General features: G+C 41.0%; 35 protein-coding genes and 1 long non-coding RNA gene across 45 annotated transcripts; 22 read left to right on the top strand and 14 right to left on the bottom strand.

The window, feature by feature from the left end:
• The first annotated feature begins 8,232 nt into the window (after positions 1–8,232).
• Positions 8,233–13,654, top strand: LOC135168228 (protein RRP5 homolog). The gene is made up of 4 exons (XM_064132213.1): positions 8,233–8,431; positions 8,536–8,598; positions 8,888–9,443; positions 9,900–13,654. Exons 2-4 carry the CDS (start codon positions 8,536–8,538, stop codon positions 13,421–13,423), a joined length of 4,143 nt encoding a protein of 1,380 aa, XP_063988283.1. The 5' UTR covers positions 8,233–8,431; the 3' UTR covers positions 13,424–13,654.
• Positions 13,655–13,957: 303 nt separating this feature from the next.
• LOC135168229 (uncharacterized) lies at positions 13,958–16,295 on the bottom strand. Its single transcript, XM_064132214.1, has 2 exons — positions 15,962–16,295; positions 13,958–15,265 (listed from the first exon to the last, which is right to left on the bottom strand). Exon 2 carries the CDS (start codon positions 15,212–15,214, stop codon positions 14,366–14,368), a length of 849 nt encoding a protein of 282 aa, XP_063988284.1. The 5' UTR covers positions 15,215–15,265; positions 15,962–16,295; the 3' UTR covers positions 13,958–14,365.
• Positions 16,296–18,335: 2,040 nt separating this feature from the next.
• LOC135168227 (uncharacterized) lies at positions 18,336–51,998 on the top strand. 3 transcript variants are annotated; one of them, XM_064132212.1, is made up of 4 exons: positions 18,336–18,679; positions 25,767–26,088; positions 36,308–36,580; positions 51,385–51,998. In XM_064132212.1, the coding sequence occupies exons 2-4, from the start codon at positions 25,796–25,798 to the stop codon at positions 51,590–51,592; spliced, it is 774 nt and encodes a 257-aa protein (XP_063988282.1). In that variant the 5' UTR covers positions 18,336–18,679; positions 25,767–25,795; the 3' UTR covers positions 51,593–51,998. The 3 variants fall into 3 exon arrangements, with proteins under 3 accessions (XP_063988282.1, XP_063988281.1, XP_063988280.1); XM_064132211.1 differs by having other exon boundaries at positions 18,337–18,686; positions 36,305–36,580; XM_064132210.1 differs by having other exon boundaries at positions 18,339–18,679; positions 36,305–36,580.
• A 16,499-nt stretch (positions 51,999–68,497) lies between these two features.
• LOC135168189 (uncharacterized) lies at positions 68,498–72,602 on the bottom strand. 2 transcript variants are annotated; one of them, XM_064132133.1, is made up of 3 exons: positions 72,473–72,602; positions 68,950–69,138; positions 68,498–68,754 (listed from the first exon to the last, which is right to left on the bottom strand). In XM_064132133.1, exons 1-3 carry the CDS (start codon positions 72,477–72,479, stop codon positions 68,498–68,500), a joined length of 453 nt encoding a protein of 150 aa, XP_063988203.1. In that variant the 5' UTR covers positions 72,480–72,602. The 2 variants fall into 2 exon arrangements, with proteins under 2 accessions (XP_063988203.1, XP_063988204.1); XM_064132134.1 differs by having other exon boundaries at positions 68,568–68,754; positions 68,895–69,138.
• A 3,003-nt stretch (positions 72,603–75,605) lies between these two features.
• Positions 75,606–82,766, top strand: LOC135168188 (uncharacterized). The gene is made up of 4 exons (XM_064132132.1): positions 75,606–75,780; positions 75,877–76,047; positions 76,123–76,329; positions 81,463–82,766. Exons 1-4 carry the CDS (start codon positions 75,757–75,759, stop codon positions 82,360–82,362), a joined length of 1,302 nt encoding a protein of 433 aa, XP_063988202.1. The 5' UTR covers positions 75,606–75,756; the 3' UTR covers positions 82,363–82,766.
• A 441-nt stretch (positions 82,767–83,207) lies between these two features.
• Positions 83,208–88,497, bottom strand: LOC135168187 (protein RRP5 homolog). Its single transcript, XM_064132131.1, has 4 exons — positions 88,300–88,497; positions 88,133–88,195; positions 87,294–87,843; positions 83,208–86,828 (listed from the first exon to the last, which is right to left on the bottom strand). The coding sequence occupies exons 2-4, from the start codon at positions 88,193–88,195 to the stop codon at positions 83,305–83,307; spliced, it is 4,137 nt and encodes a 1,378-aa protein (XP_063988201.1). The 5' UTR covers positions 88,300–88,497; the 3' UTR covers positions 83,208–83,304.
• A 22,491-nt stretch (positions 88,498–110,988) lies between these two features.
• Positions 110,989–114,677, bottom strand: LOC135168131 (uncharacterized). Its single transcript, XM_064132049.1, has 6 exons — positions 114,584–114,677; positions 113,859–114,551; positions 112,909–113,824; positions 112,478–112,857; positions 112,039–112,421; positions 110,989–111,963 (listed from the first exon to the last, which is right to left on the bottom strand). The coding sequence occupies exons 1-6, from the start codon at positions 114,675–114,677 to the stop codon at positions 110,989–110,991; spliced, it is 3,441 nt and encodes a 1,146-aa protein (XP_063988119.1).
• Positions 114,678–119,161: 4,484 nt separating this feature from the next.
• On the bottom strand, positions 119,162–121,335 carry LOC135167981 (uncharacterized). Its single transcript, XM_064131747.1, has 3 exons — positions 121,278–121,335; positions 121,080–121,155; positions 119,162–120,986 (listed from the first exon to the last, which is right to left on the bottom strand). The coding sequence occupies exon 3, from the start codon at positions 120,582–120,584 to the stop codon at positions 119,979–119,981; it is 606 nt and encodes a 201-aa protein (XP_063987817.1). The 5' UTR covers positions 120,585–120,986; positions 121,080–121,155; positions 121,278–121,335; the 3' UTR covers positions 119,162–119,978.
• Positions 121,336–131,482: 10,147 nt separating this feature from the next.
• Positions 131,483–133,945, top strand: LOC135168132 (uncharacterized). Its single transcript, XM_064132050.1, has 7 exons — positions 131,483–131,572; positions 131,669–131,735; positions 131,813–131,899; positions 132,200–132,295; positions 132,472–132,746; positions 132,849–133,026; positions 133,560–133,945. Exons 1-7 carry the CDS (start codon positions 131,483–131,485, stop codon positions 133,691–133,693), a joined length of 927 nt encoding a protein of 308 aa, XP_063988120.1. The 3' UTR covers positions 133,694–133,945.
• An 18,569-nt stretch (positions 133,946–152,514) lies between these two features.
• LOC135168133 (retinoid-inducible serine carboxypeptidase-like) lies at positions 152,515–159,043 on the top strand. Its single transcript, XM_064132051.1, has 8 exons — positions 152,515–152,578; positions 152,715–152,729; positions 152,779–152,893; positions 153,063–153,621; positions 153,690–153,800; positions 156,288–156,618; positions 158,034–158,263; positions 158,340–159,043. Exons 1-8 carry the CDS (start codon positions 152,515–152,517, stop codon positions 158,397–158,399), a joined length of 1,485 nt encoding a protein of 494 aa, XP_063988121.1. The 3' UTR covers positions 158,400–159,043.
• A 23,534-nt stretch (positions 159,044–182,577) lies between these two features.
• On the bottom strand, positions 182,578–186,439 carry LOC135167785 (uncharacterized). The gene is made up of 5 exons (XM_064131312.1): positions 184,515–186,439; positions 184,352–184,449; positions 183,962–184,266; positions 183,709–183,871; positions 182,578–183,631 (listed from the first exon to the last, which is right to left on the bottom strand). The coding sequence occupies exon 1, from the start codon at positions 186,127–186,129 to the stop codon at positions 185,812–185,814; it is 318 nt and encodes a 105-aa protein (XP_063987382.1). The 5' UTR covers positions 186,130–186,439; the 3' UTR covers positions 182,578–183,631; positions 183,709–183,871; positions 183,962–184,266; positions 184,352–184,449; positions 184,515–185,811.
• A 15,146-nt stretch (positions 186,440–201,585) lies between these two features.
• On the top strand, positions 201,586–205,646 carry LOC135168143 (uncharacterized). Its single transcript, XM_064132066.1, has 7 exons — positions 201,586–201,711; positions 201,762–201,850; positions 201,907–202,414; positions 202,563–203,314; positions 203,363–203,907; positions 204,187–205,320; positions 205,390–205,646. Exons 1-7 carry the CDS (start codon positions 201,586–201,588, stop codon positions 205,644–205,646), a joined length of 3,411 nt encoding a protein of 1,136 aa, XP_063988136.1.
• Positions 205,647–214,460: 8,814 nt separating this feature from the next.
• On the top strand, positions 214,461–217,675 carry LOC135168144 (uncharacterized). Its single transcript, XM_064132067.1, has 6 exons — positions 214,461–214,568; positions 214,660–215,491; positions 215,632–215,847; positions 215,899–216,439; positions 216,523–217,592; positions 217,650–217,675. The coding sequence occupies exons 1-6, from the start codon at positions 214,461–214,463 to the stop codon at positions 217,673–217,675; spliced, it is 2,793 nt and encodes a 930-aa protein (XP_063988137.1).
• Positions 217,676–224,666: 6,991 nt separating this feature from the next.
• On the bottom strand, positions 224,667–392,305 carry LOC135168134 (fatty acid synthase-like). 2 transcript variants are annotated; one of them, XM_064132053.1, is made up of 10 exons: positions 391,962–392,305; positions 379,903–380,153; positions 379,591–379,828; positions 358,437–359,149; positions 316,934–318,428; positions 280,969–281,364; positions 278,173–280,139; positions 267,375–268,667; positions 232,715–233,221; positions 224,667–224,848 (listed from the first exon to the last, which is right to left on the bottom strand). In XM_064132053.1, the coding sequence occupies exons 1-10, from the start codon at positions 392,143–392,145 to the stop codon at positions 224,732–224,734; spliced, it is 7,161 nt and encodes a 2,386-aa protein (XP_063988123.1). In that variant the 5' UTR covers positions 392,146–392,305; the 3' UTR covers positions 224,667–224,731. The 2 variants fall into 2 exon arrangements, with proteins under 2 accessions (XP_063988123.1, XP_063988124.1); XM_064132054.1 differs by lacking the exons at positions 379,591–379,828; positions 379,903–380,153.
• On the bottom strand, positions 251,558–252,826 carry LOC135168125 (uncharacterized). The gene is made up of 4 exons (XM_064132042.1): positions 252,822–252,826; positions 252,515–252,710; positions 252,265–252,421; positions 251,558–252,078 (listed from the first exon to the last, which is right to left on the bottom strand). Exons 1-4 carry the CDS (start codon positions 252,824–252,826, stop codon positions 251,804–251,806), a joined length of 633 nt encoding a protein of 210 aa, XP_063988112.1. The 3' UTR covers positions 251,558–251,803.
• Positions 273,752–278,098, bottom strand: LOC135168126 (uncharacterized). The gene is made up of 5 exons (XM_064132043.1): positions 277,692–278,098; positions 276,440–277,455; positions 274,049–274,785; positions 273,857–273,896; positions 273,752–273,805 (listed from the first exon to the last, which is right to left on the bottom strand). Exons 2-5 carry the CDS (start codon positions 276,509–276,511, stop codon positions 273,752–273,754), a joined length of 903 nt encoding a protein of 300 aa, XP_063988113.1. The 5' UTR covers positions 276,512–277,455; positions 277,692–278,098.
• LOC135168127 (uncharacterized) lies at positions 327,451–328,443 on the top strand. The gene is made up of 4 exons (XM_064132045.1): positions 327,451–327,501; positions 327,779–327,795; positions 327,929–328,097; positions 328,246–328,443. Exons 1-4 carry the CDS (start codon positions 327,451–327,453, stop codon positions 328,441–328,443), a joined length of 435 nt encoding a protein of 144 aa, XP_063988115.1.
• Positions 362,580–364,591, top strand: LOC135168135 (uncharacterized). The gene is made up of 2 exons (XM_064132055.1): positions 362,580–362,732; positions 364,066–364,591. The coding sequence occupies exons 1-2, from the start codon at positions 362,614–362,616 to the stop codon at positions 364,313–364,315; spliced, it is 369 nt and encodes a 122-aa protein (XP_063988125.1). The 5' UTR covers positions 362,580–362,613; the 3' UTR covers positions 364,316–364,591.
• Positions 382,751–385,541, top strand: LOC135168136 (uncharacterized). The gene is made up of 2 exons (XM_064132056.1): positions 382,751–383,068; positions 383,749–385,541. The coding sequence occupies exons 1-2, from the start codon at positions 382,931–382,933 to the stop codon at positions 383,932–383,934; spliced, it is 324 nt and encodes a 107-aa protein (XP_063988126.1). The 5' UTR covers positions 382,751–382,930; the 3' UTR covers positions 383,935–385,541.
• Positions 392,306–393,812: 1,507 nt separating the features above from the next.
• LOC135167959 (uncharacterized) lies at positions 393,813–401,718 on the bottom strand. 3 transcript variants are annotated; one of them, XM_064131698.1, is made up of 5 exons: positions 401,526–401,718; positions 401,306–401,440; positions 398,721–400,153; positions 395,375–398,644; positions 393,813–395,227 (listed from the first exon to the last, which is right to left on the bottom strand). In XM_064131698.1, exons 2-4 carry the CDS (start codon positions 401,352–401,354, stop codon positions 395,375–395,377), a joined length of 4,752 nt encoding a protein of 1,583 aa, XP_063987768.1. In that variant the 5' UTR covers positions 401,355–401,440; positions 401,526–401,718; the 3' UTR covers positions 393,813–395,227. The 3 variants fall into 3 exon arrangements, with proteins under 3 accessions (XP_063987768.1, XP_063987770.1, XP_063987767.1); XM_064131700.1 differs by having other exon boundaries at positions 393,813–398,644; positions 398,739–400,153; XM_064131697.1 differs by having other exon boundaries at positions 393,813–398,644.
• A 19,520-nt stretch (positions 401,719–421,238) lies between these two features.
• LOC135167883 (uncharacterized) lies at positions 421,239–422,515 on the top strand. The gene is made up of 2 exons (XM_064131540.1): positions 421,239–422,018; positions 422,099–422,515. Exons 1-2 carry the CDS (start codon positions 421,241–421,243, stop codon positions 422,329–422,331), a joined length of 1,011 nt encoding a protein of 336 aa, XP_063987610.1. The 5' UTR covers positions 421,239–421,240; the 3' UTR covers positions 422,332–422,515.
• Positions 422,516–422,769: 254 nt separating this feature from the next.
• Positions 422,770–424,452, top strand: LOC135167884 (uncharacterized). The gene is made up of 2 exons (XM_064131541.1): positions 422,770–423,421; positions 423,602–424,452. The coding sequence occupies exons 1-2, from the start codon at positions 423,254–423,256 to the stop codon at positions 423,806–423,808; spliced, it is 375 nt and encodes a 124-aa protein (XP_063987611.1). The 5' UTR covers positions 422,770–423,253; the 3' UTR covers positions 423,809–424,452.
• A 138-nt stretch (positions 424,453–424,590) lies between these two features.
• On the top strand, positions 424,591–430,341 carry LOC135167997 (uncharacterized). Its single transcript, XM_064131798.1, has 2 exons — positions 424,591–427,506; positions 427,573–430,341. Exons 1-2 carry the CDS (start codon positions 426,072–426,074, stop codon positions 430,326–430,328), a joined length of 4,191 nt encoding a protein of 1,396 aa, XP_063987868.1. The 5' UTR covers positions 424,591–426,071; the 3' UTR covers positions 430,329–430,341.
• Positions 430,342–430,402: 61 nt separating this feature from the next.
• LOC135168145 (uncharacterized) lies at positions 430,403–432,342 on the top strand. Its single transcript, XM_064132068.1, has 4 exons — positions 430,403–430,433; positions 430,507–431,822; positions 431,892–432,042; positions 432,236–432,342. The coding sequence occupies exons 1-4, from the start codon at positions 430,403–430,405 to the stop codon at positions 432,340–432,342; spliced, it is 1,605 nt and encodes a 534-aa protein (XP_063988138.1).
• Positions 432,343–439,541: 7,199 nt separating this feature from the next.
• Positions 439,542–441,371, top strand: LOC135168147 (uncharacterized protein F54H12.2-like). The gene is made up of 6 exons (XM_064132069.1): positions 439,542–439,691; positions 439,886–440,009; positions 440,201–440,384; positions 440,432–440,792; positions 440,898–441,102; positions 441,328–441,371. Exons 1-6 carry the CDS (start codon positions 439,542–439,544, stop codon positions 441,369–441,371), a joined length of 1,068 nt encoding a protein of 355 aa, XP_063988139.1.
• Positions 441,372–446,031: 4,660 nt separating this feature from the next.
• Positions 446,032–452,297, top strand: LOC135167977 (ATP-dependent DNA helicase pif1-like). 2 transcript variants are annotated; one of them, XM_064131742.1, is made up of 4 exons: positions 446,032–446,068; positions 446,184–446,784; positions 447,001–448,115; positions 448,200–452,297. In XM_064131742.1, the coding sequence occupies exon 4, from the start codon at positions 448,505–448,507 to the stop codon at positions 449,318–449,320; it is 816 nt and encodes a 271-aa protein (XP_063987812.1). In that variant the 5' UTR covers positions 446,032–446,068; positions 446,184–446,784; positions 447,001–448,115; positions 448,200–448,504; the 3' UTR covers positions 449,321–452,297. The 2 variants fall into 2 exon arrangements, with proteins under 2 accessions (XP_063987812.1, XP_063987811.1); XM_064131741.1 differs by having other exon boundaries at positions 446,033–446,068.
• Positions 452,298–461,635: 9,338 nt separating this feature from the next.
• On the top strand, positions 461,636–465,950 carry LOC135167947 (uncharacterized). 3 transcript variants are annotated; one of them, XM_064131685.1, is made up of 5 exons: positions 461,636–461,927; positions 462,278–462,646; positions 462,785–465,026; positions 465,258–465,370; positions 465,460–465,950. In XM_064131685.1, exons 2-3 carry the CDS (start codon positions 462,515–462,517, stop codon positions 463,397–463,399), a joined length of 747 nt encoding a protein of 248 aa, XP_063987755.1. In that variant the 5' UTR covers positions 461,636–461,927; positions 462,278–462,514; the 3' UTR covers positions 463,400–465,026; positions 465,258–465,370; positions 465,460–465,950. The 3 variants fall into 3 exon arrangements, with proteins under 3 accessions (XP_063987755.1, XP_063987754.1, XP_063987753.1); XM_064131684.1 differs by having other exon boundaries at positions 461,637–461,927; positions 462,481–462,646; positions 465,141–465,370; XM_064131683.1 differs by having other exon boundaries at positions 461,637–461,927; positions 462,481–462,646.
• Positions 465,951–466,149: 199 nt separating this feature from the next.
• On the top strand, positions 466,150–470,864 carry LOC135168148 (uncharacterized). Its single transcript, XM_064132070.1, has 3 exons — positions 466,150–470,444; positions 470,563–470,752; positions 470,835–470,864. Exons 1-3 carry the CDS (start codon positions 466,150–466,152, stop codon positions 470,862–470,864), a joined length of 4,515 nt encoding a protein of 1,504 aa, XP_063988140.1.
• Positions 470,865–472,853: 1,989 nt separating this feature from the next.
• LOC135168017 (uncharacterized) lies at positions 472,854–476,892 on the top strand. The gene is made up of 3 exons (XR_010299964.1): positions 472,854–475,644; positions 475,732–475,854; positions 476,116–476,892. It is a non-coding gene; the product is annotated as an uncharacterized LOC135168017 (long non-coding RNA).
• A 14,476-nt stretch (positions 476,893–491,368) lies between these two features.
• LOC135168149 (uncharacterized) lies at positions 491,369–497,766 on the bottom strand. Its single transcript, XM_064132071.1, has 4 exons — positions 496,184–497,766; positions 495,997–496,105; positions 492,076–495,915; positions 491,369–491,587 (listed from the first exon to the last, which is right to left on the bottom strand). The coding sequence occupies exons 1-4, from the start codon at positions 497,764–497,766 to the stop codon at positions 491,369–491,371; spliced, it is 5,751 nt and encodes a 1,916-aa protein (XP_063988141.1).
• A 1,943-nt stretch (positions 497,767–499,709) lies between these two features.
• On the bottom strand, positions 499,710–500,701 carry LOC135168150 (uncharacterized). Its single transcript, XM_064132072.1, has 2 exons — positions 500,516–500,701; positions 499,710–500,432 (listed from the first exon to the last, which is right to left on the bottom strand). The coding sequence occupies exons 1-2, from the start codon at positions 500,699–500,701 to the stop codon at positions 499,710–499,712; spliced, it is 909 nt and encodes a 302-aa protein (XP_063988142.1).
• Positions 500,702–510,338: 9,637 nt separating this feature from the next.
• On the top strand, positions 510,339–518,058 carry LOC135168156 (uncharacterized). The gene is made up of 6 exons (XM_064132090.1): positions 510,339–510,651; positions 510,693–515,240; positions 515,304–515,391; positions 516,063–516,254; positions 517,462–517,582; positions 517,650–518,058. Exons 1-2 carry the CDS (start codon positions 510,339–510,341, stop codon positions 512,528–512,530), a joined length of 2,151 nt encoding a protein of 716 aa, XP_063988160.1. The 3' UTR covers positions 512,531–515,240; positions 515,304–515,391; positions 516,063–516,254; positions 517,462–517,582; positions 517,650–518,058.
• Positions 518,059–523,214: 5,156 nt separating this feature from the next.
• Positions 523,215–525,006, top strand: LOC135167850 (uncharacterized). The gene is made up of 2 exons (XM_064131468.1): positions 523,215–524,516; positions 524,586–525,006. Exons 1-2 carry the CDS (start codon positions 523,225–523,227, stop codon positions 524,752–524,754), a joined length of 1,461 nt encoding a protein of 486 aa, XP_063987538.1. The 5' UTR covers positions 523,215–523,224; the 3' UTR covers positions 524,755–525,006.
• A 1,757-nt stretch (positions 525,007–526,763) lies between these two features.
• Positions 526,764–529,860, top strand: LOC135168157 (uncharacterized). The gene is made up of 5 exons (XM_064132091.1): positions 526,764–526,776; positions 526,880–526,931; positions 527,027–529,134; positions 529,189–529,697; positions 529,771–529,860. The coding sequence occupies exons 1-5, from the start codon at positions 526,764–526,766 to the stop codon at positions 529,858–529,860; spliced, it is 2,772 nt and encodes a 923-aa protein (XP_063988161.1).
• Positions 529,861–530,354: 494 nt separating this feature from the next.
• LOC135168158 (uncharacterized) lies at positions 530,355–532,411 on the bottom strand. Its single transcript, XM_064132092.1, has 3 exons — positions 532,394–532,411; positions 532,228–532,281; positions 530,355–532,157 (listed from the first exon to the last, which is right to left on the bottom strand). Exons 1-3 carry the CDS (start codon positions 532,409–532,411, stop codon positions 530,355–530,357), a joined length of 1,875 nt encoding a protein of 624 aa, XP_063988162.1.
• Positions 532,412–532,721: 310 nt separating this feature from the next.
• On the bottom strand, positions 532,722–533,558 carry LOC135168159 (uncharacterized). The gene has a single exon (XM_064132093.1). The coding sequence runs from the start codon at positions 533,556–533,558 to the stop codon at positions 532,722–532,724; it is 837 nt and encodes a 278-aa protein (XP_063988163.1).
• Positions 533,559–576,716: the final 43,158 nt, after the last annotated feature.

Genomic DNA, 576,716 nt, shown 5'->3' on the forward strand with positions numbered 1-576,716 from the left:
GTCAATAAAATTCTTTAAATATTCAGTCAAAACTAAGTGACTTCTCTCAAGAGATCCGTTAGTCTGTGGGTGGAAGGCCGTGGTTTTCAATTGTTGGATTTTAAATAATTTTGCCAGATGTTTCATAACTTCGCCAATAAAATTCGAACCCTGATCTGTTAAAATTGCCTCAGGACAACCGAAAATACAAATGAAATTCTCCGTGAAGGCTTTTGCGATATTGATGGCTTTTGTTTCAGCCAGGGGTACTGCTAATGAATATTTTGTTAAGTTATCCTGAATGGTTAAAATATATCTATTGCCTGTTTCAGTAATTGGTAAGGGACCTACGATATCCAGTGCAATTTTCTCAAATGCAGTTTGGGGAGTGTCAGTTACAATCATAGGTTGCCTGGTTTTGACTCGAACTAATTTGTTTTTCTGACACGTGATACAATTTTTTATATAATTCTGAATTTGTGGCTTCATTTTCTCCCAAAAATATGTTCGTCTAATTCGATCATAGGTTTTCACAACCCCTTTATGGCCACCGACCACAGACTCATGCATCTCTTTAATTATTCCCTCTCGTTTATCAACTTCCGGAATTTCTGTTTGATTTAAACAAACTGTAACGTGATAACCTTGAGAAAATGTTTTTTCTAGGTACATTTTAATGTTACCCCACGGAAGTTTATCAAGTCCATCACCGGTTCTCGCGATTCTAACAGTTTTGACGTCAAAATAATCCATCGTTTCCTTGAGTTTCGCGATACTAAGGCTAGTATTAGCTAAAATAGCTTTATCTTCGACCCAGTCTTTAATTATAACCAGGAAAATGTGAAAATTTCCATGTTTAAAAACAACAACATCACCAATCTCAGGTTTGTCTTTCGGAAATTGATCTTTATCAGTGAGGTTTCGAATTAAGAGTTCTTGAAAAACGGGGGTTCTCGACTTGAAATCTGCAGAAACAAACGTTGCGATGTTATCTTTTTTCATAAAGATTCCATCTCGGGTTTCGCTAAAAACGTTCAATGGAATTCGGCGTTTCACTCGTTTTCCATGTTTAATGACTTTTCCTGCGTCGGGAGTATTTATTACTTCTTCGTCTGAAGAGCTCAGCTGATCGTCATAGTCACTGAGATCATTCGAGAAATCATCTTCATCAGGAAAGTCTGGGACAAGGGTTTTTGCGTCTGAATTCGAATGAAAAATATGATGGGTACTTCGCATATGCAAAATCGGACATTCCTCGCAAACACGATCACTTTCATTGGGATTTTCCTCCTTATTCGATATTACGTGTGACCTACTTCCCATAGATACCTCGTGTGTTAGTATTTCATGCTGTTTTTCGATTATCGTTCGTAATTCGTTTGGATCATGCGTGCACGTCTTTTTTCGATTCGTTTCGTTAATAAGCATGTCGTCTTTGCTCCATGCTTCCGGGCCCGGACAATAAACCAAGAATCCATGGTTCAACGTACTAGGGAAAGGGGAAAACTCGGGTAAATCAGCGCTCTCCATGGCCAAGGATGTATCCTCTCGGTCAACAGGTCCCTGAACCATGGGGGGCTGCTGATCTTGACTTACTGCTTTTCCCTTTCGATTACTGGGTGGAGTGGATCCTCCCTGGGAGTCGATACATTCAACTGAGTTAAATGGACCACTCGGATGAGGATTCACTCCCGATTTATTAACTGAGTCATTTCGTTCGTTGAAATGAAATTGCGAAGACGTTTTTACTGGGTCACTTCGTTCAGTGAGATAAATTTCGATATCATGCTTTGATTGTTTATTCGTGTTATCGTTTGAGTGTATCCTTGGGAAGTCAAGTAACTCATTTTCAACTAAACTCTTCGTAAATTTGATTTTTGCTATAGATAATTTTTCTAGTCCTTCTGATAACTCTATCGGATTACGTGAAAGAGCATCCGCGTTGGCATTCAATCGTCCTGGTTTAAAAATCACTTCGTATTGGTATTCTCTAAGTAACAACACCCAACGAAGTAATCGTGATGCCGGGTCTTTGATCTTGTGAGCCCATACGAGAGGTCTGTGATCCGTAACTAATTGAAATTTGGTCCCGTAAAGATAGGCACGAAAATGCTTCACAGCGAAAACTATGGCATATAATTCTTTCTCTATCACCGAATAATTGAGCTCAGCTCCTCTTAACAACCTTGAGGCATAAGAAACAGGTAGGTCCGATCCTATATCACCCTGACTGAGGACGGCTCCGAGGGCATAATGCGAAGCATCTGTTGTAACTATGAAAGTTCTTTTGAAGTCGGGGAACTGAAGGATAGGTGCTTTACATAAAAGGCCTCGTAAATGCTCAAACGCGTTTTGACATTCGATGCTCCAAACGAAAGTTGCATTTTTCTTCAGTAACTGGGTCAGTGGGCGAGAGATTCGAGCCAAATTGGGGATAAAGCGCCTGTAATACCCGATGAGACCTAGAAATTCTTTGATATTTTTTACAGTTTTTGGGACGGGAAATTCCTTTACCGATTTTACTTTTCCGGGATCTGGAGTGACTCCCTTATCACTCACAATGTGACCCAGATAGGCAACGCTAGTTTGTAAAAATCGGCACTTATCAACCTGTAACGTCAATCTACTTGTTCGGAGTCTCCCCAATAATTTAACGAGTTTTCTCTCATGGTCCTCTAGGGACGATGCATAAACAACGATATCATCTAAATAAAGAAATAAGTCCACACCTTGGAGGCCAGTAAGCACTTGATCCATCAACCGTTGGAAAGTTGCTGGTGCATTTTTTAGACCAAATGGCATTCTCGTATAGTGATAGTGTCCGTTAGGGGTAGAGAAAGCAGTTTTGATTTTGTCAGTCTCGTCCATAGGGATCTGGTGGAAACCAGAAGCAAGGTCAAGGACCGAGAAGTACTTTGCACCTCCCAATTGGTCCAAAATGTCAATTATGTTCGGGAGAGGGTAAGCGTCGGAAATAGTTTTTTCATTTAAATTGCGAAAGTCTATGACCATTCGCCACCTTTTGTTGCCAGCTGAGTCAGCTTTCTTTGGCACAATCCAAATTGGAGAATTATAAGGAGAAGATGAGGGTTCAATAATATTTGACTCTAATAATTCTTTAATTTGTTTTTGAATTTCCTCTTTGTGAATTTGAGGAAATCTGTACTGTTTTGTAGAAATCGGGATGTCATCTGTAGTGGGGATTTTGTGCATCATGACATTCGTGCCTTGTAAATGATCGCCCGGAAGCTGGACTTGATAAGGGAATTTTCTGAAAATCCTGAGTATACTTTGTTTTTCCTCTGAATTAAGATTTTCAAGATGGAGATTATCCGCGAGTTTCGCCATTCGTTCCTCCAGAGTTTCGGATTCAAAATTCAGACACGTTTTAATGGGTTTCTCCGATACATTTTCAATTTCCTCAAGATACTGCGCAGGAATATGGAGTTCTAGTTCCCCCACGTTGCAATTAATAACATAAATCCAAGCTATCCCCTCATTATTCGTTACGAATGCTTCTCCTCCGTATAAATTCTGTCCTAAATTCAATCTGGGTAAATATCCTTGTTTTAATTCGGGATTCAATATTTGTATTCCCACTTTCTTTTTACAACGTGCTGGAACTGTTACCCTCGTTTGTAACAATGGAATTGTTATCTTCCTATTATTGACCCGTACACAATTGTCAGCAAAGCATAATGTTGCTTTTTCGTCTCTCAAAAATTGCGCGCCTAAAATGCCATCATACTTTATTGGGAAATCTGCACGAACTACCTGGAAGACGCATGGAATGGAATTTATCATGATCCTAACTTCGCCAATTGTTTCATCAGATCCTGAGGTTATGCCTGTCAATAGAAAGTTCACACTTTTATCAATTTGAACGTGTGGTCGCAACGAACTCTCCTTCAACAGGTTAATATCCGCCCCAGAATCTACAAGGAGTCAGTTTTTCATATTTACCAGGTCATCGCTCGTAAGAGCCACACAAGGGGATGCATGCAGATGAGCCCGGTTAATATTAATCGATGCCTGTTGAGCGCTAGTCTTATTGCCCGATTGAATGTTTTGTCTACCTGAATCAAATTTATTTTGAGTGGAACGACATCTCAGCGTTGAGTGTCCTGTTGCTTTACAATTAATGCAATATCCCGGCTTCCATTTGCTACGACATTCGTTTGACATGTGACCGATTTTACCACAAGAGAAACAAGTTCTGTTTTTTGTGTGAATTAAATTCTCCGATTTTCCCTTATGAGTTTCTGCTACGTTTACTTTAGCATGTGAAGACCTATGGAATCGCTGGTGTGAATTGTACGGCGCGTGATTCTTAAAGTGACGGTTCTGAAAATTTTGCATCCTGTTAGATGAACTGACTGACTCATCTTTGAAAAGATCGTTTCGTTGTTCGATCTCTTTCTGTTTTTCAATCACAATTTTGATCGCTGCCGCAAAGGTAGGGGGTTCTTTGCTTGAAACAGATGTACTGAGTTCACCTCTCAATCCGCGAATAAAACTGTCACGAGCCCCTTCCTGTGTAGCTGCCAAAAGTGCAACCGACATGTCACGAGAATATTTCTCATGAATCGATTCAGTTATTTCCTGAACTAGAACATTGATTCTCGCCACATAATCAATTATTTTCTCATTCGGGTTTTGATGAACGTTAGCGAGTAATCCCTGCCATTGTGACAATGTTTGACATGGAGCGAAAGCCTGTTTGAGAGTGGCAAAGATGTCTTCGAGGGTCATAGTATCCTGACCTATATATTCGCTAGCCGTTCCGGTAATTCTTGATTTAATCAATTGTGTGAAATACATCCGATGCTCGGGAGAAGCGAGTGAGACTGCGTGTTTACAGAGATTGATAAAATTATTTACCGGCATACTCTGCCCATTGAAACTCGGTATTAAACTGGAGATGTCCTTGATGGACATTGTCTGGCGTGATTCTCGGTTGCTCGAGTCTACCTGGTTTCCGGATACCCGTCCAGATGTAATAGGCGAACTACTACTCGCGGCTGTTTGACTGGCTGAGTCTATAATTAATGAATTATCGGCCGTCCGTGCCGATTCCCCACTTAGTCTAGCTCTTCTACCTTTAGTAGGTGCCATTTTATCTAATCACTTATTCAATAATTATCGTAATAAACTAATGTTTCTCTCTTCGTGAATTAATAATTTTTCGAATGTGCTCTCTAAAAGGTATGGTCAAGGCTGCGGCCTATAATCAGATGTATCTCTTTGCTACTCAGTAAAACCGCAGAAAACCTGAGCAATACCCTGAAATGACCATCCTCGACATGTTACTTATCACTAGACTTACAGTTTCTGTCGTTAAAACTAATCCAAATGCTGATGTTCTCACAGTAATCTTTCACCTGAGATTTCACTGATTGCCCATAAACTTTCACTCAACACTACACTGAATTGTACTTGATGAATCTGCGCTGCTCGTTCCGCCGTGAGCATCCGTGAACTCCTTCGGCTCCAGTTGGTCCAAGGTCCTTCGTCTGCGTTCGCTGGAATTCTGCTGAGGCTATTGATATTGAGTTGATGATAGCCGACTCTCGTTCTGATTCACGATGAATACTCATCACCATGAGTTTCTCCAACTCCAATCTCATTCAGCTTCCCAATAGAAATAGGTTGACTGTCACGTAAATTCAACGCTTGAATTGTTCAAGTTCCAATTTTAAATCTTGATGAATGTGGTCATCCCACCGCTGTCACCAATTGTTACGTCCCAATCGTTCCAGCTATGTAACTAGGGGGAACTCTAGCGCCAATTCAGGAATTTAGCGCCAGTTTTGAGTGTGGGAACGTTGACCGCCAAAGCTCTGATGAGCACTCCATCAGATTTAATTTAATAATTGAGGATTATTTATGTGGGGTAGGATAAATGAAATAAGGTAGACACTGATGATTTAGGGAGCACTGAACACACTTTATTTTTATTAAATTCAAAATCGATAAATGAACTAAAATAAACTCAATCCTTGTGACTAATCAAATTGAAGAGAGAAACAGCAAGCAGAAGGCTTGATCAGGGACTGACTTTTCCTAAACTTAAGCTTCCAAGGGTTGGGTCTAACAACCCCCACTAATCTAAAAGTTGCGCAGGCAAACTAGGCCCTGAGAAAAGGGAAAAGAAAAACGGAGAAGTGAAAAGGAGAAAAGGGGAGTATTTTTGCGTCGCTGACTTTCGTCCTGGAGGGACTCACCCGAATACAATGAACAAAGGGCACCACACGTGTTGCGCACATGACCCCGTAAAATTGCTGATATAAACAGAACTTGAGATCGTGTCGAGTGAGGGACTCAACCTGTCAAATAAATCCGACCCCTCAAATTTAACATCTAGAAAAAATGTTTACTCCACAAGAATTTGGAAACCCATAAAATATTCTAACAAATCCCAGACCCAAACACTCAGGTCTAAAATCCCATCAACAGCTTATTTTCACTAAGAATTTATTGTTTTCCCTTGTTCATTGTATTTTCTCCCTCAATTCTCGACTCTAAATTACGTCTTATAATTTAAATTATTTAAACCTGATTGAAATTTCGCGGACTTAATCGGACGATCTATAGCGCCATCTCCAGAGTTGATGTCGGGATATTACACACATATATACAGTGTTGCCAGACCTACCATAATTATGGTATCGCTACCATAATTATACGCTTGATACCATATACCATAATGAAGCGCTATGGTATCACAATTTTACCATAATTTCAGTTCGAGGTGATTTTGAGATTTTCCTAATTTTTCGGATTTCTCGCAATTAAAAAATATATTTTTTGAAAGGTCAGGCTCTGGTACATCATTTTAATGATTCCGATTCCACTTCAATGATGGTAGACCAATTTTGTTCGTTTGTTAATAATTCAGTATTTCACCGTTTTGGCGCTCTGCGCAAACGCATTCAGTTCAAAGGCTCCCGCCAGCGAAGTTTATTGAGAACATGTTGAGACAAGAAACGTGACTCGATTCTGGAATGGTTGATAAAGTAGGTAGCGAATGCCTGAGTATAAAAATTTATTGCTGTTTTGAGTTTTAACCAATGATGGAAGATATTCTGAAATGTGAACCAATCGCAGCGCGTGTACTATGGCGGCCACTTTGGACGGTCATTCTAGTGCACGGAGCTTATTCTTCCTGCAGACTGTTCTATCTGCATGCCAGGTGACTTATATATCCGCCAAACTCGAATAAAACGGACTATTTCACACGTTTCATCACACTATTTAGAGCAGATAGTCATTTTCAGCAATCGTCAGGTAAATAAAGATGCTTTCAGCTTTTTCTTCGTCAATAATGACCATGAGTGCAATTCGCAAGTACGTATTTATTTTTCATCCAGCATGACAGATTCAGAGGGAGGTGAACAGCCCGATACTCCACCATCGAGTCACCATCGTATCAAAAGAGTTAAAGTAGCTCAGAAATTTCGAAATGACTGGCTATCCGATGAAAGATTCAAACGTTGGCTCGTCATGATTCCAGATAACCTATTTAAAGCCAAATGTAAATTGTGTGATAAGGTTCTCACCGCTAATGTCTGAGTGCTACTTTCTCATCGAAAATCAGCGAAGCATGAGTCCAAAGAAAATCCTGTAATATCAGAGACTTCGAAAATCACACAGTTCTTGAAATCAGTGAACCGCAATGAAGCTTCAACATTGGATACAAGCGTCACCATTGCCGAAATACGGTTGTCAGGTTTCTTCGCTGAGCATAATATCGCACTCAATTTGATGAATAAATTGACTCCCACATTAAAAAGCATCTTCCACGGCTCACCAATTGCTTAGAAATTGGCCTTGAAAAGAACCAAAGCGACAGCAATTATAACAAAGGTGATAGGTGAAACTGGAGTACTACTAATCCACTTGTGAAGCCTTGTTTTGCTACTTCTACAGTTGCTACTGATTTTCATGTGCAATCCACGGGTGAACCTACATCTATTGAGGAAACTGATGATGAAATCATCTTTGATTAATTCATATTTCTGACATTGTTACTATTTTTTTAAAATGAGGTACCAAAGTTTATGCTTAAATCCTAGATATATCAATAATAAATTGACTATTCGCTACTTAAGAATGATTCGAACAATGTTATTTTAATGTTTCGTACTGTTTTCGGAAGATTCTACCTTACCATCCCTTGATACCATTATTTTCTGCTGAATACCATAATTTTGGGGTGGGGATACCAGAATCCATTGCCTCGGGTCTGGCAACACTGCATTCTTCCCATGTGGCTTCTCTTAAATGAAAGTAACGCAAGTGCCATGCGTAAATTAGAAATTTTATAATTTTATTAACATATAATTAATGTGACAGATGAACAAATATTATTCACTCTAAATTACAGTCACACTTGAGTCTGGAATATAGAAGTATTGTAATTACGGAATTCAAATTATAGTGTTAATTGAAGGTTTGTAATGCATGTGACTACTCTAACCTCAAATTGCATGCAAAACCTTGCATGCAATTTTCCTTTTAGATGTATACTGAGCTGAGATATTTTTTAAATTTTAGATGGTGGCAGACAATTTCCCACGAGGTGGTAAAAAAACATCGAAAAAGAATCCAACAAATTATGTAAGTTTTATAAAGTAGAGATAGAAGGAAATTTGGTTGCGGTCATTGAACAATTGGGATGATGTTTGTCTCCGATAAGAGTTATCATATAACAGAATACCGTAATCTTTATGGATATAATTTTTCAAAAACTTTATATAAAACTGATTGGGGAGAAAATGCTTAGATGAATGATAAATAATGCTAAAGGACTGACTAAAACGTTGAATCTTGCAGAATATTTTCAGAACTTAAAAAAAATGGTTTTAGACTAGTATGATTATCAATGAAAATTATTTCTTTTTTTCAGTTGTTTAATCGAACGCCAAAGCAAAGGCGCAGAACAGAAAAATCTGGAGGTGAACATGAACATGTGCAACGGGCCAACGAAATTGTGGCAAGGACTGCCCAATGCTTAACCTACACAACGCTTTCGCAAGGCATGACTCTCCTCGGCCGAGTGCACAGCTCTAGCCAATACGACGTGACTGTCTCGCTACCAGGACGATTAAGTGGGGTTTTACAAGTGACGAATGTGAGTGAAGCCTACACAAACCTTCTCCAGAATCTGGTATCTTCAGAGGTGCATCCCGAGGACTTCAAGGCTTTATCAGAGCTCTACAAGAGAGGAGACTATGTTGTGTGCTATGTTAAAAGCATCAATGCACAAAGCAAACATCGCGTTGTCCTCTCGCTCGAGCCTGAAATGATTAATCAGAACTTAGATCCTGGAAAATTAAAACAAGGATCCAAAATTGTATGCTCTGTTAACAGTGTTGAAGATCATGGATATGCGATGGACACTGGCATTCAGAATCTTCGAGGATTTTTAGAAAATAAGGATGTCATGGATGGAAATCAATACTGTGAGTATTCTAGATGCGATGGTGCGATAAAACGGATATTTTAATGAAAAAAAGAAAAAAATGGAACTCGTCAATTTATGACGGCTAGAGTAAAAATGTTTTGAAACATATACGATTTCTATTGAACAAAAATCATCTCTTTCTCTCTCTCTCTCTCTCTCTCTCTCTCTGAAAACATAAACTGATCAGCAATCGTGCAATGAAAAATCATACAAGATAATGCAATTTTGTTATAAAAAAAAAACAAAGGGCGCGCCATATCACGCCTACATAGATGATTTGTCGATAGTACAATATTGTTTTGGTTTTTTATTGAGAAAAATAGAAACAATGTCCCATTTGTAACGTTAGTTGACATCTCACATCAAGGGTTAGACCACCAGTTTGAAAACTCTGAGATTTCTTCTCTAGGTTCGGAAGAAATTCACCCCTCTAATTTGGGAATACAATTTTCAGATCCTGGGCAACAAATTTTCTGCGCAGTACGTTCAGCAGCCACCGTCGACGGTATAACAATAGTGAAGCTATCCACAAAAATGAAACATACAAAGACACCCTCACCGTTAGGGGAGGCTCAATCCGTAGATGCCCTAATCCCTGGAACAAAATATTCAGTGTCAGTAGAAACAATTCTCTCCGATGGTCTTCAAGTGACCTTCAACAGCGATAATATTGGCTACATAAATCGTTTGTACCTGCAGAATCCCCTGGAGACATATGAACAGGGCTCAGAGTTCGACGCAATTTTTCTCTATACTCTGCCTACAGTAAAATTATCATATTTCTCCGAAACCTCGCTAGACCCAGAGGTGGAAATCGCAACCTGTGGAGAATTTACAAAAGCACGAGTTCTCTTCAACGACGCGAGGGGAATAGTCCTTCGTTTAGGAAAAAGCACTCGTGGATTTCTACCCTTCAAACGTTCGGGAGTCGACGTTCAGAGAATCCCCGAAAAATTTACTCCGAACACGGTCCATAAATGCAGAATATTAACGTATGATAATTTCGATCGCATCTACATCTGCTCAGCTCTGAAACACGAGCTTAACTCGGAGTACAGAATTCCCGAGACAGTGGCCTTAGGGGATATTATAGAAGTGAGAATTATTCGTCAAAACCAGGATAACAAATTTCTCTTTGTCAAAGCCGGAAAAATTTTGGGAGACGTAGCTCCAGAGCATATTTGCGACATTGATGATGAGGTTGTACCCTTAGTAGGTAAAAAAGTATTGGCGAGGGTTCTCTCGAAAGACAAAAAAGGGGAGCGTTTCAACTTCACGTTGAAGAAGTCCCTGGTGGAGAGTCACCTTCCGATTCTCTCAGAATTTGCTGATGCTCAGGTTGGCTCCATACATCTGGCAACGGTTATCAAGAAGAGTGGACAAGGTTTGTTGGTGAAATTTTTCGGCGATCTGAAAGGTCTGATATCCGCAAAATCGCTGCAGAAAATTTTTTGGGGAATTAAGGCATTTAGGCAAGGGCAAGTCGTGCAGGTGAGGATTACAAATGTAATTCTACAGGAGCACAGGCTACTTCTCGAGTTGCTTCCTGAGGATGAAGACTTGAAAACCTGTCCCTTTGACATCGGGGAAACTGTAGAGGGAAAAGTGATGGACTCTTCAGTGGAAGGGGTTCACGTTCGTGTTCCCCATCCTTCTGGCAAAGGCTTCATTACTGCATATCTTCCAGCTGGACACATGTCCCCCTGTGAACAAATTGGTAGGCACATAGCGGTTCATTCAACTCCAGGTGACACTATATCAGCACGAGTCTTTTCAACAACTCCGGAGTTCCTCTTGACCAACACTCTGGTCCCTCAAAAGTGGTACACCGATGTCAAGAACTTGTCCGTCGGTGATTGCATTCCGTGCTCCATCGTTCAAATTCATCAAACGGGAATTCGAGTTCTGCTGCCAGTGAAGGACTTGAAGAACTATGGAATTGTAGCTCTCAATAAAATAGACAATATAAAAGTGCTGTTTAAGCACCAGATATTGTTCGGAAAAATCACTCAGATTAATAAAAAAACGCAGGTCATTCATTTGACAACAGTTCTCCATGAAGTCTGGTCCTCAGCTGTAGAAAATGATACAGATGTCATCGCTTGTGTTGATGTTCTAGCCCTATATCTATCCAAATTGAAAGAGTTATCATCACTGAATTACTACAATACGAAACAAGTTTCTAAAATGAAACTGGGGGAAAGAGTCTCTGGAGTTGTTGAAAAGATAGTTGAACACGGAGTTATTGTCAATCTAGATAATGGTGTTCCAGCAACTGTGAGGGAATTTCATTTAAAGAAATCCTTGAAAATTGGTGACCAAGTGAAGGGATGTGTATTGTGGATAAATTACATTGACGAACTCGTCGAGATAACGTTAAATCCGATCTTTATTAATGCCATCAAACCCAAACAGAACAAAATTTCAGAAGACGGCCTTGGTAAAAAATTGAGTGGACAAATTGTTCTTGTAGACAAGTGGTTTATTCTTGCTGTTGTAAAGGGTTACGGCAAGGGGAGCCTTGTAGCATTGCCCACCAGAGCTCATCTTAATCATGTGACACCCGATCTATCGAATTATAGATTAGGTGCCACTGTCAAATGTTATATACTTATGAAGGATGATGAATCAGATATTATTCCAATTGCCTACAGAGAGCTGGCGTTTGTTATGGGCAGTTCTAAGAAGGCTAATGCTGTGATGAAAAGAAAAAGAGAAACAGATGATGAAGATCAATTGAGACAATCTAAAGTTTCGAAGAAAGGTATCAATTCAAAGGATGACGGGATTAGAGAGGCTGTACCAAAAAAAGATGAAAATGGAGGGCAAGTCGTCAGTGGCAGTTCGAAAGAGTCAGAAAGGGTCTCAGAAATTGGTGAAGCAATTAAAGAATTGAATTCTCCTGGATCAAAAATTAAAGACGAAAAACTTCTAGAGATGGAGCAAGTGAGTATTCCAGAATGTGGCTTTTTCTGGGACTCGAATCCAGACATCAATCTTCACCTCACGGACTCCAGTAACGACGAAGGTATTGCCGAAGAGCTGCCGACTAAACGAAAAAAGAAAATGTCTGCCGGTGAACGAAGAGAGCTCGAGCGTCAGAAGGAGAGGGAGGTCAGAGAAAAAGAGGAACAACTAGCTAGGAATAATCTTCCGAATTCGGTGGAGCAGTTTAACAGGCTGGTTCTGTCCAGTCCCGACAGTTCCTTTGTCTGGTTGCAGTACATGGCGTATCACCTTCAGAGTACGGAGATTGAAAAGGCGAGAGCCGTGGCTGCGCAGGCCCTCAAGACCATCAACTTCAGGGAGGAAAATGAAAAGCTCAATGTTTGGCAGGGCTGGCTAAATCTCGAATCTAGATTCGGTACTCCTGAGAGCCTGCACAAACTCTTTATGGAGGCCATCAATGCTAACGATCCTCAGAAGATATATCTTCATATGCTGAAGGTGCACTCGGATGCGGGGCGGACTGATGAAATGGAAAGGCTTGTGAAAACCATTACGGGAAAGTTCAAGGGTCTTCCTGATGTGTGGGTCCAGTGTGGAGCTGCATTATTGAAGACTGGATTGAGTGAAAAATCAAGGTACACGATGCAGAGAGCTCTCCAGTCTCTCCCTCCAACCGACCACGTGAATCTCACAGTAAAATTCGCCCAGTTGGAGAGTAAATTCGGGGATAATGAAAGGGCTGAAGCTCTTTTTGAAAAAATATTGTCGTCATATCCGAAGAGAATTGACATCTGGTGCGCTTATGTTGACGCTTTAGTTAAAGCAAAACGTTTCGATACTGTAAGAGCTGTCCTAGAACGCGCTGTTAATCAGATATTGCCTGCAAAAAAGATGAAAGCGTTATTTGCCAAGTTCATTGCTTTTGAGGAACAACATGGAAATGCGGAAACACTCAACGATGCACGCACACTTGCGAGGAAATATGTTGAGAATTACTGCAACAATAGTAATATTGAATTTAATGAGTGATTTTTCTTTATCTTTTACGTTGTAAAATTTCTAATTATTATTTATTTCTAATTATCAAAAATAAACAAAATTTAATAAAATTATTATGAATCGCAAAGGCAGCGGCTCCACAACTGGATAATTTTATAGAAATAATTTCATAGGGAGAATTAAATATAAAAAAATAAAAACTAATAGAGTCAAAGCTTTGTTCAAATTGCACAGATTAAAAATTACATGTAATGAAATTGATATCACTTTCAATGTCTATTTTATAATTTATAATCATAGTTTGAAAAAAAAATTATCCCGTGATTAAGACGTTCAGTTATTAATACGGTAATGGACTGACTGCCAATATTTTCGTTTAACTATTATAATTATTTCGATCAATCATGATTTGGTGTCAAGGAATTCTTCAACCATTTCTGGACAATTTGTGCGTCATGCTCAGGATTCATAGGGTAAAATAATCGGTAGTGAAAGATTTGTCTGCGGAGATCGAATGGATGCGTTGAACGTGAAAAGGTCAGGCAGTAATTAAATTGCTATAAATATCTGCCGGTTTCTATATATTTATTTTCATATTGACTGAGTAACTAAGTACATCGAATACTGAATTTCATTGGTATATTTCAAGAGAAAGGAAAATTTATTCCAACATTGGTGATCGTAGAAAGTCCTTCGAATGAACTTTGGCCGAATAATTACTGGATGATCTTATTCCCACTCAATTTTTTCATTTATCTAAATCCCAGCTAAGCAAACTTCCATCAGTCCACAAGTTCTTTCACTCAAGTAGGTTTAGATATTGGCTGCACATATACCTAGATAACATCCAAATAAATCTATATCTTGCAAATAGAAATAATCTTTCTCGTTCTCCTCGATGACTATGTACACACGACGCGTCATATCAATTGTTTAATCACGATTATAAGGGAAGTCGAGCGAATAATTATTTCACCAAGGCCTCCACATGCTCTCCTCCTCTTTCACAACTTGGCTACTGGGTGATGTTGTCACAAGTCCTTCACTTCCATCATGACTAGAGGGCCGTTCATGGCATATAATTAATTCAGTCTGTGCTTGGAGCTCAAGTCGAGATTTGAGCTTCTGAGAAGTTGTTGTAAAATCCAATGGTTGTTCGGATACCTCAATTCTTGGACTTTTTGATGGTTTATTACCATCTATCCAATCTTGAGATACGTTCACGTGTGACCTTTTCAAAAGTTTGTCAGTTGCTCTCAGTAGAGACATGTTGGTAGCCGCCCAGATTGCCGTTGGTGGGTTAGGGCCAATGCTGATGCCATTTGCTGCGGCAGCTGCTGCAAGCTGGACGTAGTGGCTAGGTAGTAGAAAAACTACCTGGCCGTCTGGTAATCTCGAGGGTATGACTTGCACTACCGATAGCATATTGGGATTCGATGATGATGTCGACTGCTGATCCATAACAACTCCTCCCGAGAAATGGCTATCCAGTGTCGGTGGATTTACTTGACTGAATGCTGATGGTGGTCTGCTACTATTGTTGTTTTCGTCTCCTGTTGTCGTGCTACTATCTGGTCTCGTTGTCTCAAGTTCTGAAATTTCAGACTTAATCGCTGACGAGTTTAATGATGCGCTCGAATGTGGCGTTACTGGCGTATGGTGGTCCATGGGATTTGGGCTTGTCACACCCGATACGCGATCCGTGACGCTTCCTGGACTACTCCCTATTCCGCTGTCTGGTCGAGAACCCAAGTCCAAATCTAACTCTGATACGCAGCTATCTAAGTGACGCAGTAAGCGTTGTTTCATAGCTGGATCCATTGGGGAGGTGTTGCCAGTTATTATGTCTGGTGCGTCTAGGTAACGGCTCACCTGCAATAAAGGGGAGGTTTTATGAATTAGAATCGATAACAGGTGACCGGTTTTCCGAAGTGTTTTATCGCAAGAACCCGGAGAAAATAATAAAGACATTCAATTTTGATGATTTTTCGTTTTTTCAATAGCAAGAGGGATCTAGTATTCTAACAGTTTAAATTTTGCAAAATGTCCCTGTTTTCTTCATTTCTCCTCAAGATATCCTACACTTCAGAAGCTAAATTATTTTTATTATATTTTTTCTTTCTTAATAAAATGCTTTTTTTACTTCTGAGAAAGAAAAGAAATGAGCTTCAATATTTGAAAAAGATACGGGGCGTAAAAGCGGGCTACAGAAAGTTGTAGAGAGTTGCAAGTTGTGGATCCTCTAGGGTATTTGTCAATAAATTATAACTTTATTTGAATTTCGAAGACAGTAATATTGAATGCAATTTAGAATAAAAAAGTCCAGAAATAGGAAATTTTATGGCCTTTAAATTGCTACATCGCGTTCAGTCGCAGTGTTCCGAAAATTGGTAGTAAATTCTTTATGCTCGACTACTGGAAGTCCTTATTGAGCAAAATTATTTCATGGTATCCTTAGTCATCAAGTGGATCTATAGTTGTGAGCAATTTGGCCATTGATAAGCACAAGAAATATGGAATTTGCAAAAACCCATATACCTCATTGACTGCCTGTAAGATTCATCTTACCTCTCGCGAACAATCGTGATATCCAGCTTTGTACTTTGACAAGCCTGGTTGCGTCAATGGCCTGATTTTTGTTACGGTTAATTATATATAATCGAATGAACAACTATTTATTTATTATTTTGTTAAATTTTAAATTCCATCACCGGTGATTTAGGTTGGTCCAATTATATATAATTAACCGTAACAATAAGAAATATTATAGAGCCCTGCGAAAAAAATATCTGATTAAGTTCAAAGAGTGAATAACCATCATCGATACAATAAATTAATTCATTAACAATTAATTAATTATTTGAAAAAAACGGGGCATGTAGCTTCCATGCACATTCTCGTTAGTATTTTAGGTTGAGCATCCCTTGACAGCACGTTGAAAGATGATTTGTGGATTACTATCGCCATCTATAAAACATAAAAATTTTGTGTTACAACAAAATTATGATAGAGGACATTCGCATTCCTTTCTCTGATCGGTAATTTTCACAACAGGTAAAGAAATTCTCTTTTTCAGTTCCCTAGAGTGATTCTAGATGGCCCTACCCCCGAAACTTCTGGAGAAAATGGCCGCCACTTCCTGTACCATTCTTTGCGGTTGTACCTATTTTAGACCCATCCGGTATGATTCAGCCAGGTAATCTCAAGTGAAAAACAGGGGACAAGGTCTCGCAAGCGCCACGAGGGCGCGCGGCGGTCACTTTCACCTTCCCCTTAACTCCTGGTCATCCCCACTCTTCTAAGCTGTTCGGCGCAGAGATTATTTCTTAAAATGCAAAATGATTTTAAAGAGTACGGAAAAATATAAAAAAATTCTTTACAAAGAAGAAAATAAAGGAAAAACACAAAAATAATAAGAACCAGTGTTATTTTTTGTTTAAGTTCCTATCTCTTTCCCCATGATTTTTCCACTCATTCCCGCGAATTAGTGAACTATTTCATAAAGAAATATAGAATAATCTATTTTTTTTATTGATTACGAATAATGGGATACTAGTAATATTCAAAATCATGTAAGTAAATTCATTAATTCACCCATAAACCAAAATGTTTTTTCACGAAGGGGTGTTGGAGTGTGGGGAGATTTGTTTACAATTCGCGATTACCCATTGGTTTATCCTATCGAGACATGTAGGAATCGATTTACAGATCGTGTGCGAATTGAATCTGTGAAAATGGTGAAATCGTGTTCAATTGGGAATTGTAAAAACTCATCGTGGGACAGTTATCGGTTTATGTTTTTCATGTAGAATGTATGAAGTGATGAATAGATTCTTTAAAAAATTACCATTCATCCTTTCCCTATCCATGTTTTTCTTTATAATTTTTCGATTTGCATGTCAACCAGTTTTTGGGAGAAATTGCAAAAAAAAATTGAGCGCCTTCGCCGAGATTTGAACGCTCCACCGTAGAAATTGTCGAGTGGTGGGGACGAAACGCGCATGAGGAGAAGACGGTGTACAGCGCCGCGCACGGCTTCCGGAGGTACTTGTCCCCTGTTTTGTTATGTCCTCCCTAGGTAACTAGGAGAATGGTGGCGCCAGGTGAGTAGTATTTAGCGCCAATCTTCGGATGTGGGTTCGTTACCCGCTAAACCTCTAATGAGGACTCCATCGAAGTCTGTTTCTCCAGGTTGAGGGTAATTGAATTGTTGGGTAATTCAATAATAAAACAATTACACAACTGCTTAGAAGAGCACACTAACACTTTATTTGGTAAAAACTAACCGTATTTTGGATCCTTATACAAAAGTTATTCTAATAACTGATCCTAATTTAGCTCTTGAAAACTAATTGAACAGGCTAACGGAGAGAAGCTGCTAGCAGGAAAATTGTATTAATACTAACTTATCTCAACTTAAACTTCTAAGGGTTGGGTCCAGTAACCCCCACCAGTCCCCAAAAGTGGCGCACGCAAGTCCTCCTCTTGGAAGGTTTTAGATTTCTCCTTGTACAACAAACAATGAACAATGGATCCCACATGTGTCGAAGATGTAACCCAGAAAACCTTTAAAATAAGCAGTGCTCAAATTTCATGACTTGGAACCGTGACCGTTGACTTGCCTTTTTGTCTTCAAGTTTCAGTTTTACAAAGAAGGCCCTTTATCCAGAGTTTTGAGGGTAATAAATTAGATTAAAACTCAACAACTTGAGATTTATGTTTTTCGTCCAACGGTTTTTCTCACGACAGTCAATTTATTCATCCCCTGTTCATTGTTTGTCCTTATGGTTTTATTTTAAATGTTATTATAAAATTTTCCAACGGCATTAAAATTTTATCCTAAAACAATAATTCAAAAACTCGCGGATTAAAATGGCCGATAAATAGTGCCATCTATAATATTCAAGCCCAGGACATCACAGTTTTCTTGTCGGCGACATCAAAGTTTGAGATTGCCTCCCTGAATCATACCTTAATACTTCTCCCCCTCCATTGTTATTCACTTATGATGGCTCTAGAAATAAACACAGATAAATCTACGAAATATAAAGAAAAAAATAAATATTGAGCCGATATAAAGTAGCTATTGCACCTGACCCAGTTTTTGAGTTGATCGTAATTACATTTCCAAAGTGCCAAATAGGATGGACATCGTAACTTTGCAGTGAAAATACATTGTGCTAAGGGAAGATCAAGGAAATTGTATTTCCTCGACCAGTGGAGTATCACAAGTGTTGTTCTAGTGCAGGCTCGTTTCGTGGACGACATTTACAGAGACAACCTACGGTAATTGGTAGATTTGCATCGTTTTATCATATATTTTATCTCCAATTTTTAATTTACCCATTTTGAACCATCAATTTGTTGACTCAGTTTTACTGGGGCAAAACATTATAAGTCAGGTTAACTGATTCATTCTTTTGTTAATTTTGTGGAAAGACGATTTAAGTGACTTTTCAGGCCCAAATGCCTGCCAGTGTCCTCAGAATAACCCAAACTCTAATGCGAAATCATCGTGTTGTAGTTACTAACCTATGATTTGGTATTGACAGGGGTATTTCCAGCAGGCACTTATGAGCTAACTGAGAAATTGTTAATTTCCAATTACCCTTTCATGCTTTTGATACAATGACAGGAAAAGCTGTTTTTGCTGAAATGTCTTTACTCTGAAACAAATGTTATCACTGTCAAGTGTACACCAATTTTAAATGAATAAAATCTTATTCTAATTAAGAATTATTTTCCTTTCTACCTCATTTGGGTGGACCAAATGAAACAGTTTTTAATGTCTAGTCATATGTGTTTACCACTAAAGTGAAAAAACGATATTTTTGCTTCTGAATGCAAGCATCGCAGTTGTTCGATCTTCACCTCTCCTAATTTTACTTGGAAAATTGTCCTAAAAGTCTGAAATTTTGTCACTCTGTTGGTATAACCTAACACTAATTGTGTGTCAATGTTGAGCCTGATCTTCTACCTATAGCAATGAAAGTATGCATAGAGATTCTTATTAAGTTTTTGAGATACTTAAATTTTTCAGTTTTTGACTTGAAATCCTTGTTTCCCTCTAACTGGAATGAAAATTGAGATATGAACTTAGAGTTAGGTCAGTCGCAGCTTCGTGTCATCCTGAGGACCGGCATGGAATTTCCACTTAATCGGTCAATTAGTTGCAATAATATTCAACTTTGTACGTAAAGATAATCTCTCAAGTGACTCAATAACTGGTCAACCGATTTCAATGTTTAGCTCTAGCTCCATTCGTCAAAAAATATATACCTGTTCCTATGAAGCTTTCCAGATATTTGAATTTTTCTACTTTTAATTTTAAATCCTTATTGATCTTCTAACTAGTCTAAAAATAAAGATGTTCACTGAGAATTTTACACGAAGTGCCCGCTCAACTTTTCCACAGTTATTATTAAAGATGGACTCAAATGTATTAATTGGTTCAAGAATATTTAACTTTGTATGTGAACTTCATTCATTCAATATCCCCATAATGAGTATCTCAGTCATGTCCTGTTATTAACATTAAAGTCAATTAGAGCTTACGTTGTTGATGCTTATTCTAATATTGTACGGATTGACTTTTCTTTCTCTTTTCGGTTTTCTTCAGATTCATTTCAAGTTTTCAGTAAAAACAAACAGTGTAAAACTCCCATTCGGTGGACACCAGAGGGGGATATTTTTTTTCTACTTGTATTTTTACATTTCATTTTTACCGATGGAATTGGTAATTGGTTTTCGAACGGATCGATCCGAATTTCAATTCAAATTTCTCAATTTCTAATAAAAGGTCTCAATTTTTTACAACCATACTTTTATTGAATATTGTGAACGATTTCCTCACATGATTTTATATTTTGTCCCTGCAGCAGGTACTGACATTGGCCAGGGTGTTTAGAAAGAAATACGTAATCTATTAGTAACATGAATTTTAACAACAAAATGAATTTTCTATCACCCGACTGTTGTGCCCATCCGACATATGATGCTTTAATATCATAAAAGCTACGATCATACCAAATTTCAACTTGCTATCGGAATTTTTTATTAAATTATTGAGTACAGAATACTGAAAATATCAAAAAAACGGTAAAATGTTAATATCTCGCGGTTTTTGTACCAATGGTCATATTTTCATAGCTTTGTATGGTATCCGCTGAAACAAAAAATTGAAATCTATTGAGTGGCGCATGAGATAGTCTCGGAAATAGATTCACGCAAAAGGTAATATCTTTGGAACTGCTCGGCTGATTGTGCTCCTCCAAAATAGCAGCCTTTTATGTTATGAGAGCTACAAGTGTATAGAATTTCAACTCGTTGTCTCCATCTTTTGTTAATTTAGGATGATAAAAGCTAAAAATAACAATATCTCGAAATTTTACCCGAAAAATATGGATATTTTCATTAATATAGATAGGACCCACTGCGGCGAGTACTTTGAGAAAAAAATAAAAATCGTTATTTTAGTTTTTGATTTATTGAGGAAAAACGAAATTTACAAAAGTTACTATATCTAAGGAACTACTGGACTGATCGAGCTGAAATGATACATCAAAATATAGGTTAATCGTAGTTATGGTAAGTCGAAAATTCACATTTTTAGCTACAAATTTCAGCCTTATTATGTAGAATTTTCCCCAAGTTGTAGATTTCCCAGCACATACATACTGCCGTTAGATAAAAAAATACTTTTTGCGCATTTCAGAACAGTCTATATAACTTACAATTGAAATTAGAGAATCAAAAAATCGGGCAAACACAAGGCTTGCATTAGGTAGCAAAAAGGAGTAAAGTTGAAGCTAAAACGTTGAAATTTCGTGGAGTGATTGTTTTACTAGTGATCAAATGCCGGCGAAATTTGAACTTAAGCTATATGTGAAATAATTTTTCAGATATAGTAAATTTCTGAAAAATAATTTTTCTTCACTGGTTAATAACTATGGCAGTACAGTGAATTCGATTGACACTAAACTGTTCCTTGGGATCATCTCTATCAAATCAACTCAACACATCTCACCTGATCTAGGGATAATTGGGTGGTAGTTGGCATTTTCTATTTTTTGGTCTATTTAAAAAAAAACCGCTGTCGTCACGATTATATTCTAACAAATGGAGATAGTAAGTTGCAATTTAGTACGATGGCAGATTGTACTAATTTTACGAGATAGTATCGTATGTGGCCGAAATCGCATGGCTTATTTTTGAGATATGCATTTTTTTCTAAAACTTTTACTCAATAATTTTTTAAGAACTTGGTGAATTTCAATTTTTTTTCAATACTCGTTTTGGTGCTCCCCATCGAAATCGATCAAAATATTGATGGACTCCTTCAGAAAATTTTCCAAATATAAGCAGTTTTGTTTCCGAACGGAGTCTGTGTATCTAATTGATTTTGCGATTCTCTAATTTCAATTGCAAGTTATGTAGAATGTTGTGAAACGCGAAGAAACGATTTTTTCAAATCCTGTCTGTGTACATGTGCTAGAAACTTCGAAATTTTGAAGATTAATGTTGGAAAAATTCTACATAAATACGATTAAATTCATAACTAAAAATCGGAATTTTTAATTTATGAAAGTTACCATTAACATTTACTTTAATACATCGTTTGGTTCGTTGATCGGTTCAGTAGTTCCTGAGATATGACAACTATTCTAAATTTCGTTTTTCCTCAATATCTCGAAAGCTACTGTCACGATTTCAAGTGAAATCAACTGAAATTGAATTGGTGCAGATCCATTCATAAGCATACGATCAATCGAATTGGTAGAACTGAAGGGAAAAAAAATGATAACGCGTGCAGTATTAGTCACATCACCTCCACCGAATAGTCGGTCGCCTGTTCATTTTCGCATATTTCTCACATATGAATTTTTAGCTATTACATCGTTTCATTGAGCTATATTTCTGTTCTAAAGTTCAGGTCGATTGATTGGATGCTATAGGGTATAGAGCAATTCAAATTCAATTAGTGGAATATTATAACTTTCACCTTTGTCAATGATTTTTGTCTAGGAGAGACTTAACTGGTAGGGGAAAACTTTAACCATACTTAATTGTCTTGTTGCCTTGTTCAATATCACTAATAGTTAATATAATGTTGTGATAGAGGTGATATAGACACATGAGTGCATACGGTTTCTTTTAGTTATCCACATCCGATATCTTCACAAAAACATGAGAATAGGGATTTGAAATTTCATACGACAATAGCTCAATATTGATATTAAAGGTTGATTTTTTTAATTAGCGGATTCGTGGTCTTGGTACTATATAATTTTTTCTATAAATCTAGCTTAATGAAAGGTGATATATTGCGGTTTAAGCATTCCATTGAATATATGGAGAGAAAAATATGAGAATTTTTATAGTGTGATTCCGGTAAAAATTACTGTGCTGCCTTACAATCTCGGCGCAAACTGCAGACCCGAAAAATTAGTATGCCCTTCAGCAAAATTTCTTTATCGGCGTAGGAAAACTTCTATATTGGCCTCGTAAAAATTCGTAGTCTCATCCACCATTTCCCATGACGAAGCCCAACGTCGGCAATAGTCACAATGAGTTGCCGTGAAATTGCGATGTGGCACAGTAAAAAATGCAGAAAGGCCCAATAAAATTAACTGATCTAGATAAGAATTTTTAAAAGATTTCTATCAATTTTGCATTTACCCTAAGATCAAAAATGATAGACTATCAAATTTTATAGTGCTGTTTAGGATATTTTACGAAGCCACATATCATTAATAACAAAATTTATGGTATTGATAAGAATTTGTATGTGTGAGTAAAACAGATTCCAGTACTGTAGCATGTTGGACCTCGATTCTAGTGACCGGCACAGTAATTTTTCACTGATTTTTCTCTCCGTGTATAGCCACCCGTTGCTACATAAAGTGTAAAGTAATATATTGAAATATTTTTGACAATAATCAAAAATAGAACGAGTGGTTTGTAGTTGGAACGTTGTGCGACGTATTTAAAAGAAAGTAAGTCACATCGTGGATTTAAAATTTTTGAAATCAGATTCCTAGGGATCCATTCGGAAGAATACTACCCATCGAATTGGTGGAAATAAATAAAAAACGACCAGCTACGTATGGGATAACGGTCAGGTCACTTTGCTGAAATAGGCTCGGTCGCCTGATTATTTGTATCGTAATGCTGTATTGACTTCAGTCAAAAAATTTCCTATTTTTTTGTCATCATGACATTGTCACTATTTGCCTTGGACATTTTGTCTAACTGTGAAATGCACATATTTGTTTCGGATGAGTGTTGAATGTAACACATAACGTAATTGATTTCTGAATTTTTTAAAAATTTTTCAACTTGCCTTTAATGAGTAAACCACTAGAGAATCGTATAATCAGTCAAATAAAAGGCTTCCATTTGGAAGCAACAATAAATAAATGAATTGATATTAATTAATTGAAAAAAATAAGTGATGTGGGTTAGTATTTGCCACTTAATAAAAAGTTGGGAATCCAATGTGCAATTGTCTGTTGCCTTCTGGATCCAGTTTATGTCAAAGGAAAAAAAAAGTATATATATGTAACAGTAATGTGAACGAAAAATAACCATCAACATGATGCCATAGAATTGCCGAAAATATCAGAGCACTTAAAGCGCCAGATTGGTCTAACGAGGGTCGTGGGTTCGATTCCTGGTCGACGGGCCAATGTTCCGGCGCTTCTAATATTTTTATTTCATTGTCGTATGGGAGTGTGACAATGGAATAAAACAACTTTGATTCTTCCATTAATCGTGTTTTCAATATTGCATTTTTGGAAATCAACGATATTGTAAATTGGCCTCAAAGTTGGTTTTTATGTGAAATTTGAAATATTTAATTTATAAATTAAAAAATTAAAAAATTAAGAATATTAGATTTTAATAATTGGAAGCCAGGTTAATAAAAAACTAGACGATATAAGTAAGAGCAGTTTTATTTCTATGATTATGTGTTCACACTTCGAGAGCAGTCGGCGAACTGAACAAACGATCTTAAAATCTCAAAAACCAAAGCATCTTCATCATGGTTTCTTTCTTTCAATGAACAAAGATTTCTTTATATTATTTACTAAACATAAACTGGAGTTTTTGTCGTAAGACCGCACAGACGGTTTCTCCAGGAAACAATGACCTCATAGTATTGATATACACTTACATAGGTCTGTAATGTAATCATATTGTTTTTGCTCTTTTCAATAAAGAACTTTTCACTCCGGTGGAGAGAAAAATAGAATGTGCTCTACGGGAGTAAAGGGCGTCATCGTCACCACGCAAATTCGATGCTTGTGATAATGGAGCTTTTTACTTCTTAAAAGCAGAATATACTAAGTGTCGCCTTATGACATAAATCACTATTTTAATGATACACTCATGATCTTTAAAGACTTTAATCGATATAATACTGTACAGCAATTGGAGACCATTGCAAATTATCAAAATGAAAAAAAAAAAACATTATTTTCGAACATAATCCACTTAGAAGTTAAATTTTAATCAATAATATCGATGATGAAGAAAAAAATAGATTTAATTGCATAATAGACGATGGTGGGCGAATTGATTAAATCGCTCGGCCGGATGACGCGACCCGTGAGGTGCGGGTTAGACTCCGGCTTACGGCATTGGAATTTTTAAGCTTTCGGAAACCGTCGAATGGAAATCGAGACACCAATAATTATCAAGAAATATTGAAGCTTTGCTGATGGACGCCGAGCAGGCAAAGGTTTTCTATGGTTTTTGTGGTTACGAGAAGAGTCGGTACATAATGTACAGCTCCTGGGGTAAATGTGGTACGGTTGGATAGGAAGTTGGCACATGATACCACCAACACAATGTAAAACCCGAGTAGGGTATAGATATGGAATACATAAATAAATATATTTAATTCTATCGATTCATTAGTGAACAAACACCGGATAATTTGTTCACATACGGAGAAGAAATACATACGACTTAAAAATATTTTTTTTGAGCTTTTTGTACGATAAAGAATCAATATCGAAAAATCAATACCAGAATTCAAATCATTATAATCTTCCCTTTGAAGTTAAAGGTGTTTCTGAACTTTCGAATGATTTAAATGATTTATAAATACACCACCAATGTTGAAAAAATAATAATTCCTTTCAAAATGTAATTTGAATGGCGTTGCATATTCATTTTTCCAATATTTTTCTCATAGAATTAATTTGACGAATTTTATGATTGAAAATGTCTATGAGTAAAAGTCGTTGAATAAAATGTTCAATAACATAAGATAATTAGTATACTGTTAATCATTTATTTATGAGAGGAGCAGTAGATTGCCTTCTTCCAGATCCGAGAAGATAAAATAATTTACTATTTTTCGCAGGACCAAAACATTGAAAATTTGATACTCCGATGGCAATTCCTACACAGTATCAAGTGATTTCTCCATCAACACAAACCATAATAGGTGGAGGCCACCTTCATACACCTCCATCAATATTCCAACATATGATGGGCCAGCACAATCCCGAGCACCAGCCAGGCAGTTGGGACCAGGTACCACAAGTGCCTCCAATGTATATGCCATGGAGCGTGCCAAGTCTTCAACAGTCTCGGTTAGTTACATTTACTGGAGAACAACAACAACAGACTTGCGGGCCGATGGTACATCAGAAGAGAAAGCTAGATATTACAGACGTAGAATCGTAAGTTTCCCTATGAATTCACTGAAATATCAATTTTTGTCACTGCTGTTACGTTCAGCCCGTGTCGAAAAGTGCTGTTTCGTTTACAAGTAAATGAAAAGTCAAAACGTGTAAACGAAAAGACTTTTCTTTAAATTAAAAAAAAAATGGCCCAGTTCGCCACTCGCTGAACGTAACATCACTAAAAAAATGTATAGTTCGGATACACGCGCGACACGAGGTGTTTTAACGCACTTTTATCGAAATATACGATTTCATGTTATGTTTTAATGCAGTAACACTGCGTTAAAGGAAAAAAATATGTGTATAAAATTTATGCACGACAGAAGTAAAACTTCTTAGCCATGGATTGTTAAAAAATTTTGGCTGAATTTTTTGTGATTATTTTTCCTATCCAAATTTCAGCCAATAGAATTGCACCATTTGTTGATATTTTGTATGGCCTACCCCGAATTTCAGCGATTATGTTTCCCATCCAAATCTTGGCCAATAGGATTGCACCATTCGACGTTATTTTGTATAGCGAACACGGTATTTCAGCGGAAATTCTTGGAAATTTCACTGGAAATTTTTCATGTTGCGTATATAAAAAAAACAAATGATGAAGTAACCCTCAATTGTATCTGACAGATTGGATGGCAATTCGTTGAAAATTATGTCTCATGGTGCAATTCTATCGGCCAACATTTGTAGGGAAAAAATAATCACATATAATACCACAAGTGCTTCAAAATTATCGAATATTTCCCGATAGATTCGTTGCAAACAAATGAACGTGTCAAGTTTTCCAGTTTAAAAATCACGAGCGCGAAGCGCGAGTGATTTTTCTGGAAAAATCACTCACTCACTTTTTTTTTATTATCAAGACGGGAAGTTTATATAGCGTTCCACATTTCTTGTGACGTCAACGGAAATCGTTGGATAGGATTTTGGATGAGGTAGGAGGGGGAACAGGATAATTCTCCATAATTTTTGCAAGAAAAATTACTGAAAAAATGGATAGTCCCGACCGGGATTTGAACCCGGGACCTTCCGATTATGCATCGGGTGCTGGGTATTGGTTGGTCTCCAATAGATGCAATAGTTTAAAATAGTCTGGTACTATTCGATTAATAAAGTCTTACACAACATTGATAGTATGCCTTGTGTTTAACTGATCAGGGTGACGTCCAGTTTCAATAATAATATTTTGTGATCCTTCTGATGATTGTTGGGAATTGAAATATTTAAAAAAATATGATATTAAAATACACAAAAAAAAAAATTTTAAGTGTGTCTTCAATATGCTCATGAACTCAAATCTTAGTTAATTATTGCAATATATGACTAAAGATTTGCAAATATAAATTTTATGAATAAATTTTTCTATATTAATTCCTTCATGAATAATAAAAGAATACTTAATTGAAGATAATACTAATATAATTTATATAAATTATTAATATGATTAATATGAATATAATTAATTAAATATAAAAATATAATAATTACATTTATGGAGACTTGAAAAATACGATCTACTTACTGATGACTTGGTAGTATACCATAGTGTAGTTTCACTTTCTTTGCACAAGGTTGATCACTTTGATCTTCTGAGTTATCACTGTCACACATATTGTATTGTCAAAAATTAAAATGAAAAATTAAATGAAACGCAGGTTATGTGTACCGTAGTAAACAACAACGTCGAACTGAGTGAGAAGCCACACCGTACACTCTACTACACAGAATATAGATAGGCATACCTTAGTATAGCGTGGCGATTGCTCGCCACGGCAAGTATTGCCACGCCAACTATTCGGTTTAGGAGTGCGCCTATAGATGTTTCACATCAAAAATTTTTCCTTTCACGGTTAGAGCAAAAAAACACTTGAATGAAAATTATATTGCTGATTAAGGTCCTGTTGGAGAGGGTCACGTGATTACAAATCGTCATCATGAATAAATTGTTAACAATAGTTTTACTAGAATCAACACCATAATTACCAGCCTACGAAACCAATAAACAAAGCGCTCTAATTAGGTTTGTTAACGATGAAATAATTATTTCTGTTGCAATGTTTAATGCCCGTTTGAGGTTATGTATCGATTTTGTAATAATTCCAAGTGGACCCTACCTGACACTTTTATTGCGCCGTATTTTCAACTGCCTCTCCCATTCATCACAAATTATAGACAAATGTTGCAACGTTATCTGTAAATAAGTTAGCGAGCGGACAAAAACGTCGATAATAACGTAGTCTTCGGAAAAACATGGCTGTGGGGGAAGATGGTCCAGCGTCACGCATAACACTTTGGCGGTGAATCATACATCACCACGATTACTTGGGCCGTTGCCTAAGTCATCATGCGTCACGTGCATTATTTGGGAGTGCTCAAACATTCCGAGCGTTACTTGGGAGAAGGTCGAACATCATGACGGTAGCCAGGGAGATCGACAAGCATCATCAGAGAGCGAATCAAGTATTCCAAGCGGCATGAACGTGTCTTCACGACGAGCCAACCATCACGACGTGTCACATGGCGGATAGGCAACCATGACCAGGGAGTAGGGGCGGGGTCAAGCACCACAACTGTCACGCACTTCACTTGGGGGATGATCAAGCGTCGCAATGTTCACTAAGGAGTTGGTCAAGCGTCACGAGGGTGACTCGAGGGTCGATGAGGCCGCACAATTGCTCCGGGGTTCTCTTAGGAGAGAATCAAATGACATAAACATAACATTAGACTCTTCAAAAGACCTTCCTGATGCTTGTAATACTTGGACACACCCTCCAATGAGCCTTGTGATATTTGACCAACCGCTCCGATCACCGTCGTGATGTTTGACCTTCCCCCAAATAACCTTCATGCAGCGTGACCACCTATCAAATAATGCAGTTAGCGCATGACCGGCCCTCTAGGAGTCCTCGTGACGTGTGACCGATCCTCATTTAATCATCGTGACGCTTGCCTACCCCCCAAACAACTTTAGTAATGGATGATCGTGCTCTTAGTGACAGCCGGGATATTTGACCCCCCCCCCCCCCCCCAAATAATCCCGTGTTGCTGTGCGCTTTAAAAATTGACTGCATCGTTCTTCATTGAGATTAAGGGATGAAACCGCTACCATTCGTTGAGAATTTAATGGTCGATGGAGCGGCGTCCATTTCCGTCCTTTGCCTACATTATCCTCGCTCACTATTGAAATATGGGTGTTCGGTGAGATGCCTCGGTCGTGTAAAAATGACCCGAGTGGAAATTTCAATCAAGTCCAGATCAGGATTTGATCAGGTCAGCGCTGATGATAGATCAGGGTCTGATATGGTAACTGGATCAAATACTGATCAGTCATGTAACGGCGTTTTAAATCAAGACTTGATCAGGCCAAACAGCTCAGGATTTGATCAAGTCAACATTATTTCAATCTGATGATGCGAATAAACAATCATTATTAGCTGAAAACAAAAAATAATTCAATTTTTTCACTACTGTTGATCTATCTTAATGGATATCTTCCATTATTAACAGTGAAAAACCACATGTGATTTTACCGATGCTGGGGCTCGAACCTGCGATGTTCCGATTATCAGTCCTATGCCCGATCTACTTTTTTTTTTTTTTTTATAAAAGTACGTTTATTGACCGAGAAAAATACATATGGAAAATACATTGAATAAGATCACGCACTCAGAAACTTATTTCTTTATCAATTGGAAGGATTCCTCGTACTATGACATTTGGAGTCGCCATACTGATGATTAGATCATCTTCTAATTCACAAAACTTGCTTTGTTAATTAGTAATGAAAATTATGGGAATGCTAGTTTCAAAACTAGTTATATTGTCTGTGAGAGTGAGCCCAAAAATGGTCATTAAAAAGGCTCTTACATAGTTTATATTTTGAGACTTAAGAACTAAAAAACAATACATATAGATATGTATAGATATAACCTAGCAACGAAAATAGATTCTCTGTAATTGAAATTTCAGAGAAAGGCCCTTACTGGAGTCTAGTCAGTTCTTGGAGCAATATATCTCCACCAGTAGGGTTTGATCTTATTAAGTTTAATTGCTTTATCTCTATCAAGTAGATCGGCACTAAACTTAATTGTTGAGTGATTCATGACATTAGCACAGTTTAAATGAGGCGTGTAATCAATTGCCCTGGTGATATTATTGGATCTGCACGCGTGGTAAATAATGGGAATATTGTTTTCGTCTACAATATATCCCTTTGCATCGAGGTATGTAAAGATTTCTGGTGGCGTAAACCCTGTGGACATTGCTTTAATGAAATAATTATCCTGTGGAAAAAACGGTCCTCCAATTAGGCTATTGATATCTAGTTTGACAGCCGATGCCTTAGCTATGTGATTTCTACATAAACGTAATATATGATTGTCTATTCTGGGGATTTTCGCCTTATTGTATAAGACTACATTCTTATAAGATTTTGTACGGTTTGACTCAGGGGTTCTGTACATATTAAGACATGCTCTTAAGCAATATCTCTCTAGGATTCTAATTTTTTCCATCAAGTGTGCAGGAATGTTGAACCAAATGGGACAAGCATATGTTATTATGGGTCTTATAAGTAGGAGATAACTTGATATTTTTATAATTCCAATGTACGTGCTTATTGTAAAATAATCTGCTAAGTATCTTAAACGCTTTCTTCGCTTTTTTCAGTTGGATTTTAATATGGTCTGTGTATTTTAATTGGTGATCTATGTATACCCCTAGATACCTTACTACATTTTTATGTGGAACTGTAATTGGGGAGTCTATTTTCTCTCTTAGTTGGAAGGATTTCCAGTGCTTTCTAACATTAGGATGCGCTTTATTCAGCGTTGGTCGCATTAAAATTGTCTCTCATTTCGTGGTATTAATTTTCAGTTTCCATGTATGGTAAAAATCTGCTATTTTTTCAAATAATTGTTGAAGTGAGTCATTTATCACTGTAGATTTTTCACCTGAGATATAGACAAGCAAATCGTCTGCGAAAGCTATAGCTTTTTTTTCGGGGTCGGAATTTAAGCCGAATAAATTTAACAAATCGCTGGTATAGATATTGAATAATAGTGGTGAATTAACCGTTCCTTGTTGTAACCCATTTGAGACTTTGAAGGATTTATTTGAGCATTCTTTTCCATCTGAGACGATGAAGCTCTTATTATGGACCATGCTCCATATTATTTTGATCAGGTGCGAAGGAAACTTCTTTTGTAGGAGTTTAAAAAAAAGACCATCTAGCCAGACTGTGTCAAATGCCTTTTCCAGGTCTATAAACACTGCTCCTACACATCTTCCACCGTTTATGTTCCAGCAAATATCTGATGTGAACTTGTTGATAGCATGAATCGTAGAGTGTTTGTGCCTGAATCCGAATTGTTGTTCGGGTAGGATTTTATTTTTATTGCAATGACGAAGTATTGCATTGTAGATGAAAATTTCAAAGATTTTACTAATATTAGGTAGTAAGCTTATAGGTCTGTAACTTGAGGGGTCAGATCCATCTTTGCCTTTTTAATGCAAAGCAATAACCTTGGCTAGTTTCCATTGTTGCGGAAAATAAATATTATTTAATGCGTTGTTGAAGATTATGGTATACAGGTTAATGAGTTTCTTGGGAATATTTTTTAATACCGTGTTTGGGATTCCGTCGAAGCCGGCTGATTTCTTGTTATTTATTTTTTTTAACAACAGATGCCTCAGTTCATTTCCACTAGTGAAATAATCCTGAATTGGGCACTCCATGGGGTTGGAGGATTTTAGATTATTGTCAAACTTAACAACCGAGCGATTTTCTTGGATGTCTGATTCAATTTCTAATTTTAAGTCACTTATTTTATTTTCAATTAATGCTTTGAGTTCAGGCTTCCCCAAATGTTCGTTCTGGTTGTCAGCTATTTCAAAGTGAGAGCCTATTATGTCTAATTTATCTTTGGGATTGATAACCAATAAATTGCTACTATTATCCTTCTTGAATTCGTTTGGGTTGAGATTAGCGTTTTCCATTATTTTTAATTTATTTGGCGGTATTTTGAGTGAGTCTATTGGTGTTGAGCCTTTTCTTCTAAATAATCTGTTGACTTCTGGGAGTGATTTTACTGGGTCAACTGGATGAATACTTTTTAATTTTTCATTCCATTGATTATTCATTTCCTTGTCGAATTCAGAAGTTATATTTTTCTGATTTTTTTCAACAGGGTTTCTAATCTTTTCAGTTTTAGACTTTTTGTCCCTGGGTTGATGGTTTTTAGGTTGTGCATTTCGGTGATTAGAAAGCTCTTACGTTTTTGGAGTTTATTGATTTTTTTATTCAAAAATCTTTCTGCAGAGTTAAATCTTTTGCATTTGGGGACTGACTCCTCTATTGATTCTAATATGATTTTTTCGAGAGTTTTTAGATTGTTCTCAATCTCTTCATTCTTTAAATTTCTGTTATGAGGGATTTTTACATCGCCAATTTTGGAGTTTATTGATTTTTGGAATGAATCCCAGTCTGCTTTGTAAAAATTGAATCTATGCTGTGGGGGATATTCTCCGAATGTCATTAATGATTCAATTTTTATTTTAAATTTTATGCCATTGTGGTCGCTATCAAATGGAAAAGTTTTTAATTTGTTATTTATGAGGTCTATTACTTTAATTCTTTTATCAATTAAACAGATGTCAAGAAATGAGTTGTTGTTTGGGAAAGTAGCTGAGACTGGGCCAATGAGATTTATTTTGAATTTCAAATCGTTGGTGTGTAGCCAGATATGAAATTTTCTACCTCTTGGGTTGTAGTCTGAGTTCTCCCAATCCGGATTATGCCCGATCTACTAGGCTAACCGGATCTTATGATCAAGTCAACTCTATTTTGCCTATACGATCTCTATCGAGGTATCCGTTAACTTTGTAATTATTTCCGGATGTGCGCGTATATTTTACAAGATTTTTTCGGTCAGGATTCAATTCCGTTGATGACAAAGATTTAAATAGTAATATAATAATAATGAGCAAATCGAAGTTAGAGAACTATTTTCCTCTTCAAAATAATTTATTTGTAAATTTAATACGTCTACACATATTTACACAAAAAAAACACTTGAATAAAGTGCATTATATACCTGATTCATAATGGTCTAATTTTTAGCTTCTCATGTATTTAATGTAGTCTGTAGTTTTCGAGATCTGGACGATTGGATCCAAACTTAATCAGAATCATCCGATCAGACTAAACTTAGACTGATTGGATGAGAACCTGATTCGGTTCTACCTGGACTATTTATGTTCCGATGAACTGGATCAAAATTTGATGAGTTTCCCATCGATATCACTTAATAAGACTCAGATCAAAACCTGATCATAATTCATCTTAGGTAGTTCGGAACAGGGTCACTTGATCAAAGCTTGATCAGTTCCTAATCAGCTATCAGCTGATCAGACTGAGGTAAAGCTGATCAGATCAAAACCTGACCTCGATAATTCGGATCCGAGTAACTTGATCAAAACTTGATCAGTTCCTCATTAGGCATGGCCTGATCAGACAAACCGGACGAATACCGGATCAAATACTGATCCAACATCACAGCGGCCTGAGGGGATTTCCACTCGGGGAGGTGGGTGAGTAGGTGACGGGGTGTGAGAGGGGATGATGAGAAAGGAGGGGGGTCGGTTCGATGCTCAGCACACAAATTCACATGATTGAGTTCTTATTTGATTCGTCGATTTATTACAAAAGTTAGTAAATGATACACAATGTCTGGATTATGAGCGGTCACTATAATTTGATTTGAGATACACTTAATGAGTTCTATTCCGGAGATTTACCGATGAAAGATTATTGCGATGTTCACTGTCGCGATTCCCAATGGAGAGTGAGAGTGACTGGGGTCACAGGCGACAATTGGTCTAATTGTTGTCACGTGACCCAGTCCGCAGGGATTTAGCACGCATTTCCGGGGTTGAGGCCTCCAGGACGTGACGCCCCGAATTGGGAAATATTCCAATTATCCCCCTGGCAACAGTGGTTTGTTTTGATCCAGGGGGTCGAACGGTCGATGTATCGTTGCGGGAGGAGAGAGGGCCCGGAATTTCGTGGGATTGCCAAGAATGGGGAACAAAATAAATAAGAACACACTGTGAATAATTATGATACTGAACTTTAATATAACACTTGGACTCTACTAGTAAAGAAGGCACTGTACACTACGAAATCTTACCAGAGATTAATAACCAAGCCGTTAGTAAGGCCCCGGTTCATCTCTACTCCGAGAGGGTCATAAATTTCGCACTTCCTGAACCGGTACAGAGAAATTTTGTCTTGACCATGTCTGGTCACCAGATGTGTTTTGGGGAAAACCCTTTGGGACGGCTCAGTAATAAAAAGTCTCAAAGGAAAGTCCCCGACGACAATTTAGCTGTAAAACATTTTGCTTAATTCGAAAATATCCAAACTCTGGAACCAGTGAATTTTGTCGTTGGGGAAAACCAAAATTTAACACTCCTACTCGACACCGAAGGACTGTTTGGCATTATACGATGCATTAAAAAATGGCTGTTCTGTTTTTAATTACGATAAAAGAATGAAGCTACATGAAACCATTCACTCAAAGTTTCATTTGCGATCGGGTGGCGTTTGTTTCATTCATCTCTATTAGGGGGCAAAAAATTGATTTCTGGAAGAACAGTTAGATATTCATCACAATTCGTTCAATCGTTTGAGTTTTTTACTTACATCTCGCCGAGTGGAAATTACGTCAGGGGAGCCTCAGGTTTGATCAGAACTTGACATGGCGGTGCTCAGGTTCAGTTGATCAGGCGGAACTTGATGAAGAATTGATCAGTCTCTGATTTGCACAACCTGATCCGTATCACTCTGATCATTTTAATTAAGTTCTGATTGGGTGGGCCTGAAGATGAACTGAAGCCCTTCCCCCTGCAATTATTCGCATCCGATTCTAATCAGGTTAACCTGACCTTAAATTGATGACTTGATCCGAGCTCGATCTGCACTTGAACTAAATTTTCACTCGGACTCTTCCGAATGCTACGCCCTTATCGACATTGTGATCCGTGCCCCTATGTTATTTACAGATATCGCCGCAAAATTCGCGTATAATTTGTGATGAAGGGGAGAATCAGTTGACAACACCGGCCATTAAAAGTGACGGTTGATCAGTATTTATTCGCTCATCCTAAAAGTATACTTAACAAATTTACTAAATTTTTTGATTTATATCATTTAAATTTGAAACCGACTGTAATGGTTGGGCGAGCGCGGTGTTGCTCCGGCGATCATCCAGGCTAAGCAGCGTTCCACTGGGATACTACTTGGATGGGTGACCGCTTAGGAACACCGTTTGCTCGCTCAAAAATTACTGCGCGGACGGCACGGGTGTGGAGACCCAGTGTACCCTTCCGTCACACTGACTAGAAGGGTGGGTACACTGGGACCTTGCACTATCGGCCGACTGTACGGTAGAGGTTTTCCATGGTTTCCCTCTACTCCTGTGCAAATGCAGTACAGCTGGGGAAAAAAGTCGGTCCCATGGCACCGCAAGGGAAGGGAACAAAATGCAAAAGAAGAAGAGAGGAGGAAAGGCCAAAGAGAGGCGGGAGAGGATGTCAAACAAAGCGAAACGTTTGTAACATCAAAGAAATGAACAATACAATACAATTTTCATTTAAATTTGATGTTTCATCTTCCACTCAGCCACGTTGTTGTTAGATATTTACAATATGTCACTGTGATTATCCATCTCGAATTTCTCTCTTCAGTCATATATTTGTCTATATTTTTGAAAAGGGCTTTTTAACAATATTCCTAAATTTTTCTAGTTTTTTTTTCAATTATATATTTCTCATTTTTGGCAATCTAGTCGTGGCAAAAAATAATTTCTAATTTCACGTTTTTGTAGATAAAAAGGAGTGCAGCTGGTCCTTAAAAAGTTTTCGAATAATTTCGTATCGAAAAAAACAATTGTATTCTGTGATTTAATTGTCATTTGAATTCTTTCTATTGTTTTCAAATGTGTGAAAAGGAGAATTTGAATACTAAAGTTTTTAACAAAGTAGAAATTCAAGTAAGAAAAGTGGACATTTTCGAAAATTCAGAACTTGCTGAAACAAAAATCCAATTACACTCAACATTTTGTGAAAACTAGGTCTCATACTTCTCAGAAAAATATCGCAAAGACAATCGGACACATGAGGTTGTTTTCACTTTTCACCTTTTTCTTTCCAGAAGGTCAAGGAAACAATTTATCTCAGAAGAAAAAATGGCAGCCCACTTTAGAGACATGCACATAAGCTCACATTACACTCCTACTCTAGGGCCATCTACATCATCAGCGTGCCCACCCTCCCAACCATCCACCAGTACAACGTCAGAAGTTGAAATAGATTCCACCCCCGTAAATCTGCAAGATGGCAAGAGTATGCACCCACGATTGGTTATCTCCGAAGAGCTTAAAAGACTTCAGAACGAGCCTCTTCTACCTGCTTCCCTTTTATCCAAGTTGTGAGTATACTTTTTCTCCAATCGCATCTTTCTGTAACAAACTTGCAGACTGTAATAATCTGGAAAGGGAGATAAACTAAAAAATTTAATGCATTGATACGTAACCAATTTTCGTATAAAATTTTCCCCTTTATTATAAATTAAATCATAATGATAAGTTGTCAAGAGTGGCGTCGGTCTAATTAATTCTCCGTTTAAAATCTCCCGTTAATATTTGTACTTTCATTGCAGTGAAATATGTTATTGAGCGGTTTCCTGACTAAAGTTGGATAAAATATGCCAATCTTCTTACTAAATAAATCGGATTCATTTCCAAAATAGGATGTATAAAAAAAGACGAACCTCCTTTCTGAATGTCTTATTGTTGATATTGAATTTCCGTTGAATAATCTCTCTAGAATATCCAGTATTGGTGTAGAAAAATTTGGAAGTGTTCAAAAGTGATTGGAGGGGACAGTAACTTCCCACGGAAAAACTATTATGGTTCATGATTGTACGCTTGACTAGAAAGTAGTTTTTCTAGAATGTATAGAAAATAGGAGAATGTTCTGTCATTTTCTGGAAAAATTTATAGCAATTTTTTCCATTCCTAAAGATTGCGTAGAACTGCGAGAGTTTTCCTTTATTTTAAGCCCATCCATAATTTTCTCGAACTTCTTAAAAATGTTGGTATTCCCTTCGCATTTCCACGTGCATGAAGGATTTCTTTTAAATTTTTACTAGTCGAATTAGAGCTTTCGAATGTTGTTTCCCTGGTAACATTCGATTCTCCCCCCAAAGTTTGAGAACGTTTTGCTGTTCATTCATTTCTTCATCTGCTTTCATTTATTTTCATTCGGGACGTTCTAGCAATCGTAAAAAACTTCGACAAAAGATGAAGATGAACATAAAAGGGAGGACTAATAGTAAATTTGTTTCTTCGCCTCATTGATTTCCAGCTGTTGGTGTATATTGAATTGGTAAAAACGAAGTTGTTGGATCCCTATATGTGTGCACGCGATTTTTTTATATATTCAGTATCGTGGCATTTGAAGCCAGAGTTATTAAATTATAAAATTCCAAAGCTCATCTCCTAGGATAGTTTGTAAAAGAAATAATGGCTGCATGCGTCCTTCACTTAGGCCCTACACTAAAGTCCCGTTTGAAACCAAGGGTCAGGTAATACCATAACCTGACCATTAACTAAGTTAGTTGGACTGGTTTATACAACCAAATAATGAGAAAATTTAAAACTTATATGGGTCCCTCTTGCCAGAAGAAATAGGTGAGACCCTGAATGGGTTTGTAGAATTAGTTTTGAGGTAGTTACATTCGAACATTCGAAGGAAGAAGTAGTCTCTTCCTTCATAGATTAGTCTCTTCTAATCTATTGTCCACAATACGAACTTGGTACAATAAACTTTATATCTCACAAGTGCAACATTCTCTTTATTCGTTTAAGGCGCATCCGTCTACTTTCGCATGCGCAGCATATACACGATTTCAACGAATGTGTGAAGGTTTCCTGTCATATGCCTATACGCTTCTAAACAGAAGTAGTGAAAAAAGAAACGTGAAATTCGATAATCAATCGTTCACTATTCTTACTATTCGTACTATTTTTTACAACCAAGGAGAGAAGCGCCGAATTTTTGAAGTGAAACTTCTTTGTGCTCGTTGGGCTGTAATTCCCATCTCATAAAAATCAAAAATGATTTTTGAAAAAAATGGTCAAGTCCACGTTTTAATGTATTGTGTTTTGCATGGTTTCGTTAAGTTCACTGGTTTCAAAAAATGCTAAAAATATAAAAAAAGCCAAACTGTTATAAATACACTGCCTTCTTTATGAAGCCACCACTCTGAATACAACGTTTATGCCAAAAAGGCCTGATATTTGGTCGAAAAAAAAATGTTCAAAAAAAACGCCGCGACCAACGTACTTGGCGCGGTTTTTCCTACGAACGAGAATTTAGCTTAGGAGGTTCTGTATTTTGAAGCATACCTCAGGGTCAGTAACTATATTGCCACAGGATGTGTTTGCAGATTATGAGATAATATTGTGTTTTATTTCAATCAGTTAGAATTCATCCATGGCTTAAACCCAGTGCTGCTCAATAGTGCAACCCTGGAATTAGGGGAATTTATTAACTTATACCATTGGATAATCTGGTATCCACACATCAATGAGTCTGGCACAATAACGCAGCAATGATGTTTTTGCCCAGGGACACTTCCTGAACCCAATCCTGTAATGTAGGACCTATATCTACAGTGAATAGCAGCTCTCATTTGACGGGTTTTTTTTAGAAACCGCGCCAAGTACGTTGGTCGCGGTGTTTTTTTTTGAACATTTTTTTCTCGACCAAATATCAGGCGTTTTTGGCATAAACATTGTATTCAGAGTGGTGGCTTCGTAAATAAGACAGTGTATTTATACAAGCTTGGCTTTTTTTATTTTTAGCATTTATTGAAACCAGTGAACTTAACGAAACCATGCAAAACACAATACATTGAAACGTGGATTTGGCCATTTTTTCAAAAATTATTTTTGATTTTTATGAGATTTTTACTATTTTGCCAAATATATTTCAAGTTCTTTCACCTAAATGAATTTCTATATTAATGTTAAGAAGTTTCTAGCTAATTGTATTGTTTTTTGGAGGCCATACGAGAGCTGGAGTGATGATGAGTGAGCGGGTGTTGGGGGTGCGATTGAAGGATGAAGGGTTGTCCAAACCGGACTTCAATCTCGAAACCCAAGCACCTTTCCTTGTCAAGCTACCCACACGTGGAGCATTTTTTCTTTTTTAAAGTGTTTTCGAGGGCTATTGTTGGTGTCGGTACATGCCCCTGTTTGTTAGGCGTACTGATGAGTTCATGGGTAGTTGGCATGTATCGGCTATGTTTAATATTTTACCAAATATATTTCAAGTTTTTTCGCCTAAATGAATTTTTATACTAATGTTACGAAGTCTCTAGCTAACTGTATTTTTTTTATGACACATATATACAGTCTTCCACAGAAGTGAAGGTACAGCAAGTAAATTTTTGAAAACAGTGAGATCTGCTTTTATTAATCAAATAAAAGTAAAAGTTCCTTAACGTATTTTCAACAATAACAAATAAACTTTGAATCCATGTAAAAACAAAACCAAAGTTCAGTATATAAAAAAAGAAAATGATACCAATATGGTGATAAGCCATTATATTGGGTCCACAAAAGTCAAGGTACACCTAAAGAAAATATATAGAAATTGTAGTTATGGCATTGCTTTCTATTCAAACCTCACCTTTTTCAGTATTTTGTAGGATATCCTTTAGTTTTTATTACTGATTTCAATCTTTTAGGCATTGAATGCACCAATTTTTTGGTGAGCTCGCTGCTAATGTTGTTCCACTCTTCTAACATAACATCCTTAAGCTGCACCTTGCTTGAAATCTTTCTTTTTCTAATTCTAGTCTCAAGTTCATACCAAAGATGCTGAATGGGGTTTAAATCAGGGCTTTGAGGTGGGGTAGGAAACATACGAGCATTGTACAACAACCACATTCGTACTTTGTGAGCAGTGTGCTTAGGGTCATTTTCATGTTGAAACAAGAAGTCTTCATGTATACCTAGCCTAAGAGCACTCTGCTTCATATTATTTCGTAGAATATCCAAATATGAATTCTGATCCATATTATTTTCGACAAAAACCAGGTTTCCTACCCCCGCAGCTGCCATGCACCCCCACACCATAACGCCACCGCCTCCATGTTTAATAGTTTTGACCGTATTCTTTGGATTGAGCGCTTCTCCTGCTCTGTGCCAGACCCTTTTATGCCCATTTACGTCAAATATGCAAAACTTAGACTCATCTGAGAATAAAATTTTGTCCCAAAACTCCACAGGCTTGTCACAATATGTCTTTGCGAATGTTATACGCTTTTCTTTGTTTATAGCACTCACAAGCGGCTTTTTCCTGGGCGTTCTAGATGAAAATCCATTCTCTACGACAGCTCTTCGCACAGTTTCTGCACTAACCTGTTTTTTGTCGTAAACAGCAAGGTCACCACTAATTTTTCTGCAGCTTACAAATGGGTTTTCTTTTACTATACGCAAAATTTTCCTCTTGTCAGTATCATTGGAGTACGAATGTGGTTGTTGTACAATGCTCGTATGTTTCCTACCCCACCTCAAAGCCCTGATTTAAACCCCATTCAGCATCTTTGGTATGAACTTGAGACTAGAATTAGAAAAAGAAAGATTTCAAGCAAGGTGCAGCTTAAGGATATTATGTTAGAGGAGTGGAACAACATTAGCAGCGAGCTCACCAAAAAATTGGTGCATTCAATGCCTAAAAGATTGAAATCAGTAATAAAAACTAAAGGATATCCTACAAAATACTGAAAAAGGTGAGGTTTGAACAGAAAGCAATGCCATAACTACAATTTCTATATATTTTCTTTAGGTGTACCTTGACTTTTGTGGACCCAATATAATGGCTTATCACCATATTGGTATCATTTTCTTTTTTTATATACTGAATTTTGGTTTTGTTTTTACATGGATTCAAAGTTTATTTGTTATTGTTGAAAATACGTTAAGGAACTTTTACTTTTATTTGATTAATAAAAGCAGATCTCACTGTTTTCAAAAATTTACTTGCTGTACCTTCACTTCTGTGGAAGACTGTATGTCTCTAATATTTTTACTTCCCACTTTTTATTCCTTATTCCTTAGTCCGGTAGCTTATTCTAATTTTGACGGCGAATGTTGGTACTCCTTGGGGTTTCTTCGAGCTAGGTAGAGTAAGAAGATAACATTTAAATAAAATTGAAAAGTAGATAAGAAAAAGACAATGGGAAAAAGGAACGCAAAGAAATTACTTCAGACATTTTATAAGGTGTATTATTTTATTTTCAAAATCATCATAAACTTTTAGTCTTTGTTGAACACATGGTTTTCTTACTTTAAATAAAGTCTTTTTTTCTATTACATAGTTAATATAAGGTGTGTGAATAAGTCTTTCCCGTTTTTTTCAAATTTTGAGCCTTTATTGTGAAAAAATGGTTACAAATGAATTATTGAAAGTATTGGCCATCGCTAGCTACAACTTTTTCCCATCTTTCTGGCAACATACGAATCCCGTTGCGAAAAAATTCGACCGGTTTGGCCTCTATCCAGTCATCCACCCATTTTTTGGCTTCCTCGTAGGAATGGAAGTGCTGGTCAGCCAGGCCATGCGTCATCGATTTGAAGAGATGGTAATCAGACGGAGCAATGTCTGGACTATACGGCGGGTGGGGTAGGACTTCCCATTTGAGCGTTTCTAAGTATGTTTTCACCGGCTGTGCAACATGTGGGCGAGCATTGTCATGTTGCAAAATAACTTTGTCGTGCCTGTCGGAGTATTGTGGCCGTTTTTCTCGCAGTGCGCGGCTCAAACGCATCAATTGTCGTCGATAGACCTCGCCTGTGATCCTTTCATTCGGTTTCAGAAGCTCATAGTAAACCACACCTAGTTGGTCCCACCATATACAGAGCATGTTTTATGTCGCGGGAATATTGCGTTCAATCTTGAACTCTTTGGAGTTGTAAATTCCAAAGATCTGACTTACACAGAACAATATTTGCAACAATTGCTACACGCTGAGGTATTCGTTATGTAGCTGTTTGAAATAAGGGTGTGAATCATACTCACGATTCTATTTGTTGTTAAATTTATTTTGAGATACAATTATTGTTGGCCTCCGTCGAGGTCACTATATTGGGAGTTGGGAAGACACTGAGGAGTGGTACAAATCATAAAGACAACCTTGGGAAGAAAAGTGGGAGGGATGAAAGAAAGGAAAGGGAAAATTTTCCAGAAATGCCATTTATTGGCGAGATGCACTTAGAGAGAAGCGAGAGAGAGATCACTATCTCTTTGGAGATGATTCCCCAAAAACGTCTGTCCGGAGGAATCCAGGAGGGACAATGCAATAAAAAATAGGGATGAGGGGCAATAGCAGCACCGAGTGAAATAGGCCGATGGGAGCACAGAGTCATAAAGTGGTGCAGAAAAATGAAAAGGCAGGGAGGGTTCTCCATAGGTGCATTTTAAGAGTTCCAGAAGGATGATGGAGAGAAATTGATTTTATCTTATGTCTAAAGTGGTAAAAATTGGCCGTCATAAAAGTTTATTAATCCGGCTGGGTAGAAAAAATTATTAAAATAAACATAAAGGAATTCTTACACATAAAATTAATAAATCTTATTTTTTCAAAGAAAAAGTTGAGACTTCTCTTGATTCGACACGCAACATACTCCCCCGTTGAGAGCGTTGCGATCAATTAGTCCTAGGGGCTGTTTGGGTCCATGGGAAGTGGTGCCAGTCGTCGGACGTTTCTATCTACCTCTCCAGTAGATGTCCGAATCTTGACCCTTCTGATGATGTTGTCGGTAGATGGATAGACTTCAATGACGCGGCCCATGCGCCATTTCAGAGGAGGGAGATTGTCATCACGTAAGAGCACCATTGCTCCTATGTTGATGTCGTGATGTCCGGAGGTCCATTTGTGGCGTATGTTGAGCTCAGAGAGGTATTCTTTGTGCCACCGGTTCCAAAAATGTTGTTTAATTTTTTCGAGATGCTGCCAGTAAGAGAGACGGTTGTTGGGTGTTTCTGTGAAGTCGGGTGCAGGAAGATCTGAGTTGATGTCTCCATGCAGAAAATGGGCAGGAGTGAGTGCGGTGAAGTCGTTGGGGTCAGATGATAATGGAGTGAGAGGCCGAGAATTGAGGATCCCCTCAATTTTCACACAAAGAGTGTTGAGTTGTTGATAAGTCAACAACTCATTTCCGATGACCCTTTTCATATGTTGTTTGCACGATTTCACGGCAGCTTCCCAGATGCCACCGCAATGAGGAGCTACGGGGGGGATAAACCTCCACTCAATTCCCTGTTCGGCAAGATGTCGGTTGATGAATTCATCGTGCCTTTCAGTGTTGAGAAGGGCGTAGAGTTCTTGTAACTCTCTGTTGGCACCGACGAAGGTTGTGGCGTTGTCTGAATGCAGAATTTTGCAGGAGGGATGTCTAGAGATGAATCGACTGAGAGTAGCCAAAAATTCTTCACTGGTCAAATCGTTGACCAGCTCGATGTGCACTGCTTTAGTGGCGAAGCATACAAATATGCAAATCCAGATTTTGATTTTTTTGAGATTGCGATGTCTTCTTTCCTTGATCAAAAATGGGCCGCAGTAGTCTATTCCAGTGTTCGTCAAGGGTTTGGCCTGCGTGATCCGTGCTCTTGGAAGATCAGCCATTGGATAATTCACAGGGGGTGGATCCACTCTGGCGCAACTGATGCATTTGTGGATGATGAATCTCACTTGACTACGTCCGTCAATAGGCCAGTAACGTTGCCTAAGAAGATGAAGAGTAGTTTGAACACCAGTGTGGAGATTAGTCAAGTGAGTCTTCTTGATGAGGAGGTGTGTGATATGGTGTCCCTTGGGCAATAAGATAGGATGTCGACCATCCAAAGGAAAGTTGCGAGCCTTTCTCAACCGTCCGCCAACTCGAATGAGTCCATCCTCATCAAGTTTCAGGCTGAGGTTCTTGAGTCTGTTCTTGGATGGAAGAGGATTTCCTTGTTTTAAGAGAGAATATTCTGTGATGAAGCTATGATGTTGAACCAACTGGAGAATTCTGGTTTCTGCTAATTGAAGTTCTTGAAGAGTGAGGTTCTTGTGTGGGAGTCTTCGGCGCGACCTTAGACATCTTGCTGCAATGCGTTTTAGCCCTTCGAAGGATGAATATCGATGGAGAAAGGTATTGTGAGGAGGTTCAGCGATATGGAGGCAAGTAGCCTTTTTGAGTTCCGGCAGTTCTGAGGGTTTTTCGATGTGGAGATAAGGCCAATGATTTTCAGGTAGTCGAAGTCATTCGGGTCCATGGATCCAAAGTTTGTTCTTGAGAAAGTCAGCAGAGAGTTGACCTCGAGATACAGCATCTGCTGGGTTGTCATGCGTTCGCACATGTCTCCAATCAACATGCTTGGTAGTTTCTTGGATTCGAGCCACCCTGTTGGCCACGAATCGCTGAAGAAAATGAGGAGAGGTCTTGATCCAATGAAGAGCTACAGTGGAATCAGGCCAGAAGACTTCTCGTTCAGGCGTGATGTTTGTTGCCTTCTTAACAATTTTATAGAGGTTGGAGAGCAGTTCCATAGCACAGAGTTCTAGGCGAGGTATTGTATGTGTGCCTTTGAGAGGTGTGATTCGAGATTTGGCGCAGTAAAGATTGACTTGGACCTTTCCGTTATTTTCCACTGATCGGAGGTATATGCAGGCTCCATAGGCATTCTCGCTAGCATCACAGAAGCCGTGTACTTCCAGGTGTTGAAGGTCTGTTGTGACTTGACGTTTGAACTGCATTTCATTCAGAAGAGGAAGCTGTGAGGCAAATTCATTCCATCTAGTGTGAATTTCTGCCGGTGTGGAATCATCCCAGTTCAATTTGAGCCTCCATAATTCCTGCTGAATGATTTTGGCGTGAGTCACTACTGGATTCAAGAGTCCGAGGGGATCAAAGATGCGAGCTACATCTGATGCTATGGTTCTCATAGTGATGGTACCTCTTGTGGCGATAGGGTTAACAGTATAGACAATACTGTCCTTCTGTGAATCCCAATGGATTCCAAGAGTTTTGAGGGTGGAATCATCTCCTCCTAGTAGTTGGAGATTGACAGTAGATTCTGGTAGGCCTTGAAGTACTTGTGGAGAGTTGGAGGCACATTGACGTAAGTTAAAACCACCTGCCCTTAGAAGACTGATCATTTCATTTCTGAGGAGTAAGGCTTCTTCGAGAGTGGAGGTGCCAGTCAGAAGATCATCAACATAGAGATCTCTTTTCAAGACTGTTGAAGCAGTTGGATACCTCTCCTGTTCGTCATCAGCTAGTTGTTGTAGACATCTCACGGCTAGGTATGGAGCAGAGGACAGACCGAATGTGACGGTTTGCAATTCATAAGTGGTGATCTCGTTGTTCTCTCGCCAGAGTATGCGTTGATAAATTGTGTCTTCAGGTCTGATGAGTACCTGACGATACATCTTTTCGATGTCGCCAGTAAATATGTAGTTATGGAGTCTAAATCGTAATACCAGAGCCAGAATGTCCTCCTGTATGGTTGGACCAACCATTAGGGCATCGTTGAGGGAGACACCAGTGCTGGAATGTGCTGAGCCATCAAAGACTACTCTGGTCTTGGTGGTGAGGCTGGTGTCCTTGAAGACCGCGTGGTGTGGGAGGTAGAACCCATTTTCTACATCTGTTTCGATCTTCTTCATATGCCCAAGTTCTTTATACTCATTGATGACCTTGGTGTAATCTTCTGCGAATTGGGAATTCCATTGGAATTTCTTTTCTAGAGAGAGTAGGCGACGTTTCGCTTGAAGAAAAGATGTGCCTATTTGATCTTTCTTCTCGTTGAATGGGAGTGCCACGACATACCGTCCTTCAGGATTACGTGACACGTGCTGCTGGAAGTGAGCCTGGCAGGCTGCCTCTGCTTCTGATTGTCGGCTCTCTTTGAGCCCAATGTCTTCAATTTCCCAAAATTTTTTGAATTCCTCAGTAATTTTGGTGAAGTGATATTCAGTTTGAGAGTGGTCGAATTCATTTCTTAAGCTGCCGCAGACGATCCAGCCAAACAATGTCTTTTGGAGATAAGTGTCCGCTGCCTTGGGGAGTTTGAGTTGTCCTACGCTAAGGATGGAGATGGAAGTGCTGCATCCTAACAAAACCTGGATTGGTGAAGGTTTGTGGAAATCCGCATCTGCTAGAGCTAAATTCTTAGGTATTCCCAGTGATTTTCTGTCAATCTGTTGACTGGGCACGAGAGAGGAGATTCTCGGGACAATCAGGAAGTTCAATTCCTTCTTGAAGTTGTTTAGACGAGATGAGATTGTCGTGCTGATTCTGTGATGGACTATTGTGGAAAGTTCATTCAGAGCGCCGACGGGAATTGAGCACCTTAGCCTTTTGATGCCCAACTTAGCAGCCAATTCTTGAGTGATAAAATTTTTGGTGGAGGCAGTGTCAATCAGGGCACGGCATTGGATCGGCTGATGATTGCGATCTAGCAGATTGATGACTGCTGTTGGGAGGATGTCTGGTCCTGACGAATCTAGTGGGAGAGAGATGACTGATGAAGTTGATGGGATTGGAGTGTCTAGTCATGCACTAGCGCTTTCAGGTGTTGTTGATGATTCTTTGATGTGATGGAGCAGTGAGTGGTGTCTGGCCTTTGGATCGTTGCACGTCTTGCAGTAACCCTTCGAATTACACTCTTTAACACCGTGTCCCTTTGCAAAACAATTGAGGCAACGATTTTGGTTGAAAATGAGCTTCTTCCGTTTTTCAATGTCCGTTTCTGCAAATTTTGGACACTCGTAAATCCTGTGATCTTCAGTGCAGACTGGACACTTCCTGGGGGTGTTGGTGAAGAAGGTTTGAGCTCGTAAAGCACCTGAATGCCCAGAAGCATTAGTTTGATATTTGGAGTGTGAATGCTTCTTGCTCTGTGACTGTTCGTTTTTCTGTTTGATGGGTTTAGAGGTATCAACGTTCTTTGCACAAATTCCTCGCTTTTCGAGGAAATCGAGAAGATCTTCGTGTTTAGGCATTTCCTTACCTTCTATGAGTGTTTCCCATTGGAATACCAGATCTTCGTCGAGCTGGTTAAGAATGATGGTGCAGACTAGACCATTCAGCTGATCTTCTGCTGTGCCAAAACTGTTGATTGATCGTAGCTGTTGACGTACTGAATTGACAAGGTCAATAAGTGATTTGTTGTTCTCCCTGGTTCTTTTTCCGATGTTGAGAAGATGAGAACAATGACGTCGAAGAGCCTGCCTGGGAATATCAAACTTCTTATCCAAGAGAGCCCAGGCTATGTCATAATTTTCAGCGGTGATCTCCAATGCTTCGATAGCTTGAGCAGCTTCGTCTTTGCAGCTTGTTTGGAGGTATTGAAGTCTAATCACCTTGTCGACATGATTGGGAAGTCGAGCGTTGAACTGGTCCTTGAAAGGCCTGTACATTTCGAATCATCCATCGAATGTAGGTAAGGTGATTTCAGGCAACTTCATGTTAAAATTTGGAGAATAACTTGCTCGTTCAAGTGGTGTCTGTTGTGATGCTGGTAGCTGCGAGGGGGGTGGTATCTTGTCTTTTATAAGACGTCTAAGCCTAGCTACTATCATATCGTAGCTTTCTTCGATTGTGTAGGCGTCATTTGTGTTGGTTTCCTGGTTGTCCACATCGAGTTCCAGAAGAGATGCGTTGTTTCGCTCCCATTCTGTGTATTTTTCTTTGATTGTTTGTAGTTTTATTTCCAAGAGTTCACTCATTGCTTCTGGACCTTCGGCGTCCAGGAAGTTTTTGCACTTTGTAAGGCGTGTTTTGAAGGCTGTGCGTTTGGCCTTCAATCTGTCAATGTGAGCCATCTCTGGATTGATGTGTCGATTTGAACGAGTTGGACTATGTGTTACCATTCGCTTTGTTAAGCTCCCCCGGTGCGGAGAGTGAAAGCGCGAGATGTTTTATTCGCAACTATGCAAAGGTCTTTGGGAAATCACTATGATGTCACTGAATGCACTGAGTCTATTCGCTTTGCTTAATACACTGAGTTTGAATTTATTGCACGAATGATTCTAAAAATCCGGCTCGAAGGACCATGTTTTATGTCGCGGGAATATTGCGTTCAATCTTGAACTCTTTGGAGTTGTAAATTCCAAAGATCTGACTTACACAGAACAATATTTGCAACAATTGCTACACGCTGAGGTATTCGTTATGTAGCTGTTTGAAATAAGGGTGTGAATCATACTCACGATTCTATTTGTTGTTAAATTTATTTTGAGATACAATTATTGTTGGCCTCCGTCGAGGTCACTATATTGGGAGTTGGGAAGACACTGAGGAGTGGTACAAATCATAAAGACAACCTTGGGAAGAAAAGTGGGAGGGATGAAAGAAAGGAAAGGGAAAATTTTCCAGAAATGCCATTTATTGGCGAGATGCACTTAGAGAGAAGCGAGAGAGAGATCACTATCTCTTTGGAGATGATTCCCCAAAAACGTCTGTCCGGAGGAATCCAGGAGGGACAATGCAATAAAAAATAGGGATGAGGGGCAATAGCAGCACCGAGTGAAATAGGCCGATGGGAGCACAGAGTCATAAAGTGGTGCAGAAAAATGAAAAGGCAGGGAGGGTTCTCCATAGGTGCATTTTAAGAGTTCCAGAAGGATGATGGAGAGAAATTGATTTTATCTTATGTCTAAAGTGGTAAAAATTGGCCGTCATAAAAGTTTATTAATCCGGCTGGGTAGAAAAAATTATTAAAATAAACATAAAGGAATTCTTACACATAATATTAATAAATCTTATTTTTTCAAAGAAAAAGTTGAGACTTCTCTTGATTCGACACGCAACAGAGCATGAGCTTGGCGCCATGAATATTTGGCTTGGCCGTCGATGATGATGCATGGCCGGGTAGTCCCCATGATCGGATCCACTTTTCATCGCCAGTCACAATACGATGCAGAAAACCCTTTCTTTTATGTCGCTGAAGCAGCTGTTCGCAAGTGAAAAAACGCCGTTCGACGTCTCTCAGCTTCAGTTCGTATGGCACCCAATTTCCTTGCTTTTGGATCATTCCCATGGCTTTCAAACGCTTGGAAATGATTGTTCGGTCAACTCCCAATGCTTCAGCAAGTTCTTCTTGCGTTTGACACGAATCTTCATCAAGCAAACTCGCCAATTCTTGATCTTCAAAGATTTGCGGCCGCCCGGAACGCTCCTCGCGTGGATCCTTGTCTTGCACGTCGAAATCACCACTTTTGAAGCGTCGAAACCATCCGCGAACACTTGAATCATCGACACAACCTTCTCCATAAGCTTCCTGAAGCAATCGATGCGCCTCGGCAGCAGATTTCTTCAAATTGAACCAATAAAGTGAAACTTCCCGCAAATGACGTCGACTCGGCTCAAATTTCGACATTTTCACAATATCAAAAATTTATGATGCGAAAAAATTTCAACTAATGTGTTAGTGTAGAATTGTTGACAGATGAATAAGCTTTGATTATGACATATGTAACCATTGAATACTCGCACAGTATTGGTGGCAGCATCTCTTACAAAAAACGTGAAAGACTTATTCACACACCTTATATTTGATATTTTCAAGCGCCTTCTGCCAGAGATGGGATGTTGAGATCGTTGTCGGTCATGTTGATAAACTGAAAAAACGAGGGAGGATTCGTTCACCAACACTTCACTGTACTGTACACTGTTGTCTAGGCTCTCTAGATCGCCACCGTCTTACTAGCGAATGGCCAATCACGATTATATATTACACTACAGTACACTACACTGCGCGCTGCCAACTGAGCGGCTCAAGTGTAACCCGTTAGTTGATGGGCATCATAAAAACTCGAGAAATGTGCACGATAGCTCGTTGCTATGCGCATATCTTTGTTAATATTCAATAAATAAAACCGATAATTGGATTAGTGGAAAGCTGATACGCGATTTATATTATATAACTAAGACCAGTTTTCATCTAAATTATCGCGTAAGTTTATTAACTAAGGAAAAGGGACTGGAGGGAGTGGAAGGGGAAGTTGTGTGGTGTATAGATCCTTGGTAGCTTTCGGCGATCTTTCGCGTATATAAAGTGTACTTGGCCGATACGCTACCGCGTATCTCGATATCGTATGTAACGAAAAAGCGACAGGAAAAGGGAGGGGATGGCGCGCGTGGTGGGGCAGCCGGACGGAAAGAGACATGGGAGAGAAACGAAAACGCGATAGATTCGGAGTAGGAACGTGGACCATTTTGTTAATATGATGAGCAATCCTAATGAAACCTTTTATTAATATCGGGATAGGTCACTGGGAATTACCAATCCATTGGCATCAAATGCATTTTATACATTTGAAAATCATGAAATCTCCGGTCTAACTTATCCTTCAGTAAAATTCCCGAATTTTAAGCAGTACGAAAATGAGAATTTCGGAATTTATTTAAATATATACTCTAATATGAATATTGGAGATCAATTTTCTTGATTTTTCAATGAAATCATACATTTTGTTTGTTTGTGGGCTTCGGTGTCACTGTTCTCCAAATTCAAAAATGCATTGACAGCAATTTCCTTGTTTTCTGTTAATTTTCAGGGAAATATGGAACAGAAATTGACTATTCTATTTGGTTTCTCCTCGAGATCCCGAATTTTTAATGACAAAATGTTCTGAAATCTTCCTGTGTGACTCAATAAAAATTTTCGAAAATTATCACAAAAAATTCAGACAAATTTTTTCAACAGTCTATGGCTAAGAAGTTTCACTTCTGTCGTGCATAAGTTTCATGCATATATTTTTTTGAAATAGTGTGTGTTGTGGGCCAAACATTCAAGTCATTTCTTTTCTCGTTATATGATCTGTAAAATTTTACATTCAGAATTCGAGTATTTTTGGTCCAAAAATTCGTAGAAATCTCCATTATTTTACACCTCACACCGTTCAGAGAATAATATGAATGTAAAATCTGTTCAAATGTCTCCAGAATATTGCTCATTTCAACTATGTTCACAACATTTTCTTCAGAATTCAAATCGATTTATCGAAATAATCCTCAATTTTCTTCTAGTGGCAGTACCATCTGCACTTAAATTATTTTATATCTCCCCTTTTTGCATAATCTATTATCCGGTGATCATACTTTCTCCTACTTAGTGCATATGACATATGAGATGTATGAAACATGAGACTACATTCGTCTTTTATTACAGGGAACGACCCTCCATGGCTTTAGTACTATGGGAGCCTCCAACAAGACACCTGAGATTGCCTCTTCATCAGCATCCTCCAGCCCAACCTTCAACTTCGACTGCCGAGGAAGACGACAATAACAACAACATCGACAACAACAATGAACAAATTCCAGATCTAAACCAAGCTTATTCGTCCACCGTTCAACTTGAGCCTATGGATCTTTGAAGCTTTTTTGTAAAAATTTCTTGTTACTTGGACGTTAATTACGAGTGAATCATGAGTGAAGCCTCAGTGGATTATCATGTTTTAGAGTCTTCTTTATCAAAATTGTCGATTTGTGATTACCATGAATTTAAGCGTAAGAAGAAACATTCGCTCATTTTGATCGAGGTGGATAGGTGGAATAAATGATCAGTCCTTCTTTCTCAAATTGTCAAAATAGTAAAAGCTCATAAATATTGAACGTTTTCAAGTTTAAAAGAGTTACAACATTATGTAGTATTATTATCAAAAGTGTAAATGTTTTACAAAGGGGCTGAATCCATAATATTCTAATTTTTTATATTGTTAGGGTGAGAACACATAGAGAATCGAGAATATTATATTTCAGTAAAGGAAATAACTGCTAGTACACTGTTTCATTTCTTTCTTTGATTCTTGTCAATTGAACTTTTTAGGAGAGACGTTGGTGATACATGTATCTATAAATTGACTAAATAACTTAACGAATACGTTACACAGTGATACTGTCTATCTATTGATATTCAATTTATGTTTTCATCAATTCGAGTTATACATTTAATAAAATAGAACCGTTTTCCACCCCGAAGAGAAAAAAACGTATATTTTAAGTTTTGCCGAGGCTTGACCTTTCGGAGATTACCTGTTGTAATCCTCACATGCATATGTGCTCAATGCCCCCCTTGACACCCCTTTACCGCCATAACGTCGTTGGACCAGGGCAGTATCTGTAGCGCCTCTCGTATCGAACTAGCCTTTAGCGTGATTATCGCGGGGACTACTGAGTAGCTATTCCGAATGACGGCAAGCCCTTGCTCCGGGTCAAGCCTTGGCAAGACCTAAAATATACGTTTTCTTCTCTTCGGAGTGGAAAACGGTTCTATTTTAAATTTGTGCATTCAGCTTGACCCTTCGGAGAGATGTTTAGAATCTGCCGGCACTATAAAGCTCTACTGTAAATTCAAAGAAACATATATTTTTAGACATAATTGTTTATTCATCCTCGAGAACCTAATGATAATCAAATCCATATGACAGTAATAATGTGTTAGATTGGCTTAAACCAGTTTGTCAGAGAATTCTTTGGTCCTGAACAATTTGGTTTTTCAATAAGCTTATAATAATGCTTAATGAAGTTATCAGAGCCCTTTCAACTACACCTGTGCAGTACTTCTTCCGCGTTCCTTGTGTTTTGAAAATTATACGAAGGTACCGCCAAACGCGTTGCTACTGGGCTAGCCTCAATGCCTGCATCCGAAAGGGTAATTCCAATCCAGCCCACGATTATCGGCCTTGATACCGCTTTTACTACACCTCTCGTCATAATACAAACGGTTGTAAGTTCTTTCCTAGCCCTACGTCTCTCCTCTGAAAGGTTTACTAAAATTTTAATCCACCTTACCCGGTTGAATGAAGGATCTTCCGAGGGTGAAATCTGCTATCCAGATTGGCAATAATTCGTCGAATGCGCTTTGGATCCAAATTGCGGCCAAAAAACAATTTTGTCGTCGTCCACTGTGTTGAAGTCCAGATCGATTGAAAGGAGGATTAGATTATGTATTCTTCTCCCCGACGCCAGCAGCAGAAGGAGAGCCACAAAACGCGAGGTGTGGAAAAAATTGTCTTCCCTGGGCGGGTGGTCTGAGATCCAGGAAGTCATCGTTTCTACGTTCCAGATGGTTATTTTGGAAGACTTTAGCTCTTTTACCTTTCTAGCTCACTGAATTCCGATCGCCTTCAGGATGGCTTTGATCAACGGATCGGCGCTCAGACGTTCCTTGCCCCTTCCCTTAGCTAGGGAGCAAATTGCCGATTTCTGTGTGAGGATGGAGCTATAGGCTAATCTCCTCTCCCTGAAGAACCTACTCAGATATGCCACCACTTGCTGGGCTGAGGGATTGTCTGGTTGAGTCCCTTTTCTCTTGCACCAGGTCCGCCACTGACTCCAAATTGAAGGGTATGTTTTCCAGGAAGTGTTCCTCCAAGCCTCTCTCGGATGCTGCCAAACCTCTTATTGAATGATTCCACCCCGAACCTTCCAAACCTCTAAAAACACGTGGTCGACATTCTGAAGTGGAGCCCCTGTCGATAGGTCTTTCAGGTGTCTGTTGAGATCCAGAAGTTGGAGCGGGGCATCCAGGCTTCCGCGTTTCAAGATGTTCCTCTAGAAAGTCTTGTCGCATCTCGAAACACCACCAGAAAGACTCCCTTCGCTGAGTTCAAGTGCTGTAGTATCTTTGGAATTAGCGGAGGGGGTGGGAACACCCACGCTAGGTTCGCTACCCACGGCCTGCTGAAAGTATTGATGAATGCAGCGTTCTGGTCGCTGGCATTGATTGACACATAAGTCGGTACTGCCTTGGAGTGGCAGGTTGTTAACAGCTCTATTTCTGGCGCTCCCTACTTCTGGAATACCCTTTTTTGAATTTCCGGACTCTAGTGCCAGTCTGGCAGGGGAGGATTTCTGGACAGTCTGTCCGCTCAGGTGTTGTACACTCCCGGGAGGAAGAACGAGATCAAGGTGATCTTGTATCTCTCCAGCAAAAGTAGGAGTTCCTCCACCAGACTCAATAATACCTGCGAACGCAGTCGGCAGTTTTGTTGTCTGATTGTAGCATCACCGTCTCGCCCTGGAGGTGATTTCTTAATGTCTTGACTGCTAGCAATACTGTGAACAGTTCTTTTTGTTGATATACCAATCCGGCTGGGATGGGGACCATTCCCCCGAGTAGTGTGGTGCGTATCAAATTATAAAAATCCAAAAAAATTATCATTCCGATTAAGATATTTTAGTTCCGTCCCAACCATTAGTGCTAATATTAATTTTTGCATTATTTATGATGTACATCGCTCAGACCCCCTCCTAATTCCCAAAATACCCCTCGCGGCCCAACCTTCTTTTATGACATACTCTCTGCATACCCTGCCATCACTTTTCCCTCTTTTATTACGATACCCATCCAAAATCCCTCACATTTTTCCCTTCTAGAACTTCCTTTATTGGGGAATGGGTACAATAATGTGGTCCCTACTACCCCCTCCCTGAATATTCCTTCCTTCCAATCTCATCTCCAACGCGAAATGCCTCTAATTGTAGAGACAGTTTCAAAACACCCTGCATATAGGAAACACCTCATCACAGGCCCCCAAATCATTATTTGTGTTATAATAAAATAGGATTTCTTTTTTGAATCCTGAGTGCACATTTCCAGTCTCCTCACCCTAAGATCTTCCGTCCTCAACACACCCCACCCCAAATATACAACCAGCTACACAAGGATTAATTCGGCGTGGATCTCGTCCATTTGAAATCTCCAACCGAACTGAGAGACATCTGTTGAGAGAAAAAGATTTGGTTCTGCCAGGAAAATAGGTCGGGTCTGATTGATGTTCCTTCTCCACCGTTGACAGTCGATAAACGCCGAAGGGAGAAGAGGGTATTTCCTTCTTGGAGAGTTTGTGATAATCGGAGCGCTCTTCTTTGCAACTGGCGACAAAAAAGGCGTCCTGCGAGTGCTACTATTGAAGCAAAATTCAGCAACCCCAGAGGAGACGATCCCCTTTCCCAATTCCATGATCTCGGGTTCATCATAATCTCCAACAACTTCAGGATGTGTTCCTTTTTGTCTTCTGGGAGGATCATTAAATTGATCCTTGTGCCCAGATAATTCCTAAGAATTCGATTCTGCTGCAAAGCTGGATGATTGACTTTCACATGTTGACCACCCACCTCAGAGAATGGAGAAAGTCCTGAACCTATAGAATCTGTTCCTGAAGTATCCGGGCGTCCTGATGCGCCAGCAGAAAATCGTCCAGATAAACCAGGACCCTTATATTCTTCTGACGAAGGATGTATGCGATCCAGTTGGATATTCTGGAGAAAGCCACTGGGGCTGTCAATAGGCCGAAAGGAAGACATGTGACATTGTAGAGTTGACCCTTGACAGATAGGCAGAGAAAACGGCGATGACTCACTTTTGTGAGAACATGCAAGCATGCCTGGGAGAGGTCGATCTTGGCTAAGAAATCGTTTTGTTGTAAGAATGATGGGACTTTCCGTTGATTTACTAATCGAAACTTTCGAGGTTACCGATGCTCGTTTCAACCCCGAAGGTTAAAAATCTGGCGATGCTCCCTCCCCGATTTAGAAATCGAAAACATTGGTGATAAGAAACCAGAATCCCAGGTGGCCTTTTCTAGGAGCCCCTGATAGAGCAACGACTCGATTTCTTTTGTCATCTGGGGGGTCGCTTTGGTTGCATATATTCTGATGCTGTCGGCCAAGAAGGGCACAGCCGGGGGTTTTCTGATGAACGGAATCGCATATCCCTCTAAGACATTTAGGATGTGTTTTAGGGCTCTTGAATCTCTCCAGATCGGAATGAAATTCTTAAGCTGACCTCCTTTCAATCGGTAGTCATGCTCTCCGGCGCTGGTGCCTTTTAGGAGTATCTTCTTTGGACGACCCTTTCCTCCGCCTGAAACTCCTAACATGCGAGAGGACGGGTGAGCAGGTCTCGCTCGACCCCTGCCCGCGTGAGGCGTAATGGTTGTATTGTTTTGGGATCTGTGGTTATTGCTCGCTTCCTTGAGGGGAAAACTTGAAGGTTGCTCCCAAAAAAATTCTTTGCTTTGTCCAAAAATCCTTTTTACACCTGCATTCTGAGTAAGGAGCTCTGACAGTTGCTTCTGCTGGAGCAAATGTGATTCCGACGGGGGAACCTTTGACAATTTCGCTACTAGGCCAGGGTCGATGGCTTTGAATGGGTTTCTTCTGAGTTCTAATATCTCCGCCCTTCGTGCACAGGTGAAATGGAGTAGGTCGTCAGAGACTGATTGAACCATTGAATCCTTATCGAATAATGCTCTTAGGTGATTTATAATGTGAGAGTGTTCCTCAGCAGTGAATTGAAGCCTTCCGATAATGGCTTCCGCTGCAACAATAGGCCGTGCCCAAAGGTGCCCGCCATTGAGTCAAATCTACCGAGCAAGCTCTGGGTAGATATTTTTGGAGTGATGGAACGTAGCTCACTGTTGACTTTGAGCGTGTCCAACACTCGGGCTACCTGAAATCTCTTCTGTACCTCTTTGTATGGGATTCGATTCCAAGCCGTGGAATTCATTTTCTGGCACCTGATACCCTGAGCTTTGAGAGAAGAATCTGCCTCGGGAATTAGTGGATCACATTCCTACACCCTCGTCTCCAGAAAGACACTACCAATAGTATTTTCCCCTGTTGGTTCCTGCAACAAAAGGTGCAGGGTTAAGGGCTCTTCCTCTCCTGACATACACTCCTCAAGACCCGACGGGAAATCTGAGAGGTTCTCTCTATGATGCATAGCCTCCTCCGAGGCCTTCCCAGGGTGATTGTCCTTTTCCTCTAGTTTGTTAAGCAGTGTCTCGAAAAGCGAAGTCATACGCTTCTCCAAGACCTCTAGACTCGAGCGCTTGACTGGAGGGTCATCCTCTTCCTGCCCTTCCTGCGAGTGACGTCTCTCTCGTTTCAATCTCCCCTGCTTCAAGGTCTTGTCTACCTCAGAGTTGGAGACAAACAGATGCCTCACCTGTTTTAAAAGGTGGAGGAATTGTTGGAGCAACCTTGGAGCTCTAGATTCGATTGTCTAGTGCTGGCGGGCTAATGATCAAGGCTCTACAGAAGGGTCAGCGGAGCATGGTAGCCTTGCAGTTCTGAAACTCCTTATCGCTCAGTCTGCATGTTTCCGCATCAACCGCTCTAGCAACTTCCACTATGGGGAGTGCGAACTCAATTTTTCACAGAATAAAGGTGCCCACCACCCCTTCCTCGTCAAACAGATCGGAAAAGGATAGTTTGCGTTTCTACCGCTCTTGCGATCCGACCGGCAGACTCGAGTCTGCGGATAACTTTAACCGATCTAAAAGTCCACGGCCCTCCTTTGTGTTTGCTGCTATTCCTTCTAGCTCTTTCAGGGAGATTATCAGTACCTCTGCCATCCGAAAGATACAAACAAGAGAGCCGGCTGTCAACGTTGCCTGCGTCACTATGATGGAAAAGTTCGGCACTAGGAATGTCAAAGGCTAGGGACCGGGGCGAAACTCGCAGTCCTTCAGCTTTACAGGCTGTTTGGGATTGGCTCCCACTCGAGGGGACCGGCTTGCGAGACTCGCAGCGAGGGGGCGTCCGGGGCGTTGGCCGCGGTTACACTGCCATTTCCTCCAACTCTTCTCTGTACGTGTTACATATACACGTACGTGTTACATATACACGTTATGTAAAACAAATGCATGCTAAGTAGTCGCCCCCCCCCCATAATCACGGAAAAATTAGCCCGGTACGAGAGGCGCTGCATATGCTGCCCTAGTCTGACGACGTTATGGGGGTAAAGGGGTGTCAAGGGGGGATTGAGCACATATGAATGTGAGGATTACGAAAGGTAATCTCCGAAAGGTCAAGCCGAAGGCACAGACGTAAAATAGTATATTGTCCACCAAGAGAGGAAAACTCAGTATTCTAACGCACATGTAGATTACCCTCCGAGGCTATGTTAAGAGGGGTAAATATGCGGGGGGTTTGAATGTCCAGGTCTTCTTTCTCCGTGTAGTTAAGTTAAGTTGGATTTTTCTCCATAAATGAAGGGAGAAACGTAGGCTACTGCATTGCGACGAGCTTCTAAGCGGGCATGTGACGGATGGAATGAGCTACTTTCTTTCTTTATTGAGGGAAGAAAATTTAACTTTTCACGTCAGTATGTTGAAAAATCAAATACTATTTCCATTGAAATGTTTCTGTATAAATTGGAGGCTGATCCAGACCACTGGGTCGATCGGACAATATCGGGAGGATTCGGTAAGGGGCTCGCGTGCCAAGGGGGGCTACGCGGACCTCACTTCACTTCGTGTTCATCTTTCATCAGCGGCGCAACGCAAATATCGAAGTTTATCAGTTTTTATATCGTGGCTTTGATCGGATCGATATATCTTTTTTTTATATCATTTTTGGTTTATTATCATTGAAAATTGTGTATAATCATCATCATTCTAATTGGACAACTATCACGTGTAAATAGTGTATATTTGGGTTAAATTATATTGGATCGCCTTACGGCTACATCAAGGTTTTTTCTTCACCATCCCTTTGGAAAAATCATCTCTCGACTTCCGCTTCCAATCCACCCTACACGGTTAAAATCATCAATTCCCTAACAGTTTCATTAAATGACTCAATATCTTTTTTGTATTTAAGAATTTTTAAACCATTTGGTTTACTCTGCTACACAATTTCAAATTACGATGTGTTGTATACACTTATCTGCTCTATACCCAATTAACATGGGTGAGTATGTTATACATTAATCTTAATTTTTTGTAAAGAATAAATTTATATCCTTAATTATTTCAATATTGAGGGTCTTGAGGAACACCCTCACATCATATGGCGGAAACACTTTTAAGTTCCAATTTTCAGTTTAACTCAATTCTTTCATTATCATATAGTGGCCATTGCCACAGCAGATGATTTAGATTCTCCTCAGGACATCCGCATCCAGATTCACCAGTCGCAATAAGACTAATTCTACTGAGTGAACCTACTAACATGTAGTGATTCGCCCTACATTCATTGATCCATGTAATAGTATTTCGTAGTAATTTAGAACATTTTAACATATGAAACCACGGTTTTCTACATTTTTGGTGATACCACTGAAAATATTCAATTCCTTTATCAACATTGAGTTGTTCTATCGTCTGTCCTGCACTTTTGTATAATTTGGTTGTGAAACCTTCCCTAAAATCAGTGAATGATAATTTGTAGTCTGGGTTTGACTCTAAATTGGCCGCTTCATTAGCCAAACGGTACTCAATATCTTCGATCAGTATTCTCGGTATGTTATTTGGATCGTCAGTCGAATTTCAAAAATATGTGCATAAAGTTCATGCACGACTGAAGTGAAACTTTTGAGCCACAGATTGTTAAAAAATTTCGTCTGAATTTTCTGTGCTTATTTTTCCTATCCAAATTTCAGCCAATAGAATTGCACCATTTGTTGATATTTTGTATAGCCTACCTCGAATTTCAGCGATTATTTTTCCCACCCAAATTTCAGCCAATAGAATTGCACCATTTGTTGATATTTTGTATAGCCTACCTCGAATATCAGCGATTATTTTTCCCACCCAAATTTCAGCCAATAGAATTGCACCATTTGTTGATATTTTGTATAGCCTACCTCGAATATCAGCGATTATTTTTCCCACCCAAATTTCAGCCAATAGAATTGCACCATTTGTTGATATTTTGTATAGCCTACCTCGAATATCAGCGATTATTTTTCCCATCCAAATCTTGGCCAATAGGATTGCACCATTCGACGTTATTTTGTATAGTCAACACGGTATTTCAGCGGATATTCTTGGAAATTTCACTGGATTATTTTTTTCATCCCAATTTCAACCAATCAAATGGTGGCATTTCCCGTCACGTGGTACAAGTAAGAGAGTTTTACTTCGGATATTTTTCGGATATTTCCCTGTTTGTTGCTAAGCAATGAAAATATCCGATAAACAATTTGTACGCGTTTCAAACCCCAAAACTGTCATTACAATAAATCAAGTTCAAAGACTTTACCTCGACATGATCAGATTTGGACGGGAATCCTTGGAGATTATTGATCAAAAAATTTTTAAAAATGTTCCTAATAATACAGTGAAGACAAAAGCCACAATTTGGAAATAATTCTCTGCATTTTGTGCAGACAAAAAATATACGCTGGAGAAGCCACGACTACGAGTGAACAACCATACTATATGACGTGAAATGCCACACATTTAATTGTTTGAAATTGGAATGAAAAAAATAATCCAGCCAAATACCCCTCGACCTTCAAAATTAATCGGATATTTCCCTCCAGTTTCCCTGCGTAGCACCGATCGGGATAAGATTCGCAGAAAAACCCTCGCGCTTCGCGCTCGGGTTTTTTAACCTGCGAACCTTATCCCTCTCGTTGCTACGCAACGAAACTCTCGGGAAATATCCGATAATTTTGAAGGTCTTGGGGTATTACTACTGAAATTTTGCATGTTGATATATATAAAAAAAAACAAATGTTGAAGTAACCCTCAATTGTATCTGACAGATTAAATGGCAATTCGTTGAAAATTATGTCTCATGGTGCAATTCTATCGGCCAAGATTTGGATGCAAAAAATAATCCCCCGAATACCACTCGAACTTCGAAATTATCTGATATTTCCCTCAAGGTTCCCTGCAAACAAATAAGCTCGTCAAGTTTTCCAGAAAAATCACTCGCGCTTCGCGCTCGTGATTTTTAAACTGGAAAACTTGACACGTTCATTTGTTTGCAACGAACCTATCGGGAAATATCCGATAATGTCGGAGCTCTTGTGGTATTACATGCGATAATTTTTTGAATATTTTGGTAAACAAACGACACTTAACCAAATAAACCTCTTTTCATGTCATGGCACAATTCTCTTGGCCGAAATTTGGATAGGAAAAATAATCCCCTGAATACCACTCGAGCTTCAAAATTATAGAATATTTCCCTCTAGGTTCCCTGCATACAAACGAAGTCGTCAAGTTTTTCAGTGGTAATACCCCAAGACCTTCAAAATTATCGGATATTTCCCGAGAGTTTCGTTGCGTAGCAACGAGAGGGATAAGGTTCGCAGGTTAAAAAACCCGAGCGCGAAGCGCGAGGGTTTTTCTGCGAATCTTATCCCGATCGGTGCTACGCAGGGAAACTGGAGGGAAATATCCGATTAATTTTGAAGGTCGAGGGGTATTTGGCTGGATTATTTTTTTCATTCCAATTTCAAACAATTAAATGTGTGGCATTTCACGTCATATAGTATGGTTGTTCACTCGTAGTCGTGGCTTCTCCAGCGTATATTTTTTGTCTGCACAAAATGCAGAGAATTATTTCCAAATTGTGGCTTTTGTCTTCACTGTATTATTAGGAACATTTTAAAAAAATTTTTGATCAATAATCTCCAAGGATTCCCGTCCAATTCTGCTCATGTCGAGGTAAAGTCATTGAACTTGATTTTTTGTAATGACAGTTTTGGGGTTTGAAACGCGTACAAATTGTTTATCGGATATTTTCATTGCTTAGCAACAAACAGGGAAATATCCGAAAAATATCCGAAGTAAAACTCTCTTACTTGCACCACGTGACGGGAAATGCCACCATTTGATTGGTTGAAATTGGGATGAAAAAAATAATCAGGAAAAATCACCTCAGGATTTCAGGATTTGTTAACCGGAAAAACGTGACTCCTTCATTTGTTTTCAACGAATCTATCGGGAAATATTCGATAATTTTGAAGCTCTTGTGGTATTATATGCGATAATTTTCGGAAATTTTTATTGCACCACACAGGAAGATTTCCGAACGTTTTGTCATTGAAAATTCGGGATCTCGTGGAGAAACCAAATAGAATAGTCAATTTCTGTTCCATATTTCCCGGAAAAGGAACAGAAAACAAGGAAATTGCTGTCAATGCATTTTTGAATTTAAGGGGTTATTCTCATGTGAGCACTTCAAAAAATCGATTTTTTTTTTTTTATATTTTGACAGTAAAACCTATTGAAAACATGCTGTGAAAAATTCAGACCGAAATTCATAGTATTTGATAAGTTACAGCTCATAGTCGCCGACGTATCGTAAGCGATTGTCTACCAGGCTTTCAACTTTAAACGCGTTTTTCTCGAATCATCATTTTCTGAAACGGTCAAGGTCCTACAAGAAAAAGTATTCAACCGATTGCTTTAAAATTTACATATGTTCTTCTACTCATTTATAGTTATCGTCCCTACCACAATTGTTTATTTTCGATAATATCTTCATATTTTTTTTAAACGATTTGTAACGAAAAAGAAGGAGATTTTCGTGATTTTTTTTTTGAAGTTCGATATTTTTTTTTGTTTTTAATGAAATTGATTATATTTGGTAGGGACGATAGCCACAGATCTACTGAATAATAATCCATTCGATTTTTTTATGTCAGACAACATGAACAGCCGTTATCACCTTGACCAGTGAACTACCTTTTTTTGTTGGAGACTACTTTGACTTAAAAAAAATATATGTTAAAAATGTAAAAAATGAAAAAAAAAATTTTTTCGTATACTTCAAAATACAAATAAAAATGTATTGAAAAATCAACATGATTGAAGTTTGTTGTCGCATTAAAAAAAAATTCCGAAAAAGTGGTAAAATATAGGCGTTCACATGAGAATAACCCCTTAAGGAACAGAGACACCGAAGCCCATTTAGGACAAAAAATTTACGATTTCATTGAAAAATCAAGGAAATTGATCTCTAATATTCATATTAGAGCATATATTTAAATAAATCACGAAATTCTCATTTTCGTACCGCTTAAAATTCGGGAATTTTATTGAAGGATACGTTAGACCGGAGATTTCATGATTTCCAAATGTGTAAAAAGCATTTGATGCCACTGGATTGGTAATTCCCAGTGAACTGTCCCGATATTAATAAAAAGGTTTCATTAGTATTGTTCATAGTATTAACAAAATGAGTCCTTTACTTACTCCGAATCTATCGCGTTTTCGTTTCTCTCCTATGTCTCTTTTCGTCCGACTGCCCCACCACGCGCACCATCCCCTCTTTTTTCCTGTCACTTTTTCGTTACATACGATATTGGATTTACAGCCCAATGAGCGCACAGAAGTTTCACTTCAAAAAATAATTTAATTAACTGAATGGTTCGGTTGATTGCTAAGTCGCTATCAAAATTGATGTGACCAAACCCTGTAGTAGCGGTTGGAATAACGCCTTCCTAATCTCCTTAATTTCAAATGAAGTATCCTCATATCCTCCTTTGTGGGTTGGAGTCCCAAATAATAAATTCATGCACACACACTTATATTAAAATAAATGATATTTATTACCGGAATAATGTTGAACTTATATGAAGTGTGACACTTCGATTAGTCGTTGAACGGACAGAGATTTACGAAAGTGGAGGTTCTGCTGTCTACTGTGGATTTTTAACTAGCTAATTTTCGCATGTCCTCAGTTTTATGTACTTGCGGGTGCAAGGAAAAGTGGAGGGCTCGAAACAAGCATGACTGAAGAAGGCTTGGGGTGTGACGTCATGGGAAATTCTCAGGATTTCCTACGGCTTTGGTACAGTTCGGACAAGACCGAGGGATTTTCTGTTAATGGAGGGACTTAGCCCGAGTGAATTGAAAGAAGTGATGGGAGAGAAAACAGGAGCTAGATGTTTTGAAGTAACTGAGGGAATGGGCCCAAAGGCTCCAAAGGATTAATTAAATGGTTTGGGTGAAGCCCATGGGATTATTTGGGACAAAATCTAGCGGATTATATATGACAAGAGTAATTAAAATAATGGGATATAAAACATCTGTTCAGCCTAATGTTACCTAATTTCAATTATGAAGAAACCATTTCGGTGACGCAGAGTGCTACACCTCTATTTTTAATTAGTCCCTCTCACAGCGGGACTGTTATTGAGAAATCGTTGAGTAGGCTGACGGACAGATCCCCCCTGCATTGCGTGTGGCGCCCTGCCTCTTGTGGGGTAAGTTACTACGATGCTGCTGGCGTCACTCAACGCCCCAGAACTGAGCCTCTACTGCAGTCAATCCTCTTTGGCCACATGTAAAAGGGGGGTTTGGAGAGGGTCGCGCAGCGTTTTATTTTGTCGACGCGAAAGAGCTATGAAATGAGCGGTCGAAAGAGAAAGAGGGGGAGACATACGATAAGTGCAAGGGGGAGGGAGAGCGAGCGCAGCGAGGTGGCGATAAGGAGGGGGAAGACAGAAGGCGCGTGATAGGAAGGTGTGGACCAAAGAGGATTGACTGAATGGAGCCTCAATTCTCCAGGTTGGAGTGACCCCAAAGTGGGCGTGTTGCGATCCCATAATGAAGGGAGGTGCCGCTGACTATTCGTTGGTACACTCAGTGAGTTAGGCGGGGATCTCCGTCGTCCAAGGGACTGGTTGCAAGCAGGACTATGCTCCTGCTCTGCAGGACTATGATCCTCCCTTCCGTCGCCATCCATAAATGCACTTGTTCATGTTCTTCAGCTATATATTTTTTCTGGCAGTAATTTTCTCTTGCCAATCGAGGGTACAGGGAGCAAGCGATTCAGCTAGACCAATAGGCCCGTGGAGCGGGGAACATGATTATTGCAGACAGAGGGTCACAACATTCAGTTCTTATCTGACATTCAAAATAAAAAGTATCTGTACTTTTATAAGGTTACATCAAAGTGCAATAGTTATCGTAATAAACATTAGTTTTCGTGAATTATATGTGGATGAATTTAGCTATCCTTTTGTTATCAATAGACTCAGTTTTTGTGAACTTTTTGCAAAATATTTTTTCATTATATCGTGTGTGTTTTAGTGAATTGTGATTAATTATTGCAATCCCGTTCACTATAGCCCTCCGAGTTCGTTGCCTTCGGGTCACTCGTTGTCAGCAGTAGTATCGGAGAAGTAATTGGCGTACCAAGGAGTATACTTGGACCTTACAATCCAAGGAAGTATAGACGAAAAAAAATTTCCGACTATCGCGTCAATTACCCCATACACGTTATGGTTCTCTGAGCCCAAGAATTGCTGAATAAAATCAGTGGTTTTTCAAATCCTATAGAATTCTTCGAAACACTTATTTAGTAAACTGAAAGAAAATAGTGCAAAAGAGACTTGACCATCACCCAAGTGAACACAAGAAAGTGCGTTCGAAGTGTTACTTTCGTGAACTCTTCATTATAAACTTTCACCAAACATTCACTAGCAATACCCCAAGACCTTCAACATTATCGGATATTTGCCGAGAGTTTCGTTGCGTAGCAAGGAGAGGGATAAGATTCGCAGAAAAACCCTCGCGCTTCGCGCTCGGGTTTTTTAACCTGGGAACCTGGGACGCAGGGAAACTGGAGGGAAATATCCGATTAATTTTGAAGGTCGAGGGGTATTTGGCTGGATTATTTTTTTCATTCCAATTTCAAACAATGAAATGTGTGACATTTCACGTCATATAGTATGGTTTTCACTCGTAGTTGTGGCTTCTCCAGCGTATATTTTCTGTCTGCAGAAAATGCAGAGAATTGTTTCCAAATTGTGGCTTTTGTCTTCACTGTATTATTAGGAACATTATTTTTAATTTTTTGATCAATAATCTCCAAGGATTCTCCTCCAAATCTGCTCATGTCGAGGTAAAGTCTTTGAACTTGATTTTTTGTAATGACAGTTTTGGGGTTTGAAACGCGTACAAATTGTTTATCGGATATTTTCATTGCTTAGCAACAAACGGAAATATCCGAAAAATATCCGAAGTAAAACTCTCTTACTTGTACCACGTGACGGGAAATGCCACCATTTGATTGGTTGAAATTGGAATGAAAAAAATAATCACATACAATACCACAAGTGCTTGAAAATTATCGAATATTTCCCGATAGATTCGTTGCAAACAAATGAAGGAGTCAAGTTTTTCAGGCTAAAAAATCACGAGTGCGAAGCCCGAGTGATTTTTCCTGAAAAACTTGACGACTCCATTTGTATGCAGGGAACCTAGAGGGAAATATTCTATAATTTTGAAGCTTGAGTGGTATTCAAGGGATTATTTTTTCCACCCAAATTTCAGCCAATAGAATTGCACCATTTGTTGATATTTTGTATAGTCTACCTCGAATTTCAGCGATTATTTTTCCCATCCAAATCTTGGCCAATAGGATTGCATCATTCGACGTTATTTTATATAGTCAACACGGTATTTCAGCGGAAATTCTTGGAAATTTCACTGGAAATTTTGCATGTTGCCTATATAAAAAAAAAACAAATGATGAAGTAACCCTCAATTGTATCTAACAGATTAAATGGCAATTCGTTGAAAATTATGTCTCATGGTGCAATTCTATCGGCCAACATTTGGATGGAAAAAATAATCCCCCGAATACCACTCGAACTTCGAAATTATCTGATATTTCCCTCAAGGTTCCCTACAAACAAATAAGCTTATCAAGTTTTCCAGTTTAAAAATCACGAGCGCGCAGCGCGAGTCCGTGCGCGAGCGCGCACGTTCATTTGTTTGCAACGAACCTATCGGGAAATATCCGACAATTTCGGAGCTCTTGTGGTATTATATGCCATAATTTTTTGATAATTTTGATAAACAAACGACAACTTAACCAAATAAACCTCTTTTCATGTCATGGCACAATTCTCTTGGCCGAAATTTGGATAGGAAAAATAATCCCCTGAATACCACTCGAGCTTCAAAATTATAGAATATTTCCCTCTAGGTTCCCTGCATACAAATGAAGTCGTCAAGTTTTTCAGGAAAAATCACTCGTGCTTCGCACTCGTGATTTTTTAGCCTGAAAAACTTGACTCCTTCATTTGTTTGCAACGAATCTATCGGGAAATATTCGACAATTTTGAAGCACTTGTGGTATTATATGTGATTATTTTTCCTATCCAAATTTCGGCCAAGAGAATTGTGCCATGACATGAAACGAGGTTTATTTGGTTAAGTTGGCGTTTGTTTCTTTATATATAGCCTACCCGCAAAATTATCAAAAAATATCGCATATAATACCACAAGAGCTCCGAAATTATCGGATATTTCTCGATAGGTTCGTTGCAATCAAATGAACGTGTCAAGTTTTCCAGTTTAAAAATCATGAGCGCGAAGCGCGAGTGATTTTTCTGGAAAACTTGACAAGCTTATTTGTTTGTAGGGAACCTTGAGGGAAATATCAGATAATTTCGAAGTTCGAGGGGTATTCGGGGGATTATTTTTTCCATCCAAATGTTGGCCGATAGAATTGCACCATGAGACGAAATTTTCAACGAATTGCCATTTAATCTGTCAGATACAATTGAGGGTTACTTCATCATTTGTTTTTTTTATATAGGCAACATGCCAAATTTCCAGTGAAATTTCCAAGAATTTCGAGGTCGGCTATACAAAATATCAACAAATGGTGCAATTCTATTGGCTGAAATTTGGATGGGAAAAATAATCAAAATTATATTCCTATAAAATTATTGTTCCTCTCTTCGTCAAGTGCGTTCGAAGTCAACAGTATCGAACTGGAATTTTTTGCATAAGTGCACGTACGTGCTCTGCAGATAAGTGTTCATTGCACCCAACTATACAAGGAGAGAAGCCGCAGTTATGGATTAACAGGGAGCTGAGATACCACGTCAGTAGTAAGTGGGCACGATTGGCGAATTTATTCCGAGAATTCCCCCCTTTTTTCCAGACGTGTTCGAACAGGTTTTCCCTTTGCCGGCATGTCCTTTGAAGAGGACGTCGACGCTCGAACAAAAAACATTTTTTGACAGGAAGTGGGTGGTGGGTGAGTGGTAAGGGTCACGTGATTGAAAAATGCAGCAAAAGGGGGTTGAAAGTGGGAGGTAAGGGTCACTTGGTTCAAAATATGCAGCAAAAGAGGGGTGGGTGAAAAGTGGGTGGCGTGGGAAATATGGGTAGATATGTGGAAAATGAAATAATTATATGGCACATAATTGATTGACGTATATGAAACATTTGTTCAGAAATTATAGTTGTATGGGGGGTGGTACATAATATTATGCATTTAAAAAATAGTGGTAATCAAAATTATCATTATTATCATTATGATGATGATGATTATTATTATTATTATTATTATTGCCATTATTATCAAATTAATGCAAACACAACATAGTTTTTAAGGAACGTTGATTACAATGCAAAATACCTGTACCAAACAAGTTCTGAAAAGGTTTACTTCAATTTCTACGATTACAATTGTGTTTTTGAACCTGTTCATAACAATGCGATCGTTAAGTTTTGTGTCTGAAGTAAATAATTTATGAAAGGACTGTAAAGACCGATGCAGTACTACCCACAAACATCAGACGACATATCTTGGAGTCTTTTCTGGCGCCATTCATATACATTGCAATTTCGCTTAAGGCGCTGAGAGATTCTTGTATGGAACGGCGGCATTCCGAAGCTGTCGAAATACATTCCTCGCCCATTTGAACCGAGGTAAACGGCAACCCAGTGGCTTCCTGCTTGATTGTGGTTGTCGGTGTTGATGATAATAGCACAGGGTCGGGGCCATGTCCAGGAGACGCAGTCGGCGGGGTAGACACCTCCAATGCATGCAAACAAATTGAGAATTTTCAATACTTATTTGGGTAGGTGGTATGGTAAATAGGTGCAGCTCCGACTTCACACACTCAGACGAGTGCGAATGTAGAAACGGCATGATGATTAGTTGAAAATGTCGTACAAATCACGAGTTTTCCGTTTTAATTTATGTCTGGTCCCTTTTTTCGCTTTCTTACTGTTTTTGTTTGCAATGGCTCTCTTCTTTTTATTCTTCCGAGATTTGCATGTCTTGGCAGATCGACGGCCGGTGAGCTTATGAGAGGGGAGACTTTTACGCTTCCTCTTATATCCTGAACCACGCATCATGGAGCCAATTTTGTCCTGCGCCCTCCTTTTGAATTTCAGGCCAGACTCGGCCAATCGGTCTGTTGGATTTTCCATGAAATAAATAAAGAACAAAAGTCAATCTTATTCTCTTCTGAGTGTTGAAAGACATTTTTATGGGTTCGAATTCTGAGAAGTGTAAGGTATGATAGTTAAGCTTGATTTTAAGTATGTAGACAAAGTGGAATGAATAGGACTCTTTGAGAGCATGTGACTAGAAGGCCCAGGGTGTTGTTTCCCTTTGCAGATTTAGCTAGTTCCTCTAAGGAATCGGTATAGAGTGGACGTGTCTTCCGAGCATAACTATTTGAGTTGAATACGTTAGAAGTAATGGACATCTGATTTAGTATTATAATTGAGTTTTATTAATGTAAAATAATGGTGCATTTCACAGTATGTGCCATATCAGCGATGACTCCTAGCAACCCGACTTGCATCGTGCTCTACACTCCTATTTCTGCCATCCTACTAGTGGTGGCAGCACTCATTGTTATAAGTACAAATGTACAATATTCCCAACACGCCTCTTTACATTTGCACTTTAACAACCTTATTATATTCGTTACGTTTATCTTCATTTTAATTCTTTTCTCAGTTTAACAAACTTTGGCTTGCCTAATGATTTTGTCAAGATATCTTCAATATTATCCTGAGTATCTATTTTAACAAAATCAAATTTTCCTGTCTCGTAATTATCATAAACATCATGGTATTGTACTTCAATGTATTTAGACTTCTTAGACAGATTACCATTCTTAGCAATACATACTGCTCCAGAATTGTCTTCATAGATATTTATTGGTGCATCAAACTCAATTTTAAATATTTCCTTCAATAATCCTCTTATAAAATTAACTTCAGTTAAAGCTTCAGACAATGCTACATACTCAGCTTCAGTTGACGATTTAGTCACTGACTTTTATTTACGTGATTTCCAATAAACTATATTTTCATACATTCTCACAATACATCCTGACGTAGACTTTTTATCGACAATATCTCCTGCCCAGTCTGAATCTACCAAAGAATCTAGTACATCTTCTCTTCCTGATCTCGTGTAATTTAATTTCAAGCTTTTAGTTAAATATAGATACTTGAAAATCCTCATAGCATACTTAAAATGTGTTTCATCATAACAACTTTGGAATCTACTCAGATAATTTACACTGAAAGCAATGTCTGGCCTTGTTCCTGTACTGATATATAATAATACTCCGATTAAATTTCGATATTTCACTTGCTCATTAATTGGATTAGCTGCCTTAAGTTTCAAATTCGTTTCCATTGGTGTTTGATACAGTTTAGCATTTTTCAAATCATACTTCTTGGCCAATGACTCTATATAATTCTCCTGACTCAAAGTCATTACATTTTTCTCGATGTCATGTTCAATGTCTATACCGATATAATTACTGACTTGGCCCATATCTTTCATTCTAAAACGTTTGGATAGTTGTGATTTCACCTCTTGTACTTTTAAAATATTTTTACTACAAATTAGTAAGTCATCAACGAAGATTATTAAATACACAGGGATTGATTCATCATTTTTAACGTAGAGACAATAATCATCTTTGCTCCTGACAAACTTCAACTCATTCATAAATTTGTGAAAACACTCATACTAAGATTTGGGACTTTCTCTGAGCCCATACAGTGACTTATGTAACTTATACACTTTGTCTGTACCATCTTCATAACCTTGAGGTTGATTTACATACACTTCTGATCTACTCGTTCCATTTAAAAAATCAGTCTCTACATCCATTTGTTCTATTCTCAATTCATTCTGACAACAATAAGATAATAATATTTTCAATGTCTCCATTTTAGCAACTGGTGAATAGGTTTTCACTATTTGTTCTCTTTGTTGAAATCCTCGAACAACTAGTTTAGCTGTATAAATATTATTTGGTTTCTTTTTGTAAAGCCATTTAACATCAATCACTTTCTCGTCTTTAGGTTTATCTACTAGACTCCATGTTTTATTTTTATTGATACAATTAATTTCTCTTTCCATTGCCTGTTGCCAATTTTTAGATTCTTTACTTTCAATCGCCTCTACAAATGTATTAGGATCATTAACCTTATAGAAATTTATATCGACACAATATGATACAAAATCTTTACTATATCTTAAATTTTGTTTTCTTACTCTCTTAGACCTTCTCAATGAATTTTCTTTTTTATTTCCTTTCGTTGACTCAGCAGAATCATACTCAGATTCATTATTATCTTCTTCCTTAGCTTCATCACTTGAATTATCATTATCAAGCTCATCATTCATTTCATCACTTGTATCACTACTGAAATGAATATACACTATTTCATCATTGACTATGTCTACATGCCTTGCTATAATAATTCTGTTATTAATTAATACACGATAACCAACTTCTGTGTAACCCAACAATACTCCCAACTTAGCTTTATCATCCCATTTTGAACTTCTCTGTGACTCAGGTACTCTTACAAAAACTCGACTTCCGTACAACTTCAGATGTTTTGCATTTGGTTTCTCATTAAAAAATATTTCGTATGGAGTTTTGATTTCAATAGTGTCAGCAAGTGTTCTGTTCTTTAAATATGTAGCTGCATTAATAACTTCCGGCCAAAATCTTTGATTTACTTTTGCATCTTTGAATAAACATCTAGCAGAATCCATTATTGTTCTATTAAATCTTTCAGCTACTCCATTCAGTTCATGAACATATGGTGAACATGGCATAATATTGTAACGTGACATTTTCCTGTGGGGTTGGAAAATGCCCATTACCTTCGCCCTACTTCCCCTAAATCTAATTAAACCCAAAATCTAAACCAGTCGGCGCCAGATACTTTTTAGGCCGGAAGCACCAAACCGGAATTTTTGTAGATCCTCAATCATCGAATCCCAAAATTATTCTGTTATGTCCGGAGACGTTGTCAGCGTCGGAGGACAACTGTTATGTAATTGAGTTATTTGCGGAAAACAAGAACTAGACATTTTGATATAAAAATATGGAATAGCTAAATTGAAAATATGGAATGAAGCTAAGTATTTTTATATTTGAGATTTTGTTTGGACGACGCTAGGTTTAGTTTTTTCGCTCTTACCTTAATTATGTTGTTAATCTAAATGAAAAGGGGAATAAAGGAATTAGGAATAATCAAATGATTCCGAGTAAATTTTATTCTCAAAAATGATATTCTCTATTATGAACCTTTTTGAATTACAATTAACAATGATTGATTCTTATCTAGAATTCTATGTAAATTTTATTGGACAAGAAAGTATTAACGGTAAAATATTTGTCCCCGAATAGGTTCTTAGAGAGTTGATTAGCCAATTAATTTGGAATTGGAGAAGAATATAATTATTTTTATGAGACTCACAGTTCATGTGTGTAAATGTATACTATCCCTTATGTATTGGGGATGTGTGGATCCTTCGGTGACACAATCGTCTTTCTTCACCAGAATCAGAATGGCCTCTGATCCTATCATGAATACTTCTTATTCATGCCACGTTCACCCACTCGCTTATAATTAATGCACAATGTTTTTGGATAAGTTTTTGAGAATGTCCACAACCACGGAAACTGATTAATTAGTCCTCTTAAAATGCAAGAAACACTCCTACTTTCGATTGAAGGATGCAGTATCCCTGTATACTTCCGACCGTTTAGCTATTTATTATGATTAAATAGACTACCACGCACTATATCGACTCTATCGCGAATTATAATATGGGAGGCCCGAAAGAAACAGATCGATTCCGGAAAGTGATTTCCACCAAGTCAAATTATCGCTCCAACGGTTGCTTCTAGACTGATTCGATCTTTTGATTTTGGGGAGCGGATCGATTTTTTGGGGGTTACACGAGTTGGCTTCTGATCGGTGGAAATTATGGTATGGTTTCCCACTACCGATTGTTAGAGGGGATTGTCCTGTTAAGTCAGCGGTTTTCGGCGGTCAGCAGTTTTGTCAGTACATGATTTCCGCGGTGGAGTTCAGTGCTCTGGTATGTGTCATTCTTTTTGTTGGGGTGAATGCACTCGCCGAAATGGCGAAACCAATTTTTGGTTGACGTTGTGTTTATGGTTTAAGGAATGTGGTTCTTTGCGGTTAGTATCTATGGGGAATGCGGGAGAAACTATTGATAAAGGGTTTTGGATATCACAATTCAAAAACGAAAGCGTAACTAAAACTTATAGCAAAAAAAAGAGAGCCAATCAGATTCTGGGGAAAGGTAACGGTCCTCGGGTCACTCAGTGTGCTAGGTTGTGGAGAGAGGGGTGGATTTCAGGTGGAACCAGAGTTACTGGCCACAAAAATGAGGGATTTAGGAGGGAAAAATCACAAAAAGTTCCTCAATAATAATTATATCATCTATATTTTTCAAAACTTCCCGCCCTCCCAATTATCTACAAATCATATACAAAAACTTTACAAATGCTATATTTTCCCGACATTCCCTTCGAATTTTCTTTAATTTTTACCAGGGATAACAATCCTGGATAATTTTTAATAACTCTCCAATTATTCCCAAAACTTTGGGGTAAGTTCCCAAATAACTTGGCCTAATTACCCAAATAGACATCTCCCAAAATCTCCATTCAGATATGTGAAAATTAATAAGAAATATTACAAATGATGCAGCGTGAACTAATCCAACTAACGCGTGCGAGAGAGAGAGAGAGAGAGGCGCTCGGTAAGACGCCGCGGGAGCGAGAGAGACGGATGCCAAACCCACCACGCATGGGGGAGATTTTCGAGGGCCGGCAATCACGCTTCCGGAAACTCGCGAAAACGCCGAATCCGTCGAGGCGAAAATACAAATTTATGGCGCATTAAATTGCGACACTCCCGTAGATCCCTCTGATAAAAATTCGACCATTTCTAATAATTTTTAACCGCTACAGGATCACCGTAATCCTGCCGGAACCGCGAACGCACTTTATGCGTTAGACAATGGGCCCACCCAAAGTATTACACCAAGGGTGGAATTAACCGGCTAACCGATCTCCAGTGTGTGATGCCTTCTTTCATCCAATCAACAGAGTGGAGCAACTGTAAGAATTGATGCTTATCATCGATAGGCTTCGGGTTTGCTAAAAGTGCAAACTCCAGAATGAATTGTAACAGACAAATTGTGATTTTATTCATATGGATGTTAAAGGGACATGGCGCCACAACCGTTGTCCTCTGTTAATAGCTGATGGTATCAGTGTTAAGTGTAAAGCTTGTCAGAAGATTAAAAGAACTGTAACGCAGAAAATTCATCGGGCGGCAAACCGCGCCGTGGTAAAAAGAATTAGAATTGTTCTTTCTCCAAAGAAGAAATTGGCATTTTGCAGGTTTAAAACGAAATTAAATTCTTCACGAGAGGCTACAAGTCGAGCATCTGCGCAGGTTGTATACTATAAACGAGAGCTTGATGCTTGCTGCCTAAGACTACAACGGTTTCGGGATTGTGATATCACATTTTATGAAGATAAAGGTCGTCTGACGAGAAATGAGGCAACTGCGTTGAAGAAAATATTGAGTGCTGCGAAGAAAAAAAGTCCGAGGGGCAGACGATATACGGACGAATGGATTTTGCTATGCATGTTCTTCCATATGCGTTCCCCGTCAGGATACTCATTTGTTTGCTCACACAGTGTCCTACAAATTCCTTCTGTTCGAACAATTCGACGATATTTGTCTGATATAACCGCGTCTTGTGGGTTTGATCCGGAATTTTTCGAAGTCCTCAAACTTATGCTGGCTGGGAAGGAAGAAACAGATAAACACGGCCTTCTCGTCCTCGATGAAGTCTATACCAGGGAAAGTTTAGATATTAATAGCAGGGCGATGACGTTCACAGGCTTGGCCGATTTCGGTAAAGATAGTCATGAGGAGGCTGTGAATTTTGATAAGAAGGCCAATCGGGCACTTGTTTTTATATACCAATCTTTGACGGAATCTTTCTCCCAGGCCAGTGCTGTTTTTGCTTCACATGGAGCTCTTGTAGGCACTGTGATAGATCAGTTGATCCTCAAAGCAATAACACTTCTGGAGAAAGCTGGAGCAAAAGTTCATGGTATCATTACGGATGGAGCTAGCACAAACCGAGCTTTCTGGGGGGAGAACCACGTCACTGGATGCAGAAAAAATCCATTTAATTCGTATGAACATCCGAATGATGAAAATCGACGAATCTACATTTTTTCAGGCACACCACATCTACTTAAGACTATACGTAATCGCTTATTCAATAAGGGAACGTTTCAGGTTTGTTGGAAACTAGGGACATTTGGGCTTAAATTATAAATTTTAACTTTTCTTGAAAGTTATTAATTAATTTAATTCTCGATGGGAGAGAATAATTCATTTGCCAGGACAAGTACAATTATTTCCCTGTGACGATCAATATAGAGGCACTTCTATTAATGAATTTGTTCGTGAGTTATGAACATGAGAGGAAAATGTGAAAAAAGTACGTATTTTAGCCCATTCTCCCTCATTGAATCTTATATACATGTATTTTTTTTTACTGTTCCAGTAAAAAGACACTCATCAAGTGGGAGCACTTGGAGACACTTCATGAAGCTGATAAGAAGTTTGCTGGTATAGGAGGAAAGCTTGTTTGCCCTCGGTTGTCACTCCAAAATCTCAAACTCAATAATTCTCCGAAGATGAGGGTCAGATTGGCCACGCAGGTACGAATAATTAAATTTCCTCTTAAAATGAGTTCTTCTGGCTTCAATTTTATGTTTTGCAAACTTATCAGCATTGTAAACCACTTTTTGTTTCAGGTTTTCAGTAATTCAGTTGCACATGGGCTTGATGTTTTTCGAGATAAAGTAGAGGGTTTGAGGGACTCTGAAGAAACCGCAGAATTTTGTAGGTTCATCAATAATTTATTTGATGCGTTGAATCGCACGGAGGACATGAATGGTGTAGAACCTGGCAACTTGGATTATAAAGTAAAGAGGAAATATTTTATTGAAATGCGATTAAAGGATTAATGATGTAATACATCAGATGATTCTTTCATTTAGGTAATTGAAGACGCTTTAAATAAGTTGGATCAATGGGAGAAATATGAGGAGGAGGGTGAAATTGCCAGAGACGTATTCTTAACAAGGCAGACTGCTGAAGGCCTACATGTGACTCTGAAATCCACTCTGGGATTAATCAAGTATTTTACTGAGGTGTGTGGCTTTACTCATGTTCTCACTGGCAGAATAAATCAGGATTGTCTTGAGGTTTGGAAAGCCACAATATTAACCCTGAAAATTTGCTAAGCGCACAACTCTTTTGGCTTCTGCTTACGTCTCTCTGCTTTGCCATCATGACACTGATATTCATATTTCCATCATTATTTGCTTTTGTTTACAATGTGGATTATCACCCATTAACAGATTTACACTTTTTAACATATTCTTTTTTTTCTTTTTTTTTCTTTTTTTTTTCTTTTTTTTCCATTTTTAATTCTCAGAAATTTTTTGGTTCTATCCGTCAAGGAGGTGGAAGTAATGACCATCCGACCACCTCAAATTTTCTACAGATTTATAAGATACTCAGGACCTACAGTGTACTAAAACCTCCTAAAACAAGCAATTACACTGTTAAATCAACTGATAAACTGGCAGAGCCTCTTATTAAACTCTCTGACCTCAAAACAATCGACAAAAAATCTTCTGGTTTTGCTCGATCTGCTCTTTCTCAAAAAGTCAAATTGAAACTCAATAATATTGTTGGAAATTGTGACATAGAAGTAGGAGATATCTTTGATCATGATTATACACAACCAGAGATCGCTGATTGCATGATGTACTACTTGACTGCTACAATATTCAAACAAGTGATGAATCACGCTGGCTGTCCATCTTGTAAAAAGGGAATGCTACAGCATGATAATAATCCTGCCTTGCCAGAAGCTTATTTTTCTGATATTCTTATGAATGGTCCCTTGATTCACCCTAACAAAGCACTTTATCGTTTCGTCCTATTCCTAGACGAACGATTTATTTACCGCATTAATTCGTCCCATCTATTTGACGATATTCTTGATGATGTTTATTTGCACCCGAGCCTTTCAGTTGAGTCTAAAGACTGTGCTACAGACATTCTTTATCAAATAATTCACTTATTCATCTCTGAACGCATGTGGGAAATCTGCGTACGATCAAACGCGGAGTAGAAATAAATCAATCGAGAAAATAATACAATGGCCAAACTATCAAAAACATGACAATTCAACGATGTATTTACCAATAAATTATAATTCGCAAAACAATATCTTGCCATTATTGCCTTGCCCATAATTATCGTGAGTGACTCCGAGAAACAACATCGCTGTTTGAACGATGCTGTAATGGCGTGGCCTAGCGTTAAGTCGCGTAGCGCCACCTCGGCGGCTTCATTAGCGTGGACAGGAGTTAGGCTGAGTGTCAGGGAGCTGAACCTGGAGGACACCCGTTTTTATTTGGCGGGTAAATTATCACAAAATTGGGAAAATCACTGTCATTTCTTATCACTAGCCAACCGGAAGTGGAACAAGGCGCTTTGGGGTTAACCCAGAGCAAATAATTTATACAATTAACTCACTAATATCCAGGGGTCTACGCCTGCCCCTTCCCTTCATTATCAACTCAACAACGACTATATATTAACTGACCATTCAACTGTAACGCCTTATCTCTTCGATTCGCAGATCGCGACTGATCGATCACGTCGATGTGATCTGATGGGGAAGAACCGGGAGGCTCCGCCCTATTTCCCGAGGTCCTGCCGAAATTTTCCGAGGGGCAGCGGGTGGTGTCACCCGCTCTAGCCTAATTATTTCAACCTTGGTCCTAGCTCTCCCCTTTACCGCCCGGGTTCTCAATACGTGATTGCTCACTAATAGTTTAGGGTTTTGGCGCTTCTCACGGGTTGATTCTCAAGGATCCAGGGGGGTTAAATAAATTAAACAAAACTAAAAACTAATTCTTCGAATCTAAAACAACCTGGCAATTCGTCGAAGACAGGGGCTGTACCTGCTTCGAGCAATCTTCCACCAAAAACTAAAACGTAACCAATTAATCCCCCTAAAAATCCGCTTATTGGAGCGCCGGTATTTCAGCTGGGCTTATTCGAATGCCCATAAGATTAACTAAGCGTGAATCGAGCAATCTTCCCACAAAAACTACCGGATGACTCTTATTTTGGCCCTTCTTCGCGATAACTGTGGTGGGCCCTCAAAACTCGTACTTGGGACAGCAAAAGGCGAGCAAACTCATTAACTAAAGTCCTTAACCACCCGAGGGTGGAGGGAGAGATATACTAATGCCTATTTGTCGGGTTTAGCCACCCCGGGGTGGAAAAGTATTCGAATCGGGTTTAGCCACACCGTGGTGGAAAAGTACACGATTAATAAAAATATTCTCTCTCTATTCTCTTTCACTCACGCTTTCTTCTGTTGGTCGTCTCGGGATCTGTCGGTATTCCTCCCGTCTTTGGGTGTTCCTAACAGACATCCCCACATGTCTATTACAATATTTATTCCCTTTTTTCTTGCAAAATTGAAAACATCTTTGTTTATGTATTCTTTACCATTGTCACACCTCAGATTTTGCCCCTTTCACCTGTCATATTCTCAACTAGATTTACATACTCAATTAGACACTTACAGACTGCATCTTTGGATTTTATACAAAATACTTTTGCACATTTACTACGGTTATCTACAAATGATAAGAAATGGTTCTCTCCAGAATTCCCTACTGTTGGATGTGGTCCATTTAAATCAGTATGAACAATCTCTAGAATATCTTCTGCTCATTTTCTGTCGTTTTCAAAAGGTAGATTATGCATTTTTGACTCAATACATGTTGCACACTTCATTTCTTCCTTTTCCAAATTCTTAGGTAAACCATCTAATAGTTCATTTTTGCATATAGTAATTAAATATTTGAAACTGACATGACCTAGAGTGCAATTGCTCTCACCCCTGACGTGATCTATAGACGAGACGAAGGGGACAGTTGGGTCACCGACTGAGCGCGTCCCCAGGTGGCGGATAGGGGAAAGGCCAGAGAATGGGTGGTACCTCCGGCACGGAGACAGGAGGCTGGGTAACAGCACCTGAATCCAGGATCCTGGGGCCCACTTCAGAACCCGGCTAGCGATAGCTATAATCTCGACCTACGGGAGTAAAGACCGGTCAGGAAGACCCAAGGCATCGCCGCGGACAAGACTCCCCAAGCCAACGTGGAAGATATCGTGCCGAGGGCTGAATGGCACTGGGGAACAGTGCTTAACGATACCCTTGGGGAACCAGGCAGCACCCCATTGTATTTATGCCTTACCCCCGTATCCAGGCCCTGAAGGGGTGGACCTTATTTTCCTAGGATTCTTGTGGGACCTTAATGGAACCAATTAACAATAAAAATTGTAAGGCCAATGACGGTGCCCTCCTTGAGAGAACGGCAGAGGCCTTTAGGGTAGAGGAGGAGAGGGTCGGCGCTAGGGCCCCAGACGGGGAACAAGCGCGGATGGAGGTAGATGGGTAGTCAGCCTCAGGGGGACCCACCGTAGGTGGGCCCGCTGTCGCCGACCCCACCCAGGGTAAGAGAAAGAAAGGGCGGACGGACGTGGAGAAACGCAGGGCCCGCCAGGCCGCCCTAGAATTTCCGATACCAGCTGAGCCGGAAAATAATATAACTCTTTGCAAAGATGCCCCATCGATGAATAGTACCGAACCTTCATCATTTGTTCCTCTTCCAGGAGTTAAAATCCCTCGTTCAAGCAATGGAAATATCAATGGAGTCGAAATTCCGCAATCATTATCGTTGAACGACGTGCTCGATGACAAACGCCAACTTTTTGAGAATTCAAGAGATGCCGTTACCTTTAAGCGCGGAAACATAGTGCACTTCCTCTCAGCGGATTTGAAAGTTACAACCCCCATTGCAAAATTGCTCCTGACGACGAAATTAATCGATATAGATAACTTGAAAAAGCATCAACCAGAAATTGGAGACGTGTTCGTGACTCCAATCGGAAAATACCGGACGTTCACAGTAATTGTAAAGCAATTCCATTTTCAAAAAGCGCGAGTAAGCGATATCATGTTAGGCTTGGAACATCTACGTGAAGCTTTGATACACTATAAGCAAAATACCTTCCGACTATCAAGAACGGGAGACGGATTAGATGCTGTAAGTTTAAGCGCACTATTTGAAGAAGTATTCGATGGAGATTCAGTCAGTATAACCGTGTGCGAAGGTAGAGTTCAAATTCCCGACGGGAAATCTAGAATGGGCATAATAAAGGAGGCGCATGATAGTTTAATGGGAGGCCACAAAGGCATAGTTAAAACCTGTTGCCGAATCAAAGAGCGTTTCTATTGGCCTGGGATAACGCAGGATGTCACTGAATACGTTAGGAGGTGTAGGATTTGCCGGGAAATGAAACTCAATCGGTTTAAAACTATTCAACCGATGGTCATAACATCAACTCCATTGGTCCCATTCGAGCGAGTTGCAATAGACACAGTGGGCGCGCTCACCCCAACCGACCGAGGGAATCTGCATATTCTAACTATTCAGGACAACCTAACTAAATATTGTTTAGCAGCCGCAATACCCGATTTGAGAACAAAAACTATAACCAGGCTTGTCAAAGTACAAAGCTGGATATCACGATTGTTCGCGAGAGGTAAGATGAATCTTACAGGCAGTCAATGAGGTATATGGGTTTTTGCAAATTCCATATTTCTTGTGCTTATCAATGGCCAAATTGCTCACAACTATAGATCCACTTGATGACTACGGATACCATGAAATAATTTTGCTCAATAAGGACTTCCAGTAGTCGAGCACAAAGAATTTACTACCAATTTTCGGAACACTGCGACTGAACGCGATGTAGCAATTTAAAGGCCATAGAATTTCCTATTTCTGGACTTTTTTATTCTAAATTGCATTCAATATTACTGTCTTCGAAATTCAAATAAAGTTATAATTTATTGACAAATACCCTAGAGGATCCATAACTTGCAACTCTCTACAACTTTCTGTAGCCCGCTTTTACGCCCCGTATCTTTTTCAAATATTGAAGCTCATTTCTTTTCTTTCTCAGAAGTAAAAAAGCATGTTATTAAGAAAGAAAAAATATAATAAAAATAATTTAGCTTCTGAAGTGTAGGATATCTTGAGAAGAAATGAAGAAAACAGGGAAATTTTGCAAAATTTAAACTGTTAGAATACTAGATCCCTCTTGCTATTGAAAAAACGAAAAATCATCAAAATTGAATGTCTTTATTATTTTCTCCGGGTTCTTGCGATAAAACACTTCGGAAAACCGGTCACCTATTATCGATTCTAATTCATAAAACCTCCCCTTTATTGCAGGTGAGCCGTTACCTAGACGCACCAGACATAATAACTGGCAACACCTCCCCAATGGATCCAGCTATGAAACAACGCTTACTGCGTCACTTAGATAGCTGCGTATCAGAGTTAGATTTGGACTTGGGTTCTCGACCAGACAGCGGAATAGGGAGTAGTCCAGGAAGCGTCACGGATCGCGTATCGGGTGTGACAAGCCCAAATCCCATGGACCACCATACGCCAGTAACGCCACATTCGAGCGCATCATTAAACTCGTCAGCGATTAAGTCTGAAATTTCAGAACTTGAGACAACGAGACCAGATAGTAGCACGACAACAGGAGACGAAAACAACAATAGTAGCAGACCACCATCAGCATTCAGTCAAGTAAATCCACCGACACTGGATAGCCATTTCTCGGGAGGAGTTGTTATGGATCAGCAGTCGACATCATCATCGAATCCCAATATGCTATCGGTAGTGCAAGTCATACCCTCGAGATTACCAGACGGCCAGGTAGTTTTTCTACTACCTAGCCACTACGTCCAGCTTGCAGCAGCTGCCGCAGCAAATGGCATCAGCATTGGCCCTAACCCACCAACGGCAATCTGGGCGGCTACCAACATGTCTCTACTGAGAGCAACTGACAAACTTTTGAAAAGGTCACACGTGAACGTATCTCAAGATTGGATAGATGGTAATAAACCATCAAAAAGTCCAAGAATTGAGGTATCCGAACAACCATTGGATTTTACAACAACTTCTCAGAAGCTCAAATCTCGACTTGAGCTCCAAGCACAGACTGAATTAATTATATGCCATGAACGGCCCTCTAGTCATGATGGAAGTGAAGGACTTGTGACAACATCACCCAGTAGCCAAGTTGTGAAAGAGGAGGAGAGCATGTGGAGGCCTTGGTGAAATAATTATTCGCTCGACTTCCCTTATAATCGTGATTAAACAATTGATATGACGCGTCGTGTGTACATAGTCATCGAGGAGAACGAGAAAGATTATTTCTATTTGCAAGATATAGATTTATTTGGATGTTATCTAGGTATATGTGCAGCCAATATCTAAACCTACTTGAGTGAAAGAACTTGTGGACTGATGGAAGTTTGCTTAGCTGGGATTTAGATAAATGAAAAAATTGAGTGGGAATAAGATCATCCAGTAATTATTCGGCCAAAGTTCATTCGAAGGACTTTCTACGATCACCAATGTTGGAATAAATTTTCCTTTCTCTTGAAATATACCAATGAAATTCAGTATTCGATGTACTTAGTTACTCAGTCAATATGAAAATAAATATATAGAAACCGGCAGATATTTATAGCAATTTAATTACTGCCTGACCTTTTCACGTTCAACGCATCCATTCGATCTCCGCAGACAAATCTTTCACTACCGATTATTTTACCCTATGAATCCTGAGCATGACGCACAAATTGTCCAGAAATGGTTGAAGAATTCCTTGACACCAAATCATGATTGATCGAAATAATTATAATAGTTAAACGAAAATATTGGCAGTCAGTCCATTACCGTATTAATAACTGAACGTCTTAATCACGGGATAATTTTTTTTTCAAACTATGATTATAAATTATAAAATAGACATTGAAAGTGATATCAATTTCATTACATGTAATTTTTAATCTGTGCAATTTGAACAAAGCTTTGACTCTATTAGTTTTTATTTTTTTATATTTAATTCTCCCTATGAAATTATTTCTATAAAATTATCCAGTTGTGGAGCCGCTGCCTTTGCGATTCATAATAATTTTATTAAATTTTGTTTATTTTTGATAATTAGAAATAAATAATAATTAGAAATTTTACAACGTAAAAGATAAAGAAAAATCACTCATTAAATTCAATATTACTATTGTTGCAGTAATTCTCAACATATTTCCTCGCAAGTGTGCGTGCATCGTTGAGTGTTTCCGCATTTCCATGTTGTTCCTCAAAAGCAATGAACTTGGCAAATAACGCTTTCATCTTTTTTGCAGGCAATATCTGATTAACAGCGCGTTCTAGGACAGCTCTTACAGTATCGAAACGTTTTGCTTTAACTAAAGCGTCAACATAAGCGCACCAGATGTCAATTCTCTTCGGATATGACGACAATATTTTTTCAAAAAGAGCTTCAGCCCTTTCATTATCCCCGAATTTACTCTCCAACTGGGCGAATTTTACTGTGAGATTCACGTGGTCGGTTGGAGGGAGAGACTGGAGAGCTCTCTGCATCGTGTACCTTGATTTTTCACTCAATCCAGCCTTCAATAATGCAGCTCCACACTGGACCCACACATCAGGAAGACCCTTGAACTTTCCCGTAATGGTTTTCACAAGCCTTTCCATTTCATCAGTCCGCCCCGCATCCGAGTGCACCTTCAGCATATGAAGATATATCTTCTGAGGATCGTTAGCATTGATGGCCTCCATAAAGAGTTTGTGCAGGCTCTCAGGAGTACCGAATCTAGATTCGAGATTTAGCCAGCCCTGCCAAACATTGAGCTTTTCATTTTCCTCCCTGAAGTTGATGGTCTTGAGGGCCTGCGCAGCCACGGCTCTCGCCTTTTCAATCTCCGTACTCTGAAGGTGATACGCCATGTACTGCAACCAGACAAAGGAACTGTCGGGACTGGACAGAACCAGCCTGTTAAACTGCTCCACCGAATTCGGAAGATTATTCCTAGCTAGTTGTTCCTCTTTTTCTCTGACCTCCCTCTCCTTCTGACGCTCGAGCTCTCTTCGTTCACCGGCAGACATTTTCTTTTTTCGTTTAGTCGGCAGCTCTTCGGCAATACCTTCGTCGTTACTGGAGTCCGTGAGGTGAAGATTGATGTCTGGATTCGAGTCCCAGAAAAAGCCACATTCTGGAATACTCACTTGCTCCATCTCTAGAAGTTTTTCGTCTTTAATTTTTGATCCAGGAGAATTCAATTCTTTAATTGCTTCACCAATTTCTGAGACCCTTTCTGACTCTTTCGAACTGCCACTGACGACTTGCCCTCCATTTTCATCTTTTTTTGGTACAGCCTCTCTAATCCCGTCATCCTTTGAATTGATACCTTTCTTCGAAACTTTAGATTGTCTCAATTGATCTTCATCATCTGTTTCTCTTTTTCTTTTCATCACAGCATTAGCCTTCTTAGAACTGCCCATAACAAACGCCAGCTCTCTGTAGGCAATTGGAATAATATCTGATTCATCATCCTTCATAAGTATATAACATTTGACAGTGGCACCTAATCTATAATTCGATAGATCGGGTGTCACATGATTAAGATGAGCTCTGGTGGGCAATGCTACAAGGCTCCCCTTGCCGTAACCCTTTACAACAGCAAGAATAAACCACTTGTCTACAAGAACAATTTGTCCACTCAATTTTTTACCAAGGCCGTCTTCTGAAATTTTGTTCTGTTTGGGTTTGATGGCATTAATAAAGATCGGATTTAACGTTATCTCGACGAGTTCGTCAATGTAATTTATCCACAATACACATCCCTTCACTTGGTCACCAATTTTCAAGGATTTCTTTAAATGAAATTCCCTCACAGTTGCTGGAACACCATTATCTAGATTGACAATAACTCCGTGTTCAACTATCTTTTCAACAACTCCAGAGACTCTTTCCCCCAGTTTCATTTTAGAAACTTGTTTCGTATTGTAGTAATTCAGTGATGATAACTCTTTCAATTTGGATAGATATAGGGCTAGAACATCAACACAAGCGATGACATCTGTATCATTTTCTACAGCTGAGGACCAGACTTCATGGAGAACTGTTGTCAAATGAATGACCTGCGTTTTTTTATTAATCTGAGTGATTTTTCCGAACAATATCTGGTGCTTAAACAGCACTTTTATATTGTCTATTTTATTGAGAGCTACAATTCCATAGTTCTTCAAGTCCTTCACTGGCAGCAGAACTCGAATTCCCGTTTGATGAATTTGAACGATGGAGCACGGAATGCAATCACCGACGGACAAGTTCTTGACATCGGTGTACCACTTTTGAGGGACCAGAGTGTTGGTCAAGAGGAACTCCGGAGTTGTTGAAAAGACTCGTGCTGATATAGTGTCACCTGGAGTTGAATGAACCGCTATGTGCCTACCAATTTGTTCACAGGGGGACATGTGTCCAGCTGGAAGATATGCAGTAATGAAGCCTTTGCCAGAAGGATGGGGAACACGAACGTGAACCCCTTCCACTGAAGAGTCCATCACTTTTCCCTCTACAGTTTCCCCGATGTCAAAGGGACAGGTTTTCAAGTCTTCATCCTCAGGAAGCAACTCGAGAAGTAGCCTGTGCTCCTGTAGAATTACATTTGTAATCCTCACCTGCACGACTTGCCCTTGCCTAAATGCCTTAATTCCCCAAAAAATTTTCTGCAGCGATTTTGCGGATATCAGACCTTTCAGATCGCCGAAAAATTTCACCAACAAACCTTGTCCACTCTTCTTGATAACCGTTGCCAGATGTATGGAGCCAACCTGAGCATCAGCAAATTCTGAGAGAATCGGAAGGTGACTCTCCACCAGGGACTTCTTCAACGTGAAGTTGAAACGCTCCCCTTTTTTGTCTTTCGAGAGAACCCTCGCCAATACTTTTTTACCTACTAAGGGTACAACCTCATCATCAATGTCGCAAATATGCTCTGGAGCTACGTCTCCCAAAATTTTTCCGGCTTTGACAAAGAGAAATTTGTTATCCTGGTTTTGACGAATAATTCTCACTTCTATAATATCCCCTAAGGCCACTGTCTCGGGAATTCTGTACTCCGAGTTAAGCTCGTGTTTCAGAGCTGAGCAGATGTAGATGCGATCGAAATTATCGTACGTTAGTACTCTGCATTTATGGACCGTGTTCGGAGTAAATTTTTCGGGGATTCTCTGAACGTCGACTCCCGAACGTTTGAAGGGTAGAAATCCACGAGTGCTTTTTCCTAAACGAAGGACTATTCCCCTCGCGTCGTTGAAGAGAACTCGTGCTTTTGTAAATTCTCCACAGGTTGCGATTTCCACCTCTGGGTCTAGCGAGGTTTCGGAGAAATATGATAATTTTACTGTAGGCAGAGTATAGAGAAAAATTGCGTCGAACTCTGAGCCCTGTTCATATGTCTCCAGGGGATTCTGCAGGTACAAACGATTTATGTAGCCAATATTATCGCTGTTGAAGGTCACTTGAAGACCATCGGAGAGAATTGTTTCTACTGACACTGAATATTTTGTTCCAGGGATTAGGGCATCTACGGATTGAGCCTCCCCTAACGGTGAGGGTGTCTTTGTATGTTTCATTTTTGTGGATAGCTTCACTATTGTTATACCGTCGACGGTGGCTGCTGAACGTACTGCGCAGAAAATTTGTTGCCCAGGATCTGAAAATTGTATTCCCAAATTAGAGGGGTGAATTTCTTCCGAACCTAGAGAAGAAATCTCAGAGTTTTCAAACTGGTGGTCTAACCCTTGATGTGAGATGTCAACTAACGTTACGAATGGGACATTGTTTCTATTTTTCTCAATAAAAAACCAAAACAATATTGTACTATTGACAAATCATCTATGTAGGCGTGATATGGCGCGCCCTTTGTTTTTTTTTATAACAAAATTGCATTATCTTGTATGATTTTTCATTGCACGATTGCTGATCAGTTTATGTTTTCCGAGAGAGAGAGAGAGAGAGAGAGAGAGAGAAAGAGAGAGAGAGATGATTTTTGTTCAATAGAAATCGTATATGTTTCAAAACATTTTTACTCTAGCCGTCATAAATTGACGAGTTCCATTTTTTTCTTTTTTTCATTAAAATATCCGTTTTATCGCACCATCGCATCTAGAATACTCACAGTATTGATTTCCATCCATGACATCCTTATTTTCTAAAAATCCTCGAAGATTCTGAATGCCAGTGTCCATCGCATATCCATGATCTTCAACACTGTTAACAGAGCATACAATTTTGGATCCTTGTTTTAATTTTCCAGGATCTAAGTTCTGATTAATCATTTCAGGCTCGAGCGAGAGGACAACGCGATGTTTGCTTTGTGCATTGACGCTTTTAACATAGCACACAACATAGTCTCCTCTCTTGTAGAGCTCTGATAAAGCCTTGAAGTCCTCGGGATGCACCTCTGAAGATACCAGATTCTGGAGAAGGTTTGTGTAGGCTTCACTCACATTCGTCACTTGTAAAACCCCACTTAATCGTCCTGGTAGCGAGACAGTCACGTCGTACTGGCTAGAGCTGTGCACTCGGCCGAGGAGAGTCATTCCTTGCGAAAGCGTTGTATAGGTTAAGCATTGGGCAGTCCTTGCCACAATTTCGTTGGCCCGTTGCACATGTTCACCTCCAGATTTTTCTGTTCTGCGCCTTTGCTTTGGCGTTCGATTAAACAACTGAAAAAAAGAAATAATTTTCATTGATAATCATACTAGTCTAAAACCATTTTTTTTAAGTTCTGAAAATATTCTGCAAGATTCAACGTTTTAATCAGTCCTTTAGCATTATTTATCATTCATCTAAGCATTTTCTCCCCAATCAGTTTTATATAAAGTTTTTGAAAAATTATTTCCATAAAGATTACGGTATTCTGTTATATGATAACTCTTATCGGAGACAAACATCATCCCAATTGTTCAATGACCGCAACCAAATTTCCTTCTATCTTTACTTTATAAAACTTACATAATTTGTTGGATTCTTTTTCGATGGTTTTTTACCACCTCGTGGGAAATTGTCTGCCACCATCTAAAATTTAAAAAATATCTCAGCTCAGTATACATCTAAAAGGAAAATTGCATGCAAGGTTTTGCATGCAATTTGAGGTTAGAGTAGTCACATGCATTACAAACCTTCAATTAACACTATAATTTGAATTCCGTAATTACAATACTTCTATATTCCAGACTCAAGTGTGACTGTAATTTAGAGTGAATAATATTTGTTCATCTGTCACATTAATTATATGTTAATAAAATTATAAAATTTCTAATTTACGCATGGCACTTGCGTTACTTTCATTTAAGAGAAGCCACATGGGAAGAATGCAGTGTTGCCAGACCCGAGGCAATGGATTCTGGTATCCCCACCCCAAAATTATGGTATTCAGCAGAAAATAATGGTATCAAGGGATGGTAAGGTAGAATCTTCCGAAAACAGTACGAAACATTAAAATAACATTGTTCGAATCATTCTTAAGTAGCGAATAGTCAATTTATTATTGATATATCTAGGATTTAAGCATAAACTTTGGTACCTCATTTTAAAAAAATAGTAACAATGTCAGAAATATGAATTAATCAAAGATGATTTCATCATCAGTTTCGTCAATAGATGTAGGTTCACCCGTGGATTGCACATGAAAATCAGTAGCAACTGTAGAAGTAGCAAAACAAGGCTTCACAAGTGGATTAGTAGTACTCCAGTTTCACCTATCACCTTTGTTATAATTGCTGTCGCTTTGGTTCTTTTCAAGGCCAATTTCTAAGCAATTGGTGAGCCGTGGAAGATGCTTTTTAATGTGGGAGTCAATTTATTCATCAAATTGAGTGCGATATTATGCTCAGCGAAGAAACCTGACAACCGTATTTCGGCAATGGTGACGCTTGTATCCAATGTTGAAGCTTCATTGCGGTTCACTGATTTCAAGAACTGTGTGATTTTCGAAGTCTCTGATATTACAGGATTTTCTTTGGACTCATGCTTCGCTGATTTTCGATGAGAAAGTAGCACTCAGACATTAGCGGTGAGAACCTTATCACACAATTTACATTTGGCTTTAAATAGGTTATCTGGAATCATGACGAGCCAACGTTTGAATCTTTCATCGGATAGCCAGTCATTTCGAAATTTCTGAGCTACTTTAACTCTTTTGATACGATGGTGACTCGATGGTGGAGTATCGGGCTGTTCACCTCCCTCTGAATCTGTCATGCTGGATGAAAAATAAATACGTACTTGCGAATTGCACTCATGGTCATTATTGACGAAGAAAAAGCTGAAAGCATCTTTATTTACCTGACGATTGCTGAAAATGACTATCTGCTCTAAATAGTGTGATGAAACGTGTGAAATAGTCCGTTTTATTCGAGTTTGGCGGATATATAAGTCACCTGGCATGCAGATAGAACAGTCTGCAGGAAGAATAAGCTCCGTGCACTAGAATGACCGTCCAAAGTGGCCGCCATAGTACACGCGCTGCGATTGGTTCACATTTCAGAATATCTTCCATCATTGGTTAAAACTCAAAACAGCAATAAATTTTTATACTCAGGCATTCGCTACCTACTTTATCAACCATTCCAGAATAGAGTCACGTTTCTTGTCTCAACATGTTCTCAATAAACTTCGCTGGCGGGAGCCTTTGAACTGAATGCGTTTGCGCAGAGCGCCAAAACGGTGAAATACTGAATTATTAACAAACGAACAAAATTGGTCTACCATCATTGAAGTGGAATCGGAATCATTAAAATGATGTACCAGAGCCTGACCTTTCAAAAAATATATTTTTTAATTGCGAGAAATCCGAAAAATTAGGAAAATCTCAAAATCACCTCGAACTGAAATTATGGTAAAATTGTGATACCATAGCGCTTCATTATGGTATATGGTATCAAGCGTATAATTATGGTAGCGATACCATAATTATGGTAGGTCTGGCAACACTGGGTACAACCGCAAAGAACGGCACAGGAAGTGGCGGCCATTTTCTCCAGAAGTTTCGGGGGTAGGGCCATCTAGAATCACTCTAGGGAACTGAAAAAGAGAATTTCTTTACCTGTTGTGAAAATTACCGATCAGAGAAAGGAATGCGAATGTCCTCTATCATAATTTTGTTGTAACACAAAATTTTTATGTTTTATAGATGGCGATAGTAATCCACAAATCATCTTTCAACGTGCTGTCAAGGGATGCTCAACCTAAAATACTAACGAGAATGTGCATGGAAGCTACATGCCCCATTTTTTTCAAATAATTAATTAATTGTTAATGAATTAATTTACTGTATCGATGATGGTTATTCACTCTTTGAACTTAATCAGATATTTTTTTCGCAGTGCTCTATAATATTTCTTATTGTTACGGTTAATTATATATAATTGGACCAACCTAAATTACCGGGGATGGAATTTAAAATTTAACAAAATAATAAATAAATAGTTGTTCATTCGATTATATATAATTAACCGTAAATTAGGATCAGTTATTAGAATAACTTTTGTATGAGGATTCAAAATACGGTTAGTTTTTACCAAATAAAGTGTTAGTGTGCTCTTCTAAGCAGTTGTGTAATTGTTTTATTATTGAATTACCCAACAATTCAATTACCCTCAACCTGGAGAAACAGACTTCGATGGAGTCCTCATTAGAGGTTTAGCGGGTAACGAACCCACATTCGAAGATTGGCGCTAAATACTACTCACCTGGCGCCACCATTCTCCTAGTTACCTAGGGAGGACATAACACACTAGCGCTGTTTGTGTTATTGAGCGCCAGATTTTAAAAACGGGATCCGTGAGCCGCTAAACCTCTGATGAGGACTCCACCGAAGTTGATTAGTTCAGGTCGAGATCAATTGAATTAATGAATAATTCAATAATAAATGATGACACAAATGCTTAAGGGAGCACATTGACACGTTTATTTATTAAGATCAAATTTGAAGAAATGAATTTTACACTAGAACATATAATCTGTAGATTTTAATTAAACTAATGGAGAGAAGCTTCTAGCAAAAGGCTTGAAAAAGAACTGAACTATCTTGGTCTTAAACTCTAAGGGTTGGGTCCAGTAACCCCCACTAGTCCAAAAGTGGCGCACGCAACCCTGGCCCAAGGGGCATATTAAATCATAAGAGAAAGAGGGAAACAAGGAGAGTGCGTGATGTCACAGTTTTCCACAGAGAATTCCCGGATTCTCTGTTCAGCAGGACAATGGACAAAGGAAAGCTCACATGTGTTAAACACATGAGACAGAGAAATGTTTGAAGTAAACAGTACTCGAGTTTTATGACTTTTAGACCGTGACTTTTGAATTTACTTTGTCTTTATATTTTATGTTTCGAGGAACTGCCTTTCTGCAGTGCGTTTGGGAGAGTAATAAATTTGGATTAGAACTCGAATACTTGACACTTGATTCTACGTTTTTGTGGAATGGTTTTCTCACGCCCGTAAATTTATTTCTCCCTTGTTCATTGTCCCGATGTTTATTTTTTTTTTGGGCATTCCTTCTGACTTTCTAAAATTCCATATGGCGTTGATTTATCATTTTGCTCTTTATAATATTTTCAAAATTCGCTGATCAAAATGGCTGATAAATAGTGCTATCTAGAATATTCAACCCCAGGACATCACACCTTCCCCCATATAATAAAAATTAGACTCTACACGAGTCTAATTTTTAGACACTTATTCTATTATTCAATTCATCTTAATAGGAATCTTATGTATGTTATTACTTGTTTAAAGTTTACTACTTGCTATCTCTTTATACATAATCTTAGAAGTCTATGTTCTATTTAATTACTTCTTCTGTAGAAATGCTGGCTTCAACTTATTTACGTGTCCAGTTTTCGTTCGATAGTCTGTTGTTGTGTTTGATAATATTTTATTTCTTAAAAATTAAATATTTAAACAATGTCTGGCGAAGTCGAGCAAGCAAAATGCTTCGATTTCCCAACTTCGGACATTGGCCTCATCCACAGAATGCGATGAGCAAAGCCCAAATAGTGCGACGTCAACATCGAACCATCCGCACACGGGCATTGACCGCAAACGCATTTCCGACCCTTGTCAAAATTAAAAATCAGTCTTGTCCTAGCATCGCGAACGATCACACCAAGGGGCGAACTCCTTGAAACTTGAGATACCTGATTCCGGAATCAGTCCATAATTCTGCCCGGCGTTTATCTTTTGTTTCAAGTATCGGGAAAGATAATCACAAGTACGCACATCTTCGTATTGATTATTCCCGCGGTTAGTTTTTGAACCGAATGATCTTGTGCGGTACCGTTTGACGGGTTGCAAAATTACGCGTTACGGCTGCAGTGCAAGATCGAGAGAGAGGACTCATATTAAAACAAACAAATACAAAATAGTGCAAGAAAGAAAATTAAAAGAACAGTTATATAAATCTAAAACTAGTGTTCTGATTGGAGTGTGTCAGCAGCTGAAAGAGTGAGTAACCCTAATCAGGCTATTGTGGTAATATTTGGAGTAATTCATTATTCTCTCACTCATATTTCGCGAATATCTTGTAGAAGGATGAAATTCAACTTGATGTATTACTGTTTAATCACATAAATAATCATTATTGTTATACTTATGGTTATATGGTCTAAAATACATTCAATATCATACAGTTCCGTGAGAGTTTATTTAAGTATTGATCCTCAATCCCTTCTATGAAACAGATGTGCCCAGCACTTTAAAGGTAAGGATCCACGCTAAACAAAAATAATTATTTTATTGCGCGGCTCTGAAAATTGAAGCTGATATTTAAATACAAAATACCATTTCAATTTTCCATATCCAACAGTAAAATTGGTGTCAGAAGTGGGATCCTTAACCTGTCAATTAGAAAGAATTGAGGCTTAAAGTCAGATTGGACAAAATATTTGTTTTTCATCTGAAACAAAATAGCGATACATTGATTATATCCTCAAAATGGCGAACAATACTGAAGATGTAGATAACACTCAGAATATGACAATCGGTCCGGAATTCGTTGAATATTTTCGAATCAGGGATCTGTTCAATAATATTCCGAAGTTCGATGGCAGAGATGGGTCCGAAACGGATTTCACAGACTTAGAAACAGCGATTAAAATGTGCCAAAAGCGAGTGGATGATAGAAACCCAGACCTCATTTATGCCATCATTGAAAAAATCAAGTATCCAGCGCGTGACCATTTAAGCGGTGTAAGGATCGAGTCGGCGTCAGATATTCTGAAAATTTTAGGGAATAAATATAGAAAACGTTTCAGTCAAGCCTATTACGAAAACGAAATCTCCAATATGAGGCTGAGGCGAAATGAGGAAGCTGATGATTTTAACTTGCGGTTGCAGCGTGTTTTGAAAAATGCCAGAGCTTCACTGAAAGATTCTTTTCCTGATGAACACGAGACGCTAGTTAAGGTGATTGAGCATCTCGCGTTGCGAAAATTTGAACGTGAAATTCCTCCAGATTATCGTGCCGAAATAAGATCAAAAAATTGTAGGACATTAAGAGAAGCGTTTGATGCTATCAAGCCCTTAGTGGAAGACGATCGTTTGGTATCGGGTATACATGGTATGAGGCTAGAAAATAATCGATCAGATTATAGAGATAGGGATGAGTATAGACAAGACCGAAGTGGGGATCGTACCGGAAATAGACGTAATGATGTTTTTGATAGAAGTCGTTCACGGTATGAGAACGGTAGCTATCGACGAGACAGGAGTCGCGACAATTACGACAGACGACGCGATCGAGACTGGTCACAGTCAAGACGCAGGGACTACCAACTTGACAGACCTGTACAGGACGATTGTGGATTTTCGGGGTTTGAAAAGGATCTCGCATTTACAATCCTGGCCGCAGTAAAAAGGGTGCTCGCTGGAAAATCTGGTGAAAAGTCAGAGCACAATTGCAACTGCGAACACTGTAGGTATGGGAATGGGAGAAGGCAATCGCAGGTAGAAGATTCACACCGTCAATCCAACGGAGACATCATTCAGCGTGAGAACTCGCGAGAACGTGGTCGTCCCAGAGTACGCCTACAAGAAAGAAGACCGCTAGATAGATCCTCTTCCCGCGACACTCGATCCGAGCCTTTAAACTGGGAAGGTGCTCGCTCTCAACCGTCGGGGGCGAGCAAAAGAAAATCGTCGGGAACTCGAGTTTGCGAGCTCCAACAGAGTTAGATGTCGAAACGAAGTTCCTCAATAGCAAAATAAGCGAAATGGCCGAACGGGGAGAACCTCCATCAAAGGCATGTCCGGTGATAACGATTAAACACCCAGCCTTTAAGTCACGACAAACCCAAGTTTTGGTTGATACCGGGGGGGAGGTAAATTTAATTTGGATAGCACAATTAGACCCCGACACGAGGATTGACCAGACCGATAAAATCCACATAGTGGGAATTGGCGATACGATTCTCTCTACATACGGATGTATAGAGCTGACAATCCGGGATATAAAGTTTAAATTTTACGTCACTCCGAAGCCTCCGGGTGGTTATAACGGAATTCTTGGTTTAAAATTTTTAACTCAGCAGTCTGCAACAATTTCGTATTACACATCATCGTTGCTATTGAAAGAAAAATTATTCCACCTTGAATTTTGCGAACCTCCTGCATTAAATGAGTTTCCAATTTGCGCAATTGGCAAAAGCCCCAGAATAGCGATTAAATCTCCAAAATTAAAAAAAGGTCAACAGGTATTCCTACTAGACACTGGGGCATGCTTAAATTTAATATCGAAGAACGGTCTTGACCAAAATACAATTATTAGAAACTGTCCACCGAGATATACTTTTGGAGTCGGAGGGGGGGTGCAACCCATCCTAGGTGTCATTACACTCGAGATTCAAGGAGCGTCAGCAGAATTCAACGTTGTTGAGTCATTACGCGAAACCGAATATACAGGAATCGTGGGTAATCAATTCTTGCGCAACCAACAGGCAGAAATCTCATTCCTATTGAACTCCCTACTCCTTAAGAACTCTCTCACCAACCCAATAATATTCTATCAAGATCTGAGACCTGAAGGTCCAATATGTATCCCTCCTCGGTGCGAAATGAAGATTCCCGTGCTCGCCAAAAATTGTACCGACTGTAAGGGCTACTTTCCCAAAACGACAGTCGAGCCACGATTGATCATCCTACCGTCTGAAGTAGAGGTAGACCCGCAGGGTGTTTTCTGGGTAACAATAGCTAATGAAAATGACGTCAGCATGGACATTACGTTGGCACCCAAGACCGTAGAACCACTGGCAGTAATGATGACTGCTTTCGAGCTTGACAATTCAGATCTGGGGTTCCCTGAGTCCATTTTTGGTGAACCCGACTTCGAAATTCCTCTAAACGTCGCCCAATATTCAGCCAGCACCAGAGTAGGAAAAATTATTCAGATCTTCACTGAAGCAGTGACCATGGATGATAGGAAATCAGTAATAGAGGATCTCGTTTGCGAATTTCCCCAAGCATTTTCATTGCCTGGTGAGTCAAGCGGCGAAATGAAGGGCATGACCTGTCCCATCCGGACAGCCGATGAACGACCAGTGCATGTCAAACAGTACCGATTCCCAGGGAACCTACAAGAAGAGGTCACAAAGCAAGTAAATAAGCTCCTGGACACGGGCAAAATCAAACCATCCGTCTCACCCTACAATTCGCCATTATGGATGGTTCCAAAGAAACCCGATGCGAGAGGAAACAAGCAATGGAGGATGGTCGTGGATTACCGTCACCTGAACAAGAAAACAATAGCTGATAAATTCCCTTTGCCCCACATTCGTTCAATAATGTCCAGATTCGGAGGTTCTTGTTTGTTCTCGACCTTGGACCTCGCCAGCGGATTTCATCAAATACCGATGCTGCTAAAGGATCAAGAAAAGACTGCATTTTCAACTCACGATGGTCACTACGAGTACACTCACATGCCATTCGGGTTAAAGAATGCTGGTCCTATATTCCAACGTTGCATGAACGAGATGCTAGGGGACTTAATAGGAAATGGGGTCCAAGTCTATCTGGATGACATCATAGTACATACTTCGGACCTTGAAACACATCGTGAATTGCTGAGTAAAGTGTTCCAACGAGTGTCGGAGTATGGAGCCACTCTGCAAGTAGAAAAATGCCATCTGTTGAGAGACGAGGTTGTCTTCCTAGGCTATGTCATCGACAAGGACGGAATGAGACCAGACCCTGCCAAAGTTCGATCCATTACTCACATTACTCCGCCAAAATCGAAACAGGACCTGCGAAGCTTCTTGGGCATGTGTAATTACTTCCATCAATTCAAAGAATGGTATGCGCCGAGAGCAAAGCCTCTATTCAACTTAGTAAAACAAAAGACAGAATGGAAATGGGGCAAAAAGGAACAACTCGCCTTTGAAGAACTGCAGTGGTTCCTCTCACAAGCACCTTTCCTCAGACACCCGGACAATAGTCGTCCGTTCCTCGTCACAATTAATTCTACTAGTGGAGGCATAGGAGCAATCCTAACACAGGTGGATGACGAAGGAATTGAAGGTCCGATTGCCTATGTTTCCAGGCAACTAAACGACACGGAAACAAGATACACCAAAGATGAAAGAGAGTGCCTGGCAGTAGTCTACGCCTTGAACAAATTCAGGCCACTCCTTTATGGACAACAGTTTCACCTGTATGCAGAATCTGCCGCAGTGGTGTGGTTACAGGATACTCAAGATCAAACCACACGCAAGGCACTATTCAAAACCAAAATATCCGGCTTTGACTTCATTCCTCACCATCGCACAGCAAAAACGAAGCAGATCGCTAAGGTCTTGGCTTCATCCCCTGTAGACCCACCGGAAAACGATGACGAAACAAAATTCTCGGAGAATTATCCAACAACGATGTTTAAGAAGGTAACGCCACTGATGCAGCCAGGAGTATCAAAACATCAAACAGAGCTTCCCAAAAAGAGAGGACGTCCGCTTGGGTCAAAGAATAAAAACCCCACTAAGAATGTAGAAGCAGCCAGATCAAGTCAGTCAATAACGGGTATGGTAACTAGATCACGAAATGCATCAACCCCGGTTGAAAGGAGAACATTACCGACACCATCAACTCAAGAAGCAGCCAGCGAGAAGGCTAAAGAAAAGAAAAGACCCGAATCAGTAAATATCCTTAGAGTACCTGTCATCAGTGAAGCGGGAAGCTCAGAACAACCCGAAGAGATCGAAGATGATGTTTTCGAGCAGTCAGAGGAGCCACCGGAGAACCCTGCAATAATCCCCTTAGAAACAAATCCGAGAAAGGATTCTGATGACTCTGACAACGATTAGGATGACGACCCTCCACTAGGAGATTATTCCGAAACAGCTGGACCTCAAGAAGAGGCTGGCTTACAGGAAGAGGAACGAGGCAACAGAAACTGTTTTTCCCCGAATTTCATAGAGAGTCTTCACCAATCATTCGGAAAATTTGAAGAAATTAACCAGTCTCACTCCCAAGACTCAGCTACAGCGAGCAATCCGATCGAAGAGTGGAACGATGAATTCAGTGATGAACGAGCTGAACAATTATTCAGAGAGTTTCTTCATGAACGTGAAAAACAAAGAGAGAGCACATGCAATAAGTTCCCTATACAACATCCTACTGATCAACTCGAAATTCCCTTATCTCACAGCGATGACAAAACACCAAAAAGACCAACCGCAAAGAAAAGGGTTTCCTTCGCTCCCATATCTCCCAATCAACTCGAACCAATAGCGAAATCCACCCCTCACCCAACCAGTCAACATCGTCTTGATGGTTTTCCGTCAAATAGCAAGACTGAAAGCCGCTGGCTGAAAGCCGAGGCCTCGCGGGATCTGCAATCCCCGCAGGAAAAGACCGCATCGAAAGGGGAGGAGGAACAGGGGACAGGGTCCAAGAGGCACAGGGCCTCGGGCTCCACTACCCCGGATATGGCCATGCCCGCGAAAAGGGTGCGAGCAGTGGAAGGACTGGGGGCAGCGTCCTTCAGGGAGGCGGCAAAGGGTAGAGGCAGGGTGGCCATAGCGCCAACTCGCTACCCAGAGCTGTCTCTCACGAAGGAGCAAGCCGCGAACAGCTCCCGAACTTTGAGGGCCACCGGTATGAGGAAGGTGTGCTGTGGGTGGCATGCACGGATGGCGGGTCGAGGGACTGGCTGAAGGCCGTGGTGCCCACCCTAGCACCCTGGGAAGGGGCCTCACTTAACCTATTGGATAAGGATGCGTTTCACAAGCTGACCAGGGTGACGGCCTTTCTCTCGAGAAAACCCGTGGGAGCGGCAATGGCCCTGGAGAGGCTGGGGAAGCAGAACCAGGCCCTCACCACTGGAAAGTGGAGGGTCTGGGACTGCAGAAGCGGGGAAGAGGGCTAAACCTGGTGCTGGTCGTCGACCCCAAGTCCCTGATGGTCCTGAAGGGTTTGGGGATGGCCCCCTTCTACTGACTCGGCCGGGCTCGTTTTTACGAGACCCAGCGGAGAGCGGAAGAAAGAGGGGCACCTCGGGCCCAACGGGACCCCGGGAATGTGGCCACTGACCAGAGTAGGTGAGGAGCCACAGGTGACAAGGGCGAGCGGGAGGGAGCGCCAACTGGACCAGGTGGTCCTGAGGTTGCCCCCGAGACTGTCGAGGAAGGCGTTCGCTAGGGTGGGGCGCGGAGGGGCGAGGAGGGCTCTCTCTTACAGAGGGACCCCCTTGCTGTCACACGACCTCCGCCGAGCGGACGCGCAAAGGGCCGTAGGGGTGTAGCGGAGTTCGCTCTATGCACTACATAAATAACAAACACTTGATTATAAAAATATAATATTCGTTTTATTAGTCCGTTAACTTAATCTGTACAGTGTCGATTGCAGCGTGTTGCTTGAATCGTAGGCGAAATATTACTACTTGATCTAGAACGATCGAATGCCGGAATTCGGCAGGTGATTTTGCCGGGAGTGGGGATAATCCGGTGAAGAATTTCATCGAACCATCGAAAGAATAACACCAGGAGTGAGATAGTCGTATCGTCTCACTCTGACGGTGTTGATGATGTAGCTGGCGCTACATGGCTCCCCTGTTTGATAAAGTGGCCATGGTTAAAAAAAAAAAATCTGTAAAAGAAAAGAAAAAGTATAGCGGTGCAAACGAGAGATAGCTGCGTTGGCTATCTTGGTCGCCTTGGACGGCTAAAGGTTACTCGCTTGCGTTTGGCCTGGGTGTTTGATACGGCTGAGTTGGTCACCATGCTGGTGGACGGCTGAGGTTCGTCTCGACCTTGCTGTTGTTGCGCTGTGCTGTGCTGTTGTTGTGGCTCGGGAGGCTGACCTAGCACCTGGTCTAAATCTTCTGGCAAGACGTAGGCCGGCTTCAGTCGGTCTATTGAGATGGCGACGCTCTGGTACTCCCCGAATCCTCCGGTACGGAAGTGGACCTTGTAAAAATTCTCATGTCTGCTGATCACTTGGAACGGGCCTGAGTAAGGCGAGCCAAAAGCCCTACGGACTTGATCGTTTCAGACGAAAACGTGAGAGCAGGTCGCCAGATCCTTGAAAACAAAGGTCTGTCTGTTTCCGTGACGAGATGTTGGTTGCGGCGCCATGGTGCGGAGGCGTTTGTTTAGGTTCCCGACGAAGTCTGAGGCTAAAGATCTGTCGGCTGAGGGAGCTAGAAACTCACCTGGAAGGCGCAGTGGCTCACCGTAGACCATCTCGGCTGGCGTGGTGGAGATGTCTTCCTTCCAAGCGTTCCGTAGGCCAAGCAACACTATTGGAATGGCGTCGTACCACTCGTTGCCGTGACAATGGATTGCGGCTTTTAGTTGGCGGTGGAGTCGTTCGACTAAGCCGTTTGACTGCGGGTGGTATGGCGTTGTCATCAGACGACGGTTGCCCAATAATTCTGAGAGTTTGTGGCAGGTGTCTGAGAAGAATTGACCACCTCGATCAGACGTGATCCTCAGTGGTACTCCATGTCGAGATATCCAGTGGTACAGCAGGGCTTGAGCGACTGTGTTGAGGCTCGAGTCGATTAGCGGTACTGCTTCTGGATATCTGGTGAACCGATCGACGATCGTTAGACACCATCTATGGCCCTTCGATAGAGGCAGCGAAATAAGGTCGATGTGAATGTGCTCGAACCGTTGCGATGGTAGTTGGATATTTCCGAGCGGGGTTGCACAATGTCGAGTCACCTTATTTCGTTGGCACTCAAGGCAGTGTTTCGTCCATTCAGCGCAGTCCTTTTGAATTGAAGGCCAGACGTATCTAGCCGAGACAAGTTTCCTTGAACCCCGCTTTCCTGGATGAGCCAACGAGTGCAGGGAAGTGAAAACCTGCTTCCGTAGAGGCTGAGGGACGAATGGTCGCACTGATTTCGATGAAACATCGCAGTACAGTGCCGTGTCCAGCTCGGGAAAGTGGATTCTCTGAAGTCGGAGGTTGCCTTCCTCTCGTTGGATGAGCTGTTGGAGCTCTTCGTCTTGTCGTTGTGTTAGTGCCAGTTGTTCAGTAGAAACAACTGTTGACACTGCTTCGATTCGCGAGAGGGTGTCAGCGACGATATTCTCGGTTCCGGCCACGTGACGTATGTCGGTCGAGAATTGCGCGATGAAGTCTAGCCGTGTGAACTGCCATGGGGTTGCTCGTTCTGGCTTCTGGGCGAAGGCATGCGTCAAGGGCTTGTGGTCTGTGAAGATGATCACGTGACGACCCTCAAAAATGTGCCTGAAATGCCTGGTTGCTTCATATATCGCGTGCAATTCTCGATCGTACGTCGAGTGCTTGAGTGCTGAACCAGATAGCTTTTTGCTGAAGAAAGCTATCGGTTGCCACGATCCTTGATGACGTTGCTGGAGAACCGTTCCGATGGCGTGGTCTGATGCGTCACTAAATATTGCCCACTCTGCCTCGGTGTTTAGGTGCGACAGCAGGATGGCGTTCGCGAGGGCTTGCTTGGCGCTTTCGAATGCCTGGTCCAGTTCCGGGGTCCATTCTACTGGATGAGAGCCTTTTAGGTCCAGAGACCGAAGGTCATGAATGGGGATTCAAACAGTCCAAATGGCGTGATGATGGCCGTCTTCTCAATATCCTCAGGTGCGACAGGAATCTGGTTGAAGGCCTTAACCAGATCGATGGTTGAGAATATCGTCGTCCCGTGCAAGCTCGCAGAGAAATCCTCGATGTATCTGATAGGGTACTTGTCGGGGATTGTCCTCGCGTTGAGCGGCCGGTAGTCTCCGCATGGTCTCCAGCCATTATCCTTCTTGGGTGCCAGGTGGAGTGCTGACGCCCACGGACTTTCGGATCTCCGTGCAGTTCCCAGCTTCAGCATGCTGGAGAACTCGTCATGGGCAATCCTGAGTTTGTCAGGCGCCAGGCGACGCGCTCGGCAGCAAACGGGTGGTCCAGGCGTCGTGCGTATTTGGTGGCGGGTGGAATGCCGGGAGTGTTTTAGCAGACCCTCTGGTTTGGTGATTTCCGGAAACTCCTTCAAAATGGACGCGAACGGTGAGTCGTCGTTGATTTCGAGGAGCTTGACTGACAGCGCACGAAACCGCGTGAACTGGCCCGTCGATTGTAGACCTGTCGAGCCGTCAAGTATGCGCTCGTTCCTCAGGTCTGGCAGCAGGTTGAAATGGTGCAGGAAATCAGCCCCGATGATTGGCCTGCTAATGTCTGCCTCGACGAAACGCCATGAAAAATCTCTGCGGAGGCCCAAATCCGGCGAGATCGATACGTAGCCGTAGGTGTTAATGAGGGTACCGTTGGCTGCGTAGAGTTGATAGCCACTCGCGTCTTCCTTGGTTGTCGGCCGCCTGCGGGGTGTGACAGAGACATCAGATCCCGTGTCTATCAAGTATCGGGTCCCTGTCGTCCTGTCGGTTACGAATAGGCGGCGGGATTTGGAAAGAGAAGCGACTTCCGCCACTAGCGCCCCTCTCCGGCGTTTCCCTGGAATTTGCAACCGGGTTGACACTTACGCGCGTTCGTGCCGAATTTCGCATGGAACCAGCAGGTATCAAGTTTGCTGGATAATTTCCTGGAGCTTGAGCGTCTACGCAACTTGCTGCCCTGGCCTCGCGAATCTCCAAACCGTGTGGACGAGCGAGGACGAGAGTCCCGCTTGTGAAGAGCGGCGACGGACGCAGTGAGCGCAGCGACCTGCTTCGTCAGCTGTGCTATGTCCATGCTCACGTTTGGTGTCGATATCGCAGCGACTGTCGGGTGATAAACCTCATGCAGCTTGTCCGCGAGTTCTCCCAGTTGCGTGGTAGTGGCATCCTTCTGTATTATCAAGCATGCCCTCGTTTGTTCAGGCAGATGTGATAACCATCGAGCTTTTAGCACTTCGTCGTCGATGTCCGGGACAAGACTTTTTAAATGCCTTAGATAATGTGAGGGTAGGCGATCTCCAATGCTCTCCCTATCGAGCAGTTGGAGAAGATTCGCCTCTCTCGATTTTGAGAAACGCGCGATGAGTGTCCTTTTGAGGGTTTGGTACGGTATATCTGCGGGGGGGTTAATAATGATATCTTCAGCCTCGGCAGCTGACTTCGTATCGATTAATGGGATAGTTCTGTTGTACTTATCCTGCTCGGTGATGATTCCTCGGTTTCGAAACTGAGCTTCCAGTTGGGCAAACCAAAGTGCTGGCTTTTCGGTGCTGAACGGTGGTGCTTTGACATCAGGCTGAATCGATGTCATTCTGGTAGCCGATGTTGACGTTCCGCTCTCGGTGGCTTCTAGCATCTCGGAGTTTTATAATCACCAAAAGTCACCAAAAAAATCAAAAATCCCCAGAAATCCCCAAAAAAATCAAAGAAATATTATCACGCGGCTACTCTGTTTTATTCCCCTGCGCTTGCTGAGTAATACATTCGGAAAATTGTCAATTGCTAATGTTTAAATTGTTTAAAATATATAATTTCCCGGCCGTCGGCTTTTTGTAAAATATTTATGCGCAGGGAAATTATTGTCCCTCTGGAAAGGTACTGACGCGCGGGAAAAATATTGACCGTCGGAGATTTTATGACACGCGGGTAAATATTGTCCACACGGACAAGTATTGTCGCGACGGAGATGTAATGTCCAAACGCGAAATAATTGTCACGCCGGAGACGTATTGTCCAAACGCGAAATTATTGTCACGCCGGAGATGTATTGTCCACACGCGGCGAAAGAATTGACGCGAGAGTTTGTCCAAATGTTTTTCACTGATGATTGTTTCTCACTTAAACCAAAAATCACTACCACATTGCACTATTTGTGTCTTTTTGGGTGAAGAGTTGATTTAAACACTCAGGATTAATTAACGTGTCGCTATTTGGATTTTAAAAATAGTTTTTGCGAGCACGTGCGCGGTTTTCCGAATAATTTAGAGAAAAAAATTATTTTTCACTTCACGGGGTCACCAATTATGTAGCGGAGTTCGCTCTATGCACTACATAAATAACAAACACTTGATTATAAAAATATAATATTCGGTTTATTAGTCCGTTAACTTAATCTGTACAGTGTCGATTGCAGCGTGTTGCTTGAATCGTAGGCGAAATATTACTACTTGATCTAGAACGATCGAATGCCGGAATTCGGCAGGTGATTTTGCCGGGAGTGGGGATAATCCGGTGAAGAATTTCATCGAACCATCGAAAGAATAACACCAGGAGTGAGATAGTCGTATCGTCTCACTCTGACGGTGTTGATGATGTAGGTGGCGCTACAGGGGTAGGCCACCTGGGGCGGGGGGGGGGCTCGGCGGGAACCGGAAGGCGGTCTCAAGGGACCCTCAACTGGGCCCTGCCGGGCTCATCTCACCAGGGGCAGGTAAGGGGGCCAACAGGCGACCCTGCCTAAAGGCTTACCAATGGCGCGGCTGGTGAGGCGAGGCGGAGCAGAAGACGAGATGCAGGGAGACGGCTCAGTCTCACTGCTAGTCCAAAGCCAATAATGTCATATTTAAGAAATTTGGGGTATGTCTCGGGGATATATCTCGATGACATTCTACTGTTGGGAAAGTCATTTGCAGATTACAAAGAAAATGTTCAGGTCACGTGTTCACGACTGAAAAAATTGGGTTTCTGGATAAATGAGAGAAAAAGCGAGAAAACACCGACAACTTGAATTAAATTTTTAGAAAATCTTTTTGACTCATATAAAATGACTATAGAACTTCCACCAGAAAAAAGAGAGAAATGTAAATTACTAGTTAAGAAATATCAATCTCGAAGCCAATGGAAGATAAGAAAGTGTGCATCTCTGGTTGGAATTTTGGAATCGTGTTGCCTAACTTTGAAGTACGGGAGAATTTAGATGAGGCAGCTAGTGGAAGAGAGGGTATTAGCCCTTCGACTTAACGACGGTAATTTTGAGGCCAAAATGAAAGTATCACCTAAACTATCAGGTCAATTTAGAATGGTGGGCAAAAAATCTAGATTACGCTGAGAATAAAATCAAAGATTTCAACCCAATTATTGAAATTTTCGCAGATGCGTCATTGACTGGCTGGGGAGTTATTTGCAACGAAAAGCGAGCCCACGGCCATTGGAGCAGAGAGGAAAAATAGGAAGATATTAATTATTTAGAATTACAAGCATTCTGGTTTGGTTTGCAGTGTTTTGCAATGAATTGGCGTGATTGTGATGTTTTGTAACGAGTAGAAAATATCCAGCAATTGCGTATTTGAACAGAAGAGGTGGAGTTTGGTTACTTAAGCTAGCGAAGATAGCAAAAGACATTTGGAGATGGTGTGAAGCTGGGAACATATAGATTTCCGGCGATTACATATGCTCGACGGAGAATGGAGAGGCAGACTTTGAATCACGACAACTGAAGTCAGAAACAGAATACGCCTTATCAGAGAAGGCCTTTCAGACAACCGTATTCAGATTTGAGGACCCCGAGGTGAACGTTTATGGGTCTAGAACCAATAACAAATACAGAAAATACATTCCATGGAAAACAGACCTAGGAACAATGGAGATTGATGCATTCACCATTAGTTGGAATGAGTACTTCTTTTACGCATTTTCCCCTTTGTCCATTGTCCTCCGAGTACTGGTGTTCCGGCGAGAGCGTAAAAAACCGGTCGCGAGGGGGATGCGGGTTAAAGGGGGGGGGGGAATAATTGTGACACGAGACGCACTATTCTGTCACTGGAAAACTGCTTTATTTTTCACGTCACTTTTGATTAAGAACTATACAAGAATATACAATGGTGCGTTGCACCTGAGCCGCGAACAAAACACGTGAATATTGAGCGCGGTAGAGAAATCAGTCTGGTGATAGAGAACTGACGAAAACTAGCGGTCACCACGAGGTCACAGTCCGAAGCAGCTCCTGGAACGTGCGAAAGCAAAACCCTCCGAGGTATCGAACGTTCCAGAACCAAATCGAACGTTCCCGTAAGATCACCGGAAACAGTGAGAAGGACAGCGCCTCAGGTGCGTAGTTACGCACCTGGATGCCAGCGCGGCCGGTCAAGCAGACCTCGCCCAGGAGGTGCTGCCGCCCTTCGGGCATATGAGGCTGTCGCCTCAACAACTGGTAAAAATTAGAAATGAAAAAAGTAGGGGAATTTTGGCGGTGTCTCACTGGCCGGCTCAGGCTTGGTTTTCTGTGTTCATGTCTATGCTACAATCTTCGCTAGTTTATTCTAGTCCAGATCCTAATTTGCGTTGTTCTTTGGATAAGAAGCAACATCCATTGTAGCAAAGGATTGCCCTGGCTGCAGGATTTGTATCCGGCAGGCATACATCCTAAAGGAGGTGTCCGTAGAGTCCGCAGATGTCATGATCTCCTCATTGACTCAGTCATCGATTAAGCAGTATAATGTAGAATTAAAGAAATGGTGGCAGTTTTGTTGCGTGAAGCGAGTTAATTCTTATGAGACTTCAGTTACTTTATTGTTAGAATGTCTCACAAAACTGTATAAAAAAAAAGGCGTCATATGGGACCCAAAATTGCCTTAGATCTGTGGTAATACTGCTAGACGAATCGTATCTAGGTAGTGATCAAAAAGTTAAAAGGTTTGTAAACGGAGTTTCGAAAGAGAGACCACCTACGCTAAGGCATGACAAAACTTGGCACCCAAAGATTGTCTTAGATGCTATTCAAAGGTTAGGATCAACTGTTGATCTCACGTTAAAATGGTTATGCAGGATCCGTATTATAAAAGGATAGCATTTCTTTATTTTATAAAGGTAACAGTTTATTTTCAAATAGTGTACACCCAAAATTCTATTAGGAGTAGGAGAAGAGTATTCTCTCGCGTAACCGGTCAAGTCACAACTGAACTCGCACCGCTTTTCCAAACTCGAAAACGCGCAGTTCTTTCCTTCTTTTCTTTTAACACTAGCTGTATCCCTGAGTTCTCAACAATGTAAGGTCTGTCCTGAAAATCACCCCATATGGCCGGACGAAAACCCACCGTTATAACGTATAGAAAATCCTCAAAACTCGAAACATGGCCGTCATAAAACTGCCATGTCCCGCAAACCCGTCTCCTTTTCCTCGCATTCCTTATATTAAAACAAACAGATAAATTACATTGAAAACTTAACGTCTAAATAAATCTTGAGGTTCACAAGTGTCACATTGTTCTCTCACACGTGCGCAAATATCGGAAAGAACAAAGCACTCACTGCTCACTCATTTCATGCATTCCACAGTTATCCAAAAAATTGGTCACGCTATTAGCTTTGGTAACCGGGCACACAATACAGACTCTGATCCTTATTGATATCTGTAATATTTCGAAAAAAGATAATATTTACGAAATCAAAATTCCGTAAATGATTAAAACATGGGGGTTTGATGGTCAACAACCCCAACCGATCCTGATAATACCTTTTTACGAAGAAAATCCTACGCTTTGTCCAGCAGTAGCCTTGGTAGCATAGTTGCAAAGGACAAAGCCCACCCAAGGAACATAAGTTGTTTGTTTCATATAACAAACCACATGTAGCGGTAGGCATTCAAACCCTTAGGAGATGGATAAAGATAGTCCTGAGTGAAAGTGGACTAGATACATCTATCTTCACTGCTTATAGCATGAGACCTGCGTCTACTTCCACTGCCAATGGTAAGGGTGTCAACATTGACACTATCGTTAAAACGGCAGGGCGGACAAAGAATTCGGAAACTTTCGCTTCTATTTATAATCGTCCCCTTGCACAGGACAAAACAGTATTTGGAATGGCAATTTTAGAAGAGTGTTGGGAATTCGACTAAATCCCGGGCCCTCCCTTCCCCCGCGCTCTACAAGCTCTGACCGCTCGACCCCTGGTCCAAAACAAACCACTGTTGCCAGGGGGATTTTTGGCATATTTGCCTAATTGGGGCGCCAATTCCTGGAGAGGTTAACCCGGCAAACACGCCCTCAAACCAATCGGAATGGTCACGTGTCATTAATCAGGCCAATCCTCGCCCGTGACCCCACTCAATATCTCCCTCTCTCTCTTTCGTTTGGACGTCGAACAGTCAAGATCGCGCGTAATTAATCTCAGTACAGACAAACTCGAACATTAGATTTCTCAAGTTTAACTCACCAAGTATTTCTCAAACTAAACGCAGTGACCGCTCATTCTTTTGTGTATTTAAATTAGATTATATTTTTTTATAATAAATTGATATAGTACCGCGCAATTCGTGTGTGAATTGGTGCTGCGTTTTGAACCGGCCCCTCTCATTCCCTCCTCATCCTTTCTCACCACCCTCATCCGATCTCCTCATTCACTCATCCTCACAAGCCAGGCATCTCATAAAACAGTAGAAATATAATTATTTTGAAATACAGTTTGCTGAAGAATTGTTTTTCTTCTTTTGCGTGGTGTGCAATTCCGCGGAAATGTCCACTAAGGCTAATGTCATTATTGCGACTTATACAACCGCTCACGCCAGTCTAAAGTTATATTCTTATTTAGAAAAACAACAAGAACGTGTTTTATATTATGATATAGATTCGGTCATTTACGTCAGTGATGGAACGAATGAATTGTGATGTCTTGGGAGTGAATAGAATAGATAGCGCTATTAATCGGCCATTTTAATCGGCGAGCATTGGAATTATTATTTCAAGATGAAATTTCAATGCCGTTGGAATGTTTTGGGAAAAAATCCCAAAGAATCCCCATAATGACAAACAATGAATGGGGGATGAATAAATTGACTGTCGTGAGAAAAACCGTTGCACGAAAACATAAATTTCAAGTTGTTAATTTTAATCTAATTTATTGCCCTCAAAATTCTGGATAAAGGCTGTTCTTTGTAAAACTAAAACTTGAAGACAAAAATCAAGTCTACGGTCACGATTCCAAGTCGTGAAATTTGAGCACTGCTTATTTTAAAGGTTTTCTGGGTTACATCTTCGACACATGTGGGATCCATTGTTCTTGGTTTGTTGTACAGGAAGAAATCTAAAACTTTCCAAGAGGAGGCCTTGCGTGCGCCACTTTTGGAGACTGGTGCATGCAGCCCCAAAAACGTCCCATCTGACTTCAGCGAGCCCGCTAGATCTTGTGCATAGGTGAAGAGGATCCTCCTCCGTCAACCCGCATCTTTTGCATAGGGGGTCAGTCCCTTTGCCTATCTTCGATAATTAAAGAGCCAGGGGCCAGTGTCCAGTGATAAGCCCCACTATAGCTCCGAGCTTAGCCTTGTTTAGGCCCAACAAAGCTTTTGCAATCTTCCTAGTGGGTCTTTCCAAGAGGGATTTCGTGTGTCTGGCGCCCGTTTCCGATCCCTACCTAACCACAATCCTCCTGTCCCCACGCTCCTTGGCCAGGTCCTTCACAAAGTCAGTGTGCACGCCTACGCGCTCCACTTCCCCCTGAGAGGCCCTTCTGCATCCGTTCTTAGCTAACTCATCGGCTTTCCCATTGCCTCTGATGCCAGCGTGGCCCGGAATCCCAGCCACCTCTAGGCGATTGTTTACGGCGATTTCCTCCATCAGCTCTACGCATTCACCCACTACTTTTGCGCAACACTCGTATCTGAGTATTGCCCTGAGCGCGCGTCTGCTGCCTAAGTCGATGAAGATCTTTTTGCCCTTGTCCCCTCTCTCCAGGATCATCCTGGCGCAAGTTTTCGGGGCAGCCAGCTCTGTCTGGACCCCGGTTGCGTGCGAGTCCAGCCCGATGGCCGTCGCTATTGCGGGCCCCTCAGACCAGACCCCCGCTTCTGCTCGTCCGCTCACCCCAGATCCATCTGCATACCAGATTAGCCCCTGGGGCGGCGTCCAGTCCGCGTCCTTTCCTGACGGGGTTTCCCCCCATCTAAGGTTGACAGAGAAGTTCATGTGAAAGCGTCTGCACAGAGGACACTAGCATGCCCAATCCTGGCTCCTTTCCACGTTCCCTGTAGCCGCAGTCTTGCAGCCGATTTTGTCGCCTCATCCCTTATGATTAGGTGTGGTGGTTGCATGAAGAGCAGGGCCTCCACTGCTGAGCTCCGGGTCGTGCGAAGGGCCCCAGTTATGCCCAGCATCGCCACCCTGCCTACTCTGTCCACCGCTTTTCTGTGGCAGGCCTTATTCAAGGTCGTCCACCACACAACGGCTGCGTATGTAAGCTGTGGGGTCATTATGGCCGTGTAGATCCATTTCACTATCTTCGGCATTAGCCCCCATGTGCGTCCGAACATCCGCCTGCACGCCCTGTATGTCATAGCGACCTTGTTGGTTTGCATGGCGATATGCTTTTTCCAGCTGAGTTTCGTGTCGAGCCAGATACCTAGGTATTCGACTTCCCCAGAGGAGTTCAGTTCTGTATTGTAAATGGAGGGGGTTTACGACACCCCTCCTTTGCTTGTAAAGTTCACCATCTCCGTCTTGCCTGGGTTTACCCTCAGGCCCTTCGATGTGCACCACTGCTGAACATAGTTCAGCGCTTTCTGCATCTTGGTATGTAGCATGCTCGCGTTCCTGCTAGTTATCAGCAGTGCCACATCGTCCGAATATGCCACTGTCTTCACCCCCAGCTCCTCGAGTCCAGTGAGGAGGCCATCGCAACGAGGAGCCACAGCAGAGGGGTAATAGTCCCCCCTGCGGGCAACTTCTCCCCATCACAGCCCTTACCGCACTGTCCCCGAGGGTGGAGTGGACAACTCTGGTTCGAAGCATAGCGGCTATCCATTTGGTGACCGACGCCTCGATCCCAAATGATGCCACCGCTTTCTCCATCATGTCAAAGGAAGTATTGTCGAAGGCTCCCTCTATGTCTATAAAGACACCGAGGGTGTCCTCCTTCCTTTCCTTTGCGTCTTCTATTATGCCGACCAAGGGGTGCAATGCAGTCTCGGTTGATCTGCCAGCTTGGTGTGGATTTAAATAAGGATGCTGTTCCTCGTAGGTAAAAGTTGATGATCCGAGGACTCTCTTGAGGTGGAATTTGGTGAATTTTACAGCTGCCTCTCATTTGCCACCAAAGTGGGGTGCTCTCGGTGGTGAGAAGCTCCATTGAGTCCCCTGTGTGGCGAGGGCAGCTGGAATGCACTGGAATGTATTTCGAGGTTCTCTCTGGAGGGTTGATTGTACAGTGTCTTGAGGATTGCTGCTGCGCCAACAAATGTAGTGGCGTTGTCGCTGTACATTACTTCGGGGATTCCTCTCCTTCCGGTGTGGCGTCGTCGGTTTCTGATGCAGATGGCACATTTCTGGATATGGGCTCTGACTGTGCCTCTGCCACCGATGATCCAGTACTTCGGTCTGGTGAAAGCGAGGGTGAGTTGCGTCCCACCGTGTAGAGTTCTTCGGTGAGCTTCTCCGAAGACTAACGTCGTTAGTCGAGACTGTCGAGGCAGGATCGCTGGGTGAATTTCTTCGGGATCCAGTTGTGAGTTTTTGAACCGGCCTCCTAGTCAGATAATTCCGTGGTCGTCTAGAGTAGGCATCAACTTTGCCAGAGGATGACTCCGTTGTAGTTGAGCGTTTCTCGCGAGCAGCCTATAAACATCAGCAAAATATTGAGTTTCAGTTATTTTTGCCCAGAATGTCCTGGCCTCAGTGAGTTCTCTGATAGTGAGGACGGGTGTCTGGGGAACTGGCTGTCTTCTGAATCGTTCGATTACTCTGTTTAGTGTGGCTGTTACTTGGAGTAGCTTTTCCATTCTAGAGTACCTGGTGAGTAGTTCGGCTAAGGCATTGATTTTCATGGCCACTGGATAGGACGGTGATGGTCGTGCTTCAGTTGCTGCTACTGCTGGGAGGTTTTCTATTGAGGAAGGCCATTCCTGGAAATCCTGATTGATCCATTCAGGTCCGGTCCACCATAGGAGATGTACAGCTAATTCTTGAGGGGCTATTCCTCTTGAAGCACAGTCGGCTGGATTCTCCTTGCCTCTGACGTGTCCCCAGTTTGCATCTGGAAGTGACTCCTGGATTTTTATAACTCGGTTTTGGACGTAGTCTTTCCATCTTGCGGGGTGTCCGTTAATCCATGCCAGGGTTACCATAGAGTCTGTCCATAAGTGAGTTTCTACTTCCCTGAGGTCGAGCATTTTTTTGGTGATGACCACTAACTTCGTAAGCAAGACAGCTGCGTTGAGTTCGAGACGAGGAATGGTCATGCGCTTGATAGGAGCCACTTTTGTTTTTGCACACACCAGTATTGTTGAGGTAGGCTCATTGAGGTTCTCTGTCCTGATGTACACTACTGTACCCATTCCTGCGGTAGAGGCGTCTGCGAATCCATGGATTTGGATTCTCTTCGTCTTGGATGAGATTCTCAACCATCTCGGTACTGAGATTTGATTCAGCGTATTGACATTGAGTCTGAATTCTTTCCATTGCCGTTGATAGGCTTCTGGTAGAGGTTCATCCCAGTTGAGTTTTAACTTCCATAGATCTTGGAATTATTATTATTATTATTATTATTATTATTATTGGATTATTTTTCCTCGAGTGATTACTGGTGCGATGAGTCCCCATGGATCGACGAGTTGAGCTATTCCTGATAGCGTTGTCCTCTTCGTGAACACTGCGGAATCAAACTCTTTTGATTTGTATTGGAATGTATCACTTATTTGATGCCAATACAAACCAAGTACTTTGGTGATACGCTCTTGGAATTGCATTATCGATTGAGTAGATGCTATTCCTAATGTCTCCAAAGCTTGTGGGCAGTTACTGCTCCACTTCTGGAGTGGAAACCCGCCTGTTTGGCCAAGACCACTTAGCTGCCAGGCGATTTCTCTGAGTTCTTCTGCGGTTTCCGCTCCACCATAAATGTCATCGACATATCTGCCTTTGGTGAGTGTCTCCACTGCCGCAGGATATCGATGGCTTTCGTCCTCTGCTAATTGTTGGAGCACTCTTAGAGAGAGCGATAGAGAACAGTTGAGTCCGTACGTGACTGTGGTGAGCTCGTAAGTGATGAGCTGTTGTTGTGAGTCGTGCCATAGTATCTCTGTAGATTCCTCTGATCCTTATGTACGTTTATCTGCTGAAACATCTTGACTATGTCTGTTCCAAAGACTAATTTGTTCTTTCTCAGCCATGTCAAGACGTTCATCGTGTCTGCTTGGAGTTTCCCACCAGAATAGAGGATGTCGTTGAGGGATATTTCTGATGAGGTCTTGCTTGAGCAGTTGAAGGCTACTCTCAATTTTGTAGTGAGTACGGCTTCTCGTAGAACCCCGTGATGCAGTAGATAGTATGCTGTGGAGTGTTCTCCTTCTATTGGTGCTCTCCTCATGTGTCCTAATGCCTCATACTCATTGATGAAGTCTCTATAGAGCTAGGCATAATTATCGTCTGCTTTGAGACGACGTGCAACTGACTGTAGTTGCTTTGAGGCTTTGAGCTTTGAGTCGCCGAGTGCTTCTGCTGATGTCCTTAGAGCGAGTCTAACTGTATAGCGCCCGGTCTTGTCTCTTGAGTGTGTGGACTTAAATATTGTCTCACACTGGAGTTCATCTGGTAATAGCTCTGAGTTCTGCGTTGTTGGTAATTCTTCCTGGGTCCAAAATCGTTGGAGAAGCTCTAGTAGTTGTTCGTTGGTGGATTCCTTTACGACCGATAACGAAATCCTTGGTGAACAATCTTTGCATTCGACTGGTCCGGATAGGATCCATCTGAATACGTTTTGTTGGCCAACTAATTGAGTGTTGCTGGAGCTGACTACTCTCTGCTTGAGGATCCGCCCATATGTGTCAGCTCCTAATATGATGTCTATTGGCCCAGGTTTGAGATAGTCTGGATCGGCCAGTTGAAGACCTTCGAGTGGGTCGATCCTTGGTGATTTGCAAGAGAAGAATGGTAGCTTCACGGTGAGTTTCTTGAGGACGTGAGCTTCAAGGTCAACTTGTTCTGACCCGTCGAGTGCGTAGAGTGTAATTGAAGCTACTTCTCTCGTGCGTCCTGCGTTCGTCTCTGCGATTCCGATGAGCTTAATTGATGATGACCTTATTGAGAGGTAGAGTGATTTTACTAGTTCCTCGGAGATGAAGGACAGCTCTGATCCTTGATCGAGGAACTTTCTTATATTCAGTGTGAAGCCTCTTGGAGATTGAATCCTTGCTTGGGCTGTGGCTAGCAACACACATTGGTGAGTGTCTTTTGGTTGGTGACTCCGCTGATTGTTGAGTATCTTCTGATCATGTTTCTCTTCTGCCTCACTGATTGTTGCTGTATTGAGCGTGGTCTTTGGTGATGTACGTCTAGAGTCCGTTGAATTAAGTGCGATCAATAAGATCTCTGATTAGAGTGAATGGTTTTTCTGTACACTCACTCCAATCTGTCGACTCCTTCTTTGGAGGTGCGCTGTCTGCCTTTGAGGTGGAGGCCACTGGCTCGTTAGGTTGAACCTCTCCCGATGTGTGTGGGCTGCCTCCGTGGATGAGTATGTGATGCCTGCGTTTGCAAGTGAAGCACGCCTTCTGAGTCTTGCACCGTGAGAATATGTGTGGCCCTAGACAGTTAAAGCACAGTTTGGTGGTGGAGACCAAGTCGTTTCTCTTGGTTGGGGACAGGGCTGTAAATTTATCACAATTCGCAATGAAATGCGACCCCTTGCAATAAGCGCAGTTGTTACTGGGCTTGGTTACTTCTCGATGATCTCCTGGTTGAGTTGAGGCGGTGAGAACCGTTCGTGTTCCGTGAGGAGATGCTGACTTTGGATAGAGTCGTTCTCCTGTATTGATTCCGCGTGCGCACGACCCCACGAAGTTGGTGAATTCCTTGAGTGACGGGAAATCCTTTGAGTCTCTTACCTTGAGTTCCCATGCTCTGAGGGTCTCTGTGGCTAGCGATCTTCTCAATAAATGGACCAGCTTCTGTTCCAATATCTGATCTTTTGGAAGCCCTGTGGCGATGAGCTGATCGAACGTCTCAAGAGTGGCTGCTGCGTTCGAGTTGAGATTTTCTGCGTTCGCCTTGGTGATTTTGGGAAGACTGAGGACCCTATTGAAGAGAGCCTGTGCTGCTAATCTAAGATCCTCATATTTCCTTACTAACTGGTCCCATGCCTTCTCATAATTCTCTTCTGTAATGGTGAAGGTGGAAAATAGTTGAGAGGCTGGTCCTTGAGTGCTTTCTTGAGGCGAACCATCTTCTGTACTGGTGGGATTGAGTCATCTTTGGCCACCAGTGATTGGAAGAGATCTCTAAATTAGCCCCATTTTGAGTGGCTCCCATCAAAAGTGATGAGCGAGATGCGCTTGAGTTCGATTGCCTGTTTGGTTGAGGTGGAGGCGTTGGCCTCCTCTTTTTTGATTTGCCCTTTCAACTGATAAATCAGTGTTGAGCAGTTACGGCCCCATGTGGTAGCCTTTTTGTATGCCTCATAAGCAAGATATTCTTGGGTGGGCAGCAGGTCGAGCACGAACTCCTTCTGTATGGCCACTATCTCGTTCCAATCTGCTTCCAACATTTTCTCGTGGCCCTCGGTGGTGGAAAAAAAAAAATATATATATATATATATATATATAGCAACGATTCGACGATGGTCAAGATAGATCCTATTAGTAACCCTGCTTTTTGAGCAATCCCGAGTTTCATATAATTAATAGTGAATAGACAGCATTGATTATCTAAATTAAATACGTTGCGCAATTGGATCTTCGTTTTTTTATTTAGACAAATTTATTTTGAACTCCAATCCACCTTCTTGGATCTACAAACAGGAACAAACACGTTCGAGTTACACGTTCACGTTAGACAAACTGTGTAACGTGAGCCTAGTTACTTGAGTGAGCAGTTCCAGCAGCTCTTGATGTAATTCTCTAAATCCACGGAGCATCGTTTGAGTTTGTTGGAGCTGGAACTTTTGAGTCGCAGACAGATGCAGCGGGTTTATTGGTGGTACGCCAATACTTGAGTCCCGCGTCTTGATGCGAGTTAAAGTGAGATCTTGTTGAGTCTGCTCTGTCATTATAGCATCTAGTGATGGAGCAAGTGGAGTCGGCGTTTCCTCTGTAGCTTCGGACACTGTAATACTCGGACGAGCAAAATTAGCGTCTGCATCTTTAAATTGGTCATCCAGAACCTCTTCAAAGTCGTGTGGTTTCTTTTGGTGTGAGTCAGTCATGTCTACTTACTTGGTGAGTACCTATTTGATTTCCTACTTTACCTACTGCTGACTTGTTCACACTAGCTGTTGATAACGTAGAGTACAGACTTGGTGATGCCTCTTACTGAGGCTGATTGACTCCCACTGAGGTTCGGCTGAGCTCGACTTTGCGATGTGTTTCGATGATTTGAGGAAACGCTGAGTCTTTAGTGTCGGTGTATACATTTGAGTACGTCTAAATGTAAACATTAGACCGAACGCTTGGTGATACTCTATGACCTTGTCCTTTATTAGGCCCGTCAGAAATGTTGACCGCACGTACCTGGGTGTCACTTCTTAATTAACGAAATTTCACTGATCAAAATTCACTGTGTAATTTTTCCACCAATTTCCCAAATCCGGCTTGAAGGACCAAATGTTTGAGATGGAGACGAAGATGCAGTGCCGATGTGGGATCGGTGGGGAAAATAAAAAACACGAGAAACTTATGGGGAATGCACTTAGTTTATTATAAATAATTGAGGCGTGGCCTCACGTCTTTTGAAGGAATTTTATACAGGTGATTTTCTTAGTTTCAATACGCGTCATACCGGTGATGTACTCAAAAAGTTACATAATTTAATTACGCGTGGTTGAGAATTGAGTTTCACTTGAATTTGGAATCGAATAAGGAGCACTTGTGCGTCCGTTAATCGTCTACGTTGAACTTGAACTGAAACGTCCGTTGAATGGACACATCTTATCGCATGGCAGGTTTCTCATCCCTCTATAGGATGTTTTGGAAAACTATTTGAATTAGCAACTCAAGGTTTTGGAAAGTTCGAGAAATCTTCGACGGAGTATTGGGTGAATTTTCTCTCTCTTTTAAATACATTGTAATCAACGTTCTTTGAAAAATATATTTCGTTTGCATTATTTTGAAAATAATAATAATAATAATATGCTGTGTTTGATAATATTTTATTTCTTTAAAATTAAATATTTAAACAATGTCTAGCAAAGTCGTGCAAGGAAAATGCTTCGGTTCCCAACTTCGGGCATTGGCCTCATCCACAGAATATGACGAGCAAAGCCCAAATAGTGCGACGTCAACATCGAACCACCCGCACACGGGCATTGACCGCAAATGCATTTCCAACACTTGTCAAAATTAAAAATCAGTCTTGTCCTAGCATAGCGAACCATCACACCATGGGGCGAAATCTTTGGAACTTCAGATACCTGATCCCGGAATCAGTCATTACTTTTGCCCGGCGTTTATCTTTCGTTCCAAGTATCGGGAGAATAATCACAAATACGCACATCTTCGTAGTGATTATTCCCGCGGTTAGTTTTTGAACCGAATGATCTCGTGCGGTACTGTTTGACGGGTTGCAAAATTACGCGTTACGGTTGCAGTGCACGATCGAGAGAGAGGACTCACTTAGAAATAAACTAATGCGAAATATTACAAAAAGAAAAATTAAGAGAACAGTAATAAAAATCTAAAACAAGTGCTCTGAGAGGAGTGTGTCAGCAGCTGCAAAAGTGAGCAACCCAAATCAAGCTATTTTGGTAATTCCGGGTTGATTCATTCTTATCTCACTCTTATTTCGCGAATATCTTGTAGGAATACCAAATTTAACTTGCTCTGTTACTGTTCAGTCACATAAATAATCATTATTGTTAAACTTATAATGATATTTCTCTAAAATCCATTCAGTATCATACAGTTCTGCGAGAGTTTATTTGAGTATTAATCCTCAATCCCTTCAATGAAACAGATGTGCCTAGCACTTTAAAGGTAAGGAGTCACGCTAAACAAAAATAATTATTTTATTGCGCGGCTTTGAAAATTGAAACTGATATTTAAATACAAAATACCATCTCAATTTTCCATATCCAACAAATAATAATAATAATTGTGATTATCAATATTTTTAAAATCTCTAATATTAAGTACCACCCACCATACAATAATAATTTCAGAATAAATGATTCATATACGTCAAGAAATTATGTATTATATAATTATTTCATTTTCCACACAGGTAGGCACATTTCCCACGCCACCCACTCTCCACCTCGCCGCCCCTCTGGCTGCATTGTTGAACGACGTGACCCTTACCACCCACTTTCTGTCGAACAAAAAACATTTTTTTGGGGACCCTCACCCCAAAGCATCCGGTATGTTTCACGGTGTCTGAAAAAAAATTGAGCGGAAAATACTCAGTGATTATTGTTAAATATCGTAGGGGATAATGATCAAATAGTTAAGATTAAACAGAAGAAAAAAGGATTTCTAACAAGTCTATTCCTCCATTCGTGGGACTTCAGTGAATTGAGGGAGACAGGTGATAAACTGGTTCTGGTCATTTGTGAGGCTAGTGCCATGGCTAGAAAGATTTTCAACATCAACATTTATACAGTTGTTTCGGATAATGCAGCAGCGATGGTGCATATGGGATGATTGGTGGATATGTGGCATGTCACTTCTAACTCACATAGTGGGAACTTATTACTCAAGTCCCTGGTCAGCCCAGATTTCGCCGATCCTCTCAATCAATTGTTGCGTGAGTTCAGGACCTCGAAAGCAGAGCGAGAGCTGAAGAAACGAGGAGGTACGAGGATTATGTTGGCATGCGAAACACGATGGTGTACATTTAGGGACACTTTTCGGTGCTGTCTTAAAAATCTCAATATCATGCGTCAGCTAGTGCAGGAAAGCATTGTTGTACTCAAGGAGGACAATCGGAAATTACTCGAGGAAAGCACACCGGCAGCTCAATTGCAGGACGCAATAATACTTTTCGATCCCCTCTGTCAACTCATAAATTCGTGTCAAGCAGCTGATCGAAACATCGCTGATGCTGTGGAATCTTGGCTGAAGTTGAATATTTCTTCATCTGATGATAAAGTTGATGAGATGGTAAACAAACGTCTAGAGAAAGTGTTGCAACCCATTGCTTTAACTGCAAACTTTCTCCATCCTGTCTATCAAAGGAAACAATTCACTCATCTAGAGTCGTTGAAGGCAACAGTTGATGGATTTTTAGACGAAGAAATGGCTCGAAGAGATCTGCAACAGTGGGAAGGCCTCAGGGAATATAAAGAGAGAACAGGAATATTCCAGACTATATTTGACAAGCAAATAACGTCCCCAAAAGCATTTTGGTGTTTGGCAGAAGGATATTATCCTACTTTGAGCCAATTTGCTCAAAGATTGCTTAATATTCCAAGCTCATCTGCTCAAATAGAGAGATTATTCTCTAATTGGGCGTTCATCGATTCCGATTTGAGGAATAGATTGAGCATCGATCATTCTATGAAGCTAGTGTCCATCTATTATGCTCTGAAAATGCAAGATTTCAGTGAGGATGAAAAAATTTCTGAAAAAATTAGTCAAGGGATGCAATGAAAATTAAAGTTGAAAATAATAATTGCCCAAACTAGAAATATTTCTTTATTGACATTAATAAACTGGATAAACCATTATTAAGTAATATTCTACCAATACTTATTTATGCTATGACTAATTACCTGCTTCTACCCGTTGATATCTTCTATGATAATAATCGTTAACTGAAAACAATTATAGTTTCAATAAATCTAATCTTTGATGAAATTCCTACATTGGAAAATTTCTATCGAGAACAATGCAACACGCTTTAAATTATCAAATGGAAAAACAACAAATTTAAGCTTTTTGGCATTGTTTAACGTTTCACGGCCTTGTAAATATTCCAAGGTATAAGGAAGAGCTGGAATGTAGAACAAAAATTTTAAAAAGTCATAATAATAATAAAGTACATCATTAGAGACCAGGCAAATTGTAGCAGTTGAGTATTACTCTTGTTCGTCAAGACCATGATCATGGATGAGTGATGAGAGACTTCCTATCCTGCTACGTCAGAACAGCTCGTCGATCTTCAGGTGATGATGGATATCCACGAGTTTTTGGTGAGTGCTTGGTGACAGATTGTTTGAAGGAACTGCCGAAAAATCAATTTTAAGGGTTGTTACTGGTAGTCGCAGGATTTTCTGGACGAATCTAGTCAAGTCAGGGTATTTATCCCCAGCCAAGTTCCAGAAGAGCTCCTACTTGACAATTTTCTTCCTGAACAAATTTTGAAATGATGCTTGCCTTTTTTTGTAGGCTGTGTACCCATTCAAACCATCAATCGATAGAGCTTGTACCAGGAAATCGGTCAGATTCTGCATTCTTACTGAATTCTGAGAAAAGCACTGACCACGATATTGGTGATGAAAGAAATTGGATGCTAGCATGAGTGAGGAAAACATATCTTTGTCAAAATCAATCTTCCCCTCGTGAGTGTCTTCACATATTTTCTCAAATTCATGCTACGCCTCGACAGTATCTGCCAGAGTCGTTTGTTTATTCTCACATTTATCCTCCAAGTTCTTCAATGATGTCAATAAATCAAGCTCCTGTTGAACGTCTTGTTCGAATTCTACATCAAAAATACGATTAGCAATGTCTTTGTTCAGCTCGATTTTGCCTGCACCTGCTAGCAATTTCACTGCTGCTACATCTTGGAGGTAATAAGAGACCAATTTATGTCTTTCCTGCCATGCATAAACAGAGCCTCTTGATGAGAAAGTGTAACGTTTAGGTAACTCGCCCACCGATTTCATTTGACATTCATGCGTGAGGTCGTTTAAGCATGCAGTTAGATTTTTCTTCTCTACTTTTTCAGCTGCAAACTTTATCAATGCTTTTTGATCAATGAAATACCAAATATTTGGGTCCTTCTCCACTTTTAGCTCCATCATTTGGTCCTCCAAGACAACAGCATAGAGATGCATTCCATATTTGTCTTCAACTTGGCTGCATACATTACAAATAACCTCTGCTTCAAGTGATTCGGGTAGCTGCATAACAGTCCGCTCAACATTCCATGTGCCAGCATAGAGTCTCGTGCCTTCACAGGCTTGAATCACTGCCATTAATTTTTTGGTTTCCGTCTCTCCAACAACAAGCTCTGATTTGCTTAACAACAATATCCCATCTGCAGATGACACTTCCTGTTTTTTAGCTTCTACTGTCTTCGAAACTTTGTTGAGATAGACTGTCTTTATCTCGTCCAGGGTAGGGAGTTGGTAAGCTGGCCTTACAGCATCAATAAAATCTTTCAAAAAAGGGGACTCAACAATTTTGAGATCGATGTTTGCTGCACACAACAGTGTGACCAGCTTGACATTACACTCTTCTTGGTTCTCAGCAGTTGTTGTGTGAACGAAACCGGTGATTTTGCGTTTACGCGGTCGTGGGGTGGCTGAGATCTGCAATGATTTTGGTGGAGGAGGACCTGCGATTCCAGGAGGAAACTTGGGGGGGGGGGGAGCGTTCTAATGACAATCAAAAAAGATATAATTAATTTTTGATTTTCATTGCATCCACGAATCTTTCGATTTCATCAGAGATACATATGTATCATTTACCTGCTCGTTGGTAGATGAATCTCAGTCTTAAAGACGAATCTCTCCACCGCTTTCTACGGGATCTCGACACTCAGCTCTGGAAGTCCCAGAGGTTATGTCACTATAAATTACTTCTCTCTCTTTAGTGCATCTAAGTGATCTCGTAAGCAAAAATAAATGATTTTGGGGGATTGTAGTTTCCAATTTCCATTCATTTACCTGTGTTTCTTGAATCTCTCCTGGTGTGCGCTAGAAAACGTCTTGAGGCAAACTAAACACTTATACTAAAGTCAGCATAAGTTTTGAAGTCCAATTTTTTTGACGGTTGGGTGGCGGAAAAAATATCCCGTAAAAAACACTCGGACAAAATATCCTGGAAAAAATATCCCCCGACAAATAATCCCGGAACAAATATCCCCCGCCCCCGCCCCCGGTTATGGATGTCATCCTCGTTACTTTTCTTTCTTCGGCCCTCGCAAACCCCCGTCCCCTTTTTTTGTGCTAACCCAGAGGGGTTCTGCGAATGACCAACAGCGGGGGTGCAGCTTCCCTGGCAGTGTCCAGGTACAGTACAGTACAAAACATAAATGATTGATTTATATAATAAAAAATGGGACTGTGGTGGATAATTTTATAAAAATAACTTGTGCAACTGATTTTCACGAAAAAAAAACAGATAAAAGGTTTTAATTATTTTTGTCGGATTCCTGCGGCAAAATCTTTCAGGAAACGACCGATCGACAAACCTGCTGACAAAATACATTGAATGTAAATGTCCGGATAAAATCGAATGGTTCAATTTCATGGGAAATCGAACCCAGGCTCTTATAGCACAAGGCGCGTACTTAGCCATTGACCTGTCGACTGTTTTATTCGAAATGTTTGTGTTGTGATTCGCACAAAGGGGCAATGTACCTTTTTGTATATATTCTCACCTTTTCAGTTGAATGGTAACATTAACGAAATATTTCGACTTGAGACAATGCGATCCTTTCAGTCCATTTCAACAATTTAGCGCGTGTGGTTGTATAAAATGGACACCATGCTATCAAATAAGAAAGGGGTTAAGCTGTGCCATACTGTGCCTGGAGAGAAGTATTTAAAAAAACGTGTAAATACTAATTACACAACTGGGAGGTGTGACAAGGCCAGTCGTGCAATTATGATAAGTGTAATTGATTTATTTAAATAATAATAGAATTAACCCTAGAACGTTGCACTTACTTGTCTTACCCTAGAACGTTGCACTGGGGTACAACCGTACCCCACGCGTTAAACCACAATTTTCACAGGTAAAAATTAAAATTCGAAAATGTTGTTATACATCATTTTCTTCGTTTTTCAATAACGAATACGGCTGTGTAAATGGAATTGCGGAATTTATAAAAAAAATCATACAGAATTTAACTTGAACGAAAAAAAAAGTAAAAAAATGCGATTTTGACTTTTTTGACTAGAGTTACCGTAACTTGAGAATTTTCAACCGACTTCGGAAAAATTTAATGTTTCTTAAAGTTAAATAAATTATCCAGAAACGGTATAAAATGGAATTTTGATTTGTGGAAAAAAATGCAATTATTTGGAAGAATGAAAGTTGAAAAAATCGGGTTTGGAGAAAATCAGAAAAAGAGGTGGGAATTAAACTTCAAAATTTATTTATCGTCGGTTATACATCAGAATTGAGTTATTATTGGTATATAATGTAAATTTATGCAAAAGTTCGGAAAAAAGTGTATCAATTGTGGAATGCGTGTGATTAGTGAAGAGTGAATGACCGAGTGCTTTGTTATTTTGGATATTTGCGCACGTGTAAAAGAACAATGTGACTCTAGTGGACATTAAGGTTTATTTAGACGCTAAGATTTTAATGTGATTTATGTGTTTGTTTAACCCTTCCGCTACGAGCGGTGACTATAGTCACCCAACACCTGACGCTCGCTATGTACGAACGTATCAGGGGCGATTGCAGTTGTTCGGCAAATGCACACTTTTGGCGCGGCGGCTCACTCAGCGAGAGAAGCGCGTCGGAGAATGCGTCCGTAGCGAAAGGGTTAATATAAGTGTTGGAAATCCGGCTAGCCTTCCCTTCCCTCGCGCTCGACAACCTATGACCGCTCGACCTCTGGCCCAAAACAACCCGCTGTTGCCAGGGGAATTTTTGGTATTTTTACCTAATTGGGGCGCCACTTTCCGGAAACATCAACCTCGGAAACGCGCCCTTTCACGAATCGGAAGAGTCACATGCCATCGATCTGGATTGTTCTCGGCCGTGACCGCTCCCAAACTCGCTCTCTCGTCGTTTGGACATCGATCAGATAACATGCGTATCAGTGTGCTCTAGTTTTACTCTACCTTGGATTCTCACCGTTAAATATATCTCTTGGTTTCTCACTATTAGACTCATTGTAAAACTCACCAGTTAAATTCAGTGACCGCTCATGAATCTTGTACCTGAATCAGACTACATTTTATAATAAATTGACTTAAGTTCGACTCAAACCCGGTTGTGATTTTGTGCTACGTATTTCCCCGCCCCCCCCTCATTCTCTCCTCACCCTTTCTCGCCATATTTCACCATCACCAGCTCTCCTCAGCCACTGCTCTTACACATCCCAGATCTCTCACCGTACAATAAGGAATGCGAGGGAAAGGAGACGTGTGTGTCGAGCATGTCAGGTTTATGACAGTCATGTTCCGAGTTTTAAGGATTTTTGTCTAGCATAATGGTGGGTTTTGTCCGGCCATATGGGGTCATTCTTAGGCCTTGCATTGTCGAGGACTCAGGGAGAAACCCAATGATAAAAGAAAAAGAGAAAAAACAGTGCATTTTCGCGTCTTGAACAGTGGTATGAGTTTAGTTGTGACTTGACCGGTTACGCGTGAGGATACTCTTCTCATACTCCTAATATAATTTTGACTGTGTTTTACTTTATAATATACGGTTATCTTCATAAAATAAACTAATCATATTCTTTTAATACACTGATCCTACACAATCGTGCATCATACATTCATTACACTTAATTTGTCGGTGCTCCTCAGAAACTGGAACCTTGCACGAAACGCACCGAATTCGCTTTTTCCTGTCCATCGATCTTGGACAGAAATTACAGCGAACAAGTTTCCCGGGAATTTTTTCCGTCTTGACATTATCCGGCGCACCAAGAATTTGGTTGGTGGACTTTGGTTGATGGTTAATGAATCATTGGTGACACGCAACGCTGCTCTTACAGCATTTGCTGGACGCAAATTGTACGTGCCTGCCATTTTTTTTGAAAACTGAAAATTAGGAAATACACTAATAACCACCAAAAATGAAAAAAAAATTGGAAATACAAAAATAAAAATCACCGTACATGAAAAAAATATTTTTGACTCAAAAATTACATTACATTTGTTGCATACATAGTTAAAAACTATTTCATAATACTTGTTTAATCTATGAATACCATCATATCCTTGGTGGTATGGTGGTTGCAATAAATTTAAGGGAATATTTATGAAATAAATAATAACACGATATTTTGATTGGGAAAAAACCTTTCGGCATAAAAAACCCAAGTTTATTAAATTGTTTATAAAGATAAGTGCGAATGACGTCACAAATCCGACTGTATTCTGATTTATGCGCCAACACACACACACACACACACACACGCATACACGCACACTAGTTTCTGTTTTGGAATTAATCCGCGGTTATTTTGAATGATTTTCATAGTTTGTTATACATTGATCAGTTGTTAGTGTTGATTGTTTGGGATACACAATTAACTTTCACCGTTCGTGAATTATTTATGTGGCTAGCCAAGAGGCTAAGGGCCACTGATCTCGAGATCGCGTTGTTTTATTTATGGATGTTTCATAGTTTAAATATTTCGTGATTTCTCCGATATAATACTCGGGATCACTTGTTTGATCAAGTTTATTGTCTTTGCGAGACAGATTGTTAGTTCAAAAGGTGGACATAAACCCCGATCGATATGATTGCACAGTGCACGCTTTCACAAGGTTTTTCCAACTGACGGTTGGTTCTTCATAAAAAAAGCCTTCCGTCGCAAGCGTCTTTTTAGGTCCCGCATCGCAATCGGCGACAGCGACCGGTCCACCGGTGCGACGACGGGGGGGGGGGGGCTCTGTTTGTACTTTCTCAATTGTACCAATGAACAACTGTACAGAGAATATTCAAACGGTGAGAGCACCACTGTGCAGGGATTCAACTGTCGAGACAAAAATGTGGCTGTACATGTCGACCCAGCGCTACATGTACAGCTTGCCTTTTTGTCTCGACAGTTGAATCCCTGCACAGTGGTGCTCTCACCGTTTGAAAATTCTCTGTACAGTTGTTCATTGGTACAGTTGAGAAAGTACAAACGGAGCCCCCCCCCCGACGACGGGCCCACAGTAAGTGCTGCCACCGTAAGTGGCAGCAGTTGAAATGCCCCTATGTGTCGGTAAAGACGAGGCCATTACCGTACAATACTCACTATTACCTACGTAGTAAAATAGCTGCTAATTGAAAACGGTGAGCACGAAACATAAACGGGAACGTTGCACCGGGGTACAAATGAACCCTACACGCTTTTCTAAAATTGCCCACACGAAGGCCAAACGCAAACTACTTGCCATTCCCTACTCCCTTTATGATCTTCAAATTGAATTATGGGTAGGGTCTCCGGTCGATAAATGCAGGATTCTCGTTTCCACACAGCCTTAAATATGTCGTGGGGTATATTTGTACCCCAGTGCAACGTTCTAGGGTTTTAATGTAGTATCGAACATTTCCGAGTAATCCAGATGTTGGGGAGTTTCCCAACGTCTTCATATTGTTCTTTTTGGAAATAGTCCAGGCACTAGGGCCTAACTATTATTACCGTACTAAAGGAATAGGATAAGAGCTAGAGCTAAATCTTGAGAGTAGTTTTATTCGTATATTACGGTACAATCCAAACATCCTCACTAAATGATGCCTGTACCATTAGCTGATCCACTCCGCCACGTTTGGGGAATTTCCCAGCCGGGGAAAATGGCGAAGAGAGCCCGACAACGGTGGTGGGAGCAATCAGGGGTCAAGGGATGACATCGTAGAATTAGTAGACTAGAGTTAATCGCGAGACTCGAACATAGATGGTTCAAGAAAGAAGTTTTTGACGAAGTCCTCAGTGGAGGCATTAGACGTTGTAGAAGTTTACAATAGAGAATAGATATTTGTACTTGCATTTGTATCAATATAATTAAAGTGTTTGTTATTTGAAACTTTCTAGCTATTTTATCTTTTTTTAAAAGTATCCTCACATTAATTTTATGAAAGAATTCCGCATGGAGTTTATGTTTGTCCATTGGATATTTCTTTCAGTGCCCAGCCATTCTGATGACAGACGGCATTATTTCCCGTGATAATATTCTTCCTGACCATCATCACCTAGGAGATATTGAGAGAGTGAATGTTGCTCATGGTTATGACACCATGAAGCAACAGGCCGAACTGTCTTCAGGGAGGCCGAGCCACATTTTGCTCAGGGCGCTTTACCTTTGGAATCGCCCGTACGAGATTATGCAGAGATGATTCGGTGAAGCGGACGATCCGCAATTACTAGTGTTCGATTGGGCATCGAAGTCCTCGCACACTCCCACTCTGTTGCACTGCTGAGCCGGGTTATCGATAAGCGCGCGCTGGTGACTTACCACCGGAGATCGGTGATAATTAATTTGACACCTGAGGCGCCACGTCCTGGACTAGTCAACGGCCCTTCTGGAAGATTCCAGGGAGATCTAGTGCCCCGGAATTCGGGCATTTGCAGTATCTGGGCCTGTGACCGTTATCAGTCCATTTCCGGGACTTCGTGCGATAGTATCTCATATCTCTGTTGCAAGTCTTTAGTTTTTCGTTGCTCCGCTATAACATTTTTGGAACGTCTCTATTTCGTCATCAAACACCCACAACTGTAACTCGATCGGCTCGTTTTTTATAGAGACATTAGTCGCTATCTGTGCAGTGTATAGTTCGACATTGATTATAATAAAACAGTAACCTTAGTTGACCATCGCCACCTGCAGTGATTCGACCCACGCCTCATCCTTTCGTTATCTCGGTGATCCCTAAAAAATCTCCCCACACCAGATTCCGCATCGACCCGCATCGTTTCACTGTTAGTGTTTCTTTCGGATATTTTCATTTGAAATCTAAATATGTCTGAAATAAATTTAGAAATGAACAATTAAGATTTATCTTGGGGATCTTTTTTCCAGGGTTGTTTTTTCAGTGGATATTTTTTCCAGGGATATTTATTCCGGGATTCAGTTCATCTTTGAAACTCGTGCAGTACTTGACTTTTCATCATTATCAAATAGGAGGAGAAACTATTCTTCTGAGTATAACTCAAATTGGGTGCCGTTCTTCCTTTCAGCCAAATGTCAAACACAAACTTTTTCATGACTCCTAGCCAAAGTAGATGCATTGCATCGAGCACAAGATCCTTGACGACGTCGACTGGTGGCTCGATTGTAGTGATAGGCGAAAAACCATTCCGGCAGAGAAGATCTTCTTGATTCCGAAAGCTTTCATCAGTTCTTGCTGCAGCTTCTATTGACAGATATACTTTTCGGTGTTCCACCCTCATTCCATCAACAGTGCACCGTTCATGTGCACGTTTCACACCATGATTTTTCACGTATAGAGCAACCTGGCCTGTCCCAAATGAATGATTTAATGTTAACTTTGAACTGGCGGTTGTCGATTACAAAACCATTGCTTCGCAAGACATAGATTTTTATCACAAATGGTGCTCCAAAACTATGAATATTTTTAGGTTGTCCAATACCACAGTACGACGCGCTGGGGAAAACTTTATATGAACCAGGATTATAGAATACTTTTCTCAATATAGGCCAGAATTCGTGACTACGAAATTTATATGGAGATGATTCATCAATATGAATGAAGAATGAGATTTCACTATTAGGATGAAGCTGCACGTTCACTGTTCCTTTTAAATGTTCGCTGACTCCCAAATACACGTACTCATTTAGATCATTATCATCTATTTTTATAACAGCACATTTTGATGAGCATGTCCGTAAAAACATGTCCGTTTTGGAACTTCTTGGAAAATTTGGTCTTATTTTCCGCAAAATTTCTAAAAGTCTATCAAGATGGGTATGGGCTAGTTCTAACTGCAGTGTCCATTGTCTAAGCTCTTCAATAGTATACTTCTTTATTGTAATTCCTAGAATGAGAGTCACATTTGAATAGCGATAAAAGTTCTATGCTGCCACTCCATGGCGTTGGGGAATTAGTTTTTGGTGAACGGGTTGCTCATGCGGGCTATGGGCTCATGGATCGAGATTGATGAAAGATACAGTGTTGCATCGGAGAATTGTTAATAAACTTTTTATATTAATTCTAGTAATCCCTGAGTAATTGCTTTAACAATCTTGTTTCTTCAATGACTAATTCGGTATGGGGTAGTTCTTCGTCATACTCATTAGCACAATCCCTTTCCTCTTCTTCGCTCAACGTCGTCCCATCAAAATCAATATGACGAGGGTTAACATCGCACGACAGGAAGTTGGAGTCATCCGAAGTTAACCTAACCGATTATTCTAATTCATAGAAGTCATCAGAAATATTCAAATCATAACTCCTTTTCTCTAATTGTCCAGATAGTGAACAGGTGTCAACTTCACTAACACTCTTTATATTCACTGATTCTTCTTTATGTGCTTCAGTATTGTCAGATTGACATCCACTGTTTTTTTTCTCCACTTCTTTTCGACATCGATGTTTTTCTACTCGTAATCTCGTAAGTTCCCGAATGTGAACATCTTTTTGGGGATCTTGAGTCATTTTCAGAGATCAATTTGTTGTAATGACACAATATTCAGAAACAATATGAACACTCTCGTTGTGGTATTTTAACATGAATAATGACTAAATGCTGGACGTCTAGGATATTTAAAGGAGACAGTGTAACTGACAAACTCCCTCTATAATTTTTCCATCAATCACATCAGCTCCTCGTCAAATGTAACAATGATGGAAACATTGGAGTGGGGGTAAGTCGAGTCTCTATTTTTATTCCCAAATATTAAAATCCACCCAAAAACAAAAAATGTTCGATGTTGTTCATTTGAAAAAAAATTGAAAAAAAAAACTTAAAACAACAATTACTTGCAAATTGAAGCCCCAATTATGGAAATTTGAAAAAAATCCACAAATAAGAAAAGACGCCAAGCTCATTGATTGAATTTAGCAGTGGAGAAAGCTGGTGATGATAGGAGCCCATAAATCGTTTTGAGCTCTCTATGAATAGCTTGACTAAGATGAGTTCCATAATATCCTACAGAGGATATCGCAGTCACCTCAAATACTCGACTCAAATCAAAAGGGGTAAAAAGTCCATTGTGAATCAAAAAATTATTCAGCAATATGGTCAGGATCAACGTACTTGGCGCGATTTTTTGGAAACTCTTCACTGAGGCAAGGTCTTTTGGATATTATGCATTTATTGTTCCTCAATGCAATGAAAATCTTGGGTGAAAAATGGCTCATTCGAAAAAAGAATATGCACGAATTGTCAAAAGCTCAAGTAGATAATTTCAAGGAATTAATGGATGCAGTGAAGCCTGCGATACCCTCAGAGTTCCAACGCAGAAATTTTGTTAATTACACGCGATTAAACTATATTTAATGGTACAGAAAAGCGCGGGGCCACGTGGCGTGGGTGTCCGAACCGGAAGAAGTATAAAGACTAACTAACTTAGTAACTAAAATGACTGTCTCGTCAAATCCCCTAGATCCAGCCTCGGCACTAGTAACTGTTTGCGCCGTTGGCGCTGGCGCGTGCTTCCGTCGGTAAGGCTGGACTCTGGTCGAGGCAGATCCGCCACAGGCCTCTACCACAAATCATCAATCGACTGGACGCCCAGAATCATGTGAAAATGTGACAATGCGAAAGCGTAAAATCATTCGAGACGTAAAAAGAATTTAAAAAGTGGCAATTATTCAGAACGATCGAGTAAATTTTGAGCCATTGGAATCTCTCACTTATCGTGATTTTAATCTACGTGGAAGAGAGCCCGATAACGTAGTGCAATTGATCTGTGGAGATATTTTCATGATTACAAAATTGTTAATAAATGCACAGCAATCTTGCGATGTTGAGAATGCCAATGTTTTTTTTATGAAGGGTTTTACGGTTAAGGAATTAGAGAATGTATTTAGTGCACCATGCATTTCTAAACAAATTGGAGTTTGCCCGGTAACACAGTGGTCCAAAGATTGTGAATTGTCACTGCAGAAGGTAAAATATAAATATATGTTACTGAAAATTCGAAACGAACAGTATGCAATTTCGTTGCTGCATACAGATTTTGAGTGAAATTCATCTTCAAAAGAATATTATAAGAATTATTGATGTCATCACATGTCGATTTGTCTAGAAAACTCATAATTTTTTTTCGTACAATTAGGATATGAATAAACTCGAAATTAAATGACGAATTAATTATCAATTCAATTCCTCAGCAGAAAAATATGTACAATAATGAATGGAATGAGAAAGAGGCAGAGAGAGAGAGAGAGAGAGAAAAAAAAATCAATAAATGCATCCACAGTGTTCCATTTTCGCAGTAGATATAAATAATTCGTTAATAATTCTCCACTTATTTCGATGCCCAGGATTGACAATGAATTGTTCTATTCGCAATAGTACCGGGGAATTGTATAAATCATTTGTTGAATTAACAATGTAGTGGTTAATAGGGAAATGGTATAATTTTATCAATTTGTAGAGACTTTCTGTTTTTTTTCACATCAAACTGTCAACTCAAAGGATCGATTCTCATGTACCAACTGTAGTTGCGTTGCAAACGAGAATTCAGGAGTGCGAATAGCGTCGAGGCAATTCTGAGAAATTAGCGGGCGTAGTAACGCCGTCAGTAGTATTGCATCATGTGAGGGGAATGTTTTGAAGCGGCGGTCCACTGTTTTGCGATTTTCAGTGTTAAAATTAATTATTTGGAGACGAGAAAAAAGTGTTATAAGTGAAAAAAATGAAAACCAGTGACAGGAGCCATTTTATTGTCTCTGTGGAAGGCTTATGTGGTTGAATTACCAACGCTCTCAATTTTGCCAAGGCGCCCTTTTGGTTTCTTCAAGTGCAACGCATTCACGAGTACACGAGATTTCAGCTCAACGTAAATTCCATCAGATCACGGAAGTTTATGGATTTATTCATCGGAGAATGAAATGTATTCCCATCTTTTAGCATTACCGTTTTTATTTTCATTTTTTTTAGGTATTACCAATTTTATTTCTTCAATTATCCGCTACAAAGTACCATTAACCGACAAAAAAATAATTAAAAAAACTAAAAAATAAGGGAATGATGTTTGGCCAATTAAGAAAATGTTTCTTGTAAGAGATGAGTGACCAAGGTTCGAATGATTATCAATATCAACTCGTGGAATATGTGGACGAGACCACTCTTGATGGCAACATTGCAATCGAGATCGTTCTGTCTAGTTGGATAAAAGAAAAATAAGACGAGGAGGAGGATTTTTGTTTTAGCTACCCACTTTCCAAGGAATATTGGAAACTCGAAAAATAGCTCGAAAAGGGAATATCTCCCAAATCTTCATGGGAATCCTATAAGGTCAAGATTTTGGCTAAAGCAGGTGAATTTGAGAGTCAGGAGAGCATTCAAGATTCCTCTACTCATGATGTTCAATTTCTCAATTGATGTTTTCTACAGACTCTATAAAAAAAGCGCAGAAGAAGCTCAACCATCTCTGCAGACAACGTTCAGGAGTCGACACAGCAGATTCTGAGCCAGAGAAAAGTGAGTCAGGACTTTGAAATTCGAAAAAAAGAGCACGATCGATTTTAGAGAATCAGTACCCACTCGACGACATTTCTGGAGAGGATGTCGAAGTTAAAAAACGTAGAAGAGTGGATAATGACGACCTGAATGACACAAATAATTCTCCACTCCATCAGTCACCGAAGTCATATTCTTCGAATGTGGAAGAGACCGTACAGACAGATATTTTTGAACCACCCCTCGGAACCTCTTTTTCCCTCTCCCTCTCTCACTGAAAAATTCTGAATGCTTTTTTTACCATTTTATATTATTTTTTAGATACGACAAATGTCGCCAAAATTTATCAAAGACGACTCTTACTCCTAAAATCTCGCCAAAAATTGCGTGATGACAATAAAAATGATTCTTTGAGGAGTAAGTTATTGGGATTTTATTCACAATCGAAAATGAAAAAAATTTACTTAGCAAAGGCTATTCGTTGATGTAAAAATCACAACGAATTAACTTTCCCTCCTTTTTTCCATTTCTATTTTTTTATTCTTCATCATTTATCTGTATTATGTAGATTAACTATTGGGTATTCTCTCTAGTGTTCTTGGCCGACTATATCGATACATCTCAGGGTATCCTTTCATGTGATAATCGTCTCACCATCCATAATTTCAAAAGAACCTTCCAGTCTGATTTGAGTAACCACACACAGGCTGTACAACGTACAGTAATTGCTTCCAAGTCTTTAGAAAATCTTCAGGGAGAAAAAATCGAACTAATGGAAGACAAATTGGGAATGAAAATGCCAATGAAGGCTCCAGAGGACTTTGAGGAATCGGAAAAATTGTTAAATTTAGAGATTACAGAGCATGTGGCGAGTTTAAAGGAATTACGAGCGGCTTTTGCAATTATTCCTTTTTTGATCATTTTTTTATTCATTTTCGACGTAATAAACACATAAAAATATACATTTTAGATGGATTTTTTGGAACAAGTCACTTATACATCGAAGGATTGCAAGAAGGATATCCAGGGAATTCTTACAGTCTTGATAAAAAAAGCCATTCAACTTGAATATAGTAGCGCTGGACGAAAAGTGCAAGGAGTGGGGAAGAAGGCTTTCAATGCAACTCAAACGTGCAACTGCATAAGAGGTGCTTTGATTTATTCATTTTACTTCTCACACAAACGAGATTTCTAAATTTGTGTTAGCCCGCGAGATAATCAACTGAGTACAATAAATAAAAAAAAACTTTTCCTTTCATTTCAAATGCTTGCAGATATGACATTGATTGAAATAAAAGTGTTACGAATTTATCAAGATCGTATAGTTTCAATTTTTTATGTACAGATTGAAAAAAATAATTTTTGATAATAAACTCACGTATTTAGAATTTCTCACCGTATCGTTTTGTGGAATCCACATAAATTCAGATGAAATGATTAAATCTATTATCCAATTCAATATAAAGAAGGAAAATCCAAGGCTACGAGGTTTGAGGGAGTAAGACATTCAGATGCTTTTTAAATGGTTGACTAAATTGATAAATTGAATGAAGTTTTTGATACCTTTGCATTTAATCGAGACAATCCCACAATTACTGGCGCAATTCTTCACTGGATTTTCCTTAATTGCGATCATTGTAATGCGATTAATCTTTTCGAGAATAATTGTTTTCTCTAACAGAATTTCTCATAGCCAAATACCAAATATCAGAAAAGTCAATGAATATGCTTACGATAACTAGTGACTGGTTATCAGGAGCAGGTTATCGAGAAAGAAGAGCTTCAGAGAAGAAAAGGACTCGAAATTCCATTTAACATTGATTGCAAGGAGAGGCCATAGAAAGATGCGTTGACGTAATGTTTCAGTGCTGATAGCACGTACCATAAACTTATATTATAATATTTTGTATTTGAAAAATATATAAAAAATAAAAAAAATGGTTTGTCAATATGAGTTTTCTTTTCACAAAATTTAGTCCTGAAACAAGCTTCAACCAGGCTTTGCTCACCGGTGAATATCGCGCGTAGATCACTCCAAATTTCCAGTCTTCAAACACTCAAGAATACTAAGCCTGGATCAATCGATGAATTCAGGCTTGGAACAAGCTAAAATTACAGGCTTGGTTCAAGCTAATGACCAGGCTTAAATCGAGCCTTAATTACCGCTTGAAAGTGATTTCATTTTAGGCTTCGCCCAGGCCTCGATATCAAGCCTGGGACAGGCCTGCCTAGGCTTAAATAAAGCCTGTACCAGCCAGGCTTGGGCCAATCGTCAATTCCTACTGGGGCTGTAACTCTTTTCGAAGATAATACAGCTACGATAGCACTACCCAGAGGTGAAAAATTCTCAATAAACTCTAAGCATATTGATACTACTCATCACTTCTGTGGGGATACTTTTAAAAAGATAAAACAGCTAAAGTTTTTCAAAATTAACACTTCAGTTACTAAGCAATGTTTACAATGTTCGTGATATAAAACACTCACGAAAAATATAAATGTCTAGCCTCATACGAGAATCTAGAATTGTCTAACTTTTTCTACTACGTCCACGTCTAATGCCTCACATGAGGACTTCGTCTACCAACTTCGCTCCTCGATTTCCAACTAACTGCTAATTCTAAATATTACCCCTTGGCACCGCTGATTCCTCCAACTTGACCTCTTCCCCGACCCCTGTTATCGGGCCCTGCTCGACATTTTCCGTCTCTGGCAAATTCCCCAAACGTGGCGGAGTGGGCCAGCTAATGGCGCAGGCGTCATTAGTGAGAGTGCGTGGGTTTTACTTCAATAAAATCATAAAACTACGTTCAAAACTTAAAGCTATATCTTAATAGAATACCTTAAACGCCGTAGACATCTGTCTACTATATTCGACAGACTCCCATTTTTTATAACACTACTACCTCTAAAATTTTCCCCGATACTACACTTCATTCACGATTATGAGAAAGCAAGGGTAAGTCAGGTTGACACAATTCACACTGAACATCAACTAGCTGACCTACTCACCAAGTCATCAGGTAAAACGAGATATGTAAACCTTCGTACATTAATGGGATTATAATATGTTAATGTAGGACTTGGAAAACTATTGTAAAATTGAGTTGTGTTAAGAAATCTCATTTTAAATAGCTTCCGTTTTGTACAAATAGAGGGCAAATGGCGCAAAAAAAGGATGGGAAAATGATTGGACGGCGGTCTGGTGAAGATGGCAGAGTGAGGTGAACGAAAAAGATATTTTTCTCCTTTCTATGTTAATAAATAATTACGTTTATTCAAATAAATGAAGAGTTGACTATTTGAAATTATTAACAGTCCTGACGACTGTTGGATTCCAAAAAGTAAAAGTAATTCTTTTTGAATAATCTTTATTCTTGAGTCTACTTGTGCAATGTTCAGCTCTAGCTGACCAATTCAGTTCGAAGGGTGGAACTGTTCTGTGCCTAATTCTAAAAACTGCTTATCACTAAAATCTTAGCCAGTAAGTCGGAGGGTTGTAGGAACTGGAATGGGAAAGGCCCAAGATCTTTGATTGGCTAAAATTAAGGAAGGAATGTCCTTTGAGGGCTGAACTCAGGAAGTAGGGAGAAATGAGGGAATTGCACGGAAGAGTGCAATTAGGTAGGAAACGTGAGGAATTGGAAAGTGTCCGGATTATAGTCATGAAGTGATTGGAGAGGAGATTCTGGATGGGACATCTGGTTAACAGAAGTAAGGATTTAGGGAACTACTAGGATTTATGGTGAGCATGCAACACGACACCGTGAGTCTATCGGCAAATGTCTGGATGCTAGAAAAGAGAGTCAATATTCATACATTGATTAAATCGATGTATTGGTTAGTCCGAAACGTCACCCTTATATATTTTATTAAAAAATTAGCAAATAATCAAATTGAACAATTAAAGAAGTTTAGTTTAATTTAATTCCCCATATCCTAATGTAGTCATAATTCCAAACCGGAAATAGCTGAGTAATTAAAAGTGTTGCACTGTTTTTGAAAATTGACGATTCAACCATCAATATCAGTTTTTCAGGGGTCATGAATTCTTGACTGATTACACGTCATTCATTGATTACTTTACGATCGTCGATAGTCATCATCAAATTAATGGCAATTTAGAGGTATTTTATATATTCCGTTCAGTAATAAAATTATCATTTTCGAAACACATGTTTGGAAAACGTGGCCTTCTCAGTATCAAATTAATTATTTGAGAGTCGAACTATTCATTTCATGAAACGATTACTCAACTTTTAATAGATCAATCGATTGCGCATATATATATAGTTTCCAGTCGACTACATTGGTATTTAATTTATTACAAAAACACGAAATTGATCTGAATGAAATCACGTGAGCAAATACAGATAAAGATAATAATTTGGAGATCGCGTCTAATGTATCGGAATCATTCAGCTAATAGATGAAATAATGGGAAAATAAATGAGAAAGGGATTAATTATATCGAATCGTTAGCAATAACACAAATGTTCAAATATTGGCCGAGGTGCCAGATGGTATTAAAGCAATAATATTCCGCGCAGAGAAAATTCCTTAAGATTCCTTAGTGAACCATGGAACATATTTCGATTTTCGGGTTCTGTGTTCTACTCTATGGTAAGTGACCACATAATAGGAACGGGGCATAGAGTCCAAGTTTTCCAAATATATTCCTTCAATTCTGCGTAAGCAATAGATGGCTACGACAAGCAGTGATGCTATGACAGATGAAATAGACAAAAACCAGATAGAATCTCAGTTGTGACAGACATTACATATATTTTAAAAATGTGTAACTATCGTGCGCCTGTCAAAGTTAGATATAAAACTAAGACCTGTGCCGCTGTGCTAAAAACCGCAAATGATCCAGGCAGACAGTGTAGGGCCCATGACGATGACCCAAAAAAAATCAGAATGACGAGAAGCGTTACGAGACGATGTTGATATTGCCTCGCTATAGAAATGATAATTTAAATTGATTTCTTAGCTAATCAGGATTCATACCCGACTGCGGTGTTTCATTCCACGATTGAAATAATACACTTTCTAAAACTTCTTGTATTTTAGTGAAAGTATTACAATTTTCAAAAATGACCCACGTTACAATTGAGTGATATATTCTAGAGACATATCTTCTAAAGTGGTCAGGATATGAGTGATCATGCCCTGGGTGTTACAGGCGTATATGTTATCTGTCGAGAATGCTTATCTTCTAAGAGATGCTGTATGCAATTAGTGGGGAAAAATGCATTTATGAAGTTTATCTAGGAAATTCTACATGGGATAATTTGGGTTAGACCATTTATTAGGGAAAATAATAAATGCTAGATAATTAACGTTATTTGCTAAGAATCGGTACGTCTTCATACTTAGTTGCAATTCCATTTATTACTTGTATAAAATAGTTCAGGCGAGAATATTTCGCTATCAAAGGCACTCCAGTGTTTAAAATTTGAGTTATGTGGGTCAGATTCAGACAAACATTTCCAATATTTTGTGCTTCCGACTCGGAGCTATGTGATGAATCATATTTGAGATGTTATAATTTTACCTCAGAATGATATACAATCAATTTATATATTTCACTGCACAACTTAGGAATGGAAGCCTTGTATTTGAATGATTGTTCCATTCAATTACACGTTTTATAGAATGTTTCGGAACGTGAAGACATGACGTTCTTACATCATCGCTGTATGTATATGTTGGAGAATTCCAAATTTGCAAGATTATTTTGTAAACAATTCTACATAAATATGGAGAAACTGATGGATGAAAATCTTGATTAACCTTTATGGCATTTGGACCGATAAAACCGTGACTTTGATCTCACTTCGTTCGGATAAATCGCGTCTTTTGGGCCCAATAACATAAAATGCTCTCAAAAGTAAAAAAAAGTTTTTGTGAGAAAAACGCCAAGTAACCATGTCGATACCTTGGCCGCGAAAACGAATGGTGTCTATTATGTTGATAGGAAATTAAGCCTTCTCTCGTCTTCGGCTCGGATTAAAAAGGCAAATCCGTGAAATGATACTTTTATTTCCTAATGACATGATTTACTATTATGATGACCTGCCATTTTAGCTCGATCGGTCCAATCTCTATCAATTAACATATCTTCAATGACGGACGAGATCTTTCATTCATCGCTACCACAGATGGTATCGAAAACGAGCATAATTGAATGAGTAATATCGTATTCAATCGATATTCAATTTTTCGTGTTAAATGATTATGTGGAATATCGCAGAATAAGCCCGATCACCTTCGCTTTCTTAACCTGAAAATTTTCGTCTTGATCCCTCAAACATTATTTTTTTTTATTCTTTCATACGATGTATTTCCTTTGCATTGAATTTATTTTCTGTTATCACAACTAAAGCATGAGCTACACCAACAATAATTTACTCAGTCGTTTTAAATCCAGGGGTATCGGCCGAGTCTCATCACACATGAAATAATAAATGCCAAAAATAAACCGAGGGGTAAGCTACAACGGTCTTCACAGAATTATAGAGCCGATTCTATATCAGAAAAATCAGTAATTTAATTTGTCGTATAACACAGTAGACTAATAACAGGAATCTAAAAAAAATCCACGTGAGGTATCGAAAGAGAGAGTTATTCAATAACTACTTATCTGAAACGTGGTCAGCGAAGGAAAGATGACGATTGTCCTCCTAATCCTTGCCAGTGAACTCATTCTCCCGCTCTTTTCAACTTCTATTGGAGTGAGGAGAATACTAGCCTAGTTATCTTCAGGTTATGTGACCTATCACCCATTACAATGTCCTCTATCGTAATCAATTGAAACGTTATCATAATCAATTAAATAAAATAAGAAAGAGTGATAGAAATCAACTACTACAGGTTTTTTAATCAAAACGATGTTTTTGGTCATTTCACTATTTAGATCTATATGCATTCTTAACAGATAAGAATTAATAGGATGAAACATATTGTGAAAACCATGCGGAAACGCGCCATTAATTTATGGATGACAAAGAAAATATACTTCCATATTTCAATAACTCATCTATAGTCGCAAAACTGTTGTCATCTACTTGTCTTAACATTTTATCTACTAAATAATTTAATGAAAAATTGGAATAGCACGAATTTTGGTATGACCAGACGATTAAGAATTCTTTGAAAAGGTGATTCCCGAGAATTAGCTTGACCATGACCAGTTACGAAAAAATAAAGGGCAAAATATGATGGGTGTTTTGAAGCGTATAAACATATGCCACGAAGGTTTCACTCACTCGGTGAACTCATGTATATGTCGCGCACGCGAAATTAATCGGATGCGCCTTTAATAAATGAAGGGAATACTGCACTTGAGTAAAATCTTAAATTTATTGTACCAAGTTTCGAAATGACAATAGGTCTGAAGCGACGACTTCTTCCTTACAACGTTCGAGTGTAACTAACTCTACAGCTAATTCTACAAAATCATCTCGGGTCTCGCCCCCTCTCTTCTGGCAAGAGGGACCCATAATAAGGCTTAAATTTTCATACAAATTTGGTTGTATGAACCAACCGAAACTAAAATAGTTGATGGTCAGGTTATGGTATTGCCTGACCCGTAATCCTAAACGAACTTTATGGAATGGCCTGAGTGAAGGACGCATGCAGCCAATATTTACTTTACAATATGTCCTAAGAGATGAGCTTTAGGATTTTACAATTTGATGGTTTGCCATTGCCTCAAATGCCAAAATACTGGCCATATGAAACAATCACGCGCACACGTACAGGGTCTCAACAATGGGACTTGACTGTGTTGGGTTAGACACTAAAGTATGCAGGGCGTCCCAAAACTGAACGTCCAAACTTTAAACTTAAGTTGGGGGTAAAATTCTGGATCGAAAAATCCTGAGCGACTTTTTGATCAGACGCACACTCTTCAACTTATTCAGGGTTGAAGTTGGACGAATCAGGGGCGTGGGATAACCGCTCGCACGACGGTGAGGAAAACATGCGAGTGTGGTGGTGTCCCCACCATACGGTACTACTCCCCTGCGGCGGCAGAAAGATGACTGGCGGCGGTGGGTAAGAGGAAGGGGAGGGAAATGAAAAAAATGAACACCCGCCCGCTACATAAAAATTATTTACTCCTTCCCTAATTAATGCGAAGGGATGAAACCAAGGGCATTCGATAGAGGAATAATTTCTCCATCGATTGAGGCCCATTCCACCCCTTAATCTAACTGAAAAAGAGAAAAAACCAGCGCTGAAAATTACAGCACTGGAAAAAAAACCCGAAGATTTAATTGTCTAAAGCCCCATTGGCCCTGAAAAAGCAGTTTCTTCTCCTCTAATTAATGCCAAGGGATGAAACCAAGGTCATTCGATGTAGAAATAAATTCCCCATCAAGTGAGGCCCATTTCATCCCTCACACTGATCGAAAAAAAAATAAAAAACAGCGTTGAAATTTACATGAATTCTCCATCAATTGACACCTATTTCATCCTCCATTTATTTCAAAGGAAAAAAAGCTATCAAAATGATGGTGGTGATGAAATATTCACCAACTAAAAATGATCGCACATTCACAATCTGATTTTAGCGATTCTCGAAAGTTCCTTCGTTCTGCATTTGATGGCCCTGAAAAGAGCCGTTTCTTGGTGGTCCTGAAAGGGCCGATTCATGGATTGTTCTAAAAAGAACATTTTTCGAAAATTCATCACAGGAGGTGCTCAAATCTTCTGCCGTTTTCCTGCAGACACATCCTCGCCCTGCTGAGAACTTCCATGCGGACTCTTTGCATCATCTCAGGGGTTATGAGAGCTGCGCTCGCGTGAATACGTGCCGCCAGCATCTCACGATTCTCCAAATCTACCGAGTAAACTTTTGCCTTGAGGAAGCCCCAGAGGAAAAAGTCGAGCGGAGACAAGTCCGGGGATCTGCAGAGGGTTGTGGAAGGAAATGGAAATAGGCTATTGCATTTTGGAAAAAGGATTGATTGAAAGGATTCGGGAGGCCAGGGTACAGGACCACCTCGTCCCATCCACTGATCTGGGAAGCAATCATTCAGCCACTCCCTCACAGCAAGAGTACGGTGAGCAGGAGCACCGTCATGGGGAAACCAGACAGTCTGCCAGCAGGACCATCCCCCATCATGTGAGGAATATTCTCCTTGAGGAACGCGAGATAGTTTCCTCCCTGAGAAGTTGTTATGAATGAGATGATGATGAAGGTGATGGAAAGGGGTGAGAAAAGGAGAAAGGAAAAGGAAACTTACGTCAAGGATATCCGGAAGGAGCCGCAGATGCACTTCGTCACCGCAAATCCCTCCCCAGATGTTCAGGCGGTCCCAGCGATACTGAAATCCTCTCGTCTGGGAAACCCTAGGATTTTCAACTGCCCAATGATGTTCGTTGTGGTAGTTAAAAACTCCCTCCCTGGTAAATGATGAGTCATCCGTCCACAGGATGTTGCAGAGGAAGTCAGGGTTGACTCGATCCTGATCGATCACGAATCGACACCACTGAACCCGAGCTTCCTCGTTTTCCGGTAAGAGCTCATGAACCGGCGTAAAATGGAACGGGTGCATGTGCTCCCTCTGTAGCACTCTGTGGACGGTAAACTTGTTCCAGTCCATCTGCCGAGCCACGACCCTGACGCTGGCACGAGGATCATCCTCAAACCGCTCGAGTACGGCTTCCTCTCGCTGCACTGCACCAACGTTCCTGGGTCGTCCTCCGCCATGAGCTGGTGTCAAACGACCCTCCTCCCTTGCACGATTATTCACTGCAATAAAAACCCTATGATCCGGGTGGCGACGGTTGGGAAAATCGCGAGCGTACGCCTCTGCAGCGAGACGCGGGGGGAACGCCATAATCTGTAATAAAAATGAATATCTGCGTATTCAGCGTTCGAAAACGCCATCGAAAATGAATCTCGCGGTGAGATTTCGAGCTCGTGCAGGGTAGGGTGGTGAGAGAAACAATAACACGCGGAGAAAACAGTCGCAATCATCTAGACGATTGCGAATTATCGAGTATTTCAAGTTTTTCAGGAAAAATCACTCGTGCTTCGCGCGAGTCGTCAAGTTTTTCAGTCGCGAGAAGTCGTCAAGTTTTTCAGGAAAAATCACTCGTGCTTCGCGCTCGCGATTTTTTAACCTGAAAAACTTGACTCCTTCATTTGTTCGCAACGAATCTATCGGGAAATACTCGATAATTTTGAAACTCTTGTGCTGTTATATGTGATTATTTTTCCTATCCAAATTTCGGCACAGAGAATTGTGCTATGAAATGAAATGAGGTTTATTTGGTTCAGTTAACGTTTGTTTTTTTATATATAGCCTACCGGCAGAATTATCAAAAAATTATCGCATGTAATACCACAAAAGCTCCGAAATTATCGGATATTTCCCGATAGGTTCGTTGCAAACAAATGAATGTGTTAAGTTTGCCAGTTTAAATATCACGAGCGCGAAGCGCGAGTGATTTTTCTGGAAAACTTGACAAGCTTCTTTGTTTGTAGGGAATCTTGAGGGAAATATCAGATAATTTCGAAGTTCGAGTGGTATTCGGGGGATTATTTTTTCCATCCAAATGTTGGCCGATAGAATTGCACCATGAGACATAATTTTCAACGAATTGCCATTTAATCTGTCAGATACAATTGAGGGTTACTTCATCATTTGTTTTTTTTTTATATAGGCAACATGCAAAATTTCCAGTGAAATTTCCAAGAATTTCCGCTGAAATACCGTGTTGGCTATACAAAATAACGTCGAATGGTGCAATCCTATTGGCCAAGATTTGGATGGGAAAAATAATCGCTCAAATTCGGGGTAGGCTATACAAAATATCAACAAATGGTGCAATTCTATTGGCTGAAATTTGGATGGGAAAAACAATCAGTAGTAATACCCCAAGAGCTTCAAAATTATCCGATATTTCCCGAGAGTTTCGTTGCGTAGCAACGAGAGGGATAAGTTTGACAGGTTAAAAATCGCGAGCGCGAAGAGCGAGGGTTTTTCTGCGAAACTTATCCCGATCGCTGCTACGCAGGAAAACTGGAGGGAAATATCCGATCAATTTTGAAGGTCGAAGGGTATTCGGCTGGATTATTTTTTTTATTCCAATTTCAAGCAATAAAAAGTGTGGCATTTCACGTCATATGGTATGGTTTTTCACTCGTAGTTGTGACTTCCCCAGCGTATATTTTCTGTCTGCAGAAAATGCAGAGAATTGTTTCCAAAGTGTAGCTTTTGTCTTCACTGTATTATTAGGGACCTTATTTTTAATTTTTTGATCAATAATCTCCAAGGATTCTCCTCCAAATCTGCACATGTCGAGGTAAAGTCTTTGAACTTGATTTTTTGTAATGACAGTTTTGGGGTTTGAAACGCGTACAAATTGTTTATCGGATATTTTCATTGCTTAGCAACAAACCGGGAAATATCCGAAAAATATCCGAAGTAAAACTCTCTTACTTGTACCACGTGACGGGAAATGCCACCATTTGATTGGTTGAAATTGGGATGAAAAAAATAATCACGATAAAACCGCTCTACTGGGTGAGGACAAATAAATAGTAAATGAGATAGAAATAACAATTATAATTTGGAGAACTTATAGTTGTTGATAAAAATAAAAGAAGGGGGGAGGAGGTGGCGTGATCATTCAATCGGGTTGTCAGTAGACCCGATGACTCTTTGCAAACGGAGAGAAAAATATGAGAATTTTTGTAGTGTAATTACGGTAAAAATTACTGTGGTGCAATCTCGGTGGAAATTGCAACCACAAGAATCGGTGAGTTGTCGGTAAAACCGGGTGGTTCTCGCTACGCAACTCGGTGGTGCGATGAAAAGAGATCTAGGTATCCAGATATCTTTCACCTGGCAGGTGAGATGTCGAACGAGGGGTTCGAAAAGGGGGGGATCCCCATGTTCTGTCTGACTAGGAACGACGGTACAGGCACTCGTGGATTTCAGGCGTTATTGCGTTTACTAATCGTGTCGGGTTCTTCGGTTAATTAAGCATTCAGTTCAACGGCTTTAATTTCTCTAGGGCTGGATCGGCCTGATTTCGACAGTGAGCACGTATTTGTATCTCGTTTCCCTCTCACCTTACGCAGCTCCGGCGGAGTGAGATTTCGGCTTACGCAGCTTTGGCTTAACACACCGTCAAAGTAGGCATGTGCAATTTCGTTTTCCATAGACTTACGCGGCTAAGCTGTCAATAATGATTGAGATAGTATCATCTCCGTAGGAAATAGTAGTAAATCTACCCCCGGCTAATGCTACTCAAGCGTTGTGGTTTTGCGGATGGCCTCGTCTAGCTGAGGCGAATTTTATGCCAGCTGATAATTATGCTGGTGCTGGGACTCAAATTTTTCCTGAACTCGAACTGTGCTGGTGCACTGACTCTAACTTGATCTACACTGATCGAAATCTACCCTAAAGTGAAGACCTAAGGTGAAGAAGGCATTATATATTCGCAGGAGAGGGTTTCTCATTCAGGTTGATGGGCACGCTCACTTGTTTAAGAAGAAACTTTTCTAAGGAAAATACATATCTCAAACTATGGGGGCACTTAACAGCGGAAAGTTTCCCCGTTCATTAAACAATTATATCTCCCGTCCCAATTAAAATTAAGGTATGCAACAAACGGAAAATTCAATTCTCCTTCAAACAGCATTGGTTTCATCCTTAATATTCTATAGCGAGTAAAAAAATTGGCTGAAACGCATAAAAAAACATGTGGATCGCATAGGATGGCAATCCCCCGTTCAACCTATCCCTACGACGACGGGATTGCCGTCGAGCAACAGACATCGACAACCCACCGAGCCATCAAAATCAACAGTGGCGCTTCCCCGCCTGGGGTTATTACTAGCGTTCGCGTGGGGTCAATCGGCTCCCCAGATCTAAGCCTCTACTTCTGTCAATCCCCTTTGCTAAGCATCCCGTTTTTGTGTGACAACCGCCCCAGTAACAATTTAACGAGAACTCTACAGTGAATTTATTTTTATGGCTAGAGTCCAGATCTGGGATATTCATCCTTCGCGTCATCTGTACTTTGGTATGAAGGGGCACTTTATAAGGTCCACTGGATATATTCTATCGGGGCGTTTGCTTATACTTGTAGTTTTTATTACTCAGGATGATAAAGCTAGGGCGGCCGTTTCACCAATTTATACGATGACTGTTGAGGCCATTTCGTAGTCTAATGGAGGTGGTTCGGAAATTCCTCATTTAATTTCGGATTTCAGAAAGATACAAAAAACCGCGGCATCCGCGCAGCACTTCTGTCTAATGGCGTTGGTTCTCAGCTCCATTTACCTCCGATTCCGTTACTATTGTTTAACTTTGCTACTAATGTTCAGAGGTTGCTCATCGTGATCTTCGATTTCCTGTGCGAATATTGAGAAGGGCTCAGTTTTCGGGCGAGCAAGAATTCTCTACACAGCAATAATGTAGGAATTCCATTGTTCCCAGTAGATACGGAATAGTGATAGTTTAGAGGCCATTCACTATATTTTTTGATAGAAACATATTTAATTGTTAATCAAAGGTATCAGAATGTACCAGTAATTGAGAACAATGCATAATAACTTTCAAGACCGGATTTTTCATCGCCGAATACCACTATACATAAATTAAAGGGGACTCCGCGATTTTTTTGATATTCGTCTCTGTTATGTCAAAAGAGATGGACAAGGGAGGTTGTGGAGGGAAAATAATAAAAATAAAGAATTTAACTTTAATGTTGACTCTGACGAGTCTATATTTAAGAAAAAAACGCGTTGCACTCCGGGAGTGCAGGCAGAAGTGAAAACTTGAACTTATGGCGCGTTGGGCACTTTTTTGGGTGAGCATTTTTAGGTGCGCTCGCAACATGAGAAAATGTACATAAAAAATCAAGTTTATCAAAGCAATGTGGGCACTTTTTGAATGAACATGAAGTATAATAATATAGATACTATATTCGAAAAAAGTGGTTTTATTTAAATGAGTAAATATTAGTAAATAGTAAATACAAAATTTATCAATTCTCATCCATAATTTCAACAACTCTTACATCATCATTATCAGCCTTTTCATCAAATTCTAAAACTGAAACAATAGGTCTATGGCAACTAAAGTGTGAAATGAACAATTTTGATTTAAATCTATTTATTTTTCTTGTGAATACTGCATCACTAGTAGTTTTGTATTTTTTTGTGCTAAAATTGCCATCATTGGACATCGTTAAATCAAATTCTTCATATAAAACCGCATCCATTTTCAAGACAAATCTATAATCAAAAATAAAAATGTAGATTTTTTTAAAGCTATAATCGTAGCATATATATTTTTGCCGACCATCCGAATTTCCGATCGTCGATTCACGTCCCTACACTGAGAAAAAAAAATTCTAGGAAATAGAAATTATTGCATTGAAACAAAACTTTCTCGCATCGTATAGTCGTAAAACGAAATCGCATTGTAACGCAAAGACATCCATTTGGCATAACAACATAACATAACTCAATGTATTAACAGAACTATATTTTTTGGCGCCCAATACGTATCGGTTCCATTCAATCTATAATGAATTCGTTTCTACAGGATTCTGTTTTACGACTACTCAAAACGATAATTTCTAGTTATCAGAGAATTTTTCTCTCAGTGTAGTGAAATTATCTACTAAATTGAGTATATTTTCGATTTTTCGAGTTTCGCTACTTTTCCGGCTTTCCCATAATTTTTAGCGATTTTCCAACCGCCGATTCACGTCCCTAGTGAAATTCTCTACTAAATTGAGTAAATTTTCGATTTTTTGGGTTTTCCTACTTTTCCGGCGTTCCAATAATTTTTAGCGATTTTCCGACCATCGAATCACGTCCCTAGTAAAATTCTCTAATAAAACGAGTATATTTTCGATTTTTCAGGTTTTCCTACTTTTCCGGCTTTCCGATAATTTTTAATTCTTAGCTGAAATGAGCATACTGATAATTTTCCTAATTCCCCAAAATTTCGAGATTTTCTATAATTTTGTAGAAATTTATCAACTTCATACTTTAAATGCAGCGCCTTTTTAAACGCTAGCGCCACACTTGTATTCTTTTAATGTAACTGTTGCTAAAACAGGAAGTTGTTTCCCTAGCGGAAGAAAGAAACAGCTCATATACAGGGTCATTTATATGATCCTGGTGGGACTGCACCGGGATGTTTTGGGGGTGATTTGGAACCGAAAAGTCCTTTTCCACTTTTTGCTCAGATGCACCCCTATCGAAATATTGGGGTAAAAAGCACGGCCAATGGGGCCCGAGCATTGCGCGGCTCTACGTCCGTGTGCCGCGGGTAAGCGGTGTGCGTGCTTCCCCTTCTCCACGGACGGACGTTCCATTTCGCTAGTGAGAGAAAGAGAGAGGGGGAAAGATATTGCTCATTGCCAATTTCAAGACAATCCTTTCGGGGGGGGGGGGTGATTAGATTACATAATTAATCCGGATTCCGCGGGAATCGCGAGCCATCCCCTGGGAATGTTGACATGGATTGTTTATTATTAATTATCTTGATAAGAGGCTCTTTTACAGGACTTTGTCAAGAGACCTTCCTTGTTGTAAATTTAAGTTACAATAAAAAAGATCTCTTGACAAAATACTTTAGGCCTCCTGCATCATGAGATAATTAACATTTAAACAATTAGCTGCGGAATTCCAAGGGGGATGCCCATGATTTTCGGGATTTTTCCACCAAAAAAGACGTTTTGACAATTATCTTGTAAACAAATGGGTTTACAACATTTTGTCAAGACGGTTTTTTTGCCAGAAATCCTATTTTAAACATTAACTATCTTATGTAAAAATCGCGAAAATGTCTTGGTTTAGTAATTAATCGCGGATTTTTGTTTAAATTTCAAATCCAATTATTAAATAAACAAATGGATTTACGGGATCCCACCACGAGACGTTTGTTGTAGAAAATTTGATTCTCCGCAAAAAATGTCTTATGACGAAAGGCCGTAAATCCATTTGTTTAGTTGATAATCAACGAAACGCGTTTATTATTTAACGCGTTTAATATTATTTCGACAATTTTAAACATTAATTATGTAATCTAATAACCCCCTCCCCCCCGAAAGGATTGTCTTGAAATTGGCACGGAATGGAACGTCCGTCCGTGGAGAAGGAGAAGCACGCATACCGCTTACCCGCGGCACACGGACGGAGAGCCGCGCAATGCTCGCGCCCCATTGGCCGTTCTTTTCACCCCAATATTTCGATAGGGGTGCGTCTGAGCGAAAAGTGGAAAAGGACTTTTCGATTCCAAATCACCCCCAAAACATGCCGGTGCAGTCCCAGCAGGATCATATAAATGACCCTGTATACCTATGCGTATACTAATAGCAGTGATGCCAGACGCGGGCAAAAATCCCACGCGTGGGGGTTTCATGCGCAACTCCCTCGCGCAACTACTGCTGCGGAGTGGGGCAGTGGGAGACGTGTGGGTCCCGCATCTGGCATCACTGTAAAATCTCATCTGTCGCGAGTTCACGAGAAAATGCTCACCCACAACAGTACAGCTATGCAATAGGTTAAATTTTAACGTCGTCATACGACACTGTTGCCGCATTCTTCACATTTATAAATTTAAACAAAACAAATCTATCACTCCTAAAAATGAGGTAGTGTTATTTAGACACCGTTATTAATGAAAATCACCATACTGGGTCAAAGAAAAGAAGTTTACTCGTGAAACTACCAAAGGAAACTGAGGAGACACCCGACAGAAACTATTCTCATTGTTTCTAGAGGTATGACCTCAACTCACCTTGGGTGAGGGAAAACCCAGACGAATGGTACAGGCCTTTCGTCATAGTTTTCCTCCTCAAAGTTTCAGTCCCAATGTATCAACTATTTTAATAGAAGACACTTCTGAGCTAATATCTAAGTTCACTCAGGAAACTCACGACTTGATTTTAATTGTTCGTTTTTATTTTATTGATTAACAAGATACATATGGTTGCCTCCTGTTATATTTTATTAAATGGAATTGAAATTAATTGAAATATATTTTAAAGATATCTATGTTTTGAAATCCGAGACGATCTTAAATGTCTCAAGGCGCACGATGCGATTGCTTAAACTGCCCGGAGAACTGAACTAACTGACTGGAGAAAAATGCTACACTTATTTTTGTGTCGGAACAATTGGGCGTTCCCAATTTTGGTATTCAAACTTATAGGAGGCAAAACTATGTGTCGTCTGATTGATGGGAAAGGATAAGTGAGTGTTATGACTGGTCAGTTTGAACTTTTCCGACCTGAAAATTTGGGATTGTATGGAGTCCGCATGGAGTCCCGTTTTTGGAAAGGACCCTAGGTTCGAGTAGGAAGGCCTTGGTGGCATGGAATTGAAGGCTCATCGGGAATGGATTAAGAGAGTGGGAATTTCCCATTTTTTCTGTAATAAGTTTTCCGGAAGACTGGAGGAGAAAATACGCCTGTCGTGCTGAAACGGATTATATTGTAAATTTTAGGAATTTGGGGAAACACATGGCTTGTGCCGGACGTGTAATAAAAAATTAGACAAAGGTCAGTGTTGTTGGGACTGGGGAATTTAGTTGAGATTCAATGGGTAAAAGAAAGATTATCTGTGGCTGAGACATTTAAGATGGAATGGTAAATGGAAATTTCTCCTAATAGGATTTTTGATACGAAACACCCAATATTTCAGGATTACTCCTTCTCCTTCCACATCGGTGCAGTCCAATTTCGTTGGGGTGTAAGCGGACTTTTCCACCTTCCCAATTATTGAATGAGAATTGTTTCAAGAGATTCATATTTTCCCTCCACAATTCCCAATTTATTGACTCAAAATACATTGTGATCTTTCTTCTAATATTTAATTAATTATCAGAGGGCAGGCCAGTAAATCGAAAGTGGCAAAGGCGATTTACAATGAACTAATTTATTAATAGGAATTATGACTCAAATAGTACACAGATTCTGGGATTCACAAGCTTAAAGAATAACGCCTTTTAATTAGATCCAGGGTTAGGGTAAGGCAGGTCACTTGTCGGACCACTTTTATATAAAATAAAAGGGGGAAGGCTCTAATTTTCAATAAAAAAGCGGTAGAATTTAGAGGATCCAATAATTACAAATACTAGAAATGCAATAGACGTAATGTAGGGATCACCGTTGGAAGGGATGTTTCTGGTACCATTGGGAGGGAAATAGATTTGCTGGGATAAGAGGGAATGGAAGGGTACTCACTCGGTGCTGGCCTTGACCAATGTTCTTCACAATGTTGGGGGGTCGTTGCTTGCTGGGATTATCCGGGGGTCTCAACCCTTCCAAAGGGTGAGCAACTATAGCGGGGTTCACGTCCAGTGGAGCCTCTCTTCCTGGTGGGCTTCTCTGGGTCACTTTCCTTACTGGTAATTCCGATATTCTCAACTGATAATTTATCTTCCAATAGTCTCCACACTCTAGGACAGCTACGATTCGAGTATCCGTGGTTGGGGCAATTGAGGATCTCCGCGGTGTATTTGGGGGTCCTCGGTCAATAGTCGTCCATTTCCGGGTGATGCAATCCGGATGTAACCGGTAATCCACCGATCGGTATTAGTAGGCATCCTAGGGGTCGGAGGGGTAGATGAAAGCGTAGTACGCATCATTGTCGGGGCTCCGTGCGGCGGGCAAGGAACTGTGGGTGCAGGGAGGACCAACGTAGAAACGATTCTCCAGCGGTGAGCGTTGGAATAGGGGTTCTCCACAGTAACTGACGAGCGTTGTGAGCGGCGGAACGGGGGAAGGGGGAGGACTCACGCGGGAAGAGGATCTCCAACGGTGAGCAGTACGGGGCGAAAGTAAGGGCGATGAAGGGGCGCGGGCGGAAAGAAATAAATGGGGTTATGTGGCCTCGTCACAACATAAACTTTATTGTTGATTTAATATTAGTGGTAACTACTTGATCTTGCGTCTATTATAATAATACGCCGTTTAAACATTAAATTGTTTGATGTAATGATTCAATCTTGATATGAATTACTTCCTATCTTTTAATCAAAAATTAAACGATTTGAAGATCGACCAATCTCTAAATTAGTCATCCGCAACACAACAATTTATCATAACTATATTTGTAAAAAGAAAAGAAAAAAATTTATTATTCAAAATTATTTATCAGGAAAATTCCAAACAAGGATACGAACACCTGTGGCTTGAGCGTTGGAATTTCCTGTTGGTCTTATTTGTTTAGGTGAATAAATAAGTTCGATTGTGGAAAACATAATCATCTTGGGGGATGTATTGAAATGTTTCAATACTGTGTTCGATTTTGAACACTCTGGAGTTGTAAGGTGCAGAGTTCTGACCTACAGAGAACAGTATTTACAATTCTTGCTTCACGCCGAAATTTTCTTTGTTCAGCTAGGCGTTGTGATGAGGGGACTTATTGGATGACGGAAAAGAACGTTGGGATGAGGTTTGAATTATCACTCACGATTGTATTTTGAATTTAATTTTATTATTGGCAAAATATAAAAAGACTGAAGCCTTCAAATGAGGTGACTATTTCGCGGTTGGAATGATACGGAAGAGCAGGAATAATTTTGGCGACAACTTGGAAAATGTTAAGTGGGAGGGATGAAAAATAGAAAAAGAAAAAGTTTCTGGAAATGCCATGTGATTGGTGAAATTACCTGTGACGATTCTCCAAAAACGTCCGTCTGGAAGAATTGGAGGGTTGAGTGTAATAAATGTGGAAATGAGAGGCACTAATGGCCCCGAGTACAATAGGGCCATGGGAGAACCCAATTATAAAATAATTTAACAATTGAGAAGATAGCCAGGATTATCCTCATTAAAACCTTGAAAAGGTTGAACCAAGAAAGAATGTTAGAAAAAATTTGGATTTGACTGTTTGTCTACTCAGTGGAATTGGCCATAATTAAGTTTTATTAAATCCAGTTAGGGAGAAAAACTATTAGAATGGATATGAAAGAAAATTGTTACACATGATTCAAAATAATTTAATTTCCAAAAGAAAATTGTAACTTCGCGTGATTTGATGCGCAACAGGGGATGATTAGAGAATCGCCATTCCTTAGGCGATCACATGCATTCGTCGATCAGCCCAGTAAAACATTCATTATCGAAGACTCTTCAAGTATTTGTCTACTTGTCATTTTCACATATTTTCTAGAAATTTATTATCTTTTTTTTCTCTAGCTCATACAACCATGTATTTTGGATACCATGTGTTTCATTCCTTGCCTCGATAGACGAAAAGGAATCCTTAATGAAAAAAACACTTCTTTAATGTGGTCGCCATTCCATATTCAAGAACTTAGAAAGAGCATAGGTAATCCACAATCCTCTTATACAAAGTCAGTAGCGAAAAAAAACGATTTCCCCAACATTTCCCAGCCTGGTGCCATGGGGCGTTCCCCACGACCAATGCTGAAACATCTGCAATCTAACCATCACCCTTGAGATTTTCTCGAGAACTAGATGTGTAAATTTCTCCCAAAATTTTAAGTGGTGTCATCTTGAATAATCTCCAATTGCAATTTTGCGATGAACACACAACCTTTATTCCAAAAACAATCATAAAAACTACCGAGACTAATTCAGTTAGCAATAAAATATTTCTCTTCAATTTCCCTCTAGTCATGTTACGACATAATCCCTTGCAGCTGCCTTTGTTCTGCTATGAAGACGGGCAGGTCGACCAGAGTCAGCTAGAACATTAGCATCCTCCCGACAACATTAGCGGCACTTCTGAAAAACTAAATCCAATTTTCCGGAGACAAGACAGTCACATTTGAAATATAATGAAAATAAGAGCGAATTCTATATATTGTGTGTGCAGTGATTAATCCCATCAGTGAGATTTTATAGGTAATAATTGCATTAATTATGCATTGCAAAAAAAGGGAAAGTGAATTTAGTCCTTTATTACCGTGATTACGGACACAACACTATGTTTTGCACAGCTGCATCGCGGTTCGTGGGAAAAGAAAAAATACGCGATGACGTCGCGTGGGAAAAGTAAATATTTGAACCCGAAAGAAACTTATTCTATTTTAATATTTTTTAATACAACAAAAGTGATAGAGGGCATATTTTTCCTCGGGCATCACATCTGCAATAATATTTTCTCGAACCGATAAAAATGGAAAAAGTAAATTTATAAAGGTCATAGATTGTGATAAAAACATTCCAAATTCATTTATAAATCTAACGTATTCATCCCGTTATTATTCAATACTAAAAATAATTTATTATTTTTAGCATTAGGACTAGGTCAAGGGAGACCTGGTTACGGTGGAACTGAACAGGAATGGGGAACAATAGAAATTCGTCCAGGTGCTCACGCCTTCTGGTGGTTATACTTCGTTAATCCCCCCTCAAAGCCGACGAATTTCGACGTTTTCAGCAGGCCCCTAATAATCTGGCTGCAGGGAGGACCTGGTTATGGAGCTTCAGGAATTGGAAATTTTCTTGAGATTGGTCCCCTTGATATGTATGGGACCCCTCGAAATACTACTTGGGTTAATGACTACAATGTTCTATTTATCGATGCACCAGTTGGTGCAGGATTCAGTTATACTAATTCTACGGAAGGATTCAATACTCAGGATAGCGCGATCGCTGATGATGTTATCAGTGTCATCAAATTCTTCTTAGAGTTATTCCCGAAATATCAAACGGTGCCAACATACATTATTGGTCAGTCTTATGGAGCCAAAATAGCTGTTAATGTTGCATGGAAATTGGTATATCACATTGTTTTGTTGAAATTTACTATTCTGTGAATGGTTTTAATAATTTATTGTCACTTTAGGATCAGGGAAATCGAAAATTTCAGCACAATCTGAAAGGCGTCGGACTTGGTGGCCCTGCAATATCATCATTAGACATTTTACAAGCTGTTCCATCTTTTGCGTTTCATCTGGTAATTACATAAATTCTACTTAACGTTTGGTTGGTCACGCTATTAGCAGCGCATTGCTCTGTTTGTATTTTTTAAATTTACACTGCAGTAAGGCCCGGCGAAATTTGAAGAAATTTGACATCTTATTTTGAAGGGTACTGAAGCGTTATCAATGAAAATATCAATTAAAATTACTATAAGTAGGTGAATTTTCAATTTTCGATTTCGAAACTCGGTGCAGTGTAATGCGTAAAAATGTCAAAGCTTTTTCAAGTATACAATCTAGATGACTCGTGATTCCTTCAAATATTTCTTCCATTAAGTTTCTTGGTATACTAATCCATATTGACGCGGTGTGACCAATAGTGTTCGTAACTTTCGTCCGACAGACGGAATGTTAAGGATGAACGTCAGTGAGTTTTGAGAATGTTCGGTGTAGCTAGGTCCATTGAATGACTTTTGAAATATCATGAGATCTACTAAAAAGTGAAAAACTTACAGCTCAATGAATTTTGCCCCACAGTTATGAAAAACGCCGTTTTCCATGTTCTCAGTCACAGTAGTTTCCTCGAGTTGCAGTTTTCACTCAGTTAACATTTTTTTTCGTTCGTATAACGGCTAGGAATAAACTTAAATATGCATGTTACGATCCATGAAACACAGATGGTAAAAATCGGAAAATGAGGGAAAATTTTCAATTTCTTTCAGTTTATAGTATTTGTATTACTTCGTAACAGTCTGTTTCCAGCAGCTGAAGATTGAAGTATCATATAAGGCTCCTTTTTTGTCACTGCTGCTACGTTCAGCTCCTGTCGAAAAGTACGTTTTCATTTACTTGCAAACGAAAAGTCAAAACTTATAAAAAAAAGACTTTTCGGATACGCGTGCGACGGGGTGTTTTAACTCGGGTGATTGGCAGTCCTCGGCTTCGTCTCGGGCCGCCAATTTCGCACTCGTTGCCACCCCATCGCACTCGTATCGAAATATACTATTTCAGTACACAGTGTTCGAGATGTAACGTTCCCGTCAGGCGAAGCGAAGCGGAACACTTCTCCGACATATTGGGATAAAGAAGTACATTTCGATACAAGTGCGACGCGGTGGTAACGAGTGTGAAGTTGGCGGCCCGCGGGCTGCCAATCACACGAGTTAAAACGCCCTGTCGCCCGTCTATCCGAACTATAGTTTTTGTTCGTGATGTTATGTTCAGCGAGTGGCAAACTATGCCATTTTTCGTTTACAAATACACACAAAGACTTTTCTTAACATGAGCTGACTGTAGCAGCAGTGATAGAAAAATTATTCATAACAATGTTATTGCCACTCGTTACAAAATATGCCATTTTGTCAGTGTCACAATGCTCTGCCCCTGTGAAAAATTGCACGTTCGTTTCTTTATACGCGAATAGTTGAAACTGTTAAACTGGAAAACGATTACAATCGAGGTTGAGAGAAGTAGAGGGGGAACTTTATTAATTTTACGATGTCGCAATGTGGAGTTTCCCTTTAGAGTACGTCTTGAATATAGTGTGGATCTTCAAAACAGAGACCATTGCAGCAAATGCATAAGCTATGAGCAGACAAAAAATCGCAATTTAAGAAATGTTTTTACTTTTTGATTTTTCAATACTGTAATTAATGGATTACATAATGGATACTTACCTTTACTGAGAATTCGATTTTCCGATAATATAAGTGAATAAGGGGTCTCAATCAGCTAGATGGGGATGGTTAATTTTGAGATGCCAGTTGTAAAATTTTGTGGCAGTTCATGAATCATTCTAACTCAGATGTCCACTTTCCTTAGATTTTACTTCCCTTTCGGATTACGTTTCAATAAGTATTTTTTTATGATTATAAATAATAACAATACTATTAGACACTTCAGTTATAATGAATTAAATAGTAGACAATTATGAAGTCTAATTAAAATTTTCTCTTTATCTGCAAAAATTGTTTGGATTGATTTAAGAACTCGTTGCCTTATCATAGCCCAATTGGTCTGATCTCCGCGTGAGATTTTTTTTGTGCTCCTGTTCATTTTGAAACGACGAATTCCTCGATCCAAATCGAGAATCATCTGGGTCAATCGCATAGAGGATGACGTATCAAATTTTTATAAGTAAAGGACACCAAAACTAAGTGCAATGGACAGATTACTTCAACTGTTTTTCTCAAACTCATTCGGTATAAAAATTCATTTAATGAAAGATTGAGAAAAAACATAAAAAAATTGCAAATCAAATTAAAATTTAGAGGCAAAAAATCCCTATTCGCTCAGCTGTGAATCGAATGCAGAACACACGCGCGTTAAATTTGTATCTATATTCTACCATCAAATGATGAAATTGTATATTCCATATTGTGTGGTGAATTTCCACGTTAAAATTTGCATGTGCTCTATAGATCCATAATCAAAATAGAGATGTATTTGTCGAAAGTCATTGTTTTCTGAGTGGACGATAATATTATCAGGAAGCATAAGCTGCAGTTGTCTTTTGTCAACAGGGTTTCATAGACGCTAAACAGAGAGATACCGTTCAAGAGGTAGTCGACAAGGTGACGGCTCCTGTGGAGCAGAAGAAATGGGCAGAAGCGGTGGACAAGTGCGGTGATGTCTTAACGAAATTGTGGCAGTATACTGAGCCCTTCGATTATACAAATATCCTCCTCAAACGTGAACCTAACTGGTCATATAACAAGATAGTTATGGAAAACACCGAGTTTATGAATAAAAACGTGAAATCGGTGCTCAATCTTACTATTGATTTTGGTGCACAAACAGATTATGTTTTTGAAGCTCTGTTGGGAGCATATATGCAACCTGCAATCGATACTGGTAAGGATAGATATATGTACAGATCATTCAGGACCACTCGTGTTCTCAGCTGAGGATGCGAGGGTAAATAAACCCTTTGGCCATAATAATAGTAGTTACGTGGAAAAGTAATTTAACCAAGAAGAGCAAGCCGATGAATGAAACAAAACAAATGTTGGTATACAATTGCGAGGTACAGCATAGTTTAAGGTATCACATGAATAATGCTTAGGAGGCAACTCTCCTTTTTTCTCTATCATTGTGGATGTCACACAAATTCAAATCATCCGACCCTCTCCGCCTAGAACAATTTTGATATGATGAGGATCTTTCAGAAATTTTCAGAAGATTTATTGAAAGATCTTCGCAAGATCATTCTGGTGATCCGTAAAATTCCATGGAAGGTTATCAAAACACAATTTTTTCTGTCAGCGGATGTTTCGAATTTTAGGTTGGGAATTGTTTAAAAATGCCCTCTTGCAAATATATTTCTAAAGAAAAGTTGTCTTCCAAACACCTTCCAAAGATTTTTTTTCAGTCGCCATAGAAATCTTCCGGAGATCTATCGATAACTCTTCTGAAAATTTTCAGGAGCTCTTCCATAGAAAGAAGGTGTCTACGTAGATCAGCAGATTAACCTGACAAATTCGTTAGAACGTTCTATTGGACTTCTATTCTATGTCACTTCTCATTAGTTTCTCGAAATATTCATTAAAAGTGGAAACTAGTCAAATAACTACTGGAAAGATTTTAATGTAATAATCTGCAATATAGGATAATCGAAATGTTTTGAGCCTTTAAACTTTGGAGACATTACCAGACAATTCACTTGTTATATTCTAGACTGTGATGAAAAAAATAAGTAATAAATTCTCAAAATCATGGTTCAATAACTCTAGAAGAAACAAGGAATCTGACTATTATATATTCCAATATATTAAATGTATGTCCGATCCCTGACGTTTAAATAACTTGACGAACTTTCCTCATTTCTGAAAAAATAGCTAAACCATTCCATTTTACATAGGGAGTAGTCGATACTTTTGCTGCACCTATTTATTCATTAAGGAAGATATCTCCAACCTAAAATTTGCGAGAACGAAGAGCAAATAATTGAAAAGATAGACCGCTAATGAATTAGTAGTGAAGGATCTGCTTATCTCAGTTGATGGTTAATCAGGCGCGAGGATCGTTCTTTCTAAGATGCGTCTCGTCTTTAATACTCTCTCTATTTTGTCTCGATATTGGACCAAGTAGAAGAGGGGAGTCGAATTCATTTTGTGAAAATCCACAATCATTATGTTATACGCCTTAAATTCCTCACACCTAGATCTTCTACAGAATTTACTTGCAAATTCTCTAGGTTTTTCAATGAAATGTTTTCATCCATGAACCAGAGAATAATGCTCATTGATGTGTTTTGGTGTTATTCACAGTGAAACGATTGTTGAACGAGACAGATCTGAAAGTAGACATATACAGTGGCCAATTGGATTTTTCTGTTCCAACCACGTCAGTAGTTGGTTTGTTGGATAGAATGTTCAAGGATGATGACGGATGGGCCAACGCTGACAGAACAAGACTAATAGTTGACAATATTGTGGAAGGATATCAAAAACATTATAACAATCTTAGCATGTACTGGGTCTTCCGAGCAGGTCATTGGGTAAGTGCCAGCAAATAATCAATTGAGTGTTAGTATATCAAATAGGATGTTTGGCTTATGGAATCGTATTTTTCAGGCACCACGAGATAACCCAGCTGCTCTAAAAACAATATTACAAAACTTGATCGGTTCCTGAATTGAGTGATCGAACATTTCAGTTGTTAATACCAGAAATATATCGAATTGATTGATGTAATTGTTATAAAGACTTCAGTTTTTGGAACCCTTTTTTCCGAAATCCATTTATGTCGGGTATTGAGGACCACTGTGTCTAACAAGACAGCGCAAGAGGCGAGTCGTCTATCTCCACACCCTTAGTTGACCGTCACTAATCGTGACAGGGTGCCACCACGTAACGATGGAAAATCAGTGTTAAATAGTTGATTACGATTGTATGGTTACGGATCGTGATATTCGGAATAAGGTATTAAAATACGACGATAATGAACTACGTAGAAAAGTAAAAACTGAGACTAAAATTTAGGCTAGATCAAACAGTTTATTATTGATTAAAAATGACTCAATTTCGCGGAGACCCAGGGAAAAAACCGTCGGCGAGAAAACAGGAAGACAAGAGAGACAGAAGTATACGGATCATTATAATTGAAACTTACAGTGATTGGGGAAATTGGAGGAAATGATCAGAATGCGAAACTGATGCTCTTGCTAGGGTTTGTCTGACAGATATGCGGCTGGTTCTACTAGGTTGTTAATTGCAGAGGCGCAGATGAAATCAGCGCAATGTCTTCTTGATCCTGGATCCCAAGCGAGGATGTTGGTTATTCCGAAGATGTGTTAAAGATTTCGGAGGTTCGGCGAGGGTTTTCAAATGATTTCACAGCTCGGCAGAAAGGGACGGTGCACTTAACTGGGAGGGTTAACCATTAAAACATGATTAGGATAATCCGGATTTACCGTAATTATACGTTAATTGCATGTAGAAGGATTACACGACGCAGTATCTTAGGTAGCCGTACGTAGATTCGGACTGATCCTTCCGGTGATGATTGTCGAACTGCCTGTTCCGCGGCACGAGCCGTTATGTCGAGAATCTTCCCCTTTCTTCCTTTTGGGCTGGTTAGGAAAAATTTCTTTATTAGAAAGCATTGGTATCCGATTTGACGATGGCGGGGGATGCATAGTTTCACCCTTTTTATTGGCCCCGCTCATAGGTGGTGGATTACCCCGCGCTTTTTCCGATGTCAATCTAAGCAGTTTATGGGTCTCATAAATTGTCTGATGTCCCAATGATGAGTCACCCTTTGCGATGACGGCAATCGATAGCTGCAAGGTTTTTCGGGTTGTTTTTAAATCAAGGGAAAAGGTGTGTTCCAATAGGAACGATACGGTTTAGGCTGTAAGAGGCGATTTTTTCCAGAACTCGTCCGATAACTTTTATATGAGTTTCCATGGAAGTAGAACCACGTTTCAAATATCTATTTCATGAATTCGTGCAACCAACCGTCGACAGAGATATGAAAATCGAACAAAAAACCGCGAAAAATTTCCGTTGCATCTTCTAATGAAATTCTTACAAAATTCTGCATTTATGCCGCTGCCTCTGCATCGTTAGAAATCCTCGCTTTAATTGCATTTTTAGCACCATACAATGCAAAATATTGGAGACGAATAAGTCTAAATTGACATCTTTCTCATTGACTTCATATCTTGAAATGTTTCTGTAAAGGTTGGTAGACATGATCATGACGTGTTAGACATGAATTCTTCAAAGTTTCTTCATAACGCTTGTTTCATTTTGCATTCTGGGAGTACTAGCAGAGACCATGGGGGAGATCAGCAGGGCCAGTCCTGGGAGATCAACCACGAAATGTCCTAGCGGTAGCGCTCGAACTAATTTTGCAGCCGGATTTGTTGGTAAGGTACCGAACATTACGGCTGCAAAGTCGGAGCAGAGGGAAAAGTCGGTAACGGAGATAGCGTGGGGTGGGGGAATGCAGGTAAAGAGGGGAAATTAAATGGCTGGGCAGGTGTTCTGGATATCCGAACGGCGTTGAGGGGAGCTTTTCCCTCATTAGAGGGGGGGGGATTAATTTTCAAAAATGCAGCTTGACGCACATCAGTTCTCGGCGACGGCAAGCGAGAATACCCAATAACCCCCCACGATTCAAAAATTAATTTCTGCCCTTCTACTGGAGATGAAGAAATGAAACCAACGTCATTCAATTGCTCATTAACTTGTTCATTAATGACGGTAGTTTTGTTTCTTAATCCGAGTTAAGAAGGGAGGGAATAATTTTGAAAAGGTAGCTTGACGCACATCAGTTTGCGGCGGCATCAAGCGAGAATATCAAATAACCCCCCACGATTCAAAAAGTCATTTCTCCGCCTCTAATTGAGAGGACGAAATGAAACCAACGTTATTCGATTGCTCATTAAATTGTTCATTCATGATGGTAGTTTCGATTCTTAATCCGAATGAGGAGGAGAGGGAATAATTTTGAAAAATGCAGCTTGACGTACATCACTCCTCGGCGGCGTCAAGCGAGAATACCCAATAACCCCACACAGTTCAAAAATTCATTTCCCCCTCTCTAATTGTGTGCGGGGTAGTTACCGTGATGATAAACTCAAAGAAAAAATAGAGTCTTCCAGCTTGATCCTTCCCTACGGTTGTAAGTCGCAGGTATACACCTTGGTGCGGCAACACTGTCTCCTGCACTGCTACTCACGAAAAGTAATTCGCAAGCAGCGATGTTCTTGTTTATGTGAAAGGGATAATTAATCTCAATCACATAAATTGATGTTCACAAATAATTAGAAAATCTTTAATTATTAGATTAGGTTATTTATTCCCTTCACATAAACAAGAACATCGCTGCTTGCGAATTACTTTTCGTGAGTACCAGTGCAGGAGACAATGTTGCCGCACCAAGGTGTATACCTGCGACGTACAACCGTAGGGAAGGATCAAATTGGAAGAATATTTTTCCTTTGATCATCACGGTAACTACCCCGCACACAATTAGAGAGGGGGAAATTAATTTTTGAACCGTGGGGGGTTATTGGGTATTCTCGCTTGACGCCGCCGAGAAGTGATGTGTGTCAAGCCACATTTTTCAAAATTAATCCCTCCCCCCCCCTAATGGGGGAAAAGCTTCCCACAACGCCGTTCGGATATTCAGAACGCTTGCCCAGCCGTTTAATTTCCCCTCCTCACTTGCATTCCCCCACCCCACGCTATCTCCGTTACCGACTCTTCCCTCTGCTCCGACTTTGCAGCCGTAATGTTCGGTACCTTACCAACAAATCCGGCTGCAAAATTAGTTCCGGCGCTACCGCTAGGACATTTCGTGGGTGATCTCCCAGGACTGGCCCTGCTGATCTCCCCCATGGTCTCTGGTACTAGGGGGTATATTCTGCATAGTGCTACCATTTTCTGCCACCAGGTGGCGGTGGTGGGCCGCGGCTATAGTAAATAGGGTAGGTCTACTATATTAATAATACTTTGGGGGTTATATTGACTCAATATTTATTTGTCAAGTTGTACTTTGAAGGTACAAAAGATAATAATGGCTTACGTGTTCAACAATGTCAAAATGCACGGTAAAGCTGTGGCGTAACGCGACATACTAGAAGGTAAAACCTCTCAAGCATTTCAGTCCTGTCGGAGAGAACGCTCAGGTTTGCGACGTTGGCGTTTGAGTGTTAGGGTCGTGGCAGAGCTCGGTATTACCGACTGCCGAGCCGCCACATGGCGGCCTGTATCGCCGTCGTGGATAGACCAAAGAGGATTGCAAAGAGGACGACTGAAGTAGAGGCTGAGTTTTGGGGGTTTGAGTGACGCCAGTGGCATCGTAGTCCCTCACCCCAGAAAAGGCGGACGCCACACGCAATACGGGGCGGGGTTCGCCCGTTTGTAATTGCGAATAATTCTTACTCTCTATCTTACAACACAGAATTCTCATTTTCAGAGTGTCTTTGAAACCGTGAATCAACGAACCATCCGGTTGTTCTGTCAAAAAGTTGAAAAGAAATGGTAGAACCAAACCCGCTAGTAGGGTTTGGAATAACGCCTTCTCAATGTCCTTAATTTTAAATAAAGCATCCTCATATCCTCCTTTCTACTCATCGTAATCTTATCTAATTTGTAAGGAATTCTGAAGGAATCCCTTTGAAATCCAGAGAAATCATATATTTTGTGAGTAAGCAGAGAGACGGACCCAGTCCGAGTTAGGAGAAATTAGAGGAAAAGATCTAATTAATTATTTTTTTTGGGATTTGAGGTTAATAGTCGTTATCTATGTTTCGCGCGTTGAGTTTATTTAAGTTTTGGAAAGCCAACAGAATTATTAGTTATGTTAAAATTAAGTTTTGCGTTTTTGAGAGTTAGAGGAGTCGATAGAATTGGGAATTTATGTTTATTAGATTTTGCGGATAGTTGACGCGCCTCGCGGTTTTACAATTTTAGCTTAATTAGGTTATTGGGTTCAGGGAAAATTATTGCATTTTCAGGCCAAAATATTATCGAGCTACGTGCTTTATTTGATTTGAAACCCTTTGTTTGTCTTCGCGGAACTGTGTAGGTGCAGTTGAAATACTGCCGCTCAAATAGTGGATTTACGCGGTAGGACGGGTTTGTTTTAGGTTTTGGATGGAAGGTCACGCGACCGATTACGACCATTGCTTTCGCGTGAATTTCCAATGGTCGATTTACGTTTAAGTTATAGTTAATATTAGGGCGATCGAAATAATATAGGAATCGCGAAAATATTGTTTTGTTTTTGAATATTTAGTTACGTTTCTCCTAACCCCGGAGATTCCGAGAATACGGTCGCGGAGATGGAAAGTGAGTCTTGCGGAACTTCAAACGTTCGCGCCGAAATCTGTTATTACCGGCCGTAGGCCAAATCTCCGTTATGATAATGCATGGAGCGCTGCGCTCCCGTCTGTCACCATGCGCCGAACCGTCGCATAGCAACAGTCTCTGCGCAGGCATTGACAGGATAACTTGTTGCTGCCGTATAAAGTAAATTACGTGTTAGATCAGTGATTCGTGTTAATTAGTCGAAGAGTTGCGCGCGAACCATCACCAAGAGGACATCTGATCACTAGGACAATCCATTGAGGATCCATCGAAGCCGAATCGACCCTCTGTTCGAAATACAGCCGATACTGTCTCCAAGTGTGTGTACGCCACAACCGTGAATTTTTGTTCATTGTTTAATAATGATTATTGAAAGTTAGAATAATTCTTCCTGGATTCTCATCTCAGGGTAATATTTAGCGTTTCGTTTAATTTATTGAGATTTTGCTCTGTGCAGTAGAGCCTAAATAACGCCAAAATCATGCATGTACACCTTTTGCGTTTTCACGCTTTCTTATTGTTTGGGAATTATTAACCCCCATGCCATGCCAGAGTTACGCAATACTCGTGACCTTGAGGATGTCACGTATGTTTTTGTGAATTTGTGTTGAGAATTCACGTATGAGCGAAATATTTTGCGCTAGTCGCCTATATATTTGGTTTTGCGTTTACGGCCTTCTCGAATTTTCGACCTTTTTGTACCTTCGTGCCTTTTGGTCTATTTATATTCCAAAATTAAGTTTTATTACGGATTATCTGTGCATTCCAAATAAATTGGAATTATCTGCAAAACCGTTGCCTTTACCCGTATTCCTATGGAGTATTGTGTTTGCGCCATCGCCTATGGGTTTATTCTATTTTTGTGCCTTAGGCCATTGCGATTACACTTCGCTGACAAAAAGTGTCAAACGATTCGTCGTTTTCCGTACGAATTTAAGTTCGTCCATGTTACGCGCCTCTGCGAGAATCTCCCGCGTATTTTCTCTTGCCGAGGTCGCGCCTCCGTATAGTGTGTATCCCGCGTCCGTCATTCGAGCTGCTATGTGTTATGCTCTTGGAGCCGGTATGTTTTATAGATTATGTTGCGTTAGGATTTTTCGTTATTAATTGCGTTTATGACGCCTTGAACTTGTAATTCGAATTTATTTAAAGTATCGAGTATTAGTAATGAGTTCGAAATTATAGACTTTTAGGTTTTCGGGTAAATTAATAGTGTTGGATGAGGGATCTGGTTTGTGCCAGTTGGGTGATTGAGGGGGGCTGGTGGTGGTGAGAGGTGAGGGGTGAGGAATTGAGCCGGTTGTGGGCACCAAGAGTCACACACGTTATGATTTCTTTGAGTCACTTTTATTACAAAATAATATAGTCAAAATCTATTATAAATAAATGATGAGCGGTCACTGACTTTAAATAACAGTAATATGGAGATACTCGCGATTTGTAGAATCGAGAGTTGAAACACGTTTGGGTTTCGTTGTAGGTTGACGAGAGCACTATATGGTACTTGTTGTCGCAACGGAGTCCAAACGGTGAGAGAGAGATTTTCGGAGAGGTCACGGTCGAGAAGGATCTAGATTGATTGACACGTGACCCCTCTGATTGGTTGAAGGGCGTGTTTCCGGGGTCAATCCGTCCGGAAAGTGGCTCCTCGGATAGGCAAAAATGCCAATTGACCCCCTGGCAACAGCGGGTTGTTTTGGCCAGGGGTCGAGCGGTCATGAGTTCGGGGGGTGCGGGGGACGGGAGGCCAGCGTTTAGCTGGATTTCCAACAAATAGTATTTAGCCCGACATTAGGATCGTTATATGTTCTTTTGTTTTATTTGGTTTTGATAAATTTATTGTATTGGATTAGATCGATTAACATAGATGGGTCTCTCTCTACGTACGATACGCCTACGTTCCTTAAAATAAATGGAATAATGAGTTATTTGTAAAATCTCTCGCTCTCTCACGAAAATTATTGGGATTACATTTGCGTTAGTATTAACATTTAGAATATTGTAGATTATTTTTCCCATCCAAATATTGGCCAATAGGATCGCACCATTCGACGTTATTTTGTATAGCCAACATGGTATTTCAGCGGAAATTCTTGGAAATTTCACTGGAAATTTTGCATGTTGCCTATATAAAAAAAAACAAATGATGAAGTAACCCTCAATTGTATCTGACAGATTAAGTGGCAATTCGTTGAAAATTATGTCTCATGGTGCTATTCTATCGGCCAAGATTTGGATGCAAAAAATAGTCCCCCGAATACCACTCGAACTTCGAAATAATCTGATATTTCCCTCAAGGTTCCCTGCAAATAAATAAGCTTGTCAAGTTTTCCAGAAAAATCACTCGCGCTTCGCGCTCGTGATTTTTAAACGGGAAAACTTGACACGTTCATTTGTTTGCAACGAACCTATCGGGAAATATCCGATAATTTCGGAGCTCTTGTGGTATTATATGCGAAAATTGTATTTTGAGTTATTATTGTCGGAAACTGAAGAATATAGTTCCGTAACGAAATATTGAGAATGTGTCGAGTTTTGGATTATTGAATTAATAGCCCAGTGACCACCATACCCCGAACCACCCCTCTCTCCGCAACCTACATCCTGAGCAATTACCACCTTTCCCTTGACCCTTTTGTTTAAGTTATTACGTTTACGATTTAGTTAGAGTTTTTTGTCCGTCGTCGTGAGTTATCCGCTTCGGGTAGGTTTTCGGTTTGTTGTTTTCCGTCGAGATAAAAAACAACTGGCGCCCTTTAGAGCATCAAGGAAAAAGGGCGGGTGAACTGGTGAGATTTTAGTTAAGTAAAGATCTACCATGTTATAAATTTCAATGGAAAAAGCAATTCGGAGGTGCAGCGACTACACTACCATTTTTAACTAGTCCCTCTGACAGCGGGACTATTATTGAGGAATTGTGGAGTCGGCCGATGGGTAGACACCCAGCATTGCGTGTGGCGCCCTATCTCTTCTGGGGTGAAGTACTACGATGCCGCTGGCGTCTTTTAAACCCCAGAACTCACTCTGTACTTCAGTCAATCCTCTTTGGCGTGGAACGTTCAGAGAGGGGTATATTCGTGGACGAGAAAAGCAAAAACATCGAAAATGCATGATTAGAAAAAGAAACGAGAATCTCATCGTGAACTCCAGTCTAGGAACCGGGTGTATACTGATAATCAAGGATCAACGACATATTTTAACCTAGTTCATTATTAGTAATTTATTTCAATCCTCGTACTTTGGGAGGCTTTATCGGCGGTCCCTACATTTGAAGATCACCCCGCCGCTTTTGGGGGCTTCTCATAGCATGTGAGGAAGCAAAAACTATGGTGGATCCAGCAAACAAGACAGATTTAAAAAAATTAATCAGAAATAAACTCCAGGGTTCCGCTAAAAATGTAATTCAACACCGACAATTTCAATCGGTCGAATCCGTATTAATGGGTAAGGAATTCTCAAAGTAATTCCTTCAAACATCCCGCATCCAAGTGAATTGTTAAAAAGGGGTGAGTACGCTGAGAGAGAGGGAGCGCGAGAGAGGCTGAACTATGAGCTAGGATAGAAGAAATAGGGAAATTGGGGTAAGCGGGAGGAACAACCCCCAGGTCATGCGGGTAGGAATCCGAGAATTAGATCAAAAGGGGTAATAGGAGTTTGTAGGATCGGGCACATTAGGGATGCGGGGACCAAGGGGAATTCCCGGTTATGAGCCAAATTTACCGAGCTACGTGGAATTCCCTGAGGATCACTCCCCCCGTATAGATTTTTTTGGATCTGTATAGGAGTACGTAAAACTACCGCTCGATTTAGGGATCAAGAGGGAGTGGGGGATACGTTTTTGTTTTAGGGTGACAGACCTAGGGGCCTAGAACAGCCCTAGCGACCCCTAGGATAGTCAAAGGCTGAATTTTAAATAAACAATAGGAGATGTAGAGTAGAAATTAGGGTTCCCACTTTCCCTCTGATCCTCGAGAAAACAACCAAAAGGATCTAATCGTGTTCCGTGGGTAAAACGTTTAGGGATAAAAAGAAAATTATAATGAAAAATCATCTCCCGATCCAGAGATGATAAGAGGACGAAGGACCTCCATTTCGAATTTTGAAATGCGTTTGACGCGCGTGCCTCGGATTGACAGAGAGACGCCAGCGCCCTTAATGTCGAGAATGACCGCGAGTCGTTCATTGTGATTATTGCATTGTGAGGAAATACGTGTGATGGACGCCGGTGATTGAGATCCAGATCAAGATGATAATAAGTAGTGAAAATTCTCGGCGACGCAGTACCAATCCAAGGAGGCACCCTGGAGATCAACGGGAACGAGTTTTCTTCGAGGAATAGGGTGAGGGAAGCGATCCGGTGGATCTTTGACGGTCGTCGCCGGTCGACGCCAGAATACGTGGGTAACGAGGCACAGGTGAGAGGGCATTATTTAACAAAAAAAAGGAAAAATCTAGATCTTACTTAATTAGTTCCTCATCTGGGTACCGCGAATATTAATTTATATTATTTTTTTGAGAACAAAAGGCCTGTGCATATAGAGAGTATGCCGCTTCCCTGGATGAGGGGCAGCGGAGAGAGGTTCTTGCTGTCTCCTTTGGGCTAGGGGAGGCGGAGAAGGAATCGCCCAAAACAATGGTGCCGGACGGCACAGATTTTTGGAATAATTGACAGTTCGATGTTGGACTCTGAAACTTACGGTGGGGTTTTTGATAGAGAGGAAGAATAGAGTCGGTTAGACCATCGAAGGGTACGTATCGTAGTGAGAGTGATCGGTGCTGATCGAGTGCGGGGCGATTAGCCAAGAAGGTAATCGCAATGCGTGAGTGGTACCCATAAGAAACCACCACGAGAATTTTTAATCCTCTGAGATAATTTAGAGAGATTTAGGGAATATTGATGCCTCCCCATTGGTGGAGGAGATTTCCGCGAGATCCGTTTCGTTTATAGGGATTTGATAATTATTTCATTCGAAGTAGAGATTTGCTCTGAGTGATTCAGAGGGAAAACAATTCAAAGGGTTAATTAAGCAAAAAAAAAATTTAGGAATTTCGAGCCTCGTCTTTCGCGTTATCTCTCTCGGCGGACTCGTGTAATTTAAAAGAGATTATGATGTGTTGGAATTCCTGCTAATCGGCAGGTCCACACCAACACAATCACGCCAGCTCACCGTTAGGCAGGACCATAACAAATCGGTCGTTGCCATGGGCCTACCTCACGTTTTTTCGGTGATGGGGCGCCACTTCCTGGACCGCTCCTAGCTATCCTGCATAGGAAAGCTGCCCCCACCACCGACCACGAGGATCCCCGAATTCGACTCATCCGATCGATCGGGCGATTCGCTCGCTCACTCGCTTCCGGATTATTGTATTAGCAACACGTGGTTATTCAGTGCCGCTCAGATATCTAAATCGATCTTTCTAGACCGCTCAAACCATTGTGACTCGTTATACTCGCCGAACAGCTCTTTGGGTTTGTTTGCAATTAGTTTAGTATTAACGGACCGCTCATCAATAGTTTATTATAATTAACATTATTCCAACCCACAATTGTGGTTGTTTTACTGAATAAACGCGACTTGTGTGACACGTGTTCAGTGTGTAACTTTTCTTTATTTTTTTTGGGGCTGCTCGCACCCACCCACCCCGATCCTCTCCGATCCAGGTTCCTCCTTAAACATGATGTTACCACTTATAGTAATTTAAGATTCTTTAAAAGGATAATCATTTTTTTTTGTTCCTGATCATAATTATTTATTAAGATGGTGTATTAGAATTACTGAAAATAATATCAAAAGCAATAATTAAATATATTTATTTATTCAGAGATTTTAGGGTTTCGTTATTTTCTTTTATGGACAAAAGCCCGATGAACCACCTCCATCCCGACTACGCCCTCTCTCCACAACCTACCCCCTGAGCAGCGCGGGTATTCAAGGTCTTCTCATGGATTCGTAAGCAAAGCTATACGTTTTTCGTTTCGTATATTTTGGTTTATGTTGAGAATTAGTTTATCGAGACTCCGGTTTGTCGTCCCCCGGTAAAAAAGACGGCTGGCGCCCAGCAAATGTTGCTTGCGAATCCAGGGGAAAGGGCAGTTAACGGGTTTTTCTCAACCCCGAGGAAAAATCTCGTTACAAATGTTTTTACAAAATTTCTTCGCGCACTCAAAATTTTTGGCTCCGTTACAACAAAAATTAGGTGATTAAGACAATTCAAGAACGAATGTGTGGTTGTTGATGTAGTGTCGGTTAAAAATTATCGAGAAAACCCTCCATTGAATATGTTAGTCTGCCAAATATGTAGATAGATGTCTATGGTATTTGCGGTTAATAGCGATATTTTATTATGGCAGGATTAGGATCAGATGTAAGACTAAAATTCAGGACGTACTTTTATTATTTTATCGAATGGAAAACCCAAGCACCCTCACTAATGACGTCTGGGCCATTAGTAGACCCGCTGTGCCGCGTTTGAGGAATTTTTTAGAAACGGAAAATGGTGAGTAGGGTGCGGTAACAGTAGTGGGGAAAGAGGCTAAGTGGGAGGAATAGGAAGTACCAGGCGATAATATTTGAAATTAGTAGTCATTTGAATTTAAGGACTAAAAGGAAATAGACGCGGAAATAATCGACGAAGATTGTTAGAACTTAGACGTTTCGTTTTACTCGGTTAGAGTCGGAAGTATTCAAGTTTATATTAAGTTTTTTGTAAGAACAAGTGTAGAAATAGTGTTTGATATTAATTATACGTATTTCCTAGATACAAAACCGTTTGTATCTTTTTAGAAAAGTCTCACCACATATTTTTGGGGGCTCGCAATAAGAGCGAGTGGCAGTTGATACTTCAACTAATAGAGTGTCCAAGAGTCTCTTAGACAGCAGCCAGAGTAGTGACGATGACTCTGAGCTAGAAGCTAGACGAATGAGACGCAATAGATGGCACGAATTTAAGAGACGACCTCGTAACCACATGTTCACAGTTAAGACGTGGAAGAGTCAATAGACTCATCCAGTGGAGATGAGCACATCACCATTATCCGATGGGGAAATGTGATTAATGAGGGACCTGGATCGGAGGGGATCGGGGCGGGTGGCGGGCGAGCAGCCCAAAAAAAACCACACTCGGCGCGTGTCACCACAAGTCACGTTTATTTCACAAGGATTAGTCACTTAACAAAGTAATTAGCACAAAATATTGGTGAGCGAGTCCGCGTGAGATAAGAATATTAGTTGAACGCTCGAAATAATTAATTGGCCCGATTGGAGCAAGACCGGAGAAAAAACCGTTGACGAGCTGGTCGAAAGTTTTAGAGCGTTCGATTGAACTCGTTGAGCGGTACATCGAAAACACGTGTTGAACTTTCAACTGTCCGAAGAATGACTGACCGGGGGAATATCGCGATCGAAGGAATTGCTCCGAATTGCAATCCCACGTGATAGTTGGTGGGACTATTATCTTGGGCAGGATAATAGCGAGCTGTCTAGGAAGTGGCACCCCAAAACCAAAAGAATGCCAGTTAGACCCATGGCAACGGTCGATTTGTTTTGATCCTTACCTAACGGTGAGCTGGTGCGAGTGTGTGAGTGTGGACCTGCCGAGTGGCAGGAATTCCAACAAAATGATTTCGAAGGAGTGCCCAGGTAGGTATTGACGATGGGGACAGTGTATTCCAAGGATGTGGCGAAGGTTAAACAAGCCTGAAGTCAGGTTGAATTTGACAATGAGTTCAGCCTTGCGGGAGCCTTCAATTGTAACAGGGGGTAGAGCCTCAAACCGAACTCCTGCCAAAACCTCGAATCCCAGGCCTTACTGGAGCCTCAAATGCCAGGCTTTGCCAAATCCTCCAAAACTGGGGCCGGGTGAAGCCCCGAATCGCAGGATTTGCAGGTTTCTGGAACATGAGAGCTTGCCCAAGCTTCGAATATCAGGTCTCGCGAGAATATAGAACGGCAGTCTCTTGAAATGTTTTTCCAATTTTCTTTTTAATTAAGGATATTATGTGTTTAAACTAGACGTAAAAAACGCCCCCCAACTCAACGACAAGTGGTCGATTCATTTCGGACACTTCCGGGGTTCATCGGGTCACGGGTCATCCGCCTCGTTAACGAACTTGAGACCACCCCCAAATCAGTCTTGCACCGTACATTCGACATATCAGTCAACTTATTTCATTCTTTTCGCCCTTTTTCAACGACTCTCAACATTAATTATCGCTACTTAACTCTCAACGATTCCACACGGGTGAATCTCAACAAACTTTGTAAATTTTGTATTGTTTTAACATCTGGTGACAATTAAACGCGAAGTTTTGATAAATTAGTGTTTTGTGCATTTATCCCACCCTCACGACACCAATTCCAATTTTCCGACGCCCGACCACCCAAAAATCACGTTCCTCAACAAACATTATGTTTACAATAAAAATCAAAGTCCTGGCAGGTTCACATAGGCTACTTCAAATTGCGCATCCTTTTTTTGAAAAAAAGAAAAAAATTCCTAAAATCTGAACAAAAAATATTAAAAACAGACTTTATGACTTTATTGCCGTTAGACGGTCCTCATAAGTCTAAAGGTGTAATCAGCCTTTCGGCCATTTTACACCCTGCCTTTAGGCAGCCGTCTAGTCGCTGGTCTCGAGTATCTGTGCCCTACGCGCTAACTCGTAGAGCACCTTGATTCCGTCCCTGTCGACTTGTATATCTGTGCATGCAGCCCCAAAAACGTCCCATCTGACTTCAGCGAGCCCGCTGCATCTTTTGCATAGGGCGTCAGTCCCTTTGCCTATCTTCGATAAATACAGAGCCAGGGGCCAGTGTCCAGTGATAAGCCCCACTATAGCTCGGAGCTTAGCCCTGTTTAGGCCCAACAAAGCTTTTGCAATCTTCCTAGTCGGTCTTTCCAAGAGGGATTTCGTGTGTCTGGCGCCCGTCTCCGAGCCCTACCTCACCACAATCCTCCTGTCCCCACGCTCCTTGGCCAGGTCCTTCACAAAGTCGGTGTGCACGCCTACGCGCTCCACTTCCCCCTGAGAGGCCCTTCTGCATCCGTTCTTAGCTAACTCATCGGCTTTCTCATTGCCTCTGATGCAAGCGTGGCCCGGAATTCAAGCCACCTCTAGCCGATTGTTTACGGCGATTTTCTCCATCAGCTCTACGCATTCACCCACTAGTTTTGCGCAACACTCGTATCTGAGTATTGCCCTCAGCGCGCGTCTGCTATCTGAGTAGATGAAGATCTTTTTGTCCTTGTCCCCTCTCTCCAGCATCATCCTGGCGCAGGTCCTCAGGGCAGCCAGCTCTGTCTGGAGCACCGTTGCGTGCGAGTCCAGCCCGATGGCCTTCGTTATTGCGGGCCCCTCAGACCAGACCCCCGCTCCTGCTCGACCGCTCACCCCAGATCCATCTGTATACCAGACTAGCCCCTAGGGCGGCGTCCAGTCCGCGTCCATTCCTGACGGGGTTTCCCCCCCCATCTAAGGTTGACAGAGAAGATTAAAAACAGAAAAAAGAAAATCATTTCTATCTAAATCCTCAATTATTCATTATCCTTAATAATACCAGGAGCAATTTTCAAAGTTTGTTTCGCGGTACTCTAGTACCGTGATAATTTTATCATCACATTGATAAATAAAAGTACGTTATCGTAGTCATCTGTTTATTGCTACGTGAGAAATCTAAAATTTACTGTAAATCAAAGACGCTAGGTATATTAGGTTAGTAGTAAAGAAAGCACAGTTTTCAGCGGTCATAAATGTTTCATCTTTTGTTCTTAATTATCGATAGTTTGAATAGAAATATTTTTCATCTCTTGTTTCGTATGCGCAACAACGAATAATTGAAAAAATATCATATCTTGTTTATAATATAAAATAACAAAAATATCGTAAATCTGAATCTCAATATTACTAATTATAAAAGTTTTGCACAACGAAAAACAGAAATCACGCTATTTTCTCTCATTGTCACAGAGCCCCCAAAAATATACTTCTCTACTTAATTCTTTACTGATCCTCCAGACCTTTTTGGCCTTTAGCACCTGCTAAATAATCGCTCGCGATTGTTTGACAGTTTTCTCCGGGGCATTTGACATTTAGCATTTCTGTCATACACTTATAGGCAATTGTCTTATTGAATGCAAGTTTTCCTTGCCCCTTTGTCACTCGACCAACACCGCTATAAGGTCTCTGTACATTGGGATCGATCAAACGCATAATGAAGAGTTCAATGCATTTTTCAAAATCAGTGACTTTCAATATCAAACCTCGAAAGATGGTTCTTAGAACATCCTGCTTATCCAAAGCTAGCCGTCATACCACCTAGGGTATGACAGTATAACTCAAAATATTTCACAGAGAGAGGAATTATAATTCTCAGGCCACAGACGGTCATTCACATACAGGGGGCGACCGCCATTTTAGAGCATTGTCACGACAGCGCCGCTTTCGCCAAAATAGCTCGATGGCGGGATCGATATAAACCACATTGCAATCACACTTCTACGTGAGGACGATTCTCGATAGCTGATTTTCAGTGCTCAATTTTATGAAAAAACGCTGCACAATATGATTTCAATAATGACAAAATGGAGGTCTGAGCGAGAAGCACTCGTCAAATGGTGAAGTCTTCTAAACCCCACTCCTCAAAATTCTACCACTCCTTACTGCCGACCTTGTGTGGTATTCACTGCCACTTCGACGCCACACAGTATATTTGTTTAATACCAATAATCATTTTTTTTTATTTAAAATTAATTTTCATTTTCGTTTGCCGTTGAGATTCGATGATTAGATGAATGGTAAATTGAATATTCCTTGTGGTATAAAAATCATGTAATACAATAATATATAATTGAAATATCCAAATATTTTGAGTATTATTATTTCAAAGTATTATAATTGATGTGAAACATCTATAGGCTCACATGTAAACCGAATCGTTGGCGTGGCGAGGCTTGCCGTGGCGACGGGTCGCCGCGCTATACTAAAGTATACCTATATATATTATGTGTAGTAGAGTATACGGTGTGGCTTCTCACTCAGTTCGACGTTGTTGTTTACTACGGTACACATAACCTGCGTTTTATTTAATTTTTCGTTTTAATTTTTGACAATAATATATGTGTGATAGTGATAACTCAGAAGATCAAAGTGATCAACCTTGTGCAAAGAAAGTGAAACTTCACTATGGCATACTACCAAGTCATCAGTAAGTAGATCGTATTTTTCAAGTCTCCATAAATGTAATTATTATATTTTTATATTGACTTAATTATATTCATATTAATCATATTCATAATTTATATAAATTATATTAATATTATCACTCTACAAAGCTTCGAAAACTACTACTCTCGTTTGACCGATCTTCAACTCTAGAAGATCTCTCAATCAAACTCTGACCTTGTCTTATCAAAGGTCACACTCAACTCTCTACTCTATCTCTAACTACTCTATATACTCTATACTCTACTCTATGCTGGACACACTCTCTCTACTAACTACTTCTACTAACTTCCACTACTAACTACTCTATTCCTCGTAAGGGTCTCTCAGGGTGCCCTACGTCGCCCCCCACTCCGAGGTCAACACGGGAAAGGTTTTCCCCCTGACGTCAACGGCATGGGCCGACCAGGACCCATTTCACTCTCGCCCTCTCTCGTTCGCTCTCACACACACACACCATCTGGCCCTCACTACGGTGGGACAGGCCCCACCGCCATTAAACCATAAACTTGATTCCTCGTTGAAGGAATCCTAGAACTCGTCTAATACTTAAATTACTCTATTGCCAAGGGCATATTCCTCAACATCTGGACCGCATGTCGCGAATCTCCGATACTACATTAATTATTCTTTTATTATTCATGAAGGAATTAATATGGAAAAATTTATTAATAAAATTTATATTTGCAAATCTTTAGTCATATATTGCAATAATTAACCAAGATTTGAGTTCATGAGTATATTTAAGCCACACTTAAATTTTTTTTTCTTTTTTTTGTGTATTTTAATATCATATTCTTTTAAATATTTCAGTTCCCAACAATCATCGCAGGGATCACAACATAGTCTTATTGAAACTAGAGGCCACCCTGATCATTCAAACACATGGCATACTACCAATGTTGTGTAAGACTTTATTAATCGAATAGTACCAGACTATTTTAATTTTTATCTTAGATTTATTCACATATTTATATTTTTTATAAATATAAATGTGTGTTTATATTCTCAGCCCCGGACGTGCTCTATAAACGAGACGAAGGGGACGGTATGAGTCACCAACTGAGCGCGTCCCCAGGTGGCGGATAGGGGGACGGCCGGAGAAAGAGTGGCACCTCGGGAACGGAGAAAGGAGGCTGAACAACAGCACCTGACTCCAGGATCCTGGGGCACACTTCAGTACCCGGCCAGCGACAGCTATAACGTCGACCTACGGAAGTAAAAACCCGTCAGGAAGACCCAAGGCATCGCCGCGGACCAGACTCCCCAAGCTAAGGTGGAAGTTGTCGTGCCGAGGGCTGAATGACACTGGGGAACAGTGTCGCAAACGATACCCTTGGGGAACCAGGCAGCACCCCATTGTATGCATGCCTTACCTCCGCATCCAGGCTCTGCGGGGGTGGACCTTCTTTTCCTGGTTACTCGTGGGATTAACATGGACCCAACTAATAATAAAAATTTTAACGCTGATGACGGTGCCCTCTCTGAGGGAACGGCAGAGGCTTGTAGGTCGGAGGAGAGCACGATCAGCACTAGGGCCCCGGAAGGGGAACAAGCGCTGATCCAAATGGAAGTTGAGGAGGAGCCAGCCTCAGAGGGGCCCACCAGTGGTGGGCCCGCTGTCGCTGACCCTACCCAGGGGAGGAAGAGAAGGGGTAGGACGGGTGCGGAGAAGCGCCGGGCCCGCCAGGCTAGGCTGAAAGCCGATGCCTCGCGGGATCAGCAATCTCCGCAGGTAGAGACCGCGTCCAGGGATAAGGAGGAACAGGGGACAGGGCCCAAGAGGCCCAGGTCCTCAGGATCCACTCCCCCCGATGTGGCCATGCCCGCGAAAAAGTTGAGGGCCATGGAAGGACTGGGGGCAACCTCCTTCAGGGAGGCGGCGAAGGGTGGCGGCAGGGTGGCCTTAGTGCCAACTGGCCATCCTGAGCTGTCTCTGACGAGGGAGCAAGCCGACCTGGTTCAGGAGGCGCTAGTGGCGTCACTGTTCGGGACTGACATGGAAGGTCAGCTCCCGAGCTTTGACGGCCACTGGTTTGACGATGGCGTGCTGTGGGTGGCATGCACGGACGGTCAGTCAAGAGAGTGGCTGAAGTCCGTGGTGCCCACCCTGGCACCCTGGGAAGGGGCCTCCCTTATCATGATGGATAAGGAAGCGCTCCAAAAACTGATCAGAGTCACAGCCTTTCTCCCGGGAAAACCCGTAGGAGCGGCTGTGGCTCTTGAGAGGTTGGGAAAGCAGAACAGGGCCCTTACCACAGGCAAGTGGAGGGTCTGGGACTGCCGGAGCGGGGAGGAGGGGCTCAACCTGGTGTTGGGTGTTGACCCCAAATCTCTAGAGGCCCTGAAGGGCATGGGGATGGCCCCCTTCTACTGCCTCGGCCGGGCTCGTTTCTACGAGACCCAGCGGAGAGCGGCGGGGGGAAAGGCGCCCCAAGCGCAGCCAGGCCCGGGGAAAGTGATCGCCGACCGAGGGGAGTCAGGGATCGCAGGGGAGGGGGGAGGGCAGGAGGGAGCGCCTAAGGGTCCGAGTGGCTCGGTGAGTGCCCCAGGAACTGCCGGGGAAGGCGCCCATGAGGGGAGGGAAAAGGAGAGCGAGGAAGGCTCCCTCTTACAGAGGGACCCCCTTGCCCCTGCAAGGCCTCCGCTGAGCGGACGCGCGAAGGGCCGAAGAGGAAGGCCGCCTCTGGTGAGAGGGGGCGCGGCGGGAACTGGGAGGGGGTCTCAAGGGACCCTCAACTGGGCCCTGCCGGGCTCATCCCACTCAGGGCAGGTCAGGGCGCCACCAGGCGACCCTGCCTAACGGCCCACCAATGGCCAGGGGGATAAGGGGGGAAGGAGCAGAGGGCAATATGCAGGGAGACGGCTTAGGCTCTCTGCTAGTCCACTGCTCCCAGATTAACTTGCAGCACTGCAAGGCTGCGACTGCCCTGCTGAGTCGCAGCCTAGCAGTAGAGCATACAGACATATGCCTTATACAAGAGCCCTGGCAACACGGAGGCTCGGTAAAAGGCCTATCTGGAGGCGAGGTGGAGCTATTCTATGCTCGGGGCGACCTGGGCCCCAGGGCCTGCATTGCTGTCAAAAGAGCGTGCGGAGCTAGGGGAATGGCCAACTTCTGCCACAGAGACTTGGTGGCGATTGTCGTGAGACTTCGGGGGGAGGCCGGTGCGGAGGACATAGTTTTCTGCTCGGCTTACTTCCCACATGACTCGCCGACACCACCACCTACCAATGAGCTGCGTGATCTGGTGAATCACTGCAGAGCTAGAAAGTTGCCACTCATCATAGGTTGTGACGCAAACGCGCAGAACGTGGTGTGGGGTAGCGAAAGATGTAATGACAGGGGCACTGCTCTCCTGGAATTTATGGCAGACGTGGACCTGGAGATCCTAAACAGGGGCTCGAGGCCCACGTTCGTCACTTCTCGCTGTCAATGTATCATTGACGTAACCATGTGCACCCGCCGGCTGGCGAGGCGATGCAGGGACTGGAGGGTGGACCGAGAGGACACACTCTCTGACCATCGACGCATCAGATTTAGCATAGAGGGCTGTGCCCAACCGCAGCAGGACCGCCTGCGCAGAAACCCAAGGGCCACCGACTGGGACTCCTTCGAGAGGAACCTGGAGGAAAGGCTCGGGGTTGGACGCGTTAGGCCCTGCAGGGAGGACCGGTTAGAGGACGAGGTGGAAAGAATCCACGTTGCCCTAACTGAGTCTTTTGAGACGGCATGCCCGGCTAGGCGTTGCAGGAAGGGTAACAAAGTGCCTTGGTGGAGCCGTGAGTTGGACAGGCTGAGAAGCCAGTCCAGGAGGCTCGGAAACCGAGCGCACAAATCGAAGAGGGCCGAAGACTGGACTCTGTACAGAAATGTGCAGAGAGAGTACAAGAGGCTCATAAAACGATCAAAGGAGCTCACCTGGAGGACATACTGTGAGGAACTGGAGGCGCTTTCAGGCATCTCCAGGCTTCGCAGGGTCTTCTCGGGGGGCCCTTCACAACGGCTGGGTGGAATCACGCTGGAAAGCGGAGAGACCATCACAGAACCGCGAGAGGTCCTTGAGCATCTGGTTCGCGCGCACTTCCCGGACTCTATTATAGAGCTTCCAGGAGAGTGCCTGGAAGTGGACTGGAAGCGAACAGGAAGCGGCGATCCCGACTGGGAGCTAGCCGCACGAATAGTAACGCTGGACAGGCTGCAATGGGCGGTGGACTCCTTCGAAATGTACAAGAGTCCAGGTCCGGATGGGATACATCCGGCCCTCTTGCGAAGAGGGGGGCCATTGCTCCTGCGCAGACTGATACCGGCATTCAGGGCCTGCCTAGCATTGGGCTATGTGCCAGGCAGGTGGCGGGAAGTCAGGGTTGTCTTTATCCCCAAACCGGGTAAATGCAGCTACGACAACGCGAAAGCCTACAGACCGATCAGCCTGAGCTCCTTCTTACTGAAGACGCTGGAAAGGCTGGTCGATAGGCACATTAAGGAGGGGGCACTGAGGATTAATCAGATATGCCCCTCACAACATGCTTACCAAGCTGGCAGATCGACTGAGACTGCGCTGCACCACTTGGTAGGCATAATAGAAAATGCGAAGGAAAGGGGGGAGGACACCCTTGGCGTCTTTATCGACATCGAAGGGGCCTTCGACAATACCGCCTTTGATACAATGGAGAAAGCTGCGGCAGCGTTTGGGATCGAGAATTCGATCATCAAATGGATAGCCGCCATGCTCCGAACAAGAGTTGTCCACTCCACCCTTGGGGACAGTGAGGTAAGGGCTGCGGAAGGGAGGGGCTGCCCGCAGGGGGGGGTTATCTCTCCTCTGCTATGGCTCCTCGTAGTTGACGGCCTCCTCACTGGACTCGAGGAACTGGGGGTAAGGACAGTCGCATATGCGGATGATGTGGCACTGCTGGTAACTAGCAGGAACACGAGCACGCTGCACAGCAAGATGCAAAAGGCGCTGGACTATGTTCAGCAGTGGTGCACATCGAAGGGCCTAAGGGTAAACCCAGGCAAAACGGAGATGGTGCACTTCACACGTAGAAGGAGGGGTGCTGTTAAGGCTCCCTCCATTTACAACACAATGCTGAAATTCTCGAGTGAGGTCAAATACCTAGGTATTTGGCTCGACGAGAAGCTCAGCTGGAAAAAGCACATCGCCATGCAGACTAGCAAGGTCATCATGACTTACTGGGCATGTAGGCGAATGTTTGGAAGCACATGGGGTCTAAGGCCGAAGATGGTCAAATGGATCTACACGGCCATTATGACCCCACAGCTAACATACGCAGCCGCAGTGTGGTGGACAGCCTTGAACAAGGCCTGCCACAGGAAAGCGGTGGACAAAATAGGCAGGCTTGCGATGCTGGGCATAACAGGGGCCCTCAGAACGACCCCCAGCTCAGCGTTGGAGGCTCTGCTCTTTATGCAACCTCCACACCTAATTATAAGGGAAGAGGCAACAAGAGCGGCCGCAAGACTGCGGCTACAGGGAACATGGAAGGGAGCTAGGAATGGGCATGCTAGTGTCCTCCGCGCGGACAGAGAGCTGGAAGGGCTACTGTCGCGCGGTGCTGACGCCTGCAGACCCCGATGGCACTTTCGCAGAAAGTTCTCGGTCAATCTTGGATGGGGGGAAACCCCGTCAGGAAAGGATGCGGACTGGGTGCCGCCCCGTGGACTAGTCTGGTATACGGACGGATCACGGGTGAGCGGACGGGCAGGTGCGGGGGTCTGGTCAGAGGGGCCCGCAATAGCGAGGACCATTGGGCTGGACTCACACGCAACCGTGCTCCAGACCGAGCTAGCTGCCCTAAGAGCCTGCGCCAGGATGATCCTGGAGAGGGGGGACAAGGGCAAAAAGATCTTCATCTACTCAGATAGCAAGCGCGCGCTGAGAGCAATACTCAGGTATGAGTGTTGTTCTAAGCTGGTGAGTGAATGCGTCGAGCTGATGGAGGAAATTGCCGTAAATAATCGGCTCGAGGTGGCCTGGATTCCGGGACACGCTGGCATCAAAGGCAACGAAAAAGCCGATGAGCTAGCAAAGAACGGTAGTTGCAGGGGCTTTCAGGGGGAGGTGGAGCACGTAGGCGTGCACACCGATTTTGTGAAGGACCTGGTCAAGGAACGTGCGGATAGGAGGATCGTGGAGAGATGGGACTCGGAGACGGGTGCCAAGCACACGAAATCCCTCCTAGGAGAACCCACTAGGAAGTTGGCAGAGACCCTGTTGGGCCTAAGCAGGGTTAAGCTCCGTACTATGGTGGGGCTTATCACTGGACACTGGCCCCTGGCTCTGTACTTATCAAGGATAGGCAAGGGGAATGACCCCCTATGCAAAAGATGCGGGCTGACAGAGGAGGATCCTCTTCACCTATGCACAAGATGCAGCGGACTCGATGAAGCCAGATGGAATGTCTTCGGGTCTACTTGCATAGATATACGTGTCGACAGGGACGGGATCAAGGGGCTCTATGAGTTAGCTCGTAGGGCACAAATACTCGATACCAGCGACTAGACGGCTGCCTGAGGGCAGGGTGTAAAATGGCCGAGAGGCTGATTGCACCTCCGGACAGGACCGTCTAAATATGATAAGTGATAAGTGATAAGTGATAGGTGTTTATATTTTTTAATATGGAACAACTATAGATGCTGTATTTGTGAGATATCTTGATGATCTTTCATCCAATACTTTTGTAACGTACTTTAGTTATCATCGACCAATCGTCACAGTAATACCGGCAGAGGAAACATCGAATATAACTATCACTGAAGTTACGGATGAAAATATTTAAATTGTGGCCACTTAATATTAATATCGAACTTTTATATCACATGTAAATAAATGTTTATTAAATAAAGTTACCATTTTGTGTAAGAAATTCGTAATACTTCATTTTTCCATTAGGCTATATTTAATTCCAGTAATAATATCATTTTCTATGCATATTACTTGTACACACAGGATGTTTCACATCTGCAAGGCGTCCCATGACGGCTTACATTTTTTTTAAAGTACTCTTTAATAATCTCTGACTTGTTTTTTCATTCATTATTCTTTTTTCGCTAAACTTAATGGTAAAAATAAACTAGTTTTTGGTGAATTGTGTGTTGAGGTTATTCCTGAACATTTCTTAATAGTCGGAGCAAAATATTGACAGTTTCTTTTGCATAATTCACTGACCTTCTTCTTTTAATAATTTCAAAAGCTCCGTCACCACTTTCAAATTCATATTTGTTATGTTTTCGATACCCCAGTTTTTTAATTTGGTTCTAAAAAAAAGACTGATATGGTCTTCAGACTGCCGAGTTCACACACATCCCGAAAATCCCTCAGAACTCTGGGTCTCGTCTTCTTCTCGAGCATGATTGTCATAGTCAAAATCGCAATTCCCCGCTGTGCTTTGCTGTGAAGAATCATCTCGATCAGGCAATTCAAAATATCTCGGTCTGCTATACCTCAATGTATCATCATTTATTGTAAAATCATCTTTTCCACTTTCGTTCCTAACCCCACTTTCCACGAAAGTATCATCACATCCATCGGCCGTTTCATCTCTGTAATTTCTCAGGTTCTGCTGTAAATCACGAAACTTTTGAGCTCTATCAGCTGATGCCTTCTTCTCCATTTGAGAAGACCGATAACAATTAGCAGAAAAAAATTTGTGAGTATTCGCAATATGAAAGTTGATTGACGAATTGACGTTCACGCAACACTGAAAACCGTGTCACACAGACAGCACGGATCTTGTGCAGTAGTCTGACTCAATGGGTGGATCCTCGGCAAAGCCTGAGAAAAGCTTGATCCGGTGAGGCTCAGCGAAGTCAATTTTATCCCAACCTAATACTACAAATGCATGGCATGCCCCAGGTAGGAAATCACCAATGGCCCAGGCTTCACCCAAGATATTCCCAAGCCTAAGCAAGCTTGGATCAGGCTTGGCCTCCGAGCCTGGATCAATCGTGGATGAGCACTGGAATGTAACGTGGGGCCAGAACTGGTAACGAGGGCTGGCCCAAGCTAACTTATGAGGGCTGGTCGAGGCCTTGGAACCAGCGTTGTTCCAGGCTCATAAATTAAAAAATGCCTAAGGTTGGCCAAGGTTAGCATGTAGTTAGTATTGGAATTCCCCGGGCTGGCACAATAACGAATCACAATTTATCAAGTGTAAATATGTTTATTCAAATAGTTACAATATATTGAACATATCCAGATAAATTCGAAATGAACTTACTTTATACTTATGTAACACCATCTTTTAATGAACATGAGGACGTTTTTCTTAATCTAGTCAACATTTCAACGAAAACATTGATAAACTTTCAATAAAAAATAAAAACTAATATTTTTACATTTCATCGTTCTTTCGGAATGAAATTCTGTCACAGCAAACAAACAAAAAGAAATAATAAAATTATTTAACTGGATTGGAAGTGGCCCACTCGATTTTTTCGCATTTTATGAAACGAAAAAGAAAAAAAATTAATTATCATTATTAACAAATCTAAGAAAAGAAACAAAAAACAAATCAGGTTGAGAAGAATTGAATGTGCATCACACATTCCAAAATCCGGTTCATGGAGGACATTAATGTTGTCGTGGTACTTTGAAATGAAATACTTTATAAATATCATAAGTTTTATTGATTCCCTTTCGGGTTACAATGGACTTCCAATCCCCTCCCATACATTTCCCATCATATGCATTCTTATATTAACTCTTAATTCTACCTTATTTATCTAATCATGGGTTTAAACCTAATTTCCTTATACCTACACCCTTAACCTATTTATCCTATCTCTATATTTAAAATACGTATTTATAATTATTGTACAATAGGTAAATGAGGGCCAAAGCGAGCGATTGCCCTTTATGTGTGAGTGCTTGAGTGCCTGAGCTTGAACGAGAGGAAATACTTTATAAATTTGACATGTCCAATGAATATAATTAAAAAAGACGATTTCGGTTGAGCTTTCCCGAAAAAAACGAGAAATCACGAAAATGTACATTTCTGAAATTATTAAATAGAAAGAATACAAACTTTAACTGGACTTGACCACACTTATCACAATGGATTATATATATTTCGGAAGCTCCACATAAAAAATAAAATATGAGATTTGTTACTCGTCCGAATTGACTCTGAATACAACATAAAAACCTGTGCTACCTGGTAAGCCATGGTTCAATTTCTCTGACTTCTGTCCTTTTTACGCTGCATGCATCCTCCATCTCTGTCGCTAGCCAATCACTGGTAATCGTGATAATCTTCAATGGCAGCTTGGAGTCTTTATATTTTGTCTTAATAAAATCTGGAATTGGAGAAAAAATTAGTGAAGAGGCATGCTTCAGTTCTTTTAAATCGATTTTGTATACGACCCTCTCATACATGCAAAAGTCATTGTTGCATTAATTTTTTTTCCCCTTTCCTTTCACAACACGACCTATGCCACTATAATTAAGTTGGACGTCCTTGGCGATCATCTCTTTGAGAATCTTCTTAATGTCTGCAGCATAATTTGATTCCTTGTTCGTTAGAACAGTCATAAAATCTTTAAAAAAAAAAAACAAAAATAGTCTCAGAAACTTGGTATAGCGGGTAATAACGTCTAAAAATCTAGATATTGTCCAAATAAACTCACAAGCTTGACCCGCTTGCTCAAGGCCTTTCCACGATCAGCCAAATTATCCTCATGCATTGGGTCTAGAGTCCTCTCGAAGTCCAGGAATTCTTCCAATGTCTTGATGGGAAATTCTGTGGATAACCATTCTCTAGGAGACACCATGGGTTGATCTCCAGCAACATGATGCATGACCATGGTGGTCTTAAGCTCCTCCATTTTCTTGCTTAGATCATACTGGCTGCATCGTTTTAAGTTTGTATAATCATCACGGAGTGTGTATACGGCAAGGTCCAATTTCGCATCACAGTAATCTACGAAAAATTCTGAAAAAGAACAAAAAACAAAAAATCCAGTAATCTGGACCTTAAATGCACTTATATCTTCCTGCACAATGGAGTTGGTACTTACGTTTCAGAGGATCGCTTATGGCCCTTCCCGTAGGTTTGTGAGACGAGCTATCAACGCTGATTTTTTATCATTTTTCGTCTCACTGGACGCCATTCCGCCTAATGAAGATGAGAATTAGTAAGTTCAATTTTCCTGAAAACGAAAAATGAAGACAAGTATATACCTTGTGATGTTCCAGCCCCCGCTGGGCCATTATCTATCGGTTGATTCTTATCCCTTGACTGTTCAGCTTCATGAATGGTCGGTTTTCTTGATGTACACGAATCTCTTTCTTCAACAGATTCTCCCAATAAAGAAAAAGTTCGCCTTGCCATCACTGCAACTCGATTTTTGCATAATTTTCTATGTCGATTGATGTCAGTCTCTGAATCTGTTGAGTCGACATTGTAACGTTTTTTATAAAGGCGTTTGATCCTCCTTTGGGCCTTGTCGTAAATTTCTGTAAAGAGTAGGTAATTATTTTTTCTATAATAAAGAAGACTCACCCCTGACGTGCTCTATAGACGAGACGAAAGGGACGGTCGAGTCACCGACTGAGCGCGTTCCCAGGTGGCGGATAGCGGGAAAGGCCAGAGAATGGGTGGTACCTCGGGGACGGAGACAGGAAGCTGGGTAACAGCACCTGAATCCAGGATCCTTGGGCCCACTTCGGAACCAGGCTAGCGACAGCTATAACGTCGACCTACAGGAGTAAAGCCCCGTCAGGAAGACCCAAGGCATCGCCGCGGACCAGACGCCCCAAGCCAAGGTGGAAGTAATCGTGCCGAGGGCTGAATGGCACTGGGGAACAGTGTCTCGAACGATACCCTTGGGGAACCAGGCAGCACCCCATTGTATTCATGCCTTACCTCCGTATCCAGACTCTGCGGGGGTGGACTGTATTTTCGTGGGTACTCATGGGAATTTTATGGACCCAACTTTTAGTAAAAATGTTAACGCCGATGACGGTGCCCTCCTTGAGGGAACGGCAGAGGCTTTCGGGTAGAGGAGAAGGAGGAAGGAAGGAGGTAGAGGGGGAGCCAGCCTCAGAGGGACCGACCATTGGTGGGCCCGCTGTCGCTGACCCCACCCAGGGTAAAAGAAAGAAGGGGCGGACGGGCGCGGAGAAACGCAGGGCCCGCCAAGCTAGGCTGAAAGCCGAGGCCTCGCGGGATCTGCGATCCCCGCAGGAAGCAACCGTATGAGAGGGCGAGGAGGAACAGGGGACAGGGCCCAAGAGGCCTAGGTCCTCTGGCTCCACTCTCCCGTCCAGTTTCTCCACACGCATACCCCCCCGCCAACAGCCCCCGTTGAGGCTCATGCGCATCGTCGCGACAAGAGAGGTCCACACTCATACCCAACAAACTTGCAGGATTGAGAAAGCTGAGCTAGGAAACGATGAAATATTTTTTAAACTAGAACGATTAATTGATTGTTACGATTGTAGGATTTACAAATTATTACATAGAAACAACTAGATATTATGAATGCAATAAAGACACAGCATAATATTTTTCTTTTATTTTCATCACTAAGCACTTGGATCTCACATCGCTGCCGGTTACCGACCCACGTGAACCTGCTAATCTCTCGATCGCGAAGATGCCGATTTCTCTGGAGCGACAGGGAGTGTCAAATACGTCATTGAAGGAGTGTATTTTAAATCCATTTAAATAAATGTCATTAGGTGATTTTTCACTATACAGGCACTTTGTTTTAACCCATAATTTGGAAATAACAAACAATGTCTCTGAGGTTAGTTCCACCACATTGTTAGGCTCCACAGCATATAGCACCATGTCATTATAAGTCACTGATTTCACTGATGAATATTGTTCAGAACTGATCTTAATCGTCTCAGGCCGTTTTTCAACTTTCACATCACGAATTTCAACATGAGGTCTGACCTTTGCAGTGTCTGATAAGTCCGAAGCACTGAGGCGATTCACAATTTGAGGCAAAGGTTTTGCTCGGCTACTTGCAGAATCCTTCAACTGACCTATAAAATTCTCCCCCCAAAAAGCAGAGTAATCGCTCAGTGATGTTTTAAAATGGTATGAAAATGACTGAGGTGATGAATTGTCATTATAACACTGTCTTCTCCATAATAAGTTGGCATTAATTCAACAAAATTACGCAGTAGAATTTTTGCTATGGAAAGACCCCTGGTTATTAGTTGTAACATGGTGGATTTTTACTAACATAAAAATGGACCAGTTAACCCGGCCTTTTCCCTTGACAGTCCAAAACGGAACAAATGCTCTGAAGGGCGCCAGTTGTTCTTTGTCTCGACGGGAACAACAAACCGAAAAACATAACCGAAGCGGATAACTCACGACAACGAACTAAAAATTCTAACTAGACCGTAAACTTGATAACTTAAGCGGTTACATGGGTTTCAAGGTTTCAAAAAATCGATTTTTTTTTGTCTTATTAAATTCTATAACATCTCTAGAATATTGTCCTAAATTTTCAATTTGATCCGAGTAATAGTTTCGGAGATACAGCCCTGAAAAGACGGACGCTCGAGGTCAGGTAATTCAAACAGTCTAGAGCCGTTTAAAGTGTCTAGAGCCCAGATAAGCCAGGGTTCGTCATCGACAGGAGCAAAAGGATGCCCTGGACATTGCAGCTGCAGCAGGTTCTCTACTTTATGGCCCAGGAATCGACGATTCAATGTCAGTTAAAAGAAACATTTTTTTTCCCACTTTTATTGTCTCCAAAACTTTAAACACGTTTTTCTCAAAACTATATTTTCAAAGTCGGTTGTCAAGATTTCTCGCGAACTACTCAACCGATCTTAATGAAATTTTACACAAGTTTTCGAGATATCATTTACAAGGTCTTGAACGGAGGATTTTTTTTTTTTTAATTACAACTATTTAAAAATAAAAAAATTTCGAGAAATTTTCATCAAAATTTGCATTTTTTTATAAAAATGTCTGCCAAAAATAGAATTTTCATTTTTTTTTCCTTCGTCCAATACCTAGTTTGTTGTCTTTACTAAAAGATGAATTTTTTCCTTTCATTTCAGATAATCCTGAAAGAAGTTCTGCTGACAACGCGGAGGCACCTTTTTTCCGAGGGACTGCCGGAAATGGCGTCGTAATGGCCACCATCTTGATATTTTTTTTTGAAAATTCCACAAAATGTTTATTAAATATGTATCTTTTAAATAATAAAAAGTTTTATCTAAATATTTCATTTTTTATATGCAGAAAAAATTATTGAAAAAAGGCCGTTTTTTGCCCGAGGAAACCCATGTAACCCCTTAAAACTAAAAGGCCAAGGGAAAGGTGGTATTTGCTCACGCTGCTCTGGATGTAGGTTGTGGAGAGAGGGGCGGTTCGGGGTGTGTTGGTCACTGGGTGATCAATTCTATAAATTCAAAACTCAACACATTTAATATTTCTCTTCGGAACTATATTTTTCAGTTTCCGTTCATAATAACAAAAATACAATTTTATCTAATTTCGCAAATCTCAATTATAATGTAAACATAATCCCTATAATTTTGTATGAGAGAGAGAGATCCAAACTTTAATCTATCTAATGTAATACAATAAATTCATCAAAAAAACAAAATAAAACAAAAGAAAATATACGAGTCTTAATGTCGGGCTAAATAATATTAATGTTCCCGAAAATTCATCTTACAGTCCATAATTCTTAACCCATAATTAATTGATACATTAAATAAATTCTAAAGCGTCATAAACGCAATTAATAACGCAAAATAAGCAATAAAACATACGGGCTCCGAGAGCATAATACGTAACAGCTAAAACGACGGACGCGGGATATACTTTATACGGAGGCGCGACCTTGGCGAGAGAAAATACGAGGGAGATCCTCGCGAAGGCGCGTAACATAAACGAATTTAAATTCATACGAAAATGACAACAAATTATTTGACACTTTTGACAGCGGAGTGTAGCCGCAATGGCCTAAGGAACACAAAAAAATAGAATAAACCCATAGGCGATAACGCAAATACGACATTCCAGAATAATATCGATAAAAGGCGATAATTCGCAAATAATTCCAATTTATTTGGATTATAGGGATCATCCTTAATAAGTTTAAAATTTGGGAATATAAATAAACCAAAAGGCACAAATGTACAAAAGAACTCGAAATTTGAAGAAGGCAGTAACGTAAAATCAAATATATAGGCGACTAGCGCAAGGTATTTCCTTGATACGTGAATACTCTCCCAAATTCCAAAAACATACGTGACATCATCAAGGTCACGAGTATTGCGTCACCCTGGCATGGCTTGCAATTGCTAAGCAATTGCTAAGCAATAGGAAAATGTAAAACGTAAAAAGACGTAACTGCATGATTTTGGCGTTATTTAAGCTCTACCGCACAGAGCAATAATCTCAATAAATTAACCAGAACAATGACTTTTACCCTGAGATGAGAATTCAGGACTAGTTATTCTAATCGTTAATTACCATTATTAAACGATGAACAAAAACTCACGGTCACCCTCAAACAGTACCAACAGTGTTCCGAGAATCAGTTGGAATTCCTTCTCGGTGGGTCCTTAACGGAGTGTCCTGACGATTAGGTGTCCTCTGGGCGATGGTCCGATCACAACCTTTTTCGATGAACTAGTCCTCTTCACTATTTCAACTATTAATTTTATTGACGCTGATGCAACACGTGGTGATGTCGGCGACGTCTGCGTAGAAACTGTTGCTACGCGACAGGTCGGCGCATGGCGACCGACGGGAGCGTAGCGCTCCAAGCGTTATGACAACGCAGAGTTGGCCTGACAGGTCTCGGCGCGAAAGTTTGAATGTTCGCGTATTTAAATTTTTATTTCCGCGGTCGCATTCTCGGGATCTCCGGGGTTAGGAGAAACGTAATTAAATAACTAAAAACAAAATAATTCTTTCGCGATTTTTTTTTTATTTTTCCATCGCCCTACTTTTTAACTTAAACGTAACGACCCTTTGACAATTCACGCGAGATCAATGGTCGTGATTGCTCGCGTGACCTTCCACCCTAAAACTCAACGAAAAACCCATCCTACCCCGTAAATCCACTATTTGAGCGGCAGGGTTTCAACTGCTCCTACACGTGTCCGCGAAAACAATGGAAGGTTTCAATTCAAATAAATTACGTGGCTCGGTAATATTTTGGCCAAAAAAACGTAATAATTCTCCTTGAACCAAAATCGTAAAACCGCGAGGCGCGTCAATTATCCGCAAAATTTAATAACATAAATTCTTAATTTTAATTCTCGAAAACGCAACCTAAGTTCACCTAACTAATGTTTTCCGAAATCTAATCAACTCAAAGCGTAAAAATATATATATAGGATTCCCTAAAATAATAAACAATTAAATTCCTTATTCCTAATTTTTAATGGGTTAAGCTCTCTCTCTCTCTTTTTTTTTTTTACTCACAAAAATTAGGGTTAGCCTAGACCTCAAAGGGATGCTGCCAGAATTCCTTACATAGTCCATCACTACATAATACGCGACATGCTACATGAAGTAGCAGAAAGTGTTGATACTTGTCCTCATTGAGAACAAATTGCAGAACAATGCCACCGGCGTAAAGCAGTAAAAACGAACACTGAGCTTTCCATTGTGCAATTTCTTCGACATCAAACTCCTTCCTCTGAAATTCTGGCGGTACAAAGTCTTTCATCGAATTCATTAAATCTGAAAATTCTTTCAGTTGATGTGCTGCTAATTTATAATTATTTTTCTCTTTTCACCCATTTTTCTCCAAGATTTTTCATTACATTTAAAAATACCAAGTGCATAATATCTAATGGAAATTCTTTCACTGGATCAAAATCAGGAATCTGTATCAATGGCGATACCAGCAGTTGTTGCGTTTTTTGTTCCTTAAGTGATGATTGACATGTGTTTGTGCGATGCAATTGTCTTTCGTTCGCAATGGATAGTTCAAATCAGAATAGACTCTTTTTCGATTGATGGTTTCTCCTTGAACTGTACATCTTTCACAGCCATGAAAAGCTGTAGGGCCTTTTATACACTTAAGGAATGCTCTTGCCGGACTATCAGCAACAATAGCAACTATTTTACACCTTCACACCTTCGATGCTTAATTTTTTGGCTTCCTCCACGAAATCACTCAAAAAATCGCTTACATTCTTTGGCTTGGATCTACCGTAAAACAATTCACGTTCCCGTGAATTTGAAAATCTTGTTGAGTTCATGATGGAAAACAACTCACTGAATTGAACTTAACCTATACACGTTGACATTTGTGGTCTCGGTTATGGAACGCCATCTGGATGGCGATATTATAATTATTGAGAAGACAATTAATATGGGGTTAGCAATTAGGCATATCATAGGACAGTGCCACCCTTTGGTTTCACGTGTAAGTAAAATCAGTATGCCGGTTAATTGAAAAAAAATGAATTTCAGCCAGTTCGTCAGTCTGGGTCCAGGACTGGTCGAGGGGCTATGAACCAAGGCTGAATGAAGCAGGCTTTTCCCAGGCTTAGCCCAAGCTTGGTACCCAAGTTTGATATCAGGGACGGATCCAAGACTGGGCTTTGTCTGGTGTGACCAAGATACCAAGCCTGGTGGAGGCTAAGACTACCAAAGCATAGCCAACCGGGCCTAACCCACGGTTGGCCCGGGCGTGAAGCTTGGCGATTCCTACCTGGGGCCTAGGGTAGTTTCAAGATGAATCTAACCTTGGATTGAGTAGCCTGAAAAAGAGCAGGTCATTCCGAGAGTACTCCAACGACATTTAACTTAGTGGTACTAGATCACGTAGCACCCGAAACTAAGCATAGGCATATTCCATTTAGCCTTAATCAAGACGTTTATTCAATTGTGATGTCAGCCTAGTATAAGCAATTCTTAACTTCAGGTCACTGAATCGAGCTTCTACTGAATCTACATGTAAGCTTAGTCTCCGTAGGCTCACTGTGGTGAGACTTTTCTTAGGCTGAGATCAGCGTAGTGAGTGTCATCATTATGAAGTTAATACAAGCTCGAGTCTTGAACTGAGCGGCCTGAAAAACGTCAAGATCTACTAAAGGTATTCCAAGGGCTCCAAATTTAGTCTAAATTAATCAAGCCTCGAGGAAGGCTGAGTATAAGCCTGGTTTGTTGAGACTCACTAAGCTTGGGCTCACCCGAGCCTGCATTAAACCTGATATATCTGAGCCTCAACAAACGAACGCTCGTTCAGGCCTCTATCGATCCTCATATTGCCGAGCCTCGGGGAAACAGAGTTCCCCCAAGCTTGGCCCCTTCGTCGAGCCTTTGAATTTTTACCTGGGTGGCTGAAATATGTGAATGGAGTGACGTACAAACAGTGATGTACGCCAAGCGGATGTTAAATGGTCTAGCGAAGCTCTTTTTCAATCATGAAAAACTCAGGAAGTTGTCCAAATCAAGAAATGGTCTGAAAGACGAGTTTATGGAGATTGTTGGGACCCTGTATGTGTGCGTGTGATTGTTTTATGTGCCCAGTATTTTGGCATTTGAGGCAATAAACCATCTAATTGTAAAAATCCTAAAGCTCAGCACTTAGGACATATTGTAAAGTAAATGTTGGCGGCATGCGTCCTTCACTCAGGCCATGCCATAAAGTTTGTTTAAGATTAAGGGTCAGGTAATACCATAACCTGACCCTCAACTACTTTAGTTTGGGTTGGTTCATACAACCAAATTTGTATGAACATTTAAGTATTATTATGGGTCCCCCTTGCCCGAAGAGAGTGGGAGAGACCCTAAACGATTTGTAGAATTAGCTGTAGAGTTAGTTACTCTCGAACATTGTAAGGAAGAAGGCGTCGCTTCTAACCTATTGTCGTTTCGAAAACTTGGTAAAAATAAACTTAAGATTTTACACAAGTACAGTATTCTTTTCAGTTATTAAAAGCGCATCCGATTAATTTCGCGTGCGCGACATATACGCGAATTCACCGAGTGAGTGAGATCTTCGTGGCATATGTTTATACGTTTCAAAACAGAGATAATTGACAACTATAAAATTTACCAAGAATCGACGAACTGTAAAAAGACACCAGATGAATCGTTCCAAGTATACATTCATAAAATCATGGATATTAGAGTCCAAGGTGACATTGATGGGTGTTCAGTGATATAATACATCGTGACCGACATTCCAGATGATCCAGTTAATAAAAATACGCTATATGGCGCAAAGGCAATTAGGGATCTCACGGAGCGGGGTTCCGAGTACGAAACAATCAAGGCCGAGATGAGGTTGACAACAAAAAGTGTTAAAGTGGACGACATGAAAAAATTCATAAAACCGAGCTTCAGTTAGAAGTACCAAGATTAGATATTTTTTTAATTGTGGAGAAGAAAATCATCTTAGTAGGGAGTGTCCTTATAAAGATAAAGGAGAAAAGTTCTGCAAGTGTAAAGCTTTCGGCCACGTCCCAGCGAGATGTTCAGCCAAGTCAGGCAAGAAGAAAATATCTTACGCATCGTTCCAGTCACCATGAGGAAAGCAAATGAAGGATGTGGAAATAAGCCACCAGAAATATTCAGCAGTCATCGACCCAGGACGTGACCTGAATTTGTTAAGTAGAAAGACGTTTATAAACCGGGGGTCTTACTCATTAGGGAGCACGATAATATATAATTTGACAATAGGGTCATTCGAGACTTCTATAATTATTGACGTTCCCAAATCGTTAATGAATGGTACATCATGAAAAAATACGGCCTCCATTGAAATGTACCTGGGCGGGATCGTTTCAAATCGAAGGAGTTTTCCGTGATGATTGGCGAGGATGATGAAATAATATATTTCAGTTATCGGATTAAATTGACTCTATGGTTACCTGGGGATCATATACGAAAAAACATTCGATATCAAACTGCCCTTTAGTTACCACACTACCCCCTTCAATTCCAGACTTATATCCATTTCATCGGGATGGCTCTTCGACGCATACGCAACTAATTAATTCCGCTAATCCACATTCGTGTCATGTTTAGGCCTAATCAATGCTATAAATATTGGACAAGTCCATCCCGAACTATTGACAATTGCCTAATGAAAGATCCTGATCTCCGTAAAGTTCACGCAAAGCAGGACTAATCTATACAGATAATCAAACATGCATGCGTTGTATCGGTGGTGCATAGATATTAAACTAATGTACTGGTACAGATCATGAAGCAGCTCTTACACGTCCTTTTTTTCATTCACCGAATGACCCGACTTTATTAAACAGTAGACTGACTGAATTCGAAATGCCAAAATACGATGAAAATGCAACCAAAATAATGAAATCTGATCCATTATTTTCCGATGGCGAGTCCCGTGATAGACCAGATTCGTGGAACTGTTAAATTCCCGAATAATAAACTTATGCACAGTTTCATATTAAAATTAATTGATATTTATTACAGAAATAATGTTGAATTTATATGTAGTGCGATATTCAGATTAGTCGTTGATCGAGAAGAGATTTACTAAAGTAGATGTTATGCTGACTACGTTATATTTTCAACTAAATAATTTTTGCATGTCTTCAGTTTTATGTACATGAGGGAGCGAAGGAAGCATGAAGAAGGTTTGGGTGGTGACGTCAAGGGAAAATTCTCGGGTACGTGATATCAGAGGAGAAGACTTGGGATTTCCTAAGGTTTTATTACGCTTGGGGGAAGGCCGGAGGATTGTCTGTTAATGCAAGAAATTAGCCCGAGGAACTGAATTGAAGGAAGTGATGGGAGAAAAGGAGGATCCGGCTATTTTTAAGTAATGAGGGAACGGGCCCACAGGTTCATTTATGATCGGGTAGATTGTCCCAAGTGTCGAACACATGTCGGAAATAATAATCAATGAATTGGCTGGGATGAAGCCCATGGGGTTATTTGAGGACAAACCTAGCGAATTATATATGCAAAGAATATTTATAGATAACTAAAATAATCAGGTATACAACACAACTATGAATATTTTAATTCATCTAGGAGTCCATTTGGTCTTGCGTTGAAACCGGGAATAATGCCGTTTTAAAAAAAGTGAAATTGTTTTCTTTCTCCTAATTTGATTAGCATCAAAACAGTAGTACGATCAACGTGGGGTCAGACTTCAGAATTCATTCCATAAGGGATCTTCATTACAAAGATATTACGAACCTTGTTATTTAATTTGAAAACTAAAATTCTATGATTAAAAAAATGAACATTTCAACAAAGCTTATGAATATATTTATAAACAAATAATTAATGCACCTGCGAAAATAAAAGTATAATAAACATATCGAAAATTTTCCTTTTAATCTGAAATATTTCTGCTCAAATTCGTTATTTGAAAAAGGAAAATGACATTCTAGAAGAATGGCCTACAGGGGGTAGTTGATACGACTCCGAAGCTACGATGATTGGCCACGAATGCAAAGGCCTAATCTTCCTGAAACTCCAGAACACTCGCTGCAGCCGGATTCTATCATAACGGTGAGAATGAGACAATCATATGTTTTAACTGTGGCATCGAGATCGAAAAGTTTGCATCGAACGATATCTCTCGCGACATACATATCCAATACGAACCTCGTTGGAGATCTATTAGAGATATATCGTGTGGCAGCGTACCATTACGGGGATTTCCGGATGACATACCGTTACGCATAAAAATATATTATCGTCTAGAGTAACCCGGGGATGGCAAAGAAGTCTAGTTTTAGCTACCTATGGACGAAAAATTTGAAGAATGAGAACCTCGGTTACCAAAATCATGTATGCAACAGTATTTAGAAAACCATGACCCGTTGAAGAAGTATGTCGATGTGGGATAACAGACGACACACAAGCAGATATTACAGTCCGATGCAGATTATGCTTCGAATGCAGTTTAAAAATTGCTTTCATCTCTTGTGGTGACACCACTACATGTATTAAATGTGCAGGGGAATTAACGAATTGTTGCATCTGCAGAAATCCAATAGATGGCAACGTAAAAATCTTCCTTCCTAAAAAATTTTGTAAGCGTGAATATTACAATTTCCCATAACTAACACTTCCAAATTCTGCCAAAAAAGTTATGCAACTATAGTACCACCCTATAAGAAATCTCTCGAAGCAGAACCAGAAATAATGAAAACATACGTAGTTGATGTCCAACATCATGTCACTTAAGAATATGAACTCTGTCGTAGAGCAATTGTGATTTTTTCATTCGAAAATCCAACTTGGAATCACTAGCGTATTCAATCCTCGGGTGCTCTTGAGAAATCGAAAGAAATAGTGAATTGCAATCGTAAGTTACGTCGTTACGATCATGTAATCGAATGGATAGATGACGAATCTAATTTAACGTTGTATGCGGAACTTTCGATTAATATAGCGCACTCAGCGATGAAAATATATGTAGAAGCAAAAAACAACGTCCATGATTTGTGGGCATTTATTTTGTGTAGAATCGCTATCGATAACAATGCGCCTATAATCGAACTATAAGATTACGCAGTTGGCTAGGAAATCATGAACATAGATTCGGATCAGTACTGGATGACTGTCATCAAGAAAATCACTCCGTGCGACTTTCCAGGGAATATTTATTTGCTTTCCTCATTCCTATTATTTTACTTTTTCTCATTATAATAATCACACGTTATTAAAAGAAAAGTAACTTATCCTTTGTTTCAAGTGAGTGTCCTAATAGGCCTACTCATCTTGTTCGGTCGTGAACATTACATGTAAAAAATTAAGACGACCTTTTACGTTTCTCAGGTTTTCCCTAATGTGCTGTGGATTACTAAAATCCCTTAAATTCAATTTTGCGCTTAGTAGTTATAAACGGTCATAATTTGTCTCGTTTTGGGTTTCAGGTAGAAATTACCTCATACCAAAACTCTTCCCTTTCTTAAAAGCTCTTCAGTGGACAGCCTTTTTCTTCCCAAACTCGATGTTCATCCCTAAACATACCCACGGAGATCGTGCGGAATTTTTACTTTTATTATTCCTTCAATCCTCAATAAAAGACCAATAAAATTTTCTCTACCCTCTCCGTTAGAAAAGACCATCCTCTCCCGATTCGGGTGTTGACATCTGTACTGATCGGATGTGTTTACTTATCGCTCCCAAAGTGAAAGTAATTTCCCACAGTGACTTGTGCCATTATCTATCCTATTGGTTGTTTCTTTGAATTCATTTACAGTTGAAAGTTGTGCCAGCAATCGAGAAAATGATTGTGACACTTTCGAGTTAATAAATTAATTTCACTCGAAAGAATTAATGACTAAACTTTTATTTTTATGAATTTCCTTTGTTTGCGTTTTTTGGTATTCATTTGTTTATTTTAAATTTTATCTTACTGACAGTTGTCACGGGTGTTTGAACAAGAATAAAAATGCACTTATGGGTTGATTTCACCTTTCATTTAATCACAAGTTTGAATTTTTTACATTTGCACTGTTATTATGGGTTTATAAAAAGACCTAGGTTTTTCTAATGGGACCAACTCTGATCATCGAAGCTAATCTCAAAAAGAAGTCTTGGGAAGAACTTGGACACTCGCGATGTGGTTCGATTGTTTGCCTACTTGGTACTGACTTCTTTTTCCCTACACCCTCTCCTCAATTACTTCCCGAGAGGGGTAACTAGTTTCCTAAATTTTAAGAAGGGATGAAAATTGCATTTTTGATTGGTGGGAGGTTTCTGTAGGAGGGTCTGCATGCAAGGAGAAGAATTTTTGCTCTTCGACCTTTGGGTTTTTAATAAGGGGAATTCCCAGGTCCCGTTGCGGTCCCGAGGCTTGTGAGGAGATTGCTGACCGGTAGCAAAGGATCAAGCTGTAAAATAAGCGGAACGAGGGAAATTTTGGTAGAAACCCTTTTTTTTAATAGGTAACGATTTATCTTGATTTATAGAAGTGCCTGAAGGATTTTTCAAAATGAATTTTACCCTGTTTATGACATAATTGGTGGGACTGGTTCCGAGATGATGTTAAAGGTTTTGAGTGTTCAGCAGATGTTTTTCTTGGGGAATTCCCTCGAGGTGGTGATTTAGAAATAACGTTTCAACAAACAATTTCCTATATTTTCATCGCGAAGTGTCCATTTTTCCCATTCGAAATTGACATCAATAAATATAATTATTTTGTAGGGGTAATATTATTAATGAACGATTGGTATGCAACAAAAGTGATAGACAATAGTTATAGTTATAAAATTTATGTTAATCTTCTCATCAGAGAGAAGGGTGTTCCTTTCTGTGTGTGATCTCTGTCTCTAGAGATTCCCGCTCCAGTGAAAATGGACTGCCCCACATCTTCACGGTCCCATATTGGTGGGTACGCAGGGGCTGTACAAACCTCTCTAGAACCAATGGAGGAACAAGCTATTATCATTGATACCGTTACTGAAGCTTAATTTGAGACCTATATCATTGCCCTAAAAAAAATTGTTGCTCCTTCAAAAATAAAGAGAGCTGGGAAAATTGCTGGACAATCGAGTTTGTGTATACCTCGATTGTAAATCTGCTGTCGATGACATTGTTAATTCCAAGAAATCTGACCTTGTGAATGGCGTGAAGATTCCTGTGAGACCATACATTACCAGAAATAAACGTGTGATTATTTCATGTCAACCATACATTACAGATACTGTAATCGAACATGAGTTTGCCAAAATGTACATCAATCTCTTGTTCCCGATAACTTCACTTCGTTGTGGACTTGAGGACAGAGAAATAAGCCACGTCGGAAGTTTCAAACGACAGGCTCATATCTCTCCAGATGATGTAAACAGGCTGAAATGGAGAACACAAATTCCCCATCGAAACAAACAATACTGGATTTTTTTTCTACCGATAGAGTTGTTTGTTTTGATTGCAAACTTGAGGGTCATATTTCCAAACACTGCCCGAATAAAATCGATTCACATTCACAATTACCTCTGATTGGCATCACTAGTAAGGAAGGAGTAAATCTGGAAGATCCCCTTCCTGAAAAAGAAGGTTTTCCTAGCCTACCACCTATTCAGGAGAAGTTGGAAGGGATTAAAAATGTTGGTAAACAGAATGACTATAGTAGGGAAGGCAGAAATAGATTTTACCCCCTCTTCGCCAAACCTTCGGAAAGTTTTCTCAAAAATGAAAAAAAAGAGCTCACTCGATTACGAACTCATCCTAGACAACCACTCATCAGGACATGTCCGAAAACAATGAAGATGCCCGGAATGAAGATACACCGGAGGGAAGCTCACTCACCAGTGAGACACCTTCGACTGAGTCAACAGGAGATTTCCATTGCAAGAGGAAAAAACCCAAAATTATCGAGAAAACAACTAATCAGGTAGAACTTAATTGGGAAGAAGTGAAAATATTTTTTGATTTCTCTGTAAAGAAATACCCTCTAAACCATAAGCAACTGCAAAATTTCTTTGACTCAACTCTAGGTGTAACAGATATTAAAGACATAACACTTGAGTACACAAGTGATCTTGAGGGTTTAATCTCATTACTTAAAGAAGTATATGCTGTACTTCCTTCAAAGAGCGACAAGTCCAGGTCCACCCGAATAATCAATAACATCAATGTTATCATTAAGAACTCACTTTCATCCCTAGATATGTTACAAGATAGCAATAAGGAAATGTCAAAAGTAGCAATGCAACTTTGTACGCCAAACTAATCTAACATAATCCTTTCCACCTCCCCTACACCCACTCTCATCTCTGACCACAATGTGAGTGACGGAAATCTTTCCCCAATAGCGCATGGATCCAAAAAATCCGTTAAAAATGACGCCAAGAGCGGGGTTCTTCGTCACAATGCTCCCGACATACCTCAAGATAAACTAGCCTCATGTTACACGCAGTGTAACAGATTGCACATCCTCAATTCACTTATGCAATCTCACACACAACAACTTCCAATTCTTCAATCTACGGAGAAAATAGTATCTCTAGAATTGAAAATATTGCGTTGGAATTGACGGAGTTTTCAATTAAGATATCATGAGATATTAGCAATTGCAAAAGAATTTGATATTATTATTTTTTGTACTGAAACATTATTAGATCATCATAATCTGTTCTGTCGCAGAAAAAATTGCTTTATTGTACATTTTCTTTCCCCGGAAATCAGAGGTTTCAAAACATAAAAGCCCCGGTTTAATGGTTTTAAAATTCTAAATCCATCGAGCAAATCATTTATTATGCCCACTAAAAAAAACACTTAGTTTTCGTTAATGAATTTTTTCCCAACGATTTCGACATTTCCGACATTTAGTTTATATGGGGGGTTCGGGAATATGGTGATAATCCCTCGTCCCTCCTCAAGTACCACCGAAACTTTCCCGGACATTTCCCATCTTCTTAAAGGCATTTTATTACGGGCAATATACTCCTACGCGCCTCTCCACTAGGTCCGTGCCTTTCGACAACATCCCAACATTTTTGATACAAATTATATTATAGTGTTTTTTTCTAAGTTAGGAACTACACCGTATCGGTTACGCTCTATTGAGGCGTCAGCCTCATATGGCCAAGGGCGGCAGCACCTCCTGGGCGAGGTCTGCTTGACCGGCCGCGCTGGCATTCAGGTGCGTAGCTACGCACCTGAGGCGCTGTCCTTATCACCGTTTCCGGTGACTCTACGGGAACGTTCGAATCGAATCTGGAACGTTCGATGTTTCCGGAGGTTTTTCTCTCGGACGTTCCGGGAGTGACTTTGTAACGTGCTCTCGTGGTGACCGTTAACCATCGGCATTTCTCTGTCACCAGACTTATGATCCCTCTACCGCGTTCTATAACGAAGTGTTGTTCGCGGCTCGTGTGCAAGGCACAACTGTATAATTGTATTTTTTAATAGTTGTTAACCACCAGGGACGTGAAAATAAATAGTTTTTTAGTGACAAAACCCAGTGCCTCTCATGTCCCAGTTATTCTCCTCCGTTAACCCGCATCCCCCTCTACACCGGTTTTTTGCGCTCTCGCCGGAACACGCTCAATATTCAAATTATCAGACAAACTCTCTCGATAATTTATATAACTTAATTTGATATCCGTTTTTTAAAGCTATTATATATTAAAAATAATTAATAAATAAATAATTGGAATACTCAAAAAATAAATTGCTTTTCACAAACACATTTTCATCATAAATTCAGTGAACGAGTGTACATAATTTTTGGTCCTTCGAGCCGGATATCAAATAATTTGAATTCGGTAGTGAATATCGGCGACCAAAAAAGTGTAAAGTTACGTAATCAGTGAATTACCTCTACCACCACACTACAATGACCGGAGCCAACATCACCAAAGAAGCAGAACCTTCCACCCTTCGGGGAAGGCGTGGTTCAATACAAGCTGCCATCACCAACTTCACCTCAATTGTGGAAATGTATCGAATCACTCCCAAGGAAGATCGGAAGCCTTATCAACTACGGGCTGCTCTTCAACGACTCAAGGATCGCTTCAAGACTCTCCCAGAGATCCAGGAATGACTAGAGGAGTTAGACGAAAACGAGGTACAGAAACAATTCGAGTTAGAGGATTTCTTTGATGCTGTTGTTGGAGATGCTCTGGAACTCCTCGACCCGCACGAGCTGCAGAGATCCAGAGCATCTTCAATATCGTAGTCTCCAGCACCAGCACCACGAACAGTCGTCCACAATCTACCTTGTCGACCTCGTCTACCCGAGATCAGGGTCCCTGACGTCGATGGGGCAATGGAAGAATTCCCAACATTCTGGGATGCATACTCGAGCGTTATCCACGACAACACAGATTTCGAAGCCGTACAGAAGTTCCAATAGCTACGAGGATTGCTCAAGGGAGGAGCGGCTGCAGTAATTAGCTCACTAGCCATAACAGAGGAAAATTACGTAATAGCGATCGGCATCCTCAAGAAGAAATACGACTGTAAAAAGAAGATTCTTCGCAAACATTGGGCTATCCTGAGAGACTACCCGCCATTACCACGGGACTCTCCATCAGAATTGGGAAAACTAGTTGATGTGATGAACCGACACATTCAAGCATTGCAAACGCTTGGACAAAAGGTTGCGTATTGGGATGTCCCGCTCACTGATCTCATCACTCAGAAGCTAGCACAGGAGACCATTTGGCAATGGGAGCTCAATACTCAGGGAGTAGACTTGCCAACATACAAACAACTGTTAGAATTTCTCGAAGCAAGAACGATGTGTCATAATGCTAGAACAGCATCATTTAAGGGCTACCCATCAACCTCATCAGAGAGATCAATTTCTGATAAGAGGAACCAGAAGAAGCCCCGGAGACAGGCCTTTGCTACATGACCGATAGCTCCAGCAGCATCAACCCCATCATTAACAGCATCGTCCTGCATCCTCCACTGCGAGACATCACATCGTCACCTCAGCAAGTGTCCAGTCTTCAGCGGTCTCGCACCAGATCAGAGGTTCGTCAAGGGTAAATCAACCAACCACTGCATTAACTGCCTTAAACCAGGGCATACATCCTCCGTGTGCACATCCACAACAGACTGCCGAATCTGCAAGTGGAGGCATCATACTCTTCTGCACAGATCCAGTGAGACGGTGTCAGCTCCAACACAACAATGACTAGATTCAGCACAAGGCTCATCCATTCGAAGAACCGCTCTGATTGTTAATTCCTCTACATGCGATCTGACGGCCACCGCTCAAATTAACGTACTCAACATTCTCAGACAACCTGTCAGATGCCGAGTACTTCTAGACACGCGGTCGACCACCAATTTCATTAGACAAGGTCTGGCAGTCTCGCTGAATCTACCACTGAAGCCATTTGCTGTACACATTGGAGCTCTGAACGACACCAACACATCAACAAGATACTTGGTTAGAGCAACGATACGTTCTCGGATAAGTGAGTATGAGAGGACACTTGACTTTTTAACATTTTCTGTCATCACACAAGCCATTCCCGATCAATCTCTAGACCACAAAAAGATAAGGATTCCAGTCAATATAATCCTTGCTGATCCTGATTTTCATTGTCCTGCATCCGTCGACATGCTCCTTGGATCAGAGCTAACACTCTCACTTCTCGGTGAAGGCAAAAGAAAACTCACGCCAGCGGATCAATTAGAGCTGTATTTTCAGCAGACTCTGCTCGGCTGGGTAATTGGAGGAAGCGCGTCAACGCATATGCCACGCACTCAACACCTCCAGCCTTGACGTCGATCTCACCAAGTTTTGGGAAATTGAAGAAGCTGACACCACTCCATCTTCAACCAGCGATAATTGAGAATGCGACCAACACTTCCAGGAGAACGTCAAACGCGATAATTGCGGCAGGTACATTGTCGCTTTGCTGTTTAACGGAAAAAAAGCTCTGATCGGAGAATCAAGATCAAGAGCTTTTTGCCGACTGAAGTCATTGGAACGAAGGCTGGATGGAAATGCTGAGCTCAAAGGACATTATCATGCTGTCATCCAGGAATACCTCGACCTTGGCCACCCCACAGAAGTCACGGGAAGAGACTTATCACAATTTGGGTATTATCTGCCACATCATGCTGTGATAAACGAGAGCAGCACCACAACCAAGGTCCGTGCTGTCTTTGACGGCTCATCGAAGACCAACACCGGAGTGTCTCTGAACGAGACTCTACATGTCGGACCTACAATCCAAGACGACATATTCTCGCTCCTTCTCCGGTTCCGTCTGTATCCATATGTGCTTACAGGTGATATCGAGAAGATGTGCAGGCAAGTTCTCGTACGTCCTGAAGATCGACTATATCAGCGAATCCTGTGGCACAATGGAAAGGAGCCAGTGAGAACCTTTGAACTAAACACGGTGACATTTGGACTCTCGGCAGCTCCATACCTGGCAATTCGATGTCTTCATCAACTTGCCAACGATGAGGGCCATCGGTACCCAGTCGCAGCAAAGGTACTCCAGCGTGACCTGTACGTCGATGATCTGCTCACTGGGACACAGACAAGAGAAGAAGCTGTTCAATTGCGAGAACGTCTCAATAATTTAGTGAAGCTTGGCGGATTCAACCTCAGACAGTGAGCCTCCAACGATCCATCAATCTTGGCCGACTTGGCACCAGACAGAGTTAATCGACATCTGCAGATTGGAGACTCTACCACCTTAAAAAGTCTGGGGATTTACTGGAACTCCGCAGGGGACACCGTCACGTATACAGCTAAGATATCAACGAATGCCATAATTACCAAGCGCTTCGTTTTATCCGAAACTGCAAAAATCTTCGATCCTCTTGGTCTTCTATCACCAGTTGTCAATAGACCCAAGATGATCACGCAAAAAATCTGGACGCTGAAAATAGGCTGGGACACACCACTTCCATCTGAGGTTCAAAACGAATGGTTTCAATTCTACGATCAACTTCACTTGATCAGCAAGATGACCTTCCCACGCCTGGTACTCCAAGAAAGGTTCAGAGAAATCCAACTTCATGGATTCAGCGATGCCAGCGAAGAAGCCTATGGAGCATGTGTCTACCTTCGTTCAGGAGGAAGTAATGGGGAGGTCAACACTGCACTGCTTTGTGCAAAGTCTCGTGTTGCGCCTCTCAAACGATTAGCTATTCCGAAACTCGAACTTTGTGGGGCACAGTTGCTCATCAAGCTCATGCAAGGTATCAAAAGGACTATGACCATCAACATCGATCAGATTGTTTACTGGACTGATTCCACCATCGTTCTTCACTGGATCCACATACCAGCACATCTGCTCCTATCCTCTATCACTCGCGGATAGAGGATAGGAGCAGATATCTTTGATTGATAGCCACCTTTATTGATTGTTTCCCAAGTTTATTAACAATTAAGGACTCGCTCTGAGACAGAAAGTATCAGGCGAGTATAAGTACAAAAGAAGTAACTCCTTATGAATAGTATTCGGATAACTGGCCCAGAGAATACGAGTCCTCGAGTATTTATTATCTCGTGGATTCGTATTACATCGCACGATGACGCGCTGGAGGCCAGTTCGACGCGTAAAGCGCTGACGCTGCGCCCCAGTTATCTACATATGTTGAATATACGTGGATTTATCCACATATATTCATGTCTTTTATTTGTCTTTCTTCATATGTTTTGCATTCCGAATAATACGTGCCACTTTCGTGTCCTCGTATTCTCTGGATTAGAAAACTCTAACGTTATGGAATTTCGGGGCATAACACATCAATTACAGACCTTCGTCTCCAATCGTGTGGCAAACATTCAGGCAAGTTCTGAACCAGCTGATTGGAGACACGTAAGGACTCATGAGAATCCAACTGATCTCGTATCCCGTGGACAGGACATCAAGGATTTCATCACCTCCAATATTTGGTTTGAGGGTCCCTCGTGGCTTCAAGCAGAGGAAAACAGGTGGCCGGCTATGGATCTCCAATTTTCACGTCCACCATCAGAGATGAAGAAGAGATTTTGTCATGTGGCCTATAGTGGACGACAGCAACATCCTCTGCAATGGTACTCTTCCATTTTGAAATTACAAAGGGTAATTGCTGTCTGTCTACGTTTTAGAATGAAGAGGAAGGACGCCCTCGCAGCAGATGAGCTGATCACCGCTCAACAGGCCATAATATATTGGCTGCAAGCAGAGGCTCTTCATTCCCTTAAACGTGCTCTCGAAAGTACTGCGGACAAAGGAGCGAAAAACGGAGAATTGGCCAAGGTTTCCAAACTGAGCCCATTTTTGGATAAGGATGGACTCATCAAAGTGGGAGGCAGACTACAAAGGGCTATGATTCCATATGAACAACGTCATCCGATCATTCTGCCTAAGTCTCATCCAGTCACCAACCTTATCATTGAGGAAGCCCACGTGTCCCAGCTACATGCTAGCCATCAAGCAACACTCTACTACATTAGACAACAGTACTGGCCACTGGACGGTCGAAACTCGGTGCGCCGTATCATTCATAAGTGCAATGATATGCACTTAGGCAATGATATGCACGAGGCTCAATCCACCAGCAGTCGATTATGTCATGGGCAATCTACCGACAGCCAGAGTCACGGAGTCATGCCCATTTACAAACGTAGGTGTCGACTACTGTGGTCTCTTCTTCGTTAAAGAGAAGAAATTTCGGAACCGTAGCCGCGTCAAGGTCTATGTCGCTGTTTTCGTGTGCCTTGCGTAAAGGCCGTCCATCTGGAGGTCGTAAGTGATCTCACAACGGAGGCTTTCTTCGCGGCCCTACGGAGATTCATCACCGGACGCGGATGCTGCCGAAATATTCTCTCGGACAACGGCACAAACTTCATCGGTGCCAATAACGCACTGAAGGAGATATATGAACTCTTCAAGTCGGAAGAGCATCAGAAGACACTCCAGTCGTGGTTGACAACAAAGCATATTCACTAGCACTTCATCCCTCCCTTATCACCACACTTTGGAGGTTTATGGGAAGGAGCTGTAAAGTCCTTCAAGTATCATATGTATCGGACCATCACGGACGAGCTGCTCACCTTCGAGGGATTTAACACGCTGGTTATCGAGATTGAAGCTGTGTTTAACTCTCGACCGCTGGCTCCAATGTCGTCCGACCCTAACGACTTGTTGGCTCTTACTCCTGGCCACTTTTTGATTGGAGAGTCGCTCACCTGTCCAAGGCAACAAGACTTCACTGATATTCCAACGAATCGACTGTCATCATGGCAGCATATTCCGAAATTAAAACAACATTTCTGGACCCGTTAGCATCGGGAATATATCAGTGGACTCAGCCTTCGATCCAAGTGGAGAAAGGGAGAACATCATCTTCAGGAAGGCACAATAGTGCTCTTGAAGGAAGACAATCTACCCGCACTCCAGTGGGCCCTAGGACGTATCGTGAAGGTATATCCAGGAGCCGATGGCATTATCCTTGCTGTCACCGTCAAGACAGCCAAGGGAATTTTCGACCGCAATGTGAAAAAACTTGCTCCATTGCCGATCATCAACGACCAATCAGAATAAGAGCTTAAATAAGATAACTATATTCTCTCGTAATTTAATCCACATTTTTCATTGATTAAATAATTAGTCAACGGGGTAGTCTGTTCTGTCGCAGAAAAAATTGCTTTATTGTACATTTTGTTTCCCCGGAAATCAGAGGTTAGACATAAAAGCCCCGGCTTAATGGTTTTAAAATTCTAAATCCATCGAGCAAATCATTTATTATGTCCACTAAAAACAACACTTAGTTCTCGTTAATGAATTTTTTCCCAACGATTTCGACATTTAGTTTATATGGGGGTTTCGGGAATATGATTATAATCCCTCGTCCCTCCTCAACTACGACCGAAACTTTCCCGGACATTTCCCATCTTCTTAAAGGCATTTTATTACGGGCAATATACTCCTACGCGCCTCTCCTCTAGGTCCGTGCCTTTAGACACCATCCCAACATTTTTGATACAAATTATATTATAGTACTTTTTTCTAAGTTAGGAACTACACCGTATCGGTTACGTTCAATATTCAAATTATCAGACAGACTCTCTCGATAATTTATATAACATAATTTGATATCCGTTTTTAAAACTATTATATATTAAATAATAATAAACAATAATAAACTATTATATATTAAAAATAATTAATAAATAAATAATTGGAATACTCAAAAAATAAATTGCTTTTCACAAACACATCTTCATCATAAATTCAGAGAACCAATAATCAGTGGCGTATCACAGTACCTGGGTTTAAAATTATAAGAGAGGATAGGGCCCATGCACCCAGAGGCGGAATCCTTGTTGGATTTAGAAATCAACTTGCCTATCTGTTAGAATAATTTTGTAGTTGAGACACTTTAAATGTTTATTATATATTCTTTACTTCATTTATAATATAACGATTCACCTTTTTGTGTTTACTCGCTTACTTTTCATTATTCACGCTCTCGTGAGTCAAATCAATCTGCATCACCCATTTCCCCGTGTGATGGCAGCACTCATATATAAAAATCCTCTCAATAATGAATTTTACTCTCAATTTAATGAATTTTACCTTTCCCAGTGACTTTGTGAAAATATCAGCAATATTGTTTTCAGTATCTATTTTTATAATATCAATTTTCCTTGCTTCATAATTCTCGAATACTGAGTGGTACTGAACTTAATGTGTTTGGCTCTTTTTGACAAATTTCCACTTTTTGCTATCGCTACTGCCCCTGAATTATGTGCATACATTTTAGAAGGCTTGTCGAAAACCATTTTAAATACTTCTTCCACTCACCCTCGAATAAAATTCACTTCTGGTAATGCATCTGATAAAGCTACATACTCTGCAGCTGTTGATGACTTAGTCACTGATTTTTGCTTGCGTGATTTCCAGTGTATTGCATTATTAAACAGTCTTAAAACATATCCTGAAGTAGACTTTCTGTCGACAATATCACCTGCCCAATCTGCGTCTACTAAACAATCCAATTTTTCAGCACTCTGTGATTTAGTATAAGTTAATTTAACATTTTTTGTGAGATATACATATTTCAAAATTCTCATAGCATACTGAAAGTGTGTTCTATCATAACAATTTTGGAAACGACTCAAGTAATTTATGCTAAAAGCTATATCTGGTCTTGTGCCTGTACTTATGTATAATAATTCACCAATTATATTTCGATATTTAACTTCTTCTTCAATTTGCTTAGCAAGCTCAATTTTTAGATTTAATTCCATTGGTGTCCTATATAATTTTGCATTTTCTAAGGAGTATCATTCTTTCTTTACCAATGATTCAATATATTTTTCTTGACTTAAAGACATGATTTTACTGTCAACATCATACTTAATTTCGATACCAATGTAACTGTTTACTTCACCCATGTCTTTCATTCTAAATTTTCTTGATAATTTTGATTTTATTTCTTTAATTTTCATAATATCTTTGCAACAAATGAGTATATCATCAATAAAAATTATAATATAAATAGGATTGTCTTCTTGATCATTTGAGTACAAACAATAATCATGTTTACTTCTTTTGAAATTTAATTCCTCGATAAATTTATGAAAGCAATCATACCAAGCTCTTGGACTCTCTCTCAACCCACATGAGGATTTATGCAATTTATCTATTCTCTCTGTACCGTCATCGAACCCTGGAGGGTGATTTACGTAAATTTCAGACATTATTTCACCATTTGAAAACGCTGTCTCCACATCCATTTGCTGTACATTCAATGACTCTTGACAACAATAAGATAGAAGAATTTTCAATGTCTCCATTTTGGCTACTGGTGAATACGTATTCTCGACTTGTTCTCTTTGTTGAAAACCTCTAACTACCAGCCTTGCTTTGTAAATATCGTTTGGCTTTTTCTTATAGATCCATTTTACATCAATTGTTTTTTTTCTTTTGGCTTATTTACTAGACTCCATGTTTTATTAATTTCAATACTTTTGATTTCTCTGTTCATCGCCTCTTGCCATTGTTCACACTCATCACTCTCAATCGCCTCTTCAGAATTATTTGGTACGTTGATATCACAACAATTTACAAAAATACAATAATTAACAAAATCTTCATCATTATATTTTGGATTTGGGTTCCAATCTCTTTCTGATCTTCGCGGGACCTGTGCTGTATTAGGATTATTATAATTATCGCTTGTTGATTCTGCTGAATCATAATCAGACTCTATTTTGCTATTATCCATCACATATTCGTCAAGATTTTCATCTTCCTTTACCTGCTCAGTCTTCCTTGACTCTTCATAATTATCATCTACTTTTAAGCCGATGTACTTTACATCATCATTCACAATGTCAACATGTCTTACGTTCATTATTTTGTTATTTATCAAGACCCTATAACTGACTTCTGTGTAACCCAATAGTACGCCCAATTTTGCCTTATCATCCCATTTTGAATGTCTCAATGCTTCTGAAATTCTCACAAATACACGACTACCATAAATACGTAAATAATTTTCATTTGGTTTTTCTCCACAAAATATTTCATAAGGAGTTTTAACTTCCATTGTGTTTGCTAGTGTTCTATTTTTAAGATATGTAGCAGTTTTGATTATTTCAGGCCATTATATTTTATCTACTCTTGCTTCTTTCAATAAACATCTCCCTGAATCCATAATGGTTCTTTAAATTTTTCTGCTGTTCCATTTAATTCATGTACATACGGAGGACATGGCTCAAATTGTATTCCTCTTTCTTTTACAAAGTCAAAAACTTTATGATTCTTATATTCTGTCCCATTATCGCGCCTCAGAATTTTTACTCTCTTACCAGTTTTATTTTCCACGAGATTTACATAATCGACTGAACAATCATAAACTTGTAATTTTGATTTAATAGTATAAACTTTTGCTAACTTACTGTAGTCATCTATAAATGATACGAAATATTTTTCACCGTTAACTCCAACAGTTGCATGTGGCCCATGTACATCAGTATGAATAATCTCTAATATTTCTTTCGCTTTTCGTCGTTCATTCTTAAAAGGTACATTGTGCATTTTGCATTCAATACATGTAACACACTTCATTTGTTTTCTCTCTATATTTGTAGGCATGCCAGTTATCAATTCTTTTTTTACTCAAGGTGTTTAAATAAGCAAAATTTACGTGACCCAAGGTCCTATGCCACCTCTCTTGTACAGACATTTTCTCATTATCTGAACATTGACTGTTGTTTATCTCTGGACTCTTATAAGGCTCTTTACTAAAACTTGTTAATCGATAAATATTATTTATTTTTTTCGCAATGCCAATCTTTTCATTTCTCATATTATAAATTTCAGCAACATTATCATGTGAAATTATCGTATTATTATTATTAGTTATTTTAGCATAACTCATTAAATTTTGTCTCATGTCTTTAACAAGGAAAACATCATTCATAATTACTTCAAACTCTTTGTTATTTACTCTTAATGCTGTACGAATTTTTCCAATTTTGGTGGCCTTCATGGCTCTGAATTATTTCGATTTTCGGAATACCTGGATGTGGTGTTCACTTCTCCTTGAGCATTATTTCTGAAGTTTCCTCTGTAGTTTCCTCTGTAGTTGCCTCTGAAGTTGCCTCTATGGATTCCTATGTAGTTGCCACGTGTGTATGAATTTCCTCGACTTGATTCACTTCTTCCTCGTCCGTTTAAGTTTCTACAGTCTCTTTGTAGATGACCATGCTTGCTAGAACCGTAACACGTTCGCTGGTCCTGCACCTTGGTGTTGAAGGCGTTTGATCTCATAACCTCATCTGGTTTCTTATCGTGATTTTTTTCTCTTTGTGCATTTACTTTTATTTTGCTTTTCAGATATTCAACAGTTCTTTCTTCCTCTGGTAGTACATCTATGATATCTCCAACATAACTATATCATGATGGAAGAGCGGTCAACATATAATTTAATACCTCTTGCTCTGTAACTGTTGCATCTGCATCTATTAATCTCTTTACTGCTTTTCCAAATGTGTCGAAAAATTCATCCACATTCGAATAATTTTGTAGTTTTATTTTGTCTAAATCGTTTGTGACGGAATTTCAAGCCATCCCGTCACCTCCGACTGCGAATAACAAAAGGGTATTTATTAGACTAAGAGAGAGAGAGAGAGAAACTAATAGAGACCACCGAGCTACCTTCAAAATCCGGGAAAAATCATAATCCAAGCTACTTTAGTATTTCGCGATTAGAATAAATAAAAGCTACCTTTTCGCAATAGAAATGGATTAGAGTTACCTGCTACCTAAATCCGGCGGAATAAACCTCGCGGAAAACCGAAATTAGATCTAACGGTTGCTACCTAATGAGTATTATGTTTTAGGGACTTTGGGCAGCAAGAAAGGTCGCTTCACGGCAAATAAAATGCTGGAAAATAAGAGGATAAAATGAAAATCACGGATTGGTTTACCATTTGAGGAAATAAGTATAAAGTTTTGAATTAGAGTCAATATTATTGAGCTGATACCTGGAGGTCTCTTCGCGAGAAATCCGGTTGAGGGCCAGGATAACACGGTGGAATACCCATGGCCGAGATAATGTGCCGCCCGGTGTTACCTGCAACCCTTCTGTGGGTTTATCGGTCATGTGAGTATAGAGGTCGGGTTGAAATGCTCGCGCTCCCTTGTGTGAGAGTGTTAGGGCGTTCAGTTGGAAGGCCGCAGAAACAATCACCCAATTGTTGAAGCGGATCGCCATTTGGGTACAATTTTACGGTTTAGGTACGGTTTGCGTTGCGAAAGTCCTAACTCCTCTCCGGAGAGTACCTTTGACAGAAAACTCCCTGATGCGAGTCGCGAACAGAGTCAAAAACCACTCGAAAATTCCAGGTAATCAGCTAATTATTATAAAATATGGATTAGAGATAATAAGCTAAGAAAAATAATAAAGAAAGAAACCTGTAGTATTTAAGAGTTTTGAATATGTCGCGCCCTTGTCCTGCGAACGATAGTACGCCTTGCCACCACCGCGCCAGCGCCGCATGGGCGAATCCGCAAAATTCCCCACCGCGACGCAACAGGTATGAACGGGGACACGAGGTTCCGCCATTCGAGTTCTTGTTACACCGTGACACGTTGAACATCGTCTCCCGAGAAACTCCCGGTAAGAATCGTCCGGAAGAATCCAGCAACATCCCAATCAATGGAGAAATCGGCTCAACGCGACTCTCCAGAGATGGTAAGTACCAGTGTATATATTACAGTGGTGTTACCGCGGGAAATGAGTGCTGAATTCTCGAGTTAACCTGCGTGGCTCGAAATTGCGTCGCTACCTCACTTCAAGGACGTCAACGACAGGACCAGCTATTTGGAGGATCGAGAACTTTCCAAACGCCTGGAAACGCTACCTTATTTACTAGGAATCAAAATGTTACCTTAAGTTTAAAAAAAAAATAAAAAGATTTGGTTCAAGGAGGACGAGTAAGGCGTCTCGCCAAGGCGATTGACGCAGCTACCTTTTCGTGTTATCTACGCTACCTATGCTACCTGATAATTGTTAAAAGTGTGGAATTCCGGTTGCGCATGGGGACGTTATCTTTTTGCTACGTTGATTAAAAATTATGGTTGGAATTCCCACAAGGAGATCAAGTAAAGATTTGAAATCGGAAAAGAAGAAATTGACGGATTCGAATATCTTCGCTAACTAAAAAGTAAGCTACCTAGAATTAGAAATCGTAGCTATCGAATTTAGGCAGGAAAGCGGGCGATATCGGTGAATGACACAAATGGCGGTACAAATGGTGTATTTGACGAATTATCGGCGACTCGAATTAATTGCGCACGTTGAATGTGACCAACTCGTTATTTGAAGTATTAAAAATGAGTCTCGACCCCACGAAGTGGTATCGTTATGCGTTCCATCACATAGTTTATTATAATTCATCAAATTAATCGACAGCTATCTTAATTCGATAATAATTCCCGTTATGGATCAGTTCCGTTCCGAAGGAATTAATTATTAATACCGCGAGCTACCTATTGTTGAAATGCCTTCATAACCGCACTCGCTCTGAAAAATCCGGTAAGCTACCTATCTCGCCCTCTCTCGGTTTCACGCTACCTGTACCTCTTCTCTCTCTCTCTCTCTCTCTCTCTCAGATTCGTGTCTAATCCCTGACTCGTCATCCACGTAACCCGACTAAAGGGGGATGTTTTGAATAACTTCCAGAGTTGAATAAATTCACAAGGGATCCCTTTAATTATTTAATTCTAAAAAGTCCGGATCTCCTAGACTGAATTGTTGTCATTTAATATATTAAATTATGAGGATTAAGAATAAATTATTGACGATTAATCAAATTCGAATCAACCATTTATTGTCCATTATTAGCCTACGCCTATCCATCATCTAGAATTAAGGATGAGACCCTCGATTTCGATTCCGATCATGGGTTTTCATTGTTCTTGTTTTTCTCGTCCACGAATCCACCCCTCCCTCCACGACCCACACACTGAGAAACCGCGCAGTCCCGTACCCTCGTAATCCACATTTCCGAGAGAGGTTTTCGAATTCCGTTTTTGTCGTTAGAGGATCTTGGGGGATAATTAGCAATCATTTTTGATTGAAGTCTGGCTTATCTGCGGTTCGTCGATTCCGCGTAGTCAAAAATCGGCTGGCGCCCTAAAATTATGTAAGGGAGGATTATTGAGCTGTTAATTTTCCCCGAGGTCCCGTTTATGTATTGAGTTTTTGGCGTTACGGATTTGTCGGATTACGAGAACGAAGGTAATGGTTTGGCCAGGTTTATGGATAGTCGAGATATTTGGATGTTAGGGCATTGAGTTTTCGCTGAGGCCATAGGAAAACCGTTACACGTTTCTTTGAATTATCTGTAATGCCGTCAACTCTCTTAAGTACATCTTGTCAAATTTCTTTATCATACCGTATGCTGAATTAATACCCTTAAGATACTCTAGCTGCTTGTTGCTAACTGTACCATATATATATATATGTTGACGCCTTTGTATCGTCTTCGTCCCACTTGTCATGATCATCTGGGTGTTCTCCCTCAGTTATTTTCTCTCGTTCTACCACTGTTTTACATTTTTTCATTTTTAAATACATAAATAACCTCATTTTATAACTTTGATAATCAGTCCCATCAAATATTGGAATGTGTACACCATCATTTTTTTCAATTGACGCCATCTTCTTCTGTTAGTTTTACCACGTTTTCTCTGCGTCTGAGATTTTTACGTAATTTTCAATTCTTTTCAACTATCACCAACTTTCTTTAATCTAGAAACCACGTTGTGCTACCATGTTAGAATAATTTTGTAGTTGAGACACTTTAAATGTTTATTATATATTCTTTACTTCATTTATAATATAACGATACACCTTTTTGTTTTTACTCGCTTACTTTTTATTATTCACGCTCTCGTGAGTCAAATCAATCTGCATCACCCATTTCCCCGTGTGATGGCAGCACTCATATATAAAAGTACAAATGTAACATATATTCAATACTATCAAAGAATGTTTGATAACAACATACGTGTACCTAGCCTAGAATATGTAGCACCCAAAATAACCAATACGAACTCATCATTTCATTTATTTGCATTGTATAGACCGCCCAATCCTATTTTATCCCAAGAAGAATGGGATAAAATTGCTAGTATTGCTGATTCTCTGGGCGACGCTGTGATTGTTGGTGACCTCAATGCTCACCACCAGTCATCGAATTGTCGTATGACCAAACTGATGGATTACGACTTTACAATAGCATAATGCGCCATGGTTTGGTTTTACTTAACACTGATACTAATACTCCGGAGGATGAGCGCAGCAAATCTAATATAGATCTAGTTCTCTCGACTTCATCGTTCGCTGATATGGTACATGTAGTGGTTAGGGATGAGACTCTGGGATTGGATCATTTTCCTTTGTATATAAAACTTACAATACAGAAACATATCTATCATAAAGACATTTAAGTTGACCTCAGTTGAAACTAGGTGGGAGGAGCTCACTATGGAGCTAAATGACACATATCCGAAATTCCTACAATTAGAATATGATAATTTAACTCCTCCTGCAAAATATAAATTCTTTGTTGATCATCTCTTGAATAAAATACAGAAATTTGCCCCGCGTAGAAAGAAAGTCCTTCCTGAACAACATAGAAATCCTGTGGCATGGTGGGATGCTGATTGTGATAAGGCTAAGATATCGAGAAGGGCTGCTTACAAGAAGTGGTCCTACGCAAAGTCGGAGGAACATCATAATCTTTACCGGGAGTCTGTTATTAAAACCAGAAAATTATTCCAACAAAAGAGAAAAGAAAACTTTAAAAACTTTTCAGAAACGGTGGACATTAGGAAAACTGCGACCTATAGTTGGAATAAATGTAAAATCCTTAAAAATGCATGGGTCAACAATTATTCCCTCAACAAACAGAACCATTTTCAATACGTTAGCTGTATTCCTGAGGCTTTGGATACTCTGGCTCCTCCTTGGTGCTCCACTGATCCCGAGTATTTAGCGATCTATCAGGAGAATGACATTTTGAATTCTCCATTTAACTATGCTGAATGTAGTATGGCTCTTTCTTCTCGCAAAATGAACTCTTCCTCAGGTCTGGATGGCATTACCTATGAGGTTTTGAAAAGACTCTCTCCTAAGTACCAATTAACTCTGTTGGATATTTACAACGATATGTACTCTACTGGAAGTTTCCCTGAGGAATGGACCACACAATTCATCCATTTCACACCCAAACCTAATGGATGTGGAGTTCGTCCAATTGCTCCCTCATCATGTTTGGCCTAACTACTGGAAACCATGATTAAAAATCGTCTTCAGTGGTGGGTGGAAAAAGATGTCCTTCCGCCTACGCAAAGTGGATTTCGTAAAGGCCGATCTTGCTATAACAATCGTACAAACTTTTCTTGCAAGTAGATGAAAATTTAGCTAGAAATCGCGAAACCATAGCGGGTTTTCTTGACATAAAATCTGCCTTCGACAATGTAGACATCAATATTCTCCTAGATAAACTTGCATTAATTGGCTGTACAACCACTATGATTAAATATGTCAAATTTCTGTCACGGGAAAGATCAATCACATCTCAATGTAATATCATACTCAGAACAGTATATAAGGGAGTTCCACAAGGTGGAGTTTTATCTCCTCTTTTATATATTATCTATGTGTCGCAAATTACAGAGGGTCTCCCCATGGGAGTTATTGATTCCCAATTTGCCGATGACATCGCTCTCTACTATTCTTCCCCCTCTGTTCCGAGAAGCTTGAGAATTATAGAATATTCAGTGAAAATTATTGATCAAAATCTCAAAAATCTGGCTCTCGCTCTGGCACCTCACAAGACGGAAATGATCCATTTCAATAAAAGACGCATACCTCCCCACAATTCTGTTATAACCATTGGAGGACACGAAGTGAGATGTAATCCAACAGCTCGTTTTCTTGGGCTCATCTTTGATCAGAAACTCACATTCAAACCTCATCTTGAAAAAGTTCTTAGACTCTCTCTAAAAACTCTAAATATGGTTAAATTCATTAGAGGCACTTGGTGGGGATCTGATCCAATTACTCTCACCATGATGTACAAAGCATTTGTTCGTTCAATAATAGAGTATGGATTGTTCATGTACATCCCGTCTTTCAATTCTCATTTGGATAAATTGGAGAAAATCCCATATGCAGCCATACGCTTTGCATTAGGTTACAGGAATTCAACGCCTAGGTGTGTACTCCTTGGAGAGAGTAAATCATGTCGAATACTGATCTCCAAGTCTCATCCACAATCACAAAATATTATCTCAACAGACCTATCACTAGACCAAAATTGATGAAACAATGCATACAAGAAATTTCAGTAATATTGCCTTCTCTACACACAGATCCACATTACAATATTTTCAATGTCAATTATAGTTGTTTAATAAGCTCCCCAACCTTTGATGATGAATCAGGTCATGTTGTCAGGAGGGTGGCTGGATCTGGGTCCAACCCTAATCCAGTTCTTTTTCAACGGTCCTCTGAATTCATCAGAATTTATACTGATAGGAGTAAGAGAAAAGGTGGGATTGCGGTTGGGGCAGCATGTCATTGCCCATTTCTGGACATAAATATTAGCGTTAATATGAATCCTATAGCCTCTATCTATACAGCAGAGTGCTTAGCACTCAGTGAAGCAATGAAAATAGTTGATGCTCATCCTGACCTAAAATTTTTGATTGTTAGCGATTCACTCAGTGCTCTTCAATATTTATCAAAACCAATTATCAATATTAGAGCCAATAAATATGTACTCAATGTTCAAGAGAAGTGTGTAAACAGGCCAGATTCAATTAAATTTGCATGGGTTCCACCCCATACTGGTATTGATGGAAACGAAGAGGCGGATCATCTCGCCGGGAGTGCAACATCCTACCCATTTAATAGGGAGATCTTGCTTCCCTTCACGGATTTTACTGAGGGGTATACAGGAGAGTTTTTTACGAACACAGAAATAAAGATATTAGAAATGAGTGTTTTCAATGGAATAAACTATTTCGAGCACTATTATAAAAGTGGCGGGAAGCCTTGGTATTCTCGGTTTCCCAAACTGCACAGAAGGACTGTCTCGTGGGTGAATAAGGCCAGGGCGAATCACTACAGCCTGGCCGGCTCTTTGAAAAGGGTTGGCTGCGTTGGGTCTGCGGCCTGTGAATGCGGTGACCCGGTTCAAGATTTGGATCGCGTGTTGTGGAACTGTCCTACCCATGAGCAGTCCCGTCTAAAACTAATTAGTGGATTACACAAAAAGAGACTCTCCCCCCTTCATGAAATTCGGAAATTTCTGAAGACCTTAGATCGCAAAATGATACTACTAATTGATTCCTTTTTCATCTCATGTACAATAACTATTTAAGAGACTATAAAACCTATTTAATGTTGTACCAATATCCTAGTTTATAATTACCGAGTTTGTAAATGAAAAAAAAAACATCCTCTTCCCTCACTCCCTTATAATCTGAGGCAATAGTATACGATATATTTCTAAGTTTAGCTACCCGTTAAGACTCTTTCGAGACAAGACCTTTGAACTTGTTCTCCTTTTAAACTAATATCCGTTGGTTTGTGATATGTGCAATTCTCCAAAATGGTAAATGCCACATTATCATCATATTAATAAATAAAATAAGTGTGAATCAAATCGTGTTCGGTTTTCTTTCGATATATTAAAAATTCAATTAAAAAACAATTCCTGCTTTCGCCTTACCATCCGTTCGCAGCAGTTCAGGAGACATCGTTGCCGTATCTATTGATATACCTGGGACTTACAGCCTCAGAGAAGGGTCGAATAATTATCTAGTTGTGTGATTAGAGTTATTGAGACTATCGCGACAACTACCCCGAACACATCTTTTCAATGGCAAAAATTAACGTATATGTGCCCATATAACAATCATATCATTATTAAGTGTAGAACTTTGCCAAATAGAAGGGGGGACCGATGTTTGAAGATACACATATAGGATTTTGTTACTTCCAAGATGTCGCGAAGTTCATGTAAAGACATGTGTAATAAAAATTGAACGTACAATATTTAATTGCGGAATATGGGCTGAAATAACGAATAAATCATAAATTATTTATAAAAAAGAAGCCCTTGTCTCAGTGCCATTCGCCAGATAAACCTGATAGCCAGAGGGATTCTCTCTACGACGCAACGGAAAGAGTGAGAGATTGGCACTCTACCAATTAGATAGCGTTCTTGCGGAACAGGCAGTAAAAATATGAAACCAATAAAGACCAGTGCCTCTTTTCTCGAACCGAGAAGGGCTACAGCATGGATAAGACGACCTCCTGTCTTTGCAACAATCAAGCCAAGAGTGTGGCAGCTTGAGGCGCCAAAACTGCTGTTTGGTGCTCGAGATTCGAGATAGGAGTAATTGCGGTCGGTTGGGGAATTTCATGCAGGCTGTCCTTTGCAGCACCGACCTTCTATACCGTCCAGCGCCTGTATTGCAAAGCCTATCTGAAGAGTTTTAAGTAGCTGAGAGAGCCACCCCACATTAAGCACTTCCTCGTGAATGTCCAGGACGAGCCCCTTAAGATAGCGAAGGTGTTGCCAAGGAGGCCGATCTCCTGATTTCGGACAGTCCAGCATCTGCAGGAAATTGGCCTGTTTCGACTTAGTGAATCTTTCCATCAGCCCTCGTCTCTACGCTTGAATCGGTACCGTGGCACGAGGACAACATCCTCTTCTCCGGCGGCCACAGGCGGGTTAATCAGCGGAGCGGCGTCACTAAATTCGCCCAACTCGATTACCATTCCCTAAAAAAGGAAGCCGATTTATTTATGCAAAACGGCGGTGTCTGAATGGTGATCGATGTACCGGAGCTCTCACCACGACCCTCGGATCTCCGGAATTAGACATAATGCCGAATAGGACGAACCTAAACCGGAACACAAAGAGAAACCTTGCTCGGGGGTAGATGTAAAGAGATCACGTCGGGGTCATTCAATTTGTCCCAATCAGGCTAAGCTAAAGCCGGTGAGCTCACAATTTCACAGTGACCTGGTGAGACATATTTCTGGACTTGCCTTCGGAAACTAGAGAGCTACTGACGTCTGAACCCCAAAGAAATCCTTTGTAACGATTCTTCTTTCCTCTTTTGAATTACCTGGTGGGGGAGGTCTCATCTACGGGCTTGTTCACTTTTATCTTATGTCCAAACGTCTAAGATGCAAGCATATTATAAGTGAGTAGCAGGTCCCAATAAGATTTCGTAACTAAACTGCAGCTTTGGAAGTGTGTTCTTTGTTCTTACGACATATGACTTCTACCGTGAAGCTGCTCGTTGTGTCCCAGGCTGCCTGTGATGACAGCATTGCTTTGACCAAATTCTCGAACGTGATCGTCCTCCCATGGTGAGACTACCAGTCAGCTCGGATTCTATTGAAGTGGGGACCAGTGAAGAGCATATAATCTGCATGCTTAGGAACAACCAAGCAGATAAGGCACTTTGAAGAATCTTTATTTTCAAACCTATAAAGATGCAGGCTCTGACGAGGCAGATATTTTGCGCCCTTTCAAAGCCGCAATGTAATAATAATTATCCATAATATGGTAGGTTAGATTTGCGCTACCGTTGGACACCCCATTCCCTAGTAGATTCCTACTCCTTCCCCCTAACCATTCGCCACAGCACTGAAAATTGCCTCATTGACACTGCCACGGTATCCAGAGCAGAGGAATCTCACGTGACATACCGTATGATGATTCGCCTAGGGATCCCCCACCCCCCGCACGAGGATCACGCAGAAAAGTGCGGCGCATGCCGATGACCACTCCCGTTTTGGAATTGCCCTGAGAATAGTCCCCGTTGAATCGCCCCGGCGACTACCAATTGGAGCAGCCTCGGGAGCGGTCCAACATTAAATAGTGTTTGAAATTATTGAAAAGAAAAGTTCGTAACAGGAGATATGATTTCCCCTTCGTGTCAGTAATTTTACTACCCTCGGAAATCCCACCAAACTGCCGTAGGCTCAGTTCCTGCAATATATATGTGGGATCTATATTTTAATGGAACTTAGAAACTGTTAGTGGGGAAAACCCCTATTGATGGAACATTTTGTGTAAACTAAAGATTATGCCATAAAATAGAGTGCAGGCCCGAGGTCCGTTGGAGAAGTCCCCAGTGGAGTTGATGGACCCGGGGTTAAATTGTAAAAAATCATAGAGTAAGGTTGAGGCCTTAATGAGTAAGACGTGGACAGCCGATGGCACTTTTAGTATTTAAGGACGACCAAATCATGAAGCAAGTTAGTCGTTAGCCGAAGTTGGTAGTGTCGGGTTCACAATTGCATTTTGTAACTTTCTATTTCTTTAATAAATCATATCTGTATTAATATAACTACTGAATTGAATCCTACATATATATATATAATTCGTCCCTATGTCGAGCACCAGGGAACCTAGCCATCCCGAGTGGGCGCATGCGGCGAACTATTGATCGATTGCTGCGCAACAGGTTATTCGGACCAGATCGCTCTTGTCCCGGTGGTACACACGTGCACTATTGTCTATTAATTGTGTCTTAGATATTGTTAATTTTATTGATCTGTATAAATTATTTGTAATATCCTGTGGAAAGAGTGGATTTCCGAGGTTTATTGGGTGAGAAATAGAACTGGCGACATTAAAAGTAAGTGCTTAATTACTGTATAATTCCTGCCTAATTTTCTCCTTTCACGCTCAATCGCTTTAATCTTTCTCTGGGTCTTCCAACCTCCACTCTCCGAGATTGCCGGGAAACGTTGTTGATTCTCGTTAAATCAATTGGCGTCCATTTTATTGTTGTAATTCGAATTAGTTGCTGTTCCTTAAAGGAATTTTCTGGAGCCCTGACATCTCTTGACCCAGGCCGCGTCAGGTGAGGGCCTTCCGTAATTTATTTAGATTAACGAATAAGCAAAATTAAAAAAACCCTTATCTCACACGATAAATACTCGTAAATTCGTATTCTCTGGGCCAGTCATCTGAATTCTTTTCATTAGCAGTTATTTCTTTTGTATTGTAACGTGGTAGACTTTGAAATGAAACTTCTTTGCGTCCCTTGGGCTGCGATTCCAATATCGTACATAACGAAAAAGCGACAGGAAAAGGGAAGGGACAGCGTACGTGGTGAGGCAGTCGGACGGAAAACGACATGGGAGAGAAACGATAACGCGATAGATTCCGAGGAGGAACATGGCTTATTTTGTTAATATGATGAAAAATACTAATAAAACCTTTTTATTAATATCGGGATAGTTCACTGGGAATTACCAATCCAGTGACATCAAATACTTTTTACACATTTGAAAATCACGAAATCTCCGGTCTAACTTATCTGTTGGATGAGGGACCTGGTTTGTGCCAGTTGGGTGATTGAGGGGGGCTGGTGGTGGTGAGAGGTGAGGGGTGAGGAATTGAGCCGGTTGTGGGCATCAAGAGTCACACGCGTTATAGTTTCTTTAAGTCACTTTTATTACGAAATAATATAGTCAAAAATCTACACAAAAAAATGATGAGCGGTCACTGACTTTGAATAACAATAGTAAAGAGATACTCGCGTTTTGTAGAATCGAAAATTTAAATACGTTTGGGTTTCGCTGTATAATGACGAGAGCACTAAATGGTACTTGTAGTCACAACGGAGTCCAAACGGTGAGAGAGCGATTTTCGGAGAGGTCACGGTCGAGAAGGATCTAGATTGATTGACACGTGACCCCTCTGATTGGTCGAAGGGCGTGTTTCCGGGGTCAATCCGTCCGGAAAGTGGCTCCTCGAATAGGCAAAAATGCCAATTGACCCCCTGGCAACAGCGGGTTGTTTTGGCCAGGGGTCGAGCGGTCATGAGTTCGGGGGTTGCGGGGGACGGGAGGCCAGCGTTTAGCTGGATTTCCAACATTATCCTTCTGTAAAATTCCCGAATTTTAAGCGGTACGAAAATGAGAATTTCGTAATTTATTTAAATATATACTCTAATATGAATATTGGACATCAATTTCCTTGATTTTTCAATGAAATCGTAAATTTCCTGATTTTTCGTCCTCAATGGGCTTCAGTGTCACTGTTCCCCGGATTCAAAAATGCATTGACAGCAATTTCCTTGTTTTCTGTTCATTTTCAGGGAAATATGGAATAGAAATTGACTATTCTATTTGGTGTCTCCACGAGATCCCGAATTTTCAATCACAAAATGTTCTGAAATCTTCCTGTGTGGCTCAATCAAAATTTCCGAAAATTATCACATATAATACCACAAGTGGTTCAAAATTATCGAATATTTCCCGATAGATTCGTTGCAAACAAATGAAGGAGTCAAGTTTTTCAGGCTAAAAAATCACGAGTGCGAAGCACGAGTGATTTTTCCTGAAAAACTTGACGACTTCATTTGTATGCAGGGAACCTAGAGGGAAATATTCTATAATTTTGAAGCTCGAGTGGTATTCAGGGGATTATTTTTCCTATCCAAATTTCGGCCAAGAGAATTGTGCCATGACATGAAAAGAGGTTTATTTGGTTAAGTGTCGTTTGTTTACCAAAATATTCAAAAAATTATCGCATATAATACCACAAGAACTCCGAAATTATCGGATATTTCCCGATAGGTTCGTTGTAAATAAATGAACGTCAAGTTTTCCAGTTTAAAAATCACGAGGGCGAAGCGCGAGTGATTTTTCTGGAAAACTTAACAAGCTTATTTGCTTGTAGGGAACCTTGAGGGAAATATCAGATAATTTCGAAGTTCGAGTGCTATTCGGGGGATTATTTTTTGCATCCAAATCTTGGCCGATAGAATTGCACCATGAGACATAATTTCCAACGAATTGCCATTTAATCTGTCAGATACAATTGAGGGTTACTTCAACATTTGTTTTTTTTATATATATCAACATGCAAAATTTCCAGTGAAATTTCCAAGAATTTCCGCTGAAATACCGTGTTGACTATATAAAATAACGTCGAATGGTGCAATCCTATTGGCCAAGATTTGGATGGGAAAAATAATCGCTGAAATTCGAGGTAGGCTATACAAAATATCAACAAATGGTGCAATTCTATTGGCTGAAATTTGGGTGGGAAAAATAATCACAAAAAATTCAGACAAAATTTTTTAACAGTCTATGGCTAAGAAGTTTCATTTCTGTCGTGCATAAATTTCACACACATATATGTTTTTCAAATTATAGATGCCTTTTCGTATCATTCTAATGATTGGAAGAACATTCCACAAAAATGATTTGGCACCTGTAGCGATGAACAAATCAATTCACCTGATAAATAACGGCATTGTTTAAAAAATATGCAAATGTACCCTTAGATGGTTAGTTGGCAGAGCCAAACAACCGTTCTCTGCCGTTGAATCAGAATCTCGTGACTTGGGGGTCTTCGACGTCCAAATCATCCAAGTTAGTTATTGCACTCAAAGAGTAATATGTTTTTAGTTACACGTGTTGAAATAGTAGATTATGGTATGAGGACGATAGGTGGAGGATTGTGAGAAGTGTGAAGTTTGCAGCACGAGGCGTGACAAGTCGAAGTCGAGGCGAGCCGAGACGCAGACTTCTCATGCCGAGTGCTGGAAACTTCACACGACTCACAATCCGACACCATCGTCCGAATGCCATAATCTTTTTTTCGTTACGAAGGCGTATGGCGGGTTGGCGAAGGGGTGCGGGAAAGGGGGGGTTGGGGGGGGCTTTGCCCCCACTGAAAAACAGAAATAGACTTAATTAAAAAAAAATTATTCTTTAGAAAAATACATAAACAATATAAACTAAAGAAAACGAATGTTAACGTTTTGCTTAGGTTCTATTGTCCATGGTTGTGTTCATCCAAAGAAGAAATCATACGATTGCAACACTTATTCACCAAAAAAGATTTTATAATTTTTATTAATTTAATTTTATAAAATTTTATTATATTAAAGCACTTATTAATCTTTTAGTATTTCGATTAAGATGAAAACTGAAAATCAGAAATAGACTTAATTTAAAAAAAACTATTCTTTGGGAAAATACATAAACAATATAAATTAAAGAAAACGAATATTAATCCAAATACTAAAAGATTAATAATGCTTTAATATTATAAAACGTTTTTATGGACAATTTTCTTTGTCAGATGTAGTAAATATGCTAAAATTTGAGCAACCTGAAAAGTGGAGATTTAGGGTTATTTTTGTATTGCTATCGCCCATCGCTCATGTCACTTCGAAGTTACGACAGTCTCCGTTAGAGGCGTTTAGTGGAGGGTAGGTAAGCACCTATACTCCTAGGAGCTGTAATGTATATCGGTGGAGTCCGGTGTTATAATAGCTAACCTATCGTCCTCAAATCAGGCGGATAGGTAGCGCTTTCCGCGCCTGAGTAACAAAAAAGGACATTTTTAGGGCTTCACGATAGGAATAAATTTCAGATAATGAACCAGATTGGAATGTAATAGATCGTATTTATTATTTCTACATCAGTAACTCTGATGGCAAAATGTAACAATTTAATGCTTCATATCTTCCAGTGACTCTCCATTTATCGCAGCTGCTACTTTCGGATTGTCTAGAATCGTTACGTGGTTTCCTTCAAGCCTGTAGATTGTCACACCTCCCGTAGTTAACTGAAAATTATTTTTTAATTTTAAAAACTGTTTTCCTTATCGGGATTTTTCCCATACATGGTATAAATGGGAGCGTATCGAAAGGCGACATATTTTGACGCCTCTCAACTGCGAAAAATAGCCTAAGCACTACCATGTATCCATATGTTCCACACCTAATGACATGACATGAATGTCTTAAATACGGTTTTAGACTAAATAGAAAAAGGAACCAGATTCAATCATCGATATAATTTTACAAAAAGATTGTACTAAAATATGGATAGTGCAGACTGGAATTCGGACACGGGATCTTCCGATTATGCATGTGGTGTTTAGTTGTTTGCACATTCCTAATACCAGCTAGTAGTCGACGATAGATTTTAACAGAACGCAGGGACCAATTTTACAGTGTGTCATTCTATTTTTAAATACTATAACAAGAATTTTAACAGACGGGAAATATCATTCCATCCACTTTTTCCAACATTTTGAAACGATTACTGCTTGAAAAACCAGCAGAATGTCCCTGATTTCCTCATTTTGTCCACAATCATAGTCAAACTGAGTCTATATTTAGAGTTCTGTTTCGAGTAGAAGGTTTTCAGTTTCGTACAAGGTTTATAAGGAAGTGATTATCACAGTACGATAGCCTGCTGAAGCGGAAACTGTCACAGCATCCGAGTCTCAGAGCTTCGGCGCACGATGTAGTAGCATAGATTTTGCAAGACGTCTAGCGAATATTAAGCTTCCTTTAAAAATGATTACCAAGACGGTTCACCATTGAATACGTTCTTTTGGCCAAAGTTTAGGTATGTATGAGACAAACGTCTAGTCTTGATTGTCTCGCCTTAGCTGTAATTTTTATTAAAATTGATAAGGACTGAGACAACCCAGCTACGATATTTTCACTTGGTGCTTTACGTTTGATTTTAAAAGGGTTTAGGTATTTTAATTAATAAAATGTTCTGAGTCACTCGAAGGATCACTATTTAATGTCACTAAATTCCTTTACATACTTTAAACTACACTAGTCTTATAAGTATTATATTCTCTTAATTTTAGAATTCTACGACTAACATGAGCTGAATTCAACAGATTTAAAGACTTGGCTAGGCCGATTTAAAGGTGAAATTTAAGGCGCGAAGTAATTGCATGAAAGGTTCGATGTAGACTGGTTTGAAAAGGTTTCACACGGAAGTTCTTGGCCCTGACCACGAAGAGTGGGAAGGGATTTTCCTAAAATTGATTGGTCGAAAAAGTATTTCTTGAGCTGGAATTGGTCAACCAGAGGGATAGGGAAGACATATATCAAAAAGAGAAAATGCACTTATGCCTGATGCGCTCTCGCAACGCAACGAGTGTCACCCATATGCTGACCACCCGGACAAATTTGAGTTGACCAAAAAAAAACTATTGTAGAGAATTTCTCCGTACGTGCTTTTCGGAGATTTCGAGTAGTTTCCCAGGGCGATTAAAATAATTGATGGGGAGTTTTACGCCTAGCCAGTCTTTTTTTTTATAAAAATGATAAATGTTTAAATTCTGAATTTTTCTGTACTATTGGTACATATGTTGGTACGCAACATTGATCACAAGGTTTATTTAAGTATGAGACAAAGCTCTTAATTACAAGGAAGGAAATCGTCGAGATGATCAAGATACAGCTTGCAGACAATTCACAACTTTATTGTGTGTTCATCAGTGGAGATGATGGTCGACGCCTAGCTTTTTTGCAACGAGCAATCGCATAAGGTACCATAATGGCCGAGGGGCGAGGGGTCTTAGCGCGCTTCATGCCCAACGTGAAAAGGCCTAAATAGAGGATACGAGCAATGTGTGGGGAAATAAACTCCGCCAGAACTTTTTACGGGCGGGCCGTACGGACGGGCGAGCGTCGCTGCTATGGGCGCCATCTTGCTTCTCGTCGATTATGGCGGCAAAACCATTTGTGCCATTAACGTTCAAAAAATTACTTCAAATCCTTTCAGAAACTAAGATTCGTATGTATTTCACTTTATATCGATAGAGAATCGTTTGTAGCTCAATAATTTAGTTGTGTAATTATTAGTTAGTGGAAAATGTGCACAAAGAGGTCACTATTTAAGTTCAAGGTCAACCATATAAAAAATTATATAGAAAAGTAAACTTATGCATGGGTGAACTGTACTGTTTTACGCACCGTCGGTGAGGCAGACACTAGCAATTAAATGGCACGCAAAGGTCTCTCCAACCTTATATCTGGCAAATAAAAGAGTGATTATGCATTCTAATTACGCTTATGCGTTTGGGGATATTTTGGAAATTACTTTTAATCTTTGAGAAAAATTAGTGTGTTTCTTATAAATTAATCAAGCTATTGTGTATCTTTGGCAAAGAAATGAAACAAATGATGTAAAAAATACTCAATCGGAAATGAGTTGGGAAATCGAATTGCTGAAGACGTATCCTTTGGAGCAAAACGAACCGCTCAAAAATAATATGGATTACTAAAAAGTGGCTAGGGTTTATCAAATTTAACAAAAACAGTAATTGTTTACGTGAAAATCAATAAGAAACTATAGAATTATTTCATTTTGCGACACATAATAACCTGTCGATTATCTATATACGAATATTTTCGTTGCTGGCAGCCGCTAAAAACGACAATGCACATGCCACCACTGGGGCCAATTTCTATCAGGGGCGGCTCCGTTTGTACTTGTTGAGGGGGCTACGTTTGTACTTGAAACGCAAATGATCAACTGTACAGAGAATTTTCAAACGGTGAGAGCACCACTGTGCAGGGATTCAACTGTCGAGACAAAAAGCTAGGCTGTACATGTGGCCCCAGCGCTACATGTACAGCTTACCTTTTTGTCTCGAAAGTTGAAACTCTGCACAGTGGTGCTCTCAACGTTTGAAAATTCTCTGTACAGTTGATCATTTGTGCAGTTGAACAAGTACAAACGCAGCCCCCCCCATCATTTGTACAGTTGAACAAGTACAAACGGAGCCCCCCCGCACTGGGGTACAAATATACCCCACGCTATCTTGAGGGCTGTGTGGAAACGAGAATCCTGCATTTATCGACTGAAGACCCTAACCATAATTCAATTTGAAGATCATAAAATTCTGCAAGTCCACTTACACAGCCGTATTCGTTATTACAAAACGAAGAAAATGATGTATAACAACATTTCCCAATTTTAATTGTTACCTGCGAAAATTGCGGTCTAACGCGTTGGGTACATTTGTACCCCAGTGCATGTGATGTAATGACATCTCGAGCGGTCGGGGGGCGCGTGTGTTGCTTAAATCTCCGCGAGATTCAAATTGCGTAATTAAATTTGATTTATTGGAACAGATTATTCCACCACACAATGGACAAAGGGAACAAAAACATTTCTCGAGTGTGAAGAAAATGATTCAATTTGAAATGTCAAGTTGAAATTCACGTCAAATAAACACATTTATTATAGAAAAATTTAGAGGGTCGAGTTTATTTTAATTAATATTATTTTCTGTTTATCTTTAAGGTTTTCCACTGCATGTGTATAGCACGTGTGGAGACACATTGTTCATTGTATTCGCCAGGCTGACTTAGAGTCCTAACATCGAGATACGCGGGAGCGCATCGGCCAAGTATATATTTCGAAACCTCGAATAAATAGGCCGAGTGCTACCAAGTATCTATACATGACACAATTACCCCTTCCACTACCTCCAAAAGTAATTTCCGTAACTGAGTGAAAACGCGGCAATTTTCAGCAAAAATACACTTAGTTACATTACCTAAACCGCCTATGCTATATTCATTTATGTCAAGTTTTTCTGAATTAAACGCCTAAGTAAAAAGATCCGCGCATAGCAACGGATTTTTTTACATATTTTCCACGGTGAGATTATCTCAGAATGAAACGGTCAGATTTTTGTTCAACAGTTGACAGCATTTGTTTCCTACGGGCGCTGTGTGGTCGGTTGGCAATCAGCGACGCGCGCGAGAAATGAGAGGTTGGCAAAAGTGTCGTGGACCTAGAGATCGTCGAAAATGAACTCTTCAATTATTCAAATCAAATTTATCACTCCACGACTTAATTGTTACCCTCAAATTATGCAAATTATCAATAACTTTTATTTGTTTCTTCTGATAATTCAGTACAAGAAGCAACGATTTTAGTTTCCATAGAACGTGAGCATGAAAACAAGAACGAAAGAAAGAGAGAGTGAGAGATGCGACCAATCGAATTCTTTCCAGGTTTATTTTTGTACGATAACAGTTATTAGTATTGAACATAAAGAATGATAATTTCAATGAAATTTGCCTAGAGAGTACAAACAAGACGACTTGATCTCAGATAGATTAAGAATTTAGGTCTGGTAACATATAGACATTTACTAAAATCGTCCAGTGATCAGCAGAAGCTATCACACTGGATGAATCCTGAAACGCGACCAGTTGAGACAACAGTTTAATTTTAGATTAGAAAGAATTTGATCTGGTAACACATAGACATTTACTAAAATCATCCAGTGATCAGCAGAAGCTATCACACTGGATGAATGCTGAAACGCGACCAGTTGAGACAACCGTTTCATTTTAGATTAGAAAGAATTAGGTCTGGCAACATATAGACATTTACCAAAATCATCCAGTGATCAGCAGAAGCTATCACACTGGATGAATCCTGAGACGCGACCAGTTGAAACAACCATTTAATTTTAGATTAGAGAGAATCAGATCTGGTTTGGTTAATGGAACTATTGGAGTTGTAACAGCAGTTACTAAATCCGTTAATAAGGCAGCAGAATATATAAATTCTATAACCGTTCCCCTAGAATCGGGGAAAGAATTCGAAATTGAACGTATCGACGTGAAATTCGAAATCATGAGTGGAGCTTACATATCGAGACGACAGTCTCCCATCTGTTTGAGCTATGGAATTACAATTCATAAGAGTCAAGGCTTGAGTTTACACCTTGCTGTTATGGATGTGGGTCAAACCATATTTTCTTCTGGCCAAACGTACGTCGCTCTTTCAAGAGTAACTACATTGGGAGGCGTTCATTTGATCAATTTCGATCCAACTTCGGCAAAAGCTTCCATTACGGCCATTGAAGAATACAATAGACTTAGGGCAAAATAGAGACCTGATATGAAACAAATACCTCTGCCCGATAAATATTGGCCGAAGGTATGGGCCACTCAGTGGGCTTTTGAAATTGGTTCAAATGATGAGACGAATGTAGAAAATAAACAAGTCGATATAAGTTCGTCTGTCTGTGGGCTATGCAATTCTGCCGGTGGTGCCAGTTATGCTAATGCAGTAATTCAATGCATATTTCGGTCCCTCGTAATACGCCAAGTACTGTTGCTCACCCCCGAAGATGAGCACACAGTAATAAATGAATTATTGAAAAAATACATAGAAGACTCTGAAGTTTTGAATGCAAGTGCACTCATACAATTCGTCGATGATAAATTTTCTCTTGATAACGAGCAGGATCCCGTAATCTTTTTGGAGCGTTTATGTGACAAAGTGCGTGATTTACAACAAAATTTAAAACATGAATTTACTCATCTTGATCGATGTAAAGTATGTAATTATATGAAAACTTCAAAAGAGAATAATATTGTTTTCAGTTTATCATTTAATAACATCAAAGAACCAGTCTCCTTAGATGATTTGATCAAAACATCACTGTCATGTTGGTACGACGTTTCACAACATTGTGATAATTGTGGACATGTCACTGATGCTTCACGAAAAACATGCTTAAGTAGTAGCTGCGGGGTACTTATTGTAAAATTGAACATTTTTTCGTTCAATAAAAAGGATGTTAAACAAAAAATCAGCAGTTGGAAACTTAAAGCAGTTCCAACAACTATAGTTAATATCTGTGGTGATTCATATTCCGTCCATAGTGCCGTGTTACATGGCAAAATCGGAAAAAACCACCACTATATTAGTTTGCTTAGGGATAAGAAAACCGAATGGATAAAAACAGACGATACAAACATTGCCAAAATGTGATGGCCGAGAAATTCTAAGGATGTATATCTTTTATTTTTAGAACGGAGCGAATCTAAGTAATAGTAAGACTCTCATTCGATAGTAGCTTGGGTAGTGGAGGTATAAAATCTCTTGCCCATTTTGAAAAAATGCTTGAAATCCGCCAAAAAACAAAAACAAAACATGTTTTTGTAAAAAAATGCGCCAAGCATATATTTCGATGTTGTTCATTTGAAAAACAAAATTGAAAAAAAACTTAAAACAGCAATTACTTAAATAGTGAAGCCACAATTATGGAAATTTGAAAAAACTACAGAAATAACAAAAGACGCCAAGCTCATTGATTGAATTTACCAGTGGAGAAAGCTGGTGATAATACGAGTCCATAAACCGTTTTGAGTTCTCTATGAATATTTTGACTAAGACGAGTCCCATAATATCCTACAAAGGACATCGCAGTCAAATCAAATACTCGACTCAAATCGAAAGGGGTAAAAAGTCCTTTGTGAATCAAAAAATTATTCAGCCATATGGTCAGGATCAACGTACTTGGCGCGGTTTTTTCGAAACTCACCACTTTCTCTTTAAAACTAGCGACAACAGAGTACTTTCCTCTATTACACGAACTGTCGTTTAGTCTGGGAATTCTAGCGGAATCAACAAAGCGAAAAATTGAACCGAAAGTTCCATCTGGTTATCGTGAAAAGGTCTATGAGTTTGATAATCTTGACGAGCAGACCATCGGACTAGGGAATTTTCTACCATTCAACTATGTTCGAGACACAAACTATCGTAGTTCCTCCGTTGATGCATAGGGATGAAAGATTCTTACGACAAACTTCTCAGTCAGCAGTGCTATACGGGTCAGCACTGCTCAGGTCAAGTCTCACGGGCGGTTTTTCACGAAAAAAGGAAAGATCGCATATCCAAATAGGCTAGGTCATCAGGAAAAACCGCGCCAAGTACGTTGATCCTGACCATATGGCTGAATAATTTTTTGATTCACAAAGGACTTTTTACCCCTTTCGATTTGAGTCGAGTATTTGATTTGACTGCGATGTCCTTTGTAGGATATTATGGGACTCGTCTTAGTCAAAATATTCATAGAGAACTCAAAACGGTTTATGGACTCGTATTATCACCAGCTTTCTCCACTGGTAAATTCAATCAATGAGCTTGGCGTCTTTTGTTATTTCTGTAGTATTTTCAAATTTCCATAATTGTGGCTTCACTATTTAAGTAATGGTTGTTTTAAGTTTTTTTTCAATTTTGTTTTTCAAATGAACAACATCGAAATATATGCTTGGCGCATTTTTTTACAAAAACATGTTTTGTTTTTGTTTTTTGGCGGATTTATTTCTATACGGCAAGCTACCTCCCGATAAAAATTTATCCTGAAAGCCCATCGAATGCTCTCCACATCATTTTCTATTTTTTCGTTGCCAGTAGTTTGTAATCAAAGTCCGAAAATCCTATAATTTTGATATTGTCTGTCTGTTAAATTCGATTCGCTACCTATCCTACTCTCTCTCTCTCTCTCTCTCTCTCTCTCTTTCGGGTTTACGTTAACTATATATCTTCTGTCTCTCTCATATTTATGTTCATGCCCGATCTTCAAGCCCGCTCTTAGGAGGAGATTCTTCTTTCTATATCTCCTGGCTGGTCGAATTTCTCCGGAGACATTGATAATTATTTAACTAGAATCAATTTCTATTATCCGAGGCCAGTTATAATCCTTCAGTGTTTTCCTTTAAACGGAAGAACTTGTACAAGTTTCCGATAGCGAAATGTGTCTATATTATACCGCTTTGTTATTAATTACCAACGCATGTCAGCTCCTTACTAGAAGTTAAAAATAGGGTTCTCTTTCGTTTTCTGATCATGGGTTATTTACCTTCGTGAGTCCATAATCTGCCGAAAGATACTTGAAACTCTCCACATTGGGTTTTAATAACGTGATCGAAGATTTCAAAGGTGGAAGCTTGGTAGGATCATAATTTCCAACAGCCATAAGACGCCGATAAATAGCAACAGTAATTTTCCTTTGGCCTTCAGGGGAAATTTTCATTGCATCATCTGGTATTAAGTCCATATATACGTTGAGTTTCTCCTCCCATGTCTTACATTTTTGGAGTTCTACATATAGGTCCCCACTGATTTGGGGGGCAACAATATCAGTGATACCAATGAGCATATTGGTACCGAGATCATCATCATTTTCTGATCGTAACTGCTGATTTCTGATAGTTTTTAAGAAATCTGGAGAACCATCAACCAGGAGTAGTCGACAATTATAACCTTGCGTTTCCAATTGCCGAACCATTTCTATTGCCACTAGAGATCCAAATGAATATCCTACGATGAAGAAGTTCTTCTGATTCCGGTTTTTAGTCAAGACAATCTGAAAAAGTAGAAAATTGACGTTATACTTTGTGTGGCACAATTGTTTGATAATTAATTTAGCCATATAACTCAAATGTTCATTTTGAATTTCACTTCATTCGGCCACCCATAATTAATTGGTCATATAGTTTTTATTAAACGGAATTAAATTTATTTTCACTCAATGTTTGGATTTTAATATTAATTGAATGTTATTCATCTCTATAGTCTCCTATTTTTCTATAGGACCTAATATTTTTATTAAGTCGATCTCTCCACTCATGCTTTTGATGACATATTCGTAGAAAGTTCCCTTGACGAAAAATTGAATATAAATTCTCATTTCATCTCTGTAGAATTCCTTCGAGAAATCTTAGCAGGGTTATCTCTAACCGCCACCAGGTTTTTTTGCAAGAAGAAAAGTAAAATTTCTCATGGGTAATTCATCAGGATTCATTTGAGAAATCTCAGCAAATCACTATGAGAGAACTTCAACCTTTGACTTTGACAAGTTTATGAAAAATGGAGCTGACAAAAAACTATCATTTTTAATTCTATTTATTTCAACATGACCTTTATTTCATGATAGTATACTGTCATTTATCGGGAAACGCGAAAATTTGCATAGGTTTTTTTTATCGACCAACTGTTCGTGACAACTGTCATCATAGACCGGGACCATCACAGAACGTCATCGTAGATTGAGTTCACGGCATGAACTCCGTGAAAATTTTTCCCGTTGTTGCCACACTTCCCCACCGATCCCTCACCAATGCAGTCATCCCAGTCATGCTCACCCAAGGATCCCATTGATAATTTTCAATTGTCATCTAGTCAAAATTGAATTCAATTAGATTTTTTCAAATATTTCTTCCGACGTGCTATATTTTTATTTTTCTATCGGTACGAAGTTTGAATGTTAATGAGAGTCACCCTGTATATTATCGTATGTATTGTAACGTGGAGTTTTGTCATGTTCCGGGTTCCTCGGACGTGTGCGCTGTTCAGTGGTGAGATTTAAGTCTTTCTTGATTTTTCGTTCGTACTAGAGCTATAAAAATTATTACTGGGTAATTCTCCTTCATCTGCTCCTCGATTTTCCCGACGTAGTTCCCCACCATTTGTGCTATATGCGATATTGTTCCTTCTTCGCATCTGTCCTCATAAACCCATTTTCAAAAAATTAAAAATTGCTAATCCTATGCAATCACTACATGCCTAGTTCCCACAGTCCATCACCAGCATCCCAGGGGAGCTTGACCCGACTGGAACGTTATGAGCCCCACTATTGCCGTCTTCTTTACTCCGGAAATTCTACAATTCCACAGTACCGAGCTAATCACAGCGTGTCTCTCCAGATTTATATTAGCACATAAAGGCTAGTACATTTTAATTTTTAGTTAGTCACAATTTACCACCCAAACATTCAATACAGTCCACTGTATCGTCGTGCATACTGTACAAACCTTAATTCATTAAATATATTCTTTATTTGTTTAAGAACTGTCGTGTTTTGAGTTTTGAATTAATTCACCTTAATATTCGAACAGAGAATACTTGCGGCGTTCGGAATTATCTTCAATGATACATACGCTATTAGCATGGATTTCACCAAGCGGAAAGTCACCTTCAATGGCGCGAGCAGAAGGGGGAGTCTAGCGATTAATTAGTTTTGTTTCTATATATTTGGATTTTATGTGCTTTTTGGAAGCTGGAGGACTTTTAGACTCTAACGGGTCTGCGGATCTCGCGGATCTTCGCAGTCCAGGGACCGAAGGCTGTCCAGCGCTATAGTTGGCGGGCTGATGATTGGTGGACATTCGCGCAGTCGCACAGGAATCCGAGCTGAGTTAGTGAGTTTGCTGATCGCTGAGGATCCTACCGAAGGATAGCTATTGATATTGAAGGTGGTCGGAAGTGACAGGTAATTACGGGGTTTACCGGAGGTGGACAGAAATATGTCACGTAGAGAGTGGAGCACATGCGTCGAACAGGACTGCTGTCTGTTGCGCATGCTTGCCTGAGCATGATTGGCGGGTGAACAAATGATGGTTACCAGACGGATGCAGACGGCCTTCATCACCTGTTGATGGGCCGATGTCGACTCTCAAGTCTAAACGGGCACTTTCTGTCTAGTGATTAGTCTAGACGGCTCTACGCCCTCCGGGTTCCCGAAACCAGAAAGAACGCCTCGGCTGATGGCATTGAGTATAAATAACATGATTATAGGAATGTGCGCAATAAAAAACGTTAAAAATGGGAATGAGATCATTGAATGCAACGATACAAATGAGCGAAATGTAGTTGCACAGTCCATGGATACTGAATTAGGATTGCAATACGCAGTGTTTACTCCTAAACACTCGAACCTTCAACTAAAAAACTTCAATACCAATACAGACAATTACGAACAATCAAATAACTAACAAGTCAAAATGATCTTAAAACAAAATGAACTGAATGGGATTGCCATGCAATTAAGGTGTTGAATAAATGGAAAATCTATAAATATAATAAGATCTCTATCGTTATGGAAGTAAGGAAAAAATTCATCAATGTTTGTTGCTTAAAGGTATTATCGATATGGCGATGGCCCAAGTGGAAAACGTTCGGTTGTGTGAAGATGTTTCGTTGCTCTGACTGCTGCGGTTTTTATCATATTGCGAAATATTGCTCAATAGAAAAAAAATCTGGTCAATATCTGGCTCAGAAGGTCATACACGTGAAATATACGCAAGTGGCATTTAAATGAATATCATAGGTAATAGATAAGAAATAAAGAAATAAATTGAATATCAGGGATGAAGATATCTACATCATCTCAAAGATGAGAATTCTCCTTGATATAAATATTTTTTAGACACACATATGAAAAGAAAATCACTAAACACGTAAAATATTTTTTGAAAAGGCAGGATGATTTATCCGTCATATATGTGAACTTACATAACTTAATCAAACACAAAAATGACATCGAGAAATTAATTATCATATTGACAAAATCGTCCAGTATAGCATTTACTGAAACCAGATTAAGAGATGAAATAAATGATGATGAAATTAGAATCATTGGATATGATATTATTAGATGCAACTCCGAGAGGAAAAAATTATCAACCTAGAAAGCTAGGCGATAGAAGTGAAACTTCATGGATCTCGATGGGCACTTGAAATGAAAATACACACCCTAGCCAGCAAGTTTTATGAGATAGAAATATTTCCCCGATAACCGAAGCCACTATTCATTATTCGGGAATTTTTAAGGGTGTTAGGTTAATGAAAAAAAAAATAGTTGACGTTTTCCCCTCCATTTATAAAAAATCGATTCATTCACTTTAATACTTTCATGTTCAAGAAGAGATACAATTGGTTTGTGATATGAAAAATATAAAATGAAAACTCGTGATTGTAATTTATTTAAATATCTTGCGAAAATTGCATCTATTGTCGTGCCTGATCTGGTTGTTGAGTTTTTGGGATTATTATTCATTTTTAAATTAAATTTACTTTCTAAAAATTGTACCAGTGGTTGAGCTTCTTCCAAGGCGAAATTTACATTAAAATCACCACTTAAAATCATGGGCATAGTATTCAAATCTTCTTCTAATTCTGCTGCGCCAGAGGGAGTATATGCCAATAATGCTCTATGTATAAATTTTATGATATCGGTAATTCTTTGGTTCGATACTGCAGCCAAGCCTTAATTGTTATCTTGTTGATCAGACCACTCAAATGACTGGACTTGTGAATTTTCTTTTTCTTGATCCCCGTCATGAAAGTGCGGTCTTCCCGGCGCAATTTTGCTCCGGGAACAACACCTTTTGTGGTGCGCGTTATTCATATGACTTCTCTCCAGGCGAGGACTGTACACAAATGTGACAGGTTATCAGTGCTGTGATTTTACAAGTTTGAAAGTTTGGTTAAACGACAATTAGTTTAAAAAAATTCGTTTCTCGGATTTATCCAAAACTGTGTCGACTGCCTCTGAACGAAGAGAGTGACCCAGTGCTATAATGGATGATTCTTCATCTGATGGATCTGCGGACGAGGAAGAACCATTTAGGAGTTTTGATGAAGAAGCCAAAATTATTGTAAAATCTGAAACCCTACCCAAGAAATCTTCCGAGCGATACACATTGGTCTACAACACTTACAAAGAGTGGCGTGAAGAAAATAAAAATGCATTGTTCAGCTCCGAGGAAAATAATGTGATCGTTTATTTTGAAAACCATAAACCTAAACTCAAACCACCAACGTTATGGAGCATATGGAGTATGTTGCGAAAAACGCTAAATACGAAAGACAACATCAATATTAGTAATTATTTGAACTTGAAAAGTCTTATAAAAAACAACGCCAAGGGTTACAAACCGAAAAAAGCTTTCGTCCTGAGGTGGAATCAGATTGTGCAATTTATGAACGCCCCAGATGAATATTTGGCCATGAAGGTATTAATTATTTTAATTTACATTCGGCTTTCAAGACCGATATTGTATTTATTATTCTTTGTTTGATTGCATGTCCTTTTCCTGGCAGGTCGTAATGATATTTGGAATTTGTGGTTGCCTACCTATCGATTGGAAAAAACAAGAATGATTATGCTGGGCAATTCCTCATTGGAAGTCTCTTCTACGACACTGTTAAAAAGTATATTTGACTGAGACCACCCGAAAAATTCAGCAACAGATTTTTCATTCAATATAGAGAAGGAAAATGTATTCGCCAAGTGATTGGGAGACATAAAATAGGACAAATACCAGAGAAGATTGCTTCTTATCTCCAACTACCAGATGCCAAGAGATATATTGGCCACTGCTTTCGCACGAACTCAGCGACACTCCTTTCCGATTCTGGTGCAAACCTGCAAATGATTAAACAGCTGGGGAGATGGCGTTCTGATATAATTGCACAAGGTTACGCCGAAAACTCTAGGCATAATAGACAATTAATTTATGATGGTGTCGTTCAAAATGTCAGAGCCGATCTTCAACCAAAACTATTAACTAAAAGGCAGGTACCTGTGGAGCGTGAGCGGGAAACACTTGATGATGATTTCAAATGGTCAGATTTTGACGAAGATTTCCCAGTTCCATGCAAGCAAAAATACTATTTTTATTTTACTAATAAAATGAATTTATATGTCATTTTCCATGCGTAACAAAATTCTTTTTCAGGTGGAACTGTCAGCAGCCGTTTTAGAACAGCAAACCACAAGCCCCTTACTGTACCAGCGTTAAAAAAAATCGATTCAAGAGTGGAACATCATTCCTACACAAACCACCAATTAAATTGACGTTTAAGAATCAGTCCATTGACGATCCACCTCCATGTAAGACAAGGAAGAATATTGAAGATTTGGACTTGCGAAGTCACAATGAGAGAAGCTCAACAACATGCTTGAATCAAAATGAACCCGGCGGTAGGGAACTAATGACTGATGAACAACCAAGGGAACTGAATTTTGAGGAACCACCGACCATTCTACCTTCGACGTCTGGGAAAATAATAAGCAATCAAGTTTATAATAATCAGGTTGAAACGAGTTTAGCCTTGAAAAGGCATTATTTAAGATTTGAGGACTGTATTTTCAACCATTGTACTTTTAATATTTCTCGATGTGACTGTGATAAGGAGAATAATCCGCAAACTAAATGAAAAAATCATACATATAAATAGTCATCATATCATATTTATAAATAGTCATTTTCTGGATGTCATTTTTTCTGCAGCAATTATATGAAATTTTTTGAATGCAATTCTCACTTTTCACTCGCCCCGATCAGCAAAAACCTCGGTTTTGCAAAAGTTGGGCGGGCCCCCATGGAACTGGCGAGAGAATGTTGTTGTCAATATCGAAATAGAAAAAATCGAGTCTTCACGAGGTGTGATTATATGGTATAGCCGTACACATGAACATCCCGCGCAGGCGCTCCATCAATAACAAAAGCCAAACGACGAATGTACAAATACTATTTCAGTTGACTGCGTTACCATTTCTTAAATATTAAGATATTTCTGGTCTACTGCACTTTTGGGTGGGGACAAAGACAAATAGTATACGACACACGGCCAGGAAGTCGAATTCATTGGCGTGCGTGATATGAGGGCCTCGGCTTCACCTCGGCCCTCTACAGAGGGTTAGATGGAGTGGCACTATTAATTATATGAAACTGGAAATTGCTCAAAAAATAAAGTTACTAAAGGGATCTATCTTGCTCATCGTCAAATCTTTGCTATGTATCTTAATTTGTCTACGGAGGGTTAGATGGAGTGGAACTATTAATTATATGAAACTCGAAATTGCTCAAAAAGCCGAGTTACTAAAGGGATCTATCTTGCGCATCGTCAAATCGTTGCTATGTATATTTTTTTTTTCGGCTTCGCCTCAGCCCTCATATCACGCACGCCAGGAAATCCAACCTTCTGGCCTTATGTCGTAATATACTATTTCTTAATGCGCACATTGATGCAATGATCGTCATTAAGATGTCGCGGAAGATGTTTCACCATTGTATCCACTTCAACTGGAACGTTGATGATCGGTCGATTATGGACAATATGGAATGTTGTCCATGTCCATGCCCTAATCACCGTATTTGCATGAATGAAATTCTCGGTGATATCAGTCTTTCGGATACCAAATCGAGGGGTGGAAGATGGGCAGGTATTTGTACATTTGAGAAGCCATTATATACTGACAATATTAGGAGCGAATTAGCGTTGAGTTTTCGAAGGCACGTGTAGCAAATTTTCATTTCATGTCTATTCATTGTTAATGCAATTGTGTCTAAAATCATACTATCTTGATTGGCTGGAGCTTTCAAATACTCTTGGAACCACAATCGATCACAGATAGAGCAAGGAAAACCGAAAGAATTATTCTTGAATTTTTTATCAAATTCTTTATATATATTCTTAAATCGAGTGAAGTCTTTGTAAGGGAGGTTAGGGTTCATGGTTATGCTTCTCAGGTCATCCTCCCTTGCTGATGGCCCTGGGATGTCTGCATGAACACGTGGAACAAACATACCGTGGAAAATTCCATTTGCAGCGTTTAACGTTGCGGAAGGCTCATTACCATCGCCCAAATTATTGGTCTGTTCGATTTCGTCTACCAGTGAAGGGTTCGGAGGTGGTTGTAAATTGATAGCCCTCTTCCTTGCTCGGTATTCCCGGACACGTTCAGCACTGGTTTTCGGGATTTTCTTCACTTTATTTTGTTTATTATTGGAACGCAGTGGATCTCTGTACTCCTTACACAACTGAGCATCGGATTTAGGCCTGATGTCCAGCTCTGATTAATAATTTTTAGACTATTTAATAACATTTCTCACTTCTGTATATAACCTCGAACACTTAGAAACACTATATAACCTCAATAAACAACAAATGCTGCACGACTCTGGAAATATATGTATATCTTCATAGAACCAGCAGTCTACAACAATATTCGCTATACGTGTGGTGTAGGCGGAAATTACACTTTGTAATCTCTCGCTGCACTCCCGCGCTCAGCTCACGCCTTACGCATACGCTTCGCTTGCGCCTGCGCATCAGTCCGATTCCTGTGCGCATCAATCCCATTCCTTTGCGTCGGCGCACTTGAATGCCTGCCAGTCAGTGAGCTATGCCGGTATGCGCCGACTGCGCAGGCGCTCCGGAGCGCGTGGAGATTTGAGTCGCCACAGTGCGTACACATACGTACATTGTAGAATTACCTACCGTGCTTTCCCCACCCCTCCCCCTTCCCATGACACTCATGGCTCATTTCATGGGAGCTAATTCCCTCTACGTATGCTACCGCACTCTCGTCTTTTCCTACTCCGAATCTATCGCGTTATTCTTTCTCTCTCATGTCTCCTTCAGTCCGACTGCCGCACCACGCGCGGAATCGCCTCCCTTTTCCTGTCGCTTGTTCGTTACATAGGATATTCGATTTACACCCCAACGGGCGCAAAGAAGTTTCACTTCAAAAATACGCGAGGCGTGATATTATATCGTCGCTCGCACCTTCCGCGAAGTAATTTTAGAACGAGCGCGTGGTGTTGCTAAGTGGTCATCCATCCAAGTACTAACCCAGTCAATTGCTGCTGAGCCTCGATGTCCTCCAGAGCAACACCTAACTCGACTTACCATGACAGTCGGTGCGCGATATTATAGATAAAAAAGAATATTGAACACAAAACCATCGCCAATCTGAACTTAGCTAATATGTGATATGCTGTATTTAACGGAGTTTTGCGGATTTCCGTTCTCTTTACATAGCTCATATTTACAGCTCATCTGCAGCTTGCGACGGCGGAAACGGAAGATAGAAAAATAGCTAATAAAAGCTGGTGAGTAGGTGTGAAAATAGTAAATAAAGTATTTAATGGAAGCACAATAGTGACTTATCACTCGCCAAGATCGAGTGACTCAAAATTTATAAGATTTATATAAAATATTTTGTGAATTGGTTAAAAATATACCAACTGCATTTGTGTTGCAAGGAGGCTTTAACATTGACAATAACAATACAAAAATATTGTATTCTGAGAAACTGGAGAACGCGTTCAGCCCACTAGAAATAAAGCAATTAGTAACCGAACCGGCAAAAATCGTTAAAAATAGCTTGGTGTCAATAGAATAAATATTCAGCAATAAAAAAATTTTGGTAAGTGTTGTTCATACACCACAATTATATTTCGTCCTCGCTCTCCTACATTACAACCTATAGTATCCCTTCGATCCACTAGGTGCCACACGCGTCTTTAGAGCTAGAAAAGAAAAAGGGCCAGTGGGGCTATCCCCACCTCTCCACTTACCGCGCCGAAACTTCACTTTTCCTTCGCGCGCGCGGTGACACACGTGTTTTTAGGATATTTTGTTTTGTGATTTTTCGACAAGTGCTTAAATACCAGTGTGATAATGGGCAAAAAATCAAAGAGGTCTCGTGAAAGAGACGAAATATTAGAACAGCTATTGTGTGAGGTCCAGAAATTAGAAGAGAGGCTGGGCAGATCTGACGCAACTCAGCCAACATCCGAAAATGTTAATGACAAGGAAAATGTGCCGTCAAATGACCAAGAAGATGTGGAGACAAATTCTTCCGACATCAGATCGGAGATTGTTGAAGCAACTGAGGAGAACGAAAAGGCTGAGAACAATACGAATAAGGAACCAAATGAAGAATGGATCAAATTTGTAAGTTTTTTAAGTTTTTTAAATGTTTAGAATGTTAAATCAGAGGGATGTAGTGATCCAAGTCAGGCAGGAACCTGCATCGCGTGAGGAGATTAATTTCTCTCGCAACACGTCTGTGCTTAACCCCAAGGTAAGACAATGACGCAAACAAATATGTGTGCTTGCTAAATGGCAAGACAAGAGATTATACATTAAAAAAATTTTTCTAAAAAAAGAATATATGACAGGCTGGTTGAGAACTCGGTCTTATGACGAGACCAAGACCTACCGAACACGTCTATGCTTGGCTGTGTGGCAAGATAGAGACGCAGTAACGCACAATGCTTGCTTTATGGCAAGACAGAGCTCTTACTCCATCGAATTCCGCACGTGACTGTCAACAGTAAATTCCCGGAATGCGTACCCTTTTTTTTGTATATAGAGGGTCAAGTATATAGTCCTACTTCCCGTTTCTTTTTTTTGTTTTCTTCATAGTTGGGTGATGATCCAACCTCCAGCCCAGTAGTTAAACTGCAGGTTAATAAAGACCTTTTGAGAAGATGGGAATTCTTCTGCAAGGAGGGCATGAAGAAAGAGGACATAGACTCCCTTTTGGGAAATTATGAATGTCTGACGGAATTGGAAGCTCCCAAATTAAACCCAGAGATCGCGGTTACCATGAAGGACGTTGCTGTCGCGATAGACAACCATATGGTTGAAACGCAAAAATTGGCAGGAACAGCCCTGTCAATTCTTGGGTCTATAGTCTCCGACATTTATGAAGAGAAAGAAGACTTTGACCGTGAGAAGCTCCTGACACGTATACGTGATTCAGCAAAGCTGGTTGCTGCTATCGTACACAAGCAGACAACTTCAAGAAAGGCCTTCATTGAGCCGGGGTTATCAAAAGAGACTCGGGCCCTTCTAAAAGAGACGAAACCAGGAGAATTTCTCTATGGTAAAGATCTACCAGAAAAAATTAAAGATGCGAAGGCATTAAATAAGATGAGGGAGACCCTCAAGCCTCCTCAGGTGCGAAGGAAGACGCCTGGATCTTATCAACCGTCAAACCCCAGGATCCCGTTTGTACGACGTCCGATGGGGGGACAAACGGGATTTACGTCTTTCGCCGGACGTCTGCGACAAAGGGTGTTTTCACGAAACAACCCACAATTTGTGAACCACAGGGCCCTAGTCCATCAACCCCCCAAGAACCTGAACATGGGCGAGAAGAAGAATTAATTAACGTAAGCGGGGGCAGATCATTATTTTTTTTATGACAATTGGAGAAAGATTACTCATGATGGTTTCGTCCTTTCTTGTATGTCTGGATATAAAATCCCCATTAACACAAAAATGCTTAAAAATTTTCCGACAATTGTAAATACTCTGGGGCAGATGTAGAGGCTACTAGGGCCTGTATCAATGACTTACTGTTTAAAAAAGCTATTAGAGTCTGTAAGGAATCAAGAGACCATTTTCTATCCCCCTATTTCTTAGTAAAAAAGCCGGATGGCTCAAATAGATTCATATTAAATTTGAAACAGCTCAATAAATATATTATTAAACAACATTTCAAACTGGAAGATCTGAGGACAGCAATTCAGCTCATCTTTCCAGATTATTTTTTAGCGACAATCGATTTAAAAGACGCTTATTATTTAGTTCCAATACAGGAAGATAGTAGAAAATTCCTGCGCTTCAGATTTGAAAATATGTTATATGAATCTATGGTTTTGCCTTTTGGCTTATCCACAGCCCCTTTTGTATTTACCAAAATTATGAAAGTAGTTGTCAAAAATTTAAGAAGCAGGGGTTTTTTCATCAGTAATCGACTTGGACGATATACTATGTATTGAGAAGACCGTCGAAGAAGGCGGGAAGAATGTTCAGGAGACCTTAGATCTTCTAGGATGGTTAGGATTCTTTATCAATCAGAAAAAATCTAACATCGTGCCATCTAAAAGATGAAGGTTTTTAGGCTTCATTATTGATTCTGAAAGGTATGCAATCGAGCTCCCTGGGGAAAAAAGATCATATTTTTCGCTTGCTTGAGTCCTTTTTAAGACTGAATAGATGTTCTATTAGAGAGTATGCACAGCTAATTGGGAAATTAATAGCTTGCTGTCCAGCGGTAGAATACGGCTGGCTATACACCAAGACATTAGAAAAAGAAAAAATCTTTCATCTCATTTTTAATGATGATTGCTATGATCGAATGATGCCCATAAGAGACGCTCTAAAACGAGAATTACAATGGTGGAAGGCTAATATTAAAAATTGCATTCACCATATTAGAGATGAGTCTTTTGTGATGCAGATCTTCACAGATGCATCTAAGTCCGTTTGGGAGGCCTGCAATGAGATTAGAAAGATTCACGGTTTTCGGTCAGAAAGGGAACAGAGGATGCACATTAACTTTTTAGAACTGTTGACAATAAAGATTGCATTAAGAGAATTAGCTTCAGAATTAAGTAATTGCAAGATTCTACTCCGGGTCGACAACACTACCGCTATATCTTATATAAATAAAATGGGCGGCACTAAATTTTAAAAATATAATCAGTCAGCTCGCGAGATTTGGCAATGGGCTGAAAGTAAAAAATTAATTTTAATTGCCTCTTACATTCCTTCCAAAGAGAATAGGGTTGCCGATAAATTATCTAGAATTAAAAACAGACACGGAATGGGAGTTGAACGAGGTATGCTTCCAACAGAGCCTTAGGACCTTTGGGAAGCCGGAGATCGACGTATTTGCATCACAGAAAACCGCCAAATGTAAGATATACATCTCATGGAAACCCGAAAGTAAAGCCCTATATATTGATGCGTTTACCATTGATTGGTCTAAGTTCTTTTTCTACGCTTTTCCGCCTTTTTCCTTGATCTTAACGACATTGGCGAAAATAAGACGTGAAGAAACGTATGGAATCTGGGTTGTTCCACTTTGGAAAAACCAACCTTGGTTTCCACTTTTTGAAAAATTGAGTATAGGTAGACCGTTGATTTTTGAAGCTAATCCCGCATTACTTTTGTTCCCATGTAGGAAACTACTGCATCCGAGAGCGGAACACCTCACTTTAATAGCGAGCACAGTATCCGGGAAGTTCTCTGATTGAGAAAAATTTCCAAAGAGGCCTTCGATATTGTCTTAGCTTCATTAAGCTAGGCAACATTAAAACAATACTCTACTGCTCTAAAACATTGAGCTGAATTCTGCACCAAACACGATGAAGATTTTTCTAATATTAATGTTAATCTAGTTATAAGGTTTTTGACTGATAGATTTAATTTGGGTGCGTTTTATCGAACCCTTAATTCTTATAGAAGTGCAATCTCCTAACTTTCTCAAAATAAGATTGGAGAGGATCCAGGCATTCGTAGGTTTACGAAGGGTGTATATAAACTCAGGCCTGCTCAACCGAAAAACTCCTTTACATGGGACGTAGTAGTAGTGCTTCGCCTCTTAGAAAATCTAGACCTTTCTAGTCTAGATAATTTGACCTCCAAAACAATTATGCTACTAGCCTTAAGAACTGCCCAAAGAGCACAATCTCTAGCAAAAATAAGAATTAACTTTATAGAAGAAGTGGCCGACGGGCTGGAAATAAGGATTCTTGATTTATTGAAGACCTCGGGTCCAGGGCGAGATCAGCCCTTCTTGAAATTACCAAAGTTTGAAAATAAGCCATTGTTATGTGTTTCCTCTGTTATTAAGAGATACAGGGTGTCCCAGAATTGCACGTCCAAACTTTAAACTTAAGTTGGGGGTGAAATTCTGGATCGAAAAGTCCTGAGCGACTTTTTGATCAGATGCACCCTCTTCAAGTTATTGAGGGTTGAAGTTGGACGAATCAGGGCCGTGGAATACCCAGTCGCACGTCGGTGAGAAAAACATGCGAGTGTAGTGGTGTCCCCACCATACCGTACTACTCCCCTGCAGCGGCAGAAAGAGATGACTGATGGCGGAGGGCAAGAGGAAGGGGAGGAGAAATAAAAAAAATGAACACCCGCCCGCTACATAATAGTAGATTATGACATGAGGACGATAGGTGGAGGATTGTGAGAAGTGTGAAGTTTGCAGCACGAGGCGTGACAAGTCGCAGTCGAGGCGAGCCGGAGGCTTCGCCCCCCCCCCCCAGGGAAAAACAGAAATAGACTTAATTAAAAAAAAATTATTCTTTAGAAAAATACATAAACAATATCAACTAAAGAAAACGAATCTTAACGTTTTGCTTAGGTTCTATTGTCCATGGTTGTGTTCATCGAAAGAAGAAATCATACGATTGCAAAATTTATTCACCAAAAAACATTTTATAATTTGTATCAATTTAATTTTATAAAATTTTATAATATTAAAGCACTTATTAATCTTTTGGTATTTCGATTAACATGAAAAGTGAAAAACAGAAATAGGCTTAATTTAAAAAAAATTATTCTTTGGAAAAATACATAAACAAGATAAATTAAAGAAAACGAACCTTAATCGAAATACTAAAAGATTAATAATGCTTTAATATTATAAAATTTTATAAAATTAAATTGATACAAATTATGAAATGTTTTTTGGTGAATAAATTTTGCAATCGTATGATTTCTTCTTTCGATGAACACAACCATGGACAATAGAACCTAAGCAAAACGTTAAGATTCGTTTTCTTTAGTTGATATTGTTTATGTATTTTTCTAAAGAATAATTTTTTTTTAATTAAGTCTATTTCTGTTTTTCCCTGGGGGGGGGGGGCGAAGCCTCCGGCTCGCCTCGACTGCGACTTGTCACGCCTCGTGCTGCAAACTTCACACTTCTCACAATCCTCCACCTATCGTCCTCATGTCATAATCTACTATTATGTAGCGGGCGGGTGTTCATTTTTTTTATTTCCCCTCCCCTTCCTCTTGCCCTCCGCCATCAGTCATCTCTTTCTGCCGCTGCAGGGGAGTAGTACGGTATGGTGGGGACACCACTACACTCGCATGTTTTTCTCACCGACGTGCGACTGGGTATTCCACGGCCCTGATTCGTCCAACTTCAACCCTCAATAACTTGAAGAGGGTGCATCTGATCAAAAAGTCGCTCGGGACTTTTCGATCCAGAATTTCACCCCCAACTTAAGTTTAAAGTTTGGACGTGCAATTCTGGGACACCCTGTATATAGAGAGGACTAGGCCCTTAAGAGGTCAATGTGAACAATTATTCAGTTCTTTCAAGAAACCTCATGGCGCAGTATCCACCCATACTATCAGTAGATGGATAAAGAAATGTTTATCCTTGAGTGGGATTGATATAGAAACATTCTCTGCCCACTCAACACGGCATGCCTCTACATCAGCAGCCGCTAAGAGAGGAATAGATCTTGATACAATTAGAAAAACTGCGGGGTGGACTGAAGGTTCTCAGACCTTTGCTAGATTTTATAAGAGACCTATTAAGCCAGACAATACAACTTTTGTCAGATCTGTATTAGGTGAGATAAATGAATAACTTTATAATCGTAATGTACATAAATGAGGTTATCTCTAAACAACTACAGGTTTTAATGTAGGAGAGTGAGGACGATATATAATTGGGCGATCAAACTAACTTACCTGTAAGTGACGTTCGATTGTAATTATATGAAGTCCTCGCTCGAGTACATTACACCCACCCAGAGGACGAATCTTGATTCTTCCCACCCATAAATTGTGTCCATCAAGTAGCTCTAAAAGATTGAAGTTTCGGCGCAGTAACTGGAGAGGTGGGATAGCCCCACTGGCCCTTTTTCTTTTCTAGCTCTAAAGACGCGTGTGGCACCTAGTGGATCGAAGGGATACTACAGGTTGTAATGTACTCGAGCGAGGACTTCATATAATTATGATCGAACGTCACTTACAGGTACGTTAGTTTGATCGCCCAATTAACAGATCAGGCAATCCAAGAAGTAGGGAGGAAGCAGTATAATCAGAAGAGTTTAGAACAAAACATTAGATAACGAGATCGTAGTAATTGTAATGATCAAAATTTGAAAATGGAACTGAATAGAAATTCCCATTAAAATAGGTTAACGTAAAAGTAAGAAATAGTAATAGACGAAGAGGCTAATCCAATGAGTAACACCATAGTACAAACTTTGGCAAACATGGTACCCATTAAAAAGGTTTGATAAAACGGAGTAATCGAGGATACAAAATGGTTCAATGACAAATATAACGAGTGACAGAATAAAGTTCATTTTGATGGCGGGATGATAACTAATGAAACCGAAGTATCCAGTGAACTCAAGTACTAGTTCATATACATACAGTGCCAATAGCATCGCTAAGAGCATAAACATGAGTAGAACAGATGAGGGTAATACAGAAATGGGTAATGGATATTATAGGGAAAAAAATTTGAATGGTTTGTATCGATTTAAAAAATAATTTTAAGAAATTATTGAACGCTATTTTATGTACCTCGTACGCACTTCTTTAAATAATGAGACAAAAGTTTTATAAACGTCAGATGAATTCGTTATCACTGAGGTCGTAAAACTCCTCAATTGCCTGTTAGAGCCCAACCCGTTTGGTTCAGGTGGAACACACAGTTTCCCTTAATTGAAAACCATCTGAAAAACCGCGCCGCTATCGATAGGCGTCATCGCAAAGGAAGACTCATCATTCGTAAATCAGCCAATTTATGGGAGTCATATTGTTTAGATTGTCACCGGGAAGAGGGCAGGCCAATCCACCACCTTGACTGGCGCCAATGAAAGGGGTGGAAGTATGCATCTCCCACCATCGTCAAATCGGACACCAATAGTTCCTAATAAGGAAATTTTTCCTAGCCACCCCAAAAAACAGAAAGGGGAAGATACTAGATACTACATCATCAATTGGCGTGCTTTTCTCATTATAAGAAGGGGGTCAGACCACGGAAAAGTCAGTTCGACAATGTTGCGTATCAAATCAAGCGACGTCTTAATTTTTCCTTTAAAAATAGAATTATTCAATTTATATGTAAGGATTCCTTAATATTTATTTAAATAGCTTTTTTCTACCCACCCAGATTAGTCAACTTTTATGATGGCCAATTTTCACCATTTGAGCCATAGGATAAAATCAAAATTCTCTCCATCATCCTTCTCGAACTCTGGACCCTTTTAAATTTTTCCTTTCCATTTTTTTTTATCCCTCCCACTTTACTTCCCAAGGTTGTCTCTATGATTTGTACCACTCCTCAGTATCATTCCAACTCCCAAAATAGTAACCTCATCGGAGGTCTTCGAATAATTGTATTGGTCGTACAATAAATTCAATACTTAAATAGAATCGTGAGTGTGATTCACCCCTTTATTAAAAACAGCTACACAAAGAACACTTCAGCGTGTAGCAGAATTGAAAATACTGTTCTGTGTAGGTCAGAACTGTAGAGCTTACAATTCTAGTGTGTTCAATCAAACACAGTATTCAATCAATTCATTGCAGACAATCATCACTGGAAGCAGAAGTCCTAATCTACCTGCGGCTACCGAAGACACCCCATCGTGTATCTCTTCTACCTGCAGTTAACTTATAATTGCGGTTAATCCGCATTGTCTTAATCATTTTAATGATTAGTCGTCCCAGTTAAATGGACCTTTTCTTTGTTCCGAGCTGTCAAATCATCTGAAAACCCTCGCGGAACTTCCAAGATCTTCAACACATCTTCAGACTCACCAGCATCCTCGCCTGGGATCCAAAATCACCAAGACATTGTGCTGATTTCATCCACGCCCCTGCAATCACGAGCCTCGTAGAACCAGTTTTACATCAGTAAAACAACCCATGACAAGAGCATCAGTTTCCCGTTTTGAGCATTTTCATCCCTTTCCCTAAGCACTGTAAGTTTCAATTACAATAATCCCTATACTTCTGTCTCTCTTGCCGTGAAGTAGCTAGATAACCACGGGCTCTGAGGAAAATTAAAAAATAGGGCCTCACTGCTATGTAAACTGATCAGGTTTTATCAACTAAAAATATGAAATATGCAAATGCTTTAAACATGCTCAGCTACTTAAGATCTTTTTTATGAACTGCACGGCAGGTAATAAAAATATTAAATAGTAACAACATAAATGACAATTGATATTTGGTATTGGTTTGACTAATAGAACGAAATAGAGAAGATTCAAAGGTTTGTTATATAAAGGTCGGGCCTACCGACTGAATAAATAAGAATTATATTTACAATTTTTTCCTAGCTTTGGTTTTCGCAAAAGGATCAATGACTTCGTTTAAATCCAGGCTTGATGCGGTATTGTCTTCAATTACTATTAGCGATAAATGTCGGCGTGGAGTTTGGCTCATATTATTTCTTGAATAATTTTTTATTATTTTTAATTTCTTAAATGACCGTTCAGCTGCTGCAGAAGTGACAGGAATTGTAAAGAATAATAACATTGCTGTAAATACTTCTGTTAGGTTGTATTCTTGCACTCCATATTGGCTTATTATTTCCTTACATTATTGGTGAACGGTCCATGCTTCAGTTAGTTGAAGTAAAACTAGGTGGAAAATATTAATAAATTGAAGTGACAAATTAGGGCTCATTATATCTGAATATTTATCTTTTCTTTTCTTTCTTTGAAATTCGTCACACTTTTCTAATGAAGTTACTTCATCAACATGTAAGAAAAATGTTGGTGATAGAAAATCGAATAGACGACAGACTACACTCATACCAACAAACCGTGTATCTAGTTGAAATATTTCTGTGTCTATTAGATTATTGAAAATCGCAATGTAACATACTTTTCCTGGGTTAGGAAATACGTGATTTACAGCTAATTCCTCAAAATAGTTTTTAACTTTCCTCTACCTTTTTCCTTGGAAATGAATATTAATACCACGTTTTCTTACAGTTTCACTGGCTTTGCACTTGAATAATTCGAAACCATTTCAATAAATTTGCAACTTTGCTTTGGTCTCGACTAAAACTTTACTCGCCTCGCCCAGATTGATATCGCATTTTTGTAAAGTTTTTGATGCATAATTGATGTCGTTCAATACAGTGTTCATGAATTCGCAAAGCAATACGAAATCCAAATTTAACATTTTTGTTTCAATACTATCTGCTTCACTACGCTCAGCTTTATTACAACTCTGTAGAACTATTTCTGATAATGCTTTAATAATATCAAAATAACGAAGTTGTATCGCAGATATCGTACTGACCCTACTGGACCATCTCGTCGGATTTAGTTTTTTTAGAGTAGTGTCCGATTCGCCAGTGAGTTTTGACAATACATTTCAACATTTGATGCTGTTTCCGAAATAGTTATTTAAATCTTACAACGTTGCAAAAAAAATCGGCATTTCCACAAAACTGCTAACGGCATCATTTATCGGCAAATTTAAATTATGAGTGGCACGATGTACGAAGTCTGCGTCAGGCTGGATATTCTTAATATGTTTTTGTACACCATTATACACACCAGTTGTCTCACTGGCCCATCATAGCCTTGCCCGATACATTTTTTAAATCAATATTTTTGTCGATAAATAATGTTGTCACGTAGTTGGCTAAATCTCCTGCGTCATGTTTTATGGCTACATGAAAGTTTAGACCCCCGTCTTTCACTTCTGGATCCATTAGCTGTCCATTTTCCGATCTGGTTATTGCTGTATATCTCACAACAATGCTTAGCTGATCTGCCTTCGATATGTCCTGTGGCGTATCCATTATGATAACCAAAAACGGTGACGCTCTAATTTGTTCTAGAAGACGGGTTTCGAGTTTAGTTCCCAAGGGCTCAATCATTTTATTTTGAATTATTGGACTCAGATATCTTGTAGATCATCAAAACATAAACAAACACGATTTCAACGAAGTCCTCATATCCAACCACTAGGAATTATAAACAAAATGACGCGATAACAAAATTTGGAAATTATTATTATTACCTTTGGGCATATCCAAAGCTTGTTGCAAAATGTGATCATATCGGGCGACAAGTTCTACGAAGGGGAGAAAATTTCCGTGGTATCTGTCCTGACTTAAGTCTTGTTGACGTCCTCTCAAAGCCAAAAAACTCTTTGCTAGGGTATGATATCGAATAACCTTTGAAAAACCATTTTCTAAAATAATGCTTCTTTGCGAATTTCATTTTCAAGTTCCTTGTCGATAATATTACTATCGTTTTTTTCCAAATACGTTTATCATTTTTTTCATACACAGCACATGCTTCCGAGTGGCCACTCGAACAAACGGTGTGTTGTTTAATTCATTCTGATAAATGCTTCCAATCTCTTGCAGGAGGCTAACTGAAAAACTTGTCCATTTTCGGCAATTTTGATTTACTCTCTTCTCTTTCTTGGCATTGTTTGCGTTTAAATGCACCACTGGGTTTCTTCTTTTTATCCGTAATTTTAGTTTCCCAATTTATTTAAACAATACATTATTAGATTCTGCTCGAGTAAGTAGTGTAAGCAATGAATATGTCACTATTTAATTAAGTGACACCATCTTTATTTCCAATTTAGAATATATGCGATTTTTGGGATGACTCGATATAAAACTATCTGGGTTGAAAATCCCGTGTTAGTTGCACGAGAGATTGTGTGAGAGTGCCCTGGCCCTTGGTTCCTCCAGGGTGAGAAGTCTGATCTATAGATAAGTCCCTTCTGTCCATTGGGTTGTCCACATGTTGGGTTGTTAAGTCATAAACGGCCCAAGTGCTTCCGTATTTCCCAGTAACGTTTACAATTGGTCACGTGTTCGAACCAATGTCAAAATATTCCCCACAGTAGGTACTCACTGTTCACCGATGACGGTAAAAGTAAAATCAAAGGAGAGAGAAACACAAAGATAAGATACCAGTGTCGTTGGGGAATCCCCGGAAAGAAAATTATCACTGTTAGTGTTACCAGAGTTAACTGTAGAAACCATGAACGATCTCCTGACCTGGAATAATGTACCTACTGCAGCTGACTTGCATTTTATCACGATATTTTGCGTTATACAATGAGCTGTAAACGAAATCAATATGAGTGGTAAAATCAAATCAAATTGAACCACTATATTGACCAGTACAAAATATTTATTGACAGTAGCTTACTTACTCCTGATACGGCATTAATTTTTCAACCGTTCTCGAGACAAAAATCTTAATTCGGATTCCCAATAAAATGCACATCGATGAATTATGAAACCCACATATCACTATCCGTCAAATTGATAAACCTCCTAGCCTACAGAAAGAATTTACAGGAATTCCCTAGGCATAACTTTCGAATTTCTCTCAACTGAGGTATCATGATTACAGTGGGGTAGCAACCTGCCATACGGATTTTAAAAATGGGAGAAATTTCGAAAAGTTCAGGTCGATCGAGATTTCTGGTAATGATTCGAGGGCCCCCTGAGCTTGAGGACCCCGGGGCACTGCCCTGCCTAGCTCCTGGGTAGTTTGCGACTGACAGTAAGTTCAGCCGATGGGTTTGGATCCACAGCGGACCACCATGAGCCTTTTGGTCCTTCAGGACGATGATGAGGAATTGTTTCAGCCCTAGTGCCTCACCGGTATGGTGGGAGATTTTTGGGATTAGTCCAGTTCGTAGTTATCCTGTTTTATTTCTGAGTAATTCAGAGAGAATAAGACGCGATAATTTTTTGGGTAGTGTCTCATGCCTCCAGGACATCTAAAAGTAACGGTTGAAATTTAGGCTAGAGTTTGGGGAATTTAGCATTCTGGTAATCGGCATAATCATTTCCAATGCGGATGGTAGGAGATTATGAATGGCAAGATAACTCGCTGTAACTTAGATTGGTTCTCGTGAGTGTTTCGAGCCTCTTCACTTACGTTATCTCTCGACGGACTCTTCGAGATGATGATTACTGTGGGTCGATGGATCCCAATGGTTATTGTAGTAATTCAGTCCTATTTTCAAATATTTTTTTGAAGTGAAAACTTCTTATGGCGCGTTGGGCACTTTTGTGGGTCACCATTTTCTCGTGAACTCGCGACAGATGAGATTTTACAGTGATGCCAGATGAAGGACAGACACGTCTCCCACTGCCCCACTCCGCAGCAGTAGTTGCGCGAGGGAGTTGCGCATGAAACCCCCACGCGTGAGATTTTTGCCCCCGTCTGGCATCACTGCTATTAGTATACGTATAGGTATATATGAGCTGTTTCTTTCTTCCGCTAGGGAAACAACTTCCTGTTTTACCAACAGTTACATTAAAAGAATACAAGTTTGGCGCTAGCGTTTAAAAAGGCGCTGCATTTACAGTTTGAAGTTAATAAATTTCTACAAAATTACAGAAAATCTCGAAATTTCGGGGAATTAGGAAAATTATCAGTATGCTCATTTCAGCTAAGAATTAAAAATTATCGGAAAGCCGGAAAAGTAGGAAAACCTGAAAAATCGAAAATATACTCGTTTTATTAGAGAATTTTACTTGGGACGTGATTCGATGGCCGGAAAAAAGGATGGCCGGATGGTCGCTAAAAAGTATGGGAACGCCGGAAAAGTAGGAAAACCCGAAAAATCGAAAATATACTCAATTTAGTAGAGAATTTCACTAGGGGCGTGAATCGACGATCGGAAATTCGGATGGTCGGAAAAAATATATATGCTACGATTATAGCTTTAAAAAAATCTACATTTTTATTTTTGATTATAGATTTGTCTTGAAAATGGATGCGGTTTGATATGAAGAATTTGATTTAACGATGTCCAATCATCGTAATCTTAGCACAAAAAAATACTAAACTACTAGTGATGCAGTAGTCAAAAGAAATATAAATAGATTTAAATCAAAATTGTTCATTTCACACTTTAGTTGCCATAGACCTATTGTTTCAGTTTTAGAATTTGATGAAAATGCTGATAATGATGATGTAAGAGTTGTTGAAATTATGGATGAGAATTGATAAATTTTGTATTTACTATTTACTAATATTTACTCATTTAAATAAAACCACTTCCTTCGAATATAGTTTCTATATTATTATACTCCATGTCCATTCAAAAAGTGCCCACATTGCTTTGATAACCTTGCACCTAAAAATGCTCACCCAAAAAAGTGCCCAACGCGCCATAAGTTCAAGTTTTCACTTCTGCCTGCACTCCCGGAGTGCAACGAGTTTTTTTTTATGTAAATATCGTTTCTATGAAGCGTAACCATCGTAAGAGGGATATTGACATATTCATTATACACATATATCATACTTAAGTGTGAGTTATGTGATTTCGTGCGGGTTAAAGCCCAATCGACCAACCTCCAAGCAACTTATACCCTGTCTCCTTAACCGACTCCCAGAGCAGCCCGTAGGCAGAGGTGGTAGAGGTGAAATAAAATAGCCTCCGCGAACCAAACACTCACATTGATGGACATGGATCAGCCCAAGTCAAAAAAGTCTACGGTGCAGGAGAGGGATACGCCAGTGCAGGCGTTTGAGGGTGCGGAAGCAGGCCCTCACTCGTCTTCATTAAGCGACTGCAGCGTCATGGAGGTGGGCTGCTTGGCCTCCTTGGCGTTAAACGCTACGAGTGAGAAGAAGAGCAAGCCTGGAAAAGGACAAGAGGGTGGAATTCCCCCTGCACGGGATCGGCCAGACCGGGTCGTCGCAAATGCAGCAGGAACTACCCTGGAAGGGGGCCTTCAACAGGTTCGAGAGACTCATATGTGAGCTGCATGGCATCATACAGCCCAAACAGAACGTCCACAGGGAGATCGAGGCGAAGGTCACTGCGATTTGTGGAGCCCTCTGCCGGCTGAAAGACCTGGAGGTAAAGACCAGAGAGGCACAGGGTACGGAAGCGGCATCTGTTCGGACAGACGCATCCCTCAAGCTACAACGCCCACAGATAGATTCGGAGACCACCACCAAAAATACCGATGTGGAACTAGAGGACGAACGCCACATCCGTAAAGGCCTGAGGAGGAAACGGTCCAAGGACTCGCCTGGTTCGTTGAATCAAGTGGAAAAAAGGAAGAAGCCGCAGGCGCCCGGCAAATCCAGGGCCACACCCCCCACGGTGGAACCGCCAAGCAGGCCCGCCGGCCACACTGAGTGGGTGGTAGTCACAGGGAGGAAGAAGAGGATGGCAACTGGAACCCGCCAACCTGAGGGCGGCCCACTCCCGCCGGCCAGGAAAGACGGTGAACGAAAGGCGAGAGAAAAGCCCGCGAAAACCCCTCGGAGATCACCAGTGCGACCGGACACGGTCATCATCCGACCGGTGGATAAATAGCGCTATTGCAGCATCCCTCGATGCGTCTAGAGGATCCGGCGAACGACGGCGGGCGACATGTTGCTCACGCTGAGGAGGAAGTAGACGGACGGGGCCCCTCAGTTGAGCAGCGCCACCGCCAGCCTCCTTGGCGAGGAGGCGAGAGTGACCAGCAAGGATCCACAAGAGGAGCTGGAGGTCAAGGACTTGGACGAAGTTACGACCAAGGAGGAGGTGTTGCTGGCGGTGAGAGCAACAGCCGGGGCAGGAGTGACAATCGAGCCGGGCGCGGTCAAGATTCGTAAGGCTTACAAGGGAACGCAAACGGCGACGCTGACCCTTATGTGTAGGGTAGCCAGGAGGATTCTGGGAGAGCACCCTGTTATGCCTTTTGGGGACACAATAAATTTTAGTAGGGAGTGAATAATCACCAGGTTTGTTAGGGTTCGGTATTCAATGAATGGATAAGCTGATATTTACTGAAATCTTTACTTTATTTTCAACAACACCGATCTTTTGAATGAATTTTTACACAATATGAATTTTGACGATTTGCGCGGAAATTAGTTAAAAGGTTGATCTGGACGGTTTTCAATTTGGAAAGAGACTGATCCTTTGGTCAAATTTTGACAGGTCCTAAGTGGTAAATTTGGGAAATTGGTGGGAGATTGTGTAGGAGGGGAGGGTCCCTTTTGGGACCCGTCTGCTGGAGTAGGACGGTAAGGCTGAAGTGCCATAAAAATGTCTCACGGAGGAAATTGATTCATTTTTGGGATTAGGCTGGCGAAGGTGGCCATTTCAAATATGTCCCGTTAGAAAATGTGTTGCACATCTGTGCAGAAAATTATAAACTACTACAAGAGGAGATCAAGATAAGACAATAATAATGTTTATGGTTAGACAAATTCGACTGCTTCCCAAAGTAGAGAGCCGTAGTAGAAGACGGATTTTTCTCGAGTAGTTTTTGATGAGAATAAATATGAAATTTAAGAAAAATTTAAAATTTGATTTCTCCCGTTAAACATAAAAAATGTATCGATTCGGAACATCGTGCCCCTTTTGAGAGATTGAGCGATCAAAGAAACGGATTTAAAATTGTGTTTAACGCAAATTTAATCAATCGATTGTTCACTTGGCACAAGAATCGCGAGGCTTCTGACGTTACGATCAATGATACCTGTGGCTGTTCTAGTAGTTACGGCACGGATGATTCCCGCTGGACATGGATGTACTTTGATGACCCGACCAATGGGCCAACAAAGTGGATGTAGATTGTCGTCTTTGATGACGACAATGGTGTCCTTCTTGATCGCATGATGTCCTTTGGTCCATTTTTGCCTGATATTCAGACCGTGATTGTAGTCCTTGTGCCGGCGTTTCCAAAACGTTTGTTTTAGTTTTTGTACAGTTTGCCATAATGACAAGCGATTGGCTGGAATGTCAGTCCAGTCCCAGTCTGGTATGCTGGTCAAGGAATCTCCGATGAGAAAATGACCTGGTGTGATGGCGATGGGATCATTAGGGTCAGATGAACTTGAGGTGATTGGTCGTGAATTGAGTATTGCCTCAATCTCAATCACGTTGGTGTTGAAATCCTCCAAGGTCAGCAGGGTGTCTCTTGCTATTCTGTTCATGTGGTACTTGCGAGATTTTACGACAGCTTCCCATAAGCCGCCAAAGTTTGGAGAACGTGCTGGAATGAACTTCCAGTCAATCTCCTCATTGGTGAGGTATCGCTGAACCTTCTGATGGTGTACCTCTGATTGGAGTTGCTGGTATAGTTCCTTGAGCTGATTGTTGGCTCCGACAAACTTAATTCCATTGTCTGAATGGAACTAACTTTCACGTCGCGAAATGAACCTCCTGAGAGCTGCGATGAATCCATCAGTAGTGAGATCACTCACGACTTCCAGGTGGACTGCCTTGAGGGCCAGACAGACAAAAATGGCAAGGTACACCTTTACTTTCCCACGATTTCGTAGCCTTTTCTCCTTGATATGAAATGGTCCACAATAATCTACTCCAGTGTGATAGAATGGGCGAGGTTGAGTAGCTCGTTCCCTTGGTAATTCACCCATTGGATAGGTGACGGTTCATGGTTTGCTGCGGATGCACCGCGTGCATTGGTAGATATATTTTTTGGTGTCATTTTTTATATTAAGTGGCCAGAATTTTCGTCGGATTGCATACACGGTTGATTGGACATCGGAATGGAAATTTTTTTGATAGGTATCCTGGATGATCAATGTTGTGTATGGATGGCCTGGTGGTAGAATTACTGGATTTTTCGGATCGTATGAGATATTGGCATGATTGAGACGTCCGCTAACTCGCAAAACCTGGTGTTTCTCATCAAGAAATGGGCTGAGGCGTTTCAATCTGCTGCTTTCTTCTACATACCTTTGGTGTTTTAATATATGAATGTCCTTTGGGAAAGCGATTGTCTGGATGAGTCTCACGATTCTGAGTTGAGCTTCTTTAAGCTCTGCTGTAGTCGCTGATCCCTGATGTCTGTTGTGTGGACTCCATCGGCGACATCTAGCTATGACTCGATGGAGATGGCTAGTAGTCTTGAAGTTTCTTATAAATGAATCATCCAGAGATTCTCCCTTGATGCAAGTAGCAAGGCAGGTGAATTTCCGTTTTTCCTTGTCGTCTATTGGTGATGATATGATTGGTGGAGGCCATTCGGATTCTGGTAGTATGAGCCACCTTGGTTCATAGTTCCACAGGGAATTGTTGAGGAAATCAGAGGGCGATTGACCCCTTGAAATAGCATCAGCTCAGTTGTCCTTTGATTGAACGTGTCTTCAGGTGCTAGATTGAGTTTTCGTCTGGATGTCTGCTACTCTATTGGCGACGAATATCTTTAATTGATAACTGGGTGTATTGATCCAATGGAGAGTGATGGTGGAGTCTGACCAGAAAAAAGCTCTTGGTATTTCGATGTGCCTGTGTTCTTTCACGGTCTCGAACAGCTGGGCTAGCATCACTGCCGCACAAAGCTCTAGTCTGGCTAGTACCACGTTCTGCAGAGGTCCAACCTTGCTTCTGGCACAAAGTAGTTTTGATTGAATACTGCCTGATGATGTGATGCAACAGAGATGAATGCAAGCCCCATAAGCCTTTTCGCTTGCATCTGCAAATCCATGTAGTTGAGATCAACGGTGTCTGGAGGAATTACCCCACGATGGTAAGATATTGTCTGTACCTGGTTAAAATCAGTGATGTACTCTGACCAGGCTGATTGGATGGTGACTGGTAGTTCCTGATCCCATTGTATCTGCTGGCGCCAACATTCTTGCAAAATTAATCGAGCAGCGACGATGATTGAGCCTAGCAAGCCCACAGGATCGAAAATTTTTGCTATTTCAGCAAGGATGGTTCTCATAGTGGCTTCCCCAGGGAGTTTGGCCAACGTGTAGCTGATGATGTCTGCTTGAGACTGCTAATGACTGCCAAACGTCTTCAAGATTGGATTGGTTTCGATGTGCAGTTTACTATTGATGTTGTCTTCTGGGAGTCCTTCCAGAAGACGTGGATCGTTGGATGCCCATTGTCTGATATTGAGATTGCCCCTCTGAAGCAATCCGATGATGTGATTCCTGATGAGGAGTGCGTCCTCGATTTTTGTGGCACCCGTGAGAAGATCATCGACATACAGGTCCCTCTTCAAGATGGAAGATGCCACTGGATAGTGTTGTCCTTCATCATCTGCTAACTGTTGTAGGCTGCGGATGGCAAGGAAAGGAGCTGCTGCTAGACCAACGGTCACGGTGTTTAGCTGGTAATCTCTGATTGTTCCGGAATCGTATCTCCATAATATTTTTTGATATTTTCTGTCTGATAGATGTACCCAGGTTTGTCGATACATTTTTTCAATATCTCCACTGAGTACGTATATGTGGAGCCTCAATCTCATGAGGTGGGTGATGATGTCATCTTGAATGGTTGGACCTGTCATGAGCGTTTCGTTGAGAGAGATTCCTGAAGATGGTTTTGCAGAACCGTGAAAAACGACTCTGACTTTGGTGGTTTGGCTGATTACCTTGATGACTGCATGGTCTGGAAGGTAGAAACCTTCAGAACCTGGTGTGGTGTCTGGTGCTATCTCCATATGTCCAAGATCTAGGTACCCTTGGATGACGGCTGAATATGCTTCTTTGAAGTCTGGCTGTCTGGTAAAGCTGTTCTCTAGCGCTTGGAACCGTTTGAGTGCTCGTGCTCTGGTTTCCCCAATCAACGATTGTTTGGAATTGAATGGAAGTTTGGTGATATATGTTCCATCCGAATTTAGTGTGGTAGTCTTTTGGTAATGTTGCTCACACATAATGTCCTCAGCTGAGCAATGTTTGATTTTGGGGCTTTCTTCAATGGCCTACGTCTTGGTGAGTTGGTTCAGTGCCTGGATGGTGGTTACATGACAAGTTTTTGTTTTCTTTTCTGGGCTGGTCTTTTTGTTCGGGTTCTGATCGGTAATAGCACCTTCAATGACCCAACCAAAGTGAGTGTTTTGTAGGAATAAATCGCCTCCGTCTGGTGTTGATTGATTTCTCTGCCCTGGCGTGAAGACAGATAATGCGGGTCCAGCGCCCATTACCAGATTAATATTACCAGGAATATGGAAAGTTGGATCTGCACGTTTGATATGATGAGGAATTTCGATCCTCTCTCGTGGTATCGGATTAGCTGGATGTTTCGTGATAATTTCAGGGACTGTGAAGAATTCCAGTTGTTTTGTGAACTGGCTATGTCTGGATTAAATGACACCAGTCACCTTGGACGAGGTTGCTGTCTGGATGTCTCCGAGGCCACCAATTGATATGGAGTACTGATGCTGAGTAAGACCAAGAGTCTTTGCTAAACGCTCAGTGATGAGGTTGGAGGTTGCTGCCTTGTCGAGTAATGTACGGCACTGCATGGGACCATTTTCCTGATTCAAAATATTCATTCTGGTGGTTACCATTAGCTCTTCAACTTTACCTGGATTCAACAGGACGACACTGTTGTTCCTTTGGCTGATTGGTGGAGTTAGTCATGCATGACTGCTGGCTGGTAGTCTCTACTTTGTTGAGATGTAGAATGAGATCGTGCACTTTGCCACATTTAAATCAGTTACGTTTGATGCACTGGTTGGTTGGATGATTGTCTCTCAAACAGTTGAAACACAAATTTGCTTCTCTCACTGCGTTGATTCGTTGAGGCACTGATAATTTGTTTAAGGTATCACACTTATATGTTGGGTGTCCATCTTTCTTGCAGATTGGACAGTTGGTGAACACCATGGTAGAAAACACGTGTTTTTGTTTTTGCTGACTCTTCTCCCCAATCGTCTCAGTCGTCTTGGAATGATTGAACTTGTTGAAGCTAGGTGTGGACTCCTTGATGGGCACTGTCTGCGTTTCTGTAGCCCCCTCTCTGAGGAAAATCATTAATTCCCGGAACGTCGGTAGCTCGGTGCCTTTCAAGGTTCGATTCCACTCACATCTGACTGATGGATCTAATTTGGCTAATGTTGTATAGTATAAGGGGGTGCTCCACTGATCAGTGGGCTTACCCATTACCTTCATGCCACGAATGTGGACTTGTGTTGCTGTTAACAAACGTCGAATGGAATCTGCGTTATTGTTTGGCATTTTTGGAATTGCCATGAGCAATTCATAATGCCTGGAGATAACGACTCATTGGTTGTTGTATATGCTGATGATGATGTCCCAAGCCTCTTCGTAATGTTCGTTTGTCCTTTCCAGGCCGGTGATGGCTGCGGCTGCTTCACCAATAAGAGTCCCTTTAAGATACGACAATTTCGTACTGTCATTGATACCTGGGCGACTGTGAATATTGGTTATAAACCCATCGCGTCATTCTCTAAATTTTTCGACACTGCCATCAAATTTTATTAAATCTAATTTTGGTATTCTCCTCAGGATATGATCAGTGTCATGTGTCTGGTGTGTAGATGTTGGAGAATATGCCTGAGTTGGACCACTGATGTCCTTTGTCTGTCTGGTGCCGGTTGGAGTAATTTTGCTCGAGCTAATAAGTCCAGGAAGTGTTCTGTGATGTCAACTTCCAATTCGTCATGGTTATCGTCTGGTTCCTCCTCTGCGAGGTGTGCTGTAATGTCAGGTAAAGTCCTGAGCATCTCCTGCAGACTGTCAATCCTTTGTTGAAGTCTTGCCTGGTTGATTGAGGTGTCGACGAAATCCATTAAGAAAGTTTCGAATCTGCTGATTGAGGCTTTAATCGTTCCACGTTTGGATTTCCACGACATTTTATTCATTATTAAGGTTCGATTTAATCCGTTCATAGTTTGGTCAACCGATGGTTCTGAGTTCTCTTCCGTACTGTCGTGGAAACTTTCGTTAAAATTCTCGTCTGAATTCTCTGGTGTACTTATTTTCGCATTGTCTACATCAGAGAGCATGCTCGTTTGTTTACAGAAATTGTATCATCAAAAATGATGTTTGATGTTACAAAATAGAACCAAAATGTCTAATAAATGTTGTCTTAATTTTGATTATAAAAATTCACAAGCATCCACGTTACTACACTTACACTTTCACTATCAGGTGTATCCGGCTCGAAGGACCATTAAATGTTATGCCTTTTGGGGACACAACAAATTTTAGTAGGGAGTGAATAATCACCAGGTTTGTTAGGGTTCGGTATTTAATGAGTGGATAACCTGATATTTAATGAAATTTTTGCTTTATGTTCAAAAACACAGATCTTTTGAATCCTATTTATTACAGGAGAAGCACATAAATTAAGTTAGCTACGTAAGACATTGGCTAACTTCATGCGTAAGACTTTTTCCTTATTGGTCGTTCGGGTTCATAGTGGACGAGATCGCCAGCGCGCCGAATTTGAATTTATTCCGAAGTAGAACATCTAATGTTTTCGATGGTGACTTAAACAATCAATTAGTAGAATTTATGGAATTGTTCATGTTGCCCGAAAATGAGGTAGTTTCGTTTCATCGTTATGATAAGTCACCATCGAAAATAGTACATGTTCTACTGCGGAATAAATTCAAATTCGGCGCGCGAAGCGCGCTGGCGGTCTCGTGAATTATTATACAATATGAATTTTGACGATTTGCGCGCAAATTAGTTTAAAAGTTGAGCCGGACTGTTTTCAATTTGGAAAGAGACCGATCCTTTGGTCGAATTTTGAGAGGTCCTAAGTGGTAAATTTGGGAAATTGGCGGGAGATTGCGTAGGAGGGGAGGGTCCGTTTTGGAACCTGACTGCTGGAGTAGGACGGTAAGGCTAAAGTCCCATAAAAATGTCTCACGGAGGAAATTGATTTATTTTTGGGATTAGGCTGGCGAAAATGGCCGTTTCAAATATGTCCCGTTAGGAAATGAGTTGCACATCTGTGCAGAAATTTATAAACTACTACAAGAAGAGATCAAGATAAGACGATAATAATGTTTATGGATAGACAAATTCGACTGCTTCCCAAAGTAGAGAGCCGTAATAGAAGATGGGTTGTTCTCGAGTAGTTTTTGATGAGAATAAATATCAAAGTTAAGAAAAATTTGAAATTTGATTTCTCCCGTTAAACATAAAAAATGTATCGATTCGGAACACACCCCAAGATCAAGATTGGATGGGTAAACTGCAGGGTGAGCAGGCTAGAGACGCCGACCAAGTTCTTCAAGTGCTGGCACTACGGCCACCTTGGCACACACTGCAAAAGCAATGTGGACAGGTCGGGGCTCGGGGTAAGGTGCGCGGAACCCGGCCATAAGGTGATGGAGTGCAGCAGAGGGCGGAAGTGCGCGCTCTGCTCCACCAATGGGGCCGGGAAGAGTATCGAGCACACCGCGGGCAGTACCAGATGTCCGAGAGTACTGGGAATCAACGTCTAGAGCTGCTACGCCCAGAAGCCTAGTTACGGAAAACCGCACATGGAGGCGAAGTGACACCTACGCAGGAAATGACCAGTATGCCCTCTTCTGGGAGGTAGTCATCGGCCCGGCAGGGGGAGCGATGCCACCGGCTGGAAAGACAGTTTTTTCGACTCGAGCACCTACTTGGTAGCACTAAAGGACCACCCGATCAGTGGCGGCAGCGCTGATGGAGGCCGCCGTGCCGAGGAAGCGGACCTCCACCCGTCGACCACCAGTGCATTGGTGGACGGATGGCATCGCGGCACACGGGACGGGATGCATGGCGGCCAGAAGGGCGTCGCAGCGCGCACGGGGAACCTCGAACTTCGTGGCCTTGGAGAATGCCTACAAGAAGGCCCGGGAGAAGCTCACGAAGGCTATCAAGCGGAGCGAGGAACGCGCCGGGCAGGAGCTCTTGGATCAAGTGGAAGGCGATCCGTGGGGTCGACCGCACGCAGTGGTCATGACCCTCCTGAAACACCAACGCCTGCCATCGCCGAACTGCCCGGTCCTACTGGAGAAAGTAGTGACGGCGCTTTTCCTTCGGCAAAGGGAATTCCAGTGGACAATCAGCGCCGGGGAACTACAACCGATCCCCCTGTCACAAAGGAGGAGCTCCTGGCGGCGTGCAGCAGAGTCAGAAACTCAAAAGACCCCGGGCCCTGACGGAGTACCGAATATGGCCGGGAAGACCGCCATCTAGGTGATGCCGGACTTCCTTACGGAGACCTTCACCGCCTGTCTACGGGAAGGAATATTCCCTGTGGTGTGCAAGAGGCAGAGATTGGTGCTGCTTCCGAAAGGGAAGAAGCCACCGGACGACCTGTCATCCTATCGTCCCTTCTACATGCTGGACACCGTTGGGAAAATCCTGGAACGGATCGTCCACCAAAGGATCGAGGCAGTAGTGGACCCGCAGCTGGCCGACAACCAGTACGACTTCCGTCGAGGTAGGTCGCCATTTGGGGCCATCGATTTGGTCGTGGAGACGACCAGAGATGCGATCGCGGGGGCCAGATGGTATCGAGGTACAAAAAAATACTGCCTGGTCGCTACGCTGGACATCCGGAACGCATTCAACTTCGCCCGGTGGGACAGCATCATGGAGTCCCTCGAGCGTTCGGAGTTCCCGGATATTTGCAGGCGATCATGGGAGACTATTTCGCGGGCAGAAGACTCGTGTATGACACACAGGAGGGTCCCAAAGAATACAGAGTGACTGGGGGAGTTCCCCAGGGCTTTGTGTTGGGATCACTCCTGTGGAACGTCATCTACGACGGCCTGTTGAGCCCTGTAGGCTTGTATAGCCCTCCCCCGAGGGGTCAGACTGGTGGCCCTCGCCGACGATGTGGCAGTCGTCATCGTCGGCACGCACCTTGAGGACATCGAACTGGCGTTGGAGTGGACCTATGGAAGAATCCACCACGGGATGGACTCGGTAGGCTTGTCGCTGGTGGAGCACAAGACGGAGGCGCTGCTAATCACGGGCAGGAGGGTCATGCAGACCATCACGCTGCAGGTCGGGGTTTGTGAAATCGTTTCCAAGCCATATATCCGGTACTTGGGAGTGATGATGGACAGCCGGCTCAGCTTCAAGCAGCAGTTGGAGCACTCTACCACCAGGGTGGCGCAAGGGAGAACTGCACTATCGCGCCTTATGCCGACGCGGAAGGCTCGATGCTGAAGAGGAGGGCACTGTTGGCGTCAGTGAGTACATCGGTACTCACCTACGGCGTGGCCATTTGGGCTCAAGCACTGCGGACGGGCGAAACTCGTCACAAGGTGGCAGCGGGACACCGGCTGGGTGCACTCAAGGTAGCCACCGCTTTCCGCACTATCTCTGAGGACGCGATCGGGGTAATTGCTGGCATCATGCCGATAGAGATACTGGCGGAAGAGCGACAAACGCTACACAATAGGAGGAAGGCAAGACCACGTCGGACAGCAGAAGTCGCTGGTGGGGAGGAGGACACTGCGGAGGCGACAAGGCAAGCCAGACTCCAGAGCCTGGAAAGGTGGGAGGCGAAATGGGATACCTGCCAGAAAGTGCGATGGACATACCGCCTGATCCCACGAGTGAGTGCCTGGGTAAATCGTCAGCACGGTGAGGTAAACTTCCACCTCACGCAGGTGCTCTCGGGGCATGGGTGTTTCAAGGGGTATCTCCAGCGGTTTGCGTACGAGGACTCCCCGGACTGCCCAGCTTGCCCGGGCCTTGTGGAGGACGCGGAACATGTGTTCGTTGCATGCCCCCGCTTTGAGGAGAACCGCACTCGGTGTGAGAGCGCCGTGGAACGACGGACGACGCCGGAAGGCATGGTGGACACCATGGTATCGTCGCGGGCGGCTTGGGAGTCAACGGCGTACTTCGCTGCAGTGGTCATGCGACTGCTGAGGAAGGAGGAGCGTCTGAGGAGAGGCGCTGAGGAATAGCGTGAAAGGCTAACCCAACCTGGAGGGAGCGCGAGTCCCCGCTGCTGTCCTCCCCGTGAAGTAATGCCTGCCGGCGGTCTCACGGGGGTTCCGGGATGTGAGGAGAGGAAAGAGGGCGAGGGGGAGGGAGAGGGACGCCTCGATCAACTTGGCCAGAATCTTTTGAAGATTTCCCGGAAACTTCTATAGAAAAAAAAAAAACCCTGAGCAGCGCGGACATTCAAGAGCTTCCCTCGGATTCACCGAGCAAAGACCTACGTTTGCGTGTTTGGATTTGGTTCTCGTTTGCTTTTTCTTGAGCATTCTCAGCAAGAGGGAAGCTGGCGCCCATGATTTTCTTGCTCGCGAATTCAAAGAAAAAAGGTAACTTAATGGCTTTTCCCGACCCCGAGAAAAAATCTCGTTACAAAAGATAGTTTAGTAAAATCCCCCATCGTTTGTGATTTTTATCCTCTCACTTTTGCAACCCTTAATGCTCCTATAAATAATGATGAAGACTTACAGGCAATGATTTGGCCGCCAGATCATGAATGGTGTCGCTGAGGGCATCCAATTGCAAACAAGTTGCAGTACCTTTGATCTCCGGAGCAATCTTCATGAAGACAGAACCAAAACCTTCAATTCCAGGGATCAAGAACACCTCATCGTATCCCTTTTTCTGCTGGGTAGGTAATGTAAGGCTGGTTTTACTCATTAAACTCTCATCTGTGCCCAAAAGCTTGAGTAGCAGATTCATTATCGAAGGAGCTTTCTCATCAGTACTATTCGTACTTTCTATGACTGATGCACTATCTTTTGACATAATGTCATTTAATTTCGCAAAATTCAAGCTACGAATGTCCTGTGCTGTAAGAAATATGTCAAACTCCCGCTCCAAAGTTTGCTTTATTTCGACTGCCATCATAGAATCCATGCCAAGTTCAGCAAGTGATATATGTTGACTAATTGACTTCATATCTTTGAGTCCCATAATTTTAAGTACAGTATCGACTACATTGAGGATAGTACTACCACCTGTTTTCTTTTCAGCTACTACCATACTAGCGATAACAGGACAGGATTGATTGAGAAATCCATCAAGTTCATAAAGGCAGGATGATATCTTTTGTTGAAGAGTTCCTCCAATGACCAGCTCTTTGTCATCATCCTGCATGTCCGCTACGAGCCCAACATCTCCAATGGCTCCCCACTGGATTGCAAGAGCTGGTAGTCCTTCTGTGGCCCGTCTTTCACAAATTCTCTCCATAACTGAATTGGACATTCCATAGTTTGTTTGCCCGGCATTCCCACGTCCGCAGGAGACTGAAGAAAAAACAACAAAATGACGAAGTTTCGGACAAAATCTTCTAGAAAGTTTGTCAAGATTGTGAGTAGTCCAAGCTTTAGACTTAAAAGACTCTTCAAACGTTGCTGGTGTTTGGCTCTCTATGAGACCGTCCTTGAGAACAACTGCAAGATTATAAATTGCATCCACTGGAACATCATTTGACGCTGTCAACAAAATCTCTTCACAATCTCTCGACTTTGCTGCATCTTTTCCAACGATAATCTTGACCTGAACTCCGTAGCTTTCCCAAAGTTTAATTCGCATGAGTTGATAACCATTTTTTATCCCTGTACGGGATGTGAGGATTAGATGTTTTGCTCCGCGAAGAACTAGCCAATCGGCCAATTCCAGTCCAAAGCCGCCGAGACCACCCAGGATTATGTAAGAGCGGTTTTTCCGGCAATAATATCGTGGAAGAGCCGGGAATGACACTCCCAAACTCTTTTCATCTTGAATTTCCAGGATTACCTAAAAGTAAAATACCACTATCAGTATCTTTCAATTCTCATTAGGAACAGATTTTTATTTTGGCATGCGTCATCAAATACTGTTTGAAATTATAAGATATATCTATATGAAATCAATCCTGGGAATATTGATCATCAGTTTCAATCACTTTTCAGCAGCTATCAAATAACATATTGTGATCATCCCGAATGAAATGTACAAATTATAACGTCAGTCAGTGTAAATTCTGGGCGTGTCTCTGGTTATTTAGAAATCGTCGAGCAATTTCAAGGAAGCTCAGATCGGACTAAAGCACAGTCTATATTGTTTTCTTTCTAATGTGATAATAGTACATTTGCCATCAACGCCGGAAAGTCATGATTTTCCGCTCCCTCTGCACATGGTATTTTTCAACACGCATGCAAAGAAAAGTTCATACTTTGCTATCTGATAAGCGGAAGAAAAGTAAATACTCTCTGCCTCAGTGTGGAATACTGCTCTCAAGGACGGAAAGTAACGGCCCCGTGAGAATAACTTCTCACCCGAGGTTGGACAGTATTCACTTTCCTTCCGCTTATTAAGGAGCAAAGTATGGGCTTTCCTTCTGGGTGTGTGAAAATCGAAAATTTTACCACGTATTGTACATAGAGCTATTTGCATTTCAGATTTATGGGAAGAATGCCGTGTTCAGGCCAGAATATTCTCGAGCTCTGTGACTTTCGATAAAAGTGTTTTTTTGCGCAATCTTCGAAATTGTGGAATTTGAGCTGAAATACTGACACTCAGCGCAGAAATTAAACGGAATGATAGCTTTAGGTTTGGATGGCAGATGTGTGAATCACCAAGATATTTAGTATATTCAGAAAACGAACACGTCAATAATCGTTTCCCGTGTAATTTTGTGTTTATACCCCGATAATGCTTGGGAATGGTCACTTTGGAACGGCAACGGTCGTTACAGCACATGACTGGAATATGTACCACACGTCTGCTTCATTCCACAGTGGTTCTGTGGTCGCGTTTTTCTTAATGGTCGATTTTATTCCAACTAAACTATTGCTATGACCACTAGCTTAACGTGCCTTGATAGCAACTTCGTGGTGCCTCAATCTAAACACTAGTTACGTTATAGCGAATGAACCCAACAAAATGAATATTGTGTCTTCCTTCTGTCGTTATTACCATAAGTTCATTTTTTTTCATTTTTCGAGCATAAATTGAGGGCTCCCAGGAGAATCACAATATTTAACAAGACAAAAGTCTTCAGTGCGATCCCTGATAGAGTTTAGAATGTTTAGGAAAATTGCCTTCGCGCAATATCCCCTGGAGGCGATTTTGCATTATATCTTTGATGTGCTTAAAACCCCTTGGAATTGGATAATTTTTTCAGGTTTATTATGATCTCTGGTTTTTCTGTTTCTTTCTTGCCTCAAATTTTACACTGAACAGTGCGAATCGCTGGTTTACTGGCGATTCACTCAAGTTGTGAGGTTCATATTTGTATGAAACGATGCATTTATCAGACTATACGGGATTTGTGTGACATGTCATATCGTTAACAAGTTTCCGAATCTTAAGTTTGAGGCTTACCTCAGTGAATCTTGTATTCTCTGACCCTTTGTCGGCTCAATGATTAACAAGTGAGAGAAGCATATATTTTAAGGAATGTATTGACCACTTTTTGAGCTCTCATCCTCCGCTCTCCTTTTGTATTATTGCATGGAAGTTACATAAACATAACTTCATATTGAATTACGAGTGACGTTCATTGTAGCATTGCAAAATGTTTACGTTAAGAAAATTACGATAATCTTGATTCTTTTCGTAAAAACAATATCACGTTCATGTCCTTTAATCTTGACTTCGGTCTGAGTCAAACTTGGTATAGGGATGGTGATCCCCCTTGGGGGGGGGGGGGTTCAATCATTATACCAAATGAGGTGACGGGTGTCGGGCGTGCCCCTGTACCCAAAAGAGGGTTCGGAGGGGGTGGGCCGGACTCCCAAATGTATGGGAAGGTCTGGTAGAGAGGTCGCGGCGTTTGGGAACCTCTCCAAGCGGTTGGCTCACCATATCTTTTGGTAATCTTCCAGGAGGTTTCGGTAATATTTGGGGCGAGGGGGGTCATGATCGTTCGGTACATGCGAGGGAGGGCGAAATCGTCGGATAAAGCGTGGGAAACACGCTTGCCGGGGTGTCGGAGGAGGGGGGGGGGCAGGCTGCTTCGTAGTGCGAAGGGTATGGACGTTGCAGCTCTCGCTACTACCTCCAGCCGCGCGTTAGTAGTCGGAGTCTTTCGCAACTTTAGAGGCCAGCGAAAACGCAACGCCACACGTGGGGCTTGGTGTCAAGGGGAGTGGGTGCGGATCCATCAGGAAAGGTATGGTTCGCGGGGTGGGTAGTCGGGTGAAATGGGTGGGTTCCCTCTTTCCGAGGGTCTGCTTCTCCTCTTTTGCCCCTTCGAGGGGAGTCGAGAAAGAGCACTCCTCCAGCGCCTTCACCGGGCCCCTATCCGACCTACCCAGCTCGGCGGCAACCGGAAGGCCTCTCCAATGGAGGGCACTCGGCGTCCCGAGCTACCCAGCTCGATGTCGCGGAGAAGCACTCCCTTCAATCCTTTTTATTTTTCAGCTCTTGCCTCTTGGCACGGCCGGCGACCGTATCGGCCAACCTTCATTCATAGCAGAGCATGATTGCAATTCAATTTTGGAGTCTAAGTCGCCCCCAATCGGATCTTCGGGGGACGGGGGTACAATTATGCGTCCGTCGTGCGGCGAAGTCCGCACATCGCTTCGCATCGTGCCAGAGAGACAACACCAGTGAAAACAACAAGGGACCCAAGGAGGGTGGTGCCCTCAAGGATTCGTAGTCGCCCGCCGTGCGTCAGGGTACTGCCCTCCGAACGAGGGAAAGGTTCTAGCCATCGTGCTGTCCACGATGTCGTCGCAGAGGACGACGCGGGATTGACTGAGCAGCAGGGCCAGTCAACGTCTGGATCTTCAAGATCATCAATGGTGAGTCCACTAATTTAATAGATAGGATTCATGAGTGCTACATTAGCTGAATTGGGATCGATAGAGATCGCGCCGCGACCGGAGACTGACATAATTTCTAATCGATAACTAGTTAGGCACTGTCACTGTCAAGTTTTCCGGGAGCGATTTGATGACCACAATCCTCGTAATGGAGAAAACGGCAACTGATGCGATCAGCTGTCGCCATACGGGTTCCCGAGGTAAAATATATGCACGCCAGATCGCACCACGAAGACCCTTCAACTTTTAATGTCTAACAGCCGCATTTTAGTTGAGGTGTGTTAGGAGCGTATCATCACGGGGCCCAGCAGAGCCAGACATTTTTGATTATTTATCCGTAAAATCCACTTTTTCTTACAGTTTCCGGTGTAATTCATAATTCTAAATTCGCCCTTTCTCTCTTATCCTCTGTTATTCCCCCTCTCACAGTCACTCTTTCAATCTACCTCTCTGTCTTTCTCTGTCTGTACCTCTCTCGCAGTCTTTGTGCGCCCCGTCTCTTATCGCTTCTCTCTTTCACCCCCTCTAACTCGCCCGATCCCTCCAACAGTCTCCCTGTCTCACCTCCGCTTTCTCTCGTCACCTAGTCCACCCTCTATCTCAGTAGTTCACTCTTTCAGCCCCTCTATTAGTCTCTCTCACTTTCTGGTACTTCCCCCCTCTTTGATCCGCTGTGTTGTGTTATCCCTCTCACCCACTGTCTCACCATATCTCTCGCCTCCTTTTTCTCACCCCATGTCTCTTACCGTTTGACTCTCCTACTTTCACTCAATCCTCCTCTCATCCTCTTTCTCATCCTCTTTCTCATCCTTTATTTCACCTCATCTCCCCCCCCCCACTCTTATTTTCAGTCTCGGCAGCGTTCTCTCATGCTCTTCCTCATTACATCTCTCTTACTTTCTCGCTCACTTTTTGTCTTCCCCTCGCTCATCGTTTCTGTTTTATCCCCTTGTCACCCTGCACCGCGGATCTCAGCACCTTCACCCTTCTTTCTTCCTACCTCTCATCGCTCTATAGTCCTATATCTCACTCGGTCCCCCTCGCCCTGATGCTCATCCAGCCTTACCCCTTCTTTCGTCTTTTTACTTCCACTTACTCTCGCCTTACCTGCCCGTGGAGCGGTTCCATGCAAAATAAAAAAAACTCCACGACCCCCTCTAAACATACATGTGGCCCTGCGCCTCTGCCAATTGCACGTTCACCGCCAGTATGACAGCCGGGATCCAGCTTAATGCATCGACCGCAAAGTCTAAGCAAGTGAAAATGCCACTCGCGAAAAAATTCCCTCCTTCCGGGCTTTAATAAAACTGCGCTACGGTAACTGACGATCGGCAGTACATGTAAGTCGGCATTGTAATCCAATATTGCTCTCAGGAAATCCACATTCGGTTACAGGAAATAGCGACTATTACTGCTGAATTAGCTATTACGAGTAACATAATTAATCTTAAAAAAAAACATAATTTTCTCGCAAAAGTATAGTCTCTCAGGTCTCCTCATTCACCCTGAGCCACCGCAACATGAGCAACCGCAACTTCAGGGAGAAAGCGTGGGCCAGGCAGGGTTCAGTCTTTTATGGCCCTCGCGCTCAACAATAAACCGAAAAGTAACAGATATCGGAAACTTAGTCGAACTGCCGGGAATCGAATTCATGAAACACGTCACACCTTTATGACGGTCCACGCGATCGACCACATCTATCGGTTTTCGATCTTTTATCATTGTTGATATCAAAATTAACTAATTCGATGGGTAATCTGAGTCGAATCACGTTATCTATTGAAATGCAATAAATATAACATAAACAGAATTGTAAAAATTCGGTAAAGTCTGAAAAATCCAGAGAATTCAAACACTTATGGGTAGTAGAAATTGATCATTTCAAATTAATAGATCAAACGAGCTCGCCGAAGGCGGGCGAAATTTGATCCAAATTATATGAAGAGTCTCATTCGAAGATGATAATAATGTAGCCATGCTTGTCATGCTCACACCACTACGTTTCAACGCAATTAAATTCAAAATTTCCCGCTAATTAACCTAATCAACGCCGGGCGCCCTCAGTTATCTTCATATCGTTTGTGCTTTGATTAGCGAATTATCACGCAAAATTCCGAAGATGATCTAGGGATTAGATATTTGGGATATTAAAGGGTGGGATTATCATCTTCGAACGAGACTCTTCATATAATTTGGATCGGCGGGCTCGTTTGATCTATCAATTATATTATGAGTCTCGTTCTCAATGATAATAATGTAGTTCTTTAGAGCGTGTGATAATTTTTCCCTCTTTTATTATGAATTATAAGTCATAATAAAAGAGGGAAACGTTATAATTTATAACAATTATGTCAAAATAGTTCTTGCAAATTTATCGTTAGATGTTTGTATAAGCTTATTGTAGAATTTGAAAAAAAATTTGAGAACTCGGAGCCCAACCAGCTGTTCTTTTGATTGAACTGAACTCCAGCTTTCTTTAGAAAGACTTTTATCCAATGCCCAATAGTTTGGGACGATGCTGGACCATGTGGCTTCACTGATGTGATAAATAGTTTATCTGAATCTATTTTTCTTAAATCTTTAGTAATAGTTAAATAGTCTTTGACTGCGGTGGCTACGCATAAGCCTGGTCTTTCATTACAAAAAGGAAGTATCAACTCGGGTTGATAAGCACCAGGTCTAGAAGTCTTGATCAACTCAGTAATTTTAATAGTTATGCCAGTGTCAGTAAAAGAAATATTGTTTATATTAATCAATGCAAATGTTTGTAACCTCTGAGCTGTAGTTAATGCTAAAAGAGTCGAAACCTTCTCTGATGCTTCTTTCAATTTGAGCTCTTTAAGAGGTGGTAACTTTTGTAGAAAATTTAACGCGGGAACAACATTTATAACATCTCTGGATTGAGCATTGTAGATGTCCAAAACATGTCGGTGGGCATGATTCCACCATAATTTCAAGCCACTTTCATATTGTCTACGAGCTGAGTCTGTTATAGAATTCACCATCATCGGAATCGCTTCTTCACTGATGCCTTGTTTTATGAATGCTGTCCCGATAACTTCCCTACCACCAATGAAAGGTGGGATGACAATGGATGTGTTCTTCTGAAAGGCGAGATCAGAAGTGAATTATTCGGTTTGAAAACGATAACAGGTTCAATTAAGAGTGACTTGAACAGGGGGTACCAAGGCTGTGTAGGCCAGAATGGCACGACCAATACTCCCGGTGCTTTATCATTTATAATCTTTCTCAATGTTCGTAAAACTAAGGCAAACGGTGGAAAAGCATAAAATGTATCCCCCTGCCAGGCAGTTGTGAAAGCATCCACCAGTTCAGCATCTGGGTCTTGAAAACGCGAGTAGAACTTCGTACATTTTCTATTTATTCGAGATGCGAATACATCAACTGAAAATGGGCCAAATGTTTTATCAATTTCACTAAATGTAGTTCGCGATAACTCCCATTCTGTATCATCGTTAGTATTACGTGAAGCGGCATCGGCCTCTACGTTATCGGCGGAGCGAATGTATGATGCTTTCAGCCAAAACCTCCTTTCCTCCCACCAATTCCAGATCTTTCTAGACAATTCACTCAGGTGAGGAAATTGACCACCTCCTGCTTTATTGACATAGGCAATTGCAGTAGTGTTATCTAACCGTAGTAACACTTCACAATTATGCAGTTCAGCAGCGAAGCATTTCAGGGCTAATAGAGCTGCATAAAGTTCGAGGTATTTGATATGTCTCTTCCTTTCATCCTTATTCCAAAATCCAAATGAGCTGACTCCATTGCAAAAGCATCCCCAGCCAGTTAATGAAGAGTCGGAAAATATTTCAATGCAAAATTTTTGTTTTCTGATTGGATGCGATCCAATTAGTGAATTATCTTTCCACCAGTCAAGGTCTTTTTTCATGCTTTCAGTAATACGCATTTTCCTTTCGTAATTCCCACCATTAGTATTCAAGGCCAAGAACTTTTCTCTCTCAAATCTCTTACAGTGTATAAATCCATAAGCCACTGCGGGGCAGGCTGCCGATAGGATTCCTAAAAAGGTCGCAAATTCTCTAATTTTGCAGCTATAACCCACTTTGAAGTTGTTCGTTAGACTAAAAATTTGTTTTTTCTTTTTGTCTGTCAGATTGAGAGAAAAATGTATCGAGTCAATTATAAAACCCAGAAATTTACACCTTTGTGAAGGAGACAAACAACTTTTGTCCACATTTAAGATGAACCCCAATTTATTTAAAAAGCTTTTTCTTTCCAATAAATTTCCTTCACAAAATTGTTTTGATTTATTAATAAGGAGAAAATCATCTAAATAAATCACTAAGAAAAACCCCTTTAGTCTTAAATGGTTGACAACGGGTTTAATAATTTTAGTGAATACATAGGGACTCGTACATAAGCCGAAAGGGAGGCACACGAATTGATATAGCTTTCCTTCCAATTGAAATCTAAGGAATTTTCTATGATCTTCGTGAATGGGAACCACGAAGTATGCATCCTTCAAATCCAAAGAAGCCATGAAATCTCCCTCAGAAATTAAACCTAAAACCGTTGTCATGTCCTCTAATTTGAAATGAGGTGCATTAATGAACTTATTCAATTCTTTCAGATTGAAAATAAATCGGGAAGAGCCATCTGGCTTTGAGACCAGGAAGTAGGAAGAGACAAATTCACCTTGACATGATAAACATTCCTCGATAGCTCTTTTTCTTATTAATTTGTTGACTTCACTTCTGATTAAATCAACCTCACCTTCGAAATATGTTTGTTCCTTCGGACGAAATATCTGAATTGGTGTTCATTCAAATGGGATTTTGTAGCCATTTATGTAGCTTAAAATTAATTTATCAGAAGTAATCTTTTTCCAAGTTTGTTGAAAGAATTGAAGTCTGCCAGCTATCCTAACCTGTGTTATTTCTTCGAGGATGATTGGCTCGTCGTTGGAGTCGAGGTCCTCGATGTGTTTTGCGTTTGCGCTAGCGACGTTCTCTTTTTGAACTTGATGATTCGAAGTTTTTGAGGCTGACCCGCCTGCTTGTATTGTGCAGGCGGGTTCTTCAAGTTTCCCTGATCTCGAGATTTGAAGGAATCCTTTCTACTTTTTTCCTTGATTTCCGAACACGCTTTTTCAATCTCTTTAGCATCTTTCACCTTCTCTTTAAGGTCGCTACCATAAAGCCATTCATCAGAGATCATGGACTCCACCGTTGGTTTAATGGATTTATTGAAATTGGGAGTAATAAATGACTTACGACATAGTGAGTCTTGATGATATGCATCAGTCAAAATTTGACCTATATGACTGAAAAAGGTTGTGATACGATCAGGGTCAATGCCATGCTCTGGGGGATCCATCATGGTAGTCAAACCAGCTGCTGCAATTGACAGGGCAGTTCCAACACTATTTTGTCTATCAACAAAGTGTTAGTCGCTCTTTTTGGCAATTTCTGAGAGCATTGGAATGATTTCTAGGTTAATCTTTGGAGCCTCAGTATAGAATTCATCCTTTCTGTTATATGATTCAACAATTTCTTTCTTGTTTTTCTCTGGACCACCTTTTTTCATCCAGCTTCCCCATATTTTAACCAATTCAGGGTGGTATTCAACCTTCTTGAATTTAGGCTCATGCAGACCAATACCTAGCGCTCTTAACACATCGTCATTCAACGCTGCCTCAGATACAGACTCGTCTGACTTGTTATCTGGAGTCTTAACATCTTCTTGTGACTTTGAGTTTTTTAACGTCGGATCATTTTCCTTTTCCCCTTCTGAAAGAAGAGAATAGAGGAAAAAAATGATCATTAAGAAGATGACATTATGGTCAAGAAACATTTTTTGAGGAGGTACTTATTGTGCTTGTGATGCGACACTCTTGTTGAGTTTGATCACAATGATTTATCTCCTTGTCAGATTCGTATGAAATCTGACTCTCAATACTCGTATGGAATATTTGAGAAATTGATAATAAGCCTTCAAAATAGATCAAGAGTTTATTATTACTTACCTGAATTAACAGAGGGTTCATGATCATTTGGATTAGGCAAATTATTTGTTTGAGCACCTACAAGTGACTCAACTACTTTTTGTAGGTTAGCCACTGTCTCCCTTAATTCATCGAATTTTTTGTCACTTCTTCGTTTATAACGACGATCTCTGGATCGTGAGTGTAACCTAGAATGCTTTCTTTATGATCAGGCATCTTGTTTATTCGATTTTTAAAAGTTTTAAAAGTTTTAATATCAACCGTTGAACAAACGTCTTGATGTGACGGCACAACAAAACAATATGAAGATAACTGAGGGCGCCCGGCGTCGATTAGGTTAATTAGCGGGAAATTTTGAATTTACTTGCGTTGAAACGTTGTGGTGTGAGCATGACAAGCATGACTACATTATTATCATTGAGAACGAGACTCATAATATAATAACACGGTTGAAATATTGTAGGTAGTAGATCATGGCTGAAAGATTATACCAGCTACTCACCTTGCCGATGTGTTTTCCAGTAGCCATATGCCTAAAAGCAGGTTCGATTTGATCCTTGGGAAAGATAGTGCAATTGAGTGGCTTAATCGCCCCATTGTCCAGTGCTCTCTGCATCAGCTTATGCAACTCTTTCCTCTTTTGCTCAACAGCATCGAACAGTCTGTCCAAAAATACTCCATGAAAGCTTATTCCTTTCATGAATGCCTTCATTCCTAGATGACTATTGTTGGCCATATCGAATTTCCCAATCTCCAAAAATTGGCCTCCCTCGGCTAAACATCTCACCGATGCCTGAAGCTTTTCATCAGCAAGTGAATTGAGAACAATATCCACACCCATTCCATTTGTTTTATTCATCACTAATTGCTCAAAGCTAGTATCCCTAGAGTTGCCAATATGATCATCAGAAATTTGGGGGAATGTAGATCGAATGAATGATCTTTTTTCCGCAGAACCAACAGTAGTAAAAACTTCACATCCGGTCCAAAGTGCAAGATTGATTGCAGCTTGTCCGACACCACCAGACCCAGCATGGATTAACACCTTATCACCCTTCTTCATGTTTCCACGAATGTAGAGGGCATAAACACATGTAGCATAGACGCAAGGAACGGTTGCCGCATCTTTTAGAGTCCAAGATTGAGGGACATTCCAAGTAAGAGTAGGATCACTATTCAAAATATTCGTGATTGCACGACTTGCGACCATTCCCATTACTTTGGAACCATTCGCATTAATGCCCGCATATTCAAATCCTAGAACACATTCAGCTGTACTTCTGGTTTTCACGAAATTATCAGCAGTAAGTTTTCCAGTAGCCAACATAATATCTTTGAAATTGATTGAAGAATAAACAACTCTAACCAGATTAGAAATTTTGCAGTCTGGTGTAATTGGGCCTTCCATCCAGCGGAAGGAGCTAAGATCACCTCTCACAAGCTGATTTGCCCAAATATGGTAAGCAGAACGTGCTGTCACTGACGGCAAAGGAAGATGTCTATATGTTCCCCAGGTGCCCCTCGGCCGCAAAACATTGAGCGTGAGATTCAGTTTCAGTTGGTCAGCATACAATGGCTCAGTGAGCGAGAAATTTGGTGCATTTGGATCTTGAATGACTAGCCCTCTAACTATTTCTCCACCTGGTTCCTTTCTTAGGCCATTTACCAGACCCAGAAGCCCATTCTCAAAAGTTTGATCGCTTATCAGTAAGATTCTTGATGATGTCATTACATTTCGTTCAACCTCTGCATTCAAAGCTGCTTTGACGGTTTCGACCCAGGAGAATTCTTCATTGTTTACAGAAATGACTATTATACTTTTGGGTAATCTTTCCTTTTTCCGAAGAAGTAGAAAAGTGGTTCCGCTAACGACTTTTTCCAAAACGATGTTCAGCCCATATTTATGGGATGACCTCATGACCTCTTGTGGAGATGATGATTCCAGTGAAACGACAAAAGCTCCATCCTTCAACATAGTCAGTAGCTGACTTATTGATTCGCTCTGTTGCTCTGCTAGGAGGTCGCGTCCTGCCAGAATAAGTGAGTTCATTTCTGACGGTAATGTCTTATACTCTGTGACATTGATATGCTCAGGAATCTCTCCGAGGTTCAAGTTATCCTCCACAGTGACGATATTGATATCTGCCTGGACCATGGGTACATGTGCCAGCGCCTCTGATATGTTAAAAGAAAAAAGTTCTTCCAGGGGATATTCCTCTCCTGCTCGTAAGGTTTCTATTGTTTTCACCTTGAGACCGAGATAGTTTTCCAGAGCAATGTGAGTTGCCAAGCGGACAGCATCCTTGAAGGGTATGTCAGCACGATCTCGATGAGCCACAAATTTGTAGGTTTCCAGAACAGGTTCTCCTGCCGGCTTCTTTCGAGCTATTGCAGTCGCCTGCAAACCATGGATTTGGACGCCACCGGAGATGATCACGTCGTGTTGTTTCATTATATACACCTTGAACTCTTGAATGAATAAATTGAAAAGGGGTAAAATTGGAAATGTGAATAATTTTAATAGCGAAATACATAAATGCTGAAATAAAAATGACTGTTCTATTGGTAGTGAGAAGTTCTAGGAATTGCTACTTTCAAGGCAAAGAATAAAAAACAAAAGAAAAAGACCAAAAACTCGTGTTATAGCCGCTTCTTACAGTCACATTTCTCCGTGTTACGATTTTTAGTCGCTCACTCATCTGCCTCGCTCTTTTCACTTAGGAATTTAAAATATCAACACTTTCATGAGTAATTTGATATTGTTTTGGTTTTAAGTTATGTTGACATCATAGAATATAATTAATTGCGCCCATGTGTAATCATAGGAAATTCTCTAAATTGTCATATTTCACTTGTAGATAGAAAAAGGAAACAGAAACTGGAAGAACCGTCAGAGGAGTTTTTTGATTCAATACACAACAAAATGATTGGATTCGACATTCTTAGTACCCTGAGTATGGAAAATTCACCTTTCACCATTTGAGTAATAATACGACAGCCGGTTACTGAAACAGTGAATTAAACTATCCGAAAGAATTGAAATTCTGTAGATCCTGTAATTTATGAGTAATTATTTTTATATTATGGACGCTTGTTTCGATTAATTCTGTCAGCACCCATGCGCATAATGAAAATGAAGTAATCCACTAATGTTTTCGAAATATACCTTTCTTACATGCCTGCGAAGGCGAGTATAGAGAGTGTGCGATATAAAAGCAATTTCATCACTGACAACGTGTAGAACTAAAAGCAACTTACGACCCACTGTTCTAAGTCGTTAAAAATATTGTACCCCTACCTTGTTGATCACGTGGCATTTTTCGAATCTGTTGATAATGCTTCTTGGTATTGATCGTTAGCTTTTTAATTCCCGTCGGCACGAGGAGACTACGAGTGTCACGTCCAAGAAGTCCCATTTGTAACATGTTGTCCATAAAAGCTACCCAGTTATTTGCCCAACGGATGGTTCCCTTAGACCCAGCAATGGTAGCACTCATAACAGCTCTAAATAGTCCAGTATATTGATATCCACGTAACCTGAATTCTTTATATACGTCTCTACTTGTCAATTGTTCAGGTTCCTCCAGGTTTGTTATTCGAACGGTTATCTGTTCTTGGTTGACACTCGGTGCGTGACGTACAGTTCCCGTTACCACTGCTACACCTCCTTCTAAAACTTCGAACTTTCCTGTACCTGAAATGAATGAATGAATTTAGTTAACTTACATTACTTTAGAATCTGAACATGTGACCAGTCATCCTTTGTTGCCTTGTCAGAATGATAGAACAGAACAGGGATAAGAAACATCCTGGTAGCTTTCAGTAATATTATGGGTTTGCGGTAAAAATCCCATGAAGATCAATGATCAGCCGAATGGAGACCTTGAAGAATTCTCCACTTAAAATAACTCGCCCCTCCTGAGCGTTCGAAATTCTCCCATATTTCATGCCAGCGCCGCAAGGACCAAACATAGTCAAAGATGAACGGTCCCAAAGAGGAGTACCAGAAAATCGAGATACGCGGTAGCGTATCGGCCAAGGCAATTTTCGATACTTTCCCGAATGGCCGAAAGTCAGGCCGATCAGGTCGAGAGCCACCGTGTATATATGTGGTATCCTACCACATCGACACCAACGACACGAAATTAAGACGAAGTTATTATTCGGCCCCTTTCGCCTATTGTCGTACACCGATACACTCAAACACTCGACCCGAATATTACCCGAATGAATATTTAATAATTGATAGTGGAGTTAGTTAAATATCCAAATCACTTCAGTGGTGACCCCGACGTGATTTGTTGCAAATCAGTTACGTTAACAATTGCAAGCAATCTCGCATTTTGTCGATTTGTTTGACCGCGTGGCAGAGTTAATTTTTCGCCGCACTTCATTCTCCAACGTGTTAGCTAGTGCATTAGTGCTTCTCAGTGCCTAGCCACACTGTTTTGTATAATCGTCGACAAGATAAAAGTATTGTTTAAATCATCGCCGCAGTACCTCGTAAACGGTGATTTTCGGCGTATTGAAAATTCTCGTTAGATGAACCTTCGAGAACATTCCATTGCATCACCTCAGTGTCGATAGCCAGCCTGCGGAACCAAAACAAACGCGCCAAGGCTAACTCACGACACTTCAAAGCAGTGCCCGGAGAACAGTGAATTTTTGCCTAATACATTTTCGACAACAACACTCCTAAATCGATAATTCCGCGTGTGTATTACCAAGTGCCATCAGCTGAGTGCCGACACATTGCTGAGCACCCTATGGACGCTGTGCTGTGTTGGTGTACTTAATACGGACTCATAACGCCCGATTGTTTCAGCTCATGTCGATTCTATTCGTCTTCACGATGCCCGTTGATTCAGTCACAGGTCTCCCGACACCCGCCACGGGGATGTCAACGATAGTCACTGCTGACCTCAAAGCACCACCATTCAGCACGGAAAAGCCTGCCCTTTGGTTCGCCCAGCTGGAAGCTCAATTCAGGAACCGTGGTATCGTCACAAAAACTGATAAATACTACCGAACTATTATAACTTTAATTGATACTCGCGCTGTATCGGAAGTGGAGGATTTAATTATCAATCCACCCACAGAGATACCGAATCAAAAATTTAAATCTGCCTTAATATCATGTTTTTCTAGATCCCGGGAAGCAAATCTTCTCCAACTGCTCGATCGCGAGAGCATTGGAGATCGCACTGCTCCGCAGTACCTTCGTTATCTACGAAGCCTGGTGTCAGATATCGACGAAGAAGTACTAAAGACTCGCTGGATTTCACATCTGCCAGAGCAAACCAAGGCCTGCTTGATAATCCAGAAGAACGCCACAGTCACCGAACTGGGAGAATTTGCTACACGAGGTCTTTCAGCCCACAGTTACCGCAATCTCCGTCCGAATCGAGAGCACCAGATTGTCGAGCTGACTAAGCAAGTGGCCGCGCTCTCTTCCGGCCAGTCTCGGCCAAGTCGCTCGCTATTCCGCACCTCATCCGACTCTCGCAAAAGGCGAGGTAGTCAATCTCGATCCAGGAAAGTATCCAAAAAATTCGAAACGTGTTGGTATCATTTCGCTTATGGCGATAAAGCACGCTCTTGTTTACCAGGATGTAAGTTTCAGGGAAAAGACCAGGAGAATCAACAGAGGCGGTAGTTGGTTCCCTTATTTCAAACCGCCTTTTCGTTGTCGATACAGCCAGCCGTCAGAGATTTCTCATCGACTCGGGCTCAGACGTTTCCGTCCTTCCACATAATCGAAGACCTTCGTTCCGAAGGATCCCTTAGCAACTCTTCGCAGCAAACGACTTGGTGATTAACACCTACGGCGACGCAGTTTTCACATTGAATTTAAAACTGCGCCGTGACTTCACTTGGCGATTTCTTGTCGTCGACGTGACCCACCCGATCTTGGGCGCCGACTTCCTCAGCCATTTCGGTCTCGCCGTCGACCTTAAAAACAAATGCCTCATCGATACTGTAACGGACATGTCGACACCGGGTAAGACGACGGAAAACCAAACCGTAGCATCTATCAAAGTGCTTCAGCAACACGATGATTCACCGTACCGGAAGCTACTTGAAGAATATCCGTCTATAACGAAACCTGAGGGAGCCTTCTCCAGAGCTAAGCATTCGACAGTCCACCACATCAGAACGACAGATGGACCCCCAGTATCGAGTAAAGCTCGTAGATTAGCACCTGATAAACTCGCTGTAGCTCAGAAATGTTTCCAAGATATGCTAAATTTAGGAATTGCTCGTCGTTCCCAAGGGTCCTGGTCATCTCCTTTACACCTCGCCCCGAAGGCGACAGGGGATGTACGACCATGCGGAGATTACCGCCGACTCAACGATAGGATCATTCCAGACAGATACTCAATTCGACGCCTGGATGACTTCGCTGCAACGCTCCACGGGAAAAAAATATTTTCCACAGTCGATTTAGTCAGGGCGTTTAATCAGATACCTGTGGCAACTCAGGACATCGAGAAGACAGCCACCATTACCCCGTTTGGGTTATTCGAATTCCCAGTAATGACATTTGGTCTCCGTGATGCAGCTCAGTCGCCCCACCGTTTCATGGACGAAGTTACGAGAGACCTGCCATACGCCTTCCCATATATCGACGACGTGTTAATCGCCTCGCGCAACGACGAAGAGCATCTTCAACGCCTGAAGACACTTTTCGACAGATTCCAAGAACATGGACTCGTCATCAACGCCACGAAGTCGACATTCGGGAAGCCAGAAGTGAAGTTTTTGGGTCATCTCATCAATGCGCAAGGGATTAAGCCGCTACCCGAGGAAGTAGAGATGCTATTGAATTTCCCTCAGCGAAATAATATCAAACAGCTGCGTCGATTCATGGGCATGATAAATTTCTACCGCAACTTCATTAAAGGCCGTGCGCAACTCCTCGCACCCCTGAATCAACTGACGAGTGGTAACGTCAAGGGTAGTACAATCATCCACTGGACACCACAGCTCAACGAGGCTTTCACCAAATCGAAGGAAGCCTTAGCAAATGTCGCGCTCCTCGCGCATCCGGACACTAACGCCGAGTGGGCAATATTCACCGACGCTTCAGATCATGCCGCCGGAGCAGTCCTGCAGCAACGTCGTCAAGAGGGTTGGCAACCATTAGCCTTCTACAGCAAGAAGTTCGCCCCAAATGTCAGCAAGTTATCGACATATGATAAGGAACTTCACGCTATTTACGAAGCTGTTCGCTATTTTCGATACATTTTTGAAGGACGACATGTCGAAATCCACACAGATCACAAGCCGCTAACGCACGCTTTCCAGCAACAACCTGACAGAGCCACTCCCTGGCGATTTCATCGATTAAACTTCATCAGCAATTTTACCACTGATATTCGAGATATGGCCGGTGATGAAAATGTCGTCGCCGATTCTTTATCGCGACTCGAATCGAATTCAACGGCTGTCACCATACAACAAGTAGCTGAGGCGCAACGCTCCGATCCTGAGCTGGGAAATATCCTACGAGGAAATCACCCGGTTTCAACACTAAACCTTCATAAAATTCGTTTCCCGGACACCGAGGTGGAATTGTACGTCCACGTCTCATCGAGTTTAGCACGTCCTTACATCCCACAGCAAATGCGAAGACAAGTTTTCAACTCGCTTCATTCTCTTGCGCACCCAGGGCATAAAGCTTCCTTAAAGCTCATCACTCAACGCTACGTATGGCCTTATGTGAATCGCGACTGCCGCGAGTGGGCCAGAGCATGCATAGAGTGCCAAAAATGTAAGATAACTAGGCACCAGTTTGTTCGAATCGCTCATTTCGAACTTCCGTCTCAGAGATTTGAACACATACACATCGACATCGTCTCAGTACCCCTGTCCAGAGGATATCGCAAATGCCTTACAATCATCGACAGGTTTACTCGTTTTCCCGAGGCAGTGCCACTGGAAACGGCATCTACGGAGAACATTGCCCGAGCACTATTACTGCACTGGATTTGTCGATATGGTGTGCCACTAAGAATCACATACGACCGACGAGGACAATTCGAATCAGATCTCTTCAGACAGCTAAATGATCTACTAGGAACTAAACACCTCGTGACGACACCTTACCATCCACAAGCAAATGGCGTCGTCGAACGCCTCCATAGGCAGCTCAAGGCGGCACTACTGTGTCACAATGACACATGGGTCGACGCGTTACCCGCTACACTTTTGGGACTCCGAGCAGCATTCAAAGAAGACGTCGGAAGTACGCCAGCAGAACTTGTTTAGGGAGAACCAATTCGACTACCTGGTGAATTCCTCGCACCATCGAATAAACCGCTCCGCGCCGGAGAACTCGTCAAGAACTTGAGAAACCACTTCAACAACCTAACCCCGGAACAAACATCAAGACACGGACATCGGTCAATTTTCAAATTCAAGAACTTGAACGCCGCCAGCCACGTCTTCATTGGCCAACGCCAAATCCAAGCAAGTTTCTCCAAGCAATACTCTGGACCACATCGTGTAGTCGAACGACACGAAAAATACTTTATTGTCCAAATCCGCGACAAAAACATCGCAATCTCAATCGACAATTTGAAACCGGCATACCTAATGGATGAAGATATCAACCACACAGCAGAAGTCCTGAACAGACTGAGTCTCAACGAACAGCAGGAACAAGCTCATCCTCTACACCACCTAATGGAACCCGGAGACGAGTGCATTTCAGCGACAATTAACTCTTTCTTGTCTAATAGTCGAGCACACTTATTTTTTGAAGTGAAAACTTCTTATGGCGCGTTGGGCACTTTTGTGGGTGAGCATTTTCTCGTGAACTCGCGACAGATGAGATTTTACAGTGATTCCAGATGCGGGACCCACACGTCTCCCACTGCCCCCCCCCCCCCCGCAGCAGTAGTTGCGTGAGGGAGTTGCGCATGAAACCCCCGCGCGTGGAATTTTTGCCCCCGTCTGGCATCACTGCCATTAGTATACGCGTAGGTATATATGAGCTGTTTCTTTCTTCCGCTAGGGAAACAACGTCCTGTTTTAGCATCAGTTACATTAAAAGAATACAAGTTTGGCGCTAGCGTTGAAAAAGGCGCTGCATGTAAAGTTGATATATTTGATATATTTCTACAAAATTACAGAAAATCTCGAAATTTTGGGGAATTAGGAAAATTGTCAGTATGCCCATTTCAGCTAAGAATTAAAAATTACCGGAAAGCCGGAAAAGTAGGAAAATCTGAAAAATCGAAAACATACTCGTGTTATTAGAGAATTTTACTTGGGACGTGATTCGATGGCCGGAAAATCGCTAAAAATTATGGGAACGCCGGAAAAGTAGGAAACCCCAAAAAATCGAAAATATACTCAATTTAGTAGAGAATTTCACTAGGAACGTGAATCGATGATGGGACATTCGGATGGTCGGAAAAAATATATATGCTACGATTATAGCTTTAAAAAAATCTACATTTTTATTTTTGATTATAGTTTTGTCTTGAAAATGGATGCGGTTTTATATGAAGAATTTGATTTAACGATGCCCAATGATCGCAATCTTAGCACAAAAAAATACTAAACTGTGGTGATGCAGTATTCAAAAGAAATATAAATAGATTTAAATCAAAATTGTTCATTTCACACTTTAGTTGCCATAGACCTATTGTTTCAGTTTTAGAATTTGATGAAAATGCTGATAATGATGATGTAAGAGTTGTTGAAATTATGGATGAGAATTGATAAATTTTGTATTTACTATTTACTAATATTTACTCATTTAAATAAAACCACTTCCTTCGAATATAGTTTCTATATTATTATACTTTATGTCCATTCAAAAAGTGCACACATTGCTTTGATAAACTTGATTTTTTATGTACAATTTCTCATGTCGCGAGCGCACCTAAAAATACTCACCCAAAAAAGTGCCCAACGCGCCATAAGTTCAAGTTTTCACTTTTGCCTGCACTCCCGGAGTGCAACGAGTTTTTTTTTTCTCTGTTTCAGCCAGTAATCTTTTTCAAAGCAAGGGAGGCATGTGGTATCCTACCACATCGACACCAACGACACGAAATTAAGACGAAGTTATTATTCGGCCCCTTTCGCCTATTGTCGTATACCGATTCACTCAAACACTCGACCCGAATATTATCGCGACTGACCAGCAACAGATTGGGCAGTCTAAATTTAACCTTTGATTTGTATACATCTTTTCACGCAATAAACTTATCTTTGATGAATATTTAATAATTGATAGTTGAGTTAGTCAAATATCCAACTCACTTCATTTATACGTTGTATACGACACAACTACCCCCTCCACTACTCCCGAATAATAGTAATGCAATAAAATGCAAATGCGCAAGATTACGGGAGAATGGACGTTACTTTCATCATATAAATCGCGTATAATCTACCCATTTCCGTCCTTTTTTTTGTTTCTGATTTAAATTTCAAGAGATACAGTAATTAACGTTGTGTAACATTTTCTATTTTCGTGATTGAGATTGTTTCTATCATTTTTTTGTTTCGATATTGGTATCATCGCGTGACGTCATTAGTGAATCAAAAAATAATGGTTCTATTGGTGTTCCATCGTTGGCTAAATTTGCTTCGAGCGAGCGGTGCGCATGTGCGTTGAGTGGTCCCAGTGATCAGACGAGGACAGAACTTATTCCCTCTCTCTCAGGTTCGATATGTCGCAGGATCTTATTAGTGATTTTCTCAACGATCCAGACTTCGGCGACAATTTAGTAAGTAAAACCAGCATTTAAACATTTGTTTGTGTAGGTAAAAATTATTTAGAATCACCGGCTTTTGTTTTTATCGAAGTTCTGTTGGGATTTCCATCAGATGTATCAAAATTTACATCGTTGGTCCACGTGAAATTGTCGAGGTCATGGAAAGTACAACTTCTGACACATTTATCCAAATAAATGTTGACACAATTTTTGTATCTTCTGTAACCTCGGAAATGTTTGGGAGATTCTTCATTGAGAATTTTCTCAGCTAGGAAAATAACTGTTTCGACATTCCAACTAAAGTTAATGATCGAGCTGTGTAATCGCAACTCTTGAAAAATTTATTCATTGATGTCTTTGAACCTGGAGGAGCGAAAGACATTTTGAAGAAAACTTTTTTGTAGATCTCATCGTGCTCTACAAAAAAGGTGTGTTTAAAGTTGGGCCTCTATATGACTGAAAACCTCAACGAACTTATATCGTCAATCCTCAGATGTTTCCGAGTTGACGATCAAGTGGGTACCGGTCAAGATGCGAGTCTCGACCCTCTCCCCCCCCAAAATTCAGTATAATACCGTCAACGAATCGTGTCACATCTATCAGCAGCGCCTGTTTCTAACGTATTACTGGAAATCCAACTAAGTCGTAATTATACGGCTATTAACTACGCCTGTACATCAACACGTTTAGTCAACATTCGTTTTAATTAACTAAGATTTGACGAGTTTACCTTACAACTAAACTCTCCAGTGTAAATTAGTCTTACCCGATAATTAAACGAGAAGCTTTTCTTTGTCTTCAGTTTTTCTTCAACTCACTACGCTAATCTCATTATCCAACGCACGATCTTCCAAAATCACCGTTCCAAAACTAAACAGATCATTCTCACAATTGCTCGATCTTCTCTAGATTCGGAGATATCAATGAATAAATGTCTCAAGCGTTGAGATTACGCAATTCGATTATCGAATGGACTCGATTTCTCATTTTGTTTTTTGGCAGAAATTTCTAGTGCCAAACATAATTGAACATCGAATTATTCTGCTGATCCATTAGATTTAATGACAGTTCAATGTTCGGTCCACCGGACAGTTTCGAGGTTATGAAACGTGCAACTTCTCAAACATTTACTCGAAGAATGTTTACAAAGTTGTGCTGTCTTCTAGAACTTTGAAAATGTCAGGAGAGATTTTTCATTGGTACTTTCGTCAGCTAGGAAGAAGTTTTGTTCATATTTATTACTAAAATCTCTCCTGACAGGTCCTTTAGTACATCCAGATTAAAATATTATTGATTATTTTTCCCACCCAAATTTCAGCCAATAGAATTGCACCATTTGTTGATATTTTGTATAGCCTACCTCGAATATCAGCGATAATTTTTTGAATATTTTGGTAAACAAACGACACTTAACCAAATAAACCTCTTTTCATGTCATGGCACAATTCTCTTGGCCGAAATTTGGATAGGAAAAATAATCCCCTGAATACCACTCGAGCTTCAAAATTATAGAATATTTCCCTCTAGGTTCCCTGCATACAAATGAAGTCGTCAAGTTTTTCAGGAAAAATCACTCGTGCTTCGCACTCGTGATTTTTTAGCCTGAAAAACTTGACTCCTTCATTTGTTTGCAACGAATCTATCGGGAAATATTCGATAATTTTGAACCACTTGTGGTATTATATGTGATTATTTTTCCTATCCAATTTTCAGCCAATAGAATTGCACCATTTGTTGATATTTTGTATAGCCTACCCCGAATTTCAGCGATTATTTTTCCCACCCAAATTTCAGCCAATACAATTGCACCATTTGTTGATATTTTGTATAGCCTACCTCGAATATCAGCGATTATTTTTCCCATCCAAATCTTGGCCAATAGGATTGCACCATTCGACGTTATTTTGTATAGTCAACACGGTATTTCAGCGGATATTCTTGGAAATTTCACTGGAAATTTTGCATGTTGATATATATAAAAAAAAACAAATGTTGAAGTAACCCTCAATTGTATCTGACAGATTAAATGGCAATTCGTTGAAAATTATGTCTCATGGTGCAATTCTATCGGCCAAGATTTGGATGCAAAAAATAATCCCCCGAATACCACTCGAACTTCGAAATTATCTGATATTTCCCTCAAGGTTCCCTGCAAACAAATAAGCTCGTCAAGTTTTCCAGAAAAATCACTCGCGCTTCGCGCTCGTGATTTTTAAACTGGAAAACTTGACACGTTCATTTGTTTGCAACGAACCTATCGGGAAATATCCGATAATTTCGGAGCTCTTGTGGTATTACATGCGATAATTTTTTGAATATTTTGGTAAACAAACGACACTTAACCAAATAAACCTCTTTTCATGTCATGGCACAATTCTCTTGGCCGAAATTTGGACAGGAAAAATAATCCCCTGAATACCACTCGAGCTTCAAAATTATAGAATATTTCCCTCTAGGTTCCCTGCATACAAATGAAGTCGTCAAGTTTTTCAGGAAAAATCACTCGTGCTTCGCACTCGTGATTTTTTAGCCTGAAAAACTTGACTCCTTCATTTGTTTACAACGAATCTATCGGGAAATATTCGATAATTTTGAACCACTTGTGGTATTATATGTGATTAAAGAACAAACTAAAATAAGATAATATCTTAGTTCGATGAAGTACATTGCCAGTCGTAGCAGACTAGAGCTTAACATTTCCGAATGAGATCGAAACGAGACTTCTTCACTCAGATTGAAAAAAAAATAGCGAAATGTTACAAAAAGAAACAAAAAGCCTTTCGTTTAAAAAAAAACCGCCAAGTCAATTTATCGATTGTTCTCTTCGTACGGAATAGGAATCTCGGGAAAAGGAGATTTGTTCGGAAACAATAGTAGATTATGGCATGAGGACGATAGGTGGAGGATTGTGAGAAGTGTGAAGTTTGCAGCACGAGGCATGACAAGTCTGCGTCACGGCTCGCCTCCGGCTCGCCTCGACTTCGACTTGTCACGCCTCGTGCTGCAAACTACACACGACTCACGATCCGACACCATCGTCCGAATGCCATAATCTTTTTTTCGTTACGAAGGCGTATGGCCGGTGGACGACGCGGCGCGGGAAAGGGGGGGGGGCGACGCCCCCCCCACTGAAAAACAGAAATAGACTTAATTAAAAAAAAATTATTCTTTAGAAAAATACATAAACAATATAAACTAAAGAAAACGAATCTTAACGTTTTGCTTAGGTTCTATTGTCCATGTTTGTGTTCATCCAAAGAAGAAATCATACGATTGCAAAACTTATTCACCAAAAAACATTTTATAATTTTTATTAATTTCATTTTGTAAAATTTTATAGAATTAAATCACTTATTCATCTTTTAGTATTTCGATTAAGATGAAAACTGAAAAACAGAAATAGACTTAATTTAAAAAAAATTATTTTTTGGGAAAATACATAAACAATATAAATTAAAGAAAACGAATCGTAATCCAAATACTAAAAGATTAATAATGCTTCAATATTATAAAACGTTTTTATGGACGATTTTCTTTGTCAGATGTAGTAAATATGCTAAAATTTGAGCAACCTGAAAAGTGGAGATTTAGGGTTATCTTTGTATTGCTATCGCCCATCGCTCATGTCACTCCGAAGTTACGACAGTCTCCGTTAGAGGCATTTAGCGGAGGGTAGATAAGCACCTATACTCCTACGAGGCAGTACCTATACTTCTAGGAGCTGTAATGTATGTCGGTGGAGTCCGGTGCTGTAATAGCTAACCTATCGTCCTCAAACCAGGCGGATAGGTAGCGCTTTCCGTGCCTAAGTAACGAAAATAAATGTAAATAAAACAAAATCAAGAAACGAGCACCAAGTCAGAAATGCTTATGAAAAAAAACAATAGAGGTATAATCGATGATTTGGCGCGATTTACATGATTATCGCAGATAACTACTGAGCAGTATTTGATCCATTGAATCGCAGCCTTACTCACTCAGTCTCGTTGCCTTGATCGTCTCAACCGCGCCAAGTCTGGGATTATGCTTCTACTGTTTTTTTTTTCATAAGCATTTCTGACTTGGTGCTCGTTTCTGGATTTTTTTTATTTTTACGTTTATTTGTTTCCAAACAAATCTCTTTTCCCCGAGATTTCTATTCTGTAAGAAGAGACCAAACGATAAATTGACTTGGCGAGTTTTTTTAAACAAAAGGATTTGTTTTTTTGGTAACATCCCGACATGCCACATGGAGAATAGATCGCCTTATTATACACACTATTTCATGTTGTTGAGGAAACTATACTTCTATCATATTTTGTAACGTAGTCAATATCTCCTGGCATATAAAGAAGCAGTTCTCGCTCACTTTTCCCTTCACAGTTTAAAAATTTAAGAATCTCACAGATATGAACGCCAGGTGCGTATTACTATACCAAAAACCATAAATAAAAAAGCCGTCATGGGACGCCTGGCAGATGTGAAACATTATGTGTGTACAAGTAATATGCATATAAGATGATATTATTACAGGAATTAAATGTAGCCTAATGGAAAAATGAAGTATTACGAATTTCTTACAGAAAATGGTAACTTTATTTAATAAACATTTATTTACATGTGATATAAAAGTTCGATATTAATATCAAGTGACCACAATTTAAATATTTTCATTCGTGATTTCAGTAATAGTTATATTTGATGTTTCCTCTGCCGGTATTACTGTGACGATTGGTCGATGATAACTAAAGTACGTTACAAAAATATTGGACGGAACATCATCAAGATATCTCACAAATAGTCTGGTACTATTCGATTAATAAAGTCTTACACAAGATTGATAGTATGCCTTGTGTTTGAATGATCAGGGTGGCGTCCAGTTTCAATAAGAATATGTTGTGATCCCTGCGATGATTGTTGGGAACTGAAATATTTAAACAAATATGATATTAAACTACACAAAAAAAAAAAATTTTAAGTGTGGCTTCAATATAATCATGAACTCAAATCTTAGTTAATTATTGCAATATATGACTAAAGATTTGCAAATATAAATTTTATTAATAAATTTTTCTATATTAATTCCTTCATGAATAATAAAAGAATACTTAATTGAAGATAATATTAATATAATTTATATAAATTATTAATATGATTAATGTGAATATAATTAATTAAATATAAAAATATAATAATTACATTTATGGAGACTTGAAAAATACGATCTACTTACTGATGACTTGGTAGCATACCATAGTGTAGTTTCACTTTCTTTGCACAAGGTTGATCACTTTGATCTTCTGAGTTATCACTGTCACACATATTTTATTGTCAAAAATTAAAATGAAAAATTAAAACGCAGGTTATGTGTACCGTAGTAAACAACAACGTCGAACTGAGTGAGAAGCCACACCGTACACTCTACTACACAGAATATAGATAGACATGCCTTAGTATAGCGTGGCGATTGCTCGCCACGGCAAGTATCGCCACGCCAACGATTCGGTTTAGGAGTGTGCCTATAGATGTTCCACATCAAAAAACCAAAATTACAATCGGAAACAAAAAAAATCCGAGGAGACCTATAAGTTGAAAATTAAAAGGTTTAGGGAAAGATATTGAGATGCTCGTATTGCTTAGGCTAGTCGGCTCTGACGAGAGGCTCAGGTACAAGTGAAAAAACCGCATCATTGGGCATTGAGTCTCACATCAGAAAACGAAACTGAACGTTGATACTGAATTATGGAAAAATATTATCTCGAGATTCTAAAAGAAAACTCAAAATCATTCCATCAATACACTAGACACGTAATCAAGCGACTCGAAAATATGAGTATAGACAACGGACCAGATCCAGAACCAACATTATGAAAGGATCACTACCTATAACATTTGTAAGGAATTCGAATAAGTCTTGTTACGATACGGAGACCGTCGGGAGACTTGAAAATAAGGGTGAGTCAGACAAAGATCGAGAGCCTTTTATTTAGATTCTACGAGCAACAATGAATTGATTCTATTACCGTTCATAGTCGATTGTTGATAGTTGCGGATTATTTCGTGAATATTGCATTCTCGTGATTTGCATTAGGAGGCCTGTGAATCGCCAAGGGTCGTTTACGGTTTTCGTCGTATTGTTATGCCCCAAAATTCCATAACATTTGTGTTTTGTAATCCGGAGAATACGAGTACACGAAAGTGGCACGAATTATTCGACATCAAAAATTTGTTGAAACAGAAATTAAAACACACAACGAATATATGGAAATAAATCCACGTATATACGACTTATGTAGATAACTGGGGCGGAGCGTCAGCGATTTGTACCCCCACACTGGCCTTCAGCGCGTCATCATGCACGTTACATGTACGGTGGAGTCGAATGACCTAATGTAATACGAATTTACGAGACAATAAATACTCATAAATTCGTATTCTCTGGGCCAGTGATCCGAATTCATTTCCTTAGGAGTTATTTCTTTGGTATACATGTTCATCTGATACCTTCTGTCTCACAACGAATATTTCATTATTGAACATCATTGGAAATCATGAATAAAAGTGGTGAATCGATTAAGAATATTTGTGTCGACCCTTCGTTCGCGTGTGATAATCCCGAAATTCGAACCCAGCCGCTCGGGTCCATTACAAAATGATCTCACGATTCAACCCCCGTTGAGCGGCTGGACCGATCAATGGTAGCTGCAGTGTTCTTGGGTTGGTGCCTTACTAGTTGATCATGTGTGGGATAGGGTTCTACAGTAAGAACTGCCATGTTCTTGACGTTGAGCTTGTCAACACCTGAGGCTGTCTTTAACCAAACAGATCTGATGATTCCATCCTCACCTCGATGGACACAAATGACTTTCCCCAATTTCCATGTGAGAGGTCGTAGCTGGTCATCCCTGATGAAAACGATAGAGCCTGCCTTGATTTGGTCGTCCTCCGTGCCCCACTTCTCCCTAGCGTTTAACTCGTTGAGATATTCCTTGTGCCACCGATTCCAGGAGTCTTGTTTCCGTTTCTGAATGTGTTGCCAAGAAGACAAACGATAGCCCTGCATCTCGCTGACATTAGATTCCGGAAGATAGGTGAAAGTATCACCGATCAGGAAGTGAGCGGGAGTGAGAGCTGATAGGTGCTTGGCATCTGATTATATGGGCGTCAAAGGACGCGAGTTTAGGATGGCTTCGATCTCGGTGGACTGTGTTGGGAGGTTTTCGCAACTGAGTAGGGTGTTTCCGGCAACTCGGAGTAAATGGTGTTTGAATGACTTCCGTTCTGCTTCCCAGATACCCCCACATGTTTCACTTGGGGTGGAATGAAATACTAGGTTATTCCCTTCTCTGCGATGTAATTATTCAGCTCCTTCTGCAGCCCTTTGGAGTTGCAGAGTCCATAGAGCTTATTCAATTCATTGCAGGCACCCTTGAAGTTTGTTGCGTTGTCAGAGGAGATGGAAGAGCATGATCCGCTTCGGCTGATAAAATAGCAAAGAACAGCTAGGAAAGCTTCTGTTGTGAGGTCATTGGCGCCCTTGATATGTACAGTCTTGCAAGAAAGGCATACGAAGATGGTGACATATACCTTAATCCGCCCACGGGTACGGGACCTTGTTTCTTTAAGGAAAAATAGGTCGCAGTAGTCCACGGCAGTGTTGTAAAATGGGCGTGTCAACTCTAATGTTACACTACTTCGATCAAAGATGGGTTAAAGAATTTTTGACAAATGAGTGACATGAAATCTGCGAAACGCTTGTCAAGGGAGGAGCAAGGCTGTGAACATAATTTCCGAACGCACGCCACGCGTGATGCAATGCGGCGATACGTAGTTGCTTTACCGGTCAATGTCAAGGAAATTCAACTGGGAAACTCTCGTGAAATCGCAAAGAAACACTTTAAATCTTTGTCGAGGAAATTTAAACGTGACCCAAAGTTAGATAAACAACACGCTGCAGTAATGCAAGAATACATTGACCTGAAACATATGTTGCAAGTACCTGGAACTGCTCAAGAGGCCAGCGACTTCTACCTGCTGCATCATGCCGTTGTAAAGGAAATGAGCCTAAACACAAAGGTTCGAGTCGTTTTCGATGGGTCAATACAAGTCACAATACAAGAAGACATTTTTTCTTTACTCAGCCGATTTCTCTCACTCCTGCACGTCTTTACTGCCGCTATTAAAAAGGCGTATCGGCAATTTTGGATTTATGAAGAAGACCGATGGTTTCAACGAACTTGGCGCAAAGATAACGATAAGAATAAAAAAGTATTGCGATTGAATACTGTTACACCTTGAATTGAAACTGAATACTTTGGACTTTCTGTAGCTCCATCCTATGCCATGCGGTTCGTCCATCAGCTGACTGATAATGAAGCTTAAGAATTTCCGGGGGCGTTAAAGATTCTTAAACGTGACTCGTGTATCGACGAACTACTATCGTAGGCTGATACCCTTGAGTAGGCCCTACAGCTGCAAAATTACATTACTGCGTTCCTTCAGAAAGGACAATTAAATTTACGACAATGAGCATCCAACGACCTTCGGCCCTCTACCTGGGCTACCGATAGAAAGCGTAAATTTAATGTGTCTCAGGATGGAACAATCAAGACTTTGTATATCCACAGGGATTTTTCGCAAGAGGCTATCGTCTCCACTATCAAGCCCATTTGACTTACCAACAGGATTACGAAAAAAACGATTTTATCGGAACTCCAGAAAATTTTTGATCGCCGTGGCTTTTCGCCCGGGCTTTGCCCTCCCGTTATTATCAAAGGTAGAATGATTTCACAACGTGTGTGTGTTGACCAATTGGGCTGAGACGATGCTCTTCCCTTCAGCAGTCCCACCTAGTGGAGAACTTGCGCCAGATAATTAACAGAATTAAGTAATCAATCCTTTGGATGGAATGTAATCATTTCTGATTCACGGCGACTACAAATGCATGGATTTTGTGACGCCAGCCAAAGGGGATATGGAGCGTGTATTTATCTGCGTTCAACTGACATCCACGGAGCTATATGAACACATGTTCGTTGCTCAAAACATCACGTCGCACCGTTCAGACACAGCTACGATACCTAAATTAAACTTATGCTCACCACTGTTGTTAGCCGATCCCTATGTTGCTGCCAGGCAGGCTGTGACACATGATATCAATCGAGTTACATTTTGACCAGTATTCGGGGGCAGAAGAAGTCGTTTATATTTTTATTTTTGAAAAGATTAAAGTTATGATTCCCGGCGGAATAAACTTTACCATTTCTCCAGAATTTTAATTTTTACTTAAATCGTTTTTTTCCGGATGTTCAATGAAAAAATTGTTAAATCCTTCGTTCCTTTTTAACTAAGACTGATTTTTCCCATCATTTGTTGCAGTCATTACTATCCAAAATCTTTCTTCGAGTACGATTTTGTGATGGTCAAATATTCTGCCTCCGAAATATTATTACAGTTAGAATAATTTTTGTCCTAAACATTTTATTATGGTCGATATTTTCCCGAGTGTTAATGTTTGCAAATCCATACTAATCTCTCCACTCAAACCAGTTGTCATATTTGAGTTGCTTTATAACAGCGAACACAAAGACCTTTTCTGTTTTATACCCGCCGCGCTCCCTGATGACACCGTTATTCCAGTCGTTATTGATTCCTAGAATTTTCCCGAACCCGAACTCTCGTTATCCACGCAGACTATTATATTCCAACGCATTAGTGGGATTTAAATCACTTAACCAATGGGAACGTCGCATTGGGATCGCCGAAAAACTACGATGCCAAAGTAAACGATTTCCTATGTCTTTCTCCACGGTCCGTATTATTTCATATAACCTAACATTTTCACATTTAAGTTAGTTCCTGTCGTAAATAATTTTCGTCCTAATCGGTTTAAATATCAACAGATTACGCAATTTTCGGTTACATTTCACATTATTTCTCTTTACTGTCTGATAGACTTTTTCAACTTTCAATATTTCATTGTTAGAAATATTATCCTCTAAACAAATGTATGAAACTAAAATAAAGAAGACAGTCTTCAATCGCCTCCTCAATATCTTGGCACTGCGAGCGAACAGCCGTTGAACGCAGTCATTTCTTGAACTTTCATAATACAGATGGATTCTTAAATTTCAATACTAATGTTTTTTTACGTACAATCATAAAGCAGAGACAAACATGTCTGTAAATATGCCAAAGAGGTCTTCATGTCAGAAAAGGAACAATTCGTCACAGTCGTACATAAATCAAATTTCAGGAACCGGCAGGCTATTTTATGCTTTGCTTTCATCTTTTGTATGTTATGCCTCCATGAGGACTTCAGAATTCGAAACCTGCTACACATATTTCGTACTCCCTCTCAATAGTTTCTTTTTTGTAGACACATGCTCATCCCCACCCGTTAGGGTGGAAAATGTACGAACCAATAACACTAGTTTTAAGTAGTTCTCATCTAGAAGTGGACGAGAACATCTCGAGACAGTTTCAAGTTCTGCTTTCGAGAGTTCACCACGTATCCATATTTTTTTGTATTACCTCGTGTGAAGCCCAACTTGTTTCCTTAAGTTTTCAAACAATTAAACCGCTTTTTTATGAAGTAACCTTGCATTAGTGTAAATTGTATTCGTTAAAACCTTTTATCTAATTCCGCCCCATCGCTACCTTCGGCTGCCTCATGATGGGTAGCAGCACTGAAAATAGCGTTGACGTACCAAGGCGTATACCCGCGACTGACCACTGCAGGAAAGGTTCAACTTGAGAACTTCAATTTCTAAGTTAATTACCACGTCAACGGCCCGGTACAGATGGCCTTCTATGAGATCAAAATTTGGTATGGGGTAGGCGTAGCTGTCTTCTGTGACACATCATCCTCACACCATTATACCATAGAGCAGTCTTCAACAACATTCATAACCTGGCTCCCCCTGGAATCAACGCCTCAGGCAAACTCGTAACTCAAAGTTACGTTTAGTCCTCCGTCAAAGCAGACAACCGCGAGTGGACTCGCGCCTGCATCCAGTGTCAACAGGCCAAGATCGCCAGACATGTCTCGGCGCTAGTGGGAAAATTCGCATCACCGTCTACGAGGTCCGAGCATGTGCACTTGGCCCTGGTCCATCTGTCCCCTTCGAGGGCCGCCGATACTGTGTCACCTGCATCGACAGATTTTCCAGATGGCCAGAAGCATTTCCACTCGAGGATCAGGAGACACCCACATTAGCCAGAGCATTCTACGAGGGATGGATATGCCGCATCGGAGTTCCCCTTTGCATCACCATGGACCAAGGCCGACAATTCGAGTCGTACCTGTTCAAGCATCTCAACCACTTGGCAGGCACAACTCACCTGAGAACAACGGCCCATCACTCAGCAACCAACGGCATGGTCGAGCGGTTCCACCGCCAACTCAAGGCAGACATCCAGTGCTGCGACAACACCACGTGGACTGAGGTACTCCCTACGATTCTCTTGGGGATCAGAGCAGCCTAGAAAGAGGACCTCCAGGCATCAGCAGCCGACCTGGCATACGGCGAGCCATTACGTCTACCTGGGGAGTTCCTCGTCCCTCGAGAAGTCAGCCACCAAGATGACCCGGCGGACTACATCAAGCAGCTTTGTCACCACTTCGTGGACTGTCCGATCTATGCACCACAGCGGGAGTGCATCGCGGGAATAATCGGGAATCGCCCATGGCCCCAGGCGGCACAAGCGCTAGTGTCGTCCAGGGAGTCATTTGCCGTGTTCGCGGATTTTTGCAGGGAATGTATGTGGTTGAAATGCGTGGAAGCGTACGCGGAAATTAGAAATCGCGGCGACGATGAGTGAACGAATGAATGGGACCCACCAGCTCTCGTTGTCGGAGACGAGAGTCGTGGGACAGGAACCCGGTAACCTTCTCCGGGTAACCCTGTCCCGGTTGGAGATATGAATGAGTATTAGATTCACCTCTTCTCTTTTCTTCCTCTTCTTCTTCTATTTTATTTCTTTTAATCCCAAATGACTTATCCACTTTTCACATTCTGGGTGTCAGGCTGACACCAAGGACCACCGCCCCGAGGTTCCCCGCGGGAGCCATGCCTGCGTCAGTCACTTGTGACCTGGCGCCGTCATGGTTGCAAAGTGTCCTTCGGCCATCTGAACCGGCCGACAGAATGGATTTTTCCAAACCCCCCCTTGGCAGTGGGTAATGGCCTAAGTGTTTGTTATTATGTAACTAGAGTAGATTAATAGGCCATGCGAGGTTTCCGAAAACCATACCCTGGCAAGGTTGTTTTCATACTACCGCATTGAGTGTCACCACTTCGCCGACTTGCGCCCTGTCAAGGACAAAATACACGGAGCACATAAAACCTTCGTGTTTAAAGACCTAGCCACGGCAGAGCAAATTTTTATCCTCCACGACGCACCGAAGGGACCACTATAGATGCCGTATCAAGGACCGTTCACCGTCATCCGCCGCAACACGAGGACGTTCATCATCCGGCTCAAGGGCGAGGCCGTGAACGTTTCCATCGACCGGCTGAAACCGGCTTACGTCATCGCTGATGATGAGCCAGGTCTTCAGCAATCCAACCGGAGTTTAGCAGCCCCCGAGCCTGCAGTACAAGAGCCACCGCCACCATCAGCAACACCGCCAACGACGCGTTCAGGAAGACGCGTCAGATTCGCCAACCGCTGCCAGGGAGGATATTAATAATCATTTCAAGACGTACACATTCATAAACCACACAACCATCATAGTGATTCAAACCACTGGCAGGGGGGTACTGTGGTGACTATGTCTCCACTACACCCTGTCCCTCCGACGGCAAATTCCCCAAACATGTCCACTCCTAATCCAAACCCTCCTAGGCTAATCACCTACCAGCCCGGCGCCATCCCTATCATTAAAATCTCGGGAATAACCCAAAACCCTACCATAAAAACTGGAGAATACCTCAGAACAGTCCAAACCATAAACCCAGCTTCCCTGGATACGGTACCGAGCCAATCCCAGACCAGGGATTTCTACTCATCCCCTCTACCATATTCCAACCAATCATACGCAAGCCACACTTAAGGCCAACTCTCCACAACTGTGACGTAGAGGAACTCAATAAATACATATCTCACGCCCTGGCGTTATTTTTCCATCACTTGCTCACCCCCACAACAGACCAGGGGGACAAGACACAAAAATACCATTGATGGCAGTCTTGTGTGGATACATCGATTGCATAGGCATCTGGATCTTTTAACGAAGATACGAATTTTTGGCATTTATAATTTAAACTGGAGGCAAACAAATCAATGTCAATGGGACTAAAGTTTCTCTGTATCTTTCTAAATGCTGAATACCCTGATTCCCATTCTAGTTCTGGAGGAGCTTACGGGACTTGTCATTTGCCTCCATATTTTCTTCCGATTTAATCTTTTTAATTAACGGATGCTATTGCGGCTGTGTTACCCACTCTGAGGGGTATTTCCCAGTAATGAAAGTGTGGGGTTGAGCAGGTGGTTGAATAACATGCACGCCAGTGTGACGGTCGAATATTTTATTTCCTCTTCCAACATACAGCGAGTGGTATGTCCAAGGTAGATCGGGGAGTAGTGTCTCCGAGGAAGGTAGAGGAACGACTGTGTAGTGAGAAAAGTGTGCGGAAAAGTGTGGGCGTGTGCATGTTGGGAAACAGGAGAGGGGATGCCAGGGATCTCGACTGTGATTGGCTCGGCATCATATTCTCGACACGTGACGTCGTGATGCCGGCCAAGTGCACAGGAAGGTTGGGTTTTTCCTGGGACAGTTCTGGGGTGTTCCCCGGATTTATATGGTAGGGATGGCGACGGTCGGGTAGGTAATTTAGCCTAAGTGTTTTTATGAGTCCTGTCTAGGAAGTCTAGACAGGATTGGGGAATGCCAGGGTGTAGTGGCGACAGGGTCACCACAAAGGCTATTGGCAAACCATTTTTATCCTTTAAAGGATGCTATTATTTCTAGTTCATTAGGGTGGCGACATTAATCCTTCCTATTCCAAAGGCCTCGTGCTTTCTGAACTTTGCCGACCCCCCCCCCCTGCGGTCAGAGATGCATCTGTGAAAATTTCTAAGAAAAATTCATCCACTCTACTTACTCGTTTTGCAAATCGTATTTCTCTTAACCATCAGTCGAGTTCATTGTGAATCTTCGACACAATTTCTATTTTCGATTCATAATCTTCTAAGCAATTCTTTAAGGCTAAAATTTTTTTCTAACAAGTATTTTGATGTGACGTTTCTCGTATTCTACTGCTGGATACGTAGATGTCAATGTGCCTCTTAATTTTGCTGATTCTCTAATATTGCAATTTTTTCGTTTTTTGAAAATTTCAATTGACTTGACCATATTATATGTTTTCCTCTTTGGTAATTCAATGCGAAAATTCGCAGTAGCAATTTTAAATCCTAGGAATTCTACGCAACAAGGTTTTAATTGGCAGTTTTCCTTATTTAGAATCTTCGCGATTCCATACATTTTTCGATCTTTTGAATATCTTTGGATTTTCCAATCAATAAACTATGATTTAGATGAAAGGCAAATATGTTTCCGTGTGATTTTCTTTTATGGGCAGCTGGTTTAACCCCTTGGCCTACACGATATCTACCAATTGCGCGAGCTATAATACGCAAGAAATTCGTTCGCGCGCCGTGCCATTCAACTGTTCAGCCGTGTACCCGAACTGGCGCAAAGTGTATACTTTTCGTAACATATATATTCCAATACAACGAAAGGAATTGTGAAATAATAAACAATGTTTAGGTACAAATAGTAATTTTAAGACGTCTAGGAAGTAATCATAATCAATTGATCAGTTGACAAAAATAATTTATTATTTCAAAGTAGATAATGAATCAATAACATTTAGAATAATGAAAATTAATAGTCTTCAACTGTATGATATCTTTCAAAACAATGAGGTACATGTAACGCAACGCGACAGTTCTTACATTCCCACGTAGTTTCACATCTTTTCTTATGTTTGGTACAGACTTTGCAAGCTCTCGTTGGATTTTTTTTCAATGGCGTGGGATCAATATGTTTCGGAAAGTGACCCCAATCTTGCGCCTGTAGCCTCATTGGTATATCCCCGTTCGATAATAGTTCTGGTCTATTATAATTTTGTAATGGCACGGTTTGTAATATTCCTTCAGCTATTCGAAGCCTGTACTCAGTGTAATTCTGTTTCTTTCCCATAATGGTTTTGTTGTATAGAATATATGAATTCAAAAGGGCCATATCGCACATGTAAAAAAAGATTTTTCGGTACCCCTTCATGAATTTTCTCATAATAGGGAAACTTGCTAATACCTGATCATGGCGATCAATACCAATCATTCCCATATTATAATCTATAACACATTTTGGCTTCAAAATAGGGCTTAGATGCCTTCCGTTTTGCGTAATCATTTCTGCACTTTCGTGCTTTGTTGAAAGCATATGGACGTCTCGTCTATCTTTCCATTTCACCGCTAGTATGCCATTGCAACTTCTTATTATACAGTCTCCTTTTTTCAATTTTGCTTTACCAAAATCTCCTGGCATATTTTTTCTGTTGCAACGTACTGTCCCAAGAACGTTTGTTCCATTTCTAACCAAAGTTAGAAACAATTTCGGCGAAGAATACCAGTTATCTATACAGGGTCCCCTTTATCTTATTGCAAAGGGTGCACCGGCGTGTTTGGGGGGTGGTTTGGAACCGAAAAGTCCTTTTCCACTTTTCGCCCCGACGCACCCCTATCGAGATATGGGGGTGAAAAGAGCGGCCAATGGGGCGCGAGCTTTGCGCGGCTGTACGTCCGTGTGCCGCGGGTAAGCGGTGTGCGTGCTTCCCCTTCTCCACGGACGGACGTTCCATTCCGCTAGTGTGAGGAAGAGAGGGGGGGGGGAAGATATTTCTCTCTCAATCATTGCCAATTTCAAGACAAACCTTGGGGGGGGGGGTAGAGGGGGTGATTAAATTACATAATTAATGTTTAAAATTGTCGAAATAATAATAAACACGTTAAATAATAAACGCGATTTATTGATTATCAAAGAATCAAATTGTCTACAACAAATGTCTTATGGCGGGTCCCGTAAATCCATTTGTTTATGTAATAATTGGATGTAAAATTTAAACAACAATCCGCGATTAATTATTAAACTAAGACATCTACGCGATTTTTCGATACAATCATTAATGTGTAAAATTGAATTTTTGGCAAAAAAACCGTCTTGACAAAATGTTGTAAACCCATTTGTTTACAAGATAATTGGCAAAACGTGTTTTTTGGTGGAAAAATTCTGAAAATCGCGGGCATCCCCTCTGAAATTTACCCGCGATTGTTTATGATTAATTATCTCGATAATAGGCTCTTTTACAGCATTTTGTCAAGAGATCTTTTTTATTGTAAATTTGATTTACAACAAGAAAGGTCTCTTGACAAAATGCTGTAAAGGAGCCTATTATCGAGATAATTAATAATAAACAATCGCGGGTAAATTTCAGAGGGGATAGCTCGCGATTTTCGCGGAATCCGGAGCAATAACCGCGTTATCTTGATTATCACGTAAACAAATGGATTTACGGCCTTTTGTCACAAGACATTTTTTACAGAGAATAAAATTATCTACAATAAATGTCTCTTGGTGGAATCCCGTAAATCCATTTGTTTATTGAATAATTGGATTTGAATTTTAAACAACAATCCGCGATTAATTATCAAATTAAGACATCTACGCGATTTTTCGATAAGATCATTAATGTTTAAAATTGCATTTCTCGCAAAAAAGCCGTCTTGACAAAATGTTGTAAACCCATTTGTTTACAAGATAATTGGCAAAACGGGTTTTTTGTTGGAAAAATTCGGAAAATCGTGGGCATCCCCCTTGGCGTTCCAAAGCTAATTATTTAAATGTTAATTATCTCATTATGCAATAGCCCTACAGTGTTTTGTCAAAAGATCTTTTTTATTGTAAATTTAATTTACAACAAGAAAGGTCTCTTGACAAAATGCTGTAAAAGAGCCTATTATCGAGATAATTAATCATAAACAATCGCGGGTAAATTTCAGAGGGGATGCCCGCGATTTTCAGAATTTTTCCACCAAAAAACACGTTTTGCCAATTATCTTGTAAACAAATGGGTTTACAACATTTTGTCAAGACGGTTTTTTTGCCAAAAATTCAATTTTACACATTAATGATTGTATCGAAAAATCGCGTAGATGTCTTAGTTTAATAATTAATCGCGGATTGTTGTTTAAATTTTACATCCAATTATTACATAAACAAATGGATTTACGGGACCCGCCATAAGACATTTGTTGTAGACAATTTGATTCTTTGATAATCAATAAATCGCGTTTATTATTTAACGTGTTTATTATTATTTCGACAATTTTAAACATTAATTATGTAATTTAATCACCCCCTCTACCCCCCCCCCCAAGGTTTGTCTTGAAATTGGCAATGATTGAGAGAGAAATATCTTCCCCCCCCCCTCTCTTCCTCACACTAGCGGAATGGAACGTCCGTCCGTGGAGAAGGGGAAGCACGCACACCGCTTACCCGCGGCACACGGACGTACAGCCGCGCAAAGCTCGCGCCCCATTGGCCGCTCTTTTCACCCCCATATCTCGATAGGGGTGCGTCGGGGCGAAAAGTGGAAAAGGACTTTTCGGTTCCAAACCACCCCCCAAACACGCCGGTGCACCCTTTGCAATAAGATAAAGGGGACCCTGTATATAAGTTATGTCCTTTATCTAGTACTGATTGCAATAACTCCATCACAACAGTTTCAGATGCACTGTATTCAAGACTTGTTTTATCGTTTCCTGAATATATTTTAAAATTATAGCAGTAACCCGATGATGACTCGCAGAGTTTATAAAATTTAATTCCAAACCTCGCCCTTTTTGAAGGATTGAATTGTTTAGAAGACATACGGCCCTTAAATTTCATCAGTGATTCATCGATCGCGATATTTTCTTCCATTACATATACGTCTTTAAATTTTTCATTAAAATAGTTTATCACAGGTGTCACTTTACGTAATTTATCACTGTTGTCAGCCGTATCGTTATTTGCAAAGTGGAGAAACCTAGTGATTTGTAAAAATCTTCTTAGTGGCATACATTTTCGGAATATGGGTGTTTCTATAATGGCTCTTTTAGACCAGTTCATCTGGATTTTCGGTTTCTTTACTTGAGCCATTATGATGCATAATGCAAAGTATATTTTAATTTCATTGCGATCTACCGGCATCCAAGTTTCATCAATCATCCTTTTTGTATGTGTATGGCTTTTTATTTTTTCTGCGTATCTATTCGTTTCCTGAACAATATTATCCCAAAACACATTGGCGAATATTATATTAAAAAAGTCTAACTCTCTTTTACTTCCACCTAATTGGTCTTGAATTGCTGCTGTTATCCCAGGTGTTTGTGTATACTTCCAGATTTTCGGCTTGTTATTTTTTTCTTCCCAAAACCATTGCGCTGGTAATTGCTGATAAGTGCTGTCTTCATCATCGGAATCATCTTCAATTATTAATCTTCGTGGACGTTTTGTTACAGGAACAATAATATCACTGTCCTCACTATCATATTGAAAAGGATATGTCGAATCAGAATCGGCAATAGTGCCACACTTCTCTTGACTACCATCACAATTAGATATCTTTCTTCTCGGCATGATGGGTTTCTAACCAAAGTTAGAAACAATTTCGGCGAAGAATACCAGTTATCTATATATAAGTTATGTCCTTTATCTAGTACTGATTGCAATAACTCCATCACAACAGTTTCAGATGCACTGTATTCAAGACTTGTTTTATCGTTTCCTGAATATATTTTAAAATTATAGCAAAGAGTATAAGAGTATAAGAGTATAAGAGTATAAGAGTATAAGAGTTTTTTAATTCTTTATACGAAGTTATATTTGAAACGTCTGACAGCAACGAAGCTTTACGGACAACTAAAGTAAGAAATCATCCAGTTTCGTCAGAAACAAATGAAAAAAAAAAAAAACAAAATACTGACCTTACAATCAAAGGAAAAACATTCGATTGCGCTAACTGTTCGGTCTAATAATAACACGCGGCATAGGATACACAAATTCCTCACCACGAGTCTGACTCGTGGTTTTCACTTATGGCACAAAGTCTTTACCACGATTCAGACTCGTTGTTTTCGCTTATGGCACAAATTCTTTACCACGAGTCTGACTCGTGGTTATAGGCTAAAGGGTTAAGGAGTTTGGTAAAGATATATGGAGCTAATTTTAGTCCACAAGGTACGTAATTAAATCCTAATAGAATTCCCCGAAAGGAAAAATGAATGTACTTCCTCTAGAAATTTCCCATTGGTATGAAGAAGTAGGCAGATTTTAAGTCGATTTTTGCCAAATAATCATTTTTCTATAATAATCTTCGAACCACTCGCAAATCCTTCAACTTGAAATGAGGAGCTTCGCCAAATTTATGCAGTTTTCTCCAATTAGCCGACTGGGTAGTTTAGATGTATACATATAGATCCACGGAAGCCCTCACCCTGGTTATTAGGAGGGTTCGAATTATGTACTTGGCCAATATGCTCACGCATATCTCCAGTAAGATTGAAACATATTCGCAACGTTTTCATTTCCTGTTTAACAACTCCGAGGCAGGCGATACTTCCCTGTGGACATTCTAGGTTACCTTAACTGAATGTGTCATTTCAATGTGAGCAGAGAGCTCTGATCCTCTCCCTTCTTTCGTGAAGTGTCTTCAACGAAATTTCATGAATGCTGAGATCCATAAGGAAAACTTATCAACAATAGTAACTTTCAATTGTATGAAATATACGATTTCCATCTAAAAAATTCGTTTTGACCCCGCTATTTTCAAGCATGATTTTGTAAGTTTAATACACCTGGAATGAACTCTCGAAACGTTGCAACTTGTATTTGTAAGGAATTCTGAAGATAATTCCCCCAGACATCCCGGATCCGAAATCATTATCGAGAGTGGGTGAGTACGCTGAGAAAGAGAGAGAGAGAGAGGCTCGAGTATAGGTTAGGGTAAAAAGTTAGGGAAAAGAGATTAATAGGGATAACAACCCCTCCGGTAATGCGGGTAAAAACCCGAGAAATAAATAAAGGAAGGAATAGGCAATTACAAGGATTGGGAACATTAGGAAGGCGGGGCCCAAAGGTGATTCGCGGTTATGAGGCGATGCTACCGAGCTACGTGGAATTCCCTAAGGATCCCTTGTTGCGTTCCCGTCTGGTTGGCTGGTTTCCAGGTGGCAGGTCCGATGCCCGTGGAGTGCTAAACCACTCTGCTCCACAAGTGCGGGATTTTTAAATTGAATAAATGAACACAAACACCAATGTATGGGATTATAATAATGAAACTTTTATTATTAGGTTGCAGACTTAAACTGAACTTTTCCACGTCTAAAATCGATCTGCCTTACAATCTTCCTCCAATTTTTATCCTAAATGTCCGGAGGAAGGGCCCTGTTCCACAATAAGGAGTAGGGGACCAATCGTGGCCTTGAGCTCAGTTAGGGGGTTGGCTCTACACCCCCACGATCCTCTGGGCTTAATCAGCCTTAACTCCGGGGCTACATTATTCTAACAAAGGGGCCTCACATGTGGATTTTAAAGAGAGAGAGAAAATATTTGAGTTTCTCTCGGCGAAATTAGACTGTCTCCGAGAAAAGGTTTTATGACATGAACGGTTTGATGTGGGACGCAAGTTACACTTGGAAACTCTATTACAAAAAATTATACAAAGAATGTTTAATTTGGGAGGCTTGAGCTACGTCAATAAATTACAAGATTTATTACATGTATCCGCTCACAAGTTTCTGAAACTGACAATCTCAAAAGGCTGTGTTTTTTCATCTTCAAAAGTGTTTAAAAATATTACAAATAGCCTGAACCTTTTCTCGAAAGTTTAAATTGTTGAAGACAATATTTGAACGCCAGACACTAAATCTAGTAATAATATGGAAGTCAGAGGGACCCCATATGGTAAGTAGCGGTGTACGCGACACCCTTTGTGATGTCCTGACATCTCGAGCGGTCAGGTGGTGCGTGTTGTTTAAATCACCGCGAGATTCAAATTGCATGATTGAATTTGATTTATTTGAAAAGATTATTCCACCACACAATTGACACAGGGAACAAAAACATTTCTCGATTGTGCAAAAAATAATTCAATCTAAATATCAAGTTTGAAATTCACGTCAAATAAAGACATTTATTATAGAAAAATTTAGAGGGTCGAGTTTATTTTAAAGTCACGGTCTCAGGTCATGAACTATTACTTTCTGTTTATCTTAAAAGTTTTCCACTGCATGCGTATAGCACCTGTGGAGACAAATTGTTCATGGTATTCGCCAGGCTAACTTAGAGTCCTAACATAGAGGATACCTGACACGTCGCATGTTCTTCCCCCTCCCCTTTTTTGTTCCCCTATTCTCTTGTGGGTTACACTTGTCCCTTTTCGGAGGGCCTAGTTTTGCGAGCGCAACTTTAGTGAGTGAGGGTTGATAGGCCCGACCCTTCGAAATAAAATTAAGTCAGTTTTAGTTCATCTTCCACAAGCCCTCGGCTTGCAGCTTCTCTCTTCGCATAGAAAAATTAAGTTATAACCAGTATAAAGTGTAGTTAAATGCTGAACTTAATCAAATATAAATAAAACTGTTAATGTGCTCTCTCAAGTACTTGTGTGTGATTAATTTATTATTTATATAGCGCTGAACCCGTCATCTACCATCTTCAATAGAGTCCTTATTAGAGGTTTAGCGGCTAACGAGCCCACATTCAAAGATTGGCGCTAAAATTACTCACCTGGCGCCGCCGTTCTCCTAATTACATCGGGAGGACATAACACCTCCCCACGTACAGATATTTTTTGGATATGTGGAGGAGTAATTAAAAACTACCGCTCGGTATACAGATTAAGGGGGGGGGGTGGTGGGGGATACGTTTTTGTTTGGGGGTGACAGACCTGGGGGCCTAGAACAACCCTAGTAACCCCTAGGATAGTCAAAAAGGCTGATTATTAAAATAGATGGTGGGAGTTTAGAATTTCGGGTAGAGATTAGGGTTCCCACTTTTCCTCTGATCCTCGAAAAAACAACCTAGAAGGATCGAATCGTATTCCACGGACACTATGTTAAAGAGAGAAAAAAAATTATAAGAGAAAAATCATCTCTCGGCGTAGAGATGGTAGGACGGCGAAAAACCTGTGGCGGATCAGCCTCGACCAGAGGTTCAGCCTTACCGACGGAGGCACCCGCCAGCGCCAACGGCGCAAACAGTTACTAGTGCCGAGGCTGGATCTAGGGGATTTGACGGGACAGTCATTTTAGTTACTAAGTTAGTTAGTCTTTGTAGTTCTTCCGGTTCGGACACCCACGCCACGTGGCCCCGCACTTTTGTGTATCCTTAAACATAGTGTATTCCCATACAATTAATAAATACAATATTTTCTACTTGTGTGCGTCTATTTGTATGTGAGACCCATCATATCTCCATAATTGGTGACCCCGACGTGATCTGAAAAGATCACCGTAACGCACATAACCTCACTTTCATACAAGCCTCTTCTTCGACGCCGAACCTCCGATGCCGCTCGAATATTCGCCCAGACGGCCCTGCACCGACCAGGAGCCCCAACATAGCCAGGCACATCGGGCACCAACAGAGCCATCGAGATCTCCAACGCTGCCCACAATGGGGCAAAATCAAAACGTGGTGTACCCGGGGATCGACACTGCTCTCGGCGACTTTGCACCTGGCAGTACTTCAGCTAGCCCCGGTACCCACTCATTACCATTTGGGGTAAATTTTATGAATCAGCGAGCCATCGAGGAGCTACAGGTTATGGCCCTGTCGAGCTTCAGGCTAACCCCATTCATCAGCGAAGACCCTGTCGCGTGGTTCACCCAGATCGAACCACAGTTCCGTAATAGGAATTACGGAATAGGGTTTCCGTAATAGGAATTACGAGCGACAGCAGCAAGTAGGACGCCGTTTGGGAGGCCCTCCAGAGTCAGCATCTTCGAGAGATCTCCGACATCATCAAGGCGCCCCCAGCCAGAGATAAGTACCCTTACCTTAAATTACAAATCATCAAAAGGTTCTCTGAATCGGTGGATCGACGCCTGCACAAACTGCTGACGGAGCTCGATCTTGGCAATCAGAAACCCAGCCAACTTCTGAGGAGGATGAGAGACCTCGCCGACGGGAAGGTCTCGGACGAGCTCCTCCGCAGTAGGTGGCTAGCTCTGCTGCCGGATGTAGTCTGCAAGATCTTGAAGGTCGTGCAGGCTACTTCAACACTGGACCAACTGGCTGAAGCTGCTGACACGGTGATGGAGAACACCACTGGCAACTACGTCATGGCAACGTCCCAGCATCAGGCGTTCCCCAACTCGCCGAGACCACACACTGTCGGCCAGAGCCCATCAACGACTTCGGATTTTAACCTCACCAGGTCCATCAGCCTCATCGAGCAGAAGGTGAGCTCTGTGGAGAAGGCGATCGAGACCCTGTGCCACGCCCTCCAATAGCTCTCTACCAAAGTGGGGCAGGTTAACGCGAGGAGACCGCGATCGCACTCCCGTAATCGCCGTCTCACACCTGCAGCACGAGGGCAGAGCGACCTCTGCTACTACCACGAGCGTTTTAGAGACAGGGCACGCCAATGCCAATCTCCATGCACTCGGTTCAACAGCCCTAACCCGTCATCTTTAAACTAGAGACGCTGCCGTCCGTCCAGGCGGCCTGCGGCAGCTCTGATATCGACAATAACAACAACGCCGCCACTAAGGAATATCGCCTTTTCGTTAGGGATAAGGCTAAGGGTCAGCGTTTCCTGGTTGACTCAGGGTCCGTGATCTCAATCATCCCTCATACCTGGAAGCCAGGCTCGACGCAGCCCTCGGACCTAAAACTTTTTGCGGCCAACAACACCGTCATCGACACATTTGGCCAACAACTACTCAAGTTACACATTGGGCTGCGACGAGACTACGAGTGGAACTTCACCGTTGCACATGTGAAGGTTCCCATCATTGGAGCAGAACTCCTCACCCACTACGGTCTGCTCATCGACCTCACACATAAACGCCTCAGCGATCCAGCCACGAACCTTACAGCCCCTGGAGAGATTGTCGAGACCACCATCTTCCGCATCTCCACCGTTACCAACGACAGTTCAGCCCCTGCGCCAAGGATACGGCAGCTGCTGGAAAAGTATGTGGAAGTTACCAAGCCACCTGCTGCTCCGCGAACTCAGCTCAATAGCCCGGTAGCGCACCACAGCGTTACCAGTGGCCCACCTATTGCTGGGCGACCTAGACGACTTCCAGCGGACAAGTTGCAAGCTGCTCGGGACGACATCCAGGCCCTCCTGCGCTGCGGGGTCGTCAGACCTTCTTGCAGCCAGTGGGCAAGTCCGATCCATATGGTGGCTAAGAGACAGGGAGGCTGGCGCTCAACTGGAGACTATCGTGGTCTCAACCAACGTACAGTGCCAGACCGATGCTCTCTCCCTATCATCGAGAATGTCCTGCAGCGCTGCCATGGGTGTAAGGTCTTCACAACCCTCGACCTTGTACGGGCCTACCACCTGATCCCTGTAGCCCAGGAGGACATAGCCAAGACGGCTGTAACAACACCCTTTGGCCTTTTCGAGTTTCTTGGCATGGCCCCATGGCTACGCAACGCTGCCCAAACGTTCCAGCGCCATATGGATAATCTCCTCAGAGATTACGACTTCGCAGCCTGCTACATCGATGATCTCATCGTGTACTCCAGGACCCCTGAAGAGCATCTCCAACACCTCGAGACCATCTTGGGGATTCTTCAGGACAACCACCTCAGCATCAACACCACCAAATGCCAATTTGGCCAGGCTGAAGTGACCTACCTGGGGTACAAGCTGGATCATCAGGGATTCTCTCCTCCTGTGAGCAAGGTGCAGGCAATAGCTGAGTTTCCGAAGCCTGATACCATCAACGAGCTTCGCAGGTTTCTCGATATGCTCAACTATTACCGGCGATGCCTCCCTCATGCAGCTCACGACCAAACTCGGCTCAACGGCTTCATCAAGGACTCCAGGAAGAACGACAAGCGGAAGATACCCTGGACCCCGGAAGCCGAAACAGCTTTCTTGCAATGCAAGCAGAAAATCGCCGCAGCAGCTCGAGTCAGCTTCCTCTCTCCCCCAGCACCAATCACGCTCTCGACTGATGCATCGGATACGGCCATCGGAGCGGCGTTGAAACAGTGGGAGGACAACATTTGGAAGCCCCTCGGATTCTTCTCGCGCAAATTGTGGCCGACAGAGTCCCGATACAGTGCATACGACCGCGAGCTCCTGGCGATATTCTGCGCAGTGAAGTTGTTCAGACACATTCTGGAAGGTCGTTCCTTCGTCATTAAGACGGATCACCGGTCTCTAGTCTACGCCTTTTGCCAACGGCTAGAAAAGGCCTCCCCTAGACAGGTGAACCAACTGGGCTACATCTCCCAGTTCACCACCGAGATCGTCCATTTCAGGGGAGAAGACAACGTCGTTGCTGATGCTCTCTCACGTGTCAATACCATCGACATGCCCAGGATCCTGAGCCCAGAAGCCATCCAGCTTGCCCAGGACTCTGATGAGGAGCTCCAGAGTCTGTTGGACAGGGAGGACTCATCCTGCAAGCTCCAACGGTTGGTGACTGAAGACCATCCAATCTACTGTGACACGTCAACAAGCTGGATTCGCCCATACATCCCAAGGAGCCTCCGCAAACAAGCGTTTGACGTCGTCCACGGCTCTGCACACCCCAGTAGTCGAGTCACCAGCCGTCAGTTAAAGGAAAAGTTCGTTTGGCCTGGCATGAAGAGTGATGCGGCACGTTGGTGCAGGGAGTGCATACCGTGCCAGCAATGCAAGATCCAGCGTCACAACCGCATGGAGCCTGCCTATATAGGTGTCCCGGACAACCGGTTCGAGCATGTCCACCTGGATATCATTGAGCTACCTGTTGTGAAAGGCCTGCGATACTGTCTCACAATGATAGACAGGTTCTCCAGGTGGGCTGTGGCTGTTCCGTTGGCCAACATCGAAGCAGAGACCATTGCGACTGCTTTCTGGAGCCACTGGATTGCCCAGTTCGGAACCCCACTGCGCATCACCACGGACCAAGACTCACAATTCGAGTCCAGGTTTTTCACCGCCTTGGCTAGAATGGTGGGAGCCAAGAGGATCCACACCACGCCGTTTTATCCACAATCCAACGGGATGATGGAACGCTGGCACCGCACGGTGAAGGCCGCGCTCATGTGCAACGCTCCAATACCCTGGCCAGACCTTCTCCCATCGGTCATGCTTGGACTGCGAACAGCCTACAAGGAGGATCTGAGAGCCTCACCAGCGCAGCTGCTATATGGCACAGAGCTCCGAATTCGCGGGTGAATTTTTCACCTCGGAGAGCCGACCAGCAGACCCGAATTCCTTCCTCGAGAAATTTCGAGATCACATGCGAAGGGGGTGAGGCCCACCACCACTGCCCATCACACCAAAGCACGATGTTTCATCGTCAAGGATTTATATCGCTGCAGTCATGTTTTCGTGCGTGTCGATGCAGTTGAAAAACCGCTCGACTCGCCCTACACCGGACCACATGAGGTTGTCAACCGAGTGGACGACAGAGTTTTTGTGATAAAAATTAATGGCACCGCCAAAGCAATCTCTCTTGACAGACTCAAGCCTGCATTTATTGCCAAGACGGACTCCGATCAGGCAGCCCAGCAGCAGGAACAACCCATTCCAGGGCCTAGTCCACCCATCGTTGTACCTGCGGAACATCGCTCGACAATCATGGATCTACCTCTAAGAGCCTACGCCAAAGCAGCTAGACCACCTAAAAAAGTTTCGTTCCCTTCTCTACCCAGTCAGGTCACTGGGGGGGGGAGTAGTTGTGGCGGATCAGCCTCGACCAGAGTCCAGTCTTACCGAAGGAGGCACGCGCCAGCGCCAACGGCGCAAACAGTTACTAGTGCCGAGGCTGGATCTAGGGGATTTGACGGGACAGTCATTTTAGTTACTAAGTTAGTTAGTCTTTATAGTTCTTCCGGTTCGGACACCCACGCCACGTGGCCCCGCGCTTTTGTGTATCCTTAAACATAGTGTATTCGCGTACAATTAATAAATACAATATTTTCTACTCGTGTGCGTCTATTCTTATGTGAGACCCATCATATCTCCATAAACCCCCAATTCAAATATGAATGCGGGTGGCGCGCGTGTCTCAGTTAGACTCCGAGACGACCGCGCCATTAATTCCGAGTACGACTGCGAGTCGTCTATTATGATTATTGTATTATGGGGAAACACGTGCGACGGACGCCCAAAAATTTAGTAACAATACAAAAAAAGGAATAAGTTAGTGTAGTTTTCCGGTGACACGGCATCAATCAAAAGAAGCAACCTGGAGACCACCAGCAGTGAGTTCTGGTCGAGAATTAGATTAAGGGAGGCCATCCGGTGAATTTTTGACGGTCGTCGCCGGTCGACACCCGAACACGTGGTTAACCTGCCACAGGTGAGTGTTCATAATTTAGCAACCTGGGTGGGGGTAAAACAACAGGTATTTTTTTTAAACTAACGATTTCCTCATCTCGAAACTAGAAATAATTAATCATATGTTTTATCACTGTACGGAATTAGTGTGAGAGAGATCATGCCGTCTCCCTGGGCGAGCGGCGGCGGAGAGGGGATCGCCCAAAAACAATGGCCGGACAGCACAGATTTCGGGATCATTGTCGGTTAGTTTTGAGATAAGTCAAGACCTGTGGGGAATACAGCGCAATAGGGAAAATTTGGGTAACCTGCGTTAAATTAAACCGAATATTGGGAATTTCGAGCCTCTTCTTTCGCGTTATCTCTCTCGGCGGACTCTTATTTATGTAAAAGGATTTGCGATCAATAGATCCAAGCCGTATGGGCTCGTCATATCTATTTGTACAGAATTATTAAGATATTATGATATTTTCGTTCCTTATTACTTCTAAAGATAGTGTATTAGAACTAATCCAAGAATATTAATGGCAATAATTATATATATTTATTGAGAGTTGCTTGTGGTTATGTTATTTTTTTGTGAATTAGAGCCCAAAGAACCGAGCTCCAAACGAACTACGCCCTCTCTTCACAACCAGCCCCCTGAGCAGCGCGGGTATTCACGGTCTTCCCTTGGAATCGTAGAGCAAAGCTATACGTTATCGTTTCCGTATGACTTTTTATTGAGAATTCGTTTTTAACTAGCCCCCGGTTTGCCGTTCCCCGGTAAAAGGACGGCTTGCGCCCAGCAAATTTTGCTCACGAATCCAGGAGAAAGGGCAGTTGACGGATTTTTCGCAACCCAGAGGAAAAATTTCGTAACATATTTTAATTTTGGTTTATTAATTGTCTTCCTTAGAAACTACCTATCCGTATGCTTTCCGAAGGGACAATGTAAAGTTTTGCTATAATTATATTCTTTGTAACAATAGGCAAGATATCTTACCTTTCTGAATTGTAATTGTCAACTCAAACGTAATATCTTTGGACAGGGTAGTAGCTCTCAAAAAGCGTACATCTTCGAATACAACCGGCAGTTCAGTGTACAATTCTCCCCTCATCATTCCTATAGTTTCCCAGATCAGTGACAAATAACCAGTTGCGGGTAGAAGATTCTTTCCATCAATAACATGTCCTTCCATATACTCATAATCTTCATCGGTCAATGCTAACGTTACAATCCTCTCCCCTGAATTGATTTTCTCATGCGTTCTGTAGGAGGTAACAAACCAGTCTTCAGAGTGTTCCCACTTGATTAAGGGCGATATCATAGGTGTTCCTCGAGATACAGGGAATTTGATCTCGGGATATAACTCCCAAATGGCAGGTTGTACTCCAATTTCGTAGAGTTTTCCCATTGCTTCGAGGAAAACTTCAGCATTATCCGGATGATTATTGAGACTGAGAATGATATGAATAAATTTAGAATCGGAGGAACTTTTCAGAATATTTTGAAGGCCATGAGGCGTTATTTCGATGATAACAGAACCTCTAGGAATTACGCTAGTTATATCTTGGAGAAGAACAGGACCAAGGATACTATTCGTATGATATTCAGCTGAAGACAGTCTAGCCTGAGATGACTTCCACTGCGAACTAGGTATCGATGTGCTAAGCCATTTGGAACTCCTTGGTTTAGGGTCTAAGATGATTCGCTTCAAGTAGGCAAAGAGTTTTGGTCCAGCATCTGCAATACATTTACTATGAAATGCAATTTCGTTACATGCAATTTCTTCAGTGAATATGCGGTTTGTTGAAAGTTTTGCAATGAGAGTTCTGACGGACTCTGTTGGCCCACTTATGACAGTCATCTCAGGACCGATGTGACATGCTACTTCGATATCTGATGGACAGAGTTTCTCAGTTGCCTCATATCCTAAACCCACCAATGCCATTGCTCCGCGGATTTTAGTGGATTCCATCAAAGCTAGAGCTACTGCATATGCAGCTAAGATAGTTTGTTCTGCTGTGAAAGAGCCATCTGCATAGGCGCAAGCCAGTTCTCCAAAAGAATGCCCAATAATGCCATGCGGAACTATTTTTAAAGATGTTAACAGATCGAATAGACCCATTTGCATCGCTACTATTCCCAGTAAACAATTAGAGAGCTTCTGGAACATTAGCTTGTCGGGCTTTGTCAAAATTTCATAGATGTTTATTCCACGCGGTCTCAGAACTGCATCACATTTTTTTATGGCATTCGCGAAGCCTGAGAAACGAAGGAGAGAGGTGCCCATGCCTGGCCATTGAGAACCCATTCCAGAAAATAGGAACCATATTTGCCGCTTGGTCCCCGAGTAGTACTTGAGACTCCGAAGCTTTTTTTTAGGTCCGGAGGTGCCCACAACCGTGTAACCACGGTAAAGGTGACCTGGTAGATGTTCTGCGTGGAGGTCGTGAAGCAAGCGGATGTATTCGACATCGACCGGACGACTTTCAACCTGCACTCAACGACAAAAATTAAAGTCCTTAATGAAAAATGTAAATTACTAAACCAGTATAATTTTTATTATACATCATATGAATTTGAGAATAGACTAACGCAAATTTTATATAAATTAACCAAGGATGCATTGCACAATTCAAATATATTGATTATTCTGTTAGTCTCTGAGGTGGCCGAAGTTTTCAGATTGACTTCCATTTCTACCGTAATGTGGTATTTTTTACCAGTTACGGGTTCTCGACCCTTTCGCGATTTTAGAGACTTCCACCAGACGGGAAGTCACCTTCAGTAGCGAGAATTCAAGAGAAAGAGGAGAAAATGATTCTCATAGGATTTGGTATTTCTTTTCTTTTCAATGGTCAAAAATTGAATGTACGCGCTACTGTGCTCCTTCTGGGGACATTGAGGACATCGATTTCGTCAAGGATCGCCAGGAAGCGGAGAGATGTCGACAGGCTCCCCGGGATTGATGGCATCTGACTGATGTAGGGATGTGGCCGTTAAGGGGACCACAATGCAGTCCTCGATAACACCGGAAGTGCCGTAGCAAAGGACACACGTGGCTGATTGGTGTTCAGAGAAAAGTTATTAATAATGAAGGAGGAGAGATAACTATCTGTCCGGAGTGCATTTAACGCCGGACTTTATTCTGCAGCATTCAGGATGCGCTGAGAAGTTTTCTCAATAATATGAGACAGAGACCTGCTAATTCGACATCGCCAAAAATGGAGGGCGCATGTTTTGAAATTGAGGGCGCATGCGTTACGAGGTGAGGGCATCTATCACGCATGCCTGATTGATTGGGGTCAGTGGACAATGGCGTTGTCACTGTCTACCCTTATATAATAGCGCATGTTAGCCACCTGTTGCGTACGTGCACGTGTGTCTCAAGGGCACTTCCCATTTGCTAGGCATCGAGAGTGGGCCTGTAAGTCAAAGTTAAGTAAGAGTGACGCAATTGGACCTCCTGAAGATCTGGTGAGCGTGGTGGCCATTTTATCATTGGAATTTGTAATTTTTGGATGATTTAAGCATGGGCTGACATTCTGAGAGTAAATTAAATTTGATGTCCCGGCCATCCGAGTCCAGAAGAACTATATGTGAAGTATTCCGTCAACGAATCTCTGGCCGCTTCAATTGGTAAAAACTCTCGATTGCTGTCTCTCTCTCCGCAGTGATAATTGAGTTTTATTAGTTTTTGAAGTGAAAACTTCTTATGGCGCGTTGGGCACTTTTGTGGGTTCGTATTTTCAGCCGTTGTCGCGACAGATGAGATTTTACGCAGATATACTCCGCGTATATTCTTCTAATATATGTATACTATACGCAGTCTTTGCATGGGCATTCGGTCGTGCCCTCGCGACAGACGAGATTGAGAGTTTTTTATATTTATTTCATAAATGAATATTAAACGGAAAATTTATTTATTTAAATATTTCATTTGACTTGTGTTGCTGCTATGGTATTGTGTTAAAAAAAAAACAAATCTCAAATGTTAATAGCATTAATAAAAACATTGTTGTAGTGCTTTTGTATACTATAGTGTTACTATATTTTGTATACATTATTACCACTGCTGCTCGTCATCACGTAAGTAAATTATTATTTTATTTGGTAAATTTTGTTACGTACATGATACGTACATAAACAAATGCAACACGGTATTAAATAAAATTATTTAAAAAATGAGAAACACGTGGGGTACATCGAGATACGCGGGAGCGTATCGGCCCAGGATATATTTCGAAACCTCGAATAAATAGGCCGAGTGCTCCCAAGTATCTATACACGACACAACTACCCCTTCCACTACCACCAAAACTAATTTCCGTAACTGAGTGAAAACGCGGCAATTTGCAGCAAAAATACACTTAGTTACATTACCTAAACCGCCTATGCTATATTCATTTATGTCAAGTTTTTCCGAATTAAACGCCCAATTAAAAAGATCCGCGCATAGCAACGGATTTTTTTCCATATTTTCCACGGTGCGATTATCTCAGAATGAAACGGTCAGATTTTTGTTCAAAGTTGACAGCATTTGTTTCCTACGGGCGCTGTGTGGTCGGTTCGCAATCAGCGACGCGCGCGAGAAATGAGAGATTGGCAAAAGTGTCGTGGACCTAGAGATCGTCGAACATGAACTCTTCAATAATTCAAATTTATCAGTCCACGACTTAATTGATATTATGCAAATTATCAATAACTTTTATTTTTGTTCTTCTGGTAATTCAGTACAAGAAGTAACGATTTTAGTGTCTATAGAACGTGAGCATGAAAACAAGAACGAAAGGAAGAGAGAGTGAGAGATGCGACCAATCGAATTCTTTGCAGGTTTATTTTTGTACCATAACAGTTGTTAGGATTAAATAAGGCTTGCTTATATTTGTATTTAAATGGGCTTGAGCAATTTATTTCGCTTAATCATATAATCAATTTTTTTTCACGTTAAGACGAGCTAGGACACGAATTTATTATTATTCTTCCACAATTTTTCAACTTGATTTTTCTAATTTTAAATTAATTGGCGAACATAACATATAGACATTTACTAAAATCATCCAGTGATCAGCAGAAGCTATCACACTGGATGAAACCTGAAACGCGACCAGTTGAGACAACTGTTTAATTTTAGATTAGAAAGAATTAGATCTGGTAACATATAGACATTCACTAAAATCATCCAGTGATCAGCAGAAGCTATCACACTGGATGAATCACGAAACGCGACCAGTTGAGACAACTGTTTAATTTTAGATTAGAAAGAATTAGATCTGGTAACATATAGACATTCACTAAAATCATCCAGTGATCAGCAGAAGCTATCACACTGGACGAATCCTGAAACGCGACCAGTTGAGACAACTGTTTAATTTTAGATTAGAGAGAATCAGATCTGGTTTGGTTAATGGAACTATTGGAGTTGTAACAGCAGTTACTAACTCCGTTAATAAGGCAGTAGAATATATAAATTCTATAACCGTTCGCCTAGAATCGGGGAAAGAATTCGAAATTGAACGTATCGACGTAAAATTCGAAATCATGAGTGGAGCTTACATATCGAGATGACAGTTTCCCATGTGTTTGAGCTATGGAATTACAATACATAAGAGTCAAGGCTTGAGTTTACACAATGCTGTTATGGATGTGGGACAAACCATATTTTCTTCTGGCCGAACGTACGTCGCTCTTTCAAGAGTAACTACATTGGGAGGCATCCATTTGATCACTTTCGATCCATCTTCGGCAAAAGCTTCCATTACGGCCATTGAAGAATACAATAGACTCAGGGCAAAATACAGACCTGATATGAAACAAATACCTCTGCCCGATAAATATTGGCCGAAGGTATGGGACACTCAGTGGGCTTTTGAAATTGGTTCAAATGATGAGACGAATGTAGAAAATAAACAAGTCGATATAAGTTCGTCTATCTGTGGGGTATGCAATTCTGCCGGTGGTGCCAGTTATGCTAATGCAGTCATTCAATGCACATTTGGGTCCCTCGTAATACGCCAAGTACTGTTGCTCACACCTGAAGATGAGCACACAGTAATAAATGAATTATTGAAAAAATACATAAAAGGCTCTGAAGTTTTGAATGCAAGTGCACTCATACAATTCGTCGATGATAAATTTTCTCTTGATAACGAGCAGGATCCCGTAGTCTTCCTGGAGCGTTTATGTGACAAAGTGTGTGATTTACAACAAAATTTAAAACATGAATTTACTCATCTTGATCGATGTAAAGTATGTAATTATATGAAAACTTCAAATGAGAATAATATTGTTTTAAGTTTATCATTTAATAACATCAAAGAACCAGTGTCCTTAGATGATTTGATCAACAGATCACTGTCATGTTGGTACGACGTTTCACAACATTCTGATAATTGTGGACATGTTACTGATGCTTCACGAAAAACATGCTTAAGTAGTAGCTTCGGGGTACTTATTGAAAAATTGAACATTTTTTCGTTCAATAAAAAGGATGTTAAACAAAAAATCAGCAGTTGGAAACTTAAAGCAGTTCCAACAACTATAGTTAATATCTGTGGTGATTCATATTCCGCCCATAGTGCCATGTTACATGGCAAAATCGGCAAAATCTTGATGTTATCCGGCTCCTAAGGCATTGCATTTTTTATCATCAAGACGGGAAGTTTATATAGCGTTCCACATTTCTTGTGACGTCAAAGGAAATCGTTGGATAGGATCATCAAGACGGGAAGTTTATATAGCGTTCCACATTTCTTGTGACGTCAAAGGAAATCATTGGATAGGATTTTGGATGAGGTAGGAAGGGGAACAGGATAATTCTCCATATGATTTTTGCAAGAAAAATTACTGAAAAAATGGATAGTCCAGACCGGGGTTTGAACCCGGGACCTTCCGATTATGCATAATGATGCCGGATGGATTTATCATCAAGACGGGAAGTTTATATAGCGTTCCACATTTCTTGTGACGTCAAAGGAAACCCGGCCCCCCGGGCGGGCGGGGTTCCCACCCGCCCGGGGTTATTTCTTGGCGGGTTGACCCTATTCATCCTAATATCCGTCGTGGTTTGTTCAGCCACTAACTTTGCGGATTAGAATTAATTGTAACGCGCTTTAGGGGGCGAAATTTGGAAGCGGAATTGCAGCGTCTGTTAGCGCCCGAGATTTTGATGTTATGCCGGTAACCCCTTCGGTTATTCTCGCGCGGTTGTTTACTTCCGCGCGAGGCATTTCCTCTTCCCATCGCTGACCCTTCTAGTATTTTATGTATCCGGGGACGCGCCTTTTCTCGCGGTAAATGTAGATTCCTTCTTCATTGAAATTCTGACGTAATATTTCACTAGTGATTTTTCCGATAGTTTATTAACACTGGCTTTCTCGATTTTGGACTCATTCTGACAAATTATTTTCTTTCTAATAAATTTTTATAATTTGACGTGTGATGAAGGAATTTGTTTGCGAATTAGTCGAAGGTGAATTTGTGGCTTCAATTTATTTGTTTGCCATCAAGCGAGAACAGCGTGATTCCACGATTTCGGAGTAAGGCGGGGATTTTAGATTTATTATTGTTTAAGTCGATAATGAAGACTTCATTAAAGATTTGGGTTACCCCGCAGTCAGTGGATTAGTTTTCGTCGGAACAATCCAGCCATTTCAGAATCGTCGGACAGTCTTTCGGGAATCCAGCCGCCTCCGCGGTTGTGTACTGACTGGTCGGCAACTGTCCGTAAGTAGTAAGTCGGCACGATTGGCGAATTTATTCCAGGAATCGTCCCCCTTCCACCCTTTTTCCAGACGTGTCCGAACACGTTTTCCCATTGTCCTTTGAAGAGGACGTCGCCGCTCTGGGGCCGCTCTGGGGCCCCCCTGGGGTGAGGGTCCCCAAAAAATGTCGTTGTTCGACAGGAAGTGGGTGGTGGGTGGGTGGTGAAGGAATGCGAGCAGGCCTCAAAACACTTAAAACCATCCCAATGTTATGCAATGGAATGTCGTTCACGTGTTAAGGGAAAATGGCCCATTATTTTTTTTAGATGAAGGATTGCGCAATGCCCTGGCATGGATGGCGCAGTAGATGGATGCTTTTTTTTTACAGGTTTTTAGGGTAATAAATTTTCCCTGGCTATGGAAGACCGTTGGAAAAATTCTCAACGATGTCTCCATTTTTTGACTATGTTCATCTCTTTCTCTTATTGCGTACATTTTCGTTTTGAAAGTGTTTTTTCTTTTATCTATAGATCAAAAATGTTTTTTGCCTTCCGTCTTTTTTCTTATACCTAAAAAGATGTTGAGGGTTTTTTTCATAAATAATTAAACACAGGGTCTAGATTTGATCTTTTTTTATATTTCCTAAACATAGTAGGATACATTTTACAAATCATTTTCATAAAATCATATGTGTATGGTTTTTTTAATATGAGGGCATTCTGTAAGCCCCTCCCGCGAATTTATCCAAATAATTAAAGTAATTATGGAATAATTCTCGAAACAATTGGTATAAAGATCCGAGATTTTGATGGGGTATTGTACGTCGGAGATCATCGCGAACCATGACATACATCTCCTCGAAATTTTCGCGTATGCGATGATGAAGATCCTCCGTGGCAGGCATTCGATTGTATTCCATATAATTCATAGCAATGCCTATAATTGATCCGACAAGCGATTCCTTAGATTCCTTGAGAGGCAATGTCTCCAAGAAATCCAGCCACTGATTAATCCACGCAGCCTTGTTTTTCAATGTAATGATGCTCTGGCCCATCATCATTATGGGAGTCTGATTTGGATTATCATTGCGAACAAAGGTCACGCAGGGGTTTTCGAAACTACGGTGGAATTTCACCTTTATGGCCCCAAATTCCTTTGCAGGTACATTGTGGGTGATCTTGGGATGAAACTTCTCAGGGTCAAAGTAGTCGGTTACAGCATCCAAATCGTTGAAAAAAAGGGTCCATTCTTGTCGTGTCATTGACAATATTGCGCGTTTCGGGCGTACGCCCATAAATTGTACAATCGGGAGGAATTGACCGAAACACGTAACTTTTAAGCCGACACGAATTTGCTTTGTCTCTGATCGATTCTAACATATCACTTGGGACAATACCACATGCTGTTCAGCATCACTGAATCCCTTTTGCTTGGTACTTTCCATGTTGAAAAAATGAATGGATGAAATCAGGACGACTGAATAAAATCCACCGCGAGCACACGCGTTTTATAGCGCTGCGTATGAGAGTGGAGGGGCCAGAATCCCCCGCTATGCACATGACAGACCTATAGCCGTCAAACATTATCCCCCACTGCGGCGACGGCGTCACACATGCGCCCCACTTTCGCGGTTTTCGTATGTTACGCGTTACCCCCACTCTTATCATACACCCCACCTATACCGATTTTGTTTTTTAACTCGAGTGACGCGTTTGTTGTCATTCGTTAAAGGCATTGCAATAGTAAAAATGTCTAAAAACTTTGAAAGTTATGCTTTAGAGGCCCTTAAAAAATATCTCGCGGATCGCAAGTGGTATAAGGGACGATAAAAGCCTCAATTTCGCCAGAAAAGAGTACGCGTATGTGTTGATAAATATACAGATGATGATGACCTAGACAGTGAAGATAGTGATGATATGTGCATTCCAGCAAAAGCGCGGAAAATCGCGATAGGGTCAGGATTGGAATGCGAAGTGGAAGATTTCCTTGTTGATCCTTCTTGCGTATGTAAATATAAATTTCTTGGTGAAACATGGAATAAAATCCATATCAGCTATCGCAGGGATAAATTACACTCTCAAGATGAGAGCATAGGCATGTGTACGACATTTAAAGTATGTTACAATGAAGAACCTGTACAAACTAATAGAGAAATCGAATCAAATTTTCAAATGAGATATAATCCTCCATCACTGAGAAGCATTGCAATCGCGAATTTATTAAATGAAAGGAAATATGCGAAAAATGCAAAAACTTTGGCTGTGGCTACTAAAGCAATTGTGCACAATAGTGATGTTTTATTATATAAAATGTCGAAGGCAATGGGTTTTTTCGAAAATCTAAACATTGTGGAATCAACGCGAATAAAAATGGAATTAAGATAATCTGTGATCCTGTAGTGAAATATAACAGTGATGAAAAAAAATCAATTGAAAAAATGGTGAAAAAAGTGAAACTCCCACGAGATGAGATTTCCAAGACAGACCCTGTCATAAATATTGACTCTGACCTCCAAACGGTTGAAAAGAAGAAGAAAAGCTCAACCAGACGATTGGGCCATAAATCACCCGGTAACACTCAAAGTGACTCTAAAATCCTGAAACTCAATAATAAAAAAACAAGTGAAATCATGCAAGTGAGCACAGAGGAAAAAAAGTTGTGGATTAATACGTTAGAACAAGATCTTGTTGTGTTCAATCAAGTGAAATATATTGATAAGGAAAAGGATCTGAAAAAAATACAGGCTCGCGAAAAACGCTTAAAACTCGCGGAAAAAAAGAAGGCCGACTTTATCGCTCGCGCAAAGCGCCGCGAACTTGCTACGGAAAAACAAAGACAATTTAGAGCTCGCGAATCCGAAAAAAATCGATCCAAGGACCGCACATCGAAGGATATCATCCCTGAGACCATGGTGGAATTGGAGTCATCGATCGAGATCATTCCAAGCACTCCATCAGTAATTAATTTAATCCTGGAGCGCGAGGGCGAAGATGCTCAGCATGGACCATTGAATTCCGCGGCCTCAACCCCTACAAGTAAATATTCAATCAATCAATCATACGAATTTTTAGATTAGATTGATTTAAGCTAATCTTGTATTTTTTTCGTTTCAGAACCGCGAAAAACTATCGAGGAAATCGAGGCCGTTCTAGTCGCGTTGGGCGCGAATCTAGAACAAAGGAATCGCGAGGACGATTACGAAGTGCGATGCACTCCAACGCAGCGTCAAAAAGAGCTTGATCAAATTGCGATGCAATTGGATCAAAGCGACAATGATGATGATGAAGGATTAGCCCTCCAGAGTCTTGACTTTACCCCGTTATCACCCAGTAACCATTCGGGTTAAAAATTCATTTAACATTTTTGTATTTTTGGAAAGATTGAATAAATGTCATAAATTTTGTTGCAATAGCGGTGTCTTGACTTTTTTTATGGCTAGGCAAGACCCAATATTCCCTGTCCTGTCCTCAGCCCTTTTTTTTCTCGTAGAAGCTAGGAGAAATTTCTCTCGCTTCTTCTTCTTCGTCGGTGCCCTGAATCCTTTCGCTTATTGTCTCTTTCCTTCTCGTTGTTTAGAGGGTTTAGAGAACAATTTTGACGTTTTCCTCGTCTTTCCCACATTTATCCTTTCTTGCATCTCCTTCTAACCTACGGTTTAGAGGGTTAAGGGCGAATAGTGGGGCGAAAGTTATATAAACCGTGAGGTCCTACCCCCCCCCTCGCCCTTTTTCACAATCGCCATCCCCGAGGACTAGTGTCTCGTCAGATTTTAGTGTGTTTTTGTGTTTTTTGTTTATTCAAAAAAAATTAAAAATGGTGAAAGTCACCTGTGCAGGAGCCTGTCAAGAGGAATACGCCCGCGAGGTAAGCTTTTAAATATTTATTTGTTTGCATGTTTTCCGCTGTGTCGCGTTTTTCTCGCGGTTTTTGATATGTGTTTCGCGGTTTTTCAATTTTTAGTGTTTTCGCGTACGCGGGTGCATTTTGTTTTTTTTTTTAAATTAACGTCCACGGGTTCTTTATGTTTTTATATCGCGTATTTTTATATTGTTTTAATGTCGACCCGTCGCGGGGTATATGTTTCGCGTTTCAAAATTGCAAATCCGCGTATTTTTTTTTATTTCATTTTTTTTTGTTTTAGTTTTTGATTTTTCGTTTGTTTTAGTTGTTTCGTTTTTAATTTCATTTTGTTTGTTTTAGTTTTTAAATTCATTTTGTTCGTTTTAGTTTTTTAATTTTTTGAATTCATTGTGTTGTTATTGTTTTTAATTCATTGTTTTTTCTATTTCAGATGCAGGCCACCAGGAGGAAGCGGGCCTACCTGTGGGCGGCCAATGCGTGGCTGCGCTGGGAGGACGAAGAGGGTGAAACCCTGGATGGCAAAAATATTTTCCAGGATCCAGGATCTCCATGACAGGGCCGCCAAATGGTTGGCGGATGCCGAGGACGAGGCCTACATGGTAAGTTATGACTCTCTCTCTCTCTCTCTATTCCCTTTATCCCCTCTAACCCCTCCCTGTCATTCCCTTCTGTCTATTCCTCTTCTAAAATACACCCTTCCTCATTTTCCTATAAATATTTAATATTGATGTGTTTTTTTTGTTTCAGCGCGGAGCTCGCTGGGAGGGAGGTGTAAGGGCAGACACCCCAAGAGCGCGGTGGATCTGCGCTCTGAGGCGCGAGTCGCGACAGTTCGAGGCCGAGGGCGAACAGCTGCTCGCCCTATACGACGTGGAGGACGTATGGGGCCTCAGGGTTCTCTTCGGGAAGGAAGCAGGCCAACCTGACCTGACGGGGGAGAATTGAGACCTGGAGCAGTGGGACTGAGGCTCCCCTTCACCCCGCCCCATAATTTTAAATTAAAAAATAAACTTTGTATTTTTAATTTTAAGTTGTTTAAAAATGAATAAATTTTAAAAGAAATATTTGTATTTCGTTTATTATATTATTCCTACCCTTCCTTTTAACTTCGAAATGAAGATAGAAAAAAACAAAAAAAAAATTTTATTATTAAAAAAAAAATGTAATCAGTTTTAAGTTTTTTTTAATAAAAGAATTTTTAAAGCAAGTATTTCATTTTTTTTTCCTTATTCCATTTTTGTGCCCCCCCCCCCAAATTTACTTCCTCTTAGTTGTAAGTTTAAAATAAGAATATAAACAATGTATTTTAGTTTTAAGTTTTTTAATAAGGCAATTTTTTAAAATAAATCATTCTGTTTATTTTTACATATTTCAACCCCCAACATTTACTTCCCCTTAGTTTTAAGTTAAAAATAAGATAAAATCAATTGTTTCTTATTTAGTTTGACGTTATTTAATAAACAAATTTTTTTTTCAATTAAACATTTGTCATCCTTCTTTTTAAACATTTCCTCCTTTTATTTTTGAATTATTATTAAATAGGAATTGGGTGGGGAGAAACGGAGAGAGAATCTTTTTTAATTTTTATTTATTTATTTATTTATCTTTTCTTATATAGCATCCATTTTTCTTACAACTAATTTTCATTTTCGCGGGCCGCGGGTTTTTGAAACTTCGTATTTCAATTCGAATTACGAACGGCTAAAAACCCGCCTGTCAAAGTTCACGGTGGCGCCTCCCTGAGAAGCGGCAACCCCTCCCAGAATAGGATGGGTCTAAAATAGGTACATCCGCAAAGAATGGTACAGGAAGTGGCGGCCATTTTCCCCAGAAGTTTCGGGGGTAGGGCCATCTAGAATCCCTGTAGGGAACTGAAAAAGAGAATTTCTTTACCTGTTGTGAAAATTACCGATCGGAGAAAGGAATGCGAATGTCCTCTATCATAATTTTATTGTAACACATAATTTTTATGTTTTATAGATGGCGATAGTAATCCAATAATCATCTTTCAACGTCCTGTCAAGGGATGCTCAACCTAAAATACTAACGAGAATGTGAATGAAAGCTATATGTCCCGTTTTTTTCAAATAATTAATTAATTGTTAATGAATTAATTTATTGTATCGATGATGGTTATTCACTCTTTGAACTTAATCAGATATTTTTCCGCAGTGCTCTATAATATTTCTTATTGTTACGGTTAATTATATATAATTGGACCAACCTAAATTACCGGTGATGGGATTTAAAATTTACCAAAATAATAAATAAATAGTTGTTCATTCGATTATATATAATTAACCGTAACAATAAGAAATATTATAGAGCCCTGCGAAAAAAATATCTGATTAAGTTCAAAAAGTGAATAACCATCATCGATACAATAAATTAATTCATTACCAATTAATTAATTATTTGAAAAAAACGGGGCATGTAGCTTCCATGCACATTCTCGTTAGTATTTTAGGTTGAGCATCCCTTGACAGAACGTTGAAAGATGATTATTGGATTACTATCGCCATCTATAAAACATAAAAATTTTGTGTTACAACAAAATTATGATAGAGGACATTCGCATTCCTTTCTCCGATCGGTAATTTTCACAACAGGTAAAGAAATTCTCTTTTTCAGTTCCCTACAGGGATTCTAGATGGCCCTACCCCCGAAACTTCTGGGGAAAATGGCCGCCACTTCCTGTACCATTCTTTGCGGATGTACCTATTTTAGACCCATCCGGAGCCTCCTGACACCAGGAGGCTCTGCGCAAATGTAAACACTGTAGGGCCCATTTTAAAAATAATTAATATCTACTGAACAAATAAACTTCAAAAGATGGAATTTGGATATTAATTATCAACAAACGATTCCCTATCCATTGATAAAAACTAGTCAAGTCTACAAATAAACATTGATCGAGTGGCGGGATAGCCCCTACTCATTAGATTGTTTATTTAATTATTAAATAATGAAGACCTACAAACGTTTTTCGTGCATAACAATATTATACAAAACTACAACAATCAATCTAAATGGATAAAATGCTTAATTTTCAAATAAACAGTGCGCGCCAACTAGCAGCGGTTGAAAAACGCGGTTTATCAAAACCATGGGGCAGAATCGCAAAACCATCAAGCCGCGGTTTTGGGCCTGTCACACGTATGATCTTGCTCTCAGGTTTCGTGATGACGTCATGATACACTGTCCGACGAATACCCTGATAGTCGATCTGGTAGGGATCTCCTTTATCGACACCGAGCGCGCGAATGGAGTCGTAATGAATTTGTTTACGCGATTCATAATTCAGTCTAACCCCTTTTATTTTACTAACTTCCGCGATACTGCCGTCCGGTTTTTTTACGCGATAAGTGTAAAATTTAGGGCCACCAGAGACAAAAGAAGTAATGAAACTTCCGTCTCCGTAGCCCTCTACCTCGTCGGTCAAATCCCCTAGAAAATTCCCCAGCGGTAATTTATTTGATCCGTCGCTGACGTAAATTACCGAATCTGTATTATAATATAAAACACGTTCTTGTCGTTTTTCTAGATAAGAATATAACTTTAGACGCGCGTGAGCGGTGGTATAAGCCGCAATAACGACATTAGCCTTAGTGGACATTTCCGCGACTTCGTTTAAATGTTTCCTGGACATGAAGAGAGTGTCGTTATCGACAGGAACAAGTCCTGTTAATTCAATTTCCGGATTAAACATTATATTTGCAAATTCCTCGTGTGTTCCCTCTCCCCAAACTTACCCCAGAGACAGTCTAAACAAAGTTTTGCTGCTTCCCTTAATCTGGCATTCTTTTGAATTTTATCCTTGTCAAGTTTTATACATTCTCGCGTCTCATATTCAGCAATATATCTATCTTTTGATTCATCATCTTCACACTCAGCAGGCCAATCCGAAGTCTCTTGTTTTATTTTCAAAAAAGTGTTGATGTATTCGGCACATAATCCACCTGTTGGCGGCACAGGATTATACCGAGTTCTCTTATACTCCCAAAGCTCGCTGATTTCTAATATTTTATACCCCTTTTGTACGGCTTTACGAAGTTCTGGAGCGACCTAAGTTCCCAAAAATTCGCGATCAGCGGGATCATCATGAGGGCAATTGTCTTGTACAAGATCATCGCAGCATGATCGACAAAGAGGGAACAGTAACTTTCCATGGGTTTTTACTGGTAAAACAGGGTGAAATAATTGACGAGGGGGTAAAACGCGACATTTCACAAGACCTTCTATCCGCGAAATATTATTATTAGGGCATATAAGCTGACAATCACGCCCCACATGGACAGTGGGATGTCCAATCGGGAAAATCCCTGTCTTTAAAACGTATGGGTATAACGAACAAACATCAACATAGCGAATTTTTTCATTATCTTTTACGTCATAATGTGTTACGGTCTTTCGTGTTCGTCCCCCGAAAAAAGCATCGCGTGGATCCAGGGCTATAAACATCTGCTGTTCAACGTTTTCTACAAAATTCGCCAACGCGCGATGTGTCTTTTTTTGACGAATAAAATCGCATTCCCACATTTCAACGACATTTCTCATTTCCCTCCCCTTCCTCTTACCAACCACCGCCAGTCATCTCTTTGTGCCGCCGCAGGGGAGCAGTACCGTATGGTGGGGACACTACCACACTCGCACGTTTTCCTCACCGTCGTGCGACGGGTTATCCCACGCCCCTTATTCGTCCATCTTCGACCCTCAATAAGTTGAAGAGGGTGCGTCTGATCAAAAAGTCGCTCAGGACATTTCGGTGCAGAATTTCACTCCGAACTTAAGTTTAAAGTTTGGACGTTGAGTTTTGGGACACCCTGTATAGTATGTACAAAGGTATCGAAGTCTAAAAGGTATCGAACTCTGTATAGAAGTATAAAGGTATATACAATACAGAAAGGATTATGTCGAGTACAAAAGAATTTCCAGAAAGAACGACCCCTCAAGTTATCCGGTAACATCTGCCGTTTATTCTATGATTCGCTTCACTCGGCCGGCTTAGATGGCGCGTCACAAAATCTTCTGTATCTCCGAAAATAATTCGAATTTTGAAAAATCTCTTTAAGGGCATATTCTTAAAGGTCTCAACTTTGAAAATTTGCAAAAAAAATTGATTTTTTCGAATTCCTAGACCAGAATCCCGTCTTAAATCAATGCCAACTTATTATAGAGATGGTACTACATGCTGTGAAGCCTAACAATATCGTGAAACGCACCACAGAGATAATATTTTTTATTTCCACATTATATATCTGCAATCATACCACGGTTACACGGAGACGATTATCGAGTCCCTGCCTCAAGACCCCCGTCTCCGACAACGAGATTTGGCCAGCCTCGATCATTCTTTTATTCAGCGACGTCGTCGTATCTGATTTCCGTGTACGGATCTATGTATGTCAGCCACATACACGCCCTGCCAATGTCCGCGAAAATGGTGACCGAGTCTCTCGACGACACAAGAGCTTGTGCCGTCTGGGGCCATGGCAGATGCCTGATTATATCCACGATGCATTGTGGGGCATATATAGGACAGTCCATTACGGAATGCTGGAGGGTGTCTTCAGCCTGGTCGCAGTCGCTTGGTTGGGCAAGGCATCGGTCTGGACGATAGAACCGGAACTGCTCGTGCTCCCTCAAGACCTGCGAGATCCAGTGCTCGTACATGACCCACTTTGCTTCCACCCGCGCGGTAGTGTGGGCGAAGAACGAAAAGACGTTCCTCACGGTTTGAACGTGCTCAAACCTTCTTTGATTGGCGTGAATGGCGTCGCTCGGGCGACCGTCGTCATTCACTCACGCATTGGCAGGGTCTATCTCTGCAGTACCTGTTCGAACCAGAATGCCTTTCTTGGTTTCGTAACGCGCTGCTCCTTCTCGTAATAAAAGATGCACAGGATGTACATATGCACAAAGGGACACGTATTGCCTCCCATGAAAACAACCTTTCCGTTATGGTTTTCTGAAAGTTTACGAAACCGCGGTGTTTAGAAGCGTATAGGCATATAACACGAAACCTTTACACATTCGTTGAAATCGTCTATATACTGCGCACGCGAAATTATACGGATAGGCCTTGAAATAATAAAGGGAATGTTGCACTTGTGAAATACAAAGTTGATTGGACCAAGTTCGTATTGCGGACAATAGATTAGAAGAGATTACTCCTTCTTTGCAATGTTCGAATGTAACAAACTCAAAACTAATTTTACAAATCCAATGAGGGTTTCGCCTGCATCTTCTGGCAAGAGGAACCCATATTAAGTTCAAATTTGCTTATTATTTGGTTGTCTCAACCAATCCAAACTAAAGTAGTTAATGGTCAGGTTATTGTATTACCTGACCCTTGGTTTCAAACGGGACAAACGGGGTATGGCAAGTGAAGGACGCATGCAGCCAACATCTCTTTTATAATATGTAGGATCAATGTGGTGGCAAATAATAAATGCAAAAGTAACTATTTAAAAAAAACTATGCTAAAAAATTTCAAATTGCTACAGTAATATTGAATGAAAGGTAAAAATATGCCGCCATTAAAATATGTCTCTTTTCTCCGAAAACTCAAAACGAACTAACTGTCCACTCTTCCAAATCTCACTCATTTTCATCTATAGTTTCCCCTCTTCACTGTACTAGAACAAACCATCCATTGTTTATCTGTCCGCACACTATCTTTACTGGACCTCACACGAAAGTCCGAAAAAGGCGTGCATACCATAAAACTATCACTCAATTAAAATAAACACTTCACGCTAAATTATTACCACTAGGAAAAACTATAAAAGATACAAAATAAACATAAAGCCTAAACTCTACGTTCCATAGTCAACTTACTTAACTGACAGAAAATCCTTGTAATTCCTCAGAGCCTTTTGTTAATATTAAAAGTTATTGTCCCATTTTTCGAAAAAAATCGTAAAATCCACAAATATGTCCTAGGGGATGAACTTTGGAATTTATACAATTGAAGAACTATTGCTTCAAATGCCACGATACTGAATATATAAGATAATTGCATGCACACCTGCAGGGTCCCAATACGTGGCAGGGTCTCCTTGGTCTTGAAAAAACCCAGAAATGCCAGCAAGCAAATTGATGCTCTTCTTCTGACTGGTATGGGGCTGGTTCGGCTAGGCTGTTGGTTGCAGGGGTGCGGATGAAATCACCGCAATGTGATCCTGGATGTCAGACGATGATGGTGGTGATTCTGAAGATGGGTTGAAGATCTTCGGAGATTCCGAGAGGCATTTTAGACGATGTTACCACTGCATACAAAGGGATGGTATACTTAACTGAGCGATAAGGTGTCTTGGGTAGCCGCAGGTATATTAGGACTCCTGATTCCCGTAATGATTGTCGAACTGCCTTTTCCACGGCACAAGCCCCTTTACATCTTGAGAAAACCGCGTCAGTTGATGACGTTGTATCTAAAATCTTCCCCTTTCTTTCTTTTGGTCTGGTTAGAGAAAATTTCCTTACTAGGAAATGTTGGTGTCCGATTTGACTATGATGGTTAATGTATACTTTCCCCCGGCCCCCTTTCATTGGCGCCAGTCAAGGTGATTGGTTACTCCGCGCTTTTCCCGATGCTAATCTAAGCAATATGTGTTCCATAAATTGTTTGATGTCCCAACGATGAGTTAGCGTTCGCGATGACGGAAATCGATAGACGGGATGATCTTTGGGTGGTTTTTAATTAAGGGAAAAAGGATGTTCCAACTGGAACCAGACGGGTATGGCTAAGAATCAATTGAAAAGTTTTACGACATCGACGAATTCATCTGTCGTTTATAAAATTTCTGTTTCGTCATTTGAACAACTACGTACGTGGTACGTACCAGCTCTATAATAAAACATGCAGAAAGGGTCTTCGTGGAGTTTGAGCCTCTTGGAGTGCCATTTTGAATGGTTAGGCCACCATCAGGTACCAGGAACACAGATTGCATTCGGCACTATCATATTTCAAGTACTACTGCACAACCCCAGAAGGTTTCCACCTACTAGTAGTTCAACCATCGTGAGGTTTACGATTCCAAGAAATTCCAAGCTCATATCATTCTCTTGCCCTTTGGTACTTTCATCTCTATTCTAGCATAGAATAAAGATGCCATTTTGGTCCGCCAGGCGGCTCACAGGAGGAACATCGGACAATTAGTCAATTTTGTGGGACACACACCGCTTAAGTGGGAAGCGGGAAAGCGCGAGCTAACCATGATCTATGGCTGGCGCCAATGAGGAAGGGTGGACCTAGGCATCCTCCACCAGCGTCAAAACGGACACCAATGTTCGCTAATAAGGAAAGTTTCCCAAGCCAGCCCAAAACGGAGAAAGAGGAAGATTCTACAAGTACGTCATCGATTTATGCGTCATTTGTCATTATGAAAGGGGCTCGGGGCGCGAAAAAGGCAATTTGACAATCATCACTGGAAGGAGCAGTCCTAATCGAACTGCAGCTTCCGACGACACTCCGTCGTGACATTCTTCTACCTGCAATTGACTTATAATTGCGGTTAATTCGGCTTATCCTAATCATCATAACGATCAGCCCTCTCAATTTAAGTGCTTCTTCCCTTCACACCGAGCTTTAAAATCATTCCAAACTCTTGCCGAACCTCCGAGATCTTCAAAACTTTCCACTGATCTTACGAATTACCAGCATCTTCAGATAGCAGCCAGGATCATGAAGATATTGCTCTGATTTCTTCCGTGCTCCTGCAACCACGGGCCTAGTGGAAGGAGCCCCACATTGCCCATACAACCCCAAGAGACCCCGACAGGAGCATCAGTGTCGCGTTTTGAAGAGTCCCCTGAATTTCCTCAATCGCTGTAAGTGTTAATGAAATTAATGTGGGAATTAAATTTTTTGAATAGTCTAATTGGGTCGGTGGGTAAGAAATCTCAAACATTTGTGAAGAGAACGAATATTAACAATTATAGTTACAAAAGTTATTATAAAAGATTATTATAGTGATAAAAATAATAAAACACAGACATAGATGTATCTCCCCCCTCCTCTGACAATTTTCTGAAATCAACTATAGAAACATAAAAAATGAATTATAAATTGCCTTGAAAAATTATAAAAAGTTACCCATTTTCACAGATCGCAGGTGTTAATGAGGATTAATTTGGTGCATATGAACAGCGTGATCCATCAAGTAATTTTTAAGAAGAAGCCATTTCCTTGGGAATATTTTTACGGGAATATCTTCGAATCTAATCAGCCGATTTGGTTTAGTTTTCTTTTGAAAATATTCGTCTCGATGTTCCCCTATGTAAATCGGTCGAAATATACCTGTCTACGAAAAGTTTCTACGCCATTTTCAATTTCCTCCTTTTTTTGAAAAAATCATGTATCGTTCTCCAGAATTTGCAAAAATTGAGATATCCAGTTGACATTAAGAGAAAACCTATCCCTCATAACGGCAAAGATTTGTATCTTCGATGGACGCAGTTGGGTCAGTCGTTTCGCAAAATTTGAAATTTGGCTGAAGATGGTCGCTTGCGAATATGTCCAAAACTAGTCAATGGATTCTTGTTAGTTTTCTTCCAAACTTTCATGTTAGTCTCATCTACGTCGATCGAGTTGAAGATTTATACGTATCTCCTGACAATAGCGTATATGCCATACCTTTGAAGCCGACTATCGGCCCTAATGCAGAAGCAATCGAGAGTCTGGTAGGAATCCTCTCAAACAAACCGAAGACACAGTCCAAAACCTCATTATGGAGTATCAAGATACGCGAGAGCGTATCGGCCAAGTTGACGTTTTAGAGCCGTGTGACGTCATAGGCCGATGCTGTCGCGTATCAAGATACGCGAGAGCGTATCGGCCAAGTTGACGTTTTAGAGCCGTGTGACGTCATAGGCCGATGCTGTCGCGTATAATATACACGACACAACTACTCCCCGAATGGTTTTCATTTTTTTTCTCGATATATGAAAATTTCTGGCGAAATCCGTCCTTAGTCACATTATATAAGTTGACTATGAGCTTTCTAATGATATTTTTATTTCTTGATAAACAATAATAAATAAAAATATCCGCCCATAGCAACCATCATAATGTAATATTTTCGCGATTTTATTTTCTCAGCGTTAGACTTGTACGTCAAAGTTGGCAACAATTATAATGTATGCAATTTCCTCTTCCTCCCCAAGGTTACTAGATAACCAGGTTGGCACAGTACATGTTCCGATGATAAATTCTGTCACTGGGCTCATTCTAGGGGAAAAATGACGGGACCAATCACAATCGACGTTCAATCGGGAAAAAGGCCGATTCACATCGCGCGCCCAGCGACCGACTACTGTCCCAACCTCGGTTATCTAGTACCTGCGGTCTTTCCCTTTTACCGCTGTTACCGGTAGCGCTGGCAGCATTACTAGCTTCCCGCACTACCGGTAACAGCGGGGAAATTGAAAAAATCATTAAAACCGTATATTGGCCGTTTAGTTTCTTTCACTGATTTTTTTTACATTTGTTTTAGTAATCTAGATGCTTTTCAGCATAAAAATAAGTGACAAAAATCGATTGAAATAAATGATACAAACAGAAACAACAAATAACAAAATTATTAATTAGTAAGAAAATCAGTGAATCGAAATGAAATGGAAAAACATCAAACTTCAATGGTTTTATCTAATTATTTTCAATTATTTAAATGATTAGATAAATTATGAAGCCGGCTGACAGAAAATCTAACCTATACAGATGAGGTTTCTTTGTGAGCCGTTTGCATAATGTTGTTATTGTGGAAATGATTAGTTAAAATCATTAAAAAAATTAATATTGGCCTTTTATTTTTTGTCACTGATGTTTTTAACATTTTTTAAAATAATTTACATGCTTTTCTGTATAAAAATAAGTGAAAAAAATGATGCAAACAAAAATGGCAAATAAAAAATTTATTAATTGGTAAACAAATCAGTGAAAAGGAATGAAAGGGAAGAACATAAAATTTCAGCGACTTTGTCTAATCATTTTTATTATTTGAATGATTCGATAAAATCAGTGAAAATAAATAGTAGGGAAAAACATCACATTTTAATGATTTTGTCCAATCATTTTTAATTATTTAAATGATTAGATAAAATTATTTCTGAATGATGATTTTCCCTTCCATGTTTCAGTGATTTTGTTGCTTATATTATTTTGCAAGTGATTGTTATGCTTTGCAAAAATGAGTGAAATCCTATAAAAAAAATCACAAAAAAACTTTTGTGAAAAAATTTCGCCAATTTGACGTTTTATTGGCTGATCCTATTTTCCAAAAAAAATATGGTTACTTTTGTTTACAAAAAAAAACTTGAAATAAAAAATACGCCAAGTACATCGTTCACAATGCATATTGGTTAGAGGAACCTGATATCTCAAGTGAATGAATCCAGGAACATTTATGAATAGCAAATCGCCATTCTAAACGCTAAATAACAAAACGCCTTCTGCAAATTCTCGGCTCAAGTCTGATCAATGAGTCTGAAACACATAAATGATACATACGCTCATATGTCCATGTGTGAGCAGACTTTAATCTATCTGTGATTGCTAAACTGGCCATCTTGAACAAACAAGTGCCACCAACGGTAACTAGCGTCGCCAATTGCCAATTCGATTTTCAGAAAAAAGTCCACTTGGCGCGCCCGGCATTTTATGTATACTTCAGAAAATAAAAATTGTATGTAAGTGAGTAGTTAATAGATAGATGGGTGTCGAACTTCATTTCTAGAAAGCAATAAACAAATTTCGAAGAAAATATTGTACAATCTCCGAAATTAAGTCAATCGTTGGTGATATAGTTACTCGAAAAACATTCGATTGTAGATTATCCCGATTCAACGGTCGATCGAGGAATCAAGTGGAAATGATCTTAATCGTGAATACCATATTCAGTTGAATCAATTGAGAAGGTTAAATACTCCGGTTGAGTAATGTTGCAATCCACTGATGAAGTACTGAGGCGTTCTATCGTAATGAATTGACCGGTAACACTCGGTACTTTCCATCAAGGGACATAGAGTGACACAGTGTTAACTAACATATGTCTTGTTGTGTTGTTTAGATCAATCGTAGTTCTCCTGTTTAATACTGTGTTAGGCAGTACCCTACGATGGAAAGCGCCCAGTGTTATTGACTTACAAATAACGCGGCGCGCCAAGTGGACTTTTTTCTGAAAATCGAATTGGGAATTGGCGACGCTAGTTACCGTTGGTGGCACTTGTTTGTTCAAGATGGCCAGTTTAGCAATCACAGATAGATTAAAGTCTGCTCACACATGGACATATGAGCGTATGTATCATTTATGTGTTTCAGACTCATTGATCAGACTTGAGCCGACAATTTGCAGAAGGCGTTTTGTTATTTAGCGTTTAGAATGGCGATTTGCTATTCATAAATGTTCCTGGATTCATTCACTTGAGATATCAGGTTCCTCTAACCAATATGCATTGTGAACGATGTACTTGGCGTATTTTTTATTTCAAGTTTTTTTTTTGTAAACAAAAGTAACCATATTTTTTTTGGAAAATAGGATCAGCCAATAAAACGTCAACTTGGCGAAATTTTTTCACAAAAGTTTTTTTGTGATTTTTTTTATAGGTCCGATATATACTGTCACGTGATATTTCACTTACAAATAGACTTGGGTATTCGACCGTGCCGCGAGTGAGTTAATTGATTGAAATCACTGGACCGGAAGTCACCAACCGCCAGGGAGAGCACGATAGAGAAGTATTGGCGTATTAATTTATTTATGCTATTATATGTTATTGTGTTGCTTTGAATTTACCGCTACCATCCGACTTCGACGGACTTCGAGATTCCGCGGGCTTGTGACGTGGTCATGGACTACGGGAGAGACCCCCAGGTGGCGCCAGTTTTCGAACGACGCTGGGGAATTTGGGAACATATGAGGCCGGTGGATTCGCACTCGGAAGGGAGAAGGGAGCTGGAAACCATGAAAATGGATAGCAGACTGATGTTGAGGATGTTGAGACACCAGGCAATTCGAAAAATCTCTAGTTCGAATTATGGACGTATAATGGGATTTTTGAGGAATATGGGTGAGAGGAATTCTAAGGAAGGACGCAGGCAATGGGTACTGCGCAGGCACTGAGACCTCGGGATCCGGCAGGACATTTAGGGACATCTAGGGAACTGGATCGTCATTGGTGGAGTGCAGAGGATGGCCGACCAATGGGCGTCGTTGTCGGGTGTCCACAGTCCAGCGTGATTACGCTGGGGAAACGATCCTCACTTCCCGTTTGGTGGTTTTCGGCGTGAGGCCGTTCATTTGAGTGTGGAATCCGTTCGGCCGACGGTTTGGGGAATTGAAGCGGGACGTGTTCAAGTTGGGATAACTCGTGGACGGCGTTTACGAGTCCCTGGAGAGTCTGGAGGGACAATTGAAAGGATCGAGTACTGGAAATCGGGATTGACACCGAAGAGGAGTTTGGTGAGCGCGGTGGCTTCGACCTCAGAACTTTATTGTAATGATAGGGAGAGTCATCAGGACTCGTGATTTTGATCGACTTTGTCTGGTCTTTGAGGACTATTAGTTTGCGGGATCAATCAATCATGAGAGAGTCCTGGTCACTCCGATCAGTGAAAGTGTTAGAAATCTCTCTCTGTCCCTCTGTGTGATTGAAGTATGCATCTGCCTACACGGCCATTGTGAACAGCGACCTTGTGGAAGAGTGAGAGTATGAATGGGACTGACCAACCTCCGTTGGCGGAGATGGGGTCTTGAGGCAAGAACCTGGTCCTGGGAGGTGCTATGAATGAGAATTAGCTTCAAACAAGAAGGCGGTAGAGCCAACGTTGGAGTATTACCGGATAGTAAATTCCGAAAACGCTAACCTTAAATGGTTCTGCTTATCATTATGAACTGACAATATCTATAAAGCCACCCATCCAATTCTAGTTTTTCAAAATACGCGTCTCAGTGTTTTTTAGGTCGATTGGGGCATGACAATTTATCAACTTCGTTCTTTTAAATTTGTCAAAAGTAGGGCCTGGACATCGACAACCATCCCAACAACCTTACGTGGGATAGAAGATATCAAGTGAATCCTATCTAGGAAACCGTCCTTTTTTATTTCACTTCGATATTCATTTCATTGGTTGATCAATAAAAAACATGATCCCATGAACTCCCTCATAGCCCCGAAGACGCAGACTATAACATGGGTGAAACGTCAGCAAAATGCGAAAACCAAATTTTCGTGTTTACGTTTTTCGGAACTCACAGTCTGTGATAATTCCAAGGCCTAACAACGACGACCTGTTAGGTTGTTTTACTACACCGATCGCATTTTCTCTCCTAATCTTAATCGTATGTGTGACTCAGAATGTCGTTTTCCTGCGGGATTCGTGTTTGCTATGTGGCATAAATCGCACAAGCGGCGCCCTCTTTTGCAACTTGCATGATAGGAAAATCGCCACTCTCATGGCCCTTGTGGGTTAAACCTTAGGGGGGACTCCCGACACGACTGTGATAAGTGTGTTTGGTGTCCCGGGTTCCGCGGCTCTTTCGCATTTTTCATAATGTTGGAAATGAAATAATTGTTTTTCGACCAACTGCACTGAGCTACGAGCTGCCCGTAGAATAATGTGATGAGTAGACGACGAAGGGCCTGCGATCCAAATATTCACCAATTCAAATAAAATTGCCCCCGTTTGAACCACAATGGTTCACCTTTCAAGAGAATTATTGATCGTCCGGCCACCCAGACGTCACAACACTCACACGACAGAAATGAGGTCGTCGGCGAAGGGAACTTTGACTTCACCAACGTATTGTTCAATGGTCTTGAGTGGTCCATGGAACATATGGTTTCAGTAGGCAGGAAACAGGATCGATATTTACGGATAGTTCTTAGAGGCTGGCTTTGGGTAGTTGTTCTTCGCTGCAGGGGATCTTGACAAATTCAATCAATTCAAATTCAATTGTCCACGCAACTCTGAAGTATATCCGTCCTCAAACATCTACGAGTAGCTCCATGGTGACTGATATATTTCTGTGTTGTCAACATTCGATTAGGTACTCATTACCTGTCAATTGATTTTCTGATAGCACTACTTATATAAATATAGTAAACTACTCGCTCATGTAAAATGAGAGTCTAAGCGGTAGCATTCGCAAGGAAACTTCCAATTCAACCTTCAGGCTGTGACGGGGCAGATATTTTTGTGCTCTTCCTCCCGCTCCCGAATGGTTATTAGTCCCAGAATGGCAGGTTAGGTTTTGCTGCCGTTGGATACCCCACTCCCAAGTAGATTCCTACCCCTTTTCCGCAGCACTCATAGTGCGATATTATCATCACCGCGGAATGCACAGCAGAGGGAGCCCACGTGACGTAACATCGAGTGACGATTCGTCTACCCCCCCCCCCTCCTCATTCCATCAAGAGAATCACGGTGAGGACAGCAGGAAGTGTGCCGATGCCCACACACTACGAGTTTGACCAGCCCTGAAAAACGTTCGGAAACTAAAAGAGTTTTGAAGAAGAATAGTGATAGAAAGATTGATGAAATAGGAAGAGAATAGTTGAGAAATTTAATTGAAGAGAAGTGAGAAGAATTGGGAAGGAGAAGAAGGCGAGCTGAGAGGAGAGAAAGCGGAGATAAGGACCTGAGGAATTTTGGACAAGGAGAAGCTGTGAACATCGGCCATCCTAAAATTATCATCCTGCTACCCTTTAGACTTAATCAAAAAGAATAACTAAGGGGGGAGGGAATACAAATAATCAGGGGAAGTTAATTATAAAAGAAAGGCTTGCCGTTGGGGGGAGGTTATTTTAAGGGGACAGGGAAATTTTTTCTAGGTTTGGGACGGGAGGAAAATATAAGGGAGCACTCACAGTTCCAGGAGATCCTCCAATCCCCAGGTCGTCTTCACGGGGCAGCAAGATAATTGTTGGCTGATGCCCACAGTTTCTCAATTCCTCAGCAATTCCTTGTTCTCTACCAATAATCTCCCCTTGCTTCTTACACTTTCGACTCTCCTTCTTCTCCTTCGTAATTCTTCTCAACTTCTCCTTTCAAGACTCCTCAACCTTTTCTCTTACAACTCCTCAACTTTATACTCTATTTCTCCAATCCTTCCAACGCTTTTTTAATCTCTTATTAACTCCGGAGCGAATTTAACTCGTTCGTCGGGGCAATTTTATAGGGACTGCTCGGGGCAACACCACAACAGGGACTATGTTTTCGGAGTACTTCTGTATGGGACTGGACTCGGGCTATTTCAAAGCCGAAAGAGTCGTCGGGACACTTCTCGCGGTCTTCACCGCGATCCTCTTGCTGGGTAGGGGGATTCCTTTGATGAATCGTCACACAGGTGTGGTCACGTGGGGTCCCTATGCTCTGGATACCATGGCAATGAAGCAACTGTGAGCGCTGAGGCAAACGGCTAGGGGGGAGGGGTAGGAATCTACTCGGGAGTAGGGTATTCAACGGGAGCTAGAAAATAAAATCTATAACACTATGAATAATGATTATTAGGAGACGGGAGGGGGGCACACAATATCTGCTTCTTCATAAGCTATATTGGAACACCTATGTGAATGACATTGCGAGTTCAAAAATCATTTATCTTCTATAATTTTACAATTATGAAAATTACAAGCTTTATTCTTATTTCTATTTTTTCCATCTGGCAAGAAACCAATGATAGTTGGATGTGACTTCCCAAGTTAAGTGACTATTTTCGCTGTACACACATGTTTCGGTGTATAAGATAGGATGGATAATCATATAATTTCTAGAAGGAAAACACAATGCTATACAGAATCTTTAAGGGTGAAATGAAGTAGTTCTCCTCTGTTGGTACCGGACAAAGAAAGATAGGAGGCCACTCTATTTTATTAATATGGATTGTCACATCTTGATTGATGGTTCGACTAAGAGCATTATTGTCATAATAAATTCAGATTAAAATCATTTTATATTTCATATTAATTATAATTTAGCAATCATTGTTCTCCAATCGCGGCTCTGTACCCAGTGGAGCAGATGTAAAAATAACCACCAGTATCAGTTAAAGTCAATTTTTCTTCCACACACACCCATTCGGCATTCCCTAACCAGATGGTTTGATTCTATATCAACGAAAGGGGATTTTTCAACAGTGTAGCACCAACATTCTTGATTTCATTTATTTCAATTGTGGTGAAGTCATATCAAGTCCCGTGGACTGAACGACGAATTGAATTACTCACAAATTTTGTGGTAATTAAAATAGCCTTGTCTAATTGACCAAGGTTACCGATGATAGGTAGATACTTGGTAAATACAAATATCCTAATTTTGTACAGCAATTCGAATGTCAGGCCTGCTCTGCACAGCCGAGGCCGTTTTTCTCCCTTGTTTCCACTACCAGAATGAGACTCACCAGAAATGTTGTGATGTGATGTTTCAACACCCTGATACTAGCACGTGAAGGAATGGAAGATAAGCATGGTTGGTTACGTTTATAAGAGTGGCCAATATAGCGGTTATGAACGATTCCTGTGCTCCTGACAGGAACCTGAGGTACACTGTTATAGTGATATGATAATTTAACCTTGAAAAATCACGAAAGCACTGTCTTGATCAACAATATGATGTTGTACAGCCTATAATGGTTGCACAGCCGTTAGTAACTACATGACCTCTGATTGAACTTTCACTAGTATATGCATGAATCCCAAAGCATTTAGTGTGCAATAATGTCTATTTATTCGTATTATTCGCGCAGGTTTAAATGAAGTGGAAAAGGTAATTTCAGAAGTTTGAAGATTTATGCTCAACATGTTCCAAAGTTGACTACTTATATTTAGTACTCGATAAAAGACAGTGATGTTAATGTCGGTCGATACAAGACAAATTTCGACTGCTGTATAGTCAGTAAAAAACTTAAAAACTAGTTGTAGTCTAAATGTCAATGGATGAATGTCAACAGTCCCCTATATACGAATGATTTCGTAAGACAGCAAAATATTCTGCGATAAATTTCTGTTCTGCGCGAAACATCCAACGAAACTATTACTCCTCCCAATTTGGTGGGGATAATGTTGACCAGGTGATGAGTGAAGTTGCAACGCTAATGAAGACACCTCTTCAAAAAATGAAATCATTTGATAATATTTTCCTGTCGATGACCATTGATTCGAGAGCCCGCCAAAAAGACGCAACATAGCAGCACATAATAGACATGGAAGCAGATGTCGTCGAGCGGTATAGCTTGCGAAGACAGCCCTTTTAGTACCTTCGAGGATACCTTCTTCAATAGCACTTTGTCACTGTGAAGCTATTGTGCTGTCTATTAATAATTCACGCGCGTGATAAGATTGCATTGATTACTGATTAAACAACAGATAATGATACAGAAAATGAAAAATCTTATAATCCTGATTCAAATACAAAAAAATCTGGGCTAAATTAATAAAAACAGATGAGTCCAAACTTACACCGTTCGAATGTGGGTGGATAATGTCATGATCGGGGACTCAGCGGTATTCCTCGAAAATTAATTCATGCACGTAAAATCAATTCAATACGCCTGTAATGAAGGCGTACGTGAGCGTCTCGTTACGAGGTATCCCACTATGGCTTTGATTAGTGGAAGTCATATGGACGCATATAAAGAAATCATGCTTGCGACAAATAAACATTCAAAAAATTATAAAATACATGCAGGTAAGCCACATTTTCGGGGAAAGAAGCGTGAAAAATATACTTCCCATTTCTAGGGAATTGTCTATGCAGGCAAGGGGCTTTTAATTTTTATTTCGATAGCTGGACGGTCCAGCACAATGAACCATGTTTTTGGGACAATCGAGATGCGCTTGTGAAACTTCTTTGATTACTCATAGCCTCACAAGGAGCCAGCAGTCCGAAATGAGATAATGATATGGTACCAAAAACAAAAACAAAAACGAAAATGAAAACAAAAACAACAACAAAATCCAAAACCAGAACAAAAACTAAAACTAAAACTAAAACAAGAACCAGAACAAAAACTAGAACTAAAACTAAAACTAAAACCAAACAAAAACAAGAACCAGAAGAAAAACTAAAACTAAAACAAAAACAAAAAAAAAAACACGAAGGGTTGCACTGCGGGAGTGCAGGCAGAAGTGAAAACTTGAAGTTATGGCGCGTTGGGCACTTTTTTGGGTGAGCATTTTTAAGTGCGCTCGCGACATGAGAAATTGTACATAAATAAAATGCGTATATTTTCGATTTTTAAGGTTTTCCTACTTTTCTGGTTTTCCGATAATTTTTAATTCTTAGCTGAAATGAGCATAGAGTTAATTTTCCTAATTCCCCAAAATTTTGAGATTATTTGTAATTTTGTAAAAATTTAACAACTTCAAACTTTAAATGCAGCGCCTTTTTAAACGCTAGCGCCAAACTTGTATTCTTGTAATGTAACTGTTGGTAGAACAGGAAGTTGTCTCCCTAGCCGAAGAAAGAGACAGCTGATATACAGGGCGCTCAGATTAAGGGGTTATTCTCATGTGAGCACTTGAAAAAATCGATTTTTTTTTTTTGATATTTTGACAGTAAAACCTATTGAAAACATACTGTGAAAAATTCAGACCGAAATTCATAGTATTTGATAAGTTACAGCTCATAGTCGCCGACGTGTAGTAAGCGATTGTCTACCAGGCTTTCAACTTTAAACGCGTTTTTCTCGAATCATCATTTTCTGAAACGGTCAAGGTCCTACAAGAAAAAGTATTCAACCGATTGCTTTAAAATTTACATATGTTCTTCTACTCATTTATAGTTATCGTCCCTACCACAATTGTTCATTTTCGACAATATCTTCATATTTTTTTTAAACGATTTGTAACGAAAAAGAAGGAGATTTTCGTGATTTTTTTTTTGAAGTTCGATATTTTTTTTTGTTTTTATAGAAATTGATTATATTTGGTAGGGACGATAGCCACAGATCTACTGAATAATAATCCATTCGATTTTTTTATGTCAGACAACATGAACAGCCGCTATCACCTTGACCAGTGAACTACCTTTTTTTGTTGGTGACTACTTTGACTTAAAAAAAATATATGTTAAAAATGTAAAAAACGAAAAAAAAAATTTTTTTCGTATATTTCAAAATACAAATAAAAATATATTGAAAAATCAACATGATTGAAGTTTGTTGTCGCATAAAAAAAAAATTCCGAAAAAGTGGTAAAATATAGGCGTTCACATGAGAGTAACCCCTTAAAAGGCGTAATTCTTTAAGTTGTGAATCCCAGAATCTGTATATTCTTTGAGTCAAAATTCCTATTAATAAATTAGTTAATTGTAAATCGCCTTCATCCTTTTTTATTTACTGGCCTCCCTTCTAATTATTACTTAATATTAGAAGAAAGGTCACAGTTTATTTTGTATCTTTTATAGTTTTTCCTAGTGGTAATAATTTACCGTGAAGTGTTTATCGTAATTGAGTGATAGTTTTATGGCAGGCATGCCTTTTTTCGGGCTTTTCTGTGAGGTCCAGTGGAGACAGTGTGCGGACAGATAAACAACGGATAGTTTGTTCTAGTGCAGTGAAGAGGGGGGGGGGAACTATAGAAGAAAATAAGTGAGATTTGGAAGAGTGGACAGTTAGTTCGTGTTGAGTTTTCGGAGAGAACAGACTTATTTCAATCGCGGCATATTTTTACCTTTAAATCAACATTATTGTACCAAGTTGATATTTTCTTATTATTGTAGTTCTTTTTGAAGTAGACTTGTTCGCATTTATTTCTTGCCCACCACATTGATCCTACATATATACGAAAGAGGTAACTACTAAAGAAAAGAATTCGGATCACTGGCCCAGAGAATACGAGTATTTATTTATTGTTTCGTGGATTCGTATTATACTGTGAGTCTCGTTCTCGATGATAATAAATGTAGTCATGCTTGTCATGCCTTAAGTCCACAACATTTGACTCCAAATTTTCAATTTTTTAAATTTATTTTCCTCCGCGCCATGTGTCCCTTGGTCGCTACAGTGGCGCCGCCTTTACTTCATATTGTTTCGTTGTGCCGAAACTTCTCGACGTTTTTCGTATTTCGTCACATAAAAAAGTTAATTTTGTTCAACAAACAGTAGAATAATGTCAAGTCGAGATAGGAAACGGCGTTCCAGATCCAGGTCGCGAGATGAACGCAGTCACAAGAGGATAAGATAATCGGAAAAATTCAAAGTTCTTCAAAATCAGTTAGATAACCTCACTCAGGTCGTCAACGAATTAGTTGAGGTTCAAGCAAAACCTGCTGTACAAGATCTCACTAATATGAATGAGATAATTGGTAAGAAACTCATGCCAATTTCACCTTTCCATACGAAATTTGAGAATCAGAGTCCACACGAATCTGAGGGGGCATTAAGATGTCGTTCAAAGTAATGAATCATTATCTTAATATACACAACAAGTATAGCCTAGGCACAAGGTAGCACCTTTTTCCATTGTCGTTACAGAAATTGACGACAAAGAAAATAATTCCTTTGTCATCAACGACGACACAAACCCTTCGCAGGCAAAGGAACAGGTGGTTGATTCAGAGGATCCAACCCACATAACAGTGTCTTCATCCAGAGAGGCAATCCTTAAAGCTTTAGGGGTGGATGTATCACTCTCTAATTTGAAAGAGGTGATGCACAATTCAGAGCTGATGAAGACATGGTCAAAATGGACTAAAGAAGGTCTTCCTGCCAAAAAGAAAAAAGACATCGTCGACTTGTATAACCGCAAAGGCGAATTATACGTGGAAGGCCCCAAAGTCAATTTAGAAATTTTGCCACTCCTCTCAGATATGGCGAAGCAGAGAGACTCACACCTCGTGGATACCCAAAATTGTGTTGGGACAGCTCTGGCTGCTCTGGGAGCGGCAGTGCCCTTGATGATTGATGCTCCAGAAGAAGGTCTGGATGAAGAGGTTTTTACTGACTATTTGAGTCATACAGGACAGATGCTCGCGGATATTTTTTATTAACAAACTGTGGCACGTAAGTCTTGTATTACCCCTCTCTTCAACAAAACCATGAAGCCCACGGTGGATGCAATGCAGATGAATGGCTATATGGAGATAACCTAAAAGAAAAAGTTGAAACTGCCAAGAAAATTGAACTAGCATATTCTGATATCAAGGATAAACCCCTACAGAAGAACGCTCCTAGAACATGACTCCAGGGGAACTCGAAGAACCCACCTGCGAATACTCGTCAGGTTTGAGTGAAAATATACGAAGAGTCTCGTTCGAAGATGATAATCCCCCACCCTACTTTACACCCAACTCCGATTATCATCTTCAAAATTCACAATGATGATACAAAAAAAAAACAATAAGAGGTAAGGGCGGCGCCACAGAAACAAAGATATGAAACTTTGATGAAAAAAGTAATGGTTTGAACGAATACCAAAATGCGCATGTCTCTATAGTTGATTTCTACGTAATCCATCAAGGAATTGGTGTCACTATACAGAAAATTATCCTCTGAGCAAATGCATCTAGCTTGATAAAATAGTGTGGTGGGGGCTGTGCTGTCGGCCAGATGAAGTAATTCTTTGTTCTATCACTATCGTTAATCAGTGTAATTTTGTGCTCTCCTGTATCAAATAGTCAAAAAAATGACAGCTGTATTAGTACTGGAATCAGTCGAATTAGAAGTGATTAGTGCGTGGTAAAATATATAGTAGATGGCATGGCTCGTTGGTAGCAATTTAAGTTTCAATGAATATGAAGCCACTTTGATGATGCCATGTGGATTGGCGCCCTCATGAATCCCAGTTTGAGGGAAAAACTGTCTCGATAAGTTGTTCGAACATTCGATGCTAAAATTTGACTGTTGAAAAAGTAAAAAACAATCACTTATAGAACTTCTAATCGATTGGAACATACAATTCTTCATACATTCTGTTGAGGCGATAGCCTCATACGGCCTAAGGGTGGCAGCACCTCCTGGGCGCGGTTCGTTTACCGGCCGCGTTGGGATACAGGTGCCTACTTCCGCACCCGAGGCGCTGCCCTCTCCACGTTTCCGGTGATTCGTCTGGAACGTTCGATTTTGGTCTCGAACGTTCGATATATCCGGGGTGGATTTCTCTCGCACGTTACAGGAGTCACTTAGTACTGTGCTTTCGTGGTGATTGTGCGTCTCGACCGTTGACCTATAATTATCGACCAATCTCTATCGCCTAATTATATCTCTACAGCGTTCCACAACGACTTGGTTGTTCGCGGCTTATATGCAGCACACAATTGTATAACTTTTTATAATTTACCCATACGTGACGTGAAAATAAAGTGTTTTCTCAGTGACTAAATAGTGCATCTCGTGTCACATTTATTCTCGCCCGTTAGCCATTATCCCAAACCTCGACCGGTTTTTCTTGGGCAGCTCTCGCCGGAAGACATTCATTGATTATCCAAGAAGTCAAGATTCTTAACACAGTCTCAGTTAAGAAGGTCGTGATAGGGAGTCTGCTTAACTGTGACGTTCAGAAGTCTAGTAATATATTCCGAAATTAAGTATGGCTCTCAATAAATGACATTTTGACACTCCTCCTAGTCTTTGAATTTTCTGCTCTACCATCTACACATTACTTCCGAAAACCCATTTTTTGAGAGAAGAAAATCGTTTGACAAAGGATAAAAACAAAAAATTATTGTTCCTGACAGAATAAATATGGGATATATGGGTCAAAGGAAGTTTGTCGCAAAGACACTAACGTTTAACAGATATATATTTATTAGCACTATACATTGCTAAACACTTCAACTTATTATTATAAATATACAACTTGACTCTAATGCACGACTCTTCGAAAACACTTAGGGTGGCACTCGCGATCTAAACTTTCACTTCCTTTTAAACGCTGACTACCTTTTCTGAACTATAGAGTAGGCCCTAGCAGCGTTACGTGATCCAAGGGTCTCTGAACCACGCTGGCTGGAAACGTTTTCCACTGTTACATCTGTGGGACTCTCATAAACCCGAAAATATAACTGTCTAAGTCCTCTTATTGGATGGAATTCGCATCCCTGTGCCATCCATGTCTATTTAAGGGGTTTCCCCACAAATAGCACCTATTTCTATGCCTACAATATAGTCTCATATCTACACTCGGGAGAGCTTCATCCCACGATGCTAAAGCCTACTCTAAAAGAAAACCATTTCGTTCTGAGAATATATTTCCCCAAAACTACTAGCTATAGACAATTTTTCGATACTACATAAATATGTCGGGTAATTGGAGATTGACCGAAAAAATTACTTTGCCATAATGACCTCAATAATTTGCCATTATTGGCGGCCATTTTCAAGCTTTTTCGCTTACCTTCAACTGGGTAAAAATCAGAATTCGATTCGTACTGTTTATTTAATTAGATCTCCCCTTTCGAAACAAAGAAAGTTCAAGTCAAAAATGTAAAAAATTAGAAAAAGTCATAATTCGCTGCCAAATAATCGAATAGCTGTAATAATGTGATGAGAAGTTGATCTCATAGACTTATTATGTCCGAAGTATTTTGTGAGACGGGATAATTCTGAGTTTATGAATTATTCGAATCGAGTTTTTTCGGTTGATGCCGAGTGAATATTGAAGAGGGTTTCTTGGGTGATAATAATAATGATGTGCGATAAAATGTTTCTTATCGCGTTTTCCTCAATTTTGATGAGCAATTTATCTACAGTCCACTCTTACCTTTGTCTGTAGTTTGAGTAGTACCGAAAGTTGCAGTTTTTATGCCTAGAAGGGGGCGTTGCAAATTACGAATGCAAATTGTCCAAATGTTTAACACCTCTAATCGTTAATTTCCTCCTTATTTATCCGAAATTTACCATGACAGGGGGAGTCCCGATTTTTCACGAATTACTCACTTTAAATTTAACAGAATATTTTTCATCAAGTTCCTTACAGATTTTGTCATGGAAAATATGGCACAATAAGGTGGAAACATCGTTCTAGATGTTTATGAAATTTCTTCATTCACAATATCTTTCAACTGAGAATGTTTTTGGGTCTTAATAAATGTGTTACCCAAAAGGTAGTTTTTATTACTCTAACCTATACTGCTAGGTGTTTGAAGTCACAAAAGCCCTGTTGGCTCGTGCGCGTCATTTTTAAGGTTGGAAATATGTATTTATTTTGTTTAGAGTGGTTGTGATAACTCAAATTCCAAATTTAGCAAAATTCATCAACTTCCACCTTCGTCAACACTTACATTTAATAGGTGCGTGTTTAAACTTCGGTGAAATTGAGATTTTTCACCTTTTCATGTCATTAGTAGCGATGTTGCTCCCTCAAAATATTGTTAGCATCACTTAATTTATGAGTGACATAAAAAAATATGCCGATTCTGCACTTTGGTGATATGTAATGATTCACAAATTCTGAACCTCGTACGGAAATTTTCCTGTTTTGCTATTGTTCAATTAAACTGATATAAAAACCCATGAAAATGGTGATAAAATGGAATCGTTTTCCACCCCGAAGGGAAGAAAACGTATATTTTAGGTCTTGCCGAGGCTTGACCCTTCGGAGATTACCTCGTCCCCCCCTCGCATGTGTGTGCCGCAACATATACCCAACCCATACCGTGAGAGCCTCTATGAGGGAAAAGGGTACCCTGAAGTGAGTTTCGAGTGCGGCTAGTGCGGATGGTCCGTTGTTTCTTCAGTATTTCCTTCGAATCATGAAGAATGGGTAAGACATTCTCATGGATGCAGCGCTAGCTACATCACAGCACTGTCGGAGTGAGACGAGACGTCAGACGAGACGTCAGACGAGACGTTACTTCTATCTCACTCCTGCAGTGTTGTCCGAATTCCTTACCGGATTATCCCTACTACTCTCGGCAAATACCTGCCAAAGATATCAAAATCGAGTGTTCCATAACTCAGTAATATACTGTATTCGGCACGCGACACACTGTGTATATTTAATTGTTATATTAATAAACGACATATTGTATTTTATAATCGAGCGTTTATTATTTGTGTAGTGTGAAACTAAACTCCGCTACAGGGGGGGAGGGGATCAGGTTTCAGTTTTGGCCCAAGTCGCCTCTCTTCCAATTCCGGAGATCCTGGCTCACTCTCATAATGGATTCCGCGATCGATTGTAAATTAGATTCACTGAATATAGATTTGACTACCGTGACAGCTTAACGACGAGTGACGATCGGTGGGACAATTGAGGATCTCTTCGATGTATTCGGGAGTCCTCGGCCCATATTCGTCCCTTTTCGGTGACGTAATATACGCATCCCTCTGATCCACCGATCGATGCTTGTGGGCATCTTCGGGTGGCCGAGGGATAGCGGGGATACGCAACGTGCGAGTGCGTCCGTTGTCCGAGTCCGAGCGGTGAGTAGGCGACTGCGGCGGGGGGGGCGACGACGACCTACGTCATCCACTTCTTCGATGGTGGCTAAGCGCCTGGAGTAGGGGACTGCGGGCAGGAGGAGGATGACTACGTCATCCTATGCTCCAGTGGTGATTCCTACAGTGGTTCTCGCGCTGTCCGAGCCCGGTGAGTAGGAGAATGGAGGAAGGGGGAGGACTTTTATGGGAGGGGGTTCACCAACGGTGAGCGGTGTAATGGAAAATAATAGTAATATAGATGGCGCGGGGGGAGAGCAATGTTGGAGGTTATGTAGCCTCGTCACAATAGATAGGGCCTCTTGATCTTCTGCTTCCATCGAGACATATGTCGGAACTATCGTGGAGCGTGATATCGCAAATAAATCGATCTGAGGTGTTCCCCATTTTTCGAAGACCCGCTGTAGAATCTCGGGACTGAGGTGCCAATCCGGAAGTGGGAGATTTCGGGACAGTCTGTCTGCTACTGTGTTGAACTTTCCCGGTAGAAAAAATGGGGTGAGATGAATCTCGTTCTGGTCCAGCAAAGTTAAGAGCTCTTTCGCTAAGTTTAATAGTATCTGTGAGCGCGTTCCCCCTTGATTCCTGATGTAGGCTATAGTGGTTCTATTGTCTGCTTGTAGCATTACCGACTTGCCCTTCAGGTGTTCCTTGAACATCTGGATTGCCAGTAGTACAGTGTAAAGTTCCTTGCGATTGATGTGTCTAATTGATCCGGAGTCCATGGTCCCGCTTGAACCCATTGATCCAACTGGAATCCCCATCCCGTCTCGGATGCATGTGTTGTGAGGAAAATGTCGGGATCTGCTCGAAAAATCGGACTTGTTTGGTGAATCTTTTGTTTCCACCAGAAGCAATCTAGGCTGCTCAAGTGGAGTAGAGGGAATTTCTTGTTTGGTGCGACTTTTAACAGGCGACGACATCCTCGTTGAAGCTGTCGTGAGAAGAATCTTCCCAGAGGAGTAACCAATGCTGCGAAATTTAACATTCCTAGAAGGGAACTTCTCAATTCCCAGCTCCAGATCCTTGAGGTCAGGAGCTTTTCTATGAGTCGAACAATTCGAGATTTCTTGTCCTCGGGGAGCGTCATCACGTTCCGCTCGGTGTGCCACAAGATGCCCAAGAACTCGATTTGGTGTAATGGGAATATTACCGACTTCTCGGTGTTGACGTCCCAGCCTAATGAATGTAGGAGCTTTATCCCAAAAAGGACTTGGTTTTCCAGGATCCCGCCATCTTGATGAGCGAAATGAAAATCGTCCAGGTAGACTAGAACTCGAATTCCCTACTGTCGAAAGAGATCTGCTATCCAGTTGCTTATTCTGGAACAGGCTAAAGGGGCTGTCGACAGGCCGAATGGTAGAAATGTCACGTTGTATAGCTGATTTAAGTAGGACAGACAGAGATATCTGCGACGGGAATTTTCGACTGGCACATGAAGATATGTTTGTGACAGGTCTACTTTTGCCAAAAAATCGATTTCCGAAGAAATGACGGCACTCCGCGCTGACTTATGAACCGAAATTTTGGTGGGTGAAGATGATCGTTTAAGCACCGAAGATTGAAAATTTGTCGAAATGTTCCATTTGCTTTTGGGATCCGGAACATCGGTGATATGAAGGTTGTCCCCCAATTTGCTTTTTCTATTATTCTTTGATGGAGCATTGTTTTTATTTCCCTCGACATTTGAAATGATTCTCTCGTGGCCTATTTGATGATACTTTGGCTTGTGAGGGGAATTGTTGGGGGTGTTTTTGTAAACGGAATCGAATAGCCTTGTAGGATGCTTATAATATATTTTGCAGGCTTGAACTTTTTCCATTGAGGAATAAAGTGACTCAGTTGGCCTCCCTCGAACTGATAGTCACGTCCTTTCAAAACTGCGATTTCTCTTTCTTGAGGAATCTTCTCGTTTCGAAGGACCCCTTGTCGGTTTAGCGTTGTAGTTTCCGTCTTTGGATGGGAGGAACACTCGTCGGGATTGACCAGATGATGATTTGTTCGACTGCATTAGAAGACGTGGCTGAGAGGAGCTTTTTACCTTTGGTTGAAATCTCGAATGTCCATTACTGGATTCACCGTCACGAAAGGGCTATTTCTCCTGATAAAATACCTTCGGAATACCCCCCTGTTGTTCCACAAACTCTGATAGTAATTTTTCGTCAAACAAAGGCGACTTCTATGGAGGTATCTCTGAGACATTTAGACCCTGATGATGATATCTTGGTTTACAATAACCCCTCCATATTTCAATGATTTCTGCTTTACGAGCACATAGAAAGTGAAGCAAGTCATCTGAGACTGATTTTACTGATGAATCCCCCAGAAAAGCGTCCTTGATATCTTGGCTTATCTGCGGATGCTTGGTTATCCGCGATTTAACGGCCAATGATAACTTTTGACGTTGTAGTAGGAGACCAGGGGAAATAGTACCAGCCATGGCATCCGATCTGGCTAAAAGCGAGGAACTGAATACTTTGGGGACCCAGAATCCCAATTGGCTGTTCACCTTGAGACTGTCAAATACCGGGGAAGCTTGTAACTTTTTCTGGACCTCTTTATATCTTATCATGCTCCAAGAGGTAGAGCCTAACTTCTGACAATTGATTTTCTCAGTTTTAATTTCCGGATCCGGGGCTGCGATGAGGGGGGGACATTCTTTCACTTGGGGAACCAATGCTAGATCGAAAATCGTGAAGGTTGCAGGCGTGTCATCATCTTGGGATGTCTCCCTTGACCTGTCTACGAAAAATTGATCCTCCTCGGCCGTGTTCAGATCCTGCTCCGATGAGAACTCATCCTCCATGTGATGGGGACGTTCTGAATTTTTCATTCCGTCCACTCTTTCCTTCAACTCGTGGAGCATACTAAACACTTGACTTTCAAAGTCATGTGCCCTACTTCGTTTGGCTTTTGGTTCTTCGATCACCTCCTCCACTATTGATTCTTCCCTCTCATTGTCTTCTACTTCACCTTTGAGCATTGGATCTGCAGCACTTCGACAAATGAATCAATGATTCACAGGTTTGAGCAAGTCCAGGAATGACTGCGCAGCCGAGGAAGAGCCTCGTATCTGCTGAACCAAAGCCGGCGGGCTTATGCCTAGAGCTCTACAAAATGCCCACCCCAACATCCAGAGTTTAATTTCCTCATAAGATTATTCGCTGAGGGTGGACCCCTCCGGCATAAAGATTTTTGTCAATTTGATAGTTGGGAGGGCAAACCGGATCTTGGATAGGACATCATCTGTAACCTTTTTTGTTTCCCCAAAAATATCTGTTGTAGACAAATTCAGAATTCTTTCTTCCAGCCATCTGTCGGGAAGACTGGCTTTAGCTAAAGCTTTTATTTGATCTAAGGTCGCATCCGCTTCCTCCGAATCCGCTGCTTCGCCTAAAAGCTCATTTGATGTGACCGATGGTACGGACGTCATCTGAAATGAATTTCATCAGAGGAACAATAGTTTAGAGGATGGCGTTCGAGAAACCTCTACGAACCAGGTCAGAATTAGGTTAGGGACTAGGAAAGTCTAACTATATTTGCCAAATTATGAGTTCGAGACAATGTCTGCGAACAGAGTTCATGGTAAGTTAAGGGCCCGGTGAAACCAGCAGCCTGACGGTTGTTCTTCCGTGGATGTGTGCTCGAGAGAGAATGCCTACGAGCCCTGTCCCTTAGGATGATCTGATCCAAGGGTAAAAGTCGAGGCGAAGCCTGCGACTCCCCAGTTGCCTTTTCAGGACATTTTGGTCGGAGGAACCTCCACGAGCGGCAAACAGGGTACAAATAGAGGCGGAACCTGCGATTCCCCCGTTGCTCTTTCGCCTGTCTTCGTTCCAAAAAATGGCTGTCCGGTAATAGACAACTGGTCTCGACTGTTTTCATCCGCTTAGAACCCTAATCCCTGTAACATAACATAGAAAGACCAACGGGAATACTTACCTTTGATCTTGTGACTCTCTATCGAATATTTAACACACTTTTTTGTGCGTTAAATAGCGAACATTACAACAACGTTTGACACACTACACGCTTCGGGAAAAAAGAAAGCGTACTGAAGAAACAACGGACCATCCGCACTAGCCGCACTCGAATCTCACTTCAGGGTACCCTTTTCCCTCATAGAGGCTCTTAAGGTATGGATTTGGCATATGTTGGGGTACACACATGCGAGGGGGGGCGAGGTAATCTCCGAAGGGTCAAGCCGAAGGCACAGACATAAAATAATTAAATTCCACGAGTCATTCGATAATGACAACCCCCAAAATCGTTAGATTTTTGGATCGATCGAATGGGATAGTAGTCTTTAAAAGAGCAAAGAAATTGGGATTGTGATTATAGGATCCGCGAAAATGTGTAATGAGAATGGTACTGAACACCATAAAATAAGTTATATTTTCAAATTCCCCCTCAATAGTGAGAAAACGTGAAATCTATCTGCAATATTATTTGTAAAAACTATATACAATAGGAATCATATGATTAAACCAAGTATCCTATAAAGGGGCTTATTTAATTTTTCAGACCTTGGCACGCGCAGAAATAGGAGTATGTACTTACATCTGCTAAAAGTGAAATAATTGCTTCCTTAGTTCTTCCAGAAACAACAACAAGCCGTGGAAGATCATCCTGAGGCGCGCCATCATTGATCTTCTCTTTAGGGTTTGACATGAGAAGAATATGAGCATTGGCACCACCGAATCCAAATGAGCTTACACCAACATATCCTCTCTTCCACGGTGTCGGTTTAGTGATAACCTGTAGCTTTCCGTTCGTAAGACCTTCGACACCTTCACGTGGCTCTGTATAATGCAAATTTGGCGGAATAAGGCCAGTTTCATAGCTTATAATAACTTTTGCAATTTGACCCATTCCACTGGCGGGCTCTGCGTGCCCAATGTTCGATTTAACCGAACCGATTTTAAGTGGTCCGGTCCTTCCGGAGCAGAAAACTGATTCAATTGCATTCAGTTCCTCAGGATCTCCCACCTTGGTTCCGGTACCATGAGCTTCAACATATTCGACCGAAGTTGGTAATACCTTGCATTCCTTATAGAAATCCCTAAGAAGAACACGTTGGATTTCACTTGACGGAAACGTAATTCCCTGTGGTTTAAAGCCATCACAATTGGTCTTTCCATAGACTATGGTTGCGTAGATACGTTTAGCATTTTTAGCTCTTTGAAGGAAGGCTATACTGATTGTTTCACTCCTCACGTAACCATTGGCATTGTTATCGAATGATTTGGATCGACCGTCATGTGATAAAACACCTGTAATAATGATAGCGCTGAAATTAATATTCTTTGCGGTGTTTCGTCTCCAACAACTCGATTTTTATTTATGGTCTAATTGTGTTTAATTATAATTTATTGTTCTTCAGAAAAGAATAATATTCTAAATTACCATACATTTTGGAGAGCGGAAGAAGAGAGAGAACGCGAATAACTGCGATTTCAATCGTTTTTTCAATCCGTCTAATCCGGCGATTCTAGAGAAAATCACGACCTAATAGTTTGACAAAGCTCCTGGTCATCTGGGAAAAATGTTGTTCCCCAAAACTCGTCAGCTCTTCAGCAATTCACTAATTTTTTTATCAACTCTAAAATGGCGCGCGAAGACCAACAACTTCCGAACCCGTCATTTTTGGTGGGAAACTCCTCAACTATATTAGCACCCATACGCTGAACACAGTTTCAGAAGGGTCTGGCCGGGAGTTGATCACTTCGAAAATGTCAAATTTCTGCCTTCCTTCACATCACACCCTCTCTACTCCCTCTATCAATAGATCGGACCGATGAGTTCGAAAGTTCTTGGCCCACCAAGCCGTGGTCAATCAAAAATAACATTTTAGAACTTTGTGCAACCGAGTGCCAGTGCAATTCGATTTTTCTGTTAGTTTACCTTATCAAGGTGAAATAAGGGTTTTCTCGGGGGGCCCTGCACAAGGGCTGGGTGGAAACACGCTGACAAGCGGAGAGATCATCACAGAACCGCGAGAGGTCGTTGAGCATCTGGTTCGCGCGCACTTTCCGGACTCTACTATAGAGCACCCGGGAGAGTGCCCTGAGGTGGACTGGACACGAACAGGAGGCGGCGATCCCGACTGGGAGCTAGCCGCAAGAATAGTAACGCTGGACAGGCTGCGATGGGCGGTCGACTCCTTCGAAATGTACAAGAGTCCGGATCCGGATGGGATACATCCGGTCCTCTTGCGAAGAGGGGGTCCAATGCTCCTGCGCAGACTGTTACCCGCAGTTAGGGCCTGCCTAGCATTGGGCTATGTGCCCAGCAGGTGGCGGGAAGTCAGAATTGTCTTTATCCCCAAACCGGGCAAATGCAGCTATGACAATGCGAAAGCCTACAGACCAATCAGTCTAAACTCCTTCTTGTTGAAGACGCTGGAAAGGCTGGTCGACAGGCAGATTAAGGAGGGGGCACTGAGGTGCAACCAAATATGGTTCTCACAACATGCATACCAAGCTGGCAGATCAACTGAGACTGCGCTGCACCACTTGGTAGGCATAATAGAAAACGCAAAGGAAAGGAGAGAGGATACCCTGGATGTCTATATAGACATCGAAGGGGCCTTCGATAACATTTCCTTTGATACGATGGAGAAAGCGGCGGCATCTTTTGGGATCGAGGAGTCGGTCACCAAATGGATAACCGCCATGCTCCGAACTAGAGTTGTCCACTCCACCCCTCTGCTGTGGCTCCTCGTTGTCGACGACCTCCACACTGGACTCGAGGAGCTGGGGGTAAGGACAGTGGCATATGCGGACGATCTGGCGCTGCTGGTAACTAGCAGGGACGCGAGCATGCTACATAGCAAGATGCAGAAGGCGCTGGACCATGTTCAGCACTGGTGCACATCGAAGGGCCTGAGGGTAAACCCAGGCAAGACGGAGATGGTGCACTTTAAAAGCAGAAGGAGGGGTGCCGTCAAACCTCCCTCCATTTATAACACAGTGCTGAAATTCTCTGGGGAAGTCAAATACCTAGGTATTTGGCTCGACAAGAAGCTCAGCTGGAAAAAGCATATCGCCATGCAGACCAACAAGGTCACTATGACATACTGGGCATGCAGGCGAATGTTCGGAAGCACATGGGGTCTAAGGCCGAGAATGGTCAAATGGATCTACACGGCCATAATGACCCCACAGCTTACACATGCAGCCGTAGTGTGGTGGTCAGCCTTGAATAAGGCCTGCCACACGAAAGCGGTGGACAGAGTAGGCAGGCTTGCGATGCTGGGCATAACAGGGGCACTTCGAACGGCCCCGAGGGCAGCATGCGAGGCCCTGCTCTTCATGCAACCGCCACACCTGATTATAAGGGAGGAGGCGACAAAAGCGGCTGCAGGGAATGTGGAAGGGAGCCAGGAATGGGCATGCTAGTGTCCTCCGCGCAGACAGAGAGCTGGAAGGGCTACTGTCGCGCGGTGCTGACGCCTGCAGACCCAGATGGCACTTTCGCAGAAAGTTCTCTGTCACCCTTATATGAGGTGAAACCCCGTCAGGAAAGAACGCGGACTGGGCGCCGCCCCGTGGACTAGTCTGGTATACGGATGGATCACGGGTGAGCGGACGGGTAGGAGCGAGGGTCTGGTCAGAGGGGCTCGCAATAGCGAGGGCCATCGGGCTAGACTCGCATGCAACCGTGCGCCAGACTGAGCTGGCTGCCCTAAGGACCTGCGCCAGGATGATCCTGGAGAGAGGGGACAAGGGCAAAAAGATCTTCATCTAATCATACAGGAGACGCGCGCTGAGGGCAATACTCAAGTACGAGTGTTACTCTAAGCTAGTGGGTGAATGCGTAGAGCTGATGGAGGAAATTGCCGTAAATAATCGGCTTGAGGTGGCTTGGATTCCGGGCGACGCTGGCATCAGAGGCAATGAGAAAGCCGATCAGCTAGCAAAGAACGGTAGCAGTAGGGCCTCTCAGGGGGGAGTGGAGCACGTAGGCGTGCACACCGACTTTGTGAAGGACCTGGTCAAGGAGCGTGGGGACAGGAGGATTGTGGAGAGGTGGGACTCGGAGACGGGTGCCAGACACACGAAATCCCTCTTGGAAAAACCCACTAGGAAGATTGCAGAAACTTTGTTGGGTCTAAACAGGGCTATGCTCGGAGCTATAGTGGGGCTTATCACTGGACACTGGCCCCTGGCTCTGTATTTATCGAGGATAGGCAAAGGGACTGACCCCCTATGTAAAAGATGCGGATTGACGGAGGAGGATCCTCTTCACCTACGCACAAGATGCAGCGGGCTCGATGAAGCCAGATGGGATGTTTTTGGGTCCGCATGCAAAGATATACGTGTCGACAGGGACGGGATCAAGGGGCTCTATGAGTTAGCTCGTAGGGCACAGATACTCGAGACCAGCGACTAGACGGCTGCCTAAAGGCAGGGTGTAAAATGGCCGACAGGCTGATTGCACCTCTGGTTAGGACCGTCTAAATAATGTCATAAAGTCATAACTATATTCATATTAATCATATTAGTAATTCTGATAAATTATATTAAAATTGATAATTATATAAATTATATTAATATTATCTTCAATTAATTATTTTGTTATTATTCAGGAAGGAATTAATATCGAAAAATATATTAATGAAATTTATGTTTGCAAATATTTAGTCATATATTGCAATAATTAACTAAGATTTGAGTTCATGAGTATATTGAAGCCACATTTAACATGTTTTTTTTCTTTTTTTTTGTGTATTTTAATGTCATATTTTTTCAAATATTTCAGTTCCCAACAATCATCGGAGGGATCACGACATATTCTTATTGAAACTGAACCCGACCCTGATCATTCAAACACAAGGCATACCACCAATGTTGTGTAAGACTTTATTAATCGAATAGTACCAGACTATTTTAACTTTTATCTTAGATTTTATTAACATATTTATATTTTGTATAAGTATAAATGTGTGTTTATATTTTTTAATATGGAACAACAATAGATGCTGTATTTGTGAGATATCTTGAGGATGTTTCATCCAATACTTCTCTAACGTACTTTAGTTATCATCGACCAATCGTCACAGTAATTCGTAATACTTCATTTTTTCATTAGGCTATATTTAATTCCTGTAATAATATCATCTTTTATGCATATTACTTGTACACACACGATGTTTCACATCTGCCAGGCGTCCCATTTTCCTCCGTGCTACGCCAGTATTTTAGGCTAGAAAGAAAGCCTTGCGGTTTCGTGCTCTCCATGAATCTCTTCACGGACCATCTAAGGGGCTCTTCACCCCTTTCATATCCTTCCTCCCACTGCGCACTTCGACTCAGGAGGATTTTCACAGGTAAAAACGAATCCGCCAGAACTTTCCAGAGCTCATGATGTGAATATACCGTCTAGCAGAGCTAGAACTGCGCTACTCGTCTCATGACTCCCATCGTATACTTCATCACCAGCTACCGCTTTGGTCATCTCACGTCGCCTTCTCCGGGTACTTAGAAGTTGTCATGTGGTCAGATTGATAGGAAGGCTTTATCTACTCTGGACCCCCATACTTGAAATCACCGTTACTCGTTTATTGATACATAATTATTTTTGAAGTTAAAACTTCTTATGGCGCGTTGGGCACTTTTATGGGTGAGCATTTTCTCGTGAACTCGCGACCGATGAGATTTTACAGTGATGCCAGATGCGGGACCCACACGCCTCCCACTGCCCCACTCCGCAGCAGTAGTTGCGCGAGGGAGTTGCGCATGAAACCCCCACGCGTGGCATTTTTGCCCCCGTATGGCATCACTGCCATTAGTATACGCATAGGTATATATGAGCTGTTTCTTTCTTCCGCTAGGGAAACAACTTCCTGTTTTAGCAACAGTTACATTAAAAGAATACAAGTTTGGCGCTAGCCTTTAAAAAGGCGCTGCAGGTAAAGTTTGAAGTTGATAAATTTCTACAAAATTACAGAAAATCTCGAACTTTTGGGGAATTAGGAAAATTATCAGTATGCTCATTTCAGCTAAGAATTAAAAATTATCGGAAAGCCGGAAAAGTAGGAAAACCCGAAAAATCGAAAATATACTCAATTTAGTAGAGAATTTCACTAGGGGCGTGAATCGACAATCGGAAATTCGGATGGTCGGAAAAAATATATATGCTACGATTATAGCTTTAAAAAAATCTACATTTTTATTTTTGATTATAGATTTGTCTTGAAAATGGATGCGGTTTTATATGAAGAATTTGATTTAACGATGTCCAATGATCGCAATCTTACCACAAAAAAATACAAAACTACTAGTGATGCAGTATTCACAAGAAATATAAATAGATTTAAATCAAAATTGTTCATTTCACACTTTAGCTGCCATAGACCTATTGTTTCAGTTTTAGAATTTGATGAAAATGCTGATAATGATGATGTAAGAGTTGTTGAAATTATGGATGAGAATTGATAAATTTTGTATTTACTATTTACTAATATTTACTCATTTAAATAAAACCACTTCCTTCGAATATAGTTTCTATATTATTATACTTCATGTCCATTCAAAAAGTGCCCACATTTCTTTGATAAACTTGATTTTTTATGTATAATTTCTCATGTCGCGAGCGCACCTAAAAATGCTCACCCAAAAAAGTCCCCACCGCGCCATAAGTTCAAGTTTTCACTTCTGCCTGCACTCCCGGAGTGCAACGAGTTTTTTTTCTCTATTTTTTTGCTGTTGATATCGATTAGAGTACTAATTCATGGACACGACTTCTTTGTAAATTTATTTATGTACGCTCACTGTTCGCGCGTGGAAATATCGTAAATGATTTCCAACCCGAACTTTTGGAATGGCGAAAAGTCAATGATAGAAAAAGACACAATTCACTATGTGAAAGAACTTATAAATTTAATTTGTCACAATATTTTACACATAATTAAACTAAACTAATTCTTACTAAATACTTAGTGAACTTGGAAAGGAAAAACTGAACTGTGAAATAAAGTGTGCCGAAATATAAAGACACGCTCTTGATGAACGCGGAGATCGAATGTACTGATCTTGTTGAATATACAATTTGAACTGAATTTGGGGGAGTGAAAAAAGGCGAGGAAATTAGGAAAAAGGAAGGGGAAGGTACGACATTGCGTTCAACGGAGGAGGTCCATGGGCCTGAGGGTGTTGAGAGGTCAGGTAAACAGGGAACCATTTTGGACAGACAGAAACAAATCCGAAAGGTTTATTACCGGTCCGAAAATGAGATATAAAGGGAGTTGGGATCGTGTACTCAGACGCAAATGGGGAAACCCCAACACGACAACCCAATAAACATAAACGCTTGAGATTAAACCTTTCCGCGACGGAACACTCACGTTTTCAGGGTTATCTATGTGTTGCTTATTTTTTTTTCAAATAAATTCTCATCATTTTTTTTGGGTTATTTTAACTTCTACTGTTGATGTTAAGAATTAGTGTTTGGTGTAATTATGATAGTTGATTTTATTGCCGCTGCAATTGTATGGAGTGTACCGGTGTGGGGTAAGTTTTTTTGGGTAGCAAATGTGTGAGGTAAAACAGTTTGTGGGGATTTGTTCTCTTGGAATTGCACTGAGGATTATACACACGGAAACTCTGCTATCTATACTACTTGGGTAGGTAATAGAAATGCATACAGGTGTCCAACGGCTCCCGAACTAGTCTTTTCCTTACTACTCAAAAGCTGGACCTGATGAGTATAATGTGGTAGATTAGTCCTGATTGTTTAAGGTTGATGTTTAACGACAAATAATTGCTTGAGCTGACGATGACTGAGGGAGCTTGCAGATCCAAGGGCCTGATATGTAGTGCTATACATCGTCGATATCGGTCTTTCTCTCAATATAAGTGAGGGTGAAGAGAATGGCATGGATCTGCACTCTGATTTTCCCGGAATTCTGTGGGTTTGGGGGTTTGACGACAGTCCCAAAACCCAGATGACACAGGTGGGCCATAATCTAGAGGCTCAGTTTGAGTTGTTTCTGTTGTTGGAATTTAGGTAGTATTTTTCCCACGCAATCTTGAACCAGAGACCCGGTGTTCGATCGGGGGTTAGACGTAGCAGCTTTACGAGTTAGCCCACTTTGCACTTCAATATTTCTGGACCCAGGGTTGTTCTTCCTAACTCAACTCATAAAATATAGTGAGAGCTAACGCTTAGTGCTGGATAGCATTCAACACTTCTAGATAGTTTACTGAATAGTTTGCAGGGGATGCAAATATTTCGGAATCACGACTGAGTCAAAGAGACCGTTTTGGGATAGCTGCGACTTGGATGCTTTTGACAGACGTTCACTCACTGGTTTCGAGAAGCTGCGAGTGCCGAGAAGTCCTATACTCATTGTATATCGTGCAAAGCTAGGCTGCTGTTCAGTCGGCTATCGGCTCTAATACATAAGCATTGGGGACTCCGGTACCACGTCGCTAGAACGGTTTTTAGGGCATGTCTGAGGCTGTCCTGTCGAATGCATCTTAAGGGTGGGTGGACCAGTGCACACCGTACGACTGGAGTACGCTCCATACTGCACAGAGGAGCGCGCTCCTGACAGTTACTGGCGCCTATAGGATGGCTTCGCAAGAAGGACTCTGCGCAGGGACGGGCTTCTTCCTCTGAATCTTTTTTTGCAGGAAAGAGCAGCGCGCTACCGTTGCTATGCGCGAATCTTTTTAATAGTGCGTTTAATTGGGAGAGATTTAAAATCAATGAAAATAGCATACGCGGTTTAGGTAATGTAACTAAGTATATTTTTGTTTTAAATTGCCACGTTTTCACTCAGTTACGGAAATTAGTCTTGGCGGTTGTGAAAGGGGTAGTTGGGTCGTGTATAGATACTTGGGAGCACTGGGCCTGTTTTGTTCGAGGTTTCGAAATATATACTTGGCCGATACTTTCTCGCGTATCTCGATGTCGAGCTTGACATGCCGTTTTATTTGTTCATTTTTTCAATTTTCAAAAATAGTAATGACGGTTGTTATTGTGTTTCTGAACAATAATATTGAAATCTTGGCTTAACTCACTACGTACAAATTTGAGGCTGTTCCAGGGTACTGGGTTAATCGGACACTATCGGGAGGATTTGGGAATAGGCTCGCGTGCCATGGGGGGCTACGCTGCCCACAGATCACTTCGTGTTCATCCATTATCAGCGTCGCAACGCAAATATCGGAGTTTATCAGTTTTTGGTTTTGTGGCTTTGATCGGTTCGATACATCTCTTCCTATGTGGTTTTGGTTGCTTATCATTGAAATTTATCATATAATCATTATCATTATTACCGGACAGTTATCACGTGTAACTAGTGTACATTTGGGGTAAATTATATTGGATCGCCTTACGGCCAAATCAACGTGTTTTCTTTACCATCCCATTGGAAAACTCATCTCTCCTCTTCTGCTTCCAATCCACCCCAACTCGGAAAAATCATCAATTTCCACACACACTTTTTAACGAGAAGATTTGTTTTCTCTTCTTTGGAAGATTTCAATGATTTTTTCAAAATATGCACGATCTGATCCTCTTCTTCCACCACAGGACGAACTTTCGAGGGCGCCTGCATTGAGAAACCATCGAATGTGCTATTGCGTTTCGACTTTCGTCGCCGGTTTTCAGTTTCATTTCCAGCGATAAAGGGGTGAAACTTGACTTAATTACGGTCATTAAATCTTGTCCCGAACGGTGTTGGATTTAGTCCTTAATATTAAATGAGACCTATTCTGTGCTGAGAAATTATTGAGTTGGCTACTGTCCTTAAATTTTCGTCGCCAGTTCCAATTGTTAGTTACGGGTACAGTAAACTGAATTTTTATTTAAATTAACCGCTTAAAGATCATTATGTAACTGCCATCTGCAGATTTAGCCAAGGGCACAGTCAATCGCACAGATATTTAGAATATCAATTAACAAGATGTCATCCATGTGAGACACCAATTGAAGGGAGGCCATAAGGTACAATTACGCCTTGTCTCCTGCCTCCATTTGGCATTTCCATGGGATGCCGTGACAAGATAAGTCCTACCATTTCTCGCTCTAAAATAAATTCGTAGCCAAGCGTACTTTGAACAGTACATTTGTTCTTTTACAATATTTCCGGTTACTAAATCCTGCGCAGGTGTGTTAACAAAATTCTTTTAAATAGAGAAGTGGCGATTTGGAGACTTTGAAGCCATAACTTTGGGAGATTGAGCGCATAATTTAGATTTTATTGAATTTGGAAAAAAACTTAACTTCCCTGTTTATTTATAATTACTCGGTGTCCTTTAAAGAAAATTTTGAGTCACGGCTCGTAGTTTTCTTTTATTATGACGCATATTATTATTAGTAGAGCTCGAATAATTGGTTTTTATAATTCTACAAAAGGCAATAAGAAGAAAGAAAAAAAGAAGAAGGAAAGTGAATTATTGTGCGGAGGAATTTATACGATTGAAAAAAGTATTGAATGTTGTATTTAATAGTTCTCAACAAATTGTACGGCTAAACTTAAACTGATAAATGAAAAATTATGTTGATATTTTGGTGAAGAGTGAATAATGAATTGATCAGAGAACGACACATATCGATATACAGGGTGTCCCAGAATTGCACGTCCAGACTTTAAACTTAAGTTGGGGGTGAAATTCTGGATCGAAAAGTCCTGAGCGACTTTTTGATCAGACGCACCCTCTTCGACTTATTCAGGGTTGAAGTTGGACGAATCAGGGGCGTGGAATACCCGGTCGCACGACGGTGAGGAAAACGTTCGAGTGTGGTGGTGTCCCCACCATACGGTACTACTCCCCTGTGGTGGCAGAAAGAGATGACTGGCGGCGGCGGGTAAGAGAAAGGGGAGGGAAATGAAAAAAATGAACACCAAAAAAAAAGAATCATCAGCGATTGATCATTTTTTTTCTCCTTCGCTGAAAGAAAAAATGAAAATCTCATACAGGGCCAATGGGGCTTTAGAAACTTAAATCGCCGGGTTTTTTTTTCCAGCGATGTAATTTTCAACGCTGTTTTTTTCTCCTTTTCGATTAGATTAAGAGATTTAATGGGCCTCAATCGATGGGGAATTTATTCCTCCATCGAATGCCCTTGGTTTCATCCCTTGGCATTAATTAGGGGAGGAGTAAATAATTTTTATGTAGCGGGCGGGTGTTCATTTTTTTCATTTGCCTCCCCCTCCTCTTGACCCCCGACGGCTGTCATCTCTTTCTGCCGCCGCAGGGGAGTAGTACGGTATGGTGGGGACACCACCACACTCGTATGTTTTCCTCACCGTCGTGCGACCGGGTATTCCACGCCCCTGATTCGTCCAACTTCAACCCTGAAGAAGTTGAAGAGGGTGCGTCTGATCAAAAAGTCGCTCAGGACTTTTCGATCCAGAATTCCACCCCCAACTTAATTTTAAAGTCTGGACGTGCAATTCTGGGACACCCTGTATATTTGGTAATATTGATTCTATAGAGGGCCTCAACTAATAGTTAGGTCATCATGGATTAAGAGAATATAGTCATATTTATCGAAAAATGAGAACTGCGATGTCACAAAAATTATAAAGTGACTATTATTATCGATCCTGTGCATAATTGGACTATTATTAATAAGCAAAATTCAATTGTCGTTCAATATAATTATTAAAATGTGCCGATGACTTATATTCCGATTGTGTCTGTCCCTAATGGTCTCTAACAATTAAATTTCGGCTGATAAATAATTATGGAGAGAGGCTAGGTGTTCTTGTTCGTGGTGATGCTATTTCTTCTCGTGTTGGAATATTTACATCTACTCGGGAGACTCATTATTATTTGGATCATAATAATCCTCATTAATGTAATTTTAAACAGAATGATCATTGATCATCATTTAAGAGTTAGAACGGTGATCACAATAATATTTTTATTTTTTTGGTCGATTTCATCAGATTGATTCTTGGATTGATTGGATGAAATTTGACAAGTAATTACTCATTTCCTGCTGTTGAGGCGACGGCCTCATGTGGCTAAGGGTGGCAGCACCTCCTGGGCGAGGTCTGCCTGACCGGCCGCGCTGGCATCCAGGTGCCTAATTGCGCACCTGAGGCGCTGCCCTTATCACCGTTGCCGGTGATTTATCTGGAACGTTCGATTTTTGATCTCGAACGTTCGATACATCCGTTGGAATTCTCTCGGGCCTTCCGGGGGTCACTTCTAAACGTGCTCTCATGGTGATCTATCGCGACGTTACATCTCTGTCACCAAGTTTGCCTCTACCGCGATCAGTATTTAAGTGTTTGTTCGCGGCTCAAGTGCAACGCACATAATTATATTTTTGTACAGTTTTTGTCCACAAGTGACGTGGAAATAAATAGTTTTTCTCAGTGACAAATAGTGCGTCTCGTGTCACAGTTATTCTCCCCCGTTAACCCGCATCCCCCTCTCTACCGGTTGTTTGTGCGCTCTCGCCGGAACATTTGGTCCTTCGAGCCGGATCGGGTTATCGGGAAGTGTTTTTTAAGTGTTTTGGTGGTGCATTTCGCGGGTGAGATAACGCGGGATCCCGGACCTGCCGTGGTGCGCCCCGCCCCCATCGACGTCAGCGAGGCTCCGCCCACAGCAACGCCTGCCGCTCCGCCCCTCTCTGCGCTACCGGCCGCCGCCCACGAACCGACACCCGAGGGTTTAGGGCTGCGCTTTTACCGACGGGAGGCACGCTAACCGACTGGAGCATCTCTACACCCCCTCAGATCTCAGGGAAGGCAATATTTAATAATCTTACGATTTTCTATTGATCTTCGCCTGTCAATATTGCTGATCCTACTGCTATTGCTACCGGGGCGTGCTTTGGTGTGCTTTATTTCGGCGCGCGCTCATTTTTTGGAATTCTCCGCCTGGGTTTTTTAATTTTTTCCCTAACAAGGGGAATTATCGATTTTTTTCTCTGCTCGGGCTGCGGTTTTTTGAGTGAGGGGTCCCTCATTCCTGCTTGAGCATGGCTTTCAGGGGGAAATTTTATTGCAGGCCAGCAGGGCTAAATTTATTGAAAGCTTGAGGACGGAGTCGACCTCCGCAAGCGTGCGAACTCTCACGGTGGCTGAGCTCCAGTCCAAGCTGGACATGTTGGAGAACCATTGGGCCTTGTTCGACAGTCTCCATCTGAAGCTGTTGATGGCTAAGGACAATGAAGTGGTGCTGGACCACGCGTACGTGAAGGAGGAGGTTTACGACAAGTGTTTGTCGATGTACTCCGCGGCTCGCAGCACATTCATGGGGCTCATCAAGGGATTGGATGACTCCATTGATCTCTCGGAGTCGTTCCGCCGGCCATCTGTTGCTCCTCCACCGGCGTCTGTGGCTCATCGGCAGTTGCCGAAGATCTCGCTGCCAACGTTCTCTGGGACCTTTTCGGAGTGGACACCGTACAAGGATCTGTTCCTCTCCATGGTGGTCGGGAGTTCGGCGCTAAGTACTGTGGAGAAGTTCCACTATCTGCTGACGTCTCTCACGGGTGAGCCTAAGCAGCTGATCTCCACCTTGCCCGTGACCGAGGACGCGTTCCTGCCAGCGTGGAACACCCTCTTGGCTCGTTACGAGAGCAAGAGGTTGCTCGTCTCTATCCAGCTGGGCAAGCTCTTCGCGGCGCCGAGGGTCATTAACCGCACCGTCAGGGAGTACAACGCGCTTCTCAACTCCGTGGCTGAGGCGGTAAGCGCGCTGGAGTCTCTCGGTCTCCGGTGGAGCATTGGGACGATATGCTCGTCCACCTCGTTTCGAAGCGGCTGGACGCCAAGATGCTGGAGGCCTGGGAGATTGAACTCGGCTCATCATCGGTGTTCCCCACGTACGCCGCTCTCAGGGAGTTCGTGTTCGGTAGGGCCAGGGCCAGGGAAACGATGGAGATGCACGCCTCGGAGCCGCAATCGACTGCGTCATCGACCCCTCACCAGGCTTCGAAGCCTCGACCATCGAAGGGCCACCCCTCAAGTCAGACCGTGACGGTCTACTCTCCAGGCCAGCCTGCTCGGGTCTACAGTGCCTCGGGAGTACGCAGAGTTGGGGCACATGGTGTGTGTTCCGGCTGTGCCTGTCTCAGGCGACTCTCGGATCTTGGACCGTCAACCTGGCGAGATGACCTTGGCACATGGGGCTTCGGCCTCAGGACGGTTGAGGGTCTCCGAGGGCGGGCGGTCATACCAGGATTCCGGTCAGAGTTCGTCTAAGAGGCAATCTCGCTCTTCTGCTCCTACGTTCTACTTCCCTCATCATTGTGTTCTCCGGGAAAGTAGTGAAACTACGAAGCTGAGGGTAGTATTTAATGGTTCCAGTAAAAGTAGCTCCGGAGTGTCTCTCAACGACATCCAGCATACTGGGGCCAAGCTGCAACGCAACATCTCTGATGTACTGCTCTGGTCTCGACAGAGCAGGTACATCTTTATGACGGACATCATGAAGATGTTCCGTCAGATCAAGGTGCATCGGGAGGACTGGCCTCTCCAGCAGGTTTTGTGGTGTGATTCTCGGGGCCACATCTGCACCTATCAGCTCACCACCGTCACCTACGGGACCAAGTCTGCTCCATTCCTCGCCTGTAGGGTTCTCGATCAGCTGGTCAAGGACGAAGGGCATCGGTTCCCTCTAGCCGTTTCCCCCTTGAGCAGCGGAAGATATGTGGACGACATCTGTGGTGGAGCTGACGAGGAGGACGATCTCCATTTCGTCGCTCAGCAAGTGGCAGAGCTCTGCTGGGCTGGGGGATTCCCTCTAGCGAAGTGCCACTCGAACAGTCCGTCTCTACTTCGTACTCTGCCGCCGGGAGGCTTCTCTCAGAGTCCGAAGCCGCTAGAGGACTCTACCACAAAAATTCTCGGCTTGAGATGGGATCCAAACGACGATCGGTTGAGGTTCTCCATCCAGATCTCAGTCGGCGTGAAGCCATCGAAGAGGATTGTGCTGTCGGAGATTGCGCAGCTCTTCCACCCTCTAGGGCTGCTCTCACCGGTGGTGATACGTGCCAAGGCTCTTCTGCAGCAACTGTGGCTGGAGAAATTGGACTGGGACGAGGAGTTGCCGGTACATGTGGTCCAGAAGTGGGTTCGGTGCCGAGAAGAACTGGCCCAGGTGGATCAACTCTCGATCCCGCGGTGGATGGGATGTAAGAAGGATTCTCGGGTGGAAATCCATGGCTTCTCGGATGCGTCTCTACTAGCGATGTCGGCGGTGGTCTATTTGAAGGTGACGAGTGAGGATGGTGTCAGCATCTCCTTAGCTGTCGCTAAGACTAAGGTGGCTCCTCTCAAGAAGCTCACCATCCCGCGTCTGGAGCTCAACGCCGCGGTCATCCTAGCTAAGCTCACAAGGTATGTGATTGAGCAGCTCAACCTTGATGGTGCTCCGGTCTATTTGTGGACGGACTCCGCGGTTGCTCTGGCGTGGATTTGCGCTCATCCTTCCAGGTGGAAGGAATATGTCCACAACAGAGTAACCGTCGTTCAGGAGCTGGTGCAAGAAGCCAATTGGAGGTAAGTCAGTGGGAAGGAGAATCCGGCTGATTGTGCATCTCGGGGCATCTCGGTGGCTCAACTTAATGGCCATCATCTGTGGTGGACGGGCCCAAAATGGCTACGGAAGGAGACGTCTCAGTGGCTAGGTGGGAGAGCAACGTTGGACCCGTCTACAGATTTAGAGGAGAAGCCGGGGGTGACTCTAGCCGCTTCCCTCGGACGATCGAGTCTCTGGGATCTCTGTTCGCGGTATTCCTCTCTCTACAAGTTGCTGAGGATCACAGCAATTTGCCAGACGGTTGTGGGGAATATGCTGCGGAAGCTGGAAAGGAAGAGGGGCATCATCGTTCCAGCAGTGTTCAGCCCTGGAAGCATGGAGGCAGCTCGGCTTTATTGGATCAAGGCGACTCAAGCCTACCATCTCCAAGCCGAGTGTGACATCATCTCTCACGGATTGCAGTTGAAGAAGTCTCATCCGTTGACCAAGCTCACGGCCTTCATTGACCAACAGGGAGTTCTCAGAGTCGGCGGGCGGTTGAAGTTCTCTACTCTAGGACCAGAGAGTAGGCATCAGGCCATCATCCCTCAAGGCTCAGTGCTCGCGGAGCTCATCATAAGGGACTCTCATCAGCGGACGCTGCACGGTGGGACTCAACTCACCTTGGCACATCTCCGGAGGTCTTACTGGATTATTGGAGGTCGTCTACCAGTAAGATGCTTCATCCTCAAATGCGTGGAGTGCGCACGTCATGGGGGATCCGCGCGCAGCAGCTGATGGGTCAGCTTCCAGTGGCACGCTTGGTGGCGGACCGTGCCTTCTCTAACACTGGTGTGGACTATGCCGGACCAGTGTCTATCAAGACTTGGAGGGGACGTGGTCACAAGACCCAGAAGGGTTGGTTAGTGATTTTCGTGTGCATGGCCACGTCCGCTCTCCATCTGGAAGCTGTCACGGACTACACCGCGGATGGTTTCATCGCCGCCTATCGGAGGTTCGTGAGTCGTCGGGGATACTGCAGACACTTGTACAGTGACTGTGGCACCAACTTCATCGGGGCGGATGAGGAGCTGATGAAGTTGTTCTCCGCTGGAGCTAAGGAGTTCCAGCATCTCTCTGCAGTATGTCTCAAGGATGGAACGTGTTGGTCGTTCAATCCCCTTGAGCCCCTCATTTCGGGGGAAAATGGGAAGCAGCGGTCAAGTCGGTGAAGTACCATCTCGCTCGAACGGTTCGAGATACGGCTCTCACGTTCGAGGAGCTCTCTACGCTGCTGTCCCAGATTGAAGCCGTTCTCAACTCCAGGCCTCTACAATCGCTCTCGGAAGATCCTGACGATGTGTCCTGCTTCACCCCGGGGCATTGCCTCATTGGAGAAGCTCCAATAACTCTTCCGGTGCCCTCACTGGGACACCTCAACGTTGGACGACTCTCTAGATGGCAACTGATCCAGCAGAGGCTGCAGTTCTTCTGGAAGCAATGGTCTACGGGGTATCTGCAGCAGCTGCAGTCCATCTCCAAGTGGCATCACCCGTCCAACGAGATCAAAGTCGGCAGCCTGGTTCTTCTCTACGACGAGCGGTTCCCGCCAGCGAAGTGGCCTCTTGCTCGGGTCACAGCTCTACATCCTGGAAGGGACGGTCTCTCCAGAGTTGTGACCATCAGGACCGCCTCGACGACGTTGACCAGGCCGATCTCCAAGCTGGTTCTGTTACCGATCTCTACCAGCTGAGAGCTGGTCCCTACCGGCTTCATTAATGTTTGCTTAAGTGTTCCAGGTCTCTGCAAACGATCTCTACTCCTTCGGTGTCAGCAACGGCGTTCCTGACGGGGGGGGAGAGAATGTTGAGGCGACGGCCTGATGTGGCTAAGGGTGGCACCACCTCCTGGGCGAGGTCTGCCTGACCGGCCGCGCTGGCATCCAGGTGCCTAATTGCGCACCTGAGGCGCTGCCCTTATCACCGTTGCCGGTGATTTATCTGGAACGTTCGATTTTTGATCTCGAACGTTCCATACATCCGTTGGAATTCTCTCGGGCCTTCCGGGGGTCACTTCTCAACGTGCTCTCATGGTGATCTATCGCGACGTTACATCTCTGTCACCAAGTTTGCCTCTACCGCGATCAGTATTTAAGTGTTTGTTCGCGGCTCAAGTGCAACGCACATAATTATATTTTTGTACAGTTTTTGTCCACAAGAGACGTGGAAATAAATAGTTTTTCTCAGTGACAAATAGTGCGTCTCGTGTCACAGTTATTCTCCCCCGTTAACCCGCATCCCCCTCTCTACCAGTTTTTTTGTGCGCTCTCGCCGGAACACCTGCTAAATATCAACTGGTGTTTTTGAATTAGGGGCACCGGCAGTTCGCCAAGCCACCAGAATCGAAGAGTGCACGTCCTTGCGCTGGGGTAGTATACTACTACTGTCTTGGGGTCGCCTGACCTCCGAGATATTAGCTTCTATTCTCGTCCATTCTCTTTGCTGCAGCCGTGCGTTACAAACAGGGTTATATATGTCAAAAAAAACATTGACATCTTAATAACTGTAATATGGGTGTCTCATTTTAGAAATAATCTCGTCTTGCGGAAAAGCGAACTGGAATGCGTGAGAAACTGACGAAACAAGTAAAATTTTATAGTATATAACACTAGCAAATTACTGTGAATCAAAATAATAAAAATAATTTTGTAAGAAAAAGTTCCAAAAGAAATACACAGTTTTGTTTTTATTAAACGGTTTTATTTAGCTCACCCCGTTTGTTATATTTTTTATTATTTATTCTTTGGTCAAATTTAGTAATTCAAATTTCACCCTCTTCCTGTCAACCGATTAATCTGAAATTTTGTATACAGTTTGGATTTTGGTGACAATACAATTATGTTTATTCATTATCATTATAAATTCAAGATGGCCGCCGCTACAAACTGGCCGAGAATTTATGTTTTATTAATCCTGTCAATATGGGTATCAAATGAAAGATCTCAACAAGTAGAATACCATTTACTATGCAAAATTGAAATCTAAGATGGTCGCCGCTACCAAATGGCTGATAACAATTTTTTATCAATCCCACCAATATGGTTATCAAGTAAAAGGGCTTGACAAGAAGAATACAATGCACTATGCAACCTCAATATTTAAGATGGGCGCAGCCACTAAATGGCGTATAATAAAAACTAAAAACTAGAAAATAAAAATAGGTAAAAAAACTTTTTAAGTTAAACGGTTTTATGTTAAACATACATTGCAATGTTTAAGATAAATGTACTAAAAACCGAAAAATAATAAAATAGATACAGTCGTGGGAATTATAAACATATGCATAGACTAGAATAAAATAAAACCGTGGGGCACGTCAATTGTCTACAATCGTTGATTAAAATGTTTGTTTTGTAATGTTACACTATAATTAGGCAGTTGTTCAACCGACAACGATGGACGTGTGATAAGTAGCGCTAGAATGTGGAAACAAGCTAGCAAGCTCGATTATAAGCGAGCTTTAGGGTTTCATAGTGGTGAGCGAGTAGAACTTTTATCATATGTTTTGTCGATTAAAGACAAACTACCAGCAGTGAAACGATTCCTCGCCAGCCAGCAGTGTGAATGTCCAACGATAAACTAGTTGAAACATCTCTTTTATTTTCATGGAGTGTATAACTATTGGAATTTCCATGAGGAAGAAAATAGTAAGTAATTTCCTCACCGTCTGCAGGCCAACTGCCTAACGACGAATTAAACGATTCTTCTATCGCACATTAAGTCGATAATTTGTAGACTATTGACGTGCCCCGCGGTTTTATTTTAGTCTAGTCTATGCATATGTTTATAATTCCCACGACTGTATCTATTTTATTATTTTTTGGTTTTTAGTACATTTATCTTAAACATTGCAATGTATCTTTAACATAAAACCGTTTAACTTAAAAAGTTTTTTTACCTATTTTTATTTTTATATACATGAATAATTCATTTTGCCAATTGGTTAAGACCTTTTGGGAAAATTTGAGGGAAAAGACAAAGAAGAAAATGATCGACTGTTTGTAACTGGATTATTTAATTTAAACGAAATCATTGAGAGGTATAATAGTCCGACGCGGCTGATTACTAAAATATATAATGAATAATTTCATGTTTTGTATTGCGACTAATAAAGTCGATCCAACCAGTGAGTCTCCGAGCCATAAAACCACGGAAAATTTGAGTAACAAGAGTAAAATTAATGCACATTTTCAACCCATTTGAAGTTAAGAAGACTCCGGTCGAAGGGGGAAATCAGCGTACGGAAAAAATACAGAGCACGCAATGAGTCTTACTCGCGTCTGCGTACTCCGGAATGCGACGTTTGTTTCCTGGGGTTCCCACGCTAGGGTGGATAGTTAACGGCACTCTGGTGTGCCTCGAAGTTCGCTCACTCGTCCCGGGCATCAATTCACTGTGGGGCACGCCCAGTACGTATACTTGGATGGGATATTTTATAAGGAGTGCCTATTTGTTCAAGGTAACACTGAGTTATCTTAAACCGCGATCGCTTCCATTCCTTCCGACATCATTAACAGTATTGTCAATTGAATAGTCTTGGAAATCTTTAATGAGGAAAAATGGATACACAGGGACCTCCATAATTCATTTAAAATATAACTGTACGAGAGATATTGAAATTCGGTGGATGAGAGGAATAATTCGTTCCAAATTAATCTCCAAAATTTCGAGTTTTCTAGCGCATACACACTGGCATGATCCACAACTATCATTTTTTCGCGTGTTATATCCTTCTAGGTAACTGGCAATTGAAATTAGAGAATCGAAAAAGCCGTTACATATACTTCCATTGGGACACAAAAAGCACAGATATCGAGATAATCGATACCTCAAAGGTCTGCCCCGCTTGTTCTTCATTAGTTAAGTGGTCTAAGGTGGCTAATTTGAATTCAGAACGCAGTTAATTTTGGTATTATTAACCATGAATTCCATATACACGGTGCGCTACAGCGCGCATTTGGCCTCGTTGTAACGCTAGCAACCAATGGAATTAATCAAGATCAACAATATAAATGTATTTGATATGACTTTCGCTCCTACTAATCATTTTTGAACGAGACTCTTTTGCATAATTGCCATGAAACTTCATCCAGCCTCGTAAACTAGACTAAACAGCGCTGTTCGGGGTAGTTGCCGCGATAGTCTCAATAATTCTAATCATACAACTAGATAATTATTCGACCCTTTTCTGAGGTTGTAAGTCTCAGGTATATCAATAGATACGGCAACGATGTCTCCTGAATTGCTGCGAACGGATAGTAAGCCGAAAGCAGGAATTTGTTTTTTAATTGAATTTTTAATAAATCGAAAGAAAACCGAACGCGATTTGATTCACACTTATTTTATTTATTAATATGATGATAATGTGGAATTTACAATTTTAGAGAACTGCACATATCACAAAACAACGGATAATAGTTTAAAAAGCGAACAAGTTCAAAGGTCTTGTCTCGAAGGATTCTTAACGGGTCGCTAACTTAGAAATCTATCTTAAACTATCGCCTTAGATTATAAGAGAGTGAGGAGAGAGGATGGTCTTTTCTAACGGAGAGGGTAGAGAAAATTTGATTGTTCGAAAGCCATTGGACAGCAAAAAATGTACCCTGGTCTGTTGACTAAACTAAAAGCATTTTGGGTCTTTTATGGACGGTTGAAGGAATAATAACAGTGTTAATTCCGCACGATCTCCGTGGGTATGTTTTATGATGAACATGGAGTTTGTGAAAAAAGAGGCTGTCCACTGAAGAGCTTTTGAGAAAGGGAAGAGTTTTGGTATAAGGTATTTTCTACTTGAAACCCAAAACGAGACAAAGTCTGACCGTTTATTACTACAATGTGCAAAATGGAATTTAAGAGAGTTTAGTAATCCACAGCACATTAGGGAAAACCTGCGAAACGTAAAAGGTCGTCTTAATTTTTTATATATAATGTTCAGGACCGAATAAGCGCTATGCTGGCACATAGCTCGGAAATGATCTTCGTCCCTCCCTCGTGTGAATCATATACAGAATCACAGTTACGCATATAGAGTGAGCTCGATATCGGCGCAAGAACACCCCTCCGTTGGGAATTGTGTAGGACATTCTCTAAGAAATCGTATGTAAGGTAACCTATAAAGAATGCCAGTCTATAGGAGCTCTTTACCAATTCACTACATGTTTTTATGATGAAAAATGACTGCCTATTATATCTAGCATATTTTTCGCTTTTCTGTACCTAAGCGTGAAAACTGAAGTGACACATTTGGATGAAGGACGAGATTAGTGCCACCTACAATGGCGGAATCGCACAGTCCAGTCCTAATTGCTCGGTATGCATGTTCCATTGCGAATAGACTTGAGCTGCAGGCAGAATCAATGGTATAACTCGGTCCATGCACCCCCAACCAGTAAGAAATTCGGTTTGATAATACAGCTCTGCAACAACCCGTGAGACCTGCCCCGTTTATTTCCGCCTTTTCAATAAGAAAGAAGAATTCCATTAAATTTATTAACAACAGAAATCGACAAATCAAAAAATGATATAAACCTCAAGTTTTTCGTAAACCCATGTCATCTCAGATTCCGAAAAACACGCGCCAATGAAAACTCCAGTGTTACTGCCTCTCAAGTGATTTGGATTAACTCCAGCATCAACAATAGCTTCATAAGCATGTTCCAATGCCATTCTACCCATCGGATCCATCGTGTGGGCATGTTTGAAATTAATGCCAAAGTAATCTGCATCGAATTTTGATAAATTGTTGACTTTTCCTAATCTTTGTGGAATTTCTGGATGATCTGAAAAAGTCAAAAATTAGATTAACCCAAGGTATTATTTAAGAAATCGGGACACGCGGTCGCGTATCGGCCAAGTACACGTTTCATATGCGAAAGATCACCGAGAGGCACTACCTCCAATCCATTTTCCTCAGTTAATAAAAATAAGCGATAATTTAGATGAAAACTGGCATTAGTTACATAATATAAATTGCGTATTAGCATTTCACTGATCCAATTATCGATTTAGTTATTGAATATTAACAAAGATATGTGCATAGCAACGAGTTATCATGCACATTTCTCGAGTGTTTTTCAGGTCCATAAACTAACGGGTTACACTTAGCCGCTCAGTTGGCAGCGTGACTCCAATTTTCATTGATCGCGTTCAGCGATCGGAAACAGAGTAGTGAACTGTCACATAATACTTAATCATGGTTGGCCATTAGCTACTGATACGGCGGTGATCTGGAGACCTTAGATAACATTATACAGTGCAGTGAAGTATTGGTGATTATCCTCATCCTCCGGCATTTGCCGAGGATAAACACGGTTTGGTAAGCTCCCAAAGATGAATCGCTAATATCTGAAGTTGAGGTTAAAATGTGACAGAGAAACTTGCGTGAATTATTTCCGAATAATAAAAATAAAATCGCCGTTTTTAATTCATAAAATAGGACAAATAATTGTGGGGATTGATTTAAGTGTGTAGTGTAAAGTTCAGTGTAGAATCGTGTATCAGGATGAGTTGTGTAACGTGGTAGATTTTTACTCATATAAAAATGGACTAGTTAACCCGCCCTTTTCCCTTGACAGTCCGAAAACGGAACGAATGCTCCGAAGGGCGCCACTTGTTCTTTGTCGCGACCGGAACGACAAACCGAAAAACGTAATCGAAGCGGATAACTCACGACAACGAACCAAAAATTCTCACTAAAACGTAAACGTAGGAAAACTTCAACTAAAAGGTCAAGGAAACGGTGGTCAATGCTCACGCTGCTCAGGATGTAGGTTGTAGAGAGAGGGATGGTTCGGGTGGTTGCTGGTCACTGGGCTATCAATTCAATAAATAAACTCAAATCAAACACATTTTTAATGTTTCTTTACGGAACTATATTCTTTAGCTTTCGATAATGATAACCCTAAATACAATAACGTCTAGAATATTCCAAATTTTAATAAGAAACGCAAATATAAGCCCAATAATTTTCATGAGAGAAAGAGAGATAAATCTTACAAAATCATTCATCATTCCCTTTATTTGACGGAATGCGGCGTATCGTACGCAGAGAGACCCAAACTGATTTTATCCGTCCAATCTAATTCGTTAAATATTCCAAAACCAAATCGAACAAAAGAAAATATGATGACCCCACTGTCGGGCTAAATACGATTAATTTACCCGAAAATAACCTAATGATCTAAAATTTCGGACTCATTATTGACCGGTACTCTAAATAAATCTGAACGACAAATTCCGAGGCGTCATAAGCGCAATTAATAACAGAAAATCCGAGAGCAACATAATTTATGAAACGTACTGGCTCCGAGAGCATAATCGAGCTAGAACGACGGACGCGGGACATACAATATACGGAGGCGCGACCTTGGCAAGAGACAATACGCGGGAGATTCTCGGCGGAGGCGCGTAACATAAGGAAAAAATAATTCGCACACAAAACAACGAATCGGTTGACACTTTTGGGTAGCGAAGTGTAGTCGCAATGGCCAAAGGCGCAAAACTGGAATAAATCGATAGGCGATAAACGCAGACACAATATCGCATAGGAATACCGGTAAAAAGGCAAGAATTTGGAGACAATTCTAAATTAATTTGGAATACACGGATAATCCGTAATAAAACTTATTTTTGGAATATATATATAAACCAAAAGGCCAAAGGTACAAAGATTAAAAAATTCGAGAAGGCGATAAACGCAAAACCAAAACGGTAGGCGACTAGCGCAAAATATCTTCTAAATATGCAAATTCTTAATCCAAATTCACAAAATATATGTAATATCCTCAAGCTCACGAGTATTACGTAACCGCAGGCAGGACATGGGAAAGGTTAATAGTTCCCAAACAAAAAAAGGCATAAAACCGCAAAAGGCAAAAATGCATGAGTTAGGCGTTATTTAGGCTCTACCGCACAGAGCATAATCTCAACAAATTAAAGCAAACAATAACTATTACCCTGAGATGAGAATTCAGGATTAATTATTCTACGCTTTAACAACCATTATTAACAATGGAAAAACTCACGGTTGTGGCGTACACGCACCCTGAGACAGTATTAACTGTATTTCGAGAAAGATCTGTATTCGTCTTCGAAGGGTCCTCAACGGAGTGTCCTGACGATCAGTTGTTCCCTCGGTGACCTCTCGATTTCGACTGTCTCGATAGAATCGAGATACGCGGGAGCGTATCGGCCAAGTATATATTTCGAAACCTCGAGCAAACAGGCCGAGTGCTTCCAAGTATCTATACACGACACAACTACCCCTTCCACTACCACCAAAACTAATTTTCGTAATTGAGTGAATACGCGGCAATTTGCAGCAAATATACACTTAGTTCCATTACCTAAACCGCCTATGCTATATTCATTTATGTTAAGTTTTTCCGAATTAAACGCCCAATTAAAAAGGTCCGCGCATGGCAACGGATTTTTTTACATATTTTCCGTGGTGCGATTAACTCAGAATGAAACTGTCAGATTTTTGTTCAAAAGTTGACAGCATTTGTTTCCTACGGGCGCGGTGTGGTCGGTTCGCAATCAGCGACGCGCGCGAAAAATGAGAGGTTGGCAAAATTGTCGTGGAGGGAAAGTGCGTCGAGAAGAGACTAGGGGAATCCTTAGTTCTCTCTTTTCGTGCACCATGGTGAACTTGGAGGACGCCGATTACGAGCTAATGGATTTTGAGGATGAATTGGTAAGTAAAATACTTAATTTTCGATCAGTCCGGGATTAGAAAAATTGTTTCTTGTTTAGTGATAAATGATTCAGTGATAAAAAAAATAGACATGCATAACATGCATAATTTGGCATTTCATGGCGGTTGACACCTAACCCTTTTTCTATTTTTTTAATTTATCCTTGTAAATAAACAGATTTTCTAAAAAAAAAACCCTCTTTACTGCACTGTAAAATATAAAATGGTTTTTGACAATCGAGATACGCTATACTTTTCCAAAACGACAGATGTTTCAAAAATAATTAAAAAGAAAATGCCTTATTTTGAAAATGATTGAGAAAAAAAAATTTTTCACCCAAGAAAATGCACAAATAGTCGTTGTCATTACATTCTTAACTCGTAGAAGTTGCTAATACATGAATATAGTAATGTGTAGGGTATTGGCAACGTCTATGAGCTAATTCCGTATTGGAAAGGATTAATTGTGCATTTTCTCGGGGCATTTCATGTCATTAAATCATTTCAATAAATTTAGAGAATTCAATATCGAGAATTAAATATGGAGAAGTGTTTTTAACGTATTTTCCCCTCTCTTTCGGCTCAAAGGGGTTATATTTCTAATTTCATTACTGTCACAGGACTAACACACTCTTATTGCCAACTGCTTAGAGTATATTATTAATTATATGTTTTTCTAGCTGACTTTGGCCCAAAACCGCGCCGCTGGGCTTTCGCCGCCACTGACAGCACCAGCAGCAGCAGCAAAAAAAAGACCACTACCACCACTGCCATCAGGACGGAGAACAGCAGCAGCAGCACAGCAGCAACGCGGTCTGTCAGGGGAAAGCGGAAATTGTCTTCAGGACGATCCTGTTTCATTTTAGTCTAGAGAGAATTAGACCAGGTAACATGTGGACATTTACTAAAATCATCCAGGGATCCGCTGATCCTATCATACTGGATGAATCTTGGAATGCGATAAGATGAAAATACTGTTTAATTTTAGTCTAGAGAGAATTAGACCAGGTAACATGTCACCATTTACTAAAATCATCCAGGGATCAGCTGATCCCCTCATACTGGATGAATCTTGGAATGCGACAAGTTGAAAGTACTGTTTAATTTTAGTCTAGAGAGAGTTAGACCAGGTAACATGTGGACTCTTACTAAAAGAAGTGTAAAATCTCTTGCCCATTTTGAAAAAATGCTTGAAATCTCCCCAAAAACAAAAACAAAAAATGTTTTTGTAAAAAAATGCGCCAAGCATATATTTCCATGTTGTTCATTTGAAAAAAAAACTCGTTGCACTCCGGGAGTGCAGACGGAAGTGAAAACTTGAACTTATGGCGCGTTGGGCACTTTTTTGGGTGAGCATTTTTAGGTGCGCTCGCGACATGAGAAATTGTACATAAAAAAACAAGTTTATCAAAGCAATGTGGGCACTTTTTGAATGGACATGAAGTATAATAATATAGAAACTATATTCGAAGGAAGTGGTTTTATTTAAATGAGGAAATATTAGTAAATAGTAAATACAAAATTTATCAATTCTCATCCATAATTTCAACAACTCTTACATCATCATTATCAGCATTTTCATCAAATTCTAAAACTGAAACAATAGGTCTATGGCAACTAAAGTGTGAAATGAACAATTTTGTTTCAAATCTATTTATATTTCTTGTGAATACTGCATCACTAGTAGTTTTGTATTTTTTTGTGCTAAGATTGCGATCATTGGACATCGTTAAATCAAATTCTTCATATAAAACCGCATCCATTTTCAAGACAAATCTATAATCAAAAATAAAAATGTAGATTTTTTTAAAGGTATAATCGTAGCATATATATTTTTTCCGACCATCCGAATTTCCGATCGTCGATTCACGTCCCTAGTGAAATTCTCTACTAAATTAAGTATATTTTTGATTTTTCAGGTTTTCCTACTTTTCCGGCTTTCCGATAATTTTTAATTCTTAGCTGAAATGAGCATTCTGGTAATTTTCCTAATTCCCCAAAATTTCGAGATTTTCTGTAATTTTGTAGAAATTTGTCAACTTCAAACTTTAAATGCAGCGCCTTTTTAAACGCTAGCGCCAAACTTGTATTCTTTTAATGTAACTGTTGCTAAAACAGGAAATTGTTTCCCTAGCGGAAGACAGAAACAGCTCATATATACCTATGCGTATACTAATAGCAGTGATGCCAGGCGGGGGCAAAAATCCCGCGCGTGGGGGTTTCATGCGCAATTCCCTCGCGCAACTACTGTTGCGCAGTGGGGCAGTGGGACGTGTGGGTCCCGCATCTGGCATCACTGTAAAATCTCATCTGTCGCGAGTTCACGAGAAAATGCTCACCCACAAAAGTGTCCAACGCGCCATAAGAAGTTTTCACTTCAAAAAAATTGAAAAAAAACTTAAAACAACAATTACTTAAAAATTGAAGCCACAATTATGGAAATTTGAAAAAAATACACAAATAAAAAAAGATGCCAAGCTCATTGATTGAATTTACCAGGGGCGAGAGCTGGTGATGATAGGAGTCCATAAATCGTTTTTTGAGTTCTCTATGAATATCTTGACTAAGACGAGTCCCATAATCTCCTACAAAGGACATCGCAGTCAAATCAAATACTCGACTCAAATCGAAAGGGGTAAAAAGTTCATTGTGAATCCAAAAATTATTCAGCAATATGGTCAGGATCAATGTACTTGGCGCGGTTTTTTCGAAACTCACCACTTTCTCTTTAGAATTGGCGACAACAGAGTACTTGCCTCTATTACACGAACTGTCGTTCAGTCTAAAAATTCTAGGGGAATCAACAAAGCGAAAAATTGAACCGAAAGTTCCATCTGCTTATCGTGAAAAGGTTTATGAGTTTGATAATCTTGACGAGCAGACCATCGGACTAGGGAATTTTCTACAATTCAACTGTGTTCGAGACACAAACTATCGTAGTTCGACAGTTGATGCATAGGGATGACAGATTCATACGAGAAACTTCTCAGTCAGCAGTGCTATACGGGTCAGCACTGCTCAGGTCAAGTTTCACGGGCGGTTTCTAACGAAAAGAAAAACAGATCCCATATCCAAATAGCCTAGGTAATCAGGAAAAACCGCGCCAAGTACGTTGATCCTGACCATATTGCTGAATAATTTTTTGATTCACAATTGACTTTTTACCCCTTTCGATTTGAGTCGAGTATTTGATTTGACTGCGATGTCCTTTGTAGGATATTATGGGACTGGTCTTAGTCAAGATATTCATAGAGAACTCAAAACGATTTATGGACTCCTATCATCACCAGCTTTTGCCACTGGTAAATTCAATCAATGAGCTTGGCATCTTTTTTTATTTGTGTATTTTTTTCAAATTTCCATAATTGTGGCTTCAATTTTAAAGTAATTGTCGTTTTAAGTTTTCTTTCAATTTTTTGTTCAAATGAACAACATCGAAATATATGCTGGGCGAATTTTTTTACAAAAACATTTTTTGTTTTTGTTTTTGGGGAGATTACGAATATTCACTACTATAACCATTAATCTAACTCACACTGGAGCAACACGTGTTTGTCCTGTCGAAACCTGCGCAGACACTGTTGGTAAGTGAGGGTTAGCGCACGCGAGAGCAACGGTCGTAATTGATAGCGTAACCTTCCACCCAAAACCTAAACAGACCCATCCTACCCCGTAAATCCACTATTTGAGCGGCAGTATCTCAAGTGCACCTACACATTTCCGCGAAGACAAAAGAAGGGTCCTATTTATTAAAGGAGAAGCACATAAATGAAGTTCGTCCGAGTCGAAATCGCGTAAGGTTTTTCCCATTGGCGGATTAAATGAATGAAGTTTCGCGTTAGTCGAAAAGGGGAAAACGTTCGTGCTCCTAAAAGCATCCATTGTGAATCAAGTTACCTCTCTCATCATATTTATACCAACGACGTTCACATTCGTTCGTTTACGGTGTGATCGCCCTTCATCAGTCTATGAAAGCACAAGCACATAAATTAAATTAAATTAACCACAGAAGTCATCGACTAACTTCATGTGTAGGACTTTCTCCTAATTGGTCAATGTGTTTGAGGCGGGAAATCAAAATAGGGCGCGCGAAGCGCGCGTTCGGTTTCGTTTCAAATAAAATAAATCACGTAGCTCGATAATATTTTGGCCTAAAAACGCGATAATTCTCCCTGAACCCAATAGCCTAATTGAACCAAAATTAAAAAACTGTGAGGCGCGTCAGGTATAGGCAAAACTTAATTATACATAAATTACTAACTCTATTACCTTTTCGAACTCTCAATAAACTCAAAACGCGCAAACATAGACAACCAACTATTGAGGTCGAATTCCTCAAAGACAATTAACTAAATCCCTTTTTGCATTTTTTGCTAACCTTGACTCGACTGGGTCAGTCTCCTTGCAGACTCACGATTAAAACAATCAAAAGGTAGTATTTTATTGGAGCCCGTGGTGAGCGAAGGGATTCCCTGAGAATTCCTCACAGTTAATTCGATTGAAAATCAGTTTGTGATGAATCTCTGAATCGACAGAAGATTGGAAAATTTTTGTTCCTATATTTTGTAAATCTCATTTGATTCTACAAAAATGCTTTATCAAATATTACGCCATCTCGTCCATATTCCCAGATAATCTCAAAAAACTGATCTCCAATCACCAGCAACTCATCCTGACAAACGATTTCACACTGAACTTCATTCTTAAATTAATCCCTACAATTATTTATTTTATTTTATCAATTGAAGATAGATATTAGATTTTAATAATTGTAAGCCAGGTTAATGAAAACTAGAAGCTATAAGAGAGAGCAGTTTTATTTGATGATTATGTGTTCACACTTCGAGAGTAGTCGTCGAACTAACAAACGATCTTAAAATCTCAAAAACCAAAGCATCGCCATCATGGTTTCTTTCTTCCTATGGTCAACGATTTCTTTATATTATTTAATAAACATAAACTGGAGTTTTCGTCGGAAGACCACGCAGACGGCCTCTTCAGGAAACAATGACCTCATAGTATTAATATAAACTCATATAGGTCTGTAATGTGATCGTATTGCTTTTGCTCTTTTCAATAACAGATATTTTATATTTTGTATAAAACAAATAATTGTGGGGATTAACTTATGTGTGTAGTGTGAAATCGTGTGTTAAGATGACAAAAATATGAAATATCTGTTTTCCATTTATGAACTAAAATAAACAATTGTTGGGGGTAATATAAGTTTGAAGTTCACTGTGAAATCGGGTATCAAGATGGAAATTGGAAATTAGGTTTTGATGAATCTCTGAATCGATATGATAGGGAAAATTTTATTCATATATGTGGAGTCTTTTCTTGTGACATGAGTCATGTGATACGTAATTCAGTCTGGTAGTATAGATACTAGAAATTTACGCCTCTTGGTTTGGAAAAATGATTGAAATCTTATAAAAATCAAAAATAATTTTTGAAAAAAATCGCCAAGTCCATGTTTCAATGCATTGTTTTGCATAATTGCGTTAAGTTCGCTGGTTGGAAAAAATGATAAAAATAAAAAAGACCGATATATATAATATATTGTTACGTATATCGATGGAGGGAAAACACGAACGAGAGAGAGACGCGAAAAATGATCACGAGACCAGCAATCTCGCGAATTTCCCGGATCCGCCGGAGGTCAAACACACGTAGAGAAGCATGGATAAATTCAGGGTTAGGGAAAAATTAGGGGTATTTAGAAATATTAGATGAAATCGTGTCGGTCCTGCGCTCACGTCGCGAAGAGGGGTAGTCAAAATTACCATCCGACGTGGGCGGAAGGGGAACCCGTTCGCGACATCTTCTCGGGATGAACGGCCTGGTTGCGAGTGCCAGCACCCCAGAGGGAGGGATCCGCGAGGTAGATTAAGGTTGGGTTAAGTATGGAAGGTCAGTAGGGGGTGCCACGGCCAACACCCCACTGAATCGCCACCTTAAAATAAAATATTAGGACAATTTGAATATCCGCGGATCCCAGGGGAACCACCCGGGAAGACTAGCCGCGATAATCGTATGAGAGATGAGTATCGGGGAGTTGTGGTTCCCCCATTCAAATTTGAATGGGGAGGTTTTGGCGCGCGGAGCGACACCGGCGCCGCCGCAGTACATCCGCCAGAACTACCACTACTGTTCTGGCGAGACCGAGTTCCACCGTTCCTCGGCCACTTCCCGCCAGGACACGAGACCGAGAGGAGGTCCACTCTCGCCGCACCCCGAGATAACACCAGGGATACCATGGGAGGATCGCAACCCGCCAGTAAAATCCGCGCAAAGGTGAGAGATCGAATTTCATTTTTTTTCCCAGTCACCCTGTGGGCTGGAGGGCCGCGGGTTTAACTTATGAAAAAATCGAATATCCCGATCGATCCACGGATCGAACGGTGTCTTTCCCCGTTCAGGTGGCTCTTAACGGTAGTTGTTAATTTTATCCTCAGGGGATCGTTCCCATGGGAGTTAGTGTCGGTTAGTCGGAAATATTAATTAGAATCCCGGGGAAAAATCAGCGGAAAACCCCGTGGAACGGGGGCTCTTTGTTTTCTTTTGTGACACACGCGTATCATCGGGGCCGGGTATTCCCCCTCCCCGTACGTCTCGCTCAACGTTGAGCGAGAACTCCGGCTTAGCGTTGCCGGATGGATTCCCGTGGTATGGGAACGAGAATGTATTAATCCCAGTCCGCGGTGGAAAAATTCCCCATCTTGGGAGGTGATATGTCAATTGTCCCCCTCGTCGGTGGAGTTTATCTGAATCCAATCGAATGGGGCATTGCCGGGGTGGAACAATCAAAAGACGTGAAAACATCCTCACGTGCGCCGTGCACGTTGAGTGCAGCGTTGTCTCTGTCGCACCTCGTGCCCCGCTCTCTCTCTCTCTCTCTCTCTCCTGTCTTCGGCCCCTTCCAGGCCTAGTGAGAACTCACGGTGGTTCTCAACCTGCATTAGGGATTCTTATTATGTTAAATTTTCTTTTCTTCTTGTCTCACCATAGACCTCAGCCGGTTGGAGGGGGGAAGTCCCGAACCCTTCCCGAGGGCTCGCGGGATCGCGAGGGGAGGTTTATTATATATTCGGGTTAGGGGATAAATAATTTACGGAGTCTCCGACCCGTCGGGGGAAAATCCCGAGCATCACGACTCGCGGAATCCATCAAATTCTCTAGTCTTCCTTTTTTTTTTTTGTTGTTGTTCTATGGCCATTGACCAAATAAACCGATAAAATTCGTATTTTGACTTCGGATTCAATTTCTTCTAGTTAGTCAGACTAATTTTGCCCTATTCCTCAAATCCACCCCTCTCTCCACCACCTAGCATACTGAGCAGCGCAGGCATCCGTAACCTCTCCCTTACACCCCTCGCTAAGTTAGGCTAGTTTCTGCCTTGTTTTGCGTTTCTTGCGATAACATTTGTGTATTTAGACTTCGAGTCGCTAATTACTCGACCCAAAAAATTTAGCTGGCGCCCAACAACCTTCTAGGTTCCCACTTTGTCCGTTTTCTTTCTTTTTTTTTTTTTGGTGTTTGGCGAGGAGGCTAAAGGGAGGAAGGGCGAAGATGACGGACAATTCCGATCATTGGGAAATGTCACGTCACAATATATATATATTGAATATATCGCCAAAATTCAAGATTGACCCATCCATGTAACATTCGATGAAATTTCATCCATTGAATTAGTAAGAATTATATCCTCGTAATTTTATACTTTTGTCTCACCGTGCATCTTTTGGTTCAAATAATAATCCCCCGCAAACTCTTGACCTTCGAAATCATTCAGGCTACTCGCTCACAATTTTCCAAGTTGAAAATCGTTCTCACTATCAGAAAATGCTCGATAATTGTAGAAACCTTGCGGTATTACATGTGATGGCTTTTGACAATTCTACTAATTATTTCATCAATAGTTCATACATCCGTCATACGTCCGTTAAAAGCCCATGGGAATCCCTGCCCGACTAAAAAATTCAAGGCTAAATTGACGTCACACCAGGCCTAAGGGCCACGTGAATACGGCAGCCTGATATCAGGCGTGATGATTAAGGTATAAATATCAGTCATGCCTGCATCGCCGACGTCTGGCACGCCGCATGTGCTGCATATTGAACGGTCATTTATATCAAATAAGGTTGCTGGTCACCGGCAAGTCATATATGCTATGAACCGGGCCTTAATTTAAGTGAAATAAACCTAACCGGATTTGATCATACAAATTAACTTTGCCAGCCTCTCATGTACTACAAATGTTAAACAAATGTGAATTAATCATAAAAGTTAAGGGGGAGGCTCATAAAGTGAATGTGTGGTTGAGAAAGAGAAGTTATTTTTTTCACACTTTTCTTTTAATCCCGTCCTGAAGCATTAATTGAAATTTCATAAGCAATTATTCTCCAATAAAACAACATAAGCTTGCCTTTCCCGGGTAAAACCCTGAGCAGGCCTGCATGTCAAGTCCGGAGAAACCCTCACATTTTTCAGGAAGAATCGCTGAGAATGGTGATTACAGGTGTAATGTTTTGCCTGACACATTTAACTTCTCCATTTCTTTACCACAACACTATTGGTAATTAACCAAAAAAATTACAGCTTGGGTGGTATTACTTTGCGTGTTGCAATAAAATCATCTATTTTTTTTCGGACTTAAATGCGAAAAAAATATCTACACCATTCATATCATTCTGGTCTCCGAGTGTTAATGTATCAATATCACAAAGGGTTATATTAATGGGAATTTCCGTCAATTTTTCATTTTTCAAAATTTTGTCCAATTGATTTGTCATATAATGAAGTTGTAATACTTAAAAAGGTCCGATATATTTTTTGAATCGTTTAGGATATTTGGTATCACTTATATATTATAGCATTTTCTTCTACTCACCTAACTTCCAACGACGGTCATCATCAGTGATAAGATCCACTTTATTCATCAGATTATCGCGGAATTCATTGAAATTATTCGACTCTGGGAACCTCCCCGCGATGCCGGAGATTACGATCTCATCACCTGGTTCAAGTGATAATTTCCGATAAGGATCGTAAGGACGAGGTTTTTCCGATCCCATTATCACTACTCTTGAAACAAACTCGAAAGCACTAATAGTTCATCTAATCAAAGATTCTCACTACCACCACTGTTACTACCCAAAGCGTCACTGAATGCAGCACTTTCCACGGATCAAATACTCGAGTGTGAGTAATTCATCTCAGGACAACTAACATAGTAACCCAATCCAGGACGTGACAGAAGTTTTCGTAACAACGCATGTTCTCACGGTCTCATTTTTTACCCCCAAAAAGTAGCTGTTCTCAAGGGTCAAGTGAGCATTATATTAATGAATATTCAAGATTTCGAATAAGCGACCACGAAGCCACATTCAATAATTTCATTCAATGTGTATTGAATATTCAACTATTATGACTGTTATAAGTCATTTGAATTATTCAAAAGTTTGGAACCCATTCTTATTCTGGTTCGACGTCACACCTTGGATATATATCCAAGCAATATATATATATATATATATATATATATGTGTAATGGTGGTTTTGAGGACACTCCTTATATGTTCGCTAAATCGAGCCAAATAATCATTATATGCCATGTTTACTAATAATCAGCAGTTTTCATTGATTTCCTTGAATTTTATTTATGAAAAATCATTATATGTAAAGTATGGGACAAATAATAATAATGCCAACTATGAGGACACCAGAGCGAAACAGTTGGACGGCTACTATGGGGACGTATAAATCACGATTCGAGTACTATGAGGACATCTATTTAATTATGAGTATGGAGACTTCCAATTTGTATCGATTGACTGATTCGAAGACAGTTAAAAACATTCTCTGCGATAAAGTATTACATCGCACTAAAGGTACGACAGACATATATGAATAACGATGAGAGGTAATACGAGAAATTTGAATGTGCATACATCACTTTTTTTGTTATCAGGGAATCGTGGTCGTTAACTTTTTGATAAGAGAGTTATTATTATCGATTTTCTCATGGTATATTTAACTACGGGACCATACCACTTTCACACGGAGTGCGTACGATTCAATATATTTAATTTGGCACAGGTACTGCTCGGATGAATGCTGAATTGGTGAATTAAAAAATATGATGCAAAATCATTAAATTTCAGGCGACCATAGAGCGTTTTCTAGTTGTCAAAGGTCATCTCCTGCAGGTCCTTTTTTAGACTATCGTTGCGCACAAAATCACAATCGTCAAATGCATCTATGCCATTCTCATTATGGAAATGATCTTCAACAGCGATACTAACGTAGTATATTCCCCTCCTTCTGCTAATCATGATCTAGTAGTTACTATGAAGATATTGACCATGTTACGGTGGCTTTGAGGACCAGGAAATACATGCAATGATTAGTATGAGGACGCCTTCTTTCTGTCTATTATGAGGACAGATTACAAACTTTTGAAAGTTTTTCGATATCATTTAATTATTCTATAATTATGATTTTTATAGATAATAATCAGCAGTTTTCATTGATTTCCTTGATCTTTATTTATGAACAATCATTATATGTAAAGCATGGGACAAATAATAATAATGCCAACTATGAGGACACCAGAGCGAAACAGTTGGACGGGTACTATGGGGACGTATAAATCACGATTCGAGTACTATGAGGACATCTATTTAATTATGAGTATGGAGACTTCCAATTTGTATCGATTGACTGATTCGATGACAGTTAAAAACATTCTCTGCGATAAAGTATTACATCGCACTAAAGGTACGACAGACATATATGAATAACGATGAGAGGTAATACGAGAAATTTGAATGTGCATACATCACTTTTTTTGTTATCAGGGAATCATAGTCGTTAACTTTTTGATAAGAGAGTTATTATTATCGATTTTCTCATGGTATATTTAACTACGGGACCATACCACTTTCACACGGAGTGCGTACGATTCAATATATTTAATTTGGCACAGGTACTGCTCGGATGAATGCTGAATTGGTGAATTAAAAAATATGATGCAAAATCATTATATTTTAGGCGACCATAGAGCGTTTTCTAGTTGTCAAAGGTCATCTCCTGCAGGTCCTTTTTTAGACTATCGTTGAGCACAAAATCACAATCGTCAAATGCAGATATTTAATGCATCATCAAAAGAATCCAATGCAAATGCATCTATGCCATTCTCATTTTCGAAATGATCTTCAACAGCGATACTAACGTAGTATATTCCCCTCCTTCTGCTAATCATGATCTAGTAGTTACTATGAAGATATTGAGCATGTTACGGTGGCTTTGAGGACCAGGAAATACATGCAATGATTAGTATGAGGACGCCTTCTTTATGTCTATTATGAGGACAGATTACAAACTTTTGAAAGTTTTTCGATATCATTTAATTATTCTATAATTATGATTTTTATAGAGTAAAATTGGAAACTTGAAAAAAATTTATTTCATAATTTGATTATCATTTTAACATGCATTACTTGAATTTTTGCAATTAATTTCATGACCATGGCCTTCGGGTGTTACATATTGCGTATCGATCAAACAAGATATAAAATGAAAAATACTGTGATTTGCGTGAAATTTCTATTTATTTTATCTGGTGAATACGAACATAATTTTCGTACAAATATGAAATGAAGGAGTATTTTCTTACTTAATGAACGAATGTCAACATAAACATATATTAAGCGTAGTAAAAAATGAAAACTAAAAGCATAAAAGTTGTCCTCGGGCTCACCATATACGAATTATAATCAGTGGTTATCACGAAGCCAATTATCACATTGAGGTGAGATCATATGAGAATAACTAGACTATTATATACTTCTGAGTTGTATATAGCTGCATACCTGACTGAAATAGTTTAAAGGGTACTATGAGGAAAATTAATGTATTCTGGTGGGTTCGGGGACTCGACGATCCATGGTCTGGAGGATATGGGGATACTGGTTATATGTTTGTTTTGAGGACATTCTTTAAAGAATGAGATTGAAGCTTTTCGCTAATGAGTAGTTATGATTTCCGTATTTTTCTCGCTGATATCTTCTAGTTTTTGCAATCACTTTCATGACCCTGGGCTCGGTACCATTTCGAGTCAACCATGGATGATATAAAATGAAGAAAATAGTTTACCTGGAAATTTTCTTCATTTTTTGTTATGGGAGTCAGAATAAATTTTTGTACGCATAGGAATATAGAATAAAACAAGATATCTTGTCAAAAAATGAGCAATAAGATCGAGAACTATTTTCAAAAAGGAAAAATTACTACTGAACATACTTAAGTCTTAGAGATTTTCTTCTTTTGGGTATGCAGCCATGTCCTGAGTTGTGGGACGGTTCGTCCTCTCATACAAATATTCGAATCAATAAACTGCTGCATATCTTTCCCGGATGGAACTTTTCCAGCTTCTAATTGGTTTGCGAAGGCTGACAAAACAGTGTTCTTTTCCTCACTAGACCATTGATGTTTTGCTCTCGAAGTACGTGTGTTCACCTCATATGAATTCCCATCTGTTCTGCCCCCGAAAGAATTCGATTCATCGGCGTAATCCCCTTCTGTGTGATCACTCCTTCGATTATATGTTCTACGTGGGATACTGTGCTCATTTTCAACTTCGTCATCTGACTCATTATCCGAGATATCTAGACCTTGTGCTGCATTCAATATTTTCGAGATTTTGACGATGTCGGTTTCTAGAACAGGTTGCCTATAAATATCCTTATGGATCTTTTCAGCATGGCCCATGAAATTTGCCAAATCTGCCACCTGACCGTCTGTCAAGTTCAAGTTTATGCATCTTGTTGCGATATGTTTCCTCAATGTCGTTCCACGCAGTGTCTCGGGCATTTGGGCTCCACATTTCACAGAATACTCACGCATTAAATCACATGCCTGAAGATGACGATGGCGATCTTTATCGGTCGAAGGCAATCCAAATAAATATGAATTGCTCTCTGGAACTCTTGCATCCTTTCTGTGGGCAATCAAGAGGTTCAAGCAGTCCAACATATCAGAATCAAGTAACACCGGAACGCCTCGATTGAGTTTACCCCGGATCTCAAACCTCACGTACTTCCTGGCCAACTTTTTCCCTTCCTCACTTAGACCATTGTATGTTCCTCTGTCTTTAGCATAATCGAGACCACGATAACTTTTGAAGTCCTCAAGATACAATCGCTCGACTTCTCCCGATCGACGACGATTGAAAATTTGGAGCGACAGCAGCGTCATTTTCGAAAGGTCTTCCCAGCTAGTGTACGAAAATTTCTTCGAAAGTTGCTCGAAATGCGCTTTGCGCTCTGTTGTTACATAAGCAAACAGCTTCTTGATATCATCCGTAGTCGGGAGTATCACTTCTTTTCTGCGATTGTTTTGCGTTTGTGTTTCGGTTACTGCACGGTTAATGCTCGTACCGTAATCCTCCTCAAGCAATTTCAAAAAATCTTCAAGTCGTTTTTGCTCGTCCACCCGCTCTTTTTTTATACATTCAGAGCGTAGAATCTCACCGACCTTCTTTAAAAGTGTGCCATATCCTGCAGCAACTGCTGGAGCGTCGAAGATTTTCTTCTCAGGGTCAAATTTTGCTACCACTCGAACAGCGTCCACAGCTGCATCATAAAATCTTGGTTGATAAACGTCACTGAAATTTTCAATACGGTTCTCAATCTTTCGTATTGCAATGAGAAATCGACCCAAAAGACGCAATTTAGCTCGAATCATCTGGAAAAGATGCTGATGAGTTCCATGCTTCTCGCACATTTTATTCGCATACAAGGTAACCAGTTCATCGTATCGTATACTCTTAACGACCTCATCTTCTCTCAAATATGGAAAAATTTTGTTTCGAACATCGACGCTCGCTCGGGAGTGCACTCGAGCAGCAATTTTCTTTCCCTTTACCAATACAATCCGCTGATTCTTCCCATCATGTTTAGCACACTCACGAAAATGATGTCGTACAACAGATTTTGAGTACTGACCCTTGCAGTTAGCACAAACGGTGAAATCTTCTGCCGTCTTTCTCATCTTTGGGGTTGGTCGTCTACAAACGATCAAGGAGCCATCGTTGAAGCGTCTGTCAGAATTAAATACGAAATCACCATTTTTTCTGATAACAGAGATAATTTCCTGTCGTTCTCGTGTTCCTGGTGGTGAGACCATAAATTTTTTCACATCCTCCTGATCTGCATGAACCAAAGTCAAGTGTCTTGCCAATTTCGTTTGGAATTTATGGCAGTAGAGACAAAAATGTTTTTTTGTCCCAGACGATGACACATCTACGTGCAAGTCTCTATCATCTGGAGCAGAGATAGGTGGATTCCCTTGATGTGTTATATTGAGTGGCTCAGGAGGGTGGGATTCTTTTTCTAGTTCTTCCTCTGTCGTGTATTCATCTGAATCTGGTTCTTGATTGTTGTCTTCTTCTGGATTGTAATTATCGGAACTATCGCCATCTTCAGAAATTTCTTCATCGCCATCTTCGGTAATTTCTTCATCTCGAGAATGTATTGTTTCAGTGGCTTCATCTCTTGAATCGCACATGGTGGAATGGAATCGGGGCCTACCAAACACTCCAGGATTGTCGTCATTTTGACCATTATTAACACTTTCATCAGGTATTTCACGATGATGAGCCCTGGAACATTCTTCGCGACGATTACCCTGTACACATTGCTCTGTTTTTCTGAATATGTAATACGGACGCTCAACAACCTCAATCTGGGTGAGCTTTGGCACACCTTTTGTTTTCACTGATTTTTTCAGCGAACCGCAAGGTGTTTTATTACTGTTGTGATATTTCGGAATATTTCCATCGACCCTCATACTGTCAACTTCGACGTTGTTCCTTGATTGTTCAGTTACTACTCCTCCACAATCTTCCACTTCACTAGGAGCTGACTGAGGCCCATAATCATGGAGTAAATCTTCAAGAAACGATTCCGTGACAGTTACATTCTGTGCCACAAATTTCTTACTGAGTAGCTCATCAAAAGTGCTGTTTCTTGCAGGTATTGTCGAGGTTTTTTCGTTGAAATTATGGTCAAGTGGCTCATAAACATCTTTTTCCTTCTTTACCGATAGATTTTCTGCTATGAATGGGACTCGCAGATTTTTCAGCAACTCAGTATCGTTTTCATCGCAGTCTGAGTCTGGAATGATCGTCGTATCTTCATTCTCTTCAATGAATTTTTCATCGTGGTTTCCCACTTGAGACGGAAAATCAGTTGGACTGGTTCCCCCTCGCAAACTGGTACAATCGTTCGCATCAACTGGCTTACAGACATCTTCTTTTTCCTTTCCCGGTATATTTCCTACTCTGGATGGATCTCGTAAATTTTCCAGTAATTTCGTCTTGTTTTCATCTAGGTCCAATTCTGCAACGATTGTCGTCTCTTCATTCTTCTCGATTAATTTATCATCATGATTCCCCACTTGATATGAAAAATCACTCAGACTCATTCTAACTGGTTGACTGGTGCGATCGTTCGTATCATCGACGGAATGCTCTGTAGTCGCTTCCAATTTTATCTTAGAATTAATTTTTACCTGGGAAATAGAAAAACCAGTCATTTTCAAAATTCTGTTTAAAAAGTTCTGACAATGAGTGACAGATGCTACTTACATTTTTCTCTACACTTACATCTGACTCGAGAGTGCTATTGGGCTCATGGCTAGTACTGTGATTAGAAATAATTTCTGGAAGACCTGCGCCAGCTTGAAAATTATCGGGGTTCAATTCCACTGCATCAGAGCGAGCCGCATCATTCAATTCAACAGTGAATGTCTCGCTGAGGATATGCTGACTTTTGTCTACTGACTCCGCCAGCTCCAAATCAGTGCAGCGTCCATAGGAAGAATCCTGAAGTACAACATCCGCAGAAGTTTCTTTCTCAACAGGTGAAGTTCGCTCTTCCAGAGCAGTGTCATCAATCGGATTTTTAGAGGAACTGTTGGGTAGAATTGTGACAGGAGATACGTTATCTGAGGCTGAAACTTGTACTTTAGTAATTTGAAGTTTTTCATCACACTCTGATCTTCCTAATTCACTACCCTCAGCAGTTACATCAAGAGGTAATTGAATGACAGTTGATGCACCACAATACTGTCCATTAAAATCCAATCGTTTTCTGCAGCTTTTCTGATTCTCGTTCGTCATAAATGGCATTGTGCTAGTACCTGACGACTGTTGTACTGGCTTGGAATGATTGTTAAAGCCAACAGAATGACTTTCGGATAAGACAGCAGTAGAAAGTGTTTCTTGAATGCCTGAAATTTGCTTTTTTTGCTCCAAGTTTTCAGTCTGGTCTCCACAGAAAATTTTGAGTGGAACTGCAATAGGAGATGTTTGCTCAGGATGTGAAGAGCCTGCTTGTGACATTGTCAATTTCTCTTCATTCCTCGTCTCCTGGTTTGATGGATCAAATGCTGGTCCAGAAAAATTTAAACGTCTCCTACAGTTCTTGGAATTCAATTGTTTGATTTCTGAACACAAATCCACTGCGCATGTATTATCCAATATTTCGTCTTCCAGCCGTGGTGGTATTTCCTCAATACTGCATTGAGACTGTGACACTCGTGAATTCAATTTTACACTACAACCCATCAAGTTGTATGGGGCTTCTTCTTTGTGATGTACAGAATTAAATCCCTGATCATCTTTGGTACGTTTAGCGTTCATATCGAATTCTCCACTTTTTGGTGATTTTTTTCTTTTTCGGGCGATCTTCGGCTTTGACTTGTTACTCCAATACATCAGGTTGTGTGGGACTCCTTCTTCGGAATTCACAATACTGGATCGATGATCGTCTTTGAGACGCTTGGTGTTCATCTTGAGTTCTCTACTTGTTGGTGAATTTTTTCTTTTTTGACTCTTCGGCTTCGATGCATTATCATTCTGCTCGTTGTTCGATTGAATCTTTGTCAGTTTCAGAAAATGTGATGATTTAGCGAAAAAATCATCTACTCCTTCAAAAACACTCGAGAGAAATGCTTGAGTGCATACACTCTCGTAGTTTTCAGACAAAATCGTTTTATCCACAAATAAGACAGTGTCATCTGAAAATAAGAAACATCTAATGATGATCGAGGTGGTGTGCATGAAAAAATTATCAAAGATCAAATTATCTACTGCTCAAAGGGATGGGATGATTAGAATCTCGTTAATCAGACAAGTCAAATTAGATAACAAGTTGAATTTCAGACTCATTATAAAATCCACGGTAGATTGAGCAGTAATTTATCACTTTTGAAAGAGGGAGAACCGAGCGATTTACCGCGTAAGAATGTAGCACAGACTTGTAGGCAGTTTTCACGTTCAATTCACATTTTTGATAAACTATCGATTTTTGAAAACGTTATTGATAATGCAAAACAATGATTAAATAAGTATGAAATTGTGTAATTCATCGAATTAATTGAAAATTAGTTCGGGGTCAGTGTCCGGGATTAGTCCAAGTCGTCATAATCCGCATTAACCTAATTATATATATTTTGAGATCCGACCCGGAAACCTACGATTTGTATAAAAAACTTTGAGGACATTCCCTGAAACAGCCACATGTCTCCGAACTATACATTATTTCATCTGAATTGTCCTCAAACGCTACTTTATATGTATATATTTTTGACAAATGATTGAGATAATTACCGAGAACCGACTCGATGTCATTATTACCTAACGAGTATCCTTGCATTCTGAATACAGTTTTTGGATTTTCGAAAACATTATCAATAACGGAAAAGAATGATTGAATGGTAATGCAGCTTTGTAAGTCATCGAATTATGAAAAAATCCCTGTCCCTAAAACAGCCCCATGTCCCCAAATAATACATTATTTTATCAGAATTGTCCTCAAACGATGCTTTCCATCAATATATATATACGAGTATGATTCTCGAAAACATTCTTAATAGCGCATGAGATTGATTGAATAGTGATGAAATTGTAGCTCATTGAATTATGATAATTCGCATGAATGATTACTTTTTTCGGGTCATTACAGGTAGTTGTAATGCAGAACTCTGAGAAAAACGAGAAAATTGCTTGGAAACATGGAATCGCTCTTCAATAATACATTACAGGCTAGATGGGATATTTCATTCTCAATAAGTTATCGGCTGGCTCTCCTTCGATCGAAAATTGTTTACAATTTCTGCCATCATTACAGGGCTTGACTTTCTCTGAAATTTTCTGAAATTGGAACGTACCTTTAGTGTTCGTGATTTCTTTACAAGCTTTCACGTATGTGTTTTCCATTAGATTTACGCACTTCCAGATTTCCTTCACTTTCTGAATTTTTCCCTCGAAATTCAATTTAAGGTTCTCCAAAACTGTGTCATCATCTGTAATACATCATCAGATTTGCGAAATTTTAGATAAATTGAAGGAGCTATGAAATCAAATTCAAAATGTTTCAAAAGTACTTACTGGAAATTGCTAGCACACGAGCCGCGTACTTTTTTTTATCTCGATATTTCACCGAACATGTCTTCCCCTTCAAGGAGATATCGTTAATTTTGGTAATGTAAAATATATTATCCGTAAATATCCCGACATTGTAATCTCATTAATTCACTTTTGAATTGCCTGAAATTCAGTGGATATGGACGAGTTGCTGTCTGCAATTGCGAGGTTATGTTTTTTGCCGTTGGATGGGGATTCCCGGAAATACCTCGAATTAAAATTCCCGGAAATATCGTTGGATTGGGATTTTGGGGGATAAATGAAGAGTAAAAAGGAACTTGATGGTAGTTGTTATATGTACTAGAGGATTATGGCAATGATAATGTTGCACTTGGCTGCAGCCAAGGTTTTTAAAATGAAGTTCTCGAATAAAATGTGAACGAAGAATAATGTCCTCAAAGTGTACGCATTTTCGAAAATTATTCTGAGGACAGTGTCCCCATTTGTTATAGTATGTCGTCGAAGTCCTCAAAATCCACATTCATTTGATTATGTCTATTTTGAGGTCAGTCCCTGAAATCTACGATTCATGTAAAAAATTCTCAGGACTGTCCCTAAAACAGCCACATGTCCTCAAACAATACCTTATTCGATCAGAATTGTCCTCAAAAAATACTTTGCATGTATATATATATATATATATATATATATATATATATATATTCTGCCAGGATTGAACTATTGACGTGGAAAGAATTGTGGGTTCATGCCTGAATCTATCTATCAATGTTCAATCACCTATATCGTCAAATTTTGGCGTTCACCTGGATTGTCTTTCAAAATTTTCGTTTCGATCTCCCAAAAAACAAAATATTCTTGTCAGAAGATGAGCCAAGAATATATTTCGACGGATTGTTATTTTGTAAACAAATTGAAACCGTTTTTATTATTTTCGAAAATTTCGAAAGCCAAGCTCATTTTCCCGTGAAAAAAAATCTATGTCAATTATTCATGAAGAAAATGTAGCGTATGTGTGAGCGTTGAAAAAAGATCAAGAAATGCACAATGCTTTCACAAAAGAGTACATTGAATATGTTGGACAACGTAACACGCTATATGCATTATATGAACAATTTATATTGGGAGCTCTAGCGCTGAACAACGTGCTCTTGCGGCCATGGCGTGTATTAGAGTGATCAGGTAACGTTGTGCCTCCGTACGAGCTTATACACACAATCGCATTATTTTTACCCTTTAAATATTAATATCTCAGTATTTATCATGATTATACAAATAAAACCAGTTGTTTAGTGATCCTGAGTTAGCAAAGAATTAGAATGCATCAGTGGACAACAGGGTTAGACATTAGAATTAATAAAAATAAAGAATTTTGTAGTGTGCCTGTTTGCAACAGTGCAGCTTATCGAAGTCCGACAGTGAGTTTTTTTCAATTCCCAGTAAAAAAAATTTTTTGTGAAAATAACTAATAAATTTGGTGAAGAAAAACTAATCGATTTGTAACATCCGTCGAAAATACACATTTTAAACATTTGTCCCGTTATCAACATTTAGAAATCGTGTTTCCCACGTTAGATTATTTGTCTTACGATTATTTGTCAGCTGCATACGAGTGTACTATCTACACGAAGTCACCTTTTGAAATTTATCTCGTTATCAAAACCTAGGAATCATGCTCTCCAGGTTGCATTGTTTACTTTGGGACACATAAAGACCTACTGCATATGAGCAAACTAACTAATCATTTTTCCGTTGAAATATCAGAGGAAATTCGTTGGCAGACTGTGGACTCGAATAGGGTCCTTATCACGTTAAATACACATCCATCCACGCTCTATACGTTCTTTTGGTTCCTTGATAATAAGTTTCGCCTCAAATAAATGGGAAGATTCAGTTTCTTTTCTTTCCAAGCTCTTGATAGAATTTACCTTGTAACAGGAAGCGATAACAACCTTCTTGATAAAATTCCTTTATTTTAGTTTCTTTTTCAATGTTCTATTTACTATTTAAAATTGTGGAAGGAGAAAATGGGACCTCCCTAAACAATTCTCATTGGTACAATGGGGTAGGAAAAGTCCGCCCACATATTCAATGTCTGATGTGGAGGGATTGGCGTTAATCCTGAAGCATCAAGACTAGAGTAGGAAGTAATACAAATCGGGTTCCAAGGTTGGTACCGATTGGGCCCGTAATTCTCTTCATATCTAAGGACACACCCTCAGACCGAGGTTATAAAACCACATCCGCGTGTTTTTCCTCCTCAGTTAAGTAAGAGCAATTAAGCATAGTTGAACCCAGTCGAGGTCAGTTTTGTATTCCGTGGCAAGGGCACATTTCATCCCTTAACTCTTCAAGAAATAATTGGAACTTGAGTATTAATCAATTATCAGTGTGGTAAATTCTTGTGTGTGTGTGTGCAAATTCTTTTGTACACTGTCTTTAACTCCCAGTTTTATATTTCAACATCCAGCGTTAAATCCGAACAACTGTAACGGATTTCAACCAAATCTGTGCGTGAAAAATCTTAGTTTTCTTTAAATATAGAGTCTCTAGAGTCATTTTGTTAACAAGATTTTGTTTTGCGTTTTTATTATATTTTCCACATTTCTCCTACGGTTCTTACCAGGAACCTCGATAAAAATTTCCTTCCTTTAAACTCTCTTTTTGGGATTTAAATTCTTGTTCAAATATATTCTCTTGTTCCCTCTCTATTAACTTGAAGGGACTCTTCAAGTACTTACAAGTTATTAGGAGGAAGAGTTACGTCATTGATTCGAGTCATTGTTTCCATGGTATTTTTGACGTAACAAACGTGGGGGCTCGTCCTAAGTCAAATCTCTCCAATCATCATATTGGGGATAATTCAATTATATTAGTTTTATTGACTTAAAAATTGGAAAATATAGTACAAATAAAAATAATATTAATTTAGACATGTCCGTAAATGTCTGAAAATAACCCATCCGCGCTGTCTACCTCAAGTGAAAATACAAAAAAATTAAGAAGTGGAAAAATTGTACGGAATACTGTTCCACCACCGCGTCCGTATAAACATTATAATAAAACTTTAGATTCAGTCTTTGGTGAATCATTTCGCGTAGAAGTTGAACCTTCTGAATCACACAACATTTTGAGCGATATTTCAGTGGAATCTGAACAAAGCTTTGATGCAGACGTCAATCCACACGAAATGTCAGCATTTAAAAAATTAAATTTAAAAAACAATCAAAATCGGGATCAAACAACAAACCGCGAAATAAATATCCGTGAGACAATGGCTACATTAGGGGTCAATCAATTAAGTTCACTTAAAGATGCGGTTTCCTGTATTCCCCTATTTACAGGGAAACCGGAGGATCTATACGACGTTATTATTGATATTGATGAAACAAGAGAAATGCTTCCCGCCCAAGCGGAAGAAAATTTGACAAAATTAGTTCAAATGAAATACTTGAGCCAATCCGTTAAAGACTCATTGAGTGGCAAAAGATATACAAAAATTAACGATTTGATTCGGGATTTGAAAACCATTTATACACCCATAAAAACGGAATTTCAATTAGAAGGAGAGTTAGGATCACTATTCCAAAAAAATACAGATTCGATAATGGTATTCGCGAATAAGTTGAGATAAAAAGGCCGCGAAATCGTCGAACTCTTTAAAACAAAAAATCCGGACCACAACGATGATCAACTTAAATATTATAAAGATAGAGTCGATGAGAACATTAAACAATGTTTTTTACAAGGGTTAAAACCGGAAATCGCCCAGCGCATGCCACCGTGCGCAACAATGAATGAGGCATACGACTTGGCAATCGAGATCGAGCGCAAATTAGTCCCGAGAAATGAATTAAGGGGAGAAAACAACAGAAATCATGAATTTAAAAAACCCACAATTCCTGAAAAACCGGTTCAATTTATTAAAAATAATGCTGAAATCAAAAATAAAAGTTTTAATCCGAGTCATAAACAAAAATCGTTTAGTCCGAATCAAATCAATAATCAAAGAAATATTAATCAAAATTTGAATAATGGAAATAATTATGGAATAAATCAACATAATTTCCAATCAAGTACTTGTCAACTTTGCAATAAATGAGGTCACTCCGCACAAACGTGTTTCACTCGTAATAAAAACCAAAATTCAAACAATATGACTTGCCAAATTTGCCAAAAAAATAATCACACAGCAAAAACGTGCTTTTTATTGAATAAAAATTCAGAAGTAAATAGAATAAAATGTCAATTATGCGACAATTTTGGACATAATGTAAATAAATCCAGTGGCGGCTCGAGTCGTTCGAAATTCAGGAATAAAAATCAAGTAACATGTCATTATTGTAATGAAGAAGGGCACATTATGTCGAACTGTCAAGCTTTAGCCCAAATAAAACCGGGAAACCAAAAATCGTCTTTCCAATCGGGCGCGAGGAAAGATGTGGAAACTTAGCGTCCAGTAATAAGTGTTCAGGAAGCGGAGTCAGAAGACGACTCCCAGTAATTTCCGTAAAATTTAAAAATAACGAGGATATACCGTTCATTAGGATCGGATATAATGATAACAACGATAAAATTGAATTAATGCTTGATTCGGGAGCCTCACCGAATCTGATAAAAAATAAATACATGGAAAAAGAGATAAACATTGATAAATCAAATATAATTGAATTACACGGAATTTCCGAAATTCCGGTATTAACTCTCGGGAGTATGAAAATGGGAATGAATGGAGGTTTTGGGAAAAATCACGTTATTTCACGTAGTCCCAGACAATATACATATTCCATACGGAGGATTATTGGGATCTAATTTTTTTCAAACTACAGGAGCAAAAATTGACTTTGCGAATAGAATATTACAAGTAAATGGAAAAAAATATCCATTCGAAGAAAATGATAAGATTGAACCTGATGTCAAGTATATAGCTCCGCGTAGCGAGTCTGCGTTTTTCATTAAAGTAAAAAAAAATGAAATTAGAGAAGGCTACATACCACGTTTGAAAATTAGTAAAGGAATTTACGCAGGCGACGGTTTAGTGCGAAATATAAATGGTCGCTCATACATGCGTATCTATAACACCACGTATGAAGAAGTTGGAGTAAAAATACCCACTTTACGTGAGTGTGAAAAAATACGAGAACCCTATGATCAAGAACAGGTGAATAATATGGGTAATAAAAACATCCCTGATAACATAAAAAATTGTAAATCACATAGAAAAAGTGGAAATTAAGGATCGATTCGATCAAATAACAAAATTATTAAGACTCGATCATCTCACTGATAAAGAAAGGAAACATGTAGAGCATTTAATTAAAAAATATTCAGATCGTTTTCACATACCTGGTGAACCACTAGGCTCAACTAAAGTTTACCAGCATAAAATCCCTATTAAAGTTGATATTCCTATATCATCTAAACAATATCGTTTACCTCATTCTCCTAAACAAGAGGTTGAAAAACAAATTGAACAATTGTTTGAAACAGGAATGATTAAAAAATCCGAATCTCCATACAACAGTCTTGTTTGGGTAGTTCCGAAGAAACCCGATTCAAAGGGTAACAAAAAATGGCGAATAGTAATTGACTTTAGACAATTAAATGAAAAAACAGTTACTGATGCTTACCCACTTCCTAATATCACAGACATTCTTGATCAATTCTTGATCAATTGGGAGGATCTATGTATTTTTCAATTTTTGATCTGGCATCCGGATACCATCAAATTGGGATGGATCCAAAGGATAGTCATAAAACTGCATTCTCAACACCTAAAGGTCATTGGGAATTTAACTGAATGCCTTTTGGGTTGAAAAATGCTCCAGCAACATTCCAAAGGTTAATGGATGCGATGTTGTCTGGTCTACAAGGTACGTCAATGGTTGTTTACCTTGACGATATCATTGTGTTTGCGAAAAGTCTTAAAGAACATGAGGAACGTATAACAGATCTCATGCAACGTTTAAGGAAAGCAAATCTACAATTACAACCGGACAAATGTGAATTTTTGCGTCCGGAAGTAACTTATTTGGGTCATATAATTAGCAGGGAAGGGTTAAAACCTGACCCTTCTAAATTAACAGCCGTTAGAGATTTTCCAATTCCAAAAAAGCAAATTTATTATAGACGTTTTATTAAATTTTTTTCGAAAATAGCAAAACCTTTAACTCGTTTACTCGAAAATGATGTAGAATTTGTTTGGTCTCTAGAAGCTAACGCAGCGTTTAAGACACTAAAAGAAGCTTTATGTACAGCTCCTATTTTACAATATCCTGATTTTGCTAAACCTTTTATAATAATAACTGACGCATCAGGCATTGCCATTGCCGCAGTTCTTTCTCAAGGAGAAGTAGGTAAAGATAAGCCTATTGCTTATTATTCTCGAGTTTTAAGGGGCGCAGAATCACATTATGAAACCTATGAAAAAGAAGCTCTAGCAATAATTGAAGGAGTGAAAAATTTCAGACCCTATGTTTATGGGCAAAAATTCACGGTAGTTACGGATCATAAACCATTAGTTTGGTTTAGATCTGCAAAAGAAGCTAATACTCGCATTTTAAAATGGAGATTGAAATTGGCTGAATATGATTATGATATACAATACAAACTGGGAAAAATAAATTTAAATGCTGACGCGTTATCGCGTAATCCTGTTGAACCGGTAAATGTAACTACTCGTGCACAATCAAGGAGGATTGAAGAGCCTCTTGATCCTGAATTACAAGAAATTCTTGATATTCTTAATGAATCGAACGATGGAAGTTCGTTAAATAATAATGCATGCAATAAAATCCCAATTAAAAAGAATAAAAATTCGAAAATTGAGGAATTAAAAATGCCACTGGGTTTTTCAAAACCAAAAAGAAAAAGAGGCAGACCGCCAAAGCAAGCAATTAAGACTAATGGCAAAATTGGTAATAAAAAAAAGGAAAATGATGAAGAAAAATTGGATAACTCATCTCTCGTTGATAGTGAAGATAGTGATGATTCAGGACGAGATTCGGATGATTCAATGTTTGATCATTCCAAAAAGGAATCCGTCATCACATCTTCAAAAGATTTAATTACTTATCGTAAAGATAATGTATTATACTTCCTCTCGGATGAGGGTGAACCTCTGGCTGATGGTTCAAAAGAATTCAAAAAATTGGATAAATTACCTTTTATTAAAGCCACAAGTTTGGGTGGCATTTATAAACAAAAGATTGGAAAACAATTTCATTTTGCCTCAATTATTAAAGGATCAAGTGGGGAATCCAATCTCACTGTGCACAAGTATTTAACAGATAGTTTGAATAACTTGAGAGAAATGTTGATTAAAAATATAATTCATTCAATTTCAATTTCATACTCAAGTTTTGTTGCAAACATTCCTTGGTCAGAAATTTCAATTTTAATCGAAGAAATTTTTAAAAATGAAAAAATTAAATTCATTATTTGTTTAGGAACTCGCAAAGACGTGCCTATTGAAAAAAGAGATACAATTTTTTTTGAGAGTCACTGCTCTCCTATAGGGGGACACAAGGGTGTATCTAAAACCTATAGTAGAATCAAACAAGATTACTATTGGGAAAATATGAAAAGAGATATTCAGTGTAGAATTCAACAATGTGCAGAATGCCAATTAAAAAAATTAGTTCGCGTAAAAACGAAGCAATCGATGCTTATTACAGACACACTGGGTTCGGTTTTTGAAAAAATTGCTATGGATATTGTCGGTCCTTTACAAAAAACCACTAATAATAATGAATTCATTCTAACAATCCAAGACCAATTATCGAAATTTTCATTGGCAATTCCGTTAGAAAATCAAAAAGCAGAAACGGTAGGAGATGCTTTCATTAAGCGGTTCATTTGTTTCTTCGGTTCTCCAAAGGTATGTCTAACCGATCAAGGTCGAAATTTTATTAGTGCCATGATGCAAAGAATCAATAAAAGATTCAAAATAAAAAAACTATAGACAACAGCGTTTCATCCACAATCGAATGGATCGCTAGGACGTTCACACCATGTACTGGGTGAATATTTACAGCAATATGCCAATAAGGATTCAGAATGGGATCAATGGATTGATCTTGCAATGTTATCCTACAATACTTGTGTTCATGAAGGCACAAAGTTCACACCATATGAATTGGTATTTGGTAAAAGTGCACGGCTTCCATCAGAAGAACCGTTACATGATTTAGAGAAATTGCCTACATATGATAATTATATTGAGAATCTTGTTAAACGATTAATTGAAACACGTAAACTGGCTCACGAAAATTTAGTAAATTCAAAATATCGATCAAAACATTATTATGATCAAAAGATCAACCCCGTCAATTTTCAAGTGGGAAATAATGTCTTTTTGTTGAGTGGACCTAAACCAGGTAAACTGGGAGATCAGTATGATGGTCCCTTTCAAATTCTAGAAGTCCTTCCAGATGGAAATATAAAGATTTTATACAAAAATAAACCTAAAGTAGTTCTTCCAAATAGGTGAAAAATTAGTAAAATTTTGGAAATTAAAAAACTGTTACATCCGTCGAAATAAATTCTTTAAATTCTTTCTAAACAATTAAGAGTAGAAATTGCTCAAACAGGGTTCATTTATTGGGAAGACCCAAAGACCAGCCCAAATAATAAATGTTAGTGAAAATTTTCCAGACGGATTTTTCTTCGGAAAATCCGTCGTAAAAAGTAATAAAGTTGGGTCTGTCATACTGAAGGCATCTGGAGTGCATGCCCAGTTTATTTCCCTCATTTTAAAATTTAAACTTACCGTGTCAAATGGGACAAATGCATTAAGGGAACTTAAGCCCTTTCCGTTTATTACTTATTTTAGCGTGGGGTCTGTTTGCTGTTAAGGCCCAGACTCTTGTAAAACCGAATTCGAGTTTCCGTCCCATTACAGATTTTATGGAGGTTCTATGAGTTCTCTTCGTAACGAGAAGTCAGAAATCCCTTTTTGACAATTTTTAAATGTTTAAAAAAATATTCTTGTAACTTAATAATTTTGTTATAGAATAATTACAATGTTTTCTACGATCATGACAATATAAAAAACTCGTTGTTAGAACAATCCTAATTCATCTCGAATTGAAAAATAATTCGAAAGAAGATTTTATAAAATCTGAGTTACTAATCTTATTATAAACCGAATCGAAAAATTATTTCAACATTTCTTTTTATCTTAAATAGTTTTAATTTTAAATTGTTAATTTTAAATTGTTAATATTTAACCTATCTAATTATTATTTATTTTAAAGAGAATTGTGGAGGGAGAAAATGGGACCTCCCGAAACAATTCTCATTTGCGGTCGAGAGAGGGGAAGTCCGCCCACACTCTCGACACCTCAATATAGAGGGGTTGGAGTTAACCCTGAAACATTGAGACTATAGAGTAGGGAAGGAAAATTCGGGCCCAAGGTCATCAAACATTGGTCCTTTGATTTTTCTTTCCATACTTCTGAGGACACACACTCAGGCAAGGAACAAAAACTGTTTGCACGCCGTTTTCTTCCGCAGTGTGTATTCCTCCGTTTCGTTTAACTAATTTTCAAGTTAGTATTTTCTTGCAGTCCTCCGTAACTATTTCTGTTTCTGTCTTTCAAGACATTTATAAGTCGTTCGTGACTTCGATTCCAATTTTATATTATTCAATTCTTTTAAGATTTTTCTCTTGTTTTAGAATTACAATAGATCCGTATATATACATATATATATAGCGCGGGAACTATAATCTTTGTAACCTACCAAGTAAGTGGAAATAGTGGTTAATTGAATTGTGTGGGAAAAAGGGTCTGAAGAGAAGCAGAGACACATCCCTCGTAAGTTTTTGTTTAAATATTTCTGTGTGTTTTACTTTTAAAATATAGACTCTTCGGAGTCAGTTAAATTAAAATCCTCGACAATTTGTTTTTATTTTAATCCCTATCCAGTGGGTTGGTTTTAATATTTGGGAAATTCCAGTTGAACTATTAAATAGCTATGTCATTTCGGTTAATTTTGACATAACAAAACAAAATAAAAAGAAACCTAAAAACCAAATAGAATGGACTCTAATGATTCAGATTCAGATTATAAACCATAACTTCTTTTGTTGATTTAAAGACATTAAAATTTTTTTTTTTCTTCCAATTAATTTTCTTTTCCTCTCTGCTTACAGATTATGATTATCTTTAGAATTTTGATACTAACAGTGTTATGGAACTGTGTGTCTGCAATAATCGGTTACGATTGTGGTTCGAATACATTAAATATTACAACAATTTCACTACTTGATGTTGATAATTGTGAAATTGAGGACGAAGAATCGGTCACGTCCCAAACAAATATTATCGTTATACAAACGAATAAATATACACATACAAAAATAATTCGATGTAAAATTGAAATAAGTCGCTCAATACACTATTGTGGCATGAACTCCTCTGTCTCAATAGTGAATAATGCATATATGGAATATATTTATCCATTTTCGCATGAACAATGCCAGATTGCCCATGATCATGGCACCCTACAGATAGGGAATGCATTGATTGATAGACTTCAATTCAATGCAACAACAACTCGAAGTATTACTCTAGCTGGTAAAGCAACAAATTCCGGGTCTTGTCATGGGACTGATTATTCAGATCCCTTTGATTCATACGAGAATGTTGTTGTAATGGGTGTAGTCCGAATCTCTCTAAGATCACATACCGCAAGGGTAGGAGTAGATAATAACAGAATTTATCTACCCTCAGGATATTCTTATAATTTGAGAGATGGAACAGGTATCGATCCTGAAAGGGGTTATACATTTTGGGAACCCTTGCCTAGAACACCTTGGTGTAATAAACACTTTTTCAGTTTAGTTTTTCAGGGCTTAGCCCCCAAGACTGTCACTAAGAACGATATTTTGTATACAGTTCAATTAAAAGATACTAGCTTCACTTTATCCAAACAAGGTACAGATTATGCCTGTGGTATAAGGTTAGTCATAACAGAACATCCTAAACTTTTTATAATTGAATCAAATAATACTGAACCATTAAATCAAAATATTGCGATAGATTTTACTACAGATAATATGGACTTATTCATGTACGTAAATGCTAAATTCATTTACGTTGAAAGATTTATTAGAACTCAGATGAACAATTTGTATCTAGACGTAATGCACCACCACTGTAACTTGGAACGGGAAGTTTTGAAAAACAGTTTAGCCATTGCCTCCATTGTGCCAGATGAATTTGTATATGGATACATGAAAGGTCCAGGTTACATGGCGGTAGTAGCAGGCGAAGTTATACACATCATTGAATGTATTCCTGAAGAAGTAAAAATAAGAAAAACGAATGAATGTTATAATCGTTGACCAATAATGCAAGGAACTGAAACCGCGTATTTAACACCACGAACACATATCGTAGTAACACAGGCAACACAGATTCCATGTAATTCACCATTACTACAATACTACCGTTTGGGTAGCACATGGTTCAAGAGGCTGCCGCAACCAGTTGAAACTCTTCCTCCTGCTGAAATCAAACCACATGCAAAAATCACGTGGAAGTATCACAATCCACAACATTTGGCAACCAGTGGAATTTACACCGAATCGGATCTCGAGAAAATGCGAGATAGAATTATGTTTCCAATGGAAAACACAGCAGTGCTGAACAAAATCGCACTGAGGGTATCAGGAAATGGAACACAATATGCCTCACCCTCAATGTTTAATCTATTCGATGAAAATGCGTTAGAAAAGCTAGCAGAAAATGCGTGGGAAAGAACGTGGGGTCGTTTTATTAAGTTTGGCTCAATAAGCGCAGGTTTTCATGGAATTTTCATGGTCATCAGGATATGCAAACTCCTGGTGGACACAATCATCCATGGATATACTCTTCATTTGGTTTACGGATGGTCCATTCATTTACTAGGAGCAATTTGGGACTCCGTTACACACCTTCTTTGACACCTGGCAAGATCTCAGCGAAATTATACACGTGCTAAAGATCGTGATATCGAACTAGCAAAAATTCCATCCGCGTCAGCCGAATTGACAGATCCAATTTATCCACAATGTGAACTCACAACTGAAGAGTCAGGACAGGAAACCCTTACAAAAGACAATTTCGTTTAAAAAAAAAAAAAAAAAAAAAATCCCATCACTGCGTTGCTCACATTACTCCATTCTAATTACAGATTTTCTACGGTGGATATAAAAGTTCACCCCATTAACACTTTAAAACCGCAAACTGATCAGATTATAATGGGAGAAATTCGTGCTCGTCTGCGCATTCAAACACTGGAAAATGCGGCCAGGCCAATGGTAGCTACCGTGGAAACCACAAAAACCGTTGCAGTGACAGCAAAAACCGCCGTAACAGTAGCCGAAACAACAGCAGAAATAGCCAAGGAGGCGGCTAAAACCACAATAGAAACAGCGGAAGCAGCCGCAGAGACAACTACAAAAAAAAACTCGTTGTACTCCGGGAGTGCAGGCAGAAGTGAAAACTTGAACTTATGGCGCGTTGGGCACTTTTTTGGGTGAGCATTTTTAGGTGCGCTCACGACATGAGAAATTGCATATAAAAAATCAAGTTTATCAAAGCAATGTGGGCACTTTTTGAATGGACATAAAGTATAATAATATAGAAACTATATTCGAAGGAAGTGGTTTTATTTAAATGAGTAAATAGTAAATACAAAATTTATCAATTCTCATCCATAATTTCACCAACCCTTACGTCATCATTATCAGCATTTTCATCAAATTCTAAACCTGAAACAATAGGTCTCTGGCAACTAAAGTGTGAAATGAACAATTTTGATTTAAATCTATTTATATTTCTTGTGAATACTGCATCACTAGTAGTTTTGTATTTTTTTGTGCTAAGATTGCGATCATTGGACATCGTTAAATCAAATTCATATAAAACCGCATCCATTTTCAAGACAAATCTATAATCAAAAATAAAAATGTAGATTTTTTTAAAGCTATAATCGTAGCATATATATTTTTTCCGACCATCCGAATTTCCGATCGCCGATTCACGTCCCTAGTGAAATTCTCTACTGAATTGAGTATATTTTCGATTTTTTGGGTTTTCCTATTTTTCCGGCGTTCCCATAATTTTTAGTGATTTTCCGATCGTCGATTCAAGTCCCTAGTGAAATTCTCGACTAAATTGAGGATATTTTCGATTTTTCGGGGTTTCCTACTTTGCCGATTGTCCCATAATTTTTAACGATTTTCCGACCATCGAATCACGTCCCTAGTAAAATTCTCTAATAAAACGAGTATATTTTCGAATTTTCAGGTTTTCGTACTTTTCCGGCTTTCCGATAATTTTTAATTCTTAGCTGAAATGAGCATACTGATAATTTTCCTAATTCCCCAAAATTTCGAGATTTTCTGTAATTTTGTAGAAATTTATCAACTTCAAACTTTAAATGCAGCGCCTTTTTAAACGCTAGCGCCAAACTTGTATTCTTTTAATGTAACTGTTGGTAAAACAGGAAGTTGTTTCCCTAGCGGAAGAAAGAAACAGCTCATATATACCTATGCGTATACTAATAGCAGTGATGCCAGACGGGGGCAAAAATCCCACGCGTGGGGGTTTCATGGGCAACTCCCTCGCACAACTACTGCTGCGGAGTGGGGCAGTGGGAGACGTGTGGGTCCCGCATCTGGCATCACTGTGAAATCCCATCTGTCGCGAGTTCACGAGAAAATGTTTACCCACAAAAGTGCCCAACGCGCCATAAGAAGTTTTCACTTCAAAAAATGTTTATGGAAAAATTTAGAGATTTTCCAAAGAAAAAATATAGTGGGCCAACAACAGCGTCCAACCGACCGATGTATTGGTCGAAACCATTGAGGATCTGATAAATGTGAGGGAACCACGAATCCATCCCCTAATCCAGCAGTACCAGTTGGCCTGGTGTATCAAGGCAACTGGGAAGGATGAAGTTTGGATAGACGAATGGTATCGAATCACTTGCAAACTCCACGCACCAGCAGGAGCAGAGAGGGAAGCAAAACTTCATCGACTCTGCAAACATACAATTGACGTGAGATGCCCAGGATGTGGAGAACAGCTGGCAGAGGTCCGGAAGACGACGGAATGCCAGGATTGTGCTCACGTATTTCTTGAAAATAACGTCGAGTACTTTTATTCTACAGGACTTAATGTAGAAGCCAATCTTACTAGAAATAAGTAATTGAGCTTAACTAATTAAAATTTTCTCGGTATGTCTTGTAGTTTGTCGTATTTTTAAAACTCTTTTTACGTCGTTCTCGTTCTTTTTGTCACCTCTACTTCTGTCTAACGGCGGGGGTTTAACATCCGTCGAAAATACACATTTTAACCATTTGTCCCGTTATCAACATTTAGAAATCGTGTTTCCCACGTTAGATTCTTTGTCTTAAGATTTGTAATAGTCAGCTGCATACGAGTGTACTATCTACACGAAGTCACCTTTTGAAATTTATCTCGTTATCAAAACCTAGGAATCATGCTCTCCAGGTTGCATTGTTTACTTTGGGACACATAAGGACCTACTGCATATGAGCAAACTAACTAATCATTTTTCCGTTGAAATATCAGAGGAAATTCGTTGGCAGACTGTGGACTCGAATAGGGTCCTTTCCACGTTAAATATACATCCATCCACGCTCTATATTTTCTTTTGGTTCCTTGATAATAAGTTTCGCCTAAAATAAATGGGAAGATTCAGTTTCTTTTCTTCCCAAGCTCTTGATAGAATTTACCTTGTAACAGGAAGCGATGACAACCTTCTTGATAAAATTCCTTTATTTTAGTTTCTTTTTCAATGTTCTATTTAGTATTTAAAGTTGTGGAAGGAGAAAATGGGACCTCCCTAAACAATTCTCATTGGTACAATGGGGTAGGAAAAGTCCACCCACATATTCAATGTCTGATGTGGAGGGATTGGAGTTAATCCTGAAGCATCAAGACTAGAGTAGGAAGTAATACAAATCGGGTTCTAAGGTTGGTAACGATTGGGCCCGTAATTCTCTTCATATCTAAGGACACACCCTCATAGCGAGGTTATAAAACCGCATCCCCGTGTTTTCCCTCCTCAGTTAAGTAAGAGCAATTAAGCATAGTTGAACCCAGTCGAGGTCAGTTTTGTATTCCGTGGCGAGAGCACATTTCATCCCTTAACTCCTCAAGAAATAATTGGAACTTGAGTGTTAATCAATTATCAGTGTGGTAAATTCTAGTGTGTGTGTGGGAAAATTCTTTTGTACACTGTCTTTAACTGACAGTTTTATATTTCAACATCCAGCGTTAAATCCGAACAAATGTATCGGATTTCAACCAAATCTGTAAGTGAAAAATCTCAGTTTTCTTTAAATATAGACTCTCTAGAGTCATTTTGTTAACATGGTTTTGTTTTGCGTTTGTATTATATTTTCCACATTTCTCCTACGGTTCTTACGAGGAACCTCGATAAAAATTTCCTTCCTTTAAACTCTCTTTTTGGGATTTAAATTCTTGTTCAAATATATTTTCTTGTTCCCTCTCTATTAACTTGAAGTGACTCTTCAAGAACTTACAAGTTATTAGGAGGATGAGTTACTTCATTGATTCGAGTCATTGTTTCCCTGGTATTTTTGACGTAACAGATTGCTTAAGTGCATGGAGGAAAACTCTAAAAATCGGAAAAGCAAAAACAAAATCGACAACAGTTTGTTCATTACATTTTGGAAAAGACGATTTCTTTCCTCCAGGTAAGCGCACCGGAGAATTGTGTAAAGTTATTCAAATGTCTATCCCTAATGAATTGCATCCCTAATCATTGATAAAAGTAATTGATTGTGTTCATTTTCATTATAGGTAAAACGTACAGGGCTATTTTATTAAAATCATAAAGCAATCCCTCATGAAATCTGTCAGGGGGTTCTTTTGAAACTTCACCTGATATTAAGACTACTGACTCTATTGAAGCAGAAGGTCAGAGAGAAGAGACAGAAGATCATTAGAAAGTAACAAATTTGATGGGAATGAAAGGAGAAAAAACATGAAGTCATTGCCACAAACAGTATTGGAAATGCAGGAAAAGCTGGGTGAAGCATCTGTCATGTTGGAGCAGAGAAATGAAGAGTTAGAAAATAACCAACCAGAACTTTCTGACAGTGCCGTAGGAGATGTCGGCAAGAAAAAAGAAAATATTCAAACCGTTAACTTGGAACCAGTTGGCGAAACATCAAGTTTCAATCATCGAACTAATCTTGAGGATATAAGGGCAGAGATCCGGAAACTCTGGAAGAGTAGGTTTGAGCGGGCTGCAACCAGGAGAAACGTCTTTGCGTTCTTCCCGATACTGCGGCGCGCCTGGACGCTAAGTGGGTCGAGTGCGACGACAGGATTTCGCAGGTCCTGACGGGGCATGGGCAATTCTGGTTCTATCTTCAAGACCGGCGCTTTACCCAGTCAAGCAACTGCGAGTGCGATCAGGCTGATGACACAGTCCAGCATTTCGTTATGGATTGTCCGATAATCCGATAAATGCCTGGACGCGTACGCGGAAATCAGAAACGGCGACGACGAGGAGTGAATGAGACCAATCAGCTCTCTTAGTCAGAAACGAGAGTCTTGGGGTGGGGACCCGGTCATCTTCTTCGGGTAATCCTGGCCCGGTTGGACATTTGAATGCGAATTAGAGTCTCCTCTTGTCCTTCCTCTTCTTCTGTTCTATTTCTACTAATCCCAAATACCCTCACCCACCTTTCACATTCTGGGTGTCGGGCTGACACCAAGGACCACCGCCTCGAGGTTCCCCGCGGGAGTCATGTCTGTGTCAGTCACTTGTGACTCGACGCCGTCATGGTTGCCAAGTGTCCTTCGGCCATCTGAACTAGCCGACAGTATGGATCTTTCCCAAGCCCCCCATGGCAGTGGGTAATGGCCTAAGTGTTTTATATTATGTACGTAGAGTAGATTAATAGGCGGTGCGACGTTTCCGACAACCATAACCTGGCAAGGTTATTTTCATAATACTGCATTAAGTATTCAGAGATGCAACAATCCAAGTGCAGAGCCATTTTCTAATCGCGAAGTAGTAGTAAGTGGGCACGATTGGCGAATTTTATTCCAGGAATCGTCCCCCTTCCCCCCTTTTTCCAGACGTGTCCGAACACGTTTTCCCCATTGTCCTTTGAGGAGGACGTCGCCGCTCTAGGGCCCCCTGGGGTGAGGGTCCCCAAAAAATGTCATTGTTCGACAGGACGTGGGTGGTGGGCGGGTGGCGAAGGAATGCGAGCAGGTCCCAAAACACTTAAAACCATCCCATTGTTATGCAATGGAATGTCGTACACGTGTTAAGGGAAACTGGCCCATTATTTTTTTTAGATGGAGGATTGCGCAATGGCCTGGCATGAATGGCGCAGTAAATGGATGCTTTTTTTTTACAGGTTTTTAGTGCAATAAATTTTCCCTTTCTATGGAAGACCGTTGGAAAAATTCTCAACGATGTCTCCTTTTTTTTCGAGTAAGTTTATCTCTCTTTCTTTTATTGCATGTTTTTCCTTTCGAAAGTTTTTTTATCTAAAGATCAAAAATGTTTTTGCCTTCCGTCTTTTTTATACCTGAAAAGATGTTGAGGGTTTTTTTTATAAATAATTAAACATAGGGTTTACATTTTATCTTTCTTTTTATATTTCATAAAAATTGTAGGATACATTTTACAAATCATATGTGTATGGTTTTTTCAATATGAGGGCATTCTGTAAACCCCTCCCGCGAATTTATCCAAATAATTAAAACAATTATGGAATAATTCTCCAAACAATTGGTACAAATATCCAAGATTTTCGTGGGGTATTGAACGTCGAAGATCATCGCGAGCCATGAGATAAATTTCCTCGAAAGTTACGCGTATGCGATGATAAAGATCCTCCGTGGCAGGCATTCTATTGTATTCCATATAATTCATAGCAACGCCTGCAATTGATCGTACTATCGATTCCTTATATTCCTTGAGAGGCAATGTCTCCAAGAAATCCAGCCACTGATTAATCCATGCAGCCTTGTTTTTCAATGTAATGATGCTCTGTCCCATCATCATTATGAGAGTCTGATTTGCATCATCATTGCGAACAAAGGTCACGCAGGGATTTTCAAAACTACGGTGGAATTTCACGTTTATGGCCCCAAATTCCTTTGCAGGTACATTGTGGTTGATCTTTGGGTGAAACTTCTCAGGGTCAAAGTAGTCGGTTACAGCATCCAAATCGTTGAAAAAAAGGGTCCATTCTTCTCGTGTCATTGACAATATGGGGCGTTTCGGGCGTACGCCCATAAATTGTACAACCGGGACGAATTGACCGAAACACGTAACTTTTAAGCCGACACGAATTTGTTTTGTCTCTGATCTATTTAAAGATATAACTTGGGACAATACCACATGCTGTTCAGCATCACTGAATCCTTTTTGTTTGGTACTTTCCATGTTGAAAAAATGAATGGATGAAATCGGGACGACTGAATAAAATCCACCGCGAGCATCCGCGTTTTATAGCGCTACGTATGAGAGTGGAGGGGACAGAATCCCCAATAAGAACATGACAGACCTATAGCCGTCACACATTATCCCCCACCGCAGGGAGTTCTGCGGCGGCGGCGTCACACATGCGCCCCACTTTCGCGGTTTTTGTATGTTGCGCGGCACCCCCACTCTTACCATGGAACCTTCCTATACCGATTTTTTTTGTTAAATCGAGTGACGCGTTTGTTGTCATTCGTTAAAAGGCATTGCAATAGTAAAAATGTCTAAAAACTTTGAAAGTTATGCTTTAGAGTCCCTTAAAAAATATCTAGCGGATCGCAAATCGTATGAGCGACGACAAAAACCTCAATTTCGCCAGAAAAGAGTACGCGTATGTGTTGATAAATATACAGATGATGATTACCTAGACAGTGAAGATAGTGATGACATGTGTATTCCAGCAAAAGCGCGGAAAATCGCGATAGGGTCAGGATTGGAATGCGAAGTGGAAGATTTCCTTGTTGATCCTTCTTGCGTATGTAAATACAAATTCCTTGGTGAGACATGGAATAAAATCCATATCAGATATCGCAGGGATAAATTACACTCTCAAGATGAGAGCATAGACATGTGTACGACATTTAAAGTATGTTACAATGAAGAACCTGCAGAATCTAATAGAAAAATCGAATCAAATTTTCAAATGAGATATATTCCTCCATCACTGAGAAGCATTGCAATCGCGAATTTATTAAATGAAAGGAAATATGCGAAAAATGCAAAAACTTTGGCTGTGGTTACTAAAGCAATTGTGCATAATAGTGATGTTTTATTATATAAAATGTCGAAGTCAAATGGTTTTTTCGACTGCATAGAACACACAAGATTATGCAAAGCAGGAGTGGGGGAAAAACTCTATTGGTACCACTTTTTTAGGGTGTGTGAGGAAGAATATTATCTCCCTGCGGGGGAGGAGACATTGGTCTACAAGAAAGGAAATGGACCAATCATTGACCTTTCCTTTCAATAGCCAACAAATGCAAAACAAGTGGGGGGCGAAAAAAAGGAAAACTCGAGCATCCTTCCTCATCAGCTATTCAAAGCACCCCCCAACAAGGCCAAATTTTCAAAAAAAATTGTGGAAAACTTAGCCCTCCCTCTAAAGTAGGGATGCATCAAGGAATCCAGGGGGATCATTTTACTGCATTTGCGTTTTTTACGTCAAAATGACATCAAGTCAAGTGAACTCATCTCCAAAATCCAGTTATCAATCAGGTTATCAGCTTGGAACTTTTAAACCTAAAAAATCTAAATATTGTGGAATCAACGCGAATAAAAATGGAATTAAGATAATTAGTGATCGTGTAGTGAGATATAACAGTGATGAGAAAAAATCAATTGAAAAAATAGTGAAAAAAGTGAAACTCCAACGACATGAGATTTCCAAGACAGGTCCTGTCATAAATATTGACTCTGACCTTCAAATGGTTGAAAAGAAGACGAAAAACTCAACCAGACGATTGGGCCATAAATCTCCCGGTAGCACTCAAAGTGACTCTAAAATCCTGAAAGTCAATAATAAAAAAACAAGTGAAATCGTGCAAGTGAGTACAGAGGAAAAAAAGTTGTGGATTAATATGCTAGAAAAAGATCTTGATGTGTTCAATCAAGTGAACTATATTGATAAGAAAAAGGATCTGAAAAAAATACAGGCTCGCGAAAAACGGTTAAAACTCGCGGAAAAAAAGAAGGCCGACTTTATCGCCCGCGAAAAACGTCGCGAACTAGCTAAGGAAAAACAAAGACAATTCAGAGCTCGCGAATCAGAAAAAAATCGATCCAAGGACCACACATCGAAGGATATCATCCCTGAGACCATGATGGAATTGGCTTCATCGATCGAGATCATTCCCAGCACTCCATCAGTCATCAATTTAATCCTGGAAGGCGATGGTGAAGATGCTCAGCATGGATCATTGAATTTCGCGGCCTCAACCCCTACAAGTAAATATTTAATCAATCAATCATAGAAATTTTTAGATTAGATTGATTTAAGCTAATCTTGTATTATTTTTTTGTTTCAGAACCGCGAAAAACTATCGAGGAAATCGAGACCGCTCTAGTCGCGTTGGGCGCGAATCTAGAACAAAGGAATCGCGAGGATGATCACGAAGTGCGATGCACTCCAACGCAGCGTCAAAAAGAGCTTGATCAAATTGCGATGCAATTGGATCAAACCGGGGATGATGATGATGAAGGATTGGCCATCCAGAGTCTTGATTTCACCCCGTTATCACCCAGTAACCGTTCGGGCTAAAAATTCATTAAACATGTTTGTATTTTTTTGAATAGCTGAAATAAAAGTCATAAATTTTATTGCATTACCGGTGAGTCTTGACTCTTTTTTTTTATTGCTAGGCAAAACCCAATATTCCCTCTCCTGTCCCCAGCCCTTTTTTTTTTGCTCGTAGAAGCCAGGGGAAATTTCTCTCGCTTCTTCTTCCTCGTTGGTCCCCTGAATCCTTTCGTTTATTGTCTCTTTCCTTCTCGTTGTTTAGAGGGTTTAGAGAACAATTTTGACTTTTTCCTCGTCTTTCCCACATTTATCCTTTGTCATCTCCCTCTAACTTACGGGTTAGAGGGTTGAGGGCGAATAGTGGGGCAAAAGTTATATAAACCGTGAGGTTCCACTACTCGCCCTCTTTCACCATCATCATCTGGTGGACTCCAGTGTCCAGTTTTAGTGTTTTTGGTGTTTTTTGTTTTTATTTAAAAAAAAAATGGTTGTTGTAACCTGTGCAGGAGCGTGCCAGGAGCACTTTGGTTTGGCGGTAAGTTTTTACCTTTTTTTTTTTTTACATGTGTTTCGCGGTTTTTAATTCTCAGTTTTTCGCGGCCGCGACTTGATTTTGGGGTTTTGATATTTCACGTCCACGTGTTCTCGATGTTTTTATATCGCGTATTTTTATATTGTTTAAATGTCGACCCGTCATGGGTATACGTTTTAAAATTTCACATCCGCGTATTGTTTTTCATTTCAATTTTTGTTGTTTCAGCTCTTAATTTTTCGTTTGTTTTAGTTTTTCGGTTTTTCGTTCGTTTTTGGTTGTTGTTTTCGTTTTTGATTTTTTCGCTTGTTTTCGTTTTCAGTTTTTAAATTCATTTTGGTTGTTTAAGTTTTTTTTTAAATTCATTTTGTTGTTGTTTTTATTTCTAATTCATTGTTTTTTATTTTACAGATGCAGGCAGCCAGGAGGGAGAGGGCCTACCTGCGGGCGGCCAACGAGTGGCTGCGGTGGGAGGATGAGGAGGGTGAAACCCTGGAAGGCGAAAATATTTTCGCCATCCAGGATCTCCATCAGCAAGCCGCCAAATGGTTGGCGGATTCGGAGGACGAGGAATATCTGGTAAGTTATCTCTATCTGTCTCTCCGGCTCTCTCTGTCTTCCTCTCTCTCTAACCCTTTATTCCCTTCCTGACACCACTTTTCCTCCAGTCCTCTCCGGAAATACCCCCTTTCTTCCTCATTTTCCTATAACCATAGATATATATATAATACTAATGTGTTTTTTCTTTGTTTGTTACAGCGCGGTGCTCGTTGGGAGGGAGGTGTCGGCCCGGACACCCCGAGAGCGCGGTGGGTCCGCGCTCTGAGATGCGAGGCGCGTGGCCTGGAGGCCGAGGGCGAGCAGATGCTCGCCTTATACGACCTGGAGGATGCCTGGAGTCTCAGGGTCCTCTTCGGGGACGAGTTAATAACTATTCGAGGCTACAATAAAATATTAATCGAGTAGCGGGATAGCCCATACTCATTAAATTGTTTAATTAATTATTAAATAATGGAGGCCTACAAACGTTTTTAGTGCATAACAATATTATACAAAACTACTACAATCAATCTAAATTGATAATATACTTAATTTTTGGAAAAACAGTGCGCGCCAATAGCAGCAGTTAAATCGTGGTTTTTTGAAACCATAGGGCAGAGTCGCAAAACCATCAAGCCGCCGTTTTGGGCCTGTCGCACGTACGATCTTACTCTCAGGTTTCGTGATGACGTCACGATACACTGTCCGACGAATACCATGATAGTCGATCTGGTAGGGATCTGCTTTATCGACAACGAACGCGCGAATCGAGTCGTAATGAATTTGTTTACGCGATTCATAATTCAGTCTAACCCCTTTTATTTTACTAACTTCTGCGATACTGCCGTCCGGTTTTTTTACGCGATAAGTGTAAAATTTAGGGCCACCAGAGACAAAAGAAGTAATGAAACTTCCTTCTCCGTAGCCCTCTACTTCGTCGGTCAAATCCCCTAGAAAATTCCCTAGCGGTAATTCATTTGATCCATCGCTAACGTAAATGACCGAATCTGTATCATAATATAAAACACGCTCTTGTTGTTTTTCTAGATAAGAATATAACTTTAGACGCGCGTGAGCCGTTGTATAAGCCGCAATAATGACATTAGCCTTAGTGGACATTTCCGCGGCTTCGTTTAAATGTTTCCAGGACATGAAGAGAGTGTCGTTATCGACAGGAACAAGTCCTGTTACTTCAACTTCCGGATTAAACATTATATTTGCAAATTCCTCATGTGTTCGAATAATAGCTTTTTTTGTCAAGTTCTCCCTCTCCCCAAATTTACCCCATAGACAGTTTAAACAAAGTTTTGCTACTGCTCTTAATCCGGCATTCTTTTGAATTTTATCTTTGTCAAGTTTTATACCTTCTCGCGCCTCATATTCAGCAATATATCTATTCTTTGATTCATCATCTACACAGTCAGCAGGCCAATCCGAAGCCTCGTGTTTTATTTTCAAAAAAGTGTTAATGTATTCGGCAAATAATCCGCCTGTTCGCGTCACAGGATTATAACGCGTAGTTCTCATATACTCCCAAAGCTCACTGATTTCTAATATTTTATACCCCATTTCTACGGCTTTACGAAGTTCTGGAGCGACCCAAGTTCCCAAAAATTCGCGATCAGCGGGATCATCATGAGGGCAATTGTCTTGTACAAGATCATCGCAGCATGATCGACAGAGAGGGAACAGTAACTTTCCATGAGCTTTTACTGGTAAAACAGGGTGAAATAATTGACGAGGGAGTAAAACGCGACATTTCACAAGACCTTCTATCCGCGAAATATTATTTGTTCAAAATCCCGCGGTCAAAAGTCAGGATGACCAACCGGATGACCTCGGCCAATCACCCTTGACCATCGTAACGAGAGGTCACGATCGATCTCGGGATCGTTACGATGGTCAGTACGCTATCATCTAGCATTCGGATAAGACATACGGTGTGTCTTACGGAAATTCCACCGGGGAATTATTGGCTACCATCGGATAACCAACGGGGTTAGATCGGCAAATTAAACACTCGGAAAATGCAGTCCACAAATAACGAATAGTTTTAACACCTTGGAGTGCACACAGTGTATATAATATTTAAAGAAATAAATCGGACATTCATCACACCAAGTGCCAATCATTCGTCATCCTCGGAACTTCCTCACCCACCATCCCATCCGGCCCAAAAACATCCCGGAACATCACAATAATTCAAACATTGGTCCTTCGAGCCGGATTCGGGAGTGAAGTGTGTGAAGTGCATCGGAAAATTCAACGTGGGAATTCAACGTGGGAAAAGGGACGCCGGCCACGCGGTAATCTACGGGGCCCACTTCATAGAACCCACGGACTCAACGAGGACATCGGCCAAATTCCTCAAGGGATTACGCACGGAACTATAGCATCGGGCTTTGTTTACATCGGTTTACCTGAGAGGTACCAAGGTCGAGCACATCGGGCGCTCAACACGGCATCGAGCGCGTTATCGATCGACGAGGCGGTCGGTAACACAGCGGCGGTATATCATCAACAGTCGGTATATACTTACCAGCGCCGATCGGTAAGTCAATCATCTTCGTCTATACGTCCCGTGTCAACGCATGCGCCACTCAGCGACCAAGGGATATACTGTTAGTTGGGTCCAAATTTAATAAATTTAAATTTAAATTACAATTTAAAAGGACACTCATCAATACAAATGGAACGAGATCCCTCCCAATTATGGACCACGATGATGGAGGAGAATGATCGGATTCTCGCATCGATGGGAATTTCGGAGGATCCCACGACGGAAATTGTCGGCAACGCATCGGAGGAGGCCTCCTCCAAGGAACTGGTATCGGAGCCGGTTACCAAGACCAGGAGGTCCATCACACCCTGGCCAAGTAGTGTGGAAAACCGGATCAGGATCCAACTAACTCGGATGAGATCTCTACGGGAGATCACGGAAAGATTGCGGAGCGAAGAGGCAGGAGCCCTTCGCTATGATGAGCTCCAATCAAATCGGATCGTGATAGGGGACACGTGGTCCAAATTCTCGGCCTACCACGAGAAGCTGATTGAGGAATCAAGCGAAGAAGTTATGGACCACCCTTACTTCGCTGAAGATATGTTCGCCCAGGCGGACAGGATCTATAGGAAGGCGATGGACGAGCTAGGCCGCAGAGCGGCTAGTCTCCCACAACGCGGATCGGGGAATCAACAGGGATCCTCAACCAGCCATTTGGAAAGGTTACAGGTGCCGGAGTTCCACGGCACCTACTCGGAGTGGAGAAACTTCCACGACGCCTACGTATCACTTGTCCACAGCCAGGCCGGCTACTCGGACATGGACAAGATGATACGGCTAAGGAAGGCACTGAAGAGATCGGCGGCTGAGCTCATCACAAACATCGGGACGGGAGCTGCCCACTACGAGACAGCCTGGAAGAAGCTCGTAGCCCGGTACGAGAACCCACGGCTGATTATGGCAGCTCATCTGAATCGACTGCTAAAACTGAAGGACGTGAAGGAGCTATCGTCTAAGAGCCTCCTGCAGGTAATCGACGCGGTTACGGAATCGCTGACGGCACTCAAAAACCTCGGGGCACCGACAGAGTGGTGGGACATCATTATCTGTCACCTTATCAGAAGGTCTCTGGATCGGAACTCCAGCCAGGACTGGGAGCTGAAGCTGGGAGACTCTACAGATCCCCCGCAGCTGGAGACTTTCCTCGAGTTTCTCAGGGCCCGAGCAAGGGCCTGGGAAAACATTGAGAGGGAAAGGGAAAAGCTGACTTCGGAACGGCCGAAACAGTCAGCAAAGGCTCATCACGGAACGTCATCGGGACCACCATCAGAGGTCAAGGGAACCTCAAGCAAAAGGACGGCATGTGTGGCCTGCGGAGGGCCACACTGGATTGGACCTGAGTGTGCCAAGTTCTTCGGCATGAATGCCGTTCAAAAGAGGCAGTTCTTGGTAGACGAAGGACTGTGCTACAATTGCTTGGGGCCTCATCGGGCAACCAAATGCAAGAGCACCAGGAGGTGTCGGTATTGCAACGGGTTGCACCACACTCTTATTCATGAGAGGAGGCACGATACACCGGAAACCTCAACAAAGGCCAGCACATCTTCGAAGCCAAGCACGAGCGGTTAAGTAGCACTTTATTATTCACTATAATAAATATGGCTACCTTAACCGCTGTGTACGTTGACAGGAAACATCACGGGAACCGGAACCGGAGCGAGCATCAAGGCGGATCCTGTCAACAAACAACCGGGACCAGCATCACGCCAGGACCAGCAACACGGCACATCACCATCTGGGAAGAGGTCGACGACCTCTCAGACTCATCTCGGGGAATCTTATAATTCGGAAGTGTACCACCATTCGGAAAATCTATCGGCAAAGCAGCAATATTCGGGTGATCATCCACATTCGGCTGAAAATCAATTCGGACAGAAATCCCATGTAGAAGCCATGCCTCGTGAAGAGGAACCACACTCGGAGAAGCAACCGGACAATCACCACGGGGATCAACATCATTCGGAACCGCGGTCGGTCAATCAGGTGGACACACGCAACGTATTGGAAGCTCAACAGAGCTCTCAGCAGGGAAATCAACTGGTCGTCCTGGCAACGGCAAGGGTTATTGCCCTGAATCACCACGGATATTCAAGACCAGCAAGGATCCTCATCGACCAAGGCTCAGAAGTGTCATTGGTATCTGAGCGCTTGGTCAATCAACTACAATTGAAACGGAGGTCCTCATCATTATCGATTGTCGGCATCGGAGAAACTTCCTCGGGAAGCACGCGTGGGGTTGTGTCATTCGACTTACAACCCAGACACAATTCTACTGCGTTGCTCAACTTGGAGGCTCACATCATGAGTAAGCTCACGGCAAAGATCCCACCATTTGCCTGTGACACACGGACTCCCCAGGAACTATGGGAACTCAATGTGGCGGATCGGACATTCCTACAACCTGGGGCTATTGACATAATCATCGGAGCTGATTACTACGGGAAAATTATCACGGACGGAATTATGAGATACAACGGAACGGGTCTCATAGCCCAGCAGACATCCTTTGGCTGGGTAGTGTCGGGGCCAGTCTGCTGTACAGGCTGCGCTAAGAAGCGGTCACTGAGGGTGACCACACGGACCATCAACCAACAATTATTGGACTGCTTAAAGAAGTTCTGGACGCAGGAAGAAATACCGGATACCCCATCAACGGTAATGAGTAAGGCTGATGCAGAATGCGAGCAGCATTTTGTGGAAACTCATAGAAGAGACGCAACGGGACGGTATACAGTACGTCTACCGTTTAAATCATCGCCTGCCGTCCTAGGGGATACAGCATCGATGGCTCGGATTCGCTTACAGAAGCTCAACAGGCGAGTGGCGGCAGATCCACAAGCTCATACACTATACCGGAAATTCATTAAGGAGTATGAGGCCTTGGATCACATGCAACGGGCACCATCGACGTCAGAGATACGGCTGGCATACTACTTGCCCCATCACGGAGTGCTGAGACCGGATAGCACGACGACCAAACTAAGGGTCGTATTCGACGCTTCACACAGAAGCTCTACGGGAGTGTCACTGAATGACATCTTTCATTCAGGACCGAAACTTCAAACGGAGTGCTCTGATGCCCTCATCTGGCTTCGTCGGCATCGATTGGTCTTCGGAGCGGACATAGAGAAAATGTTCCGCCAGATTCGCGTCCATCAGGATGATTGGGACTATCAACGAATCTTCTGGAAGGACGACGACGGCCAGATCATCGAATATCAGTTAACAACGGTCACTTACGGGACCAGCTGTGCACCTTGGCTGTCTCTTCGGGTGCTGAAGCAGCTGGCAATCGATGAAGGTCATCGATTTCCTTTGGCTTTATCAACGTTCGCACGGGGGCGATACGTTGACGATATCTACGGAGGTGCAGAAACCGAAGAGGAATTGGAAGAAATAATCAAGGATCTAATCGGACTCTGCATGGCGGGCGGCATGACACTGCAGAAATGGTGCAGCAACGCGCCACGGACACTCGGACAACTCGGAATATCGGCGGAATCAGCTCCAACCATCGAATTCGGGGAATCATCAGTGAAAGTGCTGGGCCTCTGCTGGCAGCCTCGTACAGACACTTTCCACTTCAAGGCAAGAAACTTCAGCGGAGACACCATCACCAAACGCGTAATCCTGTCCGAGATTGCGCAAATTTATGATCCTTTGGGACTAATAGCACCGGTCACCATCACGGCAAAAATATTTATTCAAGAATTGTGGCTGCTCAAACTCGACTGGGACGAGCAAATACCAATGACACACGCTAAACGGTGGAGAAGTTTCAGGGAGGAACTTCAAGGGCTGAGCAGCCTATCAATACCACGATGGCTACATCTTTCAGCGGGAAAGAAAATACAGCTACACGGATTTGCGGACGCATCGACCCTAGCAATGGGTGCATCGGTCTATCTTCGATCCTGGTCAGCATCATCGGGAGTCAACGTCAACTTGGTTTGTGCCAAAACCAAGGTGGCTCCCCTCAAGAAGATGACCATTCCACGGCTGGAGCTCACGGCAGCTGTCATGGTCACAAATCTAATGGCCTATGTACAGCGAGCTCTGGAACTTGAGGATGCGGAGCTCTACTTATGGAGCGACTCATCAGTAGCCATCGCATGGATCAACGGAGATCCATCATGGTGGAAGGACTTTGTGCAGAACAGGGTTCTCAAGATCCAAGAAACCCTGCCTACTGCCAAATGGAATCACATCAACGGCAAGGAGAATCCAGCGGACTGCGCATCAAGAGGAATATCACCAACGGAATTGCGGGAGCATCATCTCTGGTGGACTGGACCATCATGGCTTGTCCAACCACCAGAACAATGGGTAGCAGCATCAACGGAATTAGCATCAACCTCGGAATTAGCATCAGCGGTGGCAATGTAGGCGAAACCACCCACCACCAGCTCATATCCAGTGCACATTGTCGACGAAGATGCACTGATAAATTGGATTTCGTCATGGAACAAGGTAGCTCGAATCACAGCCTGGGTGAATCGAGCAATAAACAAATTCAAGGGACAACCAATACCGGATTCTCCACAACTCGGAACTACGGAAATAGAGGACGGAAGACTGTTCTGGGTTAAGTACACCCAACAGCGATACTTCGAACGGGAAATCAACACATTGAAGGCTGGAAGATCACTGGCAGCCAAGCATCGTATGGCGACGCTGACGCCATACCTGGAGAACGACGTCATGCGCATGGGCGGACGTCTTCGGAATTCAACATTGGATCCGGAGGAGAAGAATCCAATTATTCTCCCACGTCACTCACCGCTATCATCACTCATCATTGCGGAAGCTCATCAGAGGAGCTTCCACGGGGGAACGCAACTCACGTTGGCACACATCTGGCAGAGGTACTGGATCATCGGAGGACGGGCACCAGTACGCTCTCACATATTAAAGTGCGTCATCTGCGCACGTCATCGAGCTGTGCGAGCTCAACAGCTGATGGGACAGCTGCCATCGCGACGAGTGACACCATCACGAGTCTTCCTTCACTCAGGAGTAGACTTCGCCGGCCCAATCAACATCCTGAGGTGGAGAGGCTCCGGGGCCGGCAAAACAATGTACGAGGCGTACATCTGCCTATTTGTCTGCTTCGCCACATCCGCCACACACTTGGAACTGGTCACAGATCTCACGGCGGACGGATTCATCGCAGCGTACAAGCGATTTACGGCAAGACGGGGAATTTGCGCGACCCTGACCAGTGACAGGGGATTTAACTTCATCGGGGCAGAAAAGGAATTACGGCAAATCATCCACCAGGCATCCAGCGAATCAGCAACCATCAAGAACTGGCTAGCAACAAACGGAACGGAATGGAGATTTAACCCGCCCTACTCGCCACACATGGGAGGCAAGTGGGAGGCCGCGGTTAAATCCATGAAACATCATTTACGGAGAGTGATAGGAACTTCAACTCTGACGTACGAGGAATTTACGACTCTTCTGACTCAGGTTGAAGCCATCCTGAACTCGAGGCCACTCTGCCCGATAAATAACGACCCGCAAGACACAACGGCATTGACACCAGGGCACTTCATCATCGGCGGATCGCTGACAGCGATTCCAGAACCAACTCTGGAACACATCAACACGGATCGGCTAAACCGGTGGCAACTTATCACGCAGAAGGTGCAGAACTTCTGGGACCATTGGGCACGCGAGTGCGTGCATCGCTACCAACGAATCTATCGGTGGAGGAAACCAACGGACGACATCGTAATTGGGACGTTGGTTCTCATATCAAACGAGCAGGAACCGCCAACCCGATGGCCCCTTGCTCGAGTCATCAGGATCCACCCGGGACGGGACAACTTGACCAGGGTCGTCACACTTTGGAAGGGCAATAAGAAAACGCAGCGGGCAATCCATTGATTGGTACCACTACCAATCAACGGCGACCTACTGGAAGGTCAAAACTAACACGGACAGTCTACATCGTCACCCAGGGGGGTGACGCAAGGCGGGCGGTATGTTCAAAATCCCGCGGTCAAAAGTCAGGATGACCAACCGGATGACCTCGGCCAATCACCCTTGACCATCGTAACGAGAGGTCACGATCGATCTCGGGATCGTTACGATGGTCAGTACGCCATCATCTAGCATTCGGATAAGACATACGGTGTGTCTTACGGAAATTCCATCGGGGAATTATTGGCTACCATCGGATAACCAACGGGGTTAGATTGGCAAATTAAACACTCGGAAAATACAGTCCACAAATAACGAATAGTTTTAATACCTCGGAGTGCACACAGTGTATATAATATTTAAAGAAATAAATCGGACATTCATCACACCAAGTGCCAATTATTCGTCATCTCCGGAACTTCCTCACCCACCGTCCGATCCGGCCCAAAAACATCCCGGAACATCACAATAATTCAAACATTATTATTAGGGCATATAAGCTGACAATCACGCCCCACATGGACAGTGGGATGTCCAATCGGGAAAATCCCTGTCTTTAAAACGTATGGGTATAACGAACAAACGTCAACATAGTGAATTTTTTCATTATCTTTTACATCATAATGTGTTACGGTATTTCCTGTTCGTCCCCCGAAAAATGCATCACGTGGATCCAGGGCTATAAACATCTGCTGATCAACGTTTTCTACAAAATTCGCCAGCGCATGATCTGTCTTTTTTTGACGAATAAAATCGCATACCCACATTTCAACGACTTCATAACCCGAGTGTCGCAATTCCCGTGTAATAGCCCCTGTTCTCTCATATCGACTCTCTAGTGTATCCTTGTGACTTAACTCTTTATCTCTATTGAATTTGAAACACCGTGGGCATCCGTGCCAATAACATCCGTGGAACTGATATGCATATTTCTTATTATTATTCGCGGTATCCTCCCAAAAACCATCTAGACGCAGGCGTGATGTTGTTCTGTGCTCACGAGTTCGTCCGGCATGTATTATTCGATGATTCTCGTAATGTTCGCGCCACAAGAGCCATTCAATTGCGATTTTCGACTGCACTTTCCCTAACCGATACCCTCCCTGAGGTATAATGCCTATCTGCTTGTCTTTTAAGGAATTTGTTTGAAAAATACGCATGCATGTAGAAGCGATCGTTACACATTCTGTAAAAGGACAGACATTTTCAGCATTCATAATTAGTTTTCGAAATTCAACACAGGCTCGTCTCAAAATTGTAACATCAAGCCTGCAATAATGAAGAATTTCTTTACGAAAATCAAATTGATAATTTTCTTCGACACGATCATTATACCAGGATAAAAATTTTTCACGATCTTGTACTCCCATAGTGTCAGCACCATAATATTTTCTATCAGGTATAGGCCCTACGTAGTTTTGATTGTCTTTTGTATTGAAAAAATGTGGAAAATAGCCTTTCGCTATATTCCCCAATCCAAAAGCTTTCGGTAAACTTGCAAGAGCCATGTGAAAATAATTTAAACTGTCTATAAATTTATTATCCCCAAAATCCATCAAGATAATGTTTGTTCCGTTAATTATCGCTTTAATTTGACTGTTAATGCGTTTCATGACGTCTCTCAAAACGAATTGTGAATCATAGCCTTTCGCGTTATGTGCAATACAAACTACTTTTTTATACGTCTTACCCACCGACGTGATGTAATCAACAAATCCTCGCACAGGATCCTCACCATCGAAAACATTTTCCCGATGTTTACACACGCCACACGGATTTCCGTGATTATCGATGGCGTTCACAATGTCATCGTCGGTCATATCTGCACAACGATCACACACAGTTTGGGCAACGCAAAGATTAGGAACGTGTACGTTGACGTCTGTAGTTCCTTGCAGAAGCTCATCCTGTCTGGTTTCAAAGTCGTAGAAAACAAACGCCACGCGTTTCAAAGTCAATTTTTTCTTGCTTTTTAAGGTGGGCATATAGCAGAGATGAGAAATATCTTCGTCCTTTTGACATACGTTGCAATAATATTTACGGCACACATGATTCTGAGTTTTGCGATGATCAATTTTCGTATTACATTGGCCACACACTTTTATATAGTCACAGACGGTGGGGTTATTTCCGCTGAAAGATCCTGGTTTCTTATGTTGATCGAAGCACAATTGCCCGTGAAACTCTCGATTACAATCGTCACACACTATTTTATCAACAATCGTAGAGTCACACGGAGGATTCTTCAAACACCTATCACAAGTCTTATCACAAACATGTCCTTGCGTAGTGTAAGGTTTGTTACAATGCTCGCAATAATACTTCACGCCAAAGAATGAAGGTAAATTTTGGATTGGCTCATAGTGGTTCTCTTCAGGATAATACACAATCGGTAAGGTATATCGGACGGCCATCTTTCTGCTAATCAATTCAGGTGTACCATCGTAGAGCACAGGGCGATCTTTTCCGTTTCTCATGAGGGAATAGACCTTGATAAGGCATCCTTCTTCAGCCAAGTATCGCTGATATTGAGCAACTTCCTGTAGACCACAGCCTTCGTCAGGAGCAATGACTCCAGCCCTTTGAGTTAGTCTTTCGGCCTCCTTACGTTGCATTTTTCCCTTGCATTGCCGGATTGCCTGCCATACCTCTTGGATCTTGCCCTTATCCGCTCTGGTTTTTAATTTTTCTGCATGTGCTTTGGCCACAACAAGTGATCGGGCTAGACACAAGCCATCTTCATTCGAAATCTGAAGGATACATTTTCTACTAAGCCCTCTTTTCATGCCGTTTTCAAGGAAACATTGACCTACCGGGGCTTCAGCCACGTGAAGTTTGATCCAAAACTTATCGGCACATCCGAAACCGTTTGCGCTCTGCGCGATAGAGCTGACAAGATTCCATAGATCTTGAAACTCATATCCGTTGATCGCACGTGGACTTATCCAGGCATTGTCTCTTTGCATATTTGCAAATTTGAATGTAAGACACATTCGATTTATACCACGTCCTCCAGCCTCAATAATTTTATTATAGACATCACGAAAAGCTTCTTCAACCCAATCGGCAGGGTCACGACTTTCAGGTAAAGGGTTGATTGCAAACTCCATCACATGTGTGTCGAGTTTGAAACGTGGAAGTCTCTGGCGTGATCGTCGTATTGTCCTTAAGGCCGGCAATCGATTTTCAATCTCTTCTTCGCGGCCATTTTGCTGATCTGAAATAGGGTTTAGTATTTTTCAATAAAAAAATATGCCTAAAATTTTTTCTCGGTATTATAAAAGGTATGAAGCTAGATACTTACCATTCTGTTGATCTAGTAAATCTAGATTAAACTCTTCAACAGCTTCCAAAGCCCTAGGGTCACTCACAACATTTTGACCACCACCACATTGAATATCAAAGAGCTCAGAATTAAAATTTTCGAATAAATCTCCATCAAAATTATTTTCAATGGCAAAATCACCGAATAACTCAAGATCAAAATTATTTATCCAATCAAAATCTCCCTGTGGAGGTGTAGTATTTTCTTCGGACGGGTCACTGGGCCCCGCTAAATCGTTTGGGTCCGACATTGGGAATGTCCGTTGGACGACTGCAGTTAGTGCGAGAAAATTCGGGCTATATTGGGAAAAATCAGGGGTTTTACTGTTGGCGCCACACGGGGCTACTGCACTTCACCTTTTTTACCTGCCCCCGCCTACGCGCATTGTCCTTGCCCTAGCCATAGGCAAGCCCACTTGACCCCAATACAGGTGCATTACGTCACGCCCCTCTCTAGCATTTTCAAATCCATATTTTCGGATATCGTAAAATTGTATAAAATGATGAGATTTTAGGCATGATTAATCATGATTAATATGGACACGAGGTGGAAACATCCCTTTACTGCAATGATTTGTGGTCCCACGGGTTGTGGAAAAACATTTTTTGTTAAAAGGTTTTTGAAGGAAATTAAGCCAATGTGCGATACACAAATTGAAAAAGTGATCTTTTATTACCCTGAGTGGCAGAATGGATATTCGGATTATGATAATAATTTTGTCGAATTTCGTGGAGGCCTACCAAGATCTGGAGATTTTGATGATAATAAGCCAAAATTGGTTGTCGTGGACGATTTGATGCGGGAATCTTCGAATGGTGCAATAGTTGATTTATTTACAAAAGGAAGCCATCATAAAAATCTCAGTGAAATGTTTCTATCTCAAAATTTATTCCACCAAGGAAAAGGACAGATAGACATTTCATTGAATACAAATTACATCGTCGTATTTAAAAATCCCAGAGATCGTGCACAAATTGCCCATTTGGCTCGTCAAATATATCCAGAAGATCCAAAATTTCTGCAAGAAGCCTATTTTGATGCAACTTCGGCAGCTCATGGCTATTTGTTGCTAGATTTGAAACAATCGACTCCTGAAAACTGTAGGTTTCGTAACAATGTATTCCCCAGTGATCCCCATCAATATGTTTATATTCCGCGGAAGGATCGCAATATAAAAGGAGGAGGGGCATCACGGAGTGTACCAGTCGTTCATGTGTGATGGCAACGAGAAGTCGTTCTGAAAGCGGCTCTGTTCGCAAGTCGCTGGGAGAAAAAAATACAGCCTTATTACACGCACTCATCTACGCACCACCCAGGCTACGCCGAGTAATAATACAACACGCTAATAAAGATTTAATTCGCTGCATTTGCGAGTGTGCTTTAAATTTGCTACACGGAAATATTCCTTTGAAAAATTGCGAGAAATCAAAACTGTGCAAACATAAAAAATTATTGAGAAAACTCGCCGATAAAAAACAAAGTTTAAATAGCAAGAAAAAAATCATTAATCAGAAAGGTGGTTCAATTTTACCGATGCGATTGGGTCCTCTGATAAGCGCACTTATCTCAGCCATTGTATAAGGATGGAACATGCACGTAAAATGATTCTTGTACCAGAGGACAGTGTGGAACGTCTAAAAAAAAATTCTTCACATGTTGATGCTCACCATGTTTTAACTGAATTGGCTAAAGAAATTCAGCCATCAGCCCAAACTCCAGGCACTGTTACAAGTAGATTAGATACCCAGCTATTGGGAATTTTAAATTCGAAAAGCCCGAGAGACGATCATGAAAAATGGAAGCTGTATAACGACGTTCTGAGGCGATATTTGTTTTATACCGAACAAAATAAAACGCCGGCGTTAGAAACAGAGGCCCACGTTGAAACTGAAACCACTGAACGATACGACCCAAAAACTATTGTTGCTACTGTACCTAAAGTATATCAGCGAAAAGCCGCTGGTATACTAGAATACATTGACGCCATTGATACTGCTCACAGACTCAAATGGAATTCAAAAGGACAAGTGACTTTGGACGCACAGACATTGGCGTGGGTTTGGCCTGGTGTCAATATTGTGGATCTCATACAAGATGTTGTCAGAGCACGGAAAACATATTCAGCTAAAGGATGGGAGCATTTCGCCGTTTATCTCCAAAGCCTGAACACCCCTCGGGAGTTCCTGGGTAATCCCAAGTTTCATCAGCCTCCACCAGCATTGCCAGACATTAGGAATCGAAGAGAACCTGAAATTTCAGAGGACGAGAGTTCCGTAGACGAAGGTAGAAGAAGGAAAAGCTATAGATCACGCACTCCTCCTGTTCATCGACCCCGTAAAAACTCGAAAAAACCCCGGCTTAGTTCTCCCTACACTGCGAAAACCGACAAAGTTACATCATGGCTTCCGTTTTGAACAATGAAAAACTCTCGAGGACATATTTTAACCTTCCAGAGCCTGAGGCCTACACAGGGGCTCGAAATATTTTGTCAAAACATAAGAAAGGAGTACCTGAAAGTGAAATAAAAAATTGGCTTAATGCTCAGAACATTTATACTCTTCATAAACCCATTAAGCGTACATTTCCACGTCTTCATTATACAGTAACCAACATTGATGATGTGTGGGAGGCAGACCTAGTTGAATTGAGATCATTAAAAACATATAATGAGGGGATTTCATATTTGCTTGTAGTTATTGATGTCTTGAGTAAGTTTGCCTGGGTAGAACCATTGAAAGATAAATCAGCATCACAGGTTCTTGAAACTTTCAAGCGTATAATGGATACAAATGGAGGGCGCGTTCCTGTTTCTATACAAACGGACAAGGGAAAAGAATTTATGGCCAACAGTGTCCAAAAATTTTTTTCTGATAAGAAAATAAAATTTCGTGTTGCACGTAATCCCGACATAAAAGCTGCAGTTGTAGAGCGTTTCAATCGGACATTGAAGGAACGTATGTGGCGTTACTTCACATATAGTCGAACATATAAGTATACAGATGTTTTGAAACAAATTGTCGAGTTTTATAACAACGCGCAACATTCTTCAATAAAGATGGCGCCTGCGGCTGTGACTATGGATAATGCACCATACGTATGGCGTAATATACAAAGGCGATTCAAGACGGAGAAACCACGTAAAGAATCCTTTAAATACAAAGTTGGCGACTATGTACGCATCAGTCGAACGAAAGGCACCTTTGAGAAAGGATATGAAACTAATTGGAGTAAAGAAATATTCAAAATAACGAAAGCTGTTTTTAAGCAATCATTGCCGATATACGAGTTGATGGATTTTGCTGACGAACCAATTGAGGGATTTTACTACGAACCAGAATTGGTGCTTGTCAATAAACCAACGGACGAGGACGAGTTCATAGTGGAACGTGTCATACGCTCCAAGGGAAAAGGAAAAAATAAGCAGGTTCTTGTTCATTGGGAAGGATATCCTGATAAGTTTGATTCTTGGATACCTGCTGCAGAACTGCATGCAATTGGGAAAAAATGAAAAGAAACGAATTTTATATGGTGCTTCCCAGCAACAGCGGCATGAGCTATCATCCTGATAATACAGCATCGAAATTCACAACCTTGCTTCCAAAACAAGTTGAACTGGAAGGAGAATGGGTAGTGGGTCTGAGTGAAATACAATTTCCTTGCAATTTTTTACATATACGTGATCGAAAAGATGCTTCAATCAATTTCGTTAGTAATGCAATCTCCAATAAGAGTAAGGTAAACGCACTACAAACATTTTTTCTACCTACTGCAGTTTTCAAAGATATAACAGATTTATTGGGGTTCATGAATACTTTTCCGCCTTTGAGTGCTCATATCCGATTTGAATATTTGACTCAACAAGGTTTTGTGAAAATTGTAAAACACTGCAACACCAGAAACTGCACTAGCACAGTTCATGCACTAGACTTTTCCGATAAAGTAGCCGATATGTTGGGGTTTGAGAGACGTGTGCACAACCTCACAAGCGCCAGGCCCTATTGTGAAGGATCTTTACCAGCAAGTTTGGCCAGAGGCTTGCCTGCGAATTTGTTCATCTACAGCGATATTTGTGTACCCTCCGTAACAGGTGACGTGCAGTCATCTCTGCTACGAGTGGTACCATTCAGCGTTTCTACGTATACCTATGGGTCCATACACTGTACTACGTTTTCCACTCCTCATTATATTCCATTGATGAGGTATTCATTTCGCACAATTGAAATAGATATAAGATGCAATCAGGGTGATATGATTCCATTCGAGTATGGTCCTTTGAACGTGACACTTCATTTCAAGAGGATTGATTGACTAAAAAATGAGTCCCTACATTACATATTACGCAAACCATGCTGGTGGAGGAACAGTGGATCGATATAGTGATTTTGGAAGGGTATTCGTTGGAAGTCCTTATCAAAGAGGACATGGAATTGGTGCTTTCCTTGGGGGTCTTTTTCGGCGCATTCTGCCCTATCTGGGAAGCGCAGCCAGAGCTGTCGGTAAAGAATCTCTCAATGCGGGTATTAACGTTGTTGGGGATGTAGTGACAAATGGCAAGCCTTTAAAGGTGGCGCTGGAAGACCGATTAGCCGAGTCTGGATTGAAATTGAAAAGGAGGGCCCAGGACAAAATTGGGACCATGATGCGTGGTTCAGGATAGAAGAGGAAGCGTAAACGCCTCGCTTCTCATAAGCTCACTGGCCGCGGATCTGCCAAGACATCCAAAACTCGGAAGAATAAAAAGAAGAGACCCGTTGCAAACAAAAAAAGCAAGAAAGTGAAAAAAGTAACGAGACACAAATCAAAGCAGAAGACTCGTGATTTGTACGATATTTTCAACTAATTATCATGTCGTTTCTACATTCGCACTCTTCTGAGTGTGTGAAGTCGGAGCTGGACCTATTTACCATACCACCTACCCAAACAAGTATTGAAAATTCTCAAATTGTTTATTACAATCCTGTATCTACGCTGTCGGACGATGCCCCAATTGAATTCATCGTACCAGGCCATGGAGAAGAATATATTGATTTGGCACATACCATGATCAAAGTTCGTGCCAGAATTCTGAAACCCGATGGCTCTGCTGTACTCGAGGACTCTGTTGGTCCTGTGAATAATTTTTTACATTCAATGTTTAACCAAGTGGATGTATATTTCAACCAAAAAGTTGTGACGCCTCCGAATAATCTGTACGCCTATAGAGCATACATTGAAACATTACTGAACTATGGTACAGATGCAAAGTCCTCACATCTCGGATGTCGCTTTGGGCTACGGATAGCTATGGTGCAATGGATTCTCCTGCTGTAGCGGTGGGTGATGCGAGAAACAAAAATGGGCTAGTCTCACGTCAGGCCTTTACTAAAGGTGGAAAAGCATTTGATTTACTGGGACATTTACATTGTGACGTGTTCAATCAAGATAAGTTTTTGATGAATGGCGTAGAGCTACGCGTTCGTCTTATCCGTGCAAAGGACGACTTTTGCCTTATGGACGATAGTGCCCTGAATTATAAGCTGCGTATAGTAGAAGCCTCCTTGATTGTTCGTCGTGTCAAACTCAGCCCTGGAATTTTGATAGCTCATGCTAAAACGCTTGCAAATACAACTGCGAAATATCCTTTGACACGGGTTGAGGTCAAATCTTTTGTTCTCCATAATGGGATTATGGGAGAGACAATAGACAATGCGATTTTGGGACAGCTGCCTAAAAGAATCATACTGGGATTTGTTGCAAATGCCAGTTTCAACGGCTCGAGGAAGAAGAATCCCTTCAACTTTCAAAATTTTGGGATAAACTTTTTATGTCTGAATGTCGATGGACGTCAAGTACCTACAAAACCTCTGCAGCCAAGTTTCACCTCTGGCGTCTGCCTAGATGTGGAAGCATTCAACACACTATTTGCTGGTACTGGAACACATTTCAGTGACCATGGAAATAGCATATCTCGTGCGGCCTATTCCGATGGATTTTGCTTGTTCGCGTTCGATCTGACCCCTGATTTATCTGCAAGTTCCGCTGGCCATTGGAATTTGGTGAAAAGTGGAAGTATTCGCATTGAAGTTCGCTTCAATAAAGCAACAGAGCAGAATGTAAATTGTTTGTTGTACGCCGAATATGACAATTTGCTAGAAATTGATTCCACAAGACAGGTTATTGTCGACTACAGTGGATGAAGATGGAAGACTACTTAATGGACGCGCAACATAAGATTGCATTAGTTGCATCCAGCCTGCTGAACGAGACCCCCGCTAATTTCCCGGCTTCCCGTCGGTCTATGAATACGTTTGAGCTCCTGGAAGTATTACCGCATACAGATGCATGCATTGGAGGTGTCTACCCTGCCGACCGTGTCCCCTAGACATGGCCCCGACCCTGTGCAATCATCATCAACACCGTCAACCACAATCAGGCAGGAAGCCACTGGGTTGCCGTTTACCTCGGTTCAAATAGGCGAGGAATCTATTTCGACAGCTTCGGAATGCCACCCTTCGATACACGAATCTCTCAGCGCCTTAAGCGAAATTGCAATGTTTATGAATGGAGCTAGAAAAGACTCCAAGATATATCGTCTAATGTTTGTGGGCAGTACTGCATTGCTGTGCTTCACTGGTTGTTCAATGATCGGTCTTTACAGTCCTTTCATAAACTATTTACTTCAGACACAAAACGTAACGATCGCATTGTTATGAAAATGTTCCACAAAATTATTCGAAAACACAATTGTAATCGTAGAAATTTAAGTAAACCTTTTCAGAACTTGTCTGGTAAAGGTAGTTTGCAATGTAACCAACGGTCTTTAAAAAATATATTCCGTTTGCATTAATTTAATAATAATAATAATAATTTTGATTACCACTATTTTTTAAATCCCCAATATTATGTACCACCCCCCATACAAGTATAATTTCTGAATAAATGATTTATATACTCAATAAATTATGTATTATATATTTATTTCATTTCCACATATATACCCACATTTCCCACGCCCCCCTTTGAATCACGTGACCCTTACCACCCCCCCTTAAATCACGTGACCCTTACCCCCCCCCCTTTTGAATCACGTGGCCCTTGCCACCCACCCACCACCCACTTCCTGTCGAACAATGACATTTTTTGGGGACCCTCACCCCAGGGGGCCCTAGAGCGGCGACGTCCTCCTCAAAGGACAATGGGGAAAACGTGTTCGGACACGTCTGGAAAAAGGGGGGAAGGGGGACGATTCCTGGAATAAAATTCTCCAATCGTGCCCACTTACTACTCGAAGTTTATTGATTCCATTGGTTCTCACCATCAACTGAGTACACTGACAGGCCGTGTAAGTGTTGGGATTTTGAATACAATTAAGACATTAATGAAACATATTGGCAAATCATACAATGGATGTGAAAAACTGTGTGGACGGGAGATTGTCATTATGACTTTCATGAAGTTGAAGCGAAATCCTTCATATGCTATTTTAGCACATCTCTTTAAATGCAATACCAATACTTGCAGATCTCAAATTTTTTGCATGATCGACTTACTGGACACTTGCTTAAACGCCGCTGTTTTTGGCCTGATAAAAATAGTAAACTCAAAAATTTTCCGCAATGTTTTAAAGGTTTCGAAGATGTACAAGTAGTTGTGGATTGCACAGAAATTCCTATACAAAGACCCTCGAAACTATTTCGTCAGCTGCAAACATATTCCCATTACCAGTCAAGGAACATGGTCAAATTCATGACAGGAGTCACTCCTGCAGATATAATTTCTTTTGTAAGCAAAGCCTATGGAGGAAGAGTTTCTGACAATATTATTTTTGAGCGAAGTGAAAGTTTAGAAAAAATGGATAAGAAAGATGCAGTTCTGGCAGACAAGGGCTTTTCCATGGATGTATTTTGTCGTCAAAAAGACATCGACCTCATCCCGTCAGTTTTTCTTAGAAATAAGACATAGTTTTCACAGTAGAAGGTAATTCTGAATCGTATCATAGCGATAGCTCGCGTGCATGTTGAAGGCAGTGATGCCAGATGCGGATCCCGCAAGTCTCCCACTCCTTACTCGCGTACCACTGCGCTCTAGGGCGCAGGTTGCTCGGCGCTGCGTTTAAACGCTTGAATTCGATCGCCAACAAAATGACTCCTTCTTTCAGTAGCTTAGATGCCCATTGTGGGGCAATTAATGTTTGATGCGTTATGAGAGTAAGGGGGGTGGGGATGAATGAAATGTTAGGAGAGAATTTCGTGGAATAGTCAAGGCATATGAGGGTCACGTGGGAGTGGGTCAAGCGTCCGGAGGATCACAAGGGGGTGGATCAGAGGCCAAGAGTCTCACTTGGGAATGGAGCCAGCGCCCCTCGGGTCCGAAGGAGGTGGATGAGGGGCCAGAGGGTCAATTGTCGAAATATCTAATTTTTTTCCGTCGCAAACATAAAATTGAATTAATATTATGCAATCTTTTTTAACAAAGATCAGGATATCACTAACAAAACTTTATTGCGTTCTCCACGTTTATCATTTGGGGGCCCTGAAAAGAGCCATTTGGTTCTGAGAAAAAAAATTAATTGCATGCTTTTTCATGATATAGAGAATTCTCGAGAGAGCCTGAGTTTAATGAGCAGCCGATGATTATAATAGTTTCAATAGTTTAAATTGTTCTTTTCCGAAGAATTCCTGTTATTCGTCTAAAATCGCGCATCGCTTTGGCCTATTCGAGAGGAACATCGATGTACCTCTATTTAATTCTTCTGGCTCATTAGGCAACTGACTGCAAGCTTTCGACACTACGATCGCGGATGAGTGGCAAATGTAATTCATCAAAATCAAATTGGGAACCTCTAATTCCAATTTCTGTGCGAAGGAATTTATAACACCGACCATAATACTCGCGTTATCACAAGTCAAGTCCACGATATTGTACAAAGGAATTTGTTTTCCGCATAAAGATAGTTGAAAAGAATTATAAATTTTTTCTGCTGAATCACCCGTTGGGTCCAGTTCGATAAGATCTAATAATTCCGTGTTAACATTACCGTTGTCAGGAGAAACATACCCAGCGAGAACACAAAGAACTTTCTTTTTAAAAATATCCGTTGTTTTGTCTGCAAGAATCAAAAACTTATTAACATGTAAAATTGTACGTTTCGGAGATCAATCTTGCGCGATTATACTATCTGGAAATGATCCTTTAAGCACAGAAAGGAAGTGATCGACGAAGCTGATCGGGACAATATGCTCTGCATCAAAATTCGACAAGAGAATTTCGGCGGTTGTAACTGCTTTTTATGGGTCAACGCAGCACTACTGGAATCTTCCTGAAGAGTAATCCCTTCATCAATTAATTTTTGAGCCCCGAGGATGACATTGGGCTTCAAAACATTCTCCCTATGTCTTTCAGTCCCTGCATGCCTCCGAAGCTCAGATTTCCCAGCGGCCATCTGTTTATTGCAAGCACAACAAAATACACGATTTGGACAGTTCTGAACACTTTTCACCCACCCAAAAAACTCAGGTTCACTTTTCCAAGATTCATGAAATTCTTTCCTTTATTCGATACTCGAGTACCAGAAAGTGGACTTCCTGAAACCTTCGTCTGGTCCACTTCGATCTCCATCGCAAATTCGCGATCAAAAACTACCAGAAACACTCGAAAATAAGAGGAAAACACGAAATCGTACGTTGATGTTCGATCGCCGTTTGCCTTAGACAGTGAGCCTCTTCAGCTCCGATTTTGTTTTGGAAGTCATTGTTTTGATTGTAAGGAATTCTGAGGGAATCCCTTCGCTCACAGCGGAATCTAACGATACACTACATTTTTTTGTTGATTCGATCGTAAGTGTGCAGAGAGAATGACCCAGTCGATTCAAGATTGGAAAAACATTTGAAATGGGATTTAGTTGTCTTTTGGGGAAATTCGCCTCAATAGTTATTTTGTCTACGTTTTCGCGTTTTGCGTTTATTAAGGTTAATTGAGGGTTAGAAAAGTTGATAGAGTTTAGTGATGTATGTTTAATTAGTATTGCGAATATTTGACGCGCCTCGCAGTTTCCAAATCTGGTTTAATTAGGCTACTGGGTTCGGGAAAATTATCGCGTTTTAGGCCAAGATATTGACGAGCTACGTGATTGATTTTATTTGATGCATAACGAGTTCAGACCTTTCTCAAAATACAGTCAACACTGTTTCAGGGTGTGTGTGTATACGATAACCGTGAATTTTTCATTGTTTAATAATAGTAATTAAATTTTAGAATCACGGGTCCAGAATTCTCATCTCAGGGTAATAGTTATCGTTGTCTTTCATTTATTGAGGTTATGCTCTGTGCGGTAGAGCTTAAATAACGCCAAAGTTATGCATTTTTGCCTTTTGGGGATTTTCACGCCGTTTTTTGGAAATTACGAACCTTCCCCGTGTCCTGCCAGGGTTACGCAATACTCGTAACCTTGAGAATATTGCGTATGTTTTATGAATCCGGATTAAGAATTTACCAATCTAGAATGCATTCTTGTGCTAGTCGCCTACCGATTCGGTTCTGCGTTTATCGCCTTCTCGAATTTTTTGAGTCTTGTGCCATTGGCGTTTTGGTTTATGTTATATTCTAAAAATGAGTTTTTGATACAAACCATCCGTGTATTCCAAATTAACTTGGAATTATCGGCAAATTTTGCCTCTTATTTTTACCGGTATTCCTATAAAGTTATGGAATATTGTGTCTGCGTTTATCGCTTATGGATTTATTCCATTTTTGTCTTTTTGGCCATTGCGGCTACATTTCGCTACCCAAAAGTGTCAATCGATTCGTTGTTCTGCATGCCTCGATGGACTCCTCAACAACGCAACCGATTTTAATGAATTTTGCACACCGTGTGCAGTTTGATTCAACTTACATGGTAGAATGGCTTACATCTTAATTTATACTCGCAATCTTATTTTATTGCAAATTATTTGTCTATTATTTGATATTCACACACATTCTAATCTGTTAACTCCAAATGATTTTAACAGTTGGCGATATCTATTGGCTGGGTTGGGTAAGTAACCAATAGATGGCGCTGCTATGTGAAACTTACAAACGTGTCACGTTGTGGACCTTCGATGGACTCTTAAACTACTCAACCGATTTTAATGAATTTTGCACACCATGTGCAGTTTGATTCAACGTACATGGTAGAATGGCTTACACCTTAATTTATCCTCGCAATATCATTTTATTGTAAATTATTTGTCTATGATTTGACATTCACACACATTCTAATCTGTTAACTCCAAATGATTTTAACAGATGGCGATATCTATTGACTGGGTTGGGTAAGTAACCAATAAGTAATCAATAGATGGCGCCGATATGTGGAATCTACAAACGTGTACTATAACCTACAATTCACTAACATAACCACCACATGTTGTTCAGGCTAAAATATAAGTTGAATATATTTTGTACGAACGTAACGAAAACGAAATACCGTGAAATTCAATTGTTTTTACTGTAACATTTTTGGTGTTAGCTTAACCGGCCACGTGTTACTTAGACTGAAGTGTAAATTAAATTTATATTCTAGTGAAGATAATAGTGAAGCTCCAAACTCTTCAATTAAAATATATACATGTAAGTATTATCACACATTTATAAAAGTTAATTGATATATCCATGAGAAAATGCTACAAAGCTCCCCACACGTTTTCTAGAATTGTACATTTTTTTTTCTTTGTTTTTATTTAACCCTTCTTAACTAATATTTTGCACTTCTCATTTCATTGTACTATAATAGCATGTTTTTCTGTTTTTTTTCTCATATTGAAAGGTTAACATTTTCTATTTCAGTAATATGCCACCGAAAAAATGTAATCTAAACAACGTGAGGAGCAGAGAGGTACAACGCAAACGTGTTGCAAGAGCGCATGAATCGGCAGAACAAATCGCTACAAGAAATTCAGCTCAAAGAATCAGGACGGCAGAGAGTCGTGCACAAGAACAGCGTGATGAACGTTTGCGACAGACTATTACGAGAACAAGAGCGGCACGAGACCGAAACATAGCTATAGCACGAGTACACGAACGATAGAGGCAGCGGATTAGCCGCTCATTAATACGTACATCATTTGTTCGTCTTGCTTTTGAATATGCGCCAGATATTAAGTACTCTGCACATTCCAAAATTGCTATCGGTGGAAAGGATAAAGTATGTCAATATTGTCAGGCATTGAAATTTCGGAATGAAACACCCGGCATGTGCTGCGCATCAGGAAAAGTTGTGCTATCACCTCTTCCCACTCCTTCGGAACCTTTATTATCCCTTCTTGCTGGCGATTCAGATGATTCAAAATTATTTTTGCGTAAGATACGCAAATTTAATTTTTGGTTCCAAATGACGTCATTTGGCGCAACGAAAATCTGCGATTTCGCGTCTGATCGACGTAATTTTGAAACTACATTCAAAATACAAGGCCAGGTGTACCATAAAATCGGATCATTGATGCCCATGCCTGATAATAATCCAAAATTTCTTCAAATTTATTTTATTGGCAATTGTGAAGAGCGCGTGACGACTCGGTGCCAGTATAATTTCATTGAACAAGCAGAGGAATGAGTGATATTGCTGGAAACCTTTTTAGAAGATCAGAATCAACTAATTCGATTGATTAAAAGAGTTTCGCCACGACTGCAAAATGACAACTATCAAATCGTCATCAAAGCCGACAAAGTACCATTAGGTGAACATGCTGGTAGGTTCAACGCTCCAACTGTTGATAATGTTGCCATTATTATGGTCGGTGATCCAGTTGACAAAAGAGCTATAAAAATTACACGGCGAGACAACATTGTCAGTACCGTTTCGGATCTACACCGTTCATATGACGCACTGCAACATCCATTAATATTTTGGCAAGGACAGGATGAATACCACCTTAAAATCAACCAGTGTGATCCAAATACCGGTAAATTTGACAATTAACTATTTATTTTCTTACTGTATATACGAACTTCAATTTTTTATTGCATTTTATTTTCTATTGTTTTAGGTGCTTATGGAAATAAAAAAGTTAGTTCAATGAACTACTACGCACACCGAATAATGGTTAGATTAAATCAGGACAACTATATCCTACGATTTCGTCAGCTATTTCATCAATCCATTGTTGATATGTTTGCTAAGGTTGAAAGCGAACGCCTGTGATTCATTCGATACAACCAGGCTGAATTACGATCGGAAGAATATATTCACTTACGAGATGCTGTTGCTGGAAACATCGACGGAAGTTTGAATCCCAATGACATCGGTAAGGCTTTCATTTTACCTTCAAGCTACATCGGCAGTCCACGGAATATGCAGGAATACATACAAGATGCCATGACTTACGTACGTCATTACGGCCGACCGGATTTGTTTATTACATTCACGTGTAATCCGAATTGGCAAGAGATACAAACTTTACTATTACCAGGACAACAAGCAATTCATCGTCATGATATAACTGCACCTGTGTTCAAACAAAAATTGATATCCTTAATTGATTTTATTGTTCAATATTCAGTTTTTGGTATCACACGTTGTTGGCTGTATACGGTTGAATGGCACAAGCGAGGATTGCCTCATGCTCACATTTTAATTTGGTTTGAAGATAAAATCCGTCCAGAAGAAATTGATCAAATAATTTCGGCCGAAATTCCAGACCCATTAATTGATCCGGAATTATTTGATATTGTTACCAAACACATGATCCATGGGCCGTGCGGTGCTTTCAACATGACGTCATCATGCATGGAAAATGGAGAATGTAAGAAAAAATTCCCAAAGCCGTATACGAATGACACCATTACGAATATTGACGGTTATACAATGTATCGCCGCAGAAATAGTGAGAATGGTGGCCACACATTCACAATGCGACTACCGAATTATCCAAATCAAGTAGAACTTGATAATCAGTGGGTGGTACCATACTCACCATTACTTTCAAAAACTTATGCAGCACATATCAATGTTGAGCTTTGCAGTTCGGTAAAATCAATTAAGGACATGTATAAATATATAAACAAAGGCAGTGATATGGCCATATTTGGAGTACGAAATATCAATAACAATGACGAAATAGCACGATACCAAATGGACAGATACATTAGCAGGAGCGAAGCTATTTGACATATTCTTAGCTTTCCCATACACGAAAGAGATCCTTCTGTCCAGCATCTAGCAATACATCTTGAAAACGGTCAACGTGTATACTTCACTGAAAAAAATGGTTTTCAAAGAGCGCTTCAGGCTCCAAAAACGACACTAACTGAATTTTTTACCTTGTGTCAAAAATCTGATATTTTTGGACAATTCGCAAAGACATTGATATATGCTGATGTTCCACGTTATTTTACATGGAACTAATCCAGGAAAAAATGGGAGCCACGAAAACAAGGAAAACCACATCCTTCCATTACAGGCATATTCAAAGCTAAGACATTGGGGCGACTTTACACGGTACACCCAAAGCAACGTGAGTGCTTCTATTTACGTTTGTTATTGGTGAATGTTCCCGGACCAACGTCTTTTAAATTTCTGCGAACAGTTAATGGTCGAGTATTCAATACATTTCAAGATGCATGTCGTGAACTGCAATTGCTAGAAGACAATAACCATTGGGACTTAACGCTTGCTGATGCTGTGTTGACATCAACACCCAATAACATTCGTCAGCTATTTGCAATTATTTTGACGACATGTTATCCATCAGAAGCACAAACTTTGTGGGAAAAATATAAAAATTGGATGACAGAAGACATATTGCACCGAAATAGACAGACAGATCAATGCCAAAATATAGATTATTATTATTTATTATCTATTTTTCTTTGGTGTTACCTTTTTCGGTTTTACACCTCCCCCTTTCTTTCTCCCTTCTTACACTGTTATCGCTTTTTTGTTTTCACCTCCTCTCCCGTTTCTCTTTTACATTTTTGTTCCCTTCCCCTGCGGTGCCTTTGGACCGACTTTTTTCCCCAGCTGTACTGCATTTGCACAGGAGTAGAGGGAAACCATGGAAAACCTCTACCGTACAGTCGGCTGATAGTGCAGGGTCCCAGTGTACCCTTCTAGTCAGTGTGACGGAAGGGTACACTGGGTCTCTACACCCGTGCCTTCCGCGCAGTAATTTTTGAACGCGCGAACGGTGTTCCTAAGCGGTCACCCATCCAAGTAGTATCCCATTGAAACGCTGCTTAGCCTCGATGACCGCCGGAGCAACACCGCACTCGCCCAACCATTACAGTCGGTTGTGCCAAAATATAGATTATACGCCAGAGATGTATAATGAAGCGTTAGTGTTGATCGAGGATTTATGTGTGGTAATTTCATATTTACCACTTAATCATTATGGTATGCCACCACTTAATCGCCCAGCTACCGACTTAATCAACGTCGATTTACAACGAGAAAAACAATATGACCGTGAAAATTTAGCAACAATTATTGTGAACAGTGAGCCATTACTGACACCAGAACAAAAAAATATTTATGATCGGATTATGCTGGCTGTTGCTGCTGAACAAGGTGGTTTTTTTTTCTTGGACGCACCAGGGGGAACCGGTAAGACATTTTTAATATCGTTGATTCTTGCCAAAATACGGTCGCAACAGAAAATCGCATTGGCAGTTGCATCGTCAGGCATTGCGGCTACTTTGCTAGATGGTGGGTGAACGGCACATTCAACATTTAAACTGCCCTTGGACATTCATAATAAACCAAATGCAATATGTAGCATAAAAAAGAATAGTGGAATAGCTGCAGTGTTGCGGAAGAGTTCAATAATAATTTGGGATGAGTGCACAATGGCTCACAAATATTCACTCGAAGCATTGCATAGAACTATGCAAGATTTAAACGGCAATAATGAACTTTTCGGTGGTGCTATCTTACTTTTGTCGGGTGATTTCCGACAGACCTTATCGGTTATACCTCGCTCTACCTTCGTGGATGAGATTAATGCATCTTTGAAACAATCATTCTTATGGCGAAGTGTTGAAACACTTCAATTAACCATAAACATGCACGTACGATTGCAAAATGATCCATCAGCACAAATAATTTCCGAACAATTACTAGATATTGGGAACGGCAAAATAGAAGTTCAACCAAATATGCAATGCATTAAACTGTCAGACAATTTCTGCACTGTTCTTCAGGAAAAAAATGAATTGATTCAAAGTATTTTTCCGAATATACAGAATAATTACTTGAATCACAACTGGCTCAGTGATCGAGTGATTTTGGCAGCTAGAAATGTTGACGTTGACGAAATTAACTTTCAGATACAACAGTTGTTGCCAGGCGATCTGATGTCTTTTAAATCAATCAATACTGTTTTTGATGAAAATGAAAGTGTCAATTTTTCAATTGATTTTTTAAATTCGCTAGATATATCTGGAATGCCACCACATAATCTTCGATTAAAGATTGGTTCCCCTATTATTCTACGACGTAATTTGAATCCACCTCAATTATGCAACGGTACGCGTTTGGTCATCAAAAAAATCACTGGAAATATTCTTGAAGCAACCATTTCAACTGGGAAGTTTAACGGAAAAGTGGTCCTGTTGCCACGTACTCCAATGATACCCTCAGATTCTACCATACCCTTCAGAAGGCTACAGTTTCCAATTCGTTTAGCTTTTGCCATGACTATAAATAAGTCTCAAGGCCAAACAATGTCCATTTGTGGTTTAAATTTGGAAAATCCATATTTTTCCCATGGGCAACTATATGTTGCATGTTCACGTGTAGGAAAACCGTCGAATTTATTTGTGTTAGCTAAAGACAGGTTAACCAAAAATATTGTGCACCGATTAGTGCTAAATTAAATTAGAAGAATTTATAATTCACAATAATAAATATTATTGTTAAGGATTTAAGACTCCCTGCTCTGCCCACCTCATTCATAAGTTTAAGTGTTACATGTTATTTACGAACAACTTTGTAATATACTCATTTGTTAAAAAATTGAATAAAAATAATAATAAATTTTGAAATTAATTCTTTTGTATTGATTTTGGCTTAATATCAGCTGCAAGAAAATTTTAATTAATCGTGTTGAAAGTCCTTCCCCTTCAAATCCCAATCCTGTGGATGTTTATACCAGCTTTACCGTCTTCGTTCGTAAATATTAATTTCATTGTAATAAGGGGCTACGGTAGTAGAAAGTCTGTCATGGAGGTCGCCATATTTTTTTACAAATGGCATTTAGGTAAAAAAGCATGGTGATCACCGTGACTGATGTTCTCCTACAGTTCCTCCTAAATAGTTCAGTACAATGTAATATAACAAAAAACTTAGCCACGGCAACGCGTGGCCGGGTCTGCTAGTATACAGGGTCATTGTTGGAATTCCTGCCAATCGGCAGGTCCTCACCAACACACTCGCGTCTGCTCACCGTCAGGCAAGACCACAACAAATCGGTCGTTGCCAAGGGCCTACCTCACATTTTTTCGGTGATGGGGCGCCACTTCCTGGACCGCTCCTAGCTATCCTGCATAGAAAAGCTGCTCCCACCACCGACTACGAGGATCCCCGCATTCGACCCATCCGATCGATCGGGCGAATCGTTCGTTCACTCGCTTCCGGATTATTCGACTGGCAACAGGTGGTTATTCAGTGCCGCTCAGATATCTGAATCGATCTTTCTGGACCGCTCAAACCATTGTGACTCATTATATCCGTGGAACCGCTCATTGGGGTTCTGTAATTAGTTTTGTAATATTGTGACGAGATTTCTGACTATTAACAATAAAAAAAGTGACCGGTGAAGTGCAGCAGTTACTACGCGGTTTTTTTCTTGGACGGCTCGCCCCCCCCCCCTGTAGCGCCTCGCTACATCGGTCTATACGATAGATCATCAACACACACACAGCGAGACGACTGGACATTGGAGACATCACTCACCTGCCCAGTTAATATGGGGACCAAACTGTACTTGTATTGGGTACCCCCGAATTCTCACCTATATCAAATATTAAGAGTTAGTCGAGTCTTGACTGCTCACTTTGCAACTCGTGCCTTTGTGTGTATCATTAACGCGATCAGTATTAAGTGTATATAATTATTACTTTATTAAATATCAGATGTTAATTATATACTGTGTCGGAATTGTGATTTCCCTAAATGAACAATAACCACGATTCCCACATTGGAGACGTACTGCTCCGAAGAATAAAGAACCGACAGCGCACGAAATCGCGTGAACTTGCCCATCGACTTGAACCCTGTCGAGCCGTCGATGATGCGCTCGTTTCTCAGGTTAGGTAGCAGGTTGAAGTTGTGAAAAAAATCAGCCCCGATGATTGGCCTGCTGACATCCGCCTCGACGAAACGCCATGAAAAATCTCTGCGGAAACCCAAATCTGGCGAGATCGACACGGAGCCGTAGGTGTTTATGAGAGTGCCGTTGGCTGCATAAAGCTGGTAGCCACTCGTGTCCCTATTGGTGGCCGGCCGCCTGCGGGGAGTGACAGAGACATCAGATCCCGTGTCTATCGGGTCCCTGTCGATTTTTACCTGAGATAATTAATATTTATAATTGGATTCCTGGAAGAAAAGCCGTCTTGATTTTTCCACCAAAAAAGACGTTTTGACAATTATCTTGTAAACAAATGGGTTTACAACATTTTGTCAAGACGGGTTTTTTTCCAGGAATTCAATTATAAATAGTAATAATCTCAGGTAAAAATCGCGAAATCGTCTGCGTTTATTAATTAATCGCGGATTTTTGTTTAAATTTCAAATCCAATTATTAAATAAACAAATGGATTTACGGGACCCGCCATAAGACATTTGTTGTAGACAATTTGATTCTCTGCAACAAATGTCTTGTGACAAAAGGCCGTAAATCCATTTGTTTAGTTGATAATCAAGAAAACGCGTTTATTATTATTTCTTCGATTTTAAATATTAATTATGTAATCTAATCACCCCCTCTACCCCCACCCCCCCTCCCAAAGGATTGTCTTGGAATTGGCAATGAGTGAGAGGGAAATATCTTTCTCCCTCTCTTTTTCTCTCACTAGCGGAATGCAACGTCCGTCCGTGGTGAAGGGGAAGCACGCACGCCGCTTACCGGCGGCCCACGGACGTAGAGCCGCGCAATGCTCGCGTCCCATTGGCTGTTCTTTTCACCCCCATATCCCGATAGGGGTGCGTCCGAGCGAAAAGTGGAAAAGGACTTTTGGGTTCCAAATCACCCCCCAAACATGCCGGTGCACCCCCAACAAAGTCTTATAAATGACCCTGTATACCTATGAGTATACTAAGAGCAGTACATTGTTCTTTCAAGTTTTTTTTTCAATTTTTTTTTTTCAAATGAACAACATCGAAATATATGTTTGGCGCATTTTTTTACAAAAACATTTTTTGTTTTTGTGTTTGGGGGGATTTCAAAGCCTTTTTCTCAAAATGGGCAAGAGATTTTACACTTCTTTTAGTAAATGTCCACATGTTACCTGGTCTAACTCTCTCTAGACTAAAATTAAACAGGATCGTCCTCAAGACAATTTCTGCTTCCGCCTGACAGACCGCGTTGCTGCTGTGGTGCTGTTGCTGGTCTCCGTCCTGGTGGCAGTGGTGGTGGTGGTCCTTTTTTTGCTGCTGCTGCTGCTGTCAGTGGCGGCGAAAGCCGAGCGGCGCGGTTTCGGGCCAAAAGCAGATAAAAAAAACATATAATTAATAATATACTCTAAGCAGTTGGCAATAAGAGTGTGCTAGTCGTGTGACAGCAATGAAATTAGAAATATAACCATTTTGAGCCGAAAGAGAGGGGAAAATACGTTACAAACACTTCTCTACATTTCATTCTCAAAATTGAATTCTCTAAATTTATTGAAATGATTTAATGACATGAAATGCCCCGAGAAAATGCACAATTAATCCTTTCCAATACGGAATTAGCTCATAGACGTTTCAAATACCCTACACATTAATATATTCATGTATTAGCAATTCCTACGCGCTAAGAATGTAATGACAAAGACTATTTGTGCATTTTCTTGGGTGAAAAATTGTTTTTCTTAATCATTTTCAAAATAATGCATTTTCTTTTCAATTATTTTTGAAACATCTCTCGTTTTGGAAAAGTATAGCGTATCTCGATTGTCAAAAACCATTTTATACTTTACAGTGCAGTAAAGAGGGTTTTTTTTTTAGAAAATCTGTTTATTTAGAAGGATAAAGGAAAAAAATAGAAAAAAGGTTAGTCGTCAGACGCCATGAAATGCCAAATTATGCATTTCTATTTTTTCCTTTATCACTGATCACTGACAATAAACAATTTAGAAAAAGTGTTTATTTCCAAGGATAATAGATCACTGAATGATTTATCACTGATCACTGAAAATCAACAATTTAGAAAAATTGTTCATTTCCAAGGATAAAAGATCACTGAATCATTTACCGCTAATCACTGAATCATTTATGACTGATCACTGAAAATCAACAATTTAGAAAAATTGTTTATTTCCAAAGATAAAAGAACAAATTGAACAAAATAGAAAAAGTGGGGTTAGGTGTCAACCGCGATGAGTATCCGTGAGATAGGAGCGTTTTTCTGGAGGATTGTCTGTCCCATCCTCACAGATGATGTAGGATAGGGAGTCTCCCTCACTCCACGTGTTGGGTGCTGTCTTATTCAACCGCATTGCCAGATCTGCATGTGGAGCGTAGATACCAGTGTGGGCTTGTGGTTCACGAATCAACTTGTGAGTCGTCACCAGAAAAGCAATGAAAGCATCCAACATGGTATGTCTCTTCATTCTTGCGATTCCTTGGAGGTAGGTTTAGATATTGGAGAGTTTCTGCTCGTGGGTCTGGTCGCCGAAGACCTCATTCAGGACGTAGTACACAGTGGTTTTGACAAGATCAGAAGAGTACGTATCTTTCAGGAGTTTTCCTTTTGATTCCAAACGAAAACCAGTTGAGCCATCGGAGCGACGGGTGAAGTAAAGACCAGTATAAAGTTTCCTGTTTGCTACGAGAACGTACTTGTAGGTCTTCTCATGCTCCAGTTGGATATGGTCATACTGTGTTTGTACGGTGTCCCTGATTCTCTCAGCACTCTTCAGGGCTATGTCCAGATCCTTCTGTTTAGTATCCATCATCATCGAATTTGTGTCACCATAAATGACAACGTAACGTAATGATTCCGCTATGGTGCATGCCATCTTCAGACATTGCCGGCCTGTTTTAGTGATAGCAGCAGCCAAATTGGGAGCGTAATATCGAAAATGAATTGAACCAAGACATCCGTAGAGAGTGTTCACTATGAGTTTGAGGGCTGGTTGTTGGGTTTCATATGCTAGTTTCATTCATTGTGGGATGCATAGCGATTCCATCAGGCGTTTCGTTTCTGCGCGATTCTGGATGATTTTATCAACTAGTTTAGGAATCATTCCCGCCCGTCTCTTAGGGTCGACTTCAACATCTTCCAATTTCTTGTAGCAAACCCCCGGCATTGTCGAGAAGCAGAGGTTGTACTTCCGGATGATACTAGGGTAGAGAGACTTGTAGTCCATCAGGAGGACTATGTCATCGCAGAATGCGACATTTGCATCCAATACTAAACCACCTGGGATGTCCTGCACAATCTTATTCTCCTTTCGATCAGGGAGGATGTAGCCTGCCTCGTGGAAGGCGTGCGTCAGCATATAATCGTTCATGTCGTTTCGCAAAAATCTCGGAGTCTTTGATAATACGGAACCCCCCACTTTCGTCATTTCCCCCATGAGGGGAATTATATTTAGAGATCGAGCTACCTGCATTATACAGTCTGACTCTACTCTCGTTGTCCGAACGAGGTCAATCATGCCTTTTGCTGAGTTGAAAAACTCAATAACTTTCCAAGGAGCCAGTGGTCTACCAGTTGCAACTTTACTTCTCAAAATGTTTGAACAAACTGTGTCAAACTCACCTTGAAGTGACTTGGGGTTCACCGCCTTCAGGGCCACTTTGATGTCGCACAAGGGTCGATGCAGAACATTGCTGGGTGTGCGAATTTGAAGCTGCGTCAGCTTCATCATATCATTTTTTATTCAAGTTTTCAAGCATCATCTTATCATTTTTTACTTCAAGTTTGATACAGTTTGCTCGAACATTTTGACAATTAAAGCTGCAACTGGTAGACAACTGGCTGCTTGGAAAGTTATTGAGTTTTTCAACTCAGCAAAAGGCATGATTGACCTCATTCGGACAACGAGGAGAGAGTCAGACTGTATAATGCAGGTAGCTCGTTCTCTAAATATAATTCCCCTCATGGTGGAAATGACGAAAGTCGGGGGTTACGTATTATCAAAGACTCCGAGATTTTTGCGAAACGACATGAACGATTATATGCTGACGCACGCCTTCCACGAGGCAGGCTACATCCTCCCTGATCGAAAGGAGAACAAGATTGTGAAGGACATCCCGGGTGGTTTAGTATTGGATGCAAATGTCGCATTCTGCGATGACATAGTCCTCCTGATGGACTCCAAGTCTCTCTACCGTAGTATCATCTGGGTGTACAACCTCTGCTTCTCGACAATGCCGGGGGTTTGCTACAAGAAATTGGAAGATGTTGAAGTTGACCCTAAGAGACGGGCGGGTGTGATTCCTAAACTAGTTGAGAGAATCATCCAGAATCGCGCAGAAACCAAACGCCTGATGGAATCGCTATGCATCCCACAATCAATGAAACTAGCATATGAAACCCAACAACCAGCCCTCAAACTCATAGTGAACACTCTCTACGGATGTCTTGGTTCAGTTCATTTTCGATATTACGCTCCCAATTTTGCTGCTACTATCACTAAAACAGGCCGGCAATGTCTGAAGATGGCAGGCACCATAGCGGAATCATTATGTTACGGTGTCATTTATGGTGACACAGATTCGATGATGATAGATACTAAACAGAAGGATCTGGACATAGCCCTGAAGATTGCTGAGGGAATCAGGGACACCGTACAAACACAGTATGACCATATCCAACTGGAGCATGAGAAGACCTACAACTACGTTCTCGTAGCAAACAGGAAAATTTATACTGATCTTTACTCCACCCGTCGCTCCGATGGCTCAACTGGTTTCCATTTGGAATCAAAAGGAAAACTCCTGAAAGAAACGTGCTCTTCTGATCTTGTCAAAACCACTGTGTACTACGTCCTGAATGAGTTCTTCAGCGACCAGACACACGAGCAGAAACTCTTCAATATCAAAACCTACCTCCAACGAATCGCAAGAATGAAGAGACATACCATGTTGGATGCTTTCATTCCTTCTCTGGTGACGACTCACAAGTTGATTCGTGAACCACAAGCCCACACTGGTATCTACGCTCCACATGCAGATCTGGCAATGCGGTTGAATAAGACAGCACCCAACACGTGGAGTGAGGGAGACTCCCTACCCTACATCATCTGCGAGGATGGGACAGACAATCCTCCAGAAAAACGCTCCTATCTCACGGATACTCATCGCGGTTGACACCTAACCCCCCTTTTTCTATTTTGTTCAAATTGTTCTTTTATCTTTGGAAATAAACAATTTTTCTAAATTGTTTATTTTCAGTGATCAGTCATAAATGATTCAGTGATCAGCGGTAAATGATTCAGTGATCTTTTATCCTTGGAAATGAACAATTTTTCTAAATTGTTTATTTTCAGTGATCAGTGATAAATGATTCAGTGATCTATTATCGTTGGAAATAAACACTTTTTCTAAATTGTTTATTGTCAGTGATCAGTGATAAAGGAAAAAATCGAAATGCATAATTTGGCATTTCATGGCGTTTGACGACTAACCTTTTTTCTATTTTTTTCATTTATCCTTGTAAATAAACAGATTTTCTAAAAAAAAAACCCTCTCCACTGCACTGTAAAGTATAAAATGGTTTTTGACAATCGAGATACGCTATATTTTTCCAAAACGAGAGATGTTTCAAAAATAATTGAAAAGAAAATGCGTTATTTTGAAAATGATTAGGAAAAAAAATTTTTCACCCAAGAAAATGCACAAATATTCTTTGTCATTACATTCTTAGCGCGTAGGAGTTGCTAATACATGACTATATTAATGTGTAGGGTATTAGAAACGTCTATGAGTTAATTCCGTATTGGAAAGGATTGATTGTGCATTTTCTCGGGGCATTTCATGTCATTAAATCATTTCAATAAATTTAGAGAATTCAATATTGAGAATGAAATGTAGACAAGTGTTTTTAACGTATTTTCCCCTCTCTTTCGGCTCAAAGGGATTTTATTTCTAATGTCATTGCTGTCACACGACTAGCACACTCTTATTGCCAACTGCTTAGAGTATATTATTAATTATATGTTTTTTTTAGCTGCCTTTGGCCCAAAACCGCGCCGCTCGGATTTCGCCGCCACTGACAGCAGCAGCAAAAAAAAGGACCACCACCACCACTGCCACCAGGACGGAGACCAGCAGCAGCAATGCGGTCTGTCAGGGGGAAGCGGAAATTGTCTTGAGAACGATCCTGTTTAATTTTAGTCTAGAGAGAGTTAGACCAGGTAACATGTGGACATTTACTAAAATCATCCAGGGATCAGCTGATCCGATCCTACTGGATGAATCTTGGAATGCGACAAGTTGAAAATACTGTTTAATTTTAGTCTAGAGAGAGTTAGACCAGGTAACATGTGGACATTTATTAAAAGAAGTGTACAGTCTCTTGCCCATTTTGAAAAAAATGCTTTGAAATCCCCTCAAAAACAAAAACAAAAAATGTTTTTGTAAAAAAATGCGCCAAGCATATATTTTGATGTTGTTCATTTGAAAAAAAAAATTGAAGAAAAAACTTAAAACAACAATTACTTTGGACTTTTTACCCCTTTCGATTTGAGTCGAGTATTTGACTTGACTGCGATGTCCTTTGTAGGATATTATGGGACTCGTCTTAGTCAGGATATTCATAGAGAACTCACAACGATTCATGGACTCCTATCATCACCAGCTTTCTCCACTGGTAAATGCAATCAATGAGTTTGGCAGCGTTTTTTATTTGTGTATTTTATTCAAATTTCCATAATTGTGGCTTCAATTTTTAAGTAATTGTTGTTTTAAGTTTTTTTTTCAATTTTTTTTTTAAATAAACAACATCGAAACATATGCTTGGCGCATTTTTTTACAAAAACATTTTTGAAGTGAAAACTTCTTATGGCGCGTTGGGCACTTTTGTGGGTGAGCATTTTCTCGTGAACTCGCGACAAATGAGATTTTACAGTGATGCCAGATGCGGGACCCATACGTCTCCCACTGCCCCACTCCGCAGCCGTAGTTGCGCGAGGGAGTTGCGCATGAAACCCCCATGCGTGGGACTTTTGCCCCCGTCTGGCATCACTGCTATTAGTATACGCATAGGGATATATGAGCTGTTTCTTTCTTCCGCTAGGGAAACAACTTCCTGTTTTACCACAACAGTTACATTAAAAGAATACAAGTTTGGCGCTAGCGTTTAAAAGACGCCGCATTTAAAGTTTGAGGTTGATAAATTTCTACAAAATTACATAAAATCTCGAAATTTTGGGGAATTAGGAAAATTATCAATATGCTCATTTCAGCTAAGAATTAAAAATTATCGGAAAGCCGGAAATCGAAAATATACTCGTTTTATTAGACAATTTTACTAGGGACGTGATTCGATGGTCGAAAAATCGCCAAAAATTATGGGAAAACCGGAAAAGTAGGAAAACCCGAAAAATCGAAAATATCCGCAATTTAGTCGATTATTTTTTTCATCCAAATTTCAGCCAATAGAATTGCACCATTTGTTGATATTTTGTATAGCCTACCTCGAATATCAGCGATAATTTTTTGAATATTTTGGTAAACAAACGACACTTAACCAAATAAACCTCTTTTCATGTCATGGCACAATTCTCTTGGCCGAAATTTGGATAGGAAAAATAATCCCCCGAATACCACTCGAACTTCGAAATTATCTGATATTTCCCTCAAGATTCCCTAAAAACAAATAAGCTTGTCAAGTTTTCCAGAAAAATCACTCGCGCTTTGCGCTCGTGATTTTTAAACTGGAAAACTTGACACGTTCATTTGTTCGCAACGAACCTATCGGGAAATATCCGATAATTTCGGAGCTCTTGTGGTATTATATGCGAGAATTTCACTAGGGACTTGAATCGACGGTCGGAAAATCGTTAAAAATTATACGAAAGCCGAAAAAGTAGGAAAACCCGAAAAATCAAAAATATACTCAATTTAGTCGAGAATTTCACTAGGGAGGTGAATCGACTATCGGAAAATCGCTAAAAATTATGGGAAAGCCGGAAAAGTAAGAAAACCCAAAAAATCGAAAATATCCTATTCTAAAAGGGACACACATGTCACAATCGATTGTATCGAAAATCTCGCAAAAGTGAAGGCACGATTCCTTATTGGTTCACTGACAGTGCCGCGAGATTTTTCATTTGAAATATTCTCATATCATTGGTTAGACGTTCGCTCCACCTGGTGTGCCAGCTGTCAACGTACGTTCACGTTTAGACGTTCGCTCCACCTGGTGTGCCAGCTGTCAACGTACGTTCACGTGCCCACGCCAATTTCCAACCTATTCCTTTTCACCATTCGGTAATCACACCAGGCAACCGTTCTTCCAAATTACGTGATCTTTCGAAACGAAATCCACGTGAAAAATGTCAGTGCAAAGTCATCCATTTACCTCTACTGAGGAAATTATCAATTTTGAGACGGGAGACACAGCTGTGTAAGTATTTTTTTATTCTAATTGTTAATTTCTCTGCAAACATATATTGAAAAGTACGCACCATAACCTCTCAAGTCACATGGCATTAATAAATTCGTTTCATCTACACTCAAGAATTAATATCAACGACCTCTTTTTTAGTTTTCATGTTTTTTTTTTATTCTAATCTAATTGTTAATTTTTCTGCAAACATATATTGAAAAGTACGCACCATAACCTCTCAAGTCACATGGCATTAACAAATTCGTTTCATCTACACTAAAGAATTAATATCAACGACCTCTTTTTTAGTTTTCATGTTTTTTTTTTTATTCTAATCTAATTGTTAATTTCTCTGCAAACCAATATAGAAAAGTACGCACCATAACCTCTCAAGTCACATGGCATTAACAAATTAGTTTCATCGACACTCAAGAATTAATATCAACGACCTCTTTTTTAGTTTTCATGGTAGAAAACTAAAAAAGATTTTAGTTTTCATGGTAGAAAACTAAAAAAGATTGACATAAAAATTGTGGGATATCGAGGAATTCGATTTTTTTTCATTTGACAGGATACTCTCAGGTTACGTCGATAAGATTGATGGGATGAAAACTGTCAGCAATGGAAAAAAAACTTTGCTAAAGTTCGTAATGAACAATGGGGATGGAGCGAGGATTCGTGTACTGATGTGGGACAATGTCGCCAAGGTCAACTCACCGAAAATTTCTCATTACCAGGTGTTTCTTCATGTTAATAATAGTTAAATAGTTAGTTGTCACAACAGAATTTTCATCATCAATATTCATATTCATTAATCGAAAACCGTGAACTATGGGTAACACATTTATGTTTACAAAAAAAACAATTCCCTACAGAAAATGTATATCACTATGGGTTGCATTACTCCTGTCAATACTGCTTATCATGGGAACGAAGACGTTGTTGATGTGGAGTTCAACGTTCAGGCAGCGAGCACCATAAAATATCTGGGAAGTCTCGATGGAGCTGGAATAATTGTCCCAGAAAATTACCCTGAAGTTGCCATGGAAACTCTACTTCGTCACCAAAACGCTCCAGTGTCAGTTACTGGATTCATCAAGAGTCCATTCGTTGAAGTTGTTCATTTCTCAGCTTCGTACGGTGGAGGCTGCATTGTCAATGGCAAACACAGACTCGCTGTCCAAATTGCGATTTTCAAGGAGACGAAAGAGATTAAGGTTGGAACGTGTGTCAAGCTCATGGGGAAACTGAAGTCCAGGGTCTTGAAGACAAACAAGGCATATCCCGAGTACTACTTCGAAGTTCCAGACATGAGTCATGTCGTTTTGATCGAGGGTAAAACGGCTACGGAGGAAGAAATGTCAAAAGCGATCATCTCAGCGACCTCTAAACGCTACTCGACTGGAGATTTACCGGAACCAAAACGTTTCTCGAACGGTCAGGGTGTAGAAGAAATTCAGAGAGCGATGTCAATTGAGAAGAATGACTAGGTTCAAAGGGGTATTATTATCTGTACTGTTATTTCAACTGAGAGACAATATTTATTGCTGTTATCACTAATCTTTTCGTAGATTTTTCTCAAATTAAATTCCCTGTGATTTCATGGAGATTGAGAAAAAAATTTTCAAGAGAACAATCATAATGTAAAAAATAATTTCGTCACGTAAAGGACTTGACTTTCTAAAAAAAAATTATTCGAGGCTAGAATTTCATTAAGTTAGAGATGACTAGAGAAAGACTAGATTTATCGATAACTTCTTTTCAAAGACTAAAAAACTATAAATTGACTAGGGCAGTATTTCCTTAACCTAAACTCGACTAGAGAAAGACTAGAGACGTAAATTAATTGGAAACTCCAATTTGTGATATTCATTCGTGAATAATAATAATTTAATTTATAAAAATATAACTAATCGTGATATGCAAGGGCCAAATGTACAAAGCACTAGAGCAGTATTTCCTTAACCTAAACTCGACTAGAGAAAGACTAGAGACGTAGATTAATTGGAAACTCCAATTTGTGATATTCATTCGTGAGTAATAATAATTTAATTTATCAAAATATAACTAATCGTTATATGCAAGGGCCAAATGTACAAAGCACTAGAGCAGTATTTCCTTAACCTAAACTCGACTAGAGAAAGACTAGAGACTTCAATTAATTGGAAACTCCAATTTGTGACATTCATTCGTGAAAAATAATTTAATTTATCAAAATATAACTAATCGTGATATTCAAGGGCCAAATGTACAAAGCATTAATAATAGAAACAAAGATTCGAATCGTAGATAATTTAGAGCCTACAAAAAATATTTTTAAACAGTTCTTGCATAATCAATACTTTTAATATGAGAAAAAGACTAATTAAGTTCTCTGACGAATATGATTGTTACACATCTTGAGTAGAATCGAATTTCCATTTTCTCATACATAGATGGAAAGATTGTTTGTATTCCATCGATACTTTAAGATAGTTGTGTATCTTTTTCAGTTAAAAAAAGTTCAATTTTACTTTTTATGTGATTCAAGCAAACAGCATGCACTTGAAAAAATATTGTTTTTCAAAAGCGAAAAAATGAGTGAAACAAAATTGTAATAATCCCATTATCCTCATTGCCATATAATGTATGTAACGTAATGTTTCTTTGTATTTTCTTCCCGTTTGTAAGATGTTTGTATGGAAAATAAAGGGTGATTTTGTCATAAAACAGAAATTTTTTGTCATAAAAAACAGAAATAAATAAACGAACATCACTTTTAATTGAATTTGGTACAATTTTCTCTTCATTTTGAAATGAGGGAAAGGAATTATTGCGGGAAGGAGAAATTAGCGACGGTCGTTCATGCGGATTGGGGTGGATATTCATGAAAAGAGCATGAGCTACACGAGACTTTGGGTGCTATTTTGTCAATATAAAACAGAAGTATCGTTGTTTCCCACATTATTGAATAGTTATAATCTAAAAACAATTCAGAAATCATATTTTAACAGTTCCGGAAGTTGTGAGACACCAAAAAGCATCGAGTTTCATTCTTTGATGTTAAAATATCAAAAATTGATAACTCACGAAGCGATTCGAATGGTCCATTGAATTTCGTAGGAGAAAAAAACTACAGTAAGTAGATTCATTTGTATTTTCTATATCTATGATGACTCCAATAAATTACATGATCTTTAATTTTCTTTTCCACGAGAAATTAGGCTCTGAAACAAAATTTCATGTCTGTAGGTAAATAAATACGCCTAACCTCCATTCACAGTTCATGTCGCCCTACTTGCATGGAATTCTCTACTCTTAGATGATAATAACGATGCACAACGAATACAAAACGTGATTCTCTTGCAGGGAAATAAATTTCAGAGCGCTGAGGGGTCGATGGGCTAATTCTTTCATTATTCACTCGAGTTGTCAAGAACCAAATCCTGTGCTCCGTTCATATCCTCAATCACTCAGTCAAGGTAAGCAGATACTTTTTTCGTGCATTCGACTGAAATTTTCATTACGAATGAAATTTTTCTGTATTGAAATTGAATGTTTTTCTTTTCAGATTCCTCGCACTCCTTCCCGAAGTGATTGTCAGCATCAAGAACATTGCAGTGATTATCCCATCGAAACATTTACAGATTTTCAGGAAAAAATAGTTTCAAGAGTTTACACATAGAGAATCAGATCCGAGAACTCAGATCCTAGAAACCAGATCCTAGAACACAAATCATAGAACTCAGGTCCTAGAACTCACATCGAGTCGTACAGAATCGGAGCCAGAAATTTCAGAGTCCAGAAATTTTCAACCGTAAAACCAGTCACGAGTCTTTTCATACAGATACTGAAACATACAACCAATACAAGAATCCAACTTTCCAGAGATTCAAAACCGAAAACTCAGTTTCAAGTTTTTGAATACAGATACGGAAACTTCCATTTAATATGACAAAACACTAGATATTGAACGAAACAAAATAGATCGAGATTTACTTGCAATTGTAATAACAGTATAAACACGCTGAATGTTTGAGTCCAAAGGTTCTATTGATATTCAAGAAGAAAATAAATGATTTTTTTTTCTGAAATAACCTGTTCTAATAATTTCTTCCCTTAAAACCAACCATTATCATTCAGTTTCAGCAAACACAATTGATTTATCTAGCCACAAAATTCAATAAATCTGTAGGAAATCATCATTTTCCCTATCAATTAGTAGTATTGAACAATTGTAGTCATTACTTCGATTGATAAAATGCCCAGAAGAAAGATCCAACGAACACCAGAAGAAGAAGCAGAATTGAAAAAGGTAAGGCGTGAAAAGAATACAGCCCAGCAGAAATTACGTCGACAAAAACGTCGAGTTGATCAGATGGCTAACCTTCGGGGTCATAGAATTGACCTAAATATTCCCATACAACATTCAGTCAAACAGCCAACCATTAAAGATTCGGTAGTTTGTTCAGAATGGATTCCCTTACAAGCAAAACGCATGTCAACGGTGTCAGGAATCGTTAATACAAATATTGGAAATACAGGTCCCAGGCTAGAAAGAAGTGAAAGAAGTATTGCTGAACACTATATAGGACCCATGGACATGATTTGTTGTCATTGCAACGCGAAGCATTTTGCATTTGAGCGAACGTCAGGTAAGAAAGATTCATTCCAGAGTTGTTGTGGTCACGGAGCGGTGAGATTAGAATCTTTACCTGAACCACCAGGAATATTGCGTGAATTATTCGACGGCAAGCATGAAAAATCCAATCATTTTCTTCAGCGTATACGTAGTTATAATAATTCTTTTGCATTCGCTTCGTTCAATGCAAATTTGGTGAATTTTGATGAAAGACGCCCTGGACCATATTGTTTTAAAATTAACGGCCAAATTTATTACCAGATTAATACGAGTTTGTACCCTTCTGAAAGTGAATGTCCTTCATATGGTCAGCTCTTCATAGTTGATCAAAATGAAGCAACTGATGTTCGATGCAATCAAATGTCAACGTTGGATGCAGAATTGGTAGGTGAAATCGATAGCGCACTTCGGGAATGCAATGACTTTGCACGATCATATCAAATGATGCACGAGGAACTATTGCAATCGAGACTAAATTCTAGAGAATCAGGAGTGGAACCTGAGATGCAACTATTGTTTTCTTTGAAACCAGGCATGGATCGTGGACGATATAATCTCCAGAAGATTAATGAAGTCGCAGCGATATTCACTACTACTGCGGACGGCGAAATCCCAGAGTCTTACGTTTCAATCCGTGTCAAAGCTACGAAAGAACTCACGTATATCAGCACCATGGATCCCAATGTTGAACCGTGGATTTATCCACTGTTCTATCCCAACGGAACTCGAGGATGGCACGACAAAATGCCATTGACGAACAGGTCTGGACGAGTTACTCGCAATGCTTATACAAAGTACAGAATGGCTGACAGAGACGACAATGTGATTCTCAAAGGCGGCAGATTATTCCAACAATGGATTGTTGACAGCTACGTCAAAGTTGAGAGAGACCGTTTGACATTTGATAGAAATAATCAAGAAAAGCTACGTTCTGACACGTATCAAGGTTTAAGAGATCATTTACAAAGAAGAGCAAATGAATCTCATGGTCGAGTTGGAAAAATGGTCATTCTTCCTTCATCATTTGTGGGTTCTCCACGCAACATGATGCAGCACTATCAAGATGCCATGTCAATTGTAAGGAAATTCGGTAAACCGGATCTCTTCATTACGATGACGTGCAATCCAAACTGGCGTGAAATACAAGAAAATTTATTACCCGCTCAAACACCATCTGATCGACCTGATTTAGTTTCACGTGTTTTTCACAGGAAAAAAGATGAGTTGATGAAAAAAACCATCATAAAAGATAAATTGTTCGGCGAAGTGCTTGCATACGTGTATGTCGTTGAATATCAGAAACGAGGTTTACCTCATGTGCACATATTATTAACGTTGAAACAGAATCACAAAATAACTACTCCAGATGTAGTTGATAAATATATTTCTGCAGAAATTCCAAATCCAGACGAAGATCCCACGTTACATCAAATCGTAATGAAGAACATGATTCACGGTCCATGTGGCAGTTGGTGTAAAAACGAAAAAGGTAAGTGTACGAAACATTTCCCCAAAGATTTTCAAGCCGAAACTACCCTAGATGAAAACGGTTATCCTACGTATCGTCGCAGAAACACTGGTGTTTATAACCGTGGAAATGGACAAACAATTGACAATAAATTTGTAGTTCCCTATAATCCCACACTATTGAAATTATACAATTGTCATATCAACGTTGAAGTCGTTTCATCTATCCAATCGGTAAAGTATCTATATAAATATGTTTACAAAGGCCATGATGCGGCGGCCGTTGAGATTACCGATCCTGGTTATGGTGAAAATGTGATCGATCATGATGAAATTCGTAATTTCGTGGAGGCTCGATATGTCAGCCCAGTCGAAGCCAGTGATCGTATATTAAGTCATATATTACAAGAAAAAAGTCATTCAATCGTGAGATTACCTGTGCATCTACCTAATCAACAGACTCTAACCATTTCCGATGTAGCCGATGATGAAGCTATAAGGTCTGCATTGCAAAAAGAAACAATGTTGATGGATTATTTCACTCTAAATCAACGAGATCCCGAAGCTAGGAAGTTCACTTATTCAGAAATTCCGTCCCATTACGTTTTCAAGAAAAATCGAGATTCAGGGATCTCAAGATGGGAGAAACGGAAAGCTCAATTCAATGTTATCGGACGAATGTATTCGGTAGCTCCCACTCAAATTGAATTGTTTCATCTGCGATTATTATTGATAAAAAGCAACGGAGCAATTAGTTTTGAGGATTTGAGAACTGTTAATGGACATCTGTATGATACGTATCTCAGTACCTGTCTAGCATTAGGACTTATCGCAGATGATACAGAATGGGAACGAGCAATGACAGATGGCGAAATATGGATGATGCCTCGACAACTCCGTCGTCTGTACGCTCGAATTTTGATATATTGTCAGCCAAACCAACCAGAAGAATTATGGTTGAAATTCAAAGATGCCATGTCTCAAGATTTTCAACGAGATGCCGATGTTCAAACAGCTGAAAGAAGAGCGTATGCTGAAATCAATACATTTCTCACTCAAGAAGGTTCAGACTTGAGTCGTTTTCCTACCATGCCTACGATGGAAGAGGTGCCAAATAATATTACCGAGTCCATAGATGCAGGAATGCTCCAACAGCATACAGAAATTGGTCTTGATCAATATCGAAGATTGAACGTCAAGCAGAAGGAAATTGTGGATAAAATTTTCGATGTAGTTTCTTCGGAGGTAAATAATTCGTCAAATACATGTTTTTACATTGATGGTCCCGGTGGTTCAGGTAAAACATTTATTTACACCACAATCTATCATATACTGACAGGAAGAGGAAAACAAATTTGCACAATGGCGTTTACAGGTATTGCGGCAATATTACTACCGCATGGGAGAACTGTGCATAAAACTTTTGGTATGCCGGTTCCTCTTTTCTCCCATTCTGTTTCAAACATTAAGAATCAGTCTCAAAACGCTGATTATCTACGAGGAGTTGATGTTTTCATCTGGGATGAAGCTCCAATGGCACCGAGATACGCTTTGGAATTGGTCGATCGAACACTTCGTGACTTTACGAATGTGAACCTGCCATTCGGAGGAAAAATTATGATTTTGGGCGGTGATTTCAGGCAGTTATTACCAGTGAAAACTCACGCTACTCGCTCTGAGATGGTCAATTTATCGATCAAATTCAGTGTGTTGTGGAAACATTTTTCCATATTTGCACTGACTGAAAATATGCGTACTCTCCCAGGAGAAATTGAGTTCTCCAGATATCTTCTTTCTGTAGGTGATGGATGTTCAACTGATGCCAGCAATAATTTGTTAGCACCAGAACAGTGTATAGCTCCACGAACAGCTGATATAGTTGTATCAACATGCAAAGAACTCATAGAGAAGAGAAAATTCGATGAATTTGCAAATGTCGCAATACTCTCTGCACGAAACATTGATGTTGAAGAAATAAACAATCGAGTTGTAGAACACTTCGATAAAACAACGGAAAAGATTTATACCAGCATAGACAGTGTGAAAAACTGTGACAATGGAGATATTTCAGATGCAATACTCCCAGAGTATTTGAATTCATTAAGTCCACCAGGTTTCCCGCCGCATGAGTTGAAACTTAGACACAACTGTATCGTTATGCTCATTCGAAATCTTAGTATCAATGAAGGATTGTGTAACGGTACACGGCTACAAATTTTAGAACTCGCAAATAATCTCCTACGATGTCGAATTCTCACGGGCGACAAGGCCGGAGAGATCGTTTTCATTCATCGCATCATTCTCTATTGTGAGGACGTCTACCCTTTTACATTCCAACGTCGACAGTTTCCTATCAAACTGGCATTCGCGATGACAATCAACAAAAGTCAAGGACAAACATTCAATAGAATTGGACTCGATCTTCGAAAAGATGTCTTCAATCATGGGCAATTATATGTTGCGTTTTCACGTGTTCGATCTTGGCAGTCACTGCAACTCTTCCTTGGTGAACAAAGGACCAACAATATGATAAAAAATTACGTCTTTAAAGAGTTATATCGCTAGAATTAGATATGAGAGTTGCGATCATACCTTTAAGTACTTGGACAGTCACTTACACTTAGTTAAAATTTTGCAATATATAAAAACTCAATATTTTCATCATAGTTTCCTGAGCGCATTCCGAAACGATTGCCTAGATTATGGAGGTTCTATCTACACCAATGTTGAGTTACACGTTATTAATTCAGTTTCGGTGTCTTTTCAACTTTCATCTATTAATCAAAACTGGATAGGGAATTCCTTAAATTATGGGAACCGCTTTCGAATATGCTCAGGTCCCCAGTACATTTCGAAATGTTCATTAAGTACAAGTTACTGTGGAGATATCTCAATCATCATAGTATGATTAGGTGTTGTTATTGTGTTTTATTCCATTTATTAACAGAGAGAAAACCCATTGATAAATCATTCGTAGGATTTCTTTCGTAATAGAGTCGTAGACAGTTATTCATTGAGTGCCCGCGCGCTGGGGCGCGCGGTTCAGTCTCGTACTCAATGAATTTCACTAGGGACGTGAATCGGCGGTCGGAAAATCGCTAAAAATTATGGGAAAGCCGGAAAAGTAGGAAAAATCGAAAATATACCCAATTTAGTAGAGAATTTCACTAGGGATGTGAATCGACGAAAGTAAATTCGGATGGTCGGAAAAAATATATATGCTACGATTATAGCTTTAAAAAAATCTAAATTTTTATTTTTGATTATAGATTTGTCTTGAAAATAGATGCGGTTTTATATGAAGAATTTGATTTAACAATGTCCAATGATCGCAATCTTAGCACAAAAAAATACAAAACTACTAGTGATGCAGTATTCACAAGAAATATAAATAGATTTCAATCAAAATTGTTCATTTCACACTTTAGTTGCCATAGACCTATTGTTTCAGTTTTAGAATTTGTTGAAAATGCTGATAATGATGATGTAAGAGTTGTTGAATTTATGGATGAGAATTGATAAATTTTGTATTTACTATTTACTAATATTTACTCATTTAAATATAACCACTTCCTTCGAATATAGTTTCTATATTATTATACTTCATGTCCATGCAAAAAGTGCCCACATTGCTTTGATAAACTTGATTTTGTATGTACAATTTCTCATGTCGCGAGCGCACCTAAAAATGCTCACCTAAAAAAGTGCCCAGTGCAGGGGGTGTAATGGCGGGTAAAACCGCCCTTACATACGGGGTGTGACGACCCCGCGGACCATGAGTCGAACTTGGCCTAAGGATTGGGAACCCCCCTTTGGGGGGGGCCCTATAATTATACCAACGGGGGTTATGGGTGCAGGGTGAACCCCTGTGCCCAAGGGGGGTTTCGGTGAGGGAGGGTCGCGGATTGGGTCACGGTGGGCTGGGCCGGACTTCGGCAGACGCGAGGGAGGGCGAAATCGGCTGGTGGAGGGGCGGTTCCACGTGGTGGAGGGCGAAATCGGCTGGTGGAGGGGTGGCTCCACGCGCGGGTTGGGGTTCGAAGGACAGGCTGCTTCGCAGTGCGAAGGGCATGGACGCTGCGGTTCTCGCAAGTAGTTCCAGCCACGCGTTAGTAGTCGGAACCTCCCGCAACGGTGGAGGCCGGCGAAAACGCGACGCCACACGTGGGGCTGGGTCTCAGGGGCAGCGGGTGGGTATCCCTCGGGAAAGGGACGGCTCGCGGGGTGGGTCGTCGGGTGGGATGGGTGGGTTCCCCCTTTCTGTGGGTCTGCTCCCTCTCTGCTCCTCTTTCGAGGGGAGTCGAGGGGGAGCACTCCCTCAGCGCCTCCACCGGGCCCCGATCTGAGCTACCCAGCTCGGCGGGAACCGGAAGTCCCCTCCCAGGGACGGTGCCCAGCGTCCCGAGCTACCCAGCTCGCTGCCGCGGAGAACCGCCCCATCTAATCCTTAATCCTCTTATTTTTACTTTCTGCTTTACTTTTCAGCTTTTCAGCTCCTGCCCCTTAGCACGGCCGGCGACCGTATCGTCTACTTTCAACCATGGCAGAGCGTTATTGGAAATCTATTCCGGAGGCTAAACTGCCCCCAATCGGATCTCCGGGGGGGGGGGCACAATAATGCGTCCGTCATGCGGCGAAGTCAGCTCCGTGAAGTGGGCACCCCACTGAGGTGGATTCGAACGAATATTTGATATTTGATAGATTTTGAGCTACTTGGAATAGTAGTGACGTTTCTTTCGTTTGTAGTTGAAAACTGAGCGACCAATTCGTTTTTGAAACACAGTTAGGAACTATCTCACAGTTCCAGCTGGAGTGACATTGGATTCTCGTTGGCAATCATTTGTAGCTGATTGTAGTTCTGAAAATTTCACGATCGGTATCGTAATGAACGTTTAATAGATTTTTTCAAACAGTGAGGAACTATTTCAAAGTTGTATTCGAAATTACGTGGGATTCTTATTTGCAATCGTTTGTAGTTGATAGTAGTTTTTGAATTTTTCTAATCCGAACTGCAATTAACGAGCAATCGGCTTTCAAAGCATAAGTAGGAAATGATTGATAGCTATAGGCAAATTGTCTTCAGATTCCTATCTACAAGCGTTTGTAGTTGATTGTAGTAACCATAGATTTGCAATGCACGGAGAATAAAAAAAGGTGAACAGTTGAGATATGCAGGAAAATTTGAAGTTGTGTTTGAAAGTGGAAGATATAGGAAAAAGAAGATGCTTATGAACCAACATCCATACGTGATTGTAGTTCTCAAATTTTCCAAATGTAAACTGAAATGAGCCTCCATATCGATTTTTGGAGCCCGAGTAAGAACTAATCGACAGCTATAACCGAAATGACATCGGTTTCCTGTCTCAAATAGTTTGTAGTTGTTTATAGTACTCATAGATTTTGAATACACCGGAAAAAAAGGGTGGGAGAGAATTGAGAAATGTAGGAGGATTTGTTTGTAGTTGTTTCTAAGAGTGGAAAAAATGGAGAAGTTTGAAAAACCTTATAGAACAAAGTTCATACATGATTGTAGTTTTGGAATTTGTCCTATCTGCACTAGAATGGGGATTCTGTCCATTTTTGAAACACAGTTCGGAACGATGTCATAGTTTACGCTTGAGTGACATTGGATTCTCATCTGCAATCGTTTGTAGTTGATTGTAGTTTTGGAATCTTTGCAATCGGAAATTAAATGAGCGGCCACTCCATTTTTGAAGATCAAGGAGAAACTGATTGAAAGCTATAGCCAGAGTAAGCTCGGATTTCTATCTGAAATCATTTGTAGTTATTCGTAGTACTCATAAATTTCGAATGCACCGCAAAAACCGGGTGGCAGACAGTTCAGATATTAGGATTTTCTTGCAGGCATTTCTTGCAATGAAAAAAAAAACGAATAAAAATAATTACATAGATTGAGGTTCATACTCAATTACAGTTTTGGATGTTTTTTATTCCACACTCAAATCTACATCGAATCGATCTTTGAAGTCCAATTAGGAACTTGCTGACAGCCTTAGCTGAAATGAGCTCGGATTGCGGCCTAAAATGGTTTGCTGTTTGTAGTATTTTCAATACACCAGGAAAAAGGAAAAATTGAGATATGTAGAACGATTTGTTTGTAGTTGTTTCTAAAAGTGGAAAAAAATATCATACTTGATTATAGTTTTGGAATTTTTCCAATTCTTTCCAATTTTCCAATTCTTTTTCCAATCTGAAGGAATGAGCGTTCAATGCGTCTTTGAAACACGGTTAGGAACGATTTCATTGTTAAAGCTTAACTGACATTGGCTTCTCATCTACAATAGTTTGTAGTTGATTGTAGTTTTCGGATTTCCACAATCGGAAATCACATAAGTCTTCAACCGATTTTTGAAGATCAAGGGAGCTGATTGAAAACTATAGCCAGAAAGAGCGCTGGTCCCTATATAGTTTGTAGTCGATTGCAGATTTGGGATTTTTCTGATAAAAATGAAACTGATCGTTCAATCTGTTTTATAATGACAGTTGAGTGTAGGAATGTTTCTTTCTTTCATTGAAATTGAACTGATCATTGCGTTATTGCTCCCGGACCAAGTATAATGAAAATACAAGGTACGTATATCATTAAATTTCCCTTATTTTCTTAATGACTACGATAAGACATTGAAAGATAAAACATTACATGTCCCGGTCCAGGCAAACAGATCACCGTCTCTCACGTGCAAAATTTCCTTCCGAGCTGAAGACCAGAATGGCAAGCACTTGGGGGATGGTAATATGTTTTCCCTGGCGAGGTGTGTATATTTCTATTCGTGACGTGGGACTGTAGCGCCACGAAAAATCTTTTTCGTATTTCATTATTGCAGGAAATAATCATTATTATGCACTTTTATCATTGTCAACTCTAAATTATCGACACCGATAGTATTATGACGTTTCTCTCCTTCTGGCAAATCTTGGGTTATATCTGCCGCGTTTCTTCGAACATTCCAAACTATGATTTAGTTTGTGGTGTGTTTCTTCAATTTTGTTCGATCGGTCAAACAATTGACAACTTCATTGTTCGTTGTCAATTGTTTTAACGACTGAACAAGATTAAAGGAACATGTAAAAAATCTACCTATAGCTTGAGCTGTTCAAAGAAACGTGGGGCATATAATCAAAAGTTTGTTAGTGTAGGAAAACGTCATTAGTATTGCCAAAACAAGGACAAATACTCATTATCAAACCGGTTTAAATGTTGCGCGAGAAACGAATTCACAACACTAAGATTTCTACGTACCGATACATGATAAGTATTGAATTATGTCTGACTGACCGACCGGGGCGATACCTAGCCTCTATTCACGTCTTGGTTAGTAACCGCCATTCTGTGTCATTCTTTCTATCTTAGGAAAACTTGGCGACCGTGTCCAGACAACTTACTTTCATGTCACTATCTCATGAAACTCTTGGCACACTATTTTTACAAAAAAAAGTTTTTTGTGTTTTTATAATATTTTATTTCCATTAAAGATATGCGTTGCACATAGAAATACATTAAAAATCCCCTTTCATTTCTTTTATAACCTCAGATCTATCCCTCTAAGTCTTGAGGTTAAGGAGCATCTTTTCTCACCACTCTCCAGGCTTTTAAGCAAGGAAGACAGATCATTTCGCTGCACAGAAGTGAATAATTCACAGAATATTTTTTTCCTCGTTACACTTGATAATTGATCTTGTCAATGATCATGATATGTCTTGTTTTGTCCACAGTATCGAGCTTTCATCCATTCATTAGTGTTTCATGGGGGTTTAGCGAAATATCAACAGGAAGTATTAAAATAGAATAAAAAGACTATTGGAAATATCGCAAGTGCACTGGAATCAATGGCTTTGGTAAAAACAGTTCCATAGTTTTATTTTTAACCCATGATTCATGATCGAAGTTTTCTCATGTTCATGGTCGAAATATGAATATGAATTCCTTTCTACCTATTCCTCCAGTTATCAGATATGTTTCATGAAATTCAGAAATATTCAATTTAATTTATAATAAGTTATCACTGATTACTAATTATTCCATTCGATCCTGAATTCCTCGTTAAAAAAAACGGAAATGCAATATATCGATCATTTGAATCGTACTTTCTTTTCCAGGGGGACAGAGTGAGGGAATCCTTCGACAACATATGGGTTGACAAAATGGATATATAGGAGAAAGGCTCTCGACTCCCTTAATACGAAAAAATGTAGTCCTTTAGGGCGTTGCAATGTAGGATTAGTTATGTATATATGTACATAATAGTAGATAAGATATATATATCTTGAGTGCGTTAAAATTCCCATCGGGATCATCAATAATTTATCATCAGCGGTTCTGGAGCATTTAAGTTTACATTTCTTCGAGATCCGTACATATAAACAATGGTTGAAAAATCATCACATTTCTGCTGTATGAAGTAACATAATTGCCTGCAGTGCTTCAGAGATTTAGAGAGAAGAAAAACTCTTTTTCAGACCAACGTTTCACGGAAATAATTACCATCAAGTATTCTGTCATTGCAATGAAAGCTTGAAGTCATTAATGATCATAATATTTATTATTCCTGAGAGAACTTCCAATGTTTCAAGGGCGTTTCGTCAGTTATCAGTTTCTCAAAATACACACAACTACTCCCAATACACTGCAATGATACCAATAGCGAAGGTGAGGAAAATTGAAAAGAAAAATAATCTGATATTTAAGTGTCAAAAGAATTTTTCGAGTGTTTTTTAACGCCCCAGTGGCATCTTCTGAGGAGAAAAATTTCATAATTGAATGATAAATTATTACCAACAAGTTCTCCATGTGTGGGACAATCATTTCGATAAAAATTCCGTCTCACTCATAATATTAATATTTATTTCTTCTTTTGACGTTTCTTCGCGATCAAATACATCATTATCGATATGAATGAAAGTGATGCATTTTAGAAAGTACGGAGGAGAAACTACCGATTTTACGTAAAAAAAACTGTTTAAAAAATTCTGAGATTATTATTATGTTTGATGTGAAACATCTATAGGCGCACTCCTAAACCGAATCGTTGGCGTGGCGATACTGGCCGTGGCGAGCAATCGCCGCGCTATACTAAGGTATGCCTATCTATATTCTGTGTAGTAGAGTGTACGGTGTGGCTTCTCACTCAGTTCGACGTTGTTGTTTACTACGGTACACATAACCTGCGTTTTATTTAATTTTTCATTTTAATTTTTGACAATAAAATATGTGTGACAGTGATAACTCAGAAGATCAAAGTAATCAACCTTGTGCAAAGAAAGTGAAACTACACTATGGTATACTACCAAGTCATCAGTAAGTAGATCGTATTTTTCAAGTCTCCATAAATGTAATTATCATATTTTTATATTTAATTAATTATATTCATATTAATCATATTAATAATTTATATAATTTATATTAATATTATCTTCAATTAAGTATTCTTTTGTTGTGTTTGATAATATTTTATTTCTTAAAAATTAAATATTTAAACAATGTCTGGCGAAGTCGAGCAAGCAAAATGCTTCGATTTCCCAACTTCGGACATTGGCCTCATCCACAGAATGCGATGAGCAAAGCCCAAATAGTGCGACGTCAACATCGAACCATCCGCACACGGGCATTGACCGCAAACGCATTTCCGACCCTTGTCAAAATTAAAAATCAGTCTTGTCCTAGCATCGCGAACGATCACACCAAGGGGCGAACTCCTTGAAACTTGAGATACCTGATTCCGGAATCAGTCCATAATTCTGCCCGGCGTTTATCTTTTGTTTCAAGTATCGGGAAAAATAATCACAAGTACGCACATCTTCGTATTGATTATTCCCGCGGTTAGTTTTTGAACCGAATGATCTTGTGCGGTACCGTTTGACGGGTTGCAAAATTACGCGTTACGGCTGCAGTGCAAGATCGAGAGAGAGGACTCATATAAAAACAAACAAATACAAAATAGTGCAAGAAAGAAAATTAAAAGAACAATTATATAAATCTAAAACTAGTGTTCTGATTGGAGTGTGTCAGCAGCTGAAAGAGTGAGTAACCCTAATCAGGCTATTGTGGTAATATTTGGGATAATTCATTATTCTCTCACTCATATTTAGCGAATATCTTGTAGAAAGATCAAATTCAACTTGATGTGTTACTGTTTAGTCACATAAATAATCATTATTGTTATACTTATAATTATATGGTCTAAAATACATTCAATATCGTACAGTTCTGTGAGAGTTTATTTGAGTATTGATCCTCAATCCCTTCTATGAAACAGATGTGCCCAGCACTTTAAAGGTAAGGATTCACGCTAAACAAAAATAATTATTTTATTGCGCGGCTCCGAAAATTGAAACTGATATTTAAATACAAAATACCATTTCAATTTTCCATATCCAACACTTTTATTATTCATGAAGGAATTAATATAGAAAAATTTATTAATAAAATTTATATTTGCAAATCTTTAGTCATATATTGCAATAATTAACTAAGATTTGAGTTCATGAGTATATTGAAGCCACACTTAAAATTTTTTTTTTTTTTGTGTATTTTAATATCATATTGTTTTAAATATTTCAGTTCCCAACAATCATCAGACGGATCACAAAATATTATTATTGAAACTGGACGTCACCCTGATCAGTTAAACACAAGGCATACTATCAATGTTGTGTAAGACTTTATCAATCGAATAGTACCAGACTATTTTATACTATTGCATCTATTGGAAATATGTGTTCTTCACATGTTAAACTACAAGACGGAAGTGAATTAATTATGATTGTAATATACATTTCACCTAATAACAAAATGGATCATCTCATTTCATTTTTACATGAAAGGTTATTTCCTTATAGTCAAACAGGTTCAATAATTCTTAAAACGAATAAACATAAACTACCATTATTTTTAGCTGCATATTTCAATGTAAATTTTGCAAGAGCTGAATCAATGCCATTAATGACATTTCTTCAAAAAGAATTTTAATGGCAAATCAATAACGATCCAAAAGAATCTACTACCAAATATGGAACAACAATAGATGCTGTATTTGTGAGATATCTTGATGGTGTTTCATCCAATACTTTTGTAACGTACTTTAGTTATCATCGACCAATCGTCACAGTAATACCGGCAGAGGAAAAGCGAATATAACTATTATTGAAGCCACAGATGAAAATATTTAAATTGTGGCAACTTGATACTAATATCGAATTTTTATATCATGTAAATAAATGTTTATTAAATAAAGTTACCATTTACTGTAAGAATCTCGTAATACTTCATTTTTTCATTAGGCTATATTTAATTCCTGTAATAATATTATCTTTTATGCATATTACTTGTACACACACGATGTTTCACATCTGCCAGGCGTCCCATGACGGCTCATTTTTTTCTAGTATTAATATTATATAATTTTTTTTGAAAACTTAACAAGCACCATTATCTTTGTTAACCATGAATTTTTTATGGAAAATACTTTCCACTAGAGTAGAGAACCGTTTTAGTAAATTCGGATGTAATTTTTCATGTGCAGAATCACTAGATTTTACTGAGGAAAATTTATAAAGTAACTATATTCAGGTCTCATAAGACAGTAGCAAATCGATCTAACAGATTTTAAATCATTTCCTCATGGGACAAATTTGAATTTGATGGATTGATCATTCATTTTTTTTTCCAGAGAAAACGGAGTATGCATGAATCAACAAACTAGAAATGAAGAAATAAGGTCGATTACTCTCTCAACGTAAAAAAATTCCATACATATGTATAGATATACATAGCAGTACATAAGATAGTAGGTTTAAGTTTCTAATAATCCTAATCTGGTCACGTCGAACTCATTGAGGAGTCCCCAATTTCATCCAGTCGTTTTTTTTCTACTGATTTTACAATGCCGAAAAAACCACAGTTTACGTGTGATCAATTATTTGAGCTTTTCAATGGTTGGTCTTTCATGAAAGATGGGTACTTGCCGTACAAGGATCCTATTTGGCAGTCTGCAGCTAGGGCGACAGGCGATAAATTGCACAAAGACTATCTTTATCAATACATTACACAAAATCGTGGAACAAAAAACAAAAATGCTGAGACGGGGTTATCGTATCGACTTCATGGCAGTTCAATCTATATGAAAAATCGAAAACAAAAAAAAACTCACGGAAAGAATTCTAATTGGTCCATGAAAATTCCAAAGCCACACCACCAAGATCTGGAAGCATTGAGAGCGACTATTCACCTGAATGTGAAGGAATGGGATAAATTGGGCCTGAACTTAAAGGCATACAAAGAAAGAGTATATGAAGTTCTTGTCGACGGCTGGTGTGACCAGGTATACTATACAATATACGAGCAGCTGAAGCTACCGTGTCCATTTACTTTCAAGTATGCAAAAATCGACAGATCCCCAGGTGGGATATTTTTAACTATCAAAGGTCACTGTCGCGAATGTCAAACAGAAATCCATCTATACAGTTCATCTGAGCCCACAGAAAATGGAATCGATTTTCACATATCAACCTTGGATACGAGAGGAGTCATTCACACGAAAAAGAGGCAACTTAGAGGAGATAAAAGAAAAGAGGTGGCACAAGAGTTGAGGGGAAAATCAGCATATTTGTGGCAACGAGAAGCAGCACAACGGCGGATGGAGTTTGGTGATGGTCGGCCTGCAGATATCTATTCATTAGAGGTTCTTCGTAAAGTAAAACAACAAGCAATAGAGGAAGAACTCGGATTAAAATCTGGAGAAAATGCTCTTATTTCTTTGTATAAGCTGGCACAATCTGCTGAGTAGTCAGCTAGCATCCGTGAGGTAGCTCTATACAAACCATACGTTATGTATTGGCTCCCTGAACAACTCACCATGTACAAAATTTTTTTAAAACGTGACAAAATTGGTAGTTGACGGGACCGGGACTATATCAGCACCGTTACCAGCAACAGCTGGTTCTAAGAATATAACTTTTATGTATCAAGCAGTGACAGGCTTTAACGATAAAATTCTCCCATTGTTTCAAATGGCGTCAGCGAAACATGATGCGAATACTCTGGCATATTGGATCCGGGAGTGGATGCGTTCAGGTGCTAAGGCTCCTAAAGAAGTGATTACGGATTTCTCATTAGCACTGTTGAACGGTGTAGCAATGGCTTTTAACGAATGTTCCCTACAAAAATATGAAGATCGATGCTTTTCGCAAGTTTCAGCGTCCAATGGAGCGTCCAAGATCGAGGATATGACTGTCTTACGCCTTGACATTGCTCATCTCATCAAATTCATAACTAACTGGTCGTGTTTTTCACAAAATCAGCCTCACGTGAAAGATTTTTTTGTACGCTCTGTAGTACTGCTAGTTCTTCAAACAAATCTAGAAGAATTCCAGAATCTTCTGCTAGCAGTTCTTACCGTAGCATTTTCTCCCAAGATACAAGAGGATAATAGTGAAAATGAGTGCTACAAATCACGGGAGAAGTTATTGAATCTGATCAAGATGGGCTTGAAAGATTGGAACCAAAATTGTCGTAACTCGGAGGATGATCCTTTTGCCGATCTCAGCAACATGAATTCGGATGATCTCGAAGGAAATGGAGACGACAATGAGAGGCCCATCGTGAGTTTCATTAATGTTATTGGAAAGAAAAGTAAGAAGAACGCAATATTGGAAGGGACTGTCAATAAATACACGTGCCCAAGTTTCGGGGAGAAGCTCATTAAATTATCCAGGCGCTTTGTATTGTGGACACACCTCATACCCAATCTTAATCGTCCGGTAATGGATCGTGGGATAGCTGAAATTGAGACGGCATCATCAGCACGTAGCGAATCATATTTTAAGGATCTCAAAAATAATATTTTGATGGGACAGAAGTGTCTCAGGCTTGACAAGGTCGTAGTTCAACACTTGAAAGTATTGAGTGGTACTGTCAACTTATTAGCACCCAACAAACATTCTAGAGTTCCGCCCAGAAGTTCTGCCAGTTCGTCTGATGAAGGTAGCGATGATGAGAGTTGCGATTCTAGTCATAACGAGAGCGCAGAATCCCGTGAACGATCCACACCATCTTTACAAACAAATGCACCATTTCATTGGATAACTCCGCTTACGAAGAAAGGAAGAATGTTTCATGAGAACATCCAGAAGATCCTCAGGAACAACCACCACAAAGCGTCTCTCCGAGTAACAAACGTCCATTGATGAGCCCTATCGATTTTTCAGGTGCTCCACATGAATCTACATCCGATGATTCGGCATTGATAAACAATTTATTTGATGGAAAAGCAATAACACGTAATTCTCCTTTGCTGGGTGGTCAATCAGCTATGAATGACATTAAGCTGAGTCTCAAGGAAGAATCGACTGAAATGGACGTCATCGATTTGTCTTCATCAGCTACATCTCCAATTCATCCAGTGTTGAAGAGAAGAAAAATCTGCATTTCGGAATCTGAGCACGACATACCTTCATCAACTCTCCTCGATTCGTGCTGTAAAAGTGATGCTCCTGAAAAAACCTCGCCATCTGTGTTAATGAATATTTCGAACAGTCGGAACGGAAACTCATATTTGAATGAGAAGGATGGTTGGAGAGGACTGCTTTCAAAGGAAACCGAGGATGGCGTCAACATCCAATGCTGTCCAGATATAGAAAATCTCCATTCACGACCAAGACTAAGTAAAAAATTACCCCTATTGAGAAATGGTAATCAGTTAGCTCTCATTCAGACTTCTCAGGGTTTTTCTCAAATTTAAAAATACGTGCGGAGTTGCCGCAATTTTCCATTGTATTCGAGCTGGATATGTGGATTGGGTTACCTACAGAGAGTATATCAATCAATCTAATCTAAAAGCTTTCGATGTTGTTAAAGTATTGTCAAGGAGGGGAAGAGTCCAACAGCTTTATAAAATCCGTTCCGAATTGATGCTGAGAATGAAAAAGCCTCATGGAAACATCGTGAACTGTGAATCCAATGTTGGCATAATTACTGAACAATTGTTGAAAGGAGAGCCCTCAATCACGACATTAACAATGTGCAATAATTGTGGCGAAGGGAATAGAAGAGAAAAAGTTGTATTGGAACTTGATCTGAATCCACTGTATAAGAGTGGTTTACAGGGCCTTCAGGAATCTCTCGATATCTACGCTCAGTCTCGAACTTCACAACTTTGTAAGGCATGTGTTAAAGAAAAATCCATAATTATTAGTTATGGGTCCCATTTATTTATCGATATTGAAGCTTTAGAATGGAGGGATCTAGCCAAGAGGAGTGGATATTTGAAAACTTACAGGAGTAATTTCACATTGGGTGAAATACCACTGGATTTGCGATGCGAAACCGACACTTATAAATTAGTTGGGGCGATCGAACACGAAGGACGTACGGACTCAGACATCCCAAAACATTATAAGGGACTCATTCTACGAAGTCGTAAAGGCCAAGGGTCCTGGCAAGAACACGATGGATTGACACCCAACGCTATACCTCATAAGCTAAAACGTAAAGAAATTAAGAGAGAAAAATCTCTTCACATGCTTTTTTATATTCAGACCACCCCTAGCAAATTGTGGAGCAGTGGGATTGAAAATTGATATATTAACTTGATCTCAATAAATAGTAGTTAATTAACATTGAATCTTCAAATTCCTTATGGTTTTCTCTTAATTAAAACTTTTTACCATTCCTCCATCCTTTCCCTCCTTTCCTAGAAGAATAGACCCATTGAAGGCTTAGGTGAAAACCAATCGGATAAAGATCAATCTTTGGGCTGACAATACTACTTGCACAAATAATTCAGTTCTAGTGGGAACAATATTAATTTTACAATCAACAACAAATAATTCCATTGGGGATTCAGCGTGATTTTCTACAGAAATAAAAAACAGTGTTCAATTTCCTTCTTCTTGAGATATCAACCGAATATTCATTTCAGTGCAACCGAGAAAAATGAACTCTACAATAGACTACCAATGGTTTCAGTTGAGAACCGAACGTCAATTACCCAATAAATGCGATTTTCGATGTCCTTCGTATCAAGAAATCGGCTGAACGACCAGTTCCATTCTGATCCAAGAAAAATCAATTCTATAATCCACTACAAACGATCGCAGATAGAAACCGAACGTTAATTGTCGCACTAGTGAGTTTTTCAATCCCCTTGTGTTTAAAAGGTCAATTAAACATTCAGTTTAATTCCGATTAAGAGAAATTATATTTTCCACTTGAATACTATCAACTGGTATCTCTTGAAAGATCAATTACACATACAGTTAGATTCAGATAAGATGAAAAATTTAGCTCATTAAATTACTGCTATCAACTACAAACGATTTAAGACGAGAATCTAATGTCCATTCTCCTAGGAATTTTCTCAACTCCGCTGCCGTAAAAAAAAATCGTATCGAAGATTAAGTTCAATTCCCATTAAAAAGAATCCCATTTCTCAATTCACTACTATCAGATACAAACAATTCCAAATAACAATCCAACAGCAATTTTCCATTGAATACGCTTCTTAGCCCCCGATCGTGAGGAATCAACTTCCGATTGCGAAAATTTCAAAACAACAAACGATTTCTGATGAGTGGTCAATGTCACTCCAGTTTACCCTACGAAATAGTTTCTAGTTATATTAAAAAATTGATTGAACTCTCATTTCTGTTCATATTACAAAAATTCCAAAACTACAATCAAGTACGAACGTTGGTCTATGACGATGGTTTTTTCCATTTTTTCCCACTGTTCGAAACAACTGCAAGTAATTCCTTTCACATATACATCTCGGCCATCTATCAACGCATTTTTTTGGTACATTGGAAATTTGTGAGCACTACATGAACGTTGGTTTATACAGTTCGTCATTTCTTTTGATTTTTTCCACGATTGGAAACCACTACAAACAAATCCTTTGACATATTGCAGTTCTCTAGCCCCCCTACCTATCGGTGTGTTGCGAATCTATGAGTACTACAAACAACTACAAACCATTTGAGACAGGAAACCAATGTCAATTTGCATATAGCTATCAATCATTTCCTACTTATGCTTTGAAAGTCGATTGCACGATAATTTCAGTTCGGATTGCAAAAATTAAAAAACTGCCATTAACTGCAAACTATTGCAAATCAGAATCCCACGTCATTTCAAATACAACTGTGTAATAGTTCTTCACTCTTTGAAAAAAAACCAATTGAAAGTTTATTACGATACCGATCGTGAAATTTCTAGAACTACAATCAAGTATGAACGTGGGTTCACAGGGATCTTTTTATGTTTCTTATGTCTTCCACCTTCAACCACAACTACAAACACATTTTTGCACATATCTGAACGACTTGTCACCGTTTGTTCATGGTACATTGAAATTCGGTCAGTACTACAATCAGTTGCTACTTATGCTCCGAAAGTCAATTGGACGTTCATTTCAGTTCGGATTGGAAAAGATAAAAGACTACAATCACCTACAAACTATTGCAAATAAGAATACCACGTCATTTCAAATACAACTCTGAAATAGTTCTTCACTCTTTGAAAAAAAAAACAATTGAACGTTTATTACGATACCGATCGTGAAATTTCTAGAACTACAATCAGCTACAAACGATTGCCAACGAGAATCCAATGTCACTCCAGCTGTAACTATGAAATAGTTCCTAACTGTGTTTCAAAAACGAATTGGTCGCTCAGTTTTCAACTACAAACGAAAAAAACGTTACTACTATTCCAAGTAGCTCAAAATCTATCAAATGTCAAATTTTCGTTCGAATCCCCCTAAGTGGGGTGCCCACTTCACGGAGCTGGCGAAGTCTGCGCATCGCCTCCCAGCATGCCAGAACAACATCTCCAGCGACTACAACGAGGGACCCAAGGAGGGTGGTGCCCTCAAGGGTTCGTAGTCGCCCGCCGTGCGCCGGGATACTGCCTTCCCGACGAGGGAAAGGTTCCAGCCTTCGTGCTGTCCCAGATGACGTCGCAGAGGACAAAGGATTGACTGCGCAGCTGAGCCAGCCAACGCCTGGATCTTCAAGAACATCAACCGGTGAATCCACTCAATTATTAGGTAGGGTTCGCGAGTGCCACGTCAGTTTAAGTAGGATCGATAGTCATCGCGTCCCGACCGGTGGCTCACCGGTACCCCCCGTTTCAATAGGGCACCCTCCCCGGACCCCCTGCGATCGAGGGACCGGGCGCGCAACGCAACGTTAGAATACTGCAATTGAACATGTCCCGCTCAATGGCAGTAACCGGGGAGGTCTTCCAGCTCGTTCGCAAAGAACGTCTGGACATACTGTTGCTCCAAGAGCCGTATGCCATTCGTGAGGCGAACACCTGGGCCATCCGCGGCCTAGGACTCGGAATGCGTATTGCCGCGAGCTCAACGGAGCGACCGTGGGCGGCCGTCGTTGCGTGCAACTCTGTCGTGGAGTTTGCTTACGTGTCCCAACTTAGTACAGCACATTGCATCTGTGCTGTAGCCCGCGTCCCCGGTGGATCCTTCTTCGTCGTCTCCAGTTATTTTCAGTACTCGGACCACATAGAAATCCACCTGAGGCAGCTTGAAAAGGTTCTCAGATGTCTCAGGGGTCGCCGCGCTATGGTGGCGGCAGATTCCAACGCCCAACACTCCCGTTGGAGCCCCAGGACCACTGACCGTGGTGTCCTCTTGGGTGAGCTCATCGAGTCTTTCGGTCTCCGCGTCGCGAATGATGCTAGGCAGGGTCCAACCTTCAGGAGTGCTGCAGGTGCGTCGTTCATCGACGTCCCACTGGCCACTCCTGGCATGTATAAATTCATACGTGCATGGAGGTTGGCGGACGAGTGGTCCACCGGTGACCACACGTCGGTTTTCTTTCGTTTAGCGATCCGGAGTTCCTCACAGCGCGTCAATAACTCGGGAGTCGGCGAGGGCTCTACCATGCGGTTCAACGTTCGTCGGGCCGACTGGGAAAAGTTCGAGGCGACCCTCGATGAGGAGGCTCGTGAGAAATTCGCGGACCATCCGCTACAGTCCCCAGCGGATGTTGAGAGAATGGCAGAGGTGCTGAGTGACGTACTCACCAAAGCCTGCCAAGATTCGCTGCCGCGCCGCAGGCATTACCGTCGCGCGAATGCGTGGTGGACCGAGGAGCTGACCAGCAAACGCAAGCTGGTCAGTCGTCTCCGTAACGGCTACCGACGGGAGACTAACCCTGACGCGCGAAAAATTAAACAGAATAGGTATCGTGTAGTACTGCGCTCGTACACTAGGCTACTTAGGACATGTAAAGAAAATAGCTGGCGCGGTTACATAACGACGGAAAGCAACGCGAATCCCGGGGGCTTTTATTACAAGTACACCGCTGATAAATTGTGTGTAGGCACGGTACTCAGCACCCTTAGAACCGCGAATGGCACGACACTTACGATGCGTCGGACTGCTGAGGTACTGTTGGACACACATGTACCCGACGATGATCCCACCGAAGACACACCGGAACAGACAGACATCCGCGAACGCGCGAGGAACCTAACGGTCCAGACAGAGGACGCACGAGACTTGACGGACGACAAACTTTGGGGTCTCGTAAAGACCCTTAAGAATGACAAAGCCCCAGGATGCGATGTAGTTGAAGTTAGGGTCCTGAAAGTTGCGGTCATGAGGATGCCTCACATCTTCGCGGGACTCATCAACGCCCGCCTTAAGCATGGCGTTTTCCCCACCGTATGGAAAGTCGGCACACTCCGTGCTCTCCTCAAAGGAGTTCACAAGGATGTGTCCGACCCCAAATCCTACCGTCCCATTTGCCTCTTGTCGGTTGTCGGGAAATTTTTCGAAAAGGTCCTGCACGGGAGCCTTACGGCGAAAGTCCTTACTGAGGACAAATTATCAGGACGTCAATATGGCTTTCTGCCTGGACGCTCCATGGAAGACGCGATAGTAGAGTTGCGTGAATTAGTCGAACGCGGTAACGACAAGAGGTACGTCATTCGACTCCTCTTCGATATCTCAGGAGCCTTTGACAACGTGTGGTGGCCCCTAGTCCTCCAGTCTTTGGCGGATCGAGACTGTCCGAAGAATGTCTTTGAAGTGCTCCGGAGCTACTTCGACAATCGGACCTTCAAGATCGCCTGCAGCGACCAAGAGGTTTCCAAGCCGGCCATCCGGGGCTGTCCGCAAGGATCAGTCCTCGGCCCCGCTTGCTGGAATCTTATGTTCGATGCCCTCCTCAATAGCATCGAGCAGAACTTCGGCGCAATCGATGTCGCCTACGCGGACGACCTTATCGCAGTCGTATCGGCCGACTCGCGTAAGGAGTTAGAGAGGATAGGCCGAGCCGTCGTCACATCGCGTCGTGGTGCGCATCAGCGAAGCTCGAACTGTCGAAGAGCAAGACAGAGGCAATTGTCCTGTCATGCAATTCGCAGAAGAGAGCGCCGCTGGTGCACTATAGGTGGGATAGGGCCCGAAGGACACGCCGACTCCGATACCGATCGGTTAAACTCGTGTTTCAGGGCGTCTTTCAGGCTGTCGCGTCGTATGCAGCCCACGGGTGGGTGGACCGCTGCACACCGCACGACTGGAGGAAACTTCGTACCGCGCAGAGGAGCGCGCTGCTGACGGTGACTGGCGCGTATAGGACGGCCTCACACGAAGCACTCTGCGCAGCGGCGGGAGTTCTCCCTGTGGACCTATTATTGAGGGAAAGAGCAGTGTGCTACCAAGCCAAGAAAGGCATTCCGGTCAGAATAGGAGATGTAGATATAGACCCCGCGAATCCGGGCGTTGGTAACAACGACCGCCCGATCGAGGCCGTTGAGGATATAAAAACAGAGATCAGAAATCTCTGGCGCAGCAGGTTCGAGCGGGCTTCAACCGGGAGGAACGCCTTTGTGTTCTTCCCCGATACTGCGGCGCGCCTGGACGCTAAGTGGGTCGAGTGCGACCACTGGGTCTCGCAGGTTCTGACAGGGCATGGGCAATTCCGGTCCCATCTTCATGACCGGTGCCTTGCCCAATCACGCAACTGCAAGTGCGACCAGGCTGAAGACACAGTCCAGCACCTCATCATGGACTGTCCAATATATGCACCACAGCAGGAGTGCATCGCGGGAATAATCGGGAATCGCCCATGGCCCCAGGCAGCACAAGCGCTAGTGTCGTCCAGGGAGTCATTCGCCGTGTACGCGGATTTTTGCAGGGAATGTATGTGGCTGAAATCCGTGGAAGCGCACGCGGAAATTAGAAATCGCGGTGACGATGAGTGAACGAATGAATGGGACCAACCAGCTCTCGTTGTCGGAGACGAGAGTCGTGGCACAGGAACCCGGTAACCTTCTCGGGGTAACCCTGTCCCGGTTGGAGATATGAATGGGAATTAGATTCATCTCTTCTCTTTTCTTCCTCTTCTTCTTCTATTCCATTTGTTTTAATCCCAAATACCCTTACCCACTTTTCACATTCTGGGTGTCAGGCTGACACCAAGGACCACCGCCCCGAGGTTCCCCGTGGGAGCCATGCCTGCGTCAGTCACTTGTGACCCGTCGCCGTCATGGTTGCAAAGTGTCCTTCGGCCATCTGAACCGGCCGACAGTATGGATTTTTCCAATCCCCCCCGTGGCAGTGGGTAATGCCCTAAGTGTTTGTTATCATGTAAGTAGGGTAGATTAATAGGCCATGCGAGGTTTCCGAAAACCATAACCTGGCAAGGTTGTTTTCATGATACCGCATTGAGTGTATAGATACTTGGTAGCGTTCGGCGATCTTTCGCGTATGAAACGTGTACTTGGGCGATACGCTACCGCGTATCTCGATAATACACTCATGATGTTGTTTTTATGGTTAGTGTCTTAGTGAATCTGTGCTTAAATACGAAAACTTTTCTCTAAAGCCAACGAAATTTATCCACAAATGATTGATAGGTAGCCGCCACAAAGCAAAACTGAAAAAAAAACAGATGATCCAAAAAATATCCTATTTATCAATGGTGATCGAACCGAGCGGAGCCACGTTACAATTGTGCTTTTTACTTCCCCAGAGCATTAGAAATGATTGGTATGGATATATTTGTTATTAAACAAAAAAAAATCCTATGAAAAAGTTCCTATAAAAAATGATCGGATCACCAAAAAACAGAATTGTGTATTATTTAGATTGAATTCAAAGAATCCCATTTCCATTCCAATAATTTTTCCCATTTGAGAATAGAAAATTACGAATACTTCATGATTGATGTGCCCTTATTTTTGAAATGTTTTTGTGAATAAATACGGTTAAACATGATAATAATATTATACATCGATAAATAGTCACCTCCATTCAATTTATTGGCCCACACCGAATGTACCTTTCATATCAGAAAAGAAGCTCAGGTGTCAAATGTAATTGCCATGACTGCAATAACTGGATGACGATAATTTTTTCAGAACGATTACTGTTGCTGCACTGCAGAAATATTAATAAACTTCAGAGTACTTCCAGTACACGTGCATGACATTAAGGAGAGGGAGGAGAGATCTGTCTTAATGCGCTTTCCCCCGCAAAAACAAATGAAAAATTTTTTTCGTGCCCTCAAGCGCCACTGTTCAATGTCGTACAGGTTTTTAGCGATTTCAGCTATTACCAATGGGCTTGAACTTGACATCAAGCTTCTTGCTTTGACCGCAAAATAGAAGGGCGTAAAGTCGCCACTCGGGAAAAAATTTCCTCCATCGGGCCTTAAGCCCACCGCGCATGCGCGACTGTCCTTATTATATAATGTCTGCAAAAAAAATGCCTTTTCAATTTATATTAAAAAAACCATTAACTGCAAACATATGCAACTTGCGTTCAATAAACATTTACAGGAGTGGGACGGATTTTGAAATGAAAAACAAAATAATGTTCCAACAATTATAATTGACATTACAACATAGGTTATGAATTATCAACAGACATTAACACGAATACATCCTTTGTATCACTTATCTGTAATGCCGATGAGCTTTATCTATTTTAAAAATAAAATTAATTAGTCTTGAGCTTTCTCCTTTACATATAAAAAATACAAATGCTGAATAAATACTGATGTTAATGAATAGATCCCACAATATCTAATACAGAAATATTTCTCATGAATATCATGCAAGTTAGAAATAAAACTGAATAACCTGTGTATCAATCCAGGGTTGATACACTCGAGCTACCAAATTGATATCACTCGAGATATTATGTTTATTTCAAAGTCTATCCAGGTATTAGAACTGGGGAGAAGAAATTTAATGGTTAAAGGTAATTAATAATTACTTAACACGGACACTGCATGTATGAAAACACTATTTGCTGTATTTTATTTAGCCGACTTTGCGTATAATGTTACGAACAAGACTTATCACGTCACACTACCGTAAGTATCAGAAACAAACTGTACCCCTCCGTTTTGCCTCGTGCCGGAGACCAAGCCAGTGAAGGGAAAATGTCATACCACAATTAATTTTAGTTGGCTCTGATTGGTGGAATCTATTGATGGCGGGACCAAAGAGGAGTGAGTTGAAGAACGGCAGAAATATGACATTTTTGAAATCATACATCTCTGGCCAGACTCTGCTCGAAGTGTGTCCAGCATATGGATGCTAGTAAAATTGGGGAGTTACCAACTATAAATACCGAGTTCGGAGGTTCTGGGCCTTCGCGCGATTTTATGGTTCAGAGACAAAAAACGGGGAACAATTGATGGAGACAAAACAACCTGTTCAAGTCTTTCCGTGAGAAGTATCATTTATGATATTGGGTTTAAGAATGATGCAACTTAACATATAATTTCAAGCAATTATAGTCATTGCAGCTTCTGCATTATGTTGATATAAACGAACTAAAAATGGCATTAATTTTTTCTCAATCATGAGAAGTCCTCAAAAAGAAACGAAAAAAGTCGGTTTTACGGGCGAAGATTTTACGTGACAACGTCTTTTTCTCGGTAGAATATTTATTGATATGAATATAATTAAATTGCACAATAGGAACAAGGAATTGAATGAAAATAAGAATTGCACAAATTTTAACTATAGAAATATATTTTGTTTACTAAAACATCGTACATGTAAACTTAAACTTAACTAACTCCTATTTGAGTGATTTTGTTGAGGATAGGACGATGATACGAGAAATATGAAATGAAAGGAAGTGTTTCTGCTGTAATGTGTCTTGCGAAAGTCAAGTCGATAGTTGTTCCTTTTAACGTAGTTGACTTAGAAACGTTTGATACGCAATCAAGATTATACGTATTTTTCATGAAATTAAGAAACGAGTTGTCAGGCTTTACGTTTTTGTTAAAATCACCACACAGAAGAATCGGTATACTAGAATCAACTTGCACGAACGGTGGCACGTACTGGCTGTTGTCGATGTACGGAGCGAGTCCTTGCCATAGTAACATTCCAATATCCTGCATACTAGCTCCTGGATGAATATATACAGCACCGAGTATAAACTTGAAGCTAGTATTAGCGGCGAAGCAAGTAACTTTAGTCATGGACATGTCACCCTTGGTTTTAATGACACGAGTTACGTCTGTAATCGCAACTTGGACCACTTCCGCCGTAGATGTCGATGATAATTTACGATAGATCGCCACTCCACCAGCCGCGTTGGTATCTGAGTTAGGTCGATTATTTTCCCTGGATACGCACTCATAACCCTTGATTGGAGTTGATTCACAAGTGTCGCGCATCCACGTTTCAGTCAATACTAAATAGTCGGATCGTGGTATCACTGTATCTGTTTCAATGTCCGTGGCATGGGCACTTAAACTTTGACAGTTGATGTTCGTTACAATAAGTTGTCCAGCGTCGGTTGCGTCGTCACAGAATTTTACGGCTTGTTTGGTAATTGTGTCTAGAGTGTGTCCACGAAGTCGTAAGTATTCATTGCGAATATCTCGAGTAGTCTGTGAGTCGTTTCCATCTCGGCCATGTTTGAAAACCAATGGAGAGTCCTTTTCTGTTATGATGTACAATCCGTCGATACTTGTGACGCGGCTCATGGCTACATATACCAATTGCTGTGGTTGTTTTGAGGAGTACTTGTAAACAATTGTAGTAAACGTCCCACCCTGGGCCTTGTGGATCGTAATTGCACAAGCAGGCACGCAAGGAAATTGTTTTCGCTTGCACTTCACTGTTTTTGTCAACGAAATGTTTACCACTTTCTTGTGCACTGGCACCCAATCGACGGATAAGGTGTTTGGTTTGCTGTGCACATGTGGTCGACATTTGATTTTTGCTTTGGTACCCGTATTTTTGTCTTCAAACTGGAACCATAGAGTGGCGATTTCATCTTCAGCTGGCGGCAAACTTGTGCTGGTCGATGGTCCTCCTGGAGCAGAACGGTCATCTGCATTGGCTGGCTGACGTTCGATGTATAGCAAAACTCCAATAGCCCCATTTACCAATCCATCGGCGACGTCTATGTTAGATGTAATCATGTACGGATATCCTACTGCTAATGGCAACATGTATGGCAATCCGTCGGTTTCTGCAACCGACATCTTGTGAAGTTTCCCTTGCTCCCGGCTCTTTTCAGAATTGCTGGAATACCCAAGCATAATATCAGTGGCGATACAGTTGTGTGCGTTTTGAATTGCGTTTCGATTGTATGAATCTACTTCATGGTTGCTGTAATACAATCTGACAGCGTCGGGTACGTTCTCTTTGCACCAGACTTCAGATTTGTGCCTGGCCTCAATAAGTGCGATATTATTGACACTTAGTTTGAGTCCATCTCCAATTTTGGTGAGAATCGTCGAAAACAGCTCGTCAGTTTGTCGGACAACACGGACTAATGGGAAGTAGTTGATGCTTTGCCAGAGTACAGGTCCTCCGAGTTGGTTGTGTGGTACTGTGTAACACGGACTAGCGCGCACAGGTGGCAGCTGTCTGAAATCGCCGCATAAGATCATGTGAATGCCTCCGAATGGTTGATCGTAAATACCGGTAATGTGCTGTAGTCGATAATTGATTTTTCCAAGTATAGCTGCACTCAACATGCTGATTTCATCAATGAAAACAACTTTCACGCCGACAAACATGTTTCTGTAGGCTTGCAAGTTCTCAGCAGAAAGAAGTTTTGTCACTCGAGAATTTGTGAGACGAAACGCTGAGTGAACTGTCGTTCCGCCAATAGGGACAGCTGCTTTGCCTGTGCTTGCACAAGCAACGTATGCGTTGTTCAGTGAGTTGTGTTCCTGTGTGTAACGATTGTACGTCTCCATCAGGCACTTAACTGAATAAGTTTTCCCACAGCCGGCCGGTCCTGTGAAGAAAACTTGTAGTGTGTCGACGACCTCATCTCCACAGCCATGTAAACGATGTATGACCTCATGAATCAGCTCACGTTGTTCAAGGTTCGTCGTTCGTATCAGCTCACAAAATTGCTGTTTTGGCATCACGTTTGTACGTTTTTTTACGACCGATAATAAGCCTTGTCGCGGGATGATTTGATTGACATCATCGTTGTTCTCGGAACCTTCTCCTCCTAACACCTGCTCGACAAACACTCTCCTTTCCTCAATTTCTGGTGGTTCTCTGCTGTCTGAATTTTGTAGAATAATCATAGCTTCAAGCTCTTGCATCACACTGTCGATGTTGAGATTGTTTTCGAACAGCTGGCGGCGTTCCATGATGGTATCCTTGTTATCATTGAACAGTTGTAGAAATTTATTGCTATCAACAATGTCAGCTATTTCATTGCGGAAAGGCAAGAACAGCAATACCATTTCACGTTGATAATTAACAGTTTCATCTACTTCGTAGCGTCTGTATCGTATTATTCGTCCAATTTTTCGTCTGCGGTGTTCATTTGATGTCGTCCTTCCCACAGTTGTCCTTTCCTCGGTCACCGGTTCTACAATTTCGTCTTCTTGCACATCTACGTCATCTTCATTGTCGATGAAATCATGATAATCAGCGTAATACGAAGCAAACTCGGCCAAATATGAAGATTCCAGAGAGGGAGGTCGCTCTTCATATCGCTGCATGATGTTCTTGGTAAATACATCTGTACTGTCTGCTTCGATGTTTTCGCGATCCATTTGTTTCCTACGTTTGCGACAGCGTTGTCTTTCCGATGGCCAAACTGTTGGTATGTACATAATTTGACGGCTCGTTTCGCTCATCGGTTGCCGTAGTAAATACCATGCTGCTTCTTGAGCTGACATTTCAACTGCATTAAGAAGTTTGACACTCAATGCTTTCAATTGGCCCGTGTAGTCCCGGTCAGGATGCTCTTCCATCATCTTAGTCAGCTCACGATTCAAGTTACCCATTCCACGAGCTGATTTGTTCACATATTCCACGACATACTGTGCGCAGCTGTATTCATCCAAGATAAACTGGATATCGATGTTGGATTTGATTTCACCAGCGAGGTAAGGGTTGAATGTGTTCGTCATAAGTTGGTCGAAGTTGCGTTTGAACAACATAGATGGCCTGCGCAAAGTTGAACGCACTACGTCAAGATATGCATCGAATGTCAAACTATGCTCCCTAAGAAAGTCGTCCATGCTAGCGTATGTACGTTCGCTGAGACAGTTGCGTAGCTCCTTGGCCTTTTTTTGGAATGCTATGCGGCGTCCATCAGTTTGAGGCATTGGGATCAATACACGGGTAGTGAGCATTGGCCAGTACGGGATCCCAAATCTACAAGTCGTTTCGCCTCGCTTCGTGCAGGTGAAAGTGTGCTTGTGGATTTGATTGGCGTAGATGGTATCGTTGGGCACATCTTCTTTGGCGACGGAACTCAGCTTCTCCACGAGCTCGATGGTCTTCGGCATATTTTCTGACACAGTCTCATGTGGATCATCGTGTAACCACAGTAAAATGTGAGCGTGCGGACTTCCTCTATGTTGAAACTCAATGCGAAGGAAATAATCCTCCACGTAGTACTGGCCAAACGGATTGTATGACTGTTTTGATTTCAGCATTTTCATAAATGTACCAACGAGTTTGTGGAAATATATGCAACATGTAATTGGATCGTCACTCACCAAGTTGCACCGCTCTGATGTGTTGAGATCTTCGGCGACTTTGCCAGGATATTTGTTGCTCAACTTGAGCAGTAAATTCAGCAATACTAACCAGCGTACCTCGTTTGCACTAAGAGTGAGAAAGATGGTCGGTTTACCAAGTTAACGGAGCATAGCGAAGAGATCTCGTTTACGAGAGGCCCAGTACTGGACAGAGTTTGGCACCGACTTCATAAAGGCGAGATTCTGCACAACGAATTCTTTGAGAAACTCCGGATCCTCTAACATGCGTCGAGTTACGCTCTCTGTGATCGAAACACTTCGGAATGTGCTGTAAATCCCATCGACCATTCGCAGACGTAGAATCTTCATTGCATCGTATAAGACTTTTTGAGGCGTGGCTCCACGCCTGTCACTCCGTCGTATTTCACTGGTCGCCATCATGTACGGTGTCACTGAAATGTTCATGTTGAAACGGCGGGGCTCTCCGAAGTATATCGCAGGAAATGATAGTTCTTCTGCATGACGGTCATAAATGATGTTAAGAGGCGTTGCCCGATGTCCTGGTGCGATGTCAAGACAATCCTCTTCATTCCACAGTAGTGTGTGCTGTCTCGCAGCAAGAACTTCAGACTCGGGCGTATATTCGGCGGAGATTGCTTCGATCCGATTAGCAGGATCATCTTGAAGGCCTTCATCTGATGGCAATGCAGGCTGCAGTCTTGACAAATCTATTTTGATATCGTACAAACGATATAGACTTGAATTTTGAAGTACATCTAACCATTCTTTGACCGTACGCTTAGACATGTACCCGCTGATGTAATTTGTTTTGTGTGCAAGATTCCTTTTGATGTTAACGTTGATAACATCGTCCTCTTCTAGATGGCGAGGCAAGCATTTTACCATGTCTTGTACGTTGACTGGGACGTTTATCACTTGTCCAATAATTCCATAAGAGAAATCATGACGCAGTCGACGCACTTGCATAAATGGAAGGCGCGGTGAGACCAAACGTTCACTGATAGGATCCAGAGGCGGTAGACCTGGAGGTATGTCAGGATATGAGAAGCCGTTCACCTTTGCGAGAGTAGGAAGCTTACGCTTATTCAGTGATTGTCTACAGGTGTTGCAAGACTTTGTATAATCCTCCTTGCGTAGCTGCCGATTTTCCTTAACGTACCAATCCGAGATTACCTTCAGTTGTAGTGCAGTGATGGTTTTAAGGTCATTCTTGAACCACAATCTGTCACAAACCGAGCAAGCATGGCCAAAATCGTTGTCCAGGAAAGTAGATTGAAATCTCCGTATTGACGATGACCATTTGGTATACCAGGTGGATTGTTCCAGTTGTATTGCTGTTTGGCTTGAAGAAGTATTCGGTTGTACATCAGTCCGAGAAGATGCTGCTCTACGTTGTCGGAATGCACGTTGCCGTTGAGCGTTAGTTAGGGGAACGCTCGTTCTCTCCGCCACGACAGGAACGCTTGTTCTCTCCACCACAGAACAAGACGTTGAAGCAGGTGACTCTGACGTACCGCTGGTGAGGGCTATGTTAGCAGATTTACGTAGCTTGAACCTGCGTTGCCTCTCCGCAGCCGCTTTTGCAAAGGCTCTTACTTGTTCAGGAGTTCTGGTCAATGCTTTTCGTAGTCTGTACTCACGTTGTCGCTCAGCATTCGTTCTGGCGGTAGAGGTGGTGTGTGGAACAACGAAAGGTACTGCAGACGTTGACGGCACGATATCCTCCGTCTCCATTGATGTACTGGAAGTTGAAGGCACCGTTTCCATTGTTTTGAGAGTGGTGATTCCTGTTGAACATTTGAAATTGAATGGATGAATTTTTAATTTTAAAGAATCAATTTGAAAATCAAAACACTTATTCAGATCGAAGGTTCAAATTTTTGCTAAATAAATTTGAAATTAATTAAAATTTGTAATTGTAAATGATGAAGTTGAAAATTAAAACATTTATTTAAATTAGATGTTAAAATTCTTGCTCAACACAGTTTAAATCAAGTTTTCTTCTATCTGCCACTTTTTCTTAATATTTGTAATTTTAAAGAATCAATTCGAAAATCAAAACATTTATTCAGATCGAAGGTTCAAATTTTTCCTAAATAAATTTGAAATTAATTAAAATTTGTAAAATAAAAAAATTTGTAATTGTAAATGATGAAGTTGAAAATTAAAACATTTATTTAAATTAGATGTTAAAATTCTTGCTCAACACAGTTTAAATCAAGTTTTCTTATATGTGCCACTTTTTCTTAATATTTGTAATTTTAAAGAACCAATTCGAAAATCAAAACATTTATTCAGATCGAAGGTTCAAATTTTTGCTAAATAAATTTGAAATTAATTAAAATTTGTAAAATAAAAAAAAAACCAATGAGTGTTAGAACTCACGGGCGATGTTTTAACATTTATTGAAACTTATGGTTTAGGAAAATAGAAGTAATTTCAACACCATCTAGGTACCTGTGCGATTTCTATGAACACATTATCAAATGTGACATTATAAACAATAAACATATCCTTTATTATAAAATATAAACATTTCTTTTATTATAAAAAATAAACATTTCTTTTATTAAAAACAAAAGAAAATAATTTACTAACCAAAAAGTATTTCAATTCATCATATTCGCATATCGTTTTTAAAGCCGACCGCAGCTCTCTGTTTCGTTTTGGCTACCTAATTCATATGAAAATTTCTACACACAAACATACACTACACATATCATAAAGCCAAAAAACAAAAAACAAAAAATAATACCTTATCCAATGCAGACTGATCTAAATCAATATTCATACACACGCACATATATACGCACATACATACTTGCTCAGTCGTCATATATATGATGTGCCAAAAAACAAAAAACAAAAACACTCCCACCACCGACCAACAGCCACTAGAAGCCAGCAAAGCAAATCGTTTCTGGCACACAAGTAAACACACACATCCGCACACACAGAATTATTTTCGTCACTATCAACATTTATCAATAGTATGACATAACCTATAAACTCAGTTTCTCAACTTTTGTGTCAATCTAACAATTAATCAATCAATCATAGTTTACGATAATGAAATATCAGTGTACAATTATTTACCTTTATTGTTGTAGTTGTTGTAAATGACGAATCTAAGCACTCCACATTTTCACTACAGACACAGCAGACGATACTTTAACCACACGTGTGAACTTGTATTATGACGCTTTCTTGTTTTTCCAACGCCAAGAACGTTCGAGAAAGACAAAGACAGAGACAAGCATGCGCCGATTCAATGCGCGGCAGACCGATCATAGTTGAGTGGGAGAGAGACGCAAGGCATTCGGCGGGCCTCTCTCTCGTTCGGTGACTCATCGTAACGTTACCGGGCGTTACACTTTTTCATAAGTGACTCCCAGCCGCAACCTAATTTAAGACGTTGTCACGTCAAAAAAAAGAAAATCATTAAGAACCAGCAAATTATTATAATTCCATATTTTTTTCTTAATTAGAACGAACCAGTTGTCAGTCTTACTGCAATGAATTTTGCAGTATTCAAATTTAAAAAATCAGACGCTTAGATCAATCAAACTTCATGATGTCTTAATCTTGGTTATTTCAGAAAAGTTTTCCATGCACATTATGTATGACTTTTGTTGCCGTAGACGGTCCTCATAAGTCTAGAGGTGTAATTAGTCTTCCGGCCATTTTACACCCTGCCTTTAAGCAGCCGTCTAGTCGCTGGTCTCGAGTATCTGTGCCCCACGCGCTAACTCATAGAGGCCCTTGATACCGTCCCTGTCGACACGTATATCTTTGCATGCGGACCCAAAAACATCCCATCTGGCGTCATCGAGCCCGCCGCATCTTGTGCATAGGTGAAGAGGATCCTCCTCCGTCAACCCGCATCTTTTGCATAGGGGGTCTGTCCCTTTGCCTATCTTCGATAAATACAGAGCCAGGGGCCAGTGTCCAGAGATAAGCCCCACTATAGCTCGGAGCTTAGCCCTGTTTACCCCCAACAGAGCTTCTGCAATCTTTCTAATGGGTCTTTCCAAGAGGGATTTTGAGCGTCTGGCACCCGTTTCCGAGCCCCACTTAACCACAAACCGCCTGTCCCCACGTTCCTTGACCAGGTCCTTCACAAAGTATGTGTGCACGCCTACGCGCTCCACTTCCCCCTGAGAGGCCCTTCTGCATCCGTTCTTAGCTAGCTCATCGTCTTTCTCATTGCCTCTGATACCAGCGTGGCCCGAGATCCAAGCCACCTCTAGCCGACTGTTTACGGCGATTTCTTCCATCAGCTTTACGCATTCACCCACTAGTTTTGAGCAACACTCGTATTTGAGTATTGCCCTCAGCGTGCGTCTGCTGTCCGAGTAGATGAAGATCTTTTTGCCCTTATCCCCTCTCTCCAGGATCATACTGGCGCAGGTCCTCAGGGCAGCCAGCTCTGTCTGGAGCACGGTTCCGTGCGAGTCCAGCCCAATGCCCTTCGCTATTGCGGCCCCTCAGACCAGACGCCCGCTCTTCCGCTCACCTCAGATCCGTCTGTATACCCGACTATCCCCTGGGGCGGCATCCAGTCCGCGTCCTTTCCTGACGAGGTTTCCCCCCATCTAAGATTGACAGGAGTACCTGTGAAATTGGCATCTGGTTCTGCAGGCGTCAGCACCGCGCGACAGTAGTCCTTGCAGCTCTCTGTCTGCGCGGAGGAGACTAGCATGCCCAATCATGGTTCCCTGTGGCCGCAGTCTTGCAGCCGATTTTGTCGCCTCTTCCCTCATAATTATGTGTGGCGGGTCGTTCGAAGGGCCCCAGTTATGTCCAGCATCGCCAGCCTGCCTATTCTGTCCACCGCTTTCCTGTGGCAGGACTTATTCAAGGCCGTCCACCACACAACGGCTGCGTATGTAAGCTGTGGGGTCGTTAAGGCCATGCACGCCTGCACGCCCAGAATGTCATAGTGACGTTGTTGGTTTGTTTGGTGAGATACTTTTGCCAGTTGAGCTTCTTGTCGAGCCAGATACCTAGGTATTTGACTTCCCCGGAGAAGTTCAGTTCTGTATTGTCAATGGAGGGGGGTCGGCGGTACCCCTGCTTTTGCTTGTAAAGTGCACCATCTCCGTCTTGCCTGTGTTTACTCTCAGGCCCTTCGATGTGCACCACTGCTGAACATAGTTCAGCCCTTTCTGCGTCTTGGTATGTAGCATGCTCGCGTCGCTGCTAGTTCCCAGCAGTGCCATATCGTCCGCATATGCCACTGTCCTTAACCCGAGCTCCTCGAATCCAGTGAGGAGGCCGTCGACAACGAGGAGCCACAGCAGAGGGGAGATAGCCCCCCCTGCGGGCAGCCCATCACCCCTACAGCTTTTGCCGCACTGTCCCCGAGGGTGGATTGACAACCTCCAGTTCGGAATATGGCGGCTATCCATTTGGTGACCGACGCCTCGATCCCAAATGATGCCGCCGCTTTCTCCATCATGCCAAAAGAAATATTGTCGAAGGCTCCGTCTATGTCTATAACGACACCGAGGGAGTCCTCCTTCTTTTCCCTTCCGTTTTCTAATATGCCTACCAAGTGGTGCAGTGCAGTCTCGGTTGATCTGCAAGCTTGGTATGCATGTTGTGAGGGGCATATCTGGTTTGCCCTCAGTGCCCCCTCCTTAATATGCCGGTAGCAGTCTGCGCAGGAGCAATGGACCCCCTCTTCGCAAGAGGGCCGGATATATTCCATCCGGACCCGGGCTCTTGTATATTTCGGAGGAGTCCACCGCCCACCGCAGCCTGTCCAGCGTTACTATTCTTGCGGCTAGCTCCCAGTCAGTATTGCCGCTTCCCGTTCCCGTCCAGTCTGCCCCAGGGCACTCCCCTGGGTGCTCTGCATGATTCAGCCGGGCATGCCACCTGCAAGGACTCGGTAACGGCGACGAGGATTCTCTTCACCTCGTCCTCCCTGCAGAGCTTTACGCGTCCTACCCTGAGCCTATTCTCCAGCTTTCTCTCAAACGAGCATCAATCTCTCTCAATGCATCATTGACATCGCGAGGTGAGAAATGTAGGCCCAGAGGCCCTGTTTAAGTTCTCCAGGTCCGCGTCTGCTATAAATTCCCAGAGAGCTGTGCGTTTGCGTCCCATCCTATGATGAGTGGCAGCCTTTTGGCTCTACAGTGGTTCACCAGATCACGCAGTTCCTTAGTAGGTGGTGGTGCTGGTGAGTCATGCGGAAAGAGGGCCGAGCAGAACACAATGTCCTCCGTCTCTGCCTCCCCCCGAAGCCTCATTACACCCGCCACCAGGTATCTGTGGCAGTAGTTAGCCATCCCCCTGAATCCGCACACTCTTTTGACAGCAATGCAGGCCCTGGGGCCCAGGTCGCCCCGGGCATAGAATAGCTCCTCCTGGCCTCCCGGTAAGCCTTTAACAGAGCCTGCGTGATGCCGGGGCTCCTGTATAAGGCATATGTCTGTGTGCTCCACCGCAAGGCTGCGACTCAGCAGGGCAGTCGCAGCCCTCCGGATCATCGGGTCCAGTTGGCGTTCCTTTTCGCCCGCCCTTGTCACCTGCGGCTCCTGACCCACTTTGTTCAGTACCCGCATTTCCGGGGTCTCGCTGGGCCCGGGGTACCCCTCCACCTCTCGCTCTCCGCTGGGTCTCGTAAAAATGAACCCGACCGAGGCAGTAGAAGTGGGCCATCCCCAACCTCTTCAGGACCTTCAGGGACTTGGGGTCCACTCCCAGCACCATGTTCAACCCCCTATCCCCGCTTCTGTAGTCCCAGACCCTCCACTTTCCAGTGGTGAGGGTCTGGTTCTGCTTCCCTAGTCTTTCCAGGGCCAGTGCCGCTCCCACGGGTTTTCCCGGGAGAAAGGCCGTCACCCTGGTCAGCGTATGGAGCGCTTCCTTACCCAATAGGATAAGTGAGGCCCCTTGCCAGGGTGCTCAGTTGGGCACTATGGCCTTCAGCCAGTCCTTCGAGCGGCCATCCGTGCATGCCACCCACAGCACTCCTTCCTCATACCGGTCGTCCTCAAAATTCGGGAGCTGACCGTCTAGGTCAGTCCCGAACAGTGCTGCCACCGGCGCCTCTTGGACCTGGTTGGCCTGCTCCTTCGTCAGAGACAGCTCTGGGTAGCCAGTTGGCGCTATGGCCACCCTGCTACCACTCTGTGCCGCGTCCCGGAAGGACGCTGCCCCCAGTCTTTCCAGGGACGCGGGGCAGCCCTTTCTTTCTCCTCACCTGTGGGTCAGGGTGAAATGATCAATTGCTCTGTTTGTAGTCTATTTAATAGTTGGAGTTTTAGTAGTTAGAGATGGCATGATGTTTCACGATTTAAAAAACACTCAAACGCGTTACCAAATTTGATGGTTTTTAACGGTTTTTTCGTTCCAGTCCAGTGTGCGACTGATATGATCGACAGATGTCGCTTCGGTTTCTGTCTTAAGCTTACGCATTTTCGAGATATTTCTTCGAGAAATATCGATATCGATGTGTACACGGGTCTCCTTTTTATAATAGGGCACTACAGTACACTACCCTGCGCGCTGCCAACTGAGCGGCTCAATTGCAAGCCGTTAGTTGATGGACATAATAAAAACTCGAGAAATGTGCATGATAGCTTGTTGCTATGCGCATATCTTCGTTGATATTCAACAAAATCAAACCGATAATTGGATCAGTGCAAAGCTGATCCGCGATTTATACAATGTAACTAAGGCCAGTTTTCATCTACATTATCGCGTAAATTTATTAATTAAGAAACAGGGATTGGAGATTGTATCGATCTTATTATTTTAATCGATACTTCCGAGTGAATAATTAAACTCACTCAAATAACTGACGACTTTTATGATTTTGAATGGTTGTTTATATATATGTGATTATGTCTTTTATGTGATTGGGTTAGAATGGTACTGTTGTTTTAAGATAAAAACTAATTGAATTATGAGATTCGAATGTCTCAGTCAATGCCCGCACAGAAAGTGGATAGATAGTTCCTTCACTACAGTTGGAAGGTAAGTGACTCAAAAACGAAAACGAACTTGTTTCTTCGGGTGAAAATTGTTGAGAATGTTTAGTTTTACAAAAAATGAGCGCATGGAGGGAGAAAGATCCTAGGGTTAGTGAGTTATCCGTCCGAACAAGACCCGCTGTAGGAAACCGTGTGTAGTGAAAGAAAGGTGCATCTGGAAAGGATCAAGTTGTAAAAATCTTACGAATGAGGATGCGGCAAGAGACCGCACATAAACTTGCTGCAATGTTTTTTTGAAAGTATTTGTCTAGTGTTCCCGGGAATACTCTAGCCACGACGAAACATTAGACCTGAGAACTCTCGGAGACACATTAACAGAAATGTTTAGAAATGTTTGGGCCAATCCTCGACAAATGAGACATTCGACGTTCAAATATAATTTTCGGGACGAAACATACTCCCCCCGTTGAGAGGTGTCCGATCAATAAAAATTATTAATTGGTCAACCATGTGATGTCAATGGACGTCATCATCAGGATGTGACACTGTCAAGGGTGAGAGTTTCTTGACGTTCCGTTTCAGTTCTCCAGTTGCTGTTTCAACCGTGACAACTCTGATGATTCCATGTCCCTGGATGAATTTCAGTGATGCGACCAAGCCTCCATTGCATAGAAGGGTGATTATCATCTTTAAGGACCACTGTTGAGTTTTTCTTGAGGTCATGTGATCCTGTGGTCCATTTTTTCCGGATGTTGAACTCATTTAAATATTCTTTGTGCCATCGTGTCCAAAATTCTTGCTTAATTTTCTGAATTAGTTCACATCTGTTCAGCATGTTGACTTTCTTATCTATGAGGTTTAATTCAGGTCTACTGGTTAGTGTGTTTCCAATGAGAAAATGTGCTGGTGTTAATGCTTGAAGGTCTTGAGGATCGGCTGAAGTTGGAGTGAGTGATTCTAGAATTTAAAATTGCCTCGATTGGAATAACTAACGTATTGAGCGCTTCAAATGTGAACAGAACGAGCGCCATGACTCGGATTGCATGGTGTTTAAACGATTTTACGGCGGCTTCTCATATGCCACCAAAGTGTGGTGACAGTGGGGGCGTAAATTTCCAGTGAATGCCCTGATTGCTCAGGGCGCGTGTAATTTTTTCGTCTTCCTGTGGTTGCTGCAATGTTGCTATGATGGTTTTTAATTCATTGTTCGCTCCAGTGAAATTAGTACCGTTGTCTGATTCGATGGATGTTGGTTTGCCCCTTCTGGCGATGAATCGGTCGAGTGCAGCGAGGAATCCAGATGAGGTCAAATCACTAACCACTTCCAGATGTACTGCTTTGACTGCAAGACAGATAAATACAGCTACGTAAGCCTTGATCCTGACCTTGTTGCGGAATTTTTTCTCTTTGATGTAGAACGGACCACAGTAGTCCACGCCTTCGTGAACGAAAGGTCTGATTGTTTTGGAGACTCTGGCTGCTGGCAGGTGTCCCATTAGATAGTTGGTAGGTGGTGGGTTGGCTCGAACACACGTTACTCATTTCCGGATAACTCTGCGAATCTGATTACGGCCATCCAATATCCAGTAGGCCTGTCTGATGCTATACAGGGCGCTCAGATTGAGTGTGCTGATTCTGACCAGGCATGTTTTGGGGGAGATTCTGAGCAGAAAAGTCCTTTTCCACTTTTCGCTCGGACGCACCCCTGCAGAGATATGGGGGTGAAAAGAACGGGGAATGGGGCGCGAGCATTGCGCGGCTCTCCGTCCGTGTGCCGCGGGTAAGCAGTGTGCGTGCTTCCCCTTCTCCTCGGGCGAAAGATATTTCAAGACAATTCTTTCGGGGGGGGGGGGGGGGCGCTAGGGTGATTAAAAACCGATTATTATTTACATTAGTATTATTTATTAAAAGACAAGATTCTGAAAACTGCGGGCATCCTCCTTGGCATTCCGGAGATAATTGTTTAAATGTTAATTATCTCATGATGCAGGAGGCCTGCAGTATTTTGTTAAGAGATCTTTTTTATTGCAAATTAAATTTACAACAAGAAAGTTCTCCTGACAAAATCTTGTAAAAGAGCCTCTTATCAGGATAATTAATAATAAACAATGCATCTCTACATTCCCAGGGGATGGCTCGCGATTTTCGCGGAATCCGACGCAATAAACGCGTTTTCTTGATTATCAACAAAACAAATTGTTTAGTTGAGGAACGTGATTTTTGGGTGGTCGGGCGTCGGAAAATTAGGATGAGTGTCGTGAGGATGAGTGAATAACACTAAAGCACTAGGATGTAAAACCTTCGCGATTTATTGTCATCTGTTGTAAATGCAATACAAAAATGTATAGAATTGTTGATTTTCACCCGTGTGAAATCGTTGATTGGTGAATTGCAAAAAGTACGTTGAGCGTCGTTGAGGAAAGCAAATATCAAAAATAGGTTGACTGACACGTTGGATATACGGTGAGTAACTGACTTGGGGGGGGGTCCCAAGTCCGTTACCGAGGCGGATGATCAGTGACCCGATGAACTCCGGAAGTGTCCGAAATTTATCGATCACTTGTCGTTAAGGTGGGGGGCGTTTTTTCATGTCTACTTTAAACACAAATGGATTTACGGCCTTTTGTCATAAGAGATTTGTTGCAGAGAATCAAATTGTCTACAACAAATGTCTTACGGCGGGTCCCGTAAATCCATTTGTTTATTCAATAAATCGATTTGAAATTTAAACAAAAAACCGCGATTAATTAATAAAAGAAGACGATTTCGCGATTTTTATCTGAGATAATTAATATTGATAATTGAATTCCTGGCAAAAAAACCGTCTTGACAAAATGTTTTACAAAATGGGTTTACAACATTTTACAAAATGTTTTACAAAATGGGTTTACAACATTTTGTCAAGACGGTTTTTTTGCCAGGAATTCAATTATAAATATTAATTATCTCAGATAAAAATCGCGAAATCGTCTTCTTTTATTAATTAATCGCGGTTTTTTGTTTAAATTTCAAATCGATTTATTGAATAAACAAATGGATTTTCGGGACCCGCCATAAGACATTTGTTGTAGACAATTTGATTCTCTGCAACAAATCTCTTATGACAAAAGGCCGTAAATCCATTTGTTTAGTTGATAATCAAGAAAACGCGTTTATTGCGCCGGATTCCGCGAAAATCGCGAGCCATCCCCTGGGAATGTAGAGATGCATTGTTTATTATTAATTATCCTGATAAGAGGCTCTTTTACACGATTTTGTCAAAAGACCTTTCTTATTGTAAATTTAATTTGCAATAAAAAAGATCTGTTTGAGATAGAGACGAGGTTGCGGTGCCGATTTGGGATCGGTGGGAAAAATAAAAAGACACGAAACACGTTAGCTGATGGGAGATGTACTATTTAATATATTGTACAACAATTTGAGGCGTAACCTCGCGTCTTTCGAGAAAACTTTGTCACAATAGAGTTTATTAGTTTCTATTCACGCACTGCTGGTGATATACTAGAACAGTTATAGAGTACGCGATTGAAAATTGAGGCTTTCTTGGAGATATTTAATTGAGAGATAACTACAAACACTTGAACGTCTGTTGTTCGTCAACGCTGTAGATGAACTGGGGTTCAGAAACGTCCGTTGAGTAGACGAATTTAAACGCGTGGTAGGTTTTGATCCATCTATAGGATTTTGAGAGAAACTGTTTAATTCTCAATAACTAAACGTGATAGCTAGTTATCATCGCGATAGGCTCCAATTAGTGATGTACAATTTGATAATTATGGCGAACACTATATTTTGATAAGTTGAGTCCGATTTCAATTTGCGAATATTCTATCGAGAATTACTTATTGCGTATTCACTGTTGATCGTTGAGCTATTCTAGACTGTTTGAGACTGAACTGACTGATAGAGACTGAGCGTATATCTGTCTTTGGATCTCTTTATATACCCAAGGGTTGTTTTGATGGGATTAGCAACCCAAGGATTTGGAAGGTTCGAGACGAATTCCTCAGTTTGAATGTTCTCGAATTCTTCGCTGGAGAATTGGCTGAATTTTCTCTCTCTTTTAAACAAGATCGCTTAACAAAATACTGTAGGCCTCCTGCATCATGAGATCATTAACATTTAAACAATTATCTCCGGAATGCCAAGGGGGATGCCCGCGGTTTTCAGAATCTTGTCTTTTAATAAATAATACTAATGTAAATAATAATCGGTTTTTAATCACCCTAGCGCCCCCCCGCCACCCCCCAGAGGATTGTCTTGAAATATCTTTCGCCCGAGGAGAAGGGGAAGCACGCACACTGCTTACCCGCGGCACACGGACGGAGAGCTGCGTAATGCTCGCGCCCCATTGGCCGTTCTTTTCACCCCCATATCTCTGCAGGGGTGCGTCCGAGCGAAAAGTGGGAAAGGACTTTTCTGCTCAGAATCACCCCCATAACATGCCTGGTCAGAATCGGCACACTTAATCTGAGCGCCCTGTATAATGTGCCTTAAACGCCCAGATGCAAATTCTTAAGGTGCTCGTCTCGAGTGATGAATTCTGTGATGATGTGATTTTTTGGGAGTGTGGTGACTGTGTCGCCAGTACACCCCATCAACTGGATGGGAAATCCCCCAACCGAGTCTAGCCCTGGACCTGATCCTCGTAGGCTAATTACTTACTGCACCAGCATCATTCCCATCATTAGTTTGGGGAACACCCCAAACCCTGGTCATTTACAGCTAGGAAATAACCCAGAAAACCATTATTAGAAACTGAGGAACACCCCAGAACCGGCGCATTCCTAATCCCAGATCAGAGATCCCAAGGCATTCCCTTTCCTAGACTTTTACTTTAAAAGCCCACACTTTTCCCGATCATGGTCAGTCGCTCTCCAACCTACCTTGGACGTACACCGCCCAAGAGAGGACAAGTCAACACTCTGTATCGTGTAGGAGTCAATAAATATTCAATTAATACACCGGCGTGAATCTTCTTTCATCACCTGCTCAGCCCTACAGGAGGATGATTGGATGTTTTTGTAGATCTGTCAATTCTGATTCGTTTAATCTCCCTCCAACTCGTAGGAGGCCCTTGTCGTCGATAAATGGATTAAGCTGATTGAGTTTGTGATGGTGTGTAGTTCCAATTTTTTGGGTTTGCTTCAGGGATTGAAGTTCTGCGAAGAAGGTTGAAGATTGAATCAGTTGAAGTATGCGGTTACGTGTCTCGTGTAATTCCGCACCGGATATATTCCCTTGCCAGTGTCGTTCCCTGTTGATAATGTCTGCTAGTCTAAAACAGTATGCAAATGTTCGTATTAGTTTAGTGAAGCAGTTGAAATTCTTAAATAATGCGTTGTCAAGATTTGTATGTAAGCAGATCGTTGAGGCGACGGCCTCATGTGGCTAAGGGTGGCAGCACCTCCTGGGCGAGGTCTGCCTGACCGGCCGCGCTGGCATCCAGGTGCCTAATTGCGCACCTGAGGCGCTGCCCTAATCACTGTTGCCGGTGATTTATCTGGAACGTTCGATGTTTGATCTCGAACGTTCCATACATCCGTTGGAATTCTCTCGGCCCTTCCGGGGGGTCACTTTTGCAACGTACTCTATTGGTGATCAGTACTGGTGTTATATCTCTCTCACCAAATTTGTCTCCACCGCGCTCGATATTTAGTTGTTCGTTCGCGGCTTATGTGCAACGCACAATTGTACAGTTTTTGTGTAAATACTCGATATTAACGTGAAATAAATAAGTTTCTCAGTGACAACAACAGTGTCTCTCGTGTCGCGTTTATTCTCCCCCGTTAACCCGCATCACACTCTCCGCGGAGTTTTTTACGCTCTCGCCGGAACATTTGGTCCTTCGAGCCGGATCGGGCTATCGGGAAATGTTTTTTAAGTGTTTTGGTGGTGCACAGTTCGCGGGTGAGAAAACGCGGGAACCCGGACCTGGCCGTGGTGCGCTCCGCCCCCATCGACGTCAACGAGGCTACGCCCACAGCAACGCCTGCCGCTCCGCCCCTCTCTACGCTACCGGCCGCCGCCCACGAACCGACACCCGAGGGTTTAGGGCTGCGCTTTTACCGACAGGAGGCACGCTAACCGACTGGAGCATCTCTACACCCCCTCAGATCTCAGGGAAGTCAATATTTAATAATTTTATGCTTTTTTATTGATCTTCGTCTGGCAGTATCACTGATCCTACTGCTGTTGCTACCGGGGGGTGCTTTGGTGTGCTTTATTACTGCGTGCGCTAAATTTTTGGAATTCTCTGCCGGGTTTTTTATTTTTTTTTTTTATTTCTTATTTTTTGTTGGTTCTCGAACAAAGGGGATTACCGGGTTTTTTCTCTGCTCGGGCTGTGTGGTTTTTTTTGAGTGAGGGGTTCCTCATTCCTGCTTGAGCATGGCTTTTCGGGGGAGGATTTTATTGCAGGGCAGCAGGGCTAAATTTATTGAAAGTTTGAGGACGGAGTCGAGCTCCGCAAGCGTGCGAACTCTCACGGTGGCTGAGCTCCAGTCCAAGCTGGACATGTTGGAGAACCATTGGGCCTTGTTCGACAGTCTCCATCTGAAGCTGCTGACGGCCAAAGATAACGAGGAGGAGCATTCGTTGGACAGGTGCTCCAAGTTCAAAGCTCTGTTTCCTACCGAGGGGAGATCATTCGTCGTTCTCAAACGTCGATGCTTCAACTGCCTGGGGAAGCATAATAGGGAGAGTTGCCGGAGCCTCAACAAGACCTGCGTTGTGTGTCGGCAGAATCACCACTCGATGATTCACATGAGTCGTCCTCAGCCAACACCTCAAGGATCCTACCCCTCAAGGAACCTGCTGGCTGTCACGAGACTGGGAGGACCCAGTCACGAGACTGGGAGGACCCAGTCTGGCTGGCTGTCACGAGACTGGGTCCTCCCAGTCTCGTGACAGCCAGCAGGTTGTTAAGACAATGCAGGAGCCTCAGCCCGGCCCATCCATACAGTCCACTGCCTCTAGGCCTGACATGTCTCCACAGTGACATGCGATACCAACGCCTGCGCCAGAGTCGTCGCCGCGCCATGACCTCAGTCTCTCCACAGCCCAGACCAGGTGTGATTCTCGCCACAGCCCTAGCCTCGCTAGTCTTGAGGGACGGCGCTTCTCACGAGGTTAGGATGCTGCTGGATACTGGTTCTGAGCTGTCGTTCGCTACAAGGGAGCTAGTCAAGAAGCTCAACTTACCGATTTCTCCAGCTGTGCTACCGGTCGTTGGTATCAGTGGTTCGACCCCTGCCTCTAATGGGTTCTCTCAATTTTCTCTCAAGTCTCTGTACTCCAGCAAGCAGATTCTTGTCAAGGCCTACGTTCTCGATAGCCTCTTGTCGTCGTTGCCATCGTTCTCCACCTCTCAACTTCAACATTGGGAGCATCTCCGAGGGTTGCAGCTAGCGGATCCACATTATCTGACGTCAAGACCTGTCGATCTTCTCATTGGCGCAGATTTCTTTGGATCGATAGTGGAGCCGCAGATCATCAAGGGGCCATCCGATTCTCCTATCGCGATGCTGACACACTTCGGGTGGGTGGTGCTCGGGCCTACCTCTGCAGTGACGTCGGCGGCGAGCTCGCATCACGTCTCCGTCAGCAACGAGGAACTTAGCGAGCTTCTCACCTCGTTCTGGCAGCAGGAGGAGGTATCTGCGGCGGAAGGCAAGGACGTCGCTCTCACGAAGAAAGAGGCAGAGTGTGAGGAGTTTTTCCAGCGCACCCATACTCGAGATCGCTCGGGGCGTTATATTGTTCGTCTGCCTCTCGTTCGCTCTCCCGCAGAGCTCGGGGATTCTCTAGGCCGCGCGAAGGCGTGCCTCGCGAGCCTGCTTAGGAGGTTGGAGAAAAATCAAGGATCTCTGCAGCTTTATAGTGAATTTCTCAAGGAGTACGAAGAGTTGGGGCACATGGTGTGTGTTCCGGCTGTACCTGTCTCAGTCGACTCTCGGATCTTGGACCGTCAACCTGGCGAGATGACCTTGGCACATGGGGCTTCGGCCTCAGGAGGGTTGAGGGTCTCCGAGGGCGGGCGATCATACCAGGATTCCGGTCAGAGTTCGTCTCGGAGGCAATCTCGCTCTTCTGCTCCTACGTTCTACTTCCCTCATCATTGTGTTCTCCGGGAAAGTAGTGAAACTACGAAGCTGAGGGTAGTATTTAATGGTTCCAGTAAGAGTAGCTCCGGAGTGTCTCTCAACGACATCCAGCATACTGGGGCCAAGCTGCAACGCAATATCTCTGATGTACTGCTCTGGTCTCGACAGAGCAGGTACATCTTTATGACGGACATCACGAAGATGTTCCGTCAGATCAAGGTGCATCGGGAGGACTGGCCTCTCCAACAGACTTTGTGGCGTGATTCTCGGGGCCACATCTGCACCTATCAGCTCACCACCGTCACCTACGGGACCAAGTCTGCTCCATTCCTCGCCTGTAGGGTTCTCCATCAGCTGGTCAAGGACGAAGGGTATCGGTTCCCTCTGGCCGTTTCCCAGCTCCGTCCCGTTAGCCCCCCATGTATGAATTTTCCTACTTTTCCAATTTTTCTCCGATTTATGGTCGTATGTTGGTGATTGATGGTTGATAAAAAATGTTTGCTAGTGATTACTTTTTTTGATGTGAAACATCTATAGGCGCACTCCTAAACCGAATCGTTGGCGTGGCGATACTTGCCGTGGCGAGCAATCGCCACGCTATACTAAGGTATGCCTATCTATATTCTGTGTAGTAGAGTGTACGGTGTGGCTTCTCACTCAGTTCGACGTTGTTGTTTACTACGGTACACATAACCTGCGTTTTATTTAATTTTTCATTTTAATTATTGACAATAAAATATGTGTGACAGTGATAACTCAGAAGATCAAAGTGATCAACCTTATGCAAAGAAAGTGAAACTACACTATGGTATACTACCAAGTCATCAGTAAGTAGATCGTATTTTTCAAGTCTCCATAAATGTAATTATTATATTTTTATATTTAATTAATTATATTCATATTAATCATATTAATAATTTATATAAATTATATTAATATTATCTTCAATTAAGTATTCTTTTATTATTCATGAAGGAATTAATATAGAAAAATTTATTAATAAAATTTATATTTGCAAATCTTTAGTCATATATTGCAATAATTAACTATGATTTGAGTTCATGAGTATATTGAAGCCACACTTCAATTTTTTTTTTTTGTGTATTTTAATATCATATTTTTTTTTTATATTTCGGTTACCAACAATCATCGCAGGGATCACAACATATTCTTATTGAAACTGGACGCCACGCTGATCATTCAAACACAAGGCATACTATCAATCTTGTGTAAGACTTTATTAATCGAATAGTACCAGACTATTTTAATTTTTATCTTAGATTTTATTAACATATTTATATTTTTTTAAATATAAATGTGTGTTTATATTTTTTAATATGGAACAACAATAGATGCTGTATTTGTGAGATATCTTGATGATGTTCCGTCCAATATTTTTGTAACGTACTTTAGTTATCATCGACCAATCGTCACAGTAATACCGGCAGAGGAAACATCCAATATAACTATTACTGAAATCACGAATGAAAATATTTAAATTGTGGCCACTTGATATTAATATCGAACTTTTATATCACATGTAAATAAATGTTTATTAAATAAAGTTACCATTTTCTGTAAGAAATTCGTAATACTTCATTTTTCCATTAGGCTATATTTAATTCCTGTAATAATATCATCTTATATGCATGTTACTTGTACACACATGATGTTTCACATCTGGGAGGCGTCCCATTTTTTATTTAATTATAAAAATTGGTACCAAAAAAATAATCGGTTGGCCCCCCCACTATACACTTTTGAAAGTTTCTCACCACGAATGGTCGGGAAATCGTTTGCTGGCTATTGCTGGTCCATAGAAATCAACTTAATAAATAATATTAATGGGTAAACTATTAATTTTCTCCCGACGCTCAGGGAGGTGATGGAAGTTATCCCCCCCCTCGCTTGATAGTCCAAACATTTTTTCGTCATTAGTCGATAGGAAATCATTTGATGTTGATTGATCGTTTATAAATATTGATTAATTCAATATTAGTAGGATGTAAACAATTAACATGCTATCCACGCTCCGAATGGCGATTTAAACTCACTAAATCCAATATGGCCGCTAAGGATCGATCAGTCGGTTGTCATTTTGGAGCAGAGAACCTGGCATTTCGGAGCGTAACATTACCTGGATTACCTATCAACGTGGAGTGGTGGAATTCTAATATGTGTCAAATGAGTGAGTGTCAAATTCCCGAATTGTATGTCTAATATATCTAATGAAACCAATAGTGCCATATTTTCTCTGAGAGGCATAAAACTCATCGTGAATCACTCCAGACAGCGTGCCTCGTCATTTGTTTAGCCTAGGGATAATTAATTCTTTCCTTAATTCTATTAACCATTAATTGCATAAATTATCATGTTCCTATCTAGGTTCTTATCTTTGAGGGACAGATCGTTTCAAATGTACAATGAAAATTATCCGAGAAGTTGCTGCCGTGAATTCAATAATAAATTGACTGCTAGATTCGACTGCTTATTATTCTCTGTCCACAGGAAATGAAGCACATATTTCATGCAATCCAGAAGCAATATATTGGGACACGTAATGTACAAGGTCAGTAATTATGACCAAAACCTCACTCCTCTATCTGACGTAACATCTTTCATTATTTCTAGTTTTGTCAACACGTACGAAAATTTTTCATAGAAAACCCTAAAGAATTCTTTAGCAATCTCTATTGAACTTCTATTGGATTTTCTATACGTTTTTTGCCATTTCTATTGACATGTTCGATAGGGAATATTGTACAGAAAAATGTCAATAGAAAATAAAAGTTAATAGAATTTCATTTTTCTATAGAATTTTTCCGACTCAAATTTTCGAAGTTTTTTCAAGTCATTTTTTGATTTTCTTCTCTCAAAAAAAATCTAATGAAAAAACTTGGAAAATCTGAACCGAAAAAATTCCATAGACAACGAAATTCTATACACTTTTTCTATAGAATTTCCTATCGAACACGTAAAAGGCAACGGCAAAAAACGTATAGAAAATTCAACAGAAGTGTTATAGAAAGTCTATAGAAATACCTATAAAATTCTTTAGGGTTTTCTATTAAAAATTATCGTACGGGAACAGCGATCATTCCGATAATCCTCACCCTATGACTTTTAATCACCAGAGGATAGGAGTGACTTAAGATTATCTTCCAAATAGCTCCATAGGTATTAAAAGGTAAGTCATTTTCAGTTTTTTCCGTTGGTGGTTTTTAAATCTAATTAACAATTCTGTTTCAAGGCATTTGCGAAATGGAAACATTGTTTATACCAGGCATAAAGATGCGTAAAGCTTGGATTGTTTGGAGGAAAAAAGAAGTTCAACGTAGGTGAGTAGAAAATATTGTTTGACGTTTTCTTAGAGAGAAATGAAAAGTTTTATTCCATTGTCATAGTCACTATAACTCCGAGAAACTATTTGCAATATTCCTCATCAAATCGATTAACTCTGGATCTTCTCAGAAGTTGACAGGAGATTTTCTGTATTGTTCATCGGTGTTGAAGAAATTATTCTCTGAAATTGCACATACTTTTCTAACTGCGGCAATCATCTTAGAAGATCATGATTTTTGTGATAATCCCTTTTACCGTGGAGAATTTTTTTTTTCTGAAGGTTCGAACACCTGTAATAATAATTTTTTTATTGCTATTGCGAATCCAATAAATTTGATGACGATTTTTAATGGAATTTAAGTTTATTTTATTCAGTTCCGATATCAAAACGGAAAATTTTACTGTTCTCTTTCATGAAGATGGAGAAAACTAAATAAAATCATCGTTGAGGTACTGACATTGTTTGATTAGTAAGATAAGATAGCGTAAGAGTGATAGGGAAATTTCACAACCCTTAGAAAGTTTTTCTTCGAGTCCTCTAACTCCTTAGAAACATTTCCGTTGATTTTTGGGAAAGTGAAGGTCAGAGTTTGTTGAATTGAGTGTGGAATATTTTGTTTATTAGTTACGAACGTATACTTTAAAAAAATGAAATATTAATTTTCAGACCATACTGGATATGGGAATTGTCCAGACGATTACAAAGGATCCTGGGCAATTCTGTTGCTCCTACCACAAAGACTTCGGCGATGCGCGTCCTGAATATACAGAGGATAAAGAAGTCTGTCGAGCAATTGCGAATTATTTAAGGCATCGAAATTCGCCTCATTTTATCTCCAAAATCCTCATATTACTTTGAGTAAGTGGCTGGAACCAACGATTATTTATTTCGTGTAGAAGTGCAGATTTCTGATGAATAAACAAAAGTACTCATCCTTTCTGAGAGAAATGTTACTCCACTAAGTGAGTTGTAAAAATGTTTAATTGGATACATTTGTTCCACTCGAGGTTTGTTCAGTTCGACATAAACAGCTTCAAATTTGAGAAACAGGGGACGGTGGGGCAGAATAGAACTGTAGGAAAAGCTTGTAACCTAAAGAAGATGATACGATTTTCATGAAGAACTTTTTTGTGGAGAACTTTCCGAGCTGAAAAAAGTTATTTTCAAAAACATCCTATCTCTCTTAGATTGCGAGATTTTCCTACAGTTTCATTTTGTTCTACGCTCCTCTAGCTGAATGTAAACAAATCCTTTTTATACTTTTTAACTCGATAAAGGAAAAGTCATCAGAAAAATTTTTCTATTTTAATCGAACACGTAAATATTTCACAAGTATTGATCTTGAAGTTCAATCAACATATCTCATATGACGAAATCTGTAGCTATCTACGATATTGTTCAAGTCCATATTTGGCTATTCTGGTTGACTGAATGTTTAATCTGAAAAATAATATTTGACAATGAAGGAATTTAAAAAAAAAAAATTGAATCAGACAGAAATGGTAGCCGAAGAAAAAAATTTCCATGAGTCGATAAAGTCGGAACCTAACTACCATTGTCGGTTACTCATTGTTTATTAACCATTGCAATTATTTAACAAAACGCCGTTGAACTCAATCAATTTGTTGAACAATTATTACTGTCCCTGGAGTTATCCAAACACTAGTTTGTATGTCTTGTTGCAAAAAAGACATAAGGAGGACTGAAAATGATTGGAAATAACGCAGTGTAGCCAATCCTTGTGAAAATAAACAATTCTCGAACGGTTTTTTTCTACGTCGTCTCTATCTCATTAAAACAAAAGAGAACTAATAACGAATGTTATAATCTTGATACAAATCAAAATTTATCGTTCTCAAAACGAGTTGGTTAACCAAGTGACCAGCTACTGAAAAAATACAGTGTTTTTCTTCTGTATTGACTTGATGTTTTCTATTTGGCAATTCGCGATTAGTGCATAAATGAGCAACGAAAAATATTGAATAGTGAGCTTGATTAATAGCAAATATTCATGGGCCATTTACCTATTCATATGAATAAAATGAAAGTTTTTCGATGTGTTCAGGTGAACGTATGCCTGGGAGAGGCTGATGGAGATTTTGTTTTCTGTGGAGGAAATCCCTTGTAAAAATAGTCTCCGAATAAAATTCGCCGGAGATACCTGCATCTAGCTACTCAGTGTACAGGTGAGTTGGCATCAAATTATTCAGTATACTGCAATAATAATATCAATTAATTCAGTCTTTCCTCAAGACTCGACATATCTACACCAAAATGCCACGAGTCGCTGCTGTAAGTCGACCAGAGACTGTTAAACTCGTCGAAGAGTTTATAGATCATTTCAACACATCAGACCTTCCAGCATACAGCTCTCCGGTTTGGGAGGCAATGAGCAAAGCTGTAGGGGGAAGATGGAAGCGAGACAATATTTATAACACTCTTAGAAGGGACAAAAGTGGAATCATCAATGAGGCCAGGGAGAATAAGGGAATTTCTGTAGAACCAATCCCTGCTGATGTTGGGGATCTAACGATGAATACTACTTTCGATGAATCCCTACCTATCAGCGAAGATAACGATGATCCTTATGAGTTTGAACTCAGAGCATAAGGAGTGGACGTGTTTAATTTACGAATCCCTCGAGAAGTATGGCTCGAGATGCTTGGGACACCAGTTCTGTATGGTGATGGAAGAGTTTACTCTGTTCTCGAACGAGAGAAGTGGGCTGGCCTTCTGTCCCTTATTATTTTCGATCAAACACAACTGCCCTGTGCCTACGTCTTCGAGAATGCCAAAATCTATACTGCTCTCGATAGCCTACATTATTGCCGCATCACAGGGCATTGTAAGAGCAAAAAATGCGGGAATCGTATTTTTTGCTACATTGAAAAGCCTCCAGGGGATGCTGAAATGATACACATGATCGTGAGAACAAAGGAGACTTATTATGATCAGCATGAGAATATAAAACGAGATCTTCGAGGATGGCTGCGGCAAAAGATAGGTGAAAAAGTTTATTATATGGGTGCTGGTAATTGGCAGAAAGAGGAGGCGGTGAGAGTTGCCCCATTCGATGGACGCGTTGGACCCAACATCCCCAACATGAACGTCCTACGTAAGGGAAAAAATGAATTCATCAATAGCAAATTTGACATAAAACCAGGCGATGGAAAAGACGTAGTGAAAACTGTAGAGCAAATGCGCTATTCAGAGCCCTACAACAGTTTCATTCATGAAGTAAGACGCCACAAATTCTGCGTGTCCTACAGTACTTATGGTCAAATGCTTGGATATAAAAAATATTGTCAATTGATGAGGAATGATGCTGGTGTGGGAATCGATGGTACAGGGAGTTTGATAAAAAAGTTTCGACATTTGTATGGAACGAAGGTTGGCCATATTTTCCTTTATTCCATCACCATAAATCATGGTGGGCGTACAATAGCCGTTCATGAATGTTTAACAGAGGGTCAGGATACTGACACTTTGACCTGGTGGCTTCGTCAATGGCTGAGGCTGGGCACTCCCACTCCTCCACAAGCTTCCTGTGATAGATCCAGAGCTCTGATGAATGCCATTTGTTTAGCCTTCAACGACATGCCAGTCAAAGTTTACGTAGAGATTATGTTTCTTCGAGCTTTAAACGAGAATCCTGATTTCTATTATCCACCCATCTATTCGTACTTACCTAATGATGTGGCCCACGTGATGATTTTGGTGGCTAAAGAGGAAACTTTCAAAAGGATTCCATTTGCAACTGTTAGGCACATGTATCTGTATTGTCTTGCTCTCTTAATTGATGCACAAAATCTTCGACAGTTCGAAGAAATATTTTTATTAACCCTCACAATCGGTTTACACAAATCAGACGACACCGTTATCAAAGCGATCCCTGGGGGAACTGTCGCAGACTGCAAGAAGCGATTGGAGGAGTTTATTGCTACTCGTGAATTGCCTTTCGATGCTGAAGAGCTTGAGGACTGTGTTAAGAAGGCTTGTAATCTTAAGAAGGCAGACGATGCTGAGGACCTTGAAAGCAATGAGAAAAGCCCCATCACTAATTGGATCAACAATCTTCGTACTGTAACAGACATGTGGGGATGTCTGTTAGGAACCATCAAAGGCGGGAGGAATACCACCAAATAGAGAAAAGCGTGAGTGAGAGAGAACAGGGAGAGAATATTTTTATATTAATCGCGTAATGTTCCACCACGGTGTGGCTAAACCCGATTCGCGTAATTTTCCACCCCGGGGTGGCTACAACCGGAAAATAGGCATTAGTATACCTTATCCTCCACCCACAGGTGGTTAATTAGTGAGTTGCTCGCTCCTTACCGACCCAAGCACGAGTTTTGTGGGCCCACTAAAGATTATTGTGAAGAAGGGCCAAAATACGAGCCATCCGATAGTTTTTTTTTTTTGGGATTCTCCCTCAGTTAATCTTGCGGGCATTTGAATAAGCCCGGCTGAAATACCGGCGCTCCAATACGCGGATTTTAAGGGGATTAATTAGTTACGTTTTTGATTTTTGGTGGAAGGTCGTGCAAAGCAGCCCCTGCCTTTGACGAATTGCCAGGCTGTTTAAGATTTCTATTATTATTTTCAGGTTTCGAGTATATTTATTATTTAATTAACCCCCTAGATCCCGGAGAATCACCCCGTAGGAAGCGCCAAAACCCTAGAATTACCCGTGAGCAATCACCCGATTAGAACCCGGTCGGTAAAGGGGAGAGCAAGGACCACAATTAGGCTAGAGAGGGTGACACTACCCGGTGCCCTCGGAAAATTTCGGGAGGACCTCGGGAAATAGGGCGGAGCCTCCCGGTCCTTCCCCCATTCGATCACATCGACGTGATCCATCAGTCGCGATCTGTGAATCGAAAGGATAGGTCGATAATTATTGAAAGATAGTTTTGACGAGTGACAATGAAAGGGAAAGGCAGGCGAAGACGCTTGGATTGCATGGTGAGTTAATGGTTTAATTGTTTAAATTATTCGCTTGGGGCTAACCCCAAAGCGCCTTTCTCCACTTCCGGGTGGTTAATAATGATAAAATAGTAACAATTTTCCCGATGTGTTATACGTCTCCCGTTACTGAATAACGAGTGTTCTCCAGGTTTTACCTGGCCGAAATTCCCTTCATCGGGCCCTTTGACATATTTTGATATATTTTGATATATTTTATTGGTGTGTGGCAAATAAAACGAAGGGTTAAAATGGTTGTTGTGATGCTGCGTGATAATGTGAAGGACAGGGAGGGGTGGAGATTGCATCATCCACCCGTTCGATGTCCGGATCGAAATTCCGCCGGAACTTCTAATGGTTCCCGGTCGGCCAGTAATGATGCGAAATCTCTCACATTTTGTGAGAATGTTCGGAGAAGTATTCTCTTAAAATAGGCTGTTGGATTTAGGAAATCCACTCAGCCGTTTTCGAGATATGTTAAAACACCGGTTTACCGGTTAATTCCCCCCTTGGTGTAGTACCATGGGTGGGCCCATTGTCTGACGCATGAGGTGTGTTCAAGTTTCCGGCGGGATTACGGTGATCCTGTGACGGGTGGAAATGATTAGAAAATTCTGAATTTTTGTGGGAAGACTCTACGAGGGTGTCCCCATTTAATGCATTAAAAATTTCGAGTTTCGCCTCTGCGGATTAGGCGTTTCTCGCGGATTTCCGGAAACGTGATTTCCGGCCTTTGAAAATCTCCCCCACGCGTGGTGGGTTTCGCGTCCGTCTCTCTCGCTCTCTATCTCTCTCTCTCGCACACGTTCGGTTACACGATCTTCAGCAATTTCTGGTCCTTTTACGTTATATGCCCCGAAGTTTTGGTAATAACTTGGGGGTTTGTTAAGAACTATTCAGGGTTATTTCCCTGGTGAAAAATAAAGGAAATTCAAAGGGGATGTTGAGGAAAAGATAGAGTTTGGGAGGTTTTGTATAATGTTTAGAGATCATTAGGAGGACGGAGAATTTGGAAAAATATAAATAATTAAACTATTCTTTGTGACTTTTTTTTTTAATTATTTTTCTCTCCTTGAACCTTTTTTTTTTTCGGGGCCAATGCCTCTAGTTCCACCTGAAACCCACCCCTCTCTCCACAACCTAGCACACTGAGCGACCCGAGGACCGTTACCTTTCCCCCGAATTTGATTGACTCTTTTTTTTTGTTTTTACTATAAGTTTCGATTACGTTTTTCGTTTTCTGGTTAATTTTAGGATTTGATGGTTGAGGGTTTGTACAGCTTCCGGTTTGATACTTCCGGCTCAAAAAGTATCTGGCGCCCATTGGTTAAAATTTTTGAGTCTAATTAGATAAAGGGGAAATAGGGCGAAGGTGACGGGCATTTTCCGACCCCCATAGAAAATGTCACGTTACAGTACGTCACCAGAATTTCCCAAGGAAAACTGCGATAAAGAGTCAGGACTATTGAATGTTTATTTCGCGAAAGAATTTATTGATTATTTAGTCGTACTTGCTCTTGAGTTTCCAGTGTGGTCCGTAGCAGCAATCCCCCGCAAGGTCGGTCATGCCACAACAGCCTTTACTGAAGGTTTTTTCAATGATTTGAAACACACAGTCAATAAGAATCACCCCGGTTCGAGTCGAGTGAATTTATTTCTCAAACGTATGTTTGTGAATAACTCCGGGGGTGCCACACTTTTTGTCGATGAGAGCAGAAACGCAAATGGTAACAGAAAGCCCAGAGAGCCGCCCGGATCACATCCACGTACAGATTCCGCATCAGCAACATCTAAGAATGCCAAGAATCGCTCGGGCCCTCGAGAGAACCAAAGTTATGACTCTGACACTTCAGATGACAGCCTGAGCAATGAAGAGGAGCCTCAACTACCTAATGATCATTCAGTAAGCCCAACACCAGAGAGTCCGAGTTTTCCAGCATCATCAGATAACAATGAGAATTCTGCCTCCAAATCGACAAAGAACCCTCGAACTTCTGTCCCTACACCAGAGAAATCTAATGTCTCAAGCCACCAACGTTCTCAAGGAAGAAAGAGGAAGAAAGACTGGGATGATAAGAACAAAGAAGTTCAATACCCTAAGCAGCCAGGAATGGATCAAGGACACGAACCCCAGGTTGATAGGTATCCTGCTGATGGCTGCAAAGTTCCGAGAAAAGCGAAGGGTAAATATTTCAAAGCAAGACCCGATATTGTCCATCGCAATGAGCTTGCAACGGATATCCGTAAATCGAGCCTGTTGATGAACGGTAACTTGAGACCTGGGAGGGTATCCATCAAGGGTAGGGTTCATTATTCAGCTAACACGTGTGGATTTGATGTCATAGTGCAACTCCTAGCAAGTGCAATCATGGATGATCCCCAGTTGAAGACAATGGTGATAGGATCGTCGAATAAATTGCTCCAATTCGTCCTGGAGTTTATCAAGAATGGCGCTAAAGCTAATATTTATGAAGAGAGAACGAGACTTTTACAGGTCTTGTTTCCTGGACATATCCACCCTGAGTAAGGAGTATCTTCTCTCTTCTCATCTTCTAGAGTGGACGGGTTTGATCACCTGGTAAACATTTGGTCATCATGTTTCCCAGAAGAACAATGCGTAGTTTATACAAACAGCTGCCAACAGTGTGGCATCTAGAAAACCAGCTACAATACCCTTTGTGTTGATCACGGACATGTAATCAAACATGGTCGGAGTGGTCTCCAGGAATCCCTTGAATTCAATTTTAAGCCTGGAACGTCTACATGTTCACATTCCAGGGGTGGTGAACCCTGTCAGGAGTCAGTGACTACAACACCTACGACTTTGGGGAATCTGATATTTGTTGAATTGGATATTCCAATTATGGAGTCTGGAGTTACTCTGGGGTGCTGCTTGAATGATCTCCCAAAATATTTGAAGTTGATGAATACTGAATTTCGATTAGCTGGGATTATTGTCTCCTCATCTGGTCACCATACGAACTACTGCTGGCAAGTCAATAAAACCTGGGAATTTTGCAATAATCTCGGAAAAAGTATTGAAGCAGCTGCTCCAAAGACTCGGATCACTCCCAGTGCTGCCATTTACGTGAAAATTTTAACTCCAGGCAATCGTCACGATTTAAAACAAAACGGACTGGCTACAGGAGATCAACTCCCCTTAAACGAGACTGTACCACCTACTCCCATTCTTTCCCCGACCCCTTCACTAACGAGAAGTCCTCAGCCATCGAAGGATCAGGATCTTGAGTTGAAATCCGAAGTTACACTCCAAGAGTCTGTGTTAGACGATAATCTCTTCACGTCGGCTCCGCCCATGAATACTGAGGACTTCCGATCCAAAGTAAGGGATCCAGACACATACTCTTACGATAATTGGCGTAATCTGGGAGACTCTGAGGGGTTTTGGGTTGATGCTACCGATGAATCGACGCTGAATGGAGAAACCCTCCCTGGAAATATCAATGACAGTCTGAGTAGGCCTACAAATCCTATCTTACATGCTGGTCACATAATGTTTGCCGTGGAAATTGATGGAAACTTCCTCCATGTCATGAACACTACTGCTCTAGACTCAATCATCCATATTATATTATACAGGGCTAGGGATGACCCAAATTACATGGATTCGATCCACCCATGTGCGTCAAAATTACTTCGATTTATAATTTCTTTAATGAATCGGGATTTTGATATGAATGTTTATATAGAGAAAGGAGCTTTGCTAGTTGAACTGTTCCCTGAGAGACTGAAACAAAGAATGGAAAATGGCGATGTCGTTCGTACATTGGATTTAAATGATTCAGTGAACAATCTGTGGGGATATTTGTTTGGTAATGATCCTAGTGTCTTCAAACTGTTCAATTGTGCACAATGCGGCGAGTATGCAGTCGATGTCCCTATTATAAATATCGACAGTAATTTGATTTTTCGGAAAGGTTTGACTGTTCTTCAAGAAGCCCTTCAATTCTACCCAAATTTGACCAAAGTTCCGTGCTGTAACGCAAAATGTAAACGTCTTTGCACAGTAACGTGTACTGCGAATTTGAATATTTACATCGATTTGGAGTTGAGCATGCGAGGTCGTCTACAAAAAACAGTGCAATCCAAACTAGGCGATATACCAATGCATTTAAATCTTGGGATGACATACAGGTGAGGATTTTTATCATTTCATTGACATCGATTTTGCATTCATTTTCATTTTTCCCCTTTTTTATGCAGAATTGCTGGAGTAATTGCTCATTCCGATGATGGATTTATGGCGTATTGTCTCCGGGAAAGTCCATCAAACAGTTGGTGGGAAATGTATGACAGTGGACTTGGCCAAGTACAATCGGCTGGACCTAGTAATATTATTAAACCGCACGGAGCAATTTATGTAGTGCAATAAACATTCTTCTAAAAAATACTGTTTTTCTCCTTTCTCCTAATTCCCAAAATGTAAGAATTGTAGGATTCAAGCTGAACTGCAAAACGAACTAAAATAAAAATGAGCTAATTGGCGTAACGTTGATGACTCGTATTGTAAAACAGATGAGTCTTATTTTATAGATTTATAAACTCATTTCTAGAATGTAGGGACAATGTCGGAACTGAATAAAATGAAATTAAATTCCATTAAAAATCGTCATCAAATTTATTGGTTTCTCAATAGCAGTAAAAAAAATATTATTACAGGTGTTCGAACCTTCAGAAAAAAAAAATTCTCCACGGTAAAAGGGATTATCACAAAAATCATGATCTTCTAAGATGATTGCCGCAGTTAGAAAAGTATGTGCAATTTCAGAGAATAATTTATTCAACACCGATGAACAATACAGAAAATCTCCTGTCAACTTCTGAGAAGATCCAGATTTAATCGATTTGATGAGGAATATTGCAAATAGTTTCTCGGAGTTATAGTGACTATGACAATGGAATAAAACTTTTCATTTCTCTCTAAGAAAACGTCAAACAATATTTTCTACTCACCTACGTTGAACTTCTATTTTCCTCCAAACAATCCACGCTTTACGCATCTTTATGCCTGGTATAAACAATGTTTCCATTTCGCAAATGCCTTGAAACAGAATTTTTAATTAGATTTAAAAACCACCAACGGAAAAAACTGAAAATGACTTACCTTTTAATACCTATGGAGCTATTTGGAAGATAATCTTAAGTCACTCCTATCCTCTGGTGATTAAAAGTCATAGGGTGAGGATTATCGTTCGAATCCACACCAATTCCTGCGAGAATGATCGCTGTTCCCGTACGATAATTTTTAATAGAAAACCCTAAAGAATTTTATAGGTATTTCTATAGACTTTCTATAACACTTCTGTTGAATTTTCTATACGTTTTTTGCCGTTGCCTTTTACGTGTTCGATAGGAAATTCTATAGAAAAAGTGTATAGAATTTCGTTGTCTATGGAATTTTTTCGGTTCAGATTTTCCAAGTTTTTTCATTAGATTTTTTTTGAGAGAAGAAAATCAAAAAATGACTTGAAAAAACTTCGAAAATTTGAGTCGGAAAAATTCTATAGAAAAATGAAATTCTATTAACTTTTATTTTCTATTGACATTTTTCGGTACAATATTCCCTATCGAACATGTCAATAGAAATGGCAAAAAACGTATAGAAAATCCAATAGAAGTTCAATAGAGATTGCTAAAGAATTCTTTAGGGTTTTCTATGAAAAATTTTCGTACGTGTTGACAAAACTAGAAATAATGAAAGATGTTACGTCAGATAGAGGAGTGAGGTTTTGGTCATAATTACTGACCTTGTACATTACGTGTCCCAATATATTGCTTCTGGATTGCATGAAATATGTGCTTCATTTCCTGTGGACAGAGAATAATAAGCAGTCGAATCTAGCAGTCAATTTATTATTGAATTCACGGCAGCAACTTCTCGGATAATTTTCATTGTACATTTGAAACGATCTGTCCCTCAAAGATAAGAACCTAGATAGGAACATGATAATTTATGCAATTAATGGTTAATAGAATTAAGGAAAGAATTAATTATCCCTAGGCTAAACAAATGACGAGGCACGCTGTCTGGAGTGATTCACGATGAGTTTTATGCCTCTCAGAGAAAATATGGCACTATTGGTTTCATTAGATATATTAGACATACAATTCGGGAATTTGACACTCACTCATTTGACACATATTAGAATTTCACCACTCCACGTTGATAGGTAATCCAGGTAATGTTACGCTCCGAAATGCCAGGTTCTCTGCTCCAAAATGACAACCGACTGATCGATCCTTAGCGGCCATATTGGATTTAGTGAGTTTAAATCGCCATTCGAAGCGTGGATAGAATGTTAATTGTTTACATCCTACTAATATTGAATTAATCAATATTTATAAACGATCCATCAACATCAAATGATTTCCTATCGACTAATGACGAAAAAATGTTTGGACTATCAAGCGGGGGGGGGGGGGGGGGGATAACTTCCATCACCTCCCTGAGCGTCGGGAGAAAATTAATAGTTTACCCATTAATATTATTTATTAAGTTGATTTCTATGGACCAGCAATAGCCAGCAAACGATTTCTCGACCATTCGTGGTGAGAAAATTTCAAAAGTGTATAGTGGGGGGGCCAACCGAATATTTTTTTGGTACCAATTTTTATAATTAAATAAAAAAAAAAGTAATCACCAGCAAACATTTTTTATCAACCATCAATCATCAGCATACGACCATAAATCGGAGAAAAATTGGAAAAGTAGGAAAATTCATCCATGGGGGGCTAACGGGACGGAGCTCCGTTTCCCCCTTGAGCAGCGGAAGATATGTGGACGACATCTGTGGTGGAGCTGACGAGGAGGACGATCTCCATTTCGTAGCTCAGCAAGTGGCAGAGCTCTGCTGGGCTGGAGGGTTCCCTCTAGCGAAGTGGCACTCGAACAGTCCGTCTCTACTTCGTGCTCTGACGCCGGGAGGGTTCTCTCAGAGTCCGAAGCCGCTAGAGACCTCTACCACCAAAATTCTCGGCTTCAAATGGGATCCAAGTGACGATCGGTTGAGGTTCTCCAGCCAGCTCTCAGTCGGCGTGAAGCCATCGAAGAGGATTGTGCTGTCGGAGATTGCGCAGCTCTTCGACCCTCTAGGGCTGGTCTCACCGGTGGTGATACGTACCAAGGCTCTTCTGCAGCAACTGTGGCTGGAGAAATTGGACTGGGACGAGGAGTTGCCGGTGCATCTGGTCCAGAAGTGGGTTCGGTTCCGAGAAGAACTGGCCCAGGTGGATCAACTCTCGATCCCGCGGTGGATGGGATGTAAGAAGGATTCTCGGGTGGAGATCCATGGCTTCTCTGATGCGTCTCTACTAGCGATGTCGGCGGTGGTCTATTTGAAGGTAACGAGTGCGGATGGTTTCAGTATCTCCTTAGCTGTCGCTAAGACTAAGGTGGCGCCTCTCAAGAAACTCACCATCCCGCGTCTGGAGCTCAACGCCGCGGTCATCCTAGCTAAGCTCACAAGGTATGTGATTGAGCAGCTCAACCTTGATGGTGTTCCGGTCCACTTATGGACGGACTCCGCGGTTGCTCTGGCGTGGATTTGCGCTCATCCTTCCAGGTGGAAGGAATATGTCCACAACAGAGTAACCGTCGTTCAGGAGCTGGTGCAAGAAGCCAATTGGAGGTACGTCAGTGGGAAGGAGAATCCGGCTGATTGTGCATCTCGAGGCATCTCGGTGGCTCAGCTTAATGGCCATCATCTGTGGTGGACGGGCCCAAAATGGCTAAGGAAGGAGGCGTCTCAGTGGCCAAGTGGGAGAGCAACGTTGGACTCGTCTACAGATTTAGAGGAGAACCCGGGGGTGACTCTAGCCGCTTCCCTCGGAAGATCAAGTCTCTGGGATCTCTGTTCGCGGTATTCCTCTCTCTACAAGTTGCTGAGGATCACAGCAATTTGCCAAACGGTTGTGGGGAATATGCTGCGGAAGCTGGAAAGGAAAAGGGGCATCATCGTTCCAGCAGTGTTCAGCCCTGGAAGCATGGAGGCAGCTCGGCTTTATTGGGTCAAGGCGACTCAAGCCTATCATCTCCAAGCCGAGTGTGACATCATCTCTCACGGATTGCAGTTGAAGAAGTCTCATCCGTTGACCAAGCTCACGGCCTTCGTTGACCAACAGGGAGTTCTCAGAGTCGGCGGGCGGTTGAAGTTCTCTACTCTAGGGCCAGAGAGTAGGCATCAGGCCATCATTCCTCAAGGCTCAGTGCTGGCAGAGCTCATCATCAGGGACTCTCATCAGCGGATGCTGCACGGTGGGACTCAACTCACCTTGGCACATCTCCGGAGGTCTTACTGGATTATTGGAGGTCGTCTACCAGTAAGATCCTTCATCCTCAAGTGCGTGGAGTGCGCACGTCATCGGGGGATCCGCGCTCAGCAGCTGATGGGTCAGCTTCCAGTGGCACGTTTGGTGGCGGATCGTGCCTTCTCTAACACTGGTGTGGACTATGCCGGACCAGTGTCTATCAAGACTTGGAGGGGACGTGGTCACAAGACCCAGAAGGGTTGGTTGGTGATTTTCGTGTGCATGGCCACGTCCGCTCTCCATCTGGAAGCTGTCACGGACTACACCGCGGATGGTTTCATCGCCGCCTATCGGAGGTTCGTGAGTCGTCGGGGATACGGCAGACACTTGTACAGTGACTGTGGGACCAATTTCATCGGGGCGGATAAAGAGCTGAAGAAGTTGTTCTCCGCTGGAGCTAAGGAGTTCCAGCATCTCTCTGCAGTATGTCTCAAGGATGGAACGTGTTGGTCGTTCAATCCCCCTTGAGCCCCTCATTTCGGGGGAAAATGGGAAGCAGCGGTCAAGTCGGTAAAGTACCACCTCGCTCGGACGGTTCGGGATACGACTCTCACGTTCGAGGAACTCTCGACGCTGCTGTCCCAAATTGAAGCGGTCCTCAACTCCAGGCCTCTACAACCGCTCTCGGAAGATCCTGACGATGTGTCCTGCCTCACCCCGGGTCACTTCCTCATTGGAGAAGCTCCAATAGCTCTTCCGGAGCCCTCACTGGAACACCTCAACGTTGCACGACTCTCTAGATGGGAACTGATCCAGCAGAGGCTGCAGTTCTTCTGGAAGCAATGGTCTACAGGGTATCTGCAGCAGCTCCAGTCCATCTCCAAGTGGCATCACCCGTCCAACGAGATCAAAGTCGGCAGCCTGGTTCTTCTCTACGACCAGCGGTTCCCGCCAGCGAAGTGGCCTCTTGCTCGGGTCACAGCTCTACATCCTGGAAGGGACGGTCTCTCCAGAGTTGTGACCATCAGAACCGCCTCGACGACGGTGACCAGGCCGATCTCCAAGCTGGTTCTGTTACCGATCCCTACCAGCTGAGAGCTGGTCCCTACCGGCTTCATTAATGTTTGCTTAAGTGTTCCAGGTCTCTGCAAACGATCTCTACTCCTTCTGTGTCAGCAACGGTGTTCCTGACGGGGGGGAGAATGTTGAGGCGACGGCCTCATGTGGCTAAGGGTGGCAGCACCTCCTGGGCGAGGTCTGCCTGACCGGCCGCGCTGGCATCCAGGTGCCTAATTGCGCAGCTGAGGCGCTGCCCTAATCACCGTTGCCGGTGATTTATCTGGAACGTTCGATTTTTGATCTCGAACGTTCCATACATCTATTGGAATTCTCTCGGCCCTTCCGGGGGGTCACTTTTGCAACGTACTCTCTTGGTGATTAGTAGTGGTGTTATATCTCTCTCACCAAATTTGTCTCCACCGCGCTCGATATTTAGTTGTTCGTTCGCGGCTTATGTGCAACGCACAATTGTACAGTTTTTGTGTAAATATTCGACATTGACGTGAAATAAATAAGTTTCTCAGTGACAACAACAGTGTCTCTCATGTCACGTTTATTCTCCCCCATTAACCCGCATCACACTCTCCACCGGGTTTTTTACGCTCTCGCCGGAACACAGATTATTCGTTTTTTCTCACTGTTATCAGTGGGGTTTTGAATGAGAGGTTACTGTGGCCAGTGCTCTGGTGTCTGTTTTAACCAGTGAGGACCGTTCAACCAGAGTTTGTCTTTCATGAATTCGGATGGCAATTGACCTCTAGATAATGCATCAGCAGGATTGTCACCTGATGGCACATCTTTCCATTCACAGTTCTCATTCGAATTCATTGTTTTCTGTTGTATGTCTGCCACTCGATTTTGGACAAAGGTTTTCAAGGTGTGAGGCGGAGTATGGATCCAGTGAATGGTGATTGTGGAGTCCGTCCAGAGTATCGTTTTGGATATAGGAAGGTTGATTGATTTTTTGACTGACTCATATAGCATGGTGAGCGTATGTGCTCCACACAGTTCGAGGCGTGGTATTCGAACTGGGGTTTTGATTGGTGCTACTTGAGATTTAGAACACAACAGATTGATTTGACTCAAGCCTTGATTATTGATAGATTTTAAGTAAATGCAGGCTCCATAACCCACATTACTGCCTTCACAAAACCCGTCTATTTGTATTTCTTGAGGATCTTTTATTATGACTTTTCTATGGAATTCAAGCTCATTGACTAGGGGTAATTCAGAACACAAATCTATCCAAAGTGTTTGGATAGCTAGTGGTACCGATTCATCCCAGTCAACCTTTGCAGCCCAGAGTTGTTGGATAATATTTTTTGCTTTCAAAATCACGCGCCCGAGTAGTCCCAATGTATCCAAAATTGAAGCTACTATTGATAAAATTGTACGTTTTGTGATTGCGTTGTTTAAATTGATTGGTTTAGTTTTGTATTTGATTGCATCAAGTTTAGAGTCCCATGAAATGCCTAAAGTTTTTATTGTTGTGTCGTTGTAGAGTTGTAAATGTTGATTAATATGTTCAGGTGATAAACCTTGGAGTATTTTGTCTTCATTTGAAGCCCACTGTCGAATGTTCAAACCTCCCGTTGATAATAATTGTGTGATTTCTGCCTGAACGTGTCGAGCATCCTCAACTGAATCGAAACCAGTTAATAGATCATCGACATCCAGATCTTTCAGATGAATACCTGATGCGATGGGAAAATTTTTTGACTCGTCCCGAGCCAATTGTTGAAGACATCTGATTGCCAGAAATGGAGCTGCTGATAATCCAAATGTCACAGTGTTGAGTTGGTAAGTTGTGATTTCATCATTTTCGTCTCGCCAGAGAATTCGCTGATATTTACGATCATAGGGATGGACAAGAAATTGACGATACATTTTTTCAGTGTCTCTTGTTAAGACGTATTGGTGACTTCTGAATTGAATGATTAGGGAGAATAAATGGTCTTGTATGGTGGGCCCAACCATGAGGGTTTCATTGAGGGAGATTCCGTTAGAAGTTTTGGAAGATCCATCAAACACAACCCTCACCTTCGTTGTCAGGCGGTTCTCTTTAATAACTGCATGATGTGGTAGATAAAAACTAAGAGATGAGGTGTCTGTCGCCTTGGACATATGTTCAAGTGAGAGATATTCTGCAATCACAGCGTGATATTGTTTTTTGAGATTGGCGTCCTTATTGAGTTTTCTTTCCAGAAAGTTGAACCGTTTCAAAGCCATGTCTTTGGACTCACCCAACGTAGGTGGATGAAATTTTGAAAGGCAAGGACACAATATAACGCCCGTCATTCCTTCTGTTGTGATGTTCCCGGAAGTGACCTTCAGCTGCTTGTTCTTCTGGTGACAGTAAATGTCTCGCAGGCCCTTCTTCGATTTCAAAAAATCTCGTGAGGTCAATGTCAACTTGTGCAGTGAATATTTGATGTTTCTTCTGGGTGATTCTTGTTGATAGGCTACCTCCTATTCCCACCCGAGTCGTGTTTTTTGTAGGATTATATTATATCCATTCTTGCCTGATATGTGATATTGCCCAGTTGTAAATAATTCCAATGTTGGGGCTGAACCTAATAGCATGTCCACGTATCTAGGTTTATAAAAATTTGGATTAGCGAGTTTAATATTCGGTGGTAAGGCAACAATATCACGTGAGATTGGCTGAGTTGATATAAGCCCGGCAATGACAGGAATTGTCAAACATTGAATATTTGTTTCATATTTTTTGTTAATATATTGGATTCTCGCCGTGATGAGATGCTTAGTGCAAGTTGATAAATCATTTAAAGCACCAAATGGTACCGAATATTTAGTTTTGGGTATTCCTAGTATGAGTAGTTCTTCAGTGATGAACTTTGCTGTTGAAGCGGTATCTAATAAGACCCTGCATTTGATTGATTTCTTGTTTAGATCGAAAACATTTATAATGGCGCTGAGGATTATCTGATCACTGGGAGAGTGCGTGATGAGTGTGGAATGTCTCAAAGATGAACAATTCGTTTGTTGATTATAAATTTGAATAGGCTGTGACTATTCTGACATACCTTCTTTTTTTGATGACGTTTTCTCAGCGAGGAGTGCATGATGCAGTGATATATTATGCCGTTCTTCGCAGAGGCGGCAGTTTTTTTGCGAATAGCAGTCATCAAGCTGGTGATTGTTGCGCAGACAGTTGATGCAGGATGTATGTTCATGGACGATTTTCAATCGTTTGCTGGCTGGCATGTTCCTGAATTCTGCGCATAAAAAGAGTGGATGTGCTTCCTTTTTGCAATGAAAGCAGGTTGAATGGGTGTTCGTAATGAAAGCCTGTGCGTGTGTGCGTTTCTCATTTCTCCTTATGTTTTGGTAATTGTAAGGTGATGAAAATTTGTTTGAATCCCGATGGCGGCTGGTTTCTGTCCACGACTTGTTCGTATTACCGATGGCGAGGCGATTTGCTCTGCGTGATAGAAAATTCAGAAAATCGTCGAGTGATGGAAACGTGCCCTTGTTGATTGCCTCGTCCCAGTCATCAGCAGTGGAGCGATGAAGTTTGTTTTCCAGAATTGTGACTACGATTTCTTCTGTCAGTTCGATTCCTATCATCCTCAACATTTCATAGTTCTGGCGTGTGTCATCTATAAGTTGTGAAAGGCCTTTAGCCGTTTCGTGCTCTTGTTTCGGTAAATCCAGTAATAAATTGAGGTATCTGGAAATTATGAGTCGTTTGTCGGAGTATGTCTCATCCAACAATTTCCAAGCTCGAGTGTAATTCCCGGTGGTTACTGACAGCATTTTAATTTTATCAAATGCTGGCCCGGTCAATGCAGAGCGGAGGTACGAGAGCTGGTCAACGTCACTGATGTCATCTTGATTGTGGATCATTGACCTCCCACGGGGGGGTGTAAGGACGGGTAAAACCGCAAACCGCCCTTACACACGGGGTGTGACGACCCCGCGGACCCAGAGTCGAACTTGGTGTAAGGATTGGGATCCCCCTTTTGAGGGGTCTCAATAATTATACCAAAGGGGGTTACGGGTGCAGGGTGAACCACTGTGCCCAAGGGGGGCTTCGGAGGGGGAGGGTCGCGGATTAGGTGGAGGTGGAGGTAGGGTGATCCGGACTCCCAAATATTTGGGAAATTTTGAGAAAGGGGTCGCGCCTTTTGGGAGACATTCAGAGGGGCTGCCTGCGGAATCGTTCGGAAATCCTCCAGAGGGGTTCGAGAAGTGTTGGGGAGAGGTCGCGGTCAGTCGAGAGACGCGAGGGATGGCGAAATTGGCTGGTGGAGGGGTGGTTCCACGCGGGGGTGGGCGAAATCGGCTGGTGGAGGAGCTTGTAGTCGGAACCTCACGCAACGGTGGAGGCCGGCGAAAACGCGACGCCACACGTGGGGCTGGGTCTCAGGGGAAATGGGTGGGTATCTCGCGGGAAAGAGACGGTTCGCGGGGTGGGTGGTCCGGTGAAATGGGTGGGTTCTCCCTTCTGTGAGTGCTCCCTCTCTGCTCTTCTTTCGAGCGGAGTCGAGGGGGAGCACTCCCCCAGCGCCTCCACCGGGCCCCGATCCGAGCTACCCCGCTCGGCGGGAACCGGAAGGCCCCTCCCAGGGACGGCGCCCAGCGTCCCGAGCAACCCAGCTCGGTGCCGCGGGGAACCGCCCCCTTAAGGGGTTACTCTCATGTGATCACTTCGAAAAATCGATTTTTTTTTTTTATATATTTTGACAGTAAAACCTATTGAAAACATGCTGTGAAAAATTCAGACCGAAATTCATAGTAGTTGATAAGTTTCAGCTCATAGTCGCTAACGTGTCGTAAGCGATTGTCTACCAGGCTTTCAACTTTAAACGCGTTTTTCTCGACTCATCATTTTCTGAAACAGTCAAGGTCCTACAAGAAAAAGTATTCAACCGATTGCTTTCAAATTGACATATTTTCTTCTACTCCTTTATAGTTATCGTCTCTACCAGAATTGTTTATTTTCGAAAATATTTTCATATTTTTTTTAAACGATTTTTAACGAAAAAGAACAAGATTTTCGTGATTTTTTTTTTAAGTTCGATATATTTTTTTTTTCAATGAAATTGATTATATTTGGTAGGGACGATAGCCGCAGATCTACTGAATAATAATCCATTCGAGTTTTTTATCTCAGACAACATGAACAGCTGCTATCACCTTGACCGGTGAACTACCTTTTTTTGTTGGGGACTGCTTTGACCTAAAAAAAATATATGTTAAAATGTAAAAGACGAAAAAAAAAATTTTTCGTACATTTCAAAATACAAATAAAAATATATTAAAAAATCAACATGATTGAAATTTGCTGTCGCATAAAAAAAAATTTCCTAAAAAGTGGTAAAATATAGGCGTTCACATGAGAGTAACCCCTTAATGCCTAATCCTTTTACTTTTTAGTTTCTACTTTTCAGCTCTTGTCTTTTGGCACGGCCAGCGACCGTATCGTCTACTTCCAACTATGGCAGGGCATTGTTGCAATAGTATTCCGGAGTCTAAGCTGCCCCCCATTGGATCTCCCGGGGGGGGCACAATAATGCCTCGTAGTGCGGCGAAGTCTGCGCATCGCTTCCTAGCATGCCAGACGAACATCTCCAGCGACTACAACGAGGGACCCAAGGAGGGTGGTACACTCAAGGGTTCGTAGTCGCCCGCCGTGCGCCGGGGTACTGCCCTCATGACGAGGGAAAGGTTTCAGCCTTCGTGCTGTCCACGATGACGTCGCAGAGGAAGAGAAATTGACTGTGCAGCCGAGCCAGCCAACGCCTGGCTCTTCGAGAACATCAACCGGTGAATCCACTCATTTATTGGGTAGGATTCGCGAGTGCCACGTTAGCTTAAGTATGATCGATAGTCATCGCGTCGCAACCGGAGGCTCACCGGTACCCCCTGGCCCACTAGGTCATCCTCCGCGGACCCCCGCGATCGAGGGACGTTAGAATACTGCAATTCAACATGTCCCACTCAATTGCAGTAACCGGGGAGGTCTTCCAGCTCGTTCGCAAAGAACGTCTGGAGATACTGTTGCTCCAAGAGACGTATGCCATTCGTGAGGCGAACACCTGGGCCATCCGCGGCCTAGGACTCGGAATGCGTATTGCCGCGAACTCAACGGAGCGATCGTGGGCGGCCGTAGTTGTGTGCAACTCCATCGTGGCGATTGCTTACGTGTCCCAATTAAGTACTGCACATTGCGTTTGTGCTGAAGCCCGCTTCCCCGGTGGGTCCTTCTTCGTCGTCTCGAGTTATTTCCAGTACTCGGACGACATAGAGGTCCACCTGAGGCAGCTGGAAAAGGTCCTCCGCTGTCTCAGGGGTCGCCGCGTTCTGGTGGCGGCGGATGCCAACGCCCAATACTCCTTTTGGGGACCCAGGACCACCGACCGTGGTGTCCTCCTGGGTGAGCCCATCGAGTCTTACGGTCTCCGCGTCGCGAATGATCCTAGGCAGGGCCCAACCTTCAGGGGTGCCGCAGGTACGTCGTTCATCGACGTCACACTGGCCACCCCTGGCATGTATAACCTCATACGTGCATGAAGGTCGGAGGACGAGTGGTCCACCGGGGATCACACGTCGGTTTTCTTTCGTCTAGCGATCCGGAGTTGCTCACAGCGCGTCAATAACTCGGGAGTCGGCGAGGGCTCTACCATGCGGTTCAACGTTCGTCGGGCCGACTGGGAAAAGTTTGAGGCGACCCTCGATGAGGAGGCCCGTGAGAGACTCGCGGACTATCCGCTGGACCTCCCAGCGGGTGTTGAGAGAGTGGCAGAGGTGCTGGGTGACGTACTCACCAAAGCCTGCCAAGATTCGATGCCGCGCCGTGGACATTACCGTCGTGCGAATCCGTGGTGGACCGAGGAGCTGACCAGCAAACGCAAGCTGGTCAGTCGTCTCCGTAACGGTAACCGAAGGGAGACTAACCCTGACGCGCGAAAAATTAAACAGAACATGTATTGTGTAGTCCTGCGATCGTATACCAGGCTACTTAGGACATGTAAGGACAATAGCTGGCGCGGATAGATAATCACCGAAAGCAACGCCAATCCCTGGGGCTTTTATTATGAATACACGGCTGATAAATTGTGTGTAGGCACGGTACTCAGCACACTGAGAACCGCGAATGGCACGACACTTACGATGCGTCAGACTGCTGAGGTACTGTTGGACACAGACGTACCCGACGATGACCCCAACGAAGACACACCCGAACAGACACACATCCGCGAACGCGCGAGGAACCTAACGGTCCAGACAGACACCGCATGAGACTTGACGGACGACCAACTTAAGGGTCTCGTAAAGACCCTCAAGAATGACAAAGCCCCAGGATCCGATTTAGTAGAAGTTAGGGTCCTGAAAGTCGCGGTCATGAGGATGCCTCACATCTTCACGAGACTATTCAACGCCTGCCTGAAGCACGGCGTTTTCCCCACCGTATGGAAAGTCGGCACACTTCGTGCTCTCCTCAAAGGAGTTCACAAGGATGTGTCCGACCCCAAATCCTACCGTCTCATTTGCCTCTTGTCGGTTGTCGAGAAATTTTTCGAAAAGGTCCTGCACGGGATCCTTACGGCGAAATCGTGATAATTGTCCTTACTGAGGACAAATTATCAGTAGTAATACCCCAAGACCTTCAAAATTATCGGATATTTCCCGAGAGTTTCGTTGCGTAGCAACGAGAGGGATAAGGTTCGCAGGTTAAAAAACCCGAGCGCGAAGCGCGAGGGTTTTTCTGCGAATCTTATCCCGATCGGTGCTACGCAGGGAAACTGGAGGGAAATATCCGATTAATTTTGAAGGTCGAGGGGTATTTGGCTGGATTATTTTTTTCATTCCAATTTCAAACAATTAAATGTGTGGCATTTCACGTCATATAGTATGGTTGTTCACTCGTAGTCGTGGCTTCTCCAGCGTATATTTTTTGTCTGCACAAAATGCAGAGAATTATTTCCAAATTGTGGCTTTTGTCTTCACTGTATTATTAGGAACATTTTTAAAAATTTTTTGATCAATAATCTCCAAGGATTCCCGTCCAAATCTGATCATGTCGAGGTAAAGTCTTTGAACTTGATTTATTGTAATGACAGTTTTGGGGTTTGAAACGCGTACAAATTGTTTATCGGATATTTTCATTGCTTAGCAACAAACAGGGAAATATCTGAAAAATATCCGAAGTAAAACTCTCTTACTTGTACCACGTGACGGGAAATGCCACCATTTGATTGGTTGAAATTGGGATGAAAAAAATAATCAGGATAATTGTCCTTACTGAGGACAAATTATCAGGACGTCAATATGGCTTTCTGCCTGGACGCTCCACGGAAGACGCGATAGTAGAGTTGCGTGAATTAGTCGAACGCGATAACGACAAGAGGTACGTCATTGGACTCCATTTCGATATTTCAGGAGCCTTTGACAATGTGTGGTGGCCCCTAGCCCTTCAGTCTTTGGCGGATCGAGACTGTCCGAAGAATGTCTTTGAAGTGCTACTTCAAACCGGAGCTACTTCGACAATCGGACCGTCAAGATCGCCTGGAGCGACCAAGAGGTTTCCAAGCCGGCCACCCGGGGATGTCCGAAATGATCAGTCCTGAGCCCCGCTTGCTGGACTCTCATGTTCGATGCCCTCCTCAAGAGCACCGAGCAAAACTTCGGCGAAATCGAATTCGCGTACGCGGACGACCTTATCGCGATCGTATCGGCCGACTCGCATAAGGAGATAGAAAGAATAGGTCAAGCCGTTGTAAATCACATCTCGTCGTGGTGCGCATCAGCGAAGCTCCAACTCTCGAAGAGCAAGACAGAGGCAATAGTCCTGTCATGCAATTCTCAGAAGAGAGCACCGCTGGTGCAGTACAGGTGGGATCGGGCGGGAAAACGACGCCGGCATCTAAGACCGGCAGTAGACAGCCGTCCACCCGAAATTAGGCTCGCCGGGAGACGAATTATGTTTAGGGAGAGCGTGAGGTACCTCGGGGTACATTTCAATAGAAATAGGCGGGTCCGGCCCCATACTTTACGTATATTAGAAAAATCTAGAGCTCTTTTCATTCGGCTTTCGGCCCTAATGCACAAGCATTGGGGACTCCGATACCGATCGGTTAAAATCGTGTTTCAGGGCGTTTTTCAGGCTGTCGCGTCGTATGCAGCCCACGGGTGGGTGGACCGGTGCACACCCTACGACTGGAGGAAACTCCGTACCGCACAGAGGAGCGCGCTGCTGACGGTGACTGGCGCGTACAGGACGGCTTCACACGACGGACTCCGCGCAGCGGTGGGAGTTCTTCCTGTGGACCTTTTAATGAGGGAAAGAGCAGCGCGCTACCAAGCCAAGAAACGCATTCCGGTCAGAATAGGCGAAGTAGATATAGACCCCGCGAATCCGCGTGTCGATAACAACGGCCGCCCAATCGAGGCCGTCGAGGATATAAAGGCAGAGATCCGGAATCTCTGGAGGGATAGGTTTGAGCGGGCTTCAACCGGGAGGAACATTTGCGTTCTTCCCCGATACTGCTGCGCGCCTGGACGCTAAGTGGGTCGAGTGCGACCACGGGGTCTCGCAGGTCCTGACAGGGCATGGGCAATTCCGGTCTTATCTTCATGACCAGTGCCTTGCCCAGTCACGCAACTGCGAGTGCGACCAGGCTGAAGACACAGTCCTGCATTTCATTATGGACTCTCCGATATATACACCACAGCAGGAGTGCATCGCGAATATAATCGGGAATCGCATATGGCCCCAGGCAGCACAAGCGCTAGTGTCGTCGAGGGAGTCATTCGCCGTGTTCGCGGATTTTCGCCGGGAGTGCATGTGGTTAAAATGCGTGGAAGCGTACGCGGAAATAAGAAACGGAGGCGACGATAAGTGAATGAATGAATGAGACCAACCAGCTGTCGCTGTCGGAGACGAGAGTCGTGGGGCAGGAACCACCCGGTAAACTTCTCCGGGTAACCCTGGCCCGGTTGGAGCTATGAATGAGTATTCGATTCACCTCTTCTCTTTTCTTCCCCTTCGTCTATTCTATTTCTTTTTATCCCAAATCCCCTTATCCATCTTTCACATTCTGGGTGTCAGGCTGATACCAAGGACCACCGCCCCGAGGTTCCCCGTGGGAGCCATGCCTGCGTCAGTCACTTGTAACCTGGCGCCGCCGAGGTTGCTAGGTGTCCTTCGGCCATCTGAACCGGCCGACAGTATGGATTTTTCCAAACCCCCCCTTTGCAGTGGGTAATGGCCCAAGTGTTTGTTATCATGTAAGTAGTGTAGATTAATAGTCCATGCGAGGTTTCCGAAAACCATAACCTGGCAAGGTTGTTTTCATAATACCGCATTGAGTGGATCATTGACCCAAATTCTCCTCTGAAAGTTAACCATTTCTCGTAAGATCCATCAAAATTAGGCAGAGTAGATTGCGGAAGTTTTAACCGTCTTCTGGATGTAGAGATGCTCGTTTGTAGGTGTATCAGATCTGATGGTGACTACGACAGTTCATTATCAGCTCGTACAGTCGCCTTCAATTTCTGGTATTTCGCTGTGTTATCATAGTAGTCGTTCTCTACCTGATATCTTTTGATCGCGTATTCGTCAAAGTATATATTTTCTGTATCTAGTTCCTTTAATTCTTCTGTCAAATTATCAAAGTTTGCAAATGAATCGTGATACTTCTTCATTTTGTGGTTAATCTTGTCTGGTTCTGGCATTGCATGATCATAAATAGCTAAGAATTTTTTAATTGCTGTATTCTCAGGCTGCAGTGTGTCGATTCGCACAATTATCTTTTTTATTTTTGACACACTTCACTGCACTGCCACTAATTACTTGATTATGCCCTTGGCACCTTTCACTAATTCTTCGATTTAATGTTTTTCTATTTTGTCTTTCACTTTGCACTCGTCACTAATTGTTCAATTTTTTATTTTATTTTAGTTGTTTTTATTTTTAGTTAATACGGCTCGAAGGACGATAATGGGTACCGATCTTATTATTTTAATCGATACTTCCGAGTGAATAATTAAACTCACTCGAATAACTGACGACTTTTATGATTTTGAACGGTTGTTTATTTATATGTGATTATGTATTTTAAGTGATTGGGTTACAATGGTACTGTTGTTTTAAGAGGAAAACTAATTGAATTATGCGATTCGAATGTCTCAGTCAATGCCCGCACAGAAAGAGGATAGATAGTTCCTTCACTACGGTTGGAAGGTAAGTGACTCAAAAACGGAAACGAATTTGTTTCTTCGGGTGAAAATTTCTGAGAATGTTTAGTTTTACAAAAAATGAGCGCATGGGAGGGAGAAAGATCCTAGGGTTAGTGAGTGATTGGTCTGAACAAGACCCGTTGTAGGAGACTGTGCGGCGTGAAAGAAAGGTGCATCTGGAAAGGATCAAGTCGTAAAAATCTGACGAATGAGGAATTTGGGATGCCGCAAGAGACGACACCAGAAACTTGTTGCAATGTTTCTTTTGAAAGTATTTGCCTAGTGTTCCCGGGAATACTCTAGCCACGACGAAACATTAGACCTGAGAACCCTCGGATACACATTAACAGAAATGTTTAGAAATGTTTGGGCCAATCCTCGACAAATGAGACATTCGTCGTTCAAATATAATTTTCGGGACGAAACAGAGATAGTGGAACGGAAGTTGTGTGGTGTATAGGTACTTGGTAGCTTTCGGCGATCTTTCGCGTATGAAACTTGTACTTGGCCGCGAATCTCGATCCTTTGATTCATCATCTACACACTCAGCAGGCCAAGCCGCAGCCTCTTGTTTCATTTTTAAAAAAGTGTTAATGTATTCGGCAAATAATTCACCTGTTTGTGTCACAGGATTATACCGCGCAGTTCTTTTATACCCGCAAATTTTGCCGATTTCCAAAATTTTATAACCCATTTGCACTGCTTGACGGAGTTCTGGGGCGACCCAAGTTTCCGAAAATTCGCAATCGGCGGGATCATCATGAGGGCAATTGTCTTGTACAAGATCATCGCAGCGCGATCGACGGGGAGGGAACAGGAACTTTCCATGGGGTTTCACTGATAAAACAGGGTGAAATAATTCACGAGGGGGTAAAACGCGACATTTCACAAGACCTTCCATTCGCAAAATATTATCATTAGGGTATGTAACCTGACAATCACGCCCTACATGGACAGTAGGATGGCCAATCGGGAAAATCCCCCTCTTGAAAAAGTATGGGTATAACGAACAAACATCAACATACCTAATTTTTTCATTGCCTTTTACGTCACAATGTGTTACGGTATTTCCTGTTCGTCCCCGGAAAACCTTCGCGCGGATCCAGGGCAATAAACATCTGCAGATCAACGTTTTCTACAAAATTCAACAACGCGCGATCTGTCTTTCTTTAAAGAAATAAATCAGATGCCCACATTTCAACGATTTCATAACCCGAATTTTGCAATTCTCTTGCAATCGCCCCTGTTCTCTCATATCGGCTCTCTAGCGTATCCTTGTGCCTTAAATCTTTATCTCTATGGAATTTGAAACACCGTGGGCATCCGTCCCAATAACATCCGTGGAAATGATATGCATATTTCTTATTATTATTCGCGGTATGCTCCCAAAATCCATCTAGACGTTGGCCAGATTTCGTTCTGTCTTCACGAGTTCGTCCGGCATGTATTATTCGATGATTCTCACACCGTTCGCGCTACAGGAGCCATTTAATAGCGATTTTACACTGCGTTTTCCCTAATCCATATCCGTCCTGAAGTATAATGCCTCTGTGCTTGTTTGTTAAAAAATTTGTTTGATAAAGACGCATGCAGGTAGACGCAATCGTTACCCCCTCTGTAAAAAGACAGACATTTCTAGCATTCATAATTAATTTCCGAAATTCAAAATAGGCTCGTCTCAAAATTGCATATATCAAGTCTGCAATAATGAAGAATTTCTTTACGTGAATCAATTCATAATTTTCTTCTACGAGTTCATTATACCACGATACGAATTTTTCACGATCTTGTACACTCATTGTATTAGCACCGGAATATTTTCTACCAAGTATAGGATCTTCGTAGTTTAGATTGTCTTTGGTATCGCAAAAATGGGGAAAATAGCATTTCGCTATATTCCCCAATCCAAAGGCTTTCGGCAAACTTGCGAGAGCCATGTGAAAATAGTTTAAACTATCTATAAATTTATTATCCCCAAAATCCATCAAGATAATATGCGTTCTATTAACTAGTGCTCTAATTTCGTTGTTAATGCGCCGCATGACATCTCTCAAAATGAATCGTGAATCATAGCTTTTCGCGTTATCAGCAGTACAAACTACTTTTTGATAAGTCTTACCTATCGACGTGATGTAATCAACAAATCCGCGCACAGGATCATTACCATCAAAAATATTTTCCTGATGTTTACAAACGCCACATGGATTTCCGTGATTATCGCTAGCGTTCTCGATATCATCTTTATTCATATCTGCACAGTGGTCACACATAGTTTGTGTAACGCAAAGATTTGGAACGTCTACGTTGACATCAGTACTTCCTTGCAACAGATCATCCTGTTTGGTTTCAAAGTCTTAAAAAAAAAAAGCCACACGTTTCGACGTAATTTTTTTCTTACTCCTTACGGTAGGCATATAGCACAGATGAGAAATATCTTCGTCTTTTTGACATACGTTGCAATAATATTTATGGCACACATGATTCTGAGTTTTGTGATGGTCAATTTTCGTCTTACATTGTCTACACAATTCTATGTGGTCACAGCCAGCGGGATTATTTCCACTGAATGACCCTGCTTTCTTATGTTGTTCGAAACACAATTGTCCGTGAAGCTCTCGATTACAATCGTCACACCCTATTTTATCAACAATCGTAGAGTCACACGGAGAATTCTTTATGCACCTATCACAGGTCTGATTACAAACATGTCCTTGCGTAGTATAAGGTTTGTTACAATGCTCCCAATAATATTTCACGCCGAAGAAAGCAGGTAAATTTTGGATTGGCTTATACTGTTCATCTTCTGGATAATACATAATCGGTAAGGTTGTGATGAGGCCACATAACCTCGAATATTGCTCTCCCCTCGCGCCCCCTATATTACTACAATTTTTCTCATTTATTTCGTTCGCCGTTAGAGAACCCCTTCCCGCGTGAGTCCACTCCCTTCCCTCATTCCCCTACTCATCGCGCTCGGACAGCGCGAGAACCACTGCCATAACCACCACTGGAGGATTGGATGACGTTGGTCGTCCCGCTGCCCGCAATCCCCCACTCATGGCTCGGATTCGGACGACGGGCGCACACGCACATTGCGTACCCCCGCTGCCCCTCCGACCCCGAAGATGCCCACAAGCATCGATCGGTGGATCACAGGGATATGAATATTACGTCACCGGAAAGAGACGAATATGGGCCGAGGACTCCCGAAAACATCGAGGAGATCCTCAAGTGCCCCATTAATCAACACTCGTCGTTGAGCTGTCTCGGAAGTCAGTGCTGTTAATAAATCATTCTAATATTCAAATCGATCGGAAGACCAAGTTTAGTGAAGTTACTCAGGATCGTCTGAGAAGGAAGAGAGGCGAATTTGGGCCAAAACCTGAACCTTATTCCCCCCAGGAGAAGGGTGGATACCAGTAACAATTGGAGAGGAGGAAACTCCAGGAAAATCGAGATATTGTCGTCAGTCGAGTGAGTACCCTTTCTTTCCCCCTTTACCCACGGGCACCATTTTCCCCATTAATATTTCGAGGAACCGTTCCAACGGTGAACAGTCTATTCATTATTATCTCTATTTTTCCACGTGTTATTCTTATTATTTGTCGTATAATAATTACCATTATCGATCCCCTAAATTCCTCCCTTTCTCTTAAATCTTCGAGCCACCCCCCTTTTTTGCTTTATATAAGAAGTGGTCCGTCAAGTGACCTGCTTTACCCCTCACCCCTGAGAGCAATAAAAGGCATTTATCTTCAAATTTGTAACCTCTACAAATTTTGTAAAATAATCTTAATCATCATTAATAAATTAATGCACTATCAATAGCCTTTGTCCCCGTTTCATTTACTGACCCGCCCCCTAATTATAAATAAATATTAGAACAAAGGTCACAAGGTATATTGGACGGCATCTTTCTGCTAATCAGTTCAGGTGTATCATCGTAGAGTACAGAGTGATCTTTTCCATTGCTCTTGAGGGAATAAACCTTTATAAGGCATCCTTTTTCAGCTAAGTATCGTTGATATTAAGCGACTTTCTGTAGGCCACAGCCTTCATCACGAGTAATGACTCTCGCAATTTGACTTAGTCTTTTGGCCTACTCACGCTGCATTCTTCCCTTGCATTGCCATAGGGCTTGTCATACCTTGTGTATCTTGGCCTTATCCGTTCTAGTTTTCAATTTTTTGGCATGTACTTTGGCCACAACAAGTGATCGGACGAGACATGAGCCATCTTCATTCGAAATGTGAAGAATACTTTTTCTAGTAAGTCCTCCTTTCATGTCGTTTTCACGAAAACCTTGACCTACCGGAGCTTCAGCCACATGAAGTTTGATCCGAAACCTATCAGCACATGCGAAGCCGCTTGGGCTCTGGGCGAGAGAGCTCGCAAGATTCCATAAATCTTGAAACTCACATCCGTTTATCACACGTGGACTCATCCAGGCATCGTCAGTTTGTATATTTTCAAAATTGAATGCATGGTATTTTCGATTCATACCGCGTCCTCCGGCATCAATAATTTTATTAGAGACATCGCGCACCGCGTCTTCAACTCAGTCGGCAGGGTTACGTCCTTCAGGTAAAGGGTTGATTGCAAACTCCATCACATATGTGTGGAGTTTGAAACGTGGAAGTCTCTGGCGTGATTGTCGTATTGTCCTTGAGTCGACGATAGAGGTTCACTCTCTTTCTCGCGGGCATTTTGTTCACCTGAAATTGAGTTTATTGTTTTTTAATGAAAAAATATGCCTAAAATTTGTTTGTCCTTGTTATAAGCGGTATAAAATTAGACTTACCATTCTGTTGATCTAGCAAATCTAGATTGAACTCTTCAACAGCTTCCAAAGCCTTAGAATCACTCATCACATTTTCGCCACCACCGCATTGAATATCAAAGAGCTTAAAATAGAAATTTCCGAATAAATCTGTATCAAAATTATTTTCAATGGAAAAATCAGCGAATAACTCAAGATCAAAATTATCAAAATCGAAATCATCTTTTGGAGGCGCGGTATTTTCTACGGAAGGACCACTGGGTCCCGCTAAATCATTTGGGTCCGACATTCCGAATGGTTATTAGACGATTGCAGCTGGGTGAGAAACTTCCCGGCTATATTGGAAAAAGTCAGGGGTTTTACTATTGGCGCCGCAGGGAAGCTACTGCACTTGCCCCCACCACGCGAACTGGAAGAAGAATGCGTAGTGGGCCAGAGCGAAATACAATTTCCTTGCAATTTTTCACATATACGTGATCAAAAAGACACTTCAATCAATTTCGTTAGTGATGCAAACCCCAATAACAGTAAGACAAACGTACTACAAACATTTCTTCTACCTACTGCAGTTTTCAATGATATAACAGATTTAGTGGGATTCATGAATAACTTTGCGCCTTTGAGTGGTCATATCCGATTTGAGTATTTGACTCAACAAGGTTTTGTGAAAATTGGAAGACACTGCAACTCCAGAAACTGCGGCAGTACAGTTCATGTATTAGACTTTGCCGATATAGCTGATATGTTGGGATTTGAGAGACGTGTACACAACTTCACAAACACCAAGCGCTATTGTGAAGGATCTTTACCAGCAAGTTTGGCCAGAGGTTTGCCTGCGAATTTGTTCATCTACAACGATCTTTGTGTACCCTACGTAACACGTCATGTGCAGTCATTCCTGTGACGAGTGGTACCATTCAGCACTTCTGCGTATACCTATGGGTCCATACACTGTACTACGTTTTCCACACCTCATTATATTCCGCTGATGAAATATTCATTGTGCATAATTGAAATAGATATAAGATGCAATGAGGGTGGAATGACATTCCATTCCATTCCATTCGAGTATGTTCCTTTGAAGGTAACACTTCATTTCCAGAGAATTGATTGCCTAAGAAAATGTGTCCCCATATTGCATATTACGTAAGCCAAGTTGGTGGAAGAACAGTGGATAGATATACTAATTTTGGTACGGTATACATTGGAAGCCCTTATCAGCGAGGTCATGGAATTGGAGCTTTCCTTGAGGCCCATTTTCGACGCATTCTACCCTTCCTGGGAAGCGCAGCACGAGCTGTCCGCAAAAAAGCTCTCAATGCGGGTATTAGCGCAATTGGGGACGTAGTAACACATGGCAAGCCTTGAAAGGTGGTGCTGGAAAACCGATTAGCCGAGTCTGAACTGAAATTGAAAAGGAGGGCTCAGGTCAAAATTGGGTCCATGATGCGTGGTTCAGGATATAAGAGGGAGCGTAAACGCCTCGCCTCTAATAAGCTCACCGGCCGTGCATCTCCCAAGAGATCAAAAATTCGGAAGAATAAAAACAAGGGAGCCATTGCAAACGAAAATAGAAAGAAAGTAAAAAAAATGACGGGACATGAATCAAAGCGAAAGACTCGTGGTTTTTACAATAGTTTCAACTAATCATCATGTCGTTTCTCCATTCGCACTCGTCTGAGTGTATGAAGTCGGAGCTGGATCTACTTACCATACCACCTACCCAAACAAGTATTGAAAATTCTCAATTTGTTTATTACAATTCTGTATCTACGCTCTCGGACGATGCCCCGATTGAATTTATCTTACCAGGCCACGGAAAAAAATATATTGATTTGGCACATACCATGATTAAAGGTGGTGCCAGAATCCTGAGACCCGATGGCTCTTCTGCTCTGGAGAACTCAGCTGGGCCTGTGAATATTTTTTACATTCAATGTTTAATCAATATATGTATATTTCGACGCTAGTACGCAGTGTGAAAGTCAGTCCTGGAATTTTGATAGTTCACGTTAAAACGCTTGCAAAGACAACTGCGAAATATCCTTTGACACGGATTGAGGTCAAATCTTTTGTTCTTCATAATGAGATTATGGGAGCGACAATAGACACTGTGATTTTGGGCAGCTGCCTAAAAGAATCATACTGGGATTTGTTGAAAATGCGAGTTTCAAGGGAACTGGCATTTTTCGCCGACCGTGTCTCCTGAACATGGTCCCGCACCTGTGCTATCATTATCGACGCCAACAAACACAATCAGGCAGGAAGTCACTGGGTTGCCGTTTACCTGGGTTCCAATAGGCGAAGATTTTTTTTCGATAGCTTCGAAATGTCGCCCTTCGATACAATAACCTCTCAGCGCCTTAAGCGAAATTGCAATGTAAATGAATGGAGCCAGTAAAGACGCCAAGATATATCGTCTGACGTTGGTGAGCAGTACTGCATTACTGTGCTTCACTGGTTGTTCAATGATCAGTCTTTACAGTCCTTCGATAAATTCAGACACGAAACATAACGAGCGCATTAATATGCCAATGTTCCAAAAAATTATTCAAAAACATAACTGTAATCGTCGAAATTTAAGTAAACCTTTTCACAACTTGTCTGGTAAAGGTATTTTGGATTGTAACCAACATTCTTCAAAATATATATTCCGTTCGCATTAATTTGATAAAAATAATAATAATAATGATTATCGATATTTTCTTAATCCATATTATTATGTACCACCTTCCGACAAAAATAATTTCTGAATAAATGATTCACATATGTCAATAATCTATGTATCATATAATTATTTCACTTTCCCACATGTACCCACATTTCTCAGACCAACCACTATCCACCCCTCCTTTTTGCGGCCTTTTTTAACCAAGTGACCCTTACTACCCACTTTCAACCCCCACTCCTCTTTTGCTGCATTTTTGAACCAGGTGAACCTTACCATTCACGCGCCACCCACTTCCTGTCGAACAAAAAAAAATTTTTGGGGGTCCTCACCCCAGGGAACCGCCAGAGCGTAGATGTCCTTTTCAAAGAAGATGCCGACAAAGGGAAAAACTTTTCGGACACGTCCGGAAAAAAGGGGGGAAAGGTGGGGCATTCTCGGAATAAATTGGTAAATCGTGCCCTCATAGTACTAACGACCCTTTCTTCGCGAGCACAACTCTCCACAAACTCAATCATTGAATTTGATATTCGGGTCGGATATGATGGCATATAACTTCAGTACACGTTGTCGTCGATAGATAAAACCGCGTGCAATAGCTTCGTCTCGTCGAACTATACGACTACAATGTGCGAAGTTTGCGTGAGAATGATTCGTCTTCCAGAAAAAGTCGATTATACATAAGGGTTGTTGCGACATCGTGGTAATCAGTGATGCCGCACAGAGGCAAAAATCTCACGCGTGGGATTTTCATGAGCAGCTCCTTCGCGCAACGACTGCTACTGGGCATGCGCGCGACCACAGGCTCAATAGTGACAGATTCAATCATTTCTAAATACTATTTCAAGTACAAAATCAATTGATTGTAACAAAAACAACACAGTACTTCCGTATTTGATTTTAGTCTTTTTTCTTCCAGATTGATGCGTATATCCTCGTGATTTTTACACGAACAATATTCTCTCTATTGCCTTTCGACTAGTGTTGAGTATTCTGATATTTTTTTTATACGAAACAACGGCTAAAAGTAACAATGGCGACTGTCCAAGGGTTGCGAGGTGAGGACAACACAAGGGTCGCGAGAGAAAGGGAAAAAAATGACCTTAGTGAAAACACGAATTTTGAGGGTCACGTAGGGTGGAATCATGAGGGTCATAAGGAGGAAACAAAACTCTTAAGGGTAAAAAAAAGGGCTGACGAAAGTCATGAGGGGAGAAGTGAATATAAAAGTAGAAAAAGACCAATCGCGTGAATGACGGAAGGAAAAAATATCACGCGGGTCACATGGGACGCACAACCAATCGTTATGATCATAATGGTGAAAATTCGGAATTATAAGGGTCGCATGGGGTTCAAGAAAAATCAAAAGGGGGAGGGCGTGGAATCACGTGGGCCGCGGGGGGTGTAAAAAATTGATTGCTAGGATGTCAATAGTGTAAAAAATGTACAAAGGCCACGAGGGTGGAGAAAAATGATCATGATTGTGACCAGAGTAAAAAAAAAGATCATGAGGCTGAAAAGGGTCAAAAAATCGCGAAGGTCACGGGGGTAGAAAAAAAAATCACGAGGGGAGAAAAATGGAAGCACACAACTAGTAGAATAATTTCATATCGAAGTTATTCAATTAAAAATCCGGATTCACTGGGTCATGCCTATGTTATGGATATTCCAGAATAGCAACAGTGCGGTGGCACAGTCGTTAAGAGAGTCGCGCGCGAGCAACGCTACTGAACGGTTGTGTGCAAAGCCTATAACTAACCTATACAGAGCGGAATAGTTATTAATACTATCTATCTTTACGATTTCTCACCTCAATTCCGTAATACTCCATCAGGATACAATCCTCTCATAAAAACTCATTCCCCAAACTGAGTAACGCCGATCTGGCGTACTCAGGGGAGGTAAATAGAGCTGAAATGCCCTTGCCTGATGAAACCCAGACTGACCGATCCAACTTATCGTCAAAAAAAAAAATTGAAGCACCAAAGCAACGACTCTCAAAAGAACACTAAAAACCCGAAACCACGGCAAGCCAACATCACCAGCCAGGCAACAGATAAGCAATTTGAAGAAATGAAGAAAGAATTTGGCAAACCCACCCAAAGTAAAAAGATCCTTAACTTATAAGTAGCCAGAGTTTCCTGGCAAGACTCAGACGCAGAGAGCACAATGCTCCTCAATCGAACTGAACACATGATAAAAAAACATGCAAAATAATGGCATCGTGGGAGACGACTGAACATTTCCACAAAAAAGTGCTAAGCCCAAACGCAAAACAGCAAGCTGGGCTGAAACAATTGAAGACGATCAGACAGAGGCTTTTTTTATTTAAATAATTTATAGTTTATTCGTCATTCCGAACAACTTTTCTAAAGACCCTCACTTGACGCGGCCTGGGTCAAGGGCTGTCAGCGCTCCAGATATTTTCCTTAAGGAACGCTAAATAATCAATTTGACAATAATAAATTGGGCGCCAGTTGCTTCAACGAAAACCAACAACGTTTCCCGGCAATCTCGGAGTATGAAATTTGGAAGACCCAGGAGAAATTAAAGAGAGAGAGAGAGAAAGGAGAAATAAAGCAGAAGTACTATAAAAATCCAAACTTACTTTATTGTCGACAGTTTAACTTGATCACTCGTTACACCTCGGAAATCGACTCTACGTATTACGGTATTATAAATAATTTCACAATATAACAATCTTACAAATTACAAGATTACAAACGTGATATAAAGATGCACGTGTACAATGTCAAGACACGGATATTAACACACGTAACACCGGGACAAGAGTGATCGTTAACCCGATCGAACGACCTGTTGCGGGGCAATTCGATCGATATTCTGACGCATGCGGCCTTTGAGGGGGGCTAGGGTCCCTAGCAGTCGTCGTAAAACGGATAGTGCGTATATATCCCTGGGACTTAACCTACGGTGATCTGAGGAGATTTCCGAGGGTAGGGAAATCGCTCCGACGCGAAGGAAAAAACAATACCTCCTTTTACGACGAGAACAGCTTCAAGACACTAGAAGACCCTAACGAAATGGAGCACTCAGATGCTCCAAACCAAGAGCAGACACATTCAGATAGCAGAGCTTCCGAGAACATTCCACACAAGAAAATAGGACCCCCACCAATTCACATCACCAATACCTTAGTAAATGAAGTGATAGAAGCACTTAAACCCCTGGGACTTCCTAAAGATTCATTTCATGCTAAGCAGGACATGGAAGCCAAGGCAGTCACGATCTCTCCCTCGCAACTGGATAATTTCAAGGAAATTTTTGATTGCCTCGAAGTAGGTAATCTCAAATTCTATACACATACACCTAAAGCTCTCCGCCCCAAGTTGATCGTTTTAAAAGGCGTTAATGGAGACTTGAATCAGGAATACCTCTTTAATGAAATCAGAGGGATGAAGCCCAACAACGTCAACATTATCAAAATCACGAAAATTCCATTTAATAAATCTAGACCCCTACACCATTTTCTTATGCAAATTACTCATGATACCTATCTTTCCGAAATGATGAAAATAAAAGTCCTAGCCTATCAACGAGTTCGCTGGGAACACCTTCGAAAGAAGACAATATTCCAGTGTACAAAATGCCAATGCTTTGGGCATGCCAGCTCTAACTGTAACCTAGCATTCAGATGTGTGAAATGTAGCGAGTCCCACGAACCAGGTAAATGCCCCATCTCCAACAGCTCCGACAGACAGGTACTTAAATGTGCTCCCTGTGGATAGCAAGGACACCCTTCATCCTACAAAGGCTGTCTCTATTATAAAAGTACCATGCCACTCCTAAAAGCAAATAATCAAATCTCCCCAATCAAAATCCATGAGAAAATCATTCTGAGCAAGTAAGCCAGTCAGTCCACGATTATCCTATGCTAAGGTAGTAAGAAATTCACCCCCCCCCCCAATACAACCATGGCCCACGGCACCCTTTGACCCAGCAATAAACAACAAACAGAACCCCGCCCCTAAATCATCCAGGGCCACAACTTAACCACGGACCGAATTGGCTTGAATACCTTAAAAAATTACAGAGTTGGCCACTTTAATTGCTATAAACACCTCTAGAATACAACCCATCTCGGACATGGGAGGATTCGAAACATGGAATAAATAATGAATAATAACCCACAATACGTCAACCAAAATAGTCAATCTGCGCAGCAGACATCCCCACAACATATACACCTCAAGATTGCGGCAATTAACGTTAATTCACTGGTAGCAAATCAAAGAAGAAATTATCTTCAGAACTTCGCACATCAGCACTGCCTGGACATGGTACTGATCTTTGAATCAAAGCTAAACAAGAAGCACAAAATTGCGTTCCAGAAATACTCTCTCTATCGCACCAATAGACGTAATGCTATACAGGGGGGAGGCAGGGTGATCCTCATCAGAAGCACCATTCCCCACTCATTAATAACATATCCAAGCTTAATAAATAATTCCATCATTGAATACACCATAGTGAGACTCAATCTGACAAACAACAGACATCTACAGGGTGTCCCAAAACTGAACGTCCAGACTTTAAACTTAAGTTGGGGGTGAAATTCTGGATCAATTCTGGATCAGACACACCCTCTTCAACTTATTCAGGGTTGAAGTTGGATGAATCAGGGGCGTGGAATACCCGGTCGCACGACGGTGAGGAAAACGTTCGAGTGTGGTGGTGTCCCCACCATACGGGACTACTCGCCTGCGGCGGGGAGAAAGAGATGACTGGCGGTGGTGGGTAAGAGGAAGGGAAGGGAAATGAAAAAAAATGAACACCCAAAAAAAAAAATCATCAGCGATTGATCATTTTTTTTCTCCTTCGCTGAAAGAAAAAATGAAAATCTCATACAGGGCCAGTGGGGCTTTAGAAAATTAAATCGCCGGGTTTTTTTTTCCAGCGCTGTAATTTTCAACGGTGTTTTTTTCTCCTTTTCGATTGGATTAAGAGATGTAATGGGCCACCATCGATAGGGAATTTATTCCTCCATCACATGCCCTTGGTTTCATCCCTTGGCATTAATTAGGGGAGGAGTACATAATTTTTATGTAGCGGGCGGGTGTTCATTTTTTGCATTTCCCTCCCCTTCCTCTTACCGACCGCCACCAGTCATCTCTTTCTGCCGCCGCAGCGGAGTAGTACGGTATGGTGGGGACACCACCACACTCGCATGTTTTCCTCACCGTCGTGCGAGCGGTTATCCCACGCCCCTGATTCGTCCAACTGCAACCCTGAATAAGTTGAAGAGGGTGGATCTGATCAAAAAGTCGTTCAGGACTTTTCGATCCAGAATTTCACCCCCAACTTAAGTTTAAAGTCTGGACGTTCAATTCTGGGACACACTGTATATGTAGTGAGCATTTATGCCTCTCAGCGATCACGCATCAAACAAAATTTCCTCAATGAGCTAAATCAAATTTTTTCCTCATTAAAGCTAGGACAACCCAATGCATACGTTACGTGTTAGCTGGCAATTTCAACGCCAGACATATTACACTAGGTGATCATTCCAACGCTGTGCATAGGCTAGCCCTAGCCGAATGGCGGGATATAAACACCCATAAATACAATTTCCACTTACTCTTTGGAAATGCATCCACATTCTTACCTACGCAAACATACCGATACCATTGGATATTAGACTCCCGACTGAAAAATACCAACTTAATAAATAACAAGCTAAACACGACCCCCTATGACAGTGATCACCTGGCCCTTTTGATGCATGTAGAGCTTGAAAATTCACTCATGCCTGACGCAAGCACCTCGCAGGAGTTTAGACCTATGTACAAATTAACGGACTGGGAGAAATTCATCTCATACCTAGAAAATACCTACGAGGCCAAAGTACCTAGTGACAGAAACCTGGAGGAACCTGAAATCGTTAACTTTCTGATAACCATTAACGAAAATATCACGCGTGCAATTACGGCCAAGGTACCCAAAGTTAAGCCCACTGGAAATACACAAAAATTTGTCAACAAAAAGATTATCAAGCTGGAAAGGGAAAAATCCTACCTACTCACCACCCTACACTGAAAAATCGCTACCGACCCCAGATCCCAATCAAAAGAAACCAAGGCCACTAGACTACTCATAGCGCAAACTCGGGAAGAAATTAACCTAGAATTTAGAGCTGAAAGAGAAAAACACTGGAATAATGTGTTTCGGAAAATAAATCCCAACGACATGTCCAAGTTCATGCCGACAATCAACAAAATCTTCCGTCCGAAAGCAAACCCTGGCCTTTCAAATTTACTAATCTCTGCGGACAATGATGCTATACTAACGAACTCAGGCAACACTCTTCGAAACACCCCTATAACAGACAACAAATACGTATTCTCCGACCCAATCAGCAAATTGAATATAATAGGTGCCTACTACGAGACTGTCAATTCCCCGAGACACCTCAACGATGGATCCAGATTGAAAGAAATATTATCCAAAAAAATCTCTGACTTTCAAATATCAATTCAAAGAGAAAAACAAAATAATACAACTATTACTACTTTCAACATAACAAATAGAGCCAGTAACCTTAATGAAGATAGCATAGACAGATATTTTACATCAGCTGAACAAATAGCAAAACTAATTAATAAATTACCGAACAAAACGTCTAGCGGTATTGACAATATCCCAAATATAGTAATACGACATCTTTCTGCTAATATCATCAAAGACTTCATTTTCCATCCATTCCACCATCCAGAGATTTCCGATCCCTCATGGAGTTGTTGACTCCATTTTTGTCAACAACTCCTTAAATAGGAGCTACTTCTCCAGTATATGGAAAACAGCGCTGGTCATACCAATACTGAAAAAAGATAAACCCAATGAGGACCCGTCCAGCTACCGCCCCATTAGCCGGACTCCGAATGGCAGTAAAGTCTGTAAAATAATCATGAACAATTTAGTAAATAGCCACTGCACAAAACATGAAATTATATCAGACAACCAATTTGAGTCCCGGCACTTGCACTCCACCACGCACGCTGTACACAAATTTATTGCGGACATTAATAAGGCTCTCCATCTCAAACTAATGATAGGAGCAACTCTTATAGACCTTGATAAGGCATTTGACTCAGTATGGTTAGACGGCCTAATCTTTACACTCCTCAGAAAAAACTTTCCAATCAATTTAGTTCAGTTAAGATCGGGCATGGTCAGTCAAAGATAATTTCACACAACGGATGGAGTAAACACCTCCCGTAGACAATTTAAGACAAGGGAAGGACTGCAGCAAGGAACGGTCGACTCTCCCTATCACTTCTCTATCTACATATACCTATGCGTATACTAATAGCAGTACATTGTTGTTTTAAGTTTTTTTTTCAATTTTTTTTTCAAATGAACAACATCGAAATATATGCTTGGCGCATTTTTTTTATAAAAACATTGTGTGTTTTTGTGTTTGGGGGAATTTCGAAGCATTTTTTTCAAAATGGGCAAGAGATTTTACACTTCTTTTAGTAAATGTCCACATGTGACCTGGTCTAACTCTCTCTAGACTAAAATTAAACAGTATTTTTAATTTGTCGGATTCCAAGATTCATCCAGTATGATCGGATCAGCTGATCCCTGGATGATGTTAGTAAATGTCCACATGTTACCTGGTGTAACTCTGTCTAGACTAAAATTAAACAGGATCGTCCTCAAGACAATTTCCGCTTCTGCCTGACAGACCGCGTTGCTGCTGTGGTGCTGCTGCTGGGATCCATCCTAGTGGCAGTGGTGGTGGTCCTTTTTTTTCTGCTGCTGCTGCTGCTGTCAGTGGCGGCGAAAGCCGAGCGGCGCGGTTTTGGGCCAAAGGCAGCTAAAAAAAACATATAATTAATAATATACTCTAAGCAGTTGGCAATAAGAGTGTGCTAGTCGTGTGACAGCAATGAAATTAGAAATATAACCCCTTTGAGCCGAAAGAGAGGGGAAAATACGTTAAAAACACTTCTCTACATTTCATTCTCAAAATTGAATTCTCTAAATTTATTGAAATGATTTAATGACATGAAATGCCCTGAGACAATGCACAATTAATCCTTTCCAATACGGAATTAGCTCATAGACGTTTCTAATACCCTACACATTAATATATTCATGTATTAGCAACTCCTACGCGCTAAGAATGTAACGACAAAGACTATTTGTGCATTTTCTTGAGTGAAAAATTTTTTTTCTTAATCATTTTCAAAATAATGCATTTTGTTTTCAATTATTTTTGAAACATCTCTCGTTTTGGAAAAGTATAGCGTATCTCGATTGTCAAAAACCTTTTTATACTGTACAGTGCAGTAAAGAGGGTTTTTTTTAGAAAATCTGTTTATTTACAAGGATAAATGAAAAAAATAGAAAAAAGGTTAGTCGTCAAACGCCATGAAATGCCAAATTATGCATTTCGATTTTTTCCTTTATCACTGATCACTGACAATAAACAATTTAGAAAAAGTGTTTATTTCGAAGGATAAAAGATCGCTGAATCATTTACCGCTGATCACTGAATCATTTATGACTGATCACTGAAAATAAACAATTTAGAAAAATTGTTTATTTCCAAAGATAAAAGAATAAATTGAACAAAATAGAAAAAGTGGGGGTAGGTGTCAACCGCGATGAGTATCCGTGAGATAGGAGCGTTTTTCTGGAAGATTGTCTGTCCCATCCTTGCAGATGATGTAGGATAGGGAGTCTCCCTCTCTCCACGTGTTGGGTGCTGTCTTATTCAACCGCATTGCCAGATCTGCATGTGGAGCGTAGATACCAGTGTGGGCTTGTGGTTCACGAATCAACTTGTGAGTCGTCACCAGAGAAGGAATGAAAGCATCCAACATGGTATGTCTCTTCATTCTTGCGATTCGTTGGAGGTAGGTTTTGATATTGGAGAGGTTCTGCTCGTGTGTCTGGTCGCTGAAGACCTCATTCAGGACGTAGTACACAGTGGTTTTGATAAGATCAGAACGTACGTTTCGTTCAGGAGTTTTCCTTTTGATTCCAAACGGAAACCAGTTGAGCCATCGGAGCGACGGGTGAAGTAAAGACCAGTATAAATTTTCCTGTTTTTTACGAGAACGTACTTGTAGGTCTTCTCATGCTCCAGTTGGATATGGTCATACTGTGTTTGTACGGTGTCCCTGAGTCCCTCAGCAATCTTCAGGGCTATGTCCAGATCCTTCTGTTTAGTATCGATCATCATCGAATCTGTGTCACCATAAATGACACCGTAACCTAATGATTCCGCTAGGGTGCCTGTCATCTTCAGACATTGCCGGCCTGTTTTAGTGATAGTAGCAGCCAAATTGGGAGCGTAATATCGAAAGTGAACTGAACCAAGACATCCGTAGAGAGTGTTCACTATGAGTTTGAGGGCTGGTTGTTGGGTTTCATATGCTAGTTTCATTGATTGTGGGATGCATAGCGATTCCATCAGACGTTTGGTTTCTTCGCGATTCTGGATGATTCTATCAACTAGTTTAGGAATCACTCCCACCCGTCTCTTAGGGTCGACTTCAACATCTTCCAACTTCTTGTAGCAAACCCCCGGCATTGTCGAGAAGCAGAGGTTGTGCTCCCGGATGATACTAGGGTAGAGAGACTTGTAGCCCATCAGGAGGACTATGTCATCGCAGAATGCGACATTTGCATCCAATACTAAACCACCCGGGATGTCTGTTTCGTGCTTCAATCACGAAAAAGGATGAGTTTGTTTATACATTTTTATCGTTGAGTGACTCGGATGATTGGATGGAGACAAAACATTTGTTTTTTGACATCTGTTGGGGAAAACCCCATGGCGCCTTTGTTCAGAAAATTCCTCATTTCAACAATTCCATATTTCAGCCCCCATCCATAGTTCTTGATAATGAAAAAACACTCTCTCAGTACTCTGCCACCTAATCCCTTGCTAGCCGGGCTTTATGACTCTAAATTTTCCCATTTTGCTAGAAAAGGTTGCCGATACTTTCTCCAACAGAAACCTACATTTTTATGACCTACCTTTTTCCTTTGCCCAACACCCCCAAAAACGAGACAAGATTGAAACTACCAAAATCAGTTGAACTCCACCAAGTGAACGTGCAACATCACGATCAGAATTTTCATACATCCGGGTCACTCCATTTTCAGTTAAAGCTAAATATTGAGAAAATTATAAAAAAATAGAATCATACCGCATTCCACATGCAAACTTTATTGTGTAATATTGGGTTCGTTTTATAATAACATTAAGATAAATAAATTTAACCTATGTGACAGTTCTTTCAATATTAGTCGTTTTATTTCTTTCAAGCGAAGTTAATTCTTTAGCTTGAGAAGTGCGCGGGATGTTTAATTAATTTCACGCACAATGTCCTTCACAATCTTGTTCTCCTTTCGATCAGGGAGGATGTAGCCTGCCTCGTGGAAGGCGTGCGTCAGCATATAATCGTTCATGTCGTTTCGCAAAAATCTCGGAGTCTTTGATAATACGTAACCCCCGACTTTCGTCATTTCCACCATGAGGGAAATTATATTTAGAGAACGAGCTACCTGCATTATACAGTCTGACTCTATCCTCGTTGTCCGAATGAGGTCAATCATGCCTTTTGCTGAGTTGAAAAACTCAATAACTTTCCAAGCAGCCAGTTGTCTACCAGTTGCAGCTTTAATTTTCAAAATGTTCGAGCAAACTGTGTCAAACTTGAAGTAAAAAATGATACGATGATGCTTGAAAACTTGAATAAAAAATGATATGATGAAGCTGAAGCAGCTTCAAATTCGCACACCCAGCAATGCCCTGCATCGACCTTTGTGCGACATCAAAGTGGCCCTGAAGCCGGTGAACCCCAAGTCACTTCAAGGTGAGTTTGACACAGTTTGTTCAAATATTTTGAGAAGTAAAGTTGCAACTGGTCGACCACTGGCTCCTTGGAAAGTTATTGAGTTTTTCAACTCAGCAAAAGGCATGATTGACCTCATTCGGACAACGAGGATAGAGTCAGACTGTATAATGCAGGTAGCTCGTTCTCTAAATATAATTCCCCTCATGGTGGAAATGACGAAAGTCGGGAGTTACGTATTATCAAAGACTCCGAGATTTTTGCGAAACGACATGAACGATTATATGCTGACGCACGCCTTTCGCGAGGCAGGCTACATCCTCCCTGATCGAAAGGAGAACAAGATTGTGAAGGACATCCCGGGTGGTTTAGTATTGGATGCAAATGTCGCATTCTGCGATGACATAGTCCTTCTGATGGACTACAAGTCTTTCTACCCTAGTATCATCTGGGTGTACAACCTCTGCTTTTCGACAATGCCGGGGGTTTGCTACAAGAAATTGGAAGATGTTGAACTCGACCCTAAGAGACGGGCGGGAGTGATTCCTAAACTAGTTGATATAATCATCCAGAATCGCACAGAAACCAAACGTCTGATGGAATCGCTATGCGTCCCACAATCAATGAAACTTGCATATGAAACCCAACAACCAGCCCTCAAGCTCATAGTGAACACTCTCTACGGATGTCTTGGTTCAGTTCACTTTCAATATTACGGTCCCAATTTGGCTGCTACTATCACCAAAACAGGCCGGCAATGTCTGAAGATGGCAGGCACCATAGCGGAATCATTAGGTTACGGTGTCATTTATGGTGACACAGATTCGATGATGATCGATACTAAACAGAAGGATCTGGACATAGCCCTGAAGATTGCTGAGGGACTCAGGGACACCGTACAAACACAGTATGACCATATCCAACTGGAGCATGAGAAGACCTACAAGTACGTTCACGTAGCAAACAGGAAAATTTATACTGGTCTTTACTTCACCCGTCGCTCCGATGGCGCAACTGGTTTCCGTTTGGAATCAAAAGGAAAACTCCTGAAAGAAACGTACTCTTCTGATCTTGTCAAAACCACTGTGTACTACGTCCTGAATGAGGTCTTCAGCGACCAGACACACGAGCAGAAACTCTCCAATATCAAAACCTACCTCCAACGAATCGCAAGAATGAAGAGACATACCATGTTGGATGCTTTCATTCCTTCTCTGGTGACGACTCACAAGTTGATTCGTGAACCACAAGCCCACACTGGTATCTACGCTCCACATGCAGATCTGGCAATGCGGTTGAATAAGACAGCACCCAACACGTGGAGAGAGGGAGACTCCCTATCCTACATCATCTGCGAGGATGGGACAGACAATCTTCCAGAAAAACGCTCCTATCTCACGGATACTCATCGCGGTTGACACCTAACCCCACTTTTTCTATTTTGTTCAATTTGTTCTTTTATCTTTGGAAATAAACAATTTTTCTAAATTGTTTATTTTCAGTGATCAGTCATAAATGATTCAGTGATCAGCGGTAAATGATTCAGTGATCTTTTATCCTTGGAAATAAACACTTTTTCTAAATTGTTTATTGTCAGTGATCAGTGATAAAGGAAAAAATCGAAATGCATAATTTGGCATTTCATGGCGTTTGACGACTAACCTTTTTTTTATTTTTTTCATTTATTCTTGTAAATAAACAGGTATTCTAAAAAAAAACCCTCTTTACTGCACTGTAAAGTATAAAATGGTTTTTGACAGTCGAGATATGCTATACTTTTCCAAAACGAGAGATGTTTCAAAAATAATTGAAAAGAAAATGCATTATTTTGAAAATGATTAAGAAAAAAAATTTTTCACCCAAGAAAATGCACAAATAGTCTTTGTCATTACATTCTTAGCGCGTAGGAGTTGCTAATACATAAATATATTAATGTGTAGGGTATTAGAACCGTCTATGAGCTAATTCCGTATTGGAAAGGATTAATTGTGCATTTTCTCGGGGCATTTCATGTCATTAAATCATTGCAATAAATTTAGAGAATTCAATATTGAGAATGAAATGTAGAGAAGTGTTTTTAACGTATTTTCCCCTCTCTTTCGGCTCTAAGGGGTTATATTTCTAATGTCATTGCTGACACACGACTAGCACATTCTTATTGCCAACTGCTTAGGGTATATTATTAATTATATGTTTTTTTTAGCTGCCTTTGGCCCAAAACCGCGCCGCTCGGCTTTCGCCGCCACTGACAGCAGCAGCAGCAGCAGCAGAAAAAAAAGGACCACCACCACTGCCACCAGGACGGAGCCCAGCAGCAGCACCACAGCAACAACGCGGTCTGTCAGGCGGAAGCGGAAATTGTCTTGAGGACGATCCTGTTTAATTTTAGTCTAGAGAGAGTTAGACCAGGTAACATGTGGACATTTACTAAAATCATCCAGGGATCAGCTGATCCGATCATACTGGATCAATCTTGGAATGCGACAAGTTGAAAATACTGTTTAATTTTAATCTAGAGAGAATTAGACCAGGTAACATGTGGACATTTACTAAAATCATCTAGGGATCAGCTGATCCTATCATACTGGATGAATCTTGGAATGCGACAAGATGAAAATACTATTTAATTTTAGTCTATAGAGAGTGAGACCAGGTAACATGTGGACATTTACTAAAAGAAGTGTACAATCTTTTGCCCATTTTGAAAAAAATGCTTTGAAATCCCCCAAAAAACAAAAACAAAAAATGTTTTTGTAAAAAAATGCGCCAAGCATATATTTCGATGTTGTTCATTTGAAAAAAAAAATTTTAAAAAAACTTAAAACAACAATTACTTTGGACTTTTTACCTCTTTCGATTTGAGTCGAGTATTTGATTTGACTGCGATGTCCTTTGTAGGATATTATGGGACTCGTCTTAGTCAGGATATTCATAGAGAACTCACAACGATTTATGGACTCCTATCATCACCAGCTTTCTCCACTCGTAAATGCAATCAATGAGTTTGGCATCGTTTTTTATTTGTGTATTTTATTCAAATTTCCATAATTGTGGCTTCAATTTTTAAGTAATTGTTGTTTTAAGTTTTTTTTTTCAATTTTTTTTTCAAATAAACAACATCGAAATATATGCTTGGCGCATTTTTTTACAAAAACATTTTTGAAGTGAAAACTTCTTATGGCGCGTTGGGCACTTTTGTGGGTGAGCATTTTCTCGTGAACTCGTAACAAATGAGATTTTACAGTGATGCCAGATGCGGGACCCATACGTCTCCCACTGCCACACTCCGCAGCCGTAGTTGCGCGAGAGAGTTGCGCATGAAACCCCCATGCGTGGGACTTTTGCCCCCGTCTGGCATCACTGCTATTAGTACACACATAGGGATATATGAGCTGTTTCTTTCTTCCGCTAGGGAAACAACTTCCTGTTTTACAACAACAGTTACATTAAAAGATTACAAGTTTGGCGCTAGCGTTTAAAAAGGCGCTGCATTTAAAGTTTAAAGTTGATAAATTTCTACAAAATTACAGAAAATCTCGAAATTTTGGGGAATTAGGAAAATTATCAATATGCTCATTTCAGCTAAGAATTAAAAATTATCGGAAAGCCGGAAATCGAAAATATACTCGTTTTATTAGACAATTTTACTAGGGACGTGATTCGATGGTCGGAAAATCGCCAAAAATTATGGGAAAACCGGAAAAGTAGGAAAACCCGAAAAATCGAAAATATCCGCAATTTAGTCGAGAATTTCACTAGGGACTTGAATCGACGGTCGGAAAATCGTTAAAAATTATACGAAAGCCGAACAAGTAGGAAAACCCGAAAAATCAAAAATATACTCAATTTAGTAGAGAATTTCACTAGGGACGTGAATCGGCGGTCGGAAAATCGCTAAAAATTATGGGAAAGCCGGAAAAGTAGGAAAACCCGAAAAATCGAAAATATACCCAATTTAGTAGAGAATTTCACTAGGGACGTGAATCGACGAAAGTAAATTCGGATGGTCGGAAAAAATATATATGCTACGATTATAGCTTTAAAAAAATCTAAATTTTTATTTTTGATTATAGATTTGTCTTGAAAATAGATGCGGTTTTATATGAAGAATTTGATTGAACAATGTCCAATGATCGCAATCTTAGCACAAAAAAATACAAAACTACTAGTGATGCAGTATTCACAAGAAATATAAATAGATTTCAATCAAAATTGTTCATTTCACACTTTAGTTGCCATAGACCTATTGTTTCAGTTTTAGAATTTGTTGAAAATGCTGATAATGATGATGTAAGAGTTGTTGTAATTATGGATGAGAATTGATAAATTTTGTATTTACTATTTACTAATATTTACTCATTTAAATATAACCACTTCCTTCGAATATAGTTTCTATATTATTATACTTCATGTCCATGCAGAAAGTGCCCACATTGCTTTGATAAACTTGATTTTGTATGTACAATTTCTCATGTCGCGAGCGCACCCAGAAATGCTCACCCAAAAAAGTGCCCAACGCGCCATAAGTTCAAGTTTTCACATCTACCTGCACTCCCGGAGTGCAACGAGTTTTCTTTTTTTTTAAATGTTCATTTCTTTGATGTTACAGACGTTGTTACTTTGTTTTACATCCTCTCCCGCATCTTTTAAACTTTCCTCTCCAACCTCTCTTCTTCTTTCCCCCCCGACTCCTGTACCGCATTTGCCGAAAAGGAGGGAAAGACCTCACTTGAGGGAAAACCTGCCCTGGTACAGTCGTCCTTTTGACAGGACTACCGCTCGACAGTGACACCGTGAGATTAAAGCGCTATAAATTTTTTAAAATTTTGCCCGCCGGTGCCCGAGATCGAACCCGGGTCGTTGGCTTGCGAGTCTAGCATTCTAACCTCACGGCCACTGCCGTCGGTTGAGAAATTATATTTTTTATATTGTAACGTGTTATTTTAATTCGATCGTTCGACGGTGAAATTATGTCGTCCAGGCGGGAAGTCACCAGGGCGAGACGCCAGTTATCCGTTTATGTTTTTTTGTTTTGATTATTTTGGACAGTTTGTTTTTTTATTATTTCGTCGAGTCATCCCGTCTCCGTCCATCGTTGGAGAGGAGTTGGTTGCTATGGAGACCTGTTGGAGGATATAGACCGGGCTGAAGGCGCGAGCAGTTGGAAACGCAGTTTTGAATTGTCAAGTAGTTGCCGCGCTCCTGTTCTGGGGCAGCCGTTGGGAGGATGTGGCCAGCTGACGGGTGGAAAGTTCTAGACTCTACCGTAGCAGTGGGGGGTCTCAGAGCGGAAGATGAGTCAAGTGACGATCTGTGGAAATCCTGGACGTGGGCTGGGGGTCCAGTAATTATGGGGAAGTCCTCGAAAAATTATTCAGGATGCTTGGGATTCGACAACAGGCTGGAGCAACGAGATTTGCATATCCCTTGCGTTTTATTGAGAACGGATTTGGATTCTCAGTCGGTCAGGGTTCAGAGGTCCGAGTTGAGTGACCCAATTAGAGTATCGGTTGCCTACCGATGCAGAGAACCGACCAATGGGAAGCCGGCTAGTATCGATAAGGAATCGTCACCTGCGGGAAAGCACGGTGACGGGTCACTTCCAGTTTGGACGACAGCGAGTGTGGCAGGAAAATTGTGTCTCTCTGTCAATGCGTGTTAATTGTGGAAGCTGAGAGGCAACGCAAAGAGTTGGACGGCTAATCCTCCCCCGGTCATCCTGGAGCTTTGGATTTGAAGTGGAGGAGACGGTGAGCGTGGAACTTACTCGTATTCAATGGTGATTTCTGTTCAACCATTTTTGGATTTTTAATTTTTAATTTTAGCCGCTTTGCGTCAGGCGTTGTGAGGCCATTAGTGAGGGCGTTCAATTTGCTGTCGGCTTCTCCCTGGCTCGGTGGAGAGTTCAAAATTTAGCCCCAACCGTGGCATTCGTTGTTATTTTGTAGTTTAGTTCAATTATTTTGCAAAATTTATTAATGAGAATCAGTGACCCTAGTGCGACTACGGAACTCTCGTTTCGGATCGTATTTAATTCGCATTCTTCTCATGTCGGACATTTCAAATTAGGTTCAGTAAATTATAATATTCTTAAGTCGGGGAATCGCTCATAATAAATTACCGCGGAAAGTGAAATTGTAGCGTGTAACGACGCTCGAGTGAATTTGTGGTTTCGTTGCTTAATTACCGTTGAAGGTCACGGCTTTGTATTGGTCCCTCGAGACAATTTCACTTACCGCCGGATAATCCCCAAATTCCTTGCTTGGTCTCGAATATTATTGTGTATCAGTTGTAACGTGACATTTCCTATGGGGGTCGGAAAATGCCCATTACCTTCGCCCTACTTCCCCTTTATCTAATTCAACTCAAAAATTTAAACCAATGGGCGCCAGATACTTTTTAAGCCGGGAGTATCAAACCGGAAGTTGGGCTAAGCCCCAATCATTATATTCTAAAATATGCAGAAACGGAAACGTAACTAAAACCTATATCTAAAAGAAAAAGAGAGGCGATTAGATTTCGGGGAAAGGTAACGGTCCTCGGGTCGCTCAGTATGCTAGGTTATGGAGAGAGGGGTGGGTTTCAGGTGGAACCAGAGGTATTGGCCACAAAATACGGGATCTAGGAGGGAAAGACAAAAAAAAGTCACGAGAATAGATAAATCACGTATATTCTTCCAATTTTTCCACCCTCTTAATTATCTACAAATAATAGGCAAAGCTTCACTAACATTAATTCCCTTCAGCAATTCCTTTAATTTCTTTCCATTTTGGCCAGGGATAATGACCCTGGATAATCTTTAATAATTTCCTATTTACTATCTAAAATTCGGGATACTTTACTAAATACTTCGTCCAATTCCCTAATTATGCGTCCCTTAAAAATTCTCCTCCGAATAAGGTACAATTAATCAATAAATTTTAGAGATTTTTCAACGCATCTAACCTATGCGTGCGAGAGAGAGAGAGAGATAGAGAGTGAGAGAGACGGATGCGAAACCCACCACGCATGGGGGAGACCTTCAGAGGCCGGAGATCACGCTTCCGGAAATTCGCGGAAACGCCTAATCCGTAGAGGCGAAAATCGAAAACTTTAGCCCATCAAATCGGGATAGTCCAATAGAAGCTCCCAGCAAATGTTGAACAATTTCTAATCATTTATAGCCGTACAGGATTACCGTAATCCTGTCGGAAACGCGAACACTCTTCAATGGGTCCACCCAAGGCGTTACACCAAGGGGGAAATTGACCGGTGAACCGGCGATTCAACATATCTCGAAAACGGCTGAGTGGATTTCCAAAATCCAACAGCCTAATTCGAGAGAGTACCTTCCCGAATAACCTCACAAAATGTGAGAAATTTTGAATCATTATTGGCCGACCGGGAACTAGTAGAAGTTCCGGCGGAATTTCGATCAGGATATCGAACGGGTGGATGATGCAATCGCCACCCCGCTCTATCCTTCACACTACTACGCAATACCGCACACATTATTTCACCCTTTCGGTTATTCACTGAATACGGCTCGGATTTTCCAAAAGATCACTAATTAAACTCTCTAAAAGGATTTTTGGGCCAGGCAAAACCTGGAGAATACTCGTACCTTATTGACGGGTAAATCATTATAATTTGGGGAACTGATTATTAACCCTGATCTTAAACCACCCGGAAGTGGAGAAAAGGCGCTTTGGGCATGACCCAAAGCGAATAATTAGAACAATTAACTCACCATCAAATCTAGGCGTCTACGCCTGCCTTTTCCTTTCATCCTCGATCCTTTTCACTGACTATGCACGAACGATTTTATTCTGTAGTCCTTATCCCTTCGATTCACAGATCGCGACTGATTGATCGCATCGATGTGATCTGATGGGGACGGACCGGGAGGCCTCGCCCTATTTCCCGAGGTCCTCCCGAAATTTTCCGAGGGGCACCGCGTGGTGTCACCCTCTCCATTCTAATTAGGCTAACCGTAGTCCTGATTCCTTTTTACCGACCTGGCTCTAGGGACGTGATTGCTCACTAGGGTTTCTAGGGTTTTGGCGCTTCCTGCGGGTTTGACTCTCCGGGATCAAAGGGGGTTAAACAAACGTAAATAAAAAAACTAATTCTTTAACTCTAATAACAGCCGGGCAATTCGTCGAAGACAGGGGCTGTACCTGCTCCGAGCGACCTTCCACCAAAAACTAAAACATAAACAATTAATCCCCTTAAAATCCGTTTTTTTTTTTTTTTCTTTTGGAGCGCCGGTATTTCAGCCGGGCTTATTCAAATGCCCGTAGAATTAACATAGGGTGAATCCCATTCAAACTATCGGATGACTCGTAATTTGGCCCTTCTTCTCGATAATTTTGATGGGCCCACAAAACTCATACTTGGGTCGGTCCAAGGTGAACAAATTCCTTAACTGACCACCCGAGGGTGGAGGGGAAAATCTAAAATCCCTATTTTCCGGTTTAGCCACACCGGGGTGGAATAGTATAAAATGAATTGAAATATTCTCTCTCTCTTCTTTCTCACTCACGCTTTTTGTTTTAAACTACTCTTCGTTTCCGGGATTCGGTGTTCTCCCTCCCGTCTTTTGGGTCTTCAACAGACATCCCCAAATGTCTGTTACACAGTGAACTCAAGTTTCTCGGTTTCCTATTGTAATATATTTCGGTGTCCTATTGTAATGTCTTTGACTAATATTTTAATTTGCGTGAATGATATCTATTTTATTTTGGACGTCGCTGAGGCGACTGCGACTGTTAGATTTTATCTTGTGTGGACTGATCGATTGTCAGCGGTATACTGATTAATTGTAAATGTGTATCGAGGTCGTTAATTTATTTGTGATAGTTTGTTTTAATACCGAGAATGTCGACGAGTGGATGATGAGAAAGAGAGGGTTTAAGAATTTCATTAAATAAGTGACTCCTCATTAACGGTGCGTTGTTATTCCGAATCCGAGTCCAGTCCGTTCAGACAATTTTTCCGGAATAGTATTTTGGGACCCAGCCGCCTCCGTAGTGCGAATACTGAGTTGTCGGGAGCTGTTCCGAAGTTTTGGGAGTTAGCTGAGTTTTGGCTGTCGCTGGTTTTTGTGCGTTTTGAACGAGAAAACGTACTGGCGCTCAACTCCGTAGATTGTTGTTGGTAGCCGAGGGCTCCGTATTTTCGCATCTTCCCGCGAGGGGTGCATAATACGTCACAATATATAAAGCCTTTGCGTGAATTTGCTGGATACAAATTTGCATGGAAATACCCATTTGAGGAAGAAAGATTTTTTTTATCAATCGGTGTGAACTCGGCGCTTGACAAAATGTATGTTTATTGATGTAGCATTGTAACTGTGGACTCACCGCTTCGGGAAACAAAAATACATGCGTTCAAAGCAATTTATTTTAGGATACCCATTAAAATATGATTTATTTAAACCGTAGTTAAAGGTGGCGGAGAGAAAAGGAATTTTTTCCCCATGAAAAATAATTCATCTTTCAGTTTCAAAGTCTCAGCGGAGGTTGATGTTATTAATATTATAAATATATCGAAATTACCGCCCAAGAAAATGTATAATAGAAAAAGTCTATTATACAAATTTGTCTTCGAGAAACAGTCGATTATACATATGCGTTTTTACGACATCGTGGGAATCATTTTTTTTTGGCTGCACCTAAACGAAATCTGGCATCATATTCGGTTTCATCACGTCGAATAACCGAGGAAACTAACATCATTTTCTTCGCGACCACAGCGCACGAAAAACACAATCATAGAAGTTGATAGTCGTGTTCTATATGATGGCATATAACTTGAGTACACATTGTCGTAGGCCGATGTAACGGGGTGAAGTCGCTTCGTCTCGTCGCACTACAAGAGCGCAATACGCGAAGTTTGCGTGGGAACGATTTGTCTGCGAGAAAAAGTCGATTATACATATGCGTTTTTACGACATCGTGGGAATCACTTTTTTTGGCTGCACCTAGACGAAATCTGGCGTCATATTCGGTTTCAGCACATCGAATAATCAAGGAAACTAATGCAACATCGTTTTCTTCACGACCACAGCTCACGAAAAACTCAATCATAGAAGTTCATATTCGTATTCGATATGATGGCATATAACTTGAGTACACATTGTCGTAGGCCGATAAAACCGCGTGCAATAGCTTCGTCTCGTCGAACTACACAAGTGCAATGCGCGAATTTTGCGTGTGAACGATTTGTCTTCGAGAAAAAGTCGATTATACATATGCGTTTTTACGACATCGTGGGAATCACTTTTTTTTGGGTGCACCTAGACAAAATCTGGCATCATATTCGGTTTCAGCACGTCGAATAACCGAGGAAACTGATGCAACATCGTTTTCTTCACGACCACTGCTCACGAAAAACTCAATCATAGAAGTTCATATTCGTGTTCGATATGATGGCATATAACTTGAGTACACATTGTCGTAGGCCGATGAAACCGCGTGCAATAGTTTCGTCTCGTCGAACTACACAAGTGCAATGCGCGAAGTTTGTGTGTGAACGATTTGTCTTCGAGAAGAAGTCGATTATACATATGCGTTTTTACGACATGGTGGGAATCAATTTTTTTTGGCTGCACCTAGACGAAATCTGGCATCATATTCGGTTTCAGCACGTCGAATAACCAAGGAAACTGATGCAACATCGTTTTCTTCACGACCACAGCTCACGAAAAACTCAATCATAGAAGTTCATATTCGTGTTCGATATGATGGCATATAACTTGAGTACACATTGTCGTAGGCCGATAAAAATGCGTGCAATAGCTTCGTCTCGTCGAACTACACAAGTGCAATGCGCGAAGTTTACGTGTGAACGATTTGTCTTCCAGAAAAAGTCGATTATACATATGCGTTTTTACGACATCGTGGGAATCACTTTTTTTTGGCTGCACCTGGACAAAATCTGGCATCATATTCGGTTTCAGCACGTCGAATAACCAAGGAAACTGATGCAACATCGTTTTCTTCACGACCACAGCTCACGAAAAACTCAATCATAGAAGTTCATATTCGTGTTCGATTTGATGGCATATAACTTGAGTACACATTGTCGTAGGCCGATAAAACCGCGTGCAATAGCTTCGTCTCGCCGAACTACACGAGTGCAATGCGCGAAGTTTGCGTGTGAACGATTTGTCTTCGAGAAAAAGTCGATTCTACATATGCGTTTTTACGACATCGTCTGAATCACTTTTTTTTGGCTGCACCTAGACAAAATCTGGCATCATATTCGGTTTCAGCACGTCGAGTAACCAAGGAAACTGATGCAACATCGTTTTCTTCACGACCACAGCTCACGAAAATCTCAATCATAGATGTTCATATTCGTGTTCGATATGATGGCATATAACTTGAGTACACATTGTCGTAGGCCGATAAAACCGCGTGCAATAGCTTCGTCTCGTCGAACTACACAAGTGCAATGCGCGAATTTTGCGTGTGAACGATTTGTCTTCGAGAAAAAGTCGATTATACATATGCGTTTTTACGACATCGTGGGAATCACTTTTTTTTGGGTGCACCTAGACAAAATCTGGCATCATATTCGGTTTCAGCACGTCGAATAACCGAGGAAACTGATGCAACATCGTTTTCTTCACGACCACTGCTCACGAAAAACTCAATCATAGAAGTTCATATTCGTGTTCGATATGATGGCATATAACTTGAGTACACATTGGCGTAGGCCGATGAAACCGCGTGCAATAGTTTCGTCTCGTCGAACTACACAAGTGCAATGCGCGAAGTTTGTGTGTGAACGATTTATCTTCGAGAAGAAGTCGATTATACATATGCGTTTTTACGACATGGTGGGAATCACTTTTTTTTGGCTGCACCTAGACGAAATCTGGCATCATATTCGGTTTCAGCACGTCGAATAACCAAGGAAACTGATGCAACATCGTTTTCTTCACGACCACAGCTCACGAAAAACTCAATCATAGAAGTTCATATTCGTGTTCGATATGATGGCATATAACTTGAGTACACATTGTCGTAGGCCGATAAAAACGCGTGCAATAGCTTCGTCTCGTCGAACTACACAAGTGCAATGCGCAAAGTTTACGTGTGAACGATTCGTCTTCCAGAAAAAGTCGATTATACATATGCGTTTTTACGACATCGTGGGAATCACTTTTTTTTGGCTGCACCTGGACAAAATCTGGCATCATATTCGGTTTCAGCACGTCGGATAACCAAGGAAACTGATGCAACATCGTTTTGTTCACCACCACTGCTCACGAAAAACTCAATCATAGAAGTTCATATTCGTGTTCGATATGATGGCATATAACTTGAGTACACATTGTCGTATGCCGATAAAACCGCGTGCAATAGCTTCGTCTCGTCGAACTACACAAGTGCAATGCGCGAATTTTGCGCGTGAACGATTTGGCTTCGAGAAAAAGTCGATTATACATATGCGTTTTTACGACATCGTGGGAATCACTTTTTTTTGGCTGCACCTAGACAAAATCTGGCATCATATTCGGTTTCAGCACGTCGAATAAACAAGAAAACTGATGCAACATCGTTTTCTTCACGACCACAGCTCACGAAAAACTCAATCATAGAAGTTCATATTCGTGTTCGATATGATGGCATATAACTTGAGTACACATTGTCGTAGGCCGATAAAACCGCGTGCAATAGCTTCGTCTCGTCGAACTACACAAGTGCAATGCGCGAATTTTGCGTGTGAACGATTTGGCTTCGAGAAAAAGTCGATTATACATATGCGTTTTTACGACATCGTGGGAATCACTTTTTTTTGGCTGCACCTAGACAAAATCTGGCATCATATTCGGTTTCAGCACGTCGAATAAACAAGAAAACTGATGCAACATCGTTTTCTTCACGACCACAGCTCACGAAAAACTCAATCATAGAAGTTCATATTCGTGTTCGATATGATGGCATATAACTTGAGTACACATTGTCGTAGGCCGATAAAACCGCGTGCAATAGCTTCGTCTCGTCGAACTACACAAGTGCAATGCGCGAATTTTGCGTGTGAACGATTTGTCTTCGAGAAAAAGTCGATTATACATATGCGTTTTTACGACATCGTGGGAATCACTTTTTTTTGGGTGCACCTAGACAAAATCTGGCATCATATTCGGTTTCAGCACGTCGAATAACCGAGGAAACTGATGCAACATCGTTTTCTTCACGACCACTGCTCACGAAAAACTCAATCATAGAAGTTCATATTCGTGTTCGATATGATGGCATATAACTTGAGTACACATTGTCGTAGGCCGATGAAACCGCGTGCAATAGTTTCGTCTCGTCGAACTACACAAGTGCAATGCGCGAAGTTTGTGTGTGAACGATTTGTCTTCGAGAAGAAGTCGATTATACATATGCATTTTTACGACATGCTGGGAATCAATTTTTTTTGGCTGCACCTAGACGAAATCTGGCATCATATTCGGTTTCAGCACGTCGAATAACCAAGGAAACTGATGCAACATCGTTTTCTTCACGACCACAGCTCACGAAAAACTCAATCATAGAAGTTCATATTCGTGTTCGATATTCTGGCATATAACTTGAGTACACATTGTCGTAGGCCGATAAAAATGCGTGCAATAGCTTCGTCTCGTCGAACTACACAAGTGCAATGCGCGAAGTTTACGTGTGAACGATTTGTCTTCCAGAAAAAGTCGATTATACATATGCGTTTTTACGACATCGTGGGAATCACTTTTTTTTGGCTGCACCTGGACAAAATCTGGCATCATATTCGGTTTCAGCACGTCGAATAACCAAGGAAACTGATGCAACATCGTTTTCTTCACGACCACAGCTCACGAAAAACTCAATCATAGAAGTTCATATTCGTGTTCGATTTGATGGCATATAACTTGAGTACACATTGTCGTAGGCCGATAAAACCGCGTGCAATAGCTTCGTCTCGCCGAACTACACGAGTGCAATGCGCGAAGTTTGCGTGTGAACGATTTGTCTTCGAGAAAAAGTCGATTCTACATATGCGTTTTTACGACATCGTCTGAATCACTTTTTTTTGGCTGCACCTAGACAAAATCTGGCATCATATTCGGTATCAGCACGTCGAATAACCAAGGAAACTGATGCAACATCGTTTTCTTCACGACTATAGCTCACGAAAAACTCAATCATAGATGTTCATATTCGTGTTCGATATGATGGCATATAACTTGAGTACACATTGTCGTAGGCCGATAAAACCGCGTGCAATAGCTTCGTCTCGTCGAACTACACAAGTGCAATGCGCCAAGTTTACGTGTGAACGATTTGTCTTCGAGAAAAAGTCGATTATACATATGCGTTTTTACGACATCGTGGGAATCACTTTTTTTTGGCTGCACCTAGACAAAATCTGGCATCATATTCGGTTTCAGCACGTCGAATAAACAAGAAAACTGATGCAACATCGTTTTCTTCACGACCACAGCTCACGAAAAACTCAATCATAGAAGTTCATATTCGTGTTCGATATGATGGCATATAACTTGAGTACACATTGTCGTAGGCCGATAAAACCGCGTGCAATAGCTTCGTCTCGTCGAACTACACAAGTGCAATGCGCGAATTTTGCGTGTGAACGATTTGTCTTCGAGAAAAAGTCGATTATACATATGCGTTTTTACGACATCGTGGGAATCACTTTTTTTTTGGGTGCACCTAGACAAAATCTGGCATCATAGTCGGTTTCAGCACGTCGAATAACCGAGGAAACTGATGCAACATCGTTTTCTTCACGACCACTGCTCACGAAAAACTCAATCATAGAAGTTCATATTCGTGTTCGATATGATGGCATATAACTTGAGTACACATTGTCGTAGGCCGATGAAACCGCGTGCAATAGTTTCGTCTCGTCGAACTACACGAGTGCAATGCGCGAAGTTTGCGTGTGAACGATTTGTCTTCGAGAAAAAGTCGATTATACATATGCGTTTTTACGACATGGTGGGAATCAATTTTTTTTGGCTGCACCTAGACGAAATCTGGCATCATATTCGGTTTCAGCACGTCGAATAACCAAGGAAACTGATGCAACATCGTTTTCTTCACGACCACAGCTCACGAAAAACTCAATCATAGAAGTTCATATTCGTGTTCGATATGATGGCATATAACTTGAGTACACATTGTCGTAGGCCGATAAAAATGCGTGCAATAGCTTCGTCTCGTCGAACTACACAAGTGCAATGCGCGAAGTTTACGTGTGAACGATTTGTCTTCCAGAAAAAGTCGATTATACATATGCGTTTTTACGACATCGTGGGAATCACTTTTTTTTGGCTGCACCTGGATAAAATCTGGCATCATATTCGGTTTCAGCACGTCGAATAACCAAGGAAACTGATGCAACATCGTTTTCTTCACGACCACAGCTCACGAAAAACTCAATCATAGAAGTTCATATTCGTGTTCGATTTGATGGCATATAACTTGAGTACACATTGTCGTAGGCCGATAAAACCGCGTGCAATAGCTTCGTCTCGTCGAACTACACAAGTGCAATGCGCGAAGTTTACGTGTGAACGATTTGTCTTCGAGAAAAAGTCGATTATACATATGCGTTTTTACGACATCGTGGGAATCACTTTTTTTTGGCTGCACCTGGACAAAATCTGGCATCATATTCGGTTTCAGCACGTCGAATAACCAAGGAAACTGATGCAACATCGTTTTCTTCACCACCACTGCTCACGAAAAACTCAATCATAGAAGTTCATATTCGTGTTCGATATGATGGCATATAACTTGAGTACACATTGTCGTAGGCCGATAAGACCGCGTGCAATAACTTCGTCTCGTCGAACTACACGAGTGCAATGCGCGAAGTTTGCGTGTGAACGATTTGTCTTCGAGAAAAAGTCGATTCTACATATACGTTTTTACGACATCGTGGGAATCACTTTTTTTTGGCTGCACCTAGACAAAATCTGGCATCATATTCGGTTTAAGCACGTCGAATAACCAAGGAAACTTATGCAACATCGTTTTCTTCACGACCACAGCTCACGAAAAACTCAATCATAGAAGTTCATATTCGTGTTCGATATGATGGCATATAATTTGAGTACACATTGTCGTAGGCCGATAAAACTGCGTGCAATAGCTTCGTCTCGTCGAACTACCCGAGTGCAATGCGCGAAGTTTGCGTGTGAACGATTTGTCTTCGAGAAAAAGTCGATTCTACATATGCGTTTTTACGACATCGTGGGAATCACTTTTTTTTGGCTGCACCTAGACAAAATCTGGCATCATATTCGGTTTCAGCACGTCGAATAACCAAGGAAACTGATGCAACATCGTTTTCTACAGCTCACGAAAACCTCAATCATAGAAGTTCATATTCGTGTTCGATATGATGGCATATAACTTGAGTACACATTGTCGTAGGCCGATAAAACCGCGTGCAATAGCTTCATCTCGTCGAACTACACGAGTGCAATGCGCGAAGTTTGCGTGTGAACGATTTGTCTTCGAGAAAAAGTCGATTATACATATGCGTTTTTACGACATCGTGGGAATCACTTTTTTTTGGCTGCACCTAGACAGAATCTGGCATCATATTCGGTTTCAGCACGTCGAATAACCAAGGAAACTGATGCAACATCGTTTTCTTCACCACCACTGCTCACGAAAAACTCAATCATAGAAGTTCATATTCGTGTTCGATATGATGGCATATAACTTGAGTACACATTGTCGTAGGCCGATAAAACCGCGTGCAATAACTTCGTCTCGTCGAACTACACGAGTGCAATGCGCGAAGTTTGCGTGTGAACGATTTGTCTTCGAGAAAAAGTCGATTCTACATATGCGTTTTTACGACATCGTGGGAATCACTTTTTTTTGGCTGCACCTAGACAAAATCTGGCATCATATTCGGTTTAAGCACGTCGAATAACCAAGGAAACTGATGCAACATCGTTTTCTTCACGACCACAGCTCACGAAAAACTCAATCATAGAAGTTCATATTCGTGTTCGATATGATGGCATATAATTTGAGTACACATTGTCGTAGGCCGATAAAACTGCGTGCAATAGCTTCGTCTCGTCGAACTACACGAGTGCAATGCGCGAAGTTTGCGTGTGAACGATTTGTCTTCGAGAAAAAGTCGATTCTACATATGCGTTTTTACGACATCGTGGGAATCACTTTTTTTTGGCTGCACCTGGACAAAATCTGGCATCATATTCGGTTTCAGCACGTCGAATAACCAAGGAAACTGATGCAACATCGTTTTCTTCACGACCACAGCTCACGAAAAACTCAATCATAGAAGTTCATATTCGTGTTCGATTTGATGGCATATAACTTGAGTACACATTGTCGTAGGCCGATAAAACCGCGTGCAATAGCTTCGTCTCGCCGAACTACACGAGTGCAATGCGCGAAGTTTGCGTGTGAACGATTTGTCTTCGAGAAAAAGTCGATTCTACATATGCGTTTTTACGACATCGTCTGAATCACTTTTTTTTGGCTGCACCTAGACAAAATCTGGCATCA

Source organism: Diachasmimorpha longicaudata, chromosome 12 (genome assembly GCF_034640455.1).
Source record: "Diachasmimorpha longicaudata isolate KC_UGA_2023 chromosome 12, iyDiaLong2, whole genome shotgun sequence".
Taxonomy (NCBI): domain Eukaryota; kingdom Metazoa; phylum Arthropoda; class Insecta; order Hymenoptera; family Braconidae; genus Diachasmimorpha; species Diachasmimorpha longicaudata.

Excerpts from the sequence above, each read along its gene's own strand:
- LOC135168227 (XM_064132211.1), top strand. The coding sequence starts at position 25,796 with ATGGCAATTCCTACACAGTATCAAGTGATTTCTCCATCAACACAAACC. Across the intron at positions 26,089-36,304 it reads GATATTACAGACGTAGAATC|AAGGTCAAGGAAACAATTTA; the intron begins GTAAGTTTCCCT and ends TTTTCTTTCCAG. Across the intron at positions 36,581-51,384 it reads GCTTCCCTTTTATCCAAGTT|GGAACGACCCTCCATGGCTT; the intron begins GTGAGTATACTT and ends CTTTTATTACAG.
- LOC135168133 (XM_064132051.1), top strand. The coding sequence starts at position 152,515 with ATGTTACGACATAATCCCTTGCAGCTGCCTTTGTTCTGCTATGAAGAC. Across the intron at positions 153,801-156,287 it reads CATCTTTTGCGTTTCATCTG|GGTTTCATAGACGCTAAACA; the intron begins GTAATTACATAA and ends TTTTGTCAACAG. Across the intron at positions 156,619-158,033 it reads GCAACCTGCAATCGATACTG|TGAAACGATTGTTGAACGAG; the intron begins GTAAGGATAGAT and ends TGTTATTCACAG.
- LOC135167977 (XM_064131741.1), top strand. The coding sequence starts at position 450,997 with ATGGCTCACAAATATTCACTCGAAGCATTGCATAGAACTATGCAAGAT.
- LOC135168145 (XM_064132068.1), top strand. The coding sequence starts at position 430,403 with ATGGAACAAGGTAGCTCGAATCACAGCCTGG. Across the intron at positions 430,434-430,506 it reads TAGCTCGAATCACAGCCTGG|AGGACGGAAGACTGTTCTGG; the intron begins GTGAATCGAGCA and ends CTACGGAAATAG. Across the intron at positions 432,043-432,235 it reads ATCTCGGGATCGTTACGATG|AAATAAATCGGACATTCATC; the intron begins GTCAGTACGCCA and ends TAATATTTAAAG.
- LOC135168135 (XM_064132055.1), top strand. The coding sequence starts at position 362,614 with ATGTCATATTTTTTCAAATATTTCAGTTCCCAACAATCATCGGAGGGA. Across the intron at positions 362,733-364,065 it reads AGGCATACCACCAATGTTGT|ATTTGTCTTGAAAATGGATG; the intron begins GTAAGACTTTAT and ends TTTTGATTATAG.
- LOC135167850 (XM_064131468.1), top strand. The coding sequence starts at position 523,225 with ATGGAGTCTGGAGTTACTCTGGGGTGCTGCTTGAATGATCTCCCAAAA. Across the intron at positions 524,517-524,585 it reads AATCTTGGGATGACATACAG|AATTGCTGGAGTAATTGCTC; the intron begins GTGAGGATTTTT and ends TTTTTTATGCAG.
- LOC135168147 (XM_064132069.1), top strand. The coding sequence starts at position 439,542 with ATGCTGGTGGAGGAACAGTGGATCGATATAGTGATTTTGGAAGGGTAT. Across the intron at positions 440,010-440,200 it reads CAAATCAAAGCAGAAGACTC|GCCATGGAGAAGAATATATT; the intron begins GTGATTTGTACG and ends TCATCGTACCAG. Across the intron at positions 440,385-440,431 it reads GTGACGCCTCCGAATAATCT|ATGCAAAGTCCTCACATCTC; the intron begins GTACGCCTATAG and ends ACTATGGTACAG.
- LOC135168131 (XM_064132049.1), bottom strand. The coding sequence starts at position 114,677 with ATGGTTCGCCTCAAGAAAGCACTCAAGGACCAGCCTCTCAACTATTTT. Across the intron at positions 112,858-112,908 it reads AAAGCCTCAAAGCAACTACA|AGACTTCATCAATGAGTATG; the intron begins GTCAGTTGCACG and ends CTAGCTCTATAG. Across the intron at positions 111,964-112,038 it reads CATGGGGACTCATCGCACCA|TTAAAACTCAACTGGGATGA; the intron begins GTAATCACTCGA and ends GATCTATGGAAG.
- LOC135167997 (XM_064131798.1), top strand. The coding sequence starts at position 426,072 with ATGGAACGAGATCCCTCCCAATTATGGACCACGATGATGGAGGAGAAT. Across the intron at positions 427,507-427,572 it reads TTCGAAGCCAAGCACGAGCG|GAAACATCACGGGAACCGGA; the intron begins GTTAAGTAGCAC and ends GTACGTTGACAG.
- LOC135168143 (XM_064132066.1), top strand. The coding sequence starts at position 201,586 with ATGACCGATAGCTCCAGCAGCATCAACCCCATCATTAACAGCATCGTC. Across the intron at positions 201,851-201,906 it reads TGCACAGATCCAGTGAGACG|AACCGCTCTGATTGTTAATT; the intron begins GTGTCAGCTCCA and ends ATCCATTCGAAG. Across the intron at positions 205,321-205,389 it reads AGTCATGCCCATTTACAAAC|GTCTATGTCGCTGTTTTCGT; the intron begins GTAGGTGTCGAC and ends AGCCGCGTCAAG.
- LOC135168136 (XM_064132056.1), top strand. The coding sequence starts at position 382,931 with ATGAGAGGTTGGCAAAATTGTCGTGGAGGGAAAGTGCGTCGAGAAGAG. Across the intron at positions 383,069-383,748 it reads TGGATTTTGAGGATGAATTG|CTGACTTTGGCCCAAAACCG; the intron begins GTAAGTAAAATA and ends ATGTTTTTCTAG.
- LOC135168126 (XM_064132043.1), bottom strand. The coding sequence starts at position 276,511 with ATGGCTACAAAATCCCATTTGAATGAACACCAATTCAGATATTTCGTC. Across the intron at positions 274,786-276,439 it reads GGAACAAACATATTTCGAAG|AAGAACACATCCATTGTCAT; the intron begins GTGAGGTTGATT and ends CTCGCCTTTCAG. Across the intron at positions 273,806-273,856 it reads CAAATTATATGAAGAGTCTC|ATCATCTTCGGAATTTTGCG; the intron begins GTTCGAAGATGA and ends TCTAATCCCTAG.
- LOC135168134 (XM_064132053.1), bottom strand. The coding sequence starts at position 392,145 with ATGGGATCGGAAAAACCTCGTCCTTACGATCCTTATCGGAAATTATCA. Across the intron at positions 318,429-358,436 it reads TTATTTCACTTTTAGCAGAT|GTTGAAAGTCGTCCGGTCGA; the intron begins GTAAGTACATAC and ends CGTTGAGTGCAG. Across the intron at positions 281,365-316,933 it reads GACAATTACAATTCAGAAAG|GTACAGGAAAGTTCGAAGTT; the intron begins GTAAGATATCTT and ends CATTCATTTCAG.
- LOC135167981 (XM_064131747.1), bottom strand. The coding sequence starts at position 120,584 with ATGGCAGTGATTCAAGCCTGTGAAGGCACGAGACTCTATGCTGGCACA.
- LOC135168189 (XM_064132133.1), bottom strand. Across the intron at positions 68,755-68,949 it reads AGCCATTGCAAACAAAAACA|GTGTCTACCCCGCCGACTGC; the intron begins GTAAGAAAGCGA and ends CATGCATTGGAG.
- LOC135168156 (XM_064132090.1), top strand. The coding sequence starts at position 510,339 with ATGGCTTTTCGGGGGAGGATTTTATTGCAGGGCAGCAGGGCTAAATTT. Across the intron at positions 510,652-510,692 it reads GGGGAAGCATAATAGGGAGA|AATCACCACTCGATGATTCA; the intron begins GTTGCCGGAGCC and ends GTGTGTCGGCAG.
- LOC135168148 (XM_064132070.1), top strand. The coding sequence starts at position 466,150 with ATGCCCAGAAGAAAGATCCAACGAACACCAGAAGAAGAAGCAGAATTG. Across the intron at positions 470,445-470,562 it reads AAAGATGTCTTCAATCATGG|AATTAGATATGAGAGTTGCG; the intron begins GCAATTATATGT and ends TTATATCGCTAG. Across the intron at positions 470,753-470,834 it reads ACGTTATTAATTCAGTTTCG|GTCCCCAGTACATTTCGAAA; the intron begins GTGTCTTTTCAA and ends GAATATGCTCAG.
- LOC135168144 (XM_064132067.1), top strand. The coding sequence starts at position 214,461 with ATGCGCCATGGTTTGGTTTTACTTAACACTGATACTAATACTCCGGAG. Across the intron at positions 215,848-215,898 it reads ATATAAGGGAGTTCCACAAG|AGGGTCTCCCCATGGGAGTT; the intron begins GTGGAGTTTTAT and ends CGCAAATTACAG. Across the intron at positions 216,440-216,522 it reads TACAGGAATTCAACGCCTAG|ACCTATCACTAGACCAAAAT; the intron begins GTGTGTACTCCT and ends TTATCTCAACAG.
- LOC135168125 (XM_064132042.1), bottom strand. Across the intron at positions 252,422-252,514 it reads GTATGAAAAAAATGATAAAC|GTTATTCGATATCATACCCT; the intron begins GTATTTGGAAAA and ends GGTTTTTCAAAG. Across the intron at positions 252,079-252,264 it reads AGCTTTGGATATGCCCAAAG|AACAAATTAGAGCGTCACCG; the intron begins GTAATAATAATA and ends CCCGTCTTCTAG.
- LOC135167785 (XM_064131312.1), bottom strand. The coding sequence starts at position 186,129 with ATGGTGCTATATGCTGTGGAGCCTAACAATGTGGTGGAACTAACCTCA.
- LOC135167883 (XM_064131540.1), top strand. The coding sequence starts at position 421,241 with ATGACATCAAGTCAAGTGAACTCATCTCCAAAATCCAGTTATCAATCA. Across the intron at positions 422,019-422,098 it reads CGCGGCCTCAACCCCTACAA|AACCGCGAAAAACTATCGAG; the intron begins GTAAATATTTAA and ends TTTTTGTTTCAG.
- LOC135168187 (XM_064132131.1), bottom strand. The coding sequence starts at position 88,195 with ATGGTGGCAGACAATTTCCCACGAGGTGGTAAAAAACCATCGAAAAAG. Across the intron at positions 87,844-88,132 it reads AAAAGAATCCAACAAATTAT|TTGTTTAATCGAACGCCAAA; the intron begins GTAAGTTTTATA and ends TCTTTTTTTCAG. Across the intron at positions 86,829-87,293 it reads CATGGATGGAAATCAATACT|ATCCTGGGCAACAAATTTTC; the intron begins GTGAGTATTCTA and ends TACAATTTTCAG.
- LOC135168158 (XM_064132092.1), bottom strand. Across the intron at positions 532,158-532,227 it reads TTGGAATTATTTACAACTGG|GAGGTAGCCTATCAACAAGA; the intron begins GCAATATCACAT and ends GGGTGGGAATAG.
- LOC135167959 (XM_064131698.1), bottom strand. The coding sequence starts at position 401,354 with ATGGAAAACACATACGTGAAAGCTTGTAAAGAAATCACGAACACTAAA. Across the intron at positions 400,154-401,305 it reads AGAAATCACGAACACTAAAG|ATGACACTGTCTTATTTGTG; the intron begins GTACGTTCCAAT and ends TCTTATTTTCAG. Across the intron at positions 398,645-398,720 it reads ATGTAAGTGTAGAGAAAAAT|GTAAAAATTAATTCTAAGAT; the intron begins GTAAGTAGCATC and ends TCTATTTCCCAG.
- LOC135168149 (XM_064132071.1), bottom strand. The coding sequence starts at position 497,766 with ATGGAAACGGTGCCTTCAACTTCCAGTACATCAATGGAGACGGAGGAT. Across the intron at positions 496,106-496,183 it reads TCGGTGCCAAACTCTGTCCA|TGCAAACGAGGTACGCTGGT; the intron begins GTACTGGGCCTC and ends TCTCACTCTTAG. Across the intron at positions 491,588-492,075 it reads ACAAAATCACTCAAATAGGA|CATCCATATGCTGGACACAC; the intron begins GTTAGTTAAGTT and ends CAATTTTACTAG.
- LOC135168150 (XM_064132072.1), bottom strand. The coding sequence starts at position 500,701 with ATGCTAGTCTCCTCCGCGCAGACAGAGAGCTGCAAGGACTACTGTCGC. Across the intron at positions 500,433-500,515 it reads GGTATACAGACGGATCTGAG|ACAGAGCTGGCTGCCCTGAG; the intron begins GTGAGCGGAAGA and ends ACCGTGCTCCAG.
- LOC135168159 (XM_064132093.1), bottom strand. The coding sequence starts at position 533,558 with ATGATCCACAATCAAGATGACATCAGTGACGTTGACCAGCTCTCGTAC.
- LOC135167947 (XM_064131684.1), top strand. The coding sequence starts at position 461,857 with ATGTCAGTGCAAAGTCATCCATTTACCTCTACTGAGGAAATTATCAAT. Across the intron at positions 461,928-462,480 it reads GAGACGGGAGACACAGCTGT|GATACTCTCAGGTTACGTCG; the intron begins GTAAGTATTTTT and ends TTCATTTGACAG. Across the intron at positions 462,647-462,784 it reads CGAAAATTTCTCATTACCAG|AAAATGTATATCACTATGGG; the intron begins GTGTTTCTTCAT and ends AATTCCCTACAG.
- LOC135168157 (XM_064132091.1), top strand. Across the intron at positions 526,932-527,026 it reads CGATTTCTCGACCATTCGTG|CAAACATTTTTTATCAACCA; the intron begins GTGAGAAAATTT and ends AGTAATCACCAG. Across the intron at positions 529,698-529,770 it reads CCAGGCCGATCTCCAAGCTG|GTCTCTGCAAACGATCTCTA; the intron begins GTTCTGTTACCG and ends TAAGTGTTCCAG.
- LOC135168229 (XM_064132214.1), bottom strand. The coding sequence starts at position 15,214 with ATGGATCCAGCTATGAAACAACGCTTACTGCGTCACTTAGATAGCTGC.
- LOC135168132 (XM_064132050.1), top strand. The coding sequence starts at position 131,483 with ATGAGTGACCAAGGTTCGAATGATTATCAATATCAACTCGTGGAATAT. Across the intron at positions 132,747-132,848 it reads TAGAGATTACAGAGCATGTG|ATGGATTTTTTGGAACAAGT; the intron begins GCGAGTTTAAAG and ends TATACATTTTAG. Across the intron at positions 133,027-133,559 it reads AACGTGCAACTGCATAAGAG|AATTTCTCATAGCCAAATAC; the intron begins GTGCTTTGATTT and ends TTTCTCTAACAG.
- LOC135168228 (XM_064132213.1), top strand. The coding sequence starts at position 8,536 with ATGGTGGCAGACAATTTCCCACGAGGTGGTAAAAAAACATCGAAAAAG. Across the intron at positions 8,599-8,887 it reads AAAAGAATCCAACAAATTAT|TTGTTTAATCGAACGCCAAA; the intron begins GTAAGTTTTATA and ends TCTTTTTTTCAG. Across the intron at positions 9,444-9,899 it reads CATGGATGGAAATCAATACT|ATCCTGGGCAACAAATTTTC; the intron begins GTGAGTATTCTA and ends TACAATTTTCAG.
- LOC135167884 (XM_064131541.1), top strand. The coding sequence starts at position 423,254 with ATGCAGGCAGCCAGGAGGGAGAGGGCCTACCTGCGGGCGGCCAACGAG. Across the intron at positions 423,422-423,601 it reads CGGAGGACGAGGAATATCTG|CGCGGTGCTCGTTGGGAGGG; the intron begins GTAAGTTATCTC and ends TGTTTGTTACAG.
- LOC135168188 (XM_064132132.1), top strand. The coding sequence starts at position 75,757 with ATGAGGGTCAGATTGGCCACGCAG. Across the intron at positions 76,048-76,122 it reads CTGGCAACTTGGATTATAAA|GTAATTGAAGACGCTTTAAA; the intron begins GTAAAGAGGAAA and ends TCTTTCATTTAG. Across the intron at positions 76,330-81,462 it reads TAAATCAGGATTGTCTTGAG|GTGAGCCGTTACCTAGACGC; the intron begins GTTTGGAAAGCC and ends CCTTTATTGCAG.
- LOC135168127 (XM_064132045.1), top strand. The coding sequence starts at position 327,451 with ATGGTGAAAGTCACCTGTGCAGGAGCCTGTCAAGAGGAATACGCCCGC. Across the intron at positions 328,098-328,245 it reads CCGAGGACGAGGCCTACATG|CGCGGAGCTCGCTGGGAGGG; the intron begins GTAAGTTATGAC and ends TTTTTGTTTCAG.